General features: G+C 46.1%; 73 protein-coding genes, 5 long non-coding RNA genes, 1 other non-coding gene and 1 pseudogene across 149 annotated transcripts; 32 read left to right on the top strand and 48 right to left on the bottom strand.

The window, feature by feature from the left end:
• Positions 1-2,819: 2,819 nt before the first annotated feature.
• On the bottom strand, positions 2,820-4,645 carry LOC115247007 (caspase recruitment domain-containing protein 19-like). Of its 2 annotated transcripts, none has more exons than XM_029827375.1 (6): positions 4,576-4,645; positions 4,015-4,154; positions 3,745-3,901; positions 3,569-3,652; positions 3,388-3,453; positions 2,820-3,277 (listed from the first exon to the last, which is right to left on the bottom strand). In XM_029827375.1, exons 1-6 carry the CDS (start codon positions 4,580-4,582, stop codon positions 3,168-3,170), a joined length of 564 nt encoding a protein of 187 aa, XP_029683235.1. In that variant the 5' UTR covers positions 4,583-4,645; the 3' UTR covers positions 2,820-3,167. The 2 variants fall into 2 exon arrangements, with proteins under 2 accessions (XP_029683235.1, XP_029683236.1); XM_029827376.1 differs by having other exon boundaries at positions 3,569-3,622.
• Positions 4,646-5,036: 391 nt separating this feature from the next.
• Positions 5,037-12,007, bottom strand: LOC115247001 (protein bicaudal D homolog 2-like). The gene is made up of 7 exons (XM_029827362.1): positions 10,265-12,007; positions 9,436-9,588; positions 8,514-8,963; positions 7,386-8,387; positions 7,058-7,209; positions 6,505-6,736; positions 5,037-6,252 (listed from the first exon to the last, which is right to left on the bottom strand). Exons 1-7 carry the CDS (start codon positions 10,907-10,909, stop codon positions 6,250-6,252), a joined length of 2,637 nt encoding a protein of 878 aa, XP_029683222.1. The 5' UTR covers positions 10,910-12,007; the 3' UTR covers positions 5,037-6,249.
• A 3,928-nt stretch (positions 12,008-15,935) lies between these two features.
• On the bottom strand, positions 15,936-35,035 carry LOC101067876 (caspase recruitment domain-containing protein 19-like). Of its 4 annotated transcripts, none has more exons than XM_029827377.1 (7): positions 34,966-35,035; positions 34,406-34,545; positions 34,136-34,292; positions 33,960-34,043; positions 33,779-33,844; positions 33,598-33,668; positions 15,936-16,530 (listed from the first exon to the last, which is right to left on the bottom strand). In XM_029827377.1, the coding sequence occupies exons 1-7, from the start codon at positions 34,970-34,972 to the stop codon at positions 16,492-16,494; spliced, it is 564 nt and encodes a 187-aa protein (XP_029683237.1). In that variant the 5' UTR covers positions 34,973-35,035; the 3' UTR covers positions 15,936-16,491. The 4 variants fall into 4 exon arrangements, with proteins under 4 accessions (XP_029683237.1, XP_029683239.1, XP_029683238.1 ...); XM_029827379.1 differs by having other exon boundaries at positions 33,960-34,013; XM_029827378.1 differs by lacking the exons at positions 33,598-33,668; positions 33,779-33,844; positions 33,960-34,043; ... (1 more) ...; positions 34,406-34,545; positions 34,966-35,035 and adding exons at positions 16,712-16,777; positions 16,893-16,976; positions 17,069-17,225; positions 17,340-17,479; positions 17,901-17,970 and having other exon boundaries at positions 15,936-16,601.
• On the bottom strand, positions 18,361-24,954 carry LOC105419139 (protein bicaudal D homolog 2-like). Its single transcript, XM_029827363.1, has 7 exons — positions 23,428-24,954; positions 22,599-22,751; positions 21,676-22,125; positions 20,547-21,548; positions 20,222-20,373; positions 19,669-19,900; positions 18,361-19,415 (listed from the first exon to the last, which is right to left on the bottom strand). Exons 1-7 carry the CDS (start codon positions 24,070-24,072, stop codon positions 19,413-19,415), a joined length of 2,637 nt encoding a protein of 878 aa, XP_029683223.1. The 5' UTR covers positions 24,073-24,954; the 3' UTR covers positions 18,361-19,412.
• LOC105417825 (ninjurin-1) lies at positions 26,343-30,042 on the top strand. Its single transcript, XM_011613858.2, has 3 exons — positions 26,343-26,638; positions 28,322-28,559; positions 29,543-30,042. Exons 1-3 carry the CDS (start codon positions 26,582-26,584, stop codon positions 29,683-29,685), a joined length of 438 nt encoding a protein of 145 aa, XP_011612160.1. The 5' UTR covers positions 26,343-26,581; the 3' UTR covers positions 29,686-30,042.
• Positions 30,802-30,929, bottom strand: LOC115247085 (U6atac minor spliceosomal RNA). Its single transcript, XR_003886177.1, has one exon. It is a non-coding gene; the product is annotated as a U6atac minor spliceosomal RNA (small nuclear RNA).
• Positions 35,036-35,426: 391 nt separating the features above from the next.
• On the bottom strand, positions 35,427-45,919 carry LOC101072004 (protein bicaudal D homolog 2-like). The gene is made up of 8 exons (XM_029827365.1): positions 45,211-45,919; positions 40,473-40,685; positions 39,835-39,987; positions 38,912-39,361; positions 37,784-38,785; positions 37,456-37,607; positions 36,903-37,134; positions 35,427-36,647 (listed from the first exon to the last, which is right to left on the bottom strand). Exons 1-8 carry the CDS (start codon positions 45,448-45,450, stop codon positions 36,645-36,647), a joined length of 2,445 nt encoding a protein of 814 aa, XP_029683225.1. The 5' UTR covers positions 45,451-45,919; the 3' UTR covers positions 35,427-36,644.
• A 329-nt stretch (positions 45,920-46,248) lies between these two features.
• LOC101076831 (transketolase-like) lies at positions 46,249-53,520 on the bottom strand. The gene is made up of 14 exons (XM_003973232.2): positions 53,237-53,520; positions 52,385-52,502; positions 52,170-52,283; positions 51,991-52,088; positions 51,178-51,369; positions 50,971-51,089; positions 50,682-50,878; positions 50,435-50,599; positions 49,770-49,926; positions 49,260-49,390; positions 49,106-49,189; positions 48,927-49,020; positions 48,416-48,538; positions 46,249-47,324 (listed from the first exon to the last, which is right to left on the bottom strand). Exons 1-14 carry the CDS (start codon positions 53,341-53,343, stop codon positions 47,137-47,139), a joined length of 1,887 nt encoding a protein of 628 aa, XP_003973281.1. The 5' UTR covers positions 53,344-53,520; the 3' UTR covers positions 46,249-47,136.
• A 5,193-nt stretch (positions 53,521-58,713) lies between these two features.
• On the top strand, positions 58,714-95,585 carry cacna1da (calcium channel, voltage-dependent, L type, alpha 1D subunit, a). 10 transcript variants are annotated; one of them, XM_029827288.1, is made up of 50 exons: positions 58,714-59,220; positions 60,567-61,014; positions 61,263-61,368; positions 68,967-69,106; positions 70,288-70,454; positions 70,600-70,752; positions 70,855-71,051; positions 71,399-71,502; positions 72,613-72,782; positions 73,869-73,943; positions 75,029-75,116; positions 75,222-75,248; positions 75,384-75,544; positions 75,637-75,862; positions 75,930-76,137; positions 76,293-76,413; positions 76,496-76,580; positions 76,658-76,688; positions 76,771-76,925; positions 76,999-77,128; positions 79,004-79,063; positions 79,141-79,200; positions 80,500-80,606; positions 80,783-80,870; positions 81,212-81,319; positions 81,396-81,448; positions 81,521-81,667; positions 81,768-81,969; positions 82,047-82,205; positions 82,328-82,438; positions 83,210-83,293; positions 83,738-83,749; positions 86,400-86,432; positions 87,204-87,332; positions 87,412-87,477; positions 87,554-87,645; positions 87,737-87,896; positions 88,362-88,489; positions 88,593-88,689; positions 88,785-88,887; positions 88,968-89,069; positions 90,510-90,643; positions 91,342-91,458; positions 91,788-92,182; positions 92,805-92,828; positions 93,343-93,471; positions 93,555-93,694; positions 93,914-94,020; positions 94,091-94,408; positions 94,481-95,585. In XM_029827288.1, the coding sequence occupies exons 2-50, from the start codon at positions 60,713-60,715 to the stop codon at positions 94,784-94,786; spliced, it is 6,417 nt and encodes a 2,138-aa protein (XP_029683148.1). In that variant the 5' UTR covers positions 58,714-59,220; positions 60,567-60,712; the 3' UTR covers positions 94,787-95,585. The 10 variants fall into 10 exon arrangements, with proteins under 10 accessions (XP_029683148.1, XP_029683147.1, XP_029683153.1 ...); XM_029827287.1 differs by having other exon boundaries at positions 58,715-59,220; positions 92,802-92,828; XM_029827293.1 differs by lacking the exon at positions 73,869-73,943 and having other exon boundaries at positions 58,715-59,220; positions 92,802-92,828.
• Positions 95,586-95,872: 287 nt separating this feature from the next.
• LOC101070008 (parapinopsin) lies at positions 95,873-99,381 on the bottom strand. The gene is made up of 4 exons (XM_003973285.2): positions 99,029-99,381; positions 98,586-98,914; positions 97,835-98,077; positions 95,873-97,547 (listed from the first exon to the last, which is right to left on the bottom strand). The coding sequence occupies exons 1-4, from the start codon at positions 99,357-99,359 to the stop codon at positions 97,440-97,442; spliced, it is 1,011 nt and encodes a 336-aa protein (XP_003973334.2). The 5' UTR covers positions 99,360-99,381; the 3' UTR covers positions 95,873-97,439.
• Positions 99,382-102,415: 3,034 nt separating this feature from the next.
• Positions 102,416-125,167, top strand: LOC101069779 (voltage-dependent calcium channel subunit alpha-2/delta-3-like). The gene is made up of 40 exons (XM_029826528.1): positions 102,416-102,751; positions 103,041-103,290; positions 104,425-104,506; positions 105,228-105,434; positions 106,743-106,859; positions 108,223-108,282; positions 110,893-111,055; positions 111,505-111,636; positions 112,122-112,182; positions 112,287-112,437; positions 112,516-112,590; positions 112,674-112,763; positions 114,171-114,284; positions 114,888-114,966; positions 116,822-116,955; positions 117,250-117,267; positions 118,381-118,452; positions 118,590-118,670; positions 118,756-118,830; positions 120,110-120,193; positions 120,352-120,423; positions 120,512-120,573; positions 120,663-120,730; positions 120,857-120,902; positions 121,016-121,113; positions 121,186-121,279; positions 121,653-121,748; positions 121,854-121,975; positions 122,659-122,736; positions 122,809-122,870; positions 122,941-122,985; positions 123,085-123,147; positions 123,446-123,516; positions 123,607-123,682; positions 123,849-123,889; positions 124,005-124,060; positions 124,376-124,493; positions 124,588-124,700; positions 124,828-124,910; positions 124,981-125,167. The coding sequence occupies exons 1-40, from the start codon at positions 102,652-102,654 to the stop codon at positions 125,071-125,073; spliced, it is 3,702 nt and encodes a 1,233-aa protein (XP_029682388.1). The 5' UTR covers positions 102,416-102,651; the 3' UTR covers positions 125,074-125,167.
• Positions 125,168-125,174: 7 nt separating this feature from the next.
• Positions 125,175-130,138, bottom strand: LOC105419529 (uncharacterized). Of its 7 annotated transcripts, none has more exons than XM_029826545.1 (9): positions 129,839-130,138; positions 129,726-129,749; positions 129,319-129,615; positions 128,218-128,367; positions 128,032-128,130; positions 127,078-127,176; positions 126,536-126,631; positions 126,337-126,374; positions 125,175-126,259 (listed from the first exon to the last, which is right to left on the bottom strand). In XM_029826545.1, exons 1-9 carry the CDS (start codon positions 129,870-129,872, stop codon positions 126,170-126,172), a joined length of 927 nt encoding a protein of 308 aa, XP_029682405.1. In that variant the 5' UTR covers positions 129,873-130,138; the 3' UTR covers positions 125,175-126,169. The 7 variants fall into 7 exon arrangements, with proteins under 7 accessions (XP_029682405.1, XP_029682406.1, XP_011619445.2 ...); XM_029826546.1 differs by having other exon boundaries at positions 126,536-126,625; XM_011621143.2 differs by having other exon boundaries at positions 127,078-127,173.
• Positions 130,139-130,774: 636 nt separating this feature from the next.
• On the top strand, positions 130,775-131,885 carry LOC105419530 (uncharacterized). Its single transcript, XR_003885941.1, has 3 exons — positions 130,775-130,934; positions 131,015-131,326; positions 131,401-131,885. It is a non-coding gene; the product is annotated as an uncharacterized lncRNA (long non-coding RNA).
• On the bottom strand, positions 131,056-135,081 carry LOC115246845 (uncharacterized). 4 transcript variants are annotated; one of them, XM_029826552.1, is made up of 7 exons: positions 134,984-135,081; positions 134,870-134,893; positions 134,463-134,759; positions 133,351-133,512; positions 132,805-132,900; positions 132,606-132,643; positions 131,056-132,528 (listed from the first exon to the last, which is right to left on the bottom strand). In XM_029826552.1, exons 1-7 carry the CDS (start codon positions 135,015-135,017, stop codon positions 132,439-132,441), a joined length of 741 nt encoding a protein of 246 aa, XP_029682412.1. In that variant the 5' UTR covers positions 135,018-135,081; the 3' UTR covers positions 131,056-132,438. The 4 variants fall into 4 exon arrangements, with proteins under 4 accessions (XP_029682412.1, XP_029682413.1, XP_029682414.1 ...); XM_029826553.1 differs by having other exon boundaries at positions 132,805-132,894; XM_029826554.1 differs by having other exon boundaries at positions 133,351-133,449.
• An 834-nt stretch (positions 135,082-135,915) lies between these two features.
• h1m (linker histone H1M) lies at positions 135,916-147,075 on the top strand. Of its 2 annotated transcripts, none has more exons than XM_029826551.1 (5): positions 135,916-136,076; positions 136,157-136,413; positions 146,438-146,540; positions 146,603-146,649; positions 146,771-147,075. In XM_029826551.1, the coding sequence occupies exons 1-5, from the start codon at positions 135,989-135,991 to the stop codon at positions 147,014-147,016; spliced, it is 741 nt and encodes a 246-aa protein (XP_029682411.1). In that variant the 5' UTR covers positions 135,916-135,988; the 3' UTR covers positions 147,017-147,075. The 2 variants fall into 2 exon arrangements, with proteins under 2 accessions (XP_029682411.1, XP_003973280.1); XM_003973231.3 differs by lacking the exons at positions 135,916-136,076; positions 136,157-136,413 and adding exons at positions 145,868-146,027; positions 146,108-146,364.
• Positions 137,561-138,535, bottom strand: LOC115246847 (uncharacterized). Its single transcript, XR_003885943.1, has 3 exons — positions 137,948-138,535; positions 137,749-137,786; positions 137,561-137,671 (listed from the first exon to the last, which is right to left on the bottom strand). It is a non-coding gene; the product is annotated as an uncharacterized lncRNA (long non-coding RNA).
• LOC105417824 (uncharacterized) lies at positions 141,765-144,970 on the bottom strand. Of its 3 annotated transcripts, none has more exons than XM_011613856.2 (7): positions 144,902-144,970; positions 144,789-144,812; positions 144,382-144,678; positions 143,470-143,568; positions 142,926-143,021; positions 142,727-142,764; positions 141,765-142,649 (listed from the first exon to the last, which is right to left on the bottom strand). In XM_011613856.2, the coding sequence occupies exons 1-7, from the start codon at positions 144,933-144,935 to the stop codon at positions 142,560-142,562; spliced, it is 678 nt and encodes a 225-aa protein (XP_011612158.2). In that variant the 5' UTR covers positions 144,936-144,970; the 3' UTR covers positions 141,765-142,559. The 3 variants fall into 3 exon arrangements, with proteins under 3 accessions (XP_011612158.2, XP_029682417.1, XP_029682416.1); XM_029826557.1 differs by having other exon boundaries at positions 142,926-143,015; XM_029826556.1 differs by having other exon boundaries at positions 143,470-143,565.
• A 759-nt stretch (positions 147,076-147,834) lies between the features above and the next one.
• tmcc1b (transmembrane and coiled-coil domain family 1b) lies at positions 147,835-156,264 on the bottom strand. Of its 7 annotated transcripts, none has more exons than XM_011613852.2 (8): positions 156,186-156,264; positions 153,876-154,092; positions 153,059-153,099; positions 151,741-152,514; positions 150,196-150,615; positions 149,594-150,078; positions 149,373-149,508; positions 147,835-149,082 (listed from the first exon to the last, which is right to left on the bottom strand). In XM_011613852.2, exons 4-8 carry the CDS (start codon positions 152,341-152,343, stop codon positions 148,768-148,770), a joined length of 1,959 nt encoding a protein of 652 aa, XP_011612154.1. In that variant the 5' UTR covers positions 152,344-152,514; positions 153,059-153,099; positions 153,876-154,092; positions 156,186-156,264; the 3' UTR covers positions 147,835-148,767. The 7 variants fall into 7 exon arrangements, with proteins under 7 accessions (XP_011612154.1, XP_029682392.1, XP_029682390.1 ...); XM_029826532.1 differs by having other exon boundaries at positions 151,741-152,117; XM_029826530.1 differs by having other exon boundaries at positions 153,963-154,092.
• Positions 156,265-156,636: 372 nt separating this feature from the next.
• Positions 156,637-159,231, bottom strand: LOC101069549 (uncharacterized). The gene is made up of 6 exons (XM_011613851.2): positions 158,920-159,231; positions 158,380-158,487; positions 158,189-158,307; positions 157,966-158,116; positions 157,770-157,891; positions 156,637-157,691 (listed from the first exon to the last, which is right to left on the bottom strand). The coding sequence occupies exons 1-6, from the start codon at positions 159,149-159,151 to the stop codon at positions 156,762-156,764; spliced, it is 1,662 nt and encodes a 553-aa protein (XP_011612153.1). The 5' UTR covers positions 159,152-159,231; the 3' UTR covers positions 156,637-156,761.
• Positions 159,232-159,551: 320 nt separating this feature from the next.
• On the bottom strand, positions 159,552-164,031 carry LOC105417823 (proline-rich transmembrane protein 3-like). Its single transcript, XM_011613850.2, has 5 exons — positions 163,377-164,031; positions 163,117-163,160; positions 162,959-163,026; positions 162,141-162,404; positions 159,552-161,453 (listed from the first exon to the last, which is right to left on the bottom strand). The coding sequence occupies exons 4-5, from the start codon at positions 162,361-162,363 to the stop codon at positions 159,856-159,858; spliced, it is 1,821 nt and encodes a 606-aa protein (XP_011612152.2). The 5' UTR covers positions 162,364-162,404; positions 162,959-163,026; positions 163,117-163,160; positions 163,377-164,031; the 3' UTR covers positions 159,552-159,855.
• Positions 164,032-164,088: 57 nt separating this feature from the next.
• Positions 164,089-169,106, top strand: LOC101069316 (glutamine-rich protein 1). 3 transcript variants are annotated; one of them, XM_011613846.2, is made up of 12 exons: positions 164,089-164,449; positions 165,073-165,344; positions 165,438-165,512; positions 165,679-165,813; positions 165,899-166,693; positions 166,800-166,959; positions 167,046-167,200; positions 167,275-167,389; positions 167,459-167,567; positions 167,666-167,811; positions 167,889-167,979; positions 168,145-169,106. In XM_011613846.2, the coding sequence occupies exons 2-12, from the start codon at positions 165,084-165,086 to the stop codon at positions 168,326-168,328; spliced, it is 2,226 nt and encodes a 741-aa protein (XP_011612148.1). In that variant the 5' UTR covers positions 164,089-164,449; positions 165,073-165,083; the 3' UTR covers positions 168,329-169,106. The 3 variants fall into 3 exon arrangements, with proteins under 3 accessions (XP_011612148.1, XP_011612149.1, XP_011612147.1); XM_011613847.2 differs by having other exon boundaries at positions 164,090-164,449; positions 165,070-165,344; positions 165,685-165,813; XM_011613845.2 differs by having other exon boundaries at positions 164,091-164,449; positions 165,070-165,344.
• Positions 169,060-171,529, bottom strand: LOC101069088 (mitochondrial RNA pseudouridine synthase rpusd4-like). The gene is made up of 6 exons (XM_003973281.3): positions 170,988-171,529; positions 170,689-170,896; positions 170,493-170,586; positions 170,150-170,300; positions 169,950-170,047; positions 169,060-169,425 (listed from the first exon to the last, which is right to left on the bottom strand). Exons 1-6 carry the CDS (start codon positions 171,388-171,390, stop codon positions 169,222-169,224), a joined length of 1,158 nt encoding a protein of 385 aa, XP_003973330.1. The 5' UTR covers positions 171,391-171,529; the 3' UTR covers positions 169,060-169,221.
• A 212-nt stretch (positions 171,530-171,741) lies between these two features.
• Positions 171,742-178,815, top strand: LOC105417822 (twinfilin-2). 2 transcript variants are annotated; one of them, XM_029826542.1, is made up of 17 exons: positions 171,742-172,171; positions 172,299-172,399; positions 172,471-172,537; positions 172,769-172,868; positions 173,023-173,139; positions 173,223-173,378; positions 173,460-173,529; positions 173,606-173,748; positions 176,023-176,196; positions 176,352-176,447; positions 176,525-176,629; positions 176,708-176,722; positions 176,809-176,850; positions 176,935-177,060; positions 177,166-177,316; positions 178,060-178,181; positions 178,264-178,815. In XM_029826542.1, exons 1-17 carry the CDS (start codon positions 171,990-171,992, stop codon positions 178,429-178,431), a joined length of 1,935 nt encoding a protein of 644 aa, XP_029682402.1. In that variant the 5' UTR covers positions 171,742-171,989; the 3' UTR covers positions 178,432-178,815. The 2 variants fall into 2 exon arrangements, with proteins under 2 accessions (XP_029682402.1, XP_029682401.1); XM_029826541.1 differs by lacking the exons at positions 171,742-172,171; positions 172,299-172,399; positions 172,471-172,537; ... (3 more) ...; positions 173,460-173,529; positions 173,606-173,748 and adding exons at positions 174,998-175,255; positions 175,866-175,943 and having other exon boundaries at positions 176,018-176,196.
• Positions 178,816-179,834: 1,019 nt separating this feature from the next.
• Positions 179,835-181,526, top strand: socs8 (suppressor of cytokine signaling 8). The gene is given in 3 exon segments (NM_001114158.1): positions 179,835-179,918; positions 180,560-180,716; positions 180,795-181,526. Coding segments are annotated over 2 exon segments (645 nt in total). The 5' UTR covers positions 179,835-179,918; positions 180,560-180,577; the 3' UTR covers positions 181,301-181,526.
• A 218-nt stretch (positions 181,527-181,744) lies between these two features.
• On the top strand, positions 181,745-184,749 carry LOC101076147 (transforming protein RhoA). Of its 2 annotated transcripts, none has more exons than XM_003973229.3 (5): positions 181,745-181,885; positions 182,759-182,916; positions 183,312-183,432; positions 183,561-183,691; positions 183,777-184,536. In XM_003973229.3, the coding sequence occupies exons 2-5, from the start codon at positions 182,761-182,763 to the stop codon at positions 183,948-183,950; spliced, it is 582 nt and encodes a 193-aa protein (XP_003973278.1). In that variant the 5' UTR covers positions 181,745-181,885; positions 182,759-182,760; the 3' UTR covers positions 183,951-184,536. The 2 variants fall into 2 exon arrangements, with proteins under 2 accessions (XP_003973278.1, XP_011612144.1); XM_011613842.2 differs by lacking the exon at positions 181,745-181,885 and adding an exon at positions 181,975-182,121 and having other exon boundaries at positions 183,777-184,749.
• Positions 184,750-185,179: 430 nt separating this feature from the next.
• Positions 185,180-188,944, bottom strand: LOC101075924 (transmembrane protein 43). The gene is made up of 12 exons (XM_003973228.3): positions 188,828-188,944; positions 188,148-188,294; positions 187,877-188,011; positions 187,658-187,752; positions 187,038-187,087; positions 186,760-186,829; positions 186,621-186,691; positions 186,422-186,549; positions 186,274-186,348; positions 186,063-186,164; positions 185,850-185,967; positions 185,180-185,781 (listed from the first exon to the last, which is right to left on the bottom strand). The coding sequence occupies exons 1-12, from the start codon at positions 188,843-188,845 to the stop codon at positions 185,579-185,581; spliced, it is 1,212 nt and encodes a 403-aa protein (XP_003973277.2). The 5' UTR covers positions 188,846-188,944; the 3' UTR covers positions 185,180-185,578.
• LOC101068640 (rab GDP dissociation inhibitor beta) lies at positions 188,895-192,969 on the top strand. Of its 4 annotated transcripts, XM_029826535.1 has the most exons (12): positions 189,023-189,091; positions 189,635-189,705; positions 190,199-190,306; positions 190,410-190,506; positions 190,601-190,735; positions 190,838-191,036; positions 191,119-191,250; positions 191,339-191,438; positions 191,597-191,768; positions 191,838-191,982; positions 192,064-192,118; positions 192,194-192,969. In XM_029826535.1, exons 1-12 carry the CDS (start codon positions 189,088-189,090, stop codon positions 192,344-192,346), a joined length of 1,371 nt encoding a protein of 456 aa, XP_029682395.1. In that variant the 5' UTR covers positions 189,023-189,087; the 3' UTR covers positions 192,347-192,969. The 4 variants fall into 4 exon arrangements, with proteins under 4 accessions (XP_029682396.1, XP_011612142.2, XP_029682395.1 ...); XM_029826536.1 differs by lacking the exon at positions 189,635-189,705 and having other exon boundaries at positions 188,895-189,030; XM_011613840.2 differs by lacking the exon at positions 189,635-189,705 and having other exon boundaries at positions 189,001-189,091.
• A 136-nt stretch (positions 192,970-193,105) lies between these two features.
• ndufaf3 (NADH:ubiquinone oxidoreductase complex assembly factor) lies at positions 193,106-195,738 on the bottom strand. Its single transcript, XM_011613839.2, has 5 exons — positions 195,591-195,738; positions 194,300-194,495; positions 194,143-194,209; positions 193,970-194,070; positions 193,106-193,838 (listed from the first exon to the last, which is right to left on the bottom strand). The coding sequence occupies exons 1-5, from the start codon at positions 195,692-195,694 to the stop codon at positions 193,731-193,733; spliced, it is 576 nt and encodes a 191-aa protein (XP_011612141.1). The 5' UTR covers positions 195,695-195,738; the 3' UTR covers positions 193,106-193,730.
• A 136-nt stretch (positions 195,739-195,874) lies between these two features.
• nckipsd (NCK interacting protein with SH3 domain) lies at positions 195,875-202,727 on the top strand. Of its 3 annotated transcripts, none has more exons than XM_011613837.2 (13): positions 195,875-196,470; positions 197,227-197,339; positions 197,414-197,624; positions 197,877-197,952; positions 198,091-198,617; positions 199,207-199,377; positions 199,867-199,953; positions 200,063-200,201; positions 200,295-200,375; positions 200,463-200,591; positions 200,731-200,820; positions 200,900-201,072; positions 201,194-202,727. In XM_011613837.2, exons 1-13 carry the CDS (start codon positions 196,300-196,302, stop codon positions 201,410-201,412), a joined length of 2,187 nt encoding a protein of 728 aa, XP_011612139.1. In that variant the 5' UTR covers positions 195,875-196,299; the 3' UTR covers positions 201,413-202,727. The 3 variants fall into 3 exon arrangements, with proteins under 3 accessions (XP_011612139.1, XP_011612138.1, XP_029682389.1); XM_011613836.2 differs by having other exon boundaries at positions 198,088-198,617; XM_029826529.1 differs by having other exon boundaries at positions 198,088-198,617; positions 201,243-201,386.
• Positions 202,728-202,957: 230 nt separating this feature from the next.
• On the top strand, positions 202,958-205,879 carry slc25a20 (solute carrier family 25 member 20). Its single transcript, XM_003973227.3, has 10 exons — positions 202,958-203,113; positions 203,217-203,343; positions 203,748-203,840; positions 203,931-204,058; positions 204,138-204,228; positions 204,326-204,443; positions 204,516-204,588; positions 204,663-204,772; positions 205,085-205,209; positions 205,297-205,879. Exons 1-10 carry the CDS (start codon positions 202,977-202,979, stop codon positions 205,357-205,359), a joined length of 1,065 nt encoding a protein of 354 aa, XP_003973276.2. The 5' UTR covers positions 202,958-202,976; the 3' UTR covers positions 205,360-205,879.
• Positions 205,880-206,936: 1,057 nt separating this feature from the next.
• prkar2ab (protein kinase, cAMP-dependent, regulatory, type II, alpha, B) lies at positions 206,937-209,997 on the top strand. Of its 4 annotated transcripts, none has more exons than XM_029826539.1 (11): positions 206,937-207,246; positions 207,654-207,689; positions 207,761-207,900; positions 207,970-208,076; positions 208,564-208,717; positions 208,798-208,899; positions 208,976-209,050; positions 209,122-209,187; positions 209,371-209,491; positions 209,611-209,769; positions 209,858-209,997. In XM_029826539.1, exons 1-10 carry the CDS (start codon positions 207,012-207,014, stop codon positions 209,733-209,735), a joined length of 1,161 nt encoding a protein of 386 aa, XP_029682399.1. In that variant the 5' UTR covers positions 206,937-207,011; the 3' UTR covers positions 209,736-209,769; positions 209,858-209,997. The 4 variants fall into 4 exon arrangements, with proteins under 4 accessions (XP_029682399.1, XP_029682398.1, XP_029682397.1 ...); XM_029826537.1 differs by having other exon boundaries at positions 206,938-207,246; positions 209,359-209,491; XM_029826538.1 differs by lacking the exon at positions 209,858-209,997 and having other exon boundaries at positions 209,359-209,491; positions 209,611-209,771.
• Positions 209,998-210,258: 261 nt separating this feature from the next.
• Positions 210,259-225,856, bottom strand: LOC101067722 (msx2-interacting protein). Its single transcript, XM_003973275.3, has 15 exons — positions 225,558-225,856; positions 224,273-224,587; positions 221,767-222,243; positions 221,517-221,671; positions 220,738-220,938; positions 220,492-220,643; positions 220,287-220,412; positions 220,079-220,192; positions 219,824-219,937; positions 219,638-219,738; positions 212,156-219,491; positions 211,974-212,042; positions 211,690-211,884; positions 211,447-211,605; positions 210,259-211,191 (listed from the first exon to the last, which is right to left on the bottom strand). The coding sequence occupies exons 1-15, from the start codon at positions 225,638-225,640 to the stop codon at positions 211,060-211,062; spliced, it is 9,729 nt and encodes a 3,242-aa protein (XP_003973324.2). The 5' UTR covers positions 225,641-225,856; the 3' UTR covers positions 210,259-211,059.
• Positions 225,857-226,751: 895 nt separating this feature from the next.
• On the bottom strand, positions 226,752-230,881 carry fblim1 (filamin binding LIM protein 1). Of its 2 annotated transcripts, none has more exons than XM_011613835.2 (8): positions 230,733-230,881; positions 229,564-229,930; positions 228,979-229,130; positions 228,463-228,556; positions 228,198-228,367; positions 227,761-227,939; positions 227,557-227,677; positions 226,752-227,464 (listed from the first exon to the last, which is right to left on the bottom strand). In XM_011613835.2, the coding sequence occupies exons 2-8, from the start codon at positions 229,907-229,909 to the stop codon at positions 227,354-227,356; spliced, it is 1,173 nt and encodes a 390-aa protein (XP_011612137.1). In that variant the 5' UTR covers positions 229,910-229,930; positions 230,733-230,881; the 3' UTR covers positions 226,752-227,353. The 2 variants fall into 2 exon arrangements, with proteins under 2 accessions (XP_011612137.1, XP_011612136.1); XM_011613834.2 differs by lacking the exon at positions 230,733-230,881 and adding an exon at positions 230,200-230,360.
• Positions 230,882-231,651: 770 nt separating this feature from the next.
• Positions 231,652-233,830, bottom strand: LOC101067276 (transmembrane protein 82-like). Its single transcript, XM_029826544.1, has 6 exons — positions 233,692-233,830; positions 233,515-233,587; positions 233,122-233,308; positions 232,613-233,030; positions 232,258-232,442; positions 231,652-232,094 (listed from the first exon to the last, which is right to left on the bottom strand). Exons 1-6 carry the CDS (start codon positions 233,774-233,776, stop codon positions 232,008-232,010), a joined length of 1,035 nt encoding a protein of 344 aa, XP_029682404.1. The 5' UTR covers positions 233,777-233,830; the 3' UTR covers positions 231,652-232,007.
• On the bottom strand, positions 233,650-238,249 carry slc25a34 (solute carrier family 25 member 34). Its single transcript, XM_003973272.3, has 6 exons — positions 238,088-238,249; positions 237,142-237,798; positions 235,335-235,400; positions 235,078-235,230; positions 234,865-234,999; positions 233,650-234,776 (listed from the first exon to the last, which is right to left on the bottom strand). Exons 2-6 carry the CDS (start codon positions 237,640-237,642, stop codon positions 234,588-234,590), a joined length of 1,044 nt encoding a protein of 347 aa, XP_003973321.1. The 5' UTR covers positions 237,643-237,798; positions 238,088-238,249; the 3' UTR covers positions 233,650-234,587.
• A 582-nt stretch (positions 238,250-238,831) lies between these two features.
• Positions 238,832-245,614, bottom strand: fbxo42 (F-box protein 42). The gene is made up of 10 exons (XM_003973226.3): positions 244,943-245,614; positions 243,416-243,695; positions 243,150-243,266; positions 242,779-242,913; positions 241,998-242,151; positions 241,794-241,904; positions 240,785-240,881; positions 240,638-240,694; positions 240,431-240,547; positions 238,832-240,345 (listed from the first exon to the last, which is right to left on the bottom strand). The coding sequence occupies exons 2-10, from the start codon at positions 243,687-243,689 to the stop codon at positions 239,323-239,325; spliced, it is 2,085 nt and encodes a 694-aa protein (XP_003973275.1). The 5' UTR covers positions 243,690-243,695; positions 244,943-245,614; the 3' UTR covers positions 238,832-239,322.
• A 188-nt stretch (positions 245,615-245,802) lies between these two features.
• LOC101066825 (SUZ domain-containing protein 1-like) lies at positions 245,803-249,801 on the top strand. The gene is made up of 4 exons (XM_003973271.3): positions 245,803-246,067; positions 246,826-246,875; positions 246,964-247,233; positions 247,321-249,801. The coding sequence occupies exons 1-4, from the start codon at positions 246,017-246,019 to the stop codon at positions 247,430-247,432; spliced, it is 483 nt and encodes a 160-aa protein (XP_003973320.1). The 5' UTR covers positions 245,803-246,016; the 3' UTR covers positions 247,433-249,801.
• Positions 249,802-250,051: 250 nt separating this feature from the next.
• Positions 250,052-253,414, top strand: necap2 (NECAP endocytosis associated 2). The gene is made up of 8 exons (XM_003973270.3): positions 250,052-250,215; positions 250,921-251,021; positions 251,385-251,489; positions 251,816-251,897; positions 252,117-252,222; positions 252,338-252,482; positions 252,562-252,652; positions 252,794-253,414. Exons 1-8 carry the CDS (start codon positions 250,121-250,123, stop codon positions 252,837-252,839), a joined length of 771 nt encoding a protein of 256 aa, XP_003973319.1. The 5' UTR covers positions 250,052-250,120; the 3' UTR covers positions 252,840-253,414.
• LOC115246848 (uncharacterized) lies at positions 253,254-254,810 on the bottom strand. The gene is made up of 2 exons (XR_003885944.1): positions 254,722-254,810; positions 253,254-254,322 (listed from the first exon to the last, which is right to left on the bottom strand). It is a non-coding gene; the product is annotated as an uncharacterized lncRNA (long non-coding RNA).
• Positions 253,569-268,365, top strand: crocc (ciliary rootlet coiled-coil, rootletin). 3 transcript variants are annotated; one of them, XM_029826527.1, is made up of 38 exons: positions 253,569-253,903; positions 255,658-255,727; positions 255,951-256,077; positions 256,158-256,303; positions 256,860-257,051; positions 257,124-257,207; positions 257,281-257,372; positions 257,464-257,629; positions 257,708-257,814; positions 257,896-258,123; positions 258,207-258,297; positions 258,395-258,481; positions 258,554-258,748; positions 258,839-259,038; positions 259,114-259,296; positions 259,673-259,817; positions 259,911-260,057; positions 260,259-260,489; positions 260,581-260,774; positions 260,849-260,976; positions 261,291-261,460; positions 261,546-261,725; positions 261,808-261,942; positions 262,022-262,165; positions 262,287-262,525; positions 262,592-262,751; positions 262,836-263,003; positions 263,080-263,503; positions 263,606-263,769; positions 263,870-263,990; positions 264,066-264,229; positions 264,605-264,820; positions 265,556-265,780; positions 265,862-266,008; positions 266,160-266,360; positions 266,519-266,650; positions 267,422-267,595; positions 267,676-268,365. In XM_029826527.1, the coding sequence occupies exons 2-38, from the start codon at positions 255,677-255,679 to the stop codon at positions 267,760-267,762; spliced, it is 6,045 nt and encodes a 2,014-aa protein (XP_029682387.1). In that variant the 5' UTR covers positions 253,569-253,903; positions 255,658-255,676; the 3' UTR covers positions 267,763-268,365. The 3 variants fall into 3 exon arrangements, with proteins under 3 accessions (XP_029682387.1, XP_029682386.1, XP_011612133.2); XM_029826526.1 differs by having other exon boundaries at positions 265,859-266,008; XM_011613831.2 differs by lacking the exon at positions 255,658-255,727 and having other exon boundaries at positions 265,859-266,008.
• Positions 268,366-268,385: 20 nt separating this feature from the next.
• Positions 268,386-272,185, bottom strand: mfap2 (microfibril associated protein 2). Its single transcript, XM_003973268.3, has 9 exons — positions 272,062-272,185; positions 270,666-270,731; positions 270,288-270,335; positions 269,983-270,009; positions 269,826-269,888; positions 269,703-269,744; positions 269,544-269,631; positions 269,135-269,208; positions 268,386-269,056 (listed from the first exon to the last, which is right to left on the bottom strand). The coding sequence occupies exons 2-9, from the start codon at positions 270,694-270,696 to the stop codon at positions 268,953-268,955; spliced, it is 477 nt and encodes a 158-aa protein (XP_003973317.2). The 5' UTR covers positions 270,697-270,731; positions 272,062-272,185; the 3' UTR covers positions 268,386-268,952.
• A 930-nt stretch (positions 272,186-273,115) lies between these two features.
• Positions 273,116-276,138, bottom strand: sdhb (succinate dehydrogenase complex, subunit B, iron sulfur (Ip)). The gene is made up of 8 exons (XM_003973225.3): positions 275,990-276,138; positions 275,220-275,353; positions 274,923-275,008; positions 274,713-274,849; positions 274,105-274,221; positions 273,901-274,002; positions 273,702-273,824; positions 273,116-273,612 (listed from the first exon to the last, which is right to left on the bottom strand). Exons 1-8 carry the CDS (start codon positions 276,059-276,061, stop codon positions 273,532-273,534), a joined length of 852 nt encoding a protein of 283 aa, XP_003973274.1. The 5' UTR covers positions 276,062-276,138; the 3' UTR covers positions 273,116-273,531.
• A 223-nt stretch (positions 276,139-276,361) lies between these two features.
• On the top strand, positions 276,362-278,061 carry mrpl20 (mitochondrial ribosomal protein L20). Its single transcript, XM_003973267.3, has 4 exons — positions 276,362-276,589; positions 276,734-276,844; positions 277,047-277,124; positions 277,211-278,061. The coding sequence occupies exons 1-4, from the start codon at positions 276,503-276,505 to the stop codon at positions 277,382-277,384; spliced, it is 450 nt and encodes a 149-aa protein (XP_003973316.1). The 5' UTR covers positions 276,362-276,502; the 3' UTR covers positions 277,385-278,061.
• A 341-nt stretch (positions 278,062-278,402) lies between these two features.
• On the top strand, positions 278,403-282,989 carry atad3 (ATPase family AAA domain containing 3). The gene is made up of 16 exons (XM_003973266.3): positions 278,403-278,718; positions 279,201-279,277; positions 279,414-279,515; positions 279,784-279,843; positions 280,002-280,071; positions 280,164-280,329; positions 280,458-280,527; positions 280,684-280,839; positions 280,931-280,987; positions 281,071-281,196; positions 281,285-281,409; positions 281,488-281,539; positions 281,617-281,687; positions 281,765-281,932; positions 282,021-282,129; positions 282,210-282,989. Exons 1-16 carry the CDS (start codon positions 278,526-278,528, stop codon positions 282,624-282,626), a joined length of 2,019 nt encoding a protein of 672 aa, XP_003973315.1. The 5' UTR covers positions 278,403-278,525; the 3' UTR covers positions 282,627-282,989.
• A 184-nt stretch (positions 282,990-283,173) lies between these two features.
• Positions 283,174-287,334, bottom strand: ssu72 (SSU72 homolog, RNA polymerase II CTD phosphatase). The gene is made up of 5 exons (XM_003973224.3): positions 287,048-287,334; positions 286,103-286,246; positions 284,609-284,748; positions 284,358-284,476; positions 283,174-284,239 (listed from the first exon to the last, which is right to left on the bottom strand). Exons 1-5 carry the CDS (start codon positions 287,125-287,127, stop codon positions 284,138-284,140), a joined length of 585 nt encoding a protein of 194 aa, XP_003973273.1. The 5' UTR covers positions 287,128-287,334; the 3' UTR covers positions 283,174-284,137.
• Positions 287,335-287,687: 353 nt separating this feature from the next.
• Positions 287,688-290,259, bottom strand: fndc10 (fibronectin type III domain containing 10). 2 transcript variants are annotated; one of them, XM_003973265.3, is made up of 3 exons: positions 289,997-290,259; positions 289,494-289,856; positions 287,688-289,148 (listed from the first exon to the last, which is right to left on the bottom strand). In XM_003973265.3, exons 2-3 carry the CDS (start codon positions 289,644-289,646, stop codon positions 288,237-288,239), a joined length of 1,065 nt encoding a protein of 354 aa, XP_003973314.2. In that variant the 5' UTR covers positions 289,647-289,856; positions 289,997-290,259; the 3' UTR covers positions 287,688-288,236. The 2 variants fall into 2 exon arrangements, with proteins under 2 accessions (XP_003973314.2, XP_029682403.1); XM_029826543.1 differs by having other exon boundaries at positions 287,688-289,356; positions 289,494-290,259.
• Positions 290,260-291,007: 748 nt separating this feature from the next.
• On the top strand, positions 291,008-292,679 carry ora4 (olfactory receptor class A related 4). Its single transcript, XM_003973264.2, has 3 exons — positions 291,008-291,141; positions 291,217-292,177; positions 292,609-292,679. Exons 1-2 carry the CDS (start codon positions 291,055-291,057, stop codon positions 292,174-292,176), a joined length of 1,047 nt encoding a protein of 348 aa, XP_003973313.1. The 5' UTR covers positions 291,008-291,054; the 3' UTR covers position 292,177; positions 292,609-292,679.
• LOC101065011 (olfactory receptor class A-like protein 4) lies at positions 292,482-294,069 on the bottom strand. The gene is made up of 4 exons (XM_011613827.2): positions 293,605-294,069; positions 293,264-293,527; positions 292,888-293,133; positions 292,482-292,817 (listed from the first exon to the last, which is right to left on the bottom strand). The coding sequence occupies exons 1-4, from the start codon at positions 293,878-293,880 to the stop codon at positions 292,605-292,607; spliced, it is 999 nt and encodes a 332-aa protein (XP_011612129.1). The 5' UTR covers positions 293,881-294,069; the 3' UTR covers positions 292,482-292,604.
• A 133-nt stretch (positions 294,070-294,202) lies between these two features.
• On the bottom strand, positions 294,203-299,265 carry LOC105417821 (von Willebrand factor A domain-containing protein 1). Its single transcript, XM_011613829.2, has 5 exons — positions 298,642-299,265; positions 296,196-296,735; positions 295,789-296,067; positions 295,438-295,713; positions 294,203-295,354 (listed from the first exon to the last, which is right to left on the bottom strand). Exons 1-5 carry the CDS (start codon positions 298,721-298,723, stop codon positions 295,041-295,043), a joined length of 1,491 nt encoding a protein of 496 aa, XP_011612131.2. The 5' UTR covers positions 298,724-299,265; the 3' UTR covers positions 294,203-295,040.
• An 8,570-nt stretch (positions 299,266-307,835) lies between these two features.
• Positions 307,836-311,577, bottom strand: tmem88bl (transmembrane protein 88b-like). Of its 2 annotated transcripts, none has more exons than XM_011613826.2 (3): positions 311,362-311,577; positions 309,945-310,249; positions 307,836-308,865 (listed from the first exon to the last, which is right to left on the bottom strand). In XM_011613826.2, exons 2-3 carry the CDS (start codon positions 310,236-310,238, stop codon positions 308,638-308,640), a joined length of 522 nt encoding a protein of 173 aa, XP_011612128.1. In that variant the 5' UTR covers positions 310,239-310,249; positions 311,362-311,577; the 3' UTR covers positions 307,836-308,637. The 2 variants fall into 2 exon arrangements, with proteins under 2 accessions (XP_011612128.1, XP_011612127.1); XM_011613825.2 differs by having other exon boundaries at positions 309,945-310,239; positions 311,362-311,575.
• Positions 311,578-312,570: 993 nt separating this feature from the next.
• On the bottom strand, positions 312,571-316,981 carry nbl1 (NBL1, DAN family BMP antagonist). The gene is made up of 4 exons (XM_003973262.3): positions 316,434-316,981; positions 315,395-315,575; positions 314,143-314,254; positions 312,571-313,439 (listed from the first exon to the last, which is right to left on the bottom strand). The coding sequence occupies exons 1-4, from the start codon at positions 316,441-316,443 to the stop codon at positions 313,161-313,163; spliced, it is 582 nt and encodes a 193-aa protein (XP_003973311.2). The 5' UTR covers positions 316,444-316,981; the 3' UTR covers positions 312,571-313,160.
• Positions 316,982-318,855: 1,874 nt separating this feature from the next.
• LOC101064576 (MICOS complex subunit Mic10-like) lies at positions 318,856-321,923 on the bottom strand. Its single transcript, XM_003973261.3, has 4 exons — positions 321,809-321,923; positions 319,273-319,320; positions 319,092-319,195; positions 318,856-319,005 (listed from the first exon to the last, which is right to left on the bottom strand). Exons 1-4 carry the CDS (start codon positions 321,867-321,869, stop codon positions 318,994-318,996), a joined length of 225 nt encoding a protein of 74 aa, XP_003973310.1. The 5' UTR covers positions 321,870-321,923; the 3' UTR covers positions 318,856-318,993.
• Positions 321,924-322,724: 801 nt separating this feature from the next.
• Positions 322,725-330,419, top strand: capzb (capping actin protein of muscle Z-line subunit beta). Of its 2 annotated transcripts, XM_029826550.1 has the most exons (10): positions 322,725-322,934; positions 325,315-325,404; positions 326,991-327,112; positions 327,660-327,773; positions 327,865-328,006; positions 328,111-328,227; positions 328,313-328,378; positions 328,478-328,554; positions 328,710-328,811; positions 329,339-329,547. In XM_029826550.1, the coding sequence occupies exons 1-9, from the start codon at positions 322,932-322,934 to the stop codon at positions 328,801-328,803; spliced, it is 825 nt and encodes a 274-aa protein (XP_029682410.1). In that variant the 5' UTR covers positions 322,725-322,931; the 3' UTR covers positions 328,804-328,811; positions 329,339-329,547. The 2 variants fall into 2 exon arrangements, with proteins under 2 accessions (XP_029682410.1, XP_011612126.1); XM_011613824.2 differs by lacking the exon at positions 328,710-328,811 and having other exon boundaries at positions 322,740-322,934; positions 329,339-330,419.
• A 704-nt stretch (positions 330,420-331,123) lies between these two features.
• On the top strand, positions 331,124-367,148 carry celsr2 (cadherin, EGF LAG seven-pass G-type receptor 2). Of its 3 annotated transcripts, none has more exons than XM_029826523.1 (34): positions 331,124-335,149; positions 345,847-346,554; positions 349,490-349,712; positions 352,679-352,794; positions 352,951-353,039; positions 355,845-356,002; positions 356,283-356,446; positions 356,608-356,733; positions 357,623-357,792; positions 358,332-358,511; positions 358,592-358,705; positions 358,866-359,022; positions 359,165-359,306; positions 359,425-359,545; positions 359,742-359,925; positions 360,025-360,126; positions 360,258-360,352; positions 360,657-360,866; positions 361,054-361,237; positions 361,482-361,800; positions 361,887-362,054; positions 362,132-362,255; positions 362,343-362,543; positions 362,668-362,842; positions 363,373-363,485; positions 363,559-363,638; positions 363,723-363,849; positions 363,932-364,042; positions 364,130-364,260; positions 364,338-364,423; positions 364,499-364,657; positions 364,752-364,928; positions 365,010-365,217; positions 366,456-367,148. In XM_029826523.1, exons 1-34 carry the CDS (start codon positions 331,609-331,611, stop codon positions 366,487-366,489), a joined length of 8,997 nt encoding a protein of 2,998 aa, XP_029682383.1. In that variant the 5' UTR covers positions 331,124-331,608; the 3' UTR covers positions 366,490-367,148. The 3 variants fall into 3 exon arrangements, with proteins under 3 accessions (XP_029682383.1, XP_029682385.1, XP_029682384.1); XM_029826525.1 differs by having other exon boundaries at positions 366,001-367,148; XM_029826524.1 differs by having other exon boundaries at positions 365,998-367,148.
• Positions 367,149-367,422: 274 nt separating this feature from the next.
• On the bottom strand, positions 367,423-377,163 carry dstyk (dual serine/threonine and tyrosine protein kinase). 2 transcript variants are annotated; one of them, XM_011613802.2, is made up of 14 exons: positions 376,813-377,028; positions 375,467-375,876; positions 372,420-372,911; positions 371,842-372,037; positions 371,028-371,266; positions 370,868-370,951; positions 370,599-370,775; positions 369,379-369,508; positions 369,056-369,212; positions 368,711-368,843; positions 368,491-368,604; positions 368,261-368,375; positions 368,040-368,174; positions 367,451-367,963 (listed from the first exon to the last, which is right to left on the bottom strand). In XM_011613802.2, the coding sequence occupies exons 1-14, from the start codon at positions 377,009-377,011 to the stop codon at positions 367,779-367,781; spliced, it is 2,766 nt and encodes a 921-aa protein (XP_011612104.2). In that variant the 5' UTR covers positions 377,012-377,028; the 3' UTR covers positions 367,451-367,778.
• A 2,896-nt stretch (positions 377,164-380,059) lies between these two features.
• Positions 380,060-381,375, bottom strand: LOC115246846 (uncharacterized). Its single transcript, XR_003885942.1, has 2 exons — positions 381,244-381,375; positions 380,060-380,665 (listed from the first exon to the last, which is right to left on the bottom strand). It is a non-coding gene; the product is annotated as an uncharacterized lncRNA (long non-coding RNA).
• On the top strand, positions 381,315-387,720 carry nuak2 (NUAK family, SNF1-like kinase, 2). Its single transcript, XM_003973259.3, has 6 exons — positions 381,315-381,763; positions 383,431-383,551; positions 383,992-384,143; positions 385,035-385,100; positions 385,173-385,425; positions 385,504-387,720. Exons 1-6 carry the CDS (start codon positions 381,539-381,541, stop codon positions 386,523-386,525), a joined length of 1,839 nt encoding a protein of 612 aa, XP_003973308.2. The 5' UTR covers positions 381,315-381,538; the 3' UTR covers positions 386,526-387,720.
• Positions 387,721-388,049: 329 nt separating this feature from the next.
• Positions 388,050-390,081, bottom strand: ccnd3 (cyclin D3). Of its 2 annotated transcripts, XM_003973258.3 has the most exons (5): positions 389,666-390,081; positions 389,359-389,574; positions 389,009-389,171; positions 388,272-388,414; positions 388,050-388,183 (listed from the first exon to the last, which is right to left on the bottom strand). In XM_003973258.3, the coding sequence occupies exons 1-5, from the start codon at positions 389,876-389,878 to the stop codon at positions 388,106-388,108; spliced, it is 813 nt and encodes a 270-aa protein (XP_003973307.2). In that variant the 5' UTR covers positions 389,879-390,081; the 3' UTR covers positions 388,050-388,105. The 2 variants fall into 2 exon arrangements, with proteins under 2 accessions (XP_003973307.2, XP_029682409.1); XM_029826549.1 differs by having other exon boundaries at positions 388,050-388,414.
• A 120-nt stretch (positions 390,082-390,201) lies between these two features.
• On the bottom strand, positions 390,202-393,765 carry bysl (bystin-like). Its single transcript, XM_003973222.3, has 7 exons — positions 393,361-393,765; positions 392,913-393,066; positions 392,525-392,663; positions 392,141-392,274; positions 391,896-392,056; positions 390,945-391,047; positions 390,202-390,770 (listed from the first exon to the last, which is right to left on the bottom strand). The coding sequence occupies exons 1-7, from the start codon at positions 393,620-393,622 to the stop codon at positions 390,416-390,418; spliced, it is 1,308 nt and encodes a 435-aa protein (XP_003973271.1). The 5' UTR covers positions 393,623-393,765; the 3' UTR covers positions 390,202-390,415.
• A 94-nt stretch (positions 393,766-393,859) lies between these two features.
• On the top strand, positions 393,860-395,363 carry med20 (mediator complex subunit 20). Its single transcript, XM_003973221.3, has 4 exons — positions 393,860-394,000; positions 394,244-394,389; positions 394,662-394,915; positions 394,995-395,363. Exons 1-4 carry the CDS (start codon positions 393,987-393,989, stop codon positions 395,214-395,216), a joined length of 636 nt encoding a protein of 211 aa, XP_003973270.1. The 5' UTR covers positions 393,860-393,986; the 3' UTR covers positions 395,217-395,363.
• Positions 395,364-395,891: 528 nt separating this feature from the next.
• Positions 395,892-400,337, top strand: usp49 (ubiquitin specific peptidase 49). Its single transcript, XM_003973220.3, has 7 exons — positions 395,892-396,016; positions 397,374-397,490; positions 397,592-399,041; positions 399,272-399,479; positions 399,646-399,754; positions 399,858-400,063; positions 400,141-400,337. The coding sequence occupies exons 3-7, from the start codon at positions 397,656-397,658 to the stop codon at positions 400,242-400,244; spliced, it is 2,013 nt and encodes a 670-aa protein (XP_003973269.1). The 5' UTR covers positions 395,892-396,016; positions 397,374-397,490; positions 397,592-397,655; the 3' UTR covers positions 400,245-400,337.
• A 1,907-nt stretch (positions 400,338-402,244) lies between these two features.
• On the bottom strand, positions 402,245-406,603 carry tmcc2 (transmembrane and coiled-coil domain family 2). Its single transcript, XM_029826534.1, has 5 exons — positions 406,272-406,603; positions 404,413-404,811; positions 403,677-404,311; positions 403,137-403,272; positions 402,245-403,025 (listed from the first exon to the last, which is right to left on the bottom strand). The coding sequence occupies exons 1-5, from the start codon at positions 406,272-406,274 to the stop codon at positions 402,726-402,728; spliced, it is 1,473 nt and encodes a 490-aa protein (XP_029682394.1). The 5' UTR covers positions 406,275-406,603; the 3' UTR covers positions 402,245-402,725.
• Positions 406,604-407,458: 855 nt separating this feature from the next.
• cdkn1a (cyclin dependent kinase inhibitor 1A) lies at positions 407,459-411,490 on the bottom strand. Of its 2 annotated transcripts, none has more exons than XM_011613822.2 (3): positions 411,199-411,490; positions 408,980-409,415; positions 407,459-408,903 (listed from the first exon to the last, which is right to left on the bottom strand). In XM_011613822.2, exons 1-3 carry the CDS (start codon positions 411,286-411,288, stop codon positions 408,848-408,850), a joined length of 582 nt encoding a protein of 193 aa, XP_011612124.1. In that variant the 5' UTR covers positions 411,289-411,490; the 3' UTR covers positions 407,459-408,847. The 2 variants fall into 2 exon arrangements, with proteins under 2 accessions (XP_011612124.1, XP_011612125.1); XM_011613823.2 differs by lacking the exon at positions 411,199-411,490 and adding an exon at positions 409,715-409,873.
• Positions 411,491-414,354: 2,864 nt separating this feature from the next.
• Positions 414,355-418,395, bottom strand: srsf3b (serine and arginine rich splicing factor 3b). Of its 4 annotated transcripts, XM_003973219.3 has the most exons (7): positions 418,273-418,395; positions 417,796-417,921; positions 417,450-417,660; positions 417,220-417,360; positions 415,627-415,665; positions 415,061-415,147; positions 414,355-414,872 (listed from the first exon to the last, which is right to left on the bottom strand). In XM_003973219.3, the coding sequence occupies exons 2-7, from the start codon at positions 417,809-417,811 to the stop codon at positions 414,845-414,847; spliced, it is 522 nt and encodes a 173-aa protein (XP_003973268.1). In that variant the 5' UTR covers positions 417,812-417,921; positions 418,273-418,395; the 3' UTR covers positions 414,355-414,844. The 4 variants fall into 4 exon arrangements, with proteins under 4 accessions (XP_003973268.1, XP_011612123.1, XP_029682175.1 ...); XM_011613821.2 differs by lacking the exon at positions 417,796-417,921 and having other exon boundaries at positions 418,273-418,393; XM_029826315.1 differs by lacking the exon at positions 417,796-417,921 and having other exon boundaries at positions 417,450-417,682; positions 418,273-418,358.
• A 791-nt stretch (positions 418,396-419,186) lies between these two features.
• On the top strand, positions 419,187-427,860 carry LOC101063462 (S-adenosylhomocysteine hydrolase-like protein 1). Its single transcript, XM_003973256.3, has 17 exons — positions 419,187-419,633; positions 421,339-421,450; positions 421,586-421,729; positions 421,926-422,026; positions 422,131-422,233; positions 422,663-422,757; positions 422,837-422,943; positions 423,018-423,134; positions 423,642-423,705; positions 423,791-423,879; positions 424,096-424,166; positions 424,267-424,361; positions 424,442-424,540; positions 424,867-424,935; positions 425,606-425,684; positions 425,797-425,917; positions 426,073-427,860. The coding sequence occupies exons 1-17, from the start codon at positions 419,454-419,456 to the stop codon at positions 426,077-426,079; spliced, it is 1,653 nt and encodes a 550-aa protein (XP_003973305.2). The 5' UTR covers positions 419,187-419,453; the 3' UTR covers positions 426,080-427,860.
• A 164-nt stretch (positions 427,861-428,024) lies between these two features.
• Positions 428,025-433,852, top strand: strip1 (striatin interacting protein 1). The gene is made up of 20 exons (XM_003973255.3): positions 428,025-428,176; positions 428,787-428,856; positions 428,930-429,004; positions 429,076-429,210; positions 429,296-429,416; positions 429,551-429,726; positions 429,811-429,938; positions 430,015-430,197; positions 430,336-430,556; positions 430,652-430,717; positions 430,818-430,881; positions 430,968-431,039; positions 431,156-431,230; positions 431,521-431,618; positions 431,819-431,945; positions 432,063-432,163; positions 432,251-432,317; positions 432,394-432,498; positions 432,590-432,794; positions 432,893-433,852. The coding sequence occupies exons 1-20, from the start codon at positions 428,066-428,068 to the stop codon at positions 433,138-433,140; spliced, it is 2,448 nt and encodes an 815-aa protein (XP_003973304.2). The 5' UTR covers positions 428,025-428,065; the 3' UTR covers positions 433,141-433,852.
• Positions 433,853-434,425: 573 nt separating this feature from the next.
• LOC101063010 (sodium-dependent neutral amino acid transporter SLC6A17-like) lies at positions 434,426-443,426 on the bottom strand. The gene is made up of 12 exons (XM_003973254.2): positions 443,078-443,426; positions 440,526-440,933; positions 438,890-439,047; positions 438,371-438,497; positions 437,803-437,984; positions 437,619-437,729; positions 437,286-437,527; positions 436,933-437,125; positions 436,661-436,853; positions 436,401-436,560; positions 436,163-436,325; positions 434,426-436,089 (listed from the first exon to the last, which is right to left on the bottom strand). Exons 2-12 carry the CDS (start codon positions 440,806-440,808, stop codon positions 435,694-435,696), a joined length of 2,208 nt encoding a protein of 735 aa, XP_003973303.1. The 5' UTR covers positions 440,809-440,933; positions 443,078-443,426; the 3' UTR covers positions 434,426-435,693.
• Positions 443,427-447,040: 3,614 nt separating this feature from the next.
• On the top strand, positions 447,041-451,124 carry LOC101062789 (RNA-binding protein 15 pseudogene; annotated as a pseudogene).
• A 3,788-nt stretch (positions 451,125-454,912) lies between these two features.
• LOC101062570 (amphoterin-induced protein 1-like) lies at positions 454,913-458,500 on the bottom strand. 2 transcript variants are annotated; one of them, XM_029827423.1, is made up of 2 exons: positions 457,770-458,500; positions 454,913-457,618 (listed from the first exon to the last, which is right to left on the bottom strand). In XM_029827423.1, the coding sequence occupies exon 2, from the start codon at positions 457,561-457,563 to the stop codon at positions 456,049-456,051; it is 1,515 nt and encodes a 504-aa protein (XP_029683283.1). In that variant the 5' UTR covers positions 457,564-457,618; positions 457,770-458,500; the 3' UTR covers positions 454,913-456,048. The 2 variants fall into 2 exon arrangements, with proteins under 2 accessions (XP_029683283.1, XP_003973301.2); XM_003973252.3 differs by having other exon boundaries at positions 454,913-457,571.
• A 3,539-nt stretch (positions 458,501-462,039) lies between these two features.
• LOC115246988 (uncharacterized) lies at positions 462,040-469,928 on the bottom strand. The gene is made up of 2 exons (XR_003886087.1): positions 469,597-469,928; positions 462,040-462,271 (listed from the first exon to the last, which is right to left on the bottom strand). It is a non-coding gene; the product is annotated as an uncharacterized lncRNA (long non-coding RNA).
• LOC101062347 (G-protein coupled receptor 61-like) lies at positions 463,574-466,983 on the top strand. The gene is made up of 2 exons (XM_011613903.2): positions 463,574-463,785; positions 464,682-466,983. Exon 2 carries the CDS (start codon positions 464,887-464,889, stop codon positions 466,291-466,293), a length of 1,407 nt encoding a protein of 468 aa, XP_011612205.2. The 5' UTR covers positions 463,574-463,785; positions 464,682-464,886; the 3' UTR covers positions 466,294-466,983.
• On the top strand, positions 467,578-486,038 carry LOC101062122 (AMP deaminase 2-like). 10 transcript variants are annotated; one of them, XM_011613816.2, is made up of 19 exons: positions 467,578-467,658; positions 467,918-467,971; positions 478,762-478,892; positions 479,245-479,375; positions 479,914-479,982; positions 480,629-480,737; positions 480,837-481,020; positions 481,094-481,235; positions 481,316-481,405; positions 481,497-481,626; positions 481,722-481,916; positions 481,986-482,117; positions 482,199-482,362; positions 482,446-482,572; positions 482,652-482,815; positions 482,912-483,032; positions 483,115-483,288; positions 483,391-483,501; positions 483,623-486,038. In XM_011613816.2, the coding sequence occupies exons 2-19, from the start codon at positions 467,962-467,964 to the stop codon at positions 483,836-483,838; spliced, it is 2,400 nt and encodes a 799-aa protein (XP_011612118.1). In that variant the 5' UTR covers positions 467,578-467,658; positions 467,918-467,961; the 3' UTR covers positions 483,839-486,038. The 10 variants fall into 10 exon arrangements, with proteins under 10 accessions (XP_011612118.1, XP_011612117.1, XP_029683069.1 ...); XM_011613815.2 differs by having other exon boundaries at positions 467,578-467,672; XM_029827207.1 differs by lacking the exons at positions 467,578-467,658; positions 467,918-467,971 and adding exons at positions 468,729-468,802; positions 469,941-470,068.
• Positions 486,039-486,206: 168 nt separating this feature from the next.
• eps8l3a (EPS8 signaling adaptor L3a) lies at positions 486,207-490,822 on the bottom strand. 3 transcript variants are annotated; one of them, XM_029827213.1, is made up of 20 exons: positions 490,583-490,822; positions 490,225-490,311; positions 490,074-490,147; positions 489,939-490,003; positions 489,704-489,862; positions 489,171-489,320; positions 489,032-489,087; positions 488,906-488,952; positions 488,602-488,702; positions 488,408-488,504; positions 488,256-488,329; positions 488,042-488,171; positions 487,872-487,956; positions 487,657-487,795; positions 487,535-487,578; positions 487,369-487,459; positions 487,175-487,288; positions 486,742-486,833; positions 486,427-486,559; positions 486,207-486,348 (listed from the first exon to the last, which is right to left on the bottom strand). In XM_029827213.1, the coding sequence occupies exons 2-20, from the start codon at positions 490,287-490,289 to the stop codon at positions 486,337-486,339; spliced, it is 1,728 nt and encodes a 575-aa protein (XP_029683073.1). In that variant the 5' UTR covers positions 490,290-490,311; positions 490,583-490,822; the 3' UTR covers positions 486,207-486,336. The 3 variants fall into 3 exon arrangements, with proteins under 3 accessions (XP_029683073.1, XP_029683071.1, XP_029683072.1); XM_029827211.1 differs by having other exon boundaries at positions 487,872-488,017; positions 488,097-488,171; XM_029827212.1 differs by having other exon boundaries at positions 487,872-488,017; positions 488,097-488,171; positions 488,906-488,949.
• Positions 490,823-491,521: 699 nt separating this feature from the next.
• irf6 (interferon regulatory factor 6) lies at positions 491,522-495,015 on the bottom strand. Its single transcript, XM_011613810.2, has 8 exons — positions 494,755-495,015; positions 494,435-494,609; positions 493,518-493,713; positions 493,338-493,436; positions 492,707-492,973; positions 492,212-492,604; positions 492,000-492,118; positions 491,522-491,913 (listed from the first exon to the last, which is right to left on the bottom strand). Exons 2-8 carry the CDS (start codon positions 494,606-494,608, stop codon positions 491,680-491,682), a joined length of 1,482 nt encoding a protein of 493 aa, XP_011612112.1. The 5' UTR covers position 494,609; positions 494,755-495,015; the 3' UTR covers positions 491,522-491,679.
• An 873-nt stretch (positions 495,016-495,888) lies between these two features.
• guca1ab.2 (guanylate cyclase activator 1Ab.2) lies at positions 495,889-498,220 on the bottom strand. The gene is made up of 4 exons (XM_003973248.3): positions 497,866-498,220; positions 497,180-497,329; positions 496,609-496,699; positions 495,889-496,536 (listed from the first exon to the last, which is right to left on the bottom strand). The coding sequence occupies exons 1-4, from the start codon at positions 498,058-498,060 to the stop codon at positions 496,400-496,402; spliced, it is 573 nt and encodes a 190-aa protein (XP_003973297.2). The 5' UTR covers positions 498,061-498,220; the 3' UTR covers positions 495,889-496,399.
• Positions 498,221-500,418: 2,198 nt separating this feature from the next.
• Positions 500,419-507,102, top strand: LOC101061211 (formin-like protein 7). Its single transcript, XM_003973247.3, has 5 exons — positions 500,419-500,743; positions 501,499-501,587; positions 502,999-503,092; positions 504,243-506,082; positions 506,163-507,102. The coding sequence occupies exons 1-5, from the start codon at positions 500,665-500,667 to the stop codon at positions 506,257-506,259; spliced, it is 2,199 nt and encodes a 732-aa protein (XP_003973296.2). The 5' UTR covers positions 500,419-500,664; the 3' UTR covers positions 506,260-507,102.
• A 30-nt stretch (positions 507,103-507,132) lies between these two features.
• wdr77 (WD repeat domain 77) lies at positions 507,133-510,002 on the bottom strand. 2 transcript variants are annotated; one of them, XM_029827214.1, is made up of 10 exons: positions 509,619-510,002; positions 508,944-509,129; positions 508,717-508,858; positions 508,537-508,586; positions 508,384-508,454; positions 508,192-508,249; positions 507,975-508,040; positions 507,786-507,894; positions 507,640-507,708; positions 507,133-507,566 (listed from the first exon to the last, which is right to left on the bottom strand). In XM_029827214.1, the coding sequence occupies exons 1-10, from the start codon at positions 509,725-509,727 to the stop codon at positions 507,419-507,421; spliced, it is 1,008 nt and encodes a 335-aa protein (XP_029683074.1). In that variant the 5' UTR covers positions 509,728-510,002; the 3' UTR covers positions 507,133-507,418. The 2 variants fall into 2 exon arrangements, with proteins under 2 accessions (XP_029683074.1, XP_003973267.2); XM_003973218.3 differs by having other exon boundaries at positions 507,975-508,046; positions 509,619-510,001.
• Positions 510,003-510,792: 790 nt separating this feature from the next.
• On the top strand, positions 510,793-520,692 carry LOC101080222 (protein polybromo-1-like). The gene is given in 29 exon segments (XM_029826563.1): positions 510,793-510,898; positions 512,001-512,147; positions 512,239-512,336; positions 512,412-512,559; positions 512,635-512,784; positions 512,904-513,020; positions 513,107-513,175; positions 513,265-513,363; positions 513,445-513,530; positions 513,532-513,692; positions 513,782-513,998; positions 514,418-514,559; positions 514,645-514,739; positions 514,813-515,092; positions 515,181-515,286; positions 515,362-516,001; positions 516,086-516,297; positions 516,380-516,565; positions 516,665-516,822; positions 516,899-517,150; positions 517,199-517,365; positions 517,439-517,596; positions 517,681-517,864; positions 517,996-518,197; positions 518,276-518,477; positions 518,559-518,711; positions 519,811-519,851; positions 519,946-520,150; positions 520,316-520,692. Coding segments are annotated over 28 exon segments (4,833 nt in total). The 5' UTR covers positions 510,793-510,898; positions 512,001-512,006; the 3' UTR covers positions 520,480-520,692.
• A 142-nt stretch (positions 520,693-520,834) lies between these two features.
• Positions 520,835-527,499, top strand: cse1l (CSE1 chromosome segregation 1-like (yeast)). Its single transcript, XM_003973217.3, has 25 exons — positions 520,835-520,967; positions 521,659-521,751; positions 521,839-521,981; positions 522,536-522,637; positions 522,713-522,858; positions 522,930-523,020; positions 523,102-523,209; positions 523,320-523,412; positions 523,495-523,662; positions 523,740-523,869; positions 523,941-524,006; positions 524,102-524,304; positions 524,390-524,474; positions 524,553-524,614; positions 524,710-524,846; positions 524,980-525,083; positions 525,162-525,259; positions 525,342-525,492; positions 525,575-525,783; positions 525,855-525,952; positions 526,031-526,116; positions 526,192-526,273; positions 526,456-526,602; positions 526,705-526,936; positions 527,017-527,499. Exons 2-25 carry the CDS (start codon positions 521,667-521,669, stop codon positions 527,104-527,106), a joined length of 2,916 nt encoding a protein of 971 aa, XP_003973266.2. The 5' UTR covers positions 520,835-520,967; positions 521,659-521,666; the 3' UTR covers positions 527,107-527,499.
• A 38-nt stretch (positions 527,500-527,537) lies between these two features.
• Positions 527,538-529,386, bottom strand: LOC101079993 (retinol dehydrogenase 10-like). The gene is made up of 5 exons (XM_003973245.3): positions 528,914-529,386; positions 528,244-528,342; positions 528,036-528,181; positions 527,835-527,966; positions 527,538-527,769 (listed from the first exon to the last, which is right to left on the bottom strand). The coding sequence occupies exons 1-5, from the start codon at positions 529,361-529,363 to the stop codon at positions 527,649-527,651; spliced, it is 948 nt and encodes a 315-aa protein (XP_003973294.1). The 5' UTR covers positions 529,364-529,386; the 3' UTR covers positions 527,538-527,648.
• Between the last annotated feature and the right edge of the window lie 390 nt (positions 529,387-529,776).

Raw genomic sequence — 529,776 nt, 5'->3', positions numbered from 1 at the left:
CCCGACCCAAAAATGATAGAATTATTTTTGTAGGAATGGTTTGTAAAACTTTTAATTTATAACAAAGAGAATATGTATGTACAATTGTGATCAAAATGACATTCACATTTAAGCATTTATAAAGCTGAAATTGTCAAAGAAACAAATGAAACCTTGATACAACTATGAAATAAGATGTAAAACTTGCAGTGGAACTCAAAGGGCAGAACAGGCCACAGGGATAAGCATATTAAAAGTAACAATACTGCATTACTGTCTCATCTGCTTCAGCCACTGTTCTTTGGTGAGAGCCTCAGTCTTTGGACAGTATATTTTTCCTTTGTACTGAAGAGGGTGGCTGATGGTCCACTGGAGGCAACTGCAGGATCAATTTGCCGTAACCTAGGTTTTGCCTGTCCAGCTGTATTTGCTGGCATATGGTATGTGTGCAGCTGGTAACTGGGGGCTGGTGTTGGTACTGTGGCAGAGAGATGGGTTTTGTTTTTGCAAAGGGCAATGGGTCAGCTGGCCGTTGCACACCTTGCAAAAGAACAGACGCCTCCTGACCCTTCAGCCGTTGGTTATTCCACTGCATGAGGGTGGTCTGGTTCACTACAACACGTTGAAGGGTTGTCTGCTGCATTAGTGTCCCATTGCACAGAACCAGCTGCCGGATCTTTTTGTAATCCTGTAAAATTAGAGACCATCGAGATACGCTGTGTTGTCCTCTTTTTTGGGGCTCGTATGAATGTTGCACAGCCTCGCGAAGATGGTCTCTATCAGGCGACAGCAGTTTGGCCACTGAGCTGGTGAACCACTTGAGCCAAGAACACACCGTTTTGTACTTTCCACCCCAGGAGTGAACACAGCCTTCTTTTTAGGAGACCTGAAGTGCCCAGTTAGCCACCGGTCCTGATGTCTTGCAGCATACACAATCCTGTCTTTGTCAAATTTGTCAAGACTCTGCCACAAACCCAGAATGGTGCTAACTTGTTGATTGTTCAGGGTCAATCCCGTCTGCTCTCGTAGCTCCACCAAGTATTCAGCCAGTTCATCTACACGGTCCGTTCCAGGAATGCTGCGGTTGTCTCCAGCCTGGAAAATAAAAACTGATATTTAGCTTCTGTGGCATCACAATTTCCTTGTCACTACTTAAATTCTTGCAGACAGACAGATGTCAGGGACCCGACGAGAACCCAAATGTGACACCAGAGTTCGACGGAACACAGCTTTATTATCAGGAATAGACAGCAGACAGGATTCACCGGGGAGCCGGCAGGATAGAATAGTTGGGGAAGGTGGAAGGTCTATAGATCGACTGAGAATTTATTTATTTATCACTTACATCCTGTTGTGAAGAGGACATGGAAGAAGGAAGCTGGGGCTGAAGCAAAACTGTAGATGACTGAAGAGGAGGCCCAGCTGGAGGTGGAGGAGGCACGGCTGGAGGTTTTTTTGGTAGACATTTTCTGTCATGTTATAACATAACATAACTCAGCTGCAGAGGGCACTTTTCTATCTGTAACAACAAAAAAAACTTACTCTTGTTTCACATAACATAATAGCTGACTAATAAATGTGTAAACACCCTGCTGAATGTAACAGTTCACCGTGTTAAGTTCTTCAGAGGTATTTTTATCCTGCTAATAGTTATAAATCTAGATAGATTATATCCTTTCTGTCTATACCTGAGGGAAAAATGTAGTCTGCTATCTGAAATGATTAATGTAAGTCGTTTTAGGTTGGTCGTTTCACCTGAGTGTAAAGGTCATGCCATTTCTTTGGTCTGTCATAACATAACATAATGTTATAACAAGTAATCAGAAACGACGCAGTCCAGCGTACAACTGCCAAAGAAAACAAGCAATTTCATCGGCAGAAAAAAAATACAACCAGCTAAAGCTCCGGCAGCAACTGCACAAACTTTATTGCAAAACTCCCGATGATCAAATTACATTAGCGTTACAAATGCCTGACATGACTTGGACATATTGCATTAAGCATTTACGGTGATATTTTATGTGAAATGAAAAAAAAAACGTAACGAATAACAGACCGCAATTTGCGCACGTACCTTGTCAAAATCCACGTAGATGTCCGGAATAAACAGCGGGCAGACTTTTAAATAATAATTTATAGGTTAACATGCTACAATGATTCTCACTAACGGTGCTACTTTTTTGCAACATTTTTGCTCTAAATTTTAAGGTTCTATGGTCCTTCGGAAACCAATTAAATCATATTATGATCACACTTTCCTGCCATTTTAATCAATATTGGGCTTTATTTAAACGTTTGTCAGTCTGTTATTACTGTACCCATCATGCACCGCGCCTCTAAAGCGCGACGTTAATGTTTAAACCGAAGGAAACGTTATATCTGTTTACGCGATTGAAAGATATGTTTTTTCGGTTATTTCTTCTATTTGAATGTGTTCAACGGATTGTCTATAAATGTAGTCGTAAAAATAAAATACCAATTATAAACGCCACAAGGATCATTTCCTTGTCATGGTTGATTTTGACCACAAGAGGGCATTAATGTCAAATAGAGACTTGTGTCTCATAGGAACATATCCTCTGTTGGAGTCGGGCTTTTAATTGTTTTTTGGAAAAAAAGACAAATTTTTATGTTATGAAAAGTTTATATATAGGTTTATATATTATCATGTACAAAAACGTATCACTATTATCGCTTCAGATGTGTTTTACTTCCTTCTTGATTATGGCATCATGCAATCTTATGCCTCACTTTATGCACGCAGACATAATTGCAATTTCTAAATGCAGATAAGAATCAGTGGCTTTTGGATGATGATAACAAAGAATATACATACAAATGTCAAAGTGTTGCATTTTAATATGCCTTATTTGCAATCAGTGATTTTACCTGGCTTAAAAATATTTTACACAAACATAGCAAAGGTAGTTTGGATGTGTTTCACCTCTTAAAACCCATTAGTGCGTTTAACTGCTTTGAGTTTATTTAAATACAAAAAGGAGCATTTGAAGAACAGGCAAGGTGCTAATCAAGCTGTGAATCTCTGTTATTATAGATAAACATTAAATACCTATATACAGTTTAAAAGTTAGAATTCAACCCTTGAAATTATACATTGTGCTGTGTTTTGACACAAGTGGCATTCACAAACACAGGAGCTTAAGCTGCTGATGGGAATGCGTTCCCCTTTACTTCATGAGGCTCTCTTCTGTGTACCATATGAGGACCTCCTCTGCTTTTCTTTTCAAACCAAGAGCAGCTATTCCAAGTGCCCGGCTCCCTCCTGTCAACTTGTCCTCTGCAGAAAGAACACACCTTATAAACACCTTGTTTAAAAAGCACATACATCTATGCATGGGTGTAGTATTACACAACAGGTTACATGCCACAACTGAAAAGCTACAGTACCGCTGTAGTAATAGAGTAAGGCCATTCCCACTGCAATGCTGAAGCAGCTCATGAAGAAGACAGGACCTGGGAAGAGGTAATATCATTTTAAAAGGTAATGAGCTTATTACAGATGCTGTCAGATTGATGTTTTGAACTCCAAAAAGGCATGTTATACTGCACTCAAGGAGGTTTTTCTCACCTCTATCATTCAGGACATGTCTCTGAGGGCAGTCTTGCTGATACTTAAGTGGATCTAAGCCATTTGGAGAGAGGACAGAAACACCTGGGATTTGGATTTCATCATGGATTATTGAGCATGTGATGAATGCTACTATATCAAAATAGGTATTATTGAAACAGTTCAGGTGGACAAACCTCTGAGACGGAGCCTTGTGGGCAGGCTGTAGTAAACTTCCTCAACATGCAAATGCAGAGCTCTGTAAAACTCCCTGCAGGCCTCTTCTCCTTTGCCTTGCAGATGTGTAAGAAGCTCTCCCATCCGAACACTTGTGGGTACATCCAAGTTTCGAAACTGAACGTTAACAGCAGATATGCAAATAAGTTTAATGTTAAAAAGCAGATGTTTGGGGAAAGTTTTGGGGGAACTATAATTTTGGTTTGGGGTGTTCTGTCTTGAAGACTTACTTTGGTGGCCTCCTTGTCTGTAAGGATCTGTGGGTAGATTCTGTTCAGCTGCAGGATGAGCTTGTCTACCAGCTCCGTGTCCAGCCTCCAGTCAGCTTTGAGGAAGGCGCTATCTTCTATCAGCTGTTCACGAAAATCGTCTAAACAGAGACACATTATACAAATAGCTTGCTTCGGCAAGGCTGGTACACCAACCAGTCTGATTTTAGATTATTTAATTGAACATGAGGACCCTTTTAGATTTTGTTGCATGTCAACAGCAGAGGAATTTTAACAGACGTGCCTGAGCTGAGGTCTGTCAAGATTATCAAGTGCAGCGATGTGCTCGCAAGAAAAGTCAACTTTATTTAAGCTGCTGATCAAATAGTTCCTTCTACTGTCAAAAACTTTGCAGAGGAAGGACTTATCGCTTTTATTGACACTGCGATAACTTTTAAAGTCATTAACAGAGCCGAGGAAATCTAAGTGATCTGTGACTTACAAATCTGTGTTTAAAAACTAAACAAAAGTAAGGGGAAAGGGCGATTAAACTCTTTTTTTAAGTACAAAAAAGTAACGAACCTCCCATTGTGAAGTCCCTTCTGTCCTCTGTTGGCCACGCCCTTTTACGTCACTTCACATTGGGGCGGGGTTTTCGTCGACGTCGAGGAAAAAATGGAAAAACCTTTCCTTAAACCGGAAATGACGCCATTGTAGCGACTTGTTAAACCCATTTTACCCTAATGTCTTACGGGTTTATCCAAGTGACAGAGATTTTAAAGTAAATTAGCGTTTAAAAATAAATGTGAAACCTCACATTTAATTACTTTTGAGATTTTTTAAATGGCATATTATTGTTCACAAGTTCTTCCTACAACATATTATTTTAATCTTAAACAATACGCAACGGAATTTATACAAAAATATGTAGCTGTTGGCCATTTAACTGTCATATGTGTGAAATCCATAGATTAAAAACAAATAATGCATTGTAGATGTAGAACATTGGCTGTTGTTTCACTAAAATAAATTAGCCAACCCAGTACTGATAAAATCATATTTATTTCCCCCAAACACACCACAGTTGTTAGCAAACAGTGAAACGGTCATGGATTTTGTTAGTGTTTTACCAGAAGTCTGTCAATATTTTAATTCCAATTGGACACTTCCAAGAAACACTCCCTCGTGAAATTATGAGGACAACAATAGACATGCAATAGCCTGGATGGAGACAAGAATACTTTTTGTGTAAGAACAATATTGCCTACTTTGAGATAATCAGTTTTCAGTTTGCTTTCCCTTGTCATGCAAATTGCACATGAACATCCAAAACATACAATAGCATGGCAGGCTTATTTGCAGACAATGGACTTTAAGTTTATAAAAAAAAGTGGTATTACATTAATGCACATTTAAAAAGAAAACTCTTCAAGAATAAAGTTTATGAATACTATTAACATCTGACCTTAACTTAGAAATCTTTAAATACGTTTTGTATTAATACATTTCTGTAATCACAAGCATACCTTAAATCTCCAACTGCAATGTCTACAAATGAGAAGCGCTCACAAAGGAATCCGAGTTCAGACCTTCAAATTGATGCTTCATAATTGCAGGGTCAAGATAATAAAACAAACAGAAATTGTGATGAAGATCTGTTGCTTCTATTGGCTGTCTGAAAGGCACCTCTAGATCTAAGGCCAAATTAATAAAAATAAAACCAAGGCATAGAAGCTTTTTTATGTTGACCTAGGTTGAGCATACCATTGTTTGTTTTTTTAAATGATCACATAATCTCTGATTTTATAATAAAAATAAATAAATGAAAACATGTAGAATGTCAATAAATCTGTCAGATAAACATGCACAAACAAGATATAATACTAAAATTAGTACTGTTTTAGATAAAAAATAAAAGAATTTACCTAAGAGCAAACACGATAAAAGTGCTCAGTCAGGGTAAAACAGGCATCAGCAAATACTCATTTTAGTGCTTAAACCTGGGTCAATGAGAATATAGACCCATAAGATGAGCCATTAAAGAAATGCACTGGACTGCTGGAGTCTTCTTTCAAGCTGCAGACATGAGTAATTAAAAGGAATAATTCCAGCACTTTAAAAAAAAGTCCTTGGCACAAACTGTTAGATGCAATTCTTGAGTCTGCAAGAATGTTGTATCAACCATGACGAGTGGAGAATTGGTGAGGATAACAGTCACACTGATGGAGCTCCTACAGAACACCACTCGAGATGAGTTTACTGAAAAGACAAGAATAGATTAAAAACAGACAAGATTAAAAGACAAGACAAGATTAAAAGACAAGATTTTAAAAAAAATTGTCTCACCATATTAAAAGAAAAAAATCCAAAAGAAAAACACACCATGACAGTTTAAAAAGGCTGAACTTTTGCATTTCATTTGAGCTATAATGGCTACAAAAAGTGAAATTTAAAAAAGGAATAAATTCCAAGCTTTGCAGAAATTGGGGATCTATGGACAGGTTCACTCACATGATGGGTAGAAAAGCCTCCTTTGCCCTTTGTTTTGCCCTTTCCACCCGCTGCTGCAGCGCTGCTGCGACGTGCCTGCTTGTGGTCAAACTCCAAATCCTCCAGGCGCTGCGTCAGGGCCAGTTTCTGCTGGATGGCCATGCGCAACAGAGAGTTCAGGGTTTTCTTTTCATCCTCTGCCACAGCCAGCTGCCTCTGCATGTCGTCCAACTGTGTCACGTATTCGTCACACCTGAGACGGAGAGGGAAGGCAAAGGTCAACCGTTACAGGACAACATTCATTCCAGCAGGGGGCGCAGTTTCGCCTGCAAACGCTCCTGCTGTTCCACGTTTTCTCCTTCTCCCAGACTGCGTTTTCCAGATGGGAGGATGTCTTTGCCTGGCTCGCACAACTATTACATCAGAAGTTTCCCAGCATGCTTTGTGGCTTTCCAGAGGCAAAATGCATTCAGTACAAACACCAATATTTCGATTATTTATACTTTCGGAAGTTCATGTTCCAGTCCAACAGATGTCATGGTGGGAACAAACCAGTGATTATAAATAATTTTACCTTGTCGCAAACATAGCTCGAAGAGAAGATAACGTAGCAGCATCCTCTTTTAATGCCTTGAGTTCATTACGGAGTTTCATCATCGTCTCCATCACCATGGCCTTTTCACTGTCATATTTACTCTTCAGGTTGGCCAGAGCAACCTCAGCCGTCTAAAGGAAACCAGATATAATTATTAATTCTTGTGCTGATAAAAATCATACTGATCATTTCTGGACAAGCCTGTTCTGGAGTACAATGAACATCACTTCTCTGAACCAAAGCACACATGTGGAACATTATCAAATACACGCAGTGTTGATGTAGACGCACAGAGCGGTTTTCTGACCTGCTTGTTTGCTTTGAGCACAGCTCTGAGTGTAGCGATCTGCTCCCTTTTGGTGCTAAGCAGGGACTTGAGTTTGAGGATCTCTTCCATACAAGCCTCTTTGTCCTTGTCTGCAACAGAGCTCAGCTCCATATTGGCGAGTCTCTGACGTGAAAGGTCTGTGGTGCGGTCCACCGCCTGCTGTAGGTGTCGAATTTGGTCCCTGATGATAGCTACAAGGTTGTAGATGTTCATTGGCTCTGGCCGTTGCTCCAGGGCAGGAGCCAGCGTAGTCGAGGTGTTGGCCGATTGGGAATTTTTAACCTCGGTCTCAAGCATCCCATTACTGAGAAGTAAGGAAGACTGGTGCTCTTTCCCTTCTTGCCCCTTCTTTATAATAGCTTTGCCCTGCTTGTAGTAGTCCAACATGACGCGGTTAGGGGTCTCATTGTTGCACATACACACGTGGTTGTACAGATTGGCTAACTCTTCACTGAAGGATATGAGCTCGTCCTGGGCTACGTTAAGGCTGCCCAGCGACTCTCCTGCAGCCTCGCTGACCAGACGGAGCTCTTTTTCCAGACGAGCCATTTGTGCTTTATCCAACTGGCTGATCTTTTCCACGGTTTGCAACTTTGACCTCAACTCCTGGACGTCACCCTCCAGTCGGGCCTGCTCCTCTTCATACTGATTTCGACACTTCTCGTACTTTCCCTTCAGAGTCTTCAGCTCCTGCCTCAGCTCTCCGGCTTCTGACATGGCCACCGTGTACTTGCACTGCAGAATCTCAGGCCCGTTTATATCGAGCTCATAGTAGTCTCCGTCGTCGTGGCTGTCTCTGTCTTTTTCGCTGTCGAGGGCAGACTGGCGCTCCTTACTGGCCTGAAGTTTCCTCATTGCACTCAGATTCTCAGTAAGTCTGTTGACCGTTTCCTTTTGTTCAGACACTGTCCCGTAGGCCTGTTCTAGCTGCTTCTGGCTCTCCTGGAGAGAGTTGATAAGGACTACTTTCTCCCTCTCCACCTTGACAAGACAAACATATTTTCAGTGAACACAACTGCTTCTCCAAAAATATTTTTTTTCTTTTTAAGCTGTTATAGCATCAACTGATAAATTCACAAATGTGCGTGGGCAATCTCGTGTTCGTACCTGCATAAGCTGCTGTTTCAGTTTCTGAATCTCGCAGATGTTGAGCTCACTCAGCAGGTCGTCCACCAGGCTCGGAGCCGGCTTGAAAGCTTCCAATCTCTTGTTGTCATCGTCGTCTTCGCTCGCCTTCAGCAAGCCATTTTCAAAGCCTCGGATTAGATCGTCGTTGTCGGGCTCGGTGGCGGCGGAGGGATCCTCGTGGAGTTTCAGGTTGTCGATGGAGATGCTGAATGAGCCGTTGTACACCGATCCGCCGATTGTCATGTAGTGGGAGAGCTCTTTTCGCAGGGTGGCCTTCTGCTCACGCTCCGTTTTAATCGTTTCCAAGGCCTCTGTCAACTGTCGCTCACTGATTTCCCTCAGGCGCACGGCTTCCTCCAGCTGACTGTGGAGACACTGGGAGTCCTCTTCCAGCCTGCGGATCTCGTGTTTGAGACCTTCAAATTCCACCTTAGCAGATAGGAAAAGATACCAAAGAAAGGATGTCAGTAATCTCGTCTCTTAACCGTTTTATCCCTTTCGGGGTCACAGGGAGGTTACACAATAAGTGAAGGCAGAATCCACCCACGGGTGAGTTGCCAGTTCATCACAGGGCCCTATATGAGCATTTGTTGACTCGGTACCTTGCTCAAGGGTACCTCGGCAGTGCTCTGAAGGTGTTCTGGCACCTTACCCTACTACCAGAACACCTTCCATGTTTTGTCTGCACTGGGGGTCAAGTCGAGAACCCTCCACTTCTCAGCCAAGTTGCCAACAAAGCAAAAGTACCAACGCCCTAGGATGTCAGTAATTTCACTTTTAAATGAAAGCCAAAGTCTTTTTTATTTAAAAATTCAAATTGAAAAATCAACTCTTCCTTTAATCTTTAAATAACAATAAGTATGTAATTCAACACCCACACGTACCACCTTGCTGGTCTCACCTGGTTCTGCCTCAGCACAGACACTTGCTTCTGAAGGGAGATGTTTTCCTCCTCCAGCTCGCTGTAATCCTGCAGCAGACGAGCTTCCCGCACCTTGTACTCTCTGATGTCAACCCGCAGCTGACCTCGCTGCAGCTCTGCCAGCTCTGAATTCTAAACATGTGGGGAGATTGGTTGTTACGCATCACAAACACTTCTCTGATTGCTAATTGTGACCAGCTCATGATCACGAACTGCGAAAAGGGGCAGAAAACAAAAGGCCTGAACAACACCACCGTAACTGATTACTGTGACTTTAATTGTGACCACACTGTGTTTGATGCAGACATGCCGGGTGAGAAGAACAGGGACCATCTGAGTGAAGCTCTGTCACCGCAGGAGTAGAGAGAGGGCCAAACTTTACCCCACCCTTTTCTGCCTTTTATTATCATCTTCATGAGTGTGACATCATAAACTGTCCCACACAGCCTCCGCCGGGCGACATGATATGGATAAAAGAAATTTGCAAATAATAATCAATGATAATGCATTTGTCGCCACTATGTTAAAATGTCACTCACACACACACACAGACACACACACCCGTACTGGAGCGGACTCTGATATCATCATAATTTATATATAAACTGTTTTAATCTGTCCTGTGTGAGAAACCCAAGGGGGAATGAGGCTAATGAACAAGCCTGATTCTGTTATGGTTAGTGACTTGTGATGACCAGAGAGGTATGATCACTGTCTCCACCTGAAACTATATAGTTTTGAGGACCATATTGTGGCCAACCAATTGTGTGTGACGTCATGTGACGTGCTGGGGTGATTTCGAACCCACCTGGAGTTCGCACCAAGCAACTTCCACCCAGGTGTCCGTGTCCAGGCCTTTATAGACGGTCTTGAAGGATCCCCTTCCCAGTTCAATATCGAACTTAAGGAAGCGTCCCCCGGGTGATGTGGACACGGCCTTCATCCCTGGCTCCTCTTCGTTTTCGTCGCTTCCCGCTTTACCTGTGACGTCCGAGGACACGACCTCTGCCTTCTGCTCTCTTCTATCCACTTTCTCCTCGTCGGCGCTCAGGCTCTCGGTGGCGCTGTCCTTCAGCCCCACCTGGCTCTCCGTGCTGGAGGTCTCCCCCAGGCCGAGTCGGACCCGCGTGCGGCTGCGGTCGACGATGGTCCGTAAATCGATGTTGAGCACCGGGCTGCTAGTGACACACTCCGGCATCTCCACCGACTGCTCCTCGGAGTCCACAAAACTTCGCCGGATGAACCTCTGGCGCACGAGCCCGTGATAGTTCGGGTAGGCGCTGGGGTCACTCGCCCCCCGCAGGGCTGCGTTCTGGATGTTGACATTGTGGTCTGTGCCGTTCTCGTACACAAACCTGCGCTCGTTGACGTTAATGTCCGCGTCTAAATTGGGCGCCGATGAAAACGCGGATCCCAGCTGTGGATCTTTCCTCGAATCGTCCACTGAATCCATCCCGGTACCTTAAGCATCCACCGGCGACATTGCGTAGCGACGATGACGATGGTGGTGTCGGTGGTGGTGATGCTCTCCCGCTGCTGGTGGGAGACTTTGCTGCCTACCTGCAACACGCACGGCCAGTGACGCAGTTCTCCAGCTGCAGATGAATGGCCTCACTTGCCTGGGACTGTTCGGAACAGCGAACATCACCACAAAATGTCCAGCTCGGAGGATGCGCGCTTGGCTCTCGGGCACTTCATCACGCCCCAATCCTCCGTGCTGCAATACTGCCGTTCAAGTTAAATCTGATGTCATTGCCAGGCCAGCCTATGAGCTCACGGAAACAATGTCCTACACGTTGCATAAGCTTGAAAAACGTAAACGCCTGGCGCGTTCTGCAGTTAAATCACTGGCCTCTGTGGACAGGCCAGGATGTGTCGGCTGTGCTGCGCATTAATCCCCCCTGAAACGCATCACGGGCTGACCGAAAGCGCACGCAGCTTTTTCTGTAAACACTCCGATCGATGCCAACAAACTGCAGATATTCCGTGGGAATAAAAATCGAAATAAGCTCCGAGAAGTGTCTGTTCGGCGGCGTTCCTTTAAGCCGCCTACACTTGCTTGCATCTGTGGTGAACCCGGGATAAGGCGTCCATCAGCTTATGCCCACTGCGGCAGGAGGCAGGTGGCTCTGGGCGCATCTCGGCTGGCGGCCGGGGTAGCTGTCTCCAAACACACCGTCTTCCAGGTTTGAAGAAAGAAGTGCGATATTTGGTGGTGCACGCCCCTAGCAACAACACGCGCCCGATGACTCGGCACGCTGCGAGGCGGATCCTTCAGCCTCATGGGGAGCTCATCCCCGTCCGCCCTCGCCGTGACGCGCCGAACCTGCAATAGGAAGAGGCCGTGCTGAAGGCGTCGATGTCACAGACTCCTGAACCTCCTCGGCTACATTTTAATATTTGATTCATTGATGGATGTGAGGGGGTCTGTTCGAATGCGTTCTTCCGGAGATTCTTTGAGTTTTGCAGCTCTGTTTTAAATCACAAAGTATTTGGAATCTCTTCGAACTCGCGGGCCTGTTGCATGGAAATTATAGTGGAAGCTGTTGGGCACAGGAGACCATTTGGTCACAATTGTTACACTTTTGTTGGAAGCTCCTTATTCAAGCTACGATGGTATTTCTGTATATCTTCAGCTTGGTGCTGATGTGACCAACATGAGTCAGCATTGGTCTTTATGTATTGTTGGACCCCCTGTTCCATTCTATCTGCCATTCAAGTCATGCATGAGAGCTACAATTTATATTTTGGTGTTTGAATCTTTTTTATATATACCTTAAATTAGTCAGAATTTCACCCTTCACGTTTTGAGGTTTGGGTCTTATAACATGACTTTAATAGTGAGTAGAATGGAACAATAAAATGAGTAACAGGGAAGTCAGAATTCAGGATTCCCAGATAATGGGCCGCTTCACATTTTTATGAGGCCAAATTTAGTGGAGGATCGTCAAGGCAACTGTGGGAAGAATAAAAAGACTGGATGGTTGCAGCCCAGCCTGAGATGACTGGTCAAAAACAGGACCATTTCAGTCAGGGTCTATACGCTGGTTCTCATTTTCTGGTGTCACGAGTCCAGATGTGTTTCTTTTGGATGGATCTCTCTTTCGTGACGTGGCTTTGTATTTTAGATCTGTCATCTGTGGATAAAATACTTATAATCCTATAGGATGTGGTTTTTAGCAATAACACGTGTGTGTCACTAATGAAATATTTTGACGTCACAACTTTTTAGATAAATTAAAGTGTGCTGAACATTCCCCCCTGTCGAATCTTGTTGATGCACTTGACATGATAGTGATGAAGGGTTTTTGAAGGACAACACGTTCAGGTATTTGTGCGGCCAGCGTGATTAGCTGCAGAACAAAGGGCGCTTGTATAGAACTGCACCAAGAACTGAGCACACGCGAGGCAAAAGATGGTGCGGGACAGCAGATAACAGCGGGCACTTCGCCTAAGAATGCGCTGTAATTATCAGTATTATATGTATAATACCCACTTTAATGGACTACCTAAACTGTGTTAGATTTGGCCGACACACTACCTTTTCCCCCTGTCCCTTTAAGAGCCCGCAATGTGCAATATTGTCGTTTAGACACAAGGTGGCGGTAAAGTCGTTCCATTTAAACAACCTGTCATTAAGTAGCTGCGCGTCTGATTACGCTTCAAAAGTTGAGCATATGCGTCACGCTGGGTGTATTACATAATTGTTCCTGCTTCAATAGTGGAAATAACAACAGGGAAGCTTCTATTTCACGCTTTCACTTCTGTTATCTGTCAAAAAGCTGGGGAACAATCGTCTGTATAAGATGGGGAAGAAGGGGAAAAAAGGGGGAAGAAGAGAAGGAAAGACAGGAGTTCGAATCCCACCCGACCCAAAAATGATAGAATTATTTTTGTAGGAATGGTTTGTAAAACTTTTAATTTATAACAAAGAGAATATGTATGTACAATTGTGATCAAAATGACATTCACATTTAAGCATTTATAAAGCTGAAATTGTCAAAGAAACAAATGAAACCTTGATACAACTATGAAATAAGATGTAAAACTTGCAGTGGAACTCAAAGGGCAGAACAGGCCACAGGGATAAGCATATTAAAAGTAACAATACTGCATTACTGTCTCATCTGCTTCAGCCACTGTTCTTTGGTGAGAGCCTCAGTCTTTGGACAGTATATTTTTCCTTTGTACTGAAGAGGGTGGCTGATGGTCCACTGGAGGCAACTGCAGGATCAATTTGCCGTAACCTAGGTTTTGCCTGTCCAGCTGTATTTGCTGGCATATGGTATGTGTGCAGCTGGTAACTGGGGGCTGGTGTTGGTACTGTGGCAGAGAGATGGGTTTTGTTTTTGCAAAGGGCAATGGGTCAGCTGGCCGTTGCACACCTTGCAAAAGAACAGACGCCTCCTGACCCTTCAGCCGTTGGTTATTCCACTGCATGAGGGTGGTCTGGTTCACTACAACACGTTGAAGGGTTGTCTGCTGCATTAGTGTCCCATTGCACAGAACCAGCTGCCGGATCTTTTTGTAATCCTGTAAAATTAGAGACCATCGAGATACGCTGTGTTGTCCTCTTTTTTGGGGCTCGTATGAATGTTGCACAGCCTCGCGAAGATGGTCTCAATCAGGCGACAGCAGTTTGGCCACTGAGCTGGTGAACCACTTGAGCCAAGAACACACCGTTTTGTACTTTCCACCCCAGGAGTGAACACAGCCTTCTTTTTAGGAGACCTGAAGTGCCCAGTTAGCCACCGGTCCTGATGTCTTGCAGCATACACAATCCTGTCTTTGTCAAATTTGTCAAGACTCTGCCGCAAACCCAGAATGGTGCTAACTTGTTGATTGTTCAGGGTCAATCCCGTCTGCTCTCGTAGCTCCACCAAGTATTCAGCCAGTTCATCTACACGGTCCGTTCCAGGAATGCTGCGGTTGTCTCCAGCCTGGAAAATAAAAACTGATATTTAGCTTCTGTGGCATCACAATTTCCTTGTCACTACTTAAATTCTTGCAGACAGACAGATGTCAGGGACCCGACGAGAACCCAAATGTGACACGAGAGTTCGACGGAACACAGCTTTATTATCAGGAATAGACAGCAGACAGGATTCACCGGGGAGCCGGCAGGATAGAATAGTTGGGGAAGGTGGAAGGTGATCTATAGATCGACTGAGAATTTATTTATTTATCACTTACATCCTGTTGTGAAGAGGACATGGAAGAAGGAAGCTGGGGCTGAAGCAAAACTGTAGATGACTGAAGAGGAGGCCCAGCTGGAGGTGGAGGAGGCACGGCTGGAGGTTTTTTTGGTAGACATTTTCTGTCATGTTATAACATAACATAACTCAGCTGCAGAGGGCACTTTTCTATCTGTAACAACAAAAAAACTTACTCTTGTTTCACATAACATAATAGCTGACTAATAAATGTGTAAACACCCTGCTGAATGTAACAGTTCACCGTGTTAAGTTCTTCAGAGGTATTTTTATCCTGCTAATAGTTATAAATCTAGATAGATTATATCCTTTCTGTCTATACCTGAGGGAAAAATGTAGTCTGCTATCTGAAATGATTAATGTAAGTCGTTTTAGGTTGGTCGTTTCACCTGAGTGTAAAGGTCATGCCATTTCTTTGGTCTGTCATAACATAACATAATGTTATAACAAGTAATCAGAAACGACGCAGTCCAGCGTACAACTGCCAAAGAAAACAAGCAATTTCATCGGCAGAAAAAAAATACAACCAGCTAAAGCTCCGGCAGCAACTGCACAAACTTTATTGCAAAACTCCCGATGATCAAGTTACATTAGCGGTACAAATGCCTGACATGACTTGGACATATTGCATTAAGCATTTACGGTGATATTTTATGTGAAATGAAAAAAAAAACGTAACGAATAACAGACCGCAATTTGCGCACGTACCTTGTCAAAATCCACGTAGATGTCCGGAATAAACAGCGGGCAGACTTTTAAATAATAATTTATAGGTTAACATGCTACAATGATTCTCACTAACGGTGCTACTTTTTTGCAACATTTTTGCTCTAAATTTTAAGGTTCTATGGTCCTTCGGAAACCAATTAAATCATATTATGATCACACTGTCCTGCCATTTTAATCAATATTGGGCTTTATTTAAACGTTTGTCAGTCTGTTATTACTGTACCCATCATGCACCGCGCCTCTAAAGCGCGACGTTAATGTTTAAACCGAAGGAAACGTTATATCTGTTTACGCGATTGAAAGATATGTTTTTTCGGTTATTTCTTCTATTTAAATGTGTTCAACGGATTGTCTATAAATGTAGTCGTAAAAATAAAATACCAATTATAAACGCCACAAGGATCATTTCCTTGTCATGGTTGATTTTGACCACAAGAGGGCATTAATGTCAAATAGAGACTTGTGTCTCATAGGAACATATCCTCTGTTGGAGTCGGGCTTTTAATTGTTTTTTGGAAAAAAAGACAAATTTTTATGTTATGAAAAGTTTATATATAGGTTTATATATTATCATGTACAAAAATGTATCACTATTATCGCTTCAGATGTGTTTTACTTCCTTCTTGATTATGGCATCATGCAATCTTATGCCTCACTTTATGCACGCAGACATAATTGCAATTTCTAAATGCAGATAAGAATCAGTGGCTTTTGGATGATGATAACAAAGAATATACATACAAATGTCAAAGTGTTGCATTTTAATATGCCTTATTTGCAATCAGTGATTTTACCTGGCTTAAAAATATTTTACACAAACATAGCAAAGGTAGTTTGGATGTGTTTCACCTCTTAAAACCCATTAGTGCGTTTAACTGCTTTGAGTTTATTTAAATACAAAAAGGAGCATTTGAAGAACAGGCAAGGTGCTAATCAAGCTGTGAATCTCTGTTATTATAGATAAACATTAAATACCTATATACAGTTTAAAAGTTAGAATTCAACCCTTGAAATTATACATTGTGCTGTGTTTTGACACAAGTGGCATTCACAAACACAGGAGCTTAAGCTGCTGATGGGAATGCGTTCCCCCTTACTTCATGAGGCTCTCTTCTGTGTACCATATGAGGACCTCCTCTGCTTTTCTTTTCAAACCAAGAGCAGCTATTCCAAGTGCCCGGCTCCCTCCTGTCAACTTGTCCTCTGCAGAAAGAACACACCTTATAAACACCTTGTTTAAAAAGCACATACATCTATGCATGGGTGTAGTATTACACAACAGGTTACATGCCACAACTGAAAAGCTACAGTACCGCTGTAGTAATAGAGTAAGGCCATTCCCACTGCAATGCTGAAGCAGCCCATGAAGAAGACAGGACCTGGGAAGAGGTAATATCATTTTAAAAGGTAATGAGCTTATTACAGATGCTGTCAGATTGATGTTTTGAACTCCAAAAAGGCATGTTATACTGCACTCAAGGAGGTTTTTCTCACCTCTATCATTCAGGACATGTCTCTGAGGGCAGTCTTGCTGATACTTAAGTGGATCTAAGCCATTTGGAGAGAGGACAGAAACACCTGGGATTTGGATTTCATCATGGATTATTGAGCATGTGATGAATGCTACTATATCAAAATAGGCATTATTGAAACAGTTCAGGTGGACAAACCTCTGAGACGGAGCCTTGTGGGCAGGCTGTAGTAAACTTCCTCAACATGCAAATGCAGAGCTCTGTAAAACTCCCTGCAGGCCTCTTCTCCTTTGCCTTGCAGATGTGTAAGAAGCTCTCCCATCCGAACACTTGTGGGTACATCCAAGTTTCGAAACTGAACGTTAACAGCAGATATGCAAATATGTTTAATGTTAAAAAGCAGATGTTTGGGGAAAGTTTTGGGGGGAACTATAATTTTGGTTTGGGGTGTTCTGTCTTGAAGACTTACTTTGGTGGCCTCCTTGTCTGTAAGGATCTGTGGGTAGATTCTGTTCAGCTGCAGGATGAGCTTGTCTACCAGCTCCGTGTCCAGCCTCCAGTCAGCTTTGAGGAAGGCGCTATCTTCTATCAGCTGTTCACGAAAATCGTCTAAACAGAGACACATTATACAAATAGCTTGCTTCGGCAAGGCTGGTACACCAACCAGTCTGATTTTAGATTATTTAATTGAACATGAGGACCCTTTTAGATTTTGTTGCATGTCAACAGCAGAGGAATTTTAACAGACGTGCCTGAGCTGAGGTCTGTCAAGATTATCAAGTGCAGCGATGTGCTCGCAAGAAAAATCAACTTTATTTAAGCTGCTGATCAAATAGTTCCTTCTACTGTCAAAAACTTTGCAGAGGAAGGACTTATCGCTTTTATTGACACTGCGATAACTTTTAAAGTCATTAACAGAGCCGAGGAAATCTAAGTGATCCGTGACTTACAAATCTGTGTTTAAAAACTAAACAAAAGTAAGGGGAAAGGGCGATTAAACTCTTTTTTTAAGTACAAAAAAGTAACGAACCTCCCATTGTGAAGTCCCTTCTGTCCTCTGTTGGCCACGCCCTTTTACGTCACTTCACATTGGGGCGGGGTTTACGTCGACGTCGAGGAAAAAATGGAAAAACCTTTCCTTAAACCGGAAATGACGCCATTGTAGCGACTTGTTAAACCCATTTTACCCTAATGTCTTACGGGTTTATCCAAGTGACAGAGATTTTAAAGTAAATTAGCGTTTAAAAATAAATGTGAAACCTCACATTTAATTACTTTTGAGATTTTTTAAATGGCATATTATTGTTCACAAGTTCTTCCTACAACATATTATTTTAATCTTAAACAATACGCAACGGAATTTATACAAAAATATGTAGCTGTTGGCCATTTAACTGTCATATGTGTGAAATCCATAGATTAAAAACAAATAATGCATTGTAGATGTAGAACATTGGCTGTTGTTTCACTAAATAAATTAGCCAACCCAGTACTGATAAAATCATATTTATTTCCCCCAAACACACCACAGTTGTTAGCAAACAGTGAAACGGTCATGGATTTTGTTAGTGTTTTACCAGAAGTCTGTCAATATTTTAATTCCAATTGGACACTTCCAAGAAACACTCCCTCGTGAAATTATGAGGACAACAATAGACATGCAATAGCCTGGATGGAGACAAGAATACTTTTTGTGTAAGAACAATATTGCCTACTTTGAGATAATCAGTTTTCAGTTTGCTTTCCCTTGTCATGCAAATTGCACATGAACATCAAAAACATACAATAGCATGGCAGGCTTATTTGCAGACAATGGACTTTAAGTTTATAAAAAAAAGTGGTATTACATTAATGCACATTTAAAAAGAAAACTCTTCAAGAATAAAGTTTATGAATACTATTAACATCTGACCTTAACTTAGAAATCTTTAAATACGTTTTGTATTAATACATTTCTGTAATCACAAGCATACCTTAAATCTCCAACTGCAATGTCTACAAATGAGAAGCGCTCACAAAGGAATCCGAGTTCAGACCTTCAAATTGATGCTTCATAATTGCAGGGTCAAGATAATAAAACAAACAGAAATTGTGATGAAGATCTGTTGCTTCTATTGGCTGTCTGAAAGGCACCTCTAGATCTAAGGCCAAATTAATAAAAATAAAACCAAGGCATAGAAGCTTTTTTATGTTGACCTAGGTTGAGCATACCATTGTTTGTTTTTTTAAATGATCACATAATCTCTGATTTTATAATAAAAATAAATAAATGAAAACATGTAGAATGTCAATAAATCTGTCAGATAAACATGCACAAACAAGATATAATACTAAAATTAGTACTGTTTTAGATAAAAAATAAAAGAATTTACCTAAGAGCAAACACGATAAAAGTGCTCAGTCAGGGTAAAACAGGCATCAGCAAATGTTAGATGCAATTCTTGAGTCTGCAAGAATGTTGTATCAACCATGACGAGTGGAGAATTGGTGAGGATAACAGTCACACTGATGGAGCTCCTACAGAACACCACTCGAGATGAGTTTACTGAAAAGACAAGAATAGATTAAAAACAGACAAGATTAAAAGACAAGACAAGATTAAAAGACAAGATTTTTAAAAAATATTGTCTCACCATATTAAAAGAAAAAAATCCAAAAGAAAAACACACCATGACAGTTTAAAAAGGCTGAACTTTTGCATTTCATTTGAGCTATAATGGCTACAAAAAGTGAAATTTAAAAAAGGAATAAATTCCAAGCTTTGCAGAAATTGGGGATCTATGGACAGGTTCACTCACATGATGGGTAGAAAAGCCTCCTTTGCCCTTTGTTTTGCCCTTTCCACCCGCTGCTGCAGCGCTGCTGCGACGTGCCTGCTTGTGGTCAAACTCCAAATCCTCCAGGCGCTGCGTCAGGGGGAGTTTCTGCTGGATGGCCATGCGCAACAGAGAGTTCAGGGTTTTCTTTTCATCCTCTGCCACAGCCAGCTGCCTCTGCATGTCGTCCAACTGTGTCACGTACTCGTCACACCTGAGACGGAGAGGGAAGGCAAAGGTCAACCGTTACAGGACAACATTCATTCCAGCAGGGGGCGCAGTTTCGCCTGCAAACGCTCCTGCTGTTCCACGTTTTCTCCTTCTCCCAGACTGCGTTTTCCAGATGGGAGGATGTCTTTGCCTGGCTCGCACAACTATTACATCAGAAGTTTCCCAGCATGCTTTGTGGCTTTCCAGAGGCAAAATGCATTCAGTACAAACACCAATATTTCGATTATTTATACTTTCGGAAGTTCATGTTCCAGTCCAACAGATGTCATGGTGGGAACAAACCAGTGATTATAAATAATTTTACCTTGTCGCAAACATAGCTCGAAGAGAAGATAACGTAGCAGCATCCTCTTTTAATGCCTTGAGTTCATTACGGAGTTTCATCATCGTCTCCATCACCATGGCCTTTTCACTGTCATATTTACTCTTCAGGTTGGCCAGAGCAACCTCAGCCGTCTAAAGGAAACCAGATATAATTATTAATTCTTGTGCTAAAAATCATACTGATTATTTCTGGACAAGCCTGTTCTGGAGTACAATGAACATCACTTCTCTGAACCAAAGCACACATGTGGAACATTATCAAATACACGCAGTGTTGATGTAGACGCACAGAGCGGTTTTCTGACCTGCTTGTTTGCTTTGAGCACAGCTCTGAGTGTAGCGATCTGCTCCCTTTTGGTGCTAAGCAGGGACTTGAGTTTGAGGATCTCTTCCATACAAGCCTCTTTGTCCTTGTCTGCAACAGAGCTCAGCTCCATATTGGCGAGTCTCTGACGTGAAAGGTCTGTGGTGCGGTCCACCGCCTGCTGTAGGTGTCGAATTTGGTCCCTGATGATAGCTACAAGGTTGTAGATGTTCATTGGCTCTGGCCGTTGCTCCGGGGCAGGAGCCAGCGTAGTCGAGGTGTTGGCCGATTGGGAATTTTTAACCTCGGTCTCAAGCATCCCATTACTGAGAAGTAAGGAAGACTGGTGCTCTTTCCCTTCTTGCCCCTTCTTTATAATAGCTTTGCCCTGCTTGTAGTAGTCCAACATGACGCGGTTAGGGGTCTCATTGTTGCACATACACACGTGGTTGTACAGATTGGCTAACTCTTCACTGAAGGATATGAGCTCGTCCTGGGCTACGTTAAGGCTGCCCAGCGACTCTCCTGCAGCCTCGCTGACCAGACGGAGCTCTTTTTCCAGACGAGCCATTTGTGCTTTATCCAACTGGCTGATCTTTTCCACGGTTTGCAACTTTGACCTCAACTCCTGGACGTCACCCTCCAGTCGGGCCTGCTCCTCTTCATACTGATTTCGACACTTCTCGTACTTTCCCTTCAGAGTCTTCAGCTCCTGCCTCAGCTCTCCGGCTTCTGACATGGCCACCGTGTACTTGCACTGCAGAATCTCAGGCCCGTTTATATCGAGCTCATAGTAGTCTCCGTCGTCGTGGCTGTCTCTGTCTTTTTCGCTGTCGAGGGCAGACTGGCGCTCCTTACTGGCCTGAAGTTTCCTCATTGCACTCAGATTCTCAGTAAGTCTGTTGACCGTTTCCTTTTGTTCAGACACTGTCCCGTAGGCCTGTTCTAGCTGCTTCTGGCTCTCCTGGAGAGAGTTGATAAGGACTACTTTCTCCCTCTCCACCTTGACAAGACAAACATATTTTCAGTGAACACAACTGCTTCTCCAAAAATATTTTTTTTTCTTTTTAAGCTGTTATAGCATCAACTGATAAATTCACAAATGTACGTGGGCAATCTCGTGTTCGTACCTGCATAAGCGGCTGTTTCAGTTTCTGAATCTCGCAGATGTTGAGCTCACTCAGCAGGTCGTCCACCAGGCTCGGAGCCGGCTTGAAAGCTTCCAATCTCTTGTTGTCATCGTCGTCTTCGCTCGCCTTCAGCAAGCCATTTTCAAAGCCTCGGATTAGATCGTCGTTGTCGGGCTCGGTGGCGGCGGAGGGATCCTCGTGGAGTTTCAGGTTGTCGATGGAGATGCTGAATGAGCCGTTGTACACCGATCCGCCGATTGTCATGTAGTGGGAGAGCTCTTTTCGCAGGGTGGCCTTCTGCTCACGCTCCGTTTTAATCGTTTCCAAGGCCTCTGTCAACTGTCGCTCACTGATTTCCCTCAGGCGCACGGCTTCCTCCAACTGACTGTGGAGACACTGGGAGTCCTCTTCCAGCCTGCGGATCTCGTGTTTGAGACCTTCAAATTCCACCTTAGCAGATAGGAAAAGATACCAAAGAAAGGATGTCAGTAATCTCGTCTCTTAACCGTTTTATCCCTTTCGGGGTCACAGGGAGGTTACAAAATAAGTGAAGGCAGAGTCCACCCACGGGTGAGTTGCCAGTTCATCACAGGGCCCTATATGAGCATTTGTTGACTCGGTACCTTGCTCAAGGGTACCTCGGCAGTGCTCTGAAGGTGTTCTGGCACCTTACCCTACTACCAGAACACCTTCCATGTTTTGTCTGCACTGGGGGTCAAGTCGAGAACCCTCCACTTCTCAGCCAAGTTGCCAACAAAGCAAAAGTACCAACGCCCTAGGATGTCAGTAATTTCACTTTTAAATGAAAGCCAAAAGTATTTTTTATTTAAAAATTCAAATTGAATAATCAACTCTTCCTTTAATCTTTAAATAACAATAAGTATGTAATTCAACACCCACACGTACCACCTTGCTGGTCTCACCTGGTTCTGCCTCAGCACAGACACTTGCTTCTGAAGGGAGATGTTTTCCTCCTCCAGCTCGCTGTAATCCTGCAGCAGACGAGCTTCCCGCACCTTGTACTCTCTGATGTCAACCCGCAGCTGACCTCGCTGCAGCTCTGCCAGCTCTGAATTCTAAACATGTGGGGAGATTGGTTGTTACGCATCACAAACACTTCTCTGATTGCTAATTGTGACCAGCTCATGATCACGAACTGCGAAAAGGGGCAGAAAACAAAAGGCCTGAACAACACCACCGTAACTGATTACTGTGACTTTAATTGTGACCACACTGTGTTTGATGCAGACATGCCGGGTGAGAAGAACAGGGACCATCTGAGTGAAGCTCTGTCACCGCAGGAGTAGAGAGAGGGCCAAACTTTACCCCACCCTTTTCTGCCTTTTATTATCATCTTCATGAGTGTGACATCATAAACTGTCCCACACAGCCTCCGCCGGGCGACATGATATGGATAAAAGAAATTTGCAAATAATAATCAATGATAATGCATTTGTCGCCACTATGTTAAAATGTCACTCACACACACACACAGACACACACACCCGTACTGGAGCGGACTCTGATATCATCATAATTTATATATAAACTGTTTTAATCTGTCCTGTGTGAGAAACCCAAGGGGGAATGAGGCTAATGAACAAGCCTGATTCTGTTATGGTTAGTGACTTGTGATGACCAGAGAGGTATGATCACTGTCTCCACCTGAAACTATATAGTTTTGAGGACCATATTGTGGCCAACCAATTGTGTGTGACGTCATGTGACGTGCTGGGGTGATTTCGAACCCACCTGGAGTTCGCACCAAGCAACTTCCACCCAGGTGTCCGTGTCCAGGCCTTTATAGACGGTCTTGAAGGATCCCCTTCCCAGTTCAATATCGAACTTAAGGAAGCGTCCCCCGGGTGATGTGGACACGGCCTTCATCCCTGGCTCCTCTTCGTTTTCGTCGCTTCCTGCTTTACCTGTGACGTCCGAGGACACGACCTCTGCCTTCTGCTCTCTTCTATCCCCTTTCTCCTCGTCGGCGCTCAGGCTCTCGGTGGCGCTGTCCTTCAGCCCCACCTGGCTCTCCGTGCTGGAGGTCTCCCCCAGGCCGAGTCGGACCCGCGTGCGGCTGCGGTCGACGATGGTCCGTAAATCGATGTTGAGCACCGGGCTGCTAGTGACACACTCCGGCATCTCCACCGACTGCTCCTCGGAGTCCACAAAACTTCGCCGGATGAACCTCTGGCGCACGAGCCCGTGATAGTTCGGGTAGGCGCTGGGGTCACTCGCCCCCCGCAGGGCTGCGTTCTGGATGTTGACATTGTGGTCTGTGCCGTTCTCGTACACAAACCTGCGCTCGTTGACGTTAATGTCCGCGTCTAAATTGGGCGCCGATGAAAACGCGGATCCCAGCTGTGGATCTTTCCTCGAATCGTCCACTGAATCCATCCCGGTACCTTAAGCATCCACCGGCGACATTGCGTAGCGACGATGACGATGGTGGTGTCGGTGGTGGTGATGCTCTCCCGCTGCTGGTGGGAGACTTTGCTGCCTACCTGCAACACGCACGGCCAGTGACGCAGTTCTCCAGCTCCAGATGAATGGCCTCACTTGCCTGGGACTGTTCGGAACAGCGAACATCACCACAAAATGTCCAGCTCGGAGGATGCGCGCTTGGCTCTCGGGCACTTCATCACGCCCCAATCCTCCGTGCTGCAATACTGCCGTTCAAGTTAAATCTGATGTCATTGCCAGGCCAGCCTATGAGCTCACGGAAACAATGTCCTACACGTTGCATAAGCTTGAAAAACGTAAACGCCTGGCGCGTTCTGCAGTTAAATCACTGGCCTCTGTGGACAGGCCAGGATGTGTCGGCTGTGCTGCGCATTAATCCCCCCTGAAACGCATCACGGGCTGACCGAAAGCGCACGCAGCTTTTTCTGTAAACACTCCGATCGATGCCAACAAACTGCAGATATTCCGTGGGAATAAAAATCAAAATAAGCTCCGAGAAGTGTCTGTTCGGCGGCGTTCCTTTAAGCCGCCTACACTTGCTTGCATCTGTGGTGAACCCGGGATGAGGCGTCCATCAGCGTATGCCCACTGCGGCAGGAGGCAGGCGGCTCTGGGCGCATCTCGGCTGGCGGCCGGGGCAGCTGTCTCCAAACACACCGTCTTCCAGGTTTGAAGAAAGAAGTGCGATATTTGGTGGTGCACGCCCCTAGCAACAACACGCGCCCGATGACTCGGCACGCTGCGAGGCGGATCCTTCAGCCTCATGGGGAGCTCATCCCCGTCCGCCCTCGCCGTGACGCGCCGAACCTGCAATAGGAAGAGGCCGTGCTGAAGGCGTCGATGTCACAGACTCTTGAACCTCCTCGGCTACATTTTAATATTTGATTCACTGATGGATGTGAGGGGGTCTGTTCGAATGCGTTCTTCCGGAGATTCTTTGAGTTTTGCAGCTCTGTTTTAAATCACAAAGTATTTGGAATCTCTTCGAACTCGCGGGCCTGTTGCATGGAAATTATAGTGGAAGCTGTTGGGCACAGGAGACCATTTGGTCACAATTGTTACACTTTTGTTGGAAGCTCCTTATTCAAGCTGCGATGGCATTTCTGAATATCTTCAGCTTGGTGCTGATGTGACCAACATGAGTCAGCATTGGTCTTTATGTATTGTTGGACCCCCTGTTCCATTCTATCTGCCATTCAAGTCATGCATGAGAGCTACAGTTTATATTTTGGTGTTTGAATCTTTTTTATATATACCTTAAATTAGTCAGAATTTCACCCTTCATGTTTTGAGGTTTGGGTCTTATAACATGACTTTAATAGTGAGTAGAATGGAACAATAAAATGAGTAACAGGGAAGTCAGGATTCAGGATTCCCAGATAATGGGCCGCTTCACATTTTTATGAGGCCAAATTTAGTGGAGGATCGTCAAGGCAACTGTGGGAAGAATAAAAAGACTGGATGGTTGCAGCCCAGCCTGAGATGACTGGTCAAAAACAGGACCATTTCAGTCAGGGTCTATACGCTGGTTCTCATTTTCTGGTGTCACGAGTCCAGATGTGTTTCTTTTGGATGGATCTCTCTTTCGTGACGTGGCTTTGTATTTTAGATCTGTCATCTGTGGATAAAATACTTATAATCCTATAGGATGTGGTTTTTAGCAATAACACGTGTGTGTCACTAATGAAATATTTTGACGTCACAACTTTTTAGATAAATTAAAGTGTGCTGAACATTTCCCCCTCTTGAATCTTGTTGATTCACTTGACATGATAGTGATGAAGGTTTGTTGAAGGACAACACGTTCAGGTATTTGTGCGGCCAGCGTGATTAGCTGCAGAACAAAGGGCGCTTGTATAGAACTGCACCAAGAACTGAGCACACACGAGGCAAAAGATGGTGCGGGACAGCAGATAACAGCGGGCACTTCGCCTAAGAATGCGCTGTAATTATCAGTATTATATGTATAATACCCACTTTAATGGACTACCTAAACTGTGTTAGATTTGGCCGACACACTACCTTTTCCCCCTGTCCCTTTAAGAGCCCGCAATGTGCAATATTGTCGTTTAGACACAAGGTGGCGGTAAAGTCGTTCCATTTAAACAACCTGTCATTAAGTAGCTGCGCGTCTGATTACGCTTTAAAAGTTGAGCATATGCGTCACGCTGGGTGTATTACATAATTGTTCCTGCTTCAATAGTGGAAATAACAACAGGGAAGCTTCTATTTCACGCTTTCACTTCTGTTATCTGCCCTGAGCTTTGAGAGAACTGCCCCCAAGCCGGAGGGGCGGTAGTCGCCCTCTCCCCCCCTTCTCGTCGTCACGGAAGCCTGTTATAAACGTCGCTGTCCGCCTCTGCCGGCTCGGTCCATCGAACCTTTTTAGTTTGAGTTTATACATTCCACCCGGCCGCGGTTGTTGGAGGAGTTTGATGAGAGAATGCCCTCGGAAAACATGGAAATGACCCGCGGTGCTGGCCGCAACGGCGAGACGGAGGTACGTGAACGCAACCTTATATAGACCAGGACCGTGAACCCACCGCATTTAATACCCCCAACTCAAGGGCAAATCCCCACAGAGACCCGTAACAGAATAGGGTTAAAACATAAAACTCGACGTTTAGGAGAAAAGATGAGGAGCGCCCGTGACCCATCCAGTCCTCTCATCCTCCGGTGGTGTTGCTAGATGTTAGCCAAGCGGACAAGTGGACATCAGTTTAATCAATATGTTGCAGCCGCACAGGAACCCGATATCTTTAATGGTTTGTTTAAATCGGTCCTAATGGTCCATTTTCGCTTTTGTCCACGTTTTGCTGTTAAAAGGCGCGGAATCCACACGGTGACTATTAGTCAGCGTGAATTTCTCTGCAGGGGAATTCTGTCAATTACGACTCCTGAGCTGTTGTCCTGCAAACGGCAGCAGGATGTTTCATGTCTAATACATTTAGTAACAAATTGAGTTTATCTGTGTAATAAACCCCAACAAGATTACTCAACACCTTGGATCAACACCCTCCTGTAGAATTTAATAACACCTACCCCCGATTTAAGCGTTTTTCTTGCATTTATTGAGGCGTTTTGGACGTTGGAAAAAGTTTCCATGACGTTAATATATATATATATTTCATTCATAAAGTTCATCTTTATTATTGTCTTAGTGAAATTAATTTTGTAATAGAAAAGGATGCCCCAATGTTACGCCAAATGTTGAACAATGAACTGGAAATCGATTAAACTGAACTAACTTCGACTCTTATAGTGTTTTTATCGTTAAAGTTAAATGTACGCCTGTCTATCCTGGTTCTCTAATTATGTCAAACCCCTCTTTAGAGACTGGAGGACACGAGAAGGGATTTTAAAAGATTCTAATGTATTCGAAGCTGGCAGGACGTTGCGTGAAAAGAAAGAAAGCTGCACATGTGTAGTGCGTGTCATCTACTGACCAGCACCATTCTGCAGGATTTCCCGTGTCTCCTCACTAAAATGGTCCTGCTGCCAGCATGGGTGGGACGGTACCCAGCTGCACCTCCCAGGCCCAGACTAAACACAATTTCGGGTGTTGGCAGTGGTTCTGCTGTCCCTCTTGTGATGTAATGCTTATTCCATGCTTTTAATCAACCTTTACCACATAGTCATTTCCCTAAGAAACCAGATGCCTCAACACAACCTGGAGAGACGTTCTGCTTCCTGAAACAACTTTTAGTCTTTTAAGAGACAGTTTAGATGCCATCTTAGGGCAAAAACTTCTGTTTGACACATTGGCCAAAATTCAAAAAAGGAAGTTTTGTGACCTGAAAGTCAAAGCCAAATCTCCGACCTTGTTTGTGGTCGGTAACTTTCACTTCCGTAAGAGAGATAAACACTGAGGGGTTTTTTGGTTTGTTTTTGCGGTTTAGTTTTGGTTCAGAAATTTAAGTCACGAATCCATGCGTTCAATATGAAGTCAATCACGATGCCGTTCAGAATACTCTTGGATATATATTTGATATATATTCCGTTTTCATTGAATCTGAAAATAAAATGTAATCTATAACTACCTCAGCACAGAACATGGTCAGCTCATATCATGTGCTGATGTTTTAATGTTAATTACATAAAGAATTAATAAGGAAACGCCGCAGGTCACAGCACATTCCAGTGTGGAACTGGGAAGTCTCACCTGCCTTTGTTTTGTCCTCAGGTCCCGCTGAACGGACCTCAGAGGAGGCACGAAAGGCCTCTGAACATGAACCACTATGCCAATAAGAAGAGCGCGGCAGAGAGCATGCTGGATGTGGCGTTACTGATGGCTAACGCCTCCCAGCTGAAGGCCGTGATGGAACAAGGACCAGAGTTCACCTTCTACACCCCCCTCATTGTCCTCATCAGCGCCTCTCTCATCTTACAGATCCTCGTGGGGGTCTTGCTCATCTTCATAGGTACGTTTGGATACATCCTTTTGTTGTTTGAAACATGAGTCAGTCGAGGGGTTTTGTCAGGACTTTTGCGGGGATTTTTTTGTCTTGCGCGTCATCTTTTTTACAGTTGCTAAACAGTTTCAGTTTGAATCATTTCAGTTTACAGATCTTTTAGCACTAAGAGAATAACAATATAGTTTAGAGTTCTTTCAGAAGTTTTAGAGCTTGTGTGTGAAACCTGCAGTGTGGGAGTGGTGGGGGCTGCGAATGGAAGAGGAGGAGATGATTTTGTAAACACTTCTTGTTCTCAGATGGATTTTAGCTGTGGGTGTAAACTGGGTTAAAACAAGAGTGTGAGAGAAGTAAATGCTCAAAAAAATCTGCAGAACATTCCAAAGGTAAACAGGTTAATCAGTAACACATGATGGTCCACTGAGTTGGCCTTCTCAACGCTGCTTATAAAGAAGCATGAGAGCATGAACATGATTTCAGCATTTTTTACAACCCCAGGCTGTGAATTGGTGCATACTCATCATTTCATCAATCCCAAATGGGTGCAGATTTCTGAGAGCACATTTTTGTGTCTCAGTGTAAAATGCAGCTGAACAATGGGCTGTTTTGGGGAAATGGGACCGAACAGGGCCCACAGTGCAGTACTTGTCCTCTCTGACCAGAGGGGCCTGTGGCCTTTTCTCTTTTTCTGAATGTATCCTTATCTTATTGGACCAGAGACAGCCATTGGGATAATGTGCAATGCTTAAGGAGCTGCAGCAGAGCCAATAACAATTCCATCCCTGCTGTGTGCTGGATCATTTTGAGTCCCTGACTAGTTAAATATCATGATTGATTGATTGATTGATTGATTGAGTACTTTATTGATCCCTTGATTGACCCGCAGGCGGTACTGTCAGAATTTATATTACAGTGGCTCAGGTCTGCCCCCTAGTGCTCAGGAGAGGTTACGTCTCCTGACTGATGAATACATGGGAATTTTTCTTTTACAGTTAAGTGGGACCTGAACGATGAAAGCAAGCACAACAAGCTGAATATCTTGGAAAACGTATCCACAGCCTTTGTGTTCGTCATAGTCGTGGTCAACGTCTTCATCACAGCATTTGGCGTCCAGCGGCCCACGCCAAAGTCGTGATCCCTCTTCACATGTTTTCACGTCTGGTGACCAACACCGCAAAGATGGACCTCTGGACTGAAATGGATCATCCCCACAGAAAAGGCGCACAGGCGTACACATTGTTCTGTAACTTAAGCTCGACTCTGTGTGTGTGTGTGTGTGTGTGTGTGTGTGTGTGTGTGTGTGTGTCTGTGTGTGTGTGTCTGTGTGTGTGTGTGTGTCTGTGGTGTCTGGTTATGCCAGTGGATAAATGAGACGCTTGCCATTTTTTAAAATATAGCTCAAGTTACTGGTAATGATAGGTTCTCTTAATTTTTTAGCCATCAGATCTGAACTGCAGTGGCAGTAAGAGTCATTTACAAATAGTGTTCATATTTCCTGAAAAAAGCCGTTTTTGTGAGTACCTCAGTCATAATTTACAGTTCATGATGGTTTAAAAAATGTTACAATAGCTTTACTAGAGGAGGAAATCCTCTTTTTAAACCTCAAATGGCTAATAATGTGGACTTGTGATTCTTTACATACTATGCAATGTCAGTTATGTAACGTTTATATTTAATTGTTGTGTCTATCGGTCACAATGTGTCTGTTTTTTTTATTATATACACTTGAGTGTGTGCATTTTAAGAGCTTTTCAATGTGAGCACTTTTTTATTATGAAAAACTACTTCTTTTACAATGTGATGTTTTTCACTGTTACTGCTGTTTGGAACAAAATTTATCAATAAAAAATAAACAGTGATGCATCAAATTTACTTCACTGTACAACGACAAATGTAAGGTTAATATAAATATCCACACAATTAAACTTTATTTAAATGACCAATAATAACGGCTGTAATGACAAATAATAAATACAGAGCACATGTTACTATGTTAATCTTTACTCCTCACTGCCTTTGTGAGAAGCAAAGCTGCAGGCTCTAGTCTAAGGGGAAATATAAAAGTTTCCATCCTGCCCAGCCAAACGGAAACAAAGACAGGGGGAAATGTCCACACACACTTCCGGTCTTAAATTACACCCCAGCCTGCCCAATTCGAGCAGAAGAGTAGAAAAGAACAGAAAGATATCGGACACAAGAAATCAGAAGTGACAAAATAATTATCTTTTATTTAAAATAAAAAAAAACTAAAAAAAAAACTTGGTTAGAGATGCCACGAAGTAGGTGGCAATGCCTTAACCGTATGTGTGTTGAAGGCCACAGGGGCCTCTTCCATCCTTGTCAAGGGGAGTGCTAACCTTCTCTCCTTTCATACAACACGTTTATGCTAGGCTACAGTCATTATTTATAGGTTAACATGCTACAATGATTCTCACTAACGGTGCTACTTGAAAACATTTTTGCTCTAAATTTTAAGGTTCTATGGTCCCTTGGAAACCAATTAAATCATATTATGATCACTTTCCTGCCATTTTAATCAATATTGGGCTTAATTTAAACGTTTGTCAGTCTGTTATTACTGTACCCATCATGCACCGCGCCTCTAAAGCGCGACGTTAATGTTTAAACCGAAGGAAACGTTATATCTGTTTACGCGATTGAAAGATGTGTTTTTTCGGTTATTTCTTCTATTTGAATGTGTTCAACGGATTGTCTATAAATGTAGTCGTAAAAATAAAATACCAATTATAAACGCCACAAGGATCATTTCCTTGTCATGGTTGATTTTGACCACAAGAGGGCATTAATGTCAAATAGAGACTTGTGTCTCATCGGAACATATCCTCTGTTGGAGTCGGGCTTTTAATTGTTTTTTGGAAAAAAAGACAAATTTTTATGTTATGAAAAGTTTATATATAGGTTTATATATTATCATGTACAAAAATGTATCACTATTATCGCTTCAAATGTGTTTTACTTCCTTCTTGATTATGGCATCATGCAATCTTATGCCTCACTTTATGCACGCAGACATAATTGCAATTTCTAAATGCAGATAAGAATCAGTGGCTTTTGGATGATGATAAGAAAGAATATACATACAAATGTCAAAGTGTTGCATTTTAATATGCCTTATTTGCAATCAGTGATTTTACCTGGCTTAAAAATATTTTACACAAACATAGCAAAGGTAGTTTGGATGTGTTTCACCTCTTAAAACCCATTAGTGCGTTTAACTGCTTTGAGTTCATTTAAATACAAAAAGGAGCATTTGAAGAACAGGCAAGGTGCCAATCGAGCTGTGAATCTCTGTTATTATAGATAAACATTAAATACCTATATACAGTTTAGAAGTTAGAATTCAACCCTTGAAATTATACATTGTGCGGAGTTTTGACACAAGTGGCATTCACAAACACAGGAGCTTAAGCTGCTGATGGGAATGCGTTCCCCTTTACTTCATTAGGCTCTCTTCTGTGTACCATATGATTAGATTAGATTCAACTTTATTGTTATTGCACATGTACAGGTACAGAGCAACAAAATGCAGTTTAGCATCTAACCAGAAGTGCAAAAGAAGCAGCAAGTGAGGATAATAACTTAATAAATACAGTATGGCGGTTATTTTACAGTTGTTTACCGGGTTGTGCTATAAACATATTTTACAGATGGTGTTTACATTAAATGCCTTGGACTATAAGTGCAGGAGCTATTTAGCTATTTACATAAGATAGAGGAGATGTGCAAATTATAAATTACGTGTATACAGATACAGATGATAAAGTGCATGAGTGCGCAGGACAGGTTTAAACAGTAGCTACATTGGTTACTAAGCTAGTGAGTTGTTGTGTTAACTGCTGTAGTGTAGTGAGGTGTGGAGTGTGTAAGGGTCAGCAGGAGTTCAACAGGGACACCGCTCTGGGGAAGAAGCTGTTCCTCAGTCTACTGGTCCGAGTCCTGAGGGTTCTGTAGCGCCTCCCAGAGGGCAGGAGGGAAAATAGTCTGTGGGCGGGGTGGGAGGAGTCCTTGAGTATGCTGCGTGCTCGATGCAGGCAGCGCTTCCTCTGGACATCTCCGATGGCAGGGAGTGTAGTCCTTGTGATGCGTTGGGCAGTTTTCACCACCCTCTGCAAGGCCTTGTGCTCAGCGATAGTGCAGCTTCCATACCAGACTGACACGCAGTTGGTCAGGATGCTTTCTATCGCACAGCGATAGAAGTTCACCAGGACAGCCGAGGATAGCTGGTTCTTCCTCAGTGTCCTCAGGAAGAAGAGGCGCTGGTGAGCCTTCTTGATGATGCTGGAGGTGTTTGTGGTCCAGGACAGGTCCTCTGAGATGTGGGTCCCCAGGAACTTGAAGCTGGAGACACGCTCGACGGCCATCCCGTTGATGTGGATGGGGTCCTGTGTGCCTCCTCTTGCTTTCCTGAAGTCCACGATGAGCTCCTTGGTCTTGCTGGTGTTGAGGACCAAGTTATTGTTAGCGCACCATGTGGTCAGGCGCTCTACCTCCTCTCTGTAGGCTGTCTCGTCGTTGTTGCTGATGAGACCGATCACCGTTGTGTCGTCTGCAAACTTGATGATGGAGTTGGATCCATGTACAGGTCTGCAGTCGTGGGTGAATAGAGAGTAGAGGAACGGGCTCAGCACACAGCCTTGTGGCACACCGGTGCTGAGTGTGATGGTGGTGGAGCAGCTGTGACCTGACCTAACACGCTGTGGTCTGTCGGTCAGGAAGTCCAGAGTCCAGTTGCAGAGGGAGGGGTTGATGCCCAGGTCTCCAAGTTTGGTGATCAGCTTGGAGGGGACGACGGTGTTGAAAGCTGAGCTGAAGTCAGCAAACAGCAGTCGTGCATAAGTGTTCGTGTTGTCCAGGTGTGTGAGCACAGAGTGCAGTGCTATGGAGACTGCATCATCTATGCTCCTGTTGCTGCGGTAGGCAAACTGGTGTGGATCGAGTGTGGTTGGGAGGCAGTCCTTCAGGTGAGCCAGGACCAGTCGCTCGAAGCACTTCATAATGATGGGGGTGACTGCTACCGGGTGAGGACCTCCTCTGCTTTTCTTTTCAAACCAAGAGCAGCTATTCCAAGTGCCCGGCTCCCTCCTGTCAACTTGTCCTCTGCAGAAAGAACACACCTTATAAACACCTTGTTTAAAAAGCACATACATCTATGCATGGGTGTAGTATTACACAACAGGTTACATGCCACAACTGAAAAGCTACAGTACCGCTGTAGTAATAGAGTAAGGCCATTCCCACTGCAATGCTGAAGCAGCTCATGAAGAAGACAGGACCTGGGAAGAGGTAATATCATTTTAAAAGGTAATGAGCTTATTACAGATGCTGTCAGATTGATGTTTTGAACTCCAAAAAGGCATGTTATACTGCACTCAAGGAGGTTTTTCTCACCTCTATCATTCAGGACATGTCTCTGAGGGCAGTCTTGCTGATACTTAAGTGGATCTAAGCCATTTGGAGAGAGGACAGAAACACCTGGGATTTGGATTTCATCATGGATTATTGAGCATGTGATGAATGCTACTATATCAAAATAGGCATAATTGAAACAGTTCAGGTGGACAAACCTCTGAGACGGAGCCTTGTGGGCAGGCTGTAGTAAACTTCCTCAACATGCAAATGCAGAGCTCTGTAAAACTCCCTGCAGGCCTCTTCTCCTTTGCCTTGCAGATGTGTAAGAAGCTCTCCCATCCGAACACTTGTGGGTACATCCAAGTTTCGAAACTGAACGTTAACAGCAGATATGCAAATATGTTTAATGTTAAAAAGCAGATGTTTGGGGAAAGTTTTGGGGGAACTATAATTTTGGTTTGGTGTGTTCTGTCTTGAAGACTTACTTTGGTGGCCTCCTTGTCTGTAAGGATCTGTGGGTAGATTCTGTTCAGCTGCAGGATGAGCTTGTCTACCAGCTCCGTGTCCAGCCTCCAGTCAGCTTTGAGGAAGGCGCTATCTTCTATCAGCTGTTCACGAAAATCGTCTAAACAGAGACACATTATAAAAACAGCTTGCTTCGGCAAGGCTGGTACACCAACCAGTCTGATTTTAGATTATTTAATTGAACATGAGGACCCTTTTAGATTTTGTTGCATGTCAACAGCAGAGGAATTTTAACAGACGTGCCTGAGCTGAGGTCTGTCAAGATTATCAAGTGCAGCGATGTGCTCGCAAGAAACGTCAACTTTATTTAAGCTGCTGATCAAATAGTTCCTTCTACTGTCAAAAACTTTGCAGAGGAAGGACTTATCGCTTTTATTGACACTACGATAACTTTTAAAGTCATTGACAGAACCGAGGAAATCTAAGTGATCCGTGACTTACAAATCTGTGTTTAAAAACTAAACAAAAGTAAGGGGAAAGGGCGATTAAACTGTTTTTTAAGTACAAAAAAGTAACGAACCTCCCATTGTGAAGTCCCTTCTGTCCTCTGTTGGCCACGCCCTTTTACGTCACTTCACATTGGGGCGGGGTTTACGTCGACGTCGAGGAAAAAATGGAAAAACCTTTCCTTAAACCGGAAATGACGCCATTGTAGCGACTTGTTAAACCCATTTTACCCTAATGTCTTACGGGTTTATCCAAGTGACAGAGATTTTAAAGTAAATTAGCGTTTAAAAATAAATGTGAAACCTCACATTTAATTACTTTTGAGATTTTTTAAATGGCATATTATTGTTCACAAGTTCTTCCTACAACATATTATTTTAATCTTAAACAATACGCAACGGAATTTATACAAAAATATGTAGCTGTTGGCCATTTAACTGTCATATGTGTGAAATCCATAGATTAAAAACAAATAATGCATTGTAGATGTAGAACATTGGCTGTTGTTTCATTAAAATAAATTAGCCAACCCAGTACTGATAAAATCATATTTATTCCCCCCAAACACACCACAGTTGTTAGCAAACAGTGAAACGGTCATGGATTTTGTTAGTGTTTTACCAGAAGTCTGTCAATATTTTAATTCCAATTGGACACTTCCAAGAAACACTCCCTCGTGAAATTATGAGGACAACAATAGACATGCAATAGCCTGGATGGAGACAAGAATACTTTTTGTGTAAGAACAATATTGCCTACTTTGAGATAATCAGTTTTCAGTTTGCTTTCCCTTGTCATGCAAATTGCACATGAACATCAAAAACATACAATAGCATGGCAGGCTTATTTGCAGACAATGGACTTTAAGTTTATAAAAAAAAAGTGGTATTACATTAATGCACATTTAAAAAGAAAACTCTTCAAGAATAAAGTTTATGAATACTATTAACATCTGACCTTAACTTAGAAATCTTTAAATACGTTTTGTATTAATACATTTCTGTAATCACAAGCATACCTTAAATCTCCAACTGCAATGTCTACAAATGAGAAGCGCTCACAAAGGAATCCGAGTTCAGACCTTCAAATTGATGCTTCATAATTGCACGGTCAAGATAATAAAACAAACAGAAATTGTGATGAAGATCTGTTGCTTCTATTGGCTGTCTGAAAGGCACCTCTAGATCTAAGGCCAAATTAATAAAAATAAAACCAAGGCATAGAAGCTTTTTTATGTTGACCTAGGTTGAGCATACCATTGTTTTTTTTAAATGATCACATAATCTATGATTTTATAATAAAAATAAATAATTGAAAACATGTAGAATGTCAATAAATCTGTCAGATAAACATGCACAAACAAGATATAATACTAAAATTAGTACTGTTTTAGATAAAAAATAAAAGAATTTACCTAAGAGCAAACACGATAAAAGTGCTCAGTCAGGGTAAAACAGGCATCAGCAAATACTCATTTTAGTGCTTAAACCTGGGTCAATGAGAATATAGACCCATAAGATGAGCCATTAAAGAAATGCACTGGACTGCTGGAGTCTTCTTTCAAGCTGCAGACATGAGTAGAATACAATTAAAAGGAATAATTCCAGCACTTTAAAAAAAAGTCCTTGGCACAAACTGTTAGATGCAATTCTTGAGTCTGCAAGAATGTTGTATCAACCATGACGAGTGGAGAATTGGTGAGGATAACAGTCACACTGATGGAGCTCCTACAGAACACCACTCGAGATGAGTTTACTGAAAAGACAAGAATAGATTAAAAACAGACAAGATTAAAAGACAAGACAAGATTAAAAGACAAGATTTTAAAAAAAATCATCTCACCATATTAAAAGAAAAACATTCAAAAGAAAAACACACCATGACAGTTTAAAAAGGCTGAACTTTTGCATTTCATTTGAGCTATAATGGCTACAAAAAGTGAAATTTAAAAAAGCATTTAAAAATTCCAAGCTTTGCAGAAATTGGGGATCTATGGACAGGTTCACTCACATGATGGGTAGAAAAGCCTCCTTTGCCCTTTGTTTTGCCCTTTCCACACGCTGCTGCAGCGCTGCTGCGACGTGCCTGCTCGTGGTCAAACTCCAAATCCTCCAGGCGCTGCGTCAGGGCCAGTTTCTGCTGGATGGCCATGCGCAACAGAGAGTTCAGGGTTTTCTTTTCATCCTCTGCCGCAGCCAGCTGCCTCTGCATGTCGTCCAACTGTGTCACGTACTCGTCACACCTGAGACGGAGAGGGAAGGCAAAGGTCAACCGTTACAGGACAACATTCATTCCAGCAGGGGGCGCAGTTTCGCCTGCAAACGCTCCTGCTGTTCCACGTTTTCTCCTTCTCCCAGACTGCGTTTTCCAGATGGGAGGATGTCTTTGCCTGGCTCGCACAACTATTACATCAGAAGTTTCCCAGCATGCTTTGTGGCTTTCCAGAGGCAAAATGCATTCAGTACAAACACCAATATTTCGATTATTTATACTTTCGGAAGTTCATGTTCCAGTCCAACAGATGTCATGGTGGGAACAAACCAGTGATTATAAATAATTTTACCTTGTCGCAAACATAGCTCGAAGAGAAGAGAACGTAGCAGCATCCTCTTTTAATGCCTTGAGTTCATTACGGAGTTTCATCATCGTCTCCGTCACCATGGCCTTTTCACTGTCATATTTACTCTTCAGGTTGGCCAGAGCAACCTCAGCCGTCTAAAGGAAACCAGATATAATTATTAATTCTTGTGCTGATAAAAATCATACTGAAAATTTCTGGACAAGCCTGTTCTGGAGTACAATGAACATCACTTCTCTGAACCAAAGCACACATGTGGAACATTATCAAATACACGCAGTGTTGATGTAGACGCACAGAGCGGTTTTCTGACCTGCTTGTTTGCTTTGAGCACAGCTCTGAGTGTAGCGATCTGCTCCCTTTTGGTGCTAAGCAGGGACTTGAGTTTGAGGATCTCTTCCATACAAGCCTCTTTGTCCTTGTCTGCAACAGAGCTCAGCTCCATATTGGCGAGTCTCTGACGTGAAAGGTCTGTGGTGCGGTCCACCGCCTGCTGTAGGTGTCGAATTTGGTCCCTGATGATAGCTACAAGGTTGTAGATGTTCATTGGCTCTGGCCGTTGCTCCGGGGCAGGAGCCAGCGTAGTCGAGGTGTTGGCCGATTGGGAATTTTTAACCTCGGTCTCAAGCATCCCATTACTGAGAAGTAAGGAAGACTGGTGCTCTTTCCCTTCTTGCCCCTTCTTTATAATAGCTTTGCCCTGCTTGTAGTAGTCCAACATGACGCGGTTAGGGGTCTCATTGTTGCACATACACACGTGGTTGTACAGATTGGCTAACTCTTCACTGAAGGATATGAGCTCGTCCTGGGCTACGTTAAGGCTGCCCAGCGACTCTCCTGCAGCCTCACTGACCAGACGGAGCTCTTTTTCCAGACGAGCCATTTGTGCTTTATCCAACTGGCTGATCTTTTCCACGGTTTGCAACTTTGACCTCAACTCCTGGACGTCACCCTCCAGTCGGGCCTGCTCCTCTTCATACTGATTTCGACACTTCTCGTACTTTCCCTTCAGAGTCTTCAGCTCCTGCCTCAGCTCTCCGGCTTCTGACATGGCCACCGTGTACTTGCACTGCAGAATCTCAGGCCCGTTTATATCGAGCTCATAGTAGTCTCCGTCGTCGTGGCTGTCTCTGTCTTTTTCGCTGTCGAGGGCAGACTGGCGCTCCTTACTGGCCTGAAGTTTCCTCATTGCACTCAGATTCTCAGTAAGTCTGTTGACCGTTTCCTTTTGTTCAGACACTGTCCCGTAGGCCTGTTCTAGCTGCTTCTGGCTCTCCTGGAGAGAGTTGATAAGGACTACTTTCTCCCTCTCCACCTTGACAAGACAAACATATTTTCAGTGAACACAACTGCTTCTCCAAAAATATTTTTTTTCTTTTTAAGCTGTTATAGCATCAACTGATAAATTCACAAATGTGCGTGGGCAATCTCGTGTTCGTACCTGCATAAGCTGCTGTTTCAGTTTCTGAATCTCGCAGATGTTGAGCTCACTCAGCAGGTCGTCCACCAGGCTCGGAGCCGGCTTGAAAGCTTCCAATCTCTTGTTGTCATCGTCGTCTTCGCTCGCCTTCAGCAAGCCATTTTCAAAGCCTCGGATTAGATCGTCGTTGTCGGGCTCGGTGGCGGCGGAGGGATCCTCGTGGAGTTTCAGGTTGTCGATGGAGATGCTGAATGAGCCGTTGTACACCGATCCGCCGATTGTCATGTAGTGGGAGAGCTCTTTTCGCAGGGTGGCCTTCTGCTCACGCTCCGTTTTAATCGTTTCCAAGGCCTCTGTCAACTGTCGCTCACTGATTTCCCTCAGGCGCACGGCTTCCTCCAGCTGACTGTGGAGACACTGGGAGTCCTCTTCCAGCCTGCGGATCTCGTGTTTGAGACCTTCAAATTCCACCTTAGCAGATAGGAAAAGATACCAAAGAAAGGATGTCAGTAATCTCGTCTCTTAACCGTTTTATCCCTTTCGGGGTCACAGGGAGGTTACACAATAAGTGAAGGCAGAGTCCACCCACGGGTGAGTTGCCAGTTCATCACAGGGCCCTATATGAGCATTTGTTGACTCGGTACCTTGCTCAAGGGTACCTCGGCAGTGCTCTGAAGGTGTTCTGGCACCTTACCCTACTACCAGAACACCTTCCATGTTTTGTCTGCACTGGGGGTCAAGTCGAGAACCCTCCACTTCTCAGCCAAGTTGCCAACAAAGCAAAAGTACCAACGCCCTAGGATGTCAGTAATTTCACTTTTAAATGAAAGCCAAAAGTATTTTTTATTTAAAAATTCAAATTGAATAATCAACTGTTCCTTTAATCTTTAAATAACAATAAGTATGTAATTCAACACCCACACGTACCACCTTGCTGGTCTCACCTGGTTCTGCCTCAGCACAGACACTTGCTTCTGAAAGGAGATGTTTTCCTCCTCCAGCTCGCTGTAATCCTGCAGCAGACGAGCTTCCCGCACCTTGTACTCTCTGATGTCATCCCGCAGCTGACCTCGCTGCAGCTCTGCCAGCTCTGAATTCTAAACATGTGGGGAGATTGGTTGTTACGCATCACAAACACTTCTCTGATTGCTAATTGTGACCAGCTCATGATCACGAACTGCGAAAAGGGGCAGAAAACAAAAGGCCTGAACAACACCACCGTAACTGATTACTGTGACTTTAATTGTGACCACACTGTGTTTGATGCAGACATGCCGGGTGAGAAGAACAGGGACCAAGACGGACACCTGCCAATATGCCACGCAGAAAAGTGCCTTTGTGTCACTCAGAGAGGACCATTACATCATCGTTCCTGCTGGCTTCACTGCAGTCCTGCTAGTAGAACAACCCCCCCTTCAGTCTACCCTGGACATCTATTGGCGTTCTAGTCTTCAAGCCTGTGTCTCAGCTCTCAGAAGCATCGCATTTGTATTTTCAGTGTGCATCAGGAGTCTCCGTCGACCGTTTACAACTGTGGGCAGAATTAAAGCACAGCTCACATTCAGATTTTATAGCTAAACACCTCTCTCATGTCCAGGATGATTGAAGCCAGACGTTCATTTTCAGCCTGCACGCTGGTGAAGGAGGCTTTGGCCTGTCTGAGTTCATTCTGCTGTTCCAGGAGCTTCTGCTGGTAAAGCGCCTCCTTACTGGCAGATTCAAGGATCAGTGACTCTTCCCTGCTCTCGCCATCAGCTGCCACCTTCCTGTGGGTCGAGTAAGCCTGGCCAAATGCCTGAGGAGAAAAGAGAAGAGATTTAAAAAAAAAGAAAAAACAGGCCAAACCAACTTTTATTAAGGGGTTAATTGAGATAATGTGGAGAATTAAACATGTAAAGCAGCTTTTATGCTCATGCTATCCTTTGATAAACGCAATAAACCAGACCTGACAGAGTTCATCACAAATTAAACACTTTTTGTTGTTAAGCACTAAAACAAATTTGACAGAAGGTCATAGAACCAGTGGCACAAGCCTTTTTGCAATCTGCTCCAGTCAGCGTCGAGAAGTGGGTCTAATGGAGGTCACCGCCAGTGTGGACATTTTACTGCACTAAAGACGCACACCAGACAGACCTTAGCTTTAGTTTGTTCTACTGGCAGCAACGCATTAATAGTTAATAATGCAATCAGAATAATTTCTGATTGCCAAACTGAGATGACACAAAAGGCTTGCAGTGATGCTGTCGTGCAGCAGCCAACCGCCCAATATGAAAGCAGGTGCTGATGGATAATTCATGGATATACGCCGATTTAAAAAAAAAGAGAGAAGCAGCAGAGTCACGAGATAAAACTGATGGAGAAGAGTGACTCCTCTGTTAAATACCCTCAGAAAATAACGTAACAGGAACAAAGACGATCCTGAAAGAAAACACGTCAATTTAGGAAAATCACGTAGGACATGAGTCAGTTCCACATTGTAAATCTGCATGTGATTAATGCCACATCCATATTAGAATGAGCAATTCATCGGAAGGATTGAAGCTTTGATTACACTGAAAAAAGCTTTGACGACATGACACAATTAGTGGGATTTTTTTTCCCCCACACAAGATCACATTACATCAAAAAGAAGGATTTTTTTAAAAGCTGTTTTGTTCATTTTTCGACTTACTGCCAGCAATTCGGACCAAACTCTGGCACCGATCGTACAGGGAGCGGACAGCCCGTATCAGCGGGCCCGACACCCCATACTCTCGGAGGACCCCCCACAGGACCCCCCGAGGGACACGGTCGAATGCCTTCTCCAAGTCCACAAAACACATGTGGACTGGTTGGGCAAACTCCCATGCACCCTCGAAGACCCTGCGGAGGGTGTAGAGCTGGTCCACTGTTCCACGCCCAGAAAACCACATTGCTCCTCCTGAATCTGAGGTTCGACTATCCGGCGGACCCTCCTCTCCAGTACCCCTGAATAGACCTTACCAGGGAGGCTGAGGAGTGTGATCCCCCTATAGTTGGAACACACCCTCCGGTCCCCCTTCTTAAAAAGAGGGACTACCACCCCGGTCTGCCAATCCAGCGGCACTGCCCCCGATGTCCACGCGATGTTGCAGAGTCGAGTCAACCACGACAGCCCTACAACATCCAGAGCCTTAAGGGACTCTGGGCGGATCTCATCCACCCCCGGGGCCTTGCCACCGAGGAGTTTTTTAACTACCTCGGCAACTTCAGCCCCGGAGATACGAGAGCCCATCTCCAGGTCCCCAGGCCCTACTTCCTCACTGGAAGGCGTGTTGGTGGGATTGAGGAGGTCCTCGAAGTATTCCTTCCACCGATCCACAACATCCCGAGTTGAGGTCAGCAGCACACCATCACCACTATACACAGTGGTGACAGTGCACTGCTTCCCCCTCCTCAGACGCCGGATGGTGGTCCAGAACCTTTTCGAGGCCGTCCGAAAGTCGTTCTCCATGGCCTCACCGAACTCTTCCCATGCCCGAGTCTTTGCCTCGGCAACCGCCGTAGCTGCACTCCGCTTGGCACGCCGGTACCCATCTGCTGCCTCAGGAGTCCCACAGGCCAGTAAGGCCCGATACGACTCCTTCTTCAGCTTGACGGCATCCCTCACGGCATTGCCGCCACAACAGGCACCAACCACCTTGCGGCCACAGCACCGGTCAGCTGCCTCAACAATGGAGGCACGGAACACGGTCCACTCGGACTCAATGTCCCCCGCCTCCCCCGGGACATGGTCAAAGCTCTCCCGGAGGCGTGAGTTGAAGCTCCTTCTGACAGGGGACTCTGCCAGGCGTTCCCAGCAGACCCTCACAACACGTTTGGGCCTGCCAGGTCTGTCCGGCATCCTTCCCCACCATCGGAGCCAACTCACCACCAGGTGGTGATCAGTTGACAGCTCCGCCCCTCTCTTCACCCGAGTGTCCAGAACATGCGGTCGCAAATCCGATGACACAACCACAAAGTCGATCATCGATCTGCGGCCTAAGGCGTCCTGGTGCCAAGTGCACATGTGGACGCCTTTATGTCTGAACAAGGTGTTCGTTATGGACAATCTGAGACGAGCACAGAAGTCCAATAACAAAACACCACTCGGGTTCAGATCAGGGGGGCCGTTCTTCCCAATCACACCTCTCCAGGTCACACTGTCATTGCCAACGTGAGCATTGAAGTCACCCAGGAGGACGAGGGAGCCCCCAGAAGGGGCACTCTCCAGCACTCCCTCTAAGGACTCCAAAAAGGGTGGATACGCTGAACTGCTGTTTGGACCATAGGCACAAACAACAGTCAGGATCCGTCCCCCCACCCGAAGGCGAAGGGAGGCTACCCTCTCATCCACCGGGGTAAACTCCAATACACAGGCACTGAGCTGGGGAGCAACCAGAATTGCCACCCCTGCTCGTCGCCTCTCACCATCGGCAACTCCAGAGTGGTAGAGAGTCCAACCCCTCTCAAGAAGACTGGTTCCAGAGCCCTTGCCGTGCGTCGAGGTGAGGCCAACTATATCTAGTCGGAACTTCTCAACCTCGCGCACCAACTCAGGCTCCTTTCCCACCAGAGAGGTGACATTCCATGTCCCTAGAGCCAGTTTGTGCAGCCGGGAATCAGACCGCCAAGGTCCCTGCCTCCGGCTGCTACCCAAAACACAATGCACCCGACCCCCTTGGCCCCTCCTGCAGGTGGTGAGCCCACGGGAAGGGGGTCCCATGTTGCCTCTTCGGGCTGCGCCCGGCCGGACTCCATGGGCAGAGGTCCGGCCACCAGGCGCTCGCCAACGTGCCCCACCCCCAGGCCTGGCTCCAGGAGGGGGCCCCGGTGACCCGCATCCAGGCAAGGGAAACTTGGCACCAATGTTGTTCAGCATCATTAGGGGGTCCTGGGCTACGCTTTGTCTGGTCCCTCACCTAGGACCTGTTTGCCATGGGTGGCCCTACCAGGGGCATATAGCCCCAGACAACGGAGCTCCTAGGATCATTGGGACACGCAAACCCCTCCACCACAATAAGGTGGCAGCCCAGGGAGGGGGCTTTTTGCGGATGATGTGGTCCTGTTGGCTTCATCGGCCCGTGACCTCCAACTATCACTGGATCGGTTCGCCGCCGCATGTGAAGCGGCTGGGATGAGAATCAGCACCTCCAAATCCGAGGCCATGGTTCTCGACCGGAAAAAGGTTGAGTGCCTTCTCCGGGTAAAGGAGGAGATCCTGCCCCAAGTGGAGGAGTTTAAGTACCTCGGGGTCTTGTTCACGAGTGAGGGAAGAATGGAGCGGGAGATCGACAGGCGGATCGGTGCGGCGTCCACAGTAATGCGGACTCTGCACCGGTCCGTTGTGGTGAAGAGAGAGCTGAGCCGAAAGGCGAAGCTCTCGATTTACCGGTCGATCTTCGTTCCTACCCTCACCTATGGTCATGAGCTTTGGGTAATGACCGAAAGAACAAGATCACGGGTACAAGCGGCTGAAATGAGCTTCCTCCGTAGGGTGGCTGGGCTCTCCCTTAGAGATAGGGTGAGAAGCTCTGCCATCCGGGAGGAGCTCGGAGTAGAGCCTCTGCTCCTCCGCGTTGAGAGGAGCCAGATGGGGTGGCTTGGGCATCTAGTCAGGATGCCCCCTGGACGCCTCCCTGGTGAGGTGTTCAGGGCATGTCCCTCCGGTAGGAGACCCCCGGGGAGACCCAGGACACGTTGGAGAGACTATGTCTCTCGGCTGGCCTGGGAACGCCTGGGGATCCCTCCGGATGAGCTGGAGGAGGTGGCTGGGGAGAGGGAAGTCTGGGCTTCTCTCCTTAGGCTGCTGCCCCCGCGACCTGACCCCGGATAAGCGGTAGAGAATGGATGGATGGATTGTTCATTTTTGTGATCCCATCAGAAAAAAGGCAATGATTCCACATGTGAAGGAGCTATTGAAACATAAGGGCTGATGACAACAACTTAGCTCTGAGTCATCAATATTTTAATTCTAATGTCTTGTCATCTTAAAAATATGACGGGAAGTGAAAACAACTTTTCTACAGGAGCCAAGTAGGACAAAAGGGGGTTTTGGACCAATATTTTATGTCACAGGAAGTTTCACGCAACATAATATGAGTAATTAAGAATATGTCAGACTTTTATGGCTTTATTATGGAAATTACAGCAGAACTTTACTGATAAATGATACATTCCCCCGATTATGATTCCACAGGCTGCTAAGAATCGGAACCAACTACCCGTGTTATATATATATATATATATATATATTTGGAGAGAAAAAAAATACACCGTTTAATTTACAAATTCCATCGTTAGTGTCTCGAACCTCGGCTTACCTCTTTTAGCTGATCCAGTTCGTGTCGAACCGCCTCGTAGTCCGTTTCCAACTCATCAAATCGCTGCTTCAGCTGCTGCTTCTCCTCCAGCACCGCCAGTCCATATTCAGCTGCCTGGATCTTTTCATGGGTCGTTTCACGAAGCTCTCGGGTGAGACGGTCTACCTCGGCTCGAAGCCACTGCGGCCCGGCCTCTGTCACCAGCACCGCGTCGGCACATTCCTGCTCCTCCATAGACATCTTGGTGTGCCGCCGACACTCCAGTGTAACGGGACCAAGCCCTGGCTAACAGGATCAGCGTAGAACACACCACCGACACCGCAGATTGTCACCGTCTTTGTTTGAATCGCATCGTGAGCACTCAAAAGGCGCTTATTTCCCCTTTCCGCTGCGCTCTTCGAAAACGGCCAGCCGAAAGGACACTTTTGTCATTCTCCAGGAGTTTCCTCAGCCTCTCTGTGAAGCTGACAGAAAACTTAAGTTGAGATCATCGACTGGAAAAAGCTACCAATAAACGACATTCAAACGTGTGCATCCAGTCAGGGAAATGTAGTTTTACGCACTGCCTCAGTAGAACAACTACAACACGCTTCCGATTGCATCATGACTTCAAGTACCAGAGTGCATTTCGTGGGTTTGACTACGGTTTGCTGATAGTGTTGCGGTGCCATCTAGAGGCACTATGTTGACATTACATACTCCTCGGGGAGTATGCCTGGATGTACAACAAAAGAATAAAAATTTGACGAATGCATTGATTGTATTTGCATTTTCTGTAATTGCGTCGATTACTTAAAAACAATCTATTTTTATTATGCATGAATAACTATTACTCCCAATGATGATGGATTATCTAGAAAGGTAATAATGTAAGTATAATATACAATACTATATTACACACATAAGTAATCATGAACATTAGATTTAGCTGTAATTTTATATCAATGTATTTATTCTGTCCTAAGTTCTACTGTCATTCCTCTCCGTACAGCAATCTTAAAAGCTGGTATTAACTATGATTAACTACAAACACTCCAAACCAAATGTGAAGAACTTTATTACATTAAAGCAAGGTACATAGAAAAGTTCAAGTAACAAAGAAAGTGTTTAAGGGGTTTACAAGTACGATGTAAGTTACTCATTGTACTCAGCAATATTTTACATGTCCAGTGCTTGAATGGCTGTCAGCTCTGTGATTAATGTAAAATATATACTACTGAGCATATGTTTTTTTGTTTTTTATTTACGTTGTGGGTATGTTCCTGTTGTACAGTAAGTACAAATGAACATCATTTGAACACCATGCTGTGAATGTGTCATGACTATGATTACCTTAAAAAAACAGTAAGCCAAAAACAGTGCTGAAAAGAAATGACTTGAACACAACAACAGATTACATGACATGAAACTGAATGGTCCCTCTTTATAACCTACCTACAATTAACTATTATTTCTACCTTCTACAAACAACACATTTATTTCTGACATTCTGTCATAATGAACACTTCAAAGTTCTGCCCCACCCAGACCTACATTAGAACAATATAAAACCATTGCCAGTTAAACCAAGTTGATTAAATAGGATTTTAAAAAATCATCACAAGAAACCATGGCGGCATTATTACGCACATTTCCTGCAGTTGAACAACCAGCGATAACAAAGTTGCTTCAGTTATAAAGATATTAACATACATGTGATTGAATTGGTGTGCTTGTTCTTGCATGTGATGTGATGAACGCGTCGAAAGGAAGGTGGAGGTGGGTGTCTACGTCAGGGTGTACGGCACAAAATCACATCACTTCAGTACATACTTGGGGTGAATCACAGTCAAGGATTTCAAAGGGCTGGGTGTCAGATGAGACAAAACCATACAGGACTGGGCATCTTCTCATGAGGGAGGAGAAGTGGGTGGGGCTCAGATGAGGTTACTTGGCATTAGTAGAGCTGCTGAGCATCTTGCGGACTCCCTGGATGATGGCGTCCCTGTCGATGCCATAGACCTTGAGCAGCTCGTGAGGTTTGCCGCTGCGAGGAATGTGAGACACTGCCAGACGGTGCACGGTGAAGCCGGACTCGTTGACCATGGCCGAGGACACGGCCTCACCGAGGCCGCCTGAGGACAATACAGAAACATGGACAGCATCACTGCTGAATCCTTGAAGGAGATCTCCTAATTTAAACATTTACATGGTCTCTAATCCAACTACTACAGAGAATAATGTTGAATAACAGAAGTAGAAAGCATCTTTTTTCTTTCTACACTCTTCAAACAATAGCCATATAGTGGAATTCCTGGGATTTTTCATATTTTCTAGACCCACAGACTCCTCACGCGATATAGATTTTATTTACCTGTAATATAAGGTCCAACATTTATGAACAGCAACTTTTAATAAAATTATTTATTATTAGTCATTAGTCTAGTAATGCCTTGATAACAAAATATCTATTTTATAATTATTGTCCATCTCTGGGTACGTCCTGCATTTTAGAGAACACTAGCCAGGGCTACGATCTGTATTCATATATGTGTGTGTGTGTGTGTGTGTGTGTGTGTGCGTGCGTGACAGACTGACTGACTGACTGACTGACTGACTGACTGACTGACTGACTGACTGACTGACTGACTGACTGATAAAATTATTGATTGATTGATTGATTGATTGATTGATTGATTGATTGATTGATTGATTGATTGATTGATTGATCTCAGGGTCCTTCATTTTTTGGTCCTGTTTTTAAAAAAAAATAGATTTATTTTTTAATAGTTAAATTCAAACGAGGCCACCTAAAATACACATTAAATCTCCTGTGGCCTGTTCGTACCCAAATGTCCTTTGTTAGTGGAGTTCGTGCTCTCACCCATGTGTTTCTCTTATCAGACACAAGCCTGTCTGTGGTATCTGGGTCAAAGCGAAGCCTGTGGGCATGGCTTGGCTAAGGAGAGCTGACAGCACTCTTCCTCACTGACTCTTGCACTTGCAAAATGCACCACGATGCCGTACCTTGTCTCCAAAGAGGGCGCGCGACATTCAGTGTCTCATCAGCCAGTAGGCAAGAGCCACTGCACGGCGCCTCTGCTGTTGAACCAATTGAAACATGCCACCTCAGCACGCCCGAGGTCAGACGCCAGGGACAGAGCCCTGACTGTGCTGCGCTCAGGATGTTGGCAGGCCATTTAACACGGACAAAACTGATACCCACCTTCACAGTAGTGGTCTTCCACGGTGAGGATACGGCCCCTCGTGGCACGAGTGTGGTCCATGATGGTTTTGATGTCCAGTGGCTTGATTGTGAAAGGATCAATGACCCTGACTGAGATCCGCTCTGGAGAGGAAGTCAGGTCAGCAAAGTTTGACAAAAGACCAATTAAGAACAATTGAGAACAATTAAGGGAACACTTTGTTCCCAGTGCAAATGTGGAAGTAACACCAGTATGAAAGTTAAAAACATCTACTAATTTACTGGTATTTGGTGATTATCTTCAATAATAAGCAAATTTAAACAAATCATATCTGAATATTAATGATGATTTCTGCAATCAGAATTGAAACCTATTGAGATTCCCTGTATCTAAATATTAATTATTACCAATTAAATAAATACAGTAGATGATTTTGATGATGAAAGGAAAAAAGCAGACTTTTGGAGACCTCAGTGAATTTTCGTATTATTTTGCCAACATAGCCAAACGTATATTGCTGAAGGCATTTACCTTTCTTTAAATGCTCAGCAGCTGCCAGAGCCTCATGCAAAGTCAGTCCAGCTGCCACAACAGTCACCTGGTCGTCTTTGCTCTGGTACACCACCTGGGAACGGCAGATTTGTGTTTTTATTTACTTGGTAATGTTCTTATTTTATAACCAAGCCTGTCCCCCCTGCTGTGCTCCTCACCTTAGCCTGGCCCACGTGGAAGTCCTCGTTGCTGTTGTAGATGATGGCGCTGTCCTGGCAGCTGGTGCGGATGTAGCAAACACCCTGTGCAGAGATGAAGAATACAGCCAGTGGAACCCAAATAGGGGTTATGATGCACGTCTGTCTCACAAACCTTAGTGCACGCAGCCAACTCTACAGCCTTCTCTGTGGACACGCCGTCGCTGGGGTACAATATGGTTGCCGTGGGAATGGCCCTGAACATGGCCATGTCCTCCAGGCCCATCAGAGATGGGCCTTCTTCTCCTGCAGGACAAGTACAGCTTTTCATATCCAACATTCCGAAATGGAGCAACCTGTGAAACACCGGGTGTGCTGACACATGCAGATCTGTGTGCACATGCAGTGTTCTACCTGTACTGGTTCTCTGCTTACAGCTTCCAGAGGAGACAAGAAGGGAGAGAAGAGGGTGACTGGGCCAAAGGGGTTAAGTGAGGGAAAGCACAGGCTTAGAGGGAACAAGAGGATCACAAATACGGGCAGATGACACGTTTATCTCCTGGGGATAGTGTGGAAAATTGGTGAGAGGGACAAAAAGGTGAATTCGGTGAAGACGTGTGGAGGGTCGAGGAAAAGAGAGGGCGGCAGAGCGCTGTGCACGGTTCACCGGTGGCATCTCACTAACCAGTGGACAGGCCGCAGTGGGAGCCACACAAATTGATGCTGCTGTCCGAGATGGCCGCGATGCGAAGCTGGTCGTAGGCACGGGTGAAAAAGGATGCGAGAGTGCTGGCAAAAACAAGGTTCCTCTCACGGGCAGCGCATCCCATGGCAACACTGACCTGAAGCAAGAATTTAAAGAGTCTCATATCAGTTTGTGTGCTGTCAGTGTTCGAGCTGAGGGGGGAAAAGAATTCATGCCTGGAATCAGCATTGTCTGTGCAGCCTTTAAGAACTATTTGCATTCAACCATAAACCTTTCATGTGCATTCAGCCAGATGGCCCCACCCTCTGATTAATATTTTACTTCTGAATACGCCTGTCGTGACTGCTTACCATCACCCACACGCCTGACCTACATTAAGGTTGGCTGCTGCTGGAGCTGCAGCATTGCAAAGAATTCATGTGTCGCTTCATTTTACTGACCTAAGATCAGGTAACTATGATGACCAGGGTAAAATCCTTATTCTACATCGGTTAAATTAGATACGATTAAATAGCATGCACGCAAACACTATTCTTTCTGGTTTATAATTACAGATAAAGAAGATGAATAGATTAATCACAAATCAGAAGATTAAAGAACGAGAAGAGAATCTACACAAGCTTGTAACTTGCGAGGGAACATACCATGTTTTGCTGAGCGATGTAGCACTCCACATAGCGGTTTGGATGCTCATTCTTGAAGATCTCAGAGAAGGTCAGATTGTTGGTATCCCCATCAAGCGCCACAACGCGTTCATTGTAGCGGCCCAGCTTGGCCAGTGCCATCCCATATGCTTTCCTTGTTGATATCTGTGAAGAGATCATTTGTTTAATGATTTTAGGAAGCCTGAACGACATGGGTTGTGTGCTTGTTTGTTCACAGGAGGCAGACCTTTTCTCCAGCCTTGTAGCTGGGTGCACTCGGCATCCTGATGTTCCTCAGGCTCACCGGCGGTGAGTCCTCGATGGGAGTGGAAGGGTACAGATGCTTGCTGCTGTTTGTGACACGGCTCTGCAGGTCCTTAATCACCATGTCGGCCATGTCTTTGGGGAGAGGTTTGGCATGCCACCCGATCTTATCCTCTGCAGCTGAAACCACATGGGCCCAGGTTGTCACTCAGGTCTGAACACTTCTGCTAATGTGAGTGAGATGCATTTGCAGATGAGGTGTACACGATTACCCGGAATGCCTTTCCCCTTGATGGTTTTAGCAATGATGGCTGTGGGTTGATGGCGCGGCTGACTCAGAGCTTTGCACAGCTCCTCTACGCTGTGTCCATCCACGACAATGGCATGCCAGCTACACACACAAGGACATGAGTTTGGCTGATACGTTTGTTGCGCAGACAAACTTTTCTTTGGTTTAATGCCACATATATTGTATTTACCCAAAAGCTTCACAGCGTTTCTGATATTTCTCCACATGATGCTGCAGGGGGGCAGAGTCACACTGCCCCAGGCGGTTGATGTCCATGATGGCCACCAGGTTGTCAAGCTGGTAATAGGAGGCAAACGACATGGCCTCCCAGACCGCACCCTCAGACATTTCACCATCCCCCATCAGGCAGTAGACCCGGTAACTGAGGAGGACAACAGAGCGAAATGAGGGATGCTGGGAAGGCAAATCACACCTAACAGTTCTCTGACAATTTTCCATTCAGACTCTCTTTACACAATCTGACAGCTGGGCCGGGAGCCAGCTGTGGCACAATGGAAGATCCCAGAGGCTGTTCAAGGGTGTCGGCCCTGAATTCCATATCTTCCTATAAAAATAAAATCCTTAAGAACAATCTGTTTTCATATATTGTGAGGCACGGATCAGATGTTTGTGTCAACACTAATGAGGAGGCTTAACTTGAGTTGCAATAGAGAGAAACAGAGCTGCAGATAGATATCTGATGGCTGAATCTGATGTAGGGAGATAAAAAAAACTGAGATATGACTTCTAGCCCTGTGATTATTAGAGCAGAAGAATTGTAGGGGAACAGCATGTAGCCGCAGCGCACATCCACAGAACCCATTCGAATGAAGCGCTGTTTGTCTCCTGCTACCTAGCTCAGGTTTGTGCCAAACAAATCCAGAAATACATTAAAACACACAAACACACACATCACAGAAAATTTAAAGATGCAAAAATGGGTAGTAACTGGTCAAAGCTATTTAAAAAAAACAGTGGAGTTACGATATTGGTGGAGGATTACCTCGATCTGTCAAAGTATTTTCCAGTGTAAGCCATTCCACAGGCCACGCCGAGACCCTGCCCTATAGAGCCAGTGGCCAAGTCCATGAGCTGATGCTTCTACAATGAAAACAACACAGGCACAAATGAACCAGAACGACAATTGCGCTATGCTCGTTCTTTCCACGGTTTGGGACCTACGTAGGTTGAGTGGCTCTCCATGGTGGAGTCAACATGACACAGACTGAGCAGCTCCGTCTCCTTCAGAAAGCCCGCTTCCACCCACATGGAATAGAGAGCTGGAGCTGCATGACCCTAAAGCAGAGAGAACAAACATGGTTATCTTTAATTCTCCCAGGAAAACATCCAAATGCCAGAGCCAAAGGACAGAGGACAGAGGACAGAGGTGTTCTAACCTTTGACATGATGAAGCGGTCATTGTTGAAGTTCCGTGGATCGTCGTAACGATACTTCATGGTGTGGAAAAACAGCACCGACATGATCTCTGCCACACTGCAGCATGATGTTGGGTGTCTGGGAATCGAAACAAAGTGGTGCGTGTTCAGAAAAATCCAAAACAGAGTCAAGTCAAGCAGCTTCGGCTTGATCACATTTAGAGCATTTAAAGACTTTCACAGCTGTCTAAATCCAACCAGCAATCCCACCACAAAATGGTTATTTTTTACCATTTAGAAAATTTTGAATGCATAACAACCTGTGAGAGAAATCCACATATCCTCACATCTAAAATTGTATTTCCAAATGATGAAAAATAATGCGTTCAAATTTTTATCCTGCTAAATGTTTTACTTTGAAATATTGCATACTGAAAAATATATGCTGACTTTTAAGGTCACTTGATGCGACGCTTGCGTGCAGCACCAAAAAAACCCATAAAGGAGATTGAAGGGGAAAAAATGCAGCATGTTCAATGTTTTAAATAAAATAGCCAAACCAAAATACAGTAAATGGACTGTGGTATTTGCTGTAGTGATATTTTATTTGTCGACGTAATTAGCAGATGTTCAATGGAGAGCGTTGTTTCTGTGTTTGTGGATGAGAGGAGAAGAACAAAGACAGGACATTTTGTCCTTTGGCCTTTCACTTGCATTCATCAACGAGTCTACATGTATTAAACATGTTCATACGTGCACCCTTCAGCTTGACAGTCAAGCATGTCGATGATCATTTGCAGACAGTTAACATATATGAAATGTCCATTTTGTCCAGTTTTGATTCATATGAGACCGTGTGAGTGCGCCACTCACCCGCTGCCTGCTGCAGTTGTCGCCTTGATGGAGTTGATCCGGAGGCGGTTGGCGATGTTCCTCAGTGCCTGCAATGTTTGTTGGTCCGGTTTGTGATAATCCTCCATGAAGGCGAAATGTCAAGTTCCTCAGTAGCAGAAAAGTGCCAAAATCAAGATTTCAACTGTGTGTGATGAAGAAGCACACCTGTGTTCGTGTGTGTGTGTCTGTGTGTATGTGTGTGAGGGATGGCAGCAGAGAGAAAGAGAGTGAACATGGACGACTGGCTGGATTTATCCTGTCAGGCGCGTGGCCGCATAGATGCAAAGGGCACGCACGCACACACACACATACACACATACACACACACACACAAAGAGGAGAGGAGGGGGAATCTAATGACGTGAGTTGGGTGTTACTGCAAAAATCTAGTTCGGGACATTTCATTGGTTAGTCTGTGAGCCGTGTGGTGGTTGAAGATTATAGTTACTGATGAGCCTCAGTGTGTGTGTGTGTGTGTGTATATCTGTGTGTGTGTGTGTGTGTGTGTGTGTGTGTCTGTGTGTCTGTGTCTCTGTGTGTGTGTGTGTGTGTGTGTGTGTGAGTGTGTGTGTGTGTGTGTGTGTGCCTGTATCTGTGATACATCAACAGTTAAGACAAGAATATGCATTTCACTAATAAAAGTAGGACCTTTGGGACGCGAGGACTCAGACTTGGTTTTAAGGTTAAGATAAAAGTTGTCTTTAGGGTTAGTGTTAGAAGGAGTGTTAGGGAGGGAGAGTCCTCACAAGAATTACATACAAACATGTGTTTGTTTGTGTCATTAAATGGAAATTATGGGTGTGAATACATGAAAAAATAAAGAAAACGTGATGAATTAGGAAAAATACAATTTTTTTTAAAAAAAAATGTTGATTTAACATTTTTCTCTAAAAGTAGTTTAACAGGAGACCACACGCTGGTGTAAAAGTAAAAATTAGATCTAGAAGAAAATAAATTAAAAGTAAGATAGAGATATGGGCACATTATAAAATAAAATACTAATTATAACAATATTGTAAAACAATGGTTTTTCCATCATCGAAATATTGTCCTAATACTTTTTTTACAACTATATATTAACCCTGTAATTGTGTGTCATGAAAATCGAATCTTTAATTGAGAAATCTTTTTTAGATACTGTGCAAATGACAAAGGAAAGCTCAGATTATAGATAAATCAAATGAATAAACCAAATAATATAATATATTAAGAAAATACATGATATATGTATTAAATTATTTATTTTTTCCACATGATCGACTCTGCCGAAGCAGCCTAGTGTGAGTGGGACAGGAAGTTACGGATGAAGAGAAAATAAAACATCCGGGAGGCTTTCAAAATAATGAAAATACCTAGTTTTCTACGGATCAGTTTCATCCGTGCAGAAGGAACCCGTAGTTTCCAAATATATTTGCTTTAAAATTAATTCACAATATATAATCTGTCAATTAGATATTTCAGTTGAAATAGTCGAATTACACATAGAAGAGGCACACAAAACTAAAATGTGCATAATTCTACTCCAGGATGAAATATTTTAACAATATCTTCTTTTGAGGCTCGTTATTTACACTACAAAGTGAATTTATGGCGAGATCCAACATGAATTCATTCACTAGTGCCTGCGGGAGCTGCACCGTGCTGAATGAAGACGCATTTTGGCGAAGGACGGAGCGGATATTTCCGATCCTGAATGCAATCGCATCGGAGTTACTGGTTTATCGTGTTTGGCTGGAGTTTGTCTGCCCTCTACAGGACAATCTGATTAGTACAATTGACCTTTTTCCATCACAATGAAACATGCAAAAATTAATAAAATACATTACATTCGATGTAACAAAATTTCAGTTATGCCACATCTTATCTTTCATGGGCTCTTTATAAATTAGATACGATTCTTCTTTGAAGATTGAATCATAAATGGCAGACACCCACAATAAACAAAAAATGAATGAATGAACACGATAAATGTGCAATCAAACTGAAAGATTGTCAGAATGTTCTGGTCACAATTCCCAATGCAGCCACCAGATGGCGCTAGTTTGCAAATAATCTGACGTGAAGGTCGTCTGAATGATGATTTACAGGTCATACACATCCCATTTATTGGCAAATTTTTCAAATGAAATGATAGCAAACACTTAAATCCTTACAAGATTGCTTAGCAGATCATTTTTGAGCCATTTGTTAATCAACTGAGTGATGATATATATACACATATTTTTTTAAACAATAGCTCAACAGAAATTGATATAAAGCCTTTATTTCATTGTGAAATAGGTGAACTTGTGCTTATGACACGTGCTCTCTGAGTGTCATTGCTGTGAATCATTGTCCTCTCCTGTCGCTATAACCATGTGATCATCTCGCCACATTCCTGCCCTTTGCTGTAGCTGGGAGGTCGCGTCCCAGCAGCTCCTCACTCACAGCCGTGGCGATGCCATCTCTGGAACCCGCCCACCACTACCGCTCTCCTGGTTCCACCGACATTGTCCTTCTCCCGGTTTCCAGCGGCTCCTTTGGGCTCCTGGGTCCTGTCAGAAAAGCTTTTCCTCACAGAGCCCCCACAGGTGCCAGCCAATGGCAGCCTGGGAAGCAGATGCCCATGTGATGGTGTGCAGCCAATGGCAGACACCCACAACTGCACACTTCCTGGAGGGAAAGTACATTCAGAGAGCATGGACGTTTCTATTTTTAATCTCTCTGGTAGAAAATAAGAGGCAAAGCAACACTTTTTTTTGCAATAGTGCCTTAATATAACACTGGCAATATGTGCAACACAACGTGGAGTTCACATAAACAAAAATGTAGACAATAAAGACATCCGATGAATCTCACGCACATGCAATAAATCTGCTTTATTTTATGGCTCCACAGTCATCATGACATGATGTTTCTCCATCTGTATTAGACCTGTCTATCACCTTCAGGCTCCACCATTTCATTTTTGATTTCTGCTTTGGGGGAAAAGAGCATCCAGTCCTACATATGCTCAGCTGAGCCCTCACCGGTGGGGAGAATCTCCACTAAGACGAAACAGGCGACAAAAACCTGACGCAAAATCCTGTAAAGACAAGTGTCGGGAAGATTCGGATGAAGAACTCTCTGCGAGCGGAGAGAGTGAATAGCAGAAGAGAGGAAAAGATTCAGGGAGAGGAAAAGATTGTGCAGTTCAGGCTGAGCATGTGTTGAGGGCTCAGCAGTGAAGTTGACGATGCACTGGGAGAACAGCTGCGCTGCAGGGCTCTCAGCCTCCATCACTACTGCTCTCCTTCAAGCAGCTCCGCCAACACACACACACCCACAAACACACACACACACATGCCTGTACGCACACATGATCATATATGCACACACGCAAACATGCACACAGCTCTCATAAACATGCAAAAGCTGTGATTGTTGCATCAGTGCTTCTGCATCACTGCATTCTAACCAGGGTTTTTTTTTTTTAATGCCAAGTCAAGCCAATGAAACATATTTGCATATGCTAATATTCACAGTTGTATGGCGGTTTTATTCCGTTAAGGCATAACCTTTCTATTTAATCAATAATGACCCTGTCAAATTATAAATCCTTGTTAAGGACAACATCCAAATACATTACAGATATGTTGATACGTTGTGTAAATATTATATCTTAAGAGGGATGTTTGAAAAAGAAAAAGGGAAATCATGCATTTGAAGATTAAATGACTCCGTTTCAAAGAGGTTGCATACTGGGAGATTTTGGTGACACAGAGAGTAGAGAAGCAGATGAAATCAGAGGTGGAGGCAGGCTCGCTGTACTGAGCCAAATGGCTTCATTGTTCCCCAGGGGCCTTTCTACCCTCGGTCTTTACTCTATTTTCAGTTAAATTAACTGCTTTGCTCTTTATCAGGGTCTCCAGCCTGAGAATGTGCAAGTGTGCGCATGGGGACGCGTGTGAGTTCTTGCACGCCACATACTGAGGACCAGGAAACATGTTTCACTGGCAAAATGAGGACACTTTTTGGAAATAATTACATTTTGGCTGGTCATCACGATTATGAGGGCCGTTAAGACTTTTATTTTAAGGTTAATGATAATTAAGGTCAGGCATATGTTAAAGCAAGTGAAACAGAGGGACATGTGGGTTCAGTTGGACAAAGACGGCGATACAAATATATTTTCTATGGTTTATAAAATATCAAATAGGTTAAGAACAAGCAGAATGTTAAAACATGGATTAAAGTGGGAAAAGACCCATTAGTAGCTTAGCTTAGCTTTGCTTGGTTTAGCTGGACCAGGCTGTCCCCCCCCCTCACACACACACACACACACACACACACACACACACACACACACACACACACACACAGGTGAATAATTCAAGACAGTTCAAGAAACCATTATCTATAGTAGACGGGTAAACCGATACGCTGATCCTGGCCCTGGCCTCCTCGATCTGTCGCTCCCCGCCTGTGGCTGACAGCAGCATTAATCCAACCACTAACCAGCCACCCTGTGAAGGAGAGGAGTCTTTCTCCGCTCCTCGTCTTTGTCAAAGAAGGACCTTGGCTCAGGTGCTCGTGCTCAGCAGGTAGGATGACTTTTAATCAGTGGTGGATCAGATGAGCTACGTTAAAGTTTAACGGGCAGGATGCCTTTAAATGGTCTTCTTGGGGTCAACGCTGTCACGTGGCCAAGGTATAAAAAAGAAAAATAATGGCATAAATGTGATAGAGGAATGTCTTTCCAATAACAAGTACACTTTATACTTGACGCTACCACCAAGGTAGGATTTTACAGACACTTCAGTCCTTTCAGGCTCGTACTTGATAAAATATGTTTGTATTCATATCTGGAATATTCCAGAATGTGTGAACTCCCATGGAACAGCTGTAACAAGAGAGATGTGTGACCACAGGCGGTGTAGATTTACTCTCCGGTCATGAGCACTGAAGGCAGATGGGAAATGTAGTTCAACTACAGGTAGATTGGAGAAGGACGCCATATCGTTTCACTCATGGAGGGATGTAAAGACTGAGCTCCGAGTTTAACTCTCTTTTTAATATTTAACCATTTATCTAACATGGCTTAAATGGCACAAATGTGTTTAAGAAGAACTCACAAAGAAGATCAGATCAGCCTCCTCTCACCAGCTTTCTGTTATCTTGGGACTCATTTTAAGATTTTATTCTGTTTTTGAATGGCTTGGAACCCAGTTCAGACCTGTTAAAAGAGTTAGACCCCGTTGAGGTCTTTCAGGTCTTAAACAGGCTTCAGGGTTTGGTTTTAACCCTCTAGTGTTGTGTAATCTGAAGATAGTGTTGTTGTTTTTTTAAATGAGAATATATTTATTTCAAGCAAATTATTTTAGGTTCAATTCAAATACTTTGCGCAGCACGCTGGAAAGCTTTTAATTCCAAAATGTGCTTAATGAATAAAGTGGAGTGTTTAAAGAAATGATTGGATCTTATAGCTGTGCCTCAGCGACTGATTTAATGATAAAAGCAGGGGTCAGGGGGTTAACAACAGTTATTACATTACTCAAAGGCTCAAATCACCGACAGCTCCTCCTGACCAGCCAGGAGCAGGTAACCCCGACAACACACACTCCACCCTGGCACCAATCTGACGCGATCACAGTGCGGGAGATTTTGGAGCATCAGAAGGAGGAGGAGGAGGAGGAGGAAGAAGAAGAAGAGGAGGAGGAGGAGGAGAGCTCCGTCTCTGATGTGCTCTCATTCCACTGTTTACTGGCACCGTGACGATAAGCAGGCAGCGGACGATGATGCTCTGTTGTCTGGTGCGCACTCTCCCGTCTCCAGCCCTCTGCTGTCACCATGGAACAGCTTGATTAATTCACTGGGCTCTGCGCGTCTCCGCCGCGACCGGAGCTGATGGTTTTTTGGGACGGGACCAGTGTTTTTCTCGAACCCTCGGAACCGTGTTAGCGAGCGGTGACGACCGGATCTGAATTCGGAGGTCTTTGGAAAAGGTAGCGCCCGGTCCGCGTTCGGTCCCTCAAAAACTGAAGTTAGCCTCTTAGCATGGCTGCCTTTTCCCCGCATGCAGGCAGCAATGGTGCGTTTTCCCTTCACGATCGCCGGGGTTTGATGGCCACTTTACAGTCGTCGCTGTCATATTTTCAGAGATTTATCTTCGTGTCATGTACAGAACAGCCCAGTTTGCTCATTTTACTGGGGCGCCGAGATGAGGGCTGACAGCCCCGGTGCGCTCCAGATTAGCTCCAAGGGTGGTCGGTGGAGATGTGTTGAATTATCTTTGCCAGCTGTTTGTGCTGAGCAGCCGGGATCAGCTGAGCCGCTCGGTGTTGCTCAGTTTCCATCCTGAGCGCCCGGAGTCAGCCTGTCAGGTGGGGGAGATGGGGGTGGTGTTCCACCTCGGTGGGGTCCAAGGAGAAATGTGGAAACGGGTGGTGGTGGTTATTTTGCCACGACGTGCTGGAAATGCCAGCGTTCGTTGTCATCTCGTGCCCGGTCGACGCGGTCGATGCACCAGTGACAATTCTTTCTTTTTTTAGAAATCGTGTTTAATACGCATTGTTCCCATATTGAGCGCGACTGCAATGAAGCAGTGTGGAAGCACAAAGGCTGAGCAGCCGGAGCCTGGTTCTGTCAGATGTCCACTGTTGCAGCGCAGGAGCTGATCCTTCTCTCTGCTGCTGTGGAGATTCATTCTTGGAGCATCGCTGCAATGTGACCTTTTGTGTTTCTTCCTCTGGGCCTGCTCAGCAGTTCAAGGACTCACTGATGGAGCCATGTGATGTCACAGAGTGGCAGCTTTAAATTTACACGTGTGTGCGTGCGTGTGTGAGATTAGGAGCATTCAGTTTGAATGTCAGTTTTGGCTCCAAACAAAGACTCTTGATGGCAACTTGGGAGTCGATTCAATGTGAAATCTGTGAAGGGTCTCAGTTTTTGGTTGAATAATTATTATACAGCACACGCTCTCTGTTTTTGTCTTATCTCTCCTGTCATTTTATTTGCACGTTTGAAGAAAGAAACTTAGTCAGTATTTCAGCCCGAGCTGGCAAATTTTTGAATCCTGATGTCTGCTGCAGTTTAAATGTGTAATCTTTTTGCGTTATAAGAGGAATCAATTCGCTTATTCGAAGAGAAAAGCCCCCTCGTGTGCAGCAGATGTGCTCTGAGGTCCCCACGTGCACTAAATGTACACATACACGTGCGTCGTGGCTTCAGGTTTTCATGCATGCTGCTAGTTTGAAGCATCCATATTCTCCTCTGGGAGGTCATGTGTCTCGATGATTTGAGTCGTTCCTTGTGCTGATGTCATTTCCTGTCACCTTTTCTTCCAACGCAGAGGCAAATTATGCCAGCAGCACCAGAGTCGCTCCGCCTGGTGACGTGCCACCCCATTGGTCAGACTGCTCTGTCCTTCTTTAGCCTTCCTGTCTACCCTGGCAGATCCATGCTGCTGGATGCCCATCACGGAGCCACACCCGCACCATGAGCGCCAACGGGCTTACCCCAGACCCCGCCCCCGCGGCCCCAGAGGCCCCTCCATCCTCCACCCCAGCTCCCGCTCCTGCTCCAGCCCGCACCCCCGCGCCGCCGCCCGCTCCTCCGACCCTGCCTGCCCAGGCGTCCACCACCATCCCAGTAGGAGCGCTGGCACAGAAGAAGCGGCAGCAGTATGCCAAAAGTAAGAAACAGGGCAGTAACGCCAACAACAGGCCTCCACGGGCTCTGTTCTGCCTCAACCTCAACAACCCCATACGCAGGGCCTGCATCAGCCTGGTGGAGTGGAAGTATCCTTTTATCAGAAATGTTGGATATCGAGGGTTTTCGAAGTGAAATGGTCACTTTAATGTAGCATATTTCTGGGGCTATGCATCGTCGCCTTAAGGATGTGACTCAGCGGTGTCAGAAGTCACCAATAACTGATCACAAGGCTCATGTGAGATAGTGAAATCATAATATTAATAAGGATTCAATTCTATTTTTTCTAGATTTCCTTTGTTCCCTTTTCCATTTTCCTTAACCTTTTTCTCTCCAGGCCATTTGATATATTTATATTAATTGCTATTTTTGCCAACTGTATGGCCTTAGCTGTCTACGTCCCTTTCCCCGAAGATGATTCCAACTCCATAAACCATGACCTGGTGAGTCGACTGCTTTGTTTCTCATTTGTTCCTCCTGTTAGCACTGTTAAACACACCGTACGTGCAGATTCACATCTGTCTTTGTGCGGTAATAATGAGATTGTGGGCAGCTTTTGTCTTCTCGCTGCTTTATCATGCAGATTCCTCCGTGCCTACGCAGACACACTTTGGCAAATATTCTCTGCTGCTTTATCATATACAGAGGTTTTACTCAGCTTTCTATTTTTAGACGTTCCCGTCATTGCACCACTCTGTGCATCTTGTGCATGTATGCCTGCCTGATGAATTATGGGTAATGTAGTGCTGAGAACACAGTGGCACAGCTGAGGACGAGTGCCTCTTCTATAACCCAGACAAAGCATCCAAAAGCGGGCAGAAATTACCGCTTGTTTAGTGATTCTAAAGCAGCTTGTGCAGCCCGTTTGCAGGTGTCTGAGGGCTTTTGAGAGCATCATCTGTGAGAATGTTACAAGCCTTCAACCGGAGCTTGTTTTTTTCACACTGCTGAGGAGACAAGCAAGCTCTGGTACAGTGAACAGCGTCAGTGTGACCTCCTGAAGGGTGACCTCAAGGTGTTTGTTTATCCACTGTTGGGACACGAGAGGAAACACAGCATCTAGGACACAACAGTGTCTCGCACAGTACTACAGCCCACACAGTACAGTAATACTGCCAACTGGAGGTAAATGTACCTCTGAAATGTGCCATGTGGAGCTGATAGGCTGTGTTTTCTGCTTCAAACCTGATGAAGTTCGAAGATTATTGTTGAATTGGTTAGCAATTGGTTGAATTGTTGAGTGTTTGCAGGTGTTGCACTTGACATATTGGGTGTGACGGGCGTGCGCGACTGACCTCCCATCAGGTTAAATATTGACCTTCAGAAGCAATAACCAGTAGACATTAGGCTACAGTAGAATCACGCCATTTTCTACACCGAACTAATGATGGAAGCCAATGCAGAACTGACCAGATGATTATGTACAAGTATTCACTTTTACATTTACTCTAAATGAACATTTAAATTATGTTTAACCAACTAGTCAATATGTAATCCTACCAAGGGGACACATATTCATTATTTAAATAGGCAAAGTATGATGGTGTTCACTGGTATTTTATAGTTGCCTTTTATTTTAAATAAAGGTGCTGATATTATCAGAATTTGTTTTTACATGTTCACTATAGTTTAAATACACAGATAATGTGATCACACACAGAATATGAGGGACGTATAAAATGAAAAGATGATGCACCTCTTTGCAACACTGTTGTTTCATATCTGTTGGAGTCTCATTATTTCTATGTTTTGGACCCGACATTTTAATTCTATTTGCACGAAGCTGAGAGCGCTCCCCAGATTTGTAGATGTGAGCATCCAAGCATTAAGAATAAAGCAGAAACAGATGATGTAGTGCTACTAAAGCAGCTTCCTGCCTCACGAACACCGTCAGAATAGCAGAAGAATGTGCTATCGATTGTATACAGTATTATTCACAATAGAGTCATTTTTTCTCAATTCTCAAGCCTAAACCTCCCTGCATAATGGATTCTTCTTTGATTGTCTGATCCTTGTCTTGCACTGATTCAAATCTGCATTATTGACACTAAATCAGATACCTGAAGGTGAAAGATGCTTCTTGTTGCTTTTATTGAGGCTGAACGTCAGATGTTAGTGTGTTAGGGGCAGTGTACCAACTCCTTCCCGCTAGCCTACAGATCACACGCTGTATCGCAGGAGGAGCTCTGGCCAGGAAAGTGCTGAGCTTGCTTTGCTGTAGCGGCCAGCCTGTGCGGCCGGAGCGAAGACGGTCTTTTCACACTGCTTTGCAGGGTTAGACTGAGGGCTGAAGTCTGAGTTGTGCTGCCTGATGTCTGATAACACAGAGCAGCCATGTTTGAAATACAATGACATCGAGGCGCAAAATGCTGAAATGATCTGCTGAAGGATTTGCTGGTGTCTACGGACCAGAGCGCCAGTGAAAGTTAGCCGCTGCACTGTCATGATAGCACAAATCTGCCCATTTATGGCCAGTCTTGCTTAAATGCCCCAATCCACTGTTTTGTTTTGTTTTTAAAGTAAACCTTGCTCACTACGATGTAATACATATCAACAGATTTATATGTGTCTACCACCAGGGGGCATAAGTGAATAGAATGACTTATTATGCTTACAAATATCGCAACTCGGCCATTTCTTTAATCGCTTATTTCTCCTTTTAATAATCTTTTTTTACCCACTGTACTGTCATAAAACATCTTTGTACATACACACGGTGTACACACACATTTTTCACTCACCTTAATAAATAGTCGTTCGCCATCTTGCCTTTACTTTAAGGTCATTTCTGACTTATCTCTGTGAGACTTAACACCCTGGGCAGCTTTTACCGTAGGCAGTTGAGCAAAATAATGACCTTTTCAAAGTGAATATGATTCAAATATATCATTATGCGTAAGCCATCATGCTGTGTTCTGCACCCGGTATCACTAAAGTCAAAAGGGCACACGCATGTAACGACTGACACAGCTGCAGAGAACTGTGCATGTTTTATATTCATGTGTGTGTGTGTGTGTGACATTTATCTTGAAATGGCAACAGATTTTAATTTTTTAATAAAGCATCAATAATCTTAAATTTACAGTAATGATATATTTAACAAATTACATAATGAAAACCATTTTGCATAAAAACATAAATACTGCTTCCTTTTCTTTAGGGGGGGGGCATGAAATGCACAAACCCGTTATCACAAAATGAGCAGGACCAACGTTGCTGTGATGTAAATACTCAGCAACACGCAGCCACGCCGACTCACAGCCAAGATCAGCCTTTTGACTGATCGCAGCCAGTTTGACACCCAGCCACCGAGAGGCATCCACCAGTTTACCGTGTTTTCTGTCACAGGCTGTCAGAGCCATGAAAGCAAACAGTCTTTGTTCAAACCAACATCTGCACGCATATGAGTGCATGGCTGGACCGTCCAAGATAGCATTATTTCCAGGTGGTGAATGCTGCTCCTGTGTCCCAACGTTAAACAGATAGAGCGTTTGGCTTCGTCTGTGTCAGGAAGTGAGCATTTAAAGCTGGCACAAGCAGTAATGTCTGGACTGGACTACCAGAGAGATGATGGTAGAGGTATGTGTTTAGTCACTTAACATAGCTGCTCATTTGTAGATCACACCAGGACTGTCCCCGCTCGTTACCATGGGTGTGCATTTCTGCATGTGTGTGTGTGTGTGTGTGTGTGTGTGTGTGTGCGTGTGCTGTGAGAGAAGCGCTCAGTGAGTCATACATTAAGGTACATTACAGTAAATGAAACCGAGGCTCCTGTTTAATTCATGTTTAATTCATACTTATGTAACTTTTAATTTATTGTAATTGCCTTTACTGCCAGAGGACGTCTCAACTGAACGTGCTTAAAAGAAAATAGTTTAAATTTCAATGAATGGAAAATATCTAGAACATTTTCACAATGTTTAACCTAAAAAAAAGGACAACCTTATTGTGGATGCACATTTTTATTGGTTTCTAGATGCTGTTGTTTTGTTTAGAGCAGAATTAATGATGATGCGAATTAATGATTAATGCGTCAGCACATTTCCCATCAAGTTCTTGATTTGACTGTTAACTTTAAATGCTAGGAAAGAAACGCCAAAAAGGTCTCGGACTTGTTGTGTTTGTGTGTCCCAATCACAATCTCATCTCTTTTTCTGTTTCCTTTGCATCGTTTGAAGTGTTTTGCTGTGAGTCAGTGAGGCAAGTTTACTGCCCCCCATGACATTTTTAAACATTGTTTCTTTGTGGGTATGCGCTAGTCGCCCTCCACCCTGTCATTCCTGGGTAATAGAACTTCATTTTCCCTAGACACAGGTAACAGCCTGCTTACATGGCCATGATAACCTGATCATTAACCAATTTGTGGTGTTATCGGATTATTCGAGGGATCGTGTAAATGGCATCATGCACAATGCTTTATGAAATCAGTAATCGGACTATGAGAAAACCCATTAACACACCAAGATTTCTCTTCAGTACACTGATGTTTTTGTGCAGGTCTACACATTAATCTGATGTATTTTGTTCTCTTACGTCTGTGCTTGTGTAAAGAAAAAAGCAAATGGGGGCGCACCTACTCACAACATGAGCAGAATACAAAAGACAACAAACATGGAGATGAACAACAGGCGTGTGTAGCCTGTTCTGCAGGGCCATTAGCACAGCTAACGCTTAGACCACGATGTTGAACAAGTCACGATGGGATGTTTGTCTATCACTACATATTTATGTATTAAGAAGGAAATCTGATAAATGGACTGAAACATGTAAATGAAGGGTTTTGTATTTTCACATTTCTGAGGCGCATGTAAACGTGTCTGATCTGATTATGACAATTACGTGATTACTTCCTGTTGCCGCACTGAATTAATCAGACAGGTAAGGCTTGAAGAATGAGTAAGAAAGGCAGAGAACACACACACACACACACACAAAGGGAGGCAAACTTAGGAGCGCTCTGCAAATGCAAAGCTCTCTGAAGGCTAAACATGGGTCACAAGCTTCTGAACTATATCAAACTGAAATGACATGATATGAATGATACTAAGTGCCCCCACACATACGGAGCCTTGATGGCCCACTGGTTGTGGGTTGCAGCAAATGTCACAGACAGACACTGTTCTTGGCATTTTGGGATACTCTCAACACTAATTCACGGAACAAACCCATATGTTTGGTCTTTGCTCATCCTTCTTGATCCTTCTTGACTCCTCGCTGGCCTTCTCCCATCCTGATGGAGTAATTTGAGGGAAAATCTGCATCACAATTCTTATGCAACGAAGATCCAATGTGGGATTTTCTTTGCCTTGTGAAGGCAGTTATTTGGTTGTGTGGTTATTCTTAAAATGACCTCCGCTCGAGGTCTTTTCCTTGGCAGAGCGACATCTCCATCCTCACTCAGCTGCTGCCCACCCCCACACTTAACACACACGCACACACACAAATGCACGCACACAATTGCCTCTGTTTAAATGTACAAAGCACAAAAAAAGAGCACAAATTATGTGGAGTCAGATACACAAAGGAAAGTTACCTCAGATGTGCGTTTTATATATGATAATATAATGTAACAATAGTCATTTTTTAAAATGTGCTACATTTTCAATCACAAGCTTTTGAAAATCTGCCTCCCGGGCTTGGTTAAAACGATGGAATACCAGCGTGTATGGGCACATTTAGCGACGCATTCCACTACAGCTAAAATAAAAGACAAGAACTTTGCATTAGCATTATTGGAATTCTTTATCTATACATATTGGATCATTTAACACATATGTCAAGCGTGTGATGAATGTAGGCATGATCAGTAGATACAGGGGGAACAGGCAGGATGCCTGTGCAGGTCTCTGCTTGTAGCGAAGCCTCTGGTGACCTGTGCAAACCTGTAGGAGGCGGAATGACTAAACATGGATGCTGCCGTCCTGGCTGGGCTGGGTGACAGTGACAGGTCCGTACAGACGGGCAAAGAAGGAGTTGGGGGGGAGGAAGAGGGAACAGAGAATAAATGGCTGCTCCCATGCAGAAATGTGAGCACAACATATTAGAACATCTCAGCTCTGAAGTGACTCATGAATTAGCAGGTTTACAGTCATTCGTTGGCCGTTGTCAGCGCTCACGGTCTGTTTTGGTTTGCGCCGCTCGTAAACACTGGCGTCACACGCGGATAGAAAACATACACAAAGTCATCCTGACTCATGTGTCTGTGGGCTCATCGCCACATGCACATTCATGACTTTTCACACGTGCGCGTGTGCCGTATTAACACAGTAATAACAGTTGACACAAAAAACATATATTAATAACAGCGGATTTAAAGATTTCACCTTCTTAAATTTGATATTTGTTGGACGAGAACAGTTTTCTTTCTATGCTGTACAGTATATTGTCATTTTCTCAAAATGTACTCTCAATTTAGAATTTTATTTTGTTTTTTGGGTATGTTTATCACGTACTCTCAGCTCTGTGCAGTTTAGATATTTCAGGGAAATCGAATAACCTTCCGTAAGAAAGCATTAAGGGCGTTATGAAACTGTAATTCTTTGCTTTATTTATGCAATACATTTACTCCATGATGGCCTGGAAGAGCGGAGGGAGAGATAGAAGAACGGAGAAAGAGAGATACCTTTGCAGATGACTCATCTCAGTTTAGTTGTGCTGCAGAGAGACTTAGCGTGCGCGGCATGTTTCCAGTACAATGCATGCATTTTAACAGCAGTTTATACTGCATGTCGGCCCCACTTGGTGCTGAACTCTTAAATATAAAAAATGAATAAAGGATAACACACGGCATCATACATGTATTTCCTGACCCCTGATATGATTACACACACTAACCAAATATGAAGAAACCTCCCAAAAAAAAAATCCATGAAAAACAGTTCTTTTACTTCTCCAGAGCTGAAAAGACACACGCAGGGTTTTAAAAAGACCCTTTATGGGCTCCTTTTGTCACTTTGTGCTCTTGCTCTGCTGGCGACTTTGCTGGGTCGTTTTCTCTCCTCTCTCTCCTGAGTTTGCTCTCTGATACAGGCAGCAGCCTTAAGCTTTACTCAACCTTTTACTCCAGTAACAAAGACGCCCATGTCTCCCATTGTGGGTTAAGTGCTTCTCACAATCGCCAGTAAACTGTTGGGAAAACGAGCCCTTCATGGTGTCTTCAGAGAACACAGAGTAAAGGATTAAGGCCTCCCTCAGGCTGAACACCTCATAATAAACCCTGTGTGCGTGCCAGGATTGTGTTTTAGGAAGCCATTAGGCCGTGTGTGTGTTAAATCACGGTGGACAGACATCATGAATCCCAGCCTTTATGCTGCGTTTGTGGACAGTGGCATGGCAATGCCATCGGGACAGGATGAATCTCTCTAGCTCCCGTCTGCAGGACGCTTCACCAGTGGCGGGGTGAACGTGTAGCACGCTCACTTCCAGTCGCTCCGATTCAATTCGGAATCTCCAGTCTGCAAGTCTGTCCAAATCCAAGTCATCAGATAAGAGCCCGGGCATTCATTCATGCCAATACAGGCTAGGCATCATCATTACCGTCATCGCTGTCGTCAAGGACACTTGTAGTTCCTGTGAGTCTGTTTGTCCTCCAGACAGGCGGAATATGATGTATCACAGGGATCCATGATTTCAGGCAGCTTTAATGACGGCTAACATAGCAAGACTGCTCTCCGTTGTCTTTGTGCTTTTGTCTTGGTGCTCTGATTTCCTCCCACAGCCGAGACACGTGAACGGAGCGCTGGTTGGAGACCCTACGGTGCTGCTCAGTGGTGTCCAAAAGATGTCTGAAAAGGGGAAAAAATCATCAATAACAGAAAGGAAATGGGTGGATTTTAGGCCATAGGAAATATCTTATTATTATATTATATGGATACTATTATTATTGGACGAAATAAAAACACATTTTACTGCAGTTCATGTAAACTTGGACGCAGACGGAAGGTCGCCAGGGTCCAGTTCAGCCCTGGACATGTTCTAACTGCAGTCGAACAATATTTATATGCTAATATTTGTGTTTTCCCTCTTTTTTGTGCACCTGCAGGAAACAGTTGAGTATGCCTTCCTCATTATTTTCACAATCGAGACCTTTCTGAAGATTGTCGCCTATGGTTTGGTGATGCACCAGAACGCCTACGTGCGAAACGGTTGGAACATGCTCGATTTCGTCATCGTGGTTATCGGGTAAGTTCCGGTTCCACTTCTCTAATTTACGGATTTTCGTGCCTAAATGTGCCCGTCGCAGCTCCGGCGATTATTTGTTAATTAAGTGTTTCGGCGTGGGGGCTTGGGTTCGCACTTGGGCCTGTTTCCACGGTGGCGGTGGACGTCAGAGGGTTAGTCTGTGCTAAAGTTGCTTAAGCCTCTGCTCCACGCAGCCAAGTGCTAATAGAGACTCTCAAACACCCACAGCATCTGACCCAGAAAAGACAGAATGCATCAGAGCTTTACTACCGCTGGAGTGAGTCACCATCTCCACATACTTCATCTCCTCTCCCTCCCCGACTTTCTACTCACGCTCTTCCCTCCTGCTCTGCTCTTTCCTGTACTTCATCTTCTCCGTCTAATGCCTCATCATCAGTTCAGACCTAATGCCTCACACGCCTCGCTCCTGCCTCCTGCACGCGCGTCGCCTCGCCCTTATCTCAGCCTCTCTCTTTACTCTGCCCCCCTCCCAAGCACACGCTCACACACAGTCCAGTGGGTAGGTGGGTCATATCTCAGTCTGTGTACAGAAATGGGAAATGCAAAGATGGTCTCCAGAGTGACTGATGCTGTTAAATCCCAAAGCTGAACACATGAATAAAGCTGCCAGTATCTGAAGTCAAATCACTGTCTGTCCACGTCAGTGTGACTGAAAAGTCTGTATATCTTTACCTCACAGGCATCTTAACCACACTCTCTGATCTATAGATCACAAACAAATCAGCAGAAGCAGTTTCTGCTCGACAGAGGTTTTGGAGGTATTTTCTTTTTACTGCTCCCAGTAAAAGCAAACCTTTAAGAGAGGCTTACGGCCCGTCATAATGAAGGAGGTGGTTCCTCTTGTTACATTTGATGTTGTATTTATTAGGCAGATTTTCTGGGACACTTTGGCAGGTTTTTTTTTTTTTAATGTCAGTTTGTGAGAGCATTAATCAGAAAAATATAAGACATAGAAGGTGTGTCTCTTTGATAGACCATGTGATGACCTGTCAAAAGCTGCTGTCTTTTACCATTAAAGAGTGTGCAGCATAATCTGATGGCAGAGTTGACAGGAGGGAGATGCTATCATGCTAACGCTGCGTAACGCTGGAACCCAAAGATCAACTTGTTTCACCTCCGCCACACAGCCAGCCGTGAGCCTCCTCTTTCTCTTGCGACAGACTCTTCAGTGTTGTCTTGGAGTTTTTGACCAAAGAGGAGAAGGGAAACGGAGAAAGTAGCCCTCCATCAATGCACGGACACGGAGGGAAACCGGGAGGTTTCGATGTTAAAGCCCTTCGAGCCTTCCGTGTGCTGCGACCTCTGCGGCTGGTCTCAGGAGTACCCAGTGAGTAGTGCAACTGCACGTTTAAGTACTGCAGAGATTTACATCCCATCACACGTGCTCGTATATCCAAATGAATAAAATCCAGTGTACATTCATCAAATTGGCTTGAATTTGCCTTCAACATGTTTCCTTTCCCCTGCTGCAGGTTTACAGGTGGTGTTGAACTCCATCATTAAAGCCATGGTCCCTCTACTTCACATCGCCCTGCTTGTCTTATTTGTCATAATCATCTATGCTATTATCGGCCTGGAGCTTTTCATCGGTAAAATGCACGCAACCTGCTACATTCCTGGTTCAGGTAAACCCCTCTTTCATTCCCTTTCTAATCTAAAAAGACTCACTGGTTTGTTCTCTCCTAACTATTTAACTATTGTTTATTTGAACGATGATCTCTCCATAGATTCAATAGCAGAGGAGGAACCAGCTCCGTGTGCAATCTCAGGGCATGGGCGCCAGTGCCCCATCAATGGCAGCGAGTGTCGAGAAGGCTGGCAAGGACCCAATGGTGGTATCACCAACTTCGACAACTTTCTGTTTGCCATGCTGACAGTGTTTCAGTGCATCACCATGGAGGGCTGGACCGACGTGCTGTATTGGGTGAGCTACATCTTCTGCTCTCTCCTTCCTGGTTCAGCATCTTTGGGCAAAAGTGGAATGGGTACTCGGATCAGACACTATAGAGTGATGCGACTGACGTGATGATTAAGCTGCTGATGGGTTCCTGAGGCAGCTCTTGTCACCCTGATATTGATTGATTGATTGGATGAAACACAATTTCATGCTAGCTAGACATTTACAGTCTCTCTGCAATCTATAAAATAGAAGCCAGATTTTTTTTCTCTTCTTTTTTCCCGACATTTCGATCTTTAACGGTATGTTTTCCTCTTTCTCCTTCTTCTCCTCCCTCTGCTGTGCTCTCTCTGTGGTGACGTGTGCTCCTCCAGATGAATGATGCTATGGGCTTTGAGCTTCCATGGGTGTACTTTGTCAGTCTTGTGATCTTCGGCTCCTTTTTCGTGTTGAATCTGGTTTTGGGTGTGTTGAGCGGGTAAGCACCTCCACCTCCTTACTCTGCATGTGTCTGTCTGTTAACCTGCCACTTTTGACCCCTGTAGGTCAACGACGCAGTCGGATGGGAAACGCCGTGGATTTATTTTGTTAGCCTCATCATACTGGGCTCCTTTTTCGTGTTAAACCTTGTTTTGGGTGTGCTGAGTGGGTAAGAAGCAGCTTTTGTGGTTTGCAGTGTGCAGAGCATGTATGCAGTCCTTTGTGGGATTAGTAGCTATTTGGGAAGAAGCTTTAGCTTGAAAGTCAGTAACATTGCTGCAGAGCTTGGGAATAACTGCTTCAGAGTAACTCAGAGTAAGATCTCCTGCATTCAGACCCTATAGCGACTATATGTTCCCCTCCGACCTCTGATGCCGTCAAACGATCTTTTGCACGGCAACTGCAAGCAGAGCATTTTCCCTCCCATCCACAAACCAGCCATCCTCCTGAGAGAGAAATTAATCTTATTCCTCGCCCTTCACTCCCTCTGCACTACTGCACTACTAAGCGCTTTCCCAGATCTACAGAGTGGGGGGGGGGGGGGGGGGGTGTAGTACAGTACAGTAGAATTAACTCTGAATGCTTGACTGGCCAGTAAAAATTAAGACAATTAGGTTTTTACAAAAACAAATCAGCGTCCGTGCACTGTCAGTCCTGTCAGCAGCTTTAGAGTGGCATAATTTCCTCAGAATTAAATATACTCTATCATCGAGATAAGATCTTTTTGTCACGAGGGTACAGTTTGTTTAGTGTACATTGTTTAGTGTAATTCGGCGTATTTGGACATTTCTTGAAATCCTCTCTCTGCCTAAAATTTCCTTCTGTGCATGATCGTGATGCTCAACTGAAGGCTAGCGAATATAATGTTGGCTCTAAATATAGTTCGGCTACAATTCCAAGGTGTACATCTCCCTCCAGTGGCGGGGGTCCACACAAACATGCTCGAATCTGCATCGCAAATATGCAGAATTCCGCCTCGAGAGCGTTTAGGACGGCTGTGGGCAGTGTGGTGATCTTTGCTGTGAATACACTCGTGTGTGTGTGCGTTCGTGTGGGCAGCGCCTGTTCGCGTGCCTTCATGCTCTCTTGTGCTCGTTTGCCATCACAGAGAGTTTTCCAAGGAGCGAGAGAAGGCCAAAGCTCGCGGAGACTTCCAGAAGCTGCGCGAGAAGCAGCAGCTGGAGGAGGATCTGAAGGGATACTTGGACTGGATCACTCAGGCCGAAGACATCGACCCCGACAACGAGGATGAGGCCGACGAGGAGAGCAAGCGCAACCGTAAGCAACTTAGATTGATGTCAGTTTGGATTTCTATAGTTTGAGGTCAACAAATGTATGTATGTCAATATTTTTTAGAAGGGAAAGAAAATGGCTTGGAAAATGGATTAGAAAACCCCCTCTCTAGAGGAGAAATGTATCCCCTGAGTGGAGACTTCATCATGAGCATCGGCTGTCCTTAATCTGATTGTTTCTAATTTTCCATTTAAGACCTTTAAGATCACTCCAGGACACAAGAAAACTGCCAATCAGCAGTTGGTGATACAGGTGGAGCAGTCAATGGTCAGTTATTCAAGGCGCGTTAACCTACTCCAGGGGACAGGACAGTGATGACGGATTTCCTCTCAATCAAGCTAAATTACCGAGAGTATTTAAAGTCTGTGACGTTTCCTTGGGTACGAGCCTATAGACACAGAGACCAGCGTAAATATGGAAGATGGCGGGACTGCTACCTTCACACTGACACACCGAGTTTATCTTAAGGAACGGGAAAAAATATGACTTGTGCAGGGGGAAAAAAATGTCCTTAATCCAAATCCTCTTTACAGTATATAAGCAGCAGACACGATGCAGAACAGAGAGAGGGTGACAGATTCAAATTAGTCTAAATACAAAATCTCCAGTTTTGCTCTTGACTCATCGTGCATGTTTGAAGAAAATCGCAATAATGCTGGAGGTCACCTGTAGGTCAGCTCGGCTTCTCTGCAGCACTCCCCTCAGCTTTTACTATCCGCTGATGATACACGAGCCTCCACCACACATGAGCATCAGGTTGCAGCGTAGCATGTTAGCACATTGCCACGTCACATGCGGGCGCTTCTGGTGACCAACAGCTCGCCACGGTGTTGTTCTTCTGCCCTCCTCAGTGTCTGCTGTGCAGCCCCTGCGGCTCCTGTTGCTCTTCTCATCGCCAGATATTGACATTTTGAATACTGTTGTTGTCCTTTGGTGCTTGTCTGCTCTGACACATTTTGATAGCAGCCCATTCTCACCCTTCCTCCCCTGCCCTCCCCCGCCTCCACCGCCATGTCCCTCTGCTGTGCCATTGTGTCTGAATGCATGGGCTTGCATGCATCACACATGAAGGGGTGACTCTGGCTGACCTCACAGAGAAGAAGAAAGGAAGGTTTGGGTGGTTCAGCCAGTCGTCCGACACTCATGGTAAATCCTGTGGTTTCCCTCCTGTGTGTGTGTGTATATAAGCGTGTGTGTTGCCTCGTTAAGTTTAATCCAACGAAGATCGTTGCCATCGACATTCTCACGAGAACACGGCATAAAATGTATGAAAATGATAAACCTTAGCGAAAGAATTTGCTGAGTAACAATCATGATTATGTTAAACTAAAACTATAAAGAGAGGATGAGAAAAAAAGCCCTTTGGGGTGTTTTTAAATAGTTTAGTCAATTGATTGTTTTTTTATCCTAAATAGAAGAAAAACGGTTTCTCCAATATGTATAATTTAATGAGCGGGCGTGCGTTCATACGCGCGCGTGTGTGTGTGTGTGCCTAATGTACTGCCACATCACTCTGTGCTTTATTGTCTTTATCCTGCTGCGTCTGAGCATCACGGCCTTTTTGTTGTGTCACATTGTTTTGAGGCCTCCCTGTTTTCCTTTGGTGCTGAAGACTCAAAGAGCCTTTCTCATCCACCTAATGAGCCTGATGAGGAGCAGAGCTCCGCGGCGATGGCAGGCAGAGCCCGTTTCCCGCCCATGTCCCATTTCTAAAAGCACCAGCTCAGTTATAATGTAGGAAACAGGGCTAAACCCAGATCAGCACTCCAGAAGTCAGCACTATTTTCAGAGCCGCACGACCACTCAGGAATCAAAGCCAACGCGTCAACGTAAGCCGAGCGGCCGCGCAAGCTCAGCTGCCGAGATGTTACACACAGTTAATAATCGTGTGTCTGCAAACGCGCCAGCAGTACTTGGAGCCTCGCGTTTCAGAGGCAGCTTCCGGAGCGCTGCCCTCCCTGGCCGGCGATCTGCTTCCCTCGGCTCTTTGAACGCATCGGAGCAGCTGTCCGCTCGGCTGTCCCGCGTCTGCTATCTTTCAGCACTTAGTAAATGACACTAATGATGACAGTGATGCACAACCACAGCGCTCAGCTCGCCCTCGACGACGGCGACCGCGCGGCCGCTTCGCCGTGTGGTTGATAGAAAGACCGAAGTTAGCGACAGCAGTGGTAAAAAATGCCCTTTTGTCCTGTTTGTTCTCTCATCCACGCGTCCAATTTCTGCCGCAGCGAGCGTCCCCGCCAGCGAAACCGAGTCGGTGAACACTGAGAATCAGAACGGCGAGGACGAGAAGACCACCTGCTGTGGACCTCTGTGGTGAGAACGTACACCGGATCATCCGAGCTGCCAACATTTGGGCAACCGTTGCAGTCGCTCTCTCCTCCCCCCTGTTACAAACTAACAAATTTCTCTTGTTTCCAGTCAAAAAATTTCTAAGTCCAAGTTCAGGTCAGTATATTTATATCTTACATTTATTTTGAAATGTTCATCTTTTTTCAAGCCCACAAGCCTGAACTGTTCTGTTTTTAATGGAAATTTTTTTGCATGTCATTCCCGACACTGATCTCCCTCCGCCCCCTCCAGTCGGCGCTGGCGCCGCTGGAACAGGTTCTGCCGCAGGAAGTGTCGTTTGGCCGTCAAATCGGTGCATTTTTATTGGCTGGTCATCATCCTGGTGTTCCTCAACACTCTCACCATATCGTCCGAGCATTACAATCAGCCTCTGTGGCTGACTGAAGTGCAGGGTGAGGAAAGTGTGACGCTGCGCCACAAATGTACACAATATATGTTTTTTTTAAATGATCCTTCTCGTTTTCCTTGTTTTTGATGAGGTCAGATGTGGCCAACAAGGTGCTGCTCGCCCTCTTCACATGTGAAATGTTGATGAAGATGTACAGTCTGGGGCTTGAGGCCTATTTTGTCTCCCTCTTCAACCGTTTCGACTGCTTCGTGGTGTGCGGAGGAATCACAGAAACCATTTTAGTGGAGCTGGAAATCATGTCTCCCCTCGGTATCTCTGTGTTCCGCTGCGTCCGCCTGCTGAGGATCTTCAAGGTCACGCGGTAAGGCGTGTGTGTCTGCGCGCGCGCGCGTGTGTGTGTGTAGTGTTTAATGCTCTTGTTCTCACAGTCACTGGCAGTCCCTGAGCAACCTGGTGGCGTCTCTGCTCAACTCCATGAAGTCCATTGCGTCTCTGCTGCTGCTGCTCTTCCTCTTCATCATCATCTTCTCCCTGCTGGGAATGCAAGTCTTTGGTGGGAAGTTTAACTTTGATGAGACCCAGACCAAGAGAAGCACCTTTGACAACTTCCCCCAGGCCCTGCTCACGGTCTTTCAGGTATTCACAGAGGGATGAGGCTCAGATTCCATCATGTCTGTCTGACCCGTCGCCCGTTTTGTTTCAGTCGTTTCACGAGATTGTTTGTGTTCAAGAAACAAAATGAGACTTGATCTCTAAATTTGGCTCTGCTCACCGGTGCTTGTCTCACACAGATCCTGACCGGAGAAGACTGGAATGCCGTTATGTATGATGGAATCATGGCGTACGGAGGTCCATCCTCATCAGGGATGATTGTGTGTTTTTACTTCATCATCCTCTTCATCTGTGGAAACTGTATCCTCTGATGCCAACAGCCAAGCTGGTGGTCATCTCAATAAACACAGAGGGGAGAGGTTTCCTTTACTTTAGCACTCAGACATCCTCCTGAACGTGTTCTTGGCCATCGCCGTGGACAACCTGGCGGATGCGGAATCACTTAATAAGGATGAAGACAAGAAAGAGTGAATCTTTAGTTAGAGATGTAGGTGCTCAGATTCATGTGTAAACACTGTCATTGACTCATCTTTGTCCATTACAGAGACAAAAAGGAAGATGAGAAAGATGAGAAGGTACCCTCACCCCCTTAAATAGCACCTCTGGGTGCAGCTTGATAGTTTTATTGTCCTCTGATGTTTTCTGCCTGAACCTCAGGAGGATGACGAGGACAATGACGACACCGCCGGAGAGGAGGAGGATCCAGAGGTTCCATCGGGGCCTCGGCCGGTCATCTCCGATCTGGTGAAGAAGGAGAAGATCACCCCCATTCCGGAAGGCAGCGCGTTCTTTATCTTCAGCACCACCAACCCGTATGAAGCGCTCACGCTTTACGCCCAGTTCGCTGTGTCTCGTCCTCTAAAACAGACTTCCTCTGCCCCCCAGGGTTCGCGTGTTCTGCCACAGGCTCATCAATCATCACATATTCACCAACCTCATCCTGGTCTTCATCATGCTCAGCTCCGTCTCCCTCGCCGCCGAGGACCCCATCAGGAACTTTTCAGCCCGCAACATTGTAAGTCCACTAACGTTCAGTACACATGTGGCTCAGCCTCGTGAACCGCTATTTAAACCAGAATAGATTCTCAAAATTAACACTAATTAAGTAACCTGTCATGGAATCGGATACTCTGTGATATTTATTTTACTTTCCATGACTAGTAACAAATCATTTATAGCAAATATTATCTCAGGTTGTGGTTTTAGCCGTCAAAGCATTTTCATGAGATCTGCTCTAACTGTCTGAGGAGGTTTTAAAGGTCCAGTATAAAAGATTGTTCACATTCGATTACCAGATTATATTGAACACTTTTATACACACTTACAGTGTGTAAGAATTTCAGCATATTTGTGGCCACATTTTTATTCGATGCGATATGAATAAAACTATTGACATCACCCCCCAATTTCTTAAGTAACCTGGATTTTAGAAGCAAAGTATTTCTTAATACAAATCTATTTGTGGCTCCCCTGCAGCCATTGTTGTTCCTCTGTGATGCTGGACCTTTAAACATTTTCTTTTCCTGCTAATGTCGCGCTAAAAGATAACTACATTCTCCACTTCTTAAGTGTAAATAATTTCTCTCTCGGTTTTTTTTGTGCTGCTGTGGTATCGCGTGCTTCTCCTGTAGCTCAGCCATGAGCTCAGGATTAGATTCCCAAAAACACCAGCACAGGCAGACAACTGAATTTGCCTCCTTATCGTTTCCCAACACATGACTTGATAAAGTCTATAGAAATTAAAAATTCTCATTGGCTTCATTTTTTTACACCTTAAAGAGAATCATTTAATGTCAATGCAAGTTTGATTTTTATAAGCGTGAGATTAAAAGGCGATTGCCTGTGCACCTTAAAGTGATCCAATCATGCCAAAAGCCTGTAGGGGCAAGAACTAATGAAGATTCATTGACAAACATGATAACCCGCTTACCACCTATAGGGGGCAGTGTCTATATGCAAAACAATGCTTTAGCTGGAGATCAATCAATAGCACTGGTTCTAGTTTTGGACTGAGAACAGTGAGTGAAGTTATTTATTCTTTGAGATGTGGAGAATGCGTCCGATGTTTGAAACCTGCCGCGAGAATGTCTCACTCACAAACCGAGTGAGTGAAAGAAGACGGCGCCTGAGGGAGGCCACCAACACACCCACAGCAGCTGAGTGATGGGCTTCCGCAGCTTTAATGGAGCAGAGCCGCCACAAAACAGGCGCCCAAGTTCGTCACCAGCCACCTGCAAGAAGAGGCTCTGATCCCATGAGACCAGAACAGAGGTTTTTGACCATCAAACCAGACAGCAGGTCCTGGAGGGCTCGTAATGGCTGCAGGTGACATCAAAGCAGCAAAATATAAAGAAGTCCTGGAGGATAATCTGACCCGGACTAAAAGGAGACCGTCACAGGACACCGAGCTGAAGCCCACAGAACAACAAGAGATTCGTTTGAAAGAAAACCTCTTCCTGAGTGTGGAGCTCAGGCCTTAGGACAATTTAAGGATGGACCAGAAAATTCTTGTTAGAGAACAAAGCTAAATTACACAAACCCCTGATTCTATTTATAAGAAAATCAAACAAAAGGAGAAAACATCGAAGGGGACAAATCCTTTTTATACCCACAGTAAACACCTGGGGTGTAGAAACTACCCTAGAACAGCCGAACTGTCTCAGTCGAAGGCCCGATTCACTAAATATCGTTGAGTCTCATCATTACGAAGAGGATTCTTCTCACGTTAGACTCCCAGGTTTGGACATTGTGTGTTTAGACTAACAAACCTATTTTTTCCAGGAAAATCAGCGACGGCAACAATGACTGCCTTTATTTATTTACGTTCACTCTGATGTTTAAATCTCCCTGATGTCTTATCTTTGTTAAACATCTGCGTTGCTTTTTGCAGATACTTGGTTACTTTGACTATGCTTTCACGGCTATCTTTACTGTTGAGATCGTGTTGAAGGTAAATGTCCTGTGTCCCCGTCTGTGCTGTGACTAACCTCACTCCAATAACACTCCAAACATCTTGTTACCTTCCAGGTCCTAGGCTATGCAGATTATGTCTTCACTAGTATGTTTACATTTGAGATCATATTGAAGGTAACCTTCTTAAAACGACAACGATAGCCTTGCTGCATTCTCTCCTTGTGTGTCACCTGCCACTCAGTACAACCTGGCTTGCTTGTTTCCTTTCTCTTATTTACTTTTTCTCTATCTCGAAGGCACCTCTTTTAAAATATATATATATATATATATATACAAAACGAAAGCAAGCAAAAGTGAAACATTGGAGATATCACTTTTCCGCACGCGGGCACAAAGTGTGTCGCGTTACGAGAACTCGTGTCAGGGGAAGGAAACATCACATCAGCATTACATTACACTCACATGGGTGTCACACCATTCGGGCTGTAGTCATTTAAGTGGTGCAGATGCGTAAGACATGATGCAACCCCTTCGACGCAGTGCAGCACATTTTAACACGCCGCCCAGACATTGATGCATTGGCTGAAGTTGAGGTCACCCGCAGAGAGGCGTTCAGAGACGTAAACGTCAACTCCAGTCAAAGCTGACTTCATGCCTCGCCCACTGACTGCTTAAGAGTGTCCATAAAAGAGGGGGCAAAACAGCCATGTTCCCGCCGAGCATGGTTCAGTCTGCTTTCCCCGACTGAGGACGTAGAAATGTGGAGCTGAGTCCGGGGACATTTGTGACCAAAAAAAAAAAAAAGAGAGCGAGAGAAAAACAATCTTTGTTTTCCTCCAATCCTCCAATGAGAGCGCCCTTCTCTGTCCACATTTACATGCACTCAGAATATTAATCCTTGACTTCTTACTTGAAGAAGAGTTATCTTGGCTGGTTTTCTTCTCTGCCTGCTCTAATCGGAGGTTTTAGCTGGGAGCTGCCTCCCTTTATTCTGAACTATTAAAGAACATAACTGAATGTGCTTTAAGGGGGCGGTCCACATGAATGTGACAGTAAGGCCGGCTCCCATTTCCAATCACTATAGGTAGAGCTCTCGCAGCTGGTAAAAGAATCCCAGACGTCATGGCAACAAAATGCATGTTTTATTGCCCCATGGATTGAGAAATGAATGACTTACTACTACATTCATGTAGATAAGGGCCGTGGGGGTGGTGGCGTTAGATCCTGACCTCCCGTTTCACTGAGCTCGCCACCCCGAATCAGAGTGAAAAACGAGTGTGTAGAAGTGTGAGAGCGTGCAAGGTGGAGACTGGTGTGTGTGTGGGCATTTGTATATTTAATGTGTTTAAGGTGTGTGTGCACTCTGAAATGTGTAGCGTGTGCGTATGTGTTTGTGTGCGTGTAGGACAAAATGTGGTTTTTGTGTGTGTGTTTTTGTCAGTTCCTCCTTTAAATTCCCTGTTCTCCGATCAGATGACCACATACGGAGCCTTCCTCCATAAAGGAGCGTTCTGTCGGAATTACTTCAACCTCCTGGACCTGCTGGTGGTTGGAGTTTCTCTCGTCTCCTTTGGCATCCAGTGAGCGAATATGTTGACTTTGTTTTTTACGTGACAATCATTGTTTTTAAAAAAGAACTTACCGAGTTGGGAAAGGTGGACGAGGACACCTGTAAACTATATGCTTTATTCATCATCAATTGTTAAGACTAAACTAAAGTCCATTGTGATTGACGATCCATTCCGTTGCGTTCCAGGTCATCGGCCATCTCTGTGGTGAAGATTCTGAGGGTCCTTCGTGTGCTTCGACCCCTCAGGGCCATCAACCGAGCCAAAGGTCTAAAGGTGAGACTGGGACTGAGGTAAACGACGGAAGTCATCATTAAGCCTGACCCTCTTTCAAGTGACAAACCTAAATACAGAACACTGCAATCCCCGTCTCCCCTGGAGACAGCGTGATTAGACCATAATAATACACCACTCATTCCTGCCTTGTTTGGCTAAGTACATATTTTAGTGGTTACCTTCATTTCCAGAGGTTTTTCACATAATAAATGTGACACTCTGTCCCAAATTTCTGTCCTATTTTATCAGCCGGCCCCAGGAGACTCTACGGGGTTGTTCAGAGATAACACCCTGACGTGTAAATGTCACCGCGTGTATTAACGTCTCCCTGTCTCTTGCAGCATGTGGTGCAGTGCGTGTTTGTTGCTATCAGAACCATCGGCAACATCATGATCGTCACCACGCTGCTGCAGTTCATGTTTGCCTGCATCGGGGTGCAGCTCTTTAAGGTCAGCGCCACAGTTTTCAGTCACGGAACACAGCTTCATCATAGATTTAAAAAAAAATCATGTCTTTCCTCCTCAGGGGAAGTTCTACCGTTGCACAGATGAAGCCAAGTCCAGTCCAGAGGAGTGCAAGTCAGTTTCCCTCATCGCCCACTAAGCTCCAGCCGTTGTCTCAGCTTTCACACGACTCTCATCCTCTCACAGGGGCACCTACATCCTGTACAAGGACGGAGACGTGAACCAGCCGACCATCCACAAGCGGGTGTGGCACAACAGCGACTTCAACTTCGACAACGTGCTGATGGCCATGATGGCTCTCTTCACCGTCTCCACCTTTGAAGGATGGCCTGCGTGAGTCCGAATCCCCAAGCGGGGAGTCTGATTTTAGCATCCTAAAGGCCGTCACATCAAGGATGACCTCACGTGTTTGCCGTCTTTTTTATTTGGTCAGGTTGCTCTACAAGGCCATCGACTCCAACAGGGAGAACCTGGGTCCCATCTACAACTACCGCGTGGAGATTTCCATCTTCTTCATCATCTACATCATCATCATCGCTTTCTTCATGATGAACATCTTTGTTGGTTTCGTGATCGTCACGTTTCAGGAGCAAGGAGAGAAGGAATATAAAAACTGCGAACTGGACAAGAACCAGGTCAGCCAGCCGCGTGGCTTACGCCAATGGGCCGTTAAAAAAGTTGAATCGAGGTTAAAAGGTGCGTTCCTCTGCAGCGCCAGTGTGTGGAGTACGCTCTGAAGGCACGTCCGCTCAGGAGGTACATCCCTAAAAACCCATACCAGTACAAGTTCTGGTACGTGGTGAACTCCACTGGGTTTGAGTACATCATGTTTGTGTTGATCATGCTCAACACACTCTGTCTGGCTGTGCAGGTAAGATCTCACAGGGGCCAAGGGTTTGAATTTAAAGGGCATGTCATATTGAAAGCAATTAAAAAGGATTTATTTAGTGAGTTTGGGGCTCCTTTGACCTCTTTTGTTGTGTCCTGCTGCAGCACTATGGCCAGTCGGCGCTCTTCAACTACGTCATGGACATATTAAACATGGTCTTCACCACTGTCTTTACTGTGGAAATGGTTCTCAAGCTCATCGCTTTCAAACCCAGGGTGAGTTAGCACACAACCCCCAACGCCTCCTCGTGACAGTTTGTTTGTTTGTTTTTTAAAAAGCAGCTGTTGAATAGACATAAGATTGTGCCGATGGTGTGAAAATAAAAGCATCAGTTATGGGAGTGCTGGAACGCAGGAGATGTTCAATGAATGCTTTGTCTTTGTTGTCCACCAGCTCTTTGTTGAGAAGAAGGACAGGATGCTAGTAAGAGAGTGTGTAGAGTGCAGTGGTGACATATTTCTACTCACCTTTGACTGCACTGCATGTCATTTTGTTATAATATACTATCACAATCTACTTGTGAGCCCCCAATACACAACCAGAATTTTAAAAAAATGCTCTATTCTGGTTTAAAAATATTTTACTTCTCCTGCCCACCGCTCGCTGCCCCTCACTCAGGGCTATTTTGGGGATGCCTGGAATGTTTTCGACGCCCTGGTTGTGATTGGCAGCATAGTAGACATAGTTCTCAGTGAGATCGATGTAAGTAAACTCGGCTGTTTGGAGCGCCGCTGCTCCCTGACCTCTGACCTCTCTCTGTTCAGGCCTTCTCAGCAGCTCTCCTCTAAGAGAGTCAACGTTTCAGCTTTTTGCAGATTCTCGATGCTTCATCTTATCTCTCTCTTTCCCTTTCTCTCCCCGTCTGCCATCATTATATCCTGTGGGATGTCCCCCGTCCATCCTCACTTGATCTTCCATCTCTACATTCGCCTTTCTCTCCTTTCCTTCATATTCTTACACCTTCATGTCTGACCACACGCTAACAGCACTATTTCGCTGATGCTTGGAACACGTTTGATGCTTTGATTGTGGTTGGTAGCGTCGTGGATATCGCTATCACCGAAGTCAACGTAAGTACAGCTTTTTCTCCCTCTCGTCTTGAGCTGAAGCCTTACAGAAAAGCCTCCTCGTCTTTTGTCCCGTTATCGACCCTGACCTTCAGAAGGCGACACCATTTATCTTATAGAAAACATCCATTTGAATGGTGATATTTACAAAAACCTCGATAAAATTGTTTCCTACATGAATCCGAACCCGTCGATAGAGCCCAGCTACTCTGCAAAGCTTCAGTTTTATTGTTCTAACCCTGATTCAATACAATCCTCGGTTTTATTGCTGTTTTGATGTCCGTGTTTCTTTGCGCTGAAATGCTAATCAATAACTCTGATTATATGTGTGAAAAGAGGAGGACTGTCTCATGTGTATCTGTGAATCGCGGCCTTTGTCTGCTTAAGAGAAGGACTCTTTTTGACCCGGTTCTCTAACACTTATTCTCATCCATTTTGTTCCTGTAGAAACTTGTCGAGGCAAGTATGACAACCAAAACATGTTTTCTGTGTGTTGTGTTTAACAACTTTATCTTTGGGAACCTTTTACGGTCGTTTGACCCAGGTCAGAAGATTTCTTTGTGTACCCCAGTTAAAAAAAACAACTTTTTAGCTTATTCAGCACACGCAACAACACTTAAATACATTTGAAATATGGTCAGTTAATGATGGGAGCAACAGTGCTAGCATATATGCCGAGCCACTGACATCACATCGTATAATAACACAATAATCCATGTTGACCAGGGCCTTTGTGATTCGTGTTGCATTTGAGTCTCAGTTATAAATTATTAAATTTCCGATTATGCTTGTTTGAGGTCTATAAAAAGAGCGGCCACACGCCCTCCTGGCTGAGCTGCAGTGCTGTTTTCTCTGGAGTTCCTGTCTCATCTTTTCTCTGATTTCTGAAATTCAGCGTTTGTCTCTGCATGATAAACACGTACTGACCTCGTCTGGAGCGACAGTATCCCTGTTATGCATGTGTGTTTTACATGTTTAGGACATGCTGTGTGTGTGTGTGTGTGTATGAATGCTAGGGATGTTGATGTAAATTCACAAGGACTTTTCAAGGGCGGTTCTTGTGAGAGCTCATTTCCTGCATGTTTGTGTCATTGTGTCGGGTCAGATAATAAACACTTGAAGATTATCCAGGTTTGCATCTTGACTGCTCGCCACGGCAGGCATGAGCTGATGTGAACATCTGACTCCTCATCTCTCCCACATTCTCCCACACGTTTATAACATCCCTTCCATGTCCTGCACAGATGGCGCTTGGTCACCCGCTCCATTCCCCACCGGTCAGTTGTGTTGTGGTTGTCTTTTGTTTTGATTGTTTGTTTGCATTTTTTTGCATTTGAGCATTGAAGCATTGAAGCATTAGAGCTTTTCCACACCAACAATCCTCACCTCCAGACAGAATGGCCCTGGAGCTTTGAAAATGGGAAGAAAAATCAAAGCTTAGTTAAGAAGATAAACTACCGCACGTTCCATAGTTGTACCCCACACGTCCTCCTTGTTGGTTGGTTTTTTTAAACGAATTTTTAAGAGCAGTGTTCAGAACAGACATATTGACTAATATAATTTTTCTAAAGCCTCCGACAGTCTTGAGCTGAGGGGGTCACACTTTACTGACCTTCTACATGAAAAGACACAGCCGACAAAAGCAGCCGTGACAACAGGAGAGTTATTTAAGTTCAGAGGCAGGAGGACCGGGGGTGGTGGTGGGGCTAATGACATTCTGGTATTTTAGGATAGAAAGGGTAGATAGCTGAGAGTCACCTGATGTCAGCTGGTCTCAGCTCAGCTTTCAGCCAAGCACAGTTCCTGTGTCCAGCTGAACTGGCTCCAGTCAGTTAACTGGTACCTCAGGATCTGTCAGTGAGTCAGTGGAAGACGGCGTGTTAAAGCATAAATCTGTCCACTTTGACTGATGGTGGATTAAAGCAGCTGAGTTTGAGGTTCTTTAATGATCTTGTGTTTGTCTCTGTGTTCTGTCTTCCTGTAGTGAGCTCTTAAAGCTCAGAAAAGGAGCTCATGTGTAGCGCAGGTGTGTAGACTCTAGTCAGGTGCATGAACACCCCAACAGTGGCTCTACTTCTCCTCCTCTTCATACCTCTCAGCCTCCCTCTCTCACTATGACTTTTTCTGACCCTCTTTACCTCCCCGGTGTCCCCTACTTCTGCACCAGACCGTGAGAGCGGCCCCTGCCACGGCGGTTCTGTTGATGCATGACTGGCTGCATTGCTACTAACCCACAAATGCTAGTTTCTCTCCAGAGTATGTAGCGTACGTATGCAGCGCTTCCCCCCCAGCAACGTGCTAATGCTGTGCATGCTCCATCGACACTCTGGATTACCAGGATTACCTAAAGAACCTCCTCAAGCTAATTCACCATTTTTATTATTTTCGCTGGTTCTGCACCTCATACCGATATAAGGTCACGTGTCGTGCTGCTGGATTTGACGAAGCCACATCTGTCCGGAGTATCTCGACGATGCTGTATCGGCCGATGCTTCGGTTTTATTTTGCACCTCAGTTTTGTCTGGACGCTTGCCAAATAATGAAATAATGCAAACATCCTAAAGTGGCATCCTAAACAGCATACGAGTGTGTGTGTGTGTGTGTGTGTGTGTGAGAGAGCGACTGTCAGATTATTTTATTTTTAATTTTATTTTACCCAAAAGACAAAAGGCCACATGTTAATATCAAGGGGAACAAAGTATATCGTCACGAGAATTCCAGAGGGCATTTATCACCACAGGATTTCATCACGGTGGTTCGTTTCCCATTATCATCAATGGCACCTGCCCCTTCTAGGTCAGCTGTCCCATCAGTAAAGGCAAAAGGGGGGGTGGCTGTGATAAAGTTGTGTTGCTGCTGTAATGTGCGTCTGACTGTTCTGCATAGAGACTGTTAAGCTATTGTGTGACAGTCGTGTGTGTCGTTACTCTACATGGACGTGATGCCTGAATGTCTCTCTCTGTTGTAGCGAAAATGATCCGTTTTGTCTCTTCCGTGATTCTATGGATTGTCGATGACTTTTTGAATGTGATACATACATGTTTGGCCTGGTGGGTTTGAGACCCGCGGGCTCTGTGCAAGTCATTAATGCCGGTGTTTGATTTTAAAGCCGACGGAGACTCCTCAGGTGGATGAGATGGGGGTAAGCCGCTCCACAACCCCTCAGGGCATCTGCATTTGTTTCTTTTGTATTTTCTGTCTTTATTTTACTTATTGTTTTGTTATATTGTTCGACTAGATAAGGCTCTTACGTCCCCTTCATTTCCTGTCCTCTGTTTGGTTTGTTTGTACCTCTCCGACCAGTTTGGTTTGTCTGGGTGTTATCGCTAAGGAAGGGGTGTCACTCAAACGTGATGCTGCGCGTGCAGTTGGGTGGGAGTGGTCTGGCCTCTCACGTTTGCTCTGTTGACACCGCCACATGGACTCTGCCGCCATTCTGATGGCTTAGGTAGTGACCCATGGATGATCCCTGGTATCGGGTCAGACAGCTCTGACCCGTGAACCTCTAGGTTGACCCCGTTGGGGTCGATCCCACTGTGACTCCGCATGCAGTGACTCTGGACTGAGGGTGCCATGCTTGAGCAGACGTGTCCTGTCAAGTATGGTTTTCTCCAGCATGCTTGCCTTCTTGCTTCCTTCCCTGTAGGTCTGTACAACGTAAGAACTCCTGGCTGTGCTTAGATCAGGCTGAAAGACGCGTATCGTGTATGGTTTAATGTGAGGAGGAGCCAGTGCTGCTTCACAACCCAAACTCCAGGTTTTCCCTCACTGCTCTCTCAGCCCATACATGTCTGGTCTCAAGGGTCTCTGTTTGGACCCCATCAGCCTGTAAAGCACAGCCAGATGCTCTGTGCCACCTCGGTCCACTCACCCCTCCCCGCCAACCTCTGACCTCCATCTGCTTCCTCCACAGAACACGGAGGACAGCGCTCGCATTTCCATCACTTTCTTCCGTCTGTTTCGAGTAATGCGCCTGGTCAAGCTGCTCAGCAGGGGGGAGGGCATCCGTACCCTGCTTTGGACGTTCATTAAATCCTTCCAGGTGGGGTGAACCACAGATTACAGGTTAGAGACTAATCGAGTCACATTCATCTAACCTCTCTGCTCTCTATTGCCTGAAGGCTCTGCCGTATGTCGCTCTGCTGATCGCCATGCTGTTCTTCATCTACGCCGTCATCGGCATGCAGGTTCGTCATTAAATGTGAACGAATGTCACGTTCCGGTACCGCGGCTGAATGTGTTGGTCCAATGTGGTCGTTCCAGATGTTCGGAAAGGTGGCTATGGTGGACGGCACACACATCAACAGGAACAACAACTTCCAGACCTTCCCTCAGGCCGTGCTCCTCCTCTTTAGGTGGGCAGGAGTCGAGCTGACTGACTAAGCTTCTTCTCTGTCGCCATGCGAAGGTCACTCGTGTAATGCGTCGCTCATTCGTGCCCCCCAGGTGTGCCACCGGGGAGGCATGGCAGGAGATCATGTTGGCCTGTATGTCAGGAAAACTGTGCGACCCAGAGTCCGACTACAACCCCGGGGAGGAGATGACATGCGGCAGTGGATTCGCAATAGTTTATTTCATCACGTTCTACATGCTCTGCGCCTTCTTGGTACGCACAAGTGTTCCGTCTGACACTGTTAGTGGCTGAAATGAGACATTCGATAAGAGTCAGACAAAACTGTGACAGTTCTGTGATTCATTTGTTACTATACAAGAAAAAGAGGACTCATTTAGAGTTACACAGGAGCTTCAGATATCATTGTTGCCTTACCTGGTAGATGGCCAGTGCATCTGCAAACCCCCCTTTAAAGCATATTTTCTGTCATAAATAAAGTATAAATACTGACGCTATGGCCAGCTGTACTGTGTCTTGTGCTGGACTGTTTCTGTCCGCCTTAAACTGCCTGAAACACACTCAGTTGGCAGCGATTGATATCTGCTTCAGGTTTACAGGCCACACAATTTATAATTCCAAATATAACAGCCTCTATTGTCATTTTCTTTAGTTTTATTTTCCATTTTTGCCGTAATTGAAGGTGTTGTGATAATCCAGACTGTCATCACTGCCCTCCAGATTATCAACTTGTTTGTTGCTGTCATCATGGACAACTTTGACTATTTAACACGGGACTGGTCCATTCTGGGTCCACATCACCTCGACGAATTCAAGAGGATCTGGTCAGAGTATGACCCAGAGGCCAAGTACGTTTCCATTGCCTCCAGAATCCCAATCAATCAAGTTCCCCAGCCTTTATTAGCTCCTTAAAAATTCAATTTTTTCCCAATCAATCATTTTTTTATACAGGGGCAGAATTAAACATCTGGACGTGGTCACACTCCTTCGTCGTATCCAGCCTCCGCTCGGCTTTGGGAAACTGTGTCCTCACAGAGTCGCCTGCAAGGTTTCATTCACTTCCTGTGTACCAATGTGCTGCTCAATGGTTCCACCTGTTCTATCACATTTACCAACGTGCCGTGCCTGTTCTTTTTCCCTCAGAGGCTGGTAGCCATGAACATGCCTCTGAACAGCGACGGCACCGTCATGTTTAACGCCACTCTGTTTGCGCTGGTGCGCACCGCCCTCAAGATCAAAACGGAAGGTACGAACTCCTGTGGTTCAAGAACATGAGGACGCTTCCCTGACGTTGCTCTGAAGTGACATTTGTTCGCCGCGGTGCAGGTAATCTTGAGCAGGCCAACGAAGAGCTGCGAGCGGTCATCAAGAAAATCTGGAAGAGGACCAGCATGAAGCTGCTGGATCAAGTGGTGCCCCCTGCTGGTGGTCAGTGGAAGTTGCCTGTCTTTTTTTTAGGATCATAGATTATGCCTCCAACCGTGTGTCACACAAACCACACGAGAAGGGCTTTCAACAAAACACACACACACACAGAAACACACACACACACACACACACACACACACACACACACACTTAGCTATATTTCTATCTTTGTTGGGAATTTCATAGACATTATACATTACACACCTTCCTACCAACACTAAACATCCCATCTAACCCTAAGTTACTCAATAAATTGCAAATACAAGGACACATGTGTGCGCACACACACACACATAGCACACACACATGCTATAATGTCATATAGACCTTTTTTGCAGTAAAACTGTATTTTTCTGGTATGTGCTCACTCCTCTTCTCCAGCCTGTCCTTTTAGAGCTGTGTTTCTTATCTGAGTGTGTGTTTGATGGATACTTCCCGCTCCTGCCCTCTATGCTGATGGACGCCACCGACTGTCTGCAGGGACAAGGGCTTGCATGGCCTTGTAGACCACTGTGCGATTGCATGATCTGTGTCTAATGTCTCTGTCTCTCTCTTTCTTCATCTGTCTCTCTAGTTTAATCTGTCTGACCTTTTTCTTTCCTCACTGCTTGAGCTTCCACAGCCTAGTTTTCTCACACATTTTTTTAAAGACTCTGTATCTAAATCTCTGAGACACTTCAGAATATTCTGAAGCAGTTCTGTTTTAGGGTGGTGGCATGGAACTGGCGTTGCCTCTCTCCGATCTCTGTCCCCAGCGTGCTTGCTCGCAGTGATTCAGACCCCTGCTTCAGAATGATTCTTACACACTTTTGCCAAAAACTAAAAGAAGAGGAAAAAACCCAAAACATACCTGTACACAGGTCAAATGTAAACAATTTGCACACATCATAAGAAAGGCATACATGAAGATAAAGCGGTTAATATACTCAAACATGTATGATGCACATTGTAGGTGTGCTTGCTTGCATGTGCTCAAATATTTATAATATGAATTAAATGGCACTCGCTTGACATTTAAATCAAAGATATATTTGATTGGTCTGCTCTTGTGCCTTCCAGTAACAATAATGTTTTTTTTTAAATGATGTGTGCCTCAACATATAGTAAAATCTAGACAGTCCAAATCCTATTTCGCAGCCTGTCTGTCGACTGCACTGTGTATATTTGTGGTCTTGAGCTCATTCTGTCCATTTCTTCAGAAGTCCAGTACATGAAAATGAGACAGAGATGGTTTACTAGTTTGCTGTCACAGTGATTTCTTAAACAGTTTAGATTGAGGGGAAGACAGAAATGTATGATTTGGACGTAGGTCATTTCCCTTCATTGAGGTCGGCGACTGCCTCGTGTATAAGGAGAAACGAGTCACTCCCTGTCTCAACCTGGCTACTTTCTGTGTGTAGCGACTGACACAGGAAGCATTTGTGTGGTCTGTTCACTCAGATGATGAGGTAACCGTGGGGAAGTTCTATGCCACCTTCCTGATACAGGACTACTTTAGGAAATTCAAGAAACGTAAAGAGGAAGGACTGGTGGGCGCTCACCCCTCCCAGAACAGCACGGCTATGGCACTGCAGGTGAGCTCTTTTACCGTCTTATCTCTGAGAGAGAGGAGGCTGACTGTTGTTCCATGGAAACGTGCGTTCCAGTATTTTTGTGATCTCCTATAACGTCTCTCATTATGTCATCAAGTGTGCTAATGTGATGTTTAGGATCCAGCAGGACATGTGTGATCTCAGTGTACAGTATGAAGTTGTGATTTCTGTCTTTCCCGTGTGGAATTTATTTACTGGCGTCTTCGTCAATGTAGATGTTAAATGTATGTCATCAGCTTTATTTCCTGTATTTTGTGCGGTTCACTCATCTGTTCACCATATGCATTTCTGTTACCTTATTGTACGATATATGGCTCCTATTTATCCCCATATATCTTTTTGGCATAATAAACATGGACATGTTATAGTTTTTTACAGTAACATTTTATACGTTGTTTTTTTAAATGCATTTATAAAAAGGACAGGACTCCCTGAAATATATAAAAGATATCTGGATGCAACTTTAGACATCTGAGCCAATTAAAGACCGCTGCAGGTTGCATTTAGGGGAACATTTGTCTGTCTGCCGTTCATGTCTCACAGTCTTTCAGTATGGTAAATGTCAGGTGTGTGTGTTTGAGCAGTGTGTGTGGCGGCTGTGAGTGTGCGATGTCAAATTTCCCACTGTGAGATGAAGGTCGCCGCTGTAGCATTTCGCCCTCTTGTTGTCATTGTTACAGGCTGGCCTTCGCACTCTGCATGATATCGGCCCCGAAATCCGACGAGCGATATCATGTGACCTGCAAGATGACGAGCTAGTAGACTTTATTCCAGAGGAAGATGAGGAAATATATAGGGTAACGGATTTAATTTTACACGGCAGGAAAGCACGATTGTGTAGTTTCTACTAGGTGTGTAATGTGCTGCAGCACACGCACTGTCCTTAATTCTACAGTAGCACCATTTGATGGATTAATTTATTTGGCTTTCTGTTGTTTTCTTTCTATTCTGGCTTCAACAAAATCCAAACAGTTCATTTTCCTCACATCACATTTCATGTAACCAGCATGTAAACTTCCTTTTTGCTCCTATATTTTGAGAAGAAAATCCGCCTGCAGACTTAACATGGTGTTTATGGCGACACGCTTCAGGCCCTCGTGGTTTCACTCTGACCGTTCTTTCGCAGCGCAATGGCGGGCTCTTCGCCAACCATCTAATGAACGGCGGTCATCGCCGGTCCAATGGCCATCAGACCAACGCCACTCAGCGACCACTGCAGGTGCAGCCACCGCCTCACTATGCCCACATGGAGCAGCCGGTGGGCCGCCTGTCCCGGGCCAATGCAATGTCCCACCACAACCAGCATCACCACCACCACCACCACCACCATCACCATCACCGCCGCCACCACAACTCCTACGGCAAGTCTCCCAAATCCACCAACATCAACCTCAACAATGCCAACGTGTCCTCCCTGCCCAACGGAGGACACCATCGTTACTACGAGCATGCGCCTCCAAATGGTTACCCGGGTCTTCGCAACGCCTACTACAACAAGCCCCGGACCCCCCAGGCTCAAAGGTACCAAAGTGTAGATGTACAACCTCATTACTGTCACAAATTTATTTTACCATTTATTTATTACATTTTTCTGATTAGTCAAAAAAAATTGAATATGATTTCATTTATAAACTATATTATAACAAAACATTCAATATTCTGACTGTATGACCAGTGACAAAATACACTTATTAGATATTTCTATCAAAAGGTCAGGTTTTATTAGTTGCATAAAAAAAAAGTAAAACAAACACTTGATGTGCATTTGATGTTTATTTTATGGCTTTCTCTCTTGTGTAAGGTTGGAGTCAGGCTCTTATCATAACTTCTTGTTTCATAAACTGTCAATCTTCCCCTTCCATATTGTCGTAATCATCCTTTAACACCAACAGTTAATTTCTAAACTCACCAACAGTTCTCTGTTTAATCAGCCCCTCCAGTATTGGGTATGTTTTTGTTTGTTTATTTTATTTATACACCCGTCATTACTCTCTCTCCTCATGCATATGCCAGTATATGAGTGCCGTATATGATTCATATACTGTATGATATATACATCGAACCCCTTCCGGCTTTTCCTCCCTGACTCCTTCCTAACTGAAATACTTTCTCTCGACCATCCCTCTGCTTTCTTGGACAGAAGGCGCTACTATGAGACCTATGTTAGGTATGTTGTTTCGTTTGTTTTTTATTTTCTTCACCTAAGTTTGACTCCAGCAAAAAGTCTCACCTGGAAAGAGAGGACTTTTTTAAAGTTTAACATTAACACTGATTTCATTTTGACTCAGCCATGGATCTGTGAATGCTGACCCTGGTCTTTTTTGTTTTGTTTTTTGAAGTTGAGGAGTGATAACAGCGTATTACTGACGGCTGGCCTGCTTTATGCATGTGCTACAGTGGCGTCACTGGATTAAGATGCTTGAAAAGAAATGAATGTTTTCATTAACATGACCCTTCACTACACAGAACAGTTTTGATTGAGCTCCCTTCTGGATGGAAGGTGTAGTTCCGAGTCTTGCTCTTGCTCTGTTGTCTCGTTGTTAACTGTGCAAGGATGCTCAGTTGCGTTGCTGCCCCCTGGAGGCTGGGATCTGCATGGCAGTGCATGGCCCTATTCAACTCAGCCCTCCGAACAGAGGCGGTGCGCGGACATTGACCCCTCTCGCCTCATCTCTCGTCAGATCACACGGAGCGGATGGACACCATCCCACCATTCGCAGGGAGGAGGAGTTTGATGACGATCGCTTATCTGGGGAGTACTACAGTGGGGAGGAGTTCTATGAAGACGACAGCATGCTGTCAGGGGACCGGTATTACTCTTCCTGCTCTTCCATCTGGGCTCTGATTGTATTATGAACCAAACAATGAAGTACTCTCTTCTGGATGTTCTCAGGTATCAGACCAGTGACACAGAATACGAGACACCCAAAGGTTATCATCACCCAGACGCTTACTACGACGATGATGAGCAGCCTCTCTACCACGACTCACGGAGGTCACCAAAGAGACGGCTGCTCCCTGCAACGCCTCAAGGCGAGTAAAGCATGTTGGAAGGGTCTTAATTAAAGTTTTGGTCATATTGGCTTAAGTAAAATATGAAAGATATCTTGCCAAGGCCCCATTAAACCACTGACATCAGATTCAAATATTTGGTTTAGCTGTTTAGCCAATTATCAGCTGGCTCATTTTCAGCTATTTTTTTCATGACGCAGTAATGAAAACACCCACTTGTGCAACTCTCAACTCAATCAGGTAACAGGAGACCATCCTTCAACTTTGAGTGTCTGCGCAGACAGAGCAGCCAGGACGAGCTTCCACACCCACGTACAGCTTTACCGCTGCACCTGATGCAGCATCAGGTATTTCCCACATGTTTAAAAAGGTGGAATGGCTTCCTTTACATTTCCCTACTCGCTTCCTTCCTGCCAGGTCATGGCCGTAGCAGGCCTGGACTCCAGCAGAGCCCACCGCCTCTCGCCTACCCGCTCCACACGTTCCTGGGCCACCCCGCCCGCCACCCCGGCCAGTAATGACCAGTCCCCGTACTACACCCCTCTCATCCGCGTGGAGCACCTCCACAGGGAGAACGGCGGCGGCAGCCAAGTGTCGGTGCGCAAGAGCTCCTGGTACACAGACGACCCTGATTTCCCCCTCAGGGCGTATTCACCCGTCCACCTGCAGGTGCCACCTGAGTACCACAGCCAGTTCCACCAGAAGAGAGGCAGTGCCACCAGCTTGGTTGAAGCAGTGAGTTTGACCGTACAGCCCACAATGATGCCGTCATAATAATTCGCTGATTCGTTGATTTTCTCTCCAAAGGTTTTGATATCAGAAGGACTCGGGAGATACGCCAAGGATCCAAATTTCGTCGCCGCCACAAAACACGAAATAGCGGACGCGTGTGAAATGACGATAGATGAGATGGAGAGCGCGGCCAGCCACCTGCTGAACGGCGGGATGACTCCCGGAGTCAACGGGGTCAACGTGTTCCCCATTCTGACTCCGAGGGATTTTGATCTGCAGGAGACGGCGGCCAGCTACAGCGACGAGGAGCCGGAGACAGAACCGAGAGCTCCCTACGAGGAGGACCTGGCCGATGAGATGATCTGCATCACGACCTTATAGCAGTGGCTCAGAACGCCGAATCCATGAATATTTAAAAATGCATCTGTTGGCTCTGTCCAAAAGAAGTGCCTTTTAAACCGAAGGGAAAAGGCATACAGAACAAAAACACACGAGTCCCGTTCTTCTAAATCGCTCTCCACCTGCCAGCAAAGGAGGCTGCAGCACCAGACACTGTCCATTCCCTGGACGTGATGTACCGGGTCAACGTGCAGCCCATCAGAGATCAGGACATTGAGGACAGTGAAAGACGGAGCAGTCGGTAAAAGCGAGAGGTCCTCTGTCGGGTAGGTCTTTAAGGGTGATGACAATCAGATGCACGATGTCATTCCCACGGTCACTTTATTGAGGTTTCGGCATATCATGCAAGTTTTCAATGCAAGCATTGGAAGGCATATCTCCTCCCGTAGTTGTTCGTCCGGAACGTGATCCCCTGTGTCGTTAGAGCAGATCTCCGCCGAGTTCAACCCCCAAGAGTTCTACCAGATTATGCAGGAACAAACTGCTAATTAAGGCATCATTCAACTTGAGATATGTACTTTTGAACGACTAAAGCATTTGTGATAAATGCACTAGCAGACAGGTTATTTCAAAATTTTAGAATAGCCTAATATTTCATAGTTGATATGCTGTAAATTGTATTATATTACAGAAGAAACTTTGTAAAGATATATTCTATATTTTGTAATTATGTATCATTTAAAAAAAAAATCAGCAATATGGACCCTTGTGATGCTATAAAAGCAGACTTGCTTTATTTTATTAGGTAAATATTGTGATTAAAATGTTTTTTTGGTTTGTTTTTGCTGGTATGCACCTTTTATTTTGCCTATAAAACAGCATTTTTATGAGACTCTGCTTCTATGACAACACTGCTGCACAAGATATGCAAACGGCTGGATTTCTCAGCAGAGGTGTGCACGTGCTACTCCTCCAAAGCTCCTTTACTGGGGCACCCTCCAAAGGCAGACCTCTGCATGTAATGCTTCAGTTGTTCAGAGACGTGTTTGCATATTTTGTGCAGGGCGTGCACAAGCATTTGAAATGCATCGTGCATTAACAATGCTGCTCTTTAAGTTGATTTCAGAGTCAAACTTAAGTTTGTCAGCACTACTGAAATGCCTTTTTGCTGCTGAAGGAAATGGGGGCGGGGGGAGATGGGAAAAACAGGGTTAAATTCAAGTTTCTGCTGTGATTTTCCAAAATTATCTGCTTCACTGCTGACGGATCCATTAAAGCTGCGCGCTGGCAGCGACGTCTTAGCCTTTAGGTGTCAAGAGTGAAACGTCTCAGTCCGGGACAGAGAGTGTCCTGTAGAGGGGCTAAGCAATACATAACCCCACCCCCACCCCCACCCCACCCGTCCCCTCACAGCCTGCCAGGTCCCTGCGTATGCGAAACCTTGTCACGCAACGATGAAAACATATCATTGTCCCAACTCGACCCACAGCGCAGTCGTTGAAACCAATAAAGATCCAGAATTTGTGTTTTTTATCCCAGAAAATTGTGTTTTTAATGTGACTGGAGAGGGAAAAAATGAACAGTGATGCAAAAAGTGACCCAGAAGAAGAAAACAGAGGAAGGTGTTTGTTGTTGATGACTGACTGGGAGGCGAGTGCGTACTGTACTCCTAATTCAACCGAATACTGTCCTGAAAATGTTGGTTTTCCACTTTGTGTGCACACTGAAAGGGCTCTTTGAAATGTTTGTGAGTTTAAAAAAAAAAGTGTTCTAGTCCTTTTGTTGATAGCCGTCATATGAAAGGACCAATGCACATACCAGGCACATCGTGCTCTTCGTAGCAATTATTCTACTGATAAACTGAAGATATGCATTATTTTGTAAAAGTTGTGTTAAACTAAAGAAAATAACTTTTACCTCATGTTAGGGATTCCTGGGGGGGTAAAAAAAATAACGATTTGATTCATTCTATACCAATGGTATTTAAATATTAGCACATTAGCTGTTTGTCTTTGCACAAGTAACTGTATAGTGCTTTTCTTTCGTTTTCTAAACAAATTTGTGTATTCAAGGTGAGGCAATTTTGTACTTTTTGTGACTGTGTATATGGTTTAGTGGAATCTATATTTGTCATTGACACCTCACCTAGCAACGCTGAGATTGAAGAATATTGAAAAAAGAAAGGATTTTCAAGGTGCACTGTTTCTCTGGGGGGGGCGTGAATAAAAGAGTGAAGTACCAGTTTACAGAGAAACAAACATTGATTTGAACCTTTCTATAGTTTTCTTCATAATGTTATGATTACTACTACATTTATTAATGTTCTAAAAGCTGTATTAAAATTAGGAAGTAATGTAAAATATGTTAAAAAAAAAAGTACGGAAAGACCCATGGTAACATTCTCTACTTGAAAGTCTGGATATTTGCTCTTTAATGTTTTTATTCGGTACGGATTATTTCTCTTAGTAGCAAATGCTTTACTATGACCTTCTATAGGTTTTTGTATCAATGCATTTTTTTGTATTTTTTTCCATTTATTTTGGCCTTGACTTTAGTTGAACTGATACTTTTATTTTCTATTGATCATCAAGGAATAAAATTTACGCTGAATTACTCTTCTGGTGCATTTGTTTGGTGTTTGCGTTGCTATAAAAGTCACAGATTCATGCAGGATGTCTTATGGACACAAATGCGCTCAGGCCGGCGACACTCTGTTCGAAGTCTCCACCGTCGTCATCGACAGCTCATCCTCCATTTCCAGCTCTCTCCCACACAGCAGGAAGGGCACGGCATACTTACGAAACTGAAACAACAGGAGACAAAATAGGCTTTCAGACATGCAAACACTCATAATAACAGCTCTTTTGCGATGCATTAGTTGCAAATCCTTGAAAGGTGCAACTACACAATAATGTTTCTTCCTGTGTCATCAAGAAAACATTGAAGTGATAGATTTAAGAAAACATCAGTTGATCAGTTTCTTCAACATCCGTTATGTTCGTGCCATAATGACCACCAACGCCGCAGTCCTCAAAATAACCACGAGATGGCGCTGTCGCGTCGAAGCAAATCTGTCCATCGGACGTGTACCTGTTTGTTCAGGTAGATGTAGATGATCGGGTTGTACACGGTGCTGCTCTTCGCCAGGTAAACCGGAACTGTGCCCACCAGGGGGTGGATCTTCACATCAGGGCTGAGGACCACCAGCATGGACAGGCCAGCATAGGGCAGCCAGCTGATCAGGAAGGTCACCACCATGAGGATGACCATGTAAGCGACCGTCATCTCGCTTTTGGCCACCGCACCACCCTCCATGCAGGCCATCTTAGTCACCTGCAACAGAGGAGGATCCACCCCAGTATCTGTTAAAGTCTGCCTGAGACGTTATGTGACAGCCGGCAAAATCACTCTAAAAGCTACGGTTTTATTTACATTTTCAGGAAACGTTGAGAAAGAGCTGATTACATTTTGGTAATGTTCCAGATTCTGTAGCAACTTTGACCTTTGCTCTTCTACAGCCAAGGGGCTTTGATCATTAAGCAAACATGTTATTTAATCTTGTGTTACTACTGCACACACACACACACACATATAAATATATATTTATACATAGAGAGCGAGAGAGAGAGCATAGCATATACACAGTAGAATTGATATTCATATATATATATATATATATATAAACGATTCTATATGGGGAAATTGGCGGAGGTCTGCCTTCTCTGAGTGCTTTTTTTTAGGTTTTGATCTGAAGGATTGTTTTAACAATATTTTGTATCAATGACTTTGCAGTTTCAGGGTGCAGGCTAGAATCCTCCGAGCATGAAGCCCCATGTCTCACCTTGTGTAATGTCCACATGAGCTTGCTGTAGGATACCAGGATGATGACAAAAGGGGCGGCAAAGCACACTGTAAAATAAGCCAGGACGTACGAGACGTTTTGGGGCTCTCGGCTGTGCCAGTCAGGTGCGCAGGACGTCCCGACGCCCTCCAGTTCATATCTGCCCCAGCCGAACAGCGGGGGCAAGTTCCAGGTCAAGGACCAGAGCCAGGCGAGGGCGATCCCTCCCAGTGCGTGCTGTTTTTGGAACTGCATCTGGCCCAGTGGTTTGCAGATAACAAACATCCTCTCCACTGCGATGAGCGCAACCGTGCAGAGGGATGCGATGCCTGAGGAAGGGTCAGGAAAGGTCAAAGCTGAATATTAAGCCTTTAAAATGTCGTAGATGCTGTAGAAACCTCCAGAAATAACGCTCAGATACGACCCCGAGGTCCTCCACTCACCGCACAAGGACACGGCGAAGCCCTCCAACACGCAGCCGGTCCTTCCCAGGGAGAAGTACCCCTGGGCGTTGTTGACCACAGACAGCAGCCCTCCGGTCATGGCTGTGCCCAGGTCAGCCACAGCCATGTTCACCAGAGCGTAGTTGAGCGGCTGCCTCAGCTGCTTGTGCATGAGGGACACGATGATCACTGTAGCGTTAAGCACGATGGCCGGACCGGTGAGGAGGGCCATGATGACGGAGAGGGCGATGAAGCCGGAGCGAGGCAGCGGGGGCTCCCCCTGCGGACCCAGGTACAGAGAGGCGTTCAGGTAAAAAGCAGATGGCTTCATGGCTGTGGAGGAACGTCCCGGCGACTCGCTGCGGAGCTTCGATGTTCAACATCTTACCTGCCAGGAGTGACATGGATTACATACACTCAGATTAAGAATAAATCCTCCAAATCAGGATTTAACAAGGAGTAATTCCTGTAGATGATGAGCCTTGATCCCCCACCTTTTCCTTGATTGGAACAGCCCTCGGTGGGATCACCAGGAGCACCACACAGGCGCTCTCCCTCCAGCTCTGACTCGGAGTTTCTTGTTCGTGCTCTTCACTCTAATTTGTGGTTTCATTAAACAAATCAGGGATAAAGAAAGGTTCAAAGAGCTTAATTAGTTGACAGATAGTAAGATGGTTGATATTAGTAAGTTTCCATATTCCACATTTTTTTATTCCATCTTTAGTTGCCTGGTCATTTTTAATGGGTGGCCTTATTAAAAGAAACAAAAGGTTTAAGGGTTTTTGAATAGTTACATAAAATGTATCAGTTAAACTAGTGAATGTTAAAGTTGAGTGATTATTATTCAAATTAATGACTTTTATTCATCCTCTTTAAATGACAATAGCAGCTACAAGGTTCCGTGCTGCAAAAGCCTGAGGAATATATTGTTGTTTCTTAAAAATACAGTTTATATCTGCACCACATGGAGCAGCTGGCTATAAAGAGCGCTTCACTCTTCCAAGCCTCATTCATTCATCTCTGGTCTTTTCAGCATGGTGGCGCCACGGCTTGAGCTTTCATTTGTGGCGGCATCACCGTGACCATCACAGATGAACGTGGCGCCAAACTCATCTCTGCTCAGACCACTGACGGTTTTCGTCTCCAACGTGCACCAGAGTTTCCCTGCTGCCTGTTTTGATTGGGGGGTTGTGACATGACTTCCTGGTAGAGGATCGGTTTTCCATTGCAGGTGCCCTAAATCGACTTATCCTCCACCACCAAGGCCACGAGGTGAGGTTAAACCCCGAGACTTACCATGACCACACGTACCCTGGGTCTGACCTTGTAAGAGGTTTACGTCCAATCAAGTCAAACCAGGGATTACAAGCATCTGCGCTGAGAATTTTTACAACCGCACAAGTGTGGAGGTGAGAATGTTTATACCTTCTTTGTTATAAACTGCCTGAATCCGAAGGCTGCGTTGCTGCAGGAGCTTCTGTTGAACTGACTGAATAATCCGTCCAGTTAAAGCCGGAGGAATATTGTTGTGTTGCACTGTATTCCCACTCAGTGCCAACAAAACTGCAAAAAAACAAAATGGAGCCATGTGGAGCTTTGCTGACGAGCCCAATTTCTCTGGTGAGACGTCCTAGGAAGAGATTATTCAGCGGGCGACCGGATCAGGAAAAGGGAATAATGGCAGGAAAATCACACGGTCATAAACACATGATCATATGAAACAACAAGGATTAATTAACTACTGCTGAACACCATAGATAGATAGATAGATAGATAGATAGATAGATAGATAGATAGATAGATAGATAGATAGATAGATAGATAGATAGATAGATAGATAGATAGATAGATAGATAGATAGATAGATAGATAGATAGATAGATAGATAGATAGATAGATAGATAGATAGATAGCTTCCAGGTCCTGAAATTGAAAACACTTTATCCTGAGGTTAATACATATTTCTAAATGTCAAAAGGGGTATTTATCCAAGCACCCGTGGGTGATGGAGCCCTACGTTCCCAGACTTGAGGATGTGGACTACCTCGGCTGTCACTATGAGCTTTGTCACCTTCATTCTGAGCCTGTGTTGTGTACATCTGCTATCTCAAGATTGTTACTATTTGGCCTGACAAAAAACAAGGAATAGGAAATAATCCCAACATTATTACTCTGATGATACATTTGAATCATCTGACATCCTTAATTATTACCGGTAGTTTTTATTGCCAAAATAGTCCTACCTGAAGCACCAACTCTTCCAAAAACAAAACGAGGATGTCCTGAAATTGAAACACTGTAAGAGTAACTGTTACATAGATAGATAGATGATGGAGCTACCATATGAATATAACTAATATAACGAAGGAATAATGAATATAACTACAACAACATCCAACAGATGAGGAGGCCAATAACGGTTCTACTCCTGCAATATAGACATTTCCCACTAGATGTCGCTATATACGACATACTCAGTGTATGAGTGGGTCAGAGCAGACACACAGTGTGTGCGTGTATGTGTGTGTGTATGTTTGTGTATGTGGAAATAAATAGAAATAAATATCGTGTTTATACACTCAGAGAGATTACTGGGTTTTACACATTTTATGGGAACATGTTTATTTATAAAGATTAAAAGAAAAAATCTAATGTAAGAGAAACACGTCGGACACTGCTGGGACGCAGGGGGACTTTCTTTCGGACCAGTGACTTCTGGACTGTTTTAATGGTTTATAGAAGTAACCAGGGTCAGAGAACACAAACTGTGCGTGAATCAGCCAGCCTGAACTGCAAACATTGCTGCCTGATTGATTTTCAACTTCAGGGATGCGTGGCTCCGCGCATTCCCCTTCTGTCGCTGCTGCGCGCCGCCGATATGCGTTTATGTGACCCGCTGCTCCGTGTGGGTGGAGGTCGCGACATTATTCAGGAGATCCTATCAAAGTGAGAAAATGCACCTTCTAACCCACACACACGCGCGCGCACCATCACTTACTCGTGGAAACTACAGGATTAGACCTGGAGAACTGGAGGAGGAGCTTGTTTTTTATTCATCGATAGTTAATTAAAGCATCCGGGGAGGCGGCGGAGGAGCCGGATGATACTGTCCGTCATCGAGCGCGCAGCCACCTTATCGGCACGTCCCAGACAGAACCGAGCTTCTCACAACTTTGATGTACGACGCAATTACTAAACTAATAAAAGCTTCAAGCTTCAAGCCGTTGCCCCGGCGGAGGAGGGGGTGGGGTGGGGTGGGGGGGGCATCCCGCTGCCCTGACAACATTATCGCCTCCTAATCAGATCTGCGAAGTGGACGATGGGGACGCGCGCACGAACTCAAGTCTTCACCTGTGCGCAATTTTTCTGCGTCCGAATAGTTACTGAAAAATGAAATCCTGCGTGCGTCTGACGTCATCAATCAACCTCGGACCAAAATGATGGGTCATGTTAAAAAATTAAACCGTAATAACGCAACAGATTTTCAGCCGTGAGGGGAAACACTCCGCTCATGTCGCTTCGGCTTCATCCGCGGGCTCGTCGCAGCCACCGCGCGGAACAATCCTGCAACGTCAGCGTAAAGACGACAAGTTGTGGGGGGGGACACAGAGAAGCCGAGTTCGATGTTTGCTTGTATTGTTGTGCAGGCGATTAATTGTGAATTAATTTGGGAAAAGAGAAGCCCCCGAGACTGGAATCACCACCCCAGGGAACGAAACAAAGGTCCGTGAATTTTGCAGGGGTTTCCCTCTCTCTCTCTCTTTCTTTCTGCCCCTCTCCCCTCTCTGTGTCTCTCTATCTTCTCTTTTTTCCTCTCTCCCTCTCTTTCTCTCTCCCTCTCTTTCTCTCCCCCACTATTTCTCTCGCCCTCTCTTTCTCTCTCACCCTCTCCCCCACTCTTTCTCTCCTCCTCTTTCTCTCTTACCCACTCTCCCCTCTCTCTCTCCCCCTCTTTCTCTCTCCCTCTCTTTCTCTCTCACCCTCTCTCCTCCTCTCCTTCTCTCTCTCTCAGATGCGGTAGTGAACGTGCTGCCAGCGCCGCGGTTGGAGTGGGTGCACCGGGGGTCCAGAGAAAGGTGGCGGGAAGAGCGTCCATTACTGCTGCAGATTGTTCGGTGTTTCCGGGCGGCACTGGTGAACATGTTGGGGGTCTGGAGGCTCCTGTTGGCGCACGCGTGCAGCACCAGCCTCCCGCTCTGGATCATCCTGGGCTTGAACGCGGTGGAGACGGCAGGGTCCCAGCAGGGGATCCCACTGTCAGTGTGAGTGAGGAGCAAATGTGTAACTTCAAAATGTGCCCGATGATCTGCTCTCTGTAGACCTGACATGTGCCAATATTAGTTCTGTTTTGATTTGAATGGATTTCCTTTTTTAAAGTCTTTCATTGCCTTTTGTGGTGCTTGTCTGTTTCTTTTATGTTTGTTTTTTTTCTTCGAAACACCTCTCCGGTCAGGTCAACACGTAGGTTCTTGGTGCAGGAATCATGTAATTTTATGTGATTTTGAGCAAATGATTAAATGAATTGAGAAAGAATAAACAACAGCTTAAATATATGAGTCAATTTACTCAGATTTGTTCATTCCTGAGGGTGGATTATGTTATTATCCATTTTATTTCATAAATGTTGCAGTTAATATAATGGTAAATCTAACAGCTGCTCCGCAGATGTTCCATAACAATATAACAATAATAATTCTCAGTCTGCACATCTGGGAATGTCAAAACTTTCTACTTTGGGTTCTGCGTAAATATATGACAGATATGAATGCACAGCGCAGGTATTGTCATGCATAGCTCAAATTTACAGTATTTTTAAAGATTAATTTCAGACTTCAGTTGTTTGAAATGCTTTAATGCATGGAAGGTAGGAAAGAACCCCCCCCCCCCCCCCCCCCCCCAAAGTCTTTAAAATATTATATTAAAGGGCAGGATCGAAATAATCCACAGGATTTTCCAAAGCTGATGATTGCCAGACGTTAGATTTTCTGAGACTCTTTCAGAAATTTCAGCTGATTTACTGAACAAAAATTGCTGCACAGGTGGTGAAAAGCTAAAGCCGCACTGCAGCAGAGGCGGCGCGTTACCTGCCACTCGCGTCTAACTTTGCTGGACACTCACATGCGCCTAAAACTAACTCACGCACAGCTTGTTACAGCTGAGCACAGAAATCATCAGATCATCTCTGGGCAAAATAAAGTTCAGAGGTGTGGGACATATGTCAGTTTGACAGTTGACCGAAAGACAACCTTTAAACCCTGGTGGCTAAAGAGGAGAGGAGGGCAGCAGAGCGGGAATTTAACTATCATCTGTAACTGCTGCTCTGATTCATCATCTATATTGAGGAGTTTGAGTGAGTCACAAAATTATGATTCGGTTCTTTTTTTCTTGCGTTGCAGCGTGAAGCTCTGGGCTTCAGCATTTGGTGGGGAAATCAAGTCCATCTCAGCTAAATACTCTGGATCACAGCTGCTGCAGAAGGTATTAACTTCCTGTTTCTGAGGCTTGTGTGACGCGCAGCAGCATTCTGAGCTTCACACACGGTCAAGCTGCACATATTTTATCACAATGAAGGCTGGAAAATCTGGTATTCCCTCTGCAAAGGTATTGAGAGGACTCAGGTGTGTTTTTCAGAGGCAAGGTTGTGTGTGAGCGTGCGTGTGTGTGGGTGTGTGTGTGTGTGTGTGCACTCGACACGGTCCATTAACCACAGCTCTGATTCCTCTCCCATCTCATCTCTCCAGTTATCTCTCTAGAGTCAAGATTTTCAACCTCTGGATATGAAGGCGACAAGGAGACAAATTGAATTAGAGCGTGTGAGGTTCACGAGCACGCGTGCATGTGTGTGTGTGTATGTGTGTGTAATATGATGAATGACAGACAAGAGGCAGTGATGCTGCGCCTTAGATCCCCCTTTCTGAACTTTCAGTGGTGTTCCCTGTTCAGAGGCCTCTGACAGCACGTTAAAAAGTAATAAATGATCAGAATTTGTTGAATAAGCTTTGAAAGTTATTATTCTTGAATCCAGCCAAGGTTTATTTGAATAACCCCCAATGACGTCATGCTGCTGTCACCAAAAATGATGCTAAAGTAAGAACATTTCCATCTGAGTGTCCCTCACAACCATCCTTCACTTCCTCCTGAGCTCAGCTAACATTTATTAACCTTTTGCACGTGACCCCCCCCCTTCACTGTTTTCCAGGAGCTGTGGGCCATCACGGCGCCACGCCCGGGGACCAACTCCAGCTCTGAGGTCGTCACGGTCAAGGGGGGCAGAATGACTCCCAGAAACACGTGTCCGTGGGAGGAAAGTTTGACGCCCAGAGGGCCACGCAGACACGGGGAGAGCTTCCAGGTTGCTTTCAGAAAGCGGCTCCAGTCTCCAAATCTAAGCCCCCCCTGCCCCGAGGTGACCGCTCATTTGAAGCTATAATTTGCTGCCAAATATGCATTTTATTGCAAACATTTTTGCAGTGCGTCCTGCAGAATTACTCCCTTTTATTGTGTGTATGTAAGCACTTTGCCTGTCCTTGTCCATGGAGGCATGTCCAGAGAGAGCTGTGCTGAGCCAGTCAGCATAAAGCAGTGAGCTGTGAGAGGAAAGGGGGGGACATTTCATTAGGGGGTTGATCTTTATGCTTCATCATTTGATGTTTAAAGGTGAAATACCTCAAACTTATGCAAACAGTAAAAGCACATAGGGTTCGCCTTTGATCAATACGGTTGATCGCTGCTTCTGATGGAGAGGGTTCAACCTCTTCCTGAAGAGGTGTATGTGTGTGTGAATGTGTGTGTGTGTGTGTTGGGGGGGGGTGCTGAGGCAAAGAGGACAGGCGTGAAATGAACTGTTCTGCTCCATCGCGAGCACACACTCTTCCTTTCAGTAGGTAATTTGTCGCCTCATGTACTGGAGTGTTTGTGTGTGAGTGTGTGTGTGTGTGTGTGTGTGTGTGTGTGTGAGAGAGAGAGAGAGAGAGAGAGAGAGAGAGAGAGAGAGAATTTGTCCTCATATTTGTGGTAAACATGTACTGAGCGTTTTAAGTGATTTTAAGTGACACTGAGAATAACAGCATCTGCACGTGGGTGTGTACGTGTGTGTGTAGGTGGTGGTGGTGGTGTTGGTTGGGGGGGCCTGCACAGGTGGGTATGCAATTATGTAATGTGAATGCGGCGGGCTTTGTTCCGTACGTCTCGAGGTCTCCTGAATCCAGCAAAATCAGCATTATGTGAGTTGTAGTTCATTACCCAGAACCAGCCGAGCTTGACACGTTATTATCTTTCCTCTGTGCTTTGACTCCATTTCAATTACCCTCTTACCATGCGTTCAGCCTTCAGATCTACCCCACCCATCTATACTGACCACCCAAAATGCCCACTCCCTGCCTATCAGAGGCAGCATGTGCCGCCAATGACAGATTAGATAGAGATTATCAATCATTCTGGGTGTCATGATTCTTCTTATCAATATTCATTTGAGACCAGCATGTAATCCTTCCCCTTTGTGGGGTGCAGGCAGGGGAACCATTGTGCTCTTTATAATGCAGCACGTGAAAAACACACACGCAGAAAGAAATTGTCTTTTTTTTGTGTGTTTGTTTCCCATTAAGTGGAGGTTGATTGGTTAATCACCCACGAGAACTGAACCCACTCCACTTTTACCTGCAGCCAGTGTGACATTTACATTTACTGCAACCAGGTCTTGTGTGTTATCTTTCAGAAACATAAAGAGTTTGTAAAGACAGTCAAAGTGGAAGAAATAGATGGAATGAAGCTGGTCAAAAATCTGGCTGTGAAGATGGAGGAAGTCTTCCAGAAAAAGGCAGAAGCCACCAGAGTAAGTGAAATTAGCCTTCTCATTCATTTAAAAAGATAAATTTACCCACATTTGCTGGGATTAATAAAGAAATTGGCCTGTTCATTATAGGGGCTTAAGAAAATGAATTCTGCAAAACAGAAAATCACATCATATATCATTAGTCTGTAATTTGTATTTGAGAGGAAATAACCCAAGAAAGTAGTTTAATTATAACAATTTATGAGGGGTTTTGTCTCGAAAAAAATACTGGTGCCATCTGTATTAATGAGAGATGGGATGCAGTTTTTCTTTGCTGTTAATTAAATACTGCAAATATTTAGAGCTACATGTTTAATATGATTTTTTTTTGACGATACACAGTAATTATTTGTGCACAAACGTTGGCAGGAATAAGGATACAAACACCTTTAAACGTCTAATAAAACGGGTAATTCTTAAATAAAGAAAAGACTGATAAATACAGCGAGGCTCCTTTTGTTCCATCTTTTGATAGTGCGCGTTCACGCGGCGCACATCACGCTGATGTAAAAGGTCGTTCACGAATCTGATCTCAGGTGTAATTTATTATAGTTCGCGTTGGTTGTCGCCTCCTGCAGCCGCCGCTTTAATAGCGCACCTCGCAGCGACTGCGGGGAAATGATAGCGTTTATCTCCGCGGGCCTGGACCCGCGTCCGCCACATTTCTGTCGAAGCTGCAGAAAGAAGCTTCACTTCGCGCCTGCATGAAGAGTATTTGGGAGGGGAAAAATCTTTAAATTGAGAAAAGTCTGTAATGAGCGTCGGCGAAATGCGCCACTTCGTTAATATAATTGCCTGAATCTTAAGAGAAATTAAAAAAAGGAAAATTCTGGTGATTTTATTCTTTCTCTTTTTTACGTTTTTAAACGACAAACACGGGCTGAATTCCTGCACCGTCGTCCGGTGGTTTGTGTTTGCGTGGCAGTTATTTTGACACGTGTGACAGATGTTAATGGTGCTTTGGGCTCTGAAGGGGAGAGAGTCGCCAACGTTTTTCAGACGATATTTCCCGAACCAGGCACATTTGATTTTTTCAGAAGGGACTTTTATTACAAAGGCTTTTGCAGCTTTGCGAGGCTGTCCTGCTGCAACCCGCCTCCATTAATCACCCCTGAGCCTGCTCACAGTACAGTGGCTGAGGGTTTATGCGTATTCCTGTCTTTAAAATACCGCACACATAAAAGTCGGCTAAACTAAAAACAAGTATTCAGTCCATTTAAAGGTCATTATAAGGTTTTGAAAACTTGCGACGCGCCAGTTTAAAATAACTTAAGGGGAAGGGGAAAAAAACTTTCTTTACACTTGAAATCGGTCGTTTGCGCAACTTTGCGGGAGTTATTAACATTTCTATTTCTGTCCTTAGCGGCTGGTGGAGGCAGCAGAAGAAGCGCACCGTCAGCATGAGGAGAACCCCGAGCTGCAGGTGAGGACAGAAAAGAGAGGAAAAGAAAAGGAAATGAAAGGAAAGGAAAAGAAGACAAGAGAAATAAGTACAAGATAGTGCGTCATTAGGAACCTTGAGTCGAGGATGGGCAGGCGCGGCTGCAAGGTCAGCGAAGGGCACTGTAGGCCCTTAAAGTAGCCTATTTAATTTCAATGACGTCGTCCTTCACGCTGATGTCCCGTCAGGGCTTTAATGCTTCTTTGATAAGTAATGTCATTTAGTCTACGGTGGATTAAAGACTGCGGTGTCCGACTGCGCTGCAGAGAAGCGGATGGAGCCTGCAAAGAGAGGGAACAGGAAGAAACTGTAAAACTGTAAAACAAAAGCGGCCTGCGTCATTTTCAGTCCGACCAGGAGGCGTTCAGGGACCCTCTCTCTCCCTCTATTTCTCTCTGCCTCTCTCTCTTTCTCTCTCCCCCCGCTGGATAAAGACAGATGGAATTCTTTGCCTGGCAATTCTAGATTGGAAACCCACTCGAGCAACAAACTTGAAATAACAGCATTTAATAGTTAATGGAAACGTTTAAACCTTGTGAAAACGTCTCAGTCTCATCTTTCCGCGGGTGACAACGAAACAAGGAGACTAAATGAAGGATCCTAGACCGCATAATAGCCATTTTTAAAATTCGTTTTCATCAAAGAAACCTAATTTATCTATTAATTTGCCTAGATTTGCCACTCCCAAAACTGTAATAAAATATATATTTTAAAAATCCCCCAAAAAATCAACATTTTTGTATTCTCAGACTTCTCTGCCTCCTGTTCATTTTATCTTATGAATCTCTAAATAAGGAAATAATAATAAGGAAAATTTAAGATGCACGATGATGTGGTGACGTCATGGCCTAGCATCATTTGGGCGGCCTCGCCTCCTCTGACACCACATGTTTCATGCTCCATTTCACTGACCAGGGTGAGATAAGCTTCTTATCTCAGTTGCTCCTTATCAGGATAGGGGGCTGTTACTCCTTGACCCCCACCCCCCACCCCCTTAATGATTGTCTGAAAAAGATTAAATCTATGATGAAGCCGCTCCTTCTGCTCAGCATAAATTCTGAGGCTTGATCTGAAGGTAAAGAGTAAACAGCTTCCATTACGATGGTGGTGTGATTCACAAAGAGCGAAAACAGGAGTGAACATCTATTGTTTTCAACCTATTTTAGGATTTAAAGAAACATCTCGAATAGCTAATAACACTGTCAGAATATGAGGGGGGCCTTTTCTTACGTCATTCCATTTTCAAACATTTCTCCTTCAACTCTATAGACACTCCAGCTCCACATGTGGGAGAATGTTTACCCATTCAGGCCCAGCAGCGTGTGTGTGTGTGTGTGTGTGGGGGGGGGGGGGGGGGGGGGGGCAGCTCTCTGCAGCGGGGCCTGTGCAGTGCTGCAGTAAGAGTCAGTGGGGCGTCTCGGAGCGCTGCAGCTCCCGTGGCCTGCTCTACAGTAATAACCTCGCTGCTTAACGTGCCTCTCGACGGCGCGATCGTTTCTGCTGAGGCTGCACGTTTTCCCCTCCTCAGTCCGCAGCCCACTCTCTCACCCCCCCACCCCCCCTCGCCGCTGCAGCTCTTCAGTGAGCTGCTCAGGCGTGGTATGAGCTGTCAGGGGCTGCTTGATGGTGATGCCAGTGCGGCCTCCCCCGAGTCCATCACCCACCCTCTCCCCTCCCGCCCTCTCTCCGTCTCTGTCCCCCCCCCCCTTCTCCGCCCCTCTCAGAGCACCCAGTAACGACCGCAGGCCATGCAGAGGCCGCTCAAACATAATGAGGTAGTCTTTCAGACAAACAGATGGGTTTCAATTCACCGCCAGTCATGCAGCCCTTTTTCACACGTTTTTGTCATTTATTGACTCCAGCTGCAGTTGCAGAAGTCCCTCGTTTCTGCACACTGGACCAGCAGAATTCTGCAAACAAAATCTAGACGCCCACCCCCGTAACTGTTGCTGGAAAAAAAACTGAAAGTAAAGCAGGTGAAGTGATCTTTGCCTCATTGGATCCTCGCGCGCAGCAGAGTTAATACCAAACATTTGTCACGTGTCTTCCTTTAATGTATATGCCTCATTTTGGGGGGCCTTTTTATTCTTCCAGCCTCTCATAATGACGCAGAAATTTTTTAATAATCTACAAATTCCGAATTAGGAAAAGTTTATTTATGTATTCATTTTTTTGTTATTTCTGTTATTGAGAGTGAGGAATAAATGTTCCCCCCTGACTGTGATTTCCTAATTTCACCTAAATGTGAAAACAAGACTCATTTAAATATTACTCCTTTTTAAAATATGTGATCTATTACTTAAGCAAACAGGACAGAATTTACTGCCTAACAGGTGCTGTGATACAACATGTTCTGGTGCTGTTTATTGTGTTTAAAGTTACCTGTGGTGTAGAAAAATAAGGTTTTGTAGTTAACAAGCAGTTCCTTCCTAAAGTTTTATATACAGATGACAGCACCATTTTGGAGATGTCACTTCCTGTCCGGTCACCTGATCACCACACTATGAGTACATGTTGCTTAGGACTTGATGTGTTACAATAACGCTAAACGAAAAGATGCTTTTTGTCTGTTGCATTGCCTCTTTTTTCTAGTATGAATACTTCAACGCTGTGCTGATCAATGAAGTGGATGAGATGGGAAACAACGTGGAGCTGGGGGGAGAGTTCCTCCTGGAGCCCAACGACCACTTCAACAACCTGTCAGTCAACGTGAGCCTCAGTGTGGTGCAGGTGCCCACCAACATGTACAACAAAGGTGTGAGCGCACACACCAGCATGCAATACTGCGACACTGGAGGAGAGTCAGCAGCCAGGGGAAGAAAAAGGGCCTGAAGTCATATCATAGTCACAGTTTGGGATCGATAAGAGAGCAGATAGCAGAAGAAATAGACCTCTCACAGAGCGCGGCCAGGGAGCGGAAAGATGTTTGTCATATGTAAGCTGTTCAGCCGCTTCTTGTCGTATTATGGAGCGTGTCACCCCTCAGAGTACCACCGCTGCCGCTTTTGTTCGGCTTTAATAGACTCTCCATAATTCTCTGTTCACGGCACAAAGAGAGGGAGGCAGGAGGAGGGCAGGGGAGAATTTATTCACACTCATTGTATCTCCATTGGGGGGGTCAATAGGAGACAAAGGTCAACTGTGCACCCAGGACTGGAGTGATTATCACTGTTTAATGCATGGATTTCCCTCGGTGCTCCTCAGATCCTGACATCGTGAACGGAGTCTACTGGTCCGAGGCGCTGAACAAAGTGTTCGTAGATAATTTTGAAAGGGACCCGACGCTGACCTGGCAGTATTTTGGGAGCGCTAAAGGCTTTTTCAGGCAGTATCCCGGTGAGGAACATCAATATGTGTGTGTGTGTGTGTGTGTGTGTGTGTGTGTGTGTGTGTGTGTGTGTGTGTGTGTGTGTGTGTGTGACTGAGATAAAAGGAAGACTTGTCTCAAAGGAGCCATCAGCACAGGATAGAACAAATGATTTAGAATCACTAAAGGGGTAATTTGGTTAATGTAGTAATTTTACAGATCATCAGAGAGGATACATATATACAGACTGTAATTAATCAGAATTTGTCAGAAGGGGTCCGCGCACACACCCACACACCCACACACACACAAAGCACTTCCAATTTGTATAATCAATCTAATGTTATGTGAAGTTTACTGTTTTAGTTGACAATGTGAGTAAAACTGAATGTTTTAACATTTGCTTGACTGGCATTATTCACACACCGACAGCTACAATAACCTTCCAAACACTGTAGTTCAATTTTTTTTTTAAATGTCACCCTCTTAATTTCCTTTCTTACCCACCTGTCAGGGGTAAAGTGGCATCCAGATGAACATGGCGTGATTGGGTTCGACTGCAGGAACAGAAAGTGGTCAGTCCCGGCATGAATATTTCACCTTCCTTCCTGTATCTTCTGTTTCTTCCTCTGTAAGTCCTTAACCAGGCTAGTGCACCGTTCATTCCCTTCTATCTCAGGTACATCCAGGCCGCCACCTCTCCGAAGGACGTCGTGATCTTAGTGGATGTCAGCGGCAGCATGAAAGGTCTCAGGCTGACCATCGCCCGACAGACCGTCTCCTCCATATTGGACACACTGGGAGACGACGACTTCTTCAACATCATTGCGGTGAGATTTGCCCATTCCCATTCTGCGTGTATGTGTAGTAACTGGTTGCATTGGCGTAACATCAGAACCTTTCCTCAGTATAATCAGGAGATCCACTACGTGGAGCCGTGTTTGAATGGGACGCTGGTGCGGGCCGACAGAACCAACAAAGATGTGAGTCGGCGTCGCACCGAAGGGATGACTTTGCTCATGTCGATGCTTTGAAACCAGGTTTATTCGTTGCTCTTTATCGGCAGCACTTCCGGGAACATCTGGACAAGCTGTTTGCAAAAGGGATCGGCCTGCTGGGCGAAGCTCTGGCCGAGGCCTTCACCATCCTCAGCGACGTGAGTCTCCGAACGGCCGAACCGTCGCGCCAGCTGCATCACGTTTCACTGTCTGTGGAATGATTCGTTTATTTGGTGAATCGTGTGAAGGATCCATCAAGTTGTGCGCAGCCTCTGCGAGCCCGCTTTGTATTCGTTCCACTGAGGGACCGCGCTTGACCAGAACATTACGAAAAGTTTCATTTCGCCACCTGCATTTGTTTTCGGTGACAGCGAGCGTTGGGGTATAACGCTCCGGCGTTGTTCCGCACTAATTAGAAAGAGTCGCCGACTCAAATACATCCGCGCATTTGGGAGGCGTGTCGCCCATGGAAACGCTCCAGTGCCGCTCCTGTTCCGCCCCGCAAAGAGGGACACATCTATTCTGAAGCATGATTAATGGCCCTAATTAACACCAATGATTAATAACACGGCTGATTGGAACACAGAGCTGATAAGTCCAGGAAGCAGCTCTGCCTTTTTATCTCGCAGTCTTCAGGCGAAGTGAGGCCGTGGTGCTGAAGCTGAGGGGGCCGCAGCTTCTACCTCTGCCTTCGTCTCATTAAATAAAGTCCCACAAAGAATATGCTAATCAGCTAACCGGTCAGCTACGACTCAGAGACAAACTAAATAAAACCCAGGCACACATCCCTCATTGCATCATTTGTTGCGCCATCTCCTTCCTAAACAACTGTGATTGATTAGATTTTATCACCAATCCTTAATCGATCAACATTATTGAATATGTCTGATCTCATTATATTTTATATCAACTCAATTATCCCTGACATAATGAGTTAAAAAGAATTATTTTTAATGGGTAAAGGAAGAGAAATCATGCTAAAGGACATGTTTGTCAGCCCAGTTTGTTCATCTTAATATAAATTTTAAACCAGTTTGTGGGTTGCTTATGACCCAGAGGTGTTTATAAATAGTTTATATCCATAGAATATATTTTGACACGTTAAATCACATGGAAATATTGAAATGAATTAAGTCTAAATCCAATTAAGTTCACTGGACTGTGGTGGTTTGTTGTCAAACTGTCAGAGCTTACTGGGACATTTCAATGGAACAGACCCCCTGATGTAAACAAACCTTTCACTTAGATAAGACATTTTCCAAATCGCAGTCTCCAAACTTCTGTTTACATCTTTTTTATTGAACCTTTTAATAGCTGTGATTGATGCTTTCAGATGGAACCCAAAGCTGTGTTTTCTGCTGTTTCTGTTAACAACCTCGCATTGTAGTACTTCACCTCGGTCAGCTGTAGCAGTTTGTTCTGCAGGACTCTTTTTCCTCCCCACTTTCACCCCATTACAACTCCATAAACCCCTGAATTACAGTGTTGTACAGTCTCTAAGCTCATGCTGCATCTATTCTGCTGTTATTTGTATCTCACTGACAACTTTGCATGTCTTTTTGCAGTTTAATCGCACCGGACGGGGCAGCGTGTGCAGCCAGGCTATAATGCTCGTGACTGACGGTGCCACAGAAATGTATGATGATGTTTTTGAGAAGTATAACTGGCCAGAACGAAAGGTTTGTCCTCCTCTTAGATCCCTCTTTTTTAACTCTATGTGTTGTCAGCACACTCTGGAAAGGAAAACACAGTTTAGTTGGGGGATTTTTAAGGAGGAGAAAAGCACTTCTGAGCATCAGGAATAAACCATACTCTTACTGCTGTGCCCCTCAAAAAGCAGCCAAAATAATAGCTTCAAAGCATGTTGGCAACATGAGCGGCAACATTTAGCAGGACACCCCCCCAAAAACACCCTGAGGGCTGCTATATGGCAGCCGTTGAGTGTTTTCTATATGCTTTATGCTTAGCAAAGCATCTGGAGCCAATGAGCCGTGTGGGTTTGGCAACATGTCACAGTGTTCTTTAAAAGGACGGTGAAACGTGTCCTCATACCCACCCAAAAGCCCCACAGAGTAGAAAAACGTCCAACTTAACAGCAGAAAGGCACACTTGCTAGCAAATGAATTAAAGTGAAATCCAGGAAAGCTTTTATTGCATTTTTGTCCTTTTCTGAATAATCAGAATCTGTGCAAAAGGATAAAATCCAAAAAGACACATCTTTGCATGTTTTGCGTAATCTGTCCATCTTTGAAAGGGCTGATGTCTACGTGTCCCCGGCACAGGTGCGAATATTCCCTTACCTGATTGGACGGGAGTCGGCGTTTGCTGACAACCTGAAATGGATGGCCTGTGCCAACAAAGGTTTGGAATTTTTACATTCTTCAAGACCACTTTGTGCATGTGTGTGTGTGTAGCTGAGGATGTGTGTTTTAGATTTGTGTACATTTCCTGTGCATGTGCACATGCAACGGCTGTACCGCGGGGCAATGAAGTGGCGCTTGGGGGGGTTCAGAGGTCACCCTGCTCTAATCCCTCTTCCTGTCAGAACGTCTCCCCCTCGGCTGCTCTCTGCTGATGGCTCTCACGTGCCTTCGCTTTGGATGAGTGCACGCTGGAAGGGAAATTCGCGACCGGGAAAACATGTCACAGCTCACAGCGGGGAGACTAGCCACAAATGCAGTTTTGCATAGACCCCCCACCCCCTAAACCACACCACCACCTCCTACACACACACACACACACACACACACACACCACCAATGAGGAATAACCTTACACTTCAAGCATTGTCAGAAACAGCAGGAACACATGTGGGACTTTTACTCAGCAGTCAGAAGCACTTAAGACTCAGCTTCAATTAGCAAAGTTTCTAGGTGATTCCTGGTAGTAGTGACAGCATGGTGGTCATGGTGATGATGATGGTGATTGTAGTGATGATGATGGTGATAGTGGTGGTGATGGGGTGTTGGTTGTGGTGGTGATGATGATGATGATGATGATGATGATGATGATGATGATGATGATGATGATGATGATGATGATGATGATGATGATGGTGGTGGTGATGATTGTGATGGTGATAATAGTGATGTGACAGTGGTGGTGGTGGTGGTGGTGGTGGTGAGGTGATGTTGATGGTGATGGTGGTGGTGGTGATAATAGTGATGTGGTGACAGTGGTGGTGGTAGTGTTGATGGTGGTGGTGGTGGTGGTTGTGGTGGTGATGACGGTGATGTGGTGGTGATGATGATGATGGTGGTGGTGATGAATGTGGTGGTTGTGGTGGTTGTGGTGGTGATGAGGTGATGTTGATGGTGATGTGATGGTGGTGGTGGTGATAATAGTGATGTGGTGACAGTGGTGGTGATGATGGTGGTGGTGGTGAGGTGATGTTGATGGTTGTGATGATGTTGATAGTGGTGGTGGTGATGATGGTGATGGTGGTGGTGGTGGTGATGGTGATGAATGTGGTGGTGGTGGTGGTGGTGGTGATGGTGATGAATGTGGTGGTGAGGTGGCTGTGCAGCTGTGAGGTGGGCCCAGACTGGAGCACAATACAAGCTTCACATCAACTAACTGAATTTCCCAGCAGAGTTTTTATCTGAAAGCCTTTTTTATCCCACTTGCTCTGCTCCCCTGTTGAGACTATCTCACTCTGTCTCTGCTGTGGTGGAGCTGCACAAGTATTATGCTGACTGAATCTGGGAGCAGATCTTCTCTTTAGGGGGGTCTGAGACTGGAGCGTACACTGGCTTCTGTTGTCAGTGTAGCAGGAATTTACAAATGTTAAAGGCCCAATAAAAAGGATCCTGCATCTGTTTCCCTGGATGCAGCCTCCTTCTAATCAGATCTTCTCCAGTCTCTCTAAACCATTTGGACCAGAACAAGATCGTTTAGCATAAAACATCACTAAGAACTCGGCGGGGTGAACTCTCTTCTCCCTTTTTTCAGTTTAGACCTACTCAGCCATACAGGTTTTCTAGATCTTTAACTTCTGCCATTCACATAGCCTGTGTCCTGTGATTTAATATCCTGGAAGAATCAGCTTCTTCAGCTTTTCCAGATCTGTCTTTGTCCATCTCGAGGGAAAACTCAGATTTGAATTAACTGAATTCAAGCCCTGGTCGCTGTGTTCTATAAAGGTTCCTCTTTGTGATTCAGATGCTGGGTTTTGCTAATCCCATGAACAGACGCTGCATAAATCTATTTTGTGCAGGGTACTTCAGCCAGATCTCCACTTTAGCGGACGTTCAGGAGAACGTGATGAGGTACCTTCATGTCATGAGCCGCCCAAAGGTCATCGACCACGAGCATGACACCGTGTGGACTGAAGCTTATGTGGACAGTGCTGTAAGTATACATTCCTTTACTATGCAGTTATAAATTCCTGTCTTTTCTGCAGTACTTCTTGGTCCCAATATTTACCACCATTTTTTATACTAGTGTAGAGTAACCGGATGCATGTGTGTGTCTCCGCCATCACCTCCTTATTCTCCTCCCGCTGCTCGAGAGATTAGCCATTAAGAGCTCCACAGAGACACCCCCCTCCAAATGATGTTCATCTGGCTCCACAAAGTCGATGCACAGCATGAACGTGAAGGCTTTAACTGATTGAATGTTTTTATGTCTCCTCTTTTATTTAAGCTTTCCCAGGCTCATAAGGTAAATATCTCCACACGATCTAACCCTGCCGTGTCCTCAGGTGGAGTCGAGTATAACACTTAGTTCAAAACTACCATGAAGAGGAAGATCAAATTAATATGAGATAAAGCAAAGAGACTCGCTAATGGTGTCTCATTATGAATAGGAGGTGAGGAGTGGTTCGTGCCCGTGAGAGGCGGAGGAGGACTGGATGGACATTTATTATAATTCTTTACAGTCAGGAGATGATAAGAGAGTACACTGTAAAACACACACATACACACACACACAGGCGGGGAGATTGTCCTTTGGAGTGTGCAGTGTACTTGTATCTCAGCCTCAGACACACCATTCATCATTCTGTGGATCATTGCATTTTATCTCCTAAAGCCCATAATAAACCTGACACTGGAGAGAGAGAGAGAGAGATGGGGGGAGGGTGGGGGTGGACATGAGGGTGGTTAGGCTTAGGTAGGCTTACCTCTGTGTGTGTGTGTGTGTGTGTGTGTGTGTGTGTGTGTGTGTGTGTGTGTGTGTGTGTATAAACAGTCCCCAACAGTCCACTTTCTGCTTCCATTGTGCGTTATGAGGAATTCAAGCACCCTCCATTCTTCATTTTGTCAAGATAGCTGGTTCACTCTGCAGTTCACAGATTGTTCGCCTAATACGTGTGCGTAAACAAATCAATGTGTGCACACACAAACAGAAACACACAGGTCCGACTGCGAGGTGAGGCGAAAAGCGGACCTACTTTAACAGTGCTCATGTTTAATTATGTCAGCCTTCATCCCACCGGACTGACCTCATCTCCTCCTCTGTGACCTCCACACACACACACAAACACTCACACACACACATCCATACACACACAAACACTCATATACACACACATCCATACACATCCATACACACACAAACACTCACACACACAATCCTGAGTACAGAGTCCTCGCAACTCTGCAGAAACCCATTCAGCGGCTGCTATGTTTATGAGTGATTTATGTCCCATTTGTCTTTAGGCAACGACGCTACTTTTTTAAAAGTTCACCTGAGGTTTACCATTCCTATTCGAGCGCTCCGATTCAGGTGTCAGTATCAGAATTCAAATTTCCGGATTTCTGCCTGTTTTTCCAGCTGAATGAAAAAGTTGGGCCAAGTCTGATGACCACAGTCGCCATGCCCGTCTTCAGCACCAAGAATGAGACAGTATGTGGCTTTACTGTAATAGCTGACAACTTTTAATGTACATAACCCCTACTTAAAAACATTTGAAAGGTTACTGTTCCATAAAAGTTTCAGCCAAAGTTTTTTGTTTGTGGCTTGTTTTGAATCTGTTCATGCAGAAGAACCAGGGTATTCTGTTGGGGGTCGTCGGAACAGACATTCCTCTGCCGGAGTTGATGAAGCTCATCCCAAAACATATGGTACAATCAGCTGTTCTCGTGGTTTTAAACAATTACATTAATCTTCTTTTTTTGAATTCCTTCCTTGTGTATTTGGTGTCTGTAGCTCGGGATCCACGGCTATGCATTTGCTATCACCAACAATGGCTACATCCTGACACACCCCGACCTCCGACCTTTGGTAACCCAGCTTTCTTACTTACTGCACCTTCACAGCCAACAATCCCTCACTTCACCCTGTTATTTTCTTCTCCTTTTGTTTTGATGATGACATGAACGCCTCAGTTAATGAGTGCATAAAGACACAACTGTGTGGTTCCAAAGCCGAACGTATAGTCAGTAATCCCCAACTTTTCCTTTGATGTATGCATGCAGGGATAAAGGCCACTCATAGGGCTGGCTGGCCTGAGATTTCCCAGAGGTAACTTAACACTCGCTGGCAGAGACCACAGCCACTCACTCTGGGACCGCTGGTTCCTCAGGAGCTATGGCTGCGCTAGTGGATCTGTGTGTGCCAGTGTTAGTGCTATTCCTCTATGTGCAACCACGTGTGTGTGTGTGTGTGTGTGTGTGGGTGTGTGTGTGTGTGGGTGTGTGTGTGTGTGTGTGTGTTTTGGTCTATGTAGTTTTTTTTTGTCACCGTCATTTTGTGGCTAAACCTGTGTCGTGCTTGTCGTTCTAGAATGTTTCTTGTGAACCAGACACCATAAAGTGGGAGTTCAGACTGAGTCGATCATAGATAAACCTGATGTATTGATCACAGAGGTTTTCATTTAAAATATGCTGTCTTTACTAAATGATTATGTGAGAAAATAGTGATGTTAAACTTGATTCATAAATGTCAGTGAATGTAAATAAAAAGAGAATGTAATGATTTGCAAGACCTATAATGGACTCACAAAGCTTTGATATCTAACCATTTAAACATTTTTTTTCCCATTCAACATTGATTTTGACTTAATTTTCCCAAATTCCTACTTCTGATACCATATTTGGCTCATGTAAGAGCATATTTTTAGCTGGTCAGCAGGAAGCTCTTTCTGTTGGTCCTCAGATCAGATCAGATCGGGTCAAACCTGCTTTTGAAGATGAAAAGAAAGTATAAAACCTGTTAAGAAACTGAGAAACAAACTAAGTTTCTAACAAAAAGATTCTAACTGCGTCTTTGATTTTAACAACAGTGAGCATCACGATCTCACAAATCTCTGGGGAAATTAACATTTTAGCTTTGTTTTAATAATTTACAAATCAGAACATTCTGTTTTTTGCATTCTATCAAATATCCAAATGTTTGCTACCAAGTTTCTACGTTTTGAAGTTACGTATGTGTCACAACTTTCATCCATGGGTGAGGTTAGATTCCTAGACGTTTACGCCATCGTTAAATGTTTAGTCAAACTTCAAAACGTCAGCGGGGAAAAAGGGCCTTGGAACAGTAAATGTTGTGTTCCTGTGTCCAGTACCAGGATGGTCAGAAGAGGAGGAAGCCAAACTACAGCAGCGTGGATCTCTCAGAGGTGGAGTGGGAGGACAAAGATGACTTTGTATGTTGTATATTTCGTTTTACATTGGTTGTGTACGTCTGTTGTGTAATGTCTGAGACATTAAAAGGAACTGTAGTTGTGCAGACTGCATTCTGTGGCTGCAGCTGGATTAATGACCCTTCACTAACCTCTCTGCCCCTCTGCCTTTTATCTCCCAGCTACGCAACTCTATGGTGAACCGGCGAACCGGGACTTTCTCTATGGAGGTGAAGAAGACAGTGGACAGAGGGGTAGATCTGCTCAGCATCTCGCACAGATGATGGATTGTTGCTCTCCAGAGTCCAAACTCAACCTCCTCTGGTTCCTATTTGCTTTCAGAGACGAGTTCTGAAGATGCACAATGATTACTACTTCACCGACATTAAAGGGACGCCGTTCAGGTGCCGTAGGTTCTTACAGAGAAGCGATGTGGGTTATTTTTGTCTCATTCGCACAGTCATTGGTTTGCGTCCTCTGTCCCTGTCTGTAGTGTTGGGGTAGCTCTCTCCAGAGGACACGGGAAGTACTTTTTCCGAGGAAACGTCTCCGTCGAAGCCGGTATTTCATTTCGACTATTACAAGATAGAATGAGATGTGTTACGCTCAGTGCTTGTTTTTAAAGGGGGGTTGTGAGCACCTCTCCAGGCTGGCATTGCTGAAGCGTTACTGACTTGTGTTTTTCAGGGCTCCGTGATCTGGAACAGCCAGATGTCGCCCTGGCAGATGAATGGTAGGGCCGGGGTTATGGAAGTGGGCATTCATGCATTATGTAGGTTATTCCTCCATGTTCGTCTGGGATGTTGATGCCTGTGACGTAACAGTGGCGCTCTGTTCGGACCACAGGACCTACTGCAACACAGAGGAGAAGCATGAACACCGTCACCTGACCCAAATTCAGGCCATCAAGCTTTTCATGACGAGCCGCAGACCAAACCTCAAATGTAAGAATCACGCCCAATTCTATAAAACCTGGTTTGTTTGGGGTCTAAAAGATGAATTTCAATGTGGTGCAGGTGACAGAGAGCTGATCCAGGAGGTGTTATTTGATGCAGTGGTCACTGCTCCACTGGAGGCCTACTGGACCGGGCTGGCCCTCAACAAGTCAGAGTATGAAAATATGTTGTTTTTCACACCTCACTGCCTTTATTAATGCGGTACTTGATGGTTTTATATTGGCAAATCATTTAGTGATTTGTATGTCGAGGTATTTGACCTACAAAGAGATATTAAAAACTTTTTTTAAAAATCCATCAGCCTTGTATAGTACATATATAAAAAACCTGAGTACTGACACATTATAGCTCAAAAGTTAAGGACTTTTATGGAGAGAAAAGAATCACTGTACATGGTTCACTGTGCTGACGTTGAAGACTAAATTTCAGGCTAAATTCTGCACACCTTTATTACAATTAGAAGCTTATCTACTATTACCAATGTCCCCGACACAGGAAATACACACTAAAACCTTTTAAATCAACAGGAACTCAGACAAAGGGGTGGAGATCACCTTCCTGGGTACCCGCACTGGTCTGTCAAGGACCAATCTGTTCATTCCCGCTGATCAGCTCTCTAATCAGTGAGTCCCACCACTCATCGTCTCTCTAATCATTACTCACAGCCTTCATCACGCTTGATGAATGTAATCCTTTATGACTCAGCTCCATTCTCTGCCCTTCCTCAGAGATTTCCTGACAGCGGAGGACAAAGAGGGTGTCTTTAATGCCGATCACTTCCCTCTGTGGTACAAGAGAGCGGCAGAGCAGGTCCCAGGCACATTTGTGTACTCCATTCCCTTCAGCACAGGTAAGAGCAATAAACCTTTACCTGACAGGCAGAACTGCAACTAGATCAACTAGAAAAGCACTCAGAGATCGCAGAAACCATTGGCCTATGATCTTTGGAAGATCAAAGGTCAACGTCCCTTCGGAATCCACAACAAGGCTCATTTTTAATATATCCTGAAAATTTCATTTAGATCTGCTCAGAGCTTCAGGTTGTTCACAGACAGACAGACAGCCACGTGACCACCATGGCCCAGGCTCAGCTCTGTCAATTGAACAAGCAGCTTGAATACTTCTGGTGGTTGCTGCTTCATATTCCAAACATTTTGGGAGTTCATCTGTTTCTCCTGAACATTCTGAGGGTTATGCATTGTGAATTTTACCACTGTCTTCCCCTCCCTTGCTGCTTTCCTGCAGCCCAATGTTCAGCCTGCTGGAGGCAGGAGGTAACATTCAGCTGCTTTCTTCAGGACATTTACCACCTTCTCATTCTTAATAACTCCTCTAACCACTCCAGTTTCACCATTATTACCTGAAATGTCCAATTACAGCCAGTGTTTCGGAATTATTGGAGTCATCTGGCTGCCTGGACTTTATTACTGGGACCTAATGGTGTGCAGGTCCCTCTGAGTCAGCCAGATGAATCAAGGGCTCCATCTAGTGAAGAGAAAGTGTCATTTAAATAAGTGTCCTGTCTCTGTCCAGCTTTAGAAAATAAGAGCGTGGTCTTGGCCAGTACAGCCATTCAGCTCCTGGATGACAGAAAGTCTCCAATTGTTGCAGGTAAGACCTATTTAATCCAGCAACGAATGTAGTTTACTTCACTTCTGTTTCCATTGTGCATTTTGTGCTCAGCTGTGGGGATCCAAATGAAACTGGAGTTCTTTCAGAGGAAGTTCTGGACTGCATGCAGACAGGTACAAACTAGTATGCACGATGGAACGATTTCACCGTATGAATGCAAAAGGACTGTTATTTTCTGCACAGTGCACGGCCCTGGATGGAAAATGTAGCATCAGCTGTGACAGCGAGGTGACAATACTTCACACAACCGGCAAAAAAGTACAACTTCAGGCCTTTAATTTCACTTCCGTCCTGCTAACGTTTTATTTTACTTGATCCTCCTGACAGGACATTAACTGCTATCTCATCGATAACAACGGTTTCATTCTGGTCACAGAGGAGCAATCTCAGGTAATGACATCAGAGGAACAGGAGAAAAACTTCCCTCAAGCCATAAACGAGAGATTACAAGTGATTACATTAGGGTCATCCTCTTTCTCTTTTAATTTTACATTTCAGTTTATTTTGCTATCAATTCACTCATGTTGTTGCAAAGGTTGAAAGAGAAGGTTACAGTCTTCACAGTTGGCTTTTAAACATTCCACCTTTTAGTAAAATACCTGTATTTTTCCATTGCTGCCTGTTTGATTAAACAGGCTGTTTATGGTCTGTTGCATTTGTCCTGTTTGTGAGCTCACTTCTCTCTCAGACAGGGCTCTTCTTTGGAGAGGTGGAGGGCGCTGTTATGAACAAACTCCTCCAGATGGGCTCTTTTAAAAGGTCAGTGGAGTGTGCGTGTGTGTGTGTGTGTGGGGGGGGGGGGGTATTGTGGACACAGGAAGAGTTAATGATGATGCGTTTGCATCGCAGGATCACCCTGTACGACTACCAGGCCCTGTGCAAGGAGTACACTGGAAGCAGCGACAGTGCTCGCACACTATCAGACGTAAGTGAGACCGAACAACAAGTGGTAAAAGAGAGCCACCACTTGTGGAAAAGTGGCCTACATCTGCAGCATATACGTCAGCATTGATACTTAGCTCAGGGTTTGTGGTCCACACTATAAAACAGACTAAAAGCAATAACACTGCGAATTCTTCTCTTTCATTCAGCCATTCTCTGTCATGAAGTGGCTCCTGACTGAAATTGTAATGTAAGAATAACATAAATGTCTTTTCTTGATTTATGAGGATGTATTATTGTACAGGAACTATAAGTTATTGTCATTAAGGTAACATTTATTTGTCATTTTATTGTTTTCTGTGTAGATTTCTACTAGAATTTAACCTGTACAGCTGGTGGAACTTGGATCTTTCTGTTAAAGGTAACTGGTAACACTCCGCTACCTTAAACTGGCCTGGAGCGCCCCAAGAGGGAGGGTCTCGTTTCCCCAATGTCAGGAAACGTTAAACATAGAAACCACTTTTTTTGACACAATTTTAATAACTCTATTATAAACTTGACTACACTATATACATGTTTTGATAAATTCTTACATGTGACACAGAAGATTCCGTGTAACTCTGGACTATCCTGATCCACCGGGTGTTGATGCACAATCATTCCTCTGGTATTTGTTGTTTTTGCGAGTTTCCGTCAATGTTTTGTCAAGTTCTGTCCGTTCCCTTCGTCCATTCAGCTCAGAGAACTCGAGGTAAAACCTTGATGGTACCTTGCGATACGGAGTATCCCGCCTTCATCTCTGAACGCACCATCAAAGAAACAACAGGCAACATCGACTGTGAGGGCTGCGTCAGGTACTCAGACCTTATTGCTGCGTCTGAAACTGTGAATGTTCATCCTGCTGTCCCGATCCTGGTATTTTAACATCTGCCAATGTTCGGGCTACAGATCTTTTGTCATACAGCAGATTCCCAGCAGCAACCTGTTCATGGTTGTTGTGGACAATAAGTGCGACTGCAGCAGCGTTCCTCCAGTAACAATGGATCCCATTGAGATCATGTATATCCTTTCAACAACAGCTTTCACTCCGTCTGACTGTTTTTATTTTAGTTTGCACAATCCAAGTCCTGCATGTGATATAAATCTATAAATATGGGTAAAGTTGTTTCAGCCTTGACACCTGTGAACACAACGAGTCACTTAAATGTGACAGGCTGAAGTTTCAGAAGGACAGGAAGAAGCCTGAGTCATGCCATCCATTCCACCCAGAGGTGAGACATGTCCGTCCGTTTGTCCATCCATCTTCTTTTATTACTGACCGAAATATTGTGCGTTCTCCAGGAAAATGCGATGGAGTGTGGCTCAGCGACGCGCCTCTCCACTGCTTTAACAACAGCTCTGCTTCCTCTGATCGCTGCCGGCATCAGCAGGTGACCTCTAACACCAAAGTGGACGTCAGTACGGACTCAATCAAGACAAAGATGCTCCGTAACCCATAGAGAACATGGCCAATCAGAAATTAAAGTACTCACACCTTTGCAGCTGGCTGTGCTTTATTGAGAATAATAATAATATCTGTAGAACTGAAATTTACTTCCATTTTTGCAGAAAACATGAACCATGTGATGATAAAATCCTTGCGGCACTGATGGACTGATGTGTCTTGAATGTGCTAAAGCTAAGATTGAAGTGTAGAGTAAAAGAATGTATGCAGCCTGAGTACAGGTCAGTTCTTAGAGATGAGGGGTCCTTTGTCCAAAGGATGACAACTGGGATACAGTACAGTTTTTTGTGTTTGCTATTAGGGGAAACAATAAAAATGCATTTGTGGAATGTAAACTACAAAGTTGTCACAAGTGAAAGCGATGCACAATGCTCTGTATTTATGATGCAGTTAGTAAAACACGAGTGCTCTCACGTAGCTTTCAGGTTTCCAGCTGTTTCTGGAGCATTCTCACGGTAAGGCTCATAACACATATCTGACTGGCCACAGACAGCCTGACCCCAGTTTCTCCTTTATTTAAAGCTGAAGACCTCAAACAGTATACTGCAAATGTGCATGATAAACACAACTGAATTTATGTCAGTCTTAATTTGTCCAGTATTCTATTCTTAACCACATGTTTAAAACCGCTAATGAAATGAAATAATAAAAGAATATTTTATTTCCTTCATCTGTCCTTGATATTTTCTCATGTATGTGTATAAATTTGTTTATGTGCTACACAGTGAGGACCACAATAAGGATTTCATCTCCACATTGAGGACATTTGTGGAAGTGACTTTAGTTAAGACCAGGGTAACGATGTTGGAATATCTAACAACAATAAAAATGATTCATGTCTTTCTTCTCCTTTTAAGTCCTCACTGTTTTTATTAATATAAAGTAAAAACAAAAGGGAACCAGAACACCGCCCTGAGGAACTCTTTGTAAGGTAGTAGCCTTTCCTTGAAATGCCATCTTTTAAAATTTGATATATATAGATGTATATCTATATATATACTATATATATATTTTATGTCATCTGACTTAATGACGTTCCACTTTACTGTAAACTATGTCCGTCTTGGCAGGTGGAGTCAAATCATCAGTCACGGTGCAGTACATGTGGTATTCATCCTTTAAAAAGAAGAAGAGGAAGCTTTTAATAATCAAACACAGATAAAGCTGTGTCATCAAACCGGTGTCATATTTACCTCGGTTTCATCTTTTTGCCTTTTTCTTCTCTCAGACTCTGAGGAACAGTGAAGCAAATATTTAAGTGACCAAACTGTTAAAGTTTAGTTAAGTTTAACATTATGGATGCATAGTTTAGTATTTATCTATGAAAGCTCTTAAACTCCTGGCATTGTTGGGAAAGCTACCATGGATCTATTAACATTTACATGAGTTTACCAGTTCTCCAGAGCATCAGTCCCAGTAAGATCACTCCGACAATCACTCCAAAACAAGCCACAGCTATGATCAGCGTTAATATCCACATTCCTGTTGCTAGGAGAAACCACACAGCTATGAGTTCTGAGTCTAAATAAACATTAAGGATCTTATTTTTGCTCATCACAACAGTGTTCCATATTGACTCCTGCTTTATGAAGTTTAAACATTAACAATGTTTCCTTTTCCCCCTCAAGATTCAAAGTGTTTGTTGCTGTAGCAAACATGTTTCTGTCTACAGTTAAATGTTTCCTTTGCTCATTACCGTAAATATTGACCATCTGTGCCAACTAAGAATGTGACAGACAGTCAGAGAACCTTAAATGGATGTTTAGGTAGGTGGCCAAAAAGCGAATTAGAATTTGGGAGTGAAAAAGAGACGTGAAACATCAACTGCATGTACAAATTAAAAGTGTCGCAGTCAGTAAACAATGGCATGTGCATGTACAAATACAGCATAAGAACTGTGCTTTTGTTCATATATGTTGATTTTGTCTTCCTACCTTTGTCTTTATTCTTCTCATCACTCCCACCTGATGCTGCTCCACCAGGATTTAAGGTGGAAGTGAAAACACCATCATTGTTGGTGAGAGTCCAGCCTGCTGAATGACGAGGACAAGGTGGGGATGTATTCAGTTGTCTTTGGCTTGAGCTCTTTTATTTTAATCGTCTCAACGTTGCTGCTTGTGTCAGTGTCATCTGACGTGTCAACTGTCTACAAGAAGGCCATGAGCAGACTCTACTTCCTCAGGAGACTCAGGTCCTTCAGTGTTTGCAGCAGGATGCTCCACATGTTCTACCAGTCTGTCATGGCTAGCACCATCTTCTTTGCTGCAGTGTGCTGGGGTGCAGGCATTAAAGCAAAGGATGCCAACAAACTCAACAAACTAAAAAGGCAGGGTCTGTTGTGGGCTGTAGACTTGATAACTTGGACGAGGTGGTGAGGGACAGGATGGTGTTGAAACTGCGGACAATCATGGACAGTCCCTCCCACCCCCTCCATAACACAGTGGACAAACTGAGGAGCAGCTTCAGCAGCAGACTCCTGCAGCCTCGCTGCTCTAAGGAACGCTACAGGAAGTCATTCCTGCCGTCCGCTATCAGACTGTATAACTCATCCTAACCCAGCCAATAACAATAATTGTGTAATGTTTATGTTGTAATTTTATTCATTTCTATTTTATTCTATATTTATGTATATATGCTTATAATGCTTATAATATGTATATATTATATTATGTATATATTATATATATATATATATATATATATATATATATATATATATATATATATTATATTATAATATATGCTGTATATATGCTTATAACGTTCTAATCTTATCTGTATTTATTTATTTTGTTTCTATACTTTGTATAGGGTGCTACAACAATTCAATTTCCTCACGGGGATGAATAAAGTACATCTTAATCTTAATCTTAATCTTGATTTCTTACCTGTGGGCCAACGACTGCTTGGACCAGAAGAGCTTGAACTTTTCCCTTGTGTTTGGATCTGCTTTGGCTGGGATTCTGTCGGAGGACCTGTTAGAAAAACTGTTCCATAATCATCCATAATGAAAAAAGTTGGAACTTTAATTGTGTGAAATATATCAATTCCAGACTTAGAATATATTTTGTTACATGGTGTAGGAGGTGTTAAAGATGCTGCGCCATCAGGTTTTGAGGTGGAAGTGAAAACACCATCATTGTTGGTGAGAGTCCAGCTTGGAGAATGACGAGGATAAGGTGGGGGGGTGAAAGCTGAGGGTGTTGATTTACTCCTCATCACATCTGTAATAACAGTAAATAGATGTTATTCTCTTATTGTGATACTGACACAACTACTGATGTGTGTTTTACTGCTGACGTTCTAAAGAAATATAACCAAAACAATCATTGATCAGGCAAATCAGACAGAAATGGTTAAAAGAGATCAAGGAACAGCAACAAATTGAGGCAGTGGCTGGAAAAGGCCGGACTGATAGACAGCACAGAGGCACTACTCATGGTCCTACAAGAACAGGCCCTGAGCACCAGAGCAATAGAGGCCAGGGTCCACCATACCAGACAAGACCCCAGGTGTAGTCTGCGTGGAGATGCCACTGAGACGGCCCAGCACATCACAGCAGGGTGCAAGATGCTAGTAGGCAAGACATACATGGAGCAGCATAAGCAGGTGGCTGGCATAGTGGACAGGAACATCTGCACTGAGTATGGACTGGAGGTCCCAGGGAACAGGTGGGAGACACCCCCGAAAGTGCTGGAGAACAAGCAGGCCAAGACCCTGTGGGACTTCCAGATCCAGACTGACAAGATGGTGGTGGCCAACCAGCCTGACATAGTGGTGGTGGGTAAACACCAGGAGACAGTGGTGGTGATAGATGTAGCAATCCCAAGTGATAGCAGCATCAGGAAGAAGGAACACAAGAAGCTGGAGAAGTACCAAGGGCTGAAGGAGGAGATGGAGAGAATGTGGGGCATGAAGGCAACAGTGGTCTCAGTAGTGATTGGGACACTAGGGGCAGTAACACCCAAGCTGAGTAGATGCTCCAACAGATACCAGGAGCCACATCAGAGATCTCTGTCCAGAAGAGCACAGTTCTAGGAACAGCTAAGATCCTGTGCAGAACCCTCAGACTCCTGTAGAAGACCAATGTCTGAAGGAGGCACCACCCAGGAGGGCGAGGAAGAGATTTAAAAAAATATATATGTCCATATTTAAGGCTAAACCCAGTGACTTACTCTGTATGGTGATGAAGGAGGTGCCGCTGTGTGGAGATGGAGACTTTATGTCTCCATACTTGACGGTATAGTAGCATCGTACCTGCACCACAGCAGGCGCGCTCTGATTTGAGTGAATTAGCAGCTCAGTTGCTGTCAGAGTTTTCATACATGAGAATGAAACGCTGTTTTTTGTCTCCACACTGTAGACAAAACACTGATGCACAGTCTGGCCTGATGGAGTCCGACAGTGCAGTGTGACAGAATCTGTCTCTGTGATCAGATGTTCAGTTATCACCAGCTCAGGAGGAAGAAGAGCTGAAAATATGGATAAATACAGATAGAGAGCAACACTGACTTAAACATGTAAGCAACAGATGATTCCAAACATTTCTATAGTAATAAAATGCATGAACGTTCAGACCGACCTAGTGTAGGACTGTAGAGGAGATCTGTTGAGAATATTTGTTCCATTAAAAAAATGGACAAAAAGCTGTAAATAAAAAGCCATCATGGTAAAATCAAATTTAGTTTAACTTACAGAGGAGGACGGCAGACAGCGAGCGTCCAGACATGACTGAGACTGTTCAAAATCGTCCAGGACTCTGATCGACTGATCAGAGCATGAAACTGTGATCTTGTGGGTGTTTAGCAGAAAAAACCACAACCGGAACTACAGGCTCTTAATAGAGGGACACAGTGAACAATCAAGAGAGACTGTTTGACTTCAGTTTTACATCTGATCTGCTTTTTATTTTAACTGCTATCAAAGCAAAGTGATGTTTCCATGTGGGACCAGAGGAAAATTAAAATTAAGACACACAACCCATGTGCAGCTCTCTTTATTTTACTTTATTTTAAACATATTGAAATTTTTAAGTGATATGGTAGACAAGCACTGTAAAAAAAAAAAATCTTTCTTATTAACAACACATACATTTTGCTATAAAGTTCAGTTCAATGCATAGAGGATAACTGGGGGTTATTTCAGTCACAGTCGTACTTCCTGTAACTGATCACCGAGTCTTTCAGGTCAGAACGACCTATAGGTTCTCATCCGCCTGTTTCAGGAAGAAGTAACGAAAGCATGTGTGAACGTTTGACAAACACCAGCTTCAATATTCAAACCAGGTGACCAACGTGTGAAGGGCTGAAATCAAACAAGCTTCTTCACTTTGGTGGAACAATTTCTGAACAAAACCTCAAATGATCATGCTCGTTGGCTCAGTGTAATGATAAGAAGATTTTTTTTTAAAGCCTCAAATGTCATGAAAACTCAATCATATAAAATATGCATGCTCGAGATGCTTTCCCACAGCTCTCTTGTTCACCTGCATCTTTTGCATGCTGCCAAAACATGATTGCGCTGCAGCAACAGCGCTGGAAACCTGTGCAGCTAAACAAAACAGATGCATCGCGAAGGATAAATCCCAATAGGATGCACCTGTCCTGATCACCTGCGCTCATCTCGAGCCGGAAGCCACCGCATAAAGACGGGCGCGCCGGACGTGGCGGCCTCGTCGCTTCTCCCGGTATCTGAGCCGTAACGATGCCGCCTAAAAAGCCCGCAGCCGACGCTGCTGCTGCCCCCCCGCAGTCCTCCTCCGACGCTCCGGCAAAAGAGAAAAAGAAATCAGGTTGGCGAATGGACGAAGCGTTTAACCTGCAATGATCTATAATGGGCCAATTGTTAGTGTGCGTTTTATTGTGTGTTTAGGCGCTCTGACCGTGCGAAAGAGCGCGGCTCATCCGTCCACAGCGATCATGGTGAAAGAAGCCCTGAAAGCGTTGGACTCCCGCAAAGGAGTTTCTTCCCAGGCCATGCAGAACTACATCAAGCAAAAATACCCCTCGGTCGACGTGGTGAGGTTGAAACACTTGGTTCGCAGAGCTCTGAAAAAAGGAATCGAGTCTGGCGCTTTGGTGCGCCCTGCCAACTCAAACGTCTCCACGGGCGCAACGGGGAAGTTCAGGGTAACATGTCAGAACTGGAGAGTTTCGGAGGTCATGGTGATGTTAGACTGAAATGGTGAGACATGTCCGTCCGTTTGTCCGTCCATCCATCTTCTTTTATTACTGACAGAAATATTGTGCGTTCTCCAGGAAAATGCGATGGAGTGTGGCTCAGCGACGCGCCTCTCCACTGCTTTAACAACAGCTCTGCTTCCTCTGATCGCTGCCGGCATCAGCAGGTGACCTCTAACACCAAAGTGGACGTCAGTACGGACTCAATCAAGACAAAGATGCTCCTTAACCCATAGAGAACATGGCCAATCAGAAATTAAAGTACTCACACCTTTTATTCAGAAAAATAATATCTGTAGTACTGAAATGTACTTCCATTTTTGCAGAAAACATGAACCATGTGACGATAAAATCCTTGCGGCACTGATGGACTGATGTGTCCTGAATGTGCTAAAGCTAAGATTGAAGTGTAGAGTAAAAGAATGTATGCAGCCTGAGTACAGGTCAGTTCTTAGAGATGAGGGGTCCTTTGTCCAAAGGATGACAACTGGGATACAGTACAGTTTTGTGTGTTTGCTATTAGGGGAAACAATAAAAATGCATTTGTGGAATGTAAACTACAAAGTTGTCACAAGTGAAAGCGATGCACAATGCTCTGTATTTATGATGCAGTTAGTAAAACACGAGTGCTCTCACGTAGCTTTCAGGTTTCCAGCTGTTTCTGGAGCATTCTCACGGTAAGGCTCATAATACATATCTGACTGGCCACAGACAGCCTGACCCCAGTATCTCCTTTATTTAAAGCTGAAGACCTCAAACAGTATACTGCAAATGTGCATGATAAACACAACTGAATTTACATCAGTCATAATTTGTCCAGTATTCTATTCTTAACCACATGTTTAAAACCGCTAATGAAATGAAATAATAAAAGAATATTTTATTTCCTTCATCTGTCCTTGATATTTTCTCATGTATGTGTATAAATTTGTTTATGTGCTACACAGTGAGGACCACAATAAGGATTTCATCTCCACATTGAGGACATTTGTGGAAGTGACTTTAGTTAAGACCAGGGTAACGATGTTGGAATATCTAACAACAATAAAAATTATTCATGTCAAATTTGATATATAGATGTATATCAGTTATCTAATAGGTTTTATGTCATCTGACTTAATGACGTTCCACTTTCCTGTAAACTATGTCCGTCTTGACTGGTGGAGTCAAATCATCAGTCATGGTGCAGTACATGTGGTATTCAACCTTTAAAAAGAAGAAGAGGAAGCTTTTAATAATCAAACACAGATAAAGCTGTGTCATCAAACCGGTGTCATATTTACCTCGGTTTCATCTTTTTGCCTTTTTCTTCTCTCAGAATCTGAGGAACAGTGAAGCAAATATTTAAGTGACCAAACTGTTAAAGTTTAGTTAAGTTTAACATTATGGATGCATCGTTTAGTATTTATCTATGAAAGCTCTTGAACTCCTGGCATTGTTGGGAAAGCTACCATGGATCTATTAACATTTACATGAGTTTACCAGTTCTCCAGAGCATCAGTCCCAGTGAGATCACTCCGACAATCACTCCAAAACAAGCCACAGCTATGATCAGCGTCAATATCCACATTCCTGTTGCTAGGAGAAACCACACAGCTATGAGTTCTGAGTCTAAATAAACATTAAGGATCTTATTTTTGCTCATCACAACAGTGTTCCATATTGACTCCTGCTTTATGAAGTTTAACTAAACATTAACAAGGTTTCCTTTTCCCCCTCAAGATTCAAAGTGTTTGTTGCTGTAGCAAACATGTTTCTGTCTACAGTTAAATGTTTCCTTTGCTCATTACCGTAAATATTGACCGTCTGTGCCAACTAAGAATGTGACAGACAGTCAGGGAACCTTAAATGGATGTTTAGGTAGGTGGCCAAAAAGCGCATTAGAATTTGGGAGTGAAAAAGAGACGTGAAACATCAACTGCATGTACAAATTAAAAGTGTCGCAGTCAGTAAACAATGGCATGTGCATGTACAAATACAGCATAAGAACTGTGCTTTTGTTCATATATGTTGATTTTGTCTTCCTACCTTTGTCTTTATTCTTCTCATCACTCCCACCTGATGCTGCTCCACCAGGATTTAAGGTGGAAGTGAAAACACCATCATTGTTGGTGAGAGTCCAGCCTGCTGAATGACAAGGACAAGGTGGGGGGGTGAATGCTGAGGGTGTTGATTTACTCCTCATCACATCTGTAATAACAGTAAATAGATGTTATTCTCTTATTGTGATACTGACACAACAACTGATGTGTGTTTTACTCCTGACGTTCTAAAGAAATATAACCAAAACAATCATTGATCAGGCAAATAAGACAGAAATGGTTAAAAGAGATCAAGGAACAGCAACAAATTGAGAAGTGGCTGGAAAAGGCCGGACTGATAGACAGCACAGAGGCACTACTCATGGCCCCACAAGAACAGGCCCTGAGCACCAGAGCAATAGAGGCCAGGGTCCACCATACCAGACAAGACCCCAGGTGTAGTCTGTGTGGAGATGCCACTGAGACGGCCCAGCACATCACAGCAGGGTGCAAGATGCTAGCAGGCAAGGCATACATGGAGCAGCATAAGCAGGTGGCTGGCATAGTGGACAGGAACATCTGCACTGAGTATGGACTGGAGGTCCCAGGGACCAGGTGGGAGACACCCCCGAAAGTGCTGGAGAACAAGCAGGCCAAGACCCTGTGGGACTTCCAGATCCAGACTGGCAAGATGGTGGTGGCCAACCAGCCTGACATAGTGGTGGTGGGTAAACACCAGGAGACAGTGGTGGTGATAGATGTAGCAATCCTGAGTGATAGCAACATCAGGAAGAAGGAACACAAGAAGCTGGAGAAGTACCAAGGGCTGAAGGAGGAGATAGAGAGAATGTGGGGCATGAAGGCAACAATGGTCTCAGTAGTGATTGGGACACTAGGGGCAGTAACACCCAAGCTGAGTAGATGCTCCAACAGATACCAGGAACCACATCAGAGATCTCTGTCCAGAAGAGCACAGTTCTAGGAACAGCTAAGATCCTGTGCAGAACCCTCAGACTCCCGTAGAAGACCAACGTCTGAAGGAGGCACCACCCAGGAGGGCGAGGAAGAGATTTAAAAAAATATATATGTCCATATTTAAGGCTAAACCCAGTGACTTACTCTGTATGGTGATGAAGGAGATGCCGCTGTGTGGAGATGGAGACTTTATGTCTCCATACTTGACGGTATAGAAGCATCGTACCTGCACCACAGCAGGCGCGCTCTGATTTGAGTGAATTAGCAGCTCAGTTGCTGTCAGAGTTTTCATACATGAGAATGAAACGCTGTTTTTTGTCTCCACACTGTAGACAAAACACTGATGCACAGTCTGGCCTGATGGAGTCCGACAGTGCAGTGTGACAGAATCTGTCTCTGTGATCAGATGTTCAGTTATCACCAGTTCAGGAGGAAGAAGAGCTGAAAATATGGATAAATACAGATAGAGAGCAACACTGACTTAAACATGTAAGCAACAGATGATTCCAAACATTTCTATAGTAATAAAATGCATGAACGTTCAGACCGACCTAGTGTAGGACTGTAGAGGAGATCTGTTGAGAATATTTGTTCCATTAAAAAACATGGACAAAAAGCTGTAAATAAAAAGCCATCATGGTAAAATCAAATTTAGTTTAACTTACAGAGGAGGACGGCAGACAGCGAGCGTCCAGACATGACTGAGACTGTTCAAAATCGTCCAGGACTCTGATCGACTGATCAGAGCATGAAACTGTGATCTTGTAGGTGTTTAGCGGAAAAAACCACAACCGGAACTACAGGCTCTTAATAGAGGGACACAGTGAACAATCAAGAGAGACTGTTTGACTTCAGTTTTACATCTGATCTGCTTTTTATTTTAACTGCTATCAAAGTAAAGTGACGTTTCCATGAGGGACCAGAGGAAAATTAAAACTAAGACACACAACCCATGTGCAGCTCTCTTTATTTTACTTTATTTTAAACATATTGAAATTTTTAAGTGATATGGTAGACAAGCACTGTAAAAAAAAAAATCTTTCTTATTAACAACACATACATTTTGCTATAAAGTTCAGTTCAATGCATAGAGGATAACTGGGGGTTATTTCAGTCACAGTCGTACTTCCTGTAACTGATCACCGAGTCTTTCAGGTCAGAACGACCTATAGGTTCTCATCCGCCTGTTTCAGGAAGAAGTAACGAAAGCATGTGTGAAAGTTTGACAAACACCAGCTTCAATATTCAAACCAGGTGACCAACGTGTGAAGGGCTGAAATCAAACAAGCTTCTTCACTTTGGTGGAACAATTTCTGAACAAAACCTCAAATGATCATGCTCGTTGGCTCAGTGTAATGATAAGAAGATTTTTTTTAAGCCTCAAATGTCATGAAAACTCAATCATATAAAATATGCATGCTCGAGATGCTTTCCCACAGCTCTCTTGTTCACCTGCATCTTTTGCATGCTGCCAAAACATGATTGCGCTGCAGCAACAGCGCTGGAAACCTGTGCAGCTAAACAAAACAGATGCATCGCGAAGGATAAATCCCAATAGGATGCACCTGTCCTGATCACCTGCGCTCATCTCGAGCCGGAAGCCACCGCATAAAGACGGGCGCGCCGGACGTGGCGGCCTCATCGCTTCTCCCGGTATCTGAGCCGTAACGATGCCGCCTAAAAAGCCCGCAGCCGACGCTGCTGCTGCCCCCCCGCAGTCCTCCTCCGACGCTCCGGCAAAAGAGAAAAAGAAATCAGGTTGGCGAATGGACGAAGCGTTTAACCTGCAATGATCTATAATGGGCCAATTGTTAGTGTGCGTTTTATTGTGTGTTTAGGCGCTCTGACCGTGCGAAAGAGCGCGGCTCATCCGTCCACAGCGATCATGGTGAAAGAAGCCCTGAAAGCGTTGGACTCCCGCAAAGGAGTTTCTTCCCAGGCCATGCAGAACTACATCAAGCAAAAATACCCCTCGGTCGACGTGGTGAGGTTGAAACACTTGGTTCGCAGAGCTCTGAAAAAAGGAATCGAGTCTGGCGCTTTGGTGCGCCCTGCCAACTCAAACGTCTCCACGGGCGCAACTGGGAAGTTCAGGGTAACATGTCAGAACTGGAGAGTTTCGGAGGTCATGGTGATGTTAGACTGAAATGGTGAGACATGTCCGTCCGTTTGTCCGTCCATCCATCTTCTTTTATTACTGACAGAAATATTGTGCGTTCTCCAGGAAAATGCGATGGAGTGTGGCTCAGCGACGCGCCTCTCCACTGCTTTAACAACAGCTCTGCTTCCTCTGATCGCTGCCGGCATCAGCAGGTGACCTCTAACACCAAAGTGGACGTCAGTACGGACTCAATCAAGACAAAGATGCTCCTTAACCCATAGAGAACATGGCCAATCAGAAATTAAAGTACTCACACCTTTTATTCAGAAAAATAATATCTGTAGTACTGAAATTTACTTCCATTTTTGCAGAAAACATGAACCATGTGACGATTAAATCCTTGCGGCACTGATGGACTGATGTGTCCTGAATGTGCTAAAGCTAAGATTGAAGTGTAGAGTAAAAGAATGTATGCAGCCTGAGTACAGGTCAGTTCTTAGAGATGAGGGGTCCTTTGTCCAAAGGATGACAACTGGGATACAGTACAGTTTTGTGTGTTTGCTATTAGGGGAAACAATAAAAATGCATTTGTGGAATGTAAACTACAAAGTTGTCACAAGTGAAAGCGATGCACAATGCTCTGTATTTATGATGCAGTTAGTAAAACATGAGTGCTCTCACGTAGCTTTCAGGTTTCCAGCTGTTTCTGGAGCATTCTCACGGTAAGGCTCATAACACATATCTGACTGGCCACAGACAGCCTGACCCCAGTATCTCCTTTATTTAAAGCTGAAGACCTCAAACAGTATACTGCAAATGTGCATGATAAACACAACTGAATTTACGTCAGTCATAATTTGTCCAGTATTCTATTCTTAACCACATGTTTAAAACCGCTAATGAAATGAAATAATAAAAAATATTTTATTTCCTTCATCTGTCCTTGATATTTTCTCATGTATGTGTTTAAATTTGTTTATGTGCTACACAGTGAGGACCACAATAAGGATTTCATCTCCACATTGAGGACATTTGTGGAAGTGACTTTAGTTAAGACCAGGGTAACAATGTTGGAATATCTAACAACAATAAAAATTATTCATGTCAAATTTGATATATATAGATGTATATCAGTTATCTAATAGGTTTTATGTCATCTGACTTAATGACGTTCCACTTTCCTGTAAACTATGTCCGTCTTGACTGGTGGAGTCAAATCAGCAGTCACGGTGCAGTACATGTGGTATTCACCCTTTAAAAAGAAGAAGAGGAAGCTTTTAATAATCAAACACAGATAAAGCTGTGTCATCAAACGGGTGTCATATTTACCTCGGTTTCATCTTTTTGCCATTTTATTCTCTCAGAATCTGAGGAACAGTGAAGCAAATATTTAAGTGACCAAACTGTTAAAGTTTAGTTAAGTTTAACATTATGGATGCATAGTTTAGTATTTATCTATGAAAGCTCTTAAACTCCTGGCATTGTTGGGAAAGCTACCATGGATCTATTAACATTTACATGAGTTTACCAGTTCTCCAGAGCATCAGTCCCAGTAAGATCACTCCGACAATCACTCCAAAACAAGCCACAGCTATGATCAGTGTGAATGTCCACATTCCTGTTGCTAGGAGAAACCACACAGCTATGAGTTCTGAGTCTGAATAAACATTAAGGATCTTATTTTTGCTCATCACAACAGTGTTCCATATTGACTCCTGCTTTATGAAATTTAACTAAACATTAACAATGTTTCCTTTTCCCCCTCAAGATTCAAAGTGTTTGTTGCTGTAGCAAACATGTTTCTGTCTACAGTTAAATGTTTCCTTTGCTCATTACCGTAAATATTGACCGTCTGTGCCAACTAAGAATGTGACAGACAGTCAGGGAACCTTAAATGGATGTTTAGGTAGGTGGCCAAAAAAGCGCATTAGAATTTGGGAGTGAAAAAGAGATGTGAAACATCAACTGCATGTACAAATTACTGTAATAGAGGGACACAGTGAACACTTAAGAGAGACTGTTTGACTTCAGTTTTACATCTGATCTGCTTTTTATTTTAACTGCTATCAAAGCAAAGTGACGTTTCCATGTGGGACCAGAGGAAAATTAAAACTAAGACACACAACCCATGTGCAGCTCTCTTTATTTTACTTTATTTTAAAAACACTTAAGATTTCAAGTGATATAGTAGACAAGCACTGTAAAAAATACTATCGTTCTCATTAACAACACATACATTTTGCTGTGTTGATGCACAATCATTCCTCTGGTATTTGTTGTTTTTGCGGGTTTCCGTCAATGTTTTTTCAAGTTCTGTCCGTTCCCTTCGTCCATTCAGCTCAGAGAACTCGAGGTAAAACCTTGATGGTACCTTGCGATACGGAGTATCCCGCCTTCATCTCTGAACGCACCATCAAAGAAACAACAGGCAACATCGACTGTGAGGGCTGCGTCAGGTACTCAGACCTTATTGCTGCGTCTGAAACTGTGAATGTTCATCCTGCTGTCCCGATCCTGGTATTTTAACATCTGCCAATGTTCGGGCTACAGATCTTTTGTCATACAGCAGATTCCCAGCAGCAACCTGTTCATGGTTGTTGTGGACAATAAGTGCGACTGTAGCAGCGTTCCTCCAGTAACAATGGATCCCATTGAGATCATGTATATCCTTTCACTCCGTCTGACTGTTTTTATTTTAGTTTGCACAATCCAAGTCCTGCATGTGATATAAATCTATAAATATGGGTAAAGTTGTTTCAGCCTTGACACCTGTGAACACGAGTCACTTAAATGTGACAGGCTGAAGTTTCAGAAGGACAGGAAGAAGCCTGAGTCATGCCATCCATTCCACCCAGAGGTGAGACGCGTCCGTCCGTCCATCCGTTTGTCCATCCATCCATCTTCTTTTAGTACTGACAGAAATATTGTGCGTTCTCCAGGAAAATGCGATGGAGTGTGGCTCAGCGACGCGCCTCTCCACTGCTTTAACAACAGCTCTGCTTCCTCTGATCGCTGCCGGCATCAGCAGGTCAAATCAAATCAATCTTTATTTATATAGCGTCTTATACAATCAAAATTGTTTCAAGGCACTTTCCAGAATCCCAGGGCCTGACCCCAGACAAGCAACAGTGGCAAGGAAAAACTCCCCTTTAACAGGAAGAAACCTTGAGCAGGACCAGGCTCATGTAGGGGGACCCTCCTGCTGATGGGGGGCTGGGTAGAGGGAGAGGAGAGGAGAGGAGAGGAGAGGAGAGGAGAGGAGAGGAGAGGAGAGGAGAGGAGAGGAGAGGAGAGGAGAGGAGAGGATGACCCAGTGGAGTGACAGAGGCCTGTCAGGTGATCATGTTTCCGGACCCCGGCAGCCTTGGCCTATAACAGCATAACTAAGATGTGACCTAACGATTAGACGACCCCCTAGGTATGATAATTTGTCTGTCTATGATAGTAACTGGAACTACTGAATTAGTAATAATAAGCTTTTTCAAAGAGGTAGGTTTTAAGTCTGATCTTAAAAGTAGCGATGGAGTCAGCCTCCCGTACCTGGACAGGGAGCTGGTTCCAAAGCAGGGGGGCCTGGTAGCTAAATGCTCGGCCCCCCATTCTACTCCTAGAAACTCTGGGAACCACAAGTAGACCAGCATTCTGAGAGCGGAGCGGTCTATTAGGCTGATAAGGTATCACTAGCTCCTCCAGGTAGGATGGAGCTAGGCCTCTGAGGACCTTGTAGGTCAAAAGAAGGGTTTTAAAAATTATTCTAAATTTAACGGGCAGCCAATGAAGCGACGCCATTACAGGAGTAATGTGATCTCTTTTGTCAATACCTGTCAGAACTCTGGCTGCAGCATTTTGGATCAACTGGAGGCTTCTTAAAGAGTTGTTTGGACACCCTGATAATAAAGAATTACAATAGTCCAGCCTGGAAGTAACAAATGCATGGACTAACTTTTCAGCATCATGCCGCGTCAGCAGCTTCCTGATCTTTGAGATGTTCCTCAAGTGAAAAAAGGCACTTCTAGAGACTAATTTAATGTGTGAATTGAAGGAGAGATTTTGATCAAAAGTTACTCCTAGATTCCTCACAGAGAGACTAGATGTTAATGAGATACCATCTAGAGTGACCATGTGATCTAATCTGTCCCTGAGAGGTTCAGGACCAAACACCATGACCTCAGTTTTTCCTGAGTTAAGGAGGAGGAAATTTGAAGACATCCAGGACTTTATGTCTTTAAGACAGGTCTGGAGCTTCACTAACTTCTCTGTCTCCTCTGGTTTCATGGTTAGGGGGCTCTGTGCTTTGGTGTGGAGCCTCCGGTCTGTCCGGGTCGGGCTGGTCTTTGTGGTGGTACCGCCTGTGGTCACGGACCGTGACCTCCCTCGGCCTGGTGGGCCTCCAAAGGTGGCGTCTCCTTCGCCTCAGGTCTCGGTGCCCAGCCATGTCTCAACTTGTCTAAGCTTGTTTGTGTGTGTGTGGATGTGTGTGTAAGTGTGTTGTATGCATGTGTGTGTGTGTGTCCTTTTCTTGATTCTCTTGTTCTCTTTGCTGTTTTTATCCTTTGTGAGGCACTTTGTGCTACCTAGCGTATGAAAAGTGCCATATAAATAAAGATTGATATTGATAAATAAAGCTGAGTGTCATCAGCATAACAATGAAAATTTATCCCATGCTGCCGAATAATGTTCCCTAAGGGAAGCATGTACAATGTGAAGAGGATTGGTCCAAGTACAGAACCTTGAGGAACTCCATGGCTAACCCTACTGTATGAGGAGGGAACACCATGGACATGAGCAAACTGGTATCTATCAGATAAGTATGATCTAGGATGCTGTGATCAACTGTATCAAAAGCAGCACTGAGGTCCAGCAGAACCAGCATAGAGACCAGTCCATGATCGGAAGCTATGAGAAGATCATTAGTGACTTTAAGAAGTGCTGTTTCTGTGCTGTGGTGATCTCTAAAGCCTGACTGAAACATCTCAAACAGGCTGTTTCTCTGCAGGTGCTCCAGTAACTGAGTCACCACCACCTTCTCTAGAACTTTAGCGATAAAAGGAAGGTTGGATATTGGCCTATAATTTGCTAAGACATCAGGATCAGGATGTGTTGGGATGGGATCTAAAGGACACGTGGGATCTAAAGGACACGTGGTGGTCTTGGATTTATGAATTAGCGATGACGCCTCAGAAAAATATATAGGGCTGAAGGAGATTAAGGGCTCGTTGGAGACCCTGTATGTTCCCACAGTGACCTCTAACACCAAAGTGGACGTCAGTACGGACTCAATCAAGACAAAGATGCTCCTTAACCCATAGAGAACATGGCCAATCAGAAATTAAAGTACTCACACCTTTGCAGCTGGCTGTGCTTTATTGAGGAAAAATAATATCTGTAGTACTGAAATTTACTTCCATTTTTGCAGAAAACATGAACCATGTGATGATAAAATCCTTGCGGCAGGTCAGGTACAGGTCAGTTCTTAGAGATGAGGGGTCCTTTGTCCAAAGGATGACAACTGGGATACAGTACAGTTTTGTGTGTTTGCTATTAGGGGAAACAATAAAAATGCATTTGTGGAATGTAAACTACAAAGTTGTCACAAGTGAAAGCGATGCACAATGCTCTGTATTTATGATGCAGTTAGTAAAACACGAGTGCTCTCACGTAGCTTTCAGGTTTCCAGCTGTTTCTGGAGCATTCTCATGGTAAGGCTCATAACACATATCTGACTGGCCACAGACAGCCTGACCTCAGTTTCTCCTTTATTTAAAGCTGAAGACCTCAAACAGTATACTGCAAATGTGCATGATAATCACAACTGAATTTACGTCAGTCATAATTTGTCCAGCATTCTATTCTTAACCACATGTTTAAAACCGCTAATGAAATGAAATAATAAAAGAATATTTTATTTCCGTCATCTGTCCTTGATATTTTCTCATGTATGTGTATAAATTTGTTTATGTGCTACACAGTGAGGACCACAATAAGGATTTCATCTCCACATTGAGGACATTTGTGGAAGTGACTTTAGTTAAGACCAGGGTAATGATGTTGGAATATCTAACAACAATAAAAATTATTCATGTCAAATTTGATATATATAGATGTATATCCGTTATCTAATAGGTTTTATATCATCTGACTTAATGACGTTCCACTTTCCTGTAAACTATGTGCGTCTTGACTGGTGGAGTCAAATCAGCAGTCACGGTGCAGTACATGTGGTATTCACCCTTTAAAAAGAAGAAGAGGAAGCTTTTAATAATCAAACACAGATAAAGCTGTGTCATCAAACGGGTGTCATATTTACCTCAGTTTCATATTTTTGCCATTTTATTCTCTCAGAATCTGAGGAACAGTGAAGCAAATATTTAAGTGACCAAACTGTTAAAGTTTAGTTAAGTTTAACATTATGGATGCATCGTTTAGTATTTATCTATGAAAGCTCTTAAACTCCTGGCATTGTTGGGAAAGCTACCATGGATCTATTAACATTTACATGAGTTTACCAGTTCTCCAGAGCATCAGTCCCAGTAAGATCACTCCGACAATCACTCCAAAACAAGCCACAGCTATGATCAGTGTGAATATCCACATTCCTGTTGCTAGGAGAAACCACACAGCTATGAGTTCTGAGTCTAAATAAACATTAAGGATCTTATTTTTGCTCATCACAACAGTGTTCCATATTGACTCCTGCTTTATGAAGTTTAACTAAACATTAACAAGGTTTCCTTTTCCCCCTCAAGATTCAAAGTGTTTGTTGCTGTAGCAAACATGTTTCTGTCTACAGTTAAATGTTTCCTTTGCTCATTACCGTAAATATTGACCGTCTGTGCCAACTAAGAATGTGACAGACTGTCAGGGAACCTTAAATGGATGTTTAGGTAGGTGGCCAAAAAGCGAATTAGAATTTGGGAGTGAAAAAGAGACGTGAAACATCAACTGCATGTACAAATTAAAAGTGTCGCAGTCAGTAAACAATGGCACGTGCATGTACAAATACAGCATAAGAACGGTGCTTTTGTTCATGTGTTGATTTTGTCTTCCTACCTTTGTCTTTATTCTTCTCATCACTCCCACCTGATGCTGCTCCACCAGGATTTAAGGTGGAAGTGAAAACACCATCATTGTTGGTGAGAGTCCAGCCTGCTGAATGACAAGGACAAGGTGGGGGGGGTGAAAGCTGAGGGTGTTGATTTACTCCTCATCACATCTGTAATAACAGTAAATAGATGTTATTCTCTTATTGTGATACTGACACAACTACTGATGTGTGTTTTTCTCCTGACGTTCTAAAGTAATATAACCAAAACAATCATTGATCAGGCAAATAAGACAGAAATGGTTAAAAGAGATCAAAGAACAGCAACAAATTGAGGAAGTGGCTGATAATGAGAAAACATACCTGTGGCTGGAAAAGGCCGGACTGATAGACAGCACAGAGGCACTAATCATGGCCCCACAAGAACAGGCCCTGAGCACCAGAGCAATAGAGGCCAAGACCCTGTGGGACTTCCAGATCAAGACTGACAAGATGGTGGTGGCCAACCAGCCTGACATAGTGGTGGTGGGTAAACACCAGGAGACAGTGGTGGTGATAGATGTAGCAATCCCAAGTGATAGCAACATCAGGAAGAAGGAACACGAGAAGCTGGAGAAGTACCAAGGGCTGAAGGAGGAGATGGAGAGAATGTGGGGCATGAAGGCAACAGTGGTCTCAGTAGTGATTGGGACACTAGGGGCAGTAACACCCAAGCTGAGTAGATGCTCCAACAGATACCAGGAGCCACATCAGAGATCTCTGTCCAGAAGAGCACAGTTCTAGGAACAGCTAAGATCCTGTGCAGAACCCTCAGACTCCCGTAGAAGACCAATGTCTGAAGGAGGCACCACCCAGGAGGGCGAGGAAGAGATTTAAAAAAATATATATGTCCATATTTAAGGCTAAACCCAGTGACTTACTCTGTATGGTGATGAAGGAGGTGCCGCTGTGTGGAGATGGAGATATTATGTCTCCATACTTGACGGTATAGTAGCATCGTACCTGCACCACAGCAGGCGCGCTCTGCTTTGAGTGAATTAGCAGCTCAGTTGCTGTCAGAGTTTTCATACATGAGAATGAAACGCTGTTTTTTGTCTCCACACTGTAGACAAAACACTGATGCACAGTCTGGCCTGATGGAGTCCGACAGTGCAGTGTGACAGAATCTGTCTCTGTGATCAGATGTTCAGTTATCACCAGCTCAGGAGGAAGAAGAGCTGAAAATATGGATAAATACAGATAGAGAGCAACACTGACTTAAACATGTAAGCAACAGATGATTCCAAACATTTCTACAGTAATAAAATGCATGAACGTTCAGACCGACCTAGTGTAGGACTGTAGAGGAGATCTGTTGAGAATATTTGTTCCATTAAAAAAATGGACAAAAAGCTGTAAATAAAAAGCCATCATGGTAAAATCAAATTTAGTTTAACTTACAGAGGAGGACGGCAGACAGCGAGCGTCCAGCCATGACTGAGACTGTTCAAAATCGTCCAGGACTCTGATCGACTGATCAGAGCATGAAACTGTGATCTTGTAGGTGTTTAGCGGAAAAAACCACAACCGGAACTACAGGCTCTTAATAGAGGGACACAGTGAACAATCAAGAGAGACTGTTTGACTTCAGTTTTACATCTGATCTGCTTTTTATTTGAACTGCTATCAAAGCAAAGTGATGTTTCCATGTGGGACCAGAGGAAAATTAAAACTAAGACACACAACCCATGTGCAGCTCTCTTTATTTTACTTTATTTTAAAAACACTTAAGATTTCAAGTGATATAGTAGACAAGCACTGTAAAAAAAATAATCTTTCTTATTAACAACACATACATTTTGCTATAAAGTTCAGTTCAATGCATAGAGGATAAGTGGGGGTTATTTCAGTCACAGTCGTACTTCCTGTAACTGATCACCGAGTCTTTCCGGTCAGACCGACCTATAAGTTCTCATCCGCCTGTTTCAGGAAGGAGTACCAGTAACGAAAGCATGTGTGAACGTTTGACAAACACCAGCTTCAATATTCAAACCAGGTGACCAACGTGTGTCAGTCTGATGCTGAGCACAACATGAAGGGCTGAAATCAAACAAGCTTCTTCACTTTGGTGGAACAATTTCTGAACAAAACCTCAAATGATCATGCTCGTTGGCTCACTGTAATGATAAGAAGATTTTTTTTTAAAGCCTCAAATGTCATGAAAACTCAATCATATAAAATATGCATGCTCGAGATGCTTTCCCACAGCTCTCTTGTTCACGTGCATCTTTTGCATGCTGCCAAAACATGATTGCGCTGCAGCAACAGCGCTGGAAACCTGTGCAGCTAAACAAAACAAATGCATCGCGAAGGATAAATCCCAATAGGATGCACCTGTCCTGATCACCTGCGCTCATCTCGAGCCGGAAGCCACCGCATAAAGACGGGCGCGCCGGACGTGGCGGCCTCATCGCTTCTCCCGGTATCTGAGCTGTAACGATGCCGCCTAAAAAGCCCGCAGCCGACGCTGCTGCTGCCCCCCCGCAGTCCTCCTCCGACGCTCCGGCAAAAGAGAAAAAGAAATCAGGTTGGCGAATGGACGAAGCGTTTAACCTGCAATGATCTATAATGGGCCAATTGTTAGTGTGCGTTTTATTGTGTGTTTAGGCGCTCTGACCGTGCGAAAGAGCGCGGCTCATCCGTCCACAGCGATCATGGTGAAAGAAGCCCTGAAAGCGTTGGACTCCCGCAAAGGAGTTTCTTCCCAGGCCATGCAGAACTACATCAAGCAAAAATACCCCTCGGTCGACGTGGTGAGGTTGAAACACTTGGTTCGCAGAGCTCTGAAAAAAGGAATCGAGTCTGGCGCTTTGGTGCGCCCTGCCAACTCAAACGTCTCCACGGGCGCAACGGGGAAGTTCAGGGTAACATGTCAGAACTGCAGAGTTTCGGAGGTCATGGTGATGTTAGACTGGAGCTTCTGCTTTTGTTCTACAGCTAGCACCGAAGGACAAGGAGCCAAAGTCAAAAAGTGAGAATGCTGATCCTAATGTACCGAAAGAAGCCAAAGAAAAGGCTGCTAAGAAGCCCCCCAAAGCAGGTTTGTTAATGTGGGGAAAAATCACTAGGCTGCAAACAGTCTTTCAGTACGCTGTGTCATAGGTGCTGAGAAGAACGAGGCCGCCAAAGAAGGGGGCAAACCTGAGGAGGTGAGGGCCTTGTGAACAAATAAGTTATCTTGCTCTGAATAAAACTGGGAAAGGTTTTGTGGGGTGGACTTCTGTCCTTAAACTATCCTGTACTGCAACACTCGTGTATCACATTTTTCAGGATTCGAAGCCTCCCAAAAGACCTAAAAAAGACCAAACTGGCACTTCCAAGGTTGCACCGGCGAAGAAACCAAAAGCCAAGAAAATGGCAGAGAATGGAAACGACAAGGACACTTCAGCTTCTGCGACGACGACGACAAAGGAGCCCAAGGCAGGAAAGGCAACTCGGCAGAAGATGGCTAAAAAGGAAAGCGACGCCCCTGCAGCCAAAACTACAAGAAAACGAGGGAAGAAGGCTGCAGAGTGAATTTAGAACTTTATTTTTATACTGATTTGTCTTTGAATAAATGTGTTATTTTAAGTGCTTGTTTGTTTTAAATCTGTCAGGGTTGGAGCTGTTTAGAAGCACTTGTGTGATTGGGTTGGATTCAAGGTTAAGTTTGTTCCCTCAAGATTGCCTCCAAAGCCTGAACCCAAACGAGCAACAGTAGCAGCGGAATAGTCTTCTTTAATAGGATGGAGTCTTGAGTTGGAACCAGCATGGAGGATATGTGCAAATGGAGTAGGACAAACCAAAAGACTTGGTCATAGCTTAAACTTTAACTTGGAACTTTTAATTTAAAATGCTTCTTGTAACTGAAAATCCAGGACCTAGTATAAAGATGGCTGTTAAAGTATTCTAATGTTGGAAAAATGAGTGAACCTGGTAAAACATTTGCAATCTTGTCCTCTAAAGGAGTCAAATATCTCTATTGGAAACTTGGTTTGGCTTTAAATGTTTAAAAGCCACCTGATCTCTCGCAGCATGTGCTGACTCACTATGTTTTGATAGATTTCTGTACTATGAGCCTCAAGGTTCCTCAAACACATCAGGATAAGGTAAATGTCCTACTGGAATTGTTCTGCAGTCATGACTTGATCTGCAAGTAGATCTGAATTCTTGATCATTTTGAAGACTGGATCTACTACAGATGTAATGCATTCAGTATATTTTCTCCAGCACAGTAATGGAATGGGCGCAGGTGTAAATGTTAGCCTGTTGTCAGAACCATTGCTTCAGGTATTTAACTGCTTCAACACTCAGCTGTCACCCTGTGAAAAATTAACCCAAAGGACCACCTCAACTCTCATCTTTAAAACAGTAATTTATTTGTTTTTAAAAAATAAAAAAACCCAAAAATTACCATTTTTTTACTAATAGAAACAGTACGGAAGCACTGAGTCTGTGAGCATTTTGATCGCTCTTCAAGTATATTTGAGTTCAGAGATTCTTCTTCTGTCATGAACAGCCACCAGGATAGTATCCAGTAATTAAGGGAAGCTCCAAACTCCAAAGTTTAAGTTCATTACATCCTGTTTGTGGCAGAACCAGTGTTGTTGAATTTACATCTCCAGAACAAACTGGCCAAGAATCCAGGATTGTTAGATCCAGCGATGAGTCTGTTTCCAGGTCGATGTAGATGATGTGCAAGCGCGGCAGGTTCCAGAGCGCCGTGAGCAGGAACAGTTGATCACACAAGCTGAAATTCAAGAAGAGCAAAAGAAAGAGCAGACTAAAACCAGACAACAAAGGAGAAACCGTACAATCAAAATCATCAAAACACTCGTCAGACCACGACAATTAAAAGAAATAAAAGCCACCGTTGTGTTAAAAACAGCCATGTCTTTCTAACAATACCACTTGAAACAGCTCCAAAGTAAGAAAAATCTCAATTACAGTATTTTCTGAGGAACCAATGTAAGGTTTTCCACATGTAAACAAATTCACTTTTAAAGAGAGAAAAATGTGCAGTTCTCTCTGCTCCTTCAACTGTGACCGTTTCATTGTTTTACAGCATGTGCCTGTGCCACCGAAGCACAAAGGATAAATTGATACCAAGCCACTGCCTTCACCCGCTCCTCGCTCGTTTACTCATAAAAGACATTTTACAAAGTGATAAAGTGACGATCCTCTGTTGCGAACTCCCCCAGAGTCTTCAAAAGCCGCAAAAGAGGAAGGAAAAGGTAGGAATATTGATATTCAAATAGCTCTGGTTCTTCATTTTCTAGATCAGCCGGTCATCTGGGGTGCAGGAGAAAGTGATGCAAGTAATCTGACATGGCATCCCAGTGCCTCCAGAGGAAGGCGAGGAGGATGACGAGGAGCAGCGTGGAGAGTGTGCGGCTGCGTGTTTTCATCAGGGGGACGACGCAGTTGGCCACTGTAGACACAAACACCAAGAGGACGGCCATGACAGCCAGGAGCACGTTGATCAGTTTTCCGAGGAGAGTCCTGGCGGTGGCGTTCTCCAGACCCTCCAGCTGCACCACCTGCTGTTGCTGCTGCTGCAGCTCCATCTTGGAGATTCTGGTCTGACACGCCTCCAGCGCCTCCTGCAGGTCAAGGACAGAAGTGGATGTGAAATACGCTGAAGACAAAATGAACACGTTAATGCGTTTTAGTGCATCATCCTGATTAATCTGATTAAAATTTTTAACCCAATTGCAGCGAAGAATGACACTGAACATCTGGTAAAGCATTTTGGGCAGTATGGCCAAGTTAAGTTAACATCACACACGCACAAATAGGCAATTTATCTGTTAGTGGCAGCAGAAGCAACCGATAAAGAGAGAAAAAATTCACAGCACTAATTAATACGTCATCTAGTGTCGGGGAAGCGTACCTGAATGTCTCGCGCCCTTTCGTATGACTGGTAAGCGATTTTCTCCTCCATGCTGGCCAGTTCCTGCTTTAAGTTGAGAATTTCATTCTGGTGGAGTTCTGTCAAGTCATTGAGCTGCTCTTCTAAACGTTCGCACCTATAACAGAGAGTGACAGTCTATTACAATCGGAAATTCCCATCAGACACGGACCAGCCAAACTACGGTGTGCAGGCCATCACACCTGTAACGCTCCTCTTGCAGGGCCTCCATGATCATTGTGTAATCTCGCTGATAATGACTTTTTAAGTTTTCAAAGGACTCCTCTAGCCGACCTTGGTTTTCCCGAAGCTCTTGGATCTCGTGCAGTACAGCATCAAATCCTGATGACTGGGCGAGTTCTAGAGTGTTTCCCCTGGAGCTGGGGGGCCCCCCCGGGGCTCCAGTCATGCTGTTGGCACCTGCAGAGCCAGATGTAGCACTGGAGCAGTCGTCCTCGCTGCCGTATTTTGGGCTGGACTGCAAGTGTCCCGCCCCAAGCACCCGCGTCCCCCCAGCACCGATGCCATCATCTCCTTGGGCTTCATCCAAGGAGTCCTTGAATGCTGTGATATTATCGGCACTGCCAAACTTGTTGCGGATGAGGGAGGCGATTTCTCTCGGTTTGGACACGACGGCTCCGGCGGCGGAGTGAGTCGCTTGAGAGAAACTGGAGAGACCCCCCGTCACCTAGAATAAACAAGACAGGGTGAATGCAGCTGTTGGCCAAGCCCGGTGCCAACCATGACAGTTACAGCTCTATTGTTGGCAGCAAAACGAGCCTGTGGGCATCAAGGCGGCACAAACCTTGGCTCCGACATCCTTCAGTCCCTGGTGCATGTCCCGGAAAACGTCTTTGGGTTGGCGAGGAATGCCGTTGTGTTCCACCTCTCGCAGCTTCCGGTGGTAATGTTCCAGCTTCCTCTGCAGCTGCTGAATTGTCTGAGCAGACTTTTGATTCTTCTTCTCAAACACCTGTTTGATGCGTGCGCTCTGCTGCTTATCGGCATTGTTGGCTAGTTTCAGGTACTCTGCCACGTTGTCGTCCCGGGCGGTTTGTTCAATTTTGATTTGTTCTGTGAGTTTTAGGATCTTCTGTTGCAGCTGGGCGATGGCCTGTTTGGTTCGCTGGGGATCTGGGGTGTTGTCCACGACATCATAACAGTCTACGCCGTAGGGGAGGGCGTTGGGCGACACGGCTGGGCCTGATCCATCGTACCGATCCTGCTGTTTTAAAGAAATAAACAGAAGACGACAGATGTGACCGTTTCATTCAAAATATCACGCTAGGCGGTAAAAACAAGATACACCCCCCCTCCCCAGAGCAGCAGACGTACTTTCATATTTACTGTCAACACAAGGCAGCCTATTTTAAGGAAATATAGAAAAAGAAATCTGCCTGATTCTTCTATATCTGGATATTATCCATGAGAAACCAGATTTAACTTTCATCTCTTTCATGTCAGTCCTACAGCTTGGACTAGAGGAGTCTTGGACCCAGCTCATACCGGGGCCATGTCTCTCTACACACTCGGGTCCAACAGTAGTGGCTCCTGAGCTATAAACACATTAGCAGAACTCTGATTTGTTTTGAAACCTGGGTTTTGACTTCAGGTTGGACAGAACATATCCGTTCAGGTCAGGTGAGAACAGGAATGGACAGCACCTCGGAGGACAGGTTTGACTGGAACAAGCTCTGCGGCACTGACTAGAGAAGGTGGCACAAAATGTCTGCTTTGTTTATATCTCTTGATAATGGAAATTAAATTCACTTTGCATAGACAAAAGAGAGACAAACACTCGCAAACAGTCTAATGCTCCATTTAAAAAGGAAAGAACAATCAAGCCAGCAAGCCTCCCTGGCTTGACATACTCTCAAAGACAGCAAATGCTAAATTTAGAAAGGCTTAAAGCTCATAGCGGCCAAACACTCAAAGGCAATCTCTGACCGTCCACCACTGACAGCCCAGCTCCTCATTCACTGGTTCATCCAGGCTCATCTAAAGCATTTACTGTATGTTTTTAGAAATCACTCATTTGACATTCCTCACCGCCAGCAGTGTCTGCACTGAATGTCTTTTTAATAGTAAAGTTTGCGTGCTTTGTAAGCTTAAACGCAATACTTCTATTAACAATTTTAATAAAATAAATCAGACGCTTTTGGGTGGAGTGACTGTGCCAATACGTCCAATCTGCAAGAGCCTTAACAGGGTTTATTTTAGGTAATTAATGGTCCACGTACGCTCTCACCTTTATGGACAGTGTAGTGTTTTCATACAGCGTAAAGAATATCTCAAAACGTGCAGTATTTGTGTTCTCATTTGGACCACCCGATGGGACTGATTCACTCACCTTATCGGGGTCCTCGGCTGAGTGGTAACCACTGGTTAGCAGCATGTCAGCGAGCGCTGGGCTGCTGGGGGTATCGGTAGTCGAGGAGGATCGTGGACGCCCAGATTGCAGCAGGGCCTCATGGGTGCTGCGACGGTGGATCTGAGGGCTACCCTTCTGGGGAGGATCCCCAGGAGCCCCTACCTTGCTGCGCCGACTCTGCAGACTGGTGCCTCGCTTCATCATTGGTGGAGCACCTCGGATCTGCTGCAGGACACGGCTCAAAGTGGCAGGAGGGGCGGAAGCTGAAAGGTTGTCAGAATCCGAAGGGAGCGCCGAGGAGGCAGGAGCATCCCCTACTTCGGACCCAGTGTCAGTGGGTTCGGAGGGAGGGGCGCCTGAACAAGATGAGACAGAGTCATGTGGGGAAACCGAGGAGCGTCGGCGCTGTGGCTGGAAGAAGTGTTTCAGGCCATGACCCAACGCTCCCATGTTCTCCAGGGCATTATGGGTGATTTTGGACAAGCCATGCTCTGTCTCCGACGCCCTCCTGCTGACCTCTGGCTCCGTTCGGCCTCCTGCATCTGGCTCCTCTGGGCTCAGCTCACTACTACCCTGATCCATGAGAGACCTCCAGTTTCACAGTGAGGCTCTACTACGGGGGCCCAGGGGACTACTTAGGCCCCACCGACACCCTCCCACCGAGTAACTGGATGAAAGCCAGGAAGCGGAGGTCGGTGCTCAGTGCCCTTTGTGTGGACATGCATCTGTGGCTTGGCTCAAAGTCATGCTTGTCTACCACAAAAGGAAAATAAAATAAATTATGACATGCAGCAGTGACAGATGAACATAACAAGCAGCAGCAACATAACCTAAGTTGACACAGACGTGAGCACTTTTCACTTTACAGAAGTTACGCTGCTTAAAAAGTAAGTGGAGAAAAGGTGTCACGTCTGATTCAACTCAATAATGAAAAAACTGAAATTCTATAAAACTAAAGCAAATCTAACAACAATTCCTGAAATGTGTGTTTGTTGAGACAATCTGACAACTTTTTTTCCCGACTAAAATGTCTATAAAACTGAAATCACATTTCAGGAAGTGTTGATAATGGTAAATTTAGAATCAAAACTGATGTCGATGGGATACAAAAGAGCGCAAAATTATAAATGCTATATCAAATGGGCGGCACGCGGGATGAAATTTACAACTATAGGTGTTCGCCGAGCTGTGGCAGGTCTCTTTATGAAGTAATGTAAGCTTAATTCTGCATTTCTGCTGGGATCAGTTTGTGATTTAACCTTTGTTACCATTGAGTGAAAATGAACAAAGCGCTTACCATCCGTCCAGCTTCTCTACTGACTCACAGCTCTGACGTGGCTAAATGATGCAAAAAAAAAACATAAAATAAAACAAAATAAACTGCCCCCATCAGCCAAAAGCACATTTAAGTGGCTATTGTGGATGTATATATTATATATATCAGATATGCCACTGCAAAAGATCTGGCCTGAATAAACGAGCTCCCTTCTGCTTTTAGTATTGGGGAGAATTTTTGCATATGATGGAAATTGAATCCTACTATGCATCAACTTTGAATACTGATTTGGTCTTTATTGTTTGATTGTAACAGACGCTATAGAAATAAAGACTGATTGATTGTTAAATTACTCACCACACTGCAACATTCAAAAACAGGTATATTTAGATAATTTGCCCCATAAAAGGACCAAAATTACTGAATTATCAACTAATATTAGAAGTATATCTATATTGGGTTGTTTAAACTGCAAGCTCTTCCATTAGCTAGCTTTAACAGTCACATGGCATCCTTTTAAAGTATTAATCTTGAACTACAAACATTCTTTAAAGTCAACTATATCCTTCATACTCTGACGCGCATCTCCTCCAGGCTAAGGACAAAGGGTTCCTCTGAAATGGGTCACCCAACACTTGCCTGTCATACTGGGTTTGTTTGCACTGTCCCGCGTTTACAGAGTCACGTTAATGTCCAACAATATTTTACCTCTACAGCTCTTATTAACAGGTTTCTGCAAAAATGACTGCAAAAGATTCAGGTTCTGTTTTGATGTGGGAATGTGAGTTTCTTGATCCTTTTCCTAAGCAATTTGAGTCATTTTGCATGAAGAACATACCTGGAAAATCTAGTTTCAGCCATTATTCTGCAGTACTCTCAAAACCTTGGTTGAAAAAATCTCCATACAACGTTCCCAAAAACATACCTTCAGATCTGGTTGTCCACGGGTGATCTGGGGGAATGGTTTAATCCAATCTGATTTTAGGAATTGGAAAAAAGGATTGTAGCTGTCAAACCTCATACAGCCATGTGTGCCTGTTTAGAAAGATCACATGCTGTAACGGAAAACAAAAACAAGAGAAAGACGTCAGGACTGTGTTCTTATAAAAGGAAAGCCAAGACAGGGTTGGTAGGTGGCTTGAACAAGTACACTGTGCAACAGAAAGTCTAAAGATTACAGCTGTGGCATTGTGCTTGCTGAACTATTCTTCCTCCAAATAGCCCAAAATAAACCCTAGCTTGGCTGTAACATAGCAACTCAGCACTCAACACATAGTTTAATCATATCCCATAGCCTGATTTATACATTTCCCTTTTCTGAAATGCACAACGAAGCAACAAGTGTGTGAATGTGTGCTCCTCCGTGTGGTTTAATCACACTGGTGTCAAAATGATTAGCGGGACATGGCTTTTAATTTTACAGTGCATGCCTCAAAGGCCATTCAGCATAATTAAATGCAGGATAATTACAGGGCCAAATAGTCTGTAGGGGACGCGTGGAGGATGCGGTTTCCTCCTTTCGCAGACCAAAACCTCCCAGGCGGGCGAAAACAATACAAGGTGTGACTAATGCAGATGTGCGTGGTGTGATGAGCTCACCCGGAAGCAGCACTTCCGTTTATGACTTCACCACGGAAACGTGCACGCACGCCACTGTGCAGGTGCATTTGGTGGTAATAAACGTCGTGTGGTGGTAATAAAGGGTTATTACCACCACACCGAATCGTTTATAAGGTGACCACACGCACGTCATATAGCATTACATCCAGGCTTGTGGACATGGTGTGCAAATAACCTGAGACCTGCGGGTTAACGTTAGCTGGAGATAAGGGGATAAAATAAGCAGCTTCCAAGCCAAGGGTCGTAGGCCCTCGACCGTAAAACCAGTTGACTGTAAATGGCTGAACGTTTTTCCAAGGTCGCGAGAGCAAGAGTTCTATAGAAAACGGGATAAATAGTCCCCTCATTTACGCGTGCTATTACAAGCTAACGGGCAGAGACGGAGGGTGTTGATTCTATTCAGCGGCGCACACCGGCGAGGCGTTCAGCGGGGCGATAAGCCTAGGCTCGGTGAAAGGTCATGTCTGTGATGGTGCCGAATGTTAACCTGCGGAGGTGAAAAGTTCCGCCAGAGGTGATTATGATCAGAGTAAGAAGAGAACGCAGAGTGTTTCCATTCACGGGTACCCGAGTGCACCTGCAGCCATTAGAACGCAAAGCCGGCGATACCACATTTTGAGTGTTAAGTCTAAAATGTGCATACAGAAAAGTCAGAGATGAGTCAGAATTTACCCCCACCCAGATTTCCAGGGGGAAAAAGCGAATGAGTTTGCTGTAAATCGCAATGCGAAATGTAAATTGTACACTTCGTTGGTAAAACAAGTGAACCTTTGTGGACGTCAAGTATGGTCAGTAATCGCCAAGACCGCGTTATATTACAGTATCTGATTCATTGAATAACAAATCTGCGCAAATAAACGTATTTATAAAGCATTAATCCCATATCAGAGCACCAGAAATCAAATCTGGCAGCTCCTTAAAAAGTTTAAAGACGGTGGGTTTATTTAAACTGCCGTATTTAAATGCATTAACGACGGCTGTATCAAGCAGCCATCCGTCATATTTCTCCTACCGGATTTTAATTACACTTTCGGGTCTTTAATGTCGCCCTAGCCTTAACATTTTTAGCATGTAGCTTCACACTGCTAATATAAACTGGTTCATGAAAGCAGGCGAAAAAACATATTCCATGTAAGTAACAACGCATCCGGTCCCGGATGTGAGCTCTAAAGAGCCGTTTATAACTACCGTCGCTACAGAACCAGAGTAATTTCTCTTTCCATAATTACCTACGTGTAAATATACTTACAGTCGCTCAGCCAGACTAAGCTGGGTGGCAAAACAGGCATTTGCTCGCCTCCTACCCACTCGGCTTGTCAGTTAGCATGCTGGCTAGCCTGTAGCTTAAAAAAAATAGCCTCAGCTACGGTTAGCTTGGGGCAAATCGGGCACCTCCCCGGGCAGCACCGCCATATACCGGTACATCCCGACTGAACTTTCACTTTCATATAGAAAACAGAGGTAAATGGACGCATTCCCTTTGAGGAGCAGCTCGCGAAAAAGGTGTCTTTTATTGGCATCAACTTACATGGGCGCTGAGAGGATTGTGATGGCCATTCATTTCTACCGACGGCGGAACACTCCCACGGTGACGTCAAATAGCGTGTTCGACGTCACAGCAGCTGAGTTTCTAAACATTGAGCGGCACGAGCCCAGATCAGGCGATCGACTGAGAGAAGGATGATCGATTTATGAGTCTAAGTGGTGTCACCATCAGCTGCTGGCTTCAGCCTCCCAGCAAGATTTACAAGTTCTTCCTGGAAATGTTGGATGCAAATTTGAACCATAAACAAGAAGAAGCCAGGGAGACAGCGTTGCTATATTTTGTCTGCACGACAAGATCATTCTGTTCTTTGAGGCAAATATCTCACTATAAGCAGCTGCTCATTCAATGCTCCAAGTAGATGGATCAAACCACAAATGTTCAAAACTGCTAGCTGCACTCACATATAATAATATATAATTCCAAAAAGACAAACTTGGTTTTTATGCAACATCCATTTATTGAACACAGTGAATTCAGTAAACGCTACTTTAGTCCATGCATCTAAATCTGAGATAGGTTGAAGCCAAAACATTAAATATCTGGCATGAGTTCCACCAGTCAGCCACCTCTTGCAATTAATTTTGGACTCTGTTGGTAACCAAAAGGATAATACTGAAAGGGGGGATGGTAGTCAGACTGTTGCCCATGTTGCTCAGGTGGACCGGGCTTTGCAGGAAACTTTGGGACAAAAGCCTGTTGAGGCATGTAATGGGGCATGTAAAGGTATGGGTTAAAAGGTGGCAACTGAGGGTCATGCTTGCTGGCAAGTGGCGCACTTGTGGGAGTGGTAGCAGCAGGAAGTGCTACAGTTTCACTACTTTGCTGTGGGAGATACTTTGGATTTGGCAACGCAGGAAGCTGGAACATCTGAGGATGGTGTGGTCCCAGCATGTGAGAAGACCGAGCTTGACCTGGGGGCAGTGGTCCTCCAAATGGCATAAATGAATACTGGTGAGGAAATACTGGAAACTGCTGCAGCTGCTGGGGATGTTGGGGTATTCCATCATGCTTGACAGTGGGGGCAAGGGTGGCAGTGGTGGGGGGTGGAGGGGCTGTTGGGTGGAAAAGTCCTGGTACCATTGGAAATTGTGGTAAAACGGGCAACTGGTAGGAATATTGCGGCAACTGCTGCATCATGTAGAGCTGGGCCAGAAGGGCAGAAGCGGCATCAGCACTATACTGCCCTGGGTATTGGGGGAGCTGAGGCAACTGTGGTGGCATGTATGGAAATTTGGAGAAAGGTTTTCCTTCGGTGTTGTCAAGGTCCGAGAGCAGCTGCAGCTTTTGTGAAGGTTCCACTGTGGTAGGAAGGGGGGAGTGTGTTGTACCTGCAGCTCCAGGTATTACTGGCCAGTGAGGAAGCCCAGGGGCCTGCGGATACTGGGCGACTTGGCCTGCATCTCTGGAAGGTGGTGACGTCACGGTAGAAGGGCATTTGACCCAAAGCTCAATATCTCCCATTCGGAGATACAACAAGTATTCTTCATTCTACAAACAAAAGAAACGAATCAAGCAAACGTCACGATGCCACTTTATCGTCAGCTCAAATACAGGAAGGCCGCCCACCTCAGTCGTCACACACGGACCTCTGTTGTAGGGCGCAACGAGCGTCATTTCTCCAGAAACCGTCTCAGTAGTAATTCCACAACTCCTACAGACGGATGAAAGGGGCATCCATGTGCCAGACACTGCAACGATTGGAATGCCACTTAAAGCCCCAACAGTTAAATTAACTTCCAGATTCATTGCAATGATCCCTGACCTTTCACTCGGACTTCATTGGCTGCCACGCCACTGATCTTCAACACCATTCTGGATTTGTAGCAGGTCACGGAGGGCAGTGGTGAAACTGTTGGGCATGACATCATCATCGGTATCCCAGATAAATGTAATGGCAATGCATAACTGCCAGCCTGCAGCATTGTGGAGAGAGCAGTCATGTTCAGTTTATTTTAGATGATAAGTGAACCCCAAATCATCCTCACCTGCTGGGCGACGTGACAGCCCTGATAAGGTGCCATTAAGGTCACGTCTCTGCGTGATCTCTTAACAGAGAAGCCACAGCTGGAGGGCATCTGGGAAAAGGGAATTAGGGGCCCCTCCCCTATTTGACAAGAGAAAACAAATGTTTACCGGGACAAACATGAGGATTGGGATTTATTTTTATGAAACCCACCACTATCCACCAGGAAGTGAGGCGTCCTGCGCCCTTTGACCTTTAGGGTCATGGCAGTGTCGCTGCACTGCACCGATGGATCCAGGCGCTTCAGTTTTGCATTCAGCACTGCACATAAAATACAGCAATATTTACATTTTCATTGCACAGCACTACAAGGACATAGACATGATAGCGGTATGATGTTTTATTAATGATCAAAACAACCATTCACTTACATTTAAAATAAGTACTTTGACAATATAAATGGCAAAAACAAAAGTGTTTTACACTACATAGCACCTAATCAGAAAATGCTCTAATAGAATGTAGCAAAAAACGTAAAAGCAGACCATTTTTGTGCCCCCTGAAAACAAAGATTTAATTTAATAATTCCAATTACAAAATGCAGCAGATTCAACCACATGGATCCATTTCTATTATATCAGATTAATGAAGCAACCGTTGCACAGCATGGAGCAAAGGACGCATTGAACAGTGAGATTACGCAACACCTCGGAGGCCTTCTCCCTCCCAGTCAGACGACTGTCGACATCTTACCACGAGAAAGTGTCTGAACACCGTGTCCGTCTCGTCTGAACCTCAGGGACCCATGCCGAGTCCTGGTCCCGGGTTCTCCTTTCACACTGCCCAACCGGCCACTTCCGGCTGCCGCCCGACTCCGCACAGCAGCTTCGGAGCCTGAAACCTTTCCACGATCGACCTGCAAGGTCGTTACAACCGCCAACACGAGATAAATCGCAGGTTTTTGCCAAAGCATCGTTACGACCATCACGGCAAGTCTGAGTTTTCCGTTCAGTTGTTGACGCAGAGAAATCCGCCAGCGCTCCTCGCCGTTCTTAAAGCTCTAAATGTGGCTTAATTGATGATTCAATCAGGAACCAGTTTGGTTACAGCACCTGTTTGCCAACCAAACGTGATGACGTTTGCTGTCAGAAGTAGAAAGATGTTTTTTTTTTTTTTAAAGACAAACGTTTTAATGATCTATCGCGAGAAAATTGTGTTGTCAGTCCAGTCAATAAATTGCATCTTCCTGTTTAATATGATAACATGTAGTTTGGGATTTAAAACGTGTTTGAACTGCCAGAGGATTATGGGTTGTAATTGCTGCAAAAATGTGCTGTATGCAGGAACCTGCATATTCAGATGTTTCAGTACACACTTTTCATTTGTACAGGTGAGTTCACATTGCTTTTATTGACAAACAGCACAATGCAAACAACCAATCATGTCTGTGCAAAGTAAACAGCTACATATCACAGATGACCAGTGAATCAGCTGCACACAGAAGTGTCAAAGTCACACTAAATATATGCAAATGGGAGACAGAAGACATTCGAGCTTTGTGAGTAAATTACATAAAAATTGAAGACTATAAAGACAGAAGTAAGACAACCATGAAAACAGTTTCAACAGGCTTCACCAGTGTCCTACACATGGCGTGTTTCACAAAGCCTGGACAGCGCGAGTGGAAATTTAAAGGTCTGTGACGTCATCATCAAACCACTCTTGCAGGTACATCACTCCTGGATGTGACAGGGACTGGAACCGATGAGCGCCGGTATAATCAGGGGCGGCACAGGAGGTGTGCAGCTGTCTGTTAACCTGAAAGTGACCCGCAGGAAATGGCTCTGCGTCCAGCGTCCATCCATACCCTGGGTAGCTCGAAGGGTATCCTCCGCCAACTGGATCTCCACTCACAGGGGTGGTCCAAGAGGAAGCCGGGGAGGAGAACAGACTCCCTGCTACGAGCTGTCCGTGGTAAAGCGCGTCGTCGATGCTGCGTCTGAGGTTGATGGGAGATGGCGGACGCATGTCGAATTCTACAAGCGAAAGAACACATTCGCGGTTGTTTGCGTTCTGCCACTGGCGTGCGCTCTGGGCTTCAGAGCTGCTGTTGCTGACAGGGTTGGGTTTATAAGTTGGTTGATGATCGTAGGGACAAAGTATGTTGCTTCTGAATCCAGTCTTTGACAGGTTATACTTGGCCCAGTTGCTCGGCATCAGGTCCTCCAGGGTCTGCTCTGATTTCTTCAGAGGCCCTTTCTTTATCTTTGCTAAAATCTGACCCCATAAACTTTTCTTCTCTGCCCCATATTTGCTCTTGCCCTTCTCGCCCCTCTTAGACGGCATCCAGAAGATCCAGGATCCAAGCACGAGCAAAGAAAAACCCCAGGACAGCTCAAGGATTCTGGCCCAAAACTGACTCAGCCACCAGCCCCATCCAAAGTGTTTCCAGTTCCCAAGTAGCCCGTAGAGCCAGAGGAGGCTATACATCTGAAGACCACAGCAGAGGACCCCCAGGAAGGCACAGGCTGCTGTCACACTTTTAGCACACTTTTCGATTCCCAGTGAGGGAGCCCACTGAGGCAGGGAGGACCTGAGGATGGGATGTAGATGAGAAAAAGACTTTGGCAGGATCCCCATGCAGAGTGGGAGCCCCCAGCACAGGGACAGTGTGTGCAGTAACAGAGGGACAGTCGGGGAGAGAATTCCAGAGAATATGTCCGCTGCAAGTAAGTGGGTGCAGTGAAATAAAGCCAGTCCCCCGACCAACCATGGCCGTTTCAGCTTTAGTGAGAAGATTATTAAATTCAGGTTTCTGAGTGTGACCAGAGCGAGGAGAAGCTGGGCCCACAGGAGGAGCTGCAGGGGAAGATTATGGAGAGCTACCACAGAAGCATGAGAGAGCACCTGACGGGTACCATAAGGATCCAGCAGGAGGAAGGCACCACGTAGAGCACCGGTCAAGAAGAGGAGGCCGTTCGACAGGGTCAGGGTGTGGGAGACGGGGTGAGGAACAGCGCCAGAACCAGCCATTCCCACAGCTGCCAGGGCCGCCATCAGTATGAAGAGACTGGCCGATCCAAAAACGTGTAGCTCCCAGGCAAAGGCTAAAGTGCGCTTCATGTCATCCCAGACCAGATTGGTGCCATTAAAGCTGGGAAGAACATCGCAAGAACTAAGACCAAAGCCACAGGCACTCCCGGGCCTCGACGGGTTCTGCTTTGTGATGGAGGTGAACACTTTGTTTTGGACAGCTACTTTAGGGCCTTCCGTACTTCTGAGAGCACCTATAAACAGGACAAGAGGGGGGGAAATAAAGTTTTTATGTGTGCAAATGTCTTACAGGAATACCTAGAACATGTTGAAAGAGCCATATTGGACCAAAAAAAAATCTGTCTGGAGGCACAAAAAATTAAAAGCCTCATATAAACCTTATAATGGAGGCAGCACATGCTGTGAGTGTCTACATTAGCTATGTACATTAGCTATGTTAGCTCTGTTAGCCTACTATCATAATGATAAGTAGGCTACAAATACATAATGAGCATTCATGATGAAATGTTTATCTCCCTGCAGCATCCTGGAGAGAATGAGGCACCACGTGACCACTCTGCTGGACGATGCTGCTTTAAGTTTAACTTCCATTGTAATGAGATGTTGGAATTAAATATTTATTATACACATTTTAACAGCGTTGGAAAACTTAAAGAATGTTTGTCATGCTTTTCCTCCTATAGAAATTATATTAAAACAAAAAATATATTCACACCAACTTTTTCCATTTTCATATTTTTGAACAAGCTCCAGGGAGCCACTAGGGCGGCGCTAAAGAGCCGCATGCTCAGGTTGCCCTGACCGAGAAAATGTGTTTGAGCACGCTCATGCTAATGTCAAGCAGTATATCTTAAGCTAGCAAATGAATAACTCATTAACGATGTTAGTATTTGATGTGGTTGCTGATCCAGACTGCTTACTCAGGTCTGGTTGAAGCCTCTTTGGAATTATCATCCCACTCCAGAACGCCCTGTCGGTGCTCCGTCCGCTGCCCTCTGAAGCAACGGCCGCTTCACTGCTGTCCGCCTCATGGACATTTCTGCCCCTGATCCAAGCCACTCGGTCCCAGTTGTAATGGGACTGAAGACTTCCAGGTGAAGAAAGACACAAGATCAGGGTGATGGAGAGCAGCGGTGAAACCATTTTGGGGCAGGTTCCAGAAGGTTAGGTTGGGCTCCAAAGACCTGTGGAAGAGCAAAGAGGATAGTAAAGGGGAAGGGGGAATTTTCTCATATTTAGAATTGATCCATCTAAGAGCAGGGCAGAACGCAGGGGCATGAGGTTTAGCAGTTTAGAGAGCACAACCAACAGATTCCCTGATAATTAATCTTGTGTTTAAATCCATTTAAGGCTTAATTCCTCGGTGCAATCCAGTTTTCTCACTCTAACATCTGCTGATGGTTTGTGTTAAAAAATATAACATGAATAAACATGAAAGAGTCTGATCTGACTATTGAACGATGAATATGGGCTACAGATTCGTGAAGTCCCAAAATATCCCACAGAACGGGAGAGAAACTTTTCTCGGAGGTGACATAAAGTGCATCTGCACAAGCTTAGAGGTTTAATGGTGGTCCAAACACAATAACATTATATACCATATATAAGTAAATAGATATACTGCAATAAAGTACACGATTTGTGCAGAAAGATTTTATAACCAGTCTTAAGTACCAGAAAAACCTCTTCTAAAATACAAACATAAGACTCTAAAAGAGGGAAGAATGTTCTCAGATACCGTCAGATCCTCCTCTCGTCGCGAGCAGCGCTCCGTCCCTCCGGCACGGGTAAAGTCTTGAGTTTGACCTGATCCCGGGGGGGTAGAATACATTGGATTCATTGACATGCTCACAGCCAGCGAGACTCCAATGTGACGTCTTATTCCCATTACTGCACCGGCTGCTCCCTTGGCACCCTTCCATCCTCAATTTCAGCTGCACCTACGGTTGCAAAAGCGCGTCAATATGGGCACTGAACACGTTTTTGTGTTGTTGTCTTTTGTTTATGTGCTGCTTGTTTTTGCTCCTCTGATTATTTTGCACTCATGCGCAGGATATTTGCTAAAATATCAAACACGGCTGTTAATTACAGAGCGTATCCCCACAGCAGATGTGAAGTTAAATCCCCGCTCCACAGGATTACAGTAAGATTCTTACCCTGGCTCAGGGTCGCCCGAAGTGACGATGCAACTTGACATAAGCGCTGCAGAATTCCTGCCCCGGGTCGCAGAGGCGGGCAGCGCGGCCTCCTCCAGCAGACTGGGACGCCGGGGTAATTAACGCAGCCTTGCGCCGAGACCCGACAGCTCTCCTCCGAGGTTCCACTTGGTGTGAGAATTAACCCTCTCCCAGCGGGCGTGCGGCAGGTGCCACCCGTGCGCGAAGCTCATCTCCGCCGGTCCACCTTAAGACGGGCGAGAGGGCAGTTTGTTGTGGAGCGGAGAGGGGGAGGCCCTGAGCGGCACATGCCCGGCGCTTTAAGGCGGACTGGACGAGTTACACTTCATTAAAGGCGCACACTTTTAGAGCCGTCTGGGTCGGGTTACATGTGTCTCTGTTTCGGTTTTACATATTAGAAACCTGGCGTGTGTCTGTGTTTGTGTGTTTGGAGACCGTTTGCCCCGAGGGAGCATCCAGAAGCCAAAAACAATAAATAAAAAATCTCAAAGTATGCTAATCACATAATGACGGTAATAAGAGAATTTGCCCCGATTGTGCAGGGGCTGTTTTGTGTGTTCCATTGCTTCTGCAGACTTTATTCCAGGTTTTGTGTCCCTATCGCGGTGTTTGGTTAATAGTTGCTCAGCCTTCATTTGGGGCAGAGTCGCGCCGTTTCGTCGGCCTTCACTTCCGTCATTCCGCCGCTCGCCGATAAACTCTTATGGTGTTTTCCTTCGAAAAGGCGTGTGTTCGGAGTGAGCAGAGGTCGTCGAGCGGAATTCGATTGGGTACACGGTCCGCCGAAGCTGGGGAAACTTGTTCTGCGTCGGAGCCTGCCTGGGTCTCACCCTCAACACGGCACACGTCAGACTTCACCTCCACGTCGCTGCTGTTAAAATTCTATCGCAACTAATCACAGTATTGTTTGCAGGACTGCACCGCTTCTGCACACACTATGTAGTCGAGCACCCGGCGTGCTGGTAGTAGCTCGTAGACGTTTATCGGCGTTTTTTTTTTTAGTTTTAAACAACGTGCCTTGGCGGACTGGAGAGGATTTCGTTTTATTTAAGGTAGCATGACAGGATTCGGAGCCATTAAGCTAGCTAGCTAACGTTGCTACACCCATTAGCTAGCGCTGTGTTATTGTAGAAGCTTTACTATTACTGTGGTTGTCGATATCTTTTTAGCAAAATACCAATCCTAACATGATTACTAGCTGACTTTAGAGCTAAAAGTTGTTACAGTTAGCGATTACTGTATATGCAGAAGAGCTATGGCAAGATTAAACATTGCTAACATGATAAAGCTAATTGCTAACCACGTAGACGCTAGTAATAACACTGGCAAATACTGTAAACTAGTGGTGACATGCTAGGTAGTTATATATACACAGATCTAGCGGGTTAATATTATAGTGCCGCTGTAATGGTGACTTGTAACTTACAATACATTAAAAGCTTAACTGGCCAGTTATTGTCCTTATGAACGAGTCCAATTTATCCCGTTTTTGATCACTGTTTTGCACCTATCAGTGCCTTGGCAGAGATGTGACTATTATGTGGTCTTAGTACATTTGCAGATGCAGAAATTACCCACCAGCAATATGTTATCTTTCCAAAAAACAAAAATGTTTGAAATGTAGGCCTCTGTTATTTCTACCATTCAAAACCCTGTTTTTTTCCCCCCTCAGTAGGTCACTTAACAATGAATGACCAGGAGAGCGGGGTGGTGTCTTTTGATGAGTATGTGCGGCAAAAGGCGCGCACTGTACCTCAGCACAAGATGAAGGAGTTCCTGGAGTCCCTGGCCAAAGGCCCCGAGGTGCTGCAGGAGTTCAGTCAGCAGGAAGTAGCGGTCACTCCCACTTCTACCAGTGCGTCCATGGTGTACCAGCAGCAAGGTGCAAACTGCATCTACACTGACAGCACTGAAGTGGCCGGCTCCCTCCTTGAGTTGGCTTGTCCCGTAAGTGAAGCCTTGAGATGTTTGATGGCAACTGACGTTATCGGGATTTTCCACTGGTGCCTGATCCGCTGCAACTTTAACGTTTGATCCTAGGTACAGGTGACCTCCACTGACATTTCAACACATCTGTCTGCACAGCAGGAGGCCGAACAGCAGCTTCAAGTGCAGGTTGGTTGTTCAAGTCGCTGTCGAATCTATAGTACATTGATTTAAAACAAATTCTAGTAAATTCCGCTATAGATATTTTCAGTTTTGTGGATTTGTTATTAAAATGATATAACAGCTGTTACACTTTGACTCTGCGTTCACTTTGCTTTTGCTTTTTCCCTTTGAGGTTCAGATTGAGGACCAAGGTCAAGCAGGTGCACAAGTTCTTCAGGTAGCCTCAACTTCTCAGCAGGACTTGCAGGGAATTTCAACAGTCCAGTTTGTCCAGCAGGAAGATCTCACTGAAGAGCAGCAGCAGCAGGTACAGGACACGGTTTAACAAGTGAACTCGGCCGCCACGCCTTTGGGACTGGCTAACTCGTTACCGTCCCCGTTTTTCCCCACAGATCCAGGCGCAGTTGGTTGCGGCTGTAGCTGGCGGGCAACAAATCCAGTTGACAAATGGCCAACAAATCCAGTTACAAGGGTCGCAGCACATTCAGCTGCCAGGGGGCCAGCACATTCAGCTGCTGGGTGGACAGCAGATCCAGTTACCAGGGGGGCAGCAGATCCAAATCCAAACCATAGAGGCCGCATCTCCTTCACAGCAGCAAGACTCTCTCGGGGAGGCAGACAGGAGATTGGCTACTGTCCTCCAACCTGCCAAGAAACGCAAAGTGGACGTCCCGCTGGCTGTGTCATATGCCATTCAACAGGGCCAGCAGGTGGCCACAGTTCTAGCCATTCCCCAAGGCCAGCAGCAGAGTTATGTGTCCCTGCAGCCAGATTTGCTCACCGTGGACAGCACTCAGTTGTACAGCACTACAGGCACGATCACAGGTCCCGGCGGCGAAACATGGACCATCCCCGTGTACTCCACGCCACAGCAGCAGGGTGTAACGCACATCACTATACCACAGGAGACCTACAGCACGTTGCAGGTTACCACCACCAACGGCAAAGACAAAATATCCCCCTGCTCCTCTTCAAGAGCTGAAGATCAGCATGGGACCACGGGGGCGCAGGAAGAGGTAGTTCAGACCCTGTTCCCGGCACAGTTCATGAACGGGAATATCCACATCCCAGTGGCAGTGCAGACTGTTGGAGGGACTTACAACACTCCACAATCTGTGCACATATGGGACCCGAATCAGCAGCAAGCCTTGGTGGAGGACGAGCAGGGGCAGCAACTCCACCTGCAGGTGTGAACGTTTTCCCCTCAAAGCCTGGATCTACGGGTCGAGATGAAGGTTCAGTAAAATAATAACGCGTTTAATTTTAATACACGTTTTCCTCATTCCTGGACAGGGCCACATAGAGGCGAAGGCTCAAGCTGAACCACCTGCAGAAATCCTGGTTCCTGACTGTTTGAAGCCAGAGGAAGGCCTGGAGGTCTGGTGCTTGTGGGCCAGGAGAAAAAACGAGGAGCTGGAACAGCAGGGGAATACCAAGCTGGCTCCTATAGGACGTTAGTCGCCTAACATTCTTTAAAACGCACCACTCCGCTGACGGCTGGTCCCCGTCTAACATTTCACCCTCTTTTGAACGCGCCAGGCCGTCAGCCCCTGCGTTTTCAAGAAGACTTGGTGTCCAGCGCCGTGGCGGAGCTGAACCTGGGTCTCTCCCTGATGACGCAGGAGGCACGGGGCTTAGATGAGCAGCCGTTTTCGTCAGACGTGCTCTATTATGTTTTCTTGTGTATACAAAAGGTGAGCAGCCCATTTAGAACCGCGCATCATTCAAAATGCCCTGTAAGAGCTAACCTGAGTATTTCTGTTCGTAGTATCTCAGCGAAAATGGACGTGTGGACGACATCTTCGCTGATCCTTATTACGTTCCGTTCTGTGAGTCCTTACACAAGATTCTAGACGGGTGGAAGCCCGGCGTCAGCCCAATGGGTAGGAGAAAACTCAGCATTTCCTTTTGGACACAACAGTTCCGTGAACTTGTGTGTGTTTTCATCTCAGGGCACATAATTCCCAGTCACGTGACAGAGGAGATGCTGTGGGAGTGTAAACAGCTGGGTGCTCATTCTCCAGCCACGTTGCTCACCACCCTCATGTACTTCAATACAAAGTGAGCAACGCCGGTGCTGGCTGACCCGAACCTGCTAAAGAGGGGTTTTACAGGACACAGTTTATTTATTTTTTCTCAAATGTATATCTCTGTCCCAGATATTTCCGGTTGACGACCCCCGAGCAACACCTGAAAGTAGCTTTCACCAAGGTCCTGAGGCACACAAGGAAGAACCCCACTAATGCCAAGGACAAAACCACCAGCATCCGCCTCCTCAAAGGTCAACATGGCGCAGGACAGAAAGGTGCCAAATGCACTGTTGTTGGGATCCGGGATCCAGTCTTATTTGTGGGATTTAGCTGACTGTCAGGTCTGTTTCAGGAACGGATGACATGTATGATGAGCAGGCAGAAGATCTGGAAAATCCTCTTCGCTGCCCGATTAAACTTTATGACTATTATCTCTTTAAATGGCAAGTAACGCTCCGTAGCTTCAATTTAATGTTGTCAGAAAGCCCAATCTAAGAGCTATATTGCCAAATCTGAGTCTGTTTCTAAATATAGCTCAGTTGAAATTTGGGTTTTTAATACACCAGTCAAAACATTTCTAAGTATTAACTCCCCTTTTCTTTCCCCAGCCCTCAAAGCATCAAGGGACGCAACGATGCTTACTACATGATGCCAGAGACTGTGGTGGCGCCCAACAGCCCCATGTGGTACTCGTCTCAGCCTCTCACAAGTCAGCAGGTGGAGCAGATGCTCTCTCGCATCATCGCGGTGCGAGAGATCCAGGAGATCATCCACTCTGGTCCAGTAAACTAGAGAGGACTGGCTGGACTCCTGACATGTTTACTTCAAGACTATGCAGTATCCATACTGCCTCAGCATCTCAGCCAATGGAAATCCATAAAACTACCATCACGATCTCTCACTGGGTGTATGACAATATTTGCTCTTGGCTTTTGTTCCTCCCCCTGCAGTGAGAGGGTCTTCCTCCTGCCTTTGTTTGCTTCTCTAGCCTTGAAAGCACCATCACAGGAGATTGAGGCTCGCCGCTGCTGCGGCGCTCGGTTCACCAGAGGTGGTGAACGTTTGTCAGGAAGTGTGAGAATATTTATCCCACCCCCTCTTTAACCTGAAAGACCTTTAACCACATCTTACTTCTCTTCTCCAGGGATCACGCTCCACAGCTACTTCTTTGTGTATCATCATCATCATCATCTAAGTATTAATATGTTCAAAGCTGAAGAACTTGTGCCTGTTTTTTTTTTTTAAATGTCATAATTTACACTTGTGGATCACTGAGGGAACAAAACCTTTTGTATCCTCAAAACCAAGTGCTATACTGGAGTCATTCTTCTCAGGTCAATGCTCAAGGTTGTAGGATATTTGCCATCATATCCCTGTAGTATTTTTAATCTGGATGTATGCTGAAGACAGCTTTGTGTATTGAGAAGTTTTTAGATCAGAGGCGCGTGTGCGTTCAGAACCTCGTGGTGCCCGATACAATGATGTGCACACAACGATTAACTAGACGGGGGGAACAAGTTGTGCTGCGATTTTGCTCCATTTATTACTAAAATAAGAACTGTGCCATGTAGGACTGTACTTTCTAAATCATCTTTGTGTCTGACTGCATTACTGTACTCATTTTACTTTTCCCTTTGTTTGAAATCATACACATCTTTCAGACCAACACAAAAGCGAAGGCGTGTTTAGTGCCGCTCCTCCTTAAAGGGCAGCATCAGCTGCAGCAGGTTGGACGTTTGTGTGAAGTATTTGGGCGCGGGACAGGAAACGCTGACGTTGGCCTGGTTGACTCCCGGCAGCGTCAGCCGCCGCGCGAACAGATGAAGCGGGAGATGGCGGCTCTTGCTCTGCTCCAGTCCGAGCTTCTTCAGCACGCGTTCCGGTAATTTCTGTGCATCGGAATCAAGAATGCCTGGTCACTAAAATCCATACTGCAGAAAATCTGTTTAGACATCATGACCTGGTTGCTCCTGCTCATCCACAGATTTGAAGTATTGAGATTTCACAAAATAATGTTTGTTTTTCTTCTATGAAGATGCTCACATCCATCAGACACTAGCTAACCAAGTAAGAATTAACTTCTATTAAATTCTAAATTCTATAATAGAAATTCTCACAAACTGTGGATTATCTCTAGGAACTAGGTTATGATTTCTGGAAAGGGATTTTTTTTCCCCAAAGTGTCCCATTAATAGCCTATGAATTGGATGAGCAAAATCTTTACAAATAGCTCTGAAACTAGGAATTTCAGCCTAAAAAAATCTGAATAATAAAACATGAAACTGAGAAGACAACACCTACTTTCACTTTGTGTTCTATAAACATCTTACCATCATGCAGTAAAAACACCAACAGAAAACCATGTCAGTATTGTAGACGTACTATGAATGAGGCTACGTGTGTACTGTGTTACCTGGGGTGCCAGTTTGTTCCAGTGGGAATATTTGTGATCACCCAGGATGGGGCATGTCAGCCCAAATGCCATATGAACCCTCATTTGATGTTTCACTCCTATAAACATGACAAACAATGCAACTGAGCTTTAAAAACAAACAAAACATATTGTACTTTATTTCCTTTTTTAAATGATCCCAAAAAGGATTTAACTCTTACCAGTACAAGGCTGAAGTTCGACAAGACTGCAGCCACTGCTGCTGTCCAAAACTTTGTACTTGGTGACTGCGGGATGTGCCTGCCGATGGGCACGGATTTTGGTCAAGCCGTCACCTGAGTCATTCATTTTGAAAAGAGGACTTAGAGCCATCTGAAATCAAAATATGTGAAGGTTACAAAAGGACAAATGGATTTGGACAGTCCTACTGTTATACCATGGTCAACTAACCTAATCAATTTGGCTAAAACATACTGTAAATTACAGAGAAAAATCACTTTTGTGGACCTCAACATGGAGTTACTGGTCCCTGAAAACATCAAAACCACAGAAGAAGAGTTGCACCTTATAGTGCGGCTGAGGGCCAGTGACCTCTCTCTCTATGATGGGAATGTCAATAATTCCTACAGATGGGACAGGTACGCCAACTGTGATGACCCTGAGGAAGATATTATACTGTATGATCATTTATTCAATTTTTATTAATATTATTGTCTGAGATGATGGGAGCACAATTGCTATTTTTCATATCAAACCATACCAGTATGTCATCTCTACTTGGTGATTTCTTTGAAGGTCGAGCAGACGTTCCACTACTTCTGCCCTCTTGGCCAGCAGGAGAGCACCTGATGCTTCCTTCTCTAGTCTTAGACAGGGCAGTAGATTAAAATCAGACTTGATCTTATTCCCAGTCATCATTTTGGAGAGAACAGGAAGCACAGAGCTGATGGATGTGACCCCGGTGTCATCTGAAACAGCAACAATAAATGTACAACATATGCAGCATATACCTGATGGCGCAGGTGGTATTCATCTGATGAAAATGTATACATTGCGTACCTCGGACAGGAACTCCATAAGGTTTGTTGATGACAACCACGTCGTTGTCCTGGTACAACACGCTTCTGTGGAGGTGCTTGGCCAGCACGTTGGGGTGGACGTTTTGAAGCTGCGTACTGAATCGTTTGATATCCAGTACCCTCTTCTGCTGGGTTGATAAAGGAGGTTGTGTCGCCTTTTTTGTCGCACTGTCTCGTATCTTCTGAGCCAGGTCGAGCGCGCTCAACCGGGATTTCTCTGACACTGGATCATGTTTGGCGTCGGTAGTCTGGCTACGTTTTTGGCACGATTGTGCCCACGGACACCGTCGACACTTTCCTCGTGTTGCAGTGCGAGAGAAGACGGTGGTCACTCTTTGTCTCCAGTCGTTAAAATTACACGCAGTTCTTCCACAGGGGTTCATATTTCCATTTGGTTTTACAGTTTACATAGGTTGACATTCGCACTGAGAGAAGGCATGTTCACCCCGGAACTACATCCCGGCACGCAACTTTCAAAATAAAGGCACCCATCACATCGTATTTTTAAACTGACCAATGTTGAAATGATGTTAAATATGTTTTTCTAAAATCTAGCTCCCGGATTGAATAGCATTAGCACTTGCTGTGACGTCAACTATTTATTTCCGTTTAAACAACGTAAACGCAAAATTATCAGTCTTGCAACGATGTCGTAATCATTTCCGGTGGCAGGTTGTCGTAATATCCGTTTTCTGAAAAAAGGTATGTTCGTTTCCCTCTCCGAGATAGTGCGATTTGCATAAACCAATGAATGCAACGTTTAACCCGGAGAGCACCACCAATGCAGTATGTGGTGGTGATATAAAGCTAGTCGTTATTGTGCGTTCGCCGGCACCGCTGTTTTTTCATTTTGCTGATTATTGTTTTGCTTTGTTGTTGCTTTTACTGTTGTAAAAACATGCGAGTATAAATGCACTGGTTGATTGCATTATGTTAGCAATTCATTGTTCGCCCAAATGAGCATTAATACGGCCCATTTTGCATGAAAAACATCGTTGCAGACATGAAGCTCACTGATGGCGTGTTGCGAAGTTTTAGGGTTGCCAGAACATATCGTAAAAATTTAAGTAAAGTCAACTGTGTAGATTTTAGCCAGAATGGCGAAAATGCAGTAACAAGCAGCGAGGACGACTGCATCGTGCTGTATGACCTCCTGGAAGGAAAGTAAGTGGTTGGTCATAAAATCAGTTAAAATCATTTAGGAAGATGCAAGTATTTTTCACACCCACTTTTCAATGTAGACATTTTCTGTAATGAGAGGAATGGCTGATAGATATTGCCCCCTTTTCAGACCTACGGGGACCCTCTTCAGCAAGAAGTATGGAGTAGATCTTATCCGTTATCCTCATGGAGACCTTGAGACCGTTGTCTACAGCTCTAATAAACTGGATGGTAATCAGCACAGCTCCTGTTCAGTCAATGACATGATAATCCAAGTTAAATCATTGTGACTGTTTTTGTAGATACCATACGATATTTGTCACTCACTGACAACAAGTACATCAGGTATTTCCCTGGTCACACTGCAAGGTGAGTCACAAATTACTGTTCATATTCATTTAAACACAACAAAATGTTCTTAAAATGCATTCCTGAACAATATTTTTGATAAATCCCATCCCAAAACAGATACAAAATACAGTAACTTTCAAACTACGGATCCATGGCAATTGGTGGACAGTGTCTCATTTGTGCTTTTTAATAATAAACAATTTACAATTTGTGTGTGTGTGTGTGTGTGTGTGTATGTGTGTCGTCCAGTGTGACTGCTCTCTCCATGTCACCAGTAGATGCAACATTTTTATCAAGCTCCTTTGATATGACTGTTCGGTTTTGGGACTTGCGCTCTCAAAACTGCCAAGTAAGTATTCTGCAACGCTCAGTAAAACGACACAGGTTCCAGTAGGCGTTTGTTTCAAATGTGAAAATTCTGCTGCCTCTGCATTATTTAGTACATTAAATTGGGGCCTTTTTTTTACATTGAGGTAACCTCAGCTACCGGCTGTGTTTTTTAGGGTCTGACCAGTACACAGGGTAAACCCATCTGTTCCTTTGACCCTGAAGGACTGATATTTGCTGCTGGAGTGGAGTCAAATGCTGTTGACCTGTACGACCTTCGTGCTTATGATAAGGTAAAATGTAAATGACTATTGTATACACATGAATAAATCTTTTTTTAACATTTTAATTGATATGTTTGGTCTATTTGTGAAAGGGTCCATTTGCCCACTTTGAGACAAAATTTACTCGTGTTTGTGACTGGACCAGAATCACATTCAGCAACGATGGGAAACAGATTCTCATTTCCACCAATGGAGGGGAGATTCGGGTTCTGAGCGCTTTCAGTGGCGCCGTTCTTCACACTTTTTCTGTAAGACATTCGCAGACTGACAGACAAATGTCACCTAGTTTGACTTCTAATTAGTTTTTTCATGTCTTAACTTAATTGTAGGGCTATAACAATAGTAAAAGGTTGTCCCTGGAGGCGTGCTTCACTCCCGACTCGCAGTTTGTCATGATCGGTGAGCGCGATTACTCAGCTTTACTGGATTTGTTCATTTCTGTAAGATTTGAGTTTGAATGCCTCTTGTTGTGCAGGCTCAGAGGATGGGAGAGTCCATGTCTGGAGCACCGAGAATGGGATGAAGGTGGCTGTGCTGGATGGCAAACATCCAGGACCTATCAGCAGTCTTCAGTTTAACCCCAGATACATGACATTTGTCAGTGCGTGTACCTCCACGGTGAGTTCACACTTCATCTGCACCTGCCTGGCAAAATTTTTTGAACTGATGCTCATTCATCGTCTCTTCCTCTGACAGACCTTTTGGCTCCCGTGGTTTGATGACTCACAGATGTGACCTCCTGTTTTGAAATGTGCTGGTGCTAAAGTCTTTAAAGTCACAGTCTGACAATACCATTGTGTTGCTGCTCATACTGTATGATCAAATTTTGATGTTTATCATTTTATACATATTTAAACAGTTTATGTAGTGATGCTGCTATGGGTGTTTTTATATCATTTGTTTTGTTCTTATTCGGCATCTAATTTGTATTTTATAAGAATGTATCTTTTTATTTCAGCAATATCTAATAAATGTTTTTATATGATAGTTTAAACGTTTCTTGACGTAGTTGTTTCGTGTCAGCTGAGGGGGGCTCAACATCCTTTTAAAAAGCTTAATTTGCAAATTAAATGTAGTTCAGGAAAAACCAGAGTCTGTCAGACTCCTCAGGCAGCAGGAATACTAAGATTAAAGATTAAAAACACAAATTTCCCTCAAGTGATGCAACTGATTAATGAGTCTTTATTTTTTAATCTTTATGATGTTTGTGGTATGGGAAGGGGTGGGGGGGTATTGAATAATGTATAGACGCCGGGGCTGTGTACGCAACGCCGAGTGAATAATGAATGACGCCATCGCAGGTAACCTCACAGGTGCACCCTTATCTCCCTGTTACCTACAGTACCTCCAGCCAAGTGTTTGAGGAGATGCGGGTGAAGACGGGAGGCTGAGAGTCGAAGCGTTTGTGATGCACGTTAAAGGATTTCACCTAAACATACCCCTCCTTCTTGTTTGATGCAAACACACGCTGCTGATTTAATCCTAGTTGTTCAACCTGCTCCTCCAGGACAGACAAAATCGTCTCACGCCACTTTGAGGAAATAAAGCTTTAATGCAGCAATGCCCACCCGGCCAAAACTGCAAAACGCATAAAAGTCATGTTGCAAGAAGAATTCTTACTCAGTGTCACATTTCTGTGGCTGGAATTTGAGCCTCGGCTGTTCAGCCGTTCTGACAACCAACAAAAAAAATGTCACAGACAGTATCAGAGCACAGCATTTGTCCCCTGATGTCCTAAGCGATGGATTCCCTCTCACACGCTTGCAGGGACAGTATCCAACCCGGGAGATGCCCATCCTCCCCCCTCCCCCCACCCCTCCAGCAACACTCTTTAAATGTTGCGGTCATCGATACGTAAAGAGATCAGTGGTCGGGGTGGCGTATCCCCTGTCAGGCGAGTTATTACTCATCGGCCGCAGTTCCGCAGATTGTGTTTCAGGTGTTAAGATCCTCCCGAGTCACCCTCCTGAGGCGTTTGTGTCACTGGTGCGTGCGGGTCCATCAGTCTAGAGGCCACCTATACTGAGCGTGAAGGAACGAAGACGCGGAGACCCACACCCGGACGTTCTTGCATGAGAGGAGCGACGTGTCTGCCAAAAGATGTCCCACCAAACTGGAATAAATGGTAAGATCTTTGTTGAAGAGTGATGTTGACCTGAGTCCCCTCATAATTCAGATTGATATCCTGTTTCCTTTAAAACTTGTGAGTGTTTCATTGAGTAATAATTCATCATAAACTGACTGACGGTACTTGCAACCATTTTATTACATAATGCAAAACATAAAGAGGAAGACACTGGTAATAACACCTATATGGCTAATTTGAAATGTTAGTCTCATTGTATTCAGTATGCGTTCAATGTAAGCGTTCAGATTGGCAGAAGAGCACCTCTCACCTTTCTAACCTGGTCGTACAACATTCATGAGTCTGCTGTGTTTGGTAACCATGGTGACAGCAAGGGATAGACTCAACAATTACCTGAATCGGGTTTTCTGGACCACATTGGAATTCCCGGGGTTGAATATTGCTGAAGGTTGGGTTTGTTTAGCCCCCACCACCCCCACCCCAACTCCCAAAGCCTCTTCTTATGAAGGATTGTGGGTGATGGTGTCACTGTCTGTCAGTGGATCAAATTGTCTCCCTGAAGTGTAGTCTCGGGTTCATACAGCCTGGCATCTTCTCCACTTCCTCATCCTCAGTTTTGACTTTTCTGCTTTATATCTGGTTGCCTCAGCAACACCTCAACTCAAAGACTTCCTAACTCAGGTGAAGGGAGGTGACGTTAGGATAGTGAAGATCATCATCAAGAACGGTAAAAGGAAGCTAAAGATTGGACGTGTTCAAAAGGCTGGGCAGAGCTGAGCCGCTGTGCGTTTCTCTCTGCAGAGGAGTTGGTGCTGGACTGGTACAGAGAACCAGAGCAGAGCTGGGACAAGGATTACGATGCGTTCCTGCTTCCTCTGCTCACACCTCAGGAACCCTGCTACATCCTCTACCGCCTGGACTCCAAAAACCCTCAGGGATACGAGTGGATCTTCCTCGCCTGGTCACCTGACCAGTCACCTGTATGGCCAACAATTATAGTTGCCTGATTTATATTGTTTGTGGTGACCCTGCACAGCACTGGATTGCATGATGCCTTTACTCAGTGACACCAGTGTTGCATAATTCCACCCGGCAGTGCTGATTAAATCGGCCCCTGTGTTGTTTGACACTTTAGGTGAGGCAGAAAATGGTGTATGCAGCCACTCGAGCCACACTGAAGAAAGAGTTCGGAGGAGGTCACATTAAAGATGAAATTTTTGGAACTGTGGAGGTTGGTTAAACCCTTTGTCCCTGATTAGTAATTGTCTAACTCAAGAGGACCAAGTAGATTTCTGTCTGTGTGCCCAGGATGACCTTTGCTTTCAAGGATACCTGCGACACATGTCGTCCTGCTCCTCCCCAGCTCCGATCTCACTGGCCGAACAGGAACTGCAACAGGTTAAAGTGACAGAGGTAAAGCTGAATCAAATCAGCCAGCTCTGATGGATGAATGCTGTGATCTGAGTGTGTTTCCTTCTCTGGTTTCTGCAGGATAAAGTTGTGCGGGTATGTCCCTTTTATTTTTAGTTTTAAACCAACTGTGTGTTGCTGGAGACAAGTTTTTTTTTTTTAACTTTCTCTGACGTTCTCAGGACGACCGTAGACGAATCGGGACCCCGACGGCACGAGCGCGGGTTTGGAGCCATCTGATTTGCTGGCATTTAGCTTTTCCCATATTGGCCCTTCCTATTTTCCCCTTTGACCTTTATGTCTGGCAGGTCCCCATGGAGTTTGGCTTGGACAAGCGTGCACAGACTCTCCAAGGTCTTGCATTCCCACTGCAAGAAGAGGCCAAACGAGCTCTGCAGCAACTCAAACAGAAACGCATCAACTACATACAGCTGGTGAGCAGGCACAGAAAAACCCAATTGCACACATGAACGCATATCCCGTAAACAAAGCAGCAAAATAAATCAGTGGAAAAAACAGAGATGCGCACGATGTTACAGAAGCTGGACGTAGAGAGAGAGACCATTGAACTGGTTCACACCACACCTACAGAGACGCAGGAACTTCCCTGTAGGATTCCCAAAGATTCTCCCAGATACCACTTCTTCATCTTCAAACATTCCTACCAGGGCCAGCTGCAGGAGGCACTGGGTCAGTACTGCAGCTCACTGTAGTGATACAACTGCAGCTAGCTGCAACAATATAGCATACACACTGTCAGAATGTGTGCTGTTGCTTTCAGTGTATTCACTCTTACGGTCTTCATTTCTTTTCACTCTCTCAAATAGATTTCTGAGCTCTGAGGAGATTGTTGAAGTTCTTGCTTTAGTTCTCATTTTTCTTTGTGACTGAAGTAGTCCATTTACTTATTTTAAGGTCCTTTTTAGCACTACATTCTCAATCTTCTATAACATCACGTCCTTGTAAATTCTGTGCACTGACTTTGTGCTCGCTGCTCTTTCTATCTAGAGTGTTATCACTGTCACCTCATAACAAACACATCCTGGTTTTGGTTCTGTAATTCTGCCCAAACAATGCTGAGATGGAACCCCACAAACCTGCAGGCATAGGTAATGATATATAGTGCATTCAAATGCATATTTTGACCTGCCCAGTACTGGCAGAGTGACTGATCAGGGAAACAGGGCTCAGCAGTTTACAGGTAGATTGATGGATATTTCAGGGTTGCAGACCAAAAACATTATAAGTCTTTTTATTTGACAAACAAATTACTTATGTTACTACAACTGCTATGCAAAAGTGGGTAATATGTTTATTTATAGTTTATAGGTGTTCGGATATCACTAAAGGTGACTCCAACGACATGCGTTATATTGGGTCTGGTACGTTTCAGCTGCTTTTATACAGTATGGTGACGTCTGCTTCCCCTCCAGTGTTCATTTATTCGATGCCCGGTTACACCTGTAGCATTAAAGAGCGGATGCTGTACAGCAGCTGCAAGAACAGGTTACTGGATGAGGTGGAGAGAGACTACCAGCTAGAGGTCACCAAAAAGGTCAACATGCAAGATCAGCTCACCCTTCATTGCTCTAAGTGATTCAGCTCTACAGGTTGTTGATGGGACGTCCTGTTCACAGATGGAGATAGACAGTGGCGACGGCCTGACAGAGGAATTCCTGTACGAGGAGGTCCACCCAATGGACCACACCTTAAAGCAGGCCTTCTCCAAGCCCCGTGGATCAGGAGGGAAGAGGGGCAACAAACACAGCATCAAGGGTGGTGGAGAGAATGGAGAGGAGAGTTAGGCACAACGCACGGGAATGCACATGAGAAAAAAATAAAACCATGACACATATGAAGAAATGTGTTAGTTGATTGTCTTATCGTTTATGTTTTTACCTGCAGACCGACCGGTCAGTACACAAGAATGTGGAATTTGGACACAGATTTCCCATCAATTAGGTTTTTTTTTTTAGTGAGAACAGACAAAGCGTCACTGTTTTGTGGCAAATAGAGTGCTGGGGGGGGTCCAAAATGGCTTCACTCCTTGCCCCAATGATTTTGGATTTTTAAAACCATGTGCTGCTAAATCCATTTCTACTGTAATAAAGATCCATTATCAAACATGTGGCTGGAGCTATTTTAGAACTTGGAACTGTAAACTGGATTATTAAAGGGCTTTAAAGGTTTCTAGTTCTTCTTACATTTCATATTCCATTTATCATTGATGGTCCAAGCTCACATAGCCCATTGTTGGCCATATCTTCCTTCTCTTGTTTGTTCTGTAATTACAGAGAATTACAAAGAAACCATAGATGTTTATTTTCATATCTCTAATACTTAACTCTTCATTGTCAGTGGAAATAGTTATAAAATGTGAATAAGCATAAGCAGGGATTACCCTATATTCTGAATATCCCATAAGAGGCCAAAGCTGCTGCCATGGTTCTTTACAGTTTGCTTTCTTTAGTCCTCTAAATGAACTGAAGCAAAACTCATCCTCTCAACTGCAGGTTCACAGGGTCCTACAGAAGGAATTTCTTGGTTTTCTAGCATTTGCCCATGCATTTTATTTAAGGTGTGCTTGGGAGCATGTGTCATGCGGCTAGTATAGGTCATTGCGTAATTCAGAGCTAATTTACAGCTTGTGAATATCTTTCCATTTTATTTGTAGACAAAATCATTTCAAGTTGATGTTTTTTCAAAACTATATGTTCCCAAAATAGTGCACTCACAGTGTAAACGCAAGAAATAAGCCATTAAACAGTGCGTGTCAAGGTATTCAATGTTAATAAAAATGTTACCAGAAGTACCGCGTTTACTTTCAACATAAAAGATTATGGTATATTTGGAATTAATTATGTTGTAAAATATCGATTATTTAATAGGTTACCAGTAAAAATCAAAATCTGAACCACATAACTAATATTAATTAAATGATTAATGAAGTTTAAAGCGGCTCTAAATGCGTCAATATCGTTATTGTCCAAATAGCAGCTTATATTTTGAAAATCCAACAAGAAGTAGTACGTGTTGTAAATGTAACCACGGCGATCCGTCCTGCGCGCGCTGAAAAGCAAAATCTTTCTTGGAAGCAGGTTCGTGGAAGTGGCCGCCTTTCAAAGTGTTCCGTGTTTCGCAGTTAAACCGCAGAAAAGATCTCACCCTCTGCTGATGTTCAGCACATTTCTTTTTTCAGCCCCACTCGTGATTGTGAAGAGTGTCAGAGAACCGGGACGTTACCAGGCTCTCCATTTAAGCTCAGGACCTCTATGATTTCTCCCATTTGAAGGTAAGAATTACCAACTGAATGCTCCGTTATTTCCCCTAAAGCTTTATCAAACATTTTGCATTTCATGAATTTATCGTGTATCAGCTGTTTTATTCCCAGACCTTCACTGAAAACCTCATTTGCGACTTGTTTGTGGATTTTGATTTTTCCCAGTTTTGTCCTCTGTTGGAAAGTTACACCGTTGAGGTTGGGTGAGGAAGATTGAATTGATCAATTTAAATGATACTTTTTTCCTTAGCATATTTGTTCGGATTTGCTCTTGTTGCCAGAGTCACAACTCTTGGTGGCTCTACGTCTTTTTCTTTGATTATTAAAAAAAGAGGGAAAAATCAAAGTGCTTAAAGCAGTAAATGATGTCTTAATTTGTTTGGTGGGTAGTAAACAACAGTCTTGCTTTAAACCCAATGCAAATGGCTGTTTTTTTCTGGTTCTGGAGAACTTTTGCCATCTATCAACTTTTATTTTGCCTGCTCTGCTATCAAAGATTTAACACGGCTATGATCCACCACTGCTTCCCCCCTTTTTTTGAGTATTTTATTCAGGATTTATTAACAGAAATGGGCAAAAATAAACATACTGACAATTTGTCGACAAAATATCTGAACGGATGTCTCATGTTATTGTTGTACTATAATCACCAGGGTTGCTGTCAGTCAGCAATGGTTGCCCGGGCGATGTCACTGTTCCGCCAGGAGAAGGACAAAGGGTCGTGCTGCCCTCCCGCCCCTCCCGCAGCCTGGGGCCCATCAGAGGACTACCGCAGCATCACCGCCACCTTCCGGTATCTGGAAACCTCAGGTATCAGCATCAAGCCTCTCCTGGTGAAAATAGAAACAGCTGTAGTTACTGACGCCCACACTTCCCGCCTGTTTGCAGGCTGGTATTGGGGTCCCACGTCTGTGAGTGATGCTCAGGAAGCTCTCCTGAGGAAATCTGAGGGGACGTTCCTCATGAGGGACAGCAATCACCCCAAACACATGCTGACCCTGTCAGTGAAGACGTGCTGCGGCCCCACCAGCGTGCGTATTGAGTACAGCAGGGGCTCCTTCTGGCTGGACTCCATCGCTGCCGGGCAACTGCGCACGCAGACCTTCCCAGACGTCGTCAGCCTCGTGCAACATTACATGACATTGGGCCACGTGCCCCAGAGCCACACACACAGCGACATGTACCAAAGGGCGAAGCCTGACCCGTCTGGGGACGCGGCTCGGGGCTGCGACGTGCCCCTGAAGCTGATGTTCCCCCTGCACAAACCAGGGGGGTTCCCCTCTTTAAGGCACCTGACGCGCCTCGCCATCAACAGACACGCCAGCTGCCCCGACCAGCTGCCGCTCCCAAAGCTCCTGCTGCGCTACCTGCAGGACTACCCGTTTCATATATGAGGGTCTCTATCTGCATGGGGGCCACGTGCAGTGAGATCAGTTTGTGATCAACTAGTTGCTGTATGTAATGTGTGTCTTGAAATGGCCTTTTCAGTGTTGGTTCCTACTGTGCCATCATATTTTCTGCTTTTCTGGAGGGTTTTTTTGCCATTTACTTTCTATTTTTCTGCATTTTAAAGATTTGAGGTATGATTTCGAAAGTATATGTTCATTTTTCCAAATTAAATATTGAAATTTAAGTTGTTTCTTTTTTTTCAATTGAAACAGCGCCATCCATTTTAATCTGGCGGTCTGGTGGAAAATCTGTTTTGCATCCGTTTCCTGCTCACATTTGTAAGTATTCAGAGCGCTGAAAGATTCCCATGCATCACTTTATGACCAAATAATTTTTTTACAAATGTAAACGTTGTAGCACCAGTGTCTCCCCCCCCCCCCCCACCATCTCCACCCCTCCACCACCACCTCCACCCCCCCACTTCCCTCCTGCTAATCCCCCAGTCTGTCCAGCGCAGTCAGGGAGGAGCGACAGAGGCCAACAAAGCACCGCTTGAAAATCAATTGGATATATTTTCAACCACTCGTTCGGTAAGTCTGTCCCATCCTCGGGCAACGTTTCACCGGCGAAGCTCTGCCGGTTGTTATCGCGGCGACATTTTTGTGCCTCTGCGGGCTCCGGGCACCACTTTCCACCCGACATTTAGCTCGGTGTTAGCCGTCCGGCTAACGGTCCTGGAGTCGCACTGGTTTCCGTTAACCCGAGCCTGAATACCTACAGTAGCCCTACTGGTTTCTCGCTTAAGGATTAGAAAAACAGGATTCAGGTCGGTGGGTAGGAGGAAATATTGTTGTTGCTTATGGATTGTTAATACTACATATTTAGACCGCGCCACGGTGAAACAATCCTATAAATGTGAAAATCGAACGCACTAGTTCACATCCGGCTAACGCTACTGGGTTAGCTGCGGTAGCTAGCAGGGAGTCTTTTGTAAACAGCTCCCTCTCTAAATAGAGTAAAGACGCGTCCCTCCTGTAGTGTGTTGGTTTCCGGGTGAATTTAGCCGATTGAAGGCCAGCGACCACCGTAAAGTTGATTATTAGTGACGGCGAGCTGAAGCCTGACCGGGATGGGTCACATACACCGAAGCGGAAATGTAACGTGATGGAAAAAAGGTTCCTCGTCTGACCTCAAGAGAAGTCAGAAGCGGAGACTTTTAACCTCGTGTGCTTTGCTCCTAACCCTCCACTTATGGACACTCGCCCTGTAGATTTAGATTTTTTTCGTAAAAGTTGTAGGTTGGTCCTCGGTGGCTGTGTGCGGGCGCTTTGTCAACACAGCTGAGGAGCACCGGGCGCAGGGTCGGGTTTGGCTTTGCAGCGTTCCTCTTTAGACATGGATAAAATGTCTGCAGCGCCTGAACCTCAGTCCCCTTTGGTCTTAAATCTGCTTCTTGTCTGCAGCCATGGCCGCGATCAGGAAAAAGCTGGTCATAGTGGGAGACGGAGCCTGCGGGAAGACCTGCCTGCTGATCGTGTTCAGCAAGGACCAGTTCCCAGAGGTCTACGTCCCCACGGTGTTCGAGAACTACGTCGCAGACATTGAAGTCGACAGCAAGCAGGTACTAATGCTATTCTTCTTATCACAGTTTTCAATCAGCCCGATAGCATCTTATTGCATCAGAATTCTGTTTTTGGGGTTTCTTTTTTGCATCTGATCTGAGCTTATGTATGTTTGTGCCTATGAAAGAGCTCATTATCCAGGTCAACTCAGCAGTCACAGCAACCCTGGGAAAAGTAGACCTTTTTTCCAGGTGTACAGCTCAGCATACTGTTATTTATTTATTTTTTTATAGTGTTGGTATGTGTATTACCAAAATGTTTCTCACAATGAAAAGTGTCCCTGTACATTTTTATTTACTCTTTATAGTGTAGCTCAAAAGTCTCCTTCTGATTGTGTAGAAGACCCGTTACTATTGTGTCCATGTAAGAATGTTTCATTTTGGTGACGTGGTAGGTGGAGCTGGCTCTCTGGGATACAGCAGGACAAGAGGACTACGACAGACTGCGCCCACTGTCTTATCCTGACACCGATGTCATCCTCATGTGCTTCTCCATTGACAGCCCCGACAGTCTCGGTAAATGGAAACACGACTTGACCGTTTGAAGGCTTGTTGTTTAGGATTTACTAGCATGAAAGACGTGGTGAGCCTGCGTGTCGCTAAGGGGCCGTAGCCGATGCTGTCGTATCTTTTGCCTCCATCAGAGAACATTCCTGAGAAGTGGACTCCTGAGGTCAAACACTTCTGTCCCAATGTTCCCATCATCCTGGTGGGGAACAAAAAGGACCTGCGTAACGACGAGCACACCCGGAGGGAGCTTGCAAAAATGAAGCAGGTAATTATTTCAAACCAGAGAGAATCTCTCTTGGGGGGATGAAAATGTGCCTCTAAACTCTCTTCCACCACTTTTTTTTAATCAGGAACCAGTGAAACCAGAGGATGGGCGGGACATGGCGAACCGGATCAGTGCCTTTGGATACATGGAGTGCTCTGCAAAGACGAAGGACGGTGTGAGAGAAGTGTTCGAGATGGCGACCAGGGCTGCACTACAGGCCAGACGAGGGAAGAAGAGCAGTAAATGTGCCGTACTGTAAACGGGGGTGTGAGGACTGCTTCCTACAGGGGGAAAGAAGGAGCAGCATAAGGTCAAACCTAACCCCCCTTAAAAAAACAGCCACACACAAAAAAAGACTGTTCTCCCTTGTTTTTACTAAAGGTGTGATGGTTTTACTTTTCTGTCTTAAGCAAAAAGTAGTCTGGTTCTGTCAGTATTCAATTTTGAGGTTATGGAAAATATTTTTTTTTGTACTTTAACACAAGTAAATTTACCATAATGGAACCTCCTTTATCAAAACGTCAAGGGGGGGGGGGGGGTTACTTGGGGGAATCGTCATACCTGCCAACTGCAGTTACATGCTTAATCTGTGTCCTTGTGAGGAATGTTTTCACAGATGGGATTAAGTTCCTGTATACTTTAGCCTAGAGTCCTTTTAATGCTCACAACAAGCAGCGTGCTTCATATTCAAATTCTCCGTGCGGCGTGATCACGTGCACAACGGAAGACTGGAAACTAATTTTGTTAAAATGCAAGCAGAAACTTAGTGTTTTATGTAATAAATTACTTTGTACGAATTTTTATAATTCGCTAATTTGTACTGATAAACTCCTATAACATACATTGACAGAGCACTCTGAATATGTCTGAATGAGCAGCCAACAGTGAGTTTAGTGAGTCGCCGTCACCTCGAGTAATTGTCATGGACATGTATTTTTCACAGCTTCTTCCGGTTCCTCCACCCTGAAATATCCAGGCCAGGACGCATGTAGATAATGAAGAGTACAGCAGTTTCTGGATTTGACATGTTTTACATAAAAACTATAGTGCTTGCAGAGTTCATGTGAGTTACAGTGATTTAAATGCAACTTCCTGTCATGTGACTTGCAGACTTTTCTAACAGTATCGCTCAATCTGGTGCCACAGAAGCTGTCAAAGTGCATTTGAGTCTCACATGAGACACAAATGCTTCGTATAGGCTCAAAGATCTCAGTATTGATCTGAAAACTGGAAAGTCACGGTGGTGTCATGAGTTGTCGGTCAGAAGGTTGGATCCTGGGTGCAGCCAACTGTTCCGAGAGAGCCGCGATTACCGTAATCAGACCAGAAGGATTGCTGATCGTCCCAAAATCTGGAGCTGAACTGAAGAATGTGTGGAATGTGTTGAAGAAGCAAATCTCTAAGACCTGATTCGAAACGCACAGATTTGGTTAAGGAGTGCTCAAAAATGAACCCAGAAACACCCGACAGAGGACAAAAGGAGCAGAAAACCATGAATTCCTGTATTTATCACACCAAGGAAAGGGGAAGACAGGACTGGACTCAAGGACTATGATTTGCAATTTGGACCTTCATGACAGACATATTTACAAGTGCAACAACATTTCTTTAACAATACTGCAATCCACAGATCTTTGGCATTTTAAAAGAGTGATGTGCTGGAAAAACACTCATTGTATCAGATCAAAATTGAAAAGTTTTCCTTCAGGCATTTTAGGAGGTCCAGATCAATGAGCTTTGGTGGGACACTAGAACACCAGACTCTCTCCTCTCTGACTTCAGACAACAGAACAGTAGATTTAGTTTTGTGTCGTGCTGGACAACGCTGGCCAACCCCTCTGCTCACATGTCCCAGACCCCCGCGAGGCACCGTTCCCTCTTAAACAGTCACTCGTTCTTTTTGGCCGGAAGTCTTGTGCGGGCCAGGAACACCGGGACCAGAGCGAGTGCCGCCAGAGCCGCAGCCACCAGTGGACGGTAAAAGAGCCAGCCCGCTGCGATGGTGAGGAGAGACAGGGAGCAAGACACGCACAGGGCGAAGAGCTTCAGCCCCACGGACACCAGCTCTCTCAGAAGGGGAACCCAGTCCACTGCAGGCAGGGAGCAGAGAACGTCAAGACCAGCAGGACCTCCGTCATCGGAGAGGATCAATATTTACCCAGCGTGTAGATGATGCGCATGATGAGCTGAATGCTCAGGAACATGAGGACCCAGCCTGCGGCCCTCAGTCCCCAGGTCTTCATACTGTTATGTTGATGTTCTTTGGCAAACACCTCCTACGGGAAACAACACAAACGCTGGTTAGGTAACGGAAAACATCCAACACAACTGCAAACATTTGGAATCAGCCAATCATGATCAGTTCTCAGACCTCAGCGGTGAGTTCCCCCAAGTACAGGATCTCCAGAGTATTTCCAGACTTGGTTTTAAAAGGCCCCAGCTGCTCTCCTCTCTGCATGGCCACAATACTAACCTGAGGAGAATTTATAGTATTTATACAACTGAAGCAGATGAGTCAACCTGCTGGGTTTTTATCTGTTAAAAGAATACAATTATTGCAACTGATCCTCTGAAACACTCACGGTTTGAGGCGGGCCAAGGTGAGCTGTCTCGTCACTCAGGCCAGCAAAGGAGAACCTCACGCGCACGTCTCCGACCTGATGAGAGAACAATAAGAGTTCAGGCTTCTCAGGGTAACGTATGCAGGACCCTCAACCTCTCACTGCTCACCTCTGGCCTGCGCGGATGTTCCGTGTGGTAGAAATAGTCGTCATCAATGCTGAGAAATGGCTCCAAGTTAGCAGCAGGAAAATCCTTCAAGCTCAGGGTCTGGAAATTATTAATCTGTTCCACCAAACCTGTGCAGAACCAAACAATCACCTCCGATTCTTCCTTGCTGATTTGAAGATCCACTATTTACTTCAGATACCTTTTGACAGAACGAAAGGTCCGACGCGGACTTCAGGAGCCACAACGGTCACACTCTCAACTGCCATGGCGCTGAGAAACAGACACATTAAACCTGGGCTGAGTAGAAGCGCTTCATGACAGTAAAAGAGCAATCTTACCTTGGATTCTGGTGACCAATTTCCTTATCAAAATTGCGACTGTTGATCAACTCCGATTTCCACTCGGTGTCTAAAGGAATGCAGATCAAAACGATTCATTCACCCAAAGTGATGGCAATTACTAAAGTGTAAAATAATTGAGAAAGTACATCGTTATATGAATCTAATTAGGGCAGCAGGAGAGAATATGCACCATTATAGGATGAAAATAGATATTTTAAAATATGTCAATAGGTTGTCTATAATTAAAAGAGAAGCAAAAGGATAAAAGGACTCACTATAGGTGTATGTCGTCTCAGTTTTAGTCTCACCCCCCTCTTGGTAATCTCTGGAATTCAAATTCAAACTGGTCACAAATGTTGAATTAACTAGACATAAAAAGAAAAGGTATTTGGAGAGTGTAGGCCTCTGTCATGCAGCTCATTTCCCTGCATATTAGGACTTACACTCAGTATAGCACGTATAGGCAGGAGTGATACAAGGTTACATAACATAGTAACATAGGTTGCTTTATGAGTAAAGCCAAATATGTTCGATCTTTGGATGATTAAATTCCCTTCAGATTCTGGAACATCCCCAAAATGGAATCATCAGTCTTGTGGCCCACTATCAACATTTCCTGTAATTTTCATTAAAATTTGGTTTCAAGTTATTTTCGTCACAGACAGTTGCTGGTTGTCATATCACCTCCTAATTTTAGTGTTCCGCCTAAAACAAACGTGTTACTTCTTCACAAGGCTTTGATCACCATTCACAATTCTAGTAGTGCTTATTTACTTTATGCTAGAACATTTGAACTTTGTTTTTACGGATCATTCTTCAAGCACTTCACTGAGTCCACAACCATTTTGAATCTGTAAAACCACCTTAATGACAAACTGGACGCTGAGTGACTTACTTGCTCTCCTGTTGCTCCACCCACTGATACATCTCAACATGCCTCTTCAGCTTCACTGCCTGAACCACAACTTTGTAGTTGGGATCATGGAGAGGCTGCCAAATAATGAAATGAGTTAAGTGAAACAAGCTTTAATTTGGAATTTCCCTTTCAATAAATGAGGATTATTTTTTAATGTGTTTGAACAACATTCAATATCAAAATAAAAGTAAAATCCACCTGTGCGGTTTTCAGCTGTGCAAAAAGATGAACTAAATGATTGTTGTTCTGTGGGTCAAGGTTGGAGAAAGAACCCAAAGACACGACCTTAGAAAGACCCTCATTGAGAGAGGATGTGGTTTGCAGAGCACGTCCCTAAAACAGACACAGAAAGTCATTAACTTCTCAAAACCTAAAAGAAGCCCAGTTGCCTCCGAGTGGAGAAACTGTGGCTCTGAGATAATGTTCATTGTTAAAAGCGTTTCCACAGCTTGTATGTTTTTATCTTTACCTCATTGGTGAAGAGAACATATAATGAGAGAAAAAACAGAATAATGCCAACAAAAGTTCCTCCAGCAGATTCACTTAATCTCTCCAGAAATCCTGGATTGGCCTTCACAGACACACGGGTGTGCTTGTTTGGATTTTTACCTGAAAACTAGTGAGGACACACAAAGTAAATACAGTAAAATGTCTGCAACATCAATAAATATTTATTGTGAAACTTTCTGCCGTTTTGTGGGATTGGGTACAAACACTGCCGAATATTGAATATTTTAGGTACAGTACGTCTTTATTTTATTATAAAGAGTATTGCTTGCAAACCATAATATAGTGAGAGTTAAACGAGTGGAAAATCCCAGAAGAAAACAAAACCGGGTGTGAACATCTGTCACGCCCCTTTTGTTCCGTGCCATTTTTTCCCCCTCAGTATCTTTGTCCTGGTGAATAGCAAAACTCTTCTTGGTGATCAATATGTTTCAACATCTTAGGAGATATTTTTTAATCAGATTTAATGAACTGTCTCATAAACCTTTCGCGCAGCGCGGAAAGGCTAATATACACTACTTTGTAGGAAAATGGGCGGCAACTAATGCTACGAGAAAAACATTTTAAAAAAACTAAAATAACAGAATTCCTGGACCAGTGAACTAAGATAAGCGCATATACAACCTAAACGTTATCACTTACTGTCTGTGCAGAAGACATTTCTTTATTTTTTTCTCCCCAAACTACCTGGCGGAAGAACTGCAGAGGAGGAAACACCGGAACTTGAAGCGTTGAGCTTCATACGTCACAATGATGACGTTTCAGTCAAAAACAGCTGAGACCCGATTCACCAGTCAGGCGGAGACAGCTAATGATACAATTACTACCGCTACGTGAATGTCCAGGTAACGTCAACAATCGCAATACTACCTGATGTAGTGCAACCTGGACATAACGGTACTATGGGTAATAAAGTTTTTTTTTCCTGATCGGCACGTTTTAAACGATCATGTCTATACATTCACTTTTAAATTTATAATTTGTCTGACCCTCTATTTCACCAATTAAAAATAACTAAACTTGTACATTCGAAAAGAAAATCGCACGTAAAATTCACGTAAAAGATACCCTTCATTCTTCAGTAACTGGATAATTTCTTGCAAACAAGTGTTGTCCAGCACTACACAAAACTAAGCAGATACAGCAAAATTGATTTAAAAAGTTTATGATCAATTAATACGTCGGATTTATAGTTAATTTCCTAAGAGCCAAGTTGATACGCGATTTAGTTCACAGGACGACACCACACACACACACACACACACACACACACACACACACAAAGCCTTAAGAGGATTATGGCAAAGTCGAACACAAGGCAATTAATGCGTATCATCAAACCTATTTCAAATATGCACCTTTACTAGACACACACTTTCATCATATTGCAGTTAGTTACATTTGAAAATTAAGATAAAAATTCGACAGAACACTGTCAATCTCTGACAGCGCTGAACTCAAGTAAACAATCTGCCAGGATGCAGGAATATGATATTATTGTGCTTGGAACTGGAATCAAGGTAAGACAGTTCTTTTCTCTATGTGGACTGGAGTGGAAGAGGCACAGAACACAAGGCTTGATATTTCCTGCTGTGATTTGAGTCTGAAATTCATTTGCAAAGTCGAGTCATAACCACAACTTCTGTTCTCATTTAAATATTTTTTCTTGCTAAGTATTAGATTGTTTATGTATTCTCTTGATGTTATATTGGTGCTGTCCAGAAATACCGAAAGCTTATTTACATATTCCCAAAAGTGAACCGTCACTCACAATTACTACCATTGTCTTAATAACATTCGCATTAAGAGACTTTTGTGTGTTGTTGTTTTTACAGTTTGCTTAATTACTCATTGCCAGTTGTGTTCACAGTCATAATAATATGTTGCTGGGTGGGGGGTGTGCATACAGCTCATTTATATGAAGCTTCTCTTGCCTGATTTAAGAGAGTTCCAACATTGGGTTGTCATCTTGATGTTATTTATCATTAAGTGTTGATTCCCTCTCTGTCTCAGGAATGTATTTTGTCAGGTCTAATGTCTCTAAATGGAAAGAAGGTGCTCCACATCGACAGGAACAGCTATTATGGAGGAGAGAGTGCATCCATTTCCCCCCTTGAACAGGTCTGTTTTTACACACACCTTCTGAGCAGACATCTGCGTGCACACGCGCTGCCTTTCACTAAGCTTGCACTAATTTAGTCCGTGCTGTTGTTGTGGCGTACAGCTGTACAAGAGGTTTAAGGTTCCACGCCCTGCTGAGCCACTGGGCCGTGGGAAAGAGTGGAACATTGACCTGATTCCCAAATTCTTTCTGGCCAGCGGTGAGCTCATAGTGCTGGTTATCGTTATGATTGTGTGACGTCTCATCATTAGTCGAAACACATTGAATGTTTCTTCTACACATGTTTGAATTAGGTGAGCTGGTGAAAATATTGGTGCACACTGAGGTGACTCGATATGTGGATTTTAAAGTCATCCAAGGCAGTTATGTATACAAGGGAGGCAAAGTGCACAAAGTTCCTGGAACAGAAGAGGAAGCGCATGCTTCAGGTGATGAAGACGGCACTTTAAGAGCCCCCCCCCACCCCCCACCCCCCACCCCCCACGCTCGTTTCTGAGTCAACTAAACCGTAAGATGCACGTGTGTTTTAGATCTGATGGGGATGTTCGACAGGAGAAGGTTCAGGAAGCTGCTTCTCTTCGCCCTCAACTTTGATGTGAGAAACCCAGGCACCTACCAGGACATGGATCCCAACAGCATGAGCGTGCGAGACCTCTTCAGCCACTTCGACCTGGGACTAGACGCCATGGAGTTCACGGGTCACGCCATCGCCTTACACAGCAGTGACAGGTCAGCCACGCCGTCTCACAGAAGAGCCGGTGATCCTCTGAGAATTAACCCGTCTGTTCTCATTCACAATGTGACCCTGCAGTTACCTGGACCAGCCGTTTTTGGAAACTATTAACCGGATCAAGCTGTACTCCGAGTCCCTGTCTCGCCACAGCGCCAGTCCATACATCTACCCTGTGTATGGGATGGGAGAGCTGCCCCAGGGATTCGCCAGGTTGAGGATTGACGGCTGCTGTTTGGAACAGCTCTGCGAGATCGTCGTCATGCTTGTTGTTTGACGGGAGCCAACCTTTGTGTTCCAGGCTGAACGCGGAGTACGGGGGGACCTTCCTGCTGAACAGAGCCGTGAATGAGGTCGTGATGGACAACGGCAGAGTGAAGGCTGTGAGGTCTGATGGGAAGGCAAGAGAACACAAAGACAGATGGAGGAAATAATAATAACAACGATGTGGAATAAAAGTTGAATATTGAGCAGATGTTCAAAAGCAGCTGTTAGCGTAAACACCTTTAAAGGAAAGTCGTTCTAAAATAAAGGGATTCTCTCTTTGCCCTCCACACAGCTGTTCCTCTGCAAACAACTCATCTGCGATCCAAAATATGTTCCTAATCGCGTCAGGAAGGTGGGCCGTGTGATCAGAGTCATCTGCTTACTGAATCACCCAGTTAAAAACACCCACGAGGCCCAATCCTGTCAAATCATCATCCCTCATACGCAAGCCAACAGGAAATCAGGTCTTTCTTTCAGCACAAGTGAGCATATTTACCAGGTGGAATTTGACCTTTAACCCCTCCTCAATGCAGACATCTACATATCGGTGGTGTCGGGTGCCCACAACGTGGCGGCAGACGGCGTTTACATCGCCACGGTGAGCACCGCGGCAGAAACCGGCAACCCGGAGAGAGAAGTGCAGCCAGCGCTGGAGCTTCTGGAGCCCATCATGCAAAAGTTGGTAACACGTCAGATCAAAATCGACCTCGTCATGTTTTAAAATGACATTTCATGGACGTCTCCTCATCTCAACTCTAGATTCGTGTCAGTCCGGCACCTGCTGGTACCCAACGATGATGGGAAGAGGAGCCAGGTAATGATGTTTTCTGAAGAAAAACAAACACAGCTTAGTTTTGTTGTCTTCAGCCTTTTCCTGCATCCTCCCCAGATATTTGTGTCCCGCTCGTATGACGCCACGAACCACTTTGAGGCCGAGTGTGAAGACATTAAAGATATGTACCGGCGGATCACAGGAGCCGAGCTCTGCTTCAGGGGGGCGAAAAGACACCAGTCGCACAATTCGGATGAGGACTCCCGATAGAAGGCATCTGGAACAGCTGGAAGGTTGATAATGGCACACGTCGGAGGCTGTGTGATGTAAACCTGCCTGTTCCAGATTGACTGAATCCTGTTTGTGACGTGTCCAGCGTAGATGAAGGAGCCATGCGGCAGCGCTGAGGTGTAATAGTCTCATTATGGGTGATATGCAATAGTTCAGAGCCAGATGCAGCTTTGTGCGTTGACCACATTGCCAAAGTGAAATCCTGAGTGACAGTAAAGCTCCTGGAAATCATGACTTCGTACACATGTCTGTAAATTCATCACCGTTAAAAGTAATCAAGGGGATTTTAATGACTTTGGATGAGATGGGAAACGCTGGGGTTTTTTCTGTTTGTTTTAAATTCCACCCGGAGATCCGAACCAAGCATGTGAGAGCAGGGGTTTAAACTTGATCAGGGTGGACATGTGGCGCACAGACAGATAATTAGATATGAATCACAGTGCTGTGCAGAGGATTTGACTCCCTCCTTTGTGGAGCTTATGTGTGAAGGACAGCGACACTGATCAATGTCATGTTTTTCAGCTGTGCCTCTGGAGGGGGGGGAGATTAACTGAAGGACAGTCGTCACTCACACTTCACTGAGTGCTGGAACATGTTTAAACAGACACCTTAAATCTGAGTGTTTTGAATGAATAAATACTCAACAGACTTGTTGTGGGACACATTTGCTTTACATTAGATTCAGGTTACTGTTACGGAGGGTGAGGACGGATGAAGCAGACAACGGCACAAGATTCAAGACGCGTTTCCACAGAACAGGTTTTATTTGAACAAACAACCAAACTAATCCGCACCCATGGTCATAGTTTCCAGTCTCTTGCATCTGGCTCCCAAACACAGAGATGCTGTTTGCTGATTGGTGGGTGCTGAGTCAGCGCTTCAGTGCGACATAATGCTCCTTTAATGGATGGAACTTGCTGCTGCGTAAACATGCTGTAAAATGTGTAACTTTTCATCCGCGACTTCCTCGTCTTTGCTAAAGGGACTGGTTGGCTACACTGCACCATTATGAGGCCAGTCGAGTCGAACGAAACCCTGCTTCTAATTGGAGGCGCGAGTAGGGTTATTTTTCACTTAGGTTCCCATTAAGAAGTCAACCAGGTCAACTCGAGAGGTCATGTGACTGCAAAGCACTGATGCAGCACATCAGAATACAGCTCAGTATTTTGGTCTGGATCTTGGGCGTCCCCGACACTGGTGACGTTCAGCAGCTTTATCCTCAGAGTTCAGACAGAAACGGCGATTGTTCCTGGAGGGCTGGATGTGGTTCAGTTCCTTTAGGAGCAGCACGGCAGCGATCCCACCGGCCCCTTGGTCACGTATGAACCTCCACCCTCTAATGTCTGTAAGGACTTATCGTCTCTTATTCCCTCATCAAGTCCAGCGCCGTGCTGACCTGCGGGGGGATCAGGGCTGCAGCTGCCACTCTTCGCTCACTTGTCAGGAAGTTGAAGGTTGCACATGCATTTGGCTGCAAAGATGAGGTGAAAGATGAATGAGTTCAGCACAAGAGTGGAGGAAATGTTCTTGTCTTTCACATCTGGTTGTTCTGCTAGAGGAGGGCGGACACTCTACTACAGGGAAACACCAGGTTGCATTTACCGTGTCCTGAATCTCCACGGCGATGCCTTTCTTCTTGAGCATAGCGAGCACCGTGGGATTAATTCGTTCCACCTTTGCACCCGTGCCCAGCACCAGAATCTCTGCACGGAAAAAAAGGAACCAGTGAGCATCGCAGAATGACCCAAAATGTGGGAGCTCTTTGTTTTTGTTACCTATTTTTGGTTCAAGCATGTGGAACAGAGAGAGACTTTCTTCTGTGATGTCTTTGTAAGTACCAACCTGCAGGGGAGAAAGATGTGAATATTAAAATTGAAAATAAAAGCAGCAAATGACACTTCAGATATGTAGCTGTTTGGGCCATAATCTCACCTTCCACTGAAGGATAGCAGGAGGCAGCAAAGCACAGGGTCCAAACACCCTGTTTCCATCAATATTAAAGCCTTGAGGACTGTAGCTTTGGATCAGGATCCTGTTGTCCTGCTCCTTCTGCATGATGGTGACTGTTGTACGCTGGTACATCTCATCGTCACTGGGACCCAGTCTGTGTCCACGAGTAAAAGATGGACTGAAAAATAAGAGAACAAGTTACTACAGGCAACAACACATGTGCATTTGATTATTTAATACAGGCATTAATTATGATTGATTGTTTTCTGCAAGATACAGCTATTATCGTCACTCCTCGTCACTGTGCCATATGGCCCAAGTTTAAAGCCAAAAGTCTAATGCCAACTTACTGGAAGGGCTAAGAGTTAAAAGCTTCAGGGCTGTTTCCGTAGAGATGAGACAGCCAAGACACTGTTGTGTGTTTGACACAAAATCGATGCTTCTAACATTTTGCTCTGTTATAAATGTGAAGTATGTTAACTGTAGTGTGGAGGGGACAGTGTTTATTTCTCCACTAGATGGAGCCAAAGATGTCCTCTGATGAAGATCAACACTTCCAAGGTGTTTGCGGGTGCAGAGAAGGAAAATTAATTCATTTTTGGTGAACAACAGATGAAAAACAACCAATACAAAAACAATGGTCACGTGGTATTGTCTAGTGTGGATCCATAAATTTCCCCGTGTGGTGTAAATTTCCCCGTGTGGGACAATAAAGGATCTGAATCTGAATAAGTGGAAAAATAACACTTGGAATACCACATTACACTCCAAATACTATCAATAAAACAAAAACGACACAGGAATGATTTATTAAAATTCCAAAACCAGGTGTATTTTTGCAAGTCATAATGACAGCAAATTCTTCAATGTCAGTATTTTTACAAACAATCCGTATGATACAAACCCTCACACAAACGCATAATGGGGGATAGATATCAATTCGTGTTTATTCATATAACGTCTATAATTACGTCTATAATTTATAAAATTGTCTCTAGAGTCTAGTCTCTTTGAAGCTGACCCCCAACAAGCAACAGTGGCAAGGAAAAACCATTTAACAGGAAGAACTCTTGGGCAGGACCAGGCCGTAATGTATGTATAATACGGTTTTGTTAGTTCCAGAAAACTTTATTTTTAAACATACTACTGAACAAAATGAAAGCTTAAGTTTGTGATGTCTAATGTGATCCTTTTTGGAGCGATGTCAAAATAATCCGATGTATTATCAAAAATATTAACACAGAAAATAAAGAATAATGAAATACTAACATACCTAAAGAAAATGGGCTTTGCCCTGGAAGACAAAAGAAAACCATGGGTTGATCTCTGAAGGAGAAATCTTCTGCACACTGCACTCGCCATGTTAACCGGCGACATGACAGGGGGAAACAATTCTGTGTAACACCAGCTGCTTCCGCTGTTGGGTAACGTGAAAGGAAAACAGTTTTAAAATGCTTTTAGTCTCAAGATCTTTATTCCGTTTTCACACTTTAGAATGGTCATGTATTTCAAGAGGCAAAAGCTCCTGATAAAAAAAATCAACTTAATTAGTACTAGAAGTGATACCTGCTCCAACGCTACAAGCAAGATCTACAATCGAAAAGGTGTTATACTAAAATTAAGTATAGGTTCCAATGAATTTGTTCTAAAATGCAATATTCAATAAACTAAGAAAAGCCGGATCAGACACACTCTTTATTTTTTTATGAGTTCGGGACTCCGCCAGCTCGACATTTGATTAAAATGCCTGGGGGGCGTGTTAACGTGCACAAGCGCCCCCTTGTGGGCTTCTGTGGCACCACTCATAGGTCAGATGATCGCAGCTTCATTGTAAACAGTCGGCAGTGATCCTCCTGGGCCATGCGTTCACGGCCGCTTTAAAGCACCTCCAGCTGAGTATAGATTTCCACTTGGACCCTCCTTAAATTCCAGGACCGTCTCTCGTACCGTTTTTGCTCATTTTGGCGTTTTAAAGTGACGACATGTACCGGTCTCTGTACGCCTTCCGTTCCACGGAGCCCAACTCGCTGCACTTCGCAGCCGGAGAAAGCTTCCTAATCCTGGAGAGGAGCAACAAACACTGGTGGCTGGGGTCCCGCTGCAGCTCAGGGGAGACCGGCTACATTCCAGCCTCCTATATCGAAAAAATAAAGGTAAACGTTACATTTCTACCCCCTTTGAACTCAGCATGTCGGCAGCATGTCGCCCCGCCAGCTCGGTGGATAATCTAGTGAAATTGTGGCAGCATTAAAGACAGAAATGATCCGATCCGGAGAGACAGATCCAGTGTAACTGTGCTGTGCACTGCTGTTTAGGCCAGGTTGAAGCTCACAGCTGATTATTGTCAGGAAAACAGCAGAACGTGTAAGTGCGTATGTCAATTATTGTTACGGTTGAATGGATGCTGGGACATGGTCTTCTGCACTGCAGCTGCTCACTGCGACAGGAAGGAGGTAAAAGGCCGTGAATGGATGGAAGTTAGGCAATGGGAGCTTACAGATTCAAACAAAAAGGACAAAAAGTCTGCGTGTGCCCCTGCATTTTAATGCCATCTCTCCCTGCTTCATAAATAAGCACTCCCTTCCACTGTGGCTCTTCTCCGGCACACCCACATGTGCTCCACTGATGGTACCTGGTCTCCCCGACTAGTCACAGCTTGCAGCGGGTAAAATAACAGGCTCAGTGCAGGAATGCTCTCTTGTTAGTCACACGTGCGGCGTATAAGTGAGTCTGAATGTGAGGCCACAGTGAGCGCCTGTCACTGATTAAAATGCATTTTTTTGTTAGATAACTGGCCCAGTTTCTTCCTGCCCGAGGCCACACATGCCCACGGTTCTGTTGGGTTAGTCCTTATTACGTTTTTAATAAACAAATACTTCTGCCATTCTGTGGTTTTCTGTCTTTGGCAGACTCCAGAGCAGGATGAGGTACTACAGTCTATTGACCGAGCAATTGAAGGAATCCACAATGTGGCCTTAAAGAACGGTGGGAAATACAACCTGGAACAGAGAGACGTTCTACAGTAAGTGAAAAGACACAACATGACCCAAAGATAGTTTAATCTTTTAAAGACATCTGCACTGTATTGTCTTACAGGAAGTTGATCCATCACAGGAAGGAGACCTTGGCTCGGCGAAGCTCCACGTCCTCCGGTCCCAAACAAGGCATCCCATCATCAAACAGTGAAATCTCTCTCAGCCAGACTCCTCCTCCACCTAACGGCCTTAGCAGAGACTACGGGCGGCAGGGCAGCATGCCACTATCAGGAAGCATGGACAATATGCAGGCAGACCCAGGCTGTTACCAGGTAACACAGTCGCCTGTTCACCGAGAATGTTTTGGTCGATCCTGTCTGAAGCGACAGAAAACGCTGCGTCTTCAGATCTGAGTAAAGAATCCCAAAACATCCACGTTTCAAAATGAAAACCTGACCAGTTTTAACCTTTGACAGCTCTGTTCTGTCGCTAAAAACGTACGATCTGCAATTATTCAGGACTGACTGTTCAAATGAAGATGAAACCGTTAGGCTGGGTTGACCTCTTGCTTGACCCCCCCGCAGGTGCCCCCTCAGCCTCGGCGGGCCGCTCCCATCACGCCGCCTCCGCCCGAGAAACAGCGGAACAGTCTGCGCGCAGGTTAGACGCTCCGGAGGCCGCGCCGTGACTTCGGTCTATCCCGGCCGACTTCATGAACGCTCTATTCTTAGTCGGGTCATTCAGTTTCACTCTCCTCTCTGAAACCAGATCTCTCCCCCTTCTCTCTCTCTCCAGCAGAGCCTGAGGTCCCCTCCAGAGTGTCCTCGCTCCCACCATCTCCTGCCCCCTCCCTCTCAATCAGCTCCACCTCCTTGGGCTCAGGCTCCGCCCACTCCCTCGTCTCCTCTGATGTCAGTCTGCCGAGCGTCTCCAGCACGCCGCCTCCTCCCGTACCATCCCGCGTGAAGCCGGCTGCAGCGCCGCAGGATGTGCCCCCCCCACACTCTCCTGCTCAGCCAGCTCCTGGGAAGAAAAGCCCGGCCCCGCAGCCCCCCCAGCCCGCCGCTCCAGCGGAGCAGGCAGAGAGCGAGTGGCCTGTAGCGCCCCCGTCTGTCGCCGAAAGCCCTCCCGGCAGCCCCACCAAGCCTGAGCCTGTTTCCATGACGATTGGACCCGAGCTGATCGAGCTGGTTCGGAAGAACACCGGCTTGAGTTACGAGCTGTCCAGAGTCGCCGTGGGCGTGGTGGTGGGCCATCTGCAGACGGCCCTGCCTCAGGCCTCCTCCGATCTGGAACAAGTCCTGGTCTCCCTGGTTGAGAGTAAGGTCAGCACCATTGTAGCGTTCCAGCTCTGGCCGACCGTTCGAATAGACCCCGTTTCCTGGGTTTGAACGGTGTCAAACCCAGCGCGACATCATCTGCTGACATTTCTGTCTCTGTGGGCGGTTGGTGGGTGACAAACGCCGATCAGTTCCTGTTCCTGGGCTGCATTAACAGCCCCAAATCCTCTGTAGCCTCTTAGACGTGTCATGACCGTCAGCATTGGGCGTCCCCTCTGCACCAGAATCACAACAGGCACATTAGGAGAAAACCAGGAAGTCGGCGAAGGCAAACGCTCAAATATTCCTCTGCTGTAATTGAGCATAAGTCAACAAAGATGTGCAAATCCTCATTTTAGCCCTCATTTTATTAGCGTTAACACTTTAGTGGGTCAGGACTGGATTAGAAGGCTTAACGCAGAGCTGTGAATGTACCAAAAACATGATTGTTGCTTTAACCGGTACTTTTACATTAACGTTATTATATGAGAAGACATTTTCACGTTGAGGTTAACGAGCGACTTCCTGCGTCGGGCGGCGAGCTGCTCAGCTGCGCCGGTGCGTCAGGTTTAAATGCTGTTTGGCGTCTCCGTAGGATCTGAGAGCAGCGCTGCCCCGGGGTCAGGTGTGTCACGACGAACAGAGGCTGGAGGTGATCTTCAGCGACCTCGCCCGTCACCGGGATGATTCACAGCAGCGCAGCTGGGCGCTTCACGAAGACCACGCCCTCATCGCCTGCTACCTGGAAGAGCTGCTCAAGATTCTGGTATGGCGCCGGTCACACGCCGCCAGCCTCCCTCTTACTAATGTGTGCTTACAGAGCACCCAGAGATAACGGCACTCGCACCACACAGCGCCTGATATCACATATAATAATACTCATTCATCCACAGCAGCTTCACTCACCCCCGCCCTCCCCCTTTCCTGGGATGAACCGTGTTTCCACAACAGCCGCCCAGAGGTCAGACGACATTTTTGATAGGATCAGATGGACTCAGACGACTTTTCAGATTGAAGAGCGAGGCTACGGCCTGAATCGGGACGCTCGACAGGCTGCCAAACATGCTGCGTTTGTCCCGGCCAAAGCACGGATCAGGGCGCGCCTCTCTGCGGGGGTCCGTTTGACAGGCCGTATAATCCCCTGTTGTCCGCCACGCCGCCGCCGCCGCCGCTGCCGGGCTTATTCTGAAATGACAGATACGATGCGATATTATCGTCGCCGTCGCAGCTAAAATGTGAACGTTCTCCTCCTCAGACTGATGCCGACCCAGAGGTGTGCAAGAGAATGTGCAAGGCCGACCACTGCGAGAACGTGCTGTCGCTGGTTTCGTATTATCAGATGGTAAAACGTTAAAAATCACCGTCAAGTGAGGTTTCAGAGGAGCTGTTTTCAGACTGGCAGCGTCTTTGAAGCCGCAGCTCTGCTCTCTTTTCTTTCTGGGACCGCGCAGGAGCACCGCGTGTCTCTGCGGCTGCTGCTCCTCAAAGTGTTTGGGGCGATGTGCAGCCTGGACGCAGCTCTCATCTCCACCCTGCTCAACTCCATCCTCCCCATGGAGCTGGCCAGGGATCTGCAGACGGACACACAAGGTGCCAGTCTTCATATTTCCCCCCCTGGTCCTCGTCTTCCCCCTCCACTCGCCCTTGTTATAAACCCTTTTTGCCTGCTTGTCCTTTCCTTAGAACACCAGAAGATGTGTTACACAGCGTTGGTGCTGACCATGATCTTCTCGATGGGAGAGCAGGTGCCATATCATCACTATGGTACGTGAACCGTAACACAAGCTAATAAATGAACGCAAGCATTAAACGTTTGGGTGAGGTCCGATCGATGGTGCCCACTTCTTTCAGAACATTTGAATGCTGCTTTTGTGGAGTTTCTGCTGGGTGTGGTGGAAGACGGGCTTCCCTCTGATCCCACAGAGCAACTTCCTGATATCTTCCTGAATCTCGTCTTGTCGTTTAACCTGCATCACACAGGTGAGCGCAGCCCGTGGCCGCATAACACGTCCATACCGATCCTCCCATGTTGTTCCGCACTGTGAATCACTTGTGAATGAAGCCGGTCCAGTTAGTTACTCTAGTTTTCCTGATCATCACGTTCTCTCTTTTAACCCAGCGCCCAGCAGCAACGTCATCATGCAGGAACTGAGGAAGAAGAACGTCAAGATTCTGTCGGAGAAGGTGCTGCTGCTCCTGAACAGGGGCGGTAAGAACGCCACTTCCCCTGTAGCGCTGCTTTCGGTCTGCGTTTGCATCTGCTCTGACTCTGAACCGTCTTTGTCCAGACGACCCCGTGTGCATGTTCAATCACGCGCCGCCTGCGCCGCACTCGGTCCTCAAGTTTTTGCAGGATGTCTTTGCCAGCAGAGAGACCGCAGACATCTTCTACCGCACTGACATGATGGTCATGATTGACATTGCCGTTCGGCAGATATCCGACCTTTCACCTGGAGACAAGGTGAGCTCCACCTACCTGTCGTCTGACTGAGCACATTTAATTTAAACGTCTTTTTATTAACAAACCTGATCTCCTGTAAGGCCTTGTTTTCATCTCCCGTCTTTGTCCTCCTCCTTTGAAGCTGAGGATGGAGTATCTGTCCCTCATGCACTCCATCATGCGCTCAACAGACTACCTAGAGCACCAGCACCGTCTCTCTGACCTGCAGGGGGCGCTGCAGAGGATTCTCAGGGAGGAGGACGATCCGGCAGAGGATGATGGGAGCGCCACAGCGAAGCAGATGGATAAACTAATCATACAGCAGATATACAAGGAGTTCCCCCAGTTCAGTGAGAACTAGGACTAACCATATCAGTATTCTACTCATGCACAGTTCAGTCTGATCTACTGCAGGGAGGTACAATAAAGCCTAAAGCTAGTTTCTTTATGCCTGTGCCAGTGAGTGATGCAACACTTGAGAAAGCCGCTCATCTTTTTAGGCTTTTTTCACATTTCACGCGTTTCAGGTTTCACCCCTTTTGAAAGAGAAATGACTTTTTCTCTTTGTTCTTTTGCGGTCTTTAGGAAGTAGAAGTCATCTAGTAAAACTGGTTTAGTCACTGGTGGAATTCCAGGCAACATAAATAGGAGGTTATTCAGAGCAACATATCGTATAGGAATTTACTTTCAAATGAAATAACCATGTAGTTTTTTCGAAATGCATCTACATGCTTGAAGTAAGGCAACTGAAGACGAAGGTGTCGTTTCTGCGAGATTGCTTTATGTGCTTCCCTGTTGCTGGGACCAAACAACTGTGTGTCACATTGTTTTCTGTCCTTACTGAAAATTAACTTCTTATTGACCCTTTTATTTATTAGAATCCAACTCAAATATCAAGTGAAACATATTTGCTCGTGAGAGAAGCGCTCTTAGACGGTGTCCGTGTGCAATCTCGATGCTGCTTCTAGCTGAGTCAATTTTGCTGCTGCCTGCAGTTTTATATGTCTTGTGCTTTTGTTTCTTTTCAGCTCTCTAAGCTCCTCAAATGAAGCGCTCTTTATTTACATATGCAAGTCTCTTCGACTATTAGAGCTCTTAACTCTTTAACGTTCAACAGCTTTTGTCCCTATGCTGCATTACCAGTTCTGCAATAATGCTTTATAGCAACTTGTAATATTGCTTTAATACAGGTTTGGCTGTTGTTCAGGTAAAAAACACATTCTGCACTTAACTCAGATAATGAATCAATGTTGATTTGGAGCAATTATCTGATGAATTTACTGGAAATGAAGATTAGGGCATACAGAGGACATTTCTTTTTCATTGTTGTGGTCTTAATTGTGTAACAGTAGCGCATTTTCCATGTTTCTTCCACATGATGTCATGATTGATATTCTCCTTTATAAACCTATCTGTTCTGGTCACTTTTTTGTTTCCTGATAAGACATGTGATTCACTTTACTTCTTATATTTCTAAAAAAGACACAATCCAAAAAAAGATATCAGTGTTTCTTGTTCATGTTTATTTGTTTATCATTTGTAATTTTACTGTGTGTCAGTGTAAGATTGAGTGTGGATGAGGGATAAATATTTGTTTTTTGTGTGATAACACTGTCTACAATTGTGGTGTGACTGTGTTCTAATAAAACTAATAAAGCTATATTTTAATAATGGAAGCAGTCGGTTTGATTGTTGACAGTGATGTAAGATGCAACAGCTGTTAAAGATCAAGATCAGTCCATAAAATACAATTTTCAAAAAAAGTCGTATAAATTGGTGTAACATGATGTAATTCCAAAACCTCTTCTCTGGGACATTCAAAATAATGTATTTCATGATAAACCGCGCGACTTCACGAATATCTTTTTCACTCTCGAATCTATGTTAATTCATTTCAATCCCTGGATGCATTTATTTAACGTTTCATGTTTCCACCCGGACGACAAACACACGACGTACCTAGCTGTAACTGTGTAACTCTCATACCGGTCCGGATATTTAAGTGGGTGAAAGGTGGCGGTAGAGTGACGGTAGGACAGGAAGACTTTGACGATCAGACCAGGTAACATGTTGTGTTTTAGTTTTGCATTTGTAGTGACTGACTTCACGTTTGTTTTCGGCGTTAGTTTAATTCAGACGCTATTTGTTTTGTTTTTTTCTCTCAGCAAAAGTGAAAAAAAAATAAAAATGTCAAAGCAGCAGAAGCCAATCAGCCCCCTGAAGAACTTCTTCGCCGGGGGGTTTGGAGGGGTTTGCCTTGTCTTCGCTGGACACCCACTCGATACTATTAAAGTAAATGCTGTTCGCGTTTCTCTCATAAACTAAACATTTCTTCAGGGATATTCCACCTGTGTAGATGTAAGAAAAGCCTGTATGGCAGCTCAGACGTGTCAGATGAGTGTGCAGCCCTTTGACCCATATTGTAAAGTTAATCTCTGTTGGCCGTTGAGGCTTCATTATCATGTATGTAAACACGATTATCACCTTCAACAGTCACGCCATCAAAAAAACACGACATGGCATTAAAATTCTGAGGAAGTAACATTTCTGCAAATTAATAATTACATACAAAATTTGGCACTATGCACTTTCTGAATGTTCGATTGAGGTCATGACAAGTTTTTCCAACATCACCCCTTAAAAAACATAAATGCACTTCCTTTAATGTTGCTGCAAACTGCATCTTTTTCTCTCAGGTGCGTTTACAGACGCAGCCTAAACCCAAACCTGGAGAGACCGTTCTGTACAAAGGAACTTTTGACTGTTTTAAAAAGACTTTAGCCAAAGAGGTGAGGGTGGATGTTGTTTTCATGTCCTTAATTATAAATTCCACTGAGTCCTTTTTGATCCCTCTTATGTTTTTCCATCATCTCTCGAAGGGTCTGAAAGGACTCTACAAGGGCATGGCAGCCCCCATCATTGGAGTTACACCTATGTTTGCAGTCTGTTTCTTTGGATTTGGACTGGGCAAGAAACTGCAACAGAAAAGCCCTGATGACATTCTCACGTGGGTGATTTTCCGTCATTGTGGCGCTGAACGGTGTATAAAGATGGAATCCAGTAGGCCGTTTAATTGTCTCCCTCAGGTATCCTCAGCTGTTTGCGGCAGGGATGCTGTCTGGGGTGTTCACGACAGCCATCATGACTCCTGGAGAGCGTATCAAATGCCTCCTACAGGTCAGAAGCTATTTCAAACACACAAATGATACTTGATCCTTCACCACTATTGTTACCTTAGTAATTTGTAAGTGTGTACGTGTGTGTGTTTGTGCAGATCCAAGCTTCAACGGGGAATGTGAAGTATAATGGACCCATGGACTGTGTAAAACAGCTGTACAGAGAGTCTGGGATCAGAGGAATCTACAAAGGCACAGCACTGACCCTCATGAGAGGTGAAAACTTATCATCAAGTGTTTATTTTAATAAACTTAATTGTGTAACTTTCTCTGTTTTTTTTCCCCAAGATGTTCCCGCCAGTGGGATGTACTTCATGACCTACGAGTGGCTGAAAACCCTTCTCACACCACCAGGAAAAAGGTTATTTGATTTTATCTTTTAGTGAGTTCTGTTATAAAACATCCTCTGAGGCTGTTGTCTGTTTTTTTATGCAGCCACAATGAGCTCAGCATTCCCAGCATATTGTTTGCGGGAGGGATGGCCGGGATCTTTAACTGGGCTGTCGCCATCCCACCTGACGTGCTTAAATCTCGTTTCCAAACAGGTTTGTGTCGAGAACAAGCATTTAAATATGCAGCTGTAGGTGCGCTCAGAGCTGCCTGTGCAAATGACACCTCATTTCTCTGCTAAAGCCAAAGAATACACACCATACCAATAACTATGTGTCAGACTTGCCTAACTAACAGGGAAGCTAATAGTAGTTGCAGTGTGACAAATGTATGGTGAGCATGTGATGTGTGTGTATTAGCCATCAGAATGTAACTGAATGCAGGCAACCATCCACATGTTGGGATGGACTCCGTGGGGTGACCCTGATTTTCCTGCCTGAATTTTTGTTGCTGTACTTGTCTTTCAGCTCCTGAAGGAAAATATCCCAATGGTTTTCGGGACGTTCTAAGGGAGCTGATCAGAGAAGAGGGCGTGGCCTCTCTGTATAAGGGCTTTAATGCCGTCATGCTCCGAGCATTCCCGGCAAATGCAGTGAGACAATTTTTCCCCGGAAAAAAATCAAATGCAGATGATGCCGAAGCTGTAAGCTTTGCAATAACCTTTTCCTGTTTTTGCCAGGCTTGTTTCTTAGGATTCGAGTGCGCGATGAAGTTCCTCAACTGGTTGGCGCCAGACCTGTGATGGCGTCTCGGCGTCACCTCTTAGAATGTGAATCCCGGGAGGAGAAATCCTGAAAAGATCAGAGTCCTGCAACCATGCAGAGACACACACAACACGCGGAGATTTTAAGTTTGATTCACGTAGAAAAACCTGCGGTATTATCAGGCACCCCGGCTGTTCAGGGCTGACATGTGGCGACGACACCTGTACAAAATACACACGTTTTGTCACACGGACGGTCGAATGTTCTCACTCCTTTTCCGTTTTAAATCTTTTGCTGTAATTCTCTTTGTGCGTTGGTTTTCTTTGTTGTTTTTAAACTGGAGTGACCTGAACATGTGTGCCTTACCTTTAGTTGTCTGGGAGCTGGTGCACGGATCAGGGAAAAGGTGCAGGCTGCTGCACTGTGTTCGGTGCACGCAGCCCTCAAACTGTCTGCAGATTCTTCTGTGATCACACTGCTTTAACGAGATATTTCAGGACGCAGATTTATCGGTATGTTGAGAAATAATAATAATAATAAAAAAAGAACCTGAATCCAGCTTTTGCTTTTGATGATGTAATAGTTCACACATGATTATTCCTCTTGAAGAACACTGGGGGGGTTACCAGAGATAGACTGCAGATCCAGGATCTGTGTCTAGGGTCTCCTGTCATCTGGATACATCTGGGGAAACGTTTCAGAGGCGGCCCGACGACATCAATCAATCAATCAATCAATCTTTATTTATATAGCGTCTGTTACAATCAAAATTGTTTCAAGGCGCTTTCCAGAATCCCAGGGCCTGACCCCAGACAAGCAACAGTGGCAAGGAAAAACTCCCCTTTAACAGGAAGAAACCTTGAGCAGGACCAGGCTCATGTAGGGGGACCCACCTGCTGATGGGGGGCTGGGTAGAGAGAGAGGAGAGGGGGGGAGGACAGGTAGAGGATAGGATAGGTAGGAGAGGGGAGGATAGGTAGAGGAGAGACTAAGCAGAGATCAGGGAAATACATTTATTATAACAAAGAGTTGAGTGGGTCAATGGGGTCAGAGGTCAACATACAGCTACGAAGAGACCTGCAGATGGGGGGGGGGGGGGGCAGAGAAACAACACAAGAAATAACATCATCACTCAGTGAGGAGGAGAGGGGACGCCCGTCATGATGTCTTAGCTCAGGTTGAAGTCGCTAAGGACGGGACGGTCTCCTCGGGACCACGTCTGGATGAGTTCAGTTTTAGAACTCGCCAATGTGCAATGATCCAACTAATGGGAGAGAGGGAGACACGCTCTAAAATGAAGCTGTATCTCCTCATTGCCTGAATTTTCAATCTAATTTCAGCAAAATGAGAAACATGTAACACCTCGGATTGCTGACTTATTACCCTAAATCTGGGCGACGTTGTCCAACGTCCCATCGTCGGGATCTGACGCAGTGTCCATCAGGCTGATTCTAATTACATCTGATGCAAAAAGGCACGATCAATATTTTCCAACAGACCCGAATTAAAGGGATCAATGTGATGCTGTTAGAGAGCCGAGGGGCAGGAGGAGGAGCCAGTCCGCACCTCCGATGGTGCTCCACATTCAGCTCTGTCCATCTGTCCTCCGGGGCCGGCAGGTGCCGACGTCTCAGATCTAAATATCAGTGAGTTCTAGCCGTCTCCAGCTGTGACCTCTGCGCCCCAGAACATGACTGCTGTTCAGATTCCGGTTGGGTTGAAAGAGCTGCTGCAGGGCTACACGGTGGAGGTGCTCCGCCGCAGACCGCCAGACCTGGTGGAGTTCGCGGTGCAGCACTTCACGCACATCCTGAGCGTCCAGAGGAACGACCAGAAACTCCGGCCAGCGAGGAAGGCCGTGACCTTTGTACCCAAATCAGGCCCCGACAAGGAGGAAGAGGAGGAAGAGGAAGATGACCCCAAGAGTGAGTCATTTTAATATTATTAGTCTTACTCACTGAAAGCATCTGATTATAAAAGCAGGCAAAGTTTATTCTCTTGCAGCGAGGAGACACGTCACATGTGTCATGGCAGCCTCCCTCTTCCAGGGACTGGCAGACGACCTTAGACTGATGATTAAATGTTTTGTCTCAACGCTGTGGAACATCCCATAGTTATTTCACAGCATTCACGTATCTCAGCTGTTATCTTCCACCAAACAAGCCTTCAGCAGGAACCAGGCCTGTTCTTATCGCCCTGCAGAATTAAAAAGCATCCGACGTTTCATTTGTTCCAAAAGATTAAATATTAAAGGTTGTGATTCATCCAACACTGACACACCTCTGCCCCCCCCAACCCCCCCCCCCCCCCCCCCCCCCCCCCCCCCCCCCAGAGTCCACCACCGGTAAATACAGCCGCAGAGTTTCAGGTGAGTAATGGAGAACAATGACCATGTCTTCCACAATGCGCCGTCTCAGCGCGCTCCCTGTCCCGCCACAGTGTGCGCGGAGCCGTACGACCCCGACGACGACGAGGACGACGACGCGGAGCCTCGCGTGGTCAATCCCAAAACTGACGAGCAGCGCCGCAGACTTCAGGATGCCTGCAAGCACATCCTGCTCTTCAAAACTCTGGACCAGGTAGACGAGCAACCCTGCACGGTGGTGGGGGAGGCGGCCCCAGTGACGCAGAGATGTTGTTCTCTTCAGGAGCAGTTCTCCGAGATTCTGGACGCCATGTTTGAGGTTCTGGTCAAACCTCAGCAACACATCATCGACCAAGGAGACGACGGAGACAACTTCTATGTGATTGAGACGTAAGTCAGATCTATTTTGTTGGATGTGATGTAACTATATTTGCTCGCTTAAGCTCCGGGGTTATGCCACAAGCTTCACTACAACGTATCATTTATCTTTCCTACATCATGACCCCTGCAGCCCCGGTGACCTTGAATTTGACGCGCTGTTGATGGGAATCTGCAGTTTGGCTTCGGTTCCCATACAGTTTTCTCCCTTTATTGTCTTTCTTGGGGGGGAATGTGGCTTTTAATTGATTGTTTTTTGCCCCAAGTCATGACATATTGACACATTGATCAGCTGCTGCTGGACTATCAAATGAGGCAAAAGTGTGTTAGGACACCGGAAATGCATCATTGTGAAACACTTTGCGGTTACAATGGGTCCCCCTCATGGGGGGGTTTAGGTTGCTGTTGGGGTTCAGGGAACCCGGTTGTAGCTTCTGGATCATGGACCTTATTTCCGCTGAACAACATCGTCCCTCCTGCGTGTCCTCTCTCTTCGCAGGGGTACATTTGACATTTTTATGAAAAAGGACGGGGCGAACCTGTGCGTGGGAAAGTACGACAACAAGGGCAGCTTCGGCGAGCTGGCCCTCATGTACAACACGCCACGAGCTGCCACCATTGTGGCAACCCAGGACGGCGCCCTGTGGGCCCTGGTGAGTCCAGCAGAGGATGAGGATGGCGACGGTGATGATGATGGCAGGTCTTCAAGGCTCGTTGTCGCTTCTTCTTCTAGGATCGCGCCACGTTTCACAGGCTGATTGTCAAAAACAACGCAAAGAAGAGGAGGATGTACGAGGCCTTCATCGAGTCCGTCGCTCTCCTCAAGTCTCTCGAGGTTCAGTCTGCACAAACGTCAGTCACCTCACGGTGTCGCCCACCTGTTGTCTGATCGCACCCGTCTTTTTCTCAAGCTGTCAGAGAGAATGAAGATCGTGGATGCTTTGGCCGCCCGAGGGTTCAAAGACGGGGAGCGCATAATAACACAGGTTTATTCAACTCCTCACCGCTGGTTTTAACAGCGACTTTGGTTCGATAATGACGGCGTTTGTATCTGCAGGGTGACGATGCCGACTGTTTCTACATTGTAGAATCAGGCCAAGTGAGGATAATGATCAAAAGCAAAGTAAGTAAAGTGCCTGTTAGAAACAGCTTCAAGTGTTTTTGTGTTGCAGCAGTCTGAGCGGCACAAACAAGTGAATGTTTAGCTTAACTTAAACGTGAGAACATATAGCATACCTCTGTTATGCATGAGTGAAACCACAACTGTCATGGGGTCACCTCGTGTCTTACGAAGGTCTCTGAACAGAACAACGTAGAGGTGGAGGTGGCTCGTTGCTCTCGGGGACATTATTTCGGGGAGCTGGCGCTGGTCACCAACAAACCTCGTGCAGCTTCAGTTTATGCTGTGGGAGAAACCAAGTGTTTAGGTAGGAACACCGTTTAAAAAGGTTTTAGTGGTCCAAACCCTCCCCGGAGTGACCCCCCCACAATCCAGAAAACATGTCCAGAAAACATGTGTTACTTCTGAATTCCTTTGCTCTTCCAGTGATTGACATTCAGGCTTTTGAGCGTTTGCTGGGACCCTGCATGGACATCATGAAGAGGAACATTTCTCTGTACGAAGACCAGCTGGTGGCGCTGTTTGGCTCCAGTGACGATTTAAAACACTAGACCGTAGTTGGAAAGATGTAGTCAAACCGAACAGGTTACACACGTTAATTCTTTGTGTAAAATGATTTAAGGTATTATTCTTAAACATTAAAAATTAACTAAATTAAAGCTAATCTCAACAGCATTCAAGGTCATTCCAGGTCATTCCAGGTTCACTTCCAGCCCACTGCTGAAGACGACTTGGACTAAGAGCACCGTCTTTTCGAGTTTGAACATCTGCTTGTCTTCAGTCCATTACAAGGTCCAAACTATGAAGCAACGTTTCAGTACTGGATTTGTTTCTATGGTCTAAACCTGATGCTCTCATCACCCAGCTCCACCACTTCAGCTGGAAATTTCACTGGTAATAATACAGCCGGAACGCCAACATTTTAGAAATGTTCAGCTCCCGAACTATTAAATTACAATACCTAACAAGTGTGAGGTTTTCAGTGAAGTTGTGTGTGGAACTTTTTGTTAATAGCCACTGACAGCGTCATCTTGGTGCCAAACAACACATAAACAATGAATCGTGTCATAAATATTCAAGTTTTCTGCAGGTTGTTTTATTTGAGTTACAAAATATGAAGTGCCATCAGCAAACTCCACAGCACGAGTCTGCCAACCTTCTTCTGTTAAAGTATTTACACCCAAAAATCAAAGATATCCATCTATAACTCCACACACTCTGTTCTGGTACTTCCCAGAGTTCAAGTCTGACAACATGTCCGAGTTTCATTGTCAAAGTTTAAATATTTAAAATATTTACAATATCGATAATCCAAAACTCCCAAAATGTACTGCGGCTTGCAAAAGCAGGTGTGTAACTGCTTCAGTAGTGAGAAGATCAGCAGAGCTGGTGGAATAAAAGGAGCTGTTAAAGGTGGTCCTCTCCAAGGTTTCACATCTTCCTCCTCCAATGGAAACTCGGGCAAGGCTGTATGTACATAAAAGGTTTTGTTTTTAGCCGCTGTGGCATGATCATTTCATGAAGAATCTGACAATCAAAAAAGAGGCCACACAGATAGTCACTTATTTACCATCCTGATTTTTCTTCAGAGCATCTCCAAACATTAAAATAGAACTCTAATAAATAGAAATACAGCAGAAAATGGTCAAATAAGACTGATTCTGGTTTGGTCCATCCCTGAGTTCTTTTGAGAAGGACAAAAATACCAGAGTGAGGGGGGGAAGGAGAATAATAATTAAAAAAAAAAAGCAAAATGTTAATATGTTACATCCTATATGTTTCCACTGGGTCCAGGAAAAACAATTTAATTCCTCCGGTGTCCAGAGGCTCCTCAGGGAGAACCTCGGGGGGGTGGAGGACTCCCAGCGATGAAGGCTATACAGAGGTGATGACAATCATGAGGTGTGGAGAGATGCTCGAGATCCTGCTGAGAAGATCAGGGGCCAGCTGGGATAAGTGGCTTTCCGAAAACTCACATGGTGGGAAGATATGTAGCACGTAGGCAGGCTGGGGAGAAACACGAGTCCACGTCAACCTTCTTTAAATGTGATCGGAAATGCAAGATTACAGTTTAAACTTGGTTTGTTTCCATACTATAATAAGTCCCCTTAAAAAAGGATCCTGTTTTATGTTCAAGCATAAACAGAATTCCTCTTAAGAGGTCGTTACTGCTACTGTTATTAACACAATCATTTAAATAAAAAGACATTAAAAAGACATATAAAAAGACATTCATTACATAAATCTGAGTAACGGACTCACCTGATTGGAACCTGGGTTGGGGATATTGATGATACCAGCAGCCAACTTTGTCTGCAAGTAGTTAATAAAGGCAGCCTTAAGAGCTTGAGTTTGGTTGAGGACATCGTCTTGATCTCGTCCACAAGGCAGAGCCAGGAGGAGACAGAAGTCGCTGTCCCCCTGCAGAGAAGACACAGGTACGTGCCATTAACAGATTAACAGGTTAATTAAAACCAGGAAATGGAGAAGAGGAGCAGGACATACCGTCATTCTTCGGGCTACACTCTCCAGTTGTGACGCCTCTAGTCTCATTCTCTGAACAATTCTAAGTAACGTGCCCCCCTCTTGTAGGGGCAGGGACCGATGAGCCAAAGCTTTGTTGCCACAAACAAAATGCAACTGTACTGCGGCCGTGTCGTTCTTCAGCGCCAACAATCCTTGCCATACGATCGGGTATTTCTGGGTAAATGTCACGGAAAGAGCCGTTAGTCAGAAGACACTCTGCAGACCACCTGCCGACACACTCAACGGTCATGAATTGGTCTTACTGTGAGCAACTGCACCATCTCCACCGGCTGCGTCCCCTTGGTGTCGGGTTTAAGCTGATGCTCTGTGTTCTACAAGTTCAAGAAAACATGGCGCGACTATTAATAGAGGTTCCGAGGTCTAGAAATGTCAACAACCGACATAAGACTAATGTGTCCAATATTTTAGAATATCAAGAACTCACCACGGTTGTCGTAACACTCATTGGGGGCTGATTAAGTCCCACCGTCATCTCTGGTATCTGAGGGTGGATGTTTCTGGGGTTCGAATACACCCCCGAGTATTCTGGGAACGAGCCACTAGGTCCTGCTGTCATCAGCGGAACCCGTTGGGGAGATGCCATTGCCTGTCCCGACTGCCGGATCATCATTCCTTCTTTGGAGAGAGGAGAGTGCGCCCTCTTGGCCTCCAACGGCTTCGCCATGTCCTTCTCTGAAACTGCTTTAGCTAACACATGTGCCCTTGGGGACAAGGAGAGGGGTAGACTGGAAGGTGCCGAGGAGGATGGGAGGGTGTCTTGCATGTGCCCAGAAAGGGGGTCGGTGGCTAAACGGTCTCCCTGCTGGTGCAAGAGCATGCACATGTCTCTCTGCATCATGTACGATTCCAGCTGGACGCTATTTCGCAGCGGTCCACGAGGGTCCGACTGCATGTTCTCTGGTTTTAGCTGAGAGGAGGATTGTCTAACAGAAGACTGGTGGACACGTCTTTGTTCTTCTTGCTCTCCCTCGTGACTCCGCATAGAACCGGTGTTCACCTTCAGGACTTTGTCTCTGCCAACAGCCTGGGGAGAGTTGGGCCGCTGCTGCAGGGGGCCAGACCAAGGGGGGCCAAGTGAGTCAGTATGCATCCCATAGCTCATGACAGAGAGAGGTGGAGTATTCACCCTTAGATCTCCTTGGACAAGATGTCCTACTGGAATGGACTGGGTGGCACAGTGAGGAGACATGCGCCCCAGGCCTCCGGGCACACTGTGGGGTTGCATGATGACCGACTGTTCTGGGTGATGGACGCCCGACATGTATTGTTGCATGGCAGGAAGGCCGCTGGTCAACATGACTGGAATAGCCTTTGGCGAGGAGGAGCCAATGGGGGAGGACACTTTAGCAAACGAGTGCGGGTGGCCTGACTTGCGGGGAGACCGTGGTTCTTGTTTGACTCCACCAATATGCGAAGGAGCTCTGTCACCTGATCCTGCGAGGAAGCCTCCGTGGTTGCCGGGAGGGGAGGGCAAATGGGGGCTTATGGCAGGACTTATGGCAGAGGTCCACGACGGTTTTGCTGCATCGGCGCCGTGAGAATCAGCGCCGTCCAATTTCTTCTGATGCTTGAGTGACATGTACTCCTGGTGGTAACTCACCGACTGCGGGTTAGTCTGCGACAGACGCTTCACAACACCTTGGGGCCCGCTTTGGTAGGCAGACTCCATTTTTTCCAAAACTGTGTTTTCTTGTTTAATTGGGGGCATGTTTGGGGGCATTTTGGCAGGATGACCATGGTCCGACTGTGATGAAGATCCCTTCTGAAGCCCTGAGTGGGAATGACCGTACATTTCCTGTTTTATCTGGGGAATGGGAACCAGCTGTTGAGATTCAATATCGCCAGCAGTCGCTTGAGGAATCTGACTGATTTTGGCGCTAATCCTTTGTGGTCCCTCCGTTTTCTGGCCCGAGTGGCTCAAGACCACAACCCCTTCGGATGTGTTGACCCTGAGCCCTGGGCAGGATCCTGTACCAAGCGAGGAGTTATCAACGATGAAGCGAGCAGCACTTCCCCCGTCCTCACAAATAGATGAGCCGTGATACGACACGGGATCGTCTTTCCCGGGCCGATAGGTGGGTTTGGGCAAAGGCATGTCCAAACAGGGAACGTTGGCAATGTTGGAGTTTAACTTGTCCTCGGGTTCGGGAGGATTGCAAACGCGGCTGATGACAGAGGTTCCCGTAGATGCAATGACGGAGATGACAGACTTGGTCTCTGGAGAAGGGAGAGAGGCTGGTGACCGGACAATAGCCGGAGCTGGATGCGGTGGAATTCTGGCCTCGGGTATCGATGGTTTATCTGGAATGTTGCAATCAGTAGGGTTGTGATCTCTCATACCGAGATTACTAGCAACAGAGCTACTTGCTGGCAGTGACATATTTTTGTGTTTCATAAGAATCTGTCTTAAATCACTTGTGCTGTGATCCATATCCATGTGTTCAGCTTCTGGGGGTAAGGACTGGTTTTCCTTGGAAGCCAAGATCATAACAGGCGACGCAGAAACGCCAGTTTCCTTGGGATGGTGCCAGTCTGGTGGAGAGGTGGGATTTCTGTGGTGCACTGGTTGAATGGGTCTGATATTTGGCCTGCTGGCTACTGGAGATGGAGAAATGGCGATGCACTCGGATGGCACCGGTGGCGGTTTGGGGCGTTTCGGGCTCTGAGACTGGGGGTTGACAGATTTGGGATTTTGAAAGTGTTCATCAGACGGCGGCCCCAACTCTGTCTTGCTATCCGAGGGTTTAGCGACTGGAGGCTCAGGTTCTGCCTTCCAAGAAGTAGCAGTGATAACCGTAGTGACCGTGGCCGATGGCGTGGCTTCAGGAGCACTCTTGGCGGTGGAAGCTGTGTTGTCTACTAAAGGCGTAGCCAACTCCTCACCTAATAATTGTTCCTCTTTTGAATCCTTTCTTACTTGTTTTTGAACTTTAGAGCGTTTGGGCGTTTTTGGTCTTCCTTTGGATCCCTTTTTAGGGGTGACCTGAAACACAGACTCTTCTTGTACAGCTTGTGGAGTCGTTGAAGCTTTTTCTTCCTTGGAAGGCCGAATCAAGTCTTGCAACTCGGGTTCTGACCCTAAATCCTCGTTCAGAGGGGGGACTTGGTTTACGGGAACAGATTCCTCTGAAGTTATTGAGTCAATAGCAGCCATGAGTTCGGTTTCACTGGCGGGATTTGAAGGCTTTTCCTCTTCTTGGTCAGTTTTCATTTCAGGGGGTGGGATGGATTGTGCCGGGAGCTCTGAAGGAAATGTTGGTTCTGTGAGTTTCGCTATGTTCTCCACAGCCTGCTCCAACTCTTGCTCCTGAGAAATGAAGATTTTTGGATTTTCCGACACCTCTTTCTTTTCCAAAGCGGCATTTTCCTTTACATTACACGAGGCCTCTCTATTAGCAGGAATATTTGAATTACTGTCGCTGGGTCCCATTTTTTTGTACAAATCCTCTTGATTACCAAGTTCCATCTGAAGGAGGTCTTTCACCTCTGTGACATTTAGAGTAATTTTGAGGTCTTTGAGGACAGGAGATTTCGGAGTCCTTGTTAATTTAGCCTTTCCTTTGACACTTCTGTCTTTTTCCAAGATGGACTTTTCATCTACAGGAGAATCCGTTTCTTTCCCATTTGATTTACCCTCACGAACCTTTTCCCGGAGATTGTCCTCGTCTCTTCCCGGGTCCCTTCCTTGTTTGTCTCTCTCCTCTTTGTGGTCAACTTTGAGTGCTGAATCTTCTTTGCATGAACTCGATGAATCCTGCAAAGCCCTGGAATACTCATCTGTGAAATCCATTTCCTGGTCGTAGTCCTCCGGTTCCGTCATTTTGACTCCTTTCTTCATTGATCCAGATTCTAACACTGCTGCGACCTGAGTCGAACAGCTCTTCGTTCCGTGAAGGGATGATTTTCCTTTTGACGTCCTTGGAATTTGTTCACCATTTTCTGATTCGTTGGAGTCTGTGTCTTTATTGTCCAGTTTGGGTTTTTCTACTTTAACTGCTGAGCTATCTTCGCACGGTTTGCGATTCTTTGGGGGGCGGCCGCGTTTCGTGGGAGCAGGAGCAGGCGCATCGTGCTCGGGGTTTTGCTGCGTTGCACTTTTGTCTGTGCGTTTGCGTGCAGGCCGCGGGGACTCCAGAGCATCCTTTCCAGAGCGAACCGGTGCATCGTCTTCAACGGGGGTCGCATACACAGACCTGACATTTCTCCGTCTTGCTCTTCCCAGCGGGATGCTCTGCTGCTCCGATGTGTCAGAGTCCAATCCGTGCACGGGAGATTTACCCGCGGACCTCAACTCGGCTCTTGGGGACGAGCCGCGTTTTAACTTCTCCTTGTCGATGCGCTCGCTCTTACGCGTTGCTTGTTTCTCTGTACTCGATGCAGACAAGACTGGAACCGGAGTGACTTGAATGGGAGACGGTTTGCTCTTTTTTGGTTGGTTTTTCACTTCTTTCGATTTTTGGTCCTTCTGGGGCGGGGCGACAGACTCCTCTTTGTCTACTGCATTTTCGAGAGACATTTGCACTTTGGTAATTTGAAGTGTTTTCTCTTCCTCGGGTTCTGTTGTCGCTTTACATGTTGACGGGAGCTCCGTCTTGGCTACATCCAAGTCCTCCGTAACAACAGGTGGCTTCTGAATGTTGACTTCGGGCACTTCGGGCTGTGTGGCTTCAAGATCCAGCTCCGTTTCCGAACTGCTAAGAAACTCATGAGAATCACGGCTGCATAGTTTGTCTGTAGAAGGCGACTTTTCATCTTCGGTGACAATTTGCAAATCGCCTTCAGGAGGAGAAAACCTGTCTTTGTCATCCGAGTCGGAGAGATCAGCTGCTGCCAGTGGCTCATTTTCAGAAACCGATGGCAACTCGGTTGGTTGTTGGAGCACAGAGGCCACAGTTTCATCTTCTTTCACCTCATCCAGCAGAGACGGAGGCTGATCAGGGGCAGGTACGGGGTTGGCAGCAGCACTTTTCTCTTCTGGTGATGCAATCTCTTCGATCACAGGTTGGGTGACTGAAATAGATGCAAGCTGTGGTTCAGAAATGACCTCTTCAGCAGGACTGAGGGGTTTCGGTTCTGGCACTCTGACAGATTCTACAATTTTCGGGGGCTGCGTAGTCTGTGGCTGTGGCTCTTGCGTAGAGTTGATTTGCTCTGCTTTCTCACCCAAATCAACGGGGTCTCCTTTTGTTTCTGGCGGAGTCTGCTGAGTTTTATTCTTCTGTTGCTGTAATCTGGTAAGTTCTAAGAATCGACTATGAAAAAGAACAACCGGCCCCGTATCGAGCTCTCCATCCACTGCTCCCTGCTGCCCAGGCTGTTGATTGGGTGGGTGCTGGTGTTCTTCGTGTTTACGCTCCAGGTGCTGAAGTCGTCTAGAATCCAGCTCAAAAACGGCACTATGAAGGAAGCGAGATGCAAATAGTTCCCTGCGTTCTGGCTCCTCTGGTTTGGGTTCTTCTTTCCTGTCATCAAGTTTGTCTTCAGACTCACTTCGGATCTTTTTCTTTTTCATGTACCAGGAGGGTGTCGGTCGTGGCGCCGATTCTACCTTTTCAGTATCCTTTCTGTTGCGTAAACTTGCAAAGTGAGAATCGTAGTCCAAAAAGGACCAGTTGTCCTCTCTAGAAGATGAAAGTGATTTTGCACGTTCAAGCAGAGCTTTTGTGTCAGGCGTGATGGTCTGTTCGAGTGCAAAGGAGTAAAACTTGTTTCTTTCGAGATGCGCAAGCTTTGGGTCTGAAAACCTGTCGACCCTCGGCCTCTCTGAAAGTGGCACAGACGTCGATGGGACTGCAGAGTGAGATTTGGCGTCTTCCTCGGGGTCAGATCGGACTTCGCCGGGCTCCAAGTCATGCCAGACGCCATAATCCATACGCTTGTGATTTTGAAGGCTTTTACTGAGTGTTCTGGAAAAGTTCAAGTCGGGCAACAAGTCTTGTTTAACTCTACTCTCCCACCTTTTCTGTTGCTCTTCTTCTGCACTAAGTAAAGGAGTGTTTGGTTTGTTTACTTGCGTGCTGTGTGTCCTTTTGACCAAAAGCTCAAGATCTGGATGAGTTTTCTCCTCACATCTAGCCAATTCTTTATGAGAGGGCTCCACTAAGTCCTCATCGTTATGTTGAGGGATCTGCTGATGGCCCGGAGAGGTGGTATTGTTCCATTCCGTATCTTCGTTTTTTTGTCTGAAGCTTCTGTAGACGCGTTCCCTTTTAGTCCCCATATCAGGGTCAAATTGGTCAAGTTTCTTTAATTTGTGAGAGGGAAAATTATCCGTGACATCTTCGGGAGGTTTGCCGACTTCATGCACTAGACTTCGGTGTTCCAAGTCCTCCGCGTCACTACCCTGAGGACTTCCTGGTTTGTCACTTTTGTCAGACTCCAGCTGCTGCTTCTGTTGGTTCAACCGCCGATTCTGCTCCATCTGCTTGCGATAACTCTGAGAGAGGTCAATATCAACGTGGTCCTCCTTGGTTTTAGCCTTTTTATCCGTGTCAGCAGCATTCTGGGACCCCATTTTAAAAGAAGAGTGGTGTTCTTGTTCTCCAACATTGCTTTGTTCTGTGATCCCCTCGTGTGAATACTTCCTGGATGAAGTAGGCCCTGGATGCCGTTTTGAGTCCAAGGGTTCCAAGGGTGCATCGACTTTATCTTTTTGGCCCCTTAGATCATCTTGACAGTCCTTCTTGGTGCCACTTTTTTCACTTTTGACTCTAATTTCCCTGCGTTGCGACTCTTTGTGTTTGTCCACGTCCGACTCCTTCAAATGTGTGGGACCGGTACCCAAGTCAGAAGACTGGATCGGTTCTTCCTCCTCGTGCCTGCTCCTTTTCTGACGAATGGTTCTCCCACTGGAATCGGCAAAACGTCTTTTTCTGGCTGCGAGGCGATCCGATTCCACAGATGACTCTTTCCCATCGTTTCCAGGATCAGACTTGAGGTGTTTCTTGACACGATTCTTTTCAACCAAGTCGGAATTCTCACTTTTGCTAACTTCGCTTTTTACGGACTCGTGATGCGGTGCCGATGATGGGGTTCCAGTATCGCTATCCCCTTTGGACTTCTGCCTTTCATTTGCTTCCGGTTCTGATCCCCTCACTCTTCCCAAACCTCCTTCAAATCCTGGGTCTAGCTCTGATTCAGGGAGAGAGTTGGTTGGGGATTGCCCTTTGGCCTTTCTTGATTTACTCTTCTCAGCTTTGTCTTTGTCACCCTTTTCTTTTCGTTTAGCACGTTTGGTTTTCTCAGCGCCGGCAGGTCGATCGATCTGGCTGGCCTTTTCACTTTTTGAGGAATGTTCAGGCAAGGTCTTCTCAGATTTGTCAAAGTGCGGCGATGACATGGAGCTCACGCTGCCGCTTCGCTCGGACTGGCTGTAAACTCTTCGTTCTGAGTCTCTTGGCGCGCGCTCGGAGGGCGATGGTGACACAGATGGAGTAACAGTTCTCCTAGAATGGGATGGGCTCCAGCGACTGCGATCAGCCTCAAATCGTTCTCGCTCCCGCTCTCTCTCTCGTTGTATATACGTGTATTTTCTAATGTCTTGCTCAAACGGGTCTCTGTAGTCTCTGTAATCTCTTGGGTCATCGTGATATCGTGGGTCGAAGTGATCCCCCTGATAGTGTTCAAGTTCAGGAAATCGATCTCTGCTGCGAGCAGCGTACTCTCTTCTGGCTTCTTCTGGATAGAGGCCAGGGGTTCTTATGTTCTCATAGTAGGCCCTTTCTGCTGCAAACTCATGGTATGGAGGTCTGCGGTCATCTCTGTAGGGAGAGGCCAGAAAAACGATAACGGTCAAACTAAAATTTCAGTCGGATCTCTTTGTTCCGTTAAAGTGCAAAAAAATTACACGTTTTTCTATGTTTGAAGTATTTTGTAAGCTGTGATTATAGTAAATTAAAGCATATACCGTCTCTCGGGGGGAATTTCATAGAAGTCTCTAATATCTTGACCAGATGTCTGCATAGATCTGTAGAATGCCATCTGACTCTCTTGACTGGCAAAATCCACCTTTAACATCGTGAAAACATGTATTTAGCGTTCAACGCGCAATGATTGAGAAATATTTCCACTTATAACATGAGTAATTATTTACCTTGATTTTATTACCACCAATTTTCCAACCTTTGGTCTCCCTCACAGCTGCCTGAGCAAAGTCTGTGTTGTTATATAAGATGAGCGCCATCCCTTTCAGTCGATCGAACACGACCTAAATGGGGGTTTTAGGAAAGCTACAGTTAGAACTTTGATAACTGTAATAAAAACTGTTGCTACTAAACACAAAACACAACAGCATTTTAAAACAGCATTAACATATTTTGGTAATTTGAACAAAGGTAAAAGATGGTACCTTCACCACATGTCCGTGTCGACAGAAATGTCGGGTGAGGTACTGCTCCGTAATACTGGGAGCCAAACCATCCAACCAGACACATGTTGTAGGCATGCTCTTTCCAAAGCCGAGCTTCAAACAGAAGTTAAAACGTTTACATTAGTTGCTAGTTCAGGTCATGGCTTAAATGTAAAGAATAAACGGCCACATCTTTTAGCACAAATACCTTCAGCCTGTTGCTCCCTAAATATTCTCCATCCATCTTCTTAATGGCTTTGCAGACACTGGCAATATCAGAATATTGCACAAAGGCATACTGAGGAACTCCATTGACTTTCTTGATGTCAATGTCCTTTAGAATACAAAGTGACTCATTAGAATTTTTTTTTTTAAAAATCGTAAAAATATTCGTATATAAAACGGTAGCGCACCACAATTTCTCCAAATCTTTGAAAAATGTCAAGCAGTTGTTGGTAACTGGTGGTCTTCTCCAGGTTGCCTATGAACAGCGTCCGTGTGGCTTTTGGATGGAACTCATCGATCCGCCCATCCAAGGGTCTGAATTCATTTTCACTCTCCGTTTCTGAAATAGAATTATGAGAGTTATATTAATGACATGAACAAGCCAAACGGTTTCTGTTGGATATCTTCACAACAACTCTTGCGTCATTGCTCACCGGGGCCGTTCCAGGCAGTGACTTCAATAAGCATCCCAAAGAACAGCTTTCCTTTAGACACCGTGAGGGCTTTCTCTTGATCCTCCTGCTGCCGAAAAAACACCAAACCATATCGGTCCTCTGATGCTCCGTGAATCTGCACCGAGGTCACCTTCCCATGTTTCTTGAATTCATGAAAAAGCCCGTCTTTTAAACTCGTGTCTGTGGAATAAAAGGCAAACAATGATTACAAGTTCCACATGACAGAACAAATAAACAAAATTGTTCTTTCAGAATATCATGTTTGACCCAAAAAAATCAAGCATCACGGGGGCCAATTCATCATTTCATTGAGAAAATAATTGTTGGCAGTGATGCATTCAGAAAACTAAGCGATCGGGTGCAAAGTCAGACTCAGAAGTTTGTGACAAAATTAAAATGACATTAAGTTCATCTGCTGTGACGGATCCATACACCTGCCTGACCACTGACCGGCAAGAGACAGACAAGGCAATAGCAAAATACGTGTGAATATGAGAGAACCACTATTTTTTCAAGGTATAAAAAGCCATTTTCTATTAACAAATGTAATGTGGCGACTATATTATTTCCAATTTTACTATTACAAGCCTGTAAGTCGGCGTTTTGCAGGTCTTTCAAAAAGAGTAAATCTGAAGAAGTCTGAAAAACAGACAAAGTTGCACCAACAAACCAGCAGCTTTCATGTATATTCATAAATTACTCAGGTAGCAACCCATGGTTTTAAAACCAAGTGTATAGCTTTAAACCTTTCCACTCACCTGTTGAGCGCACCGGTAGGTTTTGTACTTTAATCCCAAAGCTCCTTCGAGGCTCATCAGAGTCGAGGGCAATAGATGACTGAGTAGGTGCGTGAGCTGCTGAAGACTGAACGGAGCGAGGGCGCGATCCATCACTGGAGCTGCTGTTTGAATCGCTGATTCAATGGAAAAAAATGATCAGTTTACACCTGCAGAAAAGGTATACGAGCGCTGGTAAGTTATAACGGACTACTACTAATAATCATCACACCTGCCACTGCCCGTGCTGCTCGTGCTGCTGACAGAGTCAGAACTTGAAGAGCGGCTCCTGGAATGAGATCGCGTCCCCCTTCCAGGGGACAGTGGCGCTCTTTTAGGGGAATGAGGAGTTTTTGAAGTTTGTCCCGTGTTCCTTTGCGGCGAAGGGTGTCTGGACTGTGAGGAATGAGACGAGCGGCTACGGCGGTGATGGTAGGTTCTATCAATGTGCCGTCCTCGGTCATCTCTGTACAGGTCACGCCGTGCGGAATTAGTGAGAGCGAAGGGGTCTCGGATTCTAGAGTCAAAATGTGGATCTGATGCCTCAAACGTTCCCCCAATAGCACTGCTCCCTGGGCCGGCAGCAGCAAACAGGGAGCGATCTCTGTAATAATCAGCGTTATAATGACGCCCTCTGTCAAATGTGCCACTGCGTTCGTGGTGTCCATATGGGCTGTGATCATACGCACGTTCGCGGCTTTCTGAGCTCCTGAAAAATAAGCACAGAATAAACAGGGATAAATAATAACTATGATCTAAAACAACAATGTAAAGATATCTCCGTAAGGAGTCAGAACGCTCCAAACAGCAAACGACAATAGCACAATGAAGGTAAAAGCGTGTAGGAAAAGAACAGAATAATTACCTAAAGAGAAGGCAGCTGATAAATTTAGTTGAGTCCTGGCAATAAAATGATGTACCTGATGGTTCATTTGTCAAATCTCCTCGTTGAACACAATTAGAAATGCTAAAAAATTGCTATAATTTTCAATGGCTTATATTGAGCACATTGTGCTGTCAAACAATATGAATAATAGCAATTTAAGCAGGCAACTATTCAGGTAACCTAGACTCCATATCTGGGGCTTAATGTAAATTAAATAAGCACTCTTGTGACGGCAAATGTCACTTGAACAAGGTTGAAATTCTTAGATTTTATTAGTCAGATAATAGAATTAAAGATGGCTACGACAAAACAATATGCAGAGGGTAGAGCAATACCAACCTTTTGAAAAAAGGAGTTACTGAAACTATTCCAAAATAAAATCTAGGTGGTCAGAATGTGAGAGCCCAAATGGAAACAGCAAGTGGAAAAAAATATCAATTGGTCTAGTTTGGGGAAAAAAATGTTTTCCTTGACTTGTACTGCACACTTTCTTCAAATTCTGTGGAGAACCGGGCCAGTGGATAGTTGATGTATATTCCAGAGTGGAGATACTTTTGTCTTCACTCAATGGAAAAAAAGAAAAATGCATTAAATACAGAAATGGTCTATTTGATGGATTTCAGGGCATGTGGTCATTAAAAAAAAATGTGACGGATGTCAACGTAAATCAGCAAATTCCAATTTCAATATAAAAATTAATTTATGCCCAAATGCAAAATTAATTATCCAATTTTGTCTTGTAATCATGGGGCGCAGTATGTTCCAAAATTCTGTTCTACGAGTCAAAAAGTATTCCAATCTCGATTGCCGCAGTACATAAAATCCGCAGTGACGTAGCATAATTCCAGCATGGATTCATTTATTTCTATAGCAACAGGATTGTTTCTTCACTGCGGAGTATTTCAACGCGCTTGGTTATCTTCAGGTGGCTGCAACATACTGGAGTGGTCTTCTCTTTCCTGGAGCTTCACTCAGCTACATCCAACGTCAATTAATCCAAATGATGGACAGCTACACTGATCCAGACAATGGTCCACATCAGTACATCCAACACTGGTTTATGGTATAGTAGCGATCCAGGAGGTTACATCCCAAGTATGAAGGTCTTCGTGTCTTCATGGCCTTCGCTCCTAAATGAAAGTAGCTCCGCAAACTTCGCTAGTCGATTGTTTAGATTCTGTCTTCCTGAAAAGTCTTCTTAATCCAGCCTCCAAAGGTGGAATACACATGTGAAAGTTAATCTCACTCAAAGATGCCTCAGCCTAGTACATACACGCTACCATCCTGTTGTTCAATGGTTAAATCCAGAACAGGGTGTATCCACAGAAGAGGGAAAAAAAGTAGTCCGACTATCAGTGGTTGCCAGTAGAAAGAAAAAAATGATAACTGGAAAAGGAATATCCTCAATTATGTATCAATAATTAGGAGAAAAATATTTTTTAAAAAGTATATCCTTCATAATAGGGATTTACATCCAGGTTTAAGGGATTCCAACCTTGCGACAAAGTTAGATCCGAGATTTAGGAGAAAGATATTTTCAAGATATCCCGAAGTTCCTCGTGGTAGTTTCCCACAAAATGCAATAAATCCAAATCTCACCAGGATATTCCTTGTATGATGTAATATCCAAGGAGATGTAAAACCTTGATTTCTAGTTACCTTACCAGATAATGTGCTGTAAACGCATCTAGATCCCATGGAAAAGCCCAGTCAGTTACGATGAAAAGTGGAAGAATCCCTAATTACCTTTGTGTAACCCGGCACATACGAATACCCCACTATGTGTGTAGGTTTTACACTTATCCAATACCTTGATTCCCCTGGATTTTAAGGGGTGGTCGTGTCCACTTACCCATCTATTCTCCTTTCATAACGTCCTTCTCTGGTGTGAAGGGACACAGGTGGACCAAACACTGACCCAACTGTTCCTCTAGAGAATCCTGTAACGTCTCGACTGCTAGACGGTGAGGTGTCTTCAAGGCCCCGAACAGCGCTGGGAACTGACCCAGGTTCATTGTAGTCGGTCCGTAGATCCCGGTCTCCCATCTTGTTGACAGCATTGTGAGCCTTCTGTGCACTTTTAATATCCACAAAATCCACAAAGGCTGCAACACCACCCTCTGACCCTCGCTTCCGTAGCACTTTAACACTTTCCACACGCCCATACCTGACAAGGGAGAAAATAAAATCAAATTAACAGCAAATAAGGAACGATTTCAGCTGTATGGAGAACATCTGCAACTCGTCTGCAGCCGCTAAAGATGTATTCTTCCCAAGAGTTGCCAAACGAATATTGCTTAAGAAATAGCTCAAGCATAGCAGCGTTATTAAGATGGTGTTTGTACGACTACTGATGTTGAAACCATATTTCAGATTTCGTTCATCTACCATAAATTAAAGAACACATTACGGTGTCAGTAACTACGAATAATACACACAAGTTCTTAATAGAATGAACGGACTCAATGTGCGATCCTGTGCAAAATACTTCTTTATTTACTCCCGTCTTCAAATCGTACATGAATAAAAGATAAGCGACTACTTAAAGCGTTAATGGAAATCTTTTTATGATTCCCAGTCGGAATTGCATGCACACTAACTTAACAGTTCAACTCAACAGCAGCGACGGCTACCGACGTCAACAATTTGCTAACATTTGGTTAGTAGCCCCGATCTGTCGCAGGGTTTAGATTGTATCATTTAACCACAACAGGCTGAAACCACTGGTGAGAAAGTATGTCTGACGTGTCCAGTTAAACTGGTTTCTGACCCGCAGACCAGACTGTTGGCTGCCCGTTGGGCTTGTGCTAGTCATGAAAAACGTCTCGACTTCCCACAAAATGGTTGGTCGATTGGGTGGTAGCTCGGTGGCTAGTTTGCCTAGCTAACACGCATCCTTACATTAGCAAAAGTTAGCAAAATAATTTGAATCGTAGATACTGGCCAGAAAGTTATACATTTGCATATTTTGTGGCTTAGTAAACCTACAGGTGCTTGTAAACGAATGAACGGCGTTACTCGTAAGACTTAAAACGATTAGCGTTAGCGGCATTAGCTTTCGTCGCATGCTACACAGCAACACTACTGCGCCTAGCGCGCGCTGCTCCTCAAGAAGAGACCCCTCTTGCGTAACCTACCTTTTAAAATGCTCCACAATTTTCTCCTCTCGGACATGTTCGGGTAAATTTCCCACCCAAAGGTGTCTGGTTTCCCGAACCATTTTGCTCTATGCTTTCCCCCTTTACACACATATGATCTTGCACGTTCCTAATCCCTGCCGGTCGGAGATCCGCCTGAACAAAATGACCGACAGTGGATTCCGTGAATAATCTGGGCCTGGTAGCCTGCTGTCCGTTTAGCTTTAGCCCCCTGCGTCCTCGATACGCGTACGTGAACGCGCGCGGCGCTCGCTCCCGTAAACACCGGGAGCGAGCTTCTTCGCGCCCTCGCGTTCACCGAGCCGTGCGTCGTTTGGCCGCGAAGAGGCTCAAATTACAGCCAGTGAAAAACATTTTCCTTTAAAGCCGTCATGTGTGTTAAGTGATTAAATACATTTATAATTTATATCAGGTGAAACACATTAAAACGCGCAACAGTTTGGGTGGGTGGGCTCTATAGGTCTGGCCACGCCCACCATGATCTAATTATTGATTGACGACGTTGCGCAACCTTTGACGTGTTCATATTTTGACCTGACAACGAAGAATCATTTCAGAGATTAGGTGATATGAATATGCTGAAAGCGCATTCGAAGTCCTTTGGATCCAAATGTCCACTGTGAATAAAGCATTTTTACAAAGTAAAATATATTTATTTGCTTTTAGTCTGTGTAGATTCTCAATCATCCAGGTCATCGTATCCAAGGTAGTTTTCTCTGTCAACTGGACTGTGTTTCTTCTCTTTGCTTTTAGTTGCATGAAAATAAGAACTGTTTGTCCCATATAAGGGAGCAAAAGAGGAAAAAAGGTTTTAGTTAAAATGAAAGTAATGATACGTATGGATTTAAACATTTCCATGTAATTACACGCAAGATGCTACAATTTGTGGTCACTTTTTGTACAATGTTTTGTGTATAGCTGCAATTATGTCTGACTATTTAATGTGTTTTCCATAATGCCGTTAAGATTTTGCCCTGTCACGCCCTGACTACATCAGAGCCATATCTAGAATCAGTTTAACTCAAAGGTGTAATAATGGTTTATTGATATGATGTGTGATGGGTAATGCAAAACGTACAGTGTACAATATTACTGTACCCGTATAAATATGAAATATATATGGATTTATGTATTGTACCTGCTGGGTATAAAAATGATAATAAAAATTACAAGTATTTTGAAAAAAAAGAAGGTTTATTGAATGTTTTCAAACACACATAAATGAAAAGTTCCTCTTTTTGAGATACAAAGGTTAAATTAAATAACTCAGTGGCGGTCTAATTGAGTCTTTTATTTTATCACTAAATGTGAAGAATTCTGCCGAGCAGAAGTCCAGTGATCTTGTGGATGCCATTAGATTCACATTCAATGCATCTTCAAGTTTTGGTCCATAATGTCTTCTTTTGGATTGTGCACTTCTATAAAAGCTCCTATTCTGTATTTAATATATGTGCCTGCGGTATGGGGATTATAGGCTTAAATTTGAGTATATCTTGTGATAAAATATATATTTGTTTACTATAATTTAATTGTTTTTTTTATAGAGAGTATCTTTTTACTGTTGTAAAATGGGTAGTGATATTTATTATACGTAATAATTTGATTCATAAATACTCTATATGGTGCATTTTGTATGGTTATGGAGTGCAAAACAAATCAAGTGAAAGAAGAATAGGATGCATGAAAAGCTCGATATATGATTAAAATGACTTCCATTATTGTATTATATGAAAAAAAAGGTTTTTTTCTGTTTGTTTGGGGTTGTTTGTTTTTTATTAGAGCTGGCCAGAAATCAGACTGAGATGACAGGCCTTGCAAAGCATCCTCCCATCCAAAGGATAGCAGCCATGTTCATTTGGTTCTGGAGAAAGCTGGATGACACAGACCTGCAGGAAACACAGTGAACAATGGCGTTTTAGGTCGCATCTGTGTTGTCGGTGGGTTTGTACGCAACACTGTTTGCTCATTAATTGCCTACCTGGCATCTGTAGCAGTTCTCATGGTAGGAGCGCCCCAGGCACTCGACGATGTAGCTGTCAGTGCCGTCTTCTTTTGGAATGATTGAGTGGTTGCAGGCATTGCATTTTGGAGCATACTTCCTTAATGCGTAATTTAGAGGGAAGAAAACATATGTTAGGAACCTTGTTATTATTTTTAATTATCGTCTAAAACTCATATCAACCTGTAGTAATCCTCAAGGCAATAAACTTCTCCGACTTCTCCCTGAGCAAATGCTTGCTCTCCAATTTGCTGTTTGCATGTGGCACAGGTAAAACAAGCAACATGGTATGCTCGCTCCAGTGCACGGACCACATTGTCTGTAATGGCATCACCACAAGCCCAACAAAGTTCCAGGCTGGCCTGAGGGAAAAAGGAAAGCAGATTTAAGAAATGCAGGCAATCTTTGTCAGTCGTTCATTCGTTTTTGCTTAAAAAACTTCTATCTTGTTGCTTTTTGCTGCACTTAACAACCATAAGCTCAGCAGTGGTTGCAGTTGCCACAGTTTAAGGAAGTACAGAAATCATGTCTTCAAAGAGCAACATCAACACAAATCATGGAGGATTTTCAGTAGCTTGTGTTGAGTTTCGCTGACGTAGCCGAGGCTGTGTTGACTTCACCTGGTAGCAGTCTGTGCACAGCGGGATTCCTGCTTTGTTGTAGTACTGTTTCCCAGCCAGGGGACAGTGGCAAGACCTACACTGGAAGCAGCCATCGTGGTACGTCCTGTTCAAGGCCTCTATTGCAGGTTCAGAAAGAGCCACGGGTTTCCGACAGAAGCCACACACCTCTGCAGCTCCCACAAACACAAACGGCAAAACAGGTTAGAACAATGTTGTCGGAGCACAGACATCTAAAGTCCAACCGGTATGTGTGGAAGGTCACCTTTGTTCACGCTGTCTGTATCTTGGCCATTCTTATGAATCCCATGTGATTGTTTTTCTTGATTAAACCTACTGGCTGGTGTCTTTGTTTGCACCTTAAATGCAAAACACACTGTCAGTATAAAACTATATTAACTCATTATCTGAATGTAAAACAGACATGTTTAATGCTAATGACCAAGATCATTAAATAACCCTACAACAGTATACAGTATATCACGTGTCCTAGCTATATAATACACAACATTGCAAAACATTAGGAAATTGTATAATTAGAATTTTAGAATAAGATAGGAAATCATTTACAAAAGTAATTTAATTATTTTTTTCATTTCAGATACATGTTTCACCATAAATACATTTTTACAGTCACCTAGGAGATGAGTCTAAGCGACCATGATGGTTATTGTGATTCTCTCTGGACATTTTCCGGCAACAGTGTGAAGCGTTTCAAAGATAAATGGCAGCGATCTGTGAAAATGGGTGGAGGAAATGTACATTTTGCAGGTCTGCATACCTCTCTGTTGTAAACTGGATGCTGACCTGGGGTCAGAGGGTGGGGGACATTTGCTTGGACAGGAGGAGGTGGGGGAAGTGCTGATTCTTGGGAGATCGAGGTTTCCAGAGATGAAGTCAAGGCAGCAGGAGGAGGAGGAGGAGGAAGATGATCTGTTTTGCCAGAAATTATATATTTTTTACAACATATAGCATGTTTAAGTTTTCTTTTTATAATCTAATGTCCTCAAAGTCAACGTCAAAAACCCATCTCGCACTTCTTCCTCAGCGATAAAACATGAGACTTGCATTACCCACAATGCATTGTGCAACAAGAATCCAGCTTAAGGGTTTTGGAACTCTCCTTTCACTAATCCTTAAAGCCAAAAGGTAATTTATCAAATGTCATACAGTTGCTTCAGGAGACAAAAACCTGATGGCAGTTCTGTTTACATCTGTTTCAGGCAGGAAAACCCCCCAAAATGAGTCAAGCATGGTTTCATTATCTTATTACATGATTAAAAACAGACTTTTGAATACATGTAGGTCAGTGAGTGTGTTAATTCTTTAGAGTATTTTTTAGTCAAGAAGATTTTTTGACAAATACCTGCAGCTTTGCAGTCACCTTCTCGTGGATTTCCTCGGCTGCACTCCGGTTCTGTGGGTTTTGGGCTCTGTGGAGGAAACACTGGGACCGAGGCCGCTGCAGGACTCCATCCTTTGCTGTCTAACCCTCCTTGAGTCCCGGGCTGTGAGCAGTCCTCTTTCTTACGTCTGGCAGAAGGGATGCTGTCACCCGGATGAACTCGCACGGCCGTGTGTTGTGTGTCACAGGCAGGACTGCTGTGGGCTTGGAGGACGGGCTGCTGCTGTGTCACAGTAGCTCGATGAGGAGATGCCAAAGTGATGAAGAAGGAAGACACCATTCTCTTCTGTGGAGCTGCAGATGCCATGGCCGTATGAGACCCACAACCCTGAGAAAAAGGACACAGCTATTGTTATCTACTCTCAGCTCTGTGCAATGTGACAGTAACATACAATAAAATGCCTTTATTACTTTAGTGGATTGTTTTGTGAAACAGACCTTTTTAACCTGTCTTTCCCTGCAATATTTAATAAGTGCACACACCCACTGTACCGACACTGCTGCCACAAAAATGAATGAATCTGGACAAAGCAGAGATCTGAATCCCATATAAACTTTCTTGTGGCTGAAGTCTATCCTGACATACGTGGGACAAACCTGGATAAAGAATCCCCTTCCCTGGTTCTGAAGCTCCAACTCCTGGTTTGTTTTCCCTCCTGTAAGCTTCCACAGAAAGAACTCTTTACTCCAGTAATGAGAGTGCGACTATCACCCAAGGCCACTCCTTTTCCTTCTGTACCTCCCTCCCCAGATCTCATCCAGTGACCCCTCCTCCTCCTTCTCCGGCTGACTGACAATACCACCTCCCTCACAACCGTAAAAGGTGAACAGTTAATCCCGGGTGAAGTGGGGCAAAAAACATGACACATTTGTGTATTATGAAAACTTGGCAGGAAAACACACTGACTCTCTCTCTCTCACACACACACACACACACACTGGCCAGCGTGCACGTACACTTGCAGGAAGGATTTCAACTGTTGAGCAATCTCAACCAAGCAAACTGGCATTTGGAAAAATGATATAAAGCATCATGAAGGGTGCCATAAAGGTTATGAACTTCTACAGAGTGAACACACAGTCACCAGCCACTCCTTGATCTCCTAACATGCAGCAGAAGGTGACTGTACCTGCCTGATCCAGCACTTCTCTGTATCTCCCTCTCTGTTCTTTCTCTCCTGTGCAGCTCTGCCTTATTGTTCTGTCAGCTTTATTTTCCCTACCTCCCTCTTGAGTCTGCCTTGTTTTTTTTCCCCTTTCCCTCTTTCCTTTTTCCCTTCCCCCACTGCATTATTTCATTGACTCACTATCGCTGCGTCGATATGTGCGATTCTGCTTCAAAGACTATAAGTGGACTTCATCCCATTCTGTCACTGTCCGGCTTCTTTGCAAATGTGATTGTGCAAGAGCGGCTACGTGCACTGGGGTATGGAGAGGAGAGAGGAGGGGGCCTCAGGCTCATATCTGCAAGAGCCGTGACAAAAGCCGTTGTGTTGTGTTTGCTGCTTCCCCCAGAGTGAAGCAATAACAAAGGAAGAATATTATGGGTTTGTCTGAAGCCGGAAACCTACTCCCCGATTTGTGAACATGGACTGAGGATCCGATGAGTGTTTGACTAAAGAGGAAGGCGAGAATGTGCGAGAGAGAGCGAACAGGAGATGAGAAGTTTGATAGGGTTCTCAGTTGTTCCAGCTCTGTGGAAAGGAATGCTGCAGTGATGTCACAGATGCAGGAGGGAGCATGCCTCCTGATGACACAATCCCCACAGCCACAGGCTCCGCCCCCCCACCAAAGCCCAAACCCTCATCCATCTCTCCGGAGCGCTTCAGTGTTTATGCAGTACGAATGTCAAATAAATCAATAACTCCACTACACCCCCCCTTCCCCCAACTTCAGTTCTGAGTTTGGGTGAACAAGGCAGATGTGGTAAGAGAACAAAGGGAAATGAGCAGGAAGCACATGGGAGAAACAACCAGGCTGCATTGTTAAAGAGGGCAGTTGTCCTGATTTACAGTAAACTTGTGATTTCTTCTCAGAAATGCTCCTCAGTTCAGAACAAAATGATTTAATCAACCTCAGAAGCAGAACGTGTTTAACATTTTGTCATGAAACTTGAGGACTGGCGGTCTTGAGAGAACCCTAAAAAACATGTTTTTGTTTCTCGAACGGTGCTACAGCTGCACATGAATAGTTTGCTGTTACATTATTACATAGTTCCCTGCTCTTCATAAATAATCTCACATGTATCCAGAAGCAATTATATTTATATATGTGTATTTCTCCTTTTTACACACTGGACTATAAATATGTTTTTAAAGGATTTACAGTCAAAGTGTTTCTTCTTCTTTCTTGAATTTAAAATAATGAATTATCATTAATTATAGGCAAAAATCTAGGCAGGTAACTCATTGGCCATCCTCTGGAGACGGTTTCCGCTGGCGCTCCCTTGTTGTGAAATTTGACTCCTCTAAAACTTCCTCATCCTCTTCCTCCTGGAAAAGAGAATTATTCATTTATTTCCTAGAACTAAAAACCATGCATGTTTGAATAGTCCTGGTCAACATTTCCACACACCTTTTTAAAATTGCACTAAAGAAACAATCCCTGAAATGCAAAGAAAATGTGAGGTGTGACCCTCATACAATTCATACAGACCTCCAGCACACTTTGCAGCAGGTCCTGCGATGGCAGAACACAGGCTGCTTCTCCCAGGAAGGCAATGAGGACATGGAGGACATCTGTCCACTCTCCCACCATCAGCATGAGGACCAATAAAGCTCCCAGTCTTAATGCGACATAGTGTAAAAGGGCCTCCAGACCTGTTTGTTGATTTTGCTCTTCTGTGAATCAAAACACACAAACCTAAATGGGTATTTCACAGCTTGAGATATTTGTGTGTTTTTAAGTGCATCTTTGTTTAGTTTATTTAATTTCCAGTATCCTCCAATAAATTCTATATTCCAGTCAAAATAAAGCTCAGAAGAAAAAAAGTCAACGGCATGACAATCACCTTGAATGTAGAACAGCAGCACAGTGTAGCAGAGTGTCAGTGGAGTCCAAAACTTCAAGGCATCTTTGTGGGACAAGAAGTGGTCAGAAACTGTATTGGTGGAAGCCACAATTCCCAGAGCAAAGGCCAAAATAACCACACTTTGCAACGAAGCCAGTATGGCATGTCCAGAGGTCAAGAGGGTGATACATTTCCCACAGTTACGCTGTGTGCTGTGCAGCTGGTAGAGCTGAGCCACATGGACCCACAGACTGTCGACGACACTTGCCAGCATCCAGCTGAGAGCTGCTGCCAGCAGCAGGCTGAGGGAGCTGTGCAGAGCCCCCTGATGGAGGAAGTCCAGAATGCAGGTGAGGCTGCATCCGAGGGAAAATTGGCACTGGATGAGGAGCAGATTTAGCCCCCTGCCATGTTTATCCTGTAGCCAGGCAGGGAGAACATGGAAATAGCGAGACCTGAAACTGGGATTGGACAGCCTGTCGACTGGGTTGCATGGTGGGAGAACTCACCAGTCCTGCTGATGCCCAGGCAGAAACAGCTCTGAGGCAAAACTCCAGCACTATCAGAGAAGAAACCCTGGGGCCCACCAGAGACAGGAGCATCACAAGGCACCAAAACTGACCAGCGCGTCTCCATTTCCTCAGAGGGCTGCCACTCAACGGCAACCTCTGTCGACTATCATCATTTTCACGATCCCTGAGAGCAGAAAATATGAAGACGCCAAAAAAGAAACACCTCCCCTTCGGATCAGAAAGATCGGAGCCCATCAAATATTGCTGAGGCTGACAGGTTTCACATAAAAATCACCAATTCTTTGTAAATTTAGTTAGATTTTAAATGTGCGCTTTCTTCTAAATCCAATGTTTTGTTGACCTCTCTGTAATTCCATAGAACAAACTCACCCGCATGTCTGAGTGAAATGATAAAGTCTCATCAAATTGCATAGCACTGATATTCCACATGCACCCACAACACCTTCGAAACAAACAAAAAAAAAAATCAACCCAAAAACGTGTCCAGAATAAACAGAAAGAGTCTCCACTGAGGAAAGTTTTATTGCCATTAAAAAGAAACCTCACCTTGAAAACAACTGTCTACTGGATTCAAACTAATTTGCTTCGCGTCAGAAGGTCTCAAGATCCAGGAGAACGGAAACATGTTCATCAGTGGCAAAGACGACGTCTCTCTGCTAAATCAGACCACCAGACTGATCAGAGGTCAACATTCCATCCTGTTTCCTTCCCTTTGTGTTCCCTGACCGTGTTTGAGTGTCAAAGGTCAAAGGTCACACGTCATTGGAGGGTTCCTTATTTTTGCTGGTGTGATCATTTCCTGATTGTAAAGGCACCAAATGCTCTCGCAATCTCGATTAGGCAAACAAAGCAATCAATTGGCCTCTCACGATGGTCAAAGTAAAATCTCATTTTGATTTAAAATTCATGTAAGGAATCATCTACTGTGATAAAGTATCATTATAATGCAGGGCCGTAAGTATTAACTTACCATTATTGGATTCATGTAACCGATCATTGGTTAAGCGTGTTTTAAGTATACAAAAACCCTCTGATTAGACACCTCGACTCACACATGTAAGCCAAAGCAACTGGGGTTACTGATTACACTGATTACAATCAAGAGGAAGCCCTTAAACTGGTCATGTGACTCAAAATCAATTATCTTCCCTCAGTCAGGCACATTGAAGGATTAGTGCAAAATAATGTTCACCCTGGATCATACAACTACCAACACCTTAAAGGTACTGCTCAGTTACACTGACACAGCCAGTGAAATTTAAATGTTGTGCAAGCGTACGTGCACGTACTTTGTAACAGTTGGACATTTGGGTTAATTAAGCTAAGCTAAGATCATCAACTGCTGGGTCTTGTTTATATTTACAGTACAGACGGGAGTGATATGAACCTTCACACTGAACCTTTTTTTAATCAGTCCATTAAATCCTTCTGTTTGTGGACTCCTAGCTGCTTCTGTGGTTCTGACTGTTCTTCATCGCCTGTTGTCTCATCAGGTCCCAGAACAGCATGCTGAGAACTGTATGTGGAGCCAGACGTAGGAAGACCGGGCCCATCCCTTTATACAACCCCAGCAGACCCTCGGCTTGGCACACTTTCAGCATGCAGTCTAAAAACCCAGCGTACAGACGTCCCTAAAGGGAGCAAAACACACAGCAGCTCAGCAAAATGTGCTCGTTCTGGTTTTGTTTTGGATCAACGCAGTCTTTTGTCTCCACTCACTCTGTGAGACTCGTCCACCGGCTGGTTGTAGAGACGCGTGCTGATGACGTCAAAAGGTGTCATGGTGACGGCCACGGCCACGCCGCTGACCATTGCGGCTACCAGGGCCGTGAGCCAGGTGTCCGGACTCAGCCACTGTGTAAGAGACGACAGATTGGCCGCCACAGTTATTTTCCATGTGCTGTGGAAACGTCAGTGGCTTCTCACGTGTACCTGGGAACGCGTCACCCAGTCTTTGGCGGAGGAGAAGGTCGCCAGCTGAGCAGCTGATCCCACCATGACGCGAGGCACCGCCCCATTGACACCCCTCCAGAGACCCACTAACCCTTCTCTTCTGTAGATGGTGACGAAGGCATCAGCCACCCCCTGAAATAAAAACAGCGGAACTGGTTTCATCTGTTAAATTCCAAAGACACATGGCACCAGATGACTCGGGGGGTGGGGGGGGGTGGGGGGTATGGTCGTCTTACCAGATGGTTATGCTGGTGACCTACGGCGATAGATTTTACAGTCTGAGCCTGCAAGTGCGTCTTGACCTATGAGGAAAACACACCGCGCATGGTTTAATGTTGAACTCATACTGGAGGCACAGATACAATCATATGTCACAGGCTGTGGGTCACCTGCCAGCACGGGTAAATCTAGCAAACAACTGGGGGTTTGACAATATTTGATAACCGACGCGACGCCAGAGAAGTCTCAGCCAATCAAACCGCCGTGGCGGCCACAGCGCTAATCCCTGAAGCTTCTCCGGCGGTGACAACAGCGTGACCTTCAGCTCTCCTCCTCTTTACTGCCAACAGCACACAGCCAAAAGCACTATTTTAGGCATCGGCTGGAAAAATTGTGAGATATATATATATATATATGTGTGTGTGTATATATATATATATGTGTGTGTGTGTGTGTGTGTGTGTATGTATGTATAACAAACTCCTTGTAGACAAACACGTCTTTTGACCTTGTCTTTGCGTGAGAATGTAAAAGTTTGGATACTTTTCAATTGTATTGATTAAGAGCCAAGAAAGAAGAAGAATAACAGGGACAAATGATAAATCCAGAGACACTTGGCGTCCCGGGGTGAATGTGAGGAAACGGTGACCTGCGACTAACCCGACACTGCACACATACTGGTGCACATCATGCTGGTTAAAATAGAAACTGCTTTGAAACAGAGCCGCTGTGTTTGTGGGCTCCGTCTATGTGACAGTCTGTGATACAGATGACCTGGGCACACACTGAAGTCTTTATGTCACAGTATTTGCAGCGGGCCTGTCGTACGTTCTGGTGTTACAGGTTGTGATGCGACCTTTAACATCCGAGCTGTTTGCATTAACCTGTTGTGTTATTTGTGCGATAGACACCTCGGAAGATAGTGGCCGTGTCATCTTCCTGTGTTGTTTGTTTTGTTCTCTGCAGTTTACCTGCCTGTTGATTAACTCAGTTTTGAAGTAATCATGGTTGTGGCTTTCTGCAGCAGTTTACACAACAGCACTTTGAATGTAGATGAGTGGAACCAACTCTTTGTGTCGGTTGATTTTTGACACTTTGAGGACCTGATGATTGATGCTTCCTGTGTCGAGCGGAGAACAAAATGATATGAGAGAAAACCTTTCATTGTTACCTGCTGTTTTCTCATCAAATTGGGAATATTTACAGCTACCCATGTCTCTGAAGGGGGCTGAACTAAATTTTAAATGTATAGAAATGGAGTTGGCAATAATTTGTAAATCAAATTAGATTCTGCTGTCAGTGTCACCTTAGGGTGCAACCTTTCTATGAGTCACTGGCTGCATGGATGTCCAAAGCTTCAATCCAGAGCAGCTGCACTTATATTACTGACACTCAGGAGAGTTTGAGAGGGAGTGAAGGAACCCATTTATCCAACACTAACCAGAGTAGGAGGACTAAGGCACCAACTATCTAGGGACACTTGCTTAGCTCCATGCCCACATGCCCTCATTCACACCTCCACCAAAGGTTCAGGTTTTTAAAAGCCTGTGATTGGTCAGTAAACATGGACCAAACAATTGAAGCAATAGCGTATTACGCTTGCCCTTGGACATCAAGATATGCATTTAAAAGATGAAGACAAAGAATACAAAAGAATGAGAGACGAACCATCTTCAGGCAAGAGAATCAAAGCCCGGTTCTGCTGGATTGAAGCGCTTTGCTACGATCACCTGGATACTCAATAAGAGCTTCTGTTTTAGGTGCTAATTTAAGGTACACATTATTTAGGCGTGCAAAAAAGTTGAAATAAGAATATTTACGTACCAAGTAGGCAGGGGAGGCAATGAAGGCACCCAGGGCTCCGGCCCCTGCTCCTGACAGGAGACTGCCCCCGTGGTAGGAGGTGATACCCAGAGCTTCACAATAGGAGTAGGACCCCAGCCTTACACCATTCATCACGCCCTGGTAGATGAGCCCAACTGAGAGCCCCTTCTGCAGGCCACGCAGCCCGTCTGTGCGGCCCACCACCCAGAGTGCCTGCAGGGCCCCTCTGTAGTGTCTCTGGTAGGAGCCCCGGGAACGAAGTTCCCCCTGAAGCTGCAGACGGGTCTTGACGACCTCCAGGGGATTAGTGAAAACGCAAGCGACGCAACAGGCAAAGGCGCCCAGCACAAAGTCGAAAGGCGGCCAGATGGCTGGAGGTGGCGAGGAGCGTCCAAACGCACCACGGGGGACGGAGGACGCCGCAGGTGGCATCCTCTGGGGAGACTGGGAATCGAAAACAGCCTCTTCTTCCGAGGGCTGCAGAAACGGAGCACTAGTCATCCCTGAGGAGTAGATGGTGAGGATCAGTTGCGCTTGGTATGGAAATGATCAACTAAAACCAATCGCTTCTGATTGCATGTTGTGCCATTAGTGTCCTTCTGGGGCCGTGTCTGTCAACTTCCTGGACTATCAGGACGTTAGCGGTACAGCCGCCATCTGCAACAGAACAAATCCTTGTAAGTTGTTGCAAGTTTCATGAGTGACGTTGTTCTGCATGCATTTGTTAGGTCAAGTAAGAGTCTGTTATACTGCAGACAGGCTATAAATGTCTATCAACATGGACTTTAGCAGAACAGAAAGAGGACATTGCATAAATCTGTCAGCACGTCACACAAATCACTTGACAGTATCCTGTCAAATGCCATGCTTCATTCATATTCATAGAGATAAACAGTACAGAATTGCTAATGTTACATGCTAATGTTACAACCTATTAAATGCTCACCTTTTGGATTTACTTCCTTCATTCACAAACTCATTGAGAGCTGCTCCCGCTTCCTCTCTCCCCCATCACTGTAAACATGAGTTCTCAGCACATTCATTGTCAAAGCGTCCACCCAGAGCTTCGGGTCAGAGCCAATACCGTTGGAGCCCCGGCTGCTGCACCGACACATCCCCGATCCTGCACGAATCACACGGCTCTGCTGAGCAGCGGCCTATGGGAGCTCTCTGGGTAAAAGGTTATTGTTGGTCAGTGAGGGGGCGGAGTGTGACGAAGGGACAGAAGAGCGAAGCAACTGACCACCAGTGGGTGTCTCAAACAAGGTTTATCAGCCAAAGATAGGATCCAGGTGCAATTTAAGAACCAAAACAAAGCAAGACGGTGCAAAGGTCAATTATGACCGCCACCGAGGTTACGTGACAGCTGGCACTTTTTTTAGTGCCTCATTTTATTGGAACTAGTAATGAGGTTAAAGCTGAGGTCAAATAAATTATTCTCTTTTGTACCACTGGGTGTCGATCTTCGACAGCTTATAAAAAACGCAAGTCAGACTTTTAGACTGGTTTTCCGAGGCTCATAACTAAAATCTGCAAGACACGCAAAACTCTTCATATTCACATGGTTCTGGTAAAACTGTTTTTTTAAAACTGGCATTTAGAATATATAAACCAACAATTAAAATGAGTTTAATAAAGTGCAGAATTTTGCCTCTAGCAAAATAATAGGCATAGTGAAGAGCAAAGGGAGTTGTTTTTTCAGGACTGTAACAGAGCTACAGTGGCATTTATTTACTGGTTATAGCACAGCGCCACACCTCTCACCCATCCTGCCCGTGACATTGTTGCAAATAGCTTTTTAACATCACAGTGCACATATAACAGACACGCTTTATTTAAATGTAAACATTGCAGACTGAAGTGATACAAAAAGCAAGGTAGTCCTATTTTTTTTCCATGACAAGTCTTTCCCTCATCGCAGCTCTCACACATGCACTGAACTGCATGTGCTCCATCGAGGAAAACCCCCCCCCAAAAAAAACGTGTTTCTACCGGCAAATAATTCCATTTTGAATGTCTGCAGTAGGCGTAAGGAACAAGTGAATTCAATGTAATGTCTAGCGGAACATCAAACTATTTTTTCGTTAATTTTCCCATACTTCTTACAGGAAAAAGGCCTTGTGTGTCAATTCCCTTGTGCGGTCACAGAGAAGAGCATTCGCACGGGCGCCTGCGGCTGCATTACCTTTTAGCACGTACGAAGTACAAGGCATTGGTTTTAGGGTAGTATTTTACATTCTGTTTTTTGTCCATGAGGCCTCCAAAGATTATGAGTTCACCCCTCCCTTGCACCACTGTGTGAAGACTCGTCTCAGGTGGTCCAGTCACCGCTGCGGGGGTCCCATTTCCGTAAACTCTCCAGGACACCATCCCAGCAGACTGGGCCCGGGATATATCTAAAACATACATCTGCATGGGTTTACAGTTGAGGGACTGGTACAGAGGTTTCCCTACGTTTAAGCTCTGAGGTGGGTGATGTCCTAGTCGTCGTGCGATAGGTGGGATAGCGTGTCCATCGACTCCTGCGGCTGGTGGAGGACTGGAAGAGGATGATGGTGGGGTTCCAGGTGGGCCCCCGCCGCCACTAGTTCCACCTCCAGGAGACACTCCGTGCGTCTGAAGCGAAGGGGATGATTTGTTTTTCACCGCCTCCAGACCTCGCCGCAATGCAGCGGGGGAAACAGCTCCCGGGGGAGTGCGTGGGGAACCTTGAGGGGGGGTGTGGAGGCCATTGCTGGGCATGTCTGCATGTTGAGCGTCGGATGGGGAAGATTCCCAGTCGTAGTCTGTGGAAGGCGGGTGAGCACGAGAGGGAGGAGATAAAGCCTGTGCTGGGCTGGTCCGGGGGGACGGGGACGATCCGTTTAACAGTGGGGGGAGTGGAGGAAGAGGAGGGCTCTCCGGGCCTTGAGACGGAGACGGCTGCTGGGACGAGGAAGGGCTCCCATCTCTGGCCCCCCCTCTGGCTGAAGGCCGAGGTTTTAGCGTCCCCCAGCGACCGTTTACACACGGGGCCTCTTCAACAGCCCCCAGGACAACGCCGGCAGCTCCACTTCTGACGGGGGACTGAGAGCGCAGGGAGGGCGGCTCAGGGCCCAGGGGGGCGGGAGTGGCACTTATGGGGGAGGGCCGAGAGTTGAGACTTGGGCTGAGAGGGGCACGACCAGACGGAGCCTGAGAGAAAACCACCACGCACTGGCCCACCTGGGGAGGAAGGGGCAAGAAAAAAACACATGCATGCGCATTCACGTGCACACAATGGGACAATGAGTGAGGGACAGAGTCTTACTCTACACGCTGGGTGACACCACAGCTCCGGGGCCCCGTGCTCCTCGTTCTGTACCTGCAGCTGCTGCCATCTCCATGGACGAGCGTCCATGTGCAGAAGCCAGGCGTCTTTCAGGAGCTTTAACACAAGAAACATGAGGACACAGCCGGGGGGAATTCACCCATAATCCCATGCAAAAGACTGGAAATAAGCTGGAGGGGTCCTTACTGCGTTTGGGCCCCCGCAGCCTCCCAAGATGAGCAACGTGTGATCATCAATCACGATCTATGAGACACAACAGATTTCCTCTTAATTACCATTTTAACTGGAAAGCAGCAGGAATAACTCGAGGTTTTAACAAAGGAGCCTTCTCACCTGTGACTGGCCTCCTCTGGGGTGAGGCGACGGCCCGGCGATGGCTGGTTTGGACCAGGACCACTGCTCCAGATCCAGAACCCAGACTTCATTACTCCTGATTGGCAACGTGAGGGATGACAGCATAATTTAGGTCGGATATGAAGCTTCAAACCAACTATATGATGTCTGCTCACTTTAATTACGCTCATTTACTCCTGTTTCTCATGAGCCGAACTCCAAGACACAAGATTATTTATAGCTACAGAAAGGCAGATTTCTCTCAAATATTGTTCACAAATGTGTTAGTGAGCAAATCTCCTGTGCTGAGCTCATCCACCCACCTCACAGGGGGTCCACACTATAAATGCCCTCTAAAATGTGCAGTTTTTTATCTCTTTAGCATCGAGTCCATCTGGTTTTTGATGGCGGCCTGTGGAATGTTCACTCCTCCTCAATGGCTGTTCGAGGTTGCTGGACGTTGGAGGAACTGGAAGCTGCTGCCGTATCCAGAGTGTCCCAAACCCGCCCAGTGGGTGACACGTCCGGTGCAGGAACTGGGTGTTGCAACACATTTCCTGGAAGCGTGTGCAGATTGTTGCAACACGGGGCCGTGCGTTACCACGCTGCAGCGGGAGGTGATGGGGGCGGGCGAAGGGCACGATAATGGGCCTCAGGATCCCATCAACGTACCTTTGCCTTCAAACTGCCCCCAATAAAATGTGATTGACATGACATACGCCTGCCCAGACCATAACCCCACTGCCACCGTGGGCCACTTGCTCCACGACGGTGACATCAGTAACCAGCTCACCCACCCAGTGCCCCATCTGCCCCGTAAAGTGAAACCCGGGATTCAGTTCTGGGAAGAAAACACCTAACCTGGAGGAGGAGAAGTGCTCACTAACACAGATTTGGACAGGTTCCGGAACAATATTTGTGTTTGGCGTCACTGGGATATAACGGACTCTTTTCATTCATTCATTCCTCTCACTTTAGGGAATTGCGCAATTACATAAGACGATCGTACATTTGCCGCGCTCCCAAGGATCCTCCGAACACCACCATGGTGTTTCCAATGACAGAAGAAGAATGGCCGGCCATGGGAGGAGGTCCGTGTGTCGTTACTATGCAGTTCCACCTTTGAAAGGAACAATCGTGTCAATAAAAGCCACAAAGTTGGGAATGAAAACGATTCACATGAAAGGAAAAAGCCACATCCGCGAGCTCTCACCAGTTCTTTGAAGGAGAGTAAGTGTGGATTTCATCAAAAAACCTTTCGGGTTGATGAAGGGGGTAAGGGCTGGGCCGGGTCCACCCCCCGAACAGCACTAACAAGTCTTTGTGCATCACTAAAGTTGCTCCAGCCTTTGGAGATGGATAAGAGCCTGAAGACAAAAGGAGTAAACGCATGTTTTCTGCTCTTGTTTCAAAAGAAACCAAAAGAAATCATTTGCACATTGTGACTTTTGACAGTTTCTACTCCTCAAGGGCATTCCATTAAAGATGGGTCTTTTTTACTTTGATCTTTGCCTCAATGGTGCGACGGCTCCTGTGAGCGTTATTTTTATCACTCAGAAAGCATTTTGCAACCCCATCACGGGCACAGAGCTATTTCTGTGAGCAAGACGTGTGCAATTTCACAAAGGTGCACGCTAAAGGTGAAAGGAAATGAAATCCACAAGTTTTTAAGGATCTGCTATAGCAAAAAAGCATAAAAGGAGCCAATTTAGAGGCTGTCTGACCTCTGGCAGGAAATATTTGGCTTTTACAGCCAAATACTGAAGACTTTTCAGCCACTGTTAAATGCACAAACACTGATTTGTCACCAGATGCAGCTCACACATGCACATTTACGACGTGCACTCCCTTGGGACTCGGCACCAAATGTGCGAACACATTTACAGATCTCTGCACACATTTGCATCAGTAACAGGCAGATAAATGAAAATTCCCAAGGTCAGAAGGACGAGGTGGCGATTTCTGCTCCTTCTACTGGCCGTGGTGGATTTTACCTGAGGCTAAAGGGCGGATCCACTCCTTGCTGTTGAGGTCAAGTCTCCAAAGATCATTGAAGGCAGCATTGCAGCTACTTTGTGTACAACCGCCAAACACATACATGGACTGGTTGGAATCGTAATAACATGCACCTGTAACCCAAAAAAGTAGTTGTGTTGTTCCAGGCGTAGCACAGTAAACAAATGAGGTGGAAAAAATAATCTTCAGGGGTATGTTATGCTTAAAAAGAGAATAAAAGGCGTATGGTTTACATTGTAACCTCTGAGGAACATCAAATGACAAGTGTTAACTTGACAGACGCTCATTCTTTGTTCAGAATAAATAGCTTTTCCCCCCCACATACAGTTATAAAGCAGCATATACTGACTGTGGGAAAAGCGTTGAGTGATGGGTGTTCCAGGGTACGGATATGTGCGACTTTCCCATTGGATATTTCCTTCCTGGACAGCTCTCAAGAAACCATGGTAGCACTGATAAGCCACACCTAATTCAGATCAAACACGTAAGAAACAGGAACGTGAAGAATTCGGGGTGGACGGTTATCGGTTTTCTGCAAACATTGAGACTTTTAAATGCCCTGAATGAAACGCCGACTCGGCTTTATTTATGGCGGCGCAGGCACGAGCGGCGTACCTTTAATGAGACGATACCACTGCTTACAGACAAGCGCAGCAGTCTTGTGCTCCTGGTAAGGTGAGAGAAAGGACAGAATATATTCAAGAACTTCCTCCGGCAGCTCCATCATTGTTCTCCCCGTTCCTTTGGCACCGCTGTCTAGGTCTCCTTCTTGTCGGCAGGAGCCCATCTTTGTTTCTCCTTCGTCGGTTATCCCAGCAGGCTCTGCACTGTCATCTTCCGTATCCATGGCAACAAAGCATCCGTCCTCATTCTCGTGGAAGCGGGACATTATTGTCTGTCAGGACATAGAGAAAGATGCTAGTGCCGTGTGCTCCAAAACCACCAGCTACTGTGTTCTGGACAGTTACATCGGTGTTTTGAATGGGCTGTTTAAAAGTAACTAAATCCACATTTGCTAACTTAGGAAAACACAAATCAAATGATAATATAATTAGAGAAAGATCTAAAAACTGATCGGAATGAGGAAAAATAAAACTACAGAGCATTTTACTCTGTGTGTAACTATTTTTAATATAATAGTACTTTTAATGAGCATTTTATTTTTCAGTACTGCGGTGTACAATTTGTAAAACTGTTTATTTTTGTCTTTTGGTCAATTGGCCATTTGTAAATATTACATTTTTAACTGATTAAATAAAAAGGGGACCAAATGTTTACTTAATTTAGACGTGACAGTTTAAAATATTTAATCAAAAACTGAAATTCTTGCTGCATGACAGACTACCTGCAAGACTATTCAAAATGCACAAAGAATAAAAATACACAGGTGAAAAATTTGGACTATCTTTGGATAAGAGCATTTATTAGGTTATGCATGAAAAATAATGGGAAATCAGGACAGAACCAGGGGAGTTTCGAGTTCAGAATCACTCACATAAATGTCTACTTTGCATATATACGATTTTATAGTGTAAATAATGATTAACATGTGTCGTATGATACGGGTGGTGCCCTTTCTTTAAACAGGCTCGTCCTCACATTCTTCTTACAGTATATTGTTAGCCACATAGGCTAGCTCTCGTTAGCTATCAAATATGACAAGAAATGTGACGAATTCAGGGAATGCGTCGTCAGTCACAACACTGAACAAAAATTATTTGTGCTGAGGGCCACTTCTCTCCTTGTCAACCAGTAATACCAATGTATTACTTAAAATAGCGTTAAATCAACAATATAAGGTAGCATTAGCAAATGCTAGTTAGAGCATTACGGGAACCAAAGCTATGGTTAGCTAGCGTCAAAGCATCTGTAGCTTACAATAGTTTAACTATATCCATACATGTCTTACTTGTCAAACCCCCCTCCCATTTATCTGATTAACTTTGACGCCCATCAAATTGTCAGGCATCGTAATGTAGCGGTACCTTCTGAGAATACAAACTGACATCTTCGGTCTAGTCTGCTGCTGATAATCTATGCTAACGTTAGCTCACGAACGGGTCAGTGGACTAGCATTAGTCAAAATCATTTTCTCCTAATGTGGCTCGTCTCATTCTGATAATGACACAGTATTGTTGATACCGTAGTTTTGGCGTGTTCTTCTAAAGGTTGTGAGTCTGTCCTGTGCTCTCCCCCGGCATCAGCTCCGGAGGTTCCTCGGCAGCCTCCACACAATCGCCATCTTCCACCCCGAGAACAGCGTCCTCTGCAACGTAACGGCGCTCCTGCAACCGCACCAAGTGGCGTCACCGGGCCGAAAACTCTGCGCCCAAGTTCCAGATATTTATCCAACCCACCCCTGGACTCCCTCAGACCGAAAACGATTTTTTATAGAAGGGGAATCATTTGCCATGGAAACATTTAGCTTTTAGTCCATAAATGATCGCGCCGTTGCGGACGCATTAACGTACTCGTACCCGTTTGCGTGTGCGCAGGATAGATGTCTTAGTTTAGTTTGTCCCCCTGACATTAGGAAACACAGAACGTAGTCAGTTCTCCGATTTTATGTATGTTTTGTAATTCAATAACTCATATTTGATCTCGTTTTATTGGTCGCCTGCAGTTTCACATCTAAACGGTCTCCCTTTAAATGATCTCTTTACGAATTAAATATTTCCTGCTTGAGTATTTTTGAGTATTTAACTGTAATAATAAAATATATGTTATTATTTATATTTTGAAACTGATGCAATGCCTTTAACTTGGTAGCTAGCAAGCTAATGCTACATAAGGTATAAGAAACATTTCCCCTTCCTCTGTAACTCAATAGACAGACTCGAACAACAGCTAATGTTTATAACTTAAATATGGCGTTCGGGCAATATATATAATCCATATGATTAGTTTGTTGTCGCCTTCAGCGGCCGTCTGTTGATTCACAAAATGTAATAGTTACAAGGAGGATGTGACGTCAGATTTAAAGCAGCAGCTACCGACTCGGCCCTCAGTCGGACGCTAAGCTAGCAGGCTAACACGAGGCCAACAAAAGCTTTGAGAAATCACTCCATTTATACCCCGCGTAGGCGATTTTAATCCTCGCATTGAGGTTTCTGCGGGTCCGATTCAGTGGTCCCCTCTGTCTAATGTAATAGGCGTGGCGGATAATAACTTAGCCAGTGAATCCGAGCAGGTAACCCACCAGCATTAGTGCTAAAGATGGAGGATGAAGAGGTTGCAGAGAGCTGGGAAGAAGCAGCGGACAGTGGGGTGAGAATCGTCCACCTTGTATCTCGCTGTTAACAAGGTTAATCCGTGTTTCTGATTCACAGCTACCAACGACAGAATGGGTATGACGTGCCCCGTAGTTGGCTGATGCTGGTGTACATAAACATTGTGTATGTTCCGGTTGCGTTCCAATCAGGCCTGAAATGAACTGCTTCATAGGGAGAAATGGGGGCTAAAACCAGATTCAGGTCATTTTGTGTGTGTGTGTGTGTGTGTGTGTGTGTGTGTGTGTGTGTGTGTGTGTGTGTGTGTGTGTGTGTGTGTGTGTGTGTCAAGGTAATATTCTACAGCGTCCACTTTTCCCTTATAATTGCCCGTCTTTGGCCCTGCCCATTGCGGAAATTACACGCTACAGTGAGGTGTAGCGTTACTCTGCCGCATGATTATTATGGTCTATTTTAAACTGTGTTGGTGGGTTAAAGCACTGCTTAAACGGTGGAGAAGTCCAGTGTAAAGGTCCTCCTGGAATTAGTGTTCACACTGCGTCTGAAGCGATTTACAGGTTTGATTACAGGTTGCATAAATGTAATTTGGTGATCCGGGAAGATTATTACACACGTTTTTCAAACACACTTTATTGCTGACTCTCCACATCCTGTGTAAAAGAGCTGCACTTGTCGACACCCGCAATGCTGCGCTGGATCCGATACTGCTGGTTCTGTTTTTGTAATTCTGACCCGCTCGCTCCAAACCTTGTGAGTTCTATCATTGTTGAATGTGAAATATTCCTTTCTACATAGGAAATTGAGAGGAGACTTGAGGCTAAACTGAAAATAAATCAAGAAGCTAAGTAAGCAAACAACCTTATCCAAATCTTCTTCACATTGCCTCAGTGACACGGTTTCACTCATTTCATTGTTTTGCTCGTACATTATTAGGAAAACTCACCTGGGCTCTGGTGGTTCACCTGTTAGAACTGCTATTGTTATCCAGGATGACTCCCTGCCTGCGGCGCCCCCGCCACAAATCAGAATCCTAAAACGTCCTACGAACAACGGCACCTCTGGAAATCCGGCATCCCTATCCCGACCCACTCAGCAGATGAAGTCGCTGGCCCAGCGGGAGGCCGAGTATGCTGAAGCACGACGAAGGATTTTGGGTAGTGCTTCTTCGGGGGAGACGCCTCTAGACAATCCCGGCCAGGACAGGTAAACAGTTAAGGATCAGCCAATATATAAAGCAAATAAATGATTCTTGAAATGAACCTGAACACACCCTCGCTGTCATTTCTTTAGGCCAACTCGTCTGAACACACAGCAAACACCAGAAGCAGTTCGTCCTAACAATCATGTGATCCGCCAGCCCACTGGCCCCGACGGGACATCGGGTTTCAGACTCTGCAGATAAAGCAGATCCACATACTGCCCAGAACCTGCTGTCTCCCCGTGGCGACGTTAAAGGTGACACTTAAATGGGATGTGTTTGGTATGAAGAGTACGAGTGGTGGATAATGCAAATGTTTGTCAGCGTTAGAAACACGTAGCATGGACTGAACTCCAGTGCTCCACCCTCTGTCCTCTGATTACTCGCATGGCCTTTGCATTCTGCCTTGAGTTGTCTTTCTGTGGAATATTGCAAAGGCCCAGCAGAGATCCGAAACCTGTTCTGTTCCCCGCTGCGAACGGGCCTTCAGCTCACATCCCTCTACACTGTGATATTTTGATGAACCGCAAGGTGCCCTATGATTTTACATACGGCCGACCTTCCGAGCACTGGGGCATAAGGTGTCTGCCTCCAGAGGTTGAATAAGGCAGGGTTTGTGAATCTGTGGTGATATTCCACCACAGAGACCGACGAACGAGCCGGCCTTTCCACTGGTGCGGCGTGGATCATGGCTGGGTGCCCACCGGGACTCTGGCCCTGGTTTGGAGCGGTTCGGTGCAAGTGACTTGCTGAATTGTGCTGAGTTTAATGCATGTTCCGGAGCTGGAGAGCAGGTTGGTAGGAACGGGGCCAGCCCCTTGTGTAAAAGTGCCCAAAGTGGGTGTGAATGCTGTGGAGTCTGAGCAGCAGTATAGGTCACAGGCCTCTGTCTGGCTCTGGTGGATCTATGAATGAAGCTCCTGGTGGGCACACAGCCTGTGGCCAGAGATTACCGGCTGAGAGAGCAGAATGTCACAAAAGTTCATTTAAGCAATAATAATGAATTTTGTCCCCCATATTTTTCCTCCTAAATGATTTTTATCGTCCATATTAACAGTCTTGTGCTTCGTTTCAGATCCTTTTCTGTTTTTTGTTTTATTTCTAAGTTTACATTGTTTTTGTGTGCGTCGTGTACTGATGTGCAAGTTAACTAGCCCCTGTAAATGTCTGTGCTGGTCATTGTCGGATTAGAAAATCAGACGTCAATATGACTTTATAATCCCAGCTCGCCAAACGCCATCGTCGCCCCGTCTGTATTTTCTTTCCATTTCTACTAACCGAGTCACCAAGAGAAAATCCCACTCACCAGTGCTCCATATGTTTTCATTGCAGTATGTTGACTAAGTGTGTGTATTTTGTTTTTTGTTTTTTTTAAATCATAAGTAGCAAGGGAAGTTAGGCGCATTAATAATAAAGGCTAAAACCTCTCAAATATTAATGTTTCAGTGGATCGAAGCCAATTTTCACTGCCCATTTCTAATGAATGCCTTATCTGTGTTTCTGTGGGGTTTTACAACATTGATTACTTGTTGGGCACCAATTGAAAATGACACAAATCATTAGTTTCACCAAATGCTGATGTCCTCAGTATCTCTTTTATCTTGGAAACTGGCCTGCCTTAAATGACTATTGATTCTGCGTGCATACATTTTCATTTGGTAATGCTTACGTTTAGTTTTTTGTTTCGTGGCTTGTTTGTTTTTTGTTTTGTTTTTAGTTTTTTGTACACTTAATTATTTTATGGGGAAATTTAGAGTCTAATTCAGATGATCTTTTAGCCAGACAAAAGGATGCAATTAAGCTGTTGCTGCAGGAGTTCCCTGATAATTTGATCACTCAGATTCTGTGATAAAATAAGTAATTGGAATTATTGTGACTACAAAGAATCATTGTGTGAAATAAACTGGACACAGGCTGCAAATGAACTGTTCTGGTTAAAATGTGAATTTCTATTATCTTTTGGTTGACAGCAACATCCTGTTCCAATAACGCACTTCATGTATCGTCAACTACACATTGTCTAGAGGTAAACTTGGTTAGAACCACATGTTGTGTGCCGCCATCACACCCTCTGCGCCTCCACATGCAGAACCTTTAAATCTAGATTGTTCCAGCTGTAGAATCCAGTTCCAGAAAATCAGATGTGTCGTTTCAGGAAGAGAAAAAAAAAAGGCACGCTGTTTCTAGGAGTATTATTCCTAAAAATCAGCCATTTGTCATTTAAATTTTAAAAAATTAAGGACACATTTTTTATTAAAAAACTACCAATGTCATTTACCCATGATGCATTGCTTTATTTTTTTCACAGCCATCTGTCCAGTGTTGTTATTTTGAAACTTGAAAAGAAAAATGATCTTTTTAATACCCTTTAATAAACATTTTGAATCAAGAGGAATTTGTTTTCTATATTTTGTTAAATCTGGCAACTAATTTTGAAGCACCTCTTTCTGATTCTGTTGATGAATTTGTTGTTTTTCACATAAATTTGTAGAAATAATTGTTCCCATTAGGATTTTGGTGACAACGGGCAATTTATAAACAAATAAAATGACTGCATAAAGGAACGAGAAAAACGTGTCCACGTTTTTGGCCACTTGCTATCCTGTTCTAAACCCCTCCAGATATGGGAAGATGGACATTTTAAAATATTCAGCTACTACAGTCTCTTTTGGGATAAAATATCCAGGAAAACTTGGAATGTATTTAAGATAAAATAATGCCATCTCGTAATGAATGAAAATGGGAGCGTTAAGGCTGTAATGTAAATATTGACAGAGAGACCTCCTTGCCCATAGGGGGCAGTATCGTGCCGAGTCCATGTCGCTACTGGGAAAAAGAAGAGGAACGACTAAAGTAGGAAGTTGTGTGTAATAGTTAGTGAAACTTGACAAAATGGCAGAAGACGACAGTTATGAGTCGATGCTTTGTGTGAAACCAAAGGTTCACGTGTATGGAATCCCCCCACGGGCGTCTAATCGTGGATATCGGTAAGACAATTCGAAAGTTACACTTAAATGTGGAGTCTCGCCGGCCGCAAACCAAGCGTTGGCTGCGATGCTAATTTTAATGAAACACCCATTATCGGACACCTGACGGATCGTGTGAATGCCTGTCATTTTTTTCCCTGTTGAGTTTGACGGACAGTGTTTGTTATTTTTCTTTTCTTTTTTTAAACGGATCCTTTCACTTGTAATACATATTGAAAGCCACTATTTAATGCACAAGTGCAACCATTGCTACTATGTGTGTTGAGTCTTTTTAGCCAGACTTTGGCCTCTTTAGTTGGTCTCTTGCTGACACGCATGGTTTTAGAAAAGGGGATTTTGATCAATTAAAATGAATCCAGGGGTGATTAAGCAACTGCCTGATAGTTTCCAAGTCCTGCAGTGCACTAGAAGTGCATGCAAGAGCTTGTTGGAAAAGTTCGGAAAAACTGATCGAGTTCTTTCTTATCAGAATAGCTATATGCATTTATTCTTCGTTTCCCTGTATCAGATAAATTTACGCAGTTTTTTTAAAAAAACAAAAAACTTTTTTAAAGTTATATGTCTGTTACAATTGTCTTCTGTAAAATAAGGATTTGGTTGATGCAGTAAAAAGAATCCATTTCTGCAATATAACTATTTATGTTCTTGTGGTCAATTCCGCCATTTTACTAAATACCAAAAACTTGAATTTCCTCTTTTTTTTAGGGCTGCTGACTGGAAACTGGATGAACCTGCATGGAGTGGTAGAATGAAAATCACTGCTAAAGGCAAGATGGCCTTTATAAAGTTAGAGGACACGAATACAGGTAAATGATCTGTTGTCTCACTGGAACTAAATTGAGCTAAATTAGTAGTATTCAACAAGTTCAACTAGTCTGAAAAATCTGACCTACCTAACCAAGGAATGGGTAGTTTTGTTTTGTTCTGATATGTGTGTAGTTTGGTAGGGTTGCTGTTAACTGGCTCCTACGAATACTAGAAGTAAATTCCTGTCATTTTTTACATATTAAAAAGTGTTTACTGGACATGTATTTATACATTTGAAATGACATGTGGCATAGGTCACTGCTGTCTCTCTTTGTTGTTTTTTTAACCACCTTTTTTATTTGATTATGGCCACCGTGGTCCAAAAGCCTGAGACATTGTTTGGGGTAAATTTGTTTTTGCAGGAGAGTTGTTTGCCCAAGCTCCAGTTTCACAGTATCCTGGAAGCGTGGTGGAATCAGTCACGGACTCCAGCAGATATTTTGTGATCCGGATAGAAGATGGAAATGGTGAGGCACATTTATCAACACATACGTTCGTTTTTGTTTCATTAAGTCTGCCCCCCCCTTGAAATCCATTGCCAGTTATGCTCTAGGGTGCTTTTCCCCAGCATTATTTTCAATGCAGTGCAATGGAACTCATAGTAATGACAGCCTATGCTATAGCTGGAGTTTATTTTACATTTTGAGACTCTAAATTTTGTGTTAATGCATTAGTGGCGTGCGTGACTGCTCCAGGTTGCATCCTCTTCCTAGTCATGTCTCTTACTGAACACTTTATATTGGAGTAATATATTGTGTATGTGGTTAATTATGTTTGTCTCTTTGTAATTAAGGGCGTCACGCTTTTATCGGTCTGGGATTTGCTGATCGAGGAGACTCATTTGATTTCAACGTAGCGCTACAAGATCATTTTAAGTAAGTTTTTCTTCGACTAATGACAAGAAAGACGACATCACAAATAAAAATCTCTTTAGTTAACTTGAATACATTGAACCTGAAAATGTTGTGAATGTGATTTGACTGTAATACCTTTGAACGCTCTTCATTGTGATGCCTGTTTGCTTTGGGGGAGAGAGTGGGGTACAGATGGAGTTCATCTTGAACTAGTAGTTATGTTTAAAACTGTTTCTGTAGGTGGGTGAAGCAAGAATCTGAGTTTGCAAAACAAGCGTCTGAGTGCCCAGGACCTAAACTGGACCTCAGCTTCAAAGAGGGGCAGACCATCAAGATCAACATTGGCGTGAGTGTTGAGTCCGCGTTAGAGACGATGGAGATTTTTGGAAATTATGAGCATTTCAATTAAACCAGGGTGTAACTAGTTACAGAGTTTCAGAGAGTGCTGTTCTCTGTCACAGAACATCAAGAAGAAAGACGCAGGTGGCGCCAAAGCTCGGCCCGCGGGCGGGGGTCTACTTCCTCCTCCACCTGGTGCAAAGGCTGGGGGTCTTATCCCCCCTCCTGGGGGACAGCAGACAGTCCCAGTCGCACAGACCAATGCTGGTGATTATCCTCCCTTTTAGTAGAATGGATTCCAAAAATGCCCTTTTTAAAAGTCTTCATTTTCCTTCCATCAATCCAGCCGCCTTTTTAGACTTCGGACCTCCTGTTCCTGCTGCTCAGCCCCAGCCCAACACGGACATGTGGGGAGATTTCACATCTGCAGCCTCAACGTAAGTCATGAAACCTCACCTCACACTTGCGTAGTGACCCATCGGGTCACATCAGTCGGGTTTATGGTCGATCCTATCAAAATCTCTGCATCTGCTCTTCTGTCCATCGTCGTTCTGTCCTCACTCCCCCTGTGTCCACAGCTCCAGTCAAGATCCCGTCAAACCAGGATGGGTGCAGTTCAGCTGAGTCCTGAAAACACCTGGGATACGCTCGGATTCTTACATTCCACTGAATCTAAGAGAGGAACTGCCGGCCAGCTATCTGCTGCCATTCTGGAAGTCATTCGTTGCTAAAGACTAAACACAACAGAACAAAACAGTCAAATGTACATATTTTATTTTTATTTAGATTTTTTTCCCCCCTATTCATACTCGACTATGCAGTGGGAGTTTTAGACTCTTTTCTCAGTACACCATCATTAGTCTCTTCATGTTTGTATGATAAGAAACACAGTTGCATTTGGAGTATCTATGTTTTATTTAGCTACAATTCAGCCTGCAGATGTAGCTCCCAACTATCAAGTTATTTGTTGGGCAATTTTACTTAAAAACCCTTGAACCAGAAAAGCCTTGGAGCTGTAGGGCGAAGGACTGTGTCTTCTGTATGTTTGTCCTCGACTTGTTGATTTTTGAAAGTGCCTTTTACCAACCGAATCTTCCTCAATCCTTCACTAATTTGCATTGATATGATTAAGTGCCTGTTCGACCAGCTCTAAAAGGTTTTTAAGATTTTATCTTGTAAATAAACAGTATATTTCCTTGGCTCCTTTTCTTTTTAAAATGATCATTACCCAATTCTGAAACAACCTTGGCAAAGTCGGAGCAGGAGGAGGAGAGCCGTTCAGTCCCGAGATGTCCCCTTGACCTGCAGCACGTGACCTCTGACCTTATTCTCCATTGCATAAATAATTTCATTAGATTTTTGCATATGATTTAATTAAACCCTGGTTTATGAAAGCGCTTTTACGACTACAGCAAATCTGTCGAAGTGTTCTCTCGGAAATGAAATTTCACCCGACTCGCTGGTAGTTTCGTTTCCTTCACGATCGACACGGAGGAACAGAAGAGGGCTGCAGCGCTCCTGCAGGCCGCCGGCTGTGAACTGGAAGTCCCTCCCCGGAAAAAGCATGGAGGAGGTCAGCGCTGGAGCTCCTGCAGCCCCCGCTGTTCCAAGGCTGTAGCCACGGATGCTTCTCGCTTGTTTGGATGATCTCTGCGGGACGGATCTCATCAATCTGAGGCCGAGCTGAGGTAAGATCGCAAACCGCCATGTGGACGCTTTCGCCTCCTACACATGCGGGTCGGGTCTGCCCCGCAGCGCCGCGTTCTGGTTTTGAATCTCAGTCCAAAGTCTCGTTTTCGAAATGTTTTTATTTGCTCGGATGCTGCCGACCCGCCTCCAACAGCCGCCAACGGACTTTTGGAGATTTGCGCGGTTTCTCCGGCTTTATCTCGTCGAGCAGCTGGTGCAGATGAGGGAGTGTAGACGGTAGATCGCAGGAGAGGAGGCATTCCTCCCAGTAGATTCCATCCCGGTATCACCCATCTCTTAATGGTGGTTCGAACTGGGCAGGCGTGTTGTTGGATGGTGGTTAGGCTCAACAGGTGTGTTCAAGCGGCAGATTCAGTCCATCTCAGCTGCCGATCTGGGTTCTATTGCTGTCCGAGAGCTGAGATGAAACAATAGATTTAATTTATAGTTTCACTGAAAACCGGAAGCTCTTCTTCAGGGACTTCACTTAGATATAATGCCCCCACAAGTATAGAAACTCTCTCCCTCCCGCTCTCTCTCTCTCTCTCTGTGTCTGTGTGTGTGTGTGTGTGTGTGTGTGTGTGTGTGTGTGTGTGTGTGTGTGTGTGCGTGTGTGTGTGTGTGTGTGTGTGTGACACAAAGATCCTCTTGTATGACCACCCCAACAATCACGTCACAGCTCCATCACAGTTTGACATTTTGGCTGTGATTTTGCTGAATGATCCACCAACCACAGAAAGATCCTCAGATAAAATTATGAAAGTTTATCGTGTATTTTATGTTGCATTCATGGATTTACAAAGGGTCATATGCTTACATTGTCACCTCTTCATGTCAAAGATAATTGAGGACAGTCGCTGTCTCCAGTTATTGTCTGTCTCCTTGCCTGGTGAATAAAGTCTGTCCTCTGTGTCCTCTGTGTCCTTCCAAAAGTGTGCAGATAACAAATGGGGCTAAACTGTGAGATTAAATTCAATCCCAAACTAGGCAAAGCCCAGTTTGAGGCCTGCAGATTCAGGTTTGTCCTCTTTGATGGGGGGTTTTGACTCATCTTTACCCACCATGGGGCTTCTTTTCTTGCACCTCTCTCAGTCCTAGAAACCAGTGATGGAAACACTGTGTGTGTGCGCGATCACACACTGTTGTGATGCAGATGCCAGCTCCTAAACATGAATGCATCACAGGCTAGCAGAACCAAAGTGTGTATTTGGGCTGAAAACGTGCGTCAACGCAATGGAGAATTATAGTTATGGACGAGCTGCCAACATACTCTAGCATGAAGGTTACAGCGATTGTATTTATTCATCTATTTAGCCTTGTATTTAGAGAAATGTGTCCTCCATTCCTGGTCTTGCAGCCTGAACTAAAAAGGGAGCGTTACCCTACAGTTACTTTAAATTACTTAAAATGACCGAGCCTCGCGTTTCCGTCCTGGCTCGGACGCTTTATCTGACTCGTCCTGCGTTGCGGTGGTTTGGGAGAAGCAGCGACGGTGCGGTGCTGGAGGTGGAGCTGCGGGTTGTGCGTCTTAAAGCCTCCTAATCCCGCTGTCCTCAATCTGCGCCTGCCTGCACCGGACCAGGACGATCTCTGCTGCCCCGCGACGCAACTTTATCGGCTCCGTCACACGATCCACTCCGACCTGAGAACTTTTCCTGATTTTGTCCCCCCCTTGAAGACGCAACCCTAACTTGGATTTGACGCTTCTCTTTTCTTCGTTATTATTATATTTTATTTTATTTTATTTAAAAAGCCACCTGCTGCCCGACACGATGAGCGCGTCGGAAAATTCAGACTCCAATAAACTGGAGTCTGTGATCCAGGTGAGACACACGGACTCTTCCTCCGCTCCTCCGTTGCTTGTTTAATTGTGTTGTGATGTGACAAAAAAAGCTGCCACCTCTTTGTGACTCCTTGTGTTTCCGTTGCGCATGAACTTCATTTTTGAGTTTATTTTTTTCTGTGTTTATTATTTTCTAGGGCCTATTTGTAATTTTAATTTATAAAACACATTCGGGCACTGAACTACTTTTATTTTTATCACAGAGGCTGGAAGAGAGTGTATTGTCTGAGGAGAAGAAATTAACAGTTCGGGGCCCCTCGCCGGATGCCCCCCCTGCATGTTTGCCAGCACGAGTGCGAGAAATTGTCACAAAAAACCTCAGTGAAAGTCGTGAGTTGCCACAATCTTTAGGAGTAACACATGCAGGCGTGAGGCTTGGCCATTGTCTGACTGCTGTCTGTGTTTGTCAGCGGCGGGGGCCATGTCCTCGGTCATGTCGCTGCAGGAGGAGAACCGGGTGCTGCAGGGAGAGCTGGCGAGGCTCGAGGACCTGCTGGCCCACAGTCGAGCCGACCGGGACGAGCTCGCCATTAAGTACAGTGCAATCAGCGAGAGGGTGAGGCCTCATGCACCGACAGTCTACAACATGACCTGACTATAGATCAAACCCGAACGCTCTCCCATCATGCCCACGGTGGGGCAACTTTTGTGTAAAAATTAGAAAAGTCTCAAAGGTGATATTTGTCTAAATTATCCCCTTTTACCATTGAAGTAGTGTTGGTGTTTCTTTGTCTGAGATTCGCTGGTCACCCAGGTGACGGGGGCTGGTATGAACTGAAGTGTGACGTTGCCATGGTGTCCGTCACCCCGGGCGACAGTCAACAGGCACTTCAGTGGAGATGGGCGGAGGCCACATTTGATTTTGGGTTGAACATTACAGAAGACAAGCCTGAATCCATGTCAAAGAATTTGCAATTTCCTCTCAGATCTGTTGTAACTAAACTTACGGTAATAATCCATTTTCGACTTCCACACGTCCTTGTGTCGTCCTACAAGCTGAGGCAACAGTAAAATACACACAAGAACCAGCAGAAGTCTCTGAGCTGTTGTGTTGAACCGACAGCACGTTTTAAATAGAACGCTCTCCTCCCGTCCCTTAATCAAACGCACAGCTGGAACAGACGTTACGTTTTGACACGGCCCAGGGCGACCGCGATTCACCCGAGTCGCGCAGCCTGACCCAGCAGAACGTGGATCTCCGCCGGCGGCTGGATGAGGAGCAGGCGGCTTACAAGCGGAAACTCACTGCTTACCAGGAGGGCCAGCAGAGGCAGGCGCAGCTCGTGCAGAAGCTGCAGGCTAAGGTGCGTTTGTTTTATTCTCCTGTGCACCCGAGACGCAGTGTGTCACTCTTTTTTTACCCCCTGTCATTTCAGGTGCTTCAGTACAAAAAGAGGTGTGGGGATTTAGAGCAGATACTGCAGGAGAAAACCTCAGAGTTGGACAAACACCTGCTGACTGTGAGTGAAACCTGTTCGGATCATTAGGAGGTGCTCTACTTCAGGGATTATAATACTTTAAAATCTCCCTCAGGGGGTCAGCGAAGCCGCTAACGGTCGCCATCAAGATGAGCAAAGCAGCAACCTGGAGGACGCTTTAATCCGCCTGGAGGAAGAACAACAGCGGTCCGATTAGTGACCCAGACTGACTATGTGACTGCTTTTGGCCCGCAGAGGAATTTATATTTCCTCTTGTGTGTTTTTGTTGGGGTTGCAGGAGCAGCAGTTTGTCCGCCGTGAACGCCATGCTGAGGGAGCAGCTAGAGCAGGCCGGCATAGCCAACGAGGCTCTCAGTCAGGACATCCGCAGACTCACCACTGACTGGACAAAAGCCAGGGAGGAGCTGGAACAGAAGGAGTCGGACTGGCGGAGAGAGGAGGAGGTGGTGGAGGGATGCTTCGGGGACTATTTTAAGAGATAAATCAGGATCGTTTTTGAGTGATTTCTTGCTTTCATGCAGTCTTTCCACAGTTACTTCAGCAGCGAGCACAGCCGTCTGCTGATGCTCTGGCGGCAAGTCGTCGGGTTCCGGAGGAACGTTTGCGAACTGAAGAATGGCACCGAAAGGTCAGGATCCGCGTTGCGTGAACCGTCCAGCTGTTCTTTTACGCCTCGTTGCCGCTAACGCTTTTGGCTTTCTGTCCGCAGGGATTTGTCGGACATGCGCAACGAGCTGGCGCGGACGTGCCACTCTGTGCAGGTGTCCTGTTCCAGTCTGTCCAGCGTGCTTCACAGCCGAGAGGGAGGGGCAGTTCTGGCCCTGGAGCGGGAGAAGTCCTTGAGGCTCCAGCTGGAGCAGCAGCTGAGGGAGCGCGTGGGAGAGATGATGAACTTTCAAACGAAGGCGGATGCAGAGAAGAGCGGCCTCAGCCTCAGGTCGCTCTCTGTGTTTAGGGGTCTCGCTAGCAGAACACTAATGAGTAAACTAGCTAATAATTCTTACTGCACCAACCTTGCAGGTTGTCCGACTTGCTGAGAGAGAGCGAGAGACTGAAGGGACAAATTGAAGAGAGAGACACTGAAATTGCAGTTCTAATGAGGAAACTTAAGGTGAGTTTTTTAAAGGGAAAGAAAACGAGCCCTATCTATCCCGCAAAGCAGTTTTTCCATTCTAATTTTCCTTTCCTAATGCTCAATTTCCCTTCAGGAGCAGAGTGTCAACGATGAGACCGACATGCAGATGATGAAAACTCACACCGAGTCCCTGTTAGACACTCTGCGGGACATCGCCCAGGTGAGCTGCAACACTAACATGCTGGCTGTGAGGGGACGAGGATGTACGTTCATGTCCGTGTTCGTTTGTCAGACAGTATTACAGGAAGGAGATTCGTCGTCTGAGGCCGATCAGGAAAATTCCGGCACCCCTCTGCTGGCTTTGTTCCACAGCTCGTCGACGCGCAGGTCCACCTCCCCGTCGCGGTCCTCGTCACAGGCTCTCCTCACTGACTCGGCTCTGTGCGCCCTGCGCTCTACAGTAACGAACAAAACCCTCCAACTGCAGGTAACATGGTGACATTTGTGTTATCAATCCCAGAAATCCCCAACTCAGAAAGAAAGAGGAACAGTCAGCAGCGTCGGTCTGTGCTTACAGGATGTCCGAGGCCGTCTGATCTCTTCCCAGTCCTCAATCCAGCAGTTGCGGAAGCAGCTCTCAGAGAGCGATCTGGCCAAAAGAGAAGCGGAACAGCGAATCCAAAGTCTGCAGAGAGAGAGGGATGCTGCCCAGAGAGAGAAGGAGACCACGCTGAAAGAGAAAGAGCGTCTGAAGGAGGATAGAGACGTGCTGGCCAGGTCAGCAGACACCTACCGTTAGTAATCGTGTGGCGACACCACCCTGCAAACACACTTGTGACTGATTGTTTTCAGCGAGAAGGTGAGCTTGGAGAAGGTGGTGCAGGCTGCACAGGGCAGCAGCCAGTTACTGGAGATGGAGTCCAAGAAGCTCCAGCTGATCGTGGCGTCGGCGCAGCGAGAGCGAGACCACGAGAGGGAGCAGAAGGAGGCCGCCGTTCTAGAGCGAGACCGGGCCAAAGCAGAGACACAGAGGATGTGAGGCGGATAATTGATAGTGATTAAGTGACTCTGAAGCTGATACTAATCCACACAGTGAAAATGCTTACAGGAAACCAAGGATTAGTGTCCATGACAGAGATATTGTCTTCCACATTGGCCTTTCTCTCCAACTCTGCAATCAAACTATGTAACTTGTTTTGCCATATTCAGTTTAACTCTATGCCAACCCTCAAAAACAATTCAAAGATAATATGTAGTTAAAAATCATGAGATTGCTAGTTGGGTGATAGTTGGGTTTTATTCTGACCCTCAATAATGTGACAGGGTGTTTGTCACATGACATCATAGATGCCTGAGTCTCATTGGTGGATCTGAGTTGAATTCATATAGAATGCATCATTTATTGACACAGACAGAAGCAGTTGGAGCAGAGCGAGAGCCGACTGTCCAGCCAGCGTGGTGAGCTGTCCGCAGTGAGGGAGACTCACCAGAAGGGGGAGGTCGAGAGGCAGGTGCTGGAGGGAGAACGAGCCCAACTTTCTGAAGCGCTGGCTCGCGTAAGAAAACCAAAAAGAAACACAACCTGGCTCTTTTACTCCCAGAGATTCAATAATTAAGTGCCACTGATGCGATGCTTATTGGTCTCCCAGGCTGAGAGCAGGAACGCAGAACTTTCCCTGCTGCTCAACAAGCTGCAGTCTGAAGAAGCAGCTCTCAGGGACTCTCTCGCAAAAGTGGGAAGCCTGAATGAAAGTCTGGCTCAAGATAAAGCCGACCTGAACACCTACATACTGCAGGTATATCTGACACATGGTTTTTAGGAAACACACTTTAGTCTTTCATGGAATTAGTAATGCAGATAAATGATCCATTCAAACCAAATTGTGAGTGTGTGTCTGTTAGTTGGACGTTGAGGCAGGTCTAACGTGTATGTCTGTATGTCGCTGCTTGCAGTAGGTATCAGTAAAACATCCTCACATCCCTGTCTGTTCTGTAAGTTGGAGGAAGAGAAGTCTGTCCTTCAGGCTCAGAAACGGGAGGCGCAACAGGAGAAGTTGACCATCAGGGATGAGCTGGTCCGACTGGAGCAGGACCGTCTGGAGCTGGACGCTGCGCGCATCACGCTGCAACATTCACTGCAGGATGTCGAGCTTAGCCAGGTGGGGGTGGATGCCGAACTGCAGAGTCTCAGGGAAGAGAAGGTTAAACTGCAGGAGAGAGTCACCCAGGTACAGAAGAGATCTCAACACAGCACAAGAAAACGGGGGAAAAAAGGATTCTGTGATTTGTTCCTCATTGGTTTTGGGTTTATTTTGGCAGCTTTGCAGTGAAGTGTCCTCTCTGGGATCAGAGTTGAGTCTGGCCAAAGGGGAAGGCCAGAGGTCCGAGGTGGCCTTGGAGGAAGCTGGTCGCAGTCGAGCTGAACTGGCCCGGGACAAAGCGGCGCTGGTGGTGCAGCTGACAGCATCGGAGAAGGAAAACACTGCGCTGTCCGAGGAGCTAGCTGCTTTCAGGTGTGTGTGAGTGTTGGATGTAAGACGATTCCCCCATCGTGCTGCGTGGGTAACGTGTGATCGCGACCCTTCAGGTCAGAGCGGGAGTCTCTGGAAACCAGTCTCTTCGAGATGCAACAGCAGCTAGTTCAGGCAGAATCTCGGCGGGAACAGCTGGAGGCGGAGAACCAAAACCTCCGGTTGCGCAGCGAGACTGCAGCGGGTGAGAAAGACGGGGAAATGGAAGATGCACAAAATGCATTTAAATTCTTCCAATGGTTCAGTAATTTTCAGATTCCTGATCATTGTGGAACAAACTGCAAACACACAGATATACAAACCTTCACGTGCACAGAGATAAACCGCTCCAGTTCTGCTGGCAGACGGACCCATGGCACATTCGTCTCCTTAAGAGCTAAACTTCAGATGTCATATTATTATAATAGCAAGGAAATTATAGAGTATGACAGAGTAACAGCTTAATGGATAAATCCTGTGTTTTCTTCTCCTGGATGTTTTCTTGGATGCGATTTCCAGTTGAACTGAGGCGCCTGCGCTCAGATGGCGAGAATGTGTTGGCCCAGGCTGAGAGGGAGAAACAGGCTCTGACTCAGACCCTAAATGCCGCACAGCTGGAGGCCCAGCAGGCCTTGCACAAGGCCGTCTCTGAACATCAGGAGGAGGTGGAGAGACTGGTCTCAGAAAAGGTCAGAAGGTTCATTCGTCCAGTACAGGCTCTGCACGGAGATTTTCTGGGATTTTAAACGCTGATGGCTGCTCTGTTTTTCACAGGAGGCTTTACGAGACAGCCTGCTGATGGAGCAGGAGTCTGCCCTGAGAAAGCTGAGGCAGGAGATGGAGGAGCCGCTCCACAGGGCAGAGAGGGAACGAGAGGAGCTGCAGGAAGAGCTGAGGAGTCTCCAGCACGACAGAGATCAGAGTCTGCTGCAAGCCGAGACGGAGAAGCAACAGGTCAGATCCGAGCTTCTGGGACCCTACCAATGCAGTAAATCAGGTTTCTGCCTGTCGTGAGTCTGCTGTTCCCTCTCTGCAGGCTCTGTCTTTGAAGGAGACGGAGAAGGCCGTGCTGTCTGACAGGGTGTCGTGCCTGCAGGCGGAGCTGACAGCCGCAGCCCTGGAGGCCGAGCGAATGTCGAGAGACGCCGCTCTCTACAAAGAGCAGGAGCAGGTGATGCCAGTGACGCCCGTGGTGAAGACCTGTCTTCCTGGTCTTGCTTTTTATTTCGATTTTTGGGGTTTCGACGCAGATCAGAGTCGCGGCGCTGAACAGCGAGCTGCAGGCCCTCCGCTCTCAGCTGGAGGATGCCTCTTCTCTTCACGAAAGGGAGCTCCAGAGTGCCAGAGAGGCTTGTACCGACCTGCAGTCTCACACTGATGTTGCTCTAAAAGAGGTTAGGATCCCATTTAAGGGAGGATGCAGCGTAGCAAGCGCATATCTTCTTCCATAAAGGCACAATGATATAAGGAACATGCTTTCCTTTGTTTTTATACCTGATTTTCTTCACATTGTAGCTGGATCAATGCAGAGCCGCGCTCGCCGCTAACGAAGAAACCAGGGACCAGCTGAAACGCGATGTGATGGACGCTGAGCGGCGGCAAAACCAAACAGTGGACACCTTGGAGACCTGCAGGAGAGAGGTGTCAGAGCTACGACGCAACCTTGCTGACATCACCCACGAGAAGGACACTCTGAGCCACTCAAATATTCTGCTGAGGGAGACTGTGCGAAGTGCCGAATCAGAGAGAATCAGGTAAAGTCCCAAGCTGATGAAAGGAGCTTCGGAGAAACGCAAACTTACAACTGGGTGTTTTTCCAGTGTGAAACGGCAGCATGAAGAGAAGGAGCAGAAGCTGAGTGTGCTGGAGGAGAGTTTTGCATCCGTTCAAAAGGAGGTTACGGAGCTGCGCGGCTGCCTGCGGGAGGTCGAAAGGTCGCGACTCGAAGCTCGACGAGAACTTCAGGAGCTACGCAGAAAGGTCTGCCATCCCTGCCTCCCACTGCAGGTCTGAATTGGATCTCTTTAGACCCATCTTCATGTAATGGGCTTTACTTTGCTGCAGCTGAAGGTCCTGGATGGGGAGAAGGAGCAGAAAGAAAGAGAGGTGGCAGAGCTGCAGACTCGCCTGCTGCTAGAGGAGCAGAGGGAGGAAGAGAAAGCAAAAGAGCTTTTCGCAGTCAGACACAAGTTAACTGAAGCCGAAACTGCTCGGGACTTTCTCAAGAAGGAGGTGAGGATGGCTTGGAGCCAAAGGGCACGTCCTCGCCTTCCTGTTAAGCCCTGTCAAAACGTCCTTTTTATTTCAGCTGTCCATGACCCAGAAGCGGCTGGTGGAGTCCGAGTCCAGCTGGCGAAGCGGTGAAAGAGAACTGAGCGCTCAGCTGCAGGAGGCTCGTGGCTGCGAGAAAAAGCTGCAGGATGAAGCAAAGAACCTCGCCCTGCGCACCCAGGCAGCCCAGGACTCTGCCGCACAGTCCGGCCTGCTTCTGAGTGAAACCCAGGGTCGGTTAGCTGCCACGGAGGCCGAGCTAATCCGAGCCGAGGCTGGGAAGAAAGACCTGGAGTTTCGCCTGAACAGCATTCAGTCCGCGCTAACACGGACATTGGGTATCGGAGCGAGTGGCAGGAGAGGACGGGGTAGGAGCCCAGGAGGTAGCTCGACATCACCGGGCACCATATCGCGTCACCAGAGCATTTCGCCACTGCGGACCTCGCTATCGCCTCCCAAAGGTAAAAGTGAAATCTGCAGTTTACAGAAGCAAAATTGTTTGCTATCTTTTTGGTTCACGATAATCAGGCTCTGAAAGCTTAATATCTAGTTTTTATTGTCAGAAATTCAAGTCTGCACCCCTGACACTACTTTAAATTCGGGAGCGGCATCTCCTGAGAGAGGGGAAGCACCACTGCCGCTTCCTCAGCCCGAGTTGGACCCTGACGCCCTGCGGAGCGACCTGAGAGACTTCATGCAGGAGCTGCGCGAAACCCAGAGAGAGCGGGTAAAAGAAAAAAGAAATGTTTTAGGAGCAAGTTGTCAAGGATATTTAGGCCAGGGTACTTACATTATGATCGAACCGTGTTTTAATCCTGGATTTTCAGGATGATGCGAAATGCAGAGTCGGGCTCCTGGAGCGGGAGTTGGAGGAGATGTTGGGGGACCAAGACTCCACTCAGAGTCGCCTAACTCATCTCCAAAAGGCCTTCCAGGAATACCAAGAAGGTCACTGCTCGAGTAATTTGACATTTTAAAAGCCTAATTTGAACGACCTAACGTGCTTTACACGCGCCGGGGCAGGAAAGCGTGGACTGGAAGAGCGCCTGAGCACCACGCAGATTCTGCTGCAGCAGCAGGAGGAGGCGGTGAGGAGGGCAGATAGGGACAGGAGGGCGGTCACCGACCGGCTGAGGGATTTAGAGCGAGCGCTGCAGGTGTCTGAGACGGATAAAAAGAACATGCAGGTACACACACACACGCGCACACACTCTTCACGTACGTGCTTGCACAGCAGTGACAACGGATCTGCCGTGATCAGCATATGGCAGCGCTCCACAGTGGAGGCACGACTACACCCAGAAGCTTTCTGGGAACACAATAACAACAGATGCCAATAACAACAGAACACACACACTTGCATGCCAGCAGCCCATATGTCTGGTTCTAAATAAGTTTCCTTCTGCACAGGAGGAGAGAGGTGGAACAAAACCACTATTTCATATACAGTACATTTATTATCGGACCCAGCTGTGGATCTTACTTTTGTGCCTATGCATGCATTTGTGTTTAGAGTGAAGGCCTGTTTTTTTTTTTAAACTGTCAAACATCTAACTGCTCAGGATCAGTTAAATAAGCAGCGCGCTGCTGAGATGCGCCTGGACTCGGAGAGGAGGAGGCTGCGTGAGGCTCTGGAGGCGGCTGAAGCTCGAGCCACCCGGGTGGAGCTGGGGAGGCGCAGTCTGGAGGGGGAGCTGCAGAGGCTCAAACTGAGCCTGGGGGATCGGGAAACGGAGAGCCAGAATTCCCAGGAACGCTACGACTCACTGATGAAACAGGTACAAGAGGATGATCACATCGATGAGTTAGTTCTGGTCTCGTGAATTTGTGATTATTTATGATTCCCATCAGGTCATTTGTTACTGGGGTAAATCGAATGATTTACTACATACACCACAGCGCACATTCAGAGCTGCACAACATGACTGCAAATAACAATTCAAGGCTGCATTCTTCACTTTTCTCACAATAATTAATATCCAGTTATTAGTAGATGGAGATCCTTTCAAGCGGTCATGTGCCATGATTGACCAGCAGGTGGCGCACTCGCTTGGCTGTAATGTTCACGTCCAGTTATTGAAGTAGTATTATTGTTCCTAAAAGTCCATTTAAAAATAGAAATGGAGCAGCTTCACTCAGCTACCTGTGCACAAACAGTAAAAATTCCCTTACAAAGTGCCACACTCTGTAGAGAGACAGAAAAGGACGGATGACTTTATGAGTATGTTTGTCTCCATCATGGATTTGTGAATTCAAATATGATTGAGTATTTGAATACTCAATCATTAAAATACTGACATTTATTTATGCTTCCTGAGCTTTAGTGTCTAAAACTATTCTAACCAACGTAGCATTATGTTAGCAGTGTGAGTGCTAACTCACCTACTACCTATCGACCTAGGTATCGGAATTTTAACGTTTTATGGATTCATTGAAATCACAATCCTCATGAAACCCAGAACGAAAAAAAATACCAAGAAAAAAAGTACAAATGTGGTTTTTACAAATTGCAGCTGTCTGAAGGAGAGGCCCGCACGTCCTTGCTGCAGAGAGAGACGGAGAGGCTGAGCCATTCACTACTCAAATCACAGGAGGATGAATCGATACTCAAAGAGAAGATATCCTCCCTCAGAAAGAGCCTCCAGGAGGCCGCTGCCTCCCACAGCAGTCACCAGAGCCGACTGGCAGCTCTGCAGAAGATGCTGACTGAGGTTGAGCACGACAAACGGCTTCTACAGGTGAAAGAGACGGGGGGAAAACGCAGACCGCGTTGATTCTAAATTCACCATCATGAGTTGTTCTTCTATACCAATAAGGAGCAACTAGAAGAGGCTCGTGTGTCGGCGGCAGAGGGGAAGAGAAGTTCGGCCTCCATCTCTGAGCGTATCCAAAGCTTGCAAGGCGAGCTGAGCCACAGCGAGCGGAGACGAGAGGAACTGGAGGCGGAGCTCAGGAGCACACAAGAGGTGAAGGAGATTGTTTGACAATCGTCTTGAACTTAATTAGGGTGGAATTTAATCTTTTACAGTGGCCCAAACCATAGGAGGAAGGTACAGAATCAAACACAGTGCAAACACCAGCTTCTCAGTCGTGTAACTGTTCTTTTCCCCTTATCAGCTCCTGCAGCAGCGCACAGCCAGTCTCACAGAGGCCCAGCGCAGCGCCCAGTCAGCTCAGGTGGAACGGGCCACCGTAGAGGAGCGGCTGCGGGGGCTGCAGAGAGCCGTAGCCATGCTGGAAACCGAGAAGAAAGATGCGGAGCGACAGGCTGTGAGGCTGGAGAAGGACAAGAACGCATTGAGAAACACGTTGGATAAGGTCAGGGACACAGCGCACGCAGAAATGTTTCCTTCACACCCCTGGTAATCTTCACACCAAATCATTTGTGAGGTTTAGCTACAGACAATTGAAACTGCAGGTTTTATTCGCCACAATTGGTGCGTGGGGAACATGCTCACAAGCGCATCTTTGGCCAGGTGGAGCGTCAGAAGCTGATGACCGAGGAGAGCAGCATGCGCCTGTCTGCTGCAAAGGGCCGCTTGGATCGCTCCCTGAACACAGCCGAGCAGGAGCTGCAGGAAGCCCAGCAGCAGATCCTGATGCTGCAGGTGGGAATCGACCACAAAAAACAAACCCAATCAACCCCTACTGACAAACTGCGGCTAAGGGAAGCCGCAGAGGCTGCAGGAGCCAGACCGTGGCGACACCACTGGCCTCAGTGTTTGCTTTGACAGCTGTTTCACACCTTTGGAGGCTCGAAGGGCTTCCCGCAATAGTCACCTCTAATAGCTCCTTCACACCTCTTGTGCTCCGAAACATTTGTCATGTCTTTGTGAAACTGCAAATTTTGAGTTAAAAGTGGGTAGAAAGAAGAAAAATATGTTGCAGGTTCCACTTCAAGAGGCAATCTTCCATTTGTTTTTACCAAGTCAGTAAAGATCACCGAGGAACGAAGGAAATAACACAGTTTTGTGTTTCGCTTATCTCGAAGTGCCACCTTTGACCTTGATGTGAAAGGTTTGTTTGTGTGGATGTTAATCTGTGGTACATTAGCCTACTTTTAAATGCGCTTTTTTTCCAGGAATGATTCACAGTTTCCAGATTGTTGCAATTTTCACATTTGCTCTCCCCCCTCGCTTGATTTACAGCATTTTCTTTTCTCGCAGTCAACAAAGTTAAGTGTTTGCCAGACATCTGTGTCTTCTCTGCATCGCCTGCTTCGCGTTCCCTCCAGGTTAATCTCAGTTGTTTGATGGCTGCATTAACGGAGTTCCAGATAAATTTACTGCAGCATGGGAACACTTGATCCGCAGGTCACCACCAAAGTCTCCTCATCGCGTGGTTTGTTGGTCCTGTTTAATGTTTGTTGTGGTACTCAGACGCAGCTGGCTGATCTGGAACAGTCACAAGGGCTGTGCGAGAGTCTGGTGAGGCAGCGCGAGGAGGCCCAGCGGGAGGCCGAGAGACTCAGGGGCAGCTTCAGGGAGGCCGAACAAACGCTGGGCGCCAGAGAGAGGGCTCACAGACACCGGGTCAAAGGCCTGGAGGAACAGGTAAACACGTCACGTGACAGAAGAACATTAGGATTAAACCACGTCCAATAAAATGGAACCGTTTTTGTCGCCTGCTGCAGGTTTCCACCTTGAAGGAGCAGCTGCTGCAGGAGATGAAGCGCCGGCAGCCTTCTCTTCCGTCCCCCTTAATGCCCGCGGGAAACTGAGAGCAGCCGTGCACCGCCAGCGCGAGCAGACATGAGATCCAGGGAAAATCCGCTCGTCCCGAACAGCCCAACGCCGAATATTCCGACGCCGAAACAAGCGCGGCTGCCATTTTGGGAAGAAGATGGCGAGCGGGTGAAGAACACTAGCAGCAATTACCCACATCTGTGCGGCGAGTGGATGCAGCGCTTGCTCGACATCCTGAGGATTCCTCTCCAGGAACAATCTAGATGTCACACACAGGCGCGTGTGCCAGTTGTGCGGTTTGGCCTCAGCTAGTTCCCGTGAATAGCGGGGAGGAGCATAAACAGAGCGAGCAGATTTTATCCAAGTTTACTGGATATATCAGTGTTATGAGAGCCATCTGATCCAGTAGGAAGTACTGTGTGTGTAGAGTACATGTTGGGTTTTTTTTAGTTAATCTCACTAACTTCATTTTTAAAAGACTATAAATAGAAACAGGTTAAAAACAGTAAAAACAACTAGTCATGTTTCCAGAATAAGCTCACTGCGTCCGCTGTGAATGTTTTACAAATACTCCTCAGATCATGTTACACAGACGAGTCGTGACCCACGCCAGCTGTAGTAAAAAAACATTTATTTTTCCCAGTCTTTATAGTGACAGTTTTTTTTTTTTTTTTGATGAAGCAGTAGTACAGAGGCCAGCACCCGTTCTTACTGGGATTAGTACACGTTAACTCGACTGCTATGCAGCGATCCAGGTGGCAGTAGTAGAACATCTGAGGTCACTCACCACTCGTTTCCTCACACATCTCACACACTGCTGACGGCTGGAGACTGATTATTCCTGTCTGATGTCAGAGCACAGCGCCCACTGTGGATGAGCTGATCATCGTGACATTAACTGCTTTTTGACGCATGTACAGTAAGATACCAACAAAAACAAAGCATGGGATTAATATGGTAAAATATGCCAAAAAAAAGATGCCGTGTGCATCTGTAATAGATAATATAGCACCAGTGATTTATACAATCATCAATGTTCTTTGGAGTATAGTCAACCGTACACGGATATAGAAAAATAAAAGAACAAACATAGGAAATCAGACACACAAGTGCTTTAAGCACGGGAGTAATGACTCGTACATGAGGATCATAGAGAATGAGATGGTAAGGGGATGTAGAGTGCGGCAGTATCCGGGCAGATAGAATCCCTGACGTCCACGTTCCATCAGCAGCCTCCACAGCTTTTCCCACAGCTTCCTCCCAGCGATGAGCAGCCGCCACTCAGTGCTGCCACCCCACAGCGAGAGAACTGATCACGGCACAGGTCCGCTGGACACACACACACGCGCGAGTTCAAATTAGCCGCTGCGATGCACCAACGAGCGAGAGGACACGCAGCCAACCCACCTCTGAGCAGCTCTTCGTGTGCACACACGGTCCTCACACACACCTCTTTGTTGATGACATACACTCGTCGCAAACTGAATGAAGAACATAGTCAAACATCAAGTCGGGATAACCTACAGAGGAGTCGCTCTTCCTCCTCCAGACAGTCTGGCTTAAATTCAAAGCCAATAATGAATGAACAGGTGTGTAGTTAATCATCTGAAAATGTGCCAATCTGTGCCATCAAAATCAACCATTGTCTAACAGCATTAATAATTAAGACCATCTGTGATGACATCACTAAGACCATTATCAGGGACACCATTAGTGACATCATTGATTACATAACCAGTTACACTATTAGTAATATCATCAAGATCATTAAGCCATTGGTCACATCTTGAGTAACAGCGGGGGGGGGGGGGCATACCTGTAGAAGCAGAGGCTGTTCAGACACTGTTTGCATGGCTTGTGAACAGAGTAGAGTCTGGTGCAGGGATACTGCTCCTCCCTGCAATCTGGACACCAACAGCACCATCAGATCCACTAAACTACTGCCTGGTTACCAGCCAACTGCTGCCTTTCTTACCCAGAGGGCCGGGCTCTGTGGGCTCCGTCTCCAGTTCAGACTCTGATATCACACGTGTATAAATGAGTCACTGACCAACATCTTAAACATCAGAATTCAGACTGGAAGAGAGCGTCCACCCACCTGGCTTCTCTGGACGAACCCCCGGCTTGACCTGAAGCAGCTGAAACTGAGAATCTGTGGTTTCTGAACAGCAAAGGGGAGTTCATATTTTAAAACATGTTCTAATATAATGTAAATATAGATGAGGAATATTCATCTGAAACTGAAAGGACTTTACCAGGAAAATAATCTAGCCCAAAGTCCTCTGGAACAAAGAAAGGAGAGAAAATGATTAATCGTCTCCAACACACAGAATGAAGCACCTTCACACAAGAAGTGCACGTTGAAGAGTGTGGCCGTGCGCAGTAATGGCCTTTGCATGCAAGATGTTTACGAAAGAACAAGAAGTTTTAGCCGTGGTTAAAGCCGTTCTCAACACGCGGGAGAGGTGGTCCTCGAGGCTAGGTGATACATCGGGGAGCAATGGAGAACACATGTGCAGAGCTGGAACAATTAAAGCCAATGTTCTTCTAACCAACTCACCCAAATAAGGGTAGGGTTCCAGGTACTGGGCCTGGGCGAGCAGCACAGCTGTGGACGGTTTGTGACGACAGTGAAACACAAGTCATGAAAACGGGCGAAACAGTCGACACTCAAGTGCTACTCTCCTGACAACCCCATCCAGGACCGTACCTCTGTATCGTCCTCGACTACTCAAAGGTAAACGATTTCACAACGTTCAATACGGCAAATTAGGCAGGTCGTTATAGCAGCCGCCGTGTTAGTGTTGGACCAAAATCAGCCTGTTTCCAGTTGCACACGCAAGGATGACCTCAATCTCCTGCTGGCAGGAGCGCAACTGGCCACAGACTGTGGTCGTTTCACCGATTGTGGCCAGATGGCGCAGGATGGCGGCGTTACCTGGCATGCAGATTAGAAGGAGGACTCTCATGGTCACTCTGGGAGGGAGGTAGACTGCCTGGAACACTGGAGGGGGGGGGGGGGATAAGGAGAGCGTTAACCATCAAAAGTGATTAGGAGGAATGAAGTGTGCAGTCTGGCTGGTCCTCCTCGCTATTTTCCCTGCCCTCTCTCACCTTACCGCCCGCTGTGACCCCCCCCCCCATGCCCTCCCTCCTCCTATGGCCCCAAATAACCAGGGCCAGAGGCAGAAAGGGGGAGAAAACCCAAAGCAAGAATGCAGCGCCTCGGCCTTCCGAAGAACAATCTCTCTGCTTTCCTGCTCTTGCGCTGCGGCAGACGGTCCCAGAGCTGCATTCCAGGAGAAGAAACAGAGGACCCCTGGAACCCACCCTCCTCTCTCCGTTCCCCCCCCCTCCCTCCTTTATTCCCTCTGTCTCCACAGCCGTCGTTTCCCTTCTGACACCCTCGCTGACCCTCTCCCTCTTTCTTTCTCCCTCGCTTCATTGGTCGAAAACAGCCGCTCGGGTTGGGGGCTAAAGACACATCAACAGCGCCGTCGGCCATCGAGATTCAAACCTGCGACCGAGCAGCTCGTCGGTGCTTTAATCTGAGTGGAAAAATATGCATCCGTCTCCTCGAAGCTCCCACTTTTTCTTCAGCTGCGTGCAGATGCTGGAGTCCAAAATTGAATAAGCATCAATAAATCTTTAAATGTTTGTATGTGTTCCAACATCACACACACACACACACACACACACACACACACACACACACTCATTCTTTTTGTACATCACAGTGGCTATCAGAAACCATATGTTTTCACAGCACACATCTGGGACAGATTACCCCCCCCCCCCCCCCCTTTTTTTTCTCAACTAGTTGCAGCCTTCCCATCTAGAGACCCCAACTCCCTCTCATCTACACACGCGCACGCACACGTAGCCGTTTGAAAGAAGGGGGACCAGAGGATGTGCTGCTGTTTTCTGTTGGTGTAGTTAGCTGTAAGGTATTTATGGCAGCCTGAACAAACAAATACATACATAAACCTAGAAAGGCCGCGCTACATGCCCTCTTTGAACCTTTGAGTGTGTGCGTGCGTGCGTGCGTGTGCTTGTCCAGTCCCTCCTCCTTCTTCTCTCCAGTGAAAACACAGGACCACATGTCAGCTTTCAACAGCCTCAACGTTCGCGTAGATTAACAATTAACCAGTTTGCTGAAAGGCTGAGACGCGGATTGAGGAATCCCCTTCTAACCTCGGATCCTGCTCCCCGTCCCCCATCACAAACGGAAGCAAAGTTTACAGTTTAGGACGGAACGCGCCTGCGATGCAAACACAAGTAGGTGCAGCTAAGAATGTGGGGGAAAAGGTGCAGGCAAAAGGCGGCATTCTCACCAAAGGTCGACTCGGTTTGCTCCGACTGTCTTCTGCTCTCATGAGTCCTGGGAGTGCAGAAGGACCTCGCAGCGCCACATTGTACCACCCCGCATCTGTAGTCTCCTCCCCGTCCAGTCCCAGCCTCCAGCAACCAGAAGAAAGCCCGAGTCTGCCAGAACCTCTCGACTCATGGCCCATCCGCCACTGTTAGTACAGTTTCTGCACTTTTATTCCGCCTCAATATCACGAATCCAATAAAACCGCAACGCAACGATCTGGAAATCCGTGTTAAATAGTGAATACAAGGACAATGTAGTGAATGTCACCCCTCAAAAGATTTACTGGATCACTCGAGTTAACAGCCAAGAGATCTAAACATCATTCAAATCTTCAGCATTTTCTAGTATCTAACGTGTCAACTAGGGGGCGTTTTTATATTTACTTAGTTATTTTATTCACGCGTAAATGGAAAGTGGAATCCACGTCAAACTATGCGTAAAACAAAATTAATAAATGGTATTGTTGAAATCCTATATAGTATATAATCGCAAGAGGAGACACCAATGCTCTGCAGCTCTGCTGGGTGTTTGTAAATCCAATTTAGCTCCTATAGTCTCAAATATGCACTTTTAAACCAGATCCCATGTGATTTGCGTTTAAACGGGCGCTGCAAACTGAGACATAGCAGTTTAATGGATTCCTACATGGCTCGCATCCATTGTTTTTAGTTTTGAACTTTGACAGGCAGCATGTATTCTGATCGTTTTATCTCGTCAAGATTTTTTCACCATTATTTCCCGTTTTTACTCGATTATCATATACTGCACGTTTGCAGCAAAGCATCTATCAACAAGCAACTGTCTAAGACATTGGGCTACACACTTTAATTACACTTAACGCTTATTTCTAAGAGCTTAGAGGAACATTGTCAATACGTCTGTGCAGTCCAGTTTCTTAGAATGGTGCTGCCGTCGCAGCTGGACATTGAGGACAGTGACACCTAGAGGCCAACCTACTCACTGCTACAGAGAATGGATGTGTAGATTGAAGACAGAAAAATAAGCAGAGGAGATTTATGCGGTTCGACGATTTATTCCATCAAAACAAGTTGCGGATGGCATGCAGAAGGATCTGAGGGACCATGTGACACGTGTCTCTGAGGCTTAAGGAAAGAGCAACAAGCGCTAAAAATGTAAGAAAGCTGCTTCCTTGTCATCTCTCAACAATGCACAAGCACACAGGAATAACAGTTGGAGATAAATACATCTGTTACAGTATAAGACTCACACACACTCTCTTGCATTCATACTGTACATGTGCGTTTAAGTAACACCTGCTCCTCCCACCACACACGCAGACACACACCTCTAGCGGAGAGTGCAGCATGTGCGAACTGTGAGCAGCTGTACAGGCCCTTCAGACCTAATGAGCAGTTTAATCAATACATAATTCAATCAATGAGGGTGATACACAACATCTAGGGGAGTTTCAGGCGGTGGCGGCCTTCTTCTCCTTGTATGTGGCCATCATTTTCTTAATTTCAGCGATCGCTTTTCCTGGGTTCAGACCCTAAAGCAGTAATAACAATCTTAGATTAGCAGTGATCAATAATATTTAAAAACGCAATGAAGTGGAATATTTGTGTGCTGACAGGTTACCTTTGGACAGGTCTTAGTGCAGTTCATGATAGTGTGGCAGCGGTAGAGCGAGAACGGGTCCTGCAGCTTGGACAGACGCTCCTCCGTGAAATCGTCTCGGGAGTCGATCATCCAACGATACGCCTGCGGGGTAAAAGGACGCAGCGCCCGTCAGCTGCACCGTTCGTGGGGACGTCCGACCCGTGGATCGGGCGCTTACCTGCATTAGTACGGCGGGGCCGAGGTACTTGTCTCCGTTCCACCAGTAGCTGGGGCAGCTGGTGCTACAGCAGGCACACAGGATACACTCATACAGGCCATCCTGCAGCAGATCAGTTATTAGAATATGATTATTATACATCAGATTATTGGTCTCACACGATCACAACAGCAGAATTCTATGGCGACAAAGACAAAAATGTACCAGTTTCTGTCTGTCCTGCACAGACTGCAGGTACTGCTCCTTCCCTTCATTGGCCTCATCCTTCTTCTTCAGGTAGGGTTCAATTGACTTGTACTGGGCATAGAAGTTACTCATGTCCTACAAACACAAACAATCCAATCAGCTTTATAACGGCACTGGTGCTGACACACTCCTCATGCTTATGCTATTAAAGTTGTGTAAATGGATTGTTTCTGGCTGCTGGTGGGCACCCTGACCCGATGCCAGAGCATTACCACAGGGGAGGGTCTCAATCCATTCTCCCATCACTCGTTATCAAGACCCGGTTACAGGAAGTTAAACTGTGGTAATCTGGTAGCCAGTGAATAAGAGTGAGTCCATATTGTTCATGGACCTTGTTTAGTTTTTGGCTTCTTCTGTTAGACATTTGGGCTGTATGAGTTCCAGGGTTTGTGGAGCAACTCCTGCAAAGCCTCGTAACTGTAGCGTGTGTCTGTTGACTGGCAGACAATAAATAAAACTCTGAAGTTATTTCTTATAAACAAACCTCAGATATTTAACATGTATGTTGTGTAAGAGCAGAGCTATTGGGTTTCAGTTAATGTTAGTGAGAGTCATCGTTTACTCACAGGCACCAGGTCCTTCACCACATACATATGTGGCAGAGGGTAGATCTTGGTTGGTTTGCTGGTGTTGGTGTCAATCTTGTTCAGACAGGCAAGCGTATTGCCTCCGTTAATGTTCATTGCACACGACCCACAAATACCTTCATTTAAGCAAACACACAAATGAAGAACCTGCATGTAAAATCTGTTAAGGTAACTGACCCTGTTACTGACCCTCTCTGCAGGAGCGGCGAAAGGTCAGAGTCGAATCGATCTCATTTTTGATTTTGATCAGAGCATCGAGAACCATTGGTCCACAACTACAGGAACAGAAACCAGACTGGGTTAGAAAAGGAACAGATGGGATTTCTGCTTTTTTTTCCTCGTCAAAAAAAATTCCAGATAGTTTAATGCATTCTTCTTTTAGAATCTAGAGAGAACTACCAATGAAATATTTTATAGCATGAGAAGAGACTACGTCGCCAGACAGACGACACAGCGCTGTCAGCTGTTCACTTGTATGTAACTTACGTGTTGAGGTCGATGTCGTATGTCTGCATGCGAGGTTTGTCCCCTGGAGTGTCTGGGTCCCACCTGTACACCTGAAACTTCTTTATTCGTGGCTGTGCTGCCGGAGCTGCTGCTGTCTGGGCATATCGCACTGCCTGAATAACACACACCAAATTTAAAATGAAAAAGAAAATTCACAACATTGTTTAAAATAAAAACTGTTTAAAACGACTAATTGGTATTGCTGTGATCTGTTTTAGAGTTTAAAGTTGATTGATAAAAAGGAAACAACTGCTTGAAGTGATGCATTCACGTCATCGGTAATAACAGTTCTGTAACCTTCCTTTCTAATTAACTCACCTGTGTAGTTACAGAGCAGGTACTGTTATTACCGCATGCTGTGGAGGTAGCAAGTTTTTAGGTTTAGTTTGTCTCTTATAATAATTTAAAGTTCCAGCAGTGCATTTAATCTTAGTTTTGCAGTCGATAAGGAAAATGAGACTTTACTGGGGCAAAAAAAAAAAGTGGTTAAGAGAAAAGGCGACATATAAAAGGAGCAATTCTGCCTGGACTGATTTATATAAACAACTAAGGATTAACTGGGCATTATTTAAGTCTGGCTGGACGAGTTTGTTAAGGGCTAAATTAGATTTCAATGTATAGACGGAGCCCGCCGACACAAGGTGCTGCATTCAAGTGTCGGTCTGCCTCAAACAGCACCACCGACGGAGGCTCGAACCTACAACAGTGGCTCGATAACTCTTTATTAAATTAAGTGATTGTCAACATACCACAGGCCCTGTGGTGGAGCGGAACGCCAAAACAGCACAGCGGCTCAAGGACGTGAAGCCAGCTCCCGACATGTTGGATTACCGTGACCTTACAGTGGAAGCAATCCCAGCATCCACTCCGACTGCGTCATACCGTTAGGAGAGGCGCCTGTTTTGCTTCACGCTGTCTCCCGTTCCCCCGCCTGGGTGAGAAGAGGAAATTGGGTTAAAATATTTGATTCGCCTTTTGAAATTTTCTTTATTTCCCTCATATTACCATAACTGCCCTTTGTAGCGGACCCCAACTTAATAACGACGCTAAATCGCTTTGCATCAGTAAAGCCAGGGAGGTTAAAAGTGACGGCACAAGTACTCCAGATATCGTGGTTCGTAAAACGAACCAAACACTAAACTCCACTGTCAGCCGTGGGTTCGGCGTGTGAACCGGACATATGCAACATTGTCTCCGAAGAGAATCTACTATTGGTTTCCACAAAGGACCTCTGGGTTCAGGGGTGCATTTAAGCAGCAGACATGGTATTCTTGACGGTATCGTCTTGGATTAGAAACCGAGGACCTGACAGATACTGGAAAGTTCAAGAACTTCTCAAACATGCACGGGTAAGGACGTGACTATGCTCTGGAGGAAACGAGGCATGGTTTCATCTTTACAGTGTTTTCTGTGGCGTTACTACATTTAAAATAACATTTTCCCCCACATAATCAGCAAGTCGTTTGTTGTCCCCCCGTGGTTTCCTTTAACAGCATTTCAGAGGCAGAAAGAACCGGTGCTACAGTCTGGCGGTCCGGGCGGTCAGACGAGCTTTCGTGTACGCCACCAAATCTCGGGTGCTTAAAAAACGCAACATGAGAACGGTGAGAACAGAATATTGTAAAAGGTGTTTTGGGAAATAATCGTCATGTCTTTTATGCACCAAAGCCACCCAACTTTTTGGCAGCACACTCGTTAATCCAACCAAAATCTCTAATTTAATGTTACAGCGTTTAGGTGCTAATACACAGGTGAACAAGGCAATTCAAGTTGCCAATGATATTTTTCCTACTCTTATTAATCCAGCTGTGGATCTCACGCATTGCCGCAGCATCACGAGAGCATGGCATGAAGTATCCCGTCCTGGTGCACAACCTTGCCAAGGTCAGTTCCATTACCACTTTCTTCTTTGTGTATTCTGCAGTCATTTTCATGAATATTAAGTGTCCCCCCTCCCTGTGTGCTTACAGAGCAGCGTGCAACTCAACAGACGCGTTATCAGCGAGATGGCGATCACAGAACCCCGCACATTCCTCTCACTTGCAAAACTGGCACAAGCGCGGAGAGAGGAAGGTTTCCTGGCAGCACTGGGTGACGGCAAAGAGCCCGACGGGGTCTTTTCTCGTATACCTCTATCACGTTAAAGGACTTTGTGGATATTACAGTTGCTATGTGCTATTGGCGAATGGTTTTGCAGATATTCCTCAAAGGGTTTCACACACATGCATGATTCAGGTGTTGCGTCGGTTAATCACTTTCATATAAACATTTAAGGCGGTGTAACAGTTCATAGTATTTATTAATGTACATACAGGTAACAGAATGTTTCGTCATACTACAAAGTTACTCCATTCATCATCCAACTGTGCTTACCATAAAAATATCCTGACTTCAAGGGGTTTAAGTTGACTACGTAATGCAACATGTGTATGCATATATTTATTGTATACGTGTTTACCCATCCACTGATTTTATGCAATTCAGAGATTATTCTTGTTGGATTATTTTAATCTCTTAAGGGTTTCATATGACCTGTTCCAAGAAACATACACAGCATCGTCCTGTACACTAACAACATCCCAGTCATCTAATAATCCAAAAGAATTGCTAATGAACACGTTACAGTTGCCGTTTGGCCCTCTGAGCTGCAAATTCCTTAAATCTGATAATCCAAATTGTCCATTTTCACAAAGCATCTTGTGTGTATCAAATGCAGTGTGTGTATAAGTTGTAATGATTTTGTCTTTCATGGAAAGAACAAACAATTATTTGCCATTTTTGTGGATTTTTTTTAACATTCATTAAACACTTTGATATGTAATTGTTTTGACTGGCCTTGTTTTTTCTGAATGAAAAATATTGCTGGAAGGTAGATTTCTATAGCATTCTGAACAGCATCGTGTTTTTTTATGCTATAATTTTAAGGGTGATTTAAATTTTTATATCAACTTGTTCGATTAAATATTTCGTAAGGGAAACAACCGAGTTAGAACAAACTGCCTGATGCAACTAAAGGACACCTTCGTGTTTGACCCTCGGCTGTCGCCGTACCCATTCTGGGCGGGGCTTAAAGAATGACCTCTGCAGAAGTCTTCTGCTGAAACAGCCAATCAGGAGGATCCTTGTTCGCTGGTAGCTAATCACCGTTGACGTTGTTCGACCTTCCCGATGCGCATGCGCAGATTGTTCCGGCGAAACGCGTGTGGAGGAAGAACGGTGTGACAGTTCTCTTGCCGTTGCTACACAGAACCGGAGAATTGTCCTCTATTAACAATTTTATTGAAAATGTCGTGGCTGTTTGGTTTGAATAAGGGGCAGCCTGAAGTACCCCCTGGCCTCCCAGCTCAACCAGAACCACCACCACCACCGGCCGGAGGTTCCAGTGGCGGTGGAGATAAACCCAAGGACAAATGGAGCAACTTCGATCCCACCGGGCTGGAGCGGGCTGCACAGGCGGCAAAGGAACTCGACAAGTCCCGTAAGTATCGGAGAATCAACACCTGAGAGCTCCGTGGCTGGTGCACTAAATGCCCCTCCAGTTTATATTAAGTGCTAATAGGCAAACATTAAGATCGTGTTTCGTTAAGGAGGGTGGACTGTTCATGAGGAGGTTCATGATTGCCCCACTCCTTCATAAATTCAGAGAATGGCCCTCAGCAAACACTTAGATGGGTTATATTTGATCATGTGGAGCGCGTTGGAGCTCCTGTTACCAACATGCAACATCATGCTTCTTACCTCCATTCAAACTAGTAGGTGTTCAAAGGTCACCACTCTTGTGTCTAGATTGATTTTTTTTCAACACAAATGCAGTGGTTTGCAGGTCAGTGTGTTTACATGCATCTCCTGCGTTTCCACGCGACATAATTGTAATCAATGTGACGTCAAACATTTATTTGTCACTATTATGTTATGGATGTCACTTATGTCCTCCATCATCCCCCCTCTTACACGCGTCAGGCCATGCCAAGGAGGCTCTGGATCTGGCTCGGATGCAGGAGCAGACCTCTCATTTGGAGTATCAAAGTAAAATTAAGGTACTACAGAACTCATACTGTCAAAAAGATGTAGTTAAAACTCTCTTTCTTGGGGCTCATGGCTCAAATGTGTCCGTCACTCATCTCCAGTAGTTTCCTGTGTTCAGCAGCATCATTTCCTTTGCTCCTTCATCAGGAATATGAAGCAGCTGTTGAGCAGCTGAAAGGGGACCAAATACGTACCCAGGCTGAAGAGAGGAGGAAAACGCTGAATGAGGAGACCAAACAGAATCAAGCGGTGAGAGCGAAAATCTTGTTAATTAAATATTAAAACAGCAAATCAGCTGCTAATGTTTTTGTGGTGTTTTACTAGTGCCTCAATAGCTGACCTTTGATTTTATTTTACTTGGCTTTTGGATATTAGGCCACTTTTCTTTATCTATCAACCAGTCCGAAGTGTAAATTTCTTTAAGGTATTATTAAGATACAGTGCAAACATGTATATATAAATTAATTGGTCTTAAAAATGGTGTCACTTATCAATGTTTTCATTTGGTTCTTTGCAGAGAGCTCAGTATCAAGATAAATTGGCCAGACAGCGTTATGAAGACCAACTTCGGCAGCAGGTGAGGCCGTCTTCTAATGCTCATTTTCTTGCTCAACTTCCAATCGTGTCATCCCATTTCCATTTCTTGTGCCGATTACTGGTGTAGCCTACAGCAGTTAGTGGAATGCTGGGCAAGTGTGTAAGACATCAAAAAGTGGTCTCTCTTTTTTCCAACAGCAAGCTCTGAATGAGGAAAATCTCCGCAAACAGGAGGAGTCCGTACAGAAACAGGAGGCCATGAGAAAAGGTACGCCTCTCACCACTGTTGCAGCAAAGGCCAGATGCTGTGAAACAGTGTGGGATTATGTGTATTTGTTGTGTTGGGTGATTTTTCTACAGCGACGATAGAGCACGAGATGGAGCTGAGGCATAAGAACGAGCTCCTGCGTATTGAGGCAGAGGCTAAAGCACGAGGGCGCGTGGAGAGGGAGAATGCCGACATCATCCGCGAGCAGATCCGTCTGAAGGCTGCTGAACACAGACAAACTGTCCTGGAGTCCATTAAGTAAGATTTCAAATGTTGCTTCAAGAATGATTTAGTATGGGTGAAGGGTGCAGTCTTTCAGCCTGCAGTGTGCCACCATTTTGCCTTAAATGAATATTTAAAACCTATAAATCTTGCTTGTTTTTTAGGACTGCAGGCGCTGTCTTTGGAGAAGGATTCAGGGCCTTTGTGTCAGACTGGGACAAAGTCACAGCCACTGTGAGCCACACTCTGTTATCACTGTTACTGTTATTCACAAATAAATTCACTGTTAATGAGTTTATTTGTCAGTTTTTCCTCACACTTATCCATCCACGTGCTGGCACCCTTGTGCTGTAATAGGGTTTTAATATCAGCGTGTTGGTCCATCACTAGGTGGCAGGTCTGACGCTTTTAGCTGTGGGCGTCTATTCAGCCCGGAACGCCACGGCGGTGGCGGGGCGTTACATCGAGGCCAGGCTCGGGAAGCCATCGTTGGTGCGGGAAACATCAAGATTCACTGTAGGGGAGGCAATGAAGCATCCCATCAAGGTAGTTAAGCAGTTTGGATGATGCTGATGTTTTCAACAGAAAAAAAAACACCAACTAATTTTACCGTTTATGTCCACCTGAAATTGTAAAGACCGCCAAGCGTCTGAAGAGCAAACCTCAAGATGCCCTGGAGGGAGTTGTGCTCAGCGTAAGTGGATGCAGAAAGGGCTGCCTGAACATGAACGTCTTGCATCTTCAAATTAGGTAATCACTTATGTCTGCCTCTCTCAGCCTTCGTTGGAGGAGCGCGTGCGTGACATTGCCATAGCAACAAGGAATACGAGGCAGAACAGAGGCCTGTACAGGAACGTCCTCATGTACGGTCCTCCAGGCACTGGCAAAACTCTGTTTGCTAAGGTAAGCTCGCGTCGTCGCGCGCTGTCGGGCATGAATGAGGAAAGTCAAGCTGTTGTATAACTTATGGAGCTTCTTTTGCATCGAGTAGAAGTTGGCAGTGCATTCTGGGATGGATTACGCCATTATGACTGGTGGTGATGTTGCGCCGATGGGCCGTGACGGTGTGACCGCCATGCACAAAGTGTTCGACTGGGCTAGCACGAGCCGACACGGGTAGGCCGCCCACTGCTGCTGTAACTGCGGTAAACACAAAATCATCATGTAAAGATGGTTGTTTTTACTCTTTTTCAGACTTCTGCTTTTCGTTGATGAAGCTGATGCATTCCTTCGTAAGCGATCCACTGTAAGTCTGCGCATTTTTGACTCAAACCTTGTTCTACTTTTTGAAATCTAACTGTTGGGGCGGACTCGGTCTTTCAGGAGAAGATCAGTGAAGACCTCAGAGCCACCCTGAATGCCTTCTTGTATCGCACTGGAGAACAGAGCAACAAGTAAACATTGATCTTCTGCTCACAATTACATGTTTAAATTGTTAATTGTCAACACAACTCTGGTTCCCTGCCTGCAGGTTCATGCTGGTCTTGGCCAGTAACCAGCCTGAGCAGTTTGACTGGGCCATCAATGACCGTATAGACGAGATAGTAAACTTTGCCCTGCCAGGTCCCGAGGAGAGGGAACGACTGGTGCGGTTGTACTTTGACAAATATGTGCTGGAGCCGGCCACTGGGGGGAGACAGTGAGTACAACCCTGATGGAACTGATGGTCGGTAATTGTGGTGACATTCCGATGGAAAAGAAAACATCTGTGTTGCTTGTTTGTGCAGGAGGATGAAGCTGGCTCAGTTTGACTATGGTAAAAAATGCTCCGAGATAGCGAAGCGGACAGAGGGAATGTCTGGAAGAGAGATCTCCAAACTGGGGGTGGCCTGGCAGGTAGGTTTATTGTTCTGTTTCGGAATTTAAAATCACTCTTTTGCCATGTTATAATCCAAATACCTCATTGCCCCTTCCAGGCAGCGGCATATTCCTCTGAAGATGGCGTCCTGACGGAGGCTATGATCGATGCCCGCGTTGACGACGCCGTCAAGCAGCACCATCAGAAGATGGATTGGCTGCGCGGGGAGGAGGAGGCCCAGTCCCTCACACCTCCCCCAGCCAGGGCCACAACCACTGGTGGGAAAATGGGCTTTAATCTGCCCCTCAGCAGCACCCCACAGACTGAACACATGATCGCTCCTGCGTTAGAGATGTACGCCAAACAAGAATCCAGAGGTGCGCCTGAAACACACCAGTCGGCAGAAGGTGGAATTCCAGCAGGACAGGACTGTAGAGACACTGCCAGCGGAGAAGCTGCTTCCTCTGACAGTGAGAACAAAGAGAAAGAAGAAAATAGTGCTTCCCGTCCCCCGAAGGATGGAACTCCAGTTTGAAGAGCCGTCCCTGGTTCTGAAGATTAGTGTAAAGGTCGTCCAACTGGTTGGGCCGTTTACGACAGCGTAGAATCCAGCCGGCGATAAAGATTTAAAAACAAACTTCGTCTGTCTTTGTTCTAATATATCAAGTCTTGAAGAAAGTGTACTGAGCAGATTAGAGGACAGCGGAGCAGGATTAAATCAGTGAAGCCCTGGTGTTATTACAGGTTTATTACAGACATCATAGTGCTGAGTCTGTATCATACTGGATTAGATTGAAATGTTGTAATCTGTGGGCGGGGGGGGGGGAGTCACACCTGAAATTTAGAAGAACTGATCTCATTAATTGAAATTTCAAATAAAGAACATAAAACCACCTCATTTCTGTTGTGATGTTTATAATAAATCGCTGCAGCATCGACCCTGTGACCCCCGTGCGAATGTTTGCGAGTGTTTCTCTTTAAACTGCAAAATTAAACTAACACTGAAGTGTCGGGTAGGTAAATATACACGATCTTGCCTGGAAATAAAGTTGTGATGTAATCAAAGAGGAAAATGAGCGCCGTTAAGTCTGATGGCTTCAAAAATGCCCATTTTTATTTTCCGTACATACAATAAAATGAAATCGAATGTGATTGAACGATGGACCCAGACTTCACAGCTGCACGTTTCATGGCCCACTGACGAATCTTCACCCTTGTCCTTTATAATCTCGAGAGTTCGCGTCATCTGCAGTCGCCTGATTGATAAACAGCAGGAGGCTGTTCAATTAAAAGTTTAGGCAGATGTTTTAGATCCTGAGCTGTTGTCTTCCATCTTCCAGATCTGTTCAGGTTTCTTTTGTCTTGCTGTGCTATGAATTTGTCACTTCTGAGCAAATAATGAGTCAATTTTTCATTTTGTAGGTTCTACACAAAATCAGGCACTCTGAGATGAACTCACAGCTTACAAATCATTACAATGCAAGTATTTACAATAAAAATGGGGGGGGTTGTGTTTAAATATTAACACATACTGGAAACAAAATGAGGGCAGATCCTTGGGTTCTCTCAGCCATCAACACTCTAAATTATCCATATCTACATATAGTTGTACATAAACATACTCCATTTTCCACATTTGCAGTCACTCAAAAGAAATTCAATTTTACAAATAAGCGCAAATTAATCTATTCATATATCAGGAGATTTAAATCCGTATAAAGTTAGATGATCATCGTGATCTCTGAAGGAGCCAGAGATCCAGAGGTGAGATTTGTGGTCCTCCCTGAGGAGATGACAGGTGACGTTTCATGACTGGGGTGGAGGACGACTTTAGCCTTTCACCCAGCGGGGGAAAGGCAGAGCAGCAAGTCCATCCTCTCAACAGAGGAGAAAATAAAATAAAATATCACGATCCTGTCCAAAAGCAGCCATTTCTGAGGTCCTGGACTGAAGATGCTGCGTATGCACGGTGCTGTAAACTGAGGAGCTGTGCGTGTCCACAAACTGATTGTAATTTGGTTCTGTTTATTGCAGTTGTGATGTGTGTCAGTAGAAGCAGACGGTGTGAAGGAAAGGCCTGTTACTCTTCTCCTCGAACTCTTGGAGGAGCTCCTCTATTTCGTTCTCCATGTCTTCTGTGTGCTGGATCTGCAGGGTTAGAAATGGAAGCACATTTAAAAAATTAGTTGTTTTTTTTGAGTTGTTCTTTTCCAAATTGCTGTGAATGTACAATGGCATTGACCAAGTGTTGGTGGGAGACACTCACACACTGACACAGCTCACAGATGAGGAAGGCGCCCAGCGTGGCCTCCTCATGGTTATCCTGAATATCTACATTGATGACGTGAACAGGCTGCAGAGTCTCCTGCTCTCTTGAATTCAGATCTGAAGAACAGCAAAGGTTGGAGAAACTGTAGAAACTCGGGCTAATCGTGATCATAGAAGTACATTTTTTTTATTTTTTTTTGCAGTTTCTGATTTATCATTCACAGCCACATTTAATAAGAGAAACCTCACCCTCCACCACTTGGTCATAGACTCTCTCTTCACAGGTGATGACCAGGTCGAACCTGTCCTTGCAGTTTTGAAAGCGCTCAGGCTTTGTTTTAATGCGTTTGTTGCGGTCCAGCATGTGCAAAATGCCGTTCTGTGTGTATCTGAAGAGTGAGGTCAAGGAACAAAAGCAAGGAGCAGGAAAGACAACTGAGAGAACAGTGCATTCATAAGAGATGGGCATTTCATCAACAGGATATATTGTTTTTGGATGGGTAACAAACACGTGCATGTTGAGGTTATTCAGTGCGTTTTTATGAATGAGGCCATTCAGTTTCACGGAGTGGCTTTGAAAGCGCGCGGCAGCGCCCTCTGGTGGCACACGGACATATTACAACGCATTAATTTTAAACCCGGGGGGGGGGAATGTTAACGTTCAGTGCAACCCAGTACTCTAATATTTATGTCATGTGATGCACTGACAAATAATGTATGGCAAGATTAAAGTAACTAAGCACTCCTCTGATGGGTTTGAGTTCTCTGGGCAGCATATGTGAACGCTTTCTCGTTAACCAGTCCCCTACTATGAGCTAAATTTTAAAGAAATCCATGCCAAGTCATGAATACAAAATGTTGAGTTTATGTTTAAGAGACAGAGTACATTTTTCTCCGCCCACGTTACATCGGAATGAGACAACTAAATAACATTGTGCAATACATCACCTTAACCACGTGAGGGGGTGCTCAACACATATTAAGCACTCAGCACCGGTGTTCGTTAAGCTTCGTTTATAAAGGGTATTTAGGGATTTGCATATAATCCAATTTCAACCTGAAACATAGTAAAAACACAGCAATAATACAAGTACGAAAATAAAATAAAGAATCTCTGTGGAAGAACTCTGTAACCTGCAGCATTTACACTAGACTTCACATCAGGGTACTTTTGAGTGCTACAATTAGCACCAGGCTCCTGATGCACGGGGATAATTGTAAGATACCAAGGGAAGTGGTTACTGCAGGATTAGAATACAGCCAATAATGTCAAAGGTCTAATAAAACCTTTAAGATTTCCATTATTGTTGTACAGTAAAATGTTCATACCTGCTTGAATACTTTTTCACCTTTCCTGGAGCTAGCTTTTGTTCAGTGTTGTAATTACCTTTTTTTTTTTTTTTTTTTAAAAGGAAATATATGTCACGATACGTTTACTCTACTAGTAACAGCAACCATCTGCTCATAGACAACCTTTTATATTCAAACTGCACTTTCTGCTGTTTACCACTGTCCTTAAGGTTTATTACACCGCGTCTAACAGATTTAAAATCCCTGCATGTGTGTTACCCATTGATGCAGTCCCATGTGTTGTGCTGTCCAAAAGTCACCACACTGGATGAACTCCAAGAAAGAGCCCCGTCTATAGAATGCATGGGCCATGTTTACTTGACTGGCGTCCAGTTTTTGATGCAAATTGTGTGCGTGTGCGAATGTGTGGAGAAGTGCGTGAGAAGGGGATACAGTTCCTTGTCCTTGCGGACCAAGTCGTTGTACATCTGTACATATGTTGTTTTGAAGTCATACACATTTGGCTTATCCGGGGTCGGACCAGGTAGCTTCACATGAGACCCCGTCCCAAATGATCGTACGTCAAATCCACGTTTGCTGCAAAAAAACGAAAAGAATAAGACAGCAAATTACATATTGATTTGCAGCAAAAACAAAGGCGACACAAAGTGACTTGCATTTTGCCTCATCTCGCTGGATTTGGATACATGTACAACCACCACGTTTCTAATTATTTTGAGTACCGGCTTTTCCAAAACATTTGAAAGTCTCTCAGCTCAAATATGCAGTACAATCAAATAGATGATGGAACCCTCAAATACACCATCAATTCTATTTTAGAACACTAAGAACAAATGGGAAAGAATTAAAGTAGAATAGCAGCAGCCACTATGAGGACAAGCCCCTTGATGATAGGAATAACCAGATGTATTTCTAATAACCAAAGGCAATCCAGGGTACTGCACCGCACTACAGGCGCATGTTTCCTAAAGATGAAATCTGGATGATAGTGGATCAAACGCCTAGAATCTAAGGTGCATTTGCACCCTCTCTTCTACAGGGGGCGCTGTGGGGGTGAAATTAAGAACTGACATAATCAAAGAATCCCCCCCCCCCTCCAAAAAGATTCTCACACTCAAAAAAGAAAAAATAATAATCATCTGGCATAAAATACATATGACAGCCAGATACACCGTGTGAAAAATAAGCTAGACTGTGAACAGGACGCAGGGCCGGGTCCATTGTTCCTCGGCATTGCGACTCTCTTGGACCCGGTGGGCCCGGTGGAGGAGACATGATCACCAAAGATCGGTGCAAAGAACGACCCAGAAACCACAAATACTGCGATCACTTCATCGTTGGTTCCACGATCTTCTTTTCCCGTTGGGTCATCTTTACCTGAGAATATTGTGCGCTTCCATACTGCGGTTCTGGTTGCTAGAGCACACAACCGCTACACGCAGCGGGTGGCTCGGCATTGCGACTCTCTTGGATGGAACTAACAAATACGCGCGGCTGACGACGAATTAATAGCGTTGGTACTGTGAGGAAAGAATATTCGAAAACCCCAATTTGTTACGCAAAGTAAAGAAAATCGACGACAACTATTACTGCGTGCTTGATTCGGCTACTACTAGGCAGGAAGTTAAAATGGCGGAGCCGTTTGTGCGCCTTCTTCCTCTTTCCGGGTTTCCCGGCGTTACCAGCGTATACCGCCCCCTTCTGTTCAAGAGACGCATCGTGATGCCGCACACTTTTAACCTTTGCCGTGTCTTTATAAAATGGTTAAAGGTTAAAGTTGGTCAAAGGTTAAAGTTGCAATTCTGTTACTAAAGAATCAATATTAAACCCCCCTGAATATCTTCTGGTAAACATGAGGTCTGTGGAATATTCTGTGTACTCATGCTTTCAGAAGCCGTTTACTTGTTACAGTCTGGATATACTGTATATTTGCATAAATATATATGCTTGATAAATTCTTAGTGATGGCAAAATTGATTATCAACACAAAGATAAGAACAACTGTGACGTCTAGAAATGACCTCTTTATAATTTATTAAGCCATGACACAGGCATTCTAATGGCACAGTAAGAAGAGAATCAGCAACAGACGGGACTGCCATTTAAAAAAAAACAAAGCATGTGTGTCAATTGTCTGCCAATAACAGAGAAAAACATTGTGAGTTAGTCAAATGGGTTAATGTCACTGTTAAATTTTATTTTCTCATGTTAGGGACAAAAACAAGACTAGTCTGTACATGTACCCAGAATGCACATTTGGTAAACGACCACTGTTCCTGGTGCAAGCATGTCATTGTATTGCTCTATATAAGCTGCCACTACACAGACTGACAGACGCGATTAATTTAAAAACAAAACAAAAAACAAAGTAAACTCCTGTGTTATTTCAGTACTTTTGGTTCAGTGCATCATTGCAGAGGTTAACAAGGCATGTTATTTGCAGAGCCACAGTAGATTGTGCTTCAATTCTATTTAAACAACATGTGTACATTATATGGCTGACTGGAAATAAGTATGACTGGTGAGGAGGGATTAGACGTTGACGTGGGGAACGTTAGATATTTTATCAGTGATGCGTACGGGTGCGGTAGGAGTACGTGTGCTGTGTCGTAGGACTCATGATGTTTTCTGTGATGTATGCCACCAGCAAGCAAATGATGACCAGCATCACACAAATAGCTCCCCCCACTGTTGTCATGGCAATGACAATGTCCTGCATCCCAGATGGAGACAAGGTGAACTCCACACAGTTCTGCCGGTCTACTTCCTGAGGTGGACTGGAACGAGCCAGGGAGCGCAGGCAGATGCGGTAAGGGATCCTCTCATGCAGCTCAGTCAGGAGGAAGTCTCTGCAGCCTGGTCCAAGAAGGACGCCGGCACACTCGAACTGAGTGTAACTTCCATTCCACCAGCAGCTCAGCTCATAGCCCCGGCGTCTGCGGCCATGCCCACCAACAGCGCCCCCTCTTAGTCTTTCCTCTTTTGTTAAATTTGTCCCAGGTCCCCTGCTGCTCATCCCCACAGCTGTGCCATCTTCAGCGGCTGTGTTCGCTTTATCCTGCTGCCACTGTAACAGCACGCTGCCATTGATGAGTATATTCGCCACCAGGTTTTCCATAGTCAACACTGTCCTGCAGTCTCCCTTATGACACTTGTAGCCATGCAGTGTGTGACGAAAACACAACTTTCCCCCGATTCCCCCCTCCATCACTCTGTAGGCACACAGTGGTGACGCCCCTGCTCCTGGGCTTTCATGAATCACAGTAGAAACGATGCCTTTTCTGGTATTTGAAGAAGTCCTGCTTGTTTCTTCAGGCTTTGCTGATGTTCTCCTGCCGTGGCTTTGTTTGCCATAAGAGATGCTGCGATTACTCTCGCTGACCCAGTTTTGGGGCGTCCCCAAGTTATTCCTGCCCCTCTCCTCCGATGATGGGGACGGCGTGGATGATGCTGGGCTGCTGTGACCAGACGCGGCTCTCTGGTGTGACGTGAACAGAAGGAGCGCCGACAAGGCGATCAGAGACTGTAGGCTTTTCATGTCACTTCCTGTCGTCGAATTATATTCTGTCACAGTGAATCATATGGGCGACGACCGAAGGCACAAGATCAGCTCTGCCTCAACGCACACGGATTAGGCGGCACAAATCGAGATAAAGCATCCATGGAGGGTCGGAGAGGGTCCGCTTCTGCGGCAGAAATGACATTTAATGACGAGGGCATGCAGCCAGTCAGACATCCGAGTATGACCTTGATAAAGGGTCGTTTTTGCATCAAAGCCTGTTAGCTGGCGCAGGTTCCCGATTTCCCGAACAACAACACTTACTTGTCTGGGTGGGAATGGAGTCGTCCTGCCGCGTCGCCGGATTTTGCGCTCTTCTTTCCGCCTGGCCCCGCGTGCAGGCTTCTGACGCCGAGAGTTCATGTAGCTGTAGCGCGCTTGGGAGCGTGGGTGCGTGCACAAAATAGTTGTGGTCATCAGTAGTTGGTGTGTGAGTCATCATCCCACACAGCGCTCCAGGTGTGTGTCAAGAACAGAGACAACAGGAGCGGTGCGGACAACAGATGCACCGTTTCAGCCGAACTTTCTGCACCATCTGATATTTTTTATTTTTGGTTCATCCCCACCAGTCTGCACGGTCCGAGGGCTGCAGTTCGGCTGGTCCTGCAGCGGTTTCTAATGGGAAATCTAGAATACACAATAGAGACACAAACACGCATTCAATACTTTTGACAAGAGTTCTCAAAGCTTTCCTTTGAATCTCACTCTTGCTGCCGTTTTAAGCTGACGCCTTTAAGAAATGTAACAAAAAAGATATATCAGTTCACCGATTTGTTGGTGCAATTGTGCATCTGCAACAGGCGGTGCAAAGAGAAGCAAATTAAGTTGTGTCGAGGTTTCACTGATGTGAGTGTTGGGCGTTTCTATACTGGGTATGCAGAAGAGAAGGAGGCTGCAGTAATGTCTGAAAATGGTGACCCAAAGGTACCGCTGCCTCATCCGAGAAAACCGTAATTTAATAATAATTTTAAGCGCTTACGTGATATAATACAAAGCAATAACAGACTCGCCCCCATGAGAGAAGCAGCCCAGTAAACAAACGGCATCATGGCAGCGTGCTGATATCAGGGGAAAAGTGCTGCGTCAGTGGAACAGGCTGTTCCTTGGAGATGGCACCGCCGCGTACATGATGATCACAGATACAAGCTAAAGAGTCAATAAAGTCTTCCTTGTGTTTTAATGATTCAGTCTGGCTTTTTCTTCCTTCGTGGATAAAACAACAACGTCAAAGCAGCAAATCAGTTAAATGCTGATCGAGAAGGCAAGAAAATAGAGGGAAATGTGAGAAATCAAAGCTGTCCTTTTTAGAAATGATAATATTTTTCAAGAATAAGTCAGCAAAAAATAATTATGTTTTTTATAAATTACTGACACATTGAGTATTTTTGTGTTTGTTTATCATTCGATAACATAGAGCCTCTTTTTAAACCCTTCCTTTGTCGTCCCGCTGTACAATCCAATCCATCTTTTGTTCTACTGTCAAGCAGCCAAATTTTGCCTGTCTGTCAAAATTTTGCTCTCAATACATCCAGTAAGGAAGCAGATCTGGCAAGACCACTAAGCTGTGTGACTGGTGATACACATGCAACCACAATGGAAATAAATGATGGTTAGCATTAAACCTGCAGTGACCCACGAAGGGGGAAAATGCCGAGTCATGCACCGACATCAGGCTAAATTGACCTTGAGTGTGTTCAGCAACAAAGGATGAGTAACATCATCTTGTTGTTCGCCTCTCTGTCCATATAAAACACAAGCCGTCGGCAGCATCTCCCCATTGGAGGTGCAGAGAAAGGAACCATGTCGCCCCGTGGAAGGTGACGCCATGTCTGAGGTCCTCACCGTAGATGCTATTTTATTTGGACTGTTGGTCTTTTCTGGCATCCTGGGGAACTTCCTGGTCATCCATGTGGTGAGATAGTGTGGAATGTTTGATGTGCTGATTGAGGTAGACGTCAGTGTTATTTTGGGGTCTGTTCTGGTTCAGGTTTTGCAGGCTGCCTTTCAGAGTGCTTCTCGGAGGCTCCCGCTCTCTGACACCATCCTGGTGCACCTGTCTCTGGCCAACCTGCTGACCTCACTGTTCCGCACGGTGCCCATCTTCGTGTCTGACCTGGGCTCGGATGTGTCTCTGTCTCCAGGATGGTGCCAGGTCTTCATGCTGCTGTGGGTGTGGTGGCGGGCTGTGGGCTGCTGGCTGACTCTGGCCCTCAGCATCTTCCACTGCACCACCCTCAAACGGCAGCGTCTCTACATGGGGCCTGACATGCAGCGGCGTGAGAGGCGGCGCATGTGGGTGATTTTAGGGCTGGTTTGGGGGCTAAACCTGGCCTTCTCTATCCCAGCTCTGATCTACAGCACTCACGTGCACGGGAACGCCACTGTAGAACTGATGGTGATCAGCTGCACCACCAGACCCCTGCTGGGCTGCATCTGGGAGTTCCCCACCGCCCAGCAGGGCTCCGCATTCGCCTCCGCCTCGCTGGCCCTCAATGAGGTGCTGCCGCTGGTGCTGATGGTCTGCACCAACCTGGCCACCCTGCACGCCCTGGCGAAGCACATCCGAGCTGTTATGTCCAGCGGCCAGCCTGGAGGCTCCCACGTGGAGCTGGACAAGCACCTCTCCACCGAACGCAAAGCGGCGCAAGTCATCATGCTGCTGGTCTCGCTTTTCGTCGTCTGCTGGGTGCTGCAGGTCGCCGCGGTGACATATTACAACCATGACGGAGGACACCACGCCGAGGGGCTTCTGACTGTGGCTCACTTTTCTGCCTCTCTGTTTGTGGGGTTCAGCCCCATGGTGGTGGCTCTGGGACACAGCAAGCTACGGCGAAGGATCTCCAGTATGATGCTGGGCTGGTGTCAGTGTTTTAAAGGCCGCAGTGAAGATGATCCCCCAAACACAAGAGCAGCAAAAATTATTTCCTTTGTTCAGCATAAACAATAAAGTACTACAGAGATGCCTGCCTTGGCATATAAGATTTAGCTGAATTCCCATTGTTTTTGCCACAATATTAGCTTCTGATCTCTCACAGTAACTAATAAATTTACTGAAATATTTCCAGATTTGATCTATAAACCTTTAAAGCCTAAATGTATATATTCCTTGCACAGAGCAAAACGTGCTGCATCATTTGTTGTCAAGTATATTGAAGCATTAATGTCCTGAAAAACAGAATCCAAAATGTCTTCAGACTGAAGAATTCAGCCTCTGGAAACATCGTTTCATCTGTCACAAAAGACAAACCTGCAAACTGCCTTATTTCTTTTATTGGTGGAAACAGCAGATACTGAAATTGAATGCGTTTATGTACAACCATAAACATAATGTTTTTAAAAACTGTACTGTCGGTAAGCTGCTTTTTTTTTTTTTGGTCAGTGGGAAAGAAGAGATTTGAAGAAAGTCCGCAGGCCTCGGTGACCGACTGCCAGGACAGCAGGAGACATGGCAATGAAGATAATGTTGGCAAAGCGAGCGATCACCAGCAGAAACTCCGCCGAGGAGCCTTGGTTGTAGTTGAAATAGTTAACAGAGATGATGCTGGTTCCCCAAGATGCAATGAACAGCATGATGAGAGCTAGAATCACCTGGAAAAAACAGGTCCGAGGAGTCAACACCTGATGAAATGTGGATTAAACTTTCAAATGTGGCTTTTACCTTGGCCGCTCTCCTCTCAGCAGGCACCCGTTTAATGACGGGCGCATCCTGCACCGAACTCTGCATCCCGTTGTGGGTGTAGAGTGTGTAAAGGGAGCCCAGGTTGGTTAAAGCCATGAGGACTATAGGAACAGTTTCATGGAGCACCATGGACGTGGTTGCGTAGGCCAGGCCGCTGAACCTGGTGGGGAAGTTCCAGATACACCCCAGCAGGGGGCGTGTTGTGCTGCTCACCAGCATTAAGGTCTGGGAGAGGAGAAGAAGAGAGTTCAGTCAGTGCATGATGGAAGAAAGGTGAAAGAAGCGCCACCTTTGCAATCTTTATTGAATTTTTAAGAGATTATGTTATAATGTAAATAAAATTCCACGGTCTCACTTCTGTGCTGTTGATGTTGCCACTGGTGGAGAAGACATGAGCAGGGATGGAGTAAAGCAAGTTGATAAACCAGATCAGGAACATATTCATGAGCAGGATCTTAGGGGCTCCTCGGGACCCAGTGACGTTGACAGCCATGGGAGCCACACGCCTGAGCGTCTGCAGGTGGAATGCGCTAAGAAAGAGCGTCGACCACACGTTTACTGACCGTAACCACACCCAGACACCCATGAGGAACTGGCACCACTCTTTGGAGGAGTACATCTGTGAAACAGACCACAGCACATGCATCTTCTCATCTGCAGCAGTTGTGAAATCTACCACCTGCGTCCGGGACGTACCTCCAGTCCTATATCTGACAGGATCAGAAGCATGTTCCTCATCAGTGAAACCAGCAGGTTGGACAGGGCCATGTTGACGATGATGATGTCCGAGTTTCGTCCCCCACCTCGGTCCATTATGATGCTCTTGCCAATCACCCCCACCACAGTGGCGTTGCCCAAAATTCCCATTAACACCAGGAAAATGTAAAATGCCGTTTGAAAAGGGGACACAGAGACACGAAGTCCCATCCCCACGAGCTCCATGTCATCTTCATCCATGGAATTCACCGCCATGATCACTCTTGTCACTGAAACAGTTTTTAACAGCTTGACGCACGCTCCATCCTTACTTTACTGTTCAAAGTTTGAATGGAATCCAGTTTCTCAAGAAAAGAGCGGTTTCTCTGTGAAGCACCCATGTAGGACCTCCGCTTGCTCATGCAGAGCAGTCAGAGAAGGGTCCGGTGGTGATGGTAACCGTGTCATCACAGCAGTAGAGCTGCCTCTGCCAACCAGGTGCCTCCAAAATGCTAAAAGCAATAGCTTTTATGCTTTGGGAGCGCGAGATGCAGTTTAATAAAACACAAGGGATTTATCTGCTTCCCTGAAAAGTGCTTCCTTTGCAACTTCATTTATTAGCCCATCCTCCTGTGGGAAGTGGAAGTCGTCATTGATGAATAACTACAAAGATTATCATTAATCTGATTTTATCATTTAATCTCATAAAGTTTCTCATCTCTGTTATAAATTAATCTTGTTTATAACAAAATGAATAGATGCACTTTCTTAAAGTTCAAAACTTAAGAGCACAAGTGTTTGTATTAAACCAGTTAATGAATCAACTAATAATCCCTCCATTTATCCTTTTTTCTTAAAAAGCTACGTTTCAATCTCATTGGAATGTCATGAAACAACCAGTAACCAGTTCAATGAATGGGTAATCATTTAGATTAAAAAATAAATCTTATAAATCATTATTCTAGTAAACAGATGCTGGACAAATAAGCTACGGTAGTTCAAATATGACAGAATTATACTTTTAGTTTTCAATACATTGTTTTAAAGAATATTTTAAGTCAGTAATATAATTTAAAATGTGATGTTTTCAGTCGGTCTGATTTGGATTGTCATTGAATAATATTAAATAACCACAAGATGGCAGTATAAACAGCTAAATAATGAAAGAAAATCAGCGAAGGTAGATTATTATTATTATTATGAGAGAAGCACTATATGGGTTTGTTATAAAACAGACCCTCAGCAATGCATACACTCACGATAATAACATATATTTCATGAATGTCAAAAATTAGGTGGGATTGACATCATTGATAATTTAACACATACTTTTCATAAATAAGCATTGACTTAGTTCCACATGCCACAGGACAACCTTGAATTTAAATACAACAAAAATCATCAATTTCAGTCATTTAAAGTGTATTACGGCATATTTAAGGGAATGTTCTGCGCCAATCCGAGGGTTCCTCTGCGGAGCAGCAGATCCCGTCTCCACGGCCGGAGCTGTACACCGGAGACATGCACACCCGACTGCCCGGTGACACGTGCGACAGGTGAGTTGCTCCAGTTGTGGGAGGTAAGTAGAGGGCGGAGGGCTTTGAGATGGAGTCGACGGGCTTATCTTGCTCCCACGTCAGCCAGTAGCCTTTTAGGTGTTCCTGATGGGCCTGCCATGTCACCTGCCACAGATCCTGCTGCGGCACCTTGCTGAGCTGCAGGTCCAGCAGGGCAGGCAGAGCTGCTGTTGCTGTAAAAAGAAAAAAGAAAAAAAAGAAATGCTAAACGGTGAAGGGGAAGAGGAACCACCACAACCTTTCTGAACCAACATACCCTCTTTAGTGCATGCCCTCACAGACATGGCTCTTTCTTTCCCACCTGCGTACAGAGCACTGACCGTCACCAGGTACTGAGTGGCCGGTACCAGCCCGGTCAATAAGGAAAAGTTCTGTTGGCTTTGCAAGGTCAGCATGTGGACGCGTCCACTGGGAAAGGCACTGTACTCCACCGTGTATCGCAGCACCTGAGCTACCTGCGGAGGCCCCCATTCCACACGGATGTGGCAAGGGCCGGAGTCTGGCACAGACACCACGGTGGGGCCCAACACCTCTGCGGGAAGAGGGGCAGGGAGCTGGTGAGCAGCACAACCTGAGGATCACAAACTAAAGCGGAGAATTCTTTTACCAGAGGGAGTGGAGAAGTTAACAGAGAGGGCGTTAAACAGCCTCTGGTTGGGCCCTGGGAGAAGCGTGGCTGTGTAGGCGGTATCAGGAACCAGGTGGGTCAGTTCTACCGAGATGGAGTCACCAGACAGATACTGCAGGCTCCCAATGGCGGGATTCCTGACTGAGTAATACTGGAGTTGATAGTAACCAGTGGCTGCTGTCAGCAGGGGGCGCCACTGAAGTGTGGCCGTGCGGGGGGTCAAGTTGACCACTTGAAGGCGGTTTGCCTGAATAATTTCTGGAGAATATGAAAGACGTGAATGATAAATGATAGTAACAGTCAGAGCAGAACGAGTATTTAGGTTCTTAATAGCAAACACACACACACCCACTCTCACACACACCCACACACACACACACACATACTAATGATGGCATCCCTCAGGTCTTCTGTGATGATTTCAATGTCATCTATGTCCACAACATAGAGATGCGACTCCGAAGGCGGCGACACTGCGTCCCGCAGCAGCCGGTAGTTGCCGTGCACGGCAGACACAGCCAACACAAAGACTCCCTCTGCCTTCAGCTCTGACATCACCTGGCCCACGTCTCCAGGGCTGGCACCATCTGTCAGCCACAGCAAGATTCTGGGCACGTTCCCACCTGCCGCTCGCAGAAGCTGCTGGGCGTCCCTGAGCGCGTTCTCGGTGTTGGTGTCTCCCTGCAGCTGCTGCACCCTCTCCAGGGCTTTCTGCAGGCTCCTCTGGTCAGTGTGGGCGTCCAGGCCGAACTCCAGGTTGGATTCCGTGCCCACCTGCAGGAGTCCGACCCGCACGTGGCCTCGACCGAGGGAGAAAACGCGGAGAAGCGTGGCCGAGAAGTGGAGGAAGCGTGAGAACTCGTAGTTTGTTACGCTCCCAGAAGAGTCCAGCAAGAGGAGGATGTCCCCTTCGCAGCAGTTAGCTTCTGGAAGAAAAAGGAGAAACGCATCATTTTGTGAAGTTGTGGAGATCAAATGGATCACATGGGAGCTAAATGTGTAACATGAACGTTAAGTGAACTGAGGGAGCCTATTCACCTTTATTGCAGATTCTGAAAACTGGACTAATCATTTCACATTGATGCCATTAATTAGCCACTAATATCTAACCAATAAATTATGTTTATCCAAGGTTTTTGTTAGAAATGTCAGTTTTTGTTTAGAAAATTCTAGATTTTAATTGGAGTTTTTAATTTTGTGCATGACAATCACACAATGTTACTTCATTAAAAAAGCAAACATGGATTTTATACATAAATGAAGTATCAAGGCGCCAAAGTTCTGAGACAGAAAAATACCTAAATAAAATGAGTAAACTAAACAAGAGTAAATACAAATAGAATACCAGAGGTAAGTAAATCAGCCGTCATCTTGCTGACCCCAACGATGAAATCAGAGAATTTCCCTTTTGGTATGTTTGTTCTTAACAATCACTTAGAGTATGTACAAAAACACCCAGAAGTGTTCGGTTCTCACCAACAATGTAGCACAGCGTCATTTTGACATTTCCACCACAACAAGGCCTGATCTTTTTCGTCTTACTGGGGTCCAAGAACCTCTTTCTATGATCTTATTCTGTGTAAATTTGTGCTCATGTTCCTGTAAACAGTTTCCACTTGGAAGGCAAATTATCTGTTCATGCTCTATTTTTCATTAACCCTACTCGATCTGTACGAATACCTGGCAAAATGTTCTCTAAACAAGTGGCCAACATTTTGGCTTTACAGCATTTTGCAGTCTTATATTCTGATCGTTAGAGGGTTGTAAAGATCCAGATGTAATGATTGTAATTAAAGCCTCATCAGAGGTTGATGGAAGGGATCATTAAATAAAGGTCCCTGGACAAAAGATATCTGAACTGTTTATAATATTCTCTAGGGAAACCGGTCGAATCCAGGAGTTGTGTTTACTTATTCCTGTTTCTGTCACAGGGTCATCGGTACACCTGTCAAGGCTTTTGGATTAGGCTATACATCCTGAGACTAAACTACCTCATGATATATCTTGTAACACCTGTTTAGTGTCGGTCACTATCATGTTCTTATTTTTAATTGGTTGTTAAATTACAGGAGTTATGCTGCTTTAACTGTTTGGGAAAGAACTTTGGCTCATATCCTCCCTTTTCTTTTTTGATGCGTGTGCTGTCATTTCCACTCAAATAGAAGCTTTGGACATCCCATTCTCTGTTTTAAACCTGCATGAGCCTATTATAATAGGCAGAAAAAGGTATATTTGGTGTTGCATTTTAAAATCTGCTGATCCAAAACTGTATGCTAATGAACTAATTCTCCACTGACTGCAGGAGCATCTATGGACGTGTTCTACCTCTGAATTGGGAGTTTCTCAAACAAGATGAAGCTCAAACCTGGACGGGAAGGCCAGTTCGGCATCATCCAGAGATCATTTAGCGTCTCATCATTTGGCAACTGATTCTTAAAACTAGCAGATTAAAAAAATATCTACAGAATTCCCTTAATAGGCTGCAGACAGCCTGAACGCACTCATAAACCGCAGTAAAGCCAGTCCCTCCCATTAGCCCTGATATTATGATTTAGAAACTGTCACACAGTGTGATTATGGGATGCTCCCACAATCATTTACAGTAGGTCATGTGACATCCTGTTTAGAGCCGACCTGCAGAAATGAAAACACTTTGTTGTGACTGATTAAAATGTCACTGATCATTAATTTTCCTGGTTAATCCAGGGCAAAAACTGTAACTTCCTTTTTCGCTGGACTCTGGAACCTGATATCTCTCTGTACTGCTGTATATTAATGGATAAACAGTTTGATTTATTTCCTCTGTTGGAGCGTTATCTGGCCTGAACTTACCTGTTGCAGGTATGGGAAGCTGCATGTTGCTCTGCTGGAAGGTCGCCCAGATAAAAGCGCAGCAAATTAAAAAGGCCCTCATCCTTTCTGAGCACCACGCAGGACGTGAACTATGGCAAAAGCAGCATCGGCAGGTGGAGAAATCACCTGTCAGCAGCGTCCATGGCCTGGATGCTCCAGCGTCAGCCCCTGGACGCCATCTCTGATGTGTCGTAAACAGCTGAAGGGAGTTCCTTTAATGCCCCTTCCGTCTCCTCACCTCTCCCTCTTTATAGATCACCTCACTCCTCCTCCTGCTGCAGCCCAGCCCGGAAATAAAGGGCCACCTCTTCCTGGGTGTCAGCCCTCGACTCTCTCCTGGAAGTGGACGCCATCCACTTGGTGTCGATGAATTGCTTTTGTTTTCCCCCCCACATGTAAACGAGGGACTCTATTAAACATTTCAGGCAAACTCTTAAGTTAAGCAACTTTGTCGGCGCATTTCTTTCTCCGTTTTAATTGCCAGCTTGTTTAAAGGACAGGGAAGCTCCAGTAATGAGAGATGACATCGCTTTAGTACCTTCATCCACTGATCCGGCCTAGATTGTATTTTAAGACACACTAATAGCAGCAGATCCACATAAATGACTCACAATCTTCAGTTCAGGTGCTGAACATTTGAGGTTGCTTTCCCTTCCCCAGCTTCAGTCTGGCTCCTGGCTGCAGATATAAGGAAGGGGGGGGGGGGGGGGCGGTAAACCTGCAGATTCAGACGTTTGATAAATGATATCAAACATTTTTGTTCACATACCAGACTGATGTCTGGTCGCTCCGCCGCCTCCTGAAAACGCCCCAATGCTCAAAAGAGTGCAGCCGAAGAGAGATTGTAATTATTAGAATAAAACTAATCTAATCTGGGGATTGTTGTGATCGCTTGAAGATGAGACAAATGAGCGGTTGAGGGTGCAGTTCATCAAGCGTGATATAACATGTTATGAGACCTCATTACAGTGGAATTCTCTGTTTTATTCTTGAGAAAAGTCGGCCTACGTGTTGTGTCGTGTTTCCCCGGAGCGCTCTCGTTTGAGAAGTCGTCTTTCATGTGTCACGCTCTGATGTCACCAACATAAAAGGGTAAACAATCTCACAATGCTGCAATTGGATATGTTTTTTTTTTTTTATCTCTGCAGGGATGATTTAGCCTCTAGCTTCCTGTAATAACAAGCAACACACAAAATTGGATCTGCTTATTATAGACGTTTTTCCAGCATTGAGTCATTTGGGGTTGTCCCTTTTTAAAAAAACCAACTTTGCATATTACCACACAAGCCAATAAAAAACTAGCTTATAGATTTGCTCTTCATTTCCTTATTCCTCTCCTGCGACGGAGCATTTATCAGGCTGTAAAACAGTTCTGCTCGGATGAGACAGGACACATAGTTACAGTTACTGTGACCAGTTAAACGACAGTATATGTGGACCCGCATTATCCAAACACTGCCTTGAGCTTCGGGTGCTCCGTTCACGCCGTCTGCTGCTTATTATTGACAAATTAATAGGATTTGTAAGCGGAACGGGACAATTTCAGCCAAGCAGTGCAATAATTATTGGGATGTTAGCAGGTAGCAGGTCATGTTTTCACTCCAACCTTTTGACAACAGCTTCACGTTGCCGTATAGTCCTCTAACGATGAAAGCTAGAGGAATACGGCTACCACACCGGCGCTGGACCAGCAATCAGTCCAGCACTAATATTTACCCATACACACATGAATCAGGGAGCATCATGGGAGGTGAGAACGTGTGTGTGTAACAATGAAGGTCAGAGAGAGAGAGAGAGAGAACAAAGAGCAACATGAACACACAGACAGATGAAACCAGAGTCGGGGAACATTCGAGCCACATCTGTGTCTTCACCGTCGGTGCTGGTGCTGCAGGAAATAGCAGTTTCCTCTTCAGCCTCTTAAACACGCGACACGGAACGATACAGCTATCGATTTGATGGGCCTCTACTTAATAATGAGCCACCAGGGATGGATGGATGGAGCCTTCCTCCCATCCTCCTTCCTCCCCGACGCTCCACGGCCTGTCCGGACCTGCTGCTGCGTCGCCCGCCTGCCTCTGATGGAGAACGTGCAGGAAGCAGCTTTTCCTTCATGATTCCAGACAAGGACGCACGCGCGTAGAACGAGAGTTTGTTAAATATTGATGTGATGCTAATCGCACTTGATTATCTATATGGATTTAAACCGCTCTCTCCTGAGAGGGGCGATGTGGAAAAGTGTGAGCCATTTAATTATTTAAGGCGCCTGTGGATGCTAATACGCAAGATTAGAGAAGTGAAACATGCTGATGCATTTAAAGACGGAGGAAAGAAAATTCTCTGCCGGGAAGGAAAATCATTCGTAATTATTAGGTTTGGCTAAAAAGTCGAGCCAATTTGGCTTCTTCCAATTTGAACAGTCTGAGCGTCTCCGTCAGTCAGCCTCATCAGCTAGTACCTTTGATTGTCCAAACACGATGTTTCATGATGTAGATCCTAAACACACACACACACACACACACACGCACCCACACACACACACACACACACACACACACACACAGACAATTAAACCAGAAGTCACTCAATGTCGGTATGACGGACACCGGCTATTTTACCCTGGGTGATGAAGCCCTTCGCATCGCTTCGCATGTTGTCTGTTTTATTGATCAGGGACTCACATCAAAGGAAAATGACGTCGCCGCAACAGCGCCTGGCAACGTCTTCGACTGCTCAATCAGTGTTTCAGTCCGCTAACAAGGCTTTCAGCCTGTGTGGCCCCTCGCCGGTGTGACCAGCCAGATGTTCAGCGGAGGAGAATCGTCTGCTGCCGCCAGCAAATATCCCTTCAACATCTGATAAAAAATATCAGATTTTGTTTTTAAAATGTCAGCGGGTCTGCATGAAAACGTGCCTGTGTGTGTGTGTGTGTGTGTGTGTGTGTGTGTGCCTATGAAAGGTCATTAGTAATCACATTCTCAGTTAACCTTTCATGGACGAGTCATCCTTTTTGTTGGTTTGCTGACCAAAGTGGGGCAGTTCATTTTTATGCTTGCGGTGTCACTTCGGTTGGAGATTTTAATAAACTAAAAGGCTTCTTAGTTGATAAAAACATCAATACAGGCTCTATTTTTTACTAGCAGCCTCTCTTTCAGATTCTGCTTTGCCAACAGTTTTTCAGGTCAACTTAAAGTCCCGCTCCACGACCTTGTTGAGTGGTTGACCTTCACGAGGGACGATGGACGCGCTGGACACAGCAGCTGGACCTGATGAGAGGACATATGCTCCTGCTGGTGTCTAAGCTTCTCGGCTCCGCTGATCCACTCTGTAATTACTGGCTTTTAGCGCAGCGCTGCTGCTTATTTATCACCAATATTGACTGTTCAGACGGCTTTGCTGTAATCACAAAATCTTTAATCGAGCAGCTCCAGCCTTTCGTCGCCCATCTATCTAAAGCTTAGTCCTCAGTTAAATAAAAACAGTTGAATTCTTGTGTAGTTAGATGAGGGTGTTGCGTTCGGGTATGCAGGTGTGAGCTGACGCTGCCACCTGCGAGCAGGAATAAAGAGTCAGACGGGTGATTCTGTGAAGACAGAGGTGAATTAATCGCCCCTGTCAACTAATGGAAAAGATTCCTCGGAAAAGCTGGGATTTACGTTCAGCGGTGGAGTGAAACTGTTTGTTTGATGCCTCTGGGGTGGCGGAGAACTGCGGTGGGGTGTTTAAAAGGGGAGAAGCAGATGGTCGTGACGACTCTGGGGGGGGGGGGGCACAGTTCCATCCAGCTCCGGAGCGCTTTGATGATCGCTCAGGGGAGCTGGAGTTGAGGAGGCTCTGGACTGCACTGCTGACTTGTGACCCAGAGCCGGTCGGAGAATATTCAGAATATTGAGCATATAAACAATCACAACAATCAGTGGGATGTGTCAACAGGCCCAAACAACCGCTGTCGCTTCATAGTCAACCTGTTCCAGTACCAAGAGGAGCATTAAAAGCTGCTTATTGTCTGCTGATCTTTGCTGATAGAATCACACACGCGAGGCTGCGGTAGAAGAAAATGAGCAGACACCAGATTATAATAACTAACGACTTTATTGATGCCATCCAGCATTAAAGAACCCAACAACAGTCACCTGGAGGTCTCTCCTGTGAACCCCACAGCTGTCACGTTGTCGTTCTGCTCCGCCGCCACTGTCTGCAGCTATAATTGACTTGTGATTCTGCAGCTCTGCTGGTGCTCAACCCCGAACGTTTCCTGTTAGCTCCTTTCTGTGGGGCTCAGGGCTCTGCGCCTGTCCTCAGCTCCTACCAAATGTAATTTATTTACCAAAAAAATGATCTTGTTTAGTATCAATAATGGATGTTCTTGAGCGACAACCTGCTTAATAAACTGTTGACGGAAGATCTGCCAACATATTACATTCTACGCAGGTTCAGCAGCTCCCTCCCACGATGGTGTGTTTGTCCTGTTGAACTGGTGACCTTTCCAGTGTGTGTGTGTTCCTGACTAGGAATAAGCTGCAGTCTGCAGAAGATGGTAGGAAGCATATGTGTAATATAGAAAGAAAGAAAGCAAGCTTTGGAATTAGGGCATGTTCCTGCTGGTGTATTTATGATTTGAACGGTCTCCACCTGTTAGCCTAATCTGATGGGCCTACACACATGACGACTGACAATCTAGGCAGGATTAAACAGGTTTTGAATCACTGTCATTTAAGTGCCGTATCCTGAGGAACGTGTTTATACCTCGGCCACTGCCACAACTTCATCAATTTGACCAATTTGAACACCTAAAATTGACCTTCAGCTGCTCAGGCAGCTCTTCCATTGCTCTTCCATTACAACCTTTTGAAGGTTTTTATCTGTTTTCAAAAAAAGGAAACCTGTTTCACCTCATGAGGAAGGTAACAGATATGTGCTCTAAGAAACAGTGTCCATTAGTCTGATCTTTAGAAGTTCTGACTGGGTGCGGGCAGGAGAACGATACCATCAGACAATTGCGTTATCTGAATGCAGCTCTGCTCCTTTTCAGAGCAGGAATGTGTGGGCATGTCTTGATGTGACTGGATTTGAAAGAAAGTGGGCTGCAGATTATCATCACTAGTCCATCACAACCTGCCTCCAGAAGAACAATGGAGGGGTTCCACCTCCCCGGCAAGATCAGAAATCAGCGGCAGAGCTTCATCTGTAAAGTTAAAAGTCTACAAAGTAAACTTTGTAGTCACACAAGGGTTTGATGGGGCCATCCGGATGACGAGGATAGTCAGATTAAGGGATTAAAAACTGGACCAGAGGGTGCATTGCATTGGATGAATTACCTGTTAAACCTCCATAGGATTTGGCTAATTTCTAGCTAACTGGCCTAACATAGTGGGCTAAAGCAAAGGTGTTAGAGGTGAGAGCAGTTGAGGCGAGACGAGGTGAATGTAAATAAGCAATTTAAACTGTTATTGCAATGTCAGCACATTACAGCTGCTGAAAATGATTATTCACAGCAGCACACCCGAAACGCATGTTCCTGCCAGCAGAATTACCACCGGGGGGTGCAGCGTGGGTCCCTGGGCGAAGATGGAATCAGGGCTGATGAAAAAGCCCACTAGGATCCCTCTTTTATCACGTAGCCGCAGGAGTCGGTTTCAGAACCATGAGCGGACGAGAACAGCGTGATGGAAAATGGATTTTTAATTTTCGCACAGTGAGAGAAAGACGAGGGTGGACAACACCGGCGCTCGGTAAAGACCCCGAGAATTGTGCTGCGGACTGAAAGGAGATGAAAGGGGGGACGATACCTGGGCCTAAAGTGGTCTTTTATCCTCTCCCTGGAAGGGCATAATGGGAGTCTGACATTAGTGGAAGCAGCAAATATCGGTGTTGCTGAGGGTCACATTCAAAACAACATCCAAACCAGTTCAGCCATGGAATAACTGGAAAATAAAAATGACTCAGCTTTGTGTGTGTCATGAATGTTAATTTCAGAATATTGCTTTTTCCTGTTGATGACATTATAAACAGAGGGCGTTGTTATATGCACGCTATGTTTTTGAAATAAGTCAAAAATTGAAATAAGTCCCATTAAAAAAAAAAAAAAACACTGGGAAGTTTTTAAACGATGCAAAAGTGTATTGGCGGGATTATAAATGGCACCTTTACAGTCAACGTGAGAGCGTGTCTTCAGCAACAAACCCGACCATTAATCTGATTACAAACCGCTCCTCCGTGAACCATCACCTTATCGTGGTGGAGGAGTTTGCGTACCCAAATGAGCCTGGGAGCTATGCTGTCCGGGGCAGTTTGCCCCTGGTAGGGTCTCCCAAGGCAGATTGGTCGTAGGTGAATGGTCAGACAAAGAATGGTTCACAAGACCCATCATGGAACATCAAAAAGGGAACCCGCGTACTGTTGTAAAATATTGCGAATTGTCTTTTATGCTATAGCTATTTTAATTAAAGTAGAGTAGTTTCATGGATAATGTGAGAAGGATCAACTGGGGTAAACTGGGAAACTTTATGTGAGCTTGTTTGTGAAGAGAGCAAAATAACAATGTGTGATATCTGTTTGGGTTAGGGCTCTCAAGGCTGTGCACCTGTGCACAGGCTGAGGGCCGCTTCGATATAGCCAAAATATGTGCAACGTGACTGAGCTGATGTAAACTAGGTAACCATGGAAACGCCTTTTACTGTGTCTTGTGCTGAGTTTAATAAAAGAACCAACGCTGTCCCGGAGAGAGACTCCCTCCGGGACAGCGCGATCAGCAGACGTGTCTGGGACGGAGCGGAGCCCCCCTTGTACAAGGTTGAAAAGTAACGTTGGCTTCTGGTCTCAATTTGTGGTGAACTTGGTTCGTGCGCCTGTCTGAGTACACTTCTGAGGATTTCGACGTCAGTACCCGGCCCGGAGGGTTACCGGGGCCCCACCCTGGTGCCTGGCCGGGCCTACGTCCATGGGGCCCGGCCGGGCCCAGCCCGAACCAGCTATGTGGACACTCCCATCTCCAGTGGACCCACCACCCACAGGAGGATCATGAAGGGTCCGGTGCAGTGTGGATTGGGCGGTGGACCAAGGCGGGGGCCTTGGCGGTCCGATCCTTGGTTATGGAAATTGGCTTTTGGAACATGGAACGTCACCTCACTGAGGAGTAGAACTGTTAGTTTGATTTATCAAATCTTCCAATTGAGAATCTACACAGACATCTTCCAAATGCTTCACTATCATCGGTTACCTCAAGCAAGGGCAAATAAGGCCCATTTTCTTCACCGGCGGTCTTGTTGCTTAGCAATACATGACAATGATTATGGACTGTTTGATCTGAAATTAGTCCCAGTGTGTGCCCAGTACACACTGTGGGCTTTTAGTAATCTTATAACACCATATCGTGACAAACTGGGCGACGCGGAGCTCATAAACTTTGGCGCGACACCCAGCTTGACGTCTGCAGTCTGACAACCACAGGGACTCACAGGCTACGGCGACGTCAATACGGGCGATCAATCTACGGCACAACAACACCAGCGAGGCGAGTCGTGGCTGTCACGCTGAGATCGGCATCCTGAATATCACCGTTAGAATTTTAGCTGAGGCTGTTCACGACCAAACTATGGCCTACCTGCCTCCCCTGATGGTCGTCTACGGTCTGGGACGGCCCCGAATCACACAGGAAAATGGAGATCAAAAAATAATGGGCAAACAAGTGGGCCGCACGGTTACCAGATCGCGAGGGTTTGGAGGAGGTGTTAAAAAAAGAGATAATGGCCAATAAAAACATATGTTTCCGTTTATTTTGGGCGAGCAGACATCAAGGACGGAGGTGAGACATGAGGTGGATAATAGCACCAGAGCTCCAGTGTCTCCTGCAGGGTGTGTGTGTGTGTGTGTGTGTGTGTGTGTGTGTGTGTGTGTGTGTGTGTGTGTGAAGAGCACAGGAGTGGAAAATGGACTAAGAGAATCAGCTGTAAGTGGCTCATAGCTCAGATTAATTTCCACAAGAGTGCTTCAGAAGGGAAAAAATCGAGTGTGGGTTGAAAATATTTGACGGCCGGCGTTTCTGCCCAACGAAGCTCGGCTCTTCTTAAAACGCCGTGCTCATGTGCTCCCCTGCCTCGGCCGGGGTGATTGCGCGTGATTGTGAGTGAGCGCGGTTTGTGATAGTGAGCGTGATTAGCCCTGATTACCTCCGTTACCAAGGAATCGATGATAACCTGCTGGAAAGGAGCACTTTGTATTCCATAAACCTGCATCTGAAACTCACACAGGCCCAGCCCAGATCAACAGGAAGTGCTGTGTTTTACAAAACACTGACTCCATCCAGTTCGTTAGCACGTCTAAAATTTGAGTCCTCCGCAGCTAATGAGATTTTACACTCTGACAAGCACTCATCTCCATTTAAACTCCTCCAGCCCTCCTCACTCCAGCTGCTTTCTGGTAAAGATCCCTCTGTATTCTCCAGCATTGCCAACAGCGGTCGGTCTCTGCAGGACAGGCAGGGCCTAAATGTGTTTGGTCATTTAGGCATCTGTGGACCAAGCTGTGGGTTTATTTGCTCTGTCACTGCCTGTACGGACACAAAAACAGGTGTCACAACTCGGCCGAACCTTCTTTAAATAGAGGTAGATGAGAGTTCATTTAAAAACACTGTTTGATTTGGCGGGAGGGTGATTGCAGAGAGACACGGTTCAGGTCGCGGATCAGCTCTTTCACTCTGGAAAAGGTGGAAAAGGATGGAAAAGGATTGTCGTTCTCATTCACTGACTGCGCACAACCTTCTGTTTGCACTGGATTTAATGCAAGGACACGTTTATAATCCTGAGTGGGAGCAAAGACGCTCTTGGACGAACATAAATGAGCTGCAGCCTTGGATGTGGTCAAACAATGTTTCTATGGTGATGCGGGGATTTATTTTCTCTTGAACTGATTTGCTCCCTCATTTAACTTTACGTGTTTGCCTGGTAATTACTCGCTGCTCAGATAGGCTACTGCGAGGTGATGGCTAATTTTAGCCTTCAGATGACTTTCATAACTTCTACTGGACCCGTGTTCCCACCGTGATGGGCACTGTAGCGTAGAAACATTGGGAAACCATATGGATCGCTTTAGGAATCCATCTTATCATGCTTCCTATGCCTTTACTGGGAGGTTCCGTTTGAGGTCATTGGAGGCTTAAAAAGAAAAACAGCAGCTCGATTTTCAACGTTTAATGAAACACAAAAGCAAATCGACAAGAAAAATTGGCAAATCTAAATTTACTCACTTACTTACTCACCAATTTGCTGATTTGCATGAAATTAAACTTGTGAACTGGGTCTGTTCTGCCTCCCGCGGGCAGTGGACACAGCAAGCAAAAGCCTGTTGGACGTTGTGAAGTGGCTTTTTAATCTTTAGTCATGATCATGTAGATAATTCACCATATTTGTGCACAACACAGTTCAAGTAGCAGGAAATGCATGTATTTTCATGTATAATTGTCTGAAATATGGAAAATAAGGCTTCTTTTTTTACACACAAATCTACAATCCGAAGGGAACTAAGAGGAACAGATGCCAACAAACCACACAAAATAATGTTTCAATAGAAAACAGCGTTTTAGCACAAAGGAGAATTGTTGAAAGAAAGGATGTGAATATTTATCCACAGAGCCACAGATGGATTATTGATTTCTCTTGTTTAACGTAAAACTCACACTGAACGGCCAGTTTTTCTAGTCAACTATTCATCCAAAAAACTTTTTGGCACTTTTTTAAAAATAAAAACCTCTGTCCTCGCTCACCCAGCAAATGCTAATGATGCTACCACATTACAAACAAAAGGTCAAATTCAAACATCCTAATTAAACTTCTTAGTTTGCTTCTGTTTGTCAGACGTCTCCTCCAGACACGCCTCAGCAACATTTGGACACAGCCTTGCTCAGACATGTCTCCACTGACCAATGCCCAACCCTCCGACGTTCCGATGTTAGCTCGCCGACCCTCCCCGTCCGTCCGCTCAGACCCAGGCGTGGACGCCGCCTGTCCAGTCCAGCAGCGGGCCGCGGTACCGCGCGCGCTTGAGGGGCTGAATGAGGAGGAGGAGCCGAAGCCTTCGGAGCAGCTCGCAGAAGATGGCAGCTGCCACAACCACGAGGGGGGACATCATCACAAACCCCAGAATGATGAGGGCAGAGCAGCTGTTGTCGTCAAGGTAACGGCAGATGGCAAAGGGAGCATGGAGGACCTAGAAAAACAGAGTGATAATCACGGGGGGGGTAAGCCTCTAGAGGGCGTGGTGACAATTGGCATTGGCATCTTGGTTTCTCTCTTCGATACCCTTCACTGCTTTGTCAAGATGAACTTTGCCAGCGGCTAATGTGTGTGTTTAACACACACACACACACACACACGCACACACACACACACACACACACACACACACACACACACACACACACAGGTTTTCAGAGTGACTTCGTCCCTTCATTTAAAAGGAATGTTCTGGTCCTTACATGTACATGGTTACACACACAAACTGACTCTCGCTCTTTCTCTCTCTCTCTCACACACACACATGCACACACACACACACACACACACAAACACTCTGACTCTCTTAATTGCCTCACTACACCAAACACTGACAGGCTCCATCTGTGGTCTTTAGCCGTCACTTCTTACGTGCACTGAAAAAAAGAATGATTCCCGACACTGTTAATGGAGTTGGTGCCACGTGCGCGCCTGAGATTGCCTCTCAGGCCCTGATTGTGCACGTACCTCCCAGTATAGTGCATTATCGTTCATTTGCAGCTGTGTTCCTGCACACATGGTGCACAAACGCGCAGCGCCGACTCTCCTTCCTCCGTATCCATCACATCGTTTAGGTGTGAATTCGCCACCTTTCCGTCATTGTGTCGCCTGATGCAAAGTGGAGGGTTTTCTTGTGAAAAACTGCCGGTTTTTGTGGCTGAAACCTCTGGAGAAAGTGGCATGATGAATGAATGGCTCACTGTGGAAGTGCAACCGACTGAGCCGGTAATATTCAGTGGCTTCGACAGTAAAAGCCACAATAATTGATAAACCAACCGCGGGCTGCAGTTACAGAGCGGCATAGCTGCGGAGCATTGGCACATCGTCTGTTAAGCTGCAGAACGTCATGAATTCTTTACAGGGCACGCTGCACCGGTGCCACGATCCGAGCTGATGATGATGGAGGTTGCACATGATTTACGCTGATAATGCCCATCAGGAGGGTATCGGCAGCGGTCACGAATCAGAGAGGCGGAACTTGGCCCCCACACCTGAGCAGGTGGATGAACTCACCCTGGAGTGGCAGAGGAAGCCGGTGTAGAGCAGCAGCAAGGCCGGCAGAAGCACCAAAGAGAAGACCAGAGCCAGCAGCAGCAGGCAGGCCGAGACCACACACAGGTTCCACAGGAGCAGCGCGGCGCCGCAGGCCACGCAGCAGCACCTGCCCCTGCGGCCGCCCCACGCGCTGTCCCCGCTGTGGGCCACGGGAGGGGGCAGCATCTTCACCCCCTCCTCCACCCAGAGGTCTTCCTCTTTCTCCTCCTCGCCTGATCCTCCATCGTCCAGTTCCAGGTCCACGCCGCACATCCTGCGACACACTGAGGTTTAATAAACAACGCTATCAATCGTGTTCGGCACAGGTGTAAATATGCAACGTTCACCAGGTTTTACTTTGCCATAGAAACAGCCAATAAGTCATTAGACTATGGAAATGAGGACCTGCTATTGACCAAACACAGATGCTCTCTCTCTCACACAGACACACACACATACACACACACACACACACACACATGCTACTGGTCGATCTTATTGATAAAAGCTTTATCGCTACTAACAGGACAGGATGCCAATATGAGCCATTTTAAACAGATCAGACTGAAACCTTTTACCATCAGGAGCGTTCAACGTCTGTTCTCACCACTGTTTCCATGTGGATTTATGGTTTGTTTTCTTTTTAAGAATCGCTGGGAATGTACAATAAAAGTATTTTACTCGTTTGTGGAGCCACAAATGTGGTCGAGACTAAAACTGATGATGAAGAAGGAATGAGAAATCCCCTGAAAACAGGCGGTGAGTTACAACGTTTGATCCGGGCTGTGAAACGTCTCCATCATCTCGAACCCACGAGTGCGTCAGTGAATCGCCTTCGAGCTAAACCCTTTGAGACCGTCATTAAATGACCCTGATCGGACAAAGAGGCGCTTTCAACGGTGTATAGAGATGCTGCTGAACCGTGTCGAGAGAGGCTCAAATGTAAAGCAGAAACTGTGCACATGCCTGTGGGGGAAGTTGATCAATCCCACCAGCCTAGAGAGACGCTGGAATACGACGTAACCTAGTAAGCAACCTAGAATTTTGCATGGAATGAAGGCTGCTTAGACCTTTGACCAATGAAAAGGCCACGGCTCTCCTGCCTCCTGGATCCTAAACTCATTGTTTGATCATTATTGTATTTTTGGTGAAGCAATCGGCCCTGGGGGGTTGGGGTGGGGGGACAGACAATAAGAGGAGAGACTGTGACCCACAGACTTTTAAATAAAAGCATCACAACCATGAATGCCGACCCAGGACCCCTGACACGCCGTGTGTCTGTGTGTGTGTGTGTGTGTGGGGGGGGGGGGGCGCTACATAAAGCATCACCATGAACATATTGTGAGTCTCTATAAATCCATAAGCAACACCTTCAAAGGCGGATTCTCTTCCCTACCTTCAGGTACTACGATGCCGTTTCTCCGTCTCCTGGATGTTAAATTCTTCTCCCGCTGGTCTGTTCAAAGACGCTCCGCTGTCACTGGAAACCACAAAGGGCAGCTTCAGTTTGGGCCCCGCAGCTCTAAACATGCACCGGAGAGTTGGACCCTGCGCTGCTGCGTCTGTGGGAGACCGGCTCTCCGTGGGTGCGCGTCCCCGCTGCGCGCGCGCCCCCGCGTCAGCATCAACAGGCGAATCGCGGTCGTCTGCGCGCAGGAGCGATCTGTAAATCCAGACTTCTGCCTGTGGAACACTCAGCACTTTCCCACATTCATGTAAAACACGCGACCAGAGAAGGTTTGAGAGCTGATAAACGGCGAAGAATCCGTATTGTGTTTGATGGATTCTGATGGCAGCAGCGAAACTGATCCAAGATCAGTGAAAATCACCAACATTTAATGAGTTACACAGGAAAAAGGCAAATCACTGAATCAAATGCTATTTTTAACATTAATTTTGATCGTGATTATTATAACGTTAGTTTGCTGTTTTATTAAATGTCAAAGGTCACAAAACCATGAGAAAATATTTGTTATTAAATGCAAATTACTGCATATAACGCAGTATCACAGGAAGAAGTTGACAAGTGTAATAAGCTGCGACGTGTCCATGACTCTCTCTGAGGTTCTCCTGCAGGAGTCTGTCTGCTCGGAGCATCAGCAGAACCCTGATAAAACAATGATCGATTTGTTTCCCCTGCAGCGACTCTGGATCCTCTGCGGGTAAAATTTAATTACACGGGGCAACACAGAGAGAGACGACAGAGGATGAAACGAAAGGTTTGTTCTCGGGATGAAGATCTGAAAGTGAGAAAGTGAGAAAAACCCGAGCGAGAGCGAAAGATCGGCATCTTTACAGAGGTCTGCTGCCCCCTGCTGGATGACCTGAGAACACAGACGGTTCAGGTTCTATTTCCTGTGATGTTCACAGCTCGCTCATTAAACAGCTCATCTTTCCCATTGAGCTTTGCTGTGGAACCCTAAACCTGTTCAGTAAAACAAAAAGAGCGCGATTTCACTTTAAAGAACCATTTGGATCCGAGGTAAAGCATCTTCAAGGACCTCATAGAAGCCCATTAGCTTTTGGAAAAAAGCAAACAAAACAAAACCAAAAAAACAAACAATTGAGAACTTCCAGACATAAATGTGTCAATCTTCATATTTTATTAGAATATCAGTTTTATTATACCCTCATTTGCACATTTTGCCATTGCAGTATCTTAACAGTATTCCAACCTTGAAAGCCAGCAGCTACACTTCCATTTTGCCTAAAATCGTTTGGTTTTTTTTTGCTGGTCAAACAAAAACAAGGCTTTGCATCAGAAAACAGCAGCCAGTTGATGCTACGGGGGAATGATCATAAAACAGGGAACAGAGGCTCTGTGTTTATTCTTCTCTCAAGGATTTTGTGTCTTTTGAGCTGTCCCGTGTTGCAGAAAAAATTAAATACCAGAATACAAATAAGCATGTATCACAACAACAGAATTTATTGCATTAAATCAAAGTCAGAGTAACGAGGCTACAGTTTATCAACAGTCACGTCCACATGCACGTGCACGCACAGGCTGGTGTGGTGGCACGAATTAAGCAGTGGACACAACAGTGACCTCCTCTTTTTTTCCCCCCACGGGTGCATTGAGTAAAACATTTCAGAACAAAGTAAAGCCAAACTTTCAAAGTGCTTTTGAAACACTACAGATAGGAAGAAGGAGAGCAAGGAAAAGGGGAAAGTGACAGAAAGCATCAAGCGTCGGATCTACCCCCCGTCCGATGTGTGCGGTAGAATGTGATGGTCTGTGTGGGGGTGAGCGTGCTTGTGGGGGTCTGCGTCCGCCGAGAGCAGGAGGTGAGTCTGGGACTCCAGGACGCTCGGGGGGTCTGATAATGACGGCGCGTCCTTGGCGACGTCGGCCGGATACAGCTGCATCAGCGCCCTCTCCTGGACACCTTCTTTACTGCATGACTGGCAGCTGCAGTGGAAGATCCTCTCCACCAGTTTGTCCACATTAGGGGAGTCGGGGCAATCTAGAGTCACCTGTTCTCACACACGCACACGCACGATTGTCCTCTGTTAATAACTGTGTGATCTATGTTTAATTTTGTTAGTTTATATATAGATTTTATTTAGACAGGCATTTGTTTAGTTAACTACAGTTGTATCATGGTAGTATTCTACTAAAAATAAAGAAATATTGAGGGAAAACATTAGAATAAAATAAACAGGCAATAATAAAGCCACCAATAAACCTCAGCATTGCACAACTCCACCGCCTCTCCGGACCACACACAAATTCCCCATCTATCCAAATGGAGCGTCCGAGCCTGGCGAGCATGAAAAAGTATCGTCTTTCATGAGCGCTGACTTTGTTTTATTTCAAACTGAATTTTGTTGAAAGTTCAGCAACAACAATCTGAACCACAGACGTAAACATCAATTTCCTGATGATTACAGGGAGAGACCGTGGAGACTTTGTCTCCTTCAGCAAAAACAGCCCAAACCTGAACATATCTATACAGTCACATCTGCGGGCCTCAAGAATCTGCCGCCGAAATCTGAGGCGACCTTACCTGTGGTCGCCACCCGCCTAGTCTACCTGGCCGCTATCCAAACTACATACACCTGACTACAGAGCCTTTGTTGTGGGAAGCCTGGATTCCGTCAGTATATGAGGGAGAATAGGGAGAGATCAACACACAGACCTCAGGTTCTCCTCAGCTGTAGCTGGAATAACTCTTACCACTTCCCATTGGGTCTGTGCCGGCATGCAGGAGTCGCAGTGCACCAGAGACTCCGTGGACTGGGGGAAGGTGTTGGGGACGCTGTAGCTGAAACACTGGCCCAAACAAGCCCTGCAATGAGGACAAAGTGCAGGACATTTAGGAAAACAAATGACTTCAGAACCGGTCACCAATTCAAGGATTGTTATCCATAAATATTACATAAATTGCGGTCCGCTGGTGAAAACTCACTAGCACAAACCTGAGAACATGTTTGTTCCTCACAGAACTATTGGGGAACTTTACAGGAAAAAGAAAATAACAACAATGAAGCCAAGTGAGTACTTTCAAGTTTAAAGTTCCAGTCAGTTTAACAGTAAAGTTTAATTTGGACTCTGCAAAATTTGATGTCATTTTCTGCAAGAAAAAAAAAAAAGAGAACTGAGTGGCTGCGTTCAACTTCCTCCCTCTTGAGAGTGCTGCTGGGGAACCAAATGGATTTTTCCACTAATAATTCCAGTCCAGATTTTTGTTACTGGAGATATATTTCAAATCTGAATCATTGCTTTCATACTGAAAAAGTGAAAATCAGAGCTGACAAGTAGGTCACGTGTATTGGGAACTAAGTTTTCTATTTAAGTCTGTAAGTCTTCCAGGCTACTGTAACACATTATGCACCATGGAGGGGAAGAGTTCTACAAAACTCTTACTTCTAAAGGAATGAAAACATAAGGTTTAGTGAAATAACATGACAAAACACATATCTAGGCTATAAAAACAAAATTTTGATGCGCCTTATCTAGTGTTTATTAGAGTTCCCCAGAAGCGAGGCCAATGTGTTACTATCGCCCCCTGGCGGCGGACTGTAATAACAATACAATGGGGTCAAATGTGACAGAATCGACGGAATGTTGTTCAGAGTTTAACATTCAATGACGAAAAACGAAATTTTAACTCGGAGCATCCAAGCAATGTAACTATAGCAAGCTGTCCAAGTTGAAAGGAAACACATGAGATATTTATTAGCCATCAGTGCTTTAGGGCTGCTCTAAAAGCTTTACAACAATTCTGTGGCCTCGTGTCAGTCCCATTCTGCTGCTCTGCTTGCTCATTCCGACTGCTTGCTGTCTCATACTCTTGCATTCCCACTCGACTTTGATCCTTGATCGTCCGACTGACGTGACGGAAGCACAACGGCGAGGACGCAGCTCATTGAGATTGAGACATTTCCACACGGCGAGAGACAGAGAAGGCCTTCATCCTCATCCTGACCTGTTTTGAATAGACTGAGGCAGACATCCCGTGTGCCCGACTATCTGCGTGATGTTCTTGGCCTCGCACCAGGCGCTCTTGTCAGGGAACAACGCCAGACGGTTGATGTGTGCAGGTGGTGCCGCTGAACACAGTGCAAACAGTGTGCAACAAATCTGAATCCTCTGCCACATGACTGCACCTAGAGGAGCGGAAAACACACACACACACGCACACACACACACGCACACGCACGCATGTATACACTCAAAAAATCAATCAGAAATGCTTGGTGTTTTCAAAAGTCTACATCCAAAATTGAAACTTTGCGTCGCTCCACCTGAATAGCTGCAACAGTTTATTTATTCTGTATTATTGTCTGGAGGATTCTGCAGGGTTATTCAAACCACCAGCCCACTTACACCAAGTATTTCCTTATGCCCTGTTTCAAATAAATATAAAATACCTCACCCAGTCACGTCATTTATAACCTAAGAAATCGTTTTCTCTTGCTGCTTATAAAAAACATGCAGTGCTCACCCACGTTGACTTCTTTAGACTCATTTTTTACCACTTCCACATGCCCCTGCCACAAACAGCCCAGTCACTAAAGGTTTCCCTGCACGGCCTCGTTCACATTAAGATGTAAAGACTGGAGATATTTGCTTTACAGGGGCAATTTTAAAAATAAAAAAGTAATCTTTCATAGATTTGCAAAACTTGTGTTTCATTTTCCTTCATGAAATTATATTGCTAAAATGAAGCTGTTAGAAGGTGTGGTGATGGGCCAGTAATAAAAGTTGCTGCCCACCTCTGTAAAGCTCACTTTGATGATTTATAAGATGTTAAATAAGGATCTTTAATTTCTGTCAGGATCTGATCACTTCCAGAGGTGGGAAGTTGCAAAAATCGATTTTTATAGTTCTGACGTTACTCGTATAACGTTAGGCCAATTAAAAGCTGCCTTCTGATGATGGCAACTAGAGCGTTCTTAAAATAACGTTACATCCCCAACGAGTAAGGAGCAATTGAGGGATTTCCGAAATGCAGGCAGACTTACCTTTGCCCATCGGCTCTTGGGAATAACTGCGCAACGTCCCGCCGAGATGATCCGCCTCGCTGGATCTTGGACCCGGGTTCCCACAACAGGAGGATGCCGCCTCTGTCTGGTATCACCGTGCGCTCTTATTAAAGGAAAAAGTGAGTATTTCGTGCGCGTCCAGGATAAATCTGGGTCCAGTGTGCAATAAAAGTGTTACATCATCCGGAAGGAAAAAGAACCGTGCGTCCTGGAGAGGAGGATGGGGAGATGAGGTCTGTTAAAGAGCGCTATCTCATCTCTGAATCCATCAGCTCGCACCGGCCCTCCCCTTTGTTCGTGTCCCGGACAGCGTAAGATCCTCTTGTAACTGCGCTGGGGAAAAAAACCCAAAAAACTTTCCAACTTGTTGCAGACGTGTGTTCCAGGCGATAGGCGCGGCTGAGACCTCAGACAAGCGACCCGCTGCGAGGTTTCTGGGCGAAAGAAAACTGAGAGGGAGGAAAAGTGTTGGGGAGGTTTCAACAATGTGCCCAAGTCGGAGAGAAACGCAGATGAGATTTACACCCCCCCCCCCCCCCCCCCACCAAAAAAAAGCAACTCTAATAAATAGTGCGTTAACTTTACTCCTCACATCTGGCGCGACTCGGTTCGACACGTTTTTTTCAACACGAAATTAACAGGGATGCGACTGGAAGTGCTCCGTGTGGCTTTTGCTGCGTCTGTTTTTAATATTCCAGTCGACATTAAAAGCAGTCGGGATCGAATGAGATCCAGACCGCTTAAAATAATCAAATAAATACAAATGTTACAATTTGGCGTAATTAAGGCTGCTCATGTGTTGGGAGCCAAAGCACTGACAGCACTGTTGACAGCCAGCCTTCCCTGATGCTGCTGCTATTCACTTTTATAGATGTTTATGTCTGTCTTGGTGCATTTTGGGGACTTTTTTTAGGGGGGGGGGGGGGGGGGGGGTCTATGAATATATATTTTTGATTTTATTGTTATTTGTAATAAACTGTAAACTGCTGATACACACAGGGATTATATTAAAGTTGTTTTCTTTAAGAGACATTTTGTGTGCATTCAAGTGTGTGCTTTTATAGTATATTTAAAAACCTCATCTTAATTATTAATTAAAATCAGGTTGCTCATGCAAAGATGCATGTGAAGTTTCTCAAATATATGAACTGGGCATTAAAATGTGATGCATTTATGAAAAGTTTGCACAGTTCCAAGGCTGTGGTTTATTGGAAGTGCACAAGTTCCTGATTCTTTATCCACCGCGGTGTCCAACACAGGTGTTAATGGTGTTGACGAGAGCCTCAGAGCGCTTTGCTGAAGCAGAATATTTACATTTCCAGGTTCCTCAGTGCCAACACGAGGAGCAAACACATGTTGCATCTATTTCATGTGACACGTTCACTTCCCAACTCCTTTAGAACTCAGCACATAAATTTGATTATTATTAGTCTGTGATTCATCATCAAGTTCTCAGACAGGCTCAGGCAGGTAGGCCAGAGGTTTCTGGTTACTATGCAGACCTCAGCTGTGTTATTGCTCTTCCTCTCACACACGCACGCGCGCACACACACACACACCATTCCTGCACTCCATCCTGCTGCTCCAGCTTTGCTTACAGGTGTTCAGGCTGGCTCGTGTCCATCTGCTCCCCTATCTGCTTCACGCTTCACTTGCAAACAAATATTTTAATGGACGGGGGACGAGTGACACGGATTAATTTCTGACCGGAGAAAACTGTTGCGGCGATGGGGGGGGGAGCGAGGGGGGAAAAAATGTGAGTTTTACAGCGTGCATGTGCGAGCGCTTGCTTTGATGTGGAAGTGTAAACCATGTGTTATGTTCAGACTGCAAAGTGCAGGACTCACCTGTTTGTAATAAGACCGAGCTCCGGTCCAGAAATGGCATTCCTCTGCATTCCACAGATTCTGCTTCACCAGGGGGCAGGAGAAATGTGCACTCGTGTGCACGTTTACACAAACAATTCCTCCTTTCTCATCAAAAGTGCGCAGAGCAGCCCGCAAGTGATCAATCATACTTGTCAAACAGATACTCATCAAACGAGCGCGCTGACGGAGGCCCGTGAACCCGGACTGTGACAGATTTAGCATGACAGAAGATCAGAGTGGACGACTTCACGGAATTCTGGGAACACCGTTTCTTTACGCTGCGTGCATTAAGAGCATGTTGTTCTCTTTAGCCTGCTTCTGCCTCGCACCAACTGTGTTTTCCGCACTCCATCATTCTGTGCAACTTTTCTTCCTCCCACTCCCCAACAGGCCTGCAGATGCGGAACCTGGCTCTCATTCCAAAACAGCAGGAGTTCAAGTGTCCACCCTCATTAACACACAAAATTGCTTTCCACCCCCAAACACATTTCATTCCTTTTCAAACATACACACAGAATGAGGGGGGAAAGAAGTCAGTTCCTCATCATTACTTTATTAAAGATACTGTGGCTGTATGGTCAGGCGATCCTCGCCGTGAGGGAGACGAGCAGCAAAATAAAGACGACGCAAAAACAGACGAGCTATGGACAATCCTCCCGATAGTTGAGCTTTCATCGTTGGTCCTGGGAATGAATAAACATGCGGAATATATGTAATTATCACGCAGGGCTTGGAAACCCAAACAGCACATCTCAACGGTGTTGCTCACCTTCAACATGTGAACCCGATACGGTGAGCTGAGCTCATGCTGGCAGTTTGCATATCCCATCCCCAGACCCAAACCAGAGCCCAAAGAGACGGGCCATATGCGACCTGAGGGCGGAAAAACACACATTTAAACGTGCCGTCTATGGAAAGAAATAATCCAATTTCCCATAGAGAGCACTCACGTTTGAAGCAAAGAATGGAGAACACAATGCCCACACCGAGACCAGTTACTGCGAAGGGAGGAAAAAGTATGAGGGGATGTGAACGATTTAACATATCCGAGGTGACAGGATATTATTTAATAACGGACTGATATAAATCTGTTATAATGAGGTCAGTGCGGTGCGGCTATTGTTTTGGAGACACGGTTACCAGCAGGAGTTGGCAAAGTGTTGCTTATTAGCAAAACAGGGCAGAGAAGAAAGACCATAGCAAACAAGGAGTGACGACATCATCCATAAGGTAGTGGGAAGTAAAGGTGATTAATCAAACAGGGTATTAACATGGAGGCGATGTCCTGACCCAGCACGGTCGAGCAGATCGTTAGCATTACCATCAAAGCCGACAAAAGCTGCTGAAAGGGCTCCGGCCAGAGTCAGATCCTGAGGAGGAATGTGTTTGTACGCTTAACTTCACCTCGCTGCAGGCCACACCACACCCAAGAGCAGGCCAGCCAGCACAGAAAACAGAAAAACAGCCATTTGAGCCTCTCGGGCTCTTAATTGGATTCAGGGAGCTATGCTGCATGACTGGCCTGAACCAGAACCCAGAAACTGTTCTGCATTACACCACTTACAAATGTCCAACAACACCGTGAAAGATCCTGAACACTTATCAGCACAGATCAACTGCAAATCATGTCAGCAGCGAGCTCTTCTGTTGCCGTCTCGGTCTGATCGTTCCTGACCCATCTGATTTTCCTCTGACAGTAAAACAACCTAAACGTTGGCAAAATATGAAAGCAGCAATATTTCATTTTGGCCGTCTTCCCTCATCAGCACGTCTCCGAGGTGGATGGATTAAAAGCAAAACATTTGTGTTGGAGTGGACCGAAATATAAACCCACGGTGGGCTATGCCAGATGATAAACGTCCACTGCTGGAAATTGTACCGTTATTCCCTTATTATTGTTATTTTCTGAAAATCAGAGCGCTTCATTCCGGAGTCAGACATTGTTATTTGTGTAACTCTAGTTCACCCTTTGTGTGTTGCTCCCCTGAACAATTTCAGACAGAAATTCACGCGTTGAGTTGCATCCTGCTACGTACGGTGACACTTCTGCTATATAATCCACATCTCAGGGAATAAAGAAGGGATATTTTTGGGGGTCTGGAAAACAAGCCTCTGAACTTCAACTGCACTTAACATTTGTAAACCTGTGCGCACATTAAACAGGTTGGGTTTCACTGGGAAAGATCAAGGTGAGGTAAGTCTCCTGCTGTGTGTAAGTGTGGCCTCAAAATGGCCTCTGTGGCTCCAGGCCCTTAAAGCTTGTGAATATACAAAGTAAGAGATAAACGAGTGTCAAAGACAGCGTACCCAAAAAAGAAATTAGGTGGACAAATAGATTGGATGGAATCTTTTTTTAAGATAACATGGCTGAATAGAAGTTATTGTCGTTTGGTTCATATTAAGTGAGAACCAACCCAGCCACGACTGAGAAATATTTATTACCAGCTTTAAAACCGAATACGGTGATTAAAAAAAAGAGCTATATCCTGTTATACAGATGTTCCTTCCTTTTTCGTGACTAAATGGGTCATTTCCATAAATAATTCAGCACCGTGCCCAAGATGTGTGTGTTTGTGCGTGTCTGTGTTATGAAGAATATTTTTTTTTATAAAAGAATAATAATATTTGCAGCGTTTTAACAGATCGTAAAAGTATTTCTCTCATGACTACAGACACTTTGGCACAGCAGGAGGTTTTCCTAAAGTCAGCTAGATAAAATCCCACAATGCAGATGGTGTTGTTTTTTCTCTGAGCAAGAAACCAAAAAGGACTTGATGTCATTAGTGTCTTTTGGCACCGCTTGATCCTCAGTATTAGTTGTCTTAGTGCCGAGCCAACAATGCTGACTAGATAAACTACAGCCAATATTTTTAAGAGACCCATTCTTCAATATTGTGTTCTAAAAAGGTATAAAATGAAATAAATTTTACGGGTAAACTTAAACTTATCTGGACTAGTTCTAAAGCTTGTGAATAGTATGCAAGCTGGAGTTGACTTTTCTCTTTTTTCCATGATGGCAATAGAACACATTTAATTAATATCACAATAATTTTATGTGCAAACTTCTTGAAAATGCAAAACATCCTTATTTTCCACCATGCAAAGTGATTGATCAGCTTCAAGTAAATTCTTAATGATGCAGGAGTGTTTGCAAGATAATGATGACACCGCCAAACAATCACTCTAGAAACACAAGAGAGCTATTTTAAAGGGATGTAATGAGTGTCAGCCTAAACACTGTGGTCTGCTGTCTCAACCCTTCATCCAGAAATTACCATGCAAAGTTAGAAACCTGTTTTGTTTTAATTCATGGGACCGGCGAGTGCACTACACTTGACCTCAATAAACTTTATCATGAACAAAAAAAAGGTTCTGATAGCAACGTTAAGCTGTGAGCAGCATACTAGCACATACAATGTCTAACGCAATATTTAACGGTAGTTTAAAATGGGGAGATCCAAATTCTAAAGTAAGTTTGGTTTTGACCTGTTTTCACCGCTGTGTCGGCGAGACATCGGTCCCATTTCCGCCCCTGTACATCCGCCATGTTGTCAACGGGGAATCTCGCGAGAAAAACCGACAAATCTTCATAATCTCGTCTTTCCAAACAACTCTGAAACGCTCGTTTTATTATTCACAATTGTATCATCCTGTAAATATAAATGTATTATACGTATATCTTTGTTTATTACGTATTTCACTTTTTGTAGATCACGTTGTCAAATTAAGACTGATTTAAGTTTGGTAACTTTTCTCATTGCCGTTTCCTCTTATTTCACACTCCTGGGTATATGGTGCTTTATTTTCATGTTTGATCTCTCTCATTTTCTTTAGGTAACCACGCTATCGACCAACCCTTATCCACATTACAGAAACAGAAATATTTAACTTTTCCAACCAGAAAGTTTGCAGCTCCAACATACTGTATGTGGGCGAGAGAATGGGGGATTCACCGTGTAAAATTAGGCAACAAAAAGCAAAGTGGTGCTGCGATTTTGTTCCAATAAAAAGTACAAAATTGTACTTTCAGACTGACTCCCTCACAAAAATGAGGGCAGCTGTCCGTGCAACGGCGTGAGATGTTGGAGGGATAAATTAAATTAAACGGAATAACTGGCATTACTGAGTCACCGGGACATGTTGCCCAATCCAGTAGGATGTCTCCCAAATATCCGGACAAACAATGCGTCCGGCAGCAGTAAGGAACAGTAGACTATGCCAATAAATAGAATTGCTTATGAAGAGTTGAAGGTAAAAGTTGTGGGGGAAAAGCTTTACAAACTTGTGCCTTTTGACCGTGCATTTTGTGCACCACTCCTCTTTCCATACTTGGCAATGCATTTTGTGCTCTCACGCTATTGGCTGCTGCAGGAAGAGCCCGGAATGACCCGGATGTACAACCGGGCCCTGCAGCCTCCTTCCTGTAGCCCGGTTGAGGAAGTGGATTTCGCTGACGGGGCTGGGTTCAGTGAGGGAGAGGCGAACAAAACATCGTAACTAAAGAAAATACAACAGACGAACGCAGAGAGTTCCTAACCCGCTCTGAGGCTAAGGTGTTCAGCCATCGTTGGAATCACGCTCTCCCTGCCCCGCCAAGACCACCGCCGACATGGTAAGGGCCGCGGAGAGCTTGGTGGGGAAGATGATTTTGGTGGGGCTCCTGCTAACGAGCCGTCAACGGCTAGTGACGCTAGCGCTAATGCTAGCCGGAGGCGCTAGCTGTCACCCGGGCTGCGGGGCCGGGCGTTACGGGCGTTTATCGAACCGTAAACACAACATCGCCCAGCGGGCAAAACGTAGATGATCCGGATGCATCACAATTAGCTTCGTGGCTAAGCTACAAGCTAACGACTGAAGGCTTTTACTCGTTAGCTCTCTGCTAGCGAGGCTATGTGCCCCGTAGGACACGAAGTTAGTTCGGGGTGTTTTGCAATTCGCATACGTTCGTATACAGTGAGGAAGTCAACTATAACAGTTTACACACACACGCACACACAAACTGGCAACGCCTTCCAGCTGTGAACATGCACACTGCTAAAATAGTCAGGTGCCGGGTTGCCTGTAGCTAAAATAAGCCTGCTCGCTCCTCCTGTTCCCATCCATGACGGGCTGTCAGCCGCCCGCGTTTCTTGTCCTGCAGGTTTTGCTGCAACTTAAGTTTGTTTGTTTTTTTTCTGCAGAAACTGTTGAGGTTTTTTCCTCCTGGTCTGCTTGACGCCTTTGTTTACTTGTGCTTTTGAACCCCCTTCCCTGTCTTAGTTGTGTTTGATCTCGCATTCGACTTGAAGCCCGCAGGTCATGAGTTCAGGCTCGGTTTATAGTCGTGATTTGTGTCTCTATGTGTCCCAAGATGTCTAACACCTGAGCTGAGTCGAGCAGCTGCTCTCCCTCCACAGACAGTCCCTCAGTCGTGCATCAGCTAATCTGTCCTGCAGCCTCAGGACTCCCCCGTGACCCCAGCGCTTGTTGGCCTGAGAGTTTATCTGTGTTTATAACGCAGAGCTGTTGACCATTAAGTCAAGGATTGCAGGTGCTTCGTAGAGCAGATGGATTTATCAGGGTGACATGTTTTAAAAATGGGCTGAAAGTGCCCCAGACGAGGGGGGAAACAGCAGGGGAGATATTCCCTATGTAACCAATCTGTTGCTTTTGGCTCACGACAATTATTTACAAAAAGAGGGATCACCAATTTATAACACGTAGTTGTTATTTGACCAGCTTGTGGATACGAGAGAATTTTCTGTTAAAAAGCTAGTTTTATTGACCTGGTTTATTGACATTACATCAGCATCCAAGCTGTCTTCAATGCACTGAAGGCTTTATGGGATGGCTGGTATACTGGTCACCCCCCCCTTCCCCCCTACTTTTGATGTATGTTAGTTTAATTCCTTATTCAGTCAACAGTAGATTTTATCCTAGTCTCCAAGATCCAGATGTTACTAATATGCCCACTCTTTTGTTGGCTTATTGATTACTGGCATTATAATAAATTTAAAAAAACATAGCATGTTTCCATAGCATAGCAGCTTCTTATGCTTCCACACTCTGTTGGCATTGATTTATCTTCCTAAGAGACATTTTTCAGTGTTTCATGTTTGCAGGCTGTTAATATCTCATGTCCAAAGGAGTAATAGTATAAGGAAACTTAAAGCTGTGTGGTGGTTAACTCTCCAAGTTCCGTGAGAAACCACTTTAGCCTTTGTTTCTTTACACCTACACATTCCCCAGAAGTTCATGTTGTGGCTGGTCTTTGCCCCCACCCTTTAATATCCTGCTGCACGCTGCATTTTTGAGGCAAATGAAGCCTCATGGGGCAATACAAGGCTCTGCAGTTGTCTCACCAGAGCGTAGCACCGTGAACACATGCTTCATTAGTCAGAATTTAACTTTATATACGTAATAAGTAATGTTTTAAATGTCTCGGAACAGCCGGAAGAAATTGGAGTTTTCGGGCTACGAGATTGTTCCTTTGGAAGCACAAAACTTTAGCTTTGCGAAACTTAAATTTTGTGTAACCGTTGGCCGCGTTCAGTGTTGTTGAGCGCCTGAACATAATAAAACAAGTTTCGATAAACAACTCAAACATGCAACCAAAAAAGGAATCGGCTCCAGTGGTCCCAGATGGGTTTTTAGTTTTGGCCCATAGCTTTATAGTTCTCCATTTTTTCCCCTCCACACTCCCACCCACATTTCCAACATCCGTGTCGCGCTTGGACGGCGGATTTGCCTCATCTTAACAGGATAAAGTCCCTGAAAGTGAGAGATGAGAAGCATGGGAATCGGAGCTGATCCCAGGTCACAATTCAAAATAAAGTCTGTTGGATGAATTGTTTTTAGTTTCCTTCAAGCACGCCACGCTCATTCCTCCCAAAGATCATGCGCGGTACATTATGGGGTGGATTTCTGCCTGTTCAAAGCTGTGTTTGATTTAGAAGAACTAAAACAAGCAGTGTCTGACAGCACAACCGCGTTGTTATCTGTGTTTGCCGCAGACTGAAAAGCAGCTCGACTGTGCTCTGGACCTGATGAGGCGTCTGCCTCCTCAGCAGATCGAGAAGAACCTCAGTGACCTCATTGACCTGGTAAGTGCTGCCCTGCCTTCCTCACCAAACGCACCCACGCAACACATCAATGATCGATAAGGGTTCAAATGTGTGGTTAAATAAGTAGCGGATGGAACAAATGTGCTATTGTTTGTGTGAGCAGTTCATCGTCACCGTTGCAGAAACCACCAGTCACAGACGCGCTCACACCTCCGGTTCCTGAAATTACGCCGCTGCCCACGTGTTTACTGGCGTGATTTGAGGTGGACACAAAGAGATGATTGTCTCCATGTCGTGTGAAGGAAAAATAAGGTGGTTTAAAGTGTCAGCGGCAGCTCCTGTCTTTACATTCCGGTGTCTAGATCTTCTGTAACTGAGCTGCAGGACAATCAGAATCTAATAGGAAGGCCGGTCTTTGTAGATCGCCAGCCTGGGGGCCGTCCTACGTGGAATTACTGGAGAATCAAACCTCAGACCTGCGCAAGTGTCCAACCAGTGTTGCAACAGTGCTGCATGGAGTTTATTTTCAGGGCGTTTTCACATGCGTGCAGCCACATGCAGGTGAACGGAGATAAGGTGCAGATTAGAGGCTTTCTTTACTCAAGTCAGGGTAAAAGTCTTTGAGATCAGATCCTGTTTGCAGGTCACACTTGTCAAAAAGAGACTAAACGGGCCAAACGGGCCCGAAACTCCCTCCGAGTATGTTCAATAATGTTTGACTTCCATCCAAGTTTAATTTTCTTACAGTCAGATTTCTTTGATCACTGCGGTCAGTTTTGAATTCACTAAAAATATCGTTTCCTTCTGATGCAGCATCTTAAATGTGCATTTTCTGTGGTTTTGCTGATGTTTTCCATCTTATAGATTTTTATTTAGCGGACCCAACGTTGGACAACTGCAGCTGCGAACACCTCACAAATCAGATTGCACGTCCACCTGTCTCTCCACGGCTCCTCGTTGTTTTGGCTCTGCTTTCAGTCCGATCAGACCCCCGCTTGCTTACCTTCCTCTTTCCTCACCCCTACCTTTCACATCCTGGACAAAATCTCCTCGCCGTTTCACTACGTTTGCTTGTTAGCGATCATTATCAGGGCTGTCAATCACCTCGGCAACCCAGCAGTTTTGGGCTCCACCCTCCTCCTGAACTCTCCTCAGCCTCTCCCGATTGTTCCATATCTCCTCAATCTCACTACCTCGTCCCCGTCTTTCCCCGGTCTATTCTGAGCTGCTGCCTGTGTTCTTCTACAGTGTGTACAAGAATAGATGGTACCGAAATACGCGTTGAACTAACGGCATGTGGATATTTTGTCTCTGTTGTCACTGTTTTGGGGATGAAGACGTGGCTTTAATATGACTGTGGAAAGGAATTTGTCTCAGATATTTCCTAATGCTGTAGCATGAGTGAGGTTTAAAGTGAAGAACAGCACAAGTTCACGCTCACCTACCACGAAATCATTCAGTGGAAAAAGAACCAAAAATCTACTCTTCTGTCCTGCATTTTTTGTGTTTGCAAAATTTCCAGGATCTCAGAACATGTTGTTTGTTTAGCCCCTGAGGAAAGTCGGCGTTTCCGTCCATTTGAAGTCCCCTTTTCTGTAGCATCCCACATCTGTGTTTGTCTCCAGGTGCCCGGACTGTGCGAGGACCTTCTGTCTTCCGTGGACCAGCCCCTGAAGATTGCCAGAGACAAGGTCGTGGAGAAAGACTATCTGCTATGCGATTATAACCGAGACGGCGACTCCTACAGGTCGATTTCATAACTGCACCTCCACCCCTTTACCCTATCGGACCTTTGGCTGCAGACAATTGTTTTGGCCCCATTCATTGCGGTGTATTATTATGATGCTGTTGGTATTTATTGGAACATAACTGCCAAAATAATTAAAAATGGTTGTATAAGTCTGCAGCAGAGATTTAGAAAATCTAGAGAGAAATGTGCTTTGTTGCCAAAGTGCAACTTTTTGAAAAGATTTCACATGAAAAAATAGGAAATGCTGAATGTATAAAAATATGAAGCCTATTTGGAAGAAAAAATGTCTTTGAACCTGTTAAGCTCACCCCTCCTGTGCGCCACTGCACCCTCGGGTGGTTTAGGTGTCAGATATTGCTCATGCGTTGCACATTCATCTCTGGTATCAAATTTTAGAGGCACATAACAGCGTCTAACAGATGAACTAAATTGTTACTGATTTTAAAATGCTCTACCAGGAAGCTCAGCTGTTGACAGGACTCGGTGTAGAAATGATTAAAAATCTTCTCTAACCCTGAATTCTGTCTTTTTTTTAACCCATCAGATCTCCATGGAGTAACAAGTACGACCCTCCTATTGAAGACGGTGCAATGCCTTCAGACCGCCTGAGGAAACTGGAGATTGAAGCCAATAACGCCTTTGATCAGTACAGAGACCTGTGAGTGGCCGGCCGTGCGCGTTTTAACCACCGCTGAGTGTCACGTTCTGTTGACGCCCCCCCCCCCCCCTTCCTCCCCGTTGTTGTTCAGCTATTTTGAGGGTGGTGTTTCCTCTGTGTACCTCTGGGACTTGGATCATGGATTTGCTGGAGTCATTCTCATCAAGAAGGCTGGCGATGGATCCAAGAAGATCAAAGGATGCTGGGACTCCATCCATGTGGTGGAAGTGCAGGTGAGACAGCTGACCCGGGGGTGTGCTGGGATCCATTCCGCGCTGTTTGGCTATCCTACTGAAATATTTCACCGTTGCTGACCAGCCGACTCTTTTCCATGCAGGAGAAGTCCAGCGGTCGTTCTGCTCACTATAAACTCACCTCCACTGTCATGCTGTGGCTCCAGACAACCAAATCTGGTTCCGGTACTATGAACCTGGGAGGCAGCCTTACAAGACAGGTATGATGCTCAGCCGCCCCCCAGTGAACTGCCGCTGTGTCCTGAAGTCGCCGCCGGTTCAAATCCGTTCACATGTTTTTGGCAGATGGAGAAGGATGATACAGTCGGAGAGTCCTCACCCCATATCGCCAATATCGGCCGGCTCGTCGAGGTCAGTTTAACAGCTAATCCTTTTTAAAAAGATTGATCGTGACCGTGGGGATGCAGTGAAATAACATAAGCGTTAAACCCACCTTCATTCTGCCTTCAGGATATGGAGAACAAGATTCGCTCCACGCTGAATGAAATCTACTTTGGGAAAACTAAGGACATTGTCAACAGCCTCAGGTAACACACGGAGTTATTAGTCTGACCTTTGACCCTTTGCAGCGGTGTGAGTCTGCAGGAAGCTTCTCGTTGTCTCTCTGACCTTTCATCACTGCCGTCCTCCTCCTGGCTGATTTCCACCCCCCCTGTCGCCTCTCCTCCACTCTGTGCTCCAGATCTATTGAGTCTTTGCCCGATAACCAAAAGTACCGGCAGCTCCAGAAGGAGCTGTCACAAGTCCTCACCCAGCGTCAGATCTTCATTGACTAGGTTCAGAGGTACATTCCTGCATGGTGGAACCACGTGTGGGTTTATTTGAGGAACGACTCCCCGTGTGTAACATCCAAATAACCTTCATATCAAACAAATCGACTTTCACTCCTGTTTTGTTCAAAACGATCACATTAATCAGTATCACATTAAGTGTTTTAAAATAATAGACTCACGTCTTCAGGTGCTGTCTGAGCCCGTATTGTACAAAGTGCAGAAATGTAGAGGATCTTAAGAGTGTGTTTCCTCCTGTGTGTGTGTTGAGAAGGTTGAGACGAAGCTGCATCAGCATGTTCTGCAGGTTTTACCCTACTGGTTATCAGACACCTGACCACTATCGATAGTTGTCTCATTGACTTAAACTGCCTGAGGACAGAATTTCTAATGGTTGAGGTGTGCAGTGTGTCTAACCCCCATGTTGATGGATGCAACTCACCCACAGAAGAAAGGAGCGTGACACTGCAGGGCTTTTCCCAGCCTCCTGTAGTTGCTCTGCTGTGCACTGATGTGTCTCTCCTCTCTGCCCCCCCCACAGGAGTGTTCAGGCTCTGCAGGACAAGTCAAAGCAGGAGGCTCTAAGGGTCGACCTGGTGGACGCACTCAGACGCAAGCAGAACCCCTAGAGATGCTACTGTTTTGTTCCCTCTCTCTCTCTCTTCCTCTCTCTCTCTTCTCTCTGCCATGTTTTCTGTTTCGTTACAGTTCTCCCTCCACGCCTATTTCATGGCCGCAAACTTGTTTATTTGTGAAAAGAAATTAAAAAAAAGGAGAAAATGCTTTGCTTTTTATTTTTGTTTTCCATCCGGTTTCCTTTTTCCCCCCGTGCATCTCATCCACCGTGAAGTCGTTCATCACACTTCTACTGTCTCCTCATCCCTCTTCTCCATCTTTTCTCCCGTGTGTTATGGATGTTCTGATAGTATAACCACGGTTAACGATAATCTTACAGTGTGGGGGTGATCGTAGTAATAATCCCTGATGTCCTCTTGGCTTGGCTACGCATCCGTAGTCAGTGTAAAACGAATGATCATGCCCCTCCTCTTCCTCCTCTGTAACAGGGGTTATGGACACAGACTGCTGGATGTAGGCTCGCCGCTGCGGTCATTGTTATTGGAATAAAATTTATTTTTTGTCTCCTACACCCTCACGATATATTTGTATAGAACTATTAACCTCCCCGTATCCCTGCCATTATTCAAAGCAGTGTAGAGTGTGTGGAAACGTGGGCAGCCTTCGCTCCTCTTTCGAAGTTTTCTGCTTTTTTCTCCATTCTGTCCACGCGCATGTTAGCCTGCGTGGAAGCATGGGGGGGTGCAGTGAGTGAGCGTAGTCTTATCAAACCTGGGGTCCGACTGTTATTATCACCCACACGTCACCGCCCCACCACCACTGTGTATAACATTACTCCCCCACCCACCTCTTTTCTGCTTCTAAACTTCTCCTTTCTCACCTACTACGTCTTTGTTGGGGGTCACTGTTTGTCTTGCAGCGGAAACTTTTGACTTGTTTCCGCTGCAAAGGGGAATCTTTTGTTGTATTTTTGTTTTTATTTTGTAAAGCTTATTATTCATATTGTATTAGAGCCTCCAGCAACAATAAAAACAGTAAAAAAGCTATCCTGCCTAGTTCCTAAAGCATGGATGTTTTGATTTAATTGAGCTTTTGAAGACTGACTGATTATATTGAACAGAAAAATGATTAATCCTCTTTAAAAGTTAAAATACGAACGAACCATAATTAACAGCTGCTCAGCAGAAAAATGTAATTCCACAGTCGGTCCACTGGATGTCGCTGCAGCGTCATCCAATCGGATGAGCTCGCTCAAATTGAGTTACTCAAACTAAAAACCACAATTATCTGTTTTTATTCACTTAACAAGACACCGAACTGTCATTTTGTGGTCACGTCCTGCTAAAACTACTCTCGTGATTCCCCACGTATTCATTTTCCTCATTTTTTTTTCAATAATACGCTTGCCAACATCTGGATACCAAAATTAGTACGTTTCATTTGACCTTTACAGACAGTGGGAAAGAAATCCATGTCAGTATTTTTTTTTTCTAAGCACCTTAAATAATGTTGCGTTTTCCACAGGTCTTGTGATCAATGCGCAGCGCGGGAAGAAAAACCAAAAACTGCCCCACTTACTGGTTGAAGGAATGCGCAAGTTAATGTATAAGCTTCATGGTGGATACACTACAAAGGCCTATGGCACTTAACGCCCCCCCCCCCCCCCCCCCCCGAAAAAAAACCATATATATATATATATGTTTACACAATATAAAGAAGCGGTCAAAATAAATCTTTTAAGTTATGGGAGGTTATATTCTGGGAATACACCTTGTGTAAGTTATTCTTTCTAGACCAATAAAAGTTCTTTTCGGGGTCCTTAAGACTCTGCCCCCCTTCCTCCCTACCCAGAACACACACACACACACACACACACACACACACACACACACACACACACACACACACACACACAGGTTTATGATAATGAGGAGCCTCAAGGCGCATGAGGAACAGGAGCCATCTTTACCATTCAAGCGAAGTTGCGCGGACGGAGCGGAGGTGCGGCTGCAGTTATCGCAGCGCATGTGCGTGTGAGTGTGTGTCTGACCCGCTCTGGCCGAGGTTACCGCTGCATTCCCTCTGGACATTTCGCTGGTGAGCTCGGAGAGACGTGCGTCGCGGAGAGCATGGCTCCAGGGCAACAAAGGGAAACTCACCGGCGGAAAGTTTGAAGGAATAAAGCGCTGCGCAGATTCTCACCTGGAGACCAGACTGAACACGAACTGAGGAGCGATGCACTTCGTTAAATGGGATTTGCTCTTGATTGTCTGGTGTTACAACCTGGTTTCGCCGGCGCGCAGTTACACCGTTCACATCAGCGATGATGCGCGGACAAGGACAGTGGTGGCGGAGGTGGAGCGGGGCGCACGGTGTTCCTTGGATCAGGTACTCTCGCCCAGATTCACGGAGCGGTTTCTGGAGGCCGACGAGGCGGCGGGCGTTGTGTTTGTGTCGGACCCTATAAAGTGTCCCTTGTTGCGCTACAACCCCTTCACCTTGTACACTGTGGCCGACTGTACGCATTCCGGCTACAGACACCTCCTCACCGGCCAGTACGAGGTGCATGTGCACGGTAGGAACTGTTCAAACAAGCCTAAAAGGAAACCCCAGTGGGACATGGAAGTCCTCACTTTGCTTAACAACCACAACCGCCACCGCTCACAGTGCCATCAGGCAGGCTCAGCTTTATTCTCAGTGGGGGGTCTGCTACCTGGAACTCCACTCCGCTGCAGAGTTACCAACAGCCATGACTTTTATTTCTCCAAGGGGAACCTGTTTGTGTCAGAAACGCTGTGTTGGAGGAAGGACGCGCTCATGGAATTTGATTTGCTCTGCGATATACTCACCAGAAACGCGCTAAATGCTAAGGTCAGCTTCATCTCCATCCACTGGCGTGTGGGACAGGGCCCGTTCAGAGAGGGCCACCTCAGGAAGTTGTTAAAGAAGGCAGCTCGGTCCGATTCAGCGATCATCAGCAGGAGGAGGAGGAGTATCAACAGCAGCCCTCAGTTTCAGCCTCCGATGTATCAAGTGTCTGTGGCAGAGAATAAACCAGCCGGGACGCCCGTTGTCGTGTTGAAAGCGGTGGATGTGGATGAGGGAGAGGCCGGCAGGCTGGAGTACTTCATCGAGGCTCTGTTCGATAGCCGCTCAAACAACCTCTTTGCTGTGGATCCTGCTAACGGCGCCGTATCCACTGTAGAGGTGCTGGACCGGGAGACGAAAGACACCCATGTGTTCCGTGTGACCGCAGTGGATCACGGCGTGCCACGCCGTACGGCCATGGCCACCCTCACCGTCACCGTCGGTGACACTAACGATCACGACCCGGCGTTTGAGCAGCAGGATTATAAAGAAAACATCCGGGAGAATCTGGAAATCGGCTACGAGGTTTTAACGGTGAGGGCCACTGACGGAGACGCGCCTGTTAACGGTAACATCCTGTACCGCATCATCAACAGTAATGGCTCCAATGATGTCTTTGAGATTGATTCGCGGTCAGGTGTCATCCGCACCAAGGGTCTGGTGGACAGGGAGCAGGTGGAGGCCTACATGCTGTTAGTGGAGGCCAATGATCAGGGTCGCGACCCCGGACCTCGCAGCGCCACGGCCACAGTCCACATTGTAGTGGAGGATGACAATGACAACGCTCCCCAGTTTAGTGAGAAACGCTATGTGGTCCAGGTGCCAGAGGACATGGCGCCCAACACGGAGATCCTGCAGGTCACGGCCACAGATCAGGACAGAGGGAGTAACGCCGTGGTTCATTTCAGCATCATGAGCGGGAACACCAGGGGGCAGTTTTATATCGACGCCCAGACGGGTAAAATGGACCTTGTGAGTCACCTGGATTACGAGACAAACAAGGAATACACCCTGAGGATCAGAGCTCAGGACGGGGGACGGCCACCGCTGTCCAACATCAGCGGCCTGGTCACAGTGCAGGTGCTGGATGTGAACGACAACGCCCCCATCTTTGTCAGCACCCCGTTCCAGGCCACGGTGCTGGAGAACGTGCCACTGGGTTACTCCATCATCCACATTCAAGCGGTGGACGCGGACTCCGGGGACAATTCCCGGCTGGAGTACCGCCTCACCGCCACCACGCCAAATTTCCCCTTCAGCATCAACAACAGCACGGGCTGGATCGTCGTGGCGGCTGAACTGGACCGAGAGAGCGTCGATTTCTACAACTTTGGGGTGGAGGCGCGGGATCAGGGCTACCCCATCATGTCCTCGTCGGCCAGCATCAGCATGACCGTTTTAGACGTCAACGACAACAACCCGGAGTTTACCCAGAAGGCCTACTACATGCGACTCAACGAGGACGCTGCCGTCGGGACCAGCGTGGTGACGGTGTCGGCCGTGGACCAGGACATCAACAGCGTGGTGACCTATCAGATATCCAGTGGAAACACCCGCAACAGATTCTCCATTACCAGCCAGAGTGGCGGGGGCCTCATAACGCTGGCGCTGCCTTTAGACTACAAACTAGAACGCCAATATGTCCTCACCGTCACTGCAAGCGATGGGACGCTCTTTGACACGGCTAAAGTGTTTGTCAACGTCACCGATGCGAACACACACCGGCCTGTGTTTCAGAGCTCCCATTACACTGTCAACATCAACGAAGACCGGTCTGTGGGCACCACCGTCGTGCTAATAAGCGCCACAGATGAAGACACGGGGGAGAACGCGCGCATCACCTACTTCATGGACGACAGCATACCTCAGTTCGATATTGACCCTGACACCGGAGCGGTCACCACGCAGATGGAGCTGGACTACGAGGACCAGGTTTCCTACACGTTAGCCATCACCGCTCGTGACAACGGCATCCCGCAGAAGTCTGACACCACGTACCTGGAGATTCTGGTCAACGATGTGAACGACAACTCCCCCCGTTTCCTCAGAGACCACTACACTGGCTCCGTGATGGAGGATGTGCCAGTTTTCACCAGCGTGGTCCAGGTTTCTGCCACGGATAGAGACTCGGCACTCAACGGGCGCGTGTTCTACACCTTTCAGGGCGGGGATGACGGTGACGGAGATTTCATAATTGAATCCACCTCCGGTATTGTCCGCACGCTGCGCAGGTTAGACAGAGAAAACGTGCCGGTTTACAGCCTGCAAGCCTTTGCTGTGGACAAAGGCGTTCCTGCCCTAAAAACACCTGTGAACATCCATGTGACCATCTTAGACGTGAACGACAACCCCCCCGTGTTTGAGAAAGACGAGTTGGACATCATGGTGGAGGAAAACAGCCCCATCGGCCTGGTGGTTGGACATGTCTCAGCCACAGATCCAGATGAAGGCAGTAATGCACAGATTATGTACCAAATCGTGGAGGGAAACATCCCCGAAGTCTTCCAGCTGGACATCTTCTCTGGCGAACTTACTTCCCTGATAGACCTGGACTACGAGACCAAGAACGAGTACGTCATCGTGGTCCAGGCCACCTCTGCCCCCCTGGTCAGCCGCGCGACCGTCCACATCAAACTGGTCGACAAGAACGACAATGTTCCCGTCCTCAAGAACTTCCAGATCATCTTCAACAACTACGTGACCGACAAGTCCAGCAGCTTCCCCACCGGAGTGATCGGACGCATCCCCGCCTACGACCCCGACGTCTCAGATCAGCTCCACTACAGCTTCGAGGTGGGCAACGAGCTGAATTTGGTCCTCTTGAACCAAAGCACGGGCGAGATCCAGCTGAGCCAGGCCCTGGATAACAACCGACCCCTGGAGGCCTCCATGAGGATCTCGGTGTCAGGTGAGACTCTCAGAGAACTCTTTGTAATCTCAGACTCCACCCTGCGAGTGAAAATCGCCTTGCTCAGGTGTGCTCCTGCCCTGTTTCCTCTATCTCATGCTTCACTTCGCTGTGGACCGATAACATTGATGTCCCTCCTGGGCTGGGAGGGATTTCCCTTTAAAGTGGGATTATGATTCATTATGAGTCGCTCTTTATGTTTCAGATGTTGGTTCGATAGGCAGAATCATTCAGAGTTGTCAGTTTAATGGAGCTTCTGCACTTTTTGGGCTCCTCATTCAGTGATTCCCATGGTAACAAAAGGCTGATTTAGTTCTGTCTGTTGCTCAGGATTAAATAGATCTTCGTCCTGTGGGATCTACACTCCAGTGGGCCGGCCGATCGTGCCCCCCCCCCCCCCCCCCCCCCCCCCCCCCCACCACAAATCACTGCGAAACACCTAACTCAACTTTGTGGCTGAGTCAGTTTGAGTCCTTGCTGTGAGAATCAGATGTTGTTGCTTTTATGGAACGGTCTTTCAGGGATGTTGGTCTCACTCGCTCCTCTGTTTCCTCTATACCTCTTTAACTTTCCATGCCTGCGTTCACCTTCCCCCCCTTTCTGAAATATGAGTGAACTCGAAATGCACCCACCGAGAGCGGCAGTCTGCTGTTGTTACCCTCGGCTGGAGCTTATCGAAGCAGCGTGATCCGCCGTAAATCTGCCTTTTCTTTGACCTTGGCAGGGCCTGAAAGGAGAGGGCCAACAGATCCAGGAAATGCTATTAGGAGATTGGGTTTCAGTGTTACAGATGAAGCCAAATAATTACCCGGAACGACGCAGATTACGCATTTGAGTTTTCATTGATTCTGTCGGACGAGGCAACTGTCTGTCGAGGTCACAGTTAGCGCCGAGGTGGAACTGATTATTAGGTCATCCGCGCGAGGAGTCTTTACAATGGATAGGAGACGAACTCTGCCTCTGGAGACCAATAGTGAGCTGTCGATTGGAGGGGTGGGGGGGGGGGGGGTAAAGCTGCGGTGCTCATACTGGTTAGTGGATGAGGGCAACAGCTGTGACTCCACCAAGGACCAATTAGAGGCTGATGTCTCCGCAGCTCGTCTCACACCTGCTGGGGTTCATGTGTCAGCACCCCTGCAGGAGACAGAAGGAGGTGGTGGGTGGGAGGCAGGCGCACCGGGGGGGTGGGGGTGGGGGTGGGGGTGGGAGGTTGTTTTCACTGGACATATTTGAAAATACAGTCGTACTGTATCAGAAAAATTCACCAGCGTTGGCTGTTGGGGAAGGAGATTGTGCTGGAGGAAGCTCCTCCTATAGATGATGCTGACCCCAATTTCAAAGGCTTCTCCACCCCCGGGGACCTCCCAAGTCTTCCATTATCTGTTCTCCTCACGCTGCTCTTTAAGAGGCCCCATATGATGGACGATTTTTGATGGGGCTCTTTTGTATCTTGTTGGACTGTGATTAATATAGTTTCTGAGCACCGCTCTTCGCACTCAAAAGGATGTAACGGTCCTAATGTAGCTACAGTCACTTCCAGTTTTCCCCCCACTCGTCCTTGGTAACACATGGATATTCCTTACGATTATTTTGATAATCGCCGATACATTTGATGTTTCTGATGCAAACAAAACCACGACACCGGTCAGGCAGGTTGACAGCTGGGGTCACAACATAACAGTTGACGCTTGGACAAATTAACAGTAGCATTCCTCCCCATTTTATGTTAAATGGTAAATATATGTGTGATTATGCAAAGCCACACTCTGTCTTTTAACTACACATCAGACAAACACAGGCTGTGGCGACCCCGCTTGTGCAGCTGCATAAATTTGCGGTTGTAGCCTTCTAATTGCGCATTCATAGCAATTTAAAGCGAGTGTCTGCTCATTCTTTGGGAGGAAGAGGGGAAAAAATATACAGAGGAATTCTAATTACACTGATGTGTGGACTAATTAGCCTTCCACTGAAAACTGGAGGTCTGTCGAAGGTTGAAGATAAAATGAAGGCGATGACGGCGTCTGTACTCATGTCGCACACAAAGAGGATTGTGGTCGCGCTGCAGACCGGGAGGCTGGCTGTTGTCTGTGGAATTACATCTGCTGATTCTGCATCCTGAGATCTGTCAGGCCGGTGTTGACATTCCTAAGATTTGATATAAGGTTCCCAGGCAAGCGTGAGCCTGCATAAATAAGTGTTTGCCTTTGATGGCGAAGACTCCTCTTCCGGTGCTGATGATTTCCCCGTAGCGAGTGTGGCTGATCCTTCATCATCCCTGATTAGACAACGTGTTATTATGCCTGCTGCTTTGATTACGCGGCTGATTTGTTGTATTCTGTGTTGCTGTTTTGTCACTGCAACAGCAACACATTAATTCATATCTCCGGGACATTTTGGCCCCCGCGGTAATCAGATGTGGTTCCGAGCCGCAATCAACCACGGCGCACGGAATGCAAGCGCCAGCGCAGAGATCCAGAAAAACACTCCCGCAGCTAATGATGGCAGCTAGATTCAGCTCACATCAGACTGCAGGTTGATCGAGATAGTCGCTGTTGGGAGGGGAGATTCTTCCGAGTGTGAATCTGCAGGGACAAGAAACGCTTCAAGGACAAAGTCCTTTGTGGCCGATTCCAGCATCAACTTGTTGACATTCAGCCCACCTAAATCAGCAAGACAAAGGAACAGGCCTGAAAGGCTTCAGGTTCTTGTTTTTGAAGCCTGTTTTATCTGATAGCCTGACGTTCAGCTCGTGAAGCATTAATGCACTTCATAAACGTTATTTTTTTAGCTTGATAGCTTTGACCCCTACATTAGCCCTACATTAATCATTAAACGCCAATACAGTCCTGCTGACCTCTCACTGTGCTTGTGGAGCCATGACAGCCAATAAATTCCCTAATAATCTATCAAATCTGAAGCTGCCACCGCAGCTCTTTTTTAATGGCCTGCAGCCCCGACGGAGCCCGATGGATTTGGGTTTGAAGGGTTTGAAGTCACAGGTTCGCAGATGCTGCTGCCCTGTTCTGTGTGACACGGAGTCATCCCTCTTTCTTCCTTCTGTGTGAATCCAGGGACGCATTAGTCACACTCTCAGGCTTTCTTGGAATGTTTGTAGCGCCGTCGCGCTCCTCTTTCTTCCTTCAGCATCACCTATCACCATGATCCTGTTTCCCTTTCCCGCTTTTTGTGCACTTGTCACCATTTCCCATTTTTCTCCTATCTGCCCTTGTCTATAGTCCTCACCCCTGCAAACTCCACCCCCCCCCCCCCCCATCATTTCAGTCTCCTCCGCCCTAACTCTTTGGCCCCGTCCACCCTCCCCATTCCCTTGTTTCTCCCTCCTTTGACTGTTGCCCCCTCCGCTGTGAAAGGAAGAATGCCTAAGAGAAATGCTTTGTTAATCACACAGTTGTCATGGTGAACCCAGCAATGCCCGAGAAATTCCTTGTGGGTGGGGACAAGGGGTAAGGTCCCTTTTGTGGAGGGAAGATGGGGGAGGGAAGGCACATAAAGTTCTAAAGAACAACCCCCCCCCTTCCACTGAAGGATGTAAGGCTTCCCTCGGACCTGTGTTGTTGCTGGACACACCAACCTGTCAAGTAATACTTTCACTCTCAGGTGTGACACCTCCGAGGCTGGGGGGGGGGGGGGGGGTTCAGACCGATCTCAGAAAGATCTTTGATTTGCAACACGGATGCTCTCGCCCGGTGTCCAATTTCCTGCCGTTCTCCAACAGGAAAACATCTTCCCGCGGGCCCCCACTCCTTCGCGCTTGGCTGCGTTAAAGTTCTGGATGAGCTGAGGTGGGGTGGGGTGGGGGTGGGGGGTGACATCATCTACGTATTAGGAGTGGAAGTGGTGTTGGGGATTAGAAATGGTGCATCGCTGGGGTGAGACGTTGTGGTGCTCGCATATATCTCACCATTGTCTTGCATTGTCCTCACCGCCTGGCAACAATAGGAGTTGGCTCTGCTGTCTGGACACCCCCCATACACACACACACACACACACACACACACACACACACACTACCTTCTGTCCACTTGTTGGACGCTTGCTCACCAGCTTGTTCTTCATCCATGATTTACCCCATTTACTGTCCAGCCTGTTGCAGACACCCATCACATCTACTAGTAGCAATTCCCCATAAATCGTAGTTATCAAGCCAAGGAGACTTTCACACTCTTTGGCAGTAAAATGTGAGCTTTTTTCAACCAGTTTTCAGTTGGATTTCATTGCACCACATTTGTTTATACCTGAACTGCCCACAGTCCACTCCAGGACCTTCTTTGGTCACATTTAGGCAGATCCTGGATCATTCGGAGTATCTGACACGATGCCTTAAAGGCTCCATATTTACACTTACAAAGACTAGACTAAGACCAGTGCGTCCACCTCTGTGATACATTGTGCTCAGTTAGGTTGGAACAAAGCCAGTGATTTTACAGTGACCTGGCTCCATATGCTTCAACGCTCAAACTGTCAGCGCTGGCTGCGGGTGAGAGGTGCAGCTGGCAAAGGCGGCGAACCGCCGTGTGCAGGGTTTCCAGATGTTTTGTCACTGTCTAATCTGTATTAACGATGACAGGAGGGCATCGGGCTAACGAGGGGGACGGTTTTCTCACGCACTGCTGCAAGGATGTGATTGTGCTTCAATGTTTCCACTAGATGCAGGTGGATTCTTTTCTTCAGCATAAGAAGCAGCCGATCAAATTATTGTTACTGCAAATTAGCTTTGAGCTGCTGCTCGTGGACAACAAAGCTGCCGTTGTGCTGCTAAATGCCCAGCCTTCAAGATCTATATAATAAAGATCGGTATGTTTGAATAAAGGTCCCACACTTGGACACGTCCCTGCATGCTAATGGGCCTTTACTGCTGCTGCGACTGCAGTTTTCCTTTTTGATATGCAAATGCTCTGATTGGGAAGAGTTCAGGTCCTTTTCTCTGGCGCTGAAAGCCGACGCACTGAGGGCGAAGAATGTGCGGAATGCCCTTTTCTGGTGGGTTTTTCAGATACAGCAGAAAAGTGTCATTGGGCAACGTTGAGACAGGATCGGCAAACAAGTGTGTCCTGCCTCCCTGCAACACAGTCACCCAATCCACCCCCATCCACCCACACCCACCCCCCCACTGAATGGAGAAATCGGGAAGGGGATTAAGGGTCTGCTCTGACTCCTCGGGATGTGAAATCCTCGGGCCGACGCTCCGCTGCACCAGCAGATTTCATTATTGACTTTGCAGGCAGTAAAGGACAGAACTGGCTCTGTTATTCCAACCTTCTTCTATTGTCGAGGTCTGACAGAACTTTAAAAATATCCGCCGTCGATATGTGTTTCATAGTGTCTATTTTTGTCGACACGCGCGAATGCACACGTGGTGAATTGTTAAATCAACATTATGTTGATTGATTTAATGTTCCCTCCCGGATGTAATGCTGCTTGGATAACAGCAAATCTGCTGCGTAGGAGGTAGAGCCGTCCGTCCGTCCTTCCGTCCGTTCCCTCCTCCGAAAGTGTGATTTGCGAGCAGCTTTTCTGTTGTAAACGAGTGGTTGGCAGCGGCTGGCCGTGTTCTTGGGGAAGCAAGCGGCAGTTCATCTAAACCGGACCACAATCCTTCTTCTGTGCGCTCTAAAAGGCTGCAGCTTTACCTCTCACGCATGAATCAAGCCGTTCATGTCTCTGGTGATCAGTGGAACTCAAAGATTCTGACAGCAAACAGAATGAAGTTAGCTTAAATGAAAGGGAATATGAGCAGCTTAATCTAGCAGTGATTATATTTTAAACACAGACACAGAGCGCCAGCAGACCATCCTCCCTCATATCAGCCCTCTTTACCATGTTTACTCTCTTACTGGGATTTTGATTGGACCTCAGCTTGATGAGGGTGGTGCTGGAACTCCAGCCGTGACGTTCTAATAGAACACACGTGTGTTCTGTTGTAGTGGTGGAACTGTTGCGGTTCCACCCACCCTCTTTCATTTCATTAGCACGACTGTTTGGTCGGGGGGGGCTTGTTTGCAGGTCACAGCACCTGAACCTGTAGGTTTGGTCTCAAACCAGTAATAAACCTGTCAGGTTAGGGCGGCACAACTAATCTCTGAGAGCCGGGAGGGGAAGGAAAAAGGAAATGAAAGAGCTCGTAATTAATGTGCTTCGAGGTTGTTCCAAGGACAGAGTATTTCATTTAAAGTGAGGTGTGTGCTGTTGTTGACCCACAGGGACTGTCCTCCCATGGAGGGGGGGGGGGGGGGGGGGGGGGGGTGATTCTGTGTCTGTCCGTGACCTTGTAAGGCCTCAGTGCTGGGGTGTTCCTTCAAGATGTCGAGTCGCAACCCCCCCCCCTCCCCCAAAAAAGTCACTAATTAATGAATGTTTTCTGCTGTATTAATTTCCCGTCATTTTATTCCATTATCAGAGATCATTTGTACACGTTATTAAAAAGGACGGCTTGCATCTAGTTTGATTATAGATTCTCACATATTCCCACAACAGCTCACACCAACGTAACAGGCAACTTAAAATTATTTTCCCCTCAGAGGAATTTGAGCATTTGGCAATTCTTGCTGGATTATGTTGGATAAATACGGTCTGACCAGTTCAAGAGGGAGGTGGCGTAAAGCCGGCCGGGGTTTCGTAAACTGGTTTGTGTGCAGGTGACATCATCATCGTCATGGAAATGAAAATCAATATGGTTTCTAAATGTTTAACGGTGAATTGAACGGGAGCCGTGACGGAAGCTTGCGGAACACATTTCACTGCGGCAAATTTTATTTGTCAGCCAAACAAAACCTCATTTTGTCCTAACCGCCTTCTGTCTGTCGACATCCGCTCGCACGGGCCTACGGTAAAGCCCCCTCCGCACGTGTGCTGTTATCCCGACCTTTTCAGGGTCCTTAGCCGCCCGATCGGACAAAAGCTGCTGCTTTCGCGCTTTGATGTCGCAGGAAATCGGCTGAGAAGTGAATAGCATTAGTGAGTTTTCTCTTCATCTCATAAGAGCATTTTAAATCAGAATTCTTGTGGGTAAACACAAGCCCTGAACCCACCAAACCAAGCCAGAAATCTGACAGAAGGACCCCCCCTCCCCGTGTGTTCATGTCTAAATACAGCCATGTTTGCAGACCTGCTCCCTGGTCGGCAGCTGTCGATGCTGTGAACTCCAAAGATCCGGTCCTTCACCCTCCAAAGCGATGGATAATTCATGATCTCCTTATGGATCTCTGGAATCCGACGGCGGGGGTGCGCTCTTTGATGTGCTGGATCCCCAGTGTGGGCTTCTCATACGGATGCCCAACAGCTAAGAAGGGCTCTATTCGACCCCATTACCTTCTTACCCAGAGGTTCCCCCCGACATGACACACTTGTGCAGGGACACACGGTCGGATCCACTCCAGATCGCAGAATTAACACGCTCGATTGTGGTAACGGCGGCACCATTAGACATGTGATGAATGGCTGTTCTAGAGCGCCGTTTGACTGGCTTATTGAGCGGCCTTCTGCTGTCACGATGATCGATGGTATTTTTATGGTGTCCCCGCCGTTCCCTTGCTCATAAAACCCGTTTTATTGCCCCGGTGACGTGTTGATTTTTGCATGTTGCACCTTTATTTTTCTGCATTAACACATTAAAAACCACCATGAATTATTGAGACTCTGTTTAACTGCAGGACATTCCCATCCCCTTAACCTTGTCCCTCATGTCAGTGGTTAATAAAATGGATTGTATTTTAATGTATTGAATATATTGTATTGTCCTTATGACTAAATAAATGACTCCTGATGGAAATTTCTGCGGAATTCGAGAGTTTCCATAATGAGACCACCATCCGGGTGTTCTTGCAGCTCCAGGGAAAATGGAATGCTGCTGCAGCATATCGCACAGCCATCCTTTCTGTCACTCTTTGATTTAAAAAAAATCCCAGTATGACCATTAAGGACAGAGAGGACGGCGGAAGACAATTGGGAAGCTGTGTCAGGAGCTGACGCTCACAGGGAGAGGCCTGGGGAGGCTGTCGGGGCCACTGCGGGTGATGTCTCTGTCCTCGGCTATTTGCTCGCACGGCCCTTCTGATCTTTATTCACCATGACTTTGTTGACATTTTCTGGGATTCAACTGGGAGATTTGATGGCTTTTTGTTGTCTAATTAGGCCAGTCTCACCGATTTGTTCTTTACGACTTTTTCTCTCTCTCAGCATCCCGTTAACCCCCCCGAGGATCCAAACCGGGATCCATACAGGGTTGGAGCCTTTCCTATCCCATCCTAACCATCCTAACCACAATCTTTATTTTATCCTACTCTTTCATTATTAGCAGATTACCTGCACATACGTACCCTTTAAATCAGGTAAACTAACCTTTAACCTACAGGATCTGTGATCCACTTGTTTACACTTTTTATTTACACATTTATTTTAATTTTCTTGCGTGTGAGGAAACCTCTGCTCTTCACTGTATAGATCTCACATACCCATATGCATAAACACACACGGTCACACTGTGTGTGTTTAATCTTTTCCCTGGCGCCACTTCCTAACTGAGAGCATTCCTGGCACCCAGAGGCCCAGAGAAGGTCGGACTCCGGGCTCAAAACAGCGTCACACTTCAGAGCTGGCACCTTGTTAGCAACCAAGCATCCCGCTTTCCGTCCTTTTTGGCCCACAATGAACCACTCACCCCTCCTCTCTTTAGCGAAGGATCCTTCCGTGGAGAATGACCTCTTTGAGAGATGGTCTGGGTCCTTTGAGGGCGGATTCTCCTCGCACTCAGTTTCCCAGCGCTGCATCTTCATCTGGACCTCTGCCCGAGCTCCCATCCAAGAATGTGAATTGGCCGAGGACATAATTAAGGAGATGTGTGTCCTGATATGTGGTCTAACCTTTAAGTGCCCCCTGTTCTCTTTGAACTGTGTGGTTTTCCCTCTTTTTCTCGCTAATGCTACAGTATAGGATGTTAATATGCAAACATGACACTTTTGGTTTTTTTTTTAGTAAATTTATGATCTATTTTTGATCATTTCCACTCTCACAAAGCCCCGATTGGGTCCTGCCGCAGCACCTGAAGCTCACCCTCCTGCTCACCCTCCTGGTTCCGAGGTGCTGCCCCGAACGATCACAAAGATCCTTGTTGAGTGTCTGAGAAGCGCGTTTGGGTGCCAGTTTGTTGTCCTTTGTTGGGAAGTGTCCCTCCTTTGTCCCCCTGTGGCGTGCTGCGTGTGCTTTCCTGCGTACGCAGGTGTGTGGTGAGTGTGAGGGAGAGTGTGTTTACAGTAAAGTGTGAACAGAAGATGCCCCCATGCTTTGATCCCCCCCCACTTCCTCTACTAAGGCCCTGTATTATTACAGTGCTGGAACCACTTGACTGAAAGCAGAGGGATTAAAGCCGTGTCAAACATGCTTCTCTGTCTCATTTCCTCTAGGACCCCCAGCCCCACCCCTCCTCACCCTCACCCTCACCCCCCCTCCTCGACCCCTCCCTCCCTTGGCACCATGTGTTTAAACTTGTCCTGTGCCAGAACACTGATCTGGTAACACTGGGCAGTGCGGTTGTTTGTGTGAGTTGTGCTCGCAGGTTCTGCTCTCTGGCCGGCGTCCAGACAGCCCAAACAAAGCGTCCGATTGATCGCTCTGGAGGGAGAGGCCGAGTGTGTTTTCACGACACGTTCAATTTGATTGGGCTTGTTTTATTTTTGCTCTGGGGCGATGCAGAAACCTGTAGGTCAGCGGGGAGATGGAGGGCTGGGGAAACGGTGCCTGGAATCTCTCCATGACCCCAAAGTGACACTTTAGATAAACAAGATAACAAAATCTCAATTCTCAGGCTCAAATGATGCAGCTGGTCCCTGCATTGCTGTAAAAGTGTTTCTCCTCTGGTCAGGTTATTATTAGCACGTTAGCATTCGCACTTAGCAGAGCTATTTCTATATTTTGTGGCCCTCACAAACTGGAGTTCTTGCTGTTACCAGAACTTCATGCTTTTACGATAAAGCCAGACATAAAACAGTCGGGCGAGCTGCTGTCAAAACAGGATGATCTGAGAAAAAAGCTGCAATCTAAAGCTTCCAGTATTGCATGTATAATGAATTAGTACTCAGCCTTGGTTGGGAAAACGGGCGTGAAATTGCTGAGTAGAAACTTGGAATGTATTGAAAAAGTAAAGGAATAAACACGCACTTGTTCCGCTCTATTTGGGGGATGTTTGCTCCGTGAGAAAGAAAAGAAGAAACACTTCTTATACCAGCAAACAATTGTCCGTTCAATCTGAGACACTGGCGCCTTTTTTGGGGGGGCACCTAGCGCTTTGCCCTCACCATCACGGAGGCTGCGATCGACTGCAGGAACGTGCACGTCCATCTGTCCCGCCGTCACCGTCGCCGCCGCGGCACCGAGCGGTGGGTGAGGAGGAAAACATCCTGTCATCTAGACTCCGACGATTCTGCCAAAACCTCGAACGCAGGCCTCACGACCGCAGCGACTTGGTTTTAAGGTTGACATTAGACTTGGACTTGGGTTAAAGCTAACGGCCAGGGGTGGGGAATGCATCCCATCAGGGGTTGTTTATACACAGCACATTCATGGGACCTTCACTTTAATCACCATAATCAAGGAGGTTCAGAACCATCACAATGTAGCTTAAGTTCCACAAACCTTGTGGAACGGGAAGAAACGTCTTTAATATAATATCTTTTTTCCTACAGATGGCGTCCACTCAGTGTCGGCCCAGTGCCTTCTCCAGGTCACCATCATCACTGATGAGATGCTGTCCAACAGCATCACGCTGCGGCTCGCCAACACCTCCCAGGAGCAGTTCCTGTCCCTGCTGCTGGCTCAGTTCCTGGACGGCGTGGCCCGCGTCCTCTCAGCCTCCCGCGAAGACGTGGTCATCTTTAACATCCAAGACGACACGGACGTCAGCGCCCGCATCCTCAACGTCAGCCTGTCCGTGGCCGTGCCCGTGTTTGCCGAGGCGCGTCCGCAGCCCCGAGGTCTCGGCCACGGGGGCGATCAGCCCGGGAGAGGGGCGGACACCGGAGTGGGGGAGTACTTCGGCTCGGAGGAGCTCCAGGAGAGGCTGTACCTGAACCGCAGCCTGCTGACTAAGATCTCCTCCCAGGAAGTCCTCCCTTTCGACGACAACATCTGCCTCCGCGAGCCGTGCGAGAACTACATGAAGTGTGTGTCCGTGCTGAAGTTTGACAGCTTGGCGCCGTTTGTCACCTCGGACACCATCCTCTTCAGACCCATCCATCCCATCGCCGGGCTGCGCTGCCGCTGTCCGACCGGCTTCACTGGAGACTACTGCGAGACGGAGATCGACCTCTGCTACTCAAAGCCCTGCGGAGCTCACGGCGTGTGTCGGAGCAGAGAGGGGGGGTACACCTGCGAGTGCCTCGAGGACTACACAGGTAAGAGCATCGGCTAAAGCTAAAGCTAAATGAGTTTTGCGCTCATTTAATCACGCAAAGGTTAAAGCAGGCACTGGGAACACAAAGCAGAAGATTAAACGGTCACGTTATGTTGGGTTAACTTCCCGCCTGACTGTGTTTCCTGTTCACACGCTCACTGTTAGCTAGGCTAATCCCATAGGATCATTATAAGAAGCAGTACTTCAGGAATACAGCCGCAAGAAAAGAGGTTGTAGACACACCGCACCACCACCGTAGACGTGCACCATCCGTGTCTTTCCGTGGTTTGAGTCACCTGTACACCTGCACGAGTCCCTTTAAGGCTCCGAGCAGCCTGTGTCCCTCACCACAGAGGGACAGGCCTGGGTTCGCATTTACTAGCAACGCAGTGGTGAATATGATGGCGTCTGTTAAATGTTGGGGTTATGTTTCGCACACAGATCTACGAACCTCCTCACCGAGGCTTTTAACAAGCTTCTTCTGAAGTCGACCGTTATTTTTCCGAGGACTATCGCTGAGTAGGATAATGAAAAGGAAATGATTAATTATAGATGAGTGGAGGTGCAGATGGAGAGGGTCCTCTGGCTGTAAGAAGCCCTCTGGTTGAAACAACACACATTAGAAGACCGCAGAGCAAAAAGCCGAGAGGACAGAAACTTTTATTAACGGGGTCTAATTTATTACTGTTGGCTGCAGAATTGTGTCGGTGCTGCAGAAACTGGGCCCCGAAAATTATTTGCATCATCAAAGCGTTTTACAGCGAAGGAAGCGCAAATGAATCCTGCTCATTTAAACAGTGTGATTATTTGTGTAGATCCTTTGGCCTCTTAAAGGGGTCAAACTGGGTCCGAATTGTTGCACTAGGAACTAAGTGCACGTGAGTATTTTTGCATCCTTTAGGTCCTTTAGCTAGGACGATCTGACAATGCGTTTGGGTTCTCGGTAAGGACATTACTCTCCTCACCCCTCAAACAGTGAGTTCACCCCCCCTCTCATTTCCACTGCGCTGTCACACGAGCCAGAAACGCAGATCATGTGGGATGGCGGCCCAGAGTCCAGGCTAAGTGGCACTTAGATATTCCTCCACCCGGCCGTGGGCGGCGCAGCCGCTGCGCAGGAGCTTTTACCGCGAGGGAGAGACGGGCAGCGAGCGTGTGAGTGGGAAAAGTGGGCGTATTTTCACCTACAGCGGCGGCGCTCAGCAGCAACCCCATTAATCAGCATCAGTAGCGGGGGGGCGTGGGGGGGGGAGTGGGGCTGGAACCTGCCAGACCTTTCAGCTCACACTGAATATAGTTCTCAAATTGATGATATGAGCTGAATCCTGCTCAAACAGAGTCGTTCAGTTTTGGTCTGATTTATTTTCCTCGCTTGATCTGTAACCTGCTGTGGGGCTGTCAGCCTGTGGGAGAGTGTGTGTGAGCGTGCTGTGAACGTGTGTGTGTGTGTGTTAATATGTGAGTTGGACGTGAATCTCTTTGCGCCTGCTAATGTGTGTGTGAGAGCGTTGGACCGTAGGCGTAGCCAGGTGGTAGCAGGAGAAAAAGCTGTTCTTTTAATCAGGAGGTGGCGGATTTCTTTTATTTTCAGAGCTCCGGTCATTTCTCCATGTTAAATCTTCAGATTTGAACCCAGCTGAGTAGATCCAGTGTGTTGTGTTCACCTCTGCAGTCCCGACGCGGCGCTCAGCTCTCCCGAGCCGCGTGTTGTTGGCGCTGGAGTCTGGAGGGATCCACTCACTCGACTGTTTCCATCTGTTGCCTAGCAGCACGCACACACCTGTCCAGGTTCAGCCTCTCTCGGGATGTTCTGCACAGCAGTTTGTACCCAGGTTTCGGGTTCACAGGCAGGTTCAGATGTGTAGACAGGACAAAGCGGCCCTGTTTCAACGCTGATCAGCGTATTCTGTAGAATTGTGACCATGAGCACATCGTCTGTAGCGACCCCCCCCCCCCCCCCCCATCAATAACTTTATTTCTCCCAGCAGCTGTCACACGAGTACACGGGGGCAGCAGATTGTCTTCAGGTGACAGGATACTGTTACGCTCCATTTGTCCCCGTAGAAAGAGACACTGAGACGCGTTTTAAAGTTTCATCACAACGCTTAAAGTTGTCAGTGATGTAATCCAAAATGCGGTTTGTTCTGGATCGTTCTCAAAGAGATGCTGAAAAGTTTCCAGCGACTCTCTGGGCTCCAGCTTCTAATCTTTTTACCCAGTTTTTTTCTCTTTTCCAAACATTTTAAATATGGTTGTTTTCAGCCGTGTGAGGATGAATGAAAATGACACAATCAGCACGTTTCGCAACAATTGGGGGGGGCTGTGTGTTTTGTGTGTCGGTGTTACAGTCGCGACGCAGAACGCCGGGGCGTTCTTCCACGCCTCCGACAAATTCCAGCTCGAACATGGGAGGAAGCTCGGTCTCGCCTGAGCGGGCGCCGTGTGGCGAGCTGGCCCGCAGGGCCCCCCCGGGGACGCGTCTGCTCCCCTGTAGGTCGGCTTCAGCCATCGTTCACACCCCACCCTCGCACCTCGGCACACGCAGGAGTCCGATAACATTCATCACTCATTGGTTGTTTGTTATGCTTGTTCGGTACATTTTCCTCTGAAATCTGTTTTTTTCTTTAATATTTATTAAAGAGATTATATTTATTTTGCCCCAGGAAATTTTCCACCTCACATTTTCTCGCTTTACATTTAAATGCGGCTCAGCCTGCCCCTGGGGGGGGGGGGGGGAGGGGTTAGACATGCTGATGTTGGCAGCGTGGAGGTGGAGATATTGAAAGTGATGAATATAAAGCTGTTGGTCGCCGCCTGTTTTGTCGCGCCTCATTCGCCGGGTCTGCTGAGTCGGCGGCTGAGCCCGACCTCTGGAGGCCAGAGGCCTGCTGCTCGCCGCCATCACGCCCCTCATCCGTCTCTCTCTCCGTCCACAGGTGAGCACTGCGAGCTGTCCGCCCGCTCTGGCCGGTGCGCCCCGGGCGTCTGCAAGAACGGCGGCACCTGCGTCAACCTCCTGGTCGGGGGGTTCAAGTGCGAGTGCCCGTCGAGCGGCTATGAGAAGCCTTACTGCGAGATGACCACCCGTAACTTCCCGCCGCACTCCTTCCTGACTTTCAAGGGGCTCCGCCAGCGCTTCCATTTCACCCTCTCTCTCACGTAAGCACCTCGCCCCCACCTGGGTCGCCTGCACCGAGCCTTTGCCTTTGAGTGATTCACATCCGCCTCCTCTGCGCGCACGTCCTTCAGCGATCGTCCGCACTCCCACCTCACATTTATGTAACAGTAATGGCGTTTGATAGCTGTAATGGGCTTCTCCAACAACATTGATCTTCTGCAGGTTATCAGAGTGCACTTCAGGGGTGCTAAACACAGAAATGCTGCTCAGTAGCAGCCGACATTAGCGCTGTGAGTGCAGGCAGGGGCGTGAACGTCAGGTAGAAGGTGAGCAGAAGGTCCTGAGGGTTTATGCTGGGGGGGGTGTTAATCCTGCCGCCACCAGTGAATCTGATCTTATTATAGGGTCTCTGGTTGCTTTGAGGATTGAGTTGACGCTTTTGCTGGATCCGCACAGAAAAGGATGACTGACTTGTTTTTCTCTGCAGATGTATTTTGAATGTAATTTGATGTCATTATTCCACGGGTGTGACGTCCTTCTAAACTACTGCAGCGTGCACACTAACGGAGAACATCTGTCCTTGGAATGTGAACTTGTCCAAGAAAAACCCCACCAAAACGCTGCTTCAATGGCAGTGATCCCTCTTTCCCATCAGATTAAACAAATAAGATCCACTCCGTTAATCTGGGAGCTCTGCAGTCGCTTCTGGATGAGATTTAGGTTGTTGTCACACACAGACAGGCGACGGCTCCTCATGCTTTCAGTGCTCATGTTAAGCTACGCTAAGCTACGCTGAGCTAATGTAAGCGGCTTCTCACTTAATTATTCTACTCAGAGAGTAAAAACTGTGGAATAAAGAAAGAAAAGAACCAATGGAGGGAAATTAAAAGTATCACTTGCTTGGGTTGGTTTTTTAAAAAGGGAGGATGACGTCATGTTCTACCTCCTAAAATCAGCGAACATTTTGGATTGAAGGTGATTTTTACATTTTCGGGGGTAACCACAGAGCCTCCGCGTGGGTCAGTGATAAACAACCTGCATTCCATTGGATATCTGTCACAAGTGACGGCAGATGCCCCTGCCAGGTGCCATCAGAGGGCAAATGTACAGTCATTGTGTTGTATTCGCTGTGAAACCTGTCACCTTAGAAGGGTCTGACAATCACAATGACTGCCAGTGAAAATAATATTCCCCTTGTGCGCTTTATTGACCCGGCCCTTCTTTAAGCCAGGTTCAGGTGACAAGGGTGGTTTTTTTGATGGGAACTGCTCAGACCAGTTTTGAAAGTGGTCTACATTTCACCAAGAGGTCACAGAAGCTGTGAAGTAGCTGCTGTGTAAACGGCGAAGCGTTACCTGAGCTTCCACTGATCGGGTTCTCCCAGAAAGAGCTTCTTTTATGACCGAGTGGGTCTGGTTCCCTCGGAGTCGGGGCTCCACCGCAGCCCGGACCGAGATTTCAGGAACACGGCTCATTATGGGAAGCGCCGCCAAAGTCCTCCTGATCTCGGCTGTGCTAGCAGGCCAGGGGAGCGAATTCTAATGCTAAGATGCTAACAGACCCACGCTGCGTATTATAAACGCTCCAAATGTTCAGAATCTGTTCATTTTCATCATCCACCATTTTGTTCCTAGATCGTCCAGTTTTTCACACTCACCTTAGCAAAACTCACGATTTATGCTCCTCTGCTCCAACCCTGGAACGCGTGCTCCATATTGGAAATGTGCCATTACTATAAAAACACAGGAGCGCGTCAATAAGAGGCTCTTTCCCCCCCGGACGTGGCGTGCAGTGCGTGTCAGCGGAGCGTGACACAGTTTCCTACATACGGGCAGACTGGTTGTTATTTTAACTGATGGGGGACTAATGTGTCATGCAGGGATGCCAGTTGAGTCAGGAATTAGCTCCGCTTGATTACTCTCTTAGTTCGGAGGGCTCAAGGGGGCGACGTTGGAGGAGCCCTTTCAGAGGGGGGGTAATAGACTGTAAATCCCAGTTGGCCCCCAGTGTTTTTTTTTACTGATACAGCAGAGCCATCCGACAGCTGGGTCTGCGTCCCGTCTCCTCTGTTATCGTCAGCTGGAGCGTCTACGTTCTCTTCCCGTCGAGGTCATGGTTATCAGGAGTTTTTCCTCAGTAAGCAGGTCAGCGGGACCGTGGCCCCCGGCTCCTCGGCGGCGCAGGCGTACAGCACAAACGGCATCCATGATGAGCGACCTCAGGCTTGACCGCGTCTTTCAGAAACGTCTTAGCTGAATTTGGATCAACGTATCCCACCGGGATAACGGTGACCCCCGTTTGTGGCTCGTTCACCTGTGAAATGGATCTTAATTCTGATATTTGGGGCCCGACTGTCTTTATCCCTGTCAGATCGGTGATGATGCAGCCGTGGTAGACCACGTGATCCCAGCCCAGAGGACGGAGGACGGGCATCTGGGCCGTGCAGATGTATTGAAACGTACATTTACTGTACATGAATAAGCGGCCGCTGTGGCCACGCCGGGATTCTGACGTTAAATTGATTTTGAAACCGCTGCCTCGATGCGTCCCTCGTTGGGATAATGGATTTCCTCCATTCAGACGGGCTGGCAGCGCCCCAGTTTTCTATCGAAGCGTTGTTTATTCGTGGATGGAGGATCTCTGCAGCCCTCCCTCTACTTTCTCTCCGGGCGACTCTGCCTTGTGTTCCAGATTAACCCCGTTATCCGTGCAGTGATCTTTGTAATAGCTCGGCATTGTTATCAAAATCTCCGGCCCTTTTTTTTCCGTTTTTCTTCCTCTTTTCGCAGTAGAAAGTAACACCTCGCGTATTACCGCAGTAATGGGAGCGCCCCTTTGTGACAGGGACGCAATGCGTGAATGAGGAAGGAAGTATAGATCTATTTAAATGGGTCAACCATGAGCTCGGCCTCCTTTCCTCCAGCGCCCCACGAAGGCGGAGGGTTCAATTCCCGTTTTCAGAGTAGATTCATGTGGCGCTGAATCTATTTCCATGTCTTTTGTTTAGATTTGCTACCAAGGAGCCGAACGGCCTGCTGCTCTACAACGGCCGCTTCAATGAGAAACATGACTTCATCGCCATGGAAATCATCGAGGAGCAGATTCAGCTCACCTACTCCGCAGGTAGGACGGTCGTCCCCGGAACGGCGTCAGAATCACACTTCCAAGATTCAAGAGTACTTTATTGATCCCTTTAGGGGGTGTCCATCAGGGAAAATTAGCAAAAATTAGCATTCCTCCGGCTTTGCTGAGGTATTTGCCCATTTGACTCTTCCTCAGGTGAGACCAAGACCACGGTCTCGCCGCACATCGCCGGCGGCGTGAGCGACGGGCAGTGGCACGTGGTGGAGGTGCATTACTACAACAAGGTACGATCTGGAGCGGGGAGTCGGAAGGCTGGCTGAGCTGGAAGTGAGCCAAGCCGACTCTGACCCAGCGAGGTCACGGGATGACTGACAGACACGTGTTTTTCCTGACGCGCTCAGACCCGAGCGGCTATGTTTTCATTAACCCCGTTGTTCCGTGAGAACGTGGCGACTCCATCGGCGGAGGAATGTTCCGTCCGTGTTTTCCCAGCCGGGAATGTCGCATTTCACCCCAGTGAGGAAGTCGCTTTGCTTCAGAGAGGGGTTGCCAGGCAACGCCCCCCCCCCGCTGCTCGAGCGTTTTGCCAGCGATGACACTTGCTGTGTCAGATTGTTGCCAAAGTCACGGCGACGCGGGGACTTTAGTGAAAAATTAAGACGGGATCAAAGCAGGGAGACGACTGTAGATTCCCAGTGATTCCCAGAAGCCAAGTCCACCTCCACGCTGCCCCCGTCCCAGCCGCTCCAGCTCTCCTGGAACCGTTGAGGTACAAGCGCGGCTCCTCCCACTGGAGGTATCCCGCGGTGGCCCACTCCGACCCGTCCCTGTCCGCAGGGGGTGGGGCAGAATGTGGTGGGGAGGGGGGCATTCTGGATTAAAATGTGGCTTTCAGGATGGCGGGGGACTGTGGAGAATGGCAATGACCGCTGCCTTTGTGTTGGGCTCCGCTTCCTTTGGGATCACGGGCAGTGAATGATGCGGCCCCGGGGAAGGTGCCCCCCACTCTCTGTTCTCCAGCGAGGACAGAAGAGTGAAGCAGGAGAGCAGCGAAGAAAAGACGGGAGAAGTATTGACTCTGGCTTTGAACGGGGACGCCGCGCTTCATGGCCGAGCCCTCTTGTTGCTATGGTTTTTCCAGTCAATCTTCGACCCCCATATTTATGCCGCCTGTCCATCTGTGCTCACCCTCTGGCCGCCAACTCATATTCCCATAATGCCCCCGCCGGGGCGCGCGAGAGCAGCGTTTGATGCGGCCCTGAGCAAATATGTGCGCTCCGATCAGCGCTGACAGGACGGGGTTTTGTCCGGCAGAAGGTGCTCTGACAGACGCTCATTATTGGGGAGTCAACAGCCGTGACTGATGACAGCAGAGGTCAGCGGAGGGAGCGTCCAATCTGGAGCGATGCCGGTTTCACAGCATTCACCGCGGAGGGAAACGCCGCCGAGCTAAACAGCATGTGGGGCGATTCCGCATTCGCCCATTCGGCGCAGCTTGTTTGCTCGTTTCATCATCAACAAATTTGTAACGAATTCGCTTTAGGAGGCAGCAAAGACGTCAAAGGCACTTTCAGCGTCTGCTTAACATTTTAGTTTTCCTGTGGGAAAAACCGGCCCTGCTGTCGGGGATGAGGACTTTATTCCCTCACCTGAGCTGCAGACCCAGGAGGAGTTTGACGTGCTTGATAATGACAGCATGACTGAATAGCATTTAAATATCGTGACAAATATTAGCAGGTCGGCTATTAAGTGCGGCTCCTCTGAGGATGAACCGTGATGCTGTTTGTTACACGCTCGTCCAGCTTCTTCAGACTGGAGGGAGATTTCATGACGGGAGGTCAGGAGGAGGATAAATCCCTGGGGGAGAGACGCTGGACAGTTGGAGAGTGGGGGGGGGGGGCTCGTTCGTAATTCAGTTCAGAGACAGAAGATCTATGGTTTGAACGGTGACAGCGAAGTGAGATAAAAGGGCTGTGCAGCTGGAAGGAGGATGGATGGAAACAGATGATTTGCCTGGTGACCACCTTCAAATGTTAGCATGTGTGGAAAATAAACACAGAACTTTTCTGTTTCACTTAGCTGATATCAGCAGAGCAAAATGCTAAATTATAAATGGGAAAATAAGGAAGTATGAGCGCAAGAAATAGGTCAATGCGGCTTCTGCGAGTTGGATTGGACGCATGCGCATGTTAGCTTGCTAGTTTTAGCACATCTGAAGCTACATTTAGGGCTGTTATTGGGCCAGACCTGAGTGACTATCTCTTGAGTTAATATTAGACAGAAAAGATGGCGCTTCGTGACTGCATGGCTCCACGGTGGACGTCACCAATTCATAATCACAACACGCTGGCTCAATATCTGTTTTCTATCCATCATCACTAAGCCGCCTCTCGCTGTCAGCCGCTGCTCATGCAGACAAGCTAATTCCTGCCTAAATCCCGTCTCACCAGCTGACACCTCAGCCAAGGCCTGCAGGTCTGAGGAGGGACGGTCCCTTCTCTGCTCTTCAGCTGGCAGCACCAGCTTGAACCTGCACCAGGGGTTAACATGAGCCCCGAGTGACCTCCAGGAAACCGGGAGGCTTGAAAAGAAGTCCTGACCTTTTATTGACAGGCTCATGATTTTCTCTCCCGAAGACCCCTCCCTCTTTTAGTGTCCCCCCATTGTTTTTTCGGACAATGAAAAAGCTCCTTTGTTGACAGCAGCGATGTCCTGTGGAGAGATACCTCTTCTACTGTGTGTGTGTGTGTGTGTGTGTGTGTGTGTGCATGGTAAACAGCTAAACATTGGCTGAGAGTCTTTATTGCTTTATAGATGAATCCTTTGTTAAATGGGGCAGAATTGATAGCAGCATAACAGTCTTGCAGTGGATCCTATTTATAAGGTTTGCATGACAAAACCGCTTCTGTAGTCTTAAAAATAGCAGCCCTGACTGAGCCGTTTCCAGGTTTTCTGATGGTTTCTTACATCACCACAGGCCTGGAGGAAACAACTCTCTTTTGTCCAAGTCAAAATATTGTCTCTCTCTGTCCACTTTTCTTAAAATCCATAAATAAGGATTATTGTTGGGTCTGTCTGTCGCGCCACAGCCGATCCTCAACCAGGCCGGTCTGCCGCAGGGCCCCTCGGACCAGAAGGTCGTGGTGGTGACGGTGGACAACTGCGACACCTCCGTTGCCCTCAGGTTCGGCCACGTGATCGGGAACTACACCTGCTCCGCCCAGGGCAGCCAATCAGGCTCTAAAAGGTAAGTTCTGACCCAGAACGCCAATAACACCAGCGTGGCACCACAAACGCGGCAGTTCTGCCTTCTCTTTGCCTCGGCTCATTAATACAGAGTCAACTTGTTTTGAACTTCCACATCTCCAGGCTTTGCACTTTATAGGAGTGTTTATTGGGGGGGGGGGAGTCGGGGGGGGTGACTGCGAAACTGCTTCTGTGATGAATTATTCATTCACACACACACACACACACTAGTCTTAATGATGCAAAGCAACGCGGGCCGGTGTAACTGTTGGTCTCCCCAGATCGCTGGACCTGACCGGGCCCCTGCTCCTCGGAGGGGTTCCGAAGCTCCCCGAGGACTTCCCCGTCCGCCACCGGCAGTTTGTGGGCTGCATGAAGAACCTGCGCGTGGACAACCAGCACGTGGACATGGCCAGCTTCATCGCCAACAACGGCACTCTGCCAGGTGTGTTCTGACCTGGATTCCTTTCCAGATCCTTGGCCCTCGGGTACTGGTTTACTGTGGGAAGCCCGAGAGACTGATGGAGATTATTATTTCAGCTGTTATTACTCATTTATTACCCCCTAATTCACTATTAACAAGCTGTTACTCTCGCCGGGTGCCAGGGTGCTCTGCCAAAAGACATTTCTGCAACAACAACCCGTGTCTGAACGGGGGCACCTGTGTGAACCTCTGGGGCTCCTTCAGCTGCGACTGCCCGCTCGGATTTGGAGGAAATAACTGCGAGAGAGGTGAGAGACCGGGGGGGGCGGTTGGGCTCCTCCGTGTTTGAGGGGCAGAAACTCTGGAATCAACTACAGGAAATGCGCCTAGTGAACAGGATTTGAGTTCATTTGAATCTAGAGCCGCTCGCTGAGGACCCATCCTTAGCTAACGTTTCCCCCTCACATTCTCCAGTGTCTGTTTTTGTTCCACCTGAGCCTCTGCAGCTGTTGTCCCTGCTGATTTATGCTTCACCGCAATTTGAGACGAGGCGCTCGGAATGTGAACAAGCAGCAAAAGAGCGCACCTTTTCACTCTGAGCAGGAAGGGAAATGATCCCAATCAAGGAAACGAGCAGGAAACACACGTACAGCATCTCTGTTATCTGTCACTGGCGCTGTGGGTGATGTAAATAATATTTGGTTTGTCACGAATACTTGGCTCAGTGATACGTGTAAGCGTCCTCCATCAATATGGATGTGTTGTTGTTGCCAGTCAGGTGAACTGAACTCTGACCCACAAATTCAATCCGTATTGGAAGTAAATCGTAGCGGCGGCGCTGAAATGCTGGTGCGGAGAACAGCGCTCTTTATTTACACTTGCTTCCATTGATTGTGTGTGCGCGTGTGTGATGGTTTGAAGGCACGATCGAGTTTTTGAATCAGGCAGAGTGACCTTCATTCGACCCCCTCTCTGTCCACACTGAATGAACTGCGTCTGAATTGATCTGCCGTTAAAGGCCAGTCAGGAATGAAACCGTTTCCACGTCGTGCAGATGAACATTTGTGCAGCTTCGCCTGCATCTTCATCATTCTGCACCGTGAAGCACAAACATCAGATAAACATGGGGGGGGGGCAATAACAGGAGCTCCGCGAGGTCGCTCCCTCTTACGGTCTTTTTTAAAATTTTCATTTTAGTCATGGCTAGCCCGCAACGTTTCCTCGGCAACAGCCTGTTGCAGTGGAACAACATGGCGGCGGTGGCGTCCTCCGTGCCGTGGCACCTGGAGCTGATGCTGCGCACGCGCCAGGCCAGCGCGTTGCTGATGCACATCTCCTCCGGCCTGCGGCACAACCTGACTCTGCAGGTGAGGTGTCTCTCTCACACACACACACACACACACACACACACACACACACACACACACACACACACACACACACACACACACACACACACCTTGAGTCTCATGGTAAAGTTTGATGTTTGATGGCGGTGAAAGTAAAAAAAATAGGGCAGGAATTGTAATTGTGTTCAGAGGATGAGCCAACATTATTTAGAAATTCTTTAAAAATATTCCATATATATATATATATTTTAAAAAGATGGTTTTGAAGTGTATCTTAATTATTTTGGACTCATAATTCTCATTTGTGACGGGCTCCAGAAATGCAGCGGCTCCATCTGCTGACTGTTAGCCGCAGCATTAGTGAATATCAGGGAACTAATCGGACCTGCTGACAATATCTGGGCTATTTTTAATCCTTCAATTTAACTTGTCTAGACTGCCCGTTCAGATCGTCTATTTCCATCCCGCACAGTTGACGTTTACACGTTGACCTTTGCATAAAACAGCGCTCTGTTCTACACGCACCGTTTTCTCTCTTCTCCCTCCTGCCTGTGCAGCTGCGTGATGGGAGTGTTCTGATGGGGCTCCACCGGGGTGAAGATTCAACCCTGTCCCGCCTGGAGGAGGCGCTGGTGAACGACGGCGAGTGGCACCATTTGCAGTTGGATATTAGCAGTCTGGGGGGGCCACTGAGCCACCACAAAGCGGTGCTGTCATTAGATCAGGGACTCTATCTGGTGGGTTCCTGGGTCTCGTGGCCGTCACTATTTCAGCCGCACGGCTGCAGCCTTTAGAGCGCTTTGCTGCACATTTTCAGGCCAGTATGGAGGTGGACGGGAAGCTGCGTGAGTCCAAGTTGAAGACCGTGAGCGTGGGCGGTTTGGCAATGCCTGATGGGAAAATTCTGCATGGCTTCCGTGGATGCATACAGGTCGGTCTTTTTGTTACATTTGACTTAACTCAAACATCAAGTCAATTCAAGTTCAGTTAAATGCTGGTCCGCATTCGGGTCACACAGAGCAGCACCGTCTTCCTGCCGTCCAGCGTTGTTTGCTAGGTGGATTTGTACACAACGATGCATTTCTCTGCAGGGTCTGCGTATCGGGGGGGCTCTGAGTTTGTCTCAGGCCAGGAAGGTGAAGGTGGAGCCGGGCTGCAGCGTGCCAGACCCCTGCAGCTCAAACCCCTGTCCTGCTAACAGCTACTGCAGGGACGACTGGGACAGCCACTCCTGCACTTGCCACGCTGGTCAGTTTGTCACAGAGCAAAAAAATAAATAAATAAAGTCGTGTGAAGATTCGATTTGAACTATTCTAATTTTTTAAAGACACATTTTTTCTGCTTGCTCAGGTGGAGTCTTTGTTTACCCGTGTTTCCCTCCTTTTGACAGGATTCTATGGCAACAGCTGCACCGATGCGTGCTCGCTGAACCCCTGCGAGCACGAATCGGCGTGCACGAGGAAGCTGAGCTCCTCCCGTGGTTACACCTGCGACTGTTCCAGGAACTACTTTGGTCATTACTGCGAGAAAAAGTGAGCGTTTTTTATTTTTTTTTTAATAAAAAGCTGTGTGCTGACAGTAGCTGGTGGCTCCTTCATTAGTCACTAATCACTGCAGCCTTACCTAAAACACGCACCTGTGTGTCCACAGGACCGACCTTCCGTGTCCCAGAGGCCAGTGGGGTCACAAGACCTGTGGCCCCTGTAACTGCCAGACGCACAAGGGCTTCGATTTTGACTGCAACAAGACGAGCGGAGAGTGTCGGTGTAAGGTGAGAACTGCTGTACCAAACAGAGCAGTAACGTCTTTATCATTTAATTCCATTTTATTCTAAATTTCGCCTGGAAGCACTAAAACCTGAGATGAGTGTTTAAAGTGCAAAAGCTTGAAAATGTTAAAGAATCCGTCGCCGAACTCTGGGATGCATAACTCCCATCAACGAGCCCTTCCTCTCCGTTGGTATCCAGGACAACCACTACCATCCCGAGGGCAGCGACGGCTGTCTGCTGTGCGACTGTTACCCGCTCGGCTCCTTCTCCAGAGCGTGCGACCGTGACAGCGGCCAGTGCCAGTGCAAGCCCGGCGTGATCGGACGCCAGTGCGACCGCTGCGACAACCCCTTCGCCGAGGTCTCCGCTAATGGTTGCGAAGGTCAGAACGCACGCGCTGGAGTCGCCCGCTCGTCGGACTTGTTACACTTGTGCAATAAATAATTTAGCGCGTCCTCACCTCCTCCCTCCCTTCTCTCAGTAATCTATGACAGCTGCCCCCAGGCCATCGAGGCTGGGATCTGGTGGCCCAGGACTAAGTTTGGTCTCCCCGCAGCGGTGTCCTGTCCTAGGGGAACCCTCGGTACGATAAGGTTTTCATTTACCCAGACAGATCATCAAATTACCATATTATAATGGCGACATATGCAATTTGCCTCAAGCCTTCTCTCAGCTGCAGCCTCATGCAATCACTCCCCCCACCTCTTTCCCCAGGCACGGCCATCCGGCACTGCGACGAGCACAAGGGCTGGCTGCCCCCCAATCTCTTCAACTGCACCTCCACCACCTTCAGCAAGCTCAAGATCCTGGTGTGTCACCCTTCCTGAGACCCACGAGCCCTCATTAGACATGATCCTCACAAATGTCTGCACGCGTGATCGCGGCGGAATCATCACATCCGTTAAGATTCACCGTGCATATTCATGTGATAATTACCAAATGTCAGAGGATTTCATTAGAATTTGGGTAAAGGTCAAGATGTTTGACCCTGAAATGTCAGGCCTCATAGAGGAACTCCTGAAAATGTCAGGGCAACAAACAACCCCAGTGCGATCCAACCTCGCGCTCCCTTACGTCTTTGCGAGCTCATCTTTTACTCTTCCCTTTCTCCAGTCGGACAAATTTGACCATAATGCGTCGCTCCTGGATTCTGGCCGCGTCCAGCAGGCCGCGGCCATGTTGGCCAACGCCACCCTGCACACAGAGAAGTACTACGGCAGCGATGTGAAAGTGGCGTATCGCCTCATGGAGAGTCTGCTGCAGCACGAGAGCAACCAGCAGGGCTTCAACCTCACAGCCACGCAGGACGTGCACTTCACCGAGGTGACACCCGACACGCAAACATGACGACAATCTAACACCTCAGTACTCTGTGGATGCTGTGGTGACCTAATCTGGCTTGTAACCAGAACCGGTCCCGCAGCTTCCTGCCACCTCCTACAGCACCCCCCCCCCCCCCCCCATCCTCTCTGTCATCCTGTCACACCGACCTCGCGCTGTCTCCTGACAGAATCTGGTCCGCGTGAGCAGCGCCATCCTGTCTCCAGACACACGGCCACACTGGGAGCTCATCCAGCACTCTGAGGGCGGCACGGCGGCGCTGCTGCGCCGTTTCGAGGAGTACACCAACACGCTGGCGCAGAACATGAGGAAGACCTACCTCAGCCCGTTCACCTTCGTCACGCCGCACTTAGGTGAGCCTGAAGCGCAATGCGGGACATGCTAAACATCATAGGCTGTGCTCGGCTGAAGGCAACATCGTGAGTGAAAGAAGTGAGTCAGGGGAAAAGAAGGAATGAATTAAAGAGCGAGAGAATATTTGTCCTGAATCCAGCAAAATCTGGCTGCTTCGATCCAGCTAATGTTGCCACATTACTGAGAACGTGAAGCAAAAATATCCTGAATTATAATCATGAGACGTGCGGTTTCCTTCTGCAGTCATCTCTGTCGACCGCCTTAAAAAGCTGAATTTCGCCGGTGCCAGGCTCCCGCGGTACCAGTCGCTGCGGGGCCCCCGGCCCGCTGACCTGGAAACAACCGTCACTCTGCCGGACTCCGTCTTCCAGCCACCTGTGGACACCAAAGGCCACAGACACTTGGACGTGTTCCCGGACTCCTCGTCGAGGAACCGCTCAACCGTTAGAAAGAGGCGTCACCCGGAAGACGACCAGCAGGACGCCATCGCCAGTGTGATGATATTCTACAGCCTGGCGTCGCTCTTACCAGAGAGCTACGATTCCGACAAGAGGAGCCTGCGGTAAGCACTCCAGCGGTGCTGGAATAGGAATCATTCTGTGCGACTGATGCAGATGTTTAACATCTGCGTGCTCTCGTCATCGCCAGCGTGCCGAAGCGCCCGGTCATCAACACGCCGGTGGTCAGCATCGCCGTACACGATAACGACAGACTGCTGCAGCACAATCTGGACAAACCCATCACCCTGCAGTTCCGCCTTGTCACCACTGAGGAGCGCTCTAAACCCATCTGCGTCCTCTGGAATCACACCATCCTGTGAGCAGACGACCCCAGAATCTGACCCAGAATCCAACCATGGTTTTCCTCACCTCCTCTCTGTTTAATGACCACAGCGGCGGGAAGGGCGGCTGGTCGGCGAAAGGCTGCGAGGTGGTTTTCCGAAACAGCACCCACATCAGCTGCCAGTGTTATCACATGACCAGCTTCGCCGTGCTCATGGATGTCTCCAGGAGGGAGGTGAGAGGCGGCGAGCGCACGCACACGTTGACAATGAAGCGACACGCGGGTGCTCTGGTTTTACTCTGGTTGTTCTTGTGACATCAGAACGGGGAGATTCTGCCGATTAAACTCCTGACATGGAGCACGGTCGGTGTGACGCTGGGCTTCCTCTTCCTCACCATCGTCTTCCTCCTCTGCCTGAGGGCCATGAAGTGCAACAAGACCAGCATAATTAACAACGGAGGGATGGCACTCTTCCTCTCTGAGCTCATCTTCATCCTGGGAATTAACCAGGCCGACAACCCAGTAATGAGCCCCCACACACACATTTATTTTATTCATCACTTTTTAAGAAGCACATTTGTGTTTTTATCCATCACCAGACCCTTAAAAGCCAATAAAATCCATTTTTGCCTCCCTTCCCGTGCAGTTTTTGTGCACCATCGTGGCCATCCTGCTGCACTTCTTCTACCTCTGCACGTTCTCCTGGCTCTTCCTGGAGGGGCTGCACATCTACCGCATGGTCAGCGAAGTGCGAGACATCAACTACGGCCCGATGAGGTTCTACTACCTGATTGGCTGGGGGGTGCCCGCCTTCATCACAGGTGTGAGACCATATTTGTTTGTTTTCTTTGATCAGCAACATGCGGAGTACACTATTTAAACAACGTAACCAGGTTAAGGTTAATTTACTCGTCAGTCCAGATCCTTCCTCTACCAATCTGACCATCTTTTGATCTCCCACCAGAGGGCGCTGTTATCTCCCAGTAGCCTCTTAACAGTCAAACAGTCACTATTGTTGCCTAGTTATTCAATCCCATGATGGTCAAACAGCAGCTCTTCATTTTTAACTTTGAAATAACAGCACCCTCATTGAATGCACCCACGGCCTTTCCGAGAGGTGTGATTGCACAACAAGCGTGTGCATTGTGACAGTGCTGGGAAGAAATAAATCAGGGCAGAATTTATACGTTTCCTTGTAGTGCTGGTGTTTTTTCTCCAGGCAGCTCCGGAAGAGTGACTTCCCAAAATTAGGGAACGGTTTCAGTTGTATGTTACATAAACGAATAAACACGCTGGGATCTGTGGTGCCGTTATCTGATGCCACCGTGCGTCTGCTTCTGATGGTTTTCAGGTTTGGCGGTGGGACTGGACCCTGAAGGCTACGGGAACCCGGACTACTGTTGGCTGTCCGTGTACGACACTCTGATCTGGAGCTTTGCAGGACCCGTCGCCATAGCGGTGTCGGTGAGTCAGTGCTGATGGTGAATCTTCTCTGGTCTTTTGTGGGCAGTGATGGTCTAAATATTATGTCCCACAGATGAACATCTTCCTGTACGTCCTGTCGTCGCGGGCGTCCTGCTCGCCCCGACTCCACAGCCTGGAGAAGGAGCCTCACGTGTGAGTGAGAAAGGTCAAACTGGAACAGGAAATGAGCGGCGGTGTCAGTTAAATCATCCCCACCCTGTCCTCCATGTTCTGCAGCTCGGGCCTGAAGACCGCCGGTGGCGTCCTCTTCCTGGTCTCAGTCACCTGTTTCCTGGCTCTCCTCTCCGTCAACAGCGACATCATCGTCTTCCACTACCTGTTCGCTGGCTTCAACTGTCTCCAGGTGAGCTCTGCGCCTCCCCCTGGAGCCACCCCTGACCCCTCTCCATCCTGACATCCTTTCTTCCTCCATCCGACCCCCCCAGGGACCGTTAGTCTTCTTCTTTCGAGTTGTCTTCAATAAGGAGGCCAGGAGTGCCATGAAGTACTGCTGCGGCCGCAAGCGCCCGGACCACATGATCAAGTCCAAGGCTTCGGTGAGTCCATCAAGGAAAAACGGATTCCTGTTCTATTTGAGGTGTTTCTTCTCGGATGTTCTTGATATCTCCTCCCCTCGTCTTCAGGGTTATAAATGCAACACACACTACGCCGACGGCCAGTTGTACCACCTTCCGTTCGGAGACTCCAGCGCGTCCCTGAACGGCACCATGCAGAGCGGGAAGAGCCAGCAGAGCTACGTGCCATTTCTCCTGAGGTGAGACGAAAAGCTCCCGTCGTCGTACAGTCGCGAGAGGAGCGCCGTCAACCCGCTTTTTGTCTCTGTCCTTTCAGGGACGAGGGCTTGAACAGCAGCCAGGCGCACATCGCCCTGAACGACCACGCCTCGCTCTTCCACGAAACCAAGGAGCAGCTGGACGGTAGTGGGATTCCTGATTTAGCGGGAAGGCTGCGATCATTACAGCATGGACAACATCTCCTGTCTCCATGTATAGAGTCGGACTCGGACAGCGATCTGTCTCTAGAGGACGACCAGAGCGGTTCCTACGCCTCCACGCACTCCTCCGACAGCGAGGATGAGGAAGGCCCGCTCCCTCCTGAGGAATCCTGGGAGAACCTGGCATCCAATTCAGGAAAGCGGCCGCACCCACAAGGTAGAGGTGCCCATGTGGTGGACTTTAACCGTGGACGTGAATCTGATACTTGGACATAGGATCTGTTTAGACAACAGGATGTTCTGGCCCACAGATACAGAAAATGGCAACGGCGAACTCACAGGTCCAGACCGATTGAAGCCCGACGTTCCGAACCGCTCAGATTCAGGTCTCGGACACAACGCTCGCGTGTTCTCAGACAGCAGGACGCAGGACAGCCTGGCGCTGCTGCTGCCGGGTCTGCCGAGCCTCGGCGCCCCCCCCCACAAAGGTAAACTTCAGCCACGCCGATGCAGATTTGAAACGATCCCAACTTCTCTTCATTAAGACGCCACTTCTGGGTCCAATGCAGGCATCCTGAAGAAGAAGCAGCTGTCTCCCATCGTAGAGAGGAACTGTCCCAGCCGCGTCCACAAGCACCCCTGCGGGGACGCCCCCGGCTCCCCGCAGGGGTCCTCCTCCAGCGAAGGCCGTGCGAAAACCAGCCTGCCCGAGCCGTTGAACGGCGTGGCTTTGACCATCAAGGCGGGGACGGTGGACGGCGACTCGTCGGGGTCAGAGTGAGTATTGACGACAGCGTAGCACGCTGGAAAAGTCCCGTTTGTCCGCGTGTCCAGTGTCTCGTCTCTGCGTCTCAGGAATCATTCAGCTCAGCCGCCTGTGTTCAAAGATGTGTCGTTTTCATTGGTCGTGCTCCGTCTCATTCCCATCGATCGCTCTCACACGTTGGTCTCTGACCAACTGAAGGCAGCAGCCATCCTGCAGGGGTCGGACTCACACTGTCGGACCCAGAAGAAATCATTTCCTCTCTTTAATCTGAATGGTGACGCTAAAATCAGGCGGTTTAATGCGGATTTTGGAATCTGAATTCATTTAACTTTAACCTTAATATACTTAATGAGCCTATCCCTCTGAATTGTCTGTATTTGCACGAGTCCGTGCACGCCACTGCAGGTGGGTCACGAGTATATAGGAAACCAAAGATTATTTAGATCGGGAAAATAATCCCTTTGCTAATTGATTGTCTTTGCCTTCTCTCTTCCAAAACTAACCACAGATTTTTATTCTTTAATTTTATCCCATGAAGCTTTGATCCTCATTGACTCGGGGTCACTGTCTTCAGATTGGTGCCTCAGTTTATCATCAATCATCTCTGTGTGTCTCTGTGTTTGTCTGTGTGTGTGTGTGTGTGTGTGTGTGTCTGTGTGCGTGTTGCACCACCTCACGCACGTTTATTTCTTTTATTGTTTTCTCGTGTCTCTCCACATCCATCTCTGACTCCTCTCCATCCGTCCCGAACTCGGCCGACCGCTCCATGATGCAACGCCCTGTTTTCCCAGCAGCCACTGCAACAGCACCATGTGACCACGTTGACGGACAGATGCGTGTGTGTGCGCGTGCGAGCAACTAATTGAGCCTACGCCTCCTCATCAGCGACTGCTAATCACGGGGATCTGGACTCCTTTTTTAGAAGAAACGTGGAAGAATGAGGAACTTCCCGGGACAAAGCGCATATCTGTGGAAATGTGTGTGTGTGTGTGTGTGTGCGTGTGTGTGTGTGTGTGTGTGTGTGTGTGTGTGCGCGTGTGCACGTGTGCCAAACCTCAGGAGTCACTGCACTGACCCAGGCGAACACACACTGACAGAATGAGTCTCATTCTCCCTTTAAACAAATCATTTTTGTTTACTTGAAGCAATGCACTTTTTTTTAAGGAATTGACGGCGCCGGTGTGTCAGCGCTGGGATTAATATTATCTTTTTTTTGTAGAGTTTGTCGTCATTTTTTTTTTCATTCCAGGATATGTGAAGACGCTTTTGGACGGGCAATCTAGCTGTAGACTTGTCAACATTCAGGGAAATTCCTTTATTCCGGACAGGAACTCCTGTCCCACGTCTTCCTGATTTTGTGTGAGTGACTGTAGACGCCGGGCCGCCAACAGATGCAGAGACTCCCTCCGAGATGATGCAGAGCGCCTGTTGCTGCTCGTTACTGGACAATTTAAGACATAAAGAAGAAGCTCATTCTTCAGGAGTGTTTCCAGATTAAAACGGAATCTGCATGTAAAGACCAGAAGACTTTTTGATAAATCTTGTTTTGTAAATGACTGAGAGCCAACGATTTATAGACTTTTAAAGCTCATTTTCACCCCCCCCCCCAAGGCCGAACGCATTCACTCATCAACTAAAACAGCTGTATTTTGTAGATTAGCTCAAGAGGTGTTGCCATCTGTAAATTCTGTGTAAAACTGTTGTTGAGACTCCTCGAGGTGTTTAACTGTACAGTGACCTGTAAATGAACGAGGACATATCTTTAAAGTAAATGTGTAAAACTCTTTGGATACCTTTTTTCATCAGCTCCGTGTATTTCATGTAAAATCGTCGACGCCATGAGGACTAACACTAGCAGGTCGATCACGTCAGCTTTGGTCTCAACACGTGTTTTTTCCCTCTGATGCCCCTCTTTTTAATGATTAAAACTGTTTTCTACCATTTCTGCCTGTTTTTGTGGATTTTGTGACTTTCAGGCGTAAATATGCCTTTTTAAACTGTGCAAGTTTCATTTTGAATTATTTTGACTTATTTTCCATAAATCTACATTAATTAGAGGCTTTTCTGTCCTCTTTCACCACCACACACACACAACCAGTGTGCTTTAATTATTAGGATACATCAGGTGTCAATTACAGACACATTAAATCACAAGGATAACAACTATTTAAAGCTTTACAAAGAACCACCCCCCCCCCCCACAACAATCATGACAATTATTTGCTGTAACAGATCTTTTATTTTAAAAAAGGATGTATTGTACAGATTCAGATGTGTTCTATTTAAATACAGTCTAAAATTAATCTTATCTATATTTTTCATAATACTGACAATGGACTATTTTTTAAAACAATCTGTATCTAGATACCAAATAGTGATTAGCCCAACGATAGCATTCTGTACTGAGTTTGTATACAAATACACGGAGCACAAACATAAAAAAGCCCAAAACTTCTGGTCTCGACTCCTCATAAATAATGTAAATCCAACAACGCCGGAATGTTCCAACTATACCGTTCATAAATACACGACAGTTCACTGTCACACAGTGTTAGTGGCGCTGGGGGGGGGTTCAGCTGGAGTCCTCGAGGCTGCTGCTCTTCTGCTCCGAGCCGCAGCACAGACGGACCATCATGCTTTGCAGGCTGGGCTCCACGATTCCAAGCAGGGGCCTCTGGGAAGGGTCGCCGTTCCAGCAGGCCTCCATCAGCTGCCAGCACTCCTCGTCGAAGCAGGGCAGCCGCTCGGGTCTGGCTCCTGGACGGCGGGACAGCAGCCGTTACCAGCCGGCAACCAGCTGGAGAGCAAATCTGAAGGCGCAATCACCCCTCACCTTTTTTGACGTTGTTCCAGAGCTGGTCCTTGCTGGAGCATTTCTCAAAGGCTTCTGGGAGTTTGACCGAACCGGCGCAGAGGTACCAGAAGAGGATCCCGAAAGCATAAACATCCACAGAGTTATCGTACTTCCCTGTGAGAAAGAAGGCGGTTTGGAATAACGGCACTGTGACGGGATGATGAGAGGAGAACAGACCCCTGTGATCAAGTGGAGCGCACCGGTGAACAGCTCCGGGGCCATGTGTATGGGCGTCCCCACGATGCTGCCGGACATCATGGCCTCTGGTTTACAGAAGCCCAGGTCAGTTATCTTCGCACGGTTTTGTTTGTCCAACTGCATCCGGCAGAACGAGGTCATAAAGCAATTTATATGGATAAAGAACATATTTAGTAATAATTAGTCTTATTTGTGCTCTCCCTACTGACGTGGTTCTGGTTTTTGGACTCACCAGAACGTTCTTCAGCTTAATGTCTCGGTGTAGGAGGCCCTGATTGTGCAGGAAGCGGATCCCCTCCACCACATCCAGAGCGATCTGAAGCCGCTCCTGAAGCGATAACCCAGCCTGGGGGGAAGGGGGGGGGCAGAAAAGGCTAGATCAGCTGGAAGCCGTGGACGAGCCTTGCGAGACTCATGTGAGTGCGGGTGTTTTTACGGCAGGGCCACCCCACCTTCAGGCCTGTGTACAGGTCTCTGTGCAGCCGCTCCATGATGAGCAGCACGGCGATGCTGGAGCCGCCCGCGTAGGTGTGGTCGATCACCGACCCGTGCAGGTCCACCAGTCGCTCATGTTTAGGCAGAGTCCTGAACCAGAGAGAGCAGGAGGGTTCACACGTGTCCAGCGTGACAGCACAATAAGGGCAGCAGGTGGAAACAGTCAAACTACTGGTAGGCTGCCAAAAAATGTGCTCTTAACGTGCACACGAGCAATTACAGTTTAACGCACCGTCGGACACGATCAGCTTGAGTTTGACGTGAAAAACAACCATCTCCCAGCAGCGACGTCGCCGCCTCACCTGGTGTAGTGAAACTCCAACGCCAGGTCGTTCCAGTGTTTGTCGTCAGGCGGCACCACCGACTTTAACGCGCAGGGGTAATGCCCCCCCCAGTTGTCGCAGAGGTACACGACTCCGTACTGGCCCCTGCCCAGCTCTCGGCCGAGCTTCGGCTTTCCTGTCAAACAAAACAAAGCAGGTTGGAAACATATGCGGGCACAATCAACTGCCAACTTTTCAATATTCACCAATCCGGTTTTTTTTTTTTGGTTGAATGACCTGACGTCACACACACATTTGTCTTGTGTGACAACACTGGGAGGATTGAGACGTGAATCACTCACCGTGCAGCAGCACATCCCGGAGGGAGCGGCTCTCCAGGGACAGGCGCGCCAGCCGAGGGGCGTGGTCCTTCCGTACACGCAGCCACAGGTCCTCGGTGCGCTCCAGCCGGCCCGTGTGCCGTTCCTCCAGCTGGAAAAGTCAACACAACGTCAGGTCATGATTCAGAACGCAAGCGTTGATGTATGGTATCATTTCTATATCCACTTTATTACAACCATGATGCGGATGCTTTAAAACTAATTTACTTTCTCTGTCGCGCCGAGTTAAGGACACAGTCCTGATTTGTGACATTATGGGGAGAATTATTCATCATTTACAATTTAGGCAATTCATCATTCTGGACAGATCTAAATCTGTAGTTTTATTTAACTTTATTTTCGCTATTTGCGTTGCAGCACTATTTCTATCGCACCCAAGTCTCAACACAACATGTCTCTCTCTCTCTGACAGGCCACTTTCCCCCCCCCGGACCACATGAACGTCATCAGAATGTCAGAAGGCTCCACGATCGTGGAAGCTGACCTGCACAGGTCGTCTGTCTTGACCTCAGAGTGAACGTGCTCATGAATCAAGTTGATTCAGCCAAAGGTCATGACAAAGTTCCCCCTCTGTATATTTCTTTACCTCACACTGAGCTGAGAAGAAACATTATTTTGGTCAGTCAACTTAATCTCCCTTAATTTAAGTCATGATTTATTTGTAGCAGCACCATTATTTTGACAGTGTGACCTCAACATAAATACAACTGAGCTGTCTGTGCTGCAGACAGGAAGGCATGTGACACAAGTATAATGCTATTAGCTTGACTCCTGCACACAGGCATCAAATACTAGGTCAAAGACGCGACGCACAAAGAAATAAGCGTATTCATTCATTGAAATTTAATTTATATCCTGTTACAATATAGCCACGATAAGATAATCGATCTTTCTGTGGAAGGCCTGTGAGCGGGGAATTGGCCAGCATGGAAATGTGGTCCTTTATGTGATCCACACTGTCCGTCATGTGATGATCGCTGTCACTTGACTGTGTTTGTCAAGGGAGACGCAGACAGAGCTGCAGCTCAGGGGCCTGGATGTCGGGGGACTGGGGACATGTGCGGTTGAGGATCTCTGCGTTGGTTTGCTCCCAGACCAGTGGGCCACACGTGTCTGGGAACCCGTACGACGTCGCTACACCGGGGTTTTATTGGTCTTAAGAAATAAAAGATAAGCATCACCTGTCGCAGGGATGCTGCAAAAGCCTCGTGGGAGCTGTTGAGGCGGGTTCTGAACTGGGAACAGATGCTTCTGGCCAGTTTGGCAGCACTGAGACTTTCGATGGCATCCTGGGCCACTTTTCGTTTCCACTCGGGCGTGATGGCAGGAGGGTTCACAAAGGTTATCCTGTGAATTATCTACAACAAGGGAAGAAACATCCAATCGTTCAGTCTTCCAGATGTCAGCAGGTGGACTGAACCTGCTCTGGCTGCATCCGTCAATGACTGACCTGCTTGATTTGCTCCCAGAAGAGCCTTGTGACAGAAGATCCGGAGTGAAAGGTGACCTCCACGTGATAAGCAGCATTTAATAACTGCATTTGGTGACAGAGTAGGTAAATACACCTCGTACCTCAGCCAGAATACGAGCAGATCCACGCAGCCACTGACCTGTTTCAGGTGGTTGGAGGTGATGTTGTGGACCGACGACTCGATGTGAGACTTCTCCAAGCTGTCGAGGCATCGCTCCAGCGTTCCCACGAAGCTCTCCCTCAGGTAGTCCACCGAGCTGATGAGCTTATTCGCCACTGCCTGATTCAAACGGACCACTATCAGGTCCTGGATCTGGTGGATGCAGGATTTGATCTCTTTCGATGTCACGGGATCTCCGTTAGTTGTCACAATGATGTCTGCAGGAGAAAGAAAACATCTGGTGATCCACCTACACAAGCCCTCCATAGAATAAAAGCCATCTATAAGAAAACAGATCAAATTAAAAAATGACCTGTCTGGGCCCTGACCTGTCTGGGCCCTGAGAGTCCACCATCATCTTTAACTAAAATATATTAAAGACATAATTATTGCTCATTACATTTAAGGTGTTACTGCAAAACAAAGGATGCATGTAATCGCTCTTCTGCAATCAAAGCTAGAAAAAAGTACCAGATGTACATTTGCATTTAAGATCTTCTACACATTTCCCCTTAATTGATGCTTAATCTCAATGGGGGCGTGGGGGTGGGGGTGGGGTGCAGGAGTGTACCCCAGCATTCACACGGTGGTGGGCAGGAATACAGCCACACCTTCATCACATACACTCACACCTAAGGGGCCATTTCTGTTCTGGGACTGTGGGAACCTGAAGTACAACAAGCAAACTCCTAAGAGGAAGAACCGAGCTGAAACCCAGAACCTCCGTCCGCTGGCAGCTGCACCCGGACCTCTGTCCGTGTGTGGTTCTGGTCCGGTGTGCTTCACAACTGACCTGTGAACTCCAGGTTGGCAGCGTCCTCCAGCAGCTGCTCCTTCATGCTGCCCAGCGTCTCCACGATCATGTCCTTCATCTCCTCCTGTTTGCGGTTGGCGATGGCCATGAGGGAGGTGAAGAGTTCGCCCTCTTTCTCACGGGTGTACTCCAGCCTGCGCGGCGTTATCTGCAGGTCTCGCTGCATGTCAAAGGCCTGGAGGCAAACGAGTGAGAGGGGGTGGATGATTATTTTTCCAAGGGCATACTGGGTCAGAACAGCTGGAGACGTGACGGCAAAGACTTTCACATGAGTCTCAAATGTGACCCTTTGATGTTGCAGATGTAGAGCAATCTAATAATGCTGAGGGAGCAAAAAAGAAGGTGGAATAGAGAACTTGTGGGCGTGCAGATCACTCGAGCTTCAGTCTATGGAGCGCACAATAGAACCACTGTGAAGGCGGCAGTGCCTAAAATCAAGCCAGCGCGGCGGCGCGATAGCGTGCGGCACACGTTTCCGCTCAGACGTGAGCAAACCCAACAAGTTCAAATCGGGGAATTTTAAACTAAAGAAAGCTGACAGCGCTGAGAGGCCTCACCTGGTTGATAAACAGATCGAGACAGCGACAATGAAGCCCGTTCAGCAAACTTGCGGCCTCCACCTGCTGGTTTTGTAGCACTTGGCGAGTAAAAGGAACCAGTATCCGGTGAAGCCTTTCAAAGTTCTCACCCAGGACACTCTGGGGCTTTGCACCTGGGGTGGGCATTTGTGTGGGGGCCCCGCAAGAGCAGTTTCCCATTGGGCAGGTGAGGAGGCCGTGGGAGAGGAGCTGCTTCTGGAGCTTGCTCTTATCCTTCTCGAAACGCTGGCCCGGTTCTGACGAGTCTTCTGACAAATTGGGCAGGCGAACAAAACAGATGGGGAAAGACAGAATCTCTTTGACCTTCCAGAGGTCGGCCACTTGCTCCGAGCTGAGGGAGTCCTGGTTGACGGCGTAGAGGACGATGGGGATCGCACTGCGAGTGCAGTCTTCAATCGCTTCCTCGATGGGCTGGACACTCGGACAGGGGACCACCATGACCTTCGCCTCCTGGGGACAGAAGAAAAGGTTATTTCATTTCATCCCTGACGTGCAGCTGGACCTGTCCAAAAGGAAGAGGTGGATGGTCCCCGATGAGGACTCCACAGAATGAACTGAACGTGGCTTTCTCTACAGGTTACACATGCAGATGATATATTACACATCTCAAAACAATCCTGCCTTTGTATCAGCAACGTGGCCCTTTTCTGCAGACACAAGCACAACCCATATTTAAAGAATGACTAATCCCCCCCATTTAAAAACACCCTTTAGAACGGTGTAGTGCTGCACTACCACTGACAGTGATGTGTGTGGAGACCGCGCGTTGTAACCTGGATGGACTTTTTCCAGAGAATTCTAGTGACAGCAGTGATAGGCGTCGCTTAAAAAAACCCGTTTAAAATAACAGCATTAACAAAAACCGTCTTGGAGGCAGCCTGAGAGAGACACGAGGGAGAGGGGAAAATGAGTAAGGGCTACACAAAAGAGACAGTCAGTCCTGTCTCCTAGAAACAAGAGCCCGGCCCGTCTGGGCAGTCTCTTTGGAACAGAGATGGCCTGCAAACATTCGTTCACGGCCAATCAAAAATCGACTGACTCGTTAATACCCCCAGTGCATTCATCTTCCAATAACAAGCTCTAAACACACTCTTTATAGTATACTATTAAGCAATCATTTTGCTTTTCAATGTGTGCATAAAGAAAAAATTAATGCTCGTGTCCGACTGAGAAGACGCAGCTGTTTTGACCATTAGCATAGCTTCAGGGCAGACGCTAATATCACAAGCAAGATGTTCCGAACCATGACAGGACAGAACCGGGACATAAAAGGACCTTTATATATGTTGGAGAAGCAGTCTTAAGCATAGTTAGTGAGCTTCTTCTCATGTGTCGACCTCTAAAACAGGTTGCTGTGATTATTGCAGTTACGTGTGAATACCACAGTGACTGGAGAGATTCTTCAGCTGCGTCCGCTTAAACTAAGCACGTTCTCTATGCAGCTCTCAGTAACAGCCCTGTTTAACTTGTGATCATCAGCATCGTTACCGTCTTTACTCATTTTATTTTGCTAGAAAGTGTTCTGAGAAGTCAGTATGACTGGAATTACTTTCAGTCTTTTCCCTGCACATATAACATGAACATGTATTGATACAGGCGATGCATCCTCAGAACCTTCCCCGTCAGCCAGGACCAGGAAACTGCAGCTAAAATCCACAAAACCGAAACTGGCCAGGCCGAGAAAGCATTTTGTGAACTGGTTGCTGCTGTCTGCAGCACTGCTATGCTGAAAATGCAAAACCCCCGAAGGTGTAACAGCCGGAAGGACCTGTATGCCTCAGAGGCTCAGAGGATCCCTTCAGGATGACAAACTGGTTTACAGAGCACAACAATAGCTGAACTCAAATGGCCGCCACGGCCACAAGTTCCCAATCAGGACTAGATATTAGCAGCCTTCAAGTCCAGTCAGCAGAACTATTATTTCAAAATGAAATAAAATCCACAAGGAACATTACCAGTGCATAATGCATAATGACAAAAGCCAGCCACTTAGTTAGTTAGTTAGTTTTCATTTTCAAGGGGCAGGTTTTCCCATAATTAGACCGATTCAAGCATAAAAACCCTAATTCTCTCTCACACATCAAGTCAGTCTTAAATATGGGCAAACATTTAACAAGGTGCCTTTCAATTCAAACTGATCAAGATTAGCTAAAAATACATTTTAGTCGGGACGCGGACCAGAAAGTCCCGCATTCGGACGTAGCCGTGGCAACCATGTCACAGCAAAGGGGTTGAGTTTTTTTTTTTTTTTTAACATGAGCGAGTCATGTGAATCGCACCAGATCAGTGGCATTACGTAAGGGGGTTGGGCGGGTGGGCCGCTCCGAGGCCAAGCTGGGCCTACTTTCTGCAAATGTGTGATGCTCACTGCACCGGGGGGCTCGTTCTAAATGATACGACACTCATTTCCTCGCGTCGCATGTGATAATGACTATTACGGGCTTAATTTCACAGCGTAAACTTAATGCACCCCTCCATTATACCGCGTCTGTAGCACCAGGATGACGGAAACAACGGGCCAACACTTGTTGGTCTGCATCGCTGTGTGTTTCTTTCAAGAAACGCCTGTAACGGTCAAAGAATGTTGAATGAAGTCTAGCCTGCAAACCACCGAACAAAATGAGAAATAATCAGCTCTTCATGGTAATCTCTTTAAGATCGGAGCACTCAAAGTGGCACCAAGGAGAGAAACAGCACACAGGAATTTGTCATATTTCTGGCGCCATCGATCGTTGCCATTATTAACGGATTAAGTTTGTTTCGTGCATCTAATTTAGCAGGGCATACAGAACTGTGCATTATGGAGTCCAATTATGATGGGAAAACCCAAATAATTAGACCTCAGTTTTATTGTAGCTGTAATGTCAATCATTTGTACTTTTTAACAGGTTCAAGTGGCTGTAAATGCAATCAAACCACAATATATAAATCCTGGTTTTTACATTATACATTTAAAAATGGGACAAGGAAGATGGCGGCTCCAGTGGAACGAGCGCGTGGCCTACCTGTAGCATTGGGTGGTGTAGCGTTATCTCCAACTCGGCTTGCCTGTGAGCCGGATCCTCGCACTCATCCAGGATCTCCAGGTCTTCCCGGGGCACCGTATCCCAGCGGCCACAGTTCGCCACCAGCTGGTGCACCAGCTCGTACTGGCCCGGCAGGGCCAGGCTGAGCCGCGTCTGTTTGCCGTGGGTGAAGCACAACTTCCGCCTCTTGCAGGTGCTACCCTGGCCTCCATGGCAGGCATGTCCAGCTTGAGGGCCCAGAGGCAGCAGCCTCTCCCCCAGGAGGCAGTTGAGGAGCTGGTAGCGGGCAGCGCAGTCCTGTCCCAGCACCAGGATGTACGGGGCCGCTCCGACGGTGTTACGCAGGAACTCTTCTTCGTGGCTGGGAAAGGAGATGCAGCTGAACTGACCTGGAAACAGACAGAGGGCGAAGGGAAAGTGTAATTACCAACATTAAGCCTATTTGCTTGAACGCTCATTCATAGATGGTCTCCGATGACTCAATAACACAAACAGCAGATCACAGCGAGGCAGAAACTCAACTTTTCGAATCTAATTTCGCTTCTTAGGAATTCCCGGGAATTATCCTTCCATTTCCTGAGCTTGTCCCGCTCTGGCACAGACAGAAGAGCCGACTACGTCACCACTGAAATTTCAGAATTAACGCACGGATTCTTTCCTTTCGGGCAGGATCCCCGTTAGTCCGCGACAACAAGCCGACATTCCCGTCAACAGTCGCCCGCGGGCTTACGTGACACATTCACGCCTGCTATTCCAGCTCTCGACACATGATCTACACACTGCAGGCTGTGAAATGGACAAACGCTGCGGATACATCCGTGAAATCTACCGAAATTAGCCAGAACCCACTCGGCTTTGGTCTTAACGCATCATGTGACGCATGCCTGCACACGGATAAGCGGGACCAATGCTTGTATGTGATGAATCCACCCACCAGGTGAGGAAGAGGATTCATTGTTACGGTACATTTGTCCTGACAAGGTTTGGGCTAAATTCCATCATCACGTCGTCGCCGCTTTGACTGTCCCAAATCGCTGTGAAGACATGTGATTATTCTGAAACTGGCTCCTACCACCCAACTCAACGCAAAATAAAAGATTTAAGTATCTATTAAGCACCCAAATCTCAGCATAATGAGGCCACTTAGTCTGCTCATGCTTAAGCGGGAGTGCTTAACCTCTTTTGGGTTCCCCTGACCATAAATAGAGCATTTTTTACACTATACTCTTAGCAGTCATTTGTTCTGTGGCACAACAGTGAAACTGTGTGAGACAATCGGGTCTGGCGGACACAGATGCTGGGACCCGGTTGATGTGCAGCCTTACTTGTCTCCAGAGAAGCCGAATCGGAGCTCAACGTGGAGGATGCACAGGTGTTGCTGTAGTTCTGCCTCATCTCCCGGAAGAACGCGTGGGTCTCCTTCAGGTTCTTCTTCAGCAGCACGGTGTGTTTGTGGTAGCCGTTGAATGCCCTCGTTAGGTCCCGGGCTAAAGGGCTGGATTTCTGGGGTCCATGTCCCTCCATGACCAACAGGTGACGTTGCGATTTGCAAAAAAAAAAAAAGACAGTAAAAAGCCCAGAACTCCCCCCGCAACCGAGCGGTGTCCCGTTCTCGGTCCTCTCCGATGGGTTCGTTTAGTTGGGTCAATGACAGGTTCGCCAGCGAGGCTTTAATTCGACGGGGTTGCGTTTTAACATGGGATTAGCCGCATTACTGCCCAGACTGACCCCACAGTCGCTCGGAACCGTGAACAAGGGCCAAACATTCGTCTTTTCTCGTCCAGACACCGAATCTGTGCAGCATAACTTCTGATGCGGTGCAGAGATGATCGACTTATTACTGCCCCGAGGTGAAATCTGATTAAATCAATGGCGCTAACAGCGTAGCATTAAAAACTCGTTCGGCACTGTTGTGTCCAACTACTTTTTAGGTGACGCTGGCCAAGAACGTCGGAGTGTATTGAAGCAAAGCCGAACAGAACCAAAGCACAGCTGTGTCGACTGTTTGGTGACAATAGTCCGGATTAATGTTTGCACTGCTAGCCAGAAGTCATCTCCCGTCCGTCCTCACCTCGGCCTGGCGCACCAGGCATAGCCTCCGCCTAAATAGTCCGTGTCACCGTCTCACAGCCATACAGAGCCGTGTTTAATCAAGAGATCCCACCTTAATGCACCGGGGGGTGATCACCACAACCCACCGGCTGCTCTCCTGTCGAGACCCCGCGGCGCAAAAGTTTCCCTTAAACTAATTTCGTCCGCGAGTATCCAGCAGACATCTTCGACCCCGGAGAGCGGCGACGGAGCAAACGGTGGATTTTGACCATTTCCTACAGACGCGGCGATGAAGATGAAGCGGAGGGTGAGCGCTGTCCCGGGGCGAGGCGCAACCTAAACAAATCACATCGTTGTTGTGACCCGCGATCAAATCAATGCAAAACAGTGGAGACACAAGCCAGAGGGCGAGAAAAGGGCGGGGTTCGGGCTCGCGCAAAGCCCTCTGGGAAATGTAGGACTATACAGCGCGCTGACATGGACCTGCGTGACCTACTTCGAATTAAGCATTCTATCAAGTTAATTATAAAAAAAAATCGTTCAGTTGGTTGAAGGGATTCAAACACTGACAGTAAATAAATGCATAAAGAGTCTTTTTTTAATTTACAACGTTATAATCTTTCATGAATAAAGTACATCTTGAATCTTGAATTATAATCGAGTGAGAAATGCCAAATCAAGTCACACTCATTGAGGGTAGAATTACAAATAACATAGAAACACCGACTATAACCAGTTATGATCCAAAGTGGGCCCTCAGAAAGTGGTCCAATATCTCAATATCTGTCAAAAGCCATAATGACCAGGAGAGGGAGAGATTCCACAATCTCATGGTCCAGAGGAGTCTTGGTGAGAGAGATGTGCAACAGGAAAATAGGAGATTGGAAAATGTAGCATTAAAAACAACCTCACCGCATCTCAAAATTCTCCATTCTAATCTTTGACCAATACTTGTCTTACTTTTTTTTCTTTTAAGAAAGCACCATGTTTATTGCACTTAAAGCTATCATTTGTTTGGTGGAACAGTTTCATCCATAAATTCATGTAAAAGGCGAGATGTTGAGAGGAACAATTGTTTTTTACATTGAGAAGAAATAACCTTGTGATATACTTTTAATTTTGGAAAAATTATGCAAGGTATGTCAGTACATTAAAACATGTATGAACCAACCTGTTCAAATATACAGATAATTTTTTAAGGGTAATTATAACAGTGAAACAGTTAGATATTATTCTATTATTATTATTATTATTATTAGTAGTAGTAGTAGTAGTAGTAGCAGTAGTAGTATTAGTATTAGTATTATTAGTATTATTTGAATTGTGACGCAGTTCTGTGTCTCCCTCCTCTGGCAGACATATTAAACTACAACTACATTTAAAAAAAAAAAATTTTTTTAAATGTTTTTTTTTAAACTTGAATTTACTGAACCAAATCCTTCCAAGATAATGAACATGCTTGGTATTGCATGAGTAAACAAAACAGTTCGTGAATAGATGCTGGTTCTTCTACGTACGCGGTGTTCCTTGCTTATTATTCAGAAGACTGACTGGCAGCAAGTATGGCTGATGAGGTTGGACGACAATTCCAAATACTTGAAACAGGGGCACAGCCAATTGCGTCAAAGCATCAATTAGGAGCGTACTGAACATTGTCTATGTCTGTTAATCAGCTCCGCTCCTGTGCAGCCTGACCAAGTCTTCCACCAATGGCACTTTATGGCCATTTGTATGACTTTTGAAAAATGTAGCATATTGTGTCATTCCTCCTGTTGCAGCAGGGCAAAATACTGAAATTTAACACTTCACAACAATCCACTAGTCATTTTATGACATATATGTGTTGATTTTGGTACATTGCATTGGATTATATACACGCTGTATAGTGATGAGCAAAGCTCTTACATTATTATCATAAAAAATCTGTAATATTTTTGACTAGAGCTTGTGCAACACTGTGCTGTTGGAAAGTTATGCAATGTTTTTGATTTAAGGATGTTTGCAATGTGGTTGCATTAAAAATATTTGCAATACTTTTGGTGAAACTGTTGTTTGTTTTGTACTTTTTGGTGAGGTTTGTTGAGCTGTTTACTGGATGTTTTGATTCAGAAAAGTAGAGTAAAGTGAATTAAATTAAAGTGCATTCCTCACTAAAATGTCCCCCGTGAAAGAAAGTATAAATATCTTAGTGAGGTTTGAAGTATTTTTACCGTCACTATACTGGTTCTGTTTTTTAGGATGGTTCCTTTTTTGTCTTTGTTTCATCTTATAACAACACCATACAAGACAAATGGGGTAATCATTATAGAAACTACCTGTAACAAGTTTAAATAAAACAATAGAGGAGCTTCATTCCAGTAAACTATTCAAAAAGTAGTTTATGCTGCTAATATCTCTAGACTGTGATAGGTATTTCAAGTATTTGTTATGCTGGATTTCCTGGTTTTCTATGCACATCACCCTGATCTGTGAAGCAACCACTGCAACCGCAGATAATGAACCACTTGAAACCATTTTATCTTCAGTATTTTATAGCTCATTTAAAATTCCCACAATAGAAATGAGGAGTGGACACCCAGTACCAGACATTTCCTGTTACATGTTGTTAGTGGGTGTTAGCAATGCAGTGCAAGTTTTTGGCGTGCCAGTCAGAGGGAAATAACTCAAATAGTTGGATCGAGCCAGACAAAACAGCAAACAATAACGCACTCAGGCATAAACAAGGAAGCAGACCACAAATGATGTAAGCTTCGTTTTAAGCACTACTATTCAAAAAGTATTGATTCCTCATTAATCTACATTTTAAACAAAGACATTATCTCTCTTTTGCTCAAAAAGAAAGATAAGAATTAAGATAAAAAGGGAAAATATTTGGTCAGCCTTTTTAATTCTGATGTCTGTCCGTCCTGCAGCGAAGAGAAAGGAGCCGATCCGAGTGTAGAATGGCCTCCACCATCTTCAGTGAGCATTTCTCCACCACGTCACCCAGCGAGTCCATCAGGGAAACATGACCAAAGTCTCCACCTCACTCTTTTTGGAACGAGAGCTCATATTTCCAATGATGGAACACGGCAGAAAGCACCTGGCTGAATATCTCCACCTCCAAGCTGTCAACCTTTACACCAGCTGGAACAAGGAGATAACCATTTTCAATAAAAGCTCCTCTCATGAACATAATTTCCCATTAGTAGTTGACATAATAAATAAAAAACAAACAAAAAAGCTCAAGTCGAGAAAGAAAATGTTGCTGCTACCTCTTGAAGCGAGTGAATGCTATCTATAAATGAATAAAAAAGTGCATAAACTCCTTCATTTAGAAACTTTATTTTTGTAATTGAAGGCTGTATTGTAATTAAACGTTAAAAGTGTAAGTTGTTTCAAAAAGTATCGTTTGAGACGCCCATTTAGTGGCGCTTGTTTCCATCCAACTGTAGGGGGCGCTGTGGCGGCGAACCAGACGCCTAGAACACGCGCTTCTGCTTTTATACAGTTCGTTAGTTACGTCCTCCGGTGCACACCGATTAGCGTGTCCTAGTTTATATCCCCGAACTTCAGATGAAATTGACCAACAGCTTTCTATTAAAACATAGTTTCGCTAAACAGAAACCAAATCCAGCAAAAACTTAGTCTTGTAAACTTCCCTGAAACATTCCCCGCAGTTCCTGGCACCGTCCCAGAGAGGAATCAAACGCCTCCCTGCTCACCTGAAACGCCCCCCGACGAGTCGGCTGGCGTTTGTGTTCCGGTCCCGGGCCAACAGGAGTCGCACCTGGTGCTGCTGCGGCCAGTCGGTTTCAGCTGGGCCAGGAGAACGGACGCCTTCTTCCCTGTCCAGAATAAACTCGGTCTAACTCTCAGGACATTTTTACGCTATGTTTCCCGAATGGCACAGTTGAACCGAACTTGACCAGAACGCCGAAAAGAGCTCCACGCGAGGTAATGCACGCGCATTCAGACACATACGTCCGAAAATACGCTAAGAGAAAGTAGTGCGCCGGGATGGACGGCGTACATTCCGGCCGGTTCATGGGAAGCCGTCGGTCGTCGTCGGGGGGACTTTTCCCCGGTGATTGCAGAGCCCCGGCCCAGGCTCCCGTGAAGAAGCAGGCGGTGAAGAGACACCACCACAAACACAACCTGAAGCACAGGTACGAGTTCCTGGAAACCCTCGGGAAAGGAACCTACGGCAAAGTGAAGAAAGCCAGGGAAAGGTCCGCCAGGCTGGTGAGTAGAACCCGTCGGACCGATGGTTTTTATCGGTGTTGTCCACCCAACACCAGCACCGGTTGGAATGACCCGTCGGCCACAAAAGTGCGACTATCATGTGGTCTGAGCTCGGGTAACCTGACCAACATTCACCTGGTCACCTAGGGGGAATCACCTGTGTGGTTCTGGAGAGACCAGGTGAACCATTTACCGGAGAGCAAACCTTCAAAATGGGCGAACGCGTGTCTGCCGGTCACGGCACCAGTGGTTGGACCAGTTTCTGTTTGCTCAGGCTCCCATTGCGTTTGTTTTAGGGAGAGCAAAGCTCTCCACGCTTGTTTTCGAAACTCCCGTGAGCTGGAGAGGCAGGTTCCAGACTTTCTTGTGTTCACAAGAATGAAACGATGTCCGAAATGTCCCCGAGTCCTCTTGGTCCCCGCGGGGATGTCCCGCATCTCAGAGACTGGGGGATTTTTAGGGAGCCGAATAAAGAAACTGCAACTAAACTTCCAGGTGCATTCCAGGCTCCGATGGCCTAAAGGAAACCTGTTGGAATTTCCACGGAGATAAGAAACAAACAAGCTGCTTTCAGTTGAACGCTGTCCAGTGTTTCATCGTGGTGTGTGTGTGTGTGTTTGTGTTTGTTTAATCCCCCCCCCCCCCAAAAAAGGCTGGAACGTTTATATCTTCAACACTTTATCAGCAGATGTTTTAATGCATATTTGGGAACATTTTCCATGAAACGACGCACCTTGCAGCGGGTGAGGACTGTCTCTGTTCCAGCTGTTCGACCTTAACCTATCGATAAAGCTTAAATCAAACAGTTTTAATTTTGAAATAAAGGACATGAATGTGAAATGTAGGCGATTTATTCCGATTTTGCTGGACTGAGGGGCCATTGTGCTCCTTCTCTTCGACCTTGGCTCCCTCCCTTCCATTGCGCAGATCCCAGCTGAGTGTGAAATAGTTTTACAGTTTAAAGTGATGATGGCGCGGAACAAACGTGACGGGAACAGAAACCGCGTACGGATAACCCCCACACAGGGGTGCGAACTCATCACCACTGGGCTCGTCGCTTATTTCAGCTATCCAAACAAGTTCAGGAAAGCTTCCCGGAATCAGGAAAACGTGTTTTTCCAACTCCGGTGACCAGGAAGAGACTGCGGTGCCAGACTGTTAGTCACGACAGCAGACAATGGAGAGCGAGACAGATAACGACCATCGCGGTTTTACTCATTTTACCGGCGTCTGCAGCCTCGGGGTGAAGGAGGGAACAGACGATCCCCCACCATCTGGTGCCTCATGGCACCCTCCACTGTTTTGGGCCGACTGATGACGCAATGGGAGCGCAGAGGAATCCCAGGCATGCCAGCCTCAGGGAGACGCAGCAGGAGGACACACATGCACAGTATTCAGATGAACAATGGGCAGATTCTATTCTCATTTAAATCTCCTTAAGGTGCCCACTGACGGCCGGGCTGCAGACAATAGACTGCCCATATCTGACCCAGTGTTCCCTCTCTCTTTCTGGGTGACTGCTCATTGTTGCCCTGCCAGGATGCTTTGTCTGACAGCCCGTTTAATTCCTTAATAACCGAGTGTGACGGCAGTTTTGCTGCTCTCCTTGTCTGTTGTCCCCTTTTCTTGATTTTTAAAAGTCTGCTTTGTGGTTTATGTTTCTCCAGGTTGCCATAAAGTCGATCAGAAAGGAGAAGATCAAGGATGAGCAGGACTTGGTTCACATCCGCAGGGAGATCGAGATCATGTCCACGCTCTGCCACCCGCACATCATCACCATCTACGAAGGTAGCAGCCGCACCAAAAGCAAGACTTTAACGCCCCTGGTGTGTCTGTGCCACGCTGGGAGCCAAACATGATACCTGGGAAAGGACGCCGGTCAATCGGTCTTTGTTTGGGACTCGGCGTTCGGTCACGCAAAGTCTTTTGTGCTGAAGAAGGCAAGGTTACGTAAGCGTGGCTCCTCTGGCGTCCGCGCGCTAATGTGTTGAGCCTTGTGTCTTCCACTGCCCCTCACGCCTGATGAGCTGGCCATCAATCAGAATCCACCTCAGTGCATGTGTTTGTGCAATAAACTCATCCTGGGGCCCCGGGTGTCTTGATCGGAGTCATGGAGGGGTTGGCGAGGACGGAGGGAATCCCTTTTATACCAAATAATGGCTGTTTCTGAATAATCAGCGCGGCTGAAACTGAAATAACGGCTCCTGTTGCTCTGTTTTCTCTTCCAGTCTTTGAAAATAAGGATAAAATCGTAATCGTGATGGAGTACGCCAGCAGAGGGGACCTGTACGACTACATCTGTGACAAGAGGAACATCTCTGAACGGGAGGCCAGGCACTTCTTCAGGCAGATCGTGTCGGCCGTGCACTACTGTCACCAGGTCAGCATTTAGCTAGCGCTAACGCGTCGCTCACAGGAAGCGCAGCCGTGCGTCTGCCACGTCAGACCTGAGCAAACAACAGTCCGCTCAGACTCTGCCGGTTGGTTTTTGTTTGTTTTTCCTGGGTACTGGCACCCCCACAATTACATAATGGGCTGTATTCACCCTCTTGTTCTGAATTGGGGGGGGGGGTGAACAGTTGGTGTGTAGTGAGCTAGCGCCAGGGCTAAAAGCCAGTGCACACAAGAGTGGAAACACTCATGCAAATTGTAATAGGTGTGTGATGGAGCAGCAAGACCACACATCCACACACACACTCCTGATCTAGATCTTTATTCAGTTTAGCTTTTTTAACATCGTATCTGGACAGCAGGGCTTTTATAATGTGCGTGTTTGCCGTGCAGCGTTTACGCAGTGGATTGCCCCGTCATATCTCGCGCTCACCACCTGTTATTTATTGATGGCTGATGCCTTGTTAAATATTTCATCTCCCCCACTGAAATAAGGAAAGAGCCACATAAACTTCAGTTTAATCGCTAACGTGTGGTGATGAATTCCCCGCACCGCCTTCTGACTTCTCCATCGTGTTTAATAAACAAATGAGCTGTGGAAGAATGTGGCCGTACACGAGCCTCCAATCTGGAAAGAAAAACAAATTTAAACTTTGCCCCATTCAAAGGTATGCCCACATGCAGAGCAGAGGACAATGACACGTAGCTGATGTTCTGAGGGGGAGGGAGGTTCCGCGCGCTGAAAAATGTTCCCTTCCTGGGAAAACAAACCCCTTTGTGTAATGTAGACATTATTCCGAAAGGTGGGGAAGAGATGAAGCGGAGGAACCGTCGCTGGGTAGAAAACGGATGAATGATGACTCCTTTTTGTCTTTCTCAGAATGGAATTGTCCACCGGGACCTGAAACTGGAGAATATTTTACTCGATGGCAGCGGGAACGTGAAGGTAAGAGCTGCAGACGGGGGTCGGGGAACTTGTTCGGATGTTGCAGTTGCCCGACGTCCCTCTAATCTGCAGATCGCAGACTTCGGCCTGTCCAACCTTTACCGTGGCGACGAGTACCTGCAGACCTTTTGCGGCAGCCCTCTCTACGCGTCCCCAGAGATCGTCAACGGGCGGCCGTACCGGGGGCCCGAGGTCGACACGTGGTCTCTGGGTGTGCTGTTGTACACGATGGTTCATGGCACCATGCCGTTCGACGGACAGAACCACAAGACCCTGGTGCAGCAGATAAGCACAGGGAACTACAGGAAGCCCAGCAACCCCTCTGGTGAGTCCACCAGCATCTGCGGTCTTCCCGATTTATTCATTTTCCTTCGCTCATTTTGTATCGGCCACTCTCTCGCAGACGCGTGCGGGCTCATCCGGTGGATGCTGATGGTAAATCCTGAGCGCAGAGCCACAATAGAAGAGATTGCAGGGCACTGGTGGCTCAACTGGGGCTACCAGCAGCCGTTACTGGCCGAGCCCAAGCCCAGTCCGGCAGACCACAGCGCCCCTGCGGCCGCCCCGCCCCCGGCGCAGTCCGCCGGCCTGGCCAGTGTCGCCAACTGGCTCCGGCGCACGTCCAGGCCTTTGCTGGAGAACGGCTCCAAGATGCGCTGCCTGCTGCGCTCCCAGGGGGGCGGGGGGGACGTGGTCCGGCAGCGGTCTCTGCGTCGGTCCCGGAAGGAGAACAACGTCTCCCAGACTGTCCACGAGGCGAGCGCAGACGCTCACCCCTCCAAGAGCATCCTGAAGAGACGCAGCAGCGTGAAGCTGAAGGCAGCCGATTTCTCCACCACCTCCAGTTTGGTGGATTTGCCGGCACCAGCCGACGTTCCTTCTGCCGCCGCGTTGCCTCGCAAAGGTATCCTAAAGAAGCCCACAGAGGAGTCGGGGTACTACTCCTCGTCTCCAGAGAACAGCGACTCTGGCCTGACGGCCCAACCAGAGGAGTGTCCTTCAGCGCCCACCTTCAGGAAGGGCATCTTGAAGCGCAACGGGAAGTTTTCTTCGGGCAGACTGCAGGAGTTCGGCTCCCTGGATCAGCTGGCCGCGTCTCTGCCCCGCCCCAGGCCCAGGCCCAGCGGGGCCATCAGCGAGGACAGCATTCTGTCCTCCGAATCCTTCGACCAGCTGGACCTCCCAGACCGTGTCGGACCTCCAACACAACTGGAAAAACCAGCCAAGTCGAGCATGAGAGCATGCGTGTCCGCGGACAATCTTCTGGACATCCAGGAAGACGGGGTCCTGGAGGACGGGCTGATGAGGCCCTGGAGCTGCTACAAGTCCGGAGTGGCCGACAGCGCCTTCTCGATCACAGACTGCGACAACGTGACCGAAGCCTACAAACAGGCCATGGTTCTCCGAGGCCCTGCAGCCAGCTGAGGGCCCGGAGGGCGTGCGGGTGCCTGCTGACCAAAGCGCTTCTCAGTGATTCATTTCAGGAATTCTACTGTACCAAAAAGGGCGACGGCTTCTTGTTATACAGCCGTTTAAAAGAAATTGTGATCATCCTGCGTTCCAGGGCGCAGTAGTTCCACACTGCTGCGGTGGAAACGGGTTCTCAGGAAGATGGAGAGTGCTGCTGCCGGTGTCAACGATGGGTAAAAGCTCCTATTGAAACCAAAATAATGCTAATTTTAAAGAATATCGGCTTGTGGAATGCTTTTCAACACTATAGGAAACGGAAGATATCGTGAATATTGCATTGAAACCTTAGTTTTGGGACACCGGTCACGTTTACGTTTTTAATAGCAGACAGAAGCTCGGGTCAATATTTGGAATTGTACTTTTGTCTTTAGGATTTAGATAAAATGATACCAAAAGACTGATGTTGGATGCTTTCTGTGGTGGGCGACTATCAGCTCTCACAAGGGTTTTATTTCATTTTTGAATATTTACTTGAATAATATTCTGATCATGTGATGTCTGACCTGCAGCGAATAAACATGAATCTCACGCGCTTTAACGACCCTGGACCTTAACCGGATGGTTTAAGTGTGAACGGCGCGGCGGCAAAGCCTTTCTGGTGCGCCCAAAGTCTCTTAACTTGACTGTCTGGCCTTGCATCGGAACATGGAACCGCTGCCTGAAATAGCCCTTTATCAGGTGGAGCAGACGATAACCCGAATGCTTTTCAGCCGTGGTGCACGCTTCTTGTTCGAGGCGGTGCTGCGCGCTGTTTGTTCAGCAAACTTTAACCCCCCCCCAGGTCTTTGTGGGTATTTCGTTTGGCCCAGCATGAGGAATTTAAAGTGCGTTTATAGAGGCAAAGCGGTGATTTCGCCATTTTAAAACTGGATTTTCTTTTTCTTTCGCCGACACGAACATGAATCATTTGTGGACCAGGTGCGTCTCAGAGGGAAAGTGATAGTGTGTTTTCATTTTCTTTGTGCAATCCTGTAAAATTTGTGTGTTTCAGTCTAATTTTTTTTTTTTCATCACCCAGAATTAGTTTGTTCGCTTGTTTTTCCTTTTACAAGACAAAAAAAAACCAACGTTGCCAAAGTGACTGGATTCTCATTCATGTGGCTGTGACCAGCTTTAGGAAATCAATAATAAAAAAACAAAACAAAAGCAAGAACTGGCTCCCGGTTTGTTTGAGAGTTTAATGATTTAAAGAGCGAGATGTCGGTGCCACGCATATAGCTCAGATATCACCTTCCACGGGTTGTCATTCAAACTGCAGAAACATAAGGATGCACAACAGCTGAAGCTGTGGATAAACTGTAAATCTACAAAATGCTAAAATGAGCAGCGATAACAAACAGCACAAACCAGCAGGAGTAACTTAGTACAACGTTCAGAGATAAAGCCCACCCAAGACCACCATTTATGCCTTTAAGGCCCATTTTCACTTTAAGGCCCATTTAGGTGTGTTTCTTGTCTTAGTTCATTCTGAACGCCCCTGGCACGATGGAATATTTCAAGTCAAGGGTCACTGGAGTCTAAGGCCACTCAGGCCACTAACCCTCCTCCAGAAACGAGGGTATCTTCTCTTGCAACAGGCTTCCCAGGTGCTCGTAGCAGAGGAGAATCGAGCTCTGTTTGGAGACACAAAACGGTTCCAGATGCAGGCGCCGACACCAACGCTGACAAGAGCTTGTTTTCTGCCCGCCAGACATTACTCACTGCGTCGGTGGACAAAAGCTTGGCCACAAACTGCAGGACGGGACCGGAGACGTGGGCTCTGTCCGCCAGCTTTAGCTTCCACAGGGCGACGCTCAGGCAGGCGCAGGCGACGGTTGAAGGGAGGAACGCTGAAAACCTGCAATCTGAATTGGAGACACTCGTTATTCAGTCTAAAACTGAGGAGACTCTGAGCTCAAGGTGGCACTCGTGAAGGCACGCCACCATTTTGGACACACCCTGAAGGACAAAGGCGAGGACTTGGTCCTGATAATTGGATCCTACATCCTGACAGGACAACTGCTGAGACCAACAGACATCCGAGCCGCTCCGTCACCTGTCTGAATTGTTTAGAGTCTGTAGTGACTCTGTTTTACAGGCTGCCATGTCATTGTCCAGCTGCCACGGCACCCGAGGACAGCATCCGTGTGGACCGTTGCCTCGGGCAGCATCGCAGAGATTCATGGATGTCGAGCAGCTGAATGGTGGGACGCGGCCCTTTCACAGCAGACAATGCAGGATTACACAAACTCGGCTCCCTGCCTCCAGAACGAAATGCTGACGCGTCGGAATCAAAGATTTTGGCTGCTGATTTTATATTTTTAAATGTATTGTGTTATTGGATTGAAGTTGCATAAGGGTTTCTGGAATAAAGGCATGCGAGAAGGGAAAAAAGAAAGCACATTGCACAGGGGTTGTATTTTTTGGGGGGGAGTAACACCTTGTGTTATGTAACTCACCAGTGGCAGCCAGGGCAACGTAGGAGTGAACATGTCTGCACATATTTGGAAGGTGCTGGGACTGAAAAAAGGGGAGGGCATGAAGGATTGGCTCCAGGAAGTCAGAGGGCACCACAGAGGGTAGACACCAGTCTAACTGGGACACCACTGACAGCTCCCACTGCTGCAACACACATCAATCCCAGTTAAACACACTGGAAAACTACTAAATGTGCTGAAGAATCCAGCTCTAGTGAGGGTTTAATAATGCACAATTACAGCCCAGGTTCCCTAGTTCATACCCTATTTTCTTATTACTAAATGATTGTTACATAAGAGTGTTATAGTGTTATATAAAAGCACACGTTTACCAGGATTTCTGAGACTGGAACCGAGTTGTCTGTGTAGATGCTCAGCTTGCCGGCAGTCAGGTGGACAGAATCTCTCATTTTAGAGGCCAGCAACATGCAAACTGCCCCTAGAAGCTGCAGATCGCTCATCTCAGTGGCAAATCGGCTCAGATAACAGTCCAGGTAAAGCACCGCCTGCGGGAACACCTCCTCTTCACACTGCTGCTCCTCGCACACCTGGAAACCACACGCACACACACACACACACACACACACTCCCATGTGGGATTTAACTGGGTTTTAGGGCCGCTCGAATTACAATGCATACCCGAAACATCCACTCCACCAGGATCCTCCGCATGTACGGCTGGATGTCCCTCTGGACTGTGTCAAAGTAAGGAGACACGGTGCAGGTCTTCTCCATGGCCATCAGGTGCTGCAGGACTCGGGTGTCTCCGGTCACCGAGTGGTCGCTCACCGCCCGGTTCACCACTTCATGCTGAGCTTCATATATTCCTTCTTTAATTTGAAACATGTCCATTGAAGATGGGGCTAAAACCCAGAGTGTAAGAAAAATGTACTAAAATCCACTAGTACTAGTCATCTGCGTTAGCTGCTGGAAAAACCACGCTGATTAGCCGATTAGCTTCATGCTAATTATCCGCTAAGAGACGTTCAAAGACCCGCAAACTTTCACTGTCGGTGAAACTTTAAATACATCTGGAATATAGGTACTTAATATACATTATCAACACAGTTCATAAGATTGTTGGTCTAAAATTATTTAGTTCTTTAGAAAGGGGGGATATAAAAGTGGCACCTGAATTTTTTTAATTATTATTAATAATGCCTACAACATGATACAATTCTTGGAATTTTAATTAATTAATTAATGCCTCAAAACAGCAATTTCAGAGCGCAGACACCAGTCTTTATGTTGATGAATGATCACAAGTTGTACGATATAAAATTTATTTCCTGATCATTTAGTGTGCAAACGCATCCAAGCTGGGCACCACCTCTCAGTTGGTGAGACACTGTCCTTTCTTTGGGGACAACAACATCTTCCTGGACTGGATCAGTCCATTTCAACTGTAACAGGGAGCCCGACTTCAATGTCCCGCGACTCAGAGTTCTGTAGTTCTCTGCGGACCTCGGCAGAGATTTGAGGGTGTGTCTGAATCTTGAGCAGCTCCAGCAGCGCTTCCTTCTGTTCGGAGGCCAGGTCAGCCTTGTAGCGCTGGGCCAGGGTGAGGAAACTCTGATGCCACAGCACAGGAAGCACACGCTTCTCACTGCGGAAAGACAGGAAGTGGGCCACCAAGGCATCCAGGACGCGGAAAGGCAGGGCGTATTTCTTATCAAGCAGGAGGCGCAGAAAAATGCTGTTGGCACCGTTGTATTCCATCTCTGCCAACTTAAGCATCGCGGCACTGAAAGACAAGCGATAGTGTGCGTGTTACACAACCACGTGTTACGCAACCTGTAGTGTTACCGTGCCAACGCCCCTATAATAAAAAAATAAAAACTTTTGTTCTTTGGGCTGAATTTAACAAGCACATGCTGACATGAGTCTGCTGGCGTGTGGCGGTGAAAGGAACCCTCACCTGGAGTGAAGCACAGGAATTGAACACTTTGTGAGAATGCTTCCAATGATGATGGCTTCCCGAAGAGTGCACGTCCCAGATTCACACAAAGGAATCAGAATACCTGCGTGACATGAGGGGAGTCAGATATGACAGAAGGATTCATGCACGGAATTCCATTTAATAGAGAAGACGGGAGAGGAAAGAGGCCAAAAGGTTTTCCAAGCATTTAATTTTATCACACATGAATCTGCTTGAGATTAATCACCTGAATTGTTTCTTCACTGTGTAATTAAGATTTAGTGTGAAACGATCACACGTGATAAATCACCTTTGTGCAAAGGACCTCTCCTAGAACGCATAATTAGTGCTAATTGCTAAAACGCAAACTGCCCTGAGACGTAGAGTTTATGACAACTCTTGAGTAATAACATCTGTCTTTATAAACCTATAAAAACATTTATAGGTATTGTTTGATAAGATGACCTGGAGTTTTGCAGCGTCTTTGTTTTTGCAAGTCAAGAGAACATTATCAGCTGGGGCGGATGTCATCTAATAAAGGCGGTAAATATTTATTATGAATTTTACTTTTAATCCAGCTAAACTTTCAAAAACAATAAACCAAGCCGCATTTTCGGTGAGGTCAGCGGGTGCACAACACGGCCCCCTAGCGGACAAACTCAAAATAGCTGCCTCTTAAAAGATAGGTCAGAAATAATTTGGGGAAAAACAAAATTACCCTAAAATTACGTTTCTCAATTTATGTCTGAATAATAAATAGTACATGACCCAGAGTGTTGCGGTGGCCATTTTAGAATGCGATTTGCAGACACCACTATCTCATACTTGTTAACTGAAAGGACTCACACGTACAAAGTAATGCCTCAGCAAATAAAGTCTTCCCACTGATTTAGTATATCGGTAGCTACTAAAAAGTACATGATTTTTACATGGATCCAGTTAATGTCTCACCTTTGAACCATGCTCCCGGTTTGAACAAGGCCTTCTTCAGAGCGCTGTAAAGATGAAAGTTGAGTCTCTTGTATTCTGCAATATCGTCACGTACTCGAGGCAGCAAAACTAAGTTGTAAAACCGCTGAGCCATCCGTTCTTTCAGATTGGATGAGAAAATTCTGGAACGAAATTGTCAAAACCACTTTTAGAACAGCGAAGGATTTACAAGGGAGTGTTCAAACGTTTGCACGAGAGGGCATCACCGTGTTGCTTGGTACATGGCAGCTGCAGTCCACTTCTCAGGCTCGGTCAGATAGAGAACCTGCTCCCAGTTTGAAAGGGCTGGGATGATTTTAAAGGCCTTCGGTAACTTCCCACTGCGATATTTAGACAGAACCTGAGGCCACATATGAATGTAGGAGAATGAGATTCCACAATCAAGGCCGATGCTGATTTTAATTGGCTGCTGTTTACTGCTCCAGTAGCAATATTTAAAGCTAACGGGCTGTTAGAGGGACTAACATATTTTATCAGTCATATAAAAAATAAACTAGGACAGACAATTCCAGAAGTTTCATAGCATCGCTGATGATGGGTTGACTTCTATCACAGTGCTGTATGTCAGAGAATTCCCTGTCAAAACTCACCTTACTGACACCTCTGTACACCTCTACTACTCTGGGGTCCAGCTGGGGTGCTGGACACCCCGACACCTCGGACATCACCGTTCCCACCTCAGTCTGCTTTTCTGTAATCTTCTCCATGATGATATCTGCCAAAGTCCGCCTGCAGAGAACAGTAATGTGTTTACTTCCTCAGCTTTTCGAGTACTTCAAGGACAACAAATGGTAGAAAAACAAATTGGGGACGACAAAAGGGACAGTAAAGCGATCAAAACCTGTCTGACTTACATTTACTGACAAAATGAATTTACATGCTGATAAAATAGAGGTTTGGGAGGGTAGCTGAGCATTATAAGGACAAACTACGCTCATGTCGCCGGTCTTTTAAGTTAAATCTTTTTAAAAATCTTACCTTACAGGAGGGTTTTTATTCATAAACACCTCAATGGCCTTCTCATCATCAGGGTCTACGACAACCTCAGTGTCACACTCTGCAGCTTCGGTGGTGCCTGCTGCTCCCAGTGAAGGCCATTCCTCATCCGAGTCTGCGTCCTCACCACCGGGGCCTACAGTTCGTTACAAGATTATTCAGGACAGGATACACATACATACATACTGTAAACTGGCTGCAGCCACTGGGTACATCTACAATTTATTCTATCAATGAGGACAAATCTGTAGAAGCAAAGCCATTTTAACCTCAGAAGGGTATTTGCTTGTACAGACAAGCTGCACAATAAAAAAAGTACTGTTCTCCAATAGAAAGTGTGGGATCTGTCCTCTGGTAGTTTATCTGGACATCACTGCTTCCCAGGTAAACACTCAACATGTCGGTTATACTTTTAGATGTGAAACGTTACCGAGAACGGTGACAGGTGTTTTTTTCTTCTCTGGTGCCAGGCCATATTCGGTTTGGAGCTCCTCTTGTTGAATCCGGGCCTGCTGTAAGATCTTGCGTGAGAGACGATCGTCCACATATGTGTCGTCGGCTTCTTCCCGGGTGTCCCGGCTCTTCACACGGCCTCGGTTTCGCACCGAGTCCGCCTGCAGGATCTGGTCAGCTAGCGGCATGGATACGCTCTTCTCCCCTGCGCCGCCCTTTGATTTCTTAACCTTTGGCATCACTGCAAGTTGACAGAAGTGTCAACAAGTTGTTTAATCGACAAGTCTTTTCTAATTACTAGAATTTCCAGGCACTGTAAACAGTCGCTTGGGCAACACGTGCCACCGACCAAGTCAGGAGGAAGTGACGTATTTAACGTCACTTGCTCTCTAAAAATAATAATTGAATAAACAACGACAATAATAAATGTCCTAAGTTGGAAACATTTATATTATTTTAAGCTGTATCCCTTATCAAAATGATTTTCGTATGGTTTAAAAGTTAAATACGCTGTTTTATCTTTGCCGGAAGAACAATTTAACCCGGAAGTAATCAAAATAAAGTCGACTGACTTGGTTCTAAACAATTGTAGAAAAACTAGCAATGGGAGTCACTTGGTGAGGTTATATTTTATTATTTTCTTGTATTTTTCGAATGTTTTAATGTTTATTACGAATTAACGAATTCTTACTTCAAGCAGGAAACTGATTTGCATTCGAAGCTCGTATTCCGATCCAGTAAGCCGAAATGTGGAGATGTATTAGGAAATTGACTATGGCTTTTCTGACTGTACTTTGGTTTTCATCAATTTAGAAGTTTAATCTTGCGTTAAATCGTGTGGCCTGTGTTGTTTTTTGCAGTGTGTGCCAGGTGCCTGTGGCCGAGGGGAAGAGTGTGCAGCAGACAGTAGATCTGCTACATAAGAAGCTGGATCAGCTGGGGGCTGTGAAACAAGGCAGCTTCTGTGTAGACTGTGAGACCTACCATGCCACAGCAAACGTTGGAGGTAGACATCTTCATCCACTTACAGTTGTTTAAAATCTGTAAGTCTTTATTTTTTCTTCATGTGGCTGCACTAGCAATGCCGTAAGAATGCTGCCAGTGATATCAGCTGTAATAAGGCAGGCTTGAATAATGCTTTGATATTATATTCCGTCTTATAAATTATTTCATAAACATGTGTCGTGTTTGCATTTTAACCATATTGTGACTTAAATTCAGATGTTGTGATGTGAAGCCATCTGTGATTTAACAGTCTTTTTTTCCTGTCTGTTTCAGGGCAACAATCAAAGCTCTTATATGTGATGCACAACACTGAAACCCCCCTCAGCTGCTTTGCCCTGTTCGAAGGGGGGCCTTGCCTAAAAGCTGACACAAACTTTGACATTCTCATGGTGAAGCTTAAAAGTCACTTTCAGAATGCCAAGGGCTATAAGGTGGAGTGCCGTGGCTCTCGATATCGCTATTGCGACTTCTTGATAAAGGTCGGCACAGTGACCATGAGCTCCAGCGCCAGAGGGATATCGGTGGAGGTATGGCACCGACTGGATGGAGACAGTCGCAGAGACGTTGCCTCTGGAATCGGCATTCATTTTTGCTCCATTCCCCTAGGTGGAGTACTGTCCCTGTGTGGTTCCAGGAGACTGCTGGAACCTCATGAAGGAGTTCATGCAGTCCTTCCTCAGCTCCAACGTCCCCGAACTTCCGTCAGTATTCGCCACCAAACCCGAAGGACTCTTTGCACCCGCGGACGCCATCGACACCATGACCCAGTACCTGGAGGTGTTTAACAAACTTCGCAAACTTCAAATCCCCGGGAGTAATGTACGTTAAGGTTCCAGTGAACGTGGAACAGAGACATAGTGATGGTTAACTCTGGTCCTGTGGATCAGCGGGTTGTCCTGGCACGTTGGATAGTTGACATTTTTTACTCTTTGTATCTGATGAAAACCCTCATATAAAGAGTGTTTTTAAAAGTCTGTGTTTGCCTTGTTCAACTGCTGTTGTAATTTTCTGGTGGTTATAGTGAGCTACTGTAAATATTTAAGGGTGCGGCGTCCAACTGAAAAAAGCTCATTGGTGCGACGACTTGAGCAACGCTGAGCTCCTGTTGATCCGCATGGCGGCAGATTTCAGGCTGCCAAACCTGCGTGACTTAAATGACTTATTTTTTTTCTGGAAGAGAACCAGCAGAGATGAGTGAATGCCATGAGGTGTGTTTTTATTTTTTTGGACACCAAGATAATCTTATTCATCTATGAAAACGGGCCTTATTTGTCTCTATATAATAATCAACTAACTGTTGACGCCCAAAGACCGTGTTTTAAAGCCCAGATGTGTGGCGATGACCTCCTGCCGTGCGGGGTCAGACGCCCCGGGGCTCGCTGCTCCAGCCGGCAGGACAGAGCCGAGCCGAGCCGCGGTTATTGTTCCATGTGGCCGCGGTGGGCGGACGGACGGTCCACCCTGCTGCCTGTTGTTCAGCCTCTCCACCAATGAGAGGCCGGCTGGCGTTCAGTCCCGGTCCAATGAGAGAAGCCGGGTCTGGGCTCGGATGGAGAGTTGGGTTGTTCAATCTGTGAGGAGGACAACAATCAGCCCGGAGTATCACGGATGGATGCGTGTCGGCGATGGTAACGTTACCCAGCTTATTACAGATGTAGGAAGGAACACTTAGAGCCGCGGGCCCTGCCTTAAGGACCAACACAGTCGGCGTTCCGGCATGAAAGTCGCCGTTGACTTTGAGGCGATAATCGCTAGCGAGCTGCGCGGCACAGTGTGGATACTTAACGTTAGCCAACAACTAGAACCGTTACGTTCACTGGGATTGTCCTCAGCGAACGCGTTAGCCGGGGAGCTAAGGCTAGCTGCGGCTGCAGGCAACAATATAAACGCCGGCCCCTGGAATCCGTTGAAATGGTCTATTTTTTTTTTTTTTAGTAAATTGCATTATCAGGCAAAGCCATTAAAGCAGAGGCTAGGAAGCGCTAATCCCATCTAGAGCCGCCGCTGCTAGCAAATAGCGGCGCTGGCTAACTTATTGCTTTCTGGGCTGCAGCAACAGCAGCAAAGTTGTCGGATGTTCCTGGAGAGTGGCTCCCCGACTGTTCTTTGTTCTGCTCCAACATGTTGGTGGTGGAGTAGCTTAGCATGGCGTCAGGGAGCGAGACAGTCCGAGCCAAACAGACGTCTTGAAAATACCACCGATGCAGTTTGGATTTGAAGACATTTGTGAACATCAGCGGGAGATAGTTGGAAAGCGCAGCGCGATTTAGTGCGTGCAACTAGGAACCAGTTGCACGGACGTGCAAGTTGGTGCCTGTGTCGTTTAAATCATAATGCAAACACAATTCGCGTGGAGGAAAACCACAAGACTGCACATGTAACTAAGACAGAGCCATCGGAGAGGATATTGAAATAAAACACTGAGGGTGGGGACCCGTTTTAGCAGCAAATCGGCCGTTTATTATACACAAGTGCATCTATTTCTTCCAGTGAAATGACTGAATCTTTGCAGACAGGTGAAGAAAACTGTCAAAGTCGCCTTGATTGATGTAAACAGAGAGGTCACAACAGCCGGAGCAGCTGGGAGATCCAATTAGACAGGAAATGTCTACCAAAAACAGCCTGAGCCCGTCTGACTAATTGTTTGGGCAGAGGAGTTCAAGACAGTTCGGTTTTAGACAGGAAGAAAGAAAAGTCCGGTCATCTAAATCAGAGCGGGTCGCCCGACCTCGCCCCCGGTTCTCTTCCAAAGGTCGCCACTTCATTCGCTTTATTTCAAATCCATGACGCTAGTTTTCCATTTCCCACTTTACTATGTGACCAATCACCTATTTTCAGAAACCAAAAGGATCAATGTCCCCCTGGGGGGGGGGGGGGGGCGGTCAGCATGACTTGACAGCAGAGTGTAAAATGCTTAAACTATTTCTGGCGTTGTTGACCTGAACCAGATGCGCCTGATTGATTTAAGCGACGTCTCTTCCTCAGAGACTTCCTGTCGGGGGTGACGGCGGATGCGGTGGATCAGGCTGAACGCTGCTGTCGAGCCGTCTGCACGTGTTGTGATGTGTCGTCCTGCACCTGATCAAACTTAGTCGCCTCACGGTAAGTCTGGCCGCTCCTCCCTTTTGGGAAGAATGCTGAAAACGGCGCCGGCGCCACCAGGTGTGACCTCCTCTTCTTTTGTTGCGTTGCGCTTCCTGCAGCTTCTCTTCAGCTCGGTCGCTGGACGTGAGTCCCGTCACTGAGGCCACATGTGTATTAGAGGAGATGGATCGCTGTAAGCACGTGGGACGCCTCCGCCTGGGCCACGACCATTCCATCCTCAACCCGCAGAAATGGCAGTGTGTGGACTGCAGCACCACCGACTCGGTGTGGGCCTGCCTCAAGTGCTCCCACGTGGCGTGCGGGCGTTTCATGGAGGAGCACTCGCTCAAGCACTTCCAGGAGTCCCGCCACCCGCTGGCCATGGAGGTGCGCGAGCTGGACGTGTTCTGCTTCGCCTGCGGGGACTACGTGCTCAACGATAACGCCGAAGGTGACCTGAAGCTCCTCCGGGGGGCGCTCTCCACCGTGCGCCGCCCGGGCACGCGTTCGCTGCGCTCCTCCGCCGGCGGGGATTGCACCCCCTGGGTCGGGGAAGGCGGGCCCGCCATGCAGCTGGCCCTGCGCCACCGGAGGAAAGCGCTGCTCCGGAAGACGCTCCAGACGTGGTTCGACAAGCACCAGGCGCTGCAGAAGGAGCGCAGAGAGAAGCTGGAGGAAGCCAGGCAGCAGAAGAAAGACGTGAAGAGGCGACTCCTGGAGGAGCTGGGCAACGTGCCTCCCAGGAAGAGCGCCCGGCTCCTCACTCAGGCACCACGCTCCACCATCACACTCATTCCCAGCAAATTCCGCGACCCGCCGGAACGCCTACCTCCTCCTCCCAAGAAGCCTTCCCTCCTGTCCCTGTCCCGCAAAGCTCCTCGGAGTAGCAGGGCGGCCAAACTGAGGAGGTACTACTCCGCTCACTCGGTGAGCCGCCGGCGACTCGCTCCGGGCGTCACTGGCCTGCGCAACTTAGGGAACACGTGCTACATGAACTCGATATTGCAAGTGCTGAGCCACCTGCGGAAATTCAGGGAGTGTTTTCTCACCTTGGACCTATGTGAGACCGAGGAGCTGCTGGCCAAATCCAATCACACCCAGGGCGTGAAGGGCGTGACGGGCGCGGTGGTCAGCAACGGGAACACGGCTCTGTCGGGATGCCCTCTGGGACGCATAGGGAATTTGCCCGTGGGCAGGAAAGAGAGCGCCCCGCCTTCCACGCAGGCGGCGGAGCTGGTGCAGGCCAAGGCGTCCCGCTGCTCCACCCGCCAGCAGATGTCTCTTTGCTATGAACTCCACACGCTTTTCAGGGTCATGTGGTCAGGCCGCTGGTCTTTAGTGTCCCCCTTCGCCATGCTGCACTCGGTGTGGAACCTCATCCCGGCTTTCCGTGGGTACGACCAGCAGGACGCTCAGGAGTTCCTGTGTGAGCTGCTGGACAAGGTGCAGCAGGAGCTGGACACGGAGGGGTCCAGGCGCAGGATCGTCATCCCCATCACCAAACGGAAGCTCTCCAAGCAGGTGTTGAAGGTCCTCAACACCATCTTTCACGGACAGTTACTCAGCCAGGTGAGCCCGAGCACAGGTAAATTTAGCTTCCTGCCGTTCAGGGTCCCGCGATAGCAACAGCGGCTACAACCTCACTTCCTGTAAATGTTCAGAAATTCAGCAAATCCAGAAGTCTGGTTCTAGATAAAAGCCACTAGCATGAGATAGCAGTTAGCTTTGTAGCTTCTAGAAGCTTGGACAGAGCTGCCATCTTCGCTTTCACATCCGCGCTTCTTTCCCACGTTACTCAGGTGACGTGTCTCTCCTGCAAGCACAAGTCTAACACTGTGGAGCCATTCTGGGATTTGTCTTTGGAGTTTCCGGAACGATACCACAGCGTCAAAGGCTCGGGCTCCTCCTCAGCGTACCAGCGCAGCTGCACCCTCACCGAGATGCTGTCCAAGTTTACAGAGATGGAGGCTCTTGAAGGCAACATCTATGCCTGCAACCACTGTAACAGTGAGTCCCGTCGTCACGGCGACGCGAAACCTAGATATGTTTGAATGGCACCGCGTGTAGAGGAGTGCACGGATGGAACACATCACGGGCCGTCTTTTGACAGCTGCGCGACGATCTTGCAGAAATCTGGCGGGTAATTTGCTGTCCTCACGTCTTTGTTTGACAGAAAAGAGGCGAAAATCTTCCCACAAACCTTTAGTCCTGTCAGAGGCGTGTAAGCAGCTTCTGATCTACCGTTTACCTCAGGTTCTACGGCTGCACCTCAAACGCTTCAGGCAAGTCTTTGTCCTCCTTAGCGACACGCAGAATTCCGAGCGCCCTTCATTTCATCGCCCGTGCATCAATGCTAATTACGCTGACGTTAATCCCACCCCGCAGATGGTCGGGGCGAAACCATCGGGAGAAAATCGGCGTCCACGTGGCCTTCGACCAAGTTCTGAACATCAAACCATACTGCTGCACAGGCTCAGGTCACTCCGTCCACAGAGGAGGCTACACCTACGATCTGTCGGCCGTCGTTATGCATCACGGGAAAGGCTTCGGCTCAGGGCACTACACGGCATACTGCTACAACACAGAAGGAGGTGAGCCGCGCTCCGAACGCCTCGGACGGGAATCCTGGCGGCGCGGCCGCAGAGCTAACGCCCCTTTTGTCTTGCAGGATTCTGGGTCCACTGTAACGACTCTGAGATGAAGGTTTGCAGCGTGGAGGAAGTGTGTAACACTCAGGCCTATATTCTCTTCTACACCCAGAGGTCCGCCTAGACACCGCTCGCTGTGACGTCGACCCGTACGCGACAACTAAAGTTTGCATTTATGGAAATGTTACCAGACCCCCCCCCCCCCCCCCCATCCCCACTTGTAAAACCATCCCTTTACATTTGTTTACTGTAAAAGCTGACGTGAAGGGCATTACGGCAGGGCACCCATCAAGGGTCAGGAAAAGGCTGGAGACGAGGAAGCATTTTGATTTAATCTGTGGTAAAAATGAACCGTTATTTTTGTTCTAGAGGGGCGCCTCTGAGTTATCCCCTTGGTAATTTGATGCTAATCTTGGCTAATGTGGCGCCATCTGGTGGCCAAAAGCCTCAGACGCTGACTTCCTCCACTCAGAGGGGGAAAAGCCTTTTTTGAGGCCTGCTCAAGAGTTCTCAGTCTGTGGGACCAACACACTGGTTAATGGCCTGAAAACCGTGGGAGAAGTTCTATCTCCGTCCTGCTGAACACTAAAGCGTCTCCATTTTTGTTTTTTATTAAGTTAAAACTATCCAGGCCCGCGTGTCGAGCCCAGAGAGCATTTACACAGCAAAGACAACACAGAGTCGGGATCGTCCAGAACTTTTAGTCACATCAATATTGTTTTTGTGTTTTATTTAAATTTCCATTTGTCACCAATGCACTACATATTATAGGATGGACTTTTTCCCCACTATTCTTTGCTGATAGCATCTCTGAGCCCAGACTCTGTGTTGCCTCCTGTTCCTCTTGTCATCACTAGCATCCATTCTTGTCCTCTCTTCAGTCGTACTACTGTGACCGGATACTCTGTCCTGCCATCTGGGTGAACAACAGTGGGGGGTTTTGTAGTCTTTTCTGTGTTTTTTTTTCCATGAAAAGGATTGAAAAATTGGGTTTCAGACACTTTGTTGAGTGCACTTTTGAGGAGGGGCTAATGTCGGTCTTAGCTTTCTTAACGGTTCATCCTTTAGCTCCTGTTTGTTGTTACTGGCAGCTCCCCATACACACGAACACACAAACACACACACACACACACACACACACTGTTATGGTGAGACAAGTCTGAGCCCTGTTTTTAAACTGAAGTATCAGAAAGGGGCAGACTGATACTGAGGAATGTTTTTCTGGATGTCTACCCATTTTGAGTTGAGCACCTGAAAGCAATATCTTGTACGTCTCACGTCTTAACAGGAAATTAGGATAATATCAGGAATTCTTCTGCTTGTTATACATTTTTTCTACTCTGCTGTTTCTATTAGGTCATAAGACTTTGCTAGGTAATCAAGAAAACTGTATTAGTTACCAGTCACGGGCAGCAGACGGTGAGCTGTACGTGACGGTCGAAACAATCTAATGACGATGAATGTCTTACTTCTTAGCGGTCGGGTTTCAGCCGTGGCGCTGACTCCGACCCCCCCCCCGACCCCTGAGTCCTGTCTGGTATTGTAAGATTTCCTGTCATAAATGTTATGGTCGTATGGGTTTTGCTTGACAGTAATTATTAAAAAGACAAACGTTTTTCTCCCGTTTCTTTGGACTGGTGTTCATCTGAGGGAGATCCTCCCGCCGTCATCTGCTCGCAAAAGTTAGCGTAAATCTGAATTGGAGCTCTACAAAAAACGTCCACGGGATTACTGGTTGCTTACGCAACTTATTTGAAATGAATTCATTCCGCTTTCTGCTTTCTTGAAGATTTAGAATAGATGTAATCTGGTCCTGACAAAGACTGATGAGATGGTATAATACAAATAATCTCTGAAGATTATTCCTCTTCTCAGTAGGGCTGTTGGGTTTCCTGGTGAGCAATTATTTTCTAATAAATGCTCATTCAAGTTGAAGCCCAGCGTGTATCCGATGGTGGTGAACCAAACAAATATTCCTTGAAATATTACAACTATAATAACACCAGCCCAGCAGAAGGTTGCTCCTGGTTTTCCATTAATATCTGTTGAAATAAAGGATTTAGTTGGGTGAGAATGTTGCCGAAAGTCGACCTAAAATATGAAATTATTTATTATGTCATTAAACATCAATCATTTTTTTTGCAAACTGGATATAAACCGGTACAATTTGACATGCCAGTGAAGTTTGGACGGATCTACAGCCGTGGAAGCGACGATGGTGGGTTGGCGTTGACGCACCTGCCGAGCTCACTGGCCGCCGATCCAAAGGGAAATGCTGAGCATCTAAAAGCCCGAGGCCCGTCCGGAGCATCCCTGACAACCGAGCTGCAGTTCTACAAGCTTCATTCATGGATGAGATGTCAACTCATGCCGACTGGATGCTGCTGAGTGCACGTTTGAGACCATGCGTGAGCACGCCACATTCATGGGGAGAAACACCCACAGCTTCAACATGAAGGTTACAAACATGATGAGAAGTTTAAAGACGTTAGAAGTTGATCTGTTTGTATCATAAATATTTAGAAAAAGGTGGGGGTTTTTGCCCCTCGGCTCCATTTCTGAGTCTCTCCCATGTCTGGGGGGGTGGGGGGGGGGGGGGGTTGGTTCAGCTGGGCAGCAGCCACGGCTCCACAAAGTCCCAGTGCTTCCACAGGATGAAGAGCAGCAGGTTGAGCAGGACGGTGGCGGCCACCCGCGCCCGCGTCTTCATCAGCGGGGTGATGAAGTTGGCCAAGGTGGAGACGAAGACCAGCAGCACGGCCATGAGGGCCAGGATGACGTTGATGAGCTTCCCCAGCAGAGCGCGGGCGTTGGCGTTCTCCACGCCCTCCAGCTGGACCACCTGCTGCTGCTGCTGCTGCAGCTCCAGCTTGGTGATGCGGGTCAAGCAGGACTCCACGGCCTCCTGAGGGCACAGACACAGGGTGAGCACGGTGCCGGGGAGGGGGGGGGGGCTGGAATTTACCAGCCAAGGCAGCAGCAGCAGCAGCACAGGTGGAGAGCGTCTGAGCTTCACCTGAATGTCCCTCGCTCTCTCGTAGGACTGGTACGCCACCTTCTCCTCCATGCTGGCCAGTTCCTGTTTGAGGTTGGTCATCTCGTTCTGGTGCAGCTCAGTCAGGTCGTTCAGCTGCTCCTCCAGTCGCTCGTACCTGAAAACACGTGTCGCCCTAATGTTGCTCCGCCATTGTGTCTTGAGTGTTGGGTAATATCACCTACACGAGGGGGCTTTTTTACTCCCCGACACCCATCAAACAGGTATTCGCTGCAATACTTTAACTCGCCACTAGATGTCCCACATCAAACTCACTATTATTAAAATATGTGTTATTTTCATTGGTTAACAAAATTATTTTCACTTATTCGAATAACTATTGAACTATTAATGGATACTACTTCTACTTCTAATAATAATATTACTACTTTTGTCTTGAAAACTAAGGTAATAATAATGTTACCTTAGTTTGCTAGCCAAAGGTCTCGATACTGTGAGTAAATCTAACTGTGACTGTATGGGGTGTTTGGGACCTCGGATCTGTTCGTCTTGTGAGGGTACCTGTATCTCTCCTCTTGCAGGCACTGTGTCATGTAGGAGTAGTCACTCTGCAGCTGACCCTTCATGTCCCCGATGGCGTCCTCCATCTGACCCTGGCTGGATTTGATCTCCTGCAGGCCCTCCAGCAGCGAGTCCCAGGAGCTGTGCATGTGATGGTGGTGGTGGTGGTGGTGGTGGCCGTCAAATCTGGGACTTCCCATGGCTGGCCCTGACAACCCCCCACCTCCTGCAGCTCCCCCCACCGCCCCACCGTAGGCGCTGCCCACCCCGGAGCCCGAAGTGGCGCTGGAGCACTCGTCGTCGCTGCCGTACTTTGGGCTGGAGACGAGGGTGGCGCTGCCGCTCAAGGCCCGGGCGGCTGGGACGTCCTCGGGGTGGCCCCCGACCCCGTCTTCAAGCGTGTCCTTCAAATGAGCGATGTTATCCGCGCTGCCGAACTTGTTCCGTATCAGACTGGCGATCTCCCTGGGCTTGGAAACGACCGCCGTGTGAGTAAGGGCAGAGACTCCCCCTTTGACCCCTTCCACCACTCCGCCGCCAAAACCACTAATGCCCGCGCGAACGTTGGCGCCCACGTCCTTTAAGCCCTGCTGCATGTCCCGCAGGACATCCTTGGGCTGCCGGGCTGGTCCGTTCTGTGGCAGGACGAGGAAGAAGAGAATCAGATCCGAGTTAGCACTGGATGAATGAATAAGGAATACTTGTTGCCATAACGACGAGCGACTCGCTCCCCCACCTGTTCGATCTCCTTCAGCTTCTTGTGGTAGTGCTCTAACTTCTTGTGCAAGTGTGCGATGGTCTGTGCAGATTTCTGGTTCTTCTTCTCAAACACCTGCTTGATCCGGGACGCCTGCTGCTTGTCGGCGTTGTGGGCCAGCTTCAGATACTCCGCCACGTTGTCGTCGCGGGCCTCCTGCTCCACGCGGATCTGCTCTGTCACCTTCAGGATCTTCTGCTGCAGGTGGTCCAGCGCGGCCCGGGTCCTCTGCGGCTCTCCTGATCCCGGACACTCGGCTCCGCTGGCCGCCGCCGCCGCCGCCGCTGCCGCCGCGCAGTCGACGCTGATGTTGGTGTCAGAACCTCCATGGCTGGTGGCGGAGGGGACGCCGAGGGTTGACACCTCGCTCTTGTCCAGCTGTGCGTGTGTTGGGGGAAGGAGAAGAAAGTAATGAAGCTAAAGCCTCAGCACGGCCCAAACAGAGGAAACGTGTTTCAAAATATGGCAAAAGGCCATTTGAAGCGATCAATTAGAGGCGACAGTGTTGTATCCTCATTATTGGGGTGTCCTCGCTGTCTCGTCCCATCTTAACCACTCAGGGTCACGGCGAGGCTACCCCACGGGCGAAGGCAGAGTATACCGGTGGATGAGTGGCCAGTTCATCGGTTCCCTTTATCAGCATTTGAGGATTTAGCGCCTTGCTCAAGGGCAGCTCTGCAGTGCTCTGAAGGCCCCTTCCCCTATGACCAGAACTCCTCACATGTTTTGTCTCCAGTCCCCAACAGACTGAGCTACCACCACCGCCTACATCCCTAGATAACCTTATTAAGGGATGTAAATCTTTAAACCCAGTTGTTTCTTCTGGCCGGCCACAACACATTAATTAGATGATGGATAATTACAGTCCTTCCTGCCATGCATGGCCGTGGACGCTTCCCCGACTCATCCATGTACAGGAAAGGGAAGCTTGGGAGTTGCTGGTAGTTGACCACAACTGGTAGCTGGTTTACCCTTGAGCAAGGCGTGCAGCGAGGCAAGTACAGGGTCTCTTGGAGGCAGGAGTAAAAGCTGTTAACGCAGCGGTCCCTGAGCTAACGCCTCACTGATACACCAGGGGATCCCCAGGTTATTATTATAGCCACATTACAGCCTGGCAGATGGAGGGATCGCTGACGACCTGCTTTGCGACGTCAAAACAGCGTAATCAGACCCCGCAAACACCAGCTCAGGCTGACACATGACACCAAACGTCTCATAGCGCTGCTCTAATTTCTCCAGATGGGACAGTGTGAGGATTACAGCGCGTGCGTGTTATTCCCTGATCGTGTGAAATGAGCACAAGCCTTCGGTCCGATTCCCGCAGCCTGTGCGTTCTGCGCCGCAGCATCTGCTGCACCGAGGCTAGCACACGTTGATCCCTTCGGGTTTATTATTCCGTGATGCTGCAGAGAGAGCCTAATGCTCCTGCAGGAGCACAGCGGCAGATTGCACCGAGGAGGCGATGGGGACACGGCCACGGGCGAACCACAGGAAACAAACAACACAGAGGCGACTCCCGAGAGTGTGTTTCTCTCTCCCTTTCTTTCTTTTTTAATAAAAGCAGACAGGCTGACAACGAGGCGCGGATGGATCGACAGGCTGGCGGGGTGCGGGGGGCGCAGCGGAGCGGGGCTGCAATGAGGATGGAGAGCAGATATGGCACAAATAACAAAACAAAAAAACAACAACAACAACAAGGGGGAGATGCCCGTCAGCCTCTCGGTGCGGGGGACGCGGCGAGGCATGAGAGACGGCGGATGGCTGCTGGCAGGAGCGATGTGGGACAGCTGAGGATGAGACATGAGCAGCGCAGTGAGAAATGAAATCAGAAACATTACCATACTGCTTTAATCCAATGTTTGCAGTGCCATCGCAAGTCTGCGTTCGAGGCCCATCCTGCTCTTCCTCCTCCTCCTCCTCCTCCTCCCACAGTGCTCACTAAAGAGGCGCCCCCTCCTCAAATATATGTGCGGTCAGCCGATGCCAGGCTGACCATCCTTTCCTTATGCTCCATTGTTATTGCCATCAGTATCCGCAGCCTCCCACTGCCTCGGTCCGCTCCCTCCCTCTCCCCCCTCTCGCCCCTTTGTGTCATACGCTCCCTCCGTCCTACTCTCCCTCCTTTCTCTCTCCACTCTCTTGGTCTAAATCAAGCTCTGCCCGGCTCTCTTATGGATGTGGGAACCGAGAGACAGATGATGTTGGGAATGGGAGGGGGGGGGGGGGATGGGAGAGTTTAGCGCAGGCGTACAGGTGCCCCTGTGCTGCCGAGGCCAGTGGAGGGAGGGAGGGAGGGGCAACAACGGGGCCTCGCTCCGGGCCCTTTATTTCCAGCAAAGCTCCCAGAGTGCACCGCCGGTGTTGGGACGTGCTGATCTGCTTCCAGAGAACACATTGGGACGCGCTCAATTCGCCGGTCCGACCTGAGAACGACTCTGGTGTTTGGGTTACCGGGGGCTGTTTGGAGGCGTGTTTGGCCCGCTTTCAAATTGCACTTGTAGTGAGCGTGCGGGGGATTTCTCGCAGTGAAACTGCAAACGTGCGCTCTGATCCCTCGTCAGAGGACCGCGGTTTATTCAGTCAGACAGGCAAACCCCAAAAGAGGAGATCTTTCAAGTAAAACCAAAGGAACGTTCACACGGACTGACAACGCGGATTTCTAAGTATGAAAACTCTATTAAAACAAGAGGCAGCCAAGGAGGAAGAGGAGAAGTGAGGGAGGAAGAGCAGCAGGATGACAGAAAGAGAACAAGCAACACGGAGAGGCCGTACTCAAACCAAGACAAGGTTATTTCCACCACTAGGGGGCGCCTGGGAGAAAGCTCATTTCAGTAAACGCCTCAATCACATCTGAAAGTTACTAATATGACATTTTTACTCCAATGGTAAGTGGGTAATGACCAGTCATCCTGGCCATTATCTTTCCACAGATAATAAATATGTAAATGTAAATAAATGAGTGTAATAATAAATGTATATTAAATGTAAATTATCCGTCAACCACACACACAAAAAACACAAACACTTCCCGAACTTATAACAGTTTATTGAAAATAACATTCTCATAATCAAACAAATACTAAATTAAAACAAGGAATAATGTCTGAAAATAAATAAGGATAGATCTTTTCATCTGTAGCTTTTTAAAAAAAACAAAAAAACATAATACAATATGCAGGACCTGTGCATAAGCATCTACTAAGAAGTGCATTCATTGTTTGTGGTGATGCTTGAATTCGCCTCAGTTAGTATTTGTAGTATAAAAACCGCGGGTGTCTGTCGAGGATTGTCATCGGGATCTCACACGGGAACCGATCGGGTCGCCCCTAGCAGCAGGATCGGCCGGAGGAGACATAAAGGATGCATCGCGATCGGGCATGATTGTTGTTTTTAAGGCAGATAGTAACATGTAATTGCACCATGCACTCACTCAGATAAGAAGGAAGGGGTTTAGCTTACTTAATCACACATCTGCTTGGTCGGGCACCTAGCCTCGGACTGTCCTTGGAGTCAAACAAGGCAGCCCAAAGCTGTTTCTTTTCCTCTGGATACGTCAGTGATCAGATAATTGTGCAAGACTGCAGTGATTCTCTTTTAAACGACGATGCTACTAAGTAGTGCTGGATTAAACTCTACATAAATCTGATATATAGCTAAATAAGTGTTCCAAGAATGTGGCGCTACACTCATGACAGAATTATTAAGTGCTGTATACGCCCAGCAGGAGGTCAGATATGGATTTTCTATCAGTAGATACAAGACGATGACGGACTTCCGTCGTTAAACCGTTGGACTAAGCAAAGCGACAGCGATTACAAGATCTCAAATCTCTTCAAGTACATTCCTGTGGATTACATGATGATCATATATGAACTGTACATCGGGATAAGTGTGACGAAGACTGTTCCGTAGAAAAGACAAACAACAGAAAATGCTTCTAGTCCTTAACGTTGCAATAACAAATAACACTGTAGAAAAAAAATAGTGGATCGGAGCAGAAAGAGGAGAAAACGGTGGCGGTGGGGGCTAACTGGTTTGTCAGGTGTGGAGTTTCTGCATGTTCAGCACTCTGGAATGTACAGTAGAAAACGCCGGGCGACATTTTTGGCATCCCCATCATCCAAATGGGTATAAATCCACCCATTTGGGAGATAATCTGTAATCTTCTCTGCTCAAATGTCCCCTTCTTACCACTGAAATAAAAACCCCACCATCCCACCCCCCCAAAGTGAGTACAGTACCATAATTAACCTCAGAGTAATGATGTTTGGCTGAAGTCCCTTCTGCTGAGTCGCTGGGTTAAATGCGTGAGCGTGCAGGGTCCGTACACAGCGGGTAATCCTGAGAGTTGCACCGCTCCCGTGCTTCTTTTGGGATATCAGCACTTTTCGGATTAATCTTCATGAAAAAAAAATCACTCGCCGGATTTGCGGGGCATCCCAACGACTCGTCTTTTAGCCTGGTAGAAATCTGTGGGGATGAAGGGGAAGTTTAGCTGGTGCGCACCGGCAGGAATGTGCAGGTGCTGCTGTGCTTCTGTCTGTACCTGTAATGTTGGTCTGTTTCCTCTTCAGCCCCGTGCTCTCCCTCTTCTCTGGCGTCTTCTCCAGGCTCCCCATGTCCAACGGGCATGTCTCTGGTGAACACGGGATGTTCTCCTTCCCGTTAGACGATGCCGAGACCCTGCTGACTTTGGGCTCGGCCGCCCTCTGCGGTTGCGGCGGGGTGGGCGTGGAGGATCTGTAGAGCAGCGGCACCTTGCTTCCTGGGACGCCTTCCCACAGGAAGTCGCTGTTCTCCATGGGTTTGTCAGAGATGAAGTCGAAGCCCCAGCGGTTTGAAGCGTCCTCCAGGTCTTTCCTCAGGGCAGCCCGGTACTCCACCTGAAGCTGGTCCCGGTCCACTGGACCGAAGAGGTTTCGTCGGACAGGGCCGTTCCCCAGGGTGCCCAGGATGCGCTTGTGGCTGGCCATAATTCTGCACTGTAGAAGGAGAGACAGAAAAGAATCAGTTTCACATTCTGCTGAACATGACTGATGATCTAAAAATCATTAATTCCTCAGGAACACAGGAACTAACGAGCAGTCTCTTGACTTACACACATATTACAACAGTATATGCCCATTATCCTTAGTTCCTGAAAATTTAATTCCAGATAACAGCAGAGAACAACGGCTGTCACAACCTCCAACAATCAGATTAAAATGCGGGAAGCCTTTCGTAGCTGCAATCGTTCCGAAAATATAGGATAGAATTTAACATCTGTAGAAATTAATCTTACCATTTCTCTAGTGGTATATGCTCCAGACTGTGAAGAACATCTCAGACTGGTGCTACTGGGGAGCTCTTTAAATACAAGTACTGGCCGAGCGGTGACTCACTGAGCCCGCCTCTGTGAGTCACTGGGACATGTCAGGACATAGTCTCAGACAGGCATGTGCGGACAAGTTCCCGGTCCAGGATTACAGAGATGCAGGAACACAAGGGCGCCGATAGGTGGCGATGTGACGCCACCGAGCAACAGCGTATTCACCGGGCAAGTGACGACATCTGAAGCAACAGTTTAAGTTTCTGTCTTTATGAAAATGATCCCAATGCTCGAAAGTCCAAGTACTTTGATGTCAGCTACAGAATCAGTACGATTGTCACATACTTTCAGGGAAAAAAGCCGGAAAACGTGGATCTAGCAAAGCTTTCTTCACCTACTATACCACATTTATTGGAATAAAAAACATTTAATTTGTATGCTTTAGGATGTATATAGCTAGGTGAGTCCGTGTGAATATATATAATTCAGCTTCCAAAGGACCTCAGCATCCTTTGGGCCCCTGATTGACTACAGTTAAATCAGAGACTTTCTCCCGATAATTCCACTGACATTTGCTTTTTTTCTGTAAGTTGCCACAGTGGTGACAGCTCGCCAGGCGTGTTTTCAACGTGGATTTTTCTCTCCACCCACTGTTACATAACCGTGGGCCTGCGCGTTACTACGGGAACGTGACATTGAGAACAACAGTTCTGAAAAATCTTATCAGGGGAAAAAATCCTCACCTATAGAGGATTTTTTTATTATTATTATTATTTATTTATTTATTTTTTAGGGTGGGGGTCCAAATCTGTTGTGCACAACAGCCACGCAACGTGGGGCCCCTCCACCCACTTCTCAGTTTCCTTCCACGGCGGAACCCCGCGCCTACAGGCCACGCCCCCGTCGGCTCGTGGGACGCGACGTCACATGGATGCGGGAGGAGGGAGGGCGGATTCAAGGCTGTGGCGGGAGAGCGGTGGAGCGGTGGCGGAGGCAGGAAAGACCGGCACAACCCCAGACCCTGCCCAGTTACTACGCCGCTCCACGTGAGCCCACGGCTCGTGCCGGCCAGTCAAACCGAACTGCGACCTAAGGAACCCTTCACGAACCGATCCACCCATCAACGTAGCGCATACATTCCAGTAAACATGGGCAATTTTTAAGGTTTTAGGCTGGTTCCAGCTGAAAGCTGAACCCGATATTTTGCTTGACACACACTTGGAATAATATAAAACGTGCAGTGAAATGTAATAGAACTGAAAGCACGATAGATGTGAACAGTTTCACGACATAAAACTAGTCCTGACTTCACTTACTGGCTGCTTTTAGACCACAACACATTCCAATAAGTGATGGGTGAAGTTTCATAAAGTACCAAATAATAATAGAAAAAATATTAAATTAAATAACAACTTAAGGCAGTAACTTCACATTTTAAAAATTGACAGTTTACTTACACAATTTGCTGTCAAATCCGGGAAAAGTGTTGCTTTTTGCCGAATGAAGTTAGTAGTAGTATTTCTTTTCAAGTTGTAAGATGTAAACATCAAATCTCGACGCTTGTGTTTATCGCTCAAGCCCCTCAAAGTAGTCAAAATCAACTTTGAAGAGAAACTCCTTGACAGGGTCTCCAAGTCTACTTCTCACGCTCATGGGCTTACAATTTTATAAACTCCGTGTAACTGGGTCACTCCTCTCGTGCCGAGGCGGAGTCTCGCGGCTCTCACACGTGGACTTCCCCCCGATAAACACACGAGAACACGTGAAAGTTTGGCCCATCTCTCATCTCATCTCTCAGACTCCTCGTCCACGATGTGACCCAGTGCGCATGACAGAACGAGGACCGGGCAAATATCCCGGATGTACATTCCACATGCCGCCGTAGATCCGGTTTAGTTCCTGATTGTCCAAATTACCGTCATGGCAACAACGTTACAAGTCAGGAAAAAAGGAATTTGCAATAATAAAATGACAGTGGCAAAGCCAAAAAAATCTGTTTTTGTTTAAAATGTATTCCAAAGGAATTAGAATTTTTGACATGAGGCACGAATTGTGACGGTAAATTTTAACCTAAATTAGGCATTTTAAAAATGCTATAACAGCATGACCGCAACTTTTATTTCATGATTAAATCTGCTTATTACAAATGTATTCTACTGATGATAATGCAAGTACGAGTTACTGGAAATGGCTTTTAATTTTTATTTGTGCCTGTCTCAGTCATGCCTTCAGACCTTTCTAATTCTAATGGCTCCCTGCAGCCCCAGTTTAGTACATTTTATTGCCGCAGCCTTTGTAAAGATGACTGATGGTCCCATCCAACCTAAGCTGATGAGACAGTGAAAGATTATAAAATTTGAATGTAAACACTTCATTCTATTGAAGTGAACTGAAAACAACTGAAATCTCCCTATTGTCTATTACCAAGGCTATTGTGAGCCATCTCTATCATACACCCATGTTGCACAACTGTTCCCCTTGTCTTGTTGTTTATCTCAGCGAATGTTTCAGTCACGCTGCCTGATCACACCACCTACACAGTGTAGCTCCCAGCATGCCAACAACAATCGCTGTAGAAAAGGCAGCTGGCCGATGTGAGACCACAGTGGCCCTGCTGTCTTCTACTTTATTATGAGTTCCTTCACATTTTCAGGGACAGCGACGTTGATGTAGACATAGGTGAAAAAGATAATGATAACGTCCCAGTAGCAGCTGTGACCTTAAGAAAAGCTGCTGCATTAGTGAAGCTGAGCAGACATTTTATTATCACTCTGCTGAGGCAGCTGCACAGTACAGAGAGTCTGAGAATTATTTCACTATTGTTACCCGTGTCATCATTTGCAGGCCTCTGCTTTGTGTCTGCAGTGCGAAGGCTGCGCTGTCCACTGAAGTGTGCAAAGGACAAAGATGCTCACTCAGTTAACCATTGACTGACACAAAGTCATCAAGGGTCGTATGATCCAACTTCACTACTCAACCCGGTTTTATGAAATTGAAACACAGGTGTGGCAGATTGTCTGATCAAAAACACCAACAAATCTCAGTTTATTCTTACTTTAAAAAACCTCAACAGGAAAGAGTTAGTTGAAGATAAACTCATGGCATGGTGGTTTTTGTTACAACAGCACATCCTCCTATAAAATAACAGCTCCAATCACAAAATAATCTGCTAGGGCTGATTTGTTGATGTGGTTTCTGGACCAACATGGACCCTATATCTTTCTGTAGCTTCATGATCCCATCTGTGTTACACTATTACTGTACAATGACAGCATGTGTGAACTTAATATGAACTTTACCAAAGGACACTTCTTGCATTTCTTAAACCAAAATTTCAACACTGTAGTTTCAGTGCTCTCAAAAAAAGTAAAATATATTCATTTAATAGCCTAACTTATCGCAACTGTGTTAAATCAAGCATGCTGTAAAGTGTTATAAACTGTAGTAAATACGTCCTCATTCATTTTAACTTAACGCGTCTCTTAAATTAGTCCCAGCAAACACTTCATTTGAGAGCAAAGCCATGTCTCATAATCTGTACGTGGAGTGTAGAGAGTGTGTTACATAACAGTGGGTGGAAATTCCACGGCTTTCCGAGTGGATTTCCGCGGGTTCCTTCAGCGTGAGAGCCGTCGCCATGGAAACGCTGAGTCATCATTACGCCAATGTCACGGGGCTTGAGTAACACGTGGAAAAGCGCGCGCAAATTCGAGCGACTGTGGGCCGTGTTCAGCCCATTTCACGTGGACCGTGTGCGTGAAAAGGCTGCCGTGGGCCTGCGGGGGCGTGACCGAGGAAAGCAATTGGACAATGGGAGAAAACCGGGTGCTATAAAATGTTCGTGGAAACTAAATTAGGACGTGCAGTGAGACACTGAGTCTTAAAAGCGTATTAAAACTAATGATTAGAACCAGATTAGCAAGACATCATTCATGAAACAATGCCATTTCACCCTTAAACGTGAAAGAAGCAGCCCAATAATGGGGTGGGAACTTAATCAGCCACACTGACACCATTATTTGATTACTTCTCCCTTATCTGCAGTGTCTATTGTCTATTGGAATTGTTGAACTAGATTAGAAATTGCACAAGTAGATTATTTAACACCCTCAAACCGCAGTTTGTTCAAAGGAAAAGGAGGGAAATTCGGGGATTACCCAAGTTACTTTTTCTTTCTCTTCTTAAATATATAACATTCTCTTTACCTCCTAAACCCAGATTTCTTTCTTAAATTAAAAATACTTATTCACTTTTTCTTACGAACAACATTAATTAGGAAAAGCGTCTCCCAGTGCATGTTCAATTTTAGACTATCCAGGATTCAACCTTGGTCAGGTTTTTAGACTCAAGGGTTACACAGATACAACTATTTAGCATGGGTGGGGCGCCCCCTTGTGGCCAGATGAAATCAGAATGACTGGGACAATCGAAAGAAGAACAAGTCTTCAAAGGTCCAGGGAAGAGTCAACTGGAAGTTTGGCCCACTGTGACCTGCAGCCAAATCAGAGTCCTATAAATCACCCCAATCATCAGGGCTGGCAAGCAAAGCAATCTATGTAGAACCTCATCTGTTAATATGACCCAGGCGAATGAGAAACTACACGGACAGTAAGATAAGTCAATATATTTTTAATCAAACCGATTGAATTGGGACATACAGTATCAAACAAAAGGAAAACAAAACTTAACTGACTTGTGTGATTCCACCTTTTTAAAAATACCTATGGAGGCTGTGATTTATCACACCTTCAGTATGAAAGAATAACACAATGTGATCTTTACAAATAAAGGTGTAAATTACCCAACGCTTCCTTAGAGGGAGAAATAAGAAGACAATTACACATTGTGTCTGAGGAACTACCCACACCAAGTCATTACTACACACTACATTCATTGACAAAAGTTCTGGGATTAAGAAATGAGCTGGAATGACAGGTGGCACAATTGTAAGGCTGACGAGATCAAACTACTCCCACCGATTTGAAAATGACTGGAGGAACACAGTAATGGATAATAAAACACACCCAAAATGAAGTTCATCGTATAAAACGGCAACACGTATGCACCGGCTCGTACCAGAGCCTGTAACGCCCGACGGACGTTTTATCTTCTCTCTGTAGACCTGGAGCGGCTGTGAGGAGGGGGGAAAAAGAATTACTAAACAAACACACGCTGAAACATTCTTGGCAATGCCACAGTAAAATAAACACCTCGCCTGAGAATGTCTCAGTGTGGAGGCAGTTCAGACACAAGCTACTTCAAAAGATCAAGTAACAGCACCACACTAAAAGTCTTTAGGGGCTAAAAGAGCGCCAGTACCTCCGTGATCGTGAAAGGGACCTCGATGGTTTGTGGCTCCTGTCCCGGGAGAGGGACCTCTCCCTCCTCCTGTCCCTGGAGAGCGACCTTCAAAAACCAGATCAGCCCATTAAACAAACACGTCTACAGTACCTCTACTGTCCAGTAAATCATCCTTTAGATCAGGGGTGGGCAAATCCAGTCCTCGAGGGCCGTATCCAAGCCAGACTTTCTGTCCTACAGGTAAACACTTTCACCTGGGGTTCCATTTACCTTGGTGAAAGTGGTTTCTCCCTGGTAGGATGCAAAACCTGGATTCCAGCCTTCATGGATTGGATTTACCGATCAGAGGTCAAATCCATTCCTCGAGGGTTGAATCCAAGCCGGGATTTACATCATACCAGGCAGGAAACCACTTTCACCAAGGTAAATGAAACCCCAGGTGAAAGTGTTTACCCGTAGTACAGAAAGTCTGGCTTGGATACGGCCCTGGATGCCCACCCCTGCTTTAGATGGTCATGAATTGGGGCTAACTGCTCTTTTTTGGCGACCTCCCAGACAGCGAGACACTTTAAATGCCGACGTACCTGCTTCGACTGCGGCTGATGCTCCGTCTACGTGGTGACCTGTGCAGGGAAAGCAACGTGTTATCAACAGGTACACACAGCTCTGCCGCTGAGCTGAACACTTGTCATTGATCACCCCCACCCCCGAAACAGGCTGCTCTCTATTCAGTAACTCAAATGAAACAGGATATTTTTTTTCCTCCAGGGAACAGAAACAGAACTCACTTACGATGGACCCAGTCTATAAAGGTGGCAGGTGCTCAGAAATCATATCGCCTCTACCAGTCAGTGCACAGAGAGTCCTCGTTACTAACATTAAACTTTAAACGGACAAGAGTGGAATAATAATTACATACTCCAGAATATCTGAAAACAATCTTTAAAATTGGGACTGGGGAAAAGCCACAGTATCCCAGACACAAAGAGGGGCCACCATCTTTATGAAAGGGGTCCAGTGCAATTGAGTCATTTACATCTAATCAATCAACAACGTGTGATTTTCACTGAGGGGCTGAGGAGCGTTCACAAGTCATACCAGAAACTCTGGAAACCTGAAGTTCCAGTCTGACTCAAAAGAGAATAAACTAAACAACCTTTCCAAACCAGCTGTCTCTTCACTTTTACAACTGTAATCTGCAGTGTACTGAATGAAGCAGGAAAACTTACTAGTATTTTTGGTTTTCAACAAGCTAGAAATGACGAAAAGGAGGCAGACTGTCGGCCGGGTAGGAAGAATTGGCTGTATTGGACTGAGCCAGATGCTGCAGGGTGATTAGGTGGCAGGCAGATGGGGGGATGGCTGTGGCTTTTTTCCTGCTTTTATTGGTTAGCCGAAGGCTGGTGGTGGTAGGTTGTAGACATTTGGAAACGCAATACGCTGATTGGTCGGGAATGTGAGGTGGGCCGCTGCCGTTTGGTTTAAGGTTGAAGGAGAAGGTTGAGAACGGCATGCTGAGGAACCAATGGGTTGGTGCAACCTGACGACTGGCCGTGCCCAGGTCATGTGACAGCACCAGCCAAGCTGATTGGGGCACGATGGTCAGCAGTCACATGATGCTCAAAGAGGACTAGTTGACTGAGGGTGGTGAGAAGAGGCATGGTGGTGTCTCTGCAACGGGTTTCATTCTTATTAATATAGATGGAAAAATAAATAAAAAGCATCCTCAAACAAAAATGCATCACATTAGGCATTTTCATCCTCCAATATACTAAAACAGATACTAAATCTTCCAACATAGGAGTAGTTCATGGCTATTTCGCCAGTCTAATGCAGAAGCACTTGAAAGTGCTGAAAAGAGGACAAATCTTTAGATGCATTTTTGTAATAAATAAATTCTCTACGCAACCCAAAGTATTCTTTAGATTATATGCCCTATCACAATTACTAAGGAATGTATCTCTTCTATATACAAAATGAATAAGGAATGATGGTGAAACCCTAAGGCCCTTGTGGCTTAACAATTTAATGACAAATTTCTAATCAGTAGAAAAGATAAAGGCTAAAAATACCTATCCTGGAGAAACACAGGTTCCCAGGTTATATACTGTGGGTAAAAATGTGATTAACAATTCACAGGAAAGCACATTAATACAGAAACATCTATTGTGTTCCACCTTCTTCTAGTAGGGGGGCTGCGGCGCCTGTAGTCATCTCGCTCTCGGGGGCGCCTGCTCCACGATGGTGGAACGCCGCGGGCACGGCTTCTCTTCTCTCCGCTGGAATGCTCTACTCTCACACGGCATCCACACAACGTCCTGTACAAGAAACACAACTGGACAATGTAAAACGCTGATGCACAAAAACTTTACGTCACAATCTTGAATCCATCGAAGTTGATCCTTGCCTTCCATCGAGTTCGCGAACTGCATCGGTAGCATCTCTGGAGTCTTCAAATTCTACAAAAGCAAAACCTGGAGGGTTCCTGGCCACCCACACACTGCGAAGAGGGCCATAGTAGCCAAACGCCCTCTCCAGGTCCGTCTTGTTGCCATTGCTGCCTAAATTCCCAACGTAGACTTTGCAATCAAGAGGACAGTCCCGATGCATGGCTGAATCTGCAAATAAAGAAAATAAAATCTGCTTGTGCGTGAAATTCTTATTTTGCTGATCGAACGAAAACGTAATAAATACGATGCAGTCACTTGGCTTTGTTTCAACAAAGAACCCCAAAAAGGCCCAAATGCATTTACCTGTAGAGGCATCCATCTTACTATTTTGGATAGATTAGTTGTTTTGTTTTAATCCAACATCCAGATAAAGGAAGCCGTAAATAATTCAGGCCTTTGTTGCTTTCGACGCTACGGCACGGCTTTATGCTAAAGGGAAGACAAACAAATACAGCCTTTTGATCTAACCTTGGTAGACAAGGCTGAGCCCCAACAGACAAACACGGAGCCAAAAACATACATTAATTTGGTTATGCAGCGGTGATAACGCCGTGTCTACTTTGAATATGGTGTTTCACCTTTGCGAAGTTTGAGGCTACTAGTAGCTTGTGGCTATTTCCGGATAGCTAAAATGGCTGTCGCCTCTCCGAGGCCCAGTGGTCATTAGACGCTCTCATTTTAGAGCAACATCGGATTCAAAAGCCCCAGGACCAAAACAGATGGACCTATTTGATTTGATTTGATTACATCTGGTTACAGAAAACTACCTTGGTAAATTACCTATGGCTGAAAGTGTCTCGTTTCCTCCTCCTGGTTCGTTCTGCTCAGCGGTCGGTGGAAAATGGCGATGCGGAAAATGCGTTTTGTCTACCGGGTGTTCCAGCCCCTGTGGGCGGGCGAGGACTGTAATTGGCTACGCGGAACAAACGTAATAACTACATTAAACGCATTTTAACAGTGTATTAAAAGGCATTGTCTTATTAGGGTTGGTTACATGTGGCTTCATGCGCAGAAATTTAAAAGATTTTATCCGAGCAGTAGATTTTATTTAATCTTACTTTATAGATGTAATAAAAAGTAGGAAAGCACTCGGCGCAGAAATCTGTGGAGGCTTTTCAACTTAAATCTAACTGTATAAGAACCTCTACCAGTAGTAATAGTTACATAAAATAGAATTACATACAATTTTGTCATCTGTACATTATCAACGTCTTGAAACAGTCAACCGACAGCTAAACGCTGGCTATAATATAACATTGGCAGAGGTAATGGAGCATTTGTACCCTTTTTCAACAATGAAACTATTATTTTAAATATATAACACAGCACTGAGACATTAAGTTAACATTGATATTTCGCAACCTTTACCAAAAATATCAGTCATGCGCGCCGAATGTGGATCGCTGCCAGCTTAGTGTTGCCTTCACGCCACTTCTTCCCGACTTGTGGCCCTTGGCATTACAATCGCTAGAAGTAAACACAAGGTTGTGGTTTCGTTTTAGGGGTTATAACTTAAACTAATGAGTATTTGCATCATGATGCACAACGGTCTATTCCAAATAGATTGAGAATCAATTAATCAAAAGAAAACTGTAGTATATCCTCACTTCGATTCGGTGGGTCTCTTTTTGTCGTAGTGTCAGTGAACGCAGCGCCAGCGAGACCCCGCCCCTTGAGTGCGACGTTACCGCCCACAACGTTAGTCGGCCAGGTGACAGCTGAGCCAACAGGAGAAGGCTTCGGCTGCACGCACCTCACTGTAACGAGAAACAAGCTGTCGCGGCCAAATCAAACTGGTACACTCACACGGTTGTGTGACTGTCCTCTGCACTTGCTGCGTTTGCGTGCACACACCGTTTGGGAGGCTTTGCTCAACTCGCTAAGCTTGCTAGCAGCGACAGGATATTAGTATCGTACTGCCAGAGAAGGCTCTGACAAGGTAACGCGCAGACATCGTCGACATGTCAGACCAAGCTGGGGACACCAAGTTGGAGGTGAAACAGGCGAGTAAGGAAGTGAAGGAGAGTGAAAACGTCGCAGAAAAATACTCTGCCATGACCGTGAGCAAGAATAGTGAAATGAACATGGGGGAACTATCGTCCTCCTTCAGTGCTGTGCCCACTCACAAGCCAGTGAAAAAGGTAAGACCTCAGTCACTGTCATTATATATGCAGGACTTTTGACTATAAAATATCGTAGCTGGTGGTTCGCTTTATTTGTGGCTGATCTCTTCTGTCTGTATGCATTGGCTGCGTAAATGTGATTTCCTGCACGCACTAGTTGGTAATTTCCTGTTTTGCCACAATTTAGAAAACGGGGAGACATTATGTCAAACGTCAAACTTGGAATGTATTATGATGATATAGATGTTATTCATGTATTCCCTAGGCAATGGGGGGAAATTGAAGAGGCACGAGGTTTCCTTAATGGTGTGAAGCAGTACTAACAGGAAGTCAGTCGAAAAGTAAATGTTTTAGAAACACACAAGGAAAACCTGCTCGTCATTCGTTGCTTAATGGCATCATCAGTGTCAAGGGAAACGCGATTGTTTTCTTCTAAAAGGAGAAAACCTTCAAGGAAGAAGGAAACGTTTCACTGGTGGTGTTTAGAGTGGAAAGAGTTACCTCATTTATGTAGAACAATGCATGTAATGCAACAATGCAATGTAATAATGGTGTTTATGCACATTTACAGGGGTGCCTATTCAATTTTAGTAATAAATTCCACCTTTTTGCTTTAATTACCGTAACGGGAATGTTATGATTTTTGCTGTCGAGTGACTGGATGGATGCACAGAACGGAGGGCTGTTCTCCCTGTCCCCGTTGTTTTTGCACTCCATGATCCAGGGTCAAAGCCCAGTGGAACAACAATAATTAACCCACGTTAATGTCTCCTGTTCCTGATGCCCTTTGTTATTTTTTAGGTTGATGGTTGATTTAAGAAAACATTCATGAGTGATTGATGCGTGTAAGGTGAGAAGAGTTGAAGTCACTATTGTGGGCTGCTCTCTTTTAATCTTGATCCCCCCCCCAGTTATCTTCAAAAATCACCTAAAACCTGGCAAAACTAATTGACTGATTGAATTTCCAACTTCAGCCAGAATCAGACACTGTGGGACGCTCTGTCCGTCCTGTCCCGTCCGGACAGAAACTATGCACTGTCTTTCTCACCTTAATCCCAAGAAAACCACTTGAGATTGTTCTTTGTTGCCGTGTTATGTTCAGTGGTATGTGGAGGGTTGAATTGCAGATGAGATTTAAGAGACAATCTTGTGTCTTTAAAGTGCATGAAAGAAAAACCGGTTGAACAGTTTCATCAGCCACATCTTTGTTTTTGTTTTTCACCCCAAAAAACCCTTGAAATCAAACTCAAAGCATAACGTGAGCATTAACCCTTGTGTAATGTTCATATTGTTGTTACTCAGCCAGCGTTTGTGGGTCTGATGGACCCGTTGCATTTTGTGGCTTTTAATGCCTCACAATCAAACACTTTTTATGTTAAAATACTGGACAGATGTTTACCTTATCCCAATTACAAGCAGTATAAACAATATATGTGGTTAATATTTGCCCTTTACCTTTGTTAGGTCACATTTATAACTTATTATTTAAAACATAATAAAGAAAATCAATTAAAATCAAGATATGAGTGGAAACAAATTTACAAGTGAAGCAGGGTTTTACAAAACTACTGAGTTTTCTTTCTTTGAACTTGAAATTTAACCCATTCAGGTGCACAGCACAAGCTGGGTCCCACAGACCCGAACACCACACAAGGGTTAAACCATAAATGGAGATGACAATCATGATGTGAACTTCCTGTCTTCTTCTCTTTTTTTCTCGCAGCAAATCCAATTTGTGGAGGAGAAGCAGGAATTCAACAAATTCCCCACTAAGACGGGGCGCCGCTCTCTGTCCCGCTCCATCTCCCAGTCATCCACAGACAGTTACAGCTCTGGTAAGACGGACAGAATAACATGCCCACCGGCGTTCATTCCGGCTGATTTAAAACTCAGACGGGAACTTAAATGCACCAGCAGAGGTCTGCGTCTACCCATTTAAGCGTACTTTAAAGGAGCGCTTTTCCCTGCAGCCGCGTCCTACACGGACAGCTCCGATGACGAGACCTCGCCGCGGGATCGAACTCAGGTCAACTCCAAGGGCAGCAGCGACTTCTGTGTTAAGAACATCAAGCAGGCAGAATTTGGGAGGCGTGAGATTGAGATTGCAGAGCAGGGTAAGACGCAGCGGGAGGGCTTCTCACTCCTGCTCTGGCTAATCTGAAAAGCCATCTGTGTGCAGTACAAACCACCATTCTTCAGATGTTGGAAAGAGTTCTCTCCATTTGCTCTGGCTGTAACTACGATCTCACTTTTTGCTCCTCTGCCTCTCTGCTCCCTCGCTCCCTCCTTCTACCGGGCTCTCTTTTTCAGATATGTCGGCCCTGATTTCGCTCAGGAAGAGAGCGCAGAGCGAGAAACCGTTAGCCGGTGCCAAGATCGTGGGCTGCACTCACATCACTGCCCAGACTGCTGTAAGATTTCTCACCGTCTCTTAATCTGTCAGAGTCCTGAGCAGTTGGCTGTTCCTTTAACTGTTCCCCAGCTGTTGAATTCAGCCTTCTCTGTTTGTCTTCAGGTTCTGATCGAGACTCTCGTGGCTCTCGGGGCTCAGTGCCGCTGGACCGCGTGTAACATTTACTCCACCCAGAACGAAGTGGCTGCTGCGCTGTCGGAGGCCGGTGAGCAGCAAAGAGGGCAGGAAACAGTTAGTTTAGCAGCCTGTTTGCAGCGGTCACTAAAACAAAAGCACAGGACTCATTTGTGTTTTCTGCAGGGGCAGGTGTTCGAACAGTTGACAGCTCTCTGAATCAGAGCGGGACACTGGCTGCAAATGTTTAATTAGCTGAAGCAAAAGTCATCTCTGGTGGTTTGCCACTCTGGCGATGTAACGTGGCATTTGGTTGGATGTCTTCGAATGTACTAGATTTCCACTGTGATGTAACAGCAGGGTCTGGGGCTGCTCAGTTCTTCTGCCTCACTTTGATCACTAATTCCCTAATTCACTAATTCCCCAGGAGTTCTGTGGGTGTTGTAGAGCTGTTGTTCCGGACGTTGGATAAAATGATTGCTGAATGTCAAATTCAGATGTCACGTGTGCTATGTTCCAGGCGTGGCGGTGTTTGCCTGGAAAGGGGAGTCTGAGGATGATTTCTGGTGGTGCATTGATCGCTGTGTCAACACTGAGGGCTGGCAGCCCAACATGGTAATAGTGAGTTGAATATATGTCTCCTAAATGAGGGATTTGTTCCCTCTTTCAGCCCTTTGCGTCTTTTACCTGTCAGATCCTTGATGATGGAGGGGACCTGACACACTGGATGTACAAGAAATACCCAAATGTATTCAAGAAGATCAGGGGCATCGTAGAGGAGAGTGTCACTGGGGTTCACAGGTGAGTCCCTGCCTGATAACAACATGCGCTCACACAAAGTCGAGCGCTTCTACCTCCCGCTCTCTTCTCTCCAGGCTGTATCAGCTGTCCAAAGCCGGGAAACTCTGCGTGCCTGCCATGAATGTAAACGACTCCGTGACCAAGCAGAAGTTTGACAACCTGTACTGCTGCAGGGAGTCCATCCTGGACGGGTGAGCATCCTCTAGAGGTTTGAAACGATAGATGGGTCATTTTCTCTGCTGATGAGCGGGTCGAAAACTTCTGTTGAGCATTTCGTTCTTGACAAAGGACAGAAACACGGCCGCCATCTTCAGATTCGCCTTAAAATCCAGCTCGAAACACTCCTCCGTTGCGACACTGCTCACTCACCAGATATGGATTTTTCTTTTTTACCTCCTTGCTGCTGTTACCATAGCAACACATTATATCAAAAACTCTTGTTTGATTGTACGTGCTCTAATCACTGGACACTGCTGTTTTTCATATGTGGCCACCATTAAAGAGACTGAATGAGGTGCTGCCCCAGAATATTTAGCTGAATGTTCTATAAAGATCAGAACTTTATGACCGACACACGTGTTGTTAATTTTAACGGTCCTGACTTCTATTTTACACAGTAAATACGAGGGATGTCAGTTTTGGGAGTTTGAGATTTTTTTACCTTAAAGAAAATGTGTATTTTTTTCTTGAACATGTAGATTAAAGAGAACCACAGACGTGATGTTCGGAGGCAAACAGGTGGTTGTGTGCGGCTATGGTGAGGTGAGATAAATCATATTTCATTGGGTGCTTTTGATCTTAATTTAGCATTTTTTGGTGTGTAGTAATGCAGCTTTTGTCTTGGCAGGTGGGGAAAGGCTGTTGTGCGGCTCTGAAAGCTCTGGGAGCCATCGTGTACGTAACAGAGATTGACCCGATCTGCGCGCTGCAGGCCTGGTGAGAGAAATTAGAACTGGCATGAGCTCCTGGTCCTGTGTCCAAGCGCGTGGAAATGGCAGACTGTGGGCATATTTAGCGTGGTGGGGCTTGTTAACGATTCAGCTATATTATAAAGCGGTTGGGTTCAGACCCCCGGGGACCTCCGCCCTCCAGGTAAATCCATTATCTGTCAAATAATACTCTATGCTGTCCTCCCTTCCTCGTTTCATTTAGCATGGATGGATTCAGAGTGGTCAAGCTGAACGAGATCATCCGTCAGGTTGATGTCATCATCACATGCACTGGTAGCTGCATTTTCAACTATGCTTCTGGGGGAACGCCGGTGCCCATTTTAATAGCTTTTCTGATATACCTATGAGGTGATTGATTGTGGCGTCTCTACAGGGAACAAGAACGTGGTGACCAGAGACCAGCTGGACCGGATGAAAAATGGCTCCATTGTGTGCAACATGGGCCACTCGAACACAGAGATCGACGTGGTAAACTACTGCCGCCGAGTGTCTGAATATTTCACACCACAAAAGGGTGCCAATGCGAGCAATGTTCTCATTTGTGACAGGCGAGCCTGCGCACCCCTGAGCTGACCTGGGAGAGAGTGCGCTCTCAAGTGGACCACGTCATTTGGCCTGATGGGAGGAGGATTATCCTGCTGGCTGAGGTCAGCTCTTTGAAACAATCATAATCATCAGATCCTGACGATGGCTGCGTGACGATAGTGACCTCATGTATAATTGAAAGCCACTGAAACACAAACGCTAAATTTAGCATGTCTTGTAGGGTATTACATAAGCAATCGCGTGCTACCTACGATATCCCAGCAGCCCGTTCTCTGTATTTTTATATCACTGCTACTCTGTTTTCTACCTTAAAGGCCACAGGCCTTTTATTGTGTTTTACTGTAAGAAAGCCCAGTAATCATCTAAAGGAACCATAGAATTATCCAGAGGCAGTTAGTGTAAATAATGCTGGTTTTGTTTTCTCCAGGGACGTCTCCTTAACCTCAGCTGTTCCACTGTCCCTACCTTTGTTCTCTCCATCACAGCCACAACTCAGGTGACATGTCCATACCCGTCAGCCTCCTATCACTTTTAACGATGTTTAATTTATCTTGCCAGCCTGGTGGCTAAACTCATAAACCCAATAACAACAACAAGAACATCTTAGCCTTCATTTTTAATTAGAGTTGCCAACTACATCAAAAATAAATAAGGGACACTTTGGTGGCAGAACGAGCCGACTCGATTGTCTTCACCCCAGTTTGTTTTTTTAGCTTTTTTGGTTATTTGAAATGACTTTCGAAACATTTGAGTAAAATCTCAATTAAATTAGATGCATTTCCCATTCAAATCTGTATGTTTGCTGCCTTTCTTTTTTAATTAGTCAGGTTACTGCTCAAAGGCGTCTGTTGTCTTCCTGTATCATTTTCACAAGCAACAGTACCTGGACCAATAAATGAGCCAGATTCTGTTGTTATACTGGTGTCACAGACCAGGAGAGAGTTGAACATAAATTTGATGATAAATACTCATATTAATCATCATTCATTTACATTTTACAGACTAATTACAGGGCAAAGTGCCTCCTATTTCAACTTAATACAGGAAGCGTATTTTTGTTTCTGAATACAGGACAATTCTGTTTTTCAGTGGACGGTTGGCAACCCTCTCTTGGGTTGGACGAGCATCCATTGTCATACATTTTATTAATCCATATTCATTTTCAGGCTCTGGCCCTTATAGAGTTGTACAATGCTCCAGAGGGACGATACAAACAGGATGTGTACTTGCTTCCTAAGAAGATGGGTGAGTATAAATGCATAATTAATCTAAAGCACGTGGACCGAGGTTGCGTGTTTGGTGATTCTCGGAAGCGTATGCTGGAAACTGTTGATGATATTTTGTTTTTTCTCTTCAGATGAATATGTCGCCAGCCTGCATCTGGCCACGTTTGAGGCCCACCTGACCGAGCTGACAGACGAGCAAGCGAAGTACCTGGGCCTGAATAAGAACGGGCCCTTCAAACCCAACTACTACAGGTGCAGCTCTTCTCCATCTGAACAGTTCTTCACAGCTGCAGATGAATAATCTTTGCTGATTGTTATGATCCAGGCCATATTGCATTAAAGATGTTTATGTTTTTGTTTTATATTATTCAGTATTAAGTAACTGGAAATCTTCTTGGTATTCACAGATATTAGCCAGCAGGAAGCTAACTTCCATACACACAACTGTGGAAGTTACCCACCTACAGGCTCCTTCATCCATACCTGAAGACCAACATTATCCTATTTTATACTTCAAGCCTGCACCATATATTCGCTTTAACCTCCACAGAGCGCCGTCAAAACACGTAGGTCTGCTCCTGTCTGGCAGACCAGAGGGATATTTTTAGATCCAACTTCACATGGATATATTGTGCCAAAATGACAGAGAAAAGTGTTACAGTTCTGCTGAACGTGGTTCATTTTAATTAATGACTATTGAAGGTCGTGCATTTGGGTTTTGGCCCCACCACTCACTTTTAGAGTCACTTTAAACATTCCACCAATTCACATGAGAGGAAAGGCTGTCATTCAAGTTGTCGTCTGTTTTGCTGCCCCTGGAAACGATGGAACAAAAATAATAGGCAGGAGAATATCGTGTAAAGATTTGATTTTTTTTTCTTTCTGGTCTTTAAATTGTTACCAGATGAACCACCTGACTTTAGGATTCACTCATCATTACTATTTATATGAAATAGCTATAGAAGTTTTGATATTCTATCATCAAAGCGACTGCAAATCTGATGTCGATCATGTCGATTTATTCTGTCAATTTTTTTACCTGCTAATCTGGGATTTATTGCCTCCCCAACCAGGAGACTGGTTTCCACAGAACTCTACCTCAGAGTAGAGAGAGCACATACTGTACAGCACTAACATACAGCCACAGTATGTTTGTTCTATTATGCAACAGCTGATTTCACTGGTGTCCTACTAGAGTCACATGACTGGGCTTATCTTCTCTCTGATTTCCTGATAAGGAAGAGGAAACTGGGAACCTGCTGTTGGCTTGTACTATCTACAGATATTTTAATTATATGTGTTTGTTCCTAAATGTCTATGATCAAAAGGCTTCAATACTGTTTAGCGATATTTCTTAAATTTACAGTATAGCATTCTATACAAATACATATAAAAGTGTCTGTGTTTTTAATAGGAAACGGCTTACTTTAATTATAATTATAGTCACATCAGTGGATGTTTGTTTTACCCCCTTTACCCTGCTGTCTCAACATTTACTACTGCAGGTCTATGATTTACTCAGCATGTTGTTGGATGACCCCGCACAAAACTTTGACTTCACCCAGCGATACAGGCATTTCCTGATCATTTAATTTAGTCCAGTCTGACAGTATGAAGTACGGGAGTGAACTCATCTTTGCACCTTAATAACTACAGAGCCATAAAGCGTGAGGACATCGTCAACACGTCATGCTGGTCAGTTGGCTGTGCAACTGTCTTTGCTTTAAATAGGGTACTGATGCACGCAATTGTTTCTTCTGCAACAATACAAATGGAGCTATGCAGCAGCAATATATTCTTCTCTCTATATATTTTTTTGTTAAAGGCATTTATCTTACATCCAAGGTTCTGTCATTGATTTGCTCTACTTTTTACTTTTTACATTTTCGTGCAAATTTTAATTCTCACAGTATGGTTTCCCACAAGTTTATGTTGTGGAAAGAATGGCTTTAAAATCTATGTTAGTTTACAGTATCGACCTTTAAACTGATTTATAGAGACTAATGAATGTGTTACTGGACAGGTTTGGTGAGATTAAAATAAGTACATCACTGTGATTCCACAGTTAAACACCTCTGCTTTGATATTTCTCACGTGGAGATGAAGTTGCGTTAAAAATGTATTTTCTTTGTTTCCGCAGACCCTGTTAACTTTCTGTACTTATTTACCTTTAATAAAATGCTATTCTGAAAAAAGTCGCTTTAATTCACATTATTCTAACAAGCAAAATAAATGAAATGTCGAAGATATTAGGGCAGCCCGACGATACCGAAGAATTAAAACGTAAATCGGGGTAGAAAAATCAATACAGATAATCCTCTGCTCATGTTACGTAATCAGCTCAAACTCTCGCGGATGACGTATCGTCCTCTCGCGAGAAGATACTGCGCCCTAAACGCAATGGACGGAGGTGGGAATGGTGGAGCGCTTCCTCTTAACAATAAACAGAGAAATATGCTGCCTAATAAAAGCAGGGGAGAATTCGCTCGCAACCCAAGAAAAGATTCAGAGGTCAGTGAGCAGATGTTTATCCTCATTGGTTAAAACATTTCTATAAAAGTGATAGAGCCATTCCTATATCGTTAGCGAAGCTAGCTTCAAGGCTAGCTTTAGCTCAAGTATTGAGTTCTGTTTTGTAACAAGACTCTGACCTTTAATTAAATTCCAGGTAATGGTGCTTCTTTTGTTTTTAAAATGTGATTCACACTACGCGGTGCTTTAGTATTCGGTTTATTAGTAATTTTCCTAATAACTAACAGCGCAGAAGTTTGAACAGCATGAAGCTTAATGATGAGACGCAACATGAACAGGCCAAACCTCAGGAATTCAGAGGCGAAAACAAATGTTTAATAAAGTTTCCTGATTATTTACATTCTCCTTCATTTATTGGAACCTAAGAAGAACCTAGAAAGTACACGGGCTGTTCTTATATCGTGAGAACAACGGTCTAATAATCACTTTCTTATTTCATATGAAAAGTTTTTAAGCAGATCGCTTAGAAGTAAGGCATTTATTTTTGATGTTATATATATATATATATATATATATATATATATATATGTGCAAGTATATGTGTGTTTTAATATAGACTTTTTAATATGGGGAAAACTCTTTTGTACAGGGCCTGTCTGAGTCACCAGACTTCGAGTTTGAATATGCAGATACGGACAAGTGGGCTGCAGAGCTGTCAGGTGTGTGGTCATTTTGTCGTAATTTCTAAAAGCATTGGTTGTTGTACATGACTCTTATTTCTTTATGTTCCAGAGTTGTACAGTTACACAGAAGGACCTGAGTTTGCTCTCAACAGGAAGTGCTTTGAGGTGGAATTCAGAGCACATGGTACGCAATCGTTTGACATCTGCGGTCTAGTACAAAGATGCCTGTCTAATCTGCATCGTCTCCATCTGTAGTCCCTGATGAGAAATGGACAGAGCTTGATGCAGAGCAGCACAGAGCTCATGCCATGCGCCTCCTGGACGGCCTGGAAGTGACCGCTCGGGAGAAGAGGCTGAAGGTGGCTCGAGCCATTTTGTACATGGCTCAAGGTGAGATCACCGTGAAGTAACATGGAAACGAAGGGATTTTAAGAGAATGATCAGGGATACGATTGTTCTCTCTGTATTTCTCTAGGAATGTTTGCAGACTGTGGCTCTGAAGCTGAGGTGCAACATTGGATGAGGTACAACATATTTCTACTGCTGGACGTGGGGACTTTTTCTGCTCTGGTGGAACTTCTCAACATGGAGATCGAGTATGTCTTAACAGTTGTTATTCATCGTATCCCTTTTAATATTTTTAGTTAAGGTCAGCTCAGCCAGTGGGGAACAACAGACCAAAATGGACAGAAGGTTGATCAGCTCATTCTCTATTGTATTTTCCTCTCAGTAACAGCGCTGCCTGTAGCAGTGCTGTCAGAAAACCAGCCATCTCGCTGGCCGACAGCACTGATCTCAGAGTGCTGCTCAACATCATGTACCTGATGGTGGAAACGATACAGCAGGATGATCCGACTGACAGGCCCGAATGGAAAATCATCAGAGAAACGTTCAGAGCCGAACTGGGTAGGTTTGTGTCCGCACCTGTTTTATGGATCTACCCAGAATATTTAGTAATTATGTTATTTCTGTTCCTTCTTTCTAACCTAGGATCTCCTCTTTTCAACAATGAGCCCATTTCTGTCATGCTCTTCAGTATGGTGACTAAATTCTGCAGTGGTCATGCCCCCCATTTCCCAATGAAGAAGGTGTTGTTGCTGTTGTGGAAGAGTATATTGGTGAGTTGCCATTTCAGTATGTTATCACTGTAGATTATCGTTGGTTTTTAATGACCAAACCTGGTTTCTCTTTTAGTTCACACTCGGTGGCTTTGAGCAGCTTCAAAACATAAAGGTCCATAAGCGTGAGGAGCTGGCTCTCCCCCCTCTCCCTGAGGACAGCATTCGAGTCATTCGCAGCATGAGGGCTGCTTCTCCTCCAGCGTCGGCGTCCGACCTCATCGAGCAGCAGCAAAAACGGGCACGACGTGAACACAAGGTCGGCACAGCTTTGAGTACAATTATCAGTCGTACACTGGCAACTCAGTACAATCCCAGCTTCTTATATTATTTGTTGCCTCTTGAAATTTCCAATACACATGTGTTGTGTAAACTTTCCCGCCTGCTTCTTTCCCAGGCGTTAATCAAGCAGGACAACCTTGATGCCTTCAATGAAAAGGACCCTTACAAACCCGACGACTCGCGCGACGATGATGAAGACAACGACGACAATGACAACTCTATCGAGGCGGAAACCTTCCCCCTGGAGAGGGATGAGGTGATGCCTCTACCCATTCCTCACCTACCTGCAGAGAGGGTGTCCTTACCCAAAGGACTGCCGTGGGCCCCCAAAGTCAGGTAGCGCTCCGCCTGACTGGGAAATCACCCTGAATTCACTCTTTATTCGCACCTTTTTATCTTCACTAAGCTTTTGTGTGTCTGACATTTCACAGAGAAAAGGACATTGAAAATTTCCTGGAATCGAGCAGAAGTAAATTTATTGGATACACACTTAGAAAGTAGGTTTTGAGTTGTTGATTTCAATGTTTTTGACACTGACTCTGTATCATTTGTGGGTGATATGTATGAACTATGGAATCACATTTGCATTTCCCACAGCGACACAGACACGGTCGTTGGTTTGCCCAGACCCATTCATGAGAGCATAAAGACATTAAAGCAGGTATTACCTTGTCATTGAATTTACTTTATGAACTCTGTTGTTACGGATTAGAATGGTTAATAACACAATGTCTCATCTTATTTCAGCACAAGTATGTTTCCATTGCTGAGATACAGATCACCAAAGAGGAGGAGTATCAGAAAACACCTCTGTCTGTGGTATGCTGAGTGAAAAATTAGAATAAGAATTGGTTTTTTCTGGCTGAGGGGGATGGAGAAACTGCTGGCTACTTATATATAAACTGATCTCTTTGTTTTTCCCCCTTCACTTTCAGGGTGAAGAGGAGGTGGAGATGTCATCCACTGAGCTTCTTTATCAGGGTATTCTGCCCAGTTTACCTCAGTACATGGTTAGTCTTCTTTGTGGGTCCGTTTATACACAGTTAACATAGGTTTTTATATCTGGCTAAACATTTCTCTGACATAATTTGCCATAAAAGCAACAAGCGCTTGTATTTGACTGGCAAAATAAAGTCAGAAACGCAACTGCTAGTGGCAACTAACAGTTCAAAACGATCTAATTCCAATTGTCAGTATTAGCATTCCTTGGCAGTGTTTGACGCATCATGAGCTCAGCTGTCACTTAGCCAGCAGCTTGGGTGGGTGCTTCATTGCTCACGCCCGTTTCTGAAACCATCAGATCGCTCTGCTGAAGATCCTGCTCGCTGCTGCTCCAACTTCCAAAGCCAAGACGGATTCCATCAACATCCTAGCAGATGTGCTGCCAGAGGAGATGCCGTAAGTTCATCTCCAGTGCGGCGCTGCGTTCGGAACGGGGACAATATTGTAACGTTGGGACATTTTGATTGATGTGATAAATGGGGAAAACACTGGAATGTGCTGCATTTCTAAATGTATAAGAATCGTCAAGTAAAAGCTGAAGGTGAAAGATAATCGCGTCAAGATGAAGTCAAGATGATTGTGGTTGACTGATGCAGGACCACCGTGCTCCAGAGCATGAAACTCGGCGTCGACGTCAATCGCCACAAGGAGATCATCGTGAAGGCCATCTCTGCCATCCTGCTGCTGCTTCTAAAGCACTTCAAACTAAACCACGTCTACCAGGTCAGGTTCACAGATGTTTAGGACAAATACAAAAACACAACCGCCTTTTTCTCCTGGACATGATCGGGAGGCGGTCAAGTGTCCCTCCAGACTGAAATGTCATTGTTTGTCTCGTAGTTTGAGTACATGGCTCAACATCTGGTGTTTGCCAACTGCATCCCCCTCATTCTGAAGTTCTTCAACCAGAACATCATGTCTTATATTACAGCCAAGAACAGGTACACTGGAGGCTGTTTTGTATGGGTCCAGCCATGGCGCTCATTTCCAGGGATGTCATATTCAGCTGTTTTGTTTTTCTTTTCTAGTATTTCAGTGCTTGACTTCCCTTACTGCGTGGTGCACGAGCTCCCAGAGTTGACTGCAGAGAGTCTGGTAAGTTGTGAGAGTTATTGGGACGTCTGATGCTCGGAGTCCAGGATACTTATTTGTCATTTTCCTTTGTTTTTAGGAAGCGGGAGACAACAATCAGTTCTGCTGGAGGAATCTTTTTTCCTGCATTAATTTGCTGAGGATCCTCAACAAACTGACCAAGTGGAAACACTCCAGAACAATGGTAGGATGGCAGCACAGGTCCGTACTTTGGTGTTCGCCCTTCGTTGACATAAACGCCTCACGAGCCTCCAATGCCCTTTGTTCCCTCCCAGATGTTGGTGGTGTTTAAATCCGCTCCCATCCTGAAGAGGGCGCTGAAGGTCAAGCAGGCCATGATGCAGCTGTATGTTCTAAAGCTGCTCAAAGTGCAAACTAAATACCTGGGACGACAGTGGAGGAAGAGTAACATGAAGACCATGTCCGCCATCTACCAGAAGGTTCGACATCGGCTCAATGACGACTGGGCGTATGGAAATGGTGAGTTCCAACCTGTACAGAGCGATTTTTAAAAAAAAAAATAGACAAAGAAATGTTTCTTTTTCCTTGAGTCTCAAATGTGTCTCGTTCTGGGTCAGACCTCGATGCCCGTCCGTGGGACTTCCAGGCTGAGGAGTGCGCTCTGCGCGCCAACATCGAGCGCTTCAATAGCCGCCGCTACGACAAGAGCCACAGCAACCCAGACTTCCTGCCCGTGGATAACTGCCTGCAGAGCGTTCTGGGGCAGCGCGTGGACCTACCCGAGGACTTCCAAATGAACTACGACCTGTGGCTGGAGCGGGAGGTCTTCTCCAAGCCTATTTCATGGGAAGAACTGCTACAGTGAGAATACGCAGCTATCAGGCAGGAGTTCAATGACTTACTGGATTGATCACTGATCAATGCATTATTATAACTCTAATCATTCACGTTCTGCACCGCCTGAAGGTGCAAAAAGAGTCCTCCAGATGTGGACTTTGGATCATTGTGCCACTGAGTTTCTTTAAGTGATGAGCATTTCTCACCGCCACACCTGCTGATTTTTAATCTGAAAGAGTCTTAAATTTGGCTTCACACACGTTCTTAATCAGCTCTGTGATCCCAGTGCCTCTTCATTAGCAAGGAATTTGAATGGGTTTGATGCTTCATGGAATGAATCCTCACTGAAGTGTGCATGTTGTTTAGACAGGTGAGTAAACTACCAAGAAATGTTCTTTACAAGGAGGAATCATTACTTTTAGTAGTTATGACCAGAAAGGGACCCATTTCTGTTTACCCCACCACTCTTCTGCCAGAAATAGGTCTATTTCCAGGACTACTTGAACAGGTGCTGCACCTTTAATCTGGGACCACAGACGTGCGCGAGTCACGTGATTCGGAGGCCGTTTTCAGCTGACGATAATCATTATCGAACAAGTTTTCTCAGCTTTTTGTACTCGTTTTTTTGTTTTTATAAAGGCTTAAATGGTGAAAACAACACATAATGTCTAACTTATTTATCATGTCTTTGTTTTATGTCCATTCAAATACTGTAATAAAATTCTTCTGTACAACATTAATTAATTGTTTTTTAATACTTTCATATGTTGTGTTAGACTCCAAAGGTCGTTTTATAAGCTAAAATGTGTAGAGAAAAGTGTGAAGAGATGGAAGCTTAAACCCTCTTTAATAGTAATGTTTGAAGTGATGTTCACAGATTTTACAATAATAAATAGGTATTGTACAAGTATATCACCATTAAGGAAGGAGAGATGTGTCTCCTGCACAGTGTTTGAAATGCGCACGAGCTTTCAAGCACACCGATGCTTTTACATCATCCGTTCCAGACACAGACCTTTCATTTACTGCTATGAGGACGAGACATTTTCAGTCAGTCTATTAAAAGTGCGTTCATCACATTCATTATTAATTTACGTCACATTTACTGCTAGGACTGTTTTGTTTTTTGTTTAAAAAAAAGACATTTGATACATGAAACATGGTCTTCAGAACTGTTTGACTAGATAACATTATTTACAAAAAAAAAGACCTATATGATGTAAACTAGACAAAGAACGATACACTGGTAGTCTGACGAGCCTAACTCATATAGTTCATATATGAGTGTAACTTTCAGATGGGCTGATGATCAAGATCAATCCAGACTGACCCACAGACACGGCAGCATTATAACTGTTAACAAGCTCGTTCCTAGAGACGACAGCTACATTCAGCTAAAGCCGTTTGGCTAACAGTCTTCAACACAGCATGAGCCACATGCTAATAAGAAGGTCCATCTCCCCGTTAAACACCGAGCTAACACAATTATTAAACATGTTAGTGTACGTCACGCCAAACTAAAATAGATAGGTGGAACATTTGTTGCTAGGTCTGTTTATCATGTTAGTGTGCTTTAGGCTCCATCATAGAATAATAATAAATACTGGTGTCACTATCAGGTGATGACAGTTGATGGTAGTTGTGCTAAAAGCTAATGAAACAAAGTAGAACAAATGAGGCGGGTGAGTGGACCTCTGCTAACAGCAGCTAAAAGGACAATAAACCTGCTTCCTACAACACTTTGACATGGTTTCCTAAGCAACAAGAACTGGCTACGTAATTGGAAAAATAGCCTTTAACTATACAATTAAATAAGAATATTATATATTGTAAATATTTATACATATCATTCATTTATTCCATTACACCATCACTTTAAATAAAGAGATTTAAAAAAGGTAAATAAATATATCCTCTTCCACACAACTTGACTGCATCGAGGAATATCAAAGTGTGTACAATTACAACAGGAACATATACACAGAGAAAATGTGCATGTTTGAAAGGTAATCTTTCCATAAATAAATGGTAATCTTTCTTTCCATAACGTTGTAAGAACCTTTTGCGGTCATCTTTGTGCCTCCGATTGGATCCCATATTGCTTATTGATTGCGTAACTCACCTTTGACCGTAGTCGATATTTAAATTTAGCTGCGCGTTCACGTTGCCGTGATTGTGTGAAATTCTTTTTGTGCTTGATGGGAGGAAAAAAACAAAAACTAAACTAAACCGTGCTCTTTGTGCTGCTTTCAAACGTTTCACCATAAATCGTCCCTATTGTGTGATTCCATGTGTTATATACATTTGACCCTGGTGGAGAAAAAGGTGATGTTGTCCCCAGATTACTGTGTGCAGGTGTTGATGCAGATGCTCTGACTGTTGTCACAATCGCAGTGTGTGTTGGGTTATGACTGAAGAAAACCCTTGTTGGATGCAACCCCACCCTGGTCCCAGCCTTGGGTGTTCCTCCATATTTTGTGGGCAGATAAATTGTGTGGCTAACTTGCGCGTTGCTACGTTGAGGGCCCCTCAGGTGCAGCCTGAGAGGCGAGCTGTGTTTCAGGAGGAGGGGGGTCGGGAGTCAAGAGTCAGACTCGGGCGTGGTCGGGGTCATGGGCGTAGTCGGTGTGGTGGGGCTGATGGCTTCGTTCTGGTAGCTCGTACCGTAGCAGATGTTTGGGGATAAGGAGTTGGGGTCCAATGGTTTGTTCTTCCCTGGGGTCAGGAAGGGTTTACATGACGGCGCCTCTCCGGGTTTAGCTCCGAGGATGAATCTGGCCTCGTCCTGCTCCTCCAGGTTGGATACGTCCTTCATCATGGTTTTGCGATAGGAGACCGACAGCTTGTTGGAACCGTCTGACATGAGGTTAAAGCGGCGGGCGACGAAGACGATGGGCAGAGGAAGCATGGCGACTACAATTAGGGCGAAGCACATGGCCAGCGCCCAGGGAGGGTAGCTCTGGAAGCGTTCCTGTGCCTGCAGACAGAGGATATTTACCCATCATTCCATGCATTTTGTGACTTTCACACACGCATGCCCACACACTGACCAGCTCTTGGACCCAGGCGTTGTATCCTGGCGGGCTGATGGCCATCTCAATGACCGTGGCAGAGATGAGCACGATGAGACACAGAGGCGAGACGTACTTCCACAGGTAAAAATAGATCTTATATGGTCGGAAACCTAACATGTCCTCCAAATCCTGCATGAACCTGAGGCATCCAGGAGAGAAAAGGTCATTTTCTAGTCCCTAAACACAGCAGCTGCAGAACCGTGCGCACGCCTACCTCTTTGTGCCGTAAACCCAAGCCACCGACAGGTTTTCCAGGATGACTACCACCGTCAGGGGCAGTCCGGCTGAGTAATCATCAAACATGGTGACAAAGTAATTCCCTGATCTTTGCACGAACAGCAGTCCACAGAAGAACGCCACAATGCAGCAGCCCACTGCAACGAACGCAGAGGACCGGCTCGTTACAGATATCACTGATCCGAATCGCGTTTCATAGATCTAAAGGAACTAGATTCACCCATGGGCAGGCCTCACCTGTTAGGAGCTCCTTCTGGACCTTGTAGGCATCAAGGATGGGTGTGGTGATGCCAGTCATGGTGCCGATCATGCTGCCCAGGCCCAGATTGATCAGCATGAAGAAGAACATGACCGACCAGAACGGCGAACCAGGGAAGTGGGTCATGGCTTCTGTGAAGGCGATGAAGGCCAAACCCGTGCCCTGTACGGCCTGCGGAGAGACCACCAAACGGGGACCAATCAGCAGACAGACGGTGTATTGCCGGTGTCGGTCCGGTCCAGAGACTCACCTTGTTGAGCTCATCCTCTAGGACGCAAGGGTCCAGACCCAGCTGAGCGAAACCACCCTCCTTAACCGTCTTGATGACGCCGTACATCTCGGCGTAGTCTGACGTGGTGAGGTGGGAGAAGTTCACATGTGGAGGGATGAGGTCGGGGCTCAGGACGTGTGAATTGAGGTATCCTAGAATCTTCTCTGCGTTCCTGTAGAGATTCAAGGGTTTTCTTTAAAACGTAGATCACAACAACTGTTTGTTGCTTCGTAAAACGACCTTACGATCGGACAAAATCCTCCCCACTGTGCTAGGCATGAGCCCGGCTGTAGCTTTAAGATTAAATGAACTTAACGTAGACGTGAACGTACTCCGTGACACATTTCTCATTCATGAGGTTGGCTTTGAAGCCCAGCACGGCAAACACCACCAGCGTGGCCAGAATAGACGTGAAGAAGTTGATGAAAGAGACGAGCACGGCGTCGAAGTGGCAGTTGTTGTCGATCTTGTTGTAGCTGGAGAAGGCGATGACCCCTCCGAACCCCAGACCCAGGGCGAAGAAGACCTGGGTGGCTGCTTCCCTCCAAACCTGTGGCTCCAGCATCTTCTCGAGCTGCAGGAGGCAAAGAGAAGAAGCCAGTTCGTGCCCGTTTTATTTTGGTCCCACCGAGAAATGCGAGCCGTGTCGAGGCTGCCGGCGTCACCTTGGGCGTGAACATGTGAGCGATCCCATCCACCGACCCCTTCAGCATCAACCCCCTGACCAGGAAACAGAAGAGCACCAGGTAGGGAAACAAAGAACTGAAGTACATCACCTGTGGGAGAGACACGCAAAGGCGTTCAGTTACGAGAAACAAGCAGCCCTGGTCCTCCGTGCCTTTCATCTACCTTCCCCGAGGAGGTGATGCCTTTGATGACGGCGAGGCAGACGATGACCCAGGCCACCAGCAGGGACAAGGTCATCTTTACGTTGAGGCCGCCGCTCTCTGCGATGGTGCTGGTGGTGTTCAGGGTCTGACGGTACCAGAAATAGGTGGTGGCCGAGCTTTTGTCGCACTCTGGCTCCACGACTAAGGACAGGAGCAGAAGGGGGGTGATTTGATTGATGAGAATAAAAAAAAGGTTTAAAAATAATACACATTTCCTGGAAGGGCATCCCTTAACTGACAGCTCCTGAGGAGAGTCACTGCTTGGATTATATTGCATCTACAAAGATCCTCCCCTGCACATGGCCACTACGAAATCCGCTGTCTTATTCAAACTGCCTGTTTCTGGGTGGATGTCGCTGCTTCAAACGTTTCCTCTCCTTCAGCACCTGAACTGCACGCGTGCTGACGTTTCTCGGACGTTCTTGGGCTGCGTTGTTAGCACGCGCTGCCAAAACTAAGAGGGGTTTCAAATGAAGGCGTAGTCCTCAGGAGTAACACCCTTCCTTGTCTATTGTTACGTCACTCACTGGCAAAGCTCCCGTTCTTCCTGATTGGACAGTCGCTCCATGGAAGAGGAAACTGGAAGGACTGGAAGAAATAGAAGATGCTCCATCCAATGATCACGTTGTAGTAGAGGCCAACAAACCCACACACCTAAATGGATAATGGATGGATGGATGGATGGATGGATGGATGGATGGATGGATGGAAGGATGGATGGATGGATGGATGGATGGATGGATGGATGGATGGATGGATGGAAAGAGAGAGAGAGATGCTGTCAGTCTCCTGCAGTCGTGCCAGCGAGGACATTCACAAGCTAAATAAGGGTGTAGAAAGCATGAATATTTAAAGTGTTCTCTTTTCATCCCTGATCTCCGGTGGATATTTATAGCCTCTTCAGCGGCAGCCGTGCAAATATGAAAGAAAAAGACCACTCGTTCGCAAACACGTCAGCAAACGCCCGAGAGACCGATGGCAAAGGGCCGCTGTAACATGATGAGATGGAGGGATGGACAGAGAGACGTGTGTGGTTCCACTCCTACCATCAGACTGGACATTCCTATCCCACCCAGACTGGGACAGACGTAGTTCCAGACTCCGATGCTCCCGCGTCGGATCTTCTGACCCACAGCCAGCTCCAGGAAGAAGAGGGGGATGCCGATGATGAAGAGGAGGATGGAGTAGGGGACCAAATAGGCGCCTGAAACACGAGGAAGCTTGTATTGTTTTCAGTATAAAGCATCTGAATGCAGACGAGTCAGGTTTCTACTTCAATAACAGAGACGCTACCTGACACTGAGACGCCAGAATTTAATCTAAGTAAATTCGTTTACAGATTGTGCCCAGTTTATTGAAAATTCTCAAGCTCTCATTAATGCCGTCTAATTGTGACTTATGCTGCTTTGTTGCGATTATATTTTTATGTAGACTGTGATTTTTTTTTTTACATATAGTTTTCAAAACATATTTATTCCCTCATTCAAAGTCATTTAGTCACATTCCCAATAAATGGCAACTGATTTTGTCTGCAAAAATATATTTACTGTCCCTCCTCCACTGTCACTCCTCCAAAAATGAACTCTCCTCCTTTGAATTTCATTTTAGTTTGATGTAAATCTATTTTTGCAGTGTAATCCAGAGCCATAATCTGGATTCAAGTGTGTTTGACATACAAGGCTGAGTCATCATCCGCCGAGCATGTTAATACCTCAAATAGTAGTTTCATAGAGTGACACGCATCAGAGGGTTAATGAGACCGAGATAAGAGAGGAGGACATAAATAAAGGTGAAATGGGCTGTGGGTCTCATGCGGAGGCTAATAGGTTTGTTGTTCTCCACAGTTTGGTGCCCAATGATGGAGGGAGAGATGATGAGCAATAAAGCCCTCCCCCCAGGCAGTAAAGACACAGGGATCAATAACGTCACGTGTGTGGCCAACATGTCTATACTCAGATTACATAGGCAGCAGCATGGTGGCCAGGATAAATCCTCATCACTATTCAGTTACATTGCGCTTTTTTTTTTAAATCAAGCGCTTGTTTACAGAGTATCAGCTGACCTGGACCTGCTCTGCTGGCAGTAGTAATCGATAACGCGGCTAAATTTAGACCAGCATTTTAGCCGCACGGCGCATCTGTCCTCTACAGACCGGACGGGATCTGGTGGGTTTTGGAAGGTTGGCAAACAGTTTTAATAGTAATGCTGTATAAATTTAACTGGGGTGAAAATGTGCACCGTTTTAATGTGCTAGTATTCAGTGACTAACACTCAGCATTTGGACCGATGGGATCATTACAGGATTTAACAGGCTTGATCTGCTGATGGCGGGAAGCCCACAGGGATCACAGTTCTTACAAATCTCTTTAGCTCTCATTTGTGCCAATATCTGTGGTCAATTGGTGAAAAAAAGTTGCAGCCTTTTGCCAAAGTAGACTTAAAAACAATAAAATGTTGAGAATAACAACAGGACAATCCAATGATTGTTGTTAAAGAAAGAAGATTCCCACTGTTGTGGAACTTTATCGGATCCATTGTGGAAAAATGTCCCTGGCAACTGCTTAAGTTCATGTATTTCTATTTTTACTGTGATATAGCCCAGTTAGCCTTGTGCTAATGTGACATCACTGATGACGAAAGGATCAGATAGGAAATGTACTGGTTTGGCTAGGTGTGACTCACCTCCTCCGTTCTTCTGACACAGATAAGGGAATCGCCAGACGTTCCCCAGGCCCACAGAGAAGCCCACCTGGGCCAGGATGTACTCCAGCTTGTTGTTCCACGCGGGGCGTCCATCATTTTCCGGCACCTCTATCTGTGGTGTTTTCTTCCCAGCCGCCCCACCGACATTCACGGAGCTGCTCTTGAAGTCCAGAGGCTCCTCGTGTGCGAGCAGGTCAGCCACTGACTCTGTGACGTGTTCATGGCTCTGCTCGCGCTGTGTCACCTTGCTGTTCTTAGGCATTGGGGTCAGGAAAAGGGGTGGGGGTGAAAAGAGCGAGCTGGACACAGTCTGGCTGTACCTGGACCCACCGATCCAAGGGTTGAATCGAAAGGTGCTGAAGAGTGATGCGAATGTGGTTCTCAGTCCTGCAAACACACAACAATCAAACTCTTTACACTGTATCCAGATACTCCCCTTTTTATCCCAACAAATGAATCATAGGAAACCGGCAAATCTCAACTACCGAGTCAAGAGCAAAAACAAGAAAAAACAGAGTTCCAAGCATTGAACCCTGTGGGACTCCCTGTATAATTGTTTTAGTGTATGTGGATTTGTTGCGATCTGACAAGAAAACATCTATTCCATCATTGCTAGTGAGTGATACAGTGTGTTATAGTTTTACCTACAATGATTACACACTCATCCATTCCTTTTGATACTTTGACCACAGATTATTGTTGTAGAGGTTCGTTACTCCTTGACTTTTCATCGTTTTTTTTTTGGACATTTTAGTGGCTTAATGAGACAAGTCAGTAAAACACTGAATCACACACATGTCTCTCCCGAGAGTTGACAAATGTCAACATGAAGACAGGAAATCATTTATCCCTCCTGTTGTTCAACTCCACACACAAAGATGTGCCTCTCATGCAGTCGTCAGGCTCTTAAAAATATCCAATCCTGCAAATTGTTCTATTTAATTTCTCTGTTCTGCAAAGCTTAACTTTAGCGAAGCTCCCCCCCCCCCGCCCTGCTAAATCCTCATAATCCTCAGAAGCCTCGCCGCAGCATCCATCCTCACCCCTCTTTTGGGAAGCGGTTGGTTCAACCCCAACGGAACAGAAGAAGTGACCCGGATGCTGGATGCAGTGTCGACACGTGGTTTCCTGATCCACATCACGAGCCCCAGCGCGAGTTCATTACTTATTAAGTGAGCTGCTTCTTTATTAGAGAAACTAACGCTGACCTCTGCAGACGCAGCAGGGCGTGTGGCGGAAGGTAAACGCCATCTGAGGACGCTGGAGGAAAACAGGCGTGAAGTCAACAAGAGACAGAAAAGATGCTGCAGCGGTAGTGACGCACATCATCCTGACTCTAACTGCTCGCCTCAGTTGAAAGTCCAGAGTGAGCGAAAACTTCCTACAATCCCCAAGAGCTCACCTGCCCCCACAGGGGGGAAGGGAGAGGGGGGGGGGGGGGGGGGGTGTCATTCTCAGAATCTGGTTATGTTTTTTTCCACAACAGATTTCCTCCCCTCTGCATGTCAAGATGAGCCCGTGATGTAATAATCCACAGCCATTCACAAGTCTCTATAATCCAGTGTGCATTAACTGTTAAGCCCCCAGCGGTGCTTTTTTCCTGTCTTGTCATCTGATTCTGGGCGTCATATCGATCAAAGGAAAATGGCGCAGAAATCTAAGGCATCATTTTAAAAAGAGAGGTTTTTTGGCCCCACCACAGCTTCAATACGTCTATTTCACAACGGATGTGAGGACACAGTCTGCCAGTAGCTGCTCAGGCTTTGGGTTCTCTCCATCCAGACGTTCTAGCTGCATCATCTCAGCAGAACACATGCTTAACTCTTTCTCTAGCGTGACAAACACTAATTTGACAAAGAAGAGCTTTAAATCACACACAAGCAGGGCGGTTTCATCCACAGTTAAACTGGTTCTCATGTTTATGAAAAGCACATCTTCAGCTCCGAGTCCGCGCAGTGGCCAACTTTATTCACATCAGAGACCATCCAGAGACTCCTGTCCTCAGACAACGTGCACCAGCAACGTACCAGTGACGTTTTCGGCCACTTCCAGCAGCCTCAGCAGCGGAGGCTGCAGGCATCAAAGAGTTTGCTGCCGCACTAGTTTATTAATTTAACAGCCGTCATGAGATTAGCGTCTATTTTTAAAGTGCCAACGCAGTTTGTTAATCGCACTGAATGAAGTTCAGATCTCCCGGTGTCAAAAATGCAAAGCATTTGGCGTCGCCCCGAACATCTGTCAGAGATGAAGTGACACCGGTGCTGATGCTGGTGGGCTCGCGCCTGATACGACGACTTTTAAACACAGCCAAGGTCAAGTGGTTCTATATTGTAACCCGGCAGTCAAATGCGTATTTTACGCCATCGTGGGCAACTTCAAACATTTAAACCATCGGGGAGGGCGGAAATACAGCGCAACTCTTCTCGAACTGTTTCTGAACTTCCTGACGCTTTTAAGTCAAAATCCAGGTGGTGCCGCCTAACGCGCAGATGACACAAGAGGTGACAGAATAAAGCAAAAATGGTCCTTACTGTGAGTGTCAGGCAGACGCCGGCGCTGAGGGGGCGGACAGAGGTGTGCAGAGAGGCGCAGCTGACGCCGTGGTGCAGACTGAGCGCTCACAGGACGCTGCAGGACGGACGATCACATGCTGCTCTGCCTCCATTTGAGAGTCCTGGGCGCGCCGTGACGCACGCATCGCTGCCCCATTCGCCGACGGGGATAAATTAGTACCCGAGGCTGACCGGATGTTTGGAAAGTTCTAAATGCGTTCGCTCGTGGAGAGGTGAGAGGATGAGGAGGGGAGGAATTTGTCAAGGTTATCCGCTCCTACCTGATGAAGAGGGCGTGTGACTCAGCCTCCGCCATCCCTGTTTCCATTGATAAAAAATTAAAGCCGCTCAGGCTGCAGGCTGGATGTGCAGAGGTCATCTTTTTAATGATTACGGCCGGTTTAATGTGCGCACTATGCAAACGTTTACAATTGTTAAACCACCAAAATGTGTGAATACATGAAATACACCCAAAAGGACATAAAAAGAAGTCCGTGTTATCGACGCAATCACGCTAACGCGTGGTCACCTAAATCAAAACTCATAGTTACTAAAACTGGATCCTTCCTGAACAAAGTCTCTGTATTTGCACTTGGCAGGTCTTTCCTGTATAATCAGACATGCTTACAGCAGATATAGGCCTCCAGGGCGCCATAAATCTTGCAGGTTATCTTTAAAACCGCCACGATGTGGAGTAAGACCTCACAAAAAGGCTGTTTTTCACTTTGACCTTGGGTTTTTGATTCATTTCAGACCCTCCAGCATGTCTGTTACCCCCTGCGTCATTAATCACCTTCATGTCACCCTTCTTGCCCCTCCCATTACAACAATTAGTATTGACAACAGTGTTTAAATACCTCATGTTATTAACAAATCATTTTAATTGGAGTGAGATGCATCAACACATGCTTGTGGTCCCATTTACCCCCACCCCCCTTTATCCCAGCTGATTGTTACTCACGGAGGCTTTGATGCACCTTACTGATCCTCAGTACAGGGAATGGTTGCTGTGGCAACATTTGGATCATGTGACAGCCTCTGTCCGTCTGCACTCTCCTTTTCTGCATTCCTGCCATGAAAGAACAGTTTTTGTACAGTTGAAGGGCACAAAACAGATTCCATAAAAGCTCTCATGAGGTTCTTTCAGTCCAGCTTAAGTGTGATTTATCATTAAATTCATGTGATACAATATAATTGTGTTGTTTACTGAAAGTTTTAAAATCATGTGAGGGTTTTTTCTTTCAAGCTAGTTCTGAAAACAATAATAAAACAGAGGAAACTTTAAAGTGTGCATGAATAAACAGTGGAGTTAGTCTGTAAGGAGAAGAAACTAGAATACCGTCAGGGCTTTGGGGCTGTTGGCGTCAGCATTGCTACACATCCATCCCACCTATTCTGGATGGAAGCTGAGCCAATGGCGCCATATGAGCTGTGAAGCTGACATTTGTCTCTTTTTTCACTTCTAAATTTTGTCCATGACTCACTCTAGCAGCACTCCGCACATTAACACATTAAGCTAAAAAGCTGAAACTGTGAGTGTTCCCTGGATGAATACCTGACATTTGGTGGACGTATGCAACATAATTTGCAGGTGTGGTCAAGTAACTGTATGAGCTGCAACATCATTGTGGGTTTTTGGTCGAATTCTGCTGATTTTGAATATCAGAGTAACCTGATTTTGGTACCACGCTAACATCCTGAACAAGCACACATCTGCACATGTATATTTAGTTTCTTGTATTTTGAGATTAGCTTTGAAATAATAGCGCTGATTGTCTTTTTCTCTCTGCACTGTCCTTCCTTCCTTCAGAATCTCTCTCTCTCTCTCTCTCTCTCTCCCTCTCTCGATCAATTTCACATGGCCTCTGTGCTTTGGGTTGCATCTGGTGCTTCTTGTGCTTCTGACGTCAGTCTCCTCTCAGCATATCTCCACTCCTCTCGTTCACCTTCAGCCGCCCTGAGTTCCACCGCCGCTCCTACGTACACTCACTTCCACTCACGTGCACTTCTGCATTCAGCATCTGCATCACATCCGCCCAGTACTTTTCCTTCTCTCCAGTCTCATTTATATTCCTCCTGCCCACCCCTCCACAACTCCCCTACCAACACTCTCCCCTCCCTCCTTCTCCCCCTGTGTTTTGCTGTGTCTGGGTCACTCTCTGCTCCTAAAATAAGCTTCAGGCAGGAAGTGGACTCAGTGGTACCTCTTATCATTCGTTATCTTGTGTGCAGGCAGTTGAACAAGCATGGTTACATCTACCAGCACTTTTAATAGATGTGGAGGAGATGACGCGTCTGCATTTGTCAGGTCACTTGAATGAAATTGCTATCGGTGTAATTTAGTCAGTCTTGAGAGGCTTAATTGGATCAGTGGAGGTTTTTCCCCATCAGAAGCTATCACACTGTTTCAGCCTTGTCATCAGGACACAATGATCCATCCTTGTCCTGGTGTAGCTCCTCCTACATTCCCACAGTGCATCGGCGTGCAGAGAGGCGCTGCTGTTCTGCAGGTGTTCCAATGGCTGAGAAAGTGGGTCATGTCTTCCTGGAACAGGACCAAGATGGTAGGTGGTGACAGTCTAAGGTGAGTTTATTCCTGCTGATAATCTGTAACAATTGGGGGGTATAGAAATGAGCAGTAAAGAAACAACGAGGCTGGTGACTTCATGGTTTATTTTTAAACTGCAAATATACAGTAAATAACCATTAATTTATAATTATTGATCTAATCATTTGCATCCCAACATCATCATCCTATTTGGCACATGTTGGTGCACATTGCTTGAAATTGTGTGTTTATGTGTGTGTGTGTGTGTGTGTGTGTCAGGGTCATGTGACCATCTATAGAACTTCACCAGATGGTCTCTCAAAGAGGGGCCAGTCCAGCTCACAGGGCGGAGAGCAAAGCTCCTGTCCCCGTTTATTGAGATAACATAATCCTTTTAAAACACCGCTGCAGCTCAGCACGTTGCATGTTGTTACTGAGCATTTTTCATGACAAAAAATTGAACCGGTGACACGAAGTGCTTACAAAGTTGAGATTATGGAGAGAAAAGTAATAAAAAGATGACAGTTTATTACTTGCTCTGGACTTTTATAAATATGTGACATGTGATGACTAGTTATCCATTTCACTAAATAATACACAGAAACACTTGTGTTGCATAACATTTTTATCAGTTGTTTTAATAATGTGGTGTCATGCTTTAGCTCGTTTTTTTGTTGACGTTAAATAATATCCAATCACCAAATTCGTAATAAAATATTTTCACAAGCGACACACTCACATCATAATTTCTTGTTGTCACAGGTTCTCATGTATCAACACATCTCATGCTGGTATTCTGGTCAAAGACAATATCATTTTAATCAAAGTGGGCAAAGAAAAGAGATTAGAATGTCTAATATTTTTATTCTAACTTTTCCTTCGTTCGGGAAGAGCATGTATGCCCCCTTCTGGTACAACCTGGATACAACATATATGAGGGAATTTAGCTGCGGTATAGCTTTGATTAAAGCTTTAGAAATTGCTTAGATTAAAATATGTGTCGACTAGACGAATCCAGGCACAGCACTGCATTGTTTAAACATTCCTAGTTAAAATTGTGTGACTTTTGTACTATTACACACGAATTTTGTGTATAGTCCTGCGTGGACTTCAAGCTGTCTTCCTGCAAGGTACCGCTTCAAAACACCCGTGTCCTTATAGACAGCTACATTTTGTAGGTATTTTGTAAAAGAACTGTGAAACTTATTTGGTTTTGTTAAATCTTTTTTTTTTTAAAGTGAAACCTAACTAAAGCCCCAGACTTTGACCCCACCACGTCAGAACTGAGCCGCACCCTTACTTGCAATCGGCGAGTGAACTTCCTCCCCACGCAAGCGACAACCTCTCCAGCCAATCACATTCTCCGACGGTCGGGAGGTGGGACATCCGGTGTTGTAGTGCAAGTATTTTCCAAAATGGCGGCCATGTCACTCGCTTGAATTTAGCAAAGTCCGCCCTTGATATTGGGATATTCTGTGTTTACATCGGTGAACGATAGAATATTGCCGTGCATTAACGTCTCAGATTGTGCGCGTCGACGACGATGAAGGGAAAAGAGCGTTCGCCGATAAAGAAACGCTCCCGGGCGCCAGACGAGAGCAGGGATCGAGGAGGAAACCACACGGGTGGTAAGAAGACCGGCTCCCTGTCATCGGCTGGAAGTAACGGGACCATTTCTACACTACGGAGAGGTTCACACACCGAGAAAAGAGACGCGAGGGACTCAGAGGGATATACTTCTTCTAACCGCATTAGCGGCTACGACTACGAAGCTAATTCGGGGAGCAAATCTTACAGCAGCGCTGGCGGTGCCGCGGAAGCGTCCAGGTCTGGTTCACGCAGCGACGCTCGACCGGCGTCAACCCCCGACAGCGAGTACAAGACTCTGAAAATAAGCCAACTGGGCTCGCAGCTGAACGACGAGGACGTTGAAGACGGTTTGTTCCACGAGTTTAAACGGTTCGGGGACGTTAGCATAAAAATCGGCCGAGAAAACGACGAAAGGGTCGCGTTTGTGAACTTCAGGCGTCCGGATGACGCGCGGGCCGCCAAGCACGCCCGGGGGAAGCTGGTACTGTACGACAGACCTCTGAAAATCGAGGCGGTTTACATGAACAGACGCAGAAGCCGATCGCCCGTCTTAAAAGACACCTTCCCAGCGGGCCAAAGACACTTCCACTCCCAGAGACCACTGTCCCCCACCGGTGTGGCGCACAGAGACTTCCGGTTACAGCAGCTGGCTCTGGGCCGGCTCCCTCCTCCTCCACCTCTCCACATAAGAGATTTGGAAAGAGACCGAGAGTTTTCTACGTATGATGCTAGAAACAGGCCCCCTTACATTCCCGAATGTGCTGTTTACCACGACGAGGACCTGATCATGAGTCCAGAAGATGACCAGAGGGCAAACAGGACTTTGTTTCTGGGTAATCTGGACGTCACCGTAACTGAAAATGACCTGAGGAGGGCGTTTGCCAGGTTTGGCATGATAACGGAGGTGGACATTAAGCGTCCAGTGCGAGGACAGAGCAACACCTACGGATTTATGAAGTTTGAGAATCTGGACGTGGCTCATCGGGCCAAAATGGCGATGTCTGGGAAAATGCTGGGTCACAGTCCCATCAAGATTGGCTATGGGAAACCCACGCCATCTACCCGACTATGGGTTGGGGGCCTTGGACCTTGGGTGTCACTCGCCGCACTGGCCAAGGAGTTTGATCGCTTTGGTACCATTAGGACTATAGATTACACAAAAGATGACGTGTGGGCCTACATCCAGTATGAAAGTTTAGATGCTGCTCAGGCTGCTTGTAGTCATATGAGAGGCTTCCCGCTTGGCGGTCCTGACAGGAGACTCAGAGTGGACTTTGCGGACGCAGAGCATTGTTACCAGCAACAGCAGTACATGCAGCTCCCGCTCCCTCTACCACACTATGATGTAGTCCCAAACCCCTTTGCTCATCGCCTTACCGACTCGTTGAGGATGAGGGACAGGTCGCCCACCTTCCCCGCCCGCTTCAGGGACAGGGACTTGTATCCCGCTGCTGCGTGGTCCGGCTTGGGCGTCCACGACAGGATGCGGGGGGCAGGCTTCGATCCGATCGACCACCTGGAGGGCCGTTCCAGAGAGGCCTGGTCCGCGGAGCGCGAGTTCCAGAGTCGAGATCTAGGCCGCAGAAGGAGACACGCGGACGACGCGTCCCGCTTGGATCACTCGCCTACCGTTAGCGACTATGCGCTGCGCCGCCGTGGAAGCTCATTGGAGCGCAGCCCCGGAGGAAGCAGCTGGGACGGCGGACGCTGCAGCGACTCCGATCGTCCGGCGCGCTCTGGTAGAAACTCTCCCGTCAGAGACGCCGGAGACAAAAGGCGGCGAGCACTCAGCCCCTCCAACCCAGGCGCCTGCTCGGATAAAGACCGCAAACACAAAGCCAGAGCGTCGTCCAAGAGTCCCCTAAAAAAAGACAATCACTCCTCGGCGTCCTCTACCTCAAAGCCCGGGCAGCCGTCTAAAGTGGGAGCGTGTGGCCAGAAGCTGAGCCAGGTGTGGCTGGGAGACCTCCTGCTGAAAAACAGCAGCTTTTCAACCTCTCTGCATCTCCTGGACGGGGACGTCGCCGTGGCGACCGCCCTACTGCTGAAGGGGTCTACGGGGCAACAAGTGTCCCAGCTGAAGATCAGTCAGCGCCTGCGTTTGGATCAGCCGAAACTGGAGGAGGTTTCCCGTCGCATGACGGCGGCCGGTCCCGGCGGGTCCTCCATCCTGCTGGCGGTGCCCGGGAGACCCGACGACGGAGACGCCCAGGACGCCAACAACTCGGAGAGGCCGCTGAAGAACCTCGTGTCCTACCTGAAGCAGAAGGAGGCCGCTGGCATCATCAGCCTGCCCGTGGGGGGCGCACGTGATAAGGAGCAAGGAGGAGTGCTTCACGTTTTCCCCCCGTGCGAGTTCTCACGAGAGTTCCTGGATGCCTCTGCCAAAGCTTTTGCCAAATCCGAGGATGAGTATTTGGTGATGGTCATTATCAAGGGAGCGTCATAAAGAGTTTTTTTTTTTTTTTTTTTTTTTACATTCATGGGTTGTAAAAAAGAAATATTTGTGATAAACCAGAGCAACAGTTCAAGTTTATCTCATCCTGTTGAAGGTTTATAGAGATTAGAGTCCTGTTGAATAGAGTACTTTTGATAAAATGGTTATTCATTAGGAAAGCAGGTGACTTCTTGGGCTGACAAGTAAAATACTTCAAGTGATCCAGAGCACACTTCTGTATTTTGCCTTATCTCATAAACAGTTTAGTTGTTCTTAAAGTACCTGCCAATCACAGAAACGTCAATCCAAAACATAGCAGTTAGCTTCATTTTGTCTCTGTTCAACGACATAAACAGCCACCACTGATCCTTTTTGAAGTCTATGATTGATGATGATTTTTTGAGTCCCATGATTTCTAATCAGCTCCACTTAAATGTCCAGCTATAAAAGAAGCGACCTGCTCTTTAGTTCTGCCCATTGCTTATAATTCTGTATTAGCGCTTGCTGGCCAGTCAATCATTTGGAGTGTTTCCTGATCCAAAGTTTTAGCCTGACTCATTTGGATAGATGAGTTGTTCAACAAGCTAATGGTAAAAAGTCATCTTTCTAGCAACATTGAAGCCATAAGTCAGCTTCTCAAATCTTTTCTGAATGCACATGGAAATGCGCCCAGGTTCACCTATGTGTCCCTCTTCATCCCTCGTGTGTGTGTGTGCAGGGGAAGACACAAGCAGCAATCACCTGTATATTACGACGGTGGCCGTTCTAATAACCAAATTAACGCCACAGCTTTTATTGTTAGTTTCGGGTAGTTCTCCCTCCCCCATCTCAAGCTGCACTGTCCAAGGTGTCGATAGCTAATCAGTTCTCAATGGTTCCAAGTAAACATGTGCAACACCTGCTTTGAAGCTGCTGGTGTCATTACCCCCCCTTAACTCCAAGCTAATGAGCTGAAAATAATCAGACATTTCCATTAAACTGCATCATATAATACAGGCTGGCTTTGTGTTCCTCTCATTTATATTGTACTTTTGTCGGATTTCAGTCGTATCGGTCAGTTTTTGTAAAGCACAGCAGCTGCTCCAAACTGTGTACGCTTGCAATAATGTGAAATACCCGTAAGATGCAGATGTGTGTGAACTGTAAATCTGCCACTGTCGGATCACTGTGCAGAAGTTAGAGCTGCACATCTGCGGACTGAGCGAAACCTCTGGATGTGGCGCCCCCTGGCGGCCACGCGCATCCTACGGGACTCCTGCGTTTCTTTCATACTTTGATTTTGAGTGTTTCAAATGGATGAGAAAAAAAAAAAAGTCTTTGTGTGCTCAGGATATCTGGAGAGATGGGAAACATCAGTGCTCTCGGGCCTCAGAAGTATGCCTGTCTGAAAAAACAAGGTGCTGCGCGCACTTGATTTTGTTTCAATAAATTTACTCTTTCGTGGGAAAACACAGGTGCTTCGGAAGACAACTTTTGTGACCGTTTGTTCTTGGAATTGTTTATCAAACTCTAAAAGGCTTTATCACACAGCAGGAGCCCCCTTTTTCCCCAGCAGGAGGGAGGAAAAAGAAGAGAGGCCAAAACTCTCTCTTCTGGGGTTTCTTGATTGTTTTTGTCGCGTGACGTCCAGGACGCCGGTCAGATGCTGAGATTCTCCCGCGTGGCTGAGAACCTCGCCCGTCTCTCTTCACGTCTCGCCGGCCAACGCTTCTCTGCCTCTCATCTGGCTCCTGCAGCTGCAGGAGAGGAGCAACCAGACGGGCTTTTAGTCCCGTTTTGTTCTCGCATCGGAGTTTCTGAAGGAAGATCTCTGCTAGTGTCAGACTTCTTCAGATGCACCTGCATCCGCTTTGGAGAGGAGACAGTGACAACCACCAGCAGGAGCGAACTGCTTTCCTTTCGCAGAGAAACCTAACTTTTAGTTAAGTCCCACTTAAAATGTGCCAACCTGCATCTGACAGCAGAGCAGAGTGGTTTCTGAGGCCACATCTGCCCCCGGATATTGAGGCCACGCTCGCTGACGCCCAGCAGCTCTCCTGGGTGTTGACCAGTGGCACCACAGCTCCAGGCCAGAGGGAGTCCCACCAGGGCGCCACCTGCTGATCGTCTCAGGTAAAGTATTAATGTGAGCTTAACTGCGAGAAATACCAAACACACTGATATATATACACACACACACACCGGCCACTTTATTAGGTACAGTGTGCTAGTGAAGGTTTGGATGCCACTTCTCCTTTCTTCGTGGAACCTCTGAGGAATACCTCCAAACTCTTGCTGCAAGTATTCCTCAGAGATTTTAGCATCTCCTGGTCCAGCACGTCTCAAAGGTGCTCTGGAGATCTGGAGAGCAGGGAGCTCATGCTCATGTCACATAAGCCGGTTGGAGATGATATGAGCTTTGTGGTACGTTGTTGTAGTAAAGGATAGACGGGGTCAGCAACGGTACTCAGGTAGGCTGCCATTTAAATGATGTTTAATTGATACTAAGGGGCCAAAAGAGTGCCAAGGAAATGTCCCCCACACCGTTACACCAGCAGCCTGAACTGTTGGTAGGAGACCATGCAAATGTTGCAGCTGAAATGGAGCCTCGTCAGCCCCGACAACGTCTATCTAGTCCTTGATTGTCCAGTTTTGGTGATCCTGTGTGAATTGTGGCCTGACTTTCCTGTTCTGAGCTGACAGGAGGGGCCCCTGGGGTGGTGGCCTGCTGCTGGAGCCCATCATTCCTTGGCTGTAACCAGTGGTGGTTTGTGTCACTGCTGCCTTTCTATCATCTGGATCCAGTCTGCTCAGTTTGCCCTGAGCTCTCACATCGAAACAACAATTCAGAACTGAAACTGAATGTTTCCTCTTTTTTGGACCTTTCGCTGTAAACTTTAGAGATGGTGAAAGTCCCAGTAGATCAGGAGTTTCTAAAAAAAAGTCCCCCATGTTCAAAGTCGCTTAGATGCCCTCTCTTCCCTTCCAGGTGCTCGCTTTGAACTTCCACGTGCCTCAATGCTTTGAGCTGTCACCATGTGATCGGCTGATTGTGTGAACAATTGAACAAGCAGATCTAATAATATGACCTGTGAGTCTATTACAGGGGGTCAGCAACCCAAAATGTTGAAACCAAATATTGGACCAAAAAAACAAAAAATCTGTCTGGAGGCACAAAAAATTAAAAGCCTTATATAAACCTTAGGCAGCGCATGCTGTGAGTGTCTACATTAGCTATGTACATTAGCTATGTTAGCTCTGTTAGCCTACTATCATAATGATAAGTAGGCTACAAATACATAATGAGCATTCATGATGAAATGTTTATCTCCCTGCAGCATCCTGGAGAGAATGAGGCACCACGTGACCACTCTGCTGGACGATGCTGCTTTAAGTTTAACTTCCATTGTAATGAGATGTTGGAATTAAATATTTATTATACACATTTTTACAGCGTTGGAAAACTTGAAGAATGTTTGTCATGTTTTTCCTCCTACAGAAATTATATTCAAACAAAAAATATATTCACACCAACTTTTGCCATTTTCATATTTTTGAACAAGCTCCAGGGAGCCACTAGGGCGGCGCTCAAGAGCCGCAGGTTGCCGACCCCTGGTCTATTATATACTCATATACAGATATACAAGCATATATAATTAATCAATATGTTCTCTTGCCCACATCTAGTGACTAATGTTCCTGTGTTTGTGAGATGGTGTCACATCTAAAACGGTTTCCCTGGTTTCTCCTGCACGGAGGGTTTTTGTTAGAACGTGAGCTAACTCTAGTGTGGAGTGTTGCAGGTTTCAGTGAGGACGCAGAAGGAGGAGCAGCTCTGCTCTGGTGAGTACCAGCCTTTCATATTTATACCTGAAATAGTTGGTGTGAACCCATTTTGTCTGCTCTTAAATAAAGATGGATTGATGCAACCGTTTGATTTCCTGTCATTATTTTCCACCACATCTGTCCAGGTTAAGGGGGAATTATTCCCAACTCTCTGTTTCAGGCATCCAGATTAAACTAAATGAACCCCAGTCCCCTCAACGACACCAGTGAAACCTTTAAGTGACTTAACGGTACCCTGAAAGGAACCCCCTGAAAGGTTGGGTTTGATTGATTCTGGTCCCTGGTCTGCAGCTGCTCCTGGATCAGGGACGGGAGCTGAGCTCACGCCATGTGAATACACACAAGAACTGGATTAGGCAGCATGAGAGCACCAGATATTTATAATATTGTGCACGCTCCCCCCCAGGCTGGAAGTCTGGAAGCATGTGGTGACTGTCAGTCTCCCTCTCATAGAAGGTTTCTGCGGCCACTAGATGGCAGAACACCGCAGGCAGGAGGGGTGTGTGTGTGTGTGTGTGTGCGTGTGTGTGTGTGTGTGATGGATGGGGGGGGTCGTCTCACTCAGAATTCAGTCTCCTCACACAGAAGCAGCTGTCAGTCAGTCATTGTAGGCAGGATTATAATCATGTCCGTGGGTTTAAGTAATCTGAGATTTCCGCTGCTCTTCTAATAATAATCTGGTTTAATAACCAGCGGCGCCTTATTACAACCCTGTTGACCCTAAAATTAGAACCTTTCGGACCGCTGTGCTGGGTGGCTGCTGATGAGTTTGGTCGAGTTAAGCCTGTCTTTGCATGGTAAAGTGAGACAAAAGGTAATGAAACCTATCTGGTCTTCAATCATTCATCCCACAGAGGAAGAGTTCAGTCTCAGGTTTCACTATCCAAAAGATGAGCGGGCTCCACCGGTGCCACTGGTGCTCTGGCGCACGTGCCCTGGCCTCCTCCGAGGTCCTGCAGTCAGCCACCCAAATAAGGCTAAAACGTCTGCAGCATCTAAGGTTGGCTGAAGACAGTCTGCAGGAGGGTCCGATGCAGTGAGGACGTGTCCTGCGTGTCCTCAGGATGTGTCATTACTGTAAGAATGAGACGCCACGCCAGGACAGCTGGACTGAGTTCATCACCGCCTGAGCGTTAAAAGAGTTGAAGACGTTATGATACAGACAGCAGAAACACTCTAGTCAAGGGTTGGATGCCAGGTTTGACAACCCTCTCATGACTATGGTGAACATCACACCGGTGCCATCTGTTAGCTCAGTGTAGCTCAGTGTAGCTCAGTGTAGCTCAGTGTAGCTCAGTGTAGCTCAGTGTAGCTCAGTGTAGCTCAGTGTAGCTCAGTGTAGCTCAGTGTCAAACGCTGCCTGCACAAACCCAAAAAAACCCTTTAACACAAGGAAACAAGTTGCACACGCTGAGGTAAAGTTGTTTATATATTCCATTAATAAGTACAGAGACGTGTCTTCACAGTCGTCATTTTAGGGCAATAACTATACGGCTATATTAATAATCCTGTTTTTATTTTGCTTTGGCATTTCTAAGCCTCCTATTTGACATAAATCATGTTTCTTTTCACATCGTTGCATCATGGTATTGCTTCTTTTTACAGTCTTTATTGCTAAGCTAACGTGCACAGTACACTTTAATACAAATTATATCGATTAAACGTGTGTTTGTATCTTAAAGCCAAACATGATGAAGGAACACCAGACCGATGCAGTGGCTGACTGTAAAAGATGTAAAGAAGAAAAAAAAAGACAAATGCGGCAGAGAGGTGTTTTTAAACGCATTTGATTAAATCCCTGACTACATTATAACACACGGTGACAAATGTCTGCTCCTGTATTTACAGTCAGGCTCTACGGGCTGCTATTCCTGACTCTTTACGTGCTGTTGCCCCATGTGGTCAGAACTCTTAACGCACAGAAGCATCTTGGTTGTTGCGTCTGTGGCTCGTTTCTCTGGGGGAAACACTTCCTGGGGGCTATTCACTGTCCCATATAGCATTGTGAGTGGAGTGTTTTCAGTCTCACATTCAGCCATGTTGTTGTGAGTCTGGAAATCTGTCCTTCCTGTTTCATGGAATTCTTCCTGACAAGCTACCAAAACACCGTATATTGCTAAGTTACTGCATCTGCGCTATATTTACACACACACACACACACATATATATATATAACTGCTCTACAACTAAGGGCAGTCAGGGTTAGTCAGCTGAATCTGAAAAGAACTCAAAACTAACATAATATAACGTGTTTATGATTTAGTAACCATATTTTTTACAGTACAGGAATGTAAAACATAAAAAAAAAGTTCTTCCTCTTTGTTAATGTTCCTACGCCATCGTTCCCGCAGCAATCTGCATTTAAAGTGACGTTTCTACACGTAATTGGGGACCCGGATGATTTACGAGCCCAAGACGCAACAACAGAGTGTGAAATGACTGAACACAAAAGCAGATGTGCAACGACCGTCCCAGCAGCTGCCACAGCCAGCGGACGCTTCACGTTCCCTTGGAAGACCCGAACCAAATCCTGCCAGGCTCCACGTCCGCTCACACCATCATGGGGGTGTCGGAGCACACAGAGCTGACAGATCCTGTCTCGGAGTCCTTCCTCCCTCTGTTGTCCCCCCGCCACTCTTCCTCTTTCTCGATGATGGGATTCAAGCGGCCGTTCTGCTCCAGCTGGTCCCTGGTCTCCAGTTTGTAGGGAAAGGCTCCGCCTTCCGTTTGCTGTTGCCCCCCATCCTCGTGCGTGATGCTGACGGTGGAAGAGTGGAGGCTGTCCCCGGCGTCGCTCTTGTCCGGACCTTCCCCCGGACAGCAGGCGCACTGGCACGGCGTGAGGTAGAGGTAGATCAGGACCATCACGATGCTGATCACACACCCCGCCAGGGTGGTGTAGGCCGTCTTCAGGTTCTCCAGCCCGCCGCTCATGGTGAAGTTAAAGACGGCCACGGTGGTGTACAGCGTCTCGTTAAAGGAGTCGCTGGTGGCGTAGCAGGTGTAGACGCCCGAGTCCTCTGCTTTCATGGGCCCGATCTGCAGGCCCCCGTCGCGGCGCATCAGCGCGTGCTTGTGTTCTGGGGACAGGGGGACGTCACCAGGCAGCGTCCAGCTCTTCACCATGTCCTTCTGTCTGGTGTCACAGTCCAGGACCAGGAACTGCTCCAGATAAGCCACTTCATCCATGCTTCGGACCTCACTGCAGTTCAGATGGGCCCTGCTCAGATCCAGAATGGCCGTTTTGCGCTTCTGCGGGCCTGGGAGCACGCACGTGTGGCTGAGTGTGAAGTCGGTAACGGAACTGAGGTCTTTGAGCTGCCAGCGGGCCACCATGTCGTAGAGATCGCAGCTGCAGGGCAGAGGGTTGTTGTGGAAGTAGAGGCCATTCTTGATCCAGGCAGGAAGAGCCTGGAGCTCCTGGAGGAGCAGGTTTTTGATCCTGTTCCCGGACACATCCAGGAGTCTGAGGGTTTCCAGCCGACTCCGCTCCTTCACCAGCTCAACGGGGAAGCGCGAGATCTGGTTCTGGCTCAGGTAGAGCTTCTGCAGGCTGAAGAGGCCCGAAAAAGCGGAGCGGTCAATCTGAGAGATGTTGTTCTTGTATAGCAGCAGCACCTCCAGGTGCTCCAGCGGCTCAAAGATGTACTCGTCCAGCTGGCGGAGGCCGTTGGAGGAGAGGTCCAGGTGCCGGAGACCCGTCACGTGCACGAATGCTTCGGAGGAGAGGAAGGTGAGGCCGTTGTTGCTGAGCACCAGTCTGTGCAGCCTGCCGAGCCGGACGGGCGTCCACTCAGCACGGAGCCTGGTGATGCTGTTGAAGCTGAGATCCAGGACGGCCGTGTGCTGCGGAAGAGCCGTCGGAACGTTGGTGAGATTCCCCTTGGAGCAGCTGATGATGTTGCTGGCGCAGACACAGGTCTTGCGGCAGTCCAGGGGGCCGCCCATGAACTGGGTCCTCGCACCCGAGAGTAATAGAGGCAAGAGGAGCCAAACGGCGGAGCTCCTTCTCCCAAATGCTGCCTGGATGGCGCGGCGGGAAAACCAGAGGGAATCCTCCATCATAGCCAAGGCCGAAAGGACAAAGAGATCAGGACATCAGTTCTCCGAGGACCTGCGCCTGAAGAGACGGTGGAGGCAAAGTTCCGGAGAATCACACCAGACCCAAAACCAAAAATGCTTACCCGGTGGAAACCAGGCACAGAAACACGTGCATCTTGCTCTGAGTCAGCAACATTAGTCCCGCCCGCGGTTCCCTTTGGCTAACTTACCTCGTCAGGCATCCAAAGACCAGCAGAGGAAGAGAGAGGAGGTCTTCAGCAGCCCGGCGTCGGAGTGGAGCCGATTCCGGACGGCGGTGTCATCGTCTGACATCACAGAGTGACCAGAACAGCTGGAACTGCGCTCCTCACTGCCGAGCAAATACGTCCACCTGACAACTGATCCAAACTGGGGGGGCAGCAGCAGTACAGGGGCTGTGTCACATGCTCTCTCTCTCTCTCTCTCTCTCTCTCTCTCTCTCTCTCTCTCTCTCTCTCTCTCTCTCTCTCTCCTCCCCTCTCTCCTGATCATATAAATGTTATGGTTGTCTTCAGAGACGCTGCGTTTGTTCTCCCTCCTTCCCTGCAGGAATCCATTAATTGGCCCAGCCAGCAGCAGGATGACGTCTGATACGTCGGGGCCCTTCCTCCCCAGATCCTCCTCATCCTCCGGTGAAGGACAGGGCAAGCGGCTTGGCTGCAGCAGTCCGCAGCGGAGGGTGTGAGCAGCATGCAGCTGTGTGTGGGATCGATGAAGACCGGAGCGGCGCACACGGTCATCTACAGACGAGGAGTTGGAGCCCTGTTCCGCCCACATCCAGCACACTCCTCAGACTGTCTGTGATATCAAAATAAGATCGAATCCATCCAGACTGCGGTCGGGCAGCGACCCAGACCGCTCCGATCGCATCGCCTGCATTTGCTGCAGCCCGCAACAAGAGTCAGCCAGGCATGACGTACAAACACAGCTCCTTCGGTTTATATTGAGCCTTCCATTTGGCAGCAGGCACACGGTCACGCCAGAGCTCAGACACTCAGAAAAGTCATGTTTGAGCCTTTAATCTGCATGTGTGTAACACGAAACTGTCAATATGGCTCCGGTCTGTGCAGTGTGCAACTCATTTTAATGAGGGAACGAAGGACAACAGAGGGCAACTTTAGAGCTTGGAGTCTGCACCTGGGGACTGGATAGTGGAAAAACACACACACACACACACACACACACACACACACACACACACACACACACACACACACAAAATAAATGACCTTGCAGCTAACATACTGTAGCTGTGGGGTCAATCTTGTTATCAATCTCAGGGTCTTCAGTTTATGGTGAAACATAAAATGTGACAGCACTGATTTCTGTTCCAAGGACGCAGAGAGCTGCATTACAAGTTAGGGTGTGTGTGTGTGTGTGTGTGTGTGTGTGTTACCGAACAGTCCCATGAGTATATGAGTGTGTATGAGAAGCCATTTGACATCGTTCAGCATTGATGCAGCCGTGTTGCAGGTGTCAGAGACGTTCCAAATGTGGCCGTTAAGGGGGAAAAAAAATGCTCCTGTTGATTAATGAAACGCGGGAAGATATAATTCTATGTTTATGTCAGCTTGCAGCAGGTGGTGAGTGGAAACCTTCAGCCTCCAGTGTTGGATGATTTACAGTCATGCTGTAAATGATAAATGAGGAACAGATCTGAGGAAGCAGCACCAGGTGAGCATCACTTTCAGCTCAGCTCTCCATCAGCTTAAAGAGAGAGAAAATAACACAAATATTTGTACAGTTAACTGTTTAATTCCATCACATTGTATTTCATTATGTTTATCCATGTCGACCTGGCAGCCAACCCCCCATAAAACATAACACAAATGTTTTCTTCATGATACCGTTAAAACGGTGTGTCCTGTAAAGCTACACGCAACCTGGTTCAGTTGACTGGATGTCCAGTCAGTGGGGGACACGACGTGGACGCGCTGGTTCCCAGTGTGCACCAACGACACACTGCTGCCCCCGTCTGGTCGACTGCCTCGGTCCGTTCCGGGACTTTGCTGAGTCAAACCCAGAGCCCACTTACTCTAACTGAAATGAGTTTTCAGCAGAATGAAGCGGTCCCACTGTGTTTCCCCACCTGATGTGTGATAAGATCTGTGTATACATCTGTCCAGCATGCCTGGGCTTATTAGACATAGAAACATTAAAAAGATTTAAGATAGTTCAGAGTGATGCTTCTCGTCAGAGGTTGGATCGTGACACGCTGCGGGGGGGTTTGATAAGCTGGTTAATGTTCCGTCGTTAGCCTTGTAAATCCAGCGTCTGGTGTTGTTTGTGCTGACATTTCTGTAGATCCCCCCCCTCCCCTGTTATTGCTACCCCAGCATTCCTGGGATGAGTGCTCTTTCTGAGTGGAAATGCGTAGTCTATTCTCCGGGTTGCCATAGAAACCATGATATTTGTAATAGCTGTGATGGTGGCATGAGTGCTATTTTTGTCACGAGTCCACACCTCACACACACACACACACACACACGCACACACACACACACACACACACACACACACACACACACACAAACACAAACACACAAGCAAATAACTATGAAGCCCATGAATTCAGTGTTTATCCTCTTAATGTTAAATGTCAAGAGGTCACAGAGGTACAGTAGGAGTGTGGCGTTTAATGTGTTTGCCTGTCGGAATCCTGTAATATTTCTATTAGATCATCGCTCATCAGCTGTGCCGCCAGGTCGGCAGGAAGCTTAGAACAAGGTCATATAACCATCTGATTAATTAATGACCACATCAGCATTTAATCATGAGAGATTCCTGCGCAGGCCTGGAAGTGACGGATCCGTTCTGGGAAAGAAGAAGGTTCAAGCTGCCGGCCGTGGATTAGCTCAATTTGCTGCTCACTGAAGTGCAGATGTTTCCCAGGTTGTCAGGGAGACGGAGTTAGAAGCTTTTAGTTGTCTTTCTCCACAGCCTCAGTGCTGTAGCTATAAATAGGAGCCTCTCTGGCTGTTTTCAGATAAACTTGGTAATTTTCTCTCCGAGGGTGAGAGTGAGCGGTTAAAAAAAGGGTGTCGGGCGAGTAATGAGCCACTACAGGGACGTTTCTACACTTTAGTGTGAGCCAGCAATGCGGCGTGCACTGTGAGAAGACCTCCTCTTAGGCTTAAGGCTCACATTGAGTCCACCAGCTGTCCATAAGTCCGGTGGTCTGGGATGAGCCTGCAGATTATACCGAGATGAATTCACATTCCAGAATGGCAGCATTCAATTTGTCTGCGAGCTGGAACGTTCATCCTCCCAGCATGTCTCAAGATTTCCAGCCACCTTTAAATGCAAATGTTTGTTCAATTATGACCGAGAACATTACAGATGCAAACGAGGACCACCTCGGACCACCTCGGACCACCTCGGACCACCTCGGACCGGACCGCGCCATGATTGCTCCTCCAAAAGAGCCGTCTCAGCCATAATGGGCCCATACATCATTGTCCTCTGCGAGGTGGACGGTATGCAGAGAAGATCCCCGTAGCAACGGGATAATCGGTAACGAGGCTGGGATGGAGGGCCGTGAGGCCTCGCCGTCTCAGTGAATCGCACACCGGCGCCGGTTTTGATGGGTGGGATCACACACGGAGTCGCTGCTGAGGGAAACAGAAGAGACGCAGAGGGGAAGGAAATGTTTGGGTTCATACTGAAACCCAGCAAGTTACTGAAACAGTTGCCTGAAGAAGAACGTCGAGAGAAAACCAAACTTCTCTGTGCTTTTGTTTTGAAATGATCGCACACGTCAAAGGACTGAATTCAGGCTGCACTAATTATATTTGAAAATGTGATATATGAAGGCCTATCCAAGCCTATTATTATCTTTATTGTTTTTCTTTAGCAGTTCGAGGCCCTTTGAGGTGAGTTCGGTGTCCTTTGCTATTTCTGAGTAGACTCTATGTTCAAAGTTTCCATAGAAACCATCGTATTTGTGATTGCAGTGATTGGTGCTGCTGCCCATGCAAGACTCTTCTATTTTTGGCATGAGTCAACACTACACACACACACACACACACACACACACACACACACACACACCATGCATTCTCAAGAGCCTTTATTCCATATATTAAGCATTCCAGCTAAATGCATTCTGCCGACCTCTGAGAGGAATTTGTGCCTAAAACAAAATTCTGTGTGCATCCTGTCACGGAGCTACTGTATATCCTCACCATGGCAACAGCAGTATTCTATGTCCATTATACCTCTCAGCTCACCCTCAATCAGTTGTTTTGTTATATATAAAAATTATATATATATAATTTATATATATATATTTTTATATATATATATTCACAGTGTTGATTTATTGCAGCCAGTAGGTTTGTACAAAAAACTTTTTTCCAAGAAACATCCTTAAGGATCAAATTTGAGTTACACTGTCTCATAAACAAAGGTATTTGTGACGGAATGAAAGAAGTCCTAGATCCCAATAATGCAGAGCCAAGGTTTAAAGTCCATCCAGCTTTTATTAAACCCAAGAAAACAGAACACAAATTCAGATTACTGGAAATCACAACCATAAAATGCTGGGAATGGAGCTTCAGTTCGGAGGTTAACAGCCAGGGCTGTTGACGCGACCATCTGGCAAGCGGGTAAAGTCCCAGATTGGTTTGGGAATGAGCTGTAGGTGTGTCTCCCTGCTGTCCCCGCAGTCCTCCATGCTCTCCTGAACGCAGCACTGGAACAAAAAGGAAGATGGAGATGGAGACACCAGCCAAACAGAACACCAACCTCAACAATATTAACGCAATTCTCACCACATGACAAAATTGAGACACTCAATCCTTTTTGTTATATATTTATGTATATTTGTGGACAGACTTGCAGCTCTATGCAACAGCATATGAGCTGTGAATTAGTGTAATGATGACTAAATGTGCATGACCGTGAATGTAATATTTCAACCAGAGGATTTAATTTGTCACTGGGATTTTACCAGCTCCGTTGTGATGAAGCAAACTCCCGTGTGGTGCTGCCAATTCAAACGTTGGTTTTAATCATGAAGATGCTGCCCCGCCTGCTTTAAAATGCAAATCTTATGTATATTGCGGCCGCAAACCTTAGAAATGCAAACACCTTAAACCTGGCAGCTACGTGATTGCTCCTTCAATAGAGTAGCCTTCCCCCTAATGGCCCACATTTCATTGTCCTCTGCAGACAGAGCAATGAGACGGACCGTGGAAGGATCACCGTGGCAACAACAGCATCAGCTGAAGATGGGATGGTGGGGTCTGAAGCCTGTCCTAATTACCGCCTCGCTGTCTTAGGTCATATTAATCAATTAAATCACTCTGTGAGTCACTGTTAGCCGGAGCAACAGAAACATGTGGAGCCATTATCCTTACATCAGAGCAGTTCATGAATGGTTTGAACAAACACCCAAAATACAAGAAAATAAATTGTAAAGCCACAACTATCTCACTCTGTCTCACGCTGGCTAACATCAGTACGTGACGTTTGCAGCGTGTGTGGGGAGGAGGTGCTTTACTGGAGCATCCCTACAGGGGGCGATCAAGAGCTTCGTAGCTTCTGTGGTTGCGCTGTGAGCCTTATATCAATGTTTGCAGGTCTTGCTAGCACTTCACAATGCTTTAATTTTGCGGTTTTGTACAGAGGGACATACGCTGGTGTAGACTTGGGGGGAAATCTCTGATTTCCTGTGCACAGTATATGAAGCCTGAGCCAGCTGGTAGCTCAAATATGATGTTGAACATCTGGAGTGCATTCCAGATTTTAATGAACATCCCTTGTGTCAACACTAGCAACAACTGACTAAATGTACCATCCTCCACTGTGGTCTGCTAAGCAATTCAAACATTTAAAGGTTTAAGCTGACAGGAGTCATGGACACTAGGACCCCGCAGAGGTGGCAGCGCTGGTCCTTTCCCTCACTGCCTGATGCTCCATCTCTGCAGTCAGTGTGTGTTTGTGAGGCTCTGAGCTGGTGCCTCTGCAAGCCATCCCACCCCCCCCCACCTCCCAGGAAAAAAAATAATTATTCGCTTCCACAGCTTAACACATTCAGGGAGGAGGCAAGAGGAGGCAGAGGATGGGCTGAGAAGAAAAAACGCCTGGACACGACCCACCGGTGACCGAGGCTGGCGGTGTGCCTTGGCGGCAGGCGCCGCGCCGGGCTTTTATCTTCAAAGACTAAAGCAACAGAAAGCTGCATCAGGAAACCCTCTGGCTCAGGTATGTGACATTCCCTGCCACGTTCCATCTTTCAACCCTCGGTTCATTAGATCTCCGATGTCGTCAATAATCTCACCCTATTCTGATGGTTCCCAACCGGTGCCAAACCCTGTGAGGCAGCACTGCTGTGTGCAGGGGCTAGAACGCCTCGGTGATTAATATATAAACAAGTAGGCGTGAAGTCATGACTAAACCAGGCAGAAATGGGAGTACCCCTCTGGACACATGTTGTCCACACAAGTCACTCATTCATGAGGTGAGGAGGGAGTTCAGCGCTCAGGTTTGAACCTGATTACATCTTGTTCTCACTGCATCAGCCGGTTGAATTTGCTGGTTTCAAGCGGGCAGCAGAGGATCACCTGTAGAAATAGATGGTATTTCGACCCCCAACTGCATCGCGTTATTGTGCAGACGGGATCTGCAGCCTGCGGGTGCATTTTACGTTGAAGACCCGGGGTCAACGCTTTCCAGGCAGCCACATTAGCTACACTCCTCGTGTTAGCATGAAGGCACGGAGATGGAATGAGTAGATGTTGGACCGGAGCTCACGCCGCAGGTAGCACAATGGAAAGGATGACCCGTGCGTGCAGAGGTAGTGTCGAAACTGCCAGGCGTTCATACATTGACAGGATGTGTGCTTGAAATGTGTTTGTCACCCCAGAATGGGAAGAGCTGGGATCCCTCCTTGGCCTGTTTTACTTTGATGGCAATTTGAGTGTTAAAGGGTGGACCAGGACTTCACTGCATAGTTATTAAGTACGATCCGTCGCAGCAGCTGGTCTCTTTGGCGTTAAGATTCGCGATGGTTCAGTCAACCTTCAGTTATTCTCCTTTATAAACTGCAGATGCAGCTGGAGCGCTTGAATGATTTTTGTCACTTTCTCTCTTCCGTCAAGGCCGAGCGGCGACTGACAGCAGACATGAAGACGTGCTAGCTGGACGGAAATCAAGCTCACATCCTTGTGGCAGCTGCAGCGTCCCCCTCCTTCACAAGCCGGTCCTCATTTTCAGACAACAGTTTTTTGGCTGCACTTCCTGGCCGTGAAGGATGGGTGATGGGCCGGTGACCTGTCGTACCTGCCTGCCTGATTCCACCCTTCGATGGAACCGATGTGGAACTCCTCCCACCCACCCCCTGAGCTCAGTTCCAATACATCGGCCTCCCCTCTGTCTGAGGGTTGGGCCCTGTCCCAGGTGCTAGCCCTGGTGGCTATGCTACTCATGGATCTGCTGGCCGTGGTTGGTAACGTGGCCGTCATGGCGGTCATCGCCAAGGCCCCACAGCTCCACAAGTTTGCCTTTGTCTTCCACCTGTGTGTGGTGGACCTGCTGGCAGCCCTGGTGCTGATGCCCCTCGGCATGCTCTCGGGGCGAGCCTTCTTCGGGGAAGCCCTCTGCCGGAGCTACCTCTTTCTCAGCGTGTGCCTGGTTAGCGCGGCCATCCTCTCTATCTCCGTCATCAATGTGGAGCGTTACTACTACATCATTCACCCGATGCGCTACGAAGTAAAGATGACTGTGGGCCTGGTGGCATCGGTGTTGGTGGGGGTGTGGGTCAAAGCTCTGGCCATGTCTGCTCTGCCGCTGCTGGCTTGGTTCCTGCAAAGTGGGAGAAGTTCTCTTCCCGGGAGCGGTGGCATCGGGGGAGACGGGGCGGCGGTCCTGTATCCCCCTCCTCAGGGTAACAGGCGCTGCTCGCTGCACTGGACAGGGGGAGGGTTGAACCGTTTGGCCTTCATTGTTCTGTTTACTCTGGTTTATTTCCTGTGTCCTCTCCTGGTGATTCTTGTTGTGTATTGCAATATGTTCAAAGTGGCTCGTGTGGCCGCCATGCACCACGGGCCTCTGCCCACCTGGATGGACACGCCCCGTCGACAAAGGTCAGAGTCGCTCAGCAGTCGCTCCACGATGGTCACCAGCTCTGGGACAGGGACAGGGACCGGGACAGGCAGGGTTACTCCACAGCGCCCTTTCGGGGGAGGAAAAGCTGCCGCGGTGTTGGTGGCGGTAGGTGGGCAGTTTCTTTGCTGCTGGCTACCTTACTTTACATTCCACCTGTATTCTGCACTGGCCGCCGCTCCACCCGCCACGTTCGCATCTACGGAGGAAGTGGTCACCTGGATCGGCTACTTCTGCTTCACTTCCAATCCCTTCTTCTATGGCTGCCTCAACAGACAGATCCGGGAGGAGCTGGGGAAGCATCTGCCTTGTCTGTTTCGGAGAGCAGGGCTTGAGCTGGAGGACCGACTGCCCAGTCGCGAAGGATCCATCGAGGAGAACTTCCTTCAGTTTCTTCAGGGCACTGGCTGTAATCTGGACCCGCAGAACTCTCACAGCACCTCCAGTCCTAAAATGGGGGCCTGCTGTCCTGTGGCTCAGTCCCAACTCTCCGAATCTGCACAACCCATTCCCACCGATTTCCGTATTCCCGGACAAATCGGAGAGGAGACCTCAGAGTTTACCGAGAACGAGCAGGTGAAAAATAACCATATATACACAGACAATTGAGCTTTGACTGAGATTAAGTGTCATTATTCAGGTAAAAGGTGTTTCATTCCCGATCACGAACTGAACGCTACTAAAGAATTCATTCGAGTAATTTATACATTTAAATCAATGCAGTTTTATGGTTGTATGTTTTCAGATTGTCCATTTCATTTCAGGTTAGGGAGCGGTCCTTTAGTTTGACAGATCACCTCTGGTCTAATGACAAACCGCAAGACAATCACTCCTCTGCGGTGTTTACACAAGAGTAAAGGGTTGACAAACTAAAGAGCATTAAAGAAGACACAGGCAGCGTCTGGGATGACGATGACGATGCCACTGCTCACGTCAGCCGTCTGAGGTTTGATTACATGCTGTGGCCTCATGGTGGTCTTTCTGAATTAGGAAGAACAAGCCGGATCTGTTCCGGATCCACGCTCTTTAGTGGATGGACATCTAAAAAAATGACTATGTAGAAATTGCATCGTTTTATTAATAACATTTGATGCAATCGCCAAATTATCTGTCAGATTATTTTAACTGTACTTTTTATGGGTTGGGTGTTTTCATGTATGTGTTTTTTCCTGATGCTTCTCTCCATGATATTTTTATATTACCCCACCATGGAAACAAAAGTTTACAGTGATGCATACAAACAACAAAATACAATATAAGGCAAGAGGACAAAAACAGGTATTCACTCACTTTACAGCTTGAGGATGAGAGAATTTAACATTTTATAATAGTTCAACCAACTGTCGGGGTCAAATATGGTAAATGTGTCACACTAGCAGGGTATTTCTCAATGTGCAAACAGGGTTAAGAGGTTTTTCTTTCAAGTTTTTCGTGTGGTGATGCCAAGTCCAAAATGAATCGTCAAAAGAAGAATTTAAAAAAAAAAAAAATCATCGAGTTGAAATTTAATTTTCATCTGCCGTCTACGTATAATTAAGTGTTCAATGTTTGCATCAGATTTCCGCGTGTTCAGAGATTGTTTTCATTGTGTTGCATTGATATGAGCGTGTTTAGACAAATTAAAAGTGGTGTTTTGGTGAAAGTTCGGCGTGAGATGCTGTTCAAATAAAGACTTTCTATGTTTGTAAATCATCTTGTATACTTGCTCATAATTTCCACGCTTTTGTCAGTCGTTTAAGACAACGAATTACTTCTTTTGATAAGTAACTTCGCCATTATTATTTTTACATTTTACAACAAATATCGCCAGTGCAAGTTTCCATTCGGTGCGTGTGATATATTTTACAGCAGGAATGTGACAGGATGAAAGTTTTCCACAAAGTTAGACTCTGTCCTTTCTTTTGAGGAAGCGGCGTGACGTCACATGTTTTGACTCTCCAGGAAGACAAGAGACGGTCTGATTAAACCCTCTCGGTAGATAAAATCAAGTTAGTTTACTATTTTACGTCGCCGGACTAACTTCTGCTTATTAGGAACAAACATAAAACGCGTAAACGTAAACCTTAGGATGAAGTTATTGTCATGTTCCGCTTGCCGAGGCTAAAAACGTCACAGTCGCTGTTACATTCCTACTGTCTGACACATTTACCCTAAAGATCGTCAAGTATAATCCGATTCATAATCCGAGTATGTGGAAGCCTTCTGAAACCGATTTGTGTGTTCGTGTTTGTAGACAACCTTTCCTGTTGTGACGTCAACGTCTGCTGCTCTTCAAACATGTCGACCGGTGAGTTTATAAAAGAAATCAAACACAACCATCACCCATGTGACACGTTTCTAATGTCAAAATAGACGTTTTTCATGTCAAAAGAGCAGTTTAAAAGTGTGTTAGGGGATTTGGCGAGAAGTTTGTGAAGAAATTTGGAGTCAAGGGCGAAATCAGAGCCGATAGCTATCAAATACAATTATTTAACATAGTAGAACCAGATACAAACACATCGTTCAAAGGACTAGTTTACGTTTTTAAAAGGACTAGTTTACAAAGTTATCAACTTTGTAGGTTCTCAAGTGCAGGGCTACTGTTTTTTCCCTTCTACATTAAATGCAAATATGTATCAAAACTATCAGGCCTTCAAAAACAAAACACAGGTTAAGAACGCTACTCAGAATCGAGGTACTTTACCGATAGGTGGCGCAATATGTCGGTTAATTCAAATGATTAGTATAATACACTACAGTACCTTCAAACCCCGCTTTAGCAAAATTACTTTGTATTCTGTGTTCTCAGTTTTCTTCCCTGTTTCTAGATTTATATCATATCTAAATTAGGAATCATTCTCCAATTTAGTGTTTGGAATCTAATTCTCCAAAGTGGCCGTCCCGATTAACTCAAGATCCAGTTTAAGATCTCATAAGCATCCATTTCAGGAGCAGCTGCAGTCAGAGATCTGTCTAAAGTGCTGCTGCGCTCATCTTTGCCATTATTAAATCAGGCTTTAATGCCCATCCCTCATCCAGATTTACAAATGCAGCTGAGCATCTGATCTCTGTAAACACACATGCACACGGAAACCAAAGAAGGATTTACAGGAGAAAGTCCGCGTAAGCGTTTGAGAATGTGAGTAATTTGGCTGTTACCTGTTTATTGATGAATTTATGTTCTTGTGCTACTACGGATGGTGGTGTGTTTGGAAACAGGACGTAAATCGGTTAATGGTGCATGTGTAAATAAACCAAGCTGTAGATAGTGAGACAAGATACGTCTGTGATAACACTATAAAATCACTACACTTTATAAGCAGCACATGGATTCTAAGCTAATTGTGAGTGGTAAACAGTCATACAGGACGAATGAACGCTTTATACGTTCTCGCCACTAGGTGGAGCCCTTTGCCTTTGAATCAGGTGAGGCGCTTTTATTGCGAAAGGTATATTTTTACACTGTTTTTAGTCACGTTACTAGACCATGCAACACTTTTCACACGTTTTAAGCATGATTGCAAGTGTTTTGTGTGACATCTACAGAGCTGTATTTTAAAAATTGGTGGGGTTTTGTTTAGGTTTATTTCTTAGCTTGACATGTTCATGCTGTTGCTGTAGAAGACATGTTGATAAACTACAGGCAATAAAGTCCATGCAGGAAGCTCTGCTCTTCACCCTTCCAATGATGCTCTGCGTTTAGGATATTTCTCTGCAGCTGGACCTGTGCTGTGTGTGATTAGGCTTGAATCTTTTAGAAAATAAGATTGAGAAACTAATAGTAGATTATCACTAGTGTCATGTTGCTGACTTCCTTAGACTTTTTTCACCTTCTGTTCTGTTTTCTTTCCTGAGCCCACTTCTCCTTGATCCAGCGTGTTCTGTTTGCTATTTTTAGATGAGTGGAAAAAAAAACTTTTGTCCTTCACTCACCTTAGCACTCAGCTATCAGGCTGTCGTTGGTCGGCTCACCAGTGTTGTTGGCTGCTGTTACACACTCTAATGCCCTCATCAGTTGCGGTTTTGCACCGCATTGGATACCTGAGGCTCCTTCCTAGGTTGCTAGGGCAACTAAGGAGCATGGCCCCCAGTAGGAATGGAGATCGGGGAAGCCATGGGCTGCCTTATAGCTCATGGGGGTGCAGCGTGACTGTCGACTCGCTGTCGGCAGGGAGGAGGAGCCTCCTCTGCAGAGGAGCTCCTCCCGGCCCAGTGAGGGTCCTGCTGCCCCGCTGTCCTGCCACGAGCTCCAGCTCTGACTCATTCTGCTTCAGCAGCCACAAGAGCACAGCTGGGAAGATGTCATCCTCCACCTCCTCTTCCTCTGCTAACAATGAAGAAGGGAAGCCTAAACCCAAATCCCCGTTTCGGAAGAGGGGAAGCCTGCAGAGCACCACCAGCCCTGGTGAGTGAGGGTCTCACCAAGACGATGATGGAACTCTCAAATGTGGGGGGATGAACAGCACTCGGCTACTTTGACTGTGGGATGTTTGGGTCCTTGCTGCATATGGGAGCTGTGAGGTGCTGTGGCTGTTTGTTGCTGCTCCGTTTTGCATGTTATTGAGATGCTGCGTTCGTGTGATGCCTCAACATCGGATATATAAAACACATTTGCCATTTCAATCTAAAGTGTAGATACCTTAATGTAGTTTGTGGGGTTCTTTAATAGAATTTTAAAGAGACACAGCGGCATAAATCAAACCTTTAATATTTTAGTTAATTACTTGTTATAGACAAATAATTATCCCTATAAGTCATCTGAGCCCATCTCAGGTTTGATTATGAAATTTGCCTTTTACATTGCAAATGAAACTGAATTAAATCTATTTTCATACTGTACATTTACTTCTATGCATGCACACAGTACAAGTGCAAGCGTCTGTGTATAGTTCATGTGGGAGCGTTGCCTTCTATTGTGACGTTTTATAGGCCAAGTAAGCGCAGCTTCATACTCTGCTTTGAACCAACTGCTGGCCAAGAAGAAGTAGAGGGAGAAAATGTCCGTGAGGCAGTTTGATTTTGACAAGGTGCTTCCTCAGTCCGCAGGCGCAGCGGCAGCAGCAGTTACTCATCTTAATGCAAACAGGAAAGACAGTCTTCCTCAGCACATACAGTCCATATTTGCTGAGGAAGACCGCCATTGCTGCAGTAATAAATAACTTAGTGCTCTCTGCAGCTCTGCCTTCATTTCAGGCCTCTCAATTAGCTGCTTGGCTGAGCCCTCCTCTCTCCCCATCTATCGAAAGAGCCAGATGGAGACCCGTCGCTCTCCTTCCGTCTGACCACGCTTCTCTGTCGGGATATTTACTGCCTGCAGAAAACCCACTGTAGCCTGAGCAGCTGCAGTCTTCAGCTCAGCTCCTGACATTATTCCTTTAGTTCCCAGCTAATAAGTTCTTATTCCCAGTTAATTTTGGAAAATGGGGGTATTGATTAACTGGGGAAGACATTACTGGAGATAATTTAATCACTTTGCCCTGGCCTGCAAGAAAATTGATTGCATCACATGTTAGAAAGTCGAGCAATGGCAGAGGACTGCAGCCAGAGCTTATATAAGTAGACTGGAGTGTCTAACAGGGGGGAGGCAATTTAGATTCTGCTATGATCTGATCTGATTTTTTAATCTTTTTTTGGTTAAAATATACACTGTATCAATACTAAATCAGATAGCTACAATTATTTCATGCGAAGAGGTGAAAAACATTTGATTCCAACTTAACAGGCAACAGTGCATTTTTAGTACTATAAATTCTTTTAAACTCTAAGTGGCTGCTGCATTTGCTTCCTTCTCCTTCCTTCTTTATTATTAATCACTTACACAGTTCCTGTCTGTCTTGATTTCAAGTGTTATTTTCGTACGCCATTTCCACTTTTGTCCTTATCACCAAGGGGCTAATTTGTTTTACATTATTTATAATATTCTACAGTGATGCTTCAAGCAGTGGGGGCAGATCTATATGGGATGAAGAGCAGATGGCAGAACACTTGTAACAAAGCTTGTTTTCCTTGTTTATCTGGATATGTAAAATAATTTTATTGTTGGTTTTTCATCCTTCACAGCAGTAGTTTGTAAAGTGTTGTTCTTCGTCTCGCCTCTAGGGGAGGCTCTCACTTTTAGATAGAGTCAAACCAGACCTGTCCGAGGCCGGTTGAGTCTGTACTCAGATATGACATAGGACCTGTAAAATTCCACGGCTTTCTTAAGCTATAAATAACACAGTTGCTTCCCATGTATCAAAGAAAATGTGTCAGCCTTGGAAAAGGGATTTTGGAGATCCTGTTTCCAAGGCCCCTGAAGCTGTAACAGGTGGGCCTTTTGTTTTTGTGGTTAAGCAGATGTAGCACAACTCATTTTAATCCCCACCACAATATAAACACACGAAGCACAACATGGCACATCACCATGGCTATTAGATGCAGCATGTCACCAATGTAACCTGGAAATGCAGTCTCTTGCATCTGACCAGGTTTTTATTGTCCTTTCGTATCTTTACACAATGATTAAACCCATGAGACACATTAAACAAAATAAACACTTGGATTTGTAGATGCAAGAGAGTAATAACCTCTGCAATGGCTATTGTCTGGAACCAGTAATCAATTGTGAAGCATTTGGCACCACAATATATTACTGGTGCATTATTGTAGCTTCTTTTTCATATAGGTTCAACTTTTGAGTTGCTTCCTGTCTGTGGATCCTCCCCATTTTCTAACTTTTTTATCTTAGCATGATCAAATCCTTGAAAAGCAAAATCCCTATATTTGACATACACGTTCCATTGAACTAAAAAAAGGCTTTTAATGTCGGTTTCCACTTTGAAATGAGTGTATTTACTTATACAACTAAGCAACAAATGACAACAACAATTGTGGCCTTTATGACATTCTTTTTATCTCCCAAAGTAAAGATTGTAATAAATTCTCAGAAAGAGGATGTGTTTCATCAGAGCGCCCCGACTTCACATCAGTGAAGCAACTCTGTCTTATCGACTCAGACTTTGATCCCAAATACACCTTGAACAGTCAGGAATACTGTCAAGCTTCCAGTGTCCATGGAGTGATAGGTACAATATGTTACGTGTTGTTAGTGTCAAGTGGCGCGCTAGCCCTCTTTGCTATTTTCAGATATGATGAGAGCCGCAATCACAGGTGGTAAGAGGTTCTGGTACTGGGCAGAGCTCTGGCTGATCTGGTCCAGGGTATCTGTTGTGTTTCCCTCTGTAATCATGTGGGAATATTGTGCTACACACTGAAGGACTGCTTGACAACAGGCTGAACTTGTGCGGTCCTCTGAGGGTTACAGGGCTTAGTTGTTGCTTAGCAGCACACCTAATTTCTCCCTTCATCATCTGGGAGAAGCTTGTCCAATGTTAAGTTGGTTTTCTTTATAATGCAACCATTAAGAGCGTTGTCTCTTTTGTTTTCAGTCATTTAAAATAAGTTAGTCTGGTTCCTTTGACTCTAGCTCCTATTGAGGCTTAAGGTCATGGTTATTAGACTTGTAGAACATTCTTTCTTCGCTCCTCATCTTTTTCACCTCCTTGTATGGAGTTGGTTCAGTTTTTGCCAGCTCACATTGTTTTTCTTGCCACATTCCAGCTTTGTCGTGTATCGGTCCCAGTGTTTCTTGAATAAATTGTTTTTGCCCCTGCTGATTAAGCTCTATTTGCCCGAGTTTGGATTTCCCTAATGTCTTATTACTAATAAAGAATTTATCTTTGCGTCAATACAATGTCCAACAATACATCTAGTTCAGTTTGAGTCATTAAGTGACAAAAATAAACATCACACTATCTGCTCATTTCCTGGAGACCGACGTATGCAGCTAGATCTACAGTTGTCACAGTTGCAATATGAATGCTGCACCAACACACACACACGCGCACACACACACACACCTCAATTTTGTAGGTTATACATCATACACGGTGGGTGTCTCGGAGCTGAGCGTTGCCCTGGCAGATGTTGTCTCCCTTGATTACAGTTTGCTGATGAGTGTGTTTTATTGACGGCAGCACCACTCAGAGAACAGGCAGGAGGTGGAGCTGAGAAAACCAACCAGGCAGGGATTATTTTTTTTACGGACAAAGGTTATTTTCACAGAGACCAGGGAGCAGCTACGACCAGGCACAAACAGTGCAGCCATGGTTCTGCTGCCCAAAGAATCAAACATTTAGAAAAATCTAAACAAATAAATTTGGTGATGTTATAGGAAATTATATTGTATAGTCTTTGTGTTACCGTACTTCAAATGGAACGATCTGGTTTTATCGTGATGTTTCCATGTTTTGTGAGGTGGAGGTACAGCTGTGGTACAACAAGTGTGAGTGGTTATTGGTAGTTTATTGATTTTTAAATTCAGTCAAAAGGAAGTATGGTTACCCCAGTTGGCCCGTAGACAGTGTCCTGTAGTAGGTCACCTGACACTGAAACACAGCACAGCTTTTTAAAAATTAATTCTATCTACCTTTAATGTAGAACAACTCAAAAATCTTATTCATTTGATGTTTTCATCAGTGTTTATACAATTCTAAGAAGTGCTTTTACATTTCCCCTATTAAGCTCCTGCTGTATTAATTTAAATGACTATTTACATGTGTAAGTGCTCCTTGATTAGAACAAGTTTCTCACCCTGTTATTCTTCAGGCGATGTTTGAGGTGTATGTGGTAGAACTAAACTGAAAAATAAACACATCTGTGCCAGACAAGTGGAGCAGCTTCGTCTTCATGGTTTACTCAGGATATTTAGTGTTCATTCATCTGTGCCTGAGCCCAGCTGTGTACGTGTGTGTGTGTCTGCACACTTGCATGTTTGTTTTAGCCTTATACATTTTCCAAGTGTCACTTGTGAAGTTGTACTGAGTGAAATACAGCCTGCGTTGTTTATTCGTGTCATGAGAAGTCATGGGTGCAAGAGCACAGATACATCCTTGTCATGAGACGGGCAGAGAAAGGAAGATAGCAACTAGGGCAATATGAACGTTTGTTTATTTCAGCTCATGATGAATACTGGACTCCAACGTGAGGCCCCAGAATTTGCTATTTTCTTCTATACACGAAACAGTGTCAAAGTTAAGACGGGTTAAAGGGAAAAGACGACACACTCAAACGTATTAAAAGATGTGGTGAAGACTTTTAAATTGCGGTGGGCGTGGCTTAGCGTGCCGGCCTCCTCCATTTTACAGCGCGAGGAAACTGCAAGAGGTCTCTCTCTGGCCCCGCCCCTGTTTTGCAACGTGGTACGGTCCAGCCCTATATTTAATCCGGGGTTGGGGGGGGGGGGGGACTCGCGCCCCGCACCGTTCATGGGCCGTCACAGCTGAGGGACTCAGCAGCAGCAGCAGCCGCCGCGGAGGGAAGGGACACAACCGCTGGATGAAGCGGCTCACGCACTCGCCGCGCACGCCGCTGTCACTTGCTGAGAAAGACGCAAACAAGCCGGGACTGTGCGGCTCCTCTAGCAGCGGAGCCGTGTGTCTTTAGGGAGAAGCGCCTCTCTTTTTACCCGCTGTCATTCTCTCTCTCCTCCGCCGGGCCAGAGGGGGAGGGTGCGCCGGTCGTCCCAGGCCTAGTTACACGTCCCAGGCAGCATCAGGAGCTCCAGCCCCGCTGCGACCCGGGCGGAGACAGCGGTAAAGGGAGCAGGCGGGCGGGCACGTAGAGGTACTGTAACCTGCACAGCACGTTAGTGGGGATCCTGAGCTGCTGTCAGTTTATGGAGTCCTTCAGATTATGAGTGATTAAAAATACCGCACAATTAGGCTCGGAGATGAGCACCACTGTCTTTAGGTAGCCATATACTGTAAAGACAATGAAATAACTTAAGACGTGTGCTGGAAGAGGCCCGGTGTTAAAGCACCTTGACCTTAATAACATGTTTGCCTTTTGTTTATTTATTCTGTTTGAGAATATTTTGTGGTGTTTTGTGGCGACTTATGCATCCTTTCATTGGTGTTTCTGACGCAGACACATCTGAATTAGTAGCAAAAGCAAACACCTTTGACCACAGGAGCTGACAGAAATAGCTGTTATTCATCTTCTGTTTTCTTCTCTCCAAAAAGCGACAAGTTAGGTATTTTTAGCCAGAATTTTGGCCTTTTTTGGATTTTCTGACAGTAGTTTTGCATGCTTAGTGTTTGTGTCTGCATAGAACAGTTCAAATATTTTTAAGCCAAAGACTTTAAGTGAATGTTTTTTTTTTTTTTTAAATGTCGTTGCTAAGAAACACCTCAAGTGTGTGCCACCTCATTAAGGGAATAAAAAGACAAAGATATTTTAACACCCGAGATGCCGACAGATTACAGTGTTCCATTATTCATTCACTAAAATTCTGATCTGCTTTGATTGTTTATTATTTTGATGACTTAGATTGTTGTGTGTCTCAGTTTGGTTAAGCTTTCCGTTCCACTCCAACGAGCAGTGTAGAACTTTTTTTCCTTCCATATTTATTTCTTCTAGTAATATACAGCATATAATCAACTGAGACGCGGAGGGTTCTCGGTTCAAATCCCAGTGCGCACAAATCAGAAGGCGTCCTTGTAGTAGGGGAAGGTGACAGAGCACCCCTGAGGTACCCTTGAGCAAGGGTATACAGCTGGGTTAGGCTTTCTACAGTATGGTACAATTGTTTTTTTTTTTCTAAAGTTTATTGTTTCATGAAAGTAAAATGACCTGAAGGAGTTAGATGCCGGATGTATGTCTCTTCTGCTTCTGGTATTGCTGGTTTGCAATTTTTAGTTTGAAGACTTAAGAGAGAGAGCTGGCACGAAGCACCGGTGGTGCGGGTTTGTCATTCCTGTTTTTGTCACTTCCTGTTGCTGTTTTTAGGTGAAAACATCTGAGGAGTAGTGAGAAATCTCTTAACAGTTAACGTGAAATGGCCCAGTTCTTCACAGTCTTGATGCACAGTTATTTATGGGGTTCATGAACATGGTTGTTATTGTCATTTTGGTGTCGCAGTAATATAAAACCGTCTCTCTGACTGATATTTGACTACACATAAAGGTGATACGTTAGATATCTATCAGTATTAATGGATCCTATTAAAATATTTTTAGCAGACGAACTGTGAGCTTAGTGCTTTGAACATATGAGACTGCTGATCTTTACACTCCTTCATAAGTTCACCCATTAATTACCACAATCTTGATGTTTGTTATTACTCAAACTGACTTGGCCAGGGTTCAATATCTGAATTATGATGACGTTGCAAAAACTAGCATAGCTGAGCGTCACCTCTTCAGTACAAAGACCAGTGTTTGTGCTCACACTGGGACCGAAGATGGAATAAAACTTGGAAATGACCTGTGTGTGCAGGAGGTCACTGTGCGCCTTTGTGGAATGTCTGCAGTTCACTGTGTCTGCTTTCTGAGTTGTTCTAAACTGACAAAGCATATCAAATAAATGAGTCAGGCTGGTTCATTAAAGAGGTATTGTGCTGCACTGATTGATGCTGCCGTTCATTGTCTTTGCTTTACAGGAAGTGGCCGTAGAATTTACAAAACCTTTCCAGTCTCCCCAGTTTCGTGTTTCTCTTTTCTCTGTTCCATTGTATGACTGCGTTCAGAAGAATTGTGTGGTGATGACACTGGGATGGATGGAGTTGCTGGTGCAGGATTAAGGTTCATCTGTGGTGGAAAGGTCAGGGATTACACGGTTACTATCCTGGGGACGACTATGTTGGCCCAGCGTGTGTGTGAGTGTGTGAATATCTAAACTCATTTATCAACTGAAAAGCTTGTTCTAGGTACCTTTACGTGATGATTGGTATCATGAGGCACATGTGCAGCATGTCCACGCGTTCCTTTTACGTCATGTCATTTAACTCTTGAGTGTTCAGTAAAGTAAGGCCTCATGGCGTCACCAGGTTGGTTCACTCCCGTCTCCCATCTTGGAAACAGACACATAGCAGAAAATAATGGCAGCAGAGCCGACACAGAAACAGCAAAGAGACAATTATAGAGGAGGAGGAACACGCCACTCCCAAAGCTATAGAGTTATTATGAGGGATGAATTCCTGTGGGAACAGCGTGGTTCTTGTTGCCTTCTGCCAGTTCGGGCCTTTTATTGGGGAGAACCATCCAAGTGAGGCTGACTTTCTCAGAGCGCTTGGTTGAGGCTGAAACCGGAACGGCGTCATCTGTTTTAAGCAGGTGGGAGTGAGGAAGGCCCCTCTCTGTCACCTCCAGGTGGCTCCCGTTTATACTGGAGCCACAACAGTTCACTTCTTTCTCCAAGTAGGTCTGAGCAAAGTGGCACGGTATCTTTCAGGACAGCTGAAAGATAATTTATTTGTAATTCCAATTATTCAGCAGTGGCTCGTTCCAAGGTGGAAAAACATCTGTCTATAAATGAATATTCTCTACCCAAAGCAACAACCCCTGCAATTCATCTTAAACTACAAGTAAAGGTTTTTATTGTTTTTGTTAATGCCACATTCTCCAGCAATGGGATTTTGCTGCATTATCTTACTGACAGCTTATCTTTACAGGGCTTTTCGAGTTGTTACAGTACTCAGAGGGCACTTTAGACCTGCCTTGATTCCAGTTTTGACCAGTCTTTGCTATTTGCGCTATTATTCAATCCATTCAAATGATATTTTTCCATTTTCTTTCACATCTTTCTGGGTTTGGATGCCATTTTGAAATATTTCAGATCAGTTAAACCTGCAATGTGGCCCACCTGCCTCACTCATTGAACCACTTGCTGCTGTTATTTTAAACAAATAAATAATTTATTCGTTTTAATTAAAATAAAATATTAATAATAATATTAATAATTAATAATAATAATAAAATCTGATGTTTTTTTCTTAATTTCTTGACATGGGTAATAATATACAGTGTCCCTAATTCATGTCCATGTCGAAGCTTTATTCACTTTTATAAACACTGATATTACTTAGAACTGTATATTAACTTGTTTTTACAGGCATGTTTGTGAAACCATGCAGGAAAACCTGTGGCACAACACTCGCGCTCACCTTCCATTCTAAGCTTGTGTTTATTTTTCATGCGTCATCAGATCGTTTTTAGTTTTTGTCATGATTGCAGTGACTGGTGGCGTTCTCTCACGGACTGTTAATGTCTCTGCCTGCAGACCTCACTGGTGTATCTGGGTCACATCCTCTCAAGCCGCAGAGGTCGCTTCCAGGGACTCCCGTTTCTGTCACACACTGCCCGATCGACCTGCGCACATCCATGGAGGAAAAGTACAAAGAGATTGCTGAGGTAAAAGTTCAGAGCAGATCACTGATTACATCAGGTCCCTGTGGTACCGGTCCTGCAAATAATCTCCAACCAAGAGTGTGGTTGTTTAGGATGTGCTACATGTATAGAAAGAGTTTAATCCTTCAATCATTTGCAAAGAACCTGATTGAGTGTCAGCACAGTTTGTTTTTCCATTTGACATGATGTCACAAATGTATAAATTCTTAAAATATAATATATTTTTCTATAAAATGGCAGCTCTTTCGTCACCCTTATTGAGAAGAGTGTGTTTTGTGAGCCTTAGTGCTTATTGTTGGTTCCCTTGGTGACCCGTCATTTTTACGAGGTGATGATGTATGATGCGATGTTTCAGGAGCTGTTCACACGCAGCATGGCTGAGACGGAGATGCGGAGCGCTCCCTACGAGTTCCCCGAGGAAAGCCCCATCGAACAGCTGGAGGAACGCCGGCATCGCCTCGAGAGGCAAATCAGCCAGGACATCAAGTAAGGAAACACAAACGCAGTACCTACACACGCACACACACACGCGCACACAAGCATATCAGGCCATACAGATAGCTCTCCCCCACCCTTTTTTTCCCCATGCACGCCTGCTTATCAGCTTCTGATACGCCAGTATGTGGGCTAACTAACGTCATCAATCGGCTAACAGGGCTCCACAGCAGTCGCCAGCTGATCCAGTGTTCAGTGTTTTTCTGTCACTGTGGGGTGGGGCACGGGGGGCCGGGGGCCGGGGGATGGAGGGGGGTCGATGCACCCTGCACCTCTAAGACAGTTGTGGGGTGTTTTGCAGGCGGGATGTGGCTCCTCTAACAGAATAAAGGTTTTTCACTAAAAGTTTTTCCATTTTTTTGATCACTTGCTTAATATGTAAGTATTTCTGTTTGTGTGTGTGCTAGTGCCTATATTTGTTCTCTCTCACTGGGTGTGCTTAAAGTCTTCTAACTTCTTCTGATTCCCATCTGCCCCCCCTCCCCACTATCCCTGCCTTGCCACTTATGCTGCGCCGCTCTCTATCAAGGCTTGAGCCAGAGATCTTGCTCCGTGCCAAACAGGACTTCATGAAAATCGACAGTGCTGCAGATCTAGAGTGAGTGAGCTTTACTGCAGTACCATGTGCACAAGGTGATCGGTTTCAGCTGTTTTGCTTATTTGCGGCCTTCTACTAACCTGCTTGCTGGGTCGTGTTTGATTATTCTGCATACTTTTAGGATAATCTGTATTATTCAGGAAGTCTTCACTCAAATTTGACAACTTTGCTCCTGAAGGCCTGACAGAAATGATCACAACGCCCTCTGCTGGTGACCTGGTGTATCTACAGTTGTCTTTTTCTTTAAGGATCTCTGACATTTACCTGGAAATGCAGTCAAAGGGTTTTTCATTAAAATTTGTTGGAATTATTAGTAGCTCTATTTAATTGCCCAATTATTTTTTTCATTGTAATCATAATTTCACAGTTCTCAAACAAATGTTGCTAATAAATAGTTAAAATTCATAAAATAATAAAAATAATCTGATTCTAATTTGAGCATGTGGTTTAGTTACATTAATAACATTATAATGGTTATAATTGGTTAGGCTCCTTGTTAGGCACATCTGATGTCCTGTGGAGAAATTAAAAAAACTGTACCGATACAATAGCAACTCTTCCATTTAAGCTGTTTTTACTTTTATATTCTTTCTTTTCTCCATTTATTTTCTCTCTAACAATTCCAACCTTGCACGTGTCACTAAAGATTAGTCAAGGAGAAGAGTGTAGAAAATGACAACGTTGTGATTAAGGAGAAGGAGGTGCACATAGAGGAGTTCCAGCGCGTTTCAATATCTGGAGAGGAAAAATGTGGGGTGAGGAGACTTTCCCTGAGACACTTTTTACCTTCCAACAGTGGAAATGAATCTTTTCACAGCGGTTTTTATTCATTCTGCCCTTTGACACATTCACAGGTGCCTTTCACAGACTTGGTGGACGCTGCCAAGTGTGTGGTGAAAGCATTATTCATCCGAGAGAAGTACATCAATTATTCCCTGCAGAATTTTTGTAAGACCACGGCTCACGCCCTGCAGGACCTCGGCCTGAAGATTCTGGATATGAGAATGTACGATGTAGCGGAGACCCCCGTTGATGCTGGTATGGCACATTCAGGATGATGCTCACTTTTGAGTGAATGCCGGCAGCAGATATCCGTTTGATCTCTCCCCAGATGCCCGTGTCCATCCACCTGTTTCTGAGACGCACCCATATGACAATCAGGACCCTAAAAGCATGCCAGGAGACACAGGGTATGGGTGTAAGATGGAGGGTGGCGTGGTCCACGTCTACACCAAGAAAACCAATATGGACAAGTACGTCCGATATAGAGCGTTTAAATGAATGTAAAGCTGCCCGACTCCAAAGGGTTGACCTTTTATGTTCTCCATTTTAGGAGTACAGAGCTGGACCTGCCTTATCCTGACCTGAAGGAGTATATAGCAGACTTGAATGTGATGATGGCTCTGGTTATCAATGGTCCAGTGTGAGTGTTTCGCCGACCTCCGGGCCGTTTCTGACCTCCTGTCCTCGTTTGGTTTTTAAATATGGTTGTTTCCTGTGGTTGACCCTGCCAGGAAGTCTTTCTGCTATCGCCGCCTGCAGTACCTAAGCTCTAAATTCCAGATGCACATCCTGTTGAATGAGATGAAGGAGTTGGCGGCCCAGAAGAAAGTTCCACACAGAGACTTCTACAACATACGCAAGGCACGTACCACGTGCATACGCACTGTATGTTAAATACCAGCGTGCTGAAACGATCGGAGCCGTCCAATCTAATGGGATAATCATTCTTCCTCCAGGTGGACACACACATCCACGCGTCTTCCTGCATGAATCAGAAGCACCTGCTGCGATTCATCAAGAGAGCCATGAAGAAATACCCCGGGGAGATCGTCCACATCGAGAACGGCCGAGGTCAAACCCTCAAAGAGGTGTTCGAGACCATGAACCTGACGGCCTTCGATCTCAGCGTCGACACTCTGGACATGCACGCGGTAAGAAAGGCGCCAGCGGCTCGCGGTGCCGAGGAATAAACAAGGTTTGATGGCGTTCGTCCCTTTCAGGACCGCAACACGTTCCACCGCTTTGATAAGTTCAACTCAAAGTACAACCCAATCGGCGAGTCGATTCTGAGGGAGATCTTCATCAAGACCGACAACCATGTGGAAGGGAAATACTTTGCGCACATAATCAAGGTGCGAACCCACTCACGCGCACGCATCCGCAGCTTGCTGACGCTTCGACTGATTCTTGGATGTCTCCCGGTGTGTGTTCAGGAGGTGATGTTTGACTTGGAGGAGAGTAAGTACCAGAACTCCGAGCTCCGTCTGTCCATCTACGGCCGCTCCAGGGACGAATGGGACAAGCTGGCTCAGTGGGCCGTTAAACACAGCGTGTACTCCGATAATGTCCGCTGGCTCGTTCAAGTGCCCCGGCTGTTGTGAGTACATTTGAGCTTTTGTAAAAAGGTCAGACATTGTCTGGATCTGTTCTTAGGGAAGTTTCTGTTCTGTCGCCTCCCAGTGACGTTTACCGCACAAAGAAGCAGCTGGCCAACTTCCAGGAGATGCTGGAGAACATCTTCATGCCTCTGTTCGAAGCCACCGTCAACCCGCGCAGTCACCCAGAGCTCCACCTCTTCCTGGAACACGTCAGTGTCACATGACAAGACCTCCCAGGATGGCTCATTCAAATACACTGATTGTTGCGTCTTCTTGAATTCCTCCCAGCTGGTGGGTTTCGACAGTGTGGACGACGAGTCCAAACCTGAGCACCACATTTTCAACCTCGACAGTCCGCTGCCAGGTGACTGGACCGAGGAAGACAATCCGCCATACTCCTATTACCTCTACTACACCTACGCCAACATGACCGTGCTCAACCACCTCCGAAGGTCGGAATCTGCTCTTCCTCCTTCACCTCATCTTCCGACACATTCGCCAACATTCTCAGAGGACACATGAAGTAACGCTGTGGTTTTGGTAAACAGGCGACGGGGCTTCAACACATTTGTGCTGCGACCTCACTGCGGGGAGGCGGGGCCGATTCATCACCTGGTGTCGGGCTTTATGTTATCAGAGAACATCTCCCACGGCCTGCTCCTCAGGAAGGTAAAGGCACAACTGACTCCCGTTGAGACGTGATACAACGCTGAGATACATTAGACCTGAGGTTCTATCTCTCATCTGTCAGGCCCCGGTCCTGCAGTACCTTTATTACCTGGCTCAAATTGGCATCGCCATGTCGCCGCTGAGCAACAACAGCCTGTTCCTGAGCTACCATCGCAACCCTCTGCCAGAGTATCTGTCCAGAGGACTCATGGTCTCTCTGTCCACTGATGATCCTCTCCAGTTCCACTTCACCAAGGTCAGAATGTGCACATCCTGTATCACAGCTATAAGCTATAAATGAACCATGAGATGTGATCTGGATCTCTGTGTGTGTGTGTGTGTGTGTGTGTGTGTGCAGGAGCCTCTGATGGAGGAGTACAGCATTGCTGCTCAGGTGTGGAAACTGAGTTCCTGTGATATGTGTGAGCTGGCAAGAAACAGCGTCCTCATGAGCGGCTTCTCACAGCAGGTAAACCCGTGCACTACTTTAGTAAACGTGCATACATGCACAGCTTCCGCGTGCAATATGCTGCACGTAATGACAACAGCGGGTCGGAGCTTTCCAGTCATGCCAGCGTTTCCACTTCCAGGTTAAAAGTTACTGGTTAGGTCCTTCTTACTACAAGGAAGGTCCCAAGTGCAACGACATTCGCCGCACCAACGTCCCGGACATCCGCGTGGCCTACCGCTGTGAGACGCTGTTAGAGGAGCTCCAGCTCATCACTCACGCCGTGCGCACTGACGGCCTGGACCCTATCGACGAGGAGGACTCCCTGACGATGGGCCCTCTGCCAGGTCAACGCTGAGGTCCCAGCCTGTAGTCCACTCACAATAAACTAGCATGTCCAGTTCTATTTCAACACGATTTAACGTCCCACGACCATCCTGTAGACCCCTTCCCCCCCCACCATATGGTCCACTTAGAAAGTTTTTAATGACACTTTGCAAATGATTGTTTTGATTGACTTTTAAAAAAATATATGAAACATAGAACGTCAACCTCCCTGGTTATATGAAAATGATCCCAAAAAGCCAAGGATTGTGGTGTGGCCACCTTTCTGAGATCTCTGCAATCATCACTAAATTGTTAAATTTCCGTTAAGATTTAGGCTTCCGTTCACTTTCTAACGTACAATTCAGGTGTTTGTTGTGAATGTTAGCAGAGATGGAGCAGGGATTTCTCTTTCTTTACACTGAAATCAGTGTTTACTTTAATTCTCTGCCCATCGTGAATCATGGGATTGAGCCTGCGAGTAATTCTGTTATTTGGTGACAACAGTCAGCATTACCTAATATCTCCGTAGTATCTACAGCAACAACCAGCACCCTGAAGTTTTCTGCACAACTCTTGAATGTTCTTCCAATCTTTGGCTGTACAGCACGTGCGTGTGTTCCTCATTTTCATGTCACACCTGCAGTTTTCTCCGGCGTTTAAATGAACACCTGAAGAACTCAAAGCTTGTGACATTGCCAGTGATTTATTTTCATAAACATTCCATCAAACAAACCGCAAATGAGTCACGCTACAGTGAGAAGGACACGTCCTCTCCACAGATAAATGTGTAAATTCTGCTCCCTTTGAGAGGAAGGGAGCGCACAACTGCAACGTCATGAGAGCCTCTGGCGCTTTTGCATGCTCAGCATCGTACAGCAGCACCTTCACAGTGCCTTTTCATTTCCACCTTTGGCTGCTATGAGCCCGGATCTTTTGTCCTTCCTGCCCGCATCACATTGCATCTGATATCCTGTCGGGCAGAGTCGGCCTCTGCTGCCGCTGCCGCTGCCGCGGTGGGCCTGGGCCACTCTGCTGCATGCCCAGTGTAAAACAGCCTTGACCTGCTTCTGGTTCTAAGTGCTTTTTTCTTGCATGCCTGCATGAATCTCTTGAAAACATCTCAGTTGGAAGCTGCTGACCAGCTTTTCAGTCAGACTTGAACTCATCGTTTACTTTGTCTTTGAGGATCTAAACCGTGCTGGGACACGACAGTTGCGTGGTACTGTAGCAGTTCAGTACGCCCGGAGGCTCGGAGCACGTCCCCACAATAAACGTCCGCTTTTATTCATGAACACCCTCACATCTGACAACATTTATGGTATGTTTCTGTACTCTAGTTGTTTTCTTTGTTGGTAACAATACAGTAGCTTTTTTTTTTGAGTGTGGCAAGGGTTGCACTGCAGTTGTACGCTGAATATTTTAAGTATAAAGTGTATTTTTGTAAAGGTGATATAGAGATGAGAGATTTTATATTCACATGCTGATGTTGCTCTGCGTGTTTTGTTGCCGTTGATCATCGAGTCCCCGTCATTCCATCAATTATGCTTTTTTGATTCACTTGAACATTTTTGGCCATTTCTTTTTAAAACTTCTATCACTGTGGCTTCATTAATCACACGGATGGATTTTAATTTAGCTTCCCTACAGCCACCATCTAGCCACACATTAGCTATTATTTTGATGAAAAAAACACAAGTGTTCAGCAACGAAGCACAAAAGCATCTGTCTAAATTGCAGCTTTGTTTTTGTCTCGCTTGTTTTTTTTATTTCCGCGTTTGTCCATAAGAAAACAAATTTCCTGCTGTCTGAAACTCATCGACTGTCCCCCTATGGTTCAAAATAATGCACCCTACCTCACAAGTGACTTTTACCTGCCATGTTGCTGCCCTGTTTCAGCCACAGTAACAGCAGCACCACCCCGAAAAATGATATCCGTTGTTAGAATGGCTGTTTGACCAACAGTTACAAATATGGCTTCAGCATCATGTTTATACTGCAGCCACTCAGTCATCGCATGGTTCTGTTGGCGGTAGATTTCTGTTACTCAAACTCCGTCCTGTTTTTTCCCCCTTTGTCTCATCATTTTGTTGCAAAATTCCCATTTTTTTCCCCCCGTAAACTGATCTGTCGGCACGCTGTTGCCTGAGGATAATTGCCAGTGTTAGAGAGGTGCTCCTGATAATGTTCATGGGAAATGGTTTAATCAAAATAAAGCATGTTTATTCACTTCAGCTTTGTCAGATTGACTTTTATTGACACGTGACAACATGGATGCATTGATTCGGCTGTTGTACTTTACAAGAGAGATAGTTTCCTACCTAATTCAGAACAAAACGCCTTTTTACGAACTTTAAATAATGTATAATTTGATCATATAACATTTTAAACGAGTGAATATATATATTATATCTGGATTTCAGAGAGAAAAGCATTTCAGAATAATTCATTATTGCTCAAAATCTTCTGAAATGAGCATTATATAGTTGTCGAGTCCATTCGGTGCACAATGGTTTTGTCGCTGATGGTCTTTTAACTGGCAGCCTGCACAGTAAAAACCAGTTAAACAAGCAAGACATTGAAGAATGGACACATCGGAGCCAGTGGAGGGTTCAAACTTACAGCAATTGTGGACCGGACTATCTGTAACTGGAAGAAGACGCGGCCCCCCTCCTCTGGACACAGCGTCTTCAGCTCCTCTTTGGTCATCCCCAGTAGGGTGGCACCACTCAGGCCGCCCAGACAGCGGATAGTTCTGCCGGAACACACCAGAAACTGAGAAATCCACTCTGAAATTCCTCATTTGACATTACATAAACTGCACCGACTTGATGCCGAGCTGTCAAAATGAAAGGGAGGCTCATTTTTAAATCTAGTAATGCTTTCAGTCATTTGCAACAATTGTTAACTATTTTAACTCATTAAAATCCTACTCACATTTTACTGAAGGCCTTGTTCTCCAGCCACATCTTCACCTCTGTGGGCCTGGACGTCTTTGTCAACACAACAGGACGTCCAATTTCCTCATACTGAGCAAAAACGAAGCATTTAAAAAACAAAACCCTTCACATTAAAAGACTCAAACGTAGACCAAAGTGTTAATATGTAAAGCTCAGGCATTAATATGATGGGGTTAGAGTTAGACATTGGTGCTCGACCAACATCTGTCCATAAACATTTTAATTCAGAATATCCGAAAACACATTATTGTGCTTTATTTATGCTAAGCTTTCAATTTTCTTGAATTTTAGGTCTGTGTATACTCTGTGTTCTGAGGATGGATGGTTAAAATTCTGATTGTTGTATGTTATTATTTACGTGTGATGTAGTTTGTGCTGTTCATATTTGTGTGTTTAAATGAAGCCTCCACCTGTCCCACTTGCTCGAGCTGCTCCTCACAAGGCTCCAGGACGTTGTTGGGCACGTAGCCCACGTCCCCCCGAGTGTCTCGTACCTTCCACCATTGCCTTGACATGTCCAGCAGCTGTAGGATGAGATGGTTCAGTTGTCTGTTGCAGAGTGGACGCAGAGAGGGACAGATTGATTTGTCTCATGCACACTCGCCTCAAGGGTCTCCCCTTTTCTGATGGTGAGTTCTTTGCTGTTTCTGGAGGTGAAGTCGTGGACAACGCGCAGGTACTGAGGTTCCTCTGGGCTGGAGGAGCATTACAGGGCATCAGATGCGTCCGTGATTAAATATCTACTTTGGACTTTGTGTTTATATTCATACCTTGCTTCTTGTGGGGGCGGTGGTGTTCTCCAATTAGCTGATTTCTGCATCAAAAAACAAGGATAAATTTAGCTGCTTTTCTTCTTTGTGTCCATATCAGATTATCAGAGTTCTCGACTCACCATGCTGGGAGCAGGCTGGACAGTCTCCACCCTGCTCAGAGGTGCTTTGGGTTGAGGTGCTGGAGACGAGTCAGGGGGCCGCCAGCCATCAGTAAACTCCGGCATGTATGGCTGGATGTCCGCATTAGGCCACTGATTACTGGAAGTGTTAATCAAAACCATAATTAGTTCAGATGAATGTCAGAAAATCCAGAGGATCAGAGGTGCTTTCCCACCTTGGGACGTTCCAGGAGTCTCCCAGGGACTGCCACAGCTGGTCCTCCTCTGGGGTGACCTCTTCACTCAGCAGTTGGACACATTCTGGAGTCAGCAGAGGTATCACAATGGTCATTGGCAGACCCACAGGAGAGTGAGGGGCCACCTGGGACAGAGAAAGACAACCCACCTGAAACGCTGACGTCATAGGAGATGGGTTCTTTTATTAAAATGCGATCACTTACGAATGCTAACATGGAAAAGAAAAAGTGAATGTATTCGGGAGCGGTGGGGTTATTAATCTTTCCATTCAGCTCCACCTGAATGGGGACAGAACCATACGAAACATCAGATAAAAACACCCCGCAATGCTGTGAAAATGTGAAAATATCTCAGACACAAACCAGGAGGTTGAAGCCATATTTGATTTTTTGGAGACATGATGCAAATTCAGCCGCGGTTGGCATGCTGTAATTAGCTAGAGGTAAATAAGATCAATCTAATTAGTCGTGTTAAAAAAAGAAGCTCCAGGCTTTGATTTCTTTGAAGTTTCCACCTTTCTTCTTCTTCTTTTTGGATGCCTTCTTGGCCAGGGCCGCGCCTATTTGTCCCATGACGATTTCTATGTCATTCAAAATATGATTCAGGATATCCTGCAAACACCGGGACGGGGAGGGAGGGGGGATAACTACGGATGATCCAGGAACAAAAAAAAATGCTTTCATGCTTGTGGGGGGCGAGCACGCTCACCACGTTCCTGTCCAGCTGGGTGTAAGGCTTGGAGCTGAGCTGCCCAAAAGGCTCCTCTTCCTTGGGGGCAATCAGCTCTGGTTCAGAGACATTGTTGTCCTCTGTATACACAAATCAGACATGAATCCTTTACCAATTTTATTTATTTTTTAGAATATTCAGCACTTCATTTGGTACCCAAAACCAAATTAGATACTTCAATAGTAAACCACCCTCGTGGAGGGTGAGGTTTACATAAACAAATGGAGGGTTTACATAGCAACAGTATCCAAATTATTCACTTAGTAAACACAGACAGACTCACCCCAGTAAGGAGCCATCCACTGAGGCGGCGGCGCAACAGGACCGCTGCTTCAGGAGGCATGGAAGGTGTTTTAATCACATTAAATAAACATATATTCAGTTCTCGCTGGCTGTTTGTTGTTGTTACCTGCTCCTCGATTTGTTGGAAAGTACCCCTGATAGATCTCTTTGAATAAAGTCAGCCTGAAAATAACAGTGGAAAAAAGAAATGACCCTAAAATGGATGTTTGTGCCCTATAGTGCTGATAGTAGCTGTGTGTTCTCACCCTGACGTCGTGGCACTGAAACACAAAGACGGACCTGTTGTTTTTCCTCCTGGTCTGGACTGACACTGTGAGCAGAGAGTTAAAGGTGCCGGAGTCCAACACGGCCTTCAGCTCCAGGATGTCACTGGCGGCGATGGACTCCAGCTCCATCTGGGAACACACGCAGCCAGAGATCAATACATCAAAAACTAGATCTGCCCCTACATCGAGCGACTAGGGAACAATTCCGAACTGATCGATGGGAAGGTCAGGGATGCTCACACAGGTCTGCTGTGTCAAATATCTCCACGGCAACGTTACTTGAATTTGTTTCAATAGACGAGTTGAGTCAACTTTTTTGTAGGGACTGAATAAAGTGCTTTTGAAAATTGTCTTGTTTTTGTCAACATAAGCAAACAACTAAACCAACACAAAACGGTCCCAACACTGAACCTTGGGGAACACCATAACCGAGGAACAGACTCTTAAGACTCTTGCACTGTGGTTTTCTAAGCCATGATCTCGTTTATCTGTGGATCCTCTGTGGCGATCACCTTGGTTTCGATGTCCATGAGCATGAGTTTGGAAGCCTGCACCCCCAGCAGCATGGTCTGGCCCCACACCCGGCCCATCTCCTCCAGCAGCTGCAGCTGCTCCACACAGTCCAACACGCTCCTCAGCTCCCTCCCGTCCAGCTCAAAAGTGAAGAGGTGCTGCACAGCAACAAACGTGAAATAATCGCCACCGAACTAAAAAGGCCAGGTTAGTTGGCGAGGTCGCAGACGATACCTCCACTCTGTACTGGTTTCTGTCCATGACTTGGCGGACCGAGGCTGCGTACTGCTTCCTTTGCACTGTTAGGACAAAGCAAAACTCAGAGAAGAGCACAGTGGGTCAGATCAAAGTCAGCTAATATTGACTTACAGTAGATCGACTTGGCGCTGGGTCTGGACAGGTTTGATGACTGGGACGCTGTCTCGTCCATCAAGGGGTACCCACTGTCAAAATAAGTGTCACAATAAAGCCCCTTTGGCAATCGAGCCATTAATGGGTGATATACTGGGGAAAAGCATACTTGGATCTGATGGACTCCGTATAGCTGCTGGCATCGGTTGTAAAGGGACTGCTGTTCCTGAACATTGTGGCTGTTCTCTGACCACACCTGCAGTATATCACACACACACACACACACACACACACGGATACACACACACGGACACACAAACACAGACACCAGGTGGATCTAAAAAGATCTGTTTTTAAACACAGACCACCGAGACTTTGATCACCATCTTCAGAAACACACAGGAGCCAAACTGACCTATGCTGACACTACTGTCACCCGATAAACAGAAGTCAGCTGTATATTATTTACATCCAGATTATTTACGCGAACAACCGTCCATATTGCCTGGTATCAAAAACATTCTTACCTGTGATGTTTTAATGCCTTTCTTCTTATTAGATCTTGTTCGATTCAAACACAGCGGACATTTTAAGCGTCTGTATCAGTTATCGACTGAGACTTCCTTGTTGAAGGAGAGGGCAAGGTCCAGTATCGTTGGCCATCAAGTCGACTCCTCTGTGGGTGTGACATCTTTGGTGAGGGTTTCCCCTGGGAAAAAGGTCACCCAGGGATGAAGAAATCCACTAAGATTGGGTCAACGTCACTCCCTTTTTAAAATCATTTTTTAATATAAAGCATCCCAGTAATCGTACATTTTATTCAACATATCGGAGGAACTGGCACATCGGGGCAGCACACAGATGGAGGCATTCAGGAGCCACAGAAGCCAAAAACGGACCTTTAGGACAAAATCTATAAATTGTATAGGCCTAAATAAAACTCAGCTTTGTCAACTTGTGCCATTTTTTATTGCTAAAATAATCATCAAGTGATACATGAAGGTATATTCTGGTTGGTAAAAACAGAATCCAGCAGCCTCAAAGTGCGGTGGCAACCATTAAAAAAGGTGGGAATAAAGTTCCTATAACGTTGTATACTTTAAGGCCTGCCTAAATATAACAAACGACTTAAACACACAGTACAAAACATGCTAGACGAAGTAGAAAAGAAAACTGTCAAATAGGACCATTGATAACTTTTGCAAAAAAAAAAAATAAGCAAAAAAAATACATGGAAACTGGATCCTAAAATGCAAATTCGCATATACGTTACAAAAATACCTCATTTAGTGAACACCTTCAAAAATATTTCACGACATTATTTTTTATTAAAAGAGTTGGGTAATCACCTGTCAACTCTAAATACGACGCAGGACTCCCTGTTACTTTTTAACTTTGCTAATGTTCATTTGCAGCAGGACTTTGACCCATGTTGTCCCCACAGCATGAGGCAGACCTGAGGCTGATTAAAGCAGCTTTAAAGCACTTTTATAGAGGGGGGAAAAAAAACATCTCATCTCAGATTTATACAAAAGAAAAGCATGTAAATCAGATTGCATAGCGTGCACACTTCTAGGTGGGATTACACATAAGTACTTCTTTACAATATTGGTAAAAATACAGTTCAGTGTTGGGCCTGCAAGGCCTGGTCAATATTCAAGCCCGCACCAGGGGGCAATGCCCAGCCCTCCTGGCCCTGGTGGGTCTGCAGCAGGCAGTACAGATGCTTTAGGTGGGAAACTATGTTGTCTTTTATATCTGGAACTGAAATCTGCAGTCGAACACTGCCGCTGTCGAAGGATCGCGTGTTGTCTCCGGAAAACATCTCAGTTATCATACGGGCCACCACTGGAATCACCTGGAGCACAGAAGGAGGACACTTCAATCGGAGGTTCCAAAACTGGAGGGACGAGGGTCTAAGCGGGCTTGATGTGGGTCTCTCACCTGGACCATGATGAGTTTCCTCTCCCTGGGCCTCCCGTCAGGCCACTCCTCCCCGAAGCACAGGCTAATATCGAACGCAGGGAGGGTTGGAGTCTGGCCACGCTGGTGGGCTATCACCCCTGGACAACACACACACACTTTCAATCTTAAAAAACAGATCTTAAACAGCACATATTAAGAAACATGATAAAAACAGAGATAATGCTACTTACCGCTGAGGAAAGACTCCAGGCAAAACAGCTTGACCTTCTTCTGGCGCTCGATAAGATTGGGGGCCGCCTGGTTTGGAGCGCAGGGGCCAGACCAGTACACCTTACACTGGCAGAGGCGCACTGCATAGATGTCGTGGCCACTGACCTCCAGGATCAAACCTCTGTCCATCACGTCCAGCAGGCGGCTGGTGAAAACCCTCTGCTTGTCGTTGGTAATGTGTTCTGCAGTTGGAAAGCGCAGCTGCTCCAGGCTGACCGGCCCGAACAGCTCCTCCTGGTTGACCATGGGGCCCAGGTCTCCGTAGAACAGCCTGCAGCCCTGCGGGTTACTGACGGTGACTGTGGGACACATCTCCTTCCCCCGGTACAGGAACTGCACCTCCAGATCTGTCACTAGAGCAGGCACAAATTAGCTTTTTGAACAAGGTGGGCTTCCTTTCTTTTTTTCAATTTGAGGATATTGACAAAGGTGGGGGGGGGGGGGGGGGTGCTTACTTGGGAGGGAGCTGATCCATGTTTCTGGAGTGGCAAACAGAGTGTCAGGCAGAGGAGGAGGCTGCATCGGGTGATCAGGCAGATTTGCAGGGGGCATGTCAGCCATAAGGGTGGGGTGCATCTCCACATCCACAGGCTCCTCTTTGGGCCAGATTTTAACAGATTCCTCTTTGGGCCAGCCCTCGTTTGAAGGTGGACAGCTGGAGGGCTGCATGGAGGACTCTGAGCCCGTAGGAGACCACAGGATGAGAGGAGAGGGGCTGGTGCCTACATGATGGAGGGGAGAAGAATGAGCTTTAAATGTCACATTAAATTGAGTTGCTGGTGTTCGGTTCATTACAGCGGCCTGAAATATTGTCGATCCTACGAGGTTTTAATTTCTCAGCGATGAGATCCTGTCGGATTTAAAATGCAAAAGTCCAGATTGGTTCAACTGGTCCCAGCATAGTCGGCAGCTGGTATCAGTCAGAATCACTCAGGGGAAGTTTAAGAGGCTGCAAACACAATCTGGCAACTTCTAAAATACCAACACCCCCCCGAATATATATGTGAACCTAAATATTTTGTCATATTTTTTAAAAACATGGCTTATTGGATCGATCTATATAAAAATGGAGTAACAGCTGTTCACCATTGGATGGGTAAGGAGGAAGAGACTCTGGTGTATCTGGAATGTCTTCCTCACCACCATCGTCATCATGGGGTGTCCAAGAACCCGCGTCTGAAGACCCTTTGGGGTGGGGGAAAAAGTAGGCTAAATAAAATAGAAAATGTGGGACAAAATTCACTCTTGCAAGCCTTTCTGATTTACCCTGGTTGCTGGACGGCTGCGGGATTTCGCAGACGTCGTATATTTTCAGAGGATTCATCGGGACCTCTTTGGTGCCATCGTAGACCAGGTTAAATTCTCGGCTTTTGTTGAGGGCACATCGAAGCTGAGCTTTCCACTTTGCAGGATCAGGTTCGTCCATTCCTTCTTGGAACTTCCCAGTCTCCACAGCCCAGGCCTGGGGGTGGATTTAAACAGAACATGTGTAGCTTATGTCTGGGGATGAGGAGGACCCCGCGGTCCAACCTCACGTGCTAAAAAATTAGCAACTGAAGATAAATAAATGTATGCGGCATTATTTAACGCCTAAAAACCGGAGGGTCTGTCCAAACATCACCTTCATGGATCTAAAATAAAACCCTGTAGCTACTCTCATCTCTGGTTCATCTGCCAGTGCTGCAGGGAGAACCATAATCATGTTACAAGATCTTAAATGATGCTGCAAACAAAACTGGATGAAAAAGAACTAGGAACATCTCCATGACGACCCTGGGCTTGTGTGAAATTAAGAGTTTATTTTGACCCGACACAACTGGTGTTTGATAAACTGTTACGGAGTAGGAAAACTTAAGTAGAATATTTTTAATCGGGCATTATAAACTTGAATACACAAGCCCACAAATAAGCAGTAACAGAATAACAGGGATAGACAAATTCTGGAACACCCGTTTTTTTAAGTCACTATGTGTAATGAATTGTTCATTTTTGCACTCCTGAATGTTTCATGTTAAAGGCTGGGCCACTTGTTGCGCATCAACTACTTTTGGTCCCAATCTACTAAATCTAAGAGAAACGAACCTCATTAGAACCGACGAACCTGTCTCCACTTAAATGACTGGAGGGTGAGAGTGAGCAGAGCAGAGGAGTGTTTGGTTTAAAGATGACGGAACTCTTTTCACCTTAAATATGGTGTCCTCGTCCTCGTGCTGCGGCGTATGTCTCGTGGCGTGTTTCCATGGGATCCTGAAGCGCATGGCCTCGCGGTCGATCCACACCAGCCCGGGGTATCGGCCGCTGTCCACCTGAGCCACGAGCCAGGGCTTCAGCCGGACGCGTCGCGGGGTGACCGACATTCTGCGCGAGCACCGACACAGTCAGTCCGGACAGGTGAGAGCACGCAAACGTACAGCCACAGTCCGCTAAATATGCGGAGGTTTGCTCTAACGTGACACTTAAACGCTCAAAGTCAAGTGACGGAGCGCGATACCGACGGACATACCTGCGGAGAACCAGGAAGTCGAGTCGCTCCTCGGCGCTCTTCTGACCAGCAGCTGCGGGGTAAAAAGCGTCGGTTTCCCTCCCGCAGGAAAAACTCCCGCAGGTCCGCGCGTAAACAAAGTTCACGGGCGTTCACCGTTCTTCCTCTGGGAATAACAACACAGAGACACAGACGCCTCCAAAGGACGGCCCGTCGTTCGTCGCTCCGTTTGGCTTCTTCCCCCTCACCGAAACTCAGGTAGGGAGTGACGTCACGGCGCGGGACACACCTTTGCTGATCAGCTGGAGGCGTCACGTCACGTCACCTCTCTCTCTCTCTCTCTCTCTCTCTCTCTCTCACACACACGCATTTATAGTAAGAGCAAATGATCACAGTAATCTATATATGATATATCTTATTTTTGGGAGTCTTTACTTGATATGAAATAAATATTTTCTTACAGAATCGAACAACAATCTGCACTAATCTGTAGGAAACATGTTTTCTCAACCATCCTAATCAGTTCAATCAATTTATTCATGGGAGATGCAGCACTGATGTGTAATTTACACATCACAGGGACTGATGACCCTGACTGACAGCAGCAGGACCGTTGTTGTGGTTGATGGTGGTGATGGTGATGGTAATGATGCTGGTCCAGGGGTCAGACCACTCCCTGAAACCGCACGGCCTTTTCTGACTGTTGCCGCCACCACTTGCTCGTCTTTGCTTTAATTTCCCTGGTTTCACTGCAATTAAATGTGCAATTAGGCCGCTGCTGTGTGATGCTAATTCTGCATTGCGCATGTTGGAGTCGAGGCGGCTGCATTCCGCATCACAAAGGATGGGTGACGTTTCCACAACTGAATGACAGAGTCCTTTGCGGTCATCATAAAGCATCGTAAAACTGATCGCTATCAATTTCCCTGAATATCATCATCTATAATTCACCTGTTTTTACTGTAGGCAATAAAACTGCGCATCCGTTTATGGTATTATGATTTTCAGTGTCAGCTGTTGGTCCAGCAGAAAAACCCTGCGCTCTGTGGCTAACTTTAACACCAGTGCTAACAACAAGAAGAAGAAAAATTATGTTTGAGCTGTGCCTTTCTGTGAACATATGCTAAACCCAAAACAATCAACGAAGCACTCAAATTAGTTTTGAGCAGTTTATTACACTTTACGTAGCCGACTCTATTTATAGAAGCTAAGCCAGCGCTTTAAGCCACTGAGAACCCCTTGACGGCTGAACCGACCTGCTGATTACAGGACAGAAAAAGCGCGGTCCGAAAAAAACCTTTAACACAAATCCCCATAAAAATATGACCGACTTGCTGACCCGGAAAAGATTTGTTTCTATTTATGGCTGAGTTGGCCCTGATTCAAATACATTCAGATCCTCTGATTTATGGCTGAGAAGCTGTTAAATCGAATAAAGAAACAACAGGAAGCACACAAACTCCCACAGATTATAATGGCACTTAAATGAGTAGAAATCAAGCAATCTTGTGATCAGTCCAGCAGCAACGCAAACTGATTTTCAAGCTTTGAGTTTGTCGGCAGAGTGAAACGGCATCGCGGCCTGAGACGGAGGAAGAACATCTCGACGTATCGATCCAGATCCAGATCCAGATCCTGATCCCGATCCTGATCCGCAGCTGTACCGTCAGTCCGAGCTGCTGGCATTCATCTGTCCTTCGATTTTCTGCATAATGTGCGTCAGGTCCAAACTCTCTGTTAGCATCTTCAGCAGAGTTTCGTCATTCTGGATCCCCTCTATGAATTCCTCGTAGCTGAGTTCACCTAAAACAGAAAAAATAAATAAATCAACGATCGGTCGACGATTCTGCTGTGGTTGGAATATTCGGAGCTCACCGTCTCCGTTGATGTCAATCTTATCAAACACCATGTTGGTAAACTCCTCAGCCGACATCTCGGAGGGAATTCCATTGATTGCACGGATGGACTGGAACACCACAGAGAGGAGATCATTCTACATCAGCGCCACATTGGAGCATCATTCCTCACAACCTAAAACTCTTCAAATGTTAGAATTGGGAAATATGGCACTGAAAAAAACTCACTCTTTCTATGAGAAAAGATCCAGTCTGAAAAAATAAAAGCCTGGCATCTGCATGGGGCATAGAATCTAAACCCAGCCCCCAGTTTCCTTGTGGCAAGGAGGTTGTGGGTTTGAGTCTAATAAGAGAGGGGAGTTTAGCTAGTTCCTGGTTGTATTACTCCCTTGTTGACTCTTCAGCCAGCAGAGGTCAGTAAACATCATCTGCCCCTCTGGTATACAGCTGTGGCTCAGGTCTTGCCCTCCTCTGGACCTCCTCACTCTCACTAAAGCTCTGATGGTCCTCTGGGGTGGTTCGAGGACACTACTTTGGTTTTATTTTGAGGTGGGGGGATGTCTCCCTAAGCCCTTAAGTCTAATGCTCACCTTGATTATGAGCAGCAGCTCGTCACGGTCGATGCAGCCACTCCCGTCTATGTCGTAGAGTTTAAAATACCAGCGCAGCTTCTGCTGCACTCCTGCCTTCAGCACCAGACTCAGAGCAGCCACGTACTCCATGAAATCAATGAAGCCGTCCTGCAGGAGAAGAGACCCAGAGAGCTGCATGTCAGGAGGGATAATGAACGCTGACCTTTAGAGATCATTAAGGCAGGTGCGCCTGCTGTATGGGGGGTGGGGGTGGGTCACGCGTGTCATGTTTAGGTTGTAGGTCAGTCTACTTAGCCATGCCGAAGGGATAAACCTTCCTCTGATGAGCTAAAATCCTCTCAAACTGTTTGCTCCCCAGCAGAAATACCACGCGTGACAACACTTTGTGTAATGAAACCTCGACACATCATGGAAATTTTCACTTTTTTCCTAAATATGTATTAATATTTTAGTTGTAATTGTGGTTGAATATTAACATCCGTACATAAATGATGAGATATTCAGTTCTCCTCTATATAAAACAAACTAGAATACACACAACGATCATAATGGATGATAATATAAACACATTTCACGCGAAGTTTCATCTGGACTAAAAGTTTAACCACACAGCTCTAATCTCTAATTATCCCTTTAAATTAAACTCTGTTATTTAATTGAGAGGAGGGCGCAAAGGGTCTTACGTCGTTCATGTCAAAGGTCCTAAACAAGGTCTGGATGTAGGCGTTTGACGACGGTGACAGGTTCTTCAGGCCGAAGAACTGTTTGAATTCGTAAAAAGTGAGAAGTCCAGATGGGCACTCGGTCATAAATTTCCTGTACCACTGGTGGCTCTCGCGCGCCTGGAGCTCCTCCAGCGATCCGAAGACGTTCCCCATGGCTTATTTTGCTTTCAAAACCGGAGAGTGAAAAGTCCAGCGAGAACCATACCCCTAACGTGGTGCATCCGCCGGGCAGCTGTCACAGTCGGTGCCTCCCCAGGAAGAAAATAGTGAGCGGACTCAGCGCATGCGAGCCGCTCACGTCCCCGCTTGACTGAGCGAAAGGCTCAGAAAATCCGATCCAATTTGCTTGTCAAAGTCTGATTAAAGAGACCTCGTTGGGGCACCACCTGATGCTGGGATCAGCAGGCCAGTTTGTTTACGGTGTTTGCAATGGTTCCCATCATGTGCAAATGGCTGTGTGTGCAACATTTAAAGTAAAAATCAAATCAAAATCAAAACAAAATCCATCCATCTGGAGTAAAAACCGGGAAAATAAGATTAATATGGATGAATAAATCCTGAAGATTCCTCCCCTGTGCTGAGAGCTGTGGTGAGAGGGTGGTTTAACTGTCCCACAGTTGAAGGGACACCTCTGGGGACAGTCAGCGGTGACCCCAAGTTTCCCCGCAAAGTCAGTGAAGAGGCTACTTCTAATTATACGATCGTAAAGCTAAACATACTTTACCATGTTACAAAATCAGCTCACTGTCTGAACATGCTGCTTTACTTAAGTCTTCTTGCTGTAGCCCAGTGATCTCCCAGCTTACCCTACTTTCACAAGCAGGGAGCATCACTGGGCTCCTTCAGACCCTCTTAACGCTCATCCATCTGCCATCAGGCCCCCAGCAGCAACACTGGGAAAACTGTTGAATACGGAAAGTAAACAGTCATGATACTGACTTTACTTTCATTTTCATTCACAAGCAGTTTATCAGGTCTCATCTGGTGCCAAATATCAACCTGTCCTATGATGGATTTGTAAAATGCTGTGCATGATAATTATATTATCATGACAGAAAGCAGGAGTATATGAAACTGTGACAAAAGTGTGTTATGTATTGAGTTATGTGCCACTTCAAATGGACCACAAACACGTCCGTCCTCTTCTGGCGGCATGAGCGTTAAGAGACAGCGAAAGGGACAAAGTTGCCGCGGAGGTTCCTGGATGTCCAGGTTCCTTGGACGGGGCGCAGCAACATGTCGAAGGGTCCTGTCAGCGCCTTCATCATGTTACATCAGCGGAGTCAGGAGAACTGGCTGGACCAGTCTGCTTTGTCTTCCACTGAGGCTCGGGTACAACAGTCTGACGTGACTGGGAAAAAAACCTGTGAGGAAAGGTTTTAATCACTGTTGTGTAATTTAAAGCACGAGGGCAAACATGTTTTATGATCTGCCCGATCCCCCAAATCCATCAGACTCTTTCAATCTCAGCAGAAACAAAGGCGGCGGTTGCTCTGAAACATGAGCCCTCGCTGTCAGAGGTCACTGTGAGGTAGAGTGGATAATTAATCCTCTTTACATTATGGCACAATCACCTGGGTCACGTGATCTCCATGACAGGTGAAGGATATGACATGTACAATAACACCCGGGCGGTCACATATTTCCACTGACAGACACAATGTAGATTTTTGTATTTGGGTTTATTTTTTTGATCATTTTCATGTTACATTTGAAAGTTGAAGTTTAACTGCTTGGTCAATCTCTGTTTATAATCTGTTGGACCTGTAATCTGCGTTAACATCATGTAATCACTGTACATTTGTTGTAGTTGTTTCAAAGTAGGCATACTGCAGTAGAACTCCTATTACATTACAGTTATACATATTTAAGTAACTATACCAAGAAAATGTAAAGGAAATCTATAAATTCTGCATCTGATTTGCCACTCATTTGCCATCTGATTTCCCATCATAATATTCTAATCATTCACGGCGCCATACAGAAGCATTTGAGGGCCAACTTCACATTCATTTTTAAAATAATTATCTATATCTCACTTATTTATCAGTCACAACTTCTTTCTGGGATATTACAGTGTGATTTAAATCCGATTTTAATAACTCAATATAAACATGCACTACAATTAGCTTGCAAATTGTTTTTAGCTGTGCAAAATGATAGTGTGCATTTAATTGTTATATTTGCTTTTGATTTGTCACCGAAAATACATCAAAATATGTACCTAAAAAGCAAAAATAAATAAATAAAACTAAGTAACTAACGAGCTGACAACCTAACTAACTAATGGAAACGATCCCGTTATGGGACAATTGGTAGAAAACAAACAAAAAACAACGTTCGAACATATAAAGACTCCTCTGCACACGCACGCACGCACGCACGCACGCGGCTTCTTCGCTTCTCCCTGATGTTTGCGTCTCCTGCTGTAGATCCAGATGTTACCGGAGGAGAATGTGGGAGGTCGCTCCTTCGCGCGCCCTCACGTGCGTTGCGCGCAGGTATGTGGTGAAAGCGCGTGCTGCTGTGACGCCTCACCTGTCGGGGAGTGTGTGAGCAGAAGAGGGAGGCCCGGGGACAGCAGGGGAGGCGGGCTCTGCTCCATTTTCTCCGCCTGTCCTGAAAAGTGGAACCAAACAGCAGGAATCGGGTTTGCGTGCAGAGCGTCGGCGCACCTGCCTCAGAGAGGAAAACACGCACGGATTTACCTGCGCATCATAATGCGCCCATAGGCCTGTTTCCCTGTCACCTGCCACCATGAAGAAGGGCCCGCTGCACTTCCTGGGTCGGAAGAATCAATCTCTCTTCGACACCAACGTGAAAATGAAGGAGATGGGTGAGTGACGGGCCTACGCGCGACCTTTGGACCGGGGCCCACATGGAGGTTTTTAACGCTTTAATGGTGTCGGGGCGTCCTGTCAGTGAACGCAGACCTGCGTTTTGTGTTTCAGGACAGGCAAAATAACGTGACGTGTTTTCTGTGTATGATTAAGAAGGAAACAGGTTGATATCAGTTTACAGGAAGGCATCCAGTTATATGACAGCAATTTACAGCTGATCCGTGTGGCAGAGGTGGGCGTTCTGGTCATCAGACTAGCTCTAACAACGCAGATGATTTTTCTCTTCTCACCTGCAGCCCTTGTAGGTGTAGCGGGGCCCTTTGTTCACTCCACACTTCTCCCGGGAGCCTTAATGATGATTAGTGAGGGCAGACAGCCTAAATAGTTCTCAGTGACATGTTCCTGTCACCAGTCACTTATTAGTCAAACACATGGCGAGACAGAGGGGTGAGAAGCAGAGGAATGCATCAAAGCTGCCTTTCATCCTCCAGCCCTGCTCAGCTACCTCTGCTGTCTCTCTGGCATCTTGATCTTGATCTTAAGAATCTCCTCGTTGACCTGTTCAAGACTATGTTATCACAGTGGGTCGGGCCATTACAATGACAGGAATCCACTAATCCCATCTGCGGAGATCAATGCGGGGCCGCTGGACACCAGTGGCAGCTGAGATGGCGGGCGTCCTCTCTGAAATCCCGTCTTTTCTTGTGAGAGCCCGTGAGGAGAGACGTGATCTTTTCCCATTTGTTTGCAGACAACGTGGACCTGGTGCTGCAGCCTTCAGCCATCCCAGAGTCCGGAACTGCCAGCGTCAGGGCCAGACCCACAGTCAAGCATCTCACTGTGAGTCTACCATGCTCCACTTCCCCCGAGTCATTTACATTTTATCGCTGATTTTCGCACATTTGAATAACACCGTGTTTGCATGGGATCAGATCCCGCCTTTCCGTCTCGCTGCCGTTAAAGTTTTTTTATTATTATTATTGTTTTCGTCCTGAGCTCTGTCTGGCCGAGTGCACGCACGCAAGAGAGCTGATAAAGGACACTTTATTATGCTGGAATTGAGGTCTTTTTTTTAAAAAACAGCCCAGAACCAGGAAGGAAAAAAGATAAAGACCTGTTAAATTAATGTGCCGACCAACCACTTCACATAGATCAGAGCTTCATGTGTTCTACACACGACACAAGGACTACAAGAACCATGATATGGGGAAATTTCTTATAGTTTTGACTTTAAAAAAAATCTGGCTACCAAAATGTCATCAATTTTTAATACTTGAGATCTTTTGGCTTGTTTGACAGATTATTTGTGGTTCACAACAACTTTGATTCAATCGTAGCTCAAAGTCTAATCAGTGCAATTTTAATTGCTTCAAAATGAAGGACGTGTTCCTCCTTAACTCTGGCGCACGCCCTTTCATTCTAAATCGGTTTAGGATGACAATAGCGCCTCCCATCATGTCGTCATGGCGCAGGGCTGCGGCGAACCAGGGCTGGTTGTTCTCACACTCGGGTGTCAGGGAGTGTTCTGTGAATCTGTGGCATGCGTCTGGTCCGACACACCCAGCAGCACATCTTCTCTTGCTTTTGGTGAAACGTGAGTCACAGTTCTGGGAGCAGCCAGCTGAAGTCAGACTGGATCGTGGAACCGACACACCTTCTGTGTTTGTGGCGAGGGAACGCTGACGCTGGGAGGGAAGGATGAGTAATTTCTCTGACGCGGGGCCTGGATTCTGTGTTCAACGGTTCTGTTTGAGATCACCTCCACTTGTTCTTTGTTGTGTCAACACGGCCTGTGGTTATTTTTGGTGCAGTTGGCAAGTAGGCCCCGCCCCCTCGCGTCTCACTGTCGCTCACAATAAAACACGGGGGTATCTAAGCAACAGGGTTGATTCTTCTTCTGGACAATGAGAGAGTGATAGGTGTATCCTCTGATTCACGAAAAAACGGGTCTTAGTATTGACTATTATTGATTAATCATCTTTATAGATGATTCATCTTTTTTTAGTGATAAAAAAGCCAGAAATACCTGAAACCAGCCACTCCCAGATTGATGCATTAATGTGTTTTTAGGGTCTCTAGAGGAAGCATTTGTTCAAATGTTGCTGGGCCACTTTAAAATGGTAAATAAATGCCTTTAAACCAGGATTTATTGTTAATCCTGTGTTTACTAAAGTTCTCCACACACATATTCTTCTGAGCATCTCAAATATTGAAGTATCAGCCCTCTCACGGTGTTTTTCCTCCTTCACAGTCCTCAAGCCTAGACAGCTTTCAAGGGTTTGCTGTCCCAACACCCAAAGTTCCCCTCCTTCCCCCCGTCAACGGCGCCAAGATCAACGGCTCAGGTGGGTCTGGATCTGGGATCTAACGAATAGAGTTCATTGAAACTCCATTATTTGTGGCGTGAAGTGCCCTCCGTCCAAGGCAGCTGATGGATCGGGCAAATGCGATAAGATTTGAAAATGTGGGGCAGGTAAATGTTTGCCCAGGTCATGGCTCAGTTACCCTCCTGAATGCACCCAAACAGCCAGACCAGGTTGCTAAGGTGTTTACAGAATGGGAGTGGTTGCATTTATTAGAACAAAGCTGAATTCCTCAAGCTCTGAGCCATTAGTTTTTAATGCCTGTGTGTCATGAATGATTTAAATAGCTTTGAAACACCAGGGCACCTATTCAAAAAGATTCTCAGAGTCCTCGTGGAGAGCTCCTAGCTTAGCCTAAAAAATCCTGGCAAGGCGTCTTAGCTTAAGAGTGATTGAGGAAGTTTCTGAGAGCAACTCTGGGCGAGGAGGGAGCAGAAACTTTTATCTTAATGAGGAGGTGTGGTTGACCCCGTTGTAGGGAGGACACAGTGTTCTAAAGGTGTGATTGGTTGTTAGGCTCCTAGCAATGAATGGACAGTGAAATCTAATGATTGAAGGTGGATGCAGCCATTACCGTGACTACTGGCCTCCTTGTAAAAAGCAGTTTGATTTGGCAGAATGACCAAAAAACCCAAAGAAATAGAGAAAAAAGAACTCGAATGCTGAATTGGACAGAAGAGCAGCTGGTGCAGGAGAATGAGGGGGTTTCAAAAGGGAAAATCAATTTCGAGATGACGGCACAATTTACAAGCAAGCGAAGAGTGTGAGACATTGTTTATTTCATTAGCATGTCGCCCCCTTCTCAACTGACGAGATTTTCTTTAAATATGAACAGAATACAGCGAGGAATGGAGCTTATCGAAAAAGTGTAGGCTTTTTTCACAAAAAAGAGGCGTAAATAATAAAGAAAACAATCCCCCCTCAAAAAGACCCACAAGCATCATCCCTGCTTGATCAAGCCTGCGTCTCATTAAAACTCATTTGATCCTAAAGCCTTAGGAGCTCTCTGAGGGCCAAAGGCGCTTTGTGAATCGCTGTTCTTACCTGCCGGAAATACTTTTATACTTCTGCAGTTTCTGAATCACATGCAGACAAACCTGCATCAGATCAATCTCTTCTTTGTTTTCCACAGTGGGTGGAGACAATCTGTTGAATGGATCTGTTATATCCACGCCTGATCATGAGGAGGAACTATTTGTTCCTCCTCCTCCCACTATGGCACCTCCGCCCCCTCCAGGAACTTTTATCCCACCTCCACCAGAATTCATGTGCGGCGTGGACGATCCAGACTTGCAACACCTCCGGCCTCCGCCCATGCCCGCTCCAAAACCTCCTTCAGCATTACCCTCTATGGAAGAGGACTTCTCCTACTTAAAACCGCCACAGATGGCACCGCCAAGGCCTCCCTCTATCTGCTCCAGCGGTTCCTCAACTTTGTCCGCGTCCAGCCTACCCCCCGAACTAGTCCCCGAGCATCCCAAATTCGCAGCACCACAGCCACCTTCTGAAAGGCAGGCCAAGATGAAGATGCCTCCTCCAAAACCAACCAGAATGTCCTCCATCCCCACCTATGATTCCCCGCCACAGACCCCTGCCCCACCTCCCCCTGTGCAGAAACCCACACCGTCCACCTTCAATCCCCAAAACACGGCGAAGCTTTATGACATTCCCAAAGCCTCGATCCTCAGCAGGTGCGAAGATCGCAACCCAAAACCCAAGCAGCTTGTATTTCTGGAAGATTCTAGGTCCGTTAAATCGAATCCAGTGCCTGCTCAGTTTGATGGGAAAACCCCAAAATTAGCTCCACCGCCTAAACCAGTTTCTGAAGAGAGAAAGGAGCGTGACTTAAATATTAGTCCAGGCTCTCCATCACCCGAGCCTGACTTGAAGAAGGAAATCAAATCAGAGTCAGTGGGACCTGACAGACCTCTCCAGACCCAACAGACGTCTCCTCAGCCTCCGAAAGTGACAAATACTTTGGCCATTTCAAGCAAGGATCAACCCAAAGGACCTCTGAGTCGAACGGGTAAATTCAGCCCGTTGCTGGATCGTAAATTGCGCAACCTGAAAGGCAGCGAGAGCGGCGCATCGCGTGAGGCATCTGTAGCTTCCCCCCTCAGTCTTTTAATGGCGGCTAAAGAGAGAGACAAGCACAGATCGAATCAGGATTCAAACGACCCCCCAAAGAACAGTCACCTCGCAGCCAACGTCCACCCCAGTGACCTGCTGTCGAACAGCTCCGCTGCCAAACCCAGGTCCGGTTTGTCCTTCCCGACATCACAAAGCGTAACAGAAGAGAGGTCAAAGTCTGCCGCTGCCCTGGAAAACGTACAAACACCCACGACCTCACAAAAACCCAGGCCCGCTCTGGTCAAGGACCACACGCAGTCCTCCAGCATCAACGGGACGGCTGGGCTGGTGAGCGCAACCAACCTGGCTACGCAGCAACGCATCCCAGAGGACGACCACAAGGACGATAAAGAGGAGCTAAGCGTGCTGTTGCTTCCTCCCCCGCCAGAGTTTGGCGACACAGACGACATGGTGGAGCCTCCCCCCGACCTCGCTCCACCAGACCCTCCCAGACAAATGCCCCAAATTACACCTCCATCCCTCAAACCCAAACCCCCACAAGCTCCAGTACTCCCACCTCTACAAACCAAGGTCAAACCCAAACCGCTAGTCCAGACAAACCTTACCAAGTCTCCGCCGCCGCCACCGCCGCCGCTGTCCCCCAGCCAGACCACACTCCTCAGCATCTTACAGAAGAAAATGCTGGAAATGGACCACAAAATTACCCCAGTGAGGGACGGGGAGACCAGCCCCGATGACTGGAACACCCCTTTGTCTGATGAGGACAACAACGTACCCGTCATCCCCAAGTTTACCCCGCAGAGCAAGAAGAACCCTGGGGTCGATAAGGCAGGGCTGGACCTGCGGGAGCTGGAGGGAAAGGTGTCCTCGTCCGCTGTCCGGTGAGCCCAGGGACAACAGCAGCACTTCTGGTGCTTTTAAGCACAGTTTCACTCAAACTTGTCAATGTTCTCTTTTCCAGTAATGGATCGTCTTCCAAACACCAGTACGGTTGCACCTTCACCGTCCGGCCCGGATCAAAACAGCCCATCACCGTTGCCAATAAAGAGAACTCGTAGCACGAGCGCGGCTAAACACAGAAGGAATTAGTACAGAAGGAAGACTAAAATAATGTTTAGCATGTGGAGGACGCAACTAACTCTTCAAAGTTTTATGTTTTTACTCTTTAAGATTTCTAACGGCATCGTGTGGGTAATCAAGACAATTTTAACCAAGGAAATTTTACACCTATTTATGAAGTATATAGAGTTACAATTGAACATTACATATTAATGTATGTAATAATGTACGGCATAACGTCAAATTTGACTTTTTGTGTTTAAAATGACGTTGCCTCTTATACCGTAAATGTTGTTTCTGTTACATTTATACTTTCCTCATGTCTGGGTGTTGTTATCTCCTGGAAGGAGTCCCATCTCTAACAATCAGGAAATGTTTGGATGTTTGATTTTAGCACAGAACCTTTTTTTTTCCCCTTCTGATTGCGCAACACCCGAATGAAAACATACCCAACAGGCTGCACAGTGTGACAGCACATAACACAGAAGCACATTTTCCACCACGTCAATCGAAAGCTGGATTTACTGTCAACACGAAGGTTCATTAATGTAAAAAGATTCATGAAGTCAAAGCTGCTTTCAGAGGTGTAAAATACTATTTGTTTGTGGACTAAAGTTGCCCAAAATCTGTTTGCATGAAGTGTGAAGACGTGGATGTGTTTCTAAATGCTTATTGACATTTGTTACATGTCAGATTATACCCCTAATATAATGAGTCATCAACTGATGTTGGTGAGTAAGTCAATTCAGCAGCCATATTATTGTATAAACACTCATTTAAACCTGTGTACAGTGTAAACTTTAACAAGAGAAGAATTGTGCTATAAAAGCTTTTTGAAAGTTCATGAAAAAGAATCATTTCCAAAGAACATATCTGCTATAACAAAGTGTTTATTGTTGACGTAAAACTGTGCCACATGAGAAGTTGCCTCCAGACCAGCCACACACAGAATGTAGGGACACAAAAAAAGAGCTTAAAAAGATTATTGCAGGTATTTGACAATACGAGAATTACATCTACCGAAATCCGATACCTTGTTCACTAGAACAGGCTGTGATGCAACAGATTGATACAGGTTTTACTTTGCATCTGAACATGTCCCAAACATAAAGTTAATGAAAGTGGAGCTGTGCCGAGGCCTGTGAGGAGCATCTCTGTCTACACGGAGGAGTGGGGCGCTCCGTTCGCCGTCCCCACCGTGTGGTGAAGCACGAGGTGATCCCAGCCGACGGTCGTGAGGGTGTCGGAGCCGCCTTGAAGCCAGCAGACGTCGTTCACGAAGTCCTGGTGTCGACGATCTCGGAGTCTGCGGACGATCGCGGGTTTAGTGTTTGTGGACGCAGGAGAGAAGACCGGAGAGTTTCCGTGTAGAGACTTACACTTGTTGTAGTTCAGAGTTCAGAACGACCAGGGAACAATCATCACTGACGGAGGCCAGCATGGGGGTACTGGAGTGGAGACGGATCCAGGTAAAACCTTCATGTAATGCCAGAGCAGATGAGAGGGCATCGCTTATTGTGCCTACCTGTGTGTAGAATAGGCCAGGCTGTTGACTCTGCGGCTGTGGACCTTCTCGGAGCGCACCAGGTCTGTTCCCACCAAGTCCTTCACAGTCACTCTGCCACTCTCATCACCTGCAGTCCAACAGACAGAAAAACCCGACCTAGTAGAGACAGACCGCTGGTAATCTGCTAACAGATGCTGCACACCTTACCTAAAGCTATGGTGCTTCTGTGGTGGGGGTGCCAGGCCACGGCGGTGGCGGGACATCTGGGAGACTCTACATCTGACACAAGATGAGATTCCTTTTAACAAACACTGACGATATGACATCAAATGGATCTCCCCCCAAAAATGTTGAGATGTGCATGCAGCAAGTGATACGACACTTGCTATATCCAACAGTCAGGATGCTAGGGGATGTTCCTTACCGAGGCATGTGGCTGGTTTATCTGGCTTCCTTCTGTCCCACATTAACACACGACCATCCTGGGAGGAAAAGCCCTTGATGTTATTTAGATCTCTTGTAGAACAGCGCAACAGAATCAATACTGTCTCATAAATATGCAGTTAGCTTGTGTTAAAGAGACTTCCTCCGTTTGTGTCGTTGTCATTTATCTTACTTGACCACAGGAGATGAAGAGAGACTCTTCTGCGGGGCTGCAGGCAACACAGAGGACAGGCTGTGTGTGTGCTGAAGGGAAACAAGAGTCTCAGTCAGAAGGCCGTATAACAACTCGTGGAGCACTTTTAAGACGTCACAGACGCCCTCTCACCATTGTATGTAGTAACAAGCGTCTGCTGACTGAGATCCCACACTTTAATTCTATGGGCAGGAAAATTTAAACAAGAGGAAGATGTAATTGTATTTCTACGAATGAAAACATGTCAAAATGTTTCTGCAGGCATAATAAAAGCGGTGGTTTCTAATGGACATCAGTACAACAAACGCTCACCGACAGTCCATGCTGCCGGTGACGGCACTGTTGGAGCCAGTGACGGGGCTGACCGTGGTCACGATGCCGTCATGGTCATGTTTAGTGAAGCGATTCACCAACAGATGCTCATTCTCTGCCAATTCCCACAGTTCCAAAGCACCTGCATGGCAACAGTCAAACAAAGTCCAGTTTAATGTTAAAATACCCGGCTTGTGTTGATCTTTGCTCTGAAATCTGCCGTTTACCCGAGTCTGATGCCACAACAACACTTTTGTCTGAAACCCATTTGGCATCTACAACTCCAGCCTCAGTCTGCACACCAGCCTTGCAGAGTTCCTCGTTGGGGGCTTTGGCAGGGTTGCTGTAGATCCAGAGAGATCCTTGCCAACACCTGCCACCGAGGCTAGAGGCACCGAGCAGCAGAGTTCCATCTGTGCACATAGACAAGAAAAACTATAACTATAACAAGAATGATGAATAGCCATTCTGTTGGATTCAAAATAAATTAAATAAATAAACATTGTGAATCCTCCAACAACTAAGCAACAGCACGAAGAACAAAAGAACTATGAACCAGGATTAACTGGTTTATCATTTATTCAACCTCCATTCTTGTTATAATGGCTAGATTTAGGCGGGGCTCTGACTCACCTCAAAGCAAGGTAAAAGTATTCTGTAGTTAAAGTTTAAATGTCATCAAGCTCTCCTAACGTTCAGCCAATCTCAATTCTTGCACGGTCAATGGTGAACACTGATTTCATTGACAACAAAATGCAGTCACGACGCACACTATACAAAAACAATAATATTTGACAATAAGCAGGTTATATATAAATCAAGGGGTCATTATTAAGCAGCAGCTTTGTTAAAATACTTGACCACGTGTGTGCATATGTAAACATCTCCTTTTGTCTACCTACCAGATCTGTATTGTGCAGAGCACAGATGCTTCTCCATGCATGCCGGTGCGTTGGCGGGGATGTTCCAGCAGTTTTCCTTGATCATGTTTGTATCGATCACAGCTGTCATTCGTGTAAAAACCTGGATGTTCTAGGTGTGATGATTTACAACAACTTTAGCTTTTTCCACGTTAGCTAACGGTCTATCGTTAACCAAACACTTTGCTTAGGATAACACACTATTTCGTTCTTATGATGTGTGTGATGCGTGAGCAAAATACAATCTAGGATAAGCTAAAGTTGAAGTAAATGATGAATTAACGACCGCCAACACATGGGATGCCGAAACGTCCACTTCCGTCTCCCTGTCTTCTTCTTTTCTTTTACGATTCTTCTTCTGTGGTTCTTGTTGGTTTATGAGGTACTTGGTTGTGTATTACTGCCATCTAGTGGAGCATAAGAATACTCGCAGACATATTTGTACCCTTGTGTAATTGTTCACTAATTACAGAAAAGGTTCACTGTAAAACTGTTTCGTGAATTGTGAATCCATCGGATTAGGCAAACTTCTACAACAAACCTCAAAATTTGTGTAAGATCAAATCTTGTTGATTTGAAAAATAAAATGAATTTAAAAAGTAAAATTTAAAACCAAAACTTGACTCAGCTATGAACTGCCTTCAAACAAAATACATTTCAATATATCTCGAGTTGTAAATATTGTATGCGACAAATTTTCAAGGAAAACAATAAAACAATGACAAAAATTAACACTCCTAAAATGAAGCAGGGAGACGACAGTGGTCAACATTACAAGAATATTTGATGAATACGGCCTAAAGTCTGATAGGTGTATATGAAAACAAAAATATGCTCTATATAGTCAGACCGTGGAGTATCGGCCTTCGGCTTGTTGCAGAGTTGGGTAAAAAATGATTTTAATGGCGATGTTTTGTGTTAATGTCGCTCAACAAGTAGGAAGTCGACTAACATCGTAAAATATTTTAATTTAACTTTCATTTAATTTGTCATCTAAACGATAAAAACGTCCCGTTTAAGTCACTAACCTACACCAATCCTATGTTATACCGTGAAAATTGGAAATTGAACCTTATAACAATATTTAGACGCACTTTTGACTAATTTCGCAACGTATATCTCTTATTCTGAAAGGACGCTAACGGAAGTTGCGGATGATTCTTTTGTTAACTTGACACTCGCGTCCCTCCGCCTAAAATCGATAAGTGATTGGTTTTCTTAATGGATTAGATTGCGTGGGTCCAGTGAGGTGCTCACAGAAGGTAAGAAAACAACCATGTCACGACGACCGACACAATAAAAATAAACATCCCCTTTGAAATACGGTCGCCGTGCTGCGCCGTAGCTTTGTGACATTAGACGTTGTTGCAGCGATGCCTTTGTGCGTATGGTGACGGCTAACGCTGGAGCTAGCGTTAGCCGCTGGTGTGTCTTCTGCACAGAAGTGACAGGTCTGTGTGCAGTCAGCTGCGGCTCTGCACGACCCCGCTCAGCCGATAAGAAGGCAGCAGCCCGCGGGCTGTGTGCGCAGCTGGAGGAGATTAGAGGAAGCGCTCGGCGCGATGTGGACAGCGGAGGCTCCAGACGTGTCAGCATCACCTCTGTCTGACCAAAAATATGCAGTGCAGCTAGAAAATCAGACGGACCTGATTCACAATCCGCAGAGGGGATTATCAAAGCAGTCAGGAGACCAGTGCGTTTGAGATTAAAAATCTCTGCTGCAATTTGAGGGAATTTGCTTGTTTTAACCCCCTAAAACACTATCAAACAAGGTCTGATGAAGAAGTTTGAGTACATTAATGATACAGTTCACATGCTTTTGCATATCTTTGTATTTTTGTGACCTACGATGAAATAAAGACATTAGAATCTTTTCTTTTTCTTTTTACCTGCCAGCCAGCGTTAAATCAGTAGAAATTTTTAATGAAATTTCCAGGGAATGTTGAATACGGGCCAAGGAAAAGGTCAATAAAAAATTTAGACCTCGTCATTTTCTGTCTCTGTTTTTCCACATTCGTCTGTCAACATTGTAATAACCACTGGATCTGCACGTAAGAGTTTCATCCTTGACTCCATTGTCATCAAGGATTAATAATCCGTAATCCACAGAACCAAAACCTTTTCGATGAGGGCTAAATTACTCTGGTCTCAATGCAACCCAACAAAAATCATTTCTTTGATATTTAATCCGCTACACAGCCAAATTATGAGCTAGTCTTCATCAGTGAAGACACTTCAAAAGGTGCAGAAATAGTCTACTAAATCTATCAGACGTAACATCCCCAAAGTTCCAGCTGTTTGTGCTGTTGACAAACACAATAATTCTCTACTTTGTCCCCATAACTCATTATTTTTGTGCCTCAGAGGTTGATGATGGCTTTGAAAAGGAGAAGAGCAACGTCTCCTTCCAGCAGCGTGAGCGGGGGAGATTTTGAGGACAGCCAGACATCATCGTTATCATCAACCGGGAGGAAGAGGAGGAGGATCTCGAACATTCCCACCGTGGATCCTGTAATGTTTTGTTTTCTGTGTGTGCGGCTAAGTGTGGCAGGTTGTTGGGGGGGGAGAGGCTGCTTTTCAGTGTTTAATCGCTGCCTTCCAGATCGCCGTGTGCCATGAGCTGTACAACACTATCAGGGATTACAAAGACGAGCAGGGCCGGATGCTGTGTGAGCTGTTCATCAGAGCGCCCAAGAGACGGTGAGGACAGAGAACAGAGGACAGAGGTGTGAGACCATGAGGCAGGAGAAGGTACAAGTCTCTGGCCTCTTGCAGGAACCAGCCGGATTATTACCACGTGGTGTCTCAGCCCATTGACATGATGAAGATCCAGCAGAAGCTGAAGATGGAGGAGTACGACGACGTGGAGCAGCTCACCGCCGACTTTCAGCTTCTGTTCAACAACGCAAAAAAATACTACAAGGTGAATCACTCGGCGCCGCCGGGCTCGAAGGCTTCCGTTCACCTGCGTGAACGTGCGTCTCCTGTCTTTGTCCAGCCGGACAGCCCCGAGTACAGGGCGGCCTGCAAACTCTGGGACCTTTACCTGCGCACCAAGAATGAATTTGTCCAGCGAGGAGACTTTGATGAGGATGACGAAGACGCGTACAATGCGCACGGCAACCCGGGAGGCTCCGCTGAGGACGAGGTGAAGCTTTCATGCGTGATGAAGAGTGTGGGAAGTCCACAGTCACGGCTAAATCTGAGACTTCCTCCCGTTGTGTTAGCTTTCATGTATTTTCATAATATGTTGCGTCTCCTTTTCAGAACGCTCCCGCCTCCCTGAAGGAGATCCTGGAGCAGCTCCTCGACGCCATGGTGTCGTACACCGAACCCACGGGCCGCCTGGTCAGCGAGCTGTTCCAGAAACTTCCGTCCAAGATGGTAGGCGTCTCTTCAGAGTGACACGATTCATCAACTTTTCCTTGACAGCTTTGTTTCTTTCCTTTTTTTTTTGTCTTTGCCTCCAGCAATACCCAGATTATTACGCCATCATTAAGGAACCGATAGATCTGAAAATCATCGCACAAAAGATTCAGGTTTGCCTCTTCTTTTTTTTTGAAAAGTGACATCACAAATGTGTTTGACCGTTTCACTCGTGGAACTCTGGTAAATGTTTTCCCTCCAGTTGGGCCACTACACCAGCGTTAGCGCCATGGCTAAAGACGTCGACTTGCTGGTTAAAAACGCCAAGACTTACAACGAGCCCGGCTCGCAAGTGTTCAAGGTGAGAGCGGCTCTGAGGACCTCGTGTGTGCCGCGGGCTGAGAGTTGACCCGTTTGTCTGTGACGTGTCCCCCCGATCCAGGACGCCAACACCATCAAAAAGATCTTTGCGCTGAAAAAGTCTGAGATGGAACACGGAGAACCGACCAAGTCCAGCATTCGCATCAGGTAGCGACGACAAGGATGCGCGGAGGAAAACGTTTCCGTCTGATTTGAACTTTTCTTCTGCTCCTCCTCCCCCCAGGAACAAAAGGTCGGCCCAAGCCGACCGGCTCTCAGCTATCACCATGGCTCTACAGTATGAAAGTGACGAAGAGGGCATCTTGTCTGGTGCGGCTCCCCTTCATCATCCTCGCTAACATCGGTGTCTCTGCTACCTGGGCTCTCGCCAGACTGACCCTGACCCCCTTCTGTGTCAGGTTCTATCCACTACGATGAGGGGGAGTCTGAGGCGGAGAGTCTGACCTCCAACATGGACATGACCAACCCCATCTTCCAGCTGTACGAGGCCGTGCGTGGCGCCCGGAACAGCCAGGGCCAGCTGATCGCCGAGCCCTTCCTGCAGCTGCCCTCCAAGAAGGACTATCCAGACTACTACCAGCAGATCACCCAGCCCATCTGCCTCCATCAGATCAAGTACGGTTTAACTCTACTCACCTCCGTTCCTCTCCCTTTAGAGCAGGAACCTAGGAAACACACAAAGAGCCACTAAATACAGAGGACAGGACAGGGGTCGGAGGTCAAGGCTGCGTTCACAGATCCCACATTATCTTCCCGATGATCAGATCCTGGGATTTAACTGGTCAGCAGGGGCCTCATTAGTGCATATTTTACCATGGCAACGGATCCCGACAGTGACAAAGGTCTGCATGCTCGTCCACCCTTGTTGACCCCAGACTGCTGCGTCGTTTCTTCTCATTAATCAACGCTTCCACGCCGTGTTTGCTTTATCTCGCCGTCTATTTTATACCTCTGCGGCATCACACACACTCGCTGTGCAGTACAGTATTTCTCTCCCCTCCTTCCCAAATGTGAGAGCCCATAATTCCCCGCAGGAGCAAGATGAAGAGCAACGAGTACGAGACGGTCGAGCACGTGGACTCGGATCTCACGCGGATGTTCGAGAACGCCAAGCGCTACAACGTCCCCCACTCGTCCATCTACAAGCGCGCGCTCAAACTTCAGCACGTTCAGCAGGTGAGTCCCAGCCTCTGTTCACCACGGGGGGGGGGGGGGGGGGGGGGGGCACCCAGACGCGTGTTTACGCCGCCGCTCTGTTTAGATGAAGAGGAAGGAGCTTTTGCAGAAAGACGACGACGACGGAGACAGCATGCTCTCTTCGGCCACGTCTGACTCCAGCAGCACAAAGAGGAAAAGGTCTGTTGCCTCTCGCCGCCTCAGACCGCCCGCCTCCTGGCGCCGCTGTCTTTGATTTGCCCTTTGCTTCCAGCCACAAGAAGAACACGAAGAAGAACAGAATGAAGATCCTGTTCGCCGCCGTGACCGAAGCCCGAGAAGCCGGCACGGGCCGGAGGCTGTGCGACCTCTTCATGTTCAAGCCCTCCAAGAAGGACTACCCCGACTACTACAAGGTCATTCTGGAGCCCATGGACCTCAGGACCATCGAGCACAACATCCGGTCCGACAGGTACATGACCGAGGATGAAATGGTGGACGACATGAAGCTGATGTTCCGCAACGCTCGCCACTACAACGAGGAAGGCTCCCAGGTGAGATCGGATTTGTTAAAGTTTCCAGTCCGACCTCCAGGCGAGCACCAAATGAACCCGGTGCTCCGAATCCTTGTTTTTGTCGAAGGTCTACAACGACGCCGACATCCTGGAGAAGATTCTGACGGACAGGCGCAGAGATCTGGGCCCGGCGAGGGACGACGACGACACCACGTCGCCGAAGTTGAAAATAAGTACGTCCCTTCATCAGACACGTTGACTCCAGAAGAGTGCCGATGGTAACGCGCCTGAACTGTGTTTGGCTGCAGGAAAGAGCAGCATCACTCTGAAAAAGTCAAAGTACCTGACGCCGTTGCAGCAGAAGCTGAACGAACTGTACGAGGCGGTGAAGAACTTCACCGACAAGCGGGGCCGTCGCCTCTGCACGGTCTTCCTGCGCCTGCCGTCGCGCGCCGAGCTGCCCGATTATTACATAGCCATCAAGAAACCCGTGGACATGGAGAAGATCAAGAGCCACATGCTGGCTAATAAGTACCAGGACGTGGACGCGCTGGTGGAAGACCTGGTGCTGATGTTCAACAACGCCTGCACGTACAACGAACCCGAGTCGCTGATCTACCACGACGCCCTGGTGCTGCACCGGGTGCTGCTGGAGACCAGGCGCGACCTGGAGGGTGGGGATGACGCACACTTGCCCGACGTGCCCCGTTTGATCCAGGAACTCATCCGGAGCCTCTTTGTGTCCGTGCTCGGTCACCAGGACGACGAGGGCCGCTGCTACAGCGATTCGCTGGCTGAGATTCCTGCCGACGATCCCGCCAATCCTGACAGGCCCAGACTGAACTTCGAGATAATCCGATCTAACGTGGATCGAGGGCAGTACAAGAGGCTGGACCTGTTCCAGGACCACATGTTTGAAGTGCTGGAAAAGGCCAGACACCTGAACAGGTCACACGCTCTCCGTTGCTGTGTGAACCTGCAGCATGTCTTTTTTTTTTTTAGGAAATGCTCACGTTTTATTGCCATTTGCAGGACAGATTCTGAGATCTTTGAAGACGCCGTGGAGCTGCAGCACTTCTTGATCCGCATCAGGGACGAGCTGTGCAAGAATGGAGAGATCCTGATGTCTCCTGCCCTCAGCTACTCCTCCAAACATCTGCACAGCGACGTGGACAAGGAGAAGAAGGAGAAGCTTCCCAAGGAGCTGGAGGAGGACAAGATCAAACGGGAAGAAGAAAAACAGGGTAATTATGCAGATGTGCCCTCTTGTTTTCCCTCCTGCACATCCTTTGGCGTAGAGTCCCTGAGTCTGCTGTTGATATCCAGAAGCTGAGAAGAGAGAGGACTCAGCCGGGGGGCCGTGGCAGTCAAACCCTCAGCGCACCTACAGCCAGGACTGCAGCTTTAAAGACAGCATGTACCACGTGGGAGACTACGTGTACGTGGAGCCCGCAGAGCCGAACCTCCAGCCTCACATCATCTATATTGAACGTTTGTGGCAGGACGACACCGGTCAGCCTCCTTTCTGATGCAGTCGGACTGGAACCAGTGTTTCAGGAGGAACACAGTTGCTTTAACCCCCAAACATCCCTCCTTTCGGTGTGTTCGCAGGTGAGAAGTGGCTGTATGGCTGCTGGTTCTACAGGCCCAATGAAACCTTTCATCTTGCCACGCGCAAATTCCTGGAGAAAGAAGTCTTCAAGAGCGACTATTACAACAAAGCCCCCGTCAGTAAGATTCTGGGCAAGTGCGTCGTCATGTTCGTGAAGGTAAAAGCGGGTTTACGTCCGCTGCGATCCACTTGGAGAAGGATCGCTTTGATTGTTCTGACCAAATATTTCACAGGAGTACTTCAAACTTCAGCCGGAAGGCTTCAAAGCCGAGGACGTCTACGTGTGCGAGTCCAGATATTCGGCCAAGTCCAAATCCTTTAAGAAGATCAAGATGTGGGCCATGCCCTTGAGCTCGGTTCGGTTTCTGCCCAGAGAGGCCCCCTTGCCGGTCGTCCGTGTGGCGTCCATATTTGCCATCAAGCAAGAGGAGAAAGCACCTGAGACGGCGGAGGAAAGCGGGGCGGCGGATGTTGTTGTGGAGAAGGTAAACGGATCAGAGGTCAGAAAGCAGGTGAGCTAACACGGACATAAGAAGGACGATGTGTGTGTGCAGGACAGGGAGGACGTCCCCATGGATGTGAACAACGGAGAGCCAGGCTGTCAGTACTACGAGCAGCTCTGCTACAACAACCTGTGGCTGAAAGTGGGCGACTGCGTTTACATCGCGTCGCACGGGTTGGTGCGCCACCGTGTGGGCAGGTGCAGTAAAAACAATTACCGTTACATTTTGTGAGAAATTTAAAACAGAAAAACAAAAAAAAATTTCATACAGGATTGAAAAAATGTGGATCCGAGACGGAGCAGGATACTTTTTCGGTCCAATCTTCATCCACCCCGAGGAAACGGAGCACGAGCCCACCAAGATGTTCTACAAAAAGGAAGTGTTCCTTAGCAACCTGGAGGAGGCCTGTCCAATGACCTGCATCATAGGTAGCCTAAACTTTCCACACGATCCCCACAGCGCAGAAACAATGAAGAAAATATTCACCGCCTGTGTTTTTATTTGTGCTGCAGGGAAATGCATCGTGTTGTCCTTCAAAGAATACCTGTCGTGTCGGCCAACGGAAGTCCCCGAAGAGGATGTCCTGCTCTGTGAGAGCCGCTACATCGAGAGCGAGAAGCAGATGAAGAAGTTCAAGGGTCTTAAGCGCTTCTCACTGTCTGGAAAGGTGGTGGAGGATGAGACATATTATTTTAGGTAAAACGAACATTTAAACGCTCGGAAAAAGGAGCTGGTTTTCTTTCATAGACAGAAAAGACCAGGAGGGTCTGCCTGGTTTTAGGATTCAGATGATCAGTGGAACAATCCCAGTTTCTAATTATTAACAGGAAGCTCATAGTTCCCCAGAAGGAGGCGTCTCCACTTCTGGACAGGAAAATCGAGGAATTAGAGGCGAAGTTTGCTGACATGACGGATGAGGAGCTGGAGGACCTCGGGGAGGATGACGGCGAGCTGGGGGACCAGTCCCTCCCTCTAATGCAGTCCGCCATGTCCGGCGACATGGACATGATGTCTTACACCCCTCCACAGGTCAGCACTCTGTGCAGAGCTGTGTGAAAGCTGAGCCGGCGCCTTTTTGTGGACGATGTGCCCTCGTCTTGTTCGCAGTGCGCGCCCAAATCCATCAAAGGCCTGTCGAAGAAGGAGGGCTCCAAGCGCAAGATCAACATGAGCGGCTACATCCTCTTCAGCAGCGAGATGCGAGCCGTCATCAAAGCCCAGCACCCCGACTTCTCCTTCGGCGAGTTGAGTCGCCTCGTCGGAACAGAGTGGAGGAACCTTGAGAGCTCCAGGAAAGCCGAATACGAAGGTGAGCCTCGACTTTCAGGCTAATGGCGCGCGGGCCTTCTGAAGAGCAGGGCGGCTAAACTCCTCGTCTCCTCTGCTGCAGAGCGAGCAGCTAAGGTGGCCGAGCAGCAGGACCGCGAGAGGACGCATCATCAGATATCCCCTAGAGCAGGTACCCCAGTAGGGGCACTGATGGGGGTGGTGCCGCCCCCGACCCCCATGGGAATGCTAAATCCCAGCATGACGCCTGTGTCAGGTAACCCCTCGAAGATGAAGACGGATCCCAGTGCACAGTTGAAGGCTGGAATCAGAAGCTGAGCTGCTCGATATATTTACATTGAACGACCTCCTGATCACGTCAACATGTGACAAACGGGCGTTCGATGACGCGCTGCCTCCTTTAAAAACCCAAATCCTCATTGTTGCACTAACAGTCCCGAAAGGCTGATTTGTTTGGGATGAGGAGGCGTGGACGAAGTAACAGATCCGATGTCAGTACCTTCAAAAGTGCAACATTTCCAGGTTGAGGATTTTAAAAGAGCAGCTCGACAATCTTGCACGTGCGTCCGTGAGCGCCACTTCTATTGGTGGGCTCTTGTAATTATTTGAACAGTGATGCTGCGGTTCGTCATTTTGCCGCTTATGCTCGCGTCAGCGACTTAAAAACAAAAATAACTGCGGACCTCTGAGGAGGAGCAGAACGGTGTATTTCAGATATTTTTTGATGGTATACAAAGGCAAAAATGATAGAATTTGTGTCACATCTCAATAATTACGCGTGTCATGACACCATAAATCATGTGTGGTGGTGAAGCCGCCGGCTGCATGTCTGACTGACGCATGCTGCTGTCCCGTGTTACTACCGTCCTCCCCCCTAACAAGGTGTGATGGGCGCTTGGATTCCCCCTCGAGGCCGCCTCATGTACGTGGTTAGATTGACTGTCTTGTTGCCTCATCACAATGGTTTGCATGTCTTTGCCCAACATCTCCCGCCCGTTGGAATGTCCCCCTTTGGTAAGAATGCCCCCATCACAGCCACCCCACCTGCCATGCAGTCGCTTCCTTTCCTACCAATCTGACTCACTGGAGGGGCTACCTGTACCGATAGGCCAGGCTGATGACGGGTCGGTTTGAGAGCATAAACCTGGCCTCAGCTGGAGCTGCCTTCTTTGTCCCGCTCGTTACCCAGCAGGCCTTTGGTAACGTCTCAAAATTGAAGCACCTCTGATAAAGAAAGCAAATCCTTGCTGTCAGAATTTGAACAAAACATGCAAAGAAATTCAGCGTCAGACTCAAATGGGGAGATTTTCTGCACGGATGTTCGCCTTCTGCACTGATGTTGAATATGTCCGCAGGTGCCGCCAGTGCTGGAGGACCAGGGAACCATGGATCCCAGGTAATCTGTATTGATAATCAAGAGAGCATTCCTCATTATGGACTGTGTAAATATCTCAGTATATCCTATAAATTGTGCACTGGTTTGCGCTCAGGTGGGTCTGATGGGCTCTGGGCAGTCTCCGTCCTCGTACCCAGGCCAGATGGGACACCCGGCTGTCCAGCAGCCCTCCAGCCCTGTGTTTGTGTCCCCGCCAGCCAAGAGCCAGCGCCTGCTCCACTCCGAGGCCTATCTCAGATACATCGAGGGCCTGACTGCCGAGTCTGCTACCATCAGCAAGTGGGACCAAACTCTCTCAGGTTCATTTGGATGGTGGTGTCTGCATGCATCGATGATTACAGCAGCTAACATTGGCGATGTGATCCGATAAAAGCCAAATAAGTTCTATTTCATTAAGTGAATCATACTTGAACGTCCTATTGGAAAGGCTTGTGTAACATGACTTTAATCGGTGTGTTTTTCAGTGCAAAAACAAGATGTGCGCCTGACTAAAGAGCAGGAGAGCCGGCTCCCAACGCACTGGCTGAAGAGTAAGGGGGCGCACAAGACTATGACTGATGCACTTTGGCGAATCCGTGACCTGATGCTGCGAGACACCTTAAACATCTGTCAGATGCACAACCTGTAGCATGTCTGTGTTCTGAGCCTCCGCTCCTCCTGTGCCTGTGAGAGACGAGGAGCGAGCTCACTAAAACTGTTCATTCCGTGTTTGTATTTAAATAACGTGTTTGGATAATATGTAGCGTTCCTGTTTCATTCCAGCGGTTGTAAGTGCATTATTGGTAATGATTGTAATTATGTGATGCCTTCATCTTTTCATGATTAAACCTTGAAAAGTTTATTTTGGCTAGTTGGAATTTGTTTACAGACTTTAGCTGAATGACTGGGACTGGAAGGATTGTTTTAAAGGAAATTTTGAATAGATCATCTATATATATGGTTTTGAGAATACTGTTGACATTTTGTTTCCATCTCAACGTGCGTAAAGATAGGAGGGGCGTGGTTTGAGAGTGACGTCTGCGCATGCGCAGTGCAGGGACCGCGCAGTTCCTTTCGCCCCAGACGATTTGAAAGCTGGCGAGGCTCATTCCATCCTGACTCGAATTCACTGGAAGGGTAAGATGTCAGTGTTCTGTAGAGGCTGCGCGGGTCGTAATAAAAATAGCTCGGCCTTGTAAGAAGCCTTGTAGTTCGGCCATCACCTTTGTGAATGGCTGTTGTTCTAAAATAGGCTAACTTTACACTTAGCTCAAACATTAGCAGGCTAGTGCTACCGTTAGCAAGCTGAGTCGAAAAGGACCGGCTCCAGGATCTGTCTATGCACTGGAGTTCAACTTCTGTTTCCCATGCCGCTATTAATGATGTTGTGGCTCATTTAGGTGTTTTATAAAATGGGAATGGGCAACGTGTTTTAGGTAGATGTTACTTTTGTTACTGTTCAAACCTCTATGTGTTTGAATTCCATGTGCATCTTTACACAGTTAGCATGGAAATCGGATAAAGTGAGATATTACTGTTGATTCAGTCCAGCTAAGCTAGCTGCTAGCAAAGCTAACGTTGGTGACAGATTGATGCATGGATAGGTAGAAGCCAAAAAAAAAGTGCCATTGTTTGCGTGAACTGATTGTCACTGTAACGTTTTTAAATAACATTTGATTCAGGAATTTTAAGGTTCAGAGAAGTTAGAGATACCTGGTAGAATTAACACGTGAATTTCGTCCTCGTCTACCAATGAATTTCATCCACTAATTTCTGCTAATTTCTGCTATGTACAGACTCTTTTAAGTCTCTGGTTGTCCACCTTTAGTTACAAGAATGGAGCTGAATGATGGCAACCTCCAAACCCTCACCGAGTTCCTCAGAAAGACCCTGGACCCAGACCCTGCAGTCAGACGTCCAGGTAATAAAATGGAATGATTCACTGTCAGGTTCTGGATTTTGTTATTGCTATTATTGACCTGACCTATTCTATCCTGTTATGCTTTAGCGGAAAAGTTTCTAGAGTCTGTGGAGGGCAACCAAAACTACCCCTTATTACTGCTCACCTTGCTGGAAAAGTCCCAGGACAACGTCATTCGTGTCTGCGCTGCTGTCACGTTCAAGAATTACATCAAAAGAAACTGGCGAATTGTGAGTTTCTCTATGTAACAGGGCTACTGGTCAGACACTGAAATCAGTAAGGGGCTAATCCGATCTGGTATCGGGTTCCAATACAACATAATTCATAGAAAATTTCCGATCCAACCTGTAGAAATTTGTGATCCACTGGTTGTGATCCATTGGTTTTACTGCTGTCTGCTGGAATGTGTGCCTTTAGTCACGGGAGAGCGGAGACAGCGTTCCTCACTTTTGCACAGTTCTGCAGCTAGTGAAATTTTCCATACATGTATATCCGAAAGAGATAAGATAAGATACCATTAACGTAATCAAACATTTGAGAAACCTCAAACTGCCTTTTGGGACATGCACCCATCCATCCATACATACATACTCAGTATTGTCATATATCCAAATTCAGGTCTTGGGATTGGATTGGCAGTAAAAAAGAAAGTGAATCGACACATCAGTACACACTGTCCTGCTTTGTGTTGTTATAGATATTGGTAATGATCATATAATACTATACTGTTGTATTGTTCCTTGGACTTGCACTGTTTATATTCCGTGTTTTTGTTTTCCAAAAGGTTGAAGATGAGCCCAATAAGGTGTCCAATCCCGACCGAACAGCTATCAAAGCAAATATAATAAATTTAATGCTCACCAGTCCAGAGCAGATCCAGAAACAGGTACAGCCTCATCTTTCCCATGTGTGTCTGCATGATCATGTGACCAACCTCTGTCTATGGTGTGTGCTTCTACAGTTGAGCGATGCCATCAGTATCATAGGAAGGGAGGACTTCCCTCAGAAATGGCCTGACCTCTTGACTGAAATGGTGACGCGCTTTAGGAGTGGAGATTTCCACATCATCAACGGAGTGCTTAGGACCGCCCACTCCCTCTTCAAGAGGTAGAGCTCAGCTTTCTGCTTCGTGTTAATTGGATTTCATGGTGCCTAATTAATTGCTACTGTACAAAAAGGTATCGTCATGAGTTCAAGTCAAATGAGCTTTGGACTGAGATCAAACTGGTTCTGGACACGTTTGCTCCACCTCTGACAGAATTGTTCAAGGTCTGTAATGACACATTCACCACACGTCCTCAGAACCTCTGACAGGTCTGAAAGTCTTGGATGTTTCCTTCTGTGCTGCAGGCCACTATTGACCTGTGTCAGACTCACGCTACAGATGTAAATGCTTTGAAGGTCCTCTTCTCCTCCCTCATCCTCATCTGTAAGCTCTTTTACAGTCTAAACTTCCAGGTAAACACTGTTTTTTACGGCCTTATTTTGTAATAACACATGGACCTTGAACATAAATGAACATAAACGTCCTGCTATGAACTCGGTGATATTAAAAACGTCTTCAACAGGATCTCCCGGAGTTTTTTGAGGACAACATGGAGACCTGGATGACCAATTTCCACGCCCTGCTGACGTTGGATAACAAACTTTTACAAACCGATGCAAGTCCTCAAATTCACTTTACATTTGTGATCTTCAACCCCTTTTACAATGACTCTAATTTCTGTGTTCGTCTCTCGTTAGGATGAAGAAGAAGCGGGTCTGCTGGAGCTGCTCAAGTCTCAGATATGTGACAACGCTGCTCTCTACGCGCAGAAGTACGACGAAGAATTCCAGCCGTATCTGCCCAGTTTTGTCACCGCAATCTGGAGCCTTTTGGTTTCTACCGGCCAAGAAGTCAAGTATGACTTGGTGAGAAAGTGACCCTTTACTCACGCGTGCTTGTGCCGTTCACCTGTGTTTAAAAGCCACTTGTTTGTTTGCTTTAGTTGGTCAGCAATGCCATCCAGTTCCTGGCATCGGTCTGCGAGAGGACCCACTACAAGCAGCTGTTTGAGGACCAGAACACGCTCACCAGCATCTGCGAGAAGGTCATTGTTCCCAACATGGAGTTCAGAAGTGAGTGAGACGGTCACCTTGGCAACAGAGGTGTTTGTTTCTTCTGTGGTGCTGACTGAGTGTTTGTGCAGGCGCAGACGAGGAGGCCTTTGAGGATAACTCGGAGGAATACATCCGCAGGGACCTGGAGGGATCTGGTAAAGATTTCGTTCCCGCTGTCAGTCGGGCGGTTAACGGCCTTCCCCTGTTTTCCGACGTCGATCACCTTTTCCCCTCCCCCGTCCTTCCGCAGACATCGACACCCGCCGAAGGGCGGCGTGCGACCTGGTGAGGGGCCTGTGTAAGTTTTTCGAAGAGCCCGTTACCGCCATCTTTTCCGGGTACGTCAACTCGATGCTGACGGAATACGCCAAGAACCCCGGGCAAAACTGGAAACACAAGGACGCTGCCATCTATTTGGTGACGTCCCTGGCGTCCAAAGGACAGACTCAGAAGGTATTAACGACTGAGTGATTGAACCAAAGCTGCATCTGGGAGAACGCTCTTATTTAATTTGGCTTCTTCTCCCCCCCCCCAACAGCATGGAATAACACAAGCCAACCAGCTGGTGAATCTCAATGAATTCTTTGTGAACCACATTCTCACAGACTTGAAATCCCCCAACGGTAAGAATCTAGAAAACCACCTGTGTTTGACGGTGTCCATCACCAGGAGGTTAACGGGAACGCTCCGTGTCGTTGCAGTTAACGAGTTCCCGGTTCTTAAAGCGGACGCCATCAAGTACGTCATGATCTTCAGAAGTCAGGTGCGAGTCTCCCCCCCATCCCCGAGCTTGGCGGCTTTTTGGACAACAACAGATGTGTTAAGGAGGTTTTTTTCTCTGTCCCCCCCCCCCCTCAGCTTCCTAAGGAGCATCTGCTGCAGGCGGTTCCTCTGCTCATCAACCATCTGCAGGCAGAGAGCACTGTGGAGCACACGTACGCTGCTCATGCTCTGGAGAGGCTCTTCACCATGAGAGGCCCCAGCAACACCACACTGTGAGGAAACTCAAAAGCTGCTCCACGCGGGTGCTCTGCAAAACGGAGTCCTCAGTGGTTTTTTTGGATGCTTTAGAATGTTTTTGTTTTTTTTGTGACATGATAAAGGGCTTGATCCAGTCTTGTGTTTCAGGATCAGTCCGGCAGAGATGGCTCCTTTTACAGAGCAGCTGCTCACCAACCTGTTCAAGGCGCTAGCTCTTCCTGGTTCAGCAGAAAACGAATACATCATGAAAGGTGAGCTCCTCTTTCTTCTGTTGTGTTTAAGGTTCTGGTTTTAACTCTGCTCCCTGCCTCGTCTCCTCCTGTCTGCAGCCATCATGCGGAGCTTCTCCCTGCTGCAAGACTCTATTGTTCCCTACATCCCCACTCTGATCGCGCAGCTCACTCATAAGCTCCTCTTGGTCAGCAAGGTAAAACACACCTGGACTGTGTTGTGTGTAGAGGTTTGTCCGGCAGAAGTGGAATGTTGTAACCCTGAAATGTGGTTTTCAGAATCCCAGCAAGCCTCACTTTAACCACTACCTGTTTGAGTCCCTCTGCCTGTCGATCCGCATCACCTGCAAGGCCAACCCCGCCACTGTCGGCAGCTTCGAGGACGCCCTCTTCCCCGTATTTACGGAGATCCTCCAGAACGATGTCCAAGGTGCGTCTCCGCTGGGAGGCAGAACCTCTTGGTGGGTCACAGGAGTGCAACCAGTTTATGATGTTTTTTCCTTCTTTGGCAGAGTTTCTTCCATACGTGTTCCAGGTGATGTCACTCCTCCTAGAGATCCACTCCGACTCTATTCCCTCTTCCTACATGGCTTTATTCCCCCACTTGCTCCAGCCTGTCCTGTGGGAAAGGACAGGAAACATCCCCCCTCTGGTGCGGCTGCTCCAGGCTTTCCTGGAGAAGGGGGCTTCCTCTATTTCAAGCTCTGCTGCCGATAAAATCGTAAGCAAGAACCGGTTTACTGTTGTTTTTTTGCCTTTCCCAGTATTTAAATGCTTGCTCTTCCCTCTCAGCCTGGTTTGCTCGGAGTCTTTCAAAAGCTTATCGCCTCTAAGGCGAACGACCACCAAGGCTTTTACCTTATCAACAGCATCATCGAGTACATGCCCCCGTAAGTCCAGCGCTGCTTTTCCCTGTGTAAAGATCTGGTGTGAAAGGTGTGACCGACGCACTGTTTTGGTCTCGTCAGGGAGCCCATCATTCAGTACAGGAAACAGATCTTCATTCTGCTCTTCCAGAGACTCCAGAGCTCCAAAACGACCAAGTTCATCAAGAGTCAGTAGAACTTTAACTATTTTGCCATTCCACAAAGTTCAGCCGTCATCATCCCTCCGGTTACCTCTCTCACAGGTTTTTTGGTGTTTGTCAACTTGTATTGTGTCAAGTACGGCGCCATAGCACTACAGGAGATCTTTGACGACATCCAGCCAAAGTAAGCTCATTATCTAGTCAAATGTGGAGGACGAAGAGGATGATTCATTGGTCTGACACGAGAGTAGCTTATGTTGATTTCATCTACTTTGGTTATTTTAAAAAGCGCTAACCTTGTACACACTAGCATCCATAGTTCCTCACTTTAAGAGTTTATTCCAACCTTCGCTCGCCCTCTCGCAGGATGTTCGGCATGGTGTTGGAAAAAATAATCATCCCAGAAATCCAGAAGGTTTCTGGAACAATCGAGAAGAAAATCTGCGCGGTCGGCATAACAAAGGTCCTGACGGAGTGTCCGGCCATGATGGACACGGAGTACACCAAACTCTGGTGAGCACGCCGTCAGGTTGATCACCTGATGGCCGGTGCTGGTTGACACTAATGTGAACCTTGTGCAGATGTGTAACACCAGTACTTGGTCCGTGTCTCCAGGGCTCCTCTGCTCCAGGCTCTCATTGGTCTGTTCGAGTTGCCGGAAGACGACAGCGTCCCGGACGACGAGCACTTCATCGACATCGAAGACACGCCCGGTTATCAGACGGCGTTCTCACAGCTCGCGTTCGCTGGAAAGAAAGAGCACGACCCCATCGGAGAAGCGGTCGGCAATCCGAAGATCCTGCTGGCCCAGTCGCTGCACAAGCTCTCCACTGCCTGTCCTGGAAGGGTAAGTCAAAACGGAAGCGAGGATTATAGCTTCATGTTTTCCTGGTGCCGCCGCATCACAGTCGAACCCCTCCCTCGCAGGTTCCCTCCATGCTGAGCACCAGTCTGAACGCCGAGGGCCTTCAGTTCCTGCAGGGCTACTTCCAGGTTGCCAACGTGCAGTTAGTCTGACGGCGTTGGAGCAAAACCTGAGAAAGGAGAAGAAAGGAGCTCAGCTCTCGCGTGAGGCCTCCTTCAGTTCAGCCGGAGCATACCACGTTTGGTTTGACGACAGCCTTGTTTTGGATGGGTTTACCAGAGCACGCTTGGATAAAAGAAAACACGTTTTAAGGGTTTTTTAATGACATGACCAACTAGCAAACTCAAAAGATGTAACTGTGGATGTAAATGACTCAGTATCAGTATCAGACTAACCCTTTGCATATTGTTTTGACCCCCCCCCCAGCCCTCATTGGTGTGGCTCAAAGGTCTTGAAAGCTTTCTGTTGCATGTTTCCTGTGGATTCATGTGTCATTGTTCCTCCACTGTTTGATAATGTGAATAAAAAAGGGTCACTTGTATAGATCTGGTTGCATCTTATATTGATTCTGACATCCACATTCTTCTATTCCAGCCTTTTAATCGGATAATTCGTCTTTTAAATGACATCACAGAGTAAATGGACGCTAGGAGCCTTCGGTATCCAGACGTGAGCGCAGAAGGGACGCGAGGTGTTAGGAGGACTTGATGTGGCTGCTGGAGGTCTTCAGTTCCACGTTCTTGATGAAGGGTAGCATGCACTTGTCTCCTCCCATGAAGCGATATGTCGCCACGTTTGCCTCCCAGGGCAGCAACCTGGAAAACAGGGAGACGCGTAAACGCGGGGGCGTCGACGTTTCCCCGCCGCCGTCTGTACTCACGCTCGTGTGAGGACGGGGATGTACATGAGCCGAGGGATGCAGATCATTTGCTGCTCGGCCAGGATGGCTTTCATGGACTGCTGGACGGTGTAGAGCGGCTCCAGAGGGGGGATCAGGCTCCGCAGCTCCTTCCTGCGGCACCAGTTAGAGGGAGGATTTTCCAGTGTCCCAGCAGGACGGTAAAAGTAAACAAGGCATCACCTGATTTCGCAGCCTGCGAACATGCCCGTGTCCACGATGTACGGGCACACCAGGGTGGTTTTGACGCCATCCGCGCCCTCCGCCAGCAGCTCGTGCGTCAGCGACTCGTGGAACCCGACGGCTCCAAATTTACTGGCGCAGTAATCCTGGGGGAGGAAGGTTGCCAGGTTGGAATGAGCTCTGGTGGAGTCCGGATGGTGCATCCTACCTCTACACAGGCGGTACTGAAGAGCCCCAGAGCGCTGGCGACAGTCACGATGTGACCGTGGTTCTTTGCCTTCATGTGAGGAAGGAATGCCTTTGTCATCTGGTGTGTGTGTGTGTGTGTGTGTGTGTGTGTGTGTGTGTGTGGGGGGGGGGGGGGGTAGGAAAAGCAGAGGGAGATTATATTAAGGCATAGCTGTGACCAGTTTGTAAACACATTCCTATAACAGTGTAATAACCTTAAATCACAACTGCAGGATGTGATTTTATTGTGCGCATTTTTCCAGTCACGTGATCTGTACTGGGCCGTAGAAATTAATATTTAATTTACTGCAATTTGGGTGAGAAAAGGCGGACACTGAGTGCGCAGGTTTATTCTCACCAGCTCAATTTTAAACAAATTAAAAATGTCTCATTTTCAGCGAGTCCAATTCAGGGACCCCTGCTGTCCATCCCGGCTGTCTCTGGCACGAGCTGGGGACTTCAGGTGATAGCTGAGCCGGACTGAACCGTCACGGGACGACGCACAAGCCTCTCACACTTCAGTGCGCACGAAAAAAGCCGGTGGACGCGCGGCCGAGCGAGCGCGCGTTATGTAACGCACCTCAGATGTCGCCCTGGCGCATCGACAAGCAAAACTTTCAGTTGTGCTTTTCAATTCAAACAAGTCTCACCCAGAACAGCGCGTGGCAGTTGACCAGCAGTGTCCTCTCCAGAAGCTCGTCGGGACAGTCCAGCAGCCTGCGGCCCGCCACCACTCCGGCGTTGTTGACCAGGATGGTGACCTCCCCGACCTCCGCTCTCACCCTGTCCGCCGTCTCGTAGATGCTCCGGCGCTCGGACACGTCCACCGTGTGCGTGTGCACCTGAGCTCCGAGCCCCCGCGCCAGCTCGGCCGTGTGCTCGTTGGCCGGCCCGTTGCAGTCCCACAGCACCAGGCGCGCCCCCTCTTTGGCAAACTCCAGCGCGAACAGGCGTCCCAGGGCGCCCCCGGCCCCGGTGATGAGGCACAGCTCCCCGTCGATGCTCTTTAGCCGCGGCCGGAGGAAAGTCTGGACGACGGCGTTCAGGATGGAGCAGGTCAGGTTGATGAGCATCAGCAGCAGGTCCACGATGACGATCATGATGGTTCGGCTCCTGTCACGACTGTCCGGGACGCTCGGGACTACTGGAGGGACATTTTATATAACCTGTGTCGGATTAGGGCAGCGACTGATGGCGGCCGCCAATGGGAAGGCTCCCTGGGACCCGCCAGGCACCGCGCACATGAGCTGAACCCTCGGAACCAGAACCAGCACTGCTATTACGCCTCCGCTATAAATATTGATTTATTGTCGTAGATTTAATTTATCCATGTTATCATCGCCGATTCAGCCAAATACAGGCACGCACCATAAGGGAAAATAAAGCTTTGATTTTGCGTAAAAACAACAACCTGGATCTAATGGATGAACTGGGAGCATGAAGAGCGTTAAATATGCCCATTTGTGCATGAAATCCAAAACATGAGATTCATTTTAAGTTCAAGGTTGTTGTT

The sequence above is a fragment of the Takifugu rubripes genome, chromosome 19 (assembly GCF_901000725.2).
Source record: "Takifugu rubripes chromosome 19, fTakRub1.2, whole genome shotgun sequence".
Classification (NCBI taxonomy): Eukaryota; Metazoa; Chordata; class Actinopteri; order Tetraodontiformes; family Tetraodontidae; genus Takifugu; species Takifugu rubripes.
This window is presented reverse-complemented; position numbering and strand designations above follow the sequence as displayed.

What these genes read in the sequence shown, in the direction of transcription:
- LOC101067722 (XM_003973275.3), bottom strand. Translation starts at nt 225,640, where the DNA reads ATGGTTCGGGAAACCAGACACCTTTGGGTGGGAAATTTACCCGAACAT. An exon ending in TATGAAAGGAGAATAGATGG is followed by an intron (nt 222,244 to 224,272) that starts GTAAGTGGACAC and finishes CTTATTTTTCAG; the next exon opens with GAGCTCAGAAAGCCGCGAAC. An exon ending in GTGTAGCCCGAAGAATGACG is followed by an intron (nt 211,606 to 211,689) that starts GTATGTCCTGCT and finishes TCTTCTCTGCAG; the next exon opens with GGGGACAGCGACTTCTGTCT.
- LOC101076831 (XM_003973232.2), bottom strand. Translation starts at nt 53,343, where the DNA reads ATGGAGGATTATCACAAACCGGACCAACAAACATTGCAGGCACTGAGG. An exon ending in ACATCGCTCAGCAAAACATG is followed by an intron (nt 49,927 to 50,434) that starts GTATGTTCCCTC and finishes TTCTTGCTTCAG; the next exon opens with GTCAGTGTTGCCATGGGATG. An exon ending in GGAAGACCACTACTGTGAAG is followed by an intron (nt 47,325 to 48,415) that starts GTGGGTATCAGT and finishes TATTGTCCTCAG; the next exon opens with GCGGCCTCGGTGAGGCCGTG.
- crocc (XM_029826526.1), top strand. Translation starts at nt 255,677, where the DNA reads ATGAGCGCGTCGGAAAATTCAGACTCCAATAAACTGGAGTCTGTGATC. An exon ending in CTCTGCGGGACATCGCCCAG is followed by an intron (nt 258,482 to 258,553) that starts GTGAGCTGCAAC and finishes TTCGTTTGTCAG; the next exon opens with ACAGTATTACAGGAAGGAGA. An exon ending in AGCTCAGGAGCACACAAGAG is followed by an intron (nt 266,009 to 266,159) that starts GTGAAGGAGATT and finishes TCCCCTTATCAG; the next exon opens with CTCCTGCAGCAGCGCACAGC.
- fbxo42 (XM_003973226.3), bottom strand. Translation starts at nt 243,689, where the DNA reads ATGTCCCGCTTCCACGAGAATGAGGACGGATGCTTTGTTGCCATGGAT. An exon ending in TACTCTCCTTCAAAGAACTG is followed by an intron (nt 241,905 to 241,997) that starts GTGAGAGCTCGC and finishes TTCCTTTCAAAG; the next exon opens with GTGGAACTGCATAGTAACGA. An exon ending in GCTGCGGGGGCCCAAACGCA is followed by an intron (nt 240,548 to 240,637) that starts GTAAGGACCCCT and finishes CTTGTGTTAAAG; the next exon opens with CTCCTGAAAGACGCCTGGCT.
- LOC101075924 (XM_003973228.3), bottom strand. An exon ending in GTGGAGCAACAGGAGAGCAA is followed by an intron (nt 187,088 to 187,657) that starts GTAAGTCACTCA and finishes TTTGAATTCCAG; the next exon opens with AGATTACCAAGAGGGGGGTG. An exon ending in TGGGGGAACTCACCGCTGAG is followed by an intron (nt 185,968 to 186,062) that starts GTCTGAGAACTG and finishes TGTTTCCCGTAG; the next exon opens with GAGGTGTTTGCCAAAGAACA.
- LOC101069779 (XM_029826528.1), top strand. Translation starts at nt 102,652, where the DNA reads ATGTTTGCTTGTATTGTTGTGCAGGCGATTAATTGTGAATTAATTTGG. An exon ending in GACTGCAGGAACAGAAAGTG is followed by an intron (nt 112,183 to 112,286) that starts GTCAGTCCCGGC and finishes CTTCTATCTCAG; the next exon opens with GTACATCCAGGCCGCCACCT. An exon ending in GGATCCCATTGAGATCATGT is followed by an intron (nt 124,701 to 124,827) that starts ATATCCTTTCAA and finishes ACACCTGTGAAC; the next exon opens with ACAACGAGTCACTTAAATGT.
- tmem88bl (XM_011613826.2), bottom strand. Translation starts at nt 310,238, where the DNA reads ATGTGCGGCGTGGACCTGGAACTGGACGATGGAGGATCAGGCGAGGAG. An exon ending in GCTTCCTCTGCCACTCCAGG is followed by an intron (nt 308,866 to 309,944) that starts GTGAGTTCATCC and finishes CTGTTTTTCTAG; the next exon opens with GTCCTCCATGCTCCCTTTGC.
- capzb (XM_029826550.1), top strand. An exon ending in CGAGACGGCGACTCCTACAG is followed by an intron (nt 327,113 to 327,659) that starts GTCGATTTCATA and finishes TTAACCCATCAG; the next exon opens with ATCTCCATGGAGTAACAAGT. An exon ending in ATATCGGCCGGCTCGTCGAG is followed by an intron (nt 328,379 to 328,477) that starts GTCAGTTTAACA and finishes TTCTGCCTTCAG; the next exon opens with GATATGGAGAACAAGATTCG.
- usp49 (XM_003973220.3), top strand. Translation starts at nt 397,656, where the DNA reads ATGGATCGCTGTAAGCACGTGGGACGCCTCCGCCTGGGCCACGACCAT. An exon ending in TGCCTGCAACCACTGTAACA is followed by an intron (nt 399,480 to 399,645) that starts GTGAGTCCCGTC and finishes TTTGTTTGACAG; the next exon opens with AAAAGAGGCGAAAATCTTCC. An exon ending in CTGCTACAACACAGAAGGAG is followed by an intron (nt 400,064 to 400,140) that starts GTGAGCCGCGCT and finishes TTTGTCTTGCAG; the next exon opens with GATTCTGGGTCCACTGTAAC.
- LOC105417821 (XM_011613829.2), bottom strand. Translation starts at nt 298,723, where the DNA reads ATGAGGGCCTTTTTAATTTGCTGCGCTTTTATCTGGGCGACCTTCCAG. An exon ending in CCTGAGGGATGCCATCATTA is followed by an intron (nt 296,068 to 296,195) that starts GTATGTGTGTGT and finishes CATATTCTCCAG; the next exon opens with AAATTATTCAGGCAAACCGC. An exon ending in GAGGGCATGCACTAAAGAGG is followed by an intron (nt 295,355 to 295,437) that starts GTATGTTGGTTC and finishes TTCTTTTTACAG; the next exon opens with CAACAGCAGCTCTGCCTGCC.
- LOC101079993 (XM_003973245.3), bottom strand. Translation starts at nt 529,363, where the DNA reads ATGATCGTCATCGTGGACCTGCTGCTGATGCTCATCAACCTGACCTGC. An exon ending in TCAGTACCGCCTGTGTAGAG is followed by an intron (nt 528,182 to 528,243) that starts GTAGGATGCACC and finishes TTCCTCCCCCAG; the next exon opens with GATTACTGCGCCAGTAAATT. An exon ending in ATCCCCGTCCTCACACGAGC is followed by an intron (nt 527,770 to 527,834) that starts GTGAGTACAGAC and finishes CCTGTTTTCCAG; the next exon opens with GTTGCTGCCCTGGGAGGCAA.
- cacna1da (XM_029827287.1), top strand. Translation starts at nt 60,713, where the DNA reads ATGAGCGCCAACGGGCTTACCCCAGACCCCGCCCCCGCGGCCCCAGAG. An exon ending in CATTTGAGATCATATTGAAG is followed by an intron (nt 79,201 to 80,499) that starts GTAACCTTCTTA and finishes TTCTCCGATCAG; the next exon opens with ATGACCACATACGGAGCCTT. An exon ending in GAGTATGACCCAGAGGCCAA is followed by an intron (nt 88,490 to 88,592) that starts GTACGTTTCCAT and finishes TTTTTTATACAG; the next exon opens with GGGCAGAATTAAACATCTGG.
- LOC101069316 (XM_011613846.2), top strand. Translation starts at nt 165,084, where the DNA reads ATGAATGACCAGGAGAGCGGGGTGGTGTCTTTTGATGAGTATGTGCGG. An exon ending in CAAGCTGGCTCCTATAGGAC is followed by an intron (nt 166,960 to 167,045) that starts GTTAGTCGCCTA and finishes TGAACGCGCCAG; the next exon opens with GCCGTCAGCCCCTGCGTTTT. An exon ending in ACATGGCGCAGGACAGAAAG is followed by an intron (nt 167,812 to 167,888) that starts GTGCCAAATGCA and finishes GGTCTGTTTCAG; the next exon opens with GAACGGATGACATGTATGAT.
- dstyk (XM_011613802.2), bottom strand. Translation starts at nt 377,011, where the DNA reads ATGGAGGGACATGGACCCCAGAAATCCAGCCCTTTAGCCCGGGACCTA. An exon ending in ACCTGTACACAGGCCTGAAG is followed by an intron (nt 368,605 to 368,710) that starts GTGGGGTGGCCC and finishes CCTTCCCCCCAG; the next exon opens with GCTGGGTTATCGCTTCAGGA. An exon ending in TTAAGCTGAAGAACGTTCTG is followed by an intron (nt 368,376 to 368,490) that starts GTGAGTCCAAAA and finishes TGCCGGATGCAG; the next exon opens with TTGGACAAACAAAACCGTGC.
- LOC115247007 (XM_029827375.1), bottom strand. An exon ending in ACATGTCCTGAATGATAGAG is followed by an intron (nt 3,454 to 3,568) that starts GTGAGAAAAACC and finishes ACCTCTTCCCAG; the next exon opens with GTCCTGTCTTCTTCATGAGC. An exon ending in CTTACTCTATTACTACAGCG is followed by an intron (nt 3,278 to 3,387) that starts GTACTGTAGCTT and finishes TTCTTTCTGCAG; the next exon opens with AGGACAAGTTGACAGGAGGG.
- LOC105419529 (XM_029826545.1), bottom strand. Translation starts at nt 129,872, where the DNA reads ATGTCTGGACGCTCGCTGTCTGCCGTCCTCCTCT. An exon ending in AAGCAGTCGTTGGCCCACAG is followed by an intron (nt 127,177 to 128,031) that starts GTAAGAAATCAA and finishes CTCGTCATTCAG; the next exon opens with CAGGCTGGACTCTCACCAAC. An exon ending in ACTGATGCTCTGGAGAACTG is followed by an intron (nt 126,375 to 126,535) that starts GTAAACTCATGT and finishes ACTGTTCCTCAG; the next exon opens with AGTCTGAGAGAAGAAAAAGG.
- ccnd3 (XM_029826549.1), bottom strand. Translation starts at nt 389,878, where the DNA reads ATGGACATGTTTCAAATTAAAGAAGGAATATATGAAGCTCAGCATGAA. An exon ending in TGGTGGAGTGGATGTTTCGG is followed by an intron (nt 389,575 to 389,665) that starts GTATGCATTGTA and finishes TGTGGTTTCCAG; the next exon opens with GTGTGCGAGGAGCAGCAGTG. An exon ending in TTCCAGTCTCAGAAATCCTG is followed by an intron (nt 389,172 to 389,358) that starts GTAAACGTGTGC and finishes TGTGTGTTGCAG; the next exon opens with CAGTGGGAGCTGTCAGTGGT.
- atad3 (XM_003973266.3), top strand. Translation starts at nt 278,526, where the DNA reads ATGTCGTGGCTGTTTGGTTTGAATAAGGGGCAGCCTGAAGTACCCCCT. An exon ending in GGGACAAAGTCACAGCCACT is followed by an intron (nt 280,528 to 280,683) that starts GTGAGCCACACT and finishes GTCCATCACTAG; the next exon opens with GTGGCAGGTCTGACGCTTTT. An exon ending in TCCTTCGTAAGCGATCCACT is followed by an intron (nt 281,540 to 281,616) that starts GTAAGTCTGCGC and finishes TCGGTCTTTCAG; the next exon opens with GAGAAGATCAGTGAAGACCT.
- ora4 (XM_003973264.2), top strand. Translation starts at nt 291,055, where the DNA reads ATGTCTGAGGTCCTCACCGTAGATGCTATTTTATTTGGACTGTTGGTC. An exon ending in ACTTCCTGGTCATCCATGTG is followed by an intron (nt 291,142 to 291,216) that starts GTGAGATAGTGT and finishes GTTCTGGTTCAG; the next exon opens with GTTTTGCAGGCTGCCTTTCA.
- h1m (XM_029826551.1), top strand. Translation starts at nt 135,989, where the DNA reads ATGCCGCCTAAAAAGCCCGCAGCCGACGCTGCTGCTGCCCCCCCGCAG. An exon ending in GCGCAACTGGGAAGTTCAGG is followed by an intron (nt 136,414 to 146,437) that starts GTAACATGTCAG and finishes TTTGTTCTACAG; the next exon opens with CTAGCACCGAAGGACAAGGA. An exon ending in TAAGAAGCCCCCCAAAGCAG is followed by an intron (nt 146,541 to 146,602) that starts GTTTGTTAATGT and finishes GCTGTGTCATAG; the next exon opens with GTGCTGAGAAGAACGAGGCC.
- LOC115247001 (XM_029827362.1), bottom strand. Translation starts at nt 10,909, where the DNA reads ATGGATTCAGTGGACGATTCGAGGAAAGATCCACAGCTGGGATCCGCG. An exon ending in TGAAACAGCAGCTTATGCAG is followed by an intron (nt 8,388 to 8,513) that starts GTACGAACACGA and finishes TGTCTTGTCAAG; the next exon opens with GTGGAGAGGGAGAAAGTAGT. An exon ending in TGCTCAAAGCAAACAAGCAG is followed by an intron (nt 7,210 to 7,385) that starts GTCAGAAAACCG and finishes GGTTTCCTTTAG; the next exon opens with ACGGCTGAGGTTGCTCTGGC.
- LOC101068640 (XM_029826535.1), top strand. An exon ending in CTGTGAGGTCTGATGGGAAG is followed by an intron (nt 191,439 to 191,596) that starts GCAAGAGAACAC and finishes CCCTCCACACAG; the next exon opens with CTGTTCCTCTGCAAACAACT. An exon ending in CTGGAGCCCATCATGCAAAA is followed by an intron (nt 191,983 to 192,063) that starts GTTGGTAACACG and finishes TCTCAACTCTAG; the next exon opens with ATTCGTGTCAGTCCGGCACC.
- LOC105417822 (XM_029826542.1), top strand. Translation starts at nt 171,990, where the DNA reads ATGAAAAACATCGTTGCAGACATGAAGCTCACTGATGGCGTGTTGCGA. An exon ending in AAATTTTTGGAACTGTGGAG is followed by an intron (nt 176,448 to 176,524) that starts GTTGGTTAAACC and finishes CTGTGTGCCCAG; the next exon opens with GATGACCTTTGCTTTCAAGG. An exon ending in CCCCGACGGCACGAGCGCGG is followed by an intron (nt 176,851 to 176,934) that starts GTTTGGAGCCAT and finishes TATGTCTGGCAG; the next exon opens with GTCCCCATGGAGTTTGGCTT.
- srsf3b (XM_003973219.3), bottom strand. An exon ending in AGCCCCCCTACTAGAAGAAG is followed by an intron (nt 415,666 to 417,219) that starts GTGGAACACAAT and finishes TTCCCTGCACAG; the next exon opens with GTCACCACGTAGACGGAGCA. An exon ending in TCCCTTTCACGATCACGGAG is followed by an intron (nt 414,873 to 415,060) that starts GTACTGGCGCTC and finishes CCCTCCTCACAG; the next exon opens with CCGCTCCAGGTCTACAGAGA.
- LOC101067276 (XM_029826544.1), bottom strand. Translation starts at nt 233,776, where the DNA reads ATGAACATGTTTCCGTTCTCCTGGATCTTGAGACCTTCTGACGCGAAG. An exon ending in CATTTCACTCAGACATGCGG is followed by an intron (nt 233,309 to 233,514) that starts GTGAGTTTGTTC and finishes TTCTGCTCTCAG; the next exon opens with GGATCGTGAAAATGATGATA. An exon ending in TGCTGCAAAGTGTGCTGGAG is followed by an intron (nt 232,095 to 232,257) that starts GTCTGTATGAAT and finishes TCTCTTTTCCAG; the next exon opens with GAGGAAGAGGATGAGGAAGT.
- nuak2 (XM_003973259.3), top strand. Translation starts at nt 381,539, where the DNA reads ATGGACGGCGTACATTCCGGCCGGTTCATGGGAAGCCGTCGGTCGTCG. An exon ending in GGGAAAGGTCCGCCAGGCTG is followed by an intron (nt 381,764 to 383,430) that starts GTGAGTAGAACC and finishes ATGTTTCTCCAG; the next exon opens with GTTGCCATAAAGTCGATCAG. An exon ending in ATGGCAGCGGGAACGTGAAG is followed by an intron (nt 385,101 to 385,172) that starts GTAAGAGCTGCA and finishes TCTAATCTGCAG; the next exon opens with ATCGCAGACTTCGGCCTGTC.
- cse1l (XM_003973217.3), top strand. Translation starts at nt 521,667, where the DNA reads ATGGAGCTGAATGATGGCAACCTCCAAACCCTCACCGAGTTCCTCAGA. An exon ending in CCAAAGGACAGACTCAGAAG is followed by an intron (nt 524,305 to 524,389) that starts GTATTAACGACT and finishes CCCCCCCAACAG; the next exon opens with CATGGAATAACACAAGCCAA. An exon ending in AGCTCCTCTTGGTCAGCAAG is followed by an intron (nt 525,260 to 525,341) that starts GTAAAACACACC and finishes TGTGGTTTTCAG; the next exon opens with AATCCCAGCAAGCCTCACTT.
- LOC105417824 (XM_011613856.2), bottom strand. Translation starts at nt 144,935, where the DNA reads ATGGCTGGACGCTCGCTGTCTGCCGTCCTCCTCT. An exon ending in CTCCTTCATCACCATACAGA is followed by an intron (nt 143,569 to 144,381) that starts GTAAGTCACTGG and finishes CTTGTCATTCAG; the next exon opens with CAGGCTGGACTCTCACCAAC. An exon ending in GGCAAAAATATGAAACTGAG is followed by an intron (nt 142,650 to 142,726) that starts GTAAATATGACA and finishes TTCTTTTTAAAG; the next exon opens with GGTGAATACCACATGTACTG.
- fndc10 (XM_003973265.3), bottom strand. Translation starts at nt 289,646, where the DNA reads ATGACCACAACTATTTTGTGCACGCACCCACGCTCCCAAGCGCGCTAC. An exon ending in CTCCATTCCCACCCAGACAA is followed by an intron (nt 289,149 to 289,493) that starts GTAAGTGTTGTT and finishes ACGTCACACCAG; the next exon opens with AGAGCCGCGTCTGGTCACAG.
- bysl (XM_003973222.3), bottom strand. Translation starts at nt 393,622, where the DNA reads ATGCCAAAGGTTAAGAAATCAAAGGGCGGCGCAGGGGAGAAGAGCGTA. An exon ending in AATAAAAACCCTCCTGTAAG is followed by an intron (nt 392,664 to 392,912) that starts GTAAGATTTTTA and finishes TGTTCTCTGCAG; the next exon opens with GCGGACTTTGGCAGATATCA. An exon ending in ATTCCTGTGCTTCACTCCAG is followed by an intron (nt 390,771 to 390,944) that starts GTGAGGGTTCCT and finishes CTTGTCTTTCAG; the next exon opens with TGCCGCGATGCTTAAGTTGG.
- nbl1 (XM_003973262.3), bottom strand. An exon ending in CCTCAGTCTATTCAAAACAG is followed by an intron (nt 314,255 to 315,394) that starts GTCAGGATGAGG and finishes TCCTCATTGCAG; the next exon opens with GGCTTGTTTGGGCCAGTGTT. An exon ending in CACAGACCCAATGGGAAGTG is followed by an intron (nt 313,440 to 314,142) that starts GTAAGAGTTATT and finishes GTGTGAGAACAG; the next exon opens with GTGACTCTAGATTGCCCCGA.
- LOC101076147 (XM_011613842.2), top strand. Translation starts at nt 182,761, where the DNA reads ATGGCCGCGATCAGGAAAAAGCTGGTCATAGTGGGAGACGGAGCCTGC. An exon ending in TTGAAGTCGACAGCAAGCAG is followed by an intron (nt 182,917 to 183,311) that starts GTACTAATGCTA and finishes GTGACGTGGTAG; the next exon opens with GTGGAGCTGGCTCTCTGGGA. An exon ending in AGCTTGCAAAAATGAAGCAG is followed by an intron (nt 183,692 to 183,776) that starts GTAATTATTTCA and finishes TTTTTTAATCAG; the next exon opens with GAACCAGTGAAACCAGAGGA.
- LOC101072004 (XM_029827365.1), bottom strand. Translation starts at nt 45,450, where the DNA reads ATGTCTATGGAGGAGCAGGAATGTGCCGACGCGGTGCTGGTGACAGAG. An exon ending in TGAAACAGCAGCTTATGCAG is followed by an intron (nt 38,786 to 38,911) that starts GTACGAACACGA and finishes TGTCTTGTCAAG; the next exon opens with GTGGAGAGGGAGAAAGTAGT. An exon ending in CGAGCTATGTTTGCGACAAG is followed by an intron (nt 37,135 to 37,455) that starts GTAAAATTATTT and finishes TCTCCGTCTCAG; the next exon opens with GTGTGACGAGTACGTGACAC.
- LOC101063462 (XM_003973256.3), top strand. Translation starts at nt 419,454, where the DNA reads ATGTCAGACCAAGCTGGGGACACCAAGTTGGAGGTGAAACAGGCGAGT. An exon ending in ACATCACTGCCCAGACTGCT is followed by an intron (nt 422,027 to 422,130) that starts GTAAGATTTCTC and finishes GTTTGTCTTCAG; the next exon opens with GTTCTGATCGAGACTCTCGT. An exon ending in TGTCATCATCACATGCACTG is followed by an intron (nt 424,167 to 424,266) that starts GTAGCTGCATTT and finishes GCGTCTCTACAG; the next exon opens with GGAACAAGAACGTGGTGACC.
- LOC101063010 (XM_003973254.2), bottom strand. Translation starts at nt 440,808, where the DNA reads ATGCCTAAGAACAGCAAGGTGACACAGCGCGAGCAGAGCCATGAACAC. An exon ending in CTCACATGTTCACGCCCAAG is followed by an intron (nt 437,528 to 437,618) that starts GTGACGCCGGCA and finishes TGCCTCCTGCAG; the next exon opens with CTCGAGAAGATGCTGGAGCC. An exon ending in ACGCCTGGGTCCAAGAGCTG is followed by an intron (nt 436,090 to 436,162) that starts GTCAGTGTGTGG and finishes CTCTGTCTGCAG; the next exon opens with GCACAGGAACGCTTCCAGAG.
- LOC101066825 (XM_003973271.3), top strand. Translation starts at nt 246,017, where the DNA reads ATGGAGGATGAAGAGGTTGCAGAGAGCTGGGAAGAAGCAGCGGACAGT. An exon ending in AAAATAAATCAAGAAGCTAA is followed by an intron (nt 246,876 to 246,963) that starts GTAAGCAAACAA and finishes GTACATTATTAG; the next exon opens with GAAAACTCACCTGGGCTCTG. An exon ending in GACAATCCCGGCCAGGACAG is followed by an intron (nt 247,234 to 247,320) that starts GTAAACAGTTAA and finishes TCATTTCTTTAG; the next exon opens with GCCAACTCGTCTGAACACAC.
- slc25a34 (XM_003973272.3), bottom strand. Translation starts at nt 237,642, where the DNA reads ATGACTAGTGCTCCGTTTCTGCAGCCCTCGGAAGAAGAGGCTGTTTTC. An exon ending in TTGCCTCCCCTGCCTACTTG is followed by an intron (nt 235,401 to 237,141) that starts GTACGTAAATAT and finishes TTTTCCTCATAG; the next exon opens with GTCAAGACGCACTTGCAGGC. An exon ending in CGGTGGACGAGTCTCACAGA is followed by an intron (nt 234,777 to 234,864) that starts GTGAGTGGAGAC and finishes TGCTCCCTTTAG; the next exon opens with GGACGTCTGTACGCTGGGTT.
- med20 (XM_003973221.3), top strand. An exon ending in TGCCACAGCAAACGTTGGAG is followed by an intron (nt 394,390 to 394,661) that starts GTAGACATCTTC and finishes TGTCTGTTTCAG; the next exon opens with GGCAACAATCAAAGCTCTTA. An exon ending in CCAGAGGGATATCGGTGGAG is followed by an intron (nt 394,916 to 394,994) that starts GTATGGCACCGA and finishes CCATTCCCCTAG; the next exon opens with GTGGAGTACTGTCCCTGTGT.
- LOC101064576 (XM_003973261.3), bottom strand. Translation starts at nt 321,869, where the DNA reads ATGGCGGATGTACAGGGGCGGAAATGGGACCGATGTCTCGCCGACACA. An exon ending in CGACACAGCGGTGAAAACAG is followed by an intron (nt 319,321 to 321,808) that starts GTCAAAACCAAA and finishes CTCCCTTCGCAG; the next exon opens with TAACTGGTCTCGGTGTGGGC. An exon ending in CTCCATTCTTTGCTTCAAAC is followed by an intron (nt 319,196 to 319,272) that starts GTGAGTGCTCTC and finishes TTCCGCCCTCAG; the next exon opens with GTCGCATATGGCCCGTCTCT.
- irf6 (XM_011613810.2), bottom strand. Translation starts at nt 494,608, where the DNA reads ATGTCGGTCACCCCGCGACGCGTCCGGCTGAAGCCCTGGCTCGTGGCT. An exon ending in ACGAGGACACCATATTTAAG is followed by an intron (nt 493,714 to 494,434) that starts GTGAAAAGAGTT and finishes ATCCACCCCCAG; the next exon opens with GCCTGGGCTGTGGAGACTGG. An exon ending in TCCTCCTTACCCATCCAATG is followed by an intron (nt 492,974 to 493,337) that starts GTGAACAGCTGT and finishes TCCATCATGTAG; the next exon opens with GCACCAGCCCCTCTCCTCTC.
- LOC101062122 (XM_029827206.1), top strand. Translation starts at nt 468,744, where the DNA reads ATGCACACGGAAACCAAAGAAGGATTTACAGGAGAAAGTCCGCGTAAG. An exon ending in TCCACCTCTTCCTGGAACAC is followed by an intron (nt 482,573 to 482,651) that starts GTCAGTGTCACA and finishes AATTCCTCCCAG; the next exon opens with CTGGTGGGTTTCGACAGTGT. An exon ending in ACGGCCTGCTCCTCAGGAAG is followed by an intron (nt 483,033 to 483,114) that starts GTAAAGGCACAA and finishes CTCATCTGTCAG; the next exon opens with GCCCCGGTCCTGCAGTACCT.
- slc25a20 (XM_003973227.3), top strand. Translation starts at nt 202,977, where the DNA reads ATGTTTCCACCCGGACGACAAACACACGACGTACCTAGCTGTAACTGT. An exon ending in AAAAGACTTTAGCCAAAGAG is followed by an intron (nt 203,841 to 203,930) that starts GTGAGGGTGGAT and finishes CATCTCTCGAAG; the next exon opens with GGTCTGAAAGGACTCTACAA. An exon ending in GTATCAAATGCCTCCTACAG is followed by an intron (nt 204,229 to 204,325) that starts GTCAGAAGCTAT and finishes GTGTTTGTGCAG; the next exon opens with ATCCAAGCTTCAACGGGGAA.
- LOC115246845 (XM_029826552.1), bottom strand. Translation starts at nt 135,017, where the DNA reads ATGTCTGGACGCTCGCTGTCTGCCGTCCTCCTCT. An exon ending in GCTGTCTGCCGTCCTCCTCT is followed by an intron (nt 134,894 to 134,983) that starts GTAAGTTAAACT and finishes TATTCTCAACAG; the next exon opens with ATCTCCTCTACAGTCCTACA. An exon ending in TGAGAAGAATAAAGACAAAG is followed by an intron (nt 132,901 to 133,350) that starts GTAGGAAGACAA and finishes GGTTTCTCCTAG; the next exon opens with CAACAGGAATGTGGATATTG.
- LOC105419139 (XM_029827363.1), bottom strand. Translation starts at nt 24,072, where the DNA reads ATGGATTCAGTGGACGATTCGAGGAAAGATCCACAGCTGGGATCCGCG. An exon ending in TGCTCAAAGCAAACAAGCAG is followed by an intron (nt 20,374 to 20,546) that starts GTCAGAAAACCG and finishes GGTTTCCTTTAG; the next exon opens with ACGGCTGAGGTTGCTCTGGC. An exon ending in CGAGCTATGTTTGCGACAAG is followed by an intron (nt 19,901 to 20,221) that starts GTAAAATTATTT and finishes TCTCCGTCTCAG; the next exon opens with GTGTGACGAGTACGTGACAC.
- LOC105417825 (XM_011613858.2), top strand. Translation starts at nt 26,582, where the DNA reads ATGCCCTCGGAAAACATGGAAATGACCCGCGGTGCTGGCCGCAACGGC. An exon ending in GCCGCAACGGCGAGACGGAG is followed by an intron (nt 26,639 to 28,321) that starts GTACGTGAACGC and finishes TTTTGTCCTCAG; the next exon opens with GTCCCGCTGAACGGACCTCA. An exon ending in GGTCTTGCTCATCTTCATAG is followed by an intron (nt 28,560 to 29,542) that starts GTACGTTTGGAT and finishes TTTCTTTTACAG; the next exon opens with TTAAGTGGGACCTGAACGAT.
- mfap2 (XM_003973268.3), bottom strand. Translation starts at nt 270,696, where the DNA reads ATGAGAGTCCTCCTTCTAATCTGCATGCCAG. An exon ending in TGGGCTAGATTATTTTCCTG is followed by an intron (nt 269,889 to 269,982) that starts GTAAAGTCCTTT and finishes TTTGCTGTTCAG; the next exon opens with AAACCACAGATTCTCAGTTT. An exon ending in GGTTCGTCCAGAGAAGCCAG is followed by an intron (nt 269,745 to 269,825) that starts GTGGGTGGACGC and finishes GTGTGATATCAG; the next exon opens with AGTCTGAACTGGAGACGGAG.
- LOC101062347 (XM_011613903.2), top strand. Translation starts at nt 464,887, where the DNA reads ATGGAACCGATGTGGAACTCCTCCCACCCACCCCCTGAGCTCAGTTCC.
- guca1ab.2 (XM_003973248.3), bottom strand. Translation starts at nt 498,060, where the DNA reads ATGGGGAACGTCTTCGGATCGCTGGAGGAGCTCCAGGCGCGCGAGAGC. An exon ending in GGACCTTTGACATGAACGAC is followed by an intron (nt 497,330 to 497,865) that starts GTAAGACCCTTT and finishes CTTCTCCTGCAG; the next exon opens with GACGGCTTCATTGATTTCAT. An exon ending in AGCTGCTGCTCATAATCAAG is followed by an intron (nt 496,700 to 497,179) that starts GTGAGCATTAGA and finishes GTGGTGTTCCAG; the next exon opens with TCCATCCGTGCAATCAATGG.
- ssu72 (XM_003973224.3), bottom strand. Translation starts at nt 287,127, where the DNA reads ATGCCGAGCCACCCGCTGCGTGTAGCGGTTGTGTGCTCTAGCAACCAG. An exon ending in GAAGCGCACAATATTCTCAG is followed by an intron (nt 286,247 to 287,047) that starts GTAAAGATGACC and finishes GTTTTTTTGCAG; the next exon opens with CAAACGTGGATTTGACGTAC. An exon ending in CTATGACCAAGTGGTGGAGG is followed by an intron (nt 284,477 to 284,608) that starts GTGAGGTTTCTC and finishes GCTGTTCTTCAG; the next exon opens with ATCTGAATTCAAGAGAGCAG.
- ndufaf3 (XM_011613839.2), bottom strand. Translation starts at nt 195,694, where the DNA reads ATGTCGCCGGTTAACATGGCGAGTGCAGTGTGCAGAAGATTTCTCCTT. An exon ending in GCAAAGCCCATTTTCTTTAG is followed by an intron (nt 194,496 to 195,590) that starts GTATGTTAGTAT and finishes CTTATTTTTCAG; the next exon opens with TCCATCTTTTACTCGTGGAC. An exon ending in CCGTGGAGATTCAGGACACG is followed by an intron (nt 193,839 to 193,969) that starts GTAAATGCAACC and finishes TCATCTTTGCAG; the next exon opens with CCAAATGCATGTGCAACCTT.
- mrpl20 (XM_003973267.3), top strand. Translation starts at nt 276,503, where the DNA reads ATGGTATTCTTGACGGTATCGTCTTGGATTAGAAACCGAGGACCTGAC. An exon ending in AAAAACGCAACATGAGAACG is followed by an intron (nt 276,845 to 277,046) that starts GTGAGAACAGAA and finishes TTATTAATCCAG; the next exon opens with CTGTGGATCTCACGCATTGC. An exon ending in TGGTGCACAACCTTGCCAAG is followed by an intron (nt 277,125 to 277,210) that starts GTCAGTTCCATT and finishes GTGTGCTTACAG; the next exon opens with AGCAGCGTGCAACTCAACAG.
- fblim1 (XM_011613835.2), bottom strand. Translation starts at nt 229,909, where the DNA reads ATGGCATCTGCAGCTCCACAGAAGAGAATGGTGTCTTCCTTCTTCATC. An exon ending in TACAGACAGCGTGAACAAAG is followed by an intron (nt 228,368 to 228,462) that starts GTGACCTTCCAC and finishes TGGGAGCTGCAG; the next exon opens with AGGTGTGTGGCTTCTGTCGG. An exon ending in TGTGCACAGACTGCTACCAG is followed by an intron (nt 227,940 to 228,197) that starts GTGAAGTCAACA and finishes TTTTTCCCTCAG; the next exon opens with GCCAGCCTGGAACTTTGTTG.
- prkar2ab (XM_029826537.1), top strand. Translation starts at nt 207,012, where the DNA reads ATGACTGCTGTTCAGATTCCGGTTGGGTTGAAAGAGCTGCTGCAGGGC. An exon ending in CTCTCCTCAAGTCTCTCGAG is followed by an intron (nt 208,900 to 208,975) that starts GTTCAGTCTGCA and finishes CTTTTTCTCAAG; the next exon opens with CTGTCAGAGAGAATGAAGAT. An exon ending in GGGAGCGCATAATAACACAG is followed by an intron (nt 209,051 to 209,121) that starts GTTTATTCAACT and finishes TTGTATCTGCAG; the next exon opens with GGTGACGATGCCGACTGTTT.
- nckipsd (XM_011613836.2), top strand. Translation starts at nt 196,300, where the DNA reads ATGTACCGGTCTCTGTACGCCTTCCGTTCCACGGAGCCCAACTCGCTG. An exon ending in CAGACCCAGGCTGTTACCAG is followed by an intron (nt 197,625 to 197,876) that starts GTAACACAGTCG and finishes ACCCCCCCGCAG; the next exon opens with GTGCCCCCTCAGCCTCGGCG. An exon ending in TGGTTTCGTATTATCAGATG is followed by an intron (nt 199,954 to 200,062) that starts GTAAAACGTTAA and finishes GGGACCGCGCAG; the next exon opens with GAGCACCGCGTGTCTCTGCG.
- LOC101069088 (XM_003973281.3), bottom strand. Translation starts at nt 171,390, where the DNA reads ATGAACCCCTGTGGAAGAACTGCGTGTAATTTTAACGACTGGAGACAA. An exon ending in TTATGGAGTTCCTGTCCGAG is followed by an intron (nt 170,897 to 170,987) that starts GTACGCAATGTA and finishes TTGCTGTTTCAG; the next exon opens with ATGACACCGGGGTCACATCC. An exon ending in GGAACAAACTGGCACCCCAG is followed by an intron (nt 169,426 to 169,949) that starts GTAACACAGTAC and finishes TCCGATGCACAG; the next exon opens with AAATTACCGGAACGCGTGCT.
- sdhb (XM_003973225.3), bottom strand. Translation starts at nt 276,061, where the DNA reads ATGTCGGGAGCTGGCTTCACGTCCTTGAGCCGCTGTGCTGTTTTGGCG. An exon ending in TGGTGAAGGACCTGGTGCCT is followed by an intron (nt 274,222 to 274,712) that starts GTGAGTAAACGA and finishes TTGTGTTTGTAG; the next exon opens with GACATGAGTAACTTCTATGC. An exon ending in TGCAGGACAGACAGAAACTG is followed by an intron (nt 274,003 to 274,104) that starts GTACATTTTTGT and finishes GATCTGCTGCAG; the next exon opens with GATGGCCTGTATGAGTGTAT.
- LOC101065011 (XM_011613827.2), bottom strand. Translation starts at nt 293,880, where the DNA reads ATGGCGGTGAATTCCATGGATGAAGATGACATGGAGCTCGTGGGGATG. An exon ending in TGTCAGATATAGGACTGGAG is followed by an intron (nt 293,528 to 293,604) that starts GTACGTCCCGGA and finishes TCTGTTTCACAG; the next exon opens with ATGTACTCCTCCAAAGAGTG. An exon ending in GCAACATCAACAGCACAGAA is followed by an intron (nt 293,134 to 293,263) that starts GTGAGACCGTGG and finishes CTCCTCTCCCAG; the next exon opens with ACCTTAATGCTGGTGAGCAG.
- necap2 (XM_003973270.3), top strand. Translation starts at nt 250,121, where the DNA reads ATGGCAGAAGACGACAGTTATGAGTCGATGCTTTGTGTGAAACCAAAG. An exon ending in CCGGATAGAAGATGGAAATG is followed by an intron (nt 251,490 to 251,815) that starts GTGAGGCACATT and finishes TTTGTAATTAAG; the next exon opens with GGCGTCACGCTTTTATCGGT. An exon ending in AGTCGCACAGACCAATGCTG is followed by an intron (nt 252,483 to 252,561) that starts GTGATTATCCTC and finishes CCATCAATCCAG; the next exon opens with CCGCCTTTTTAGACTTCGGA.
- strip1 (XM_003973255.3), top strand. Translation starts at nt 428,066, where the DNA reads ATGGACGGAGGTGGGAATGGTGGAGCGCTTCCTCTTAACAATAAACAG. An exon ending in GGGCACGACGTGAACACAAG is followed by an intron (nt 430,198 to 430,335) that starts GTCGGCACAGCT and finishes CTTCTTTCCCAG; the next exon opens with GCGTTAATCAAGCAGGACAA. An exon ending in CCAGTTTACCTCAGTACATG is followed by an intron (nt 431,231 to 431,520) that starts GTTAGTCTTCTT and finishes TGAAACCATCAG; the next exon opens with ATCGCTCTGCTGAAGATCCT.
- eps8l3a (XM_029827211.1), bottom strand. Translation starts at nt 490,289, where the DNA reads ATGTTCAGGAACAGCAGTCCCTTTACAACCGATGCCAGCAGCTATACG. An exon ending in GTGGATGGCTCCTTACTGGG is followed by an intron (nt 488,703 to 488,905) that starts GTGAGTCTGTCT and finishes TTGTGTATACAG; the next exon opens with AGGACAACAATGTCTCTGAA. An exon ending in CCGCCCCCACAAGAAGCAAG is followed by an intron (nt 487,460 to 487,534) that starts GTATGAATATAA and finishes ATGCTCCTCCAG; the next exon opens with CCCAGAGGAACCTCAGTACC.
- cdkn1a (XM_011613822.2), bottom strand. Translation starts at nt 411,288, where the DNA reads ATGTTTACATCTTACAACTTGAAAAGAAATACTACTACTAACTTCATT. An exon ending in CGGATTTGACAGCAAATTGT is followed by an intron (nt 409,416 to 411,198) that starts GTAAGTAAACTG and finishes CTCCTTCTACAG; the next exon opens with TGCAGAATTATGGCCAGCCA. An exon ending in GAAACAGACCAACATTACAG is followed by an intron (nt 408,904 to 408,979) that starts GTACAGACAGAA and finishes TCATCCCCACAG; the next exon opens with ATTTCTACCAGGCTAAAAGA.
- tmcc2 (XM_029826534.1), bottom strand. An exon ending in AGCTGAAGGAGATCGAACAG is followed by an intron (nt 404,312 to 404,412) that starts GTGGGGGAGCGA and finishes GTCCTGCCACAG; the next exon opens with AACGGACCAGCCCGGCAGCC. An exon ending in CTGCAAGAGGAGAGATACAG is followed by an intron (nt 403,273 to 403,676) that starts GTACCCTCACAA and finishes ACGTGTTTTCAG; the next exon opens with GTACGAGCGACTGGAGGAGC.
- LOC101069549 (XM_011613851.2), bottom strand. Translation starts at nt 159,151, where the DNA reads ATGGTCGTAACGATGCTTTGGCAAAAACCTGCGATTTATCTCGTGTTG. An exon ending in TGTTCAGACACTTTCTCGTG is followed by an intron (nt 158,488 to 158,919) that starts GTAAGATGTCGA and finishes TTTTATGTGCAG; the next exon opens with TGCTGAATGCAAAACTGAAG. An exon ending in CAATGAAGTCCGAGTGAAAG is followed by an intron (nt 157,892 to 157,965) that starts GTCAGGGATCAT and finishes CAATCGTTGCAG; the next exon opens with TGTCTGGCACATGGATGCCC.
- LOC101061211 (XM_003973247.3), top strand. Translation starts at nt 500,665, where the DNA reads ATGAAGAAGGGCCCGCTGCACTTCCTGGGTCGGAAGAATCAATCTCTC. An exon ending in CGTGAAAATGAAGGAGATGG is followed by an intron (nt 500,744 to 501,498) that starts GTGAGTGACGGG and finishes ATTTGTTTGCAG; the next exon opens with ACAACGTGGACCTGGTGCTG. An exon ending in GTGTCCTCGTCCGCTGTCCG is followed by an intron (nt 506,083 to 506,162) that starts GTGAGCCCAGGG and finishes TCTCTTTTCCAG; the next exon opens with TAATGGATCGTCTTCCAAAC.
- wdr77 (XM_003973218.3), bottom strand. Translation starts at nt 509,727, where the DNA reads ATGACAGCTGTGATCGATACAAACATGATCAAGGAAAACTGCTGGAAC. An exon ending in TCTTCATCTCCTGTGGTCAA is followed by an intron (nt 508,250 to 508,383) that starts GTAAGATAAATG and finishes TTTTCCTCCCAG; the next exon opens with GATGGTCGTGTGTTAATGTG. An exon ending in AACTCTGAACTACAACAAGT is followed by an intron (nt 507,567 to 507,639) that starts GTAAGTCTCTAC and finishes GATCGTCCGCAG; the next exon opens with ACTCCGAGATCGTCGACACC.
- LOC101070008 (XM_003973285.2), bottom strand. Translation starts at nt 99,359, where the DNA reads ATGAAGCCATCTGCTTTTTACCTGAACGCCTCTCTGTACCTGGGTCCG. An exon ending in CTTCGCCGTGTCCTTGTGCG is followed by an intron (nt 98,915 to 99,028) that starts GTGAGTGGAGGA and finishes ACCCTTCCTCAG; the next exon opens with GCATCGCATCCCTCTGCACG. An exon ending in ACATCTACCTGAACAAACAG is followed by an intron (nt 97,548 to 97,834) that starts GTACACGTCCGA and finishes CTGTTGTTTCAG; the next exon opens with TTTCGTAAGTATGCCGTGCC.
- tmcc1b (XM_011613852.2), bottom strand. Translation starts at nt 152,343, where the DNA reads ATGGATCAGGGTAGTAGTGAGCTGAGCCCAGAGGAGCCAGATGCAGGA. An exon ending in CAGCCGAGGACCCCGATAAG is followed by an intron (nt 150,616 to 151,740) that starts GTGAGTGAATCA and finishes TCTTTAAAACAG; the next exon opens with CAGGATCGGTACGATGGATC. An exon ending in CTGCAAGAGGAGCGTTACAG is followed by an intron (nt 149,509 to 149,593) that starts GTGTGATGGCCT and finishes TCTCTGTTATAG; the next exon opens with GTGCGAACGTTTAGAAGAGC.
- LOC101067876 (XM_029827377.1), bottom strand. An exon ending in ACATGTCCTGAATGATAGAG is followed by an intron (nt 33,845 to 33,959) that starts GTGAGAAAAACC and finishes ACCTCTTCCCAG; the next exon opens with GTCCTGTCTTCTTCATGAGC. An exon ending in TGAAAAGAAAAGCAGAGGAG is followed by an intron (nt 16,531 to 33,597) that starts GTCCTCACCCGG and finishes AAAGCAGAGGAG; the next exon opens with GTCCTCATATGGTACACAGA.
- LOC105417823 (XM_011613850.2), bottom strand. Translation starts at nt 162,363, where the DNA reads ATGGTTTCACCGCTGCTCTCCATCACCCTGATCTTGTGTCTTTCTTCA. An exon ending in GAGGCTTCAACCAGACCTGA is followed by an intron (nt 161,454 to 162,140) that starts GTAAGCAGTCTG and finishes TCCTGTTTATAG; the next exon opens with GTGCTCTCAGAAGTACGGAA.
- LOC101062570 (XM_029827423.1), bottom strand. Translation starts at nt 457,563, where the DNA reads ATGATGGAGGATTCCCTCTGGTTTTCCCGCCGCGCCATCCAGGCAGCA.
- celsr2 (XM_029826523.1), top strand. Translation starts at nt 331,609, where the DNA reads ATGCACTTCGTTAAATGGGATTTGCTCTTGATTGTCTGGTGTTACAAC. An exon ending in CCGTCGCCATAGCGGTGTCG is followed by an intron (nt 363,486 to 363,558) that starts GTGAGTCAGTGC and finishes TATGTCCCACAG; the next exon opens with ATGAACATCTTCCTGTACGT. An exon ending in TGATCAAGTCCAAGGCTTCG is followed by an intron (nt 364,043 to 364,129) that starts GTGAGTCCATCA and finishes CCTCGTCTTCAG; the next exon opens with GGTTATAAATGCAACACACA.